The sequence below is a fragment of the Cetorhinus maximus genome, chromosome 8, assembly GCF_964194155.1.
Source record: "Cetorhinus maximus chromosome 8, sCetMax3.hap1.1, whole genome shotgun sequence".
NCBI lineage: Eukaryota > Metazoa > Chordata > Chondrichthyes > Lamniformes > Cetorhinidae > Cetorhinus > Cetorhinus maximus.
In genome coordinates this window covers 8,822,529-9,316,390 of record NC_135886.1, presented here as the reverse complement: position 1 = coordinate 9,316,390, position 493,862 = coordinate 8,822,529, and the positions used below count along the sequence as shown (strand labels likewise).

Sequence of the window (493,862 nt, the reverse complement as noted above, 5' to 3'; positions counted from 1 at the left end):
TCACAAGGCCATCAGAAATACACTGGCATCTCACTCACTGCCAGTCAAGGGACATCACCATTCGCTTTCTCACATACACCCTCACATCTCCTTCTGGCCTTATCTCCTCTGGAGACTGCCTCCTCAGCCTTCATCATCTTGAGGCCACTTGCACAGATCAACATGTGCCCCCTTCCCCAGTACAGCCCTTGCCCTGCAGGCTCTTGCCTTGCCTGAGGCCACTTCCCTTCCTTCTCCAAGCAAGCCCTAGCCCTGCAGCCATTGAAAAGCCACCCCCGGCTGGTCTGGTAGGTAGAGACCTGCCCATGAGCCCCCCCTTAAAGTGATACGGCTGTCTGTGAAGCCTGGTGCTAATGACTGCGAGTGCTGCCCAAAGCAAAGTATGCAAACAAACCTCGAAGTCCTGAGCAAAGTGCAGCTCGCCAAGTGCATGTTGCTTATGTACATGTGAAATACTGACATGCTCGGATGACCCAGTGTTGGAGCTGATTCCAGCGAGCAGGGCCTATAATGAGATGTATTGATGGACATTGAAGTATTGTTGATGGACATTGAAGTCCCCCACCCAGAGTACATTCTGCGTCCTTGCCACCCTCACTGCTTCCTCCAAATGGTGTTCAATATGGAGGAGTGCTGATTCATCAGCTGAGGGGGGTCGGTATGTGGTAATCAGCAGGAGATTTCCGTGCCCGTGTTTGACCTGATTCCATGACACTTCATGGAGTCCAGAGTCGATGTTGAGGACTCCCAGGGAAACTCCCTCCTGGCTGTATACAACTATGCCGCCACATCTGCTGGGTCTGTCCTGCCAGTGAGACAGGACGTACCCAGGGATGGTGATGGTGGTGGTCTGGGACGTTATCTGTAATGCATGATTCCATGAGTGTGACTATATCAGGCTGTTGCTTGACTAGCCTGAGTTCCTCCATCCCTTCCATTTCCTGTTTACTGCTATTTTTGTGATGTTACTTGTATCCTCTATAGTCCAGACAGATGCAAAATACCTGTTCAACTCATCTGCCATCTCTTTATTTTCCATCGTTAATTCTCAATACTAACTTTCAATAGGATCGATGCTCACTTTGTAAATTCCTTTCTTTTTAAAGTACCTACAGAAACTCTTACTCTCTGTCTTTATATTTCTCGCTAACTTTCTTCCTCTAATTTTTCCCTCATTAATCTTTAAGTCATTCTTTGCTCTTTTTTACGTTCTGCCCAGTCTTCTGACATAGCACCCATCTTTGTGCAATTATATGCTTTTCTTTAAGTTTGACACTATCTTTAACTTTTTTAGTTAACACGGATGATGGGTCCTCCCCTTGGAATTTTGCTTTTACGTTGGAATGTATTCTGAAATATCCTCTTTAATGTCTGTCACTGCATTTCTATTGACCTATCCCTTAACCTAATTTTCCAGTTCACTTTAGCTAGATCTACTTTCACACCCTCATAGTTGCCCTTATTTAAGCTTAAGTTTAGGTTTAATCCTATCTCGTTGCACAATACCAGGTTTAGTATCACCTGCTCTCTGGTTGGCTGATCCAGAATGTGCTCATCTAAGAAACAATATCAAAAACATTCCATGAAATCCTCATCTAGGCTACCTTTGCCCATTTGATTTTTCCAGTGTATATGTAGATTAAAATCCCCCATTATTATCACCGTACCTTTCTGACAGCTACCATTATTTCTTCCTTTATACCCGGTCCTACTATGTGGCTACTGTTCGGGGGCCTGTACACCAATCCCACGAGTGACTTCTTGCTGTTATCGTTTTTATCTCTACCCAAACCGCTTCTACGCCCAGGTTTCCTGAACTTGGGTCATCCCTCTCTATTGTGATAATACCATCGTTCATTAACAGAGCCACCCCATCAACCTTTTCCTAACTTCCTGTCCTTCCTAAGTATCATGTACCGTTCAATATTCAGGTCCCAATCTATGTCATCCTGCAGCCATGTCTCTGTAATGGCGATTATATCAGTTCTGTACTACCAACCAACCGTAGAATGGTTATAGCACAAATGGAGACTATTTTTTAAAAAATTCATTCATGGGAGGTGGGTGTTGCTGGCTAGGCATTTATTGTGTTTTCCTAGTTGACCTTGTTAATAGGGCATTGCTGTGGGTCTGTCACATGTCAGCCAGACCAGGTAAGGACAGCAGATTTCCTTCCCTAAAGGACATTAGTGAACCAGATGGGTTTTTATGACAATTGACAATGATTTCATGGTCATCATCAGACTTCTAATTCCAGGTTTTTTTATTGAATTCAAATTCTACCATCTGCCATGGTGGGATGTGAACCTAGATCCCCAGAGCATTACCCTGGGTCTCTGGATTACTAGTCCAGTGACAATACCACTACACCACTGCCTTCCCCAATGGCCCATTGTGTCTGGTTCACTGGAAGAGCAACTGAACTAGTCCCATTCCTCCACCATTTCCCTCTAGCCCTGCAAATTTCTTCTTTTCAGATAATTATCCAATCTCCTTTTCAAAGCCACAACTGAATATGCCTCCACCACATTCGCAAGCAGTGCATTCCAGATCCTAACCACTTGATGTGTGAAAAAGTTTTCCTCATGTCACTTCTGGGATCTTTTGCCAATTGTTAAGTTGGTACCTCTGGTTGTTGACCCTCCGCCAATGGGAACAGTTTCTCTCTATCTACTCTGTCCAGAGCCCTCATTCTTTTGAAAACCTCTATCAAACCTCCTCTTCTCCAAGGAGAATAGCCACAGCTTCTCCAATCTATCTATGTAACTGAAGTTCCTCATCCCTGGAACTATTCTCATGAATCTATTCTGAGCCCCGCCTAATGCCTTCGTATCTTTCCTTAAGTGTGGTGTCCAGAACTGGACAAAATACTCCAGTTGAGATCAAACCAACGTTTTGTCCAGGTTTACCATAACATCTTTGCTTTTGCACTCTATGCCCTGACTCATAAATCCCAACATTCCATATTAACTGCTTTCTCACCCTGCCTTGTCACCTTCAATGATTTGTGTACATATAGTCCCAAGTCCCTCTGTGACCTGCATCCCTTTTAAAATTGTAGCTTTTATTTCATGTTTCTCCTCATCCTTCCTATGTAAATGAATCACTTCACACTTCTGTGCATTAAATTTAATCTGCATAGGTCCACCCATCCCATCAGCTTATGTCCTCTTGAAGTTTATCACTATCTTCCTCACAGTTCACAATACTTCCAAGTTTTGTGTCAGCTGCAAATTTTGAAAAAGTGCCCTGTATACCAAAACCTAGGCCATTAATATGTATCAAGAAAAGCAGGAATCCTGCTCTGAACCCCTGGGGAACCTCTCTAAATATTTTCCTCCATTCCAGAAAACAGCTATTCACAACAATTCTCTGTTTCCAGTCACTAAGCCAATTTTGTACCCATACTGCCACTGTCCTTTTTGTTCCATGAGTTCCAACTTTGCTAATAAGCCTGTTATGTGGCACTTTATCACATGCTTTTTGGAAGTCCGTGTACACCACATCAACTGCATTATCCTCATCAATTCTTTCCGTTACCTTATCAAAAAACTCAAGCAAGTTAGTTAAACAAGATTTTCCCTTATCAAATCCTTGCTGGCTATTTCCTTAACAAATCCACATTTGTCCAAGTGACTTAATGTTGTCCTGAATTATTGTTTCTAAAAGCTTTCCCACCACCAAGATTTAAACTGACCAGCCTGTAGTTGCTGAGATTATCCATACAACCTTTTTTGAACAAAGGTGTTACATTTGTAATTCTCCAGTCCTCTGGCATCACCCCTGAACCTAAAGAGGATTGGAAGATTATGGCCATTGCCTCTGCAATTTTCACCCTTATTTCCCTTGGTATCCTTGGATGCACCTCATCCAGTCCTAATGACTTATTAACTTTAAGTACAGCCAGTCAATCTAATACCCCATGTTTATAAATTTTTAGTCCAACCAGTCTCTCAACTACCTCCTCCTTCACCATTATTTAGACAGCATCTTCTTCCTTTGGTAAAGACTGGTGCAAAGTACTCATTAAGTACTTCAGCCATGCCCCTGCTTCCATGTGTAAATCCCCTTTTAGGTCCATAATCAGCCCCACACTTCATTTTAGCACCCTTTTACTATTTATGTGCCTATATAAGACTTTTAGGTTCCTCATCTACACCCTCTCTGGGGCCTATTTTTAAGGCCTATTTTATTAAGGTATCTAAATACTTTTCTTAAATTTATGCAATCAGGCAATTGCTACAATCACAAATATAATTTGAAGAAAGCAAATGAAATGAGAAATAATTAATTGGTGGAAAAAATATTAAAGAAACATGCTTATGCTGTGAAAGAGTCAGATACATTTGTTGCAATGTGTTGAGTACACGATAAAGAAGCAGAAAGGGTAGAATGCAAAATCTGTAACTGGGTGCATAGAATGTTGATGGATGTGTCGTCACAGAAATGGTGTCATGGAGGGTGAGAGAACTTAGAGTAGATTTATTTGAATAGTTCCTGAGGATGAAATAAATTAATATACTGGAGGTATTCATGAGTACAACCACAAAGAGGATTAAAGTAAATTTCAGCATGGGGTGTCTTAAGTGAGAGTGAGTTAATGTTGTGAAGCAGTGGTGTAGCATGTTCTAGAGGTTTGTGTTCCCGTATTATTGCTTTTCTTTGGCATTTTGTCTTGCTTAATGAATGTGTGTATTTTTACGTTTATTACAATGTTAATTGTATTTTTCATAAGCATTTAAGTGTATCCTTTTTTCTGCTTCTCCCACCTCTGCAGGCACTAACCCAAACTGGGGTAAGCAGGTTACCTTGCCAAAAAGACAATTCCACATGTGTCAGTCTTGGTTGTGAATTTTTGCAGGATATTTAACTGACGGGGTGAGATGGAGGGAGGACGGAGATTAATGGTGAATTTAAAGCAGAGCCTGACCACGTCATGAATAGCAGCCTGAATCTCTCTGCTTTATTGCCTTTTCACTTTCTACCCTAACTTGAAAGATTTTAGAAAGGTATATAGTCATATGTTTTTGGGCAATGCATTTTTATTTCCTATGACTAGTCGACCTGGGGCATTTCGAGTCAGCTGCATAGTGTGGAATTGGAATCACATGGAGGCCAAATCAGATAATGTCCCCTGAGGGACATTAATTTCCTCTTCCTGAGGGACAGTAAAGAACCAACCAGATTTTTACAACAATCCAATCAACTTCATGACCATTTACTGAATTTGCTTTCACAACTAATGCTGGGGAATTTATGGGTTTTTCGTCCAATAAAAGAAGACTTGGATTTATATGGAACCTTTCACAAACTCAGGGTGACTCACAAAGTGCTATGCAGCCAATTATGTATTTTGAAGTGTAGTCACTCTTATAATGTTGGAAATGAGGTAGCAAATCAGGGCACAGGAAGGTCCCCTGAACAGAAATACAATAATGACTGGAATATCTGAGTTTGTTGCTGTTGATTGGGGGATAAATATTGACCAGGACACTGAGAAGAACTTCCCTGCTCTTATTTGAATTGTGCAATGGGAACTTTTGCCCTAATGCCATGATCAGTAGTCCACTGTTCTCTGACTAAATAAACAATTCTCCTTATTAAAAAGAGGCCATTGTAACACACAAAGACTAGTATGTTGTTGTATTGTCTGATTCATAATCTTTATGAAAAAGTACATTTTTCTTCAACTTCACAAGATGTCAAGGGTAGGCCTGACAAAGGTCATCAACCTGAAATGTTAACTCTGTTTCTCTCTCCGCAGATGCTGCTAGACCTGTTGAGTATTTTCAGCATTTTCTGTTGATAATTCAGATTTCCAGCATCCACAGTAATTTGCCTTTCATAGAATGAAGTTTATCGTAGAATCTTACAGTGCAAGAAGAGGTAATTTGGCCCATCATGGCTGTATGTGGATGGGTAAAAATCACTTCACTAGAGCAATTTTAGGGCTCTCTAGGATTAGGTTTCAAATTCAGCTTAAACTGAATGGATAAAAGGCCTCCTGTCTTTCACATTCCCAAAAGATGGGTTAGGGCATTTTACGTTGTAATGAGACGACAACATAAAATAATGAAGAAAGACAGCAAAAGAAAACCGGAAACGTAGGTGAATATTTTTACTAAAAGCATGGCAAGTATGTTGAACAGATCACTAGCATGAGTGGCTGAACAACAACAACAGTTTCCATTTATATAGCACGTTTAACATTGTAAAGCATTGCAAAAAACAATTATCAGACAAACGTTGACATTGAGACACAGAACAACACATTGGAGCAAATGACCCAAAGCTTGGTCAAGGAAATAGCTTTTAAGGAGCATCTTTAAGCGGAGAGAGAAGTAGAGAAGCAGAAAGGTTTACCAGGGAATTCGAGTGCTTGGGCAGCTGAAGGTAATGGAGTGAAGAAAATTGGGGATATAGAAGGGGCTGGAATTGGAGAAGTGCATATCTCAGACGTTTATAGGGCAGGAGCAGGTTACAGAGATAAGGAAGGGCAAGGCCATGAAGAGCTGTGAAAATAAGGATGAGAATTTTAAAATCTAGGTGTTGTCAAATCAGGAGTCAATGTAGGGCAGATGATGAGTAAAGGTGATTTGATGTAAATTAGGATACGGGCAGCAGAGTCTTGGATGAACTCAAGTTTACTGAGGTTACAAGAAACCACAATGGGTTTCAAGAAGGCAGTAGACATGATTGTTATGGACAGGAGGGGGTTAATTTAAACAACACTAATTTCTCCTCTCACCACCCATCCATAAACAGAAAGGTGTTTTGATTTGTTTCCCTCTTTATAAGAGTGGCATATTCCCCAACGCCTAAGTTTTGGTGCAATCCAATTCTGTGTTAATAACCCCACAGCAAACTTGGACAGGTTGAACTCAAAGGGTTAGCTTATTTGCACACGCTCAAAATGCGGGAAGAAGGTCATGGCATTGCCTCCTTTAGATTTGTACAGTAAATGAGAGGGATAGAGAAAAGAAATATTTACAGCGCAGAGACCACAGAGAAAAGAAATGTTGTTTCATGGGGGTTCCAGAGCCCAGAATCAAAGTACACTGAGGTATTCCTGCACTGAGATCAGTGAGCTGAAAACCGATGCTGGATAATTCACTTTTCCCATCGTGTTGACTTCACATGTTGAGATAGGCATGCAGAGATGAATCAGTCTGGTAGGCGATGGGACAGAATTTCCAGCAGGAGCAGTGTAGATGGGGGTAGGTGTCCAACCTGGGCCAGAGCTCCTTGTCTGTGAGGCTGCTTGTCAGGTGATAAAAAAGCAGACTGAGACTTTGTAGTTCAGTAAGGCAATCCCAGAAGGAAAAAGCAGTTCAGGCCCAGTACTCTTATTTCCCAGTTTTTATTGGTGTTCCATTTGAAGGTGTACAAGACTAGTTCGGACCAGTATCCTTGTTTCCCAGTTTTTACTGTTTCTTCGTTCTGGCAAATTACTGGTTCCACAAGCCCATGTCACATGACTCCAACCTCTCTACACTCTTTGACAAAGCATGTGTATCTTTTGGCTGGGTCCCCGAGATTGTTAAATGTCTCAGCAATCAAGAATCTAAAGGAAGGTTGCGTGGTGCTTTGTCTTAGCAGACGAGCAGATCCCTGTTTGGAGCCTGGGTTTTGAAATGCAGATGGTCTTTGTATAGCTCTCTTTGAATTTGGTCTGTGCCGCCCACAAGGGGTCATTAGGGGCTGTTCAGGGATAACGATGTGCGAGTTTCCCCGATACTGCCAGGTCGCTCCTTTTGTTCGGGGTCACAGACAGACATAGATTCATCCATTTTAGGTCTTTGTCCAGTTTGAAATTGTTAGAGAAAGCAATGAGCATACCTCTATGTATTTTATGAAAAAAATATACAATGTGAGGTCCTGGTCCCTCACAATCATCAACGATATGAATTCAGGGTCATTAGAAATGCATCCAGGGAGTACTTTGAATAAGTGAGCCAGCTGGGCTGAAAGTTTTCTCCTGCCTGAAGCTGGTTTTGCACTAGGCTAGAAATTAACAATCAGAAAGACATGATGCAGGAAATGGAACAAAAAAAATATTGCTTCAGTAGAGCGTGCTTTTTATCAGCTTATGGTGAACATTTATTATTCATAGAGTCATAGAACAGTACAGCACAGAAGGAGGCCATTTGGCCTGTCAAGCCTGTACCTGTTAATATCCATATTTGTGAAAGCGCATTCAAGTTTTAAGCCCCAAGGGATGTAATTTGTTCCCTAAGCCTCTCTATCTCTTTAACCTGTTAATTAAAAGCTACCTCTGATCAAGCTTTTGCTCAATTGTCCTAATAACTCTTTATACGGCCTGGTGTCACTTTTGTTTGGGAACACTCCTGTGAAGTGCCTTTGGATGTATTACCACATTAGGGATGTTATATAAAAGCAAGTTGTTGTTATATAAAAGTTGAATAGTTTTTACTTCAATTAGGCATTTTAATGGCACAGTTTCCAAAGCTAGCTCACATTGTCAAAGAATATCTTACACGGGACACTAGTTTTTCCGTGACTCCTCTTTTCGTGGATCAAATTTTAATTGGATTTGTTGAGTTTTTAAAACTCAGCAAAAAACTGAGCAGGGGCGTTTAATAATTTATTCCAGATTCGCTTCCGTGGTAATTACACATTGAAAAAAAATCCACAGATCGACTGCTTGGTTTGGTGTAAAGGTTATTTTATGTCCTTCTCCTCTTTCTGAAAATGAGCTGACCTGTCATTTTCAGGGCTTCTGGCTCACAAGGACTGAATAAATTCAAGTCTATTTTAATTACTTGGGGTTCATGGAGTTTTACCAATATTTTGGTATTCTTGTTCCATCAATTCTTCTGTTAAAAGTGTAAATTCATGACTTTGGTCAAAGAATCATTCAAACATGCAGTGCAGAAGGAGGGTGTTCAGCTCGTCATGCCTGTTCCAGCTCTTTGAAAGAATTATCCAATTAATCTCACTCCTCTCCTATTTTTCCCATGTTCCTACATCCTTTTTTCCCCTTTCTAGCACACTGTAACCTCTCCAGCCTGGAAATCTATTGTTTGGAAACACCAGTTATTAGGAAAACTATTGAGCGGACCCAGGCAACTTGTACATCATTTTAGTGCCAGTACTTTGGGAGCAGAAAAATGGAAGACATATTTTTAAATAAAGTAATTTTGATTACTGATTTACAATTTTTGTCACTGTTTTATGCTTCAGGTAAATATCTAGATTAGGCATTCTGAAGTCATTCTATAATCCAGAAAATTACAAAATCCGGAAAAGACTTGGTCCAGATAAGAGAGGTTGCAAGTATTTATCAAATTCCCCTTTGAAAGTTACTATTGAATCTCCTTCCACCACCCATTTCGGCATCGATTCTACATCATAACAACTCTCCGGTTCTTTTGATTTATGTTAATTATGTTAAACCTCTATGTTTCCTGGTTGATAACTCTAATGCCATAGAAACAGTTTCTCCTCATTTGCTGTATCAAAACCTCATTGCATTGGCCATTTTAAATCAAACTTCCAAAACGAAAAGGAAAAGATATTTATGGCTGATACAAGATACTGGAATTCCAGTTCCATGCCTGACGTTGGAATTTGGCTGTATTGGTTCCTGACATGCCCAGTAAAGGCATGTCCGAATCATCATCTTAAACATGGACAGTGTTCATATACAATTTCTCAGAACGGACTTTCATTTAAAGATGAACACTGACAAGACTGTGAAAGATAGCTGCTATGGTCAGGTGACCTTTGCAATTTCTGCCTAAAACCTTTGGAAAGTTCCTGATTGAATAATTATGGCTGAGAGCTTCTTCCCCCACCCTTGAATGGACATGCCCGGGCGGAACTGATCTATAGGATTTGTATCTGCTATTGTCTGTGATTTACGCAAAATGTAAAGTCAGTAGACCTCCATTCTTCACGTCTCCAAGATCATTGTTTAACAAAAGGGAGCTGAATAGGCCAGTTATCCACAAATGTCAGAGACCACCATCTATCTCCTATTATGTAGTAATTGCTTCGGACTTTCAAACCATTCTGGTTGGACAACACCAGTATTGGTTATGTGACTGAAACCGACTTGAGATAACGAGTTTTATTATCCAAAGATCCAAGAGACCCGGATAATCTGCAAAGAACACCACTGCAGAATATCAGCTGCAGGCTGAGGTGGTCACACCAAAACCTTATTAAACTTGGAAGCTCTTTAAATATAAAGAACTTTCTTAATTTAGTGAAGATGTTTTGAGAAGTAGAATCTTAGAATATGCAGATGGGAAGAGAAAATCAGATGATATATTTAACAATTTCCAATTCACATTTCTGAATTTAATTATTACTTATTAAAAAGCCTCTCAGCCTTATCCTGAATCCAAGGCTAGCCTTAAATAAATTTGACCTCCTGGTGCAAAAACCACAAATGCCTAACTTCGTGATCTGCTGACCCTTCACATCTTCAAGGGAATCCTGCAATAATCCGGCTATTTGAACTCATCGCAACTACAATTTAAGAGTGGAAAAGACATCTTGCTTAATCGAGCCTACAATGTCTACAAGTGCCCTATTCTCTTTAACTGTATTTTTCTCAAGCATGTTGTGTGTGTGTGTGTTTGTGTGTATTTATGAGAGTCTTAAGTGATTAAAGGGGAATTTAGCATTTCAAATAAATAATCCCTCTTCATTTAAATCTTCAAAAACTTGCTGCTATTATTTAAATTGACCATATGCTCTGGGGGCTAAGAAACACACACATCCTTCTCTCCAAAACCATGCTGATTATGGACAGTAAGGGGAAAGGGTACAAGAGTTCCAGTTGTCTCCTGACACTGGCCCATAATAGTGTTAGACAGGCCTCTGCACCATTGTTTCCACACCAATCTTTTATACATGACCCTTTGACAGTGTGTTTTACTGAACTATTTGCCTTGCTTCCAGGAAAAGAGAGTTTGGACTGGATTTTGCAGTCAGTGGTGAAGTGACAAAATTCACTGCTGATCTTGAAGAAAGCTGCCCGCAAAGATCCAGCAATCTCTGTGGCTCACATTTCCCCCTTTCTTGACGGCACTTGAAATCTGGCACAAAGTTCAGGGGATCTCCAGGCAAGTATCAGCAGTGATATCATCACACAAGGTAAACAGCTAATCATAAACAGAATTACCTGGAAAAACTCAGCAGGTCTGGCAGCATCGGTGGAGAAGAAATCAGTTAACGTTTCGGGTCTTCATGACCCTTCGGCAGAACTGAGTATAGTTAGGAGAAAAGTGAAATATAAGCTGGTCTAAGGTGGGGGGGGGGGGGGGGGGTGCGCGGGCGCGCGGGGGGAGAGAGAAGTTGAGGGTGTGGTGATTGTGGAGATAAGCAAGCAGTGATAGGAGCAGATAATCAAAAGATGTCACAGACAAAAGGATCAAAGAGGTGTTGAAGGTGGTGATATTGTCTGAGAAAAGTGCTAATTAAGAATGGAAGACAGGATACTCAAGGTACAGCTCTAGTGGGGGTGGGGTGGAAAGACTAAAAAAGTTAGAGCTAAAGTACTAGAGCTGTACCTTGAGTATCCTGTCTTCCATTCTTAATTAGCACTTTTCTCAGACAATATCACCACCTTCAACACCTCTTTGATCCTTTTGTCTGTGACATCTTTTGATTATCTGCTCCTATCACTGCTTGCTTATCTCCACAATCACCCCACCCTCAACTTCTCTCTCCCCCTGCCCCCCCAACCTTAGACCAGCTTATATTTCACTTTTCTCCTTACTATACTCAGTTCTGCCGAAGGGTCATGAAGACCCGAAACGTTAACTGATTTCTTCTCCACCGATGCTGCCAGACCTGCTGAGTTTTTCCAGGTAATTCTGTTTTTGTTTTGGATTTCCAGCATCCGCAGTAGCTTTTAGCTTTTTGTTTTTAAACAGCTAATCATGTTGAAGTATTTTCGCAGACAGTGAACTAGTAAGTTCAAAGCCCTGAATCCTTTCACTTTTAATTTATATTTTCAGACAGCAAAATAAATTATTTGGATTGGAATAAATTAGGAGTTAGAATATCACTATAAACAACCTTCAAAAAAAATCTTATCATATTAAAGAATTTTGACATTCAACAGGAAATATAAAATTACTCTTTCATAGAATAGCACTATTCTATGGTTACATGCACAGAAGGAGACCATTCAGCCCATCATGTTTATACCAGCTCTCTGCAAGAACAATTCACCTAGAGCCACTTCCCAGCTTTTCCCCATAACCCTGCAAATCTTTTCTCTTCTGAATAGAATCATGGAATGACCAATGAGTCTGTTCAGCAGTAACTATCAACTTGGCATGCTATTAAAACCTCAGTTGTACCTCACTCAAGGCGTAGCTATTTCTGGGGTTTTTACACCAATACCAAAACCTAAGAGTTAGAGTTCTCACTGATTGCTTAGGAATTGCACTCTGGGGAAACATCAACTGTGCGTAATCTGGAGCAGTGTAGAATCACCAACAGCAGCTTCTGAATTCCCGCATTTTTCTGCACATGTGCAGATTCCCGAAATCACTAAGTTTCAGTGGAGTAATAATGGCAAATGCCAGCAGTTTTGCCAATGTTGCCACCATCAAATCTGAGCCCTTACCTCATAACAAAATGTAAAAAGCAAAAAAAAAAGTTACTGCCAGGAATTAACACCAACAGAAAAAATTGGAAACCCACAGGAATTGGAAACTCAGCATATCTCAAGGGAACAGACAACTTTCTCATTCAAATCCTTTTGCAGAACTGAGAAATGAGAACCGCGCAGACCCAGTCATATAATCAGAGAAAAGGGGAGGTGGAAAATATGTCAGACAGACCCAGCGAGGAAAGATAAAAAATGGTCATCTCTGACAAGAAATAAATTGAAGCATTAAGTTATCAAGGAACCAGATAACCGAGGACGTGTTTGGGAAATGTGAGAAAATAGAAAGAGGCAGAAAATATGGAAAGCTGGAGATCTGATCAGTGTTGTAACTGTCCAGGGTTGTCTGGAGTCTCCAGGAATTAAAGATTAATCTCCTGGAAACCGATGTGATAAAATATAGGATAAAAAAACATTAAAATTGTCATGCTTCTTTAATTTTTCTTTGAGTTTGTTTGTTGGTTGTAAAAATATTTGAGTAGGAGAAGAAAAGCGGTTTGATGGGAGGGGTGATTAGATGCGGGAAGTCTAGTGATGAAACCTCCTGGAACGTGTCCACCCAGGGTTGGCAACCCTTGGTCAGATGCAAAATTAAAACAGGTTTTGAAAATAAGAATATAGCTAAAGACTAAAAACATTAAAGGGTGCAGGGTAACTGGGAGAGAGGAGATTTTTAATTTGAAGCTTCTGTTGAGCTTCATTAGAACCGTGTGCAAAGTCAGTGGCTGAGGGGTCACAATGGGAACAGGAGGGGAGAGTTAAATGTGGGGGGACCTGAGGGAGCTCAGATAGAGTGGAGCTGTTCAGCAAGGTGGCCATCTAACCTGTGTTCGGTTTCTCCAATGTAGGGGAGAGCACATTGTGAGCAGTGGATACACAACACTAGATTACCACTGGCAGCATCGGCGGAGAAGAAAAGAGTTGACGTTTCGAGTCCTTATGACCCTTCGGCAGAACTGAGTTAAGTTAGGAGAGGGGTGAAATATAAGCTGGTTTAAGGTTGAGGGGGGGTGGGGTGGAGAAGTTTGTGGGGGCGGGGGTAGTTGTAGGGACAAGCAAGCAGTGATAGGAGTAGATAATCAAAAGATGTCACAGACAAAAGGAACAAAGGGGTGTTAAAGGTGGTGATATTATCTAAGAAAATGTGCTAATTAAGAATGCATGGCTGGACACTCAAGGTACAGCTCTAGTGGGGGTCGGGTGGAAAGACTGACGACAGGGTATTACAGTTATAGATTTAAAAATAATTTAAAAATAATTAGCACATTTTCTTAGATAATATCACCACCTTTAACACCCCTTTGTTCCTTTTGTCTGTGACATCTTTTGATTATCTGCTCCTATCAATGCTTGCTTGTCCCTACAACCACCACCCCCACACAACTTCTCTCCACACTCCCCCCACCCCCCACCAACCCCCCCCCCCACCCCCCACACCCCCAACCCAACCTTAAACCAGCTTACATTTCACCCCTCTCCTAACTTTACTCAGTTCTGCCGAAGGGTCATGAGGACTCGAAACGTTAACTCTTTTCTTCTCCGCCGATGCTGCCAGACCTGCTGAGTTTTTCCAGGTAATTCTGTTTTTGTTTTGGATTTCCAGCATCCGCAGTAATTTTTTGTTTTTAACTAGATTACCACTACTTGGTAACGGCAGTCTCGCATGAAAGGAACTTTTGAGTCCTGGACCAAGTGTGTGGAGAGGAGCTTTGAAAATAAGAATACAGTTACAAGAGTAAGAAACCTCTGCTGCCCGTATCCTAACTCATACCAAGTCCCATTCTCCCATCATTCCAGTGCTCTCTGAATTTCATTGGAAGTTGGTCCAGCAACTTACCAGTTTTAAAGTTCTCATTCTTGTCTTCAAATTCTCAATTTCCTCAACCCCTCTCTATCTTTGTAATGCCCTCTAGCCCTACAAGCCTTTGAGATCTCTGGGCTCCTTCAATTTTGACTTTACGCATCCCCTATTTTAATTGTTCGATCGTTGGTGGCCATGCCTTCGGCTGCCTGAGTCCTCAGCTCTGGAATTCCCTCTCTAAACCTCTCTCCCTCTCCACCTCACTCTCTCTTCTCTTAAAACGCTCCTTAAAACCTACATTTGTAACTAAGCTTTTGGTCATCTGCCCTAAGATCTCCCAATGTGGATCAGCAATAAATTTTATTTGATAACACTCCTGTGAAATGCCTACGGAGGCTTTCAGTGTACTAAATATGCTTTATAAATGGAAGTTGTTGTTGTTGTAACCAAACTGGTACCTGATTTCTGCCAAAGTTGTTATCGATTTAGTCAACACACAGTACAGCAGAGCAGCTTGTGGTGAACTAATGTTAAAACTGATATCAGCTTTCCTGGTGGAGGTTACAGGGATCTCAGAGGATTGTAGGGTTGGACCAGGCTCCAGAGATCATGGAGAATTATTGGACTGGAGGAGGTTACAGGGATGGTTCAGGAATAGTGGTGTATGGGATGGCGAAACCTGAAAGAGCAAAGCACAAAGATGCTTCAGGCTGAGAATGGGTCTCTTTTTAAATAAAAAAGAAAGAAAGTGCAGCATATCTCAGAAACCTGAAATAAGAACAGATAAGGTGGGAAATACAAAGAAGGTCCAAAGCAAGCTTGGTGAGTTGGTGATAGGGCTCATTAGTATTGCAATGTCACTGACAGGAGACTCATTTCATGCAAAGAGGTTGGCCAGCTCCGCCTTTTCAGCATAGTAAGACTACGCCGAATGCAGTTGGATACTCTTGCCTGTCTGTAGTCTTACTAACCATAGGTGGTCTAGTAACATGAAAGAAAAGCTAATTCTCCTCAGAAGATGATGAGTATTGGAACAATTATGAAAAGTAATGATGATTTTAAAGGTTGAGAGCAGAGTGATAAAGTCCAGGGACTTGATCTCTCATCTCTGGCATTGAGTTGTGAGGAGATGCAAAGCTAAGGCAGGACCATGTTGAGTTGGGGACTAAAGGGGAAAAGTTGTCCCTATCTCTTATATGCTCCTCCTTGGTAACTCCAAGGGTGGCTTTCCTGCTACTTAAGGACTGCTTCCCGCCTGGCCTCAATTTTGAGGCTGATGGGAAGAGTTCAGGGGTGGAGGCAAGCCCAGCAAGTCACCGCGCTCGGGCCTCTGCAGGAAGGCAGAGAGACCTCCCTCAAAGGCCCACTCTCCAAATCAGGCGCCACACCCACCAAAGTCTGCACCCCCATAGATGCTTGCTCGTTCCACCCCCCACCTACCCAAGCCCCCCCCCAGCCTCTCCTCCAAGACCCTCAGCCCACTTTCTCCACTCCCCCCCCCCCCCCCCCCCCCCCGCCCACTTGTAGGCCTCACCACCTCTCTACGTGACCTCCCGCATTTACTTGGTCCTTGTCTCCATGACTTTGAATCTGAGGACTGCCTGTAGTCCCAGTCCTGGCCAGTAAAAGTGCTGTAATCGGCAGACTTTAAGAAGTAAGAGCTCGGGAGAAACCCTGAAGATCTGAAAAGGCAGCAGAAGGCTGCATTCTGTCGGCCATTGGGGCATAGGTAGCCCTTTGGAGCAGTGGCGTTCTGCTCAGCATGGCCAAAGAGCTGAAGTTAACTTGTGAGTCAGACTCAGGAATCCAGTGGAACGGCATCTTGGGAGACGAAATTGAAACCCTGCAAGGTGAGCAGTCATTGAGGCAGCGCAAGTCCGAGTGACTTTTGGAGAGAATTCCAAGGCTCGATCTTCAAATGCAAAAACTGGAATACCACATGCGAATGACAGAGTTGCAACGAGAATGGTTAACTCACGGGCTGGAATTTTCCAGCCTCTCACGGCTGGCAGGATCTTTTGGTCTCGCCATTGTGATGGGAGATTTCAATGGGGGAAACTGTGGTGATGTCTCGGTGGGCTGCTGAGAAATTCATCGGATCTGTCTTGGTCGCATCTGCCATTTATTGTGCAATGTGGTGTGTCTGGCCACAGGTTGTCTGTTAATTCACATGTGCCTCACATTAATCTTGAATGTTAGAGTGTATGGTATTTGCAAATTGTTTTATCTTTCTGATCTTGTATAGTAAAGTTTATTTTTGTTTGTTCAAAACATGCAGAATCTTGTGGCTTTATTCTCTTTCAAAGTGTCTTGGATGTCAACCATCATCTACTTTAAATAAAAGGTTATTGTTCCCTAACCAATCGTAACAGAAAACTTGGAGGTTTGGTCTAGGGTCACAATGAGGGTTATTGGAGAATGGAATGTTTTTGTATGGGGAGTTCTTGAAGCAGAAATCATCAGTCTTTAAAAAAAAAAGTGGGCATAGATTTGAGGCAGGGAGAGATACTGGACTGTGAGGAGAGCAGGATTGGTTCTGGAGCGGTCTAGTATATATGCTCCTTAGCTTTCCCCTCTCAAAAATAATATTTTAAGTGAATATGTTAATTGGATGAATGATAAGAAAACAAAATAAGAGCACTGCTAAAATAAAAAAGTTGATTAATGAAGTATAGGCATAAAATAGATGATTATTATTAATGTTTGAACTTTAAAAGTTCAGCAAATATTTTAAGTTGAAAACATGAGTATTCAGGATCTTGTGTTTCAAAACACTGGAGTAAGGGAATCTGAAATTTAGCTGGGATCTGTGGTGTGGTCACACTGGTCAGGGAGTATCCTGGAGAAGATCTGAGAAGGCTTAGATCTGGAAGCAGATAGGGAAGTAACCTTAGGGAAGATACGGTCTGGGTTTGAGAGCACTAAAAGATTTTGGAATGTGGGTTAATTAAATGTCCTATATTAATTTTATGACAATAAAAAGAAATGATAGTGCATTTAATTATGATAAATCAATTAGATGATAATAAATTTAATAAAATATGAAGAAGAGGTAATAAACTATTAATCATACAACTGCATGATCTGGAAGGTACATCAGGTAAAGAGAAAGGAGCAGCAATGAATGAGTACGAGAGGCTGCAGACTACTTTACCCAGGAGGCAATGGGAGGACTATATTACCCAGGAAGCAGTGCAAGTCCCCTCCCACCACCCTACAACATTCGGGCCGTAGTGCTGAAGATGGGCTCTAGAAGTAACCACTACTCCAGCCAAGCTGTCCCAGTATAGTTAGCACACTGGTCTCTACCCAACAAAGGGAAAAAATGGCCCAGCTATGTTCTGTTTGCAAAAAGCAGGGCAAGTCCAATCTGGCATATTATATGAGTCTGCTGTCGATCATTTCACGAAAATGATGGAAGGTGTTATCGGAGTGCAATCAAATGACACTTATTCACCAGTAATTTGTGCACCAATATTCATTTTGGGACCTGCCAGAACCACTCGCCTCCAAATTTCATTACAACTTTGGTCCAAACAAGGACAAAAGAGCTGAATTCGAAAGGTGCAGTGGAATTGATCACCTTTGACAACAAGGCGGCATTGACTAAGTATGGCATTAATAAGCCTGAGTAAAATTTTAGTCAATGAGAATCAGTGGGAGTGGCTAAAGTCACACCTAGCACAAAGGAAAATTGCTGTGGTTGTTGGAGGCCAATCATTTCAGCCCAGGACACGGCTGCGGGAGTTCCTCAGGATAGTGTCCTTGGTCCAACCATTTTCAACTGCTTCATCAATGCCCTTCCTTCCATCATAAGGTCAGAAGTGGGGATGCTTGCTGATGATTGCACAGTGTTGTTCAGTCGGGAAGACCTTCTTTCACCTGGTTTCATTCTAATTGTGGCCAGAGTATCATTTGCAATAGCATCACTTCTTGCTTCATTAATTCTGGTGTCTCTCAGGGATCTATCCTTGGCCCCTTCCTATTTCTCATCTATATAATCTGAAAGCACAGTGTTAGTTTTCACATATATGCTGCGACACCCAGCTCTACCTCATCACCATTTCTTTCAATTCATCCACTGTTGCTAAATTATCATTCTACTCTCAATCATATCAACAAAGTGATGGAAGGTGTCAGTGAAGTGCAGTCAGATGAATAACATTTAAAAAAAATATTTTGCCAGTAATTTGCTCACCATTTGCTGATGACACAAAGATAGTTAGACAAGTAAGTTGTGAAGAGGACATAAGGAGCCTGCAAAGGGACATAGATAGATTAAGTGAGTGAGCAAAATTTGGCAGATGGCATACAATGTGGGACAATGTGAACTTATCCACTTTGGCAGGAAGAATAGCAAAGCAGTATATACTTAAATGGAGAGAGATTGCAGAACTCTGAGGTACAGAGGGAACTAAGTGCCCTGGTACATGAATCATAAAATGTTAATATGCAGGTACAGCAAGTGATTAGGAAGGCAAATGGAATGTTGTTGTTTATTGCAAATGTTATGATCCCAGACTAGACCCCCCAGGCTTTTGGTGTGATCGGGTTGGGGACCAATAACATTTTGTTTAAAGTAGATGAAGTTTGAGATTCAAGACACTTGCTGACAGAATAAAGCCACAAGATTTCCCACATTTTGAACAAAGAAAAATAAATTTACTATACAAGGTCAGAAAGATAAAACAATTTCCAGTATCTATCATATACTCTAACATTCAGGATTAATCTGAGGTACATGTGAATTAACAGGCAATCTGTGGCCAAACACACCACATTGCACAATAAATGGCAGATGCGACCAAGATAGGTTCCATGGATTTCTCAACAACCCACTCAGTCGTCAGTAACACTGTGAGTCAACCAATCTCACAGAATCACAAAGTGCAGAAGAGGCCCTTCAGCCCATCGAGTCTGCACCAACACATGAGAAACACTTGACCTACCTACCTAATCCCATTTACCATCACTTGGCCCATAGACTTGAATGTTATGACGTGCCAAGTGCTCACCCAGGTACTTTTTAAAGGATGTCAGGCAACCCTCCCAGGCAGCGCATCCCAGACTGTCACCACCCTCTGGGTAAAAATGTTTTTTCTCACATCCCCCCTAAACCTCCTGCCCCTAACCCTGAACTTGTGTCCCCTCATGACTGACCCTCCAACTAAGGGGAACAGCAGCTCCCTATCCACTCTTTCCATGCCCCTCATAATCTTGCATACCTCGATCAGGTCGCCCCTCAGTCTTCTCTGCTCCAACAAAAACAACCCAAGTCTATCCAATCTCTCTTCATAACTTAAATGTTTCATCCCAGGCAACATCCTGCTGAATCTCCTCTGTACCCCCTCCAGTGCAATCACATCCTTCCTATAATGTGGCGACCAGAACTGCACACAGTACTCCAGGTGTGGCCTCACCAAGGTTTTATACAACAACAACATGACCTCCCTACTTTTGTAATCTATGCCTCGATTGATAAAGGCAAGTGTCCCGTATGCCTTTTTCACCACCCCACTAACATGCCCCTCCGCCTTCAGAGATCTATGGACACACACGCCAAGGTCCCTTTGTTCCTCAGAACTTCCTAGTGTCATGCCGTTCATTGAATACTTCCCTGTCAAATTACTCCTTCCAAAGTTTATCACCTCACACTTTTCAGGGTTAAATTCTGTCTGCCACTTATCTGCTCATTTGACCATCCCGTCTATAGCTTCCTGTAGCCCAAGACACTCAATCTCACTGTCAATCACCCGGCCAATATTTGTGTCATCAGCAAACTTACTAAACCTACCCCCCACATAGTCATCTATGTCATTTGTATAAATGACGAATAATAGGGGACCCAGCACAGATCCCTGTGGTAAGCCACTGGACAGAGATTGGAACTCTTGCAAGCAGGATTCCAGGCTTCATCTTTGAAGATCTCACCTTGAAATGCTCTCCAAAAGTCACTCCAACTCAGACTGCCTCAACAACTGCTCACCTCACAGGGTTTCAATCTTGTCTCCAATTCTAGGTTTAGTCTTAGGAACTGAAGCTGGGCAAGTGGATGAAGTAGCAGTGGGGGACCATTTTGGAGATGGTGACCATAATGCAGTTAGATTTAGCATCATTATGGAAAAGGACAAACATAGAACAGGAGTGAAAGTTCTAAATTGGCAGAAGACAAATTTTACGAAGCTCAGAGGTGAGCTTGCGAGAGTGGACTGGAAACAACTATTAGAAGGGAAAACAGTGTCAAATCAGTGGGAAGCATTCAAAAGTGAGATTCTACAGGTACAGTGTGGACATGTCCCCACAAAAAAAAGGTGGTTCTGCCAAATCTAGATGCCCCTGGTTATCCATAAGCATACAGGTCAAAAAAAGCAGAAAAAGAAAGCTTATGACAGTCACAAAAGACTTAATACTGTAGAAAGCCTAGAGAAATGTAGAAAGTATAGGGGTGAAGTAAAAATGGAAATTAGGAAAGCAAAGAGAGGATACAAAAATATATTGGCAGGTAAAATCAAAGAAAGCCCAAAGAAGTATTACCAGTACATTATGAGCAAAAGAATAATGAAGGAAGGGGTAGGGCCTATCAGAGATGCACATGGTAACTTGTGCATTGATACTGAAGATGTGGGCGGGGTTCTCAATGAGCACTTTGTATCCATCTCCACTAAGGAGAGGGATGATTCAGACATTCTAGTTAATGAGGGGAAGTGTGAAACATTAGATACGATAAGCATAGAGAGAGAGGAAGTGCTGGAGCAACTGACATCCGTGAAGGCAGATAAGTCACCAGGGCTGGATGGATTGTATCCCAGGCTATTAAAGGAAGCCTGGGAGGAAATAACGGATGCTCTGAGGATCATTTTCCAGTCCTCACGAGATACTGGCGAGGTACCATAGGATTGGAGGTCTGCAAATATTGTGCCATTATTTAAAAAAGGATGCAAGAGATAGGCCAGAAAATTATAGACCTGTTGGTCTGACTTCGGTGGTGGGCAAATTATTGGAATCAATTCTGAGGTACAGGATAAACCGTCACTTAGAAAGGCCAGGGTTGATCAGGGATAGTCAGCGTGGCTTTGTTAGGGGAAGATTGTGTCTCACTAACTGAATAGAATTTTTTGAGGAAGCTGCCAGGGTTTGAAAATTGTAGCTATGAGGAAAGATCGGATAGGCTAGGGTTGTTTTCCTTAGAACTGAGGAGGCTGAGAGGTGACCTAATTGAATTTAAATTCCACAAGCTGCTGTGGTGGTATTTGAACCCATGTCCCCAGAGAATTAATCTGGGCCTGGATTACTAGTCCAGTGACGTTTCCACTACGCCACCTTCTCTACCCATGGTGACCTAATTGAGGTGGACAAAATTACAAGGGGTCTAGATAAGGTAGCCAGGAAAGACATTAGCTGAGGAATCAATTACCATAGGGTATAGATTTAAGGTGAGTGGTAGAAGGATTAGAGGGGACATGAGGAAAAGCTTTTTCCTGCAGAGGGTGGCGGGCGTCTGGAATTCACTGCCTAAATCGGTGGTTGAGGCTTAAACGTCCAATTCATTTAAAAGGTACTTGGATCTTCATCTGAAGTGCTGGAACCTGCAAGGCTACGGACCAGATTGCCAAGGATCCCCAGAACTACATTACCCAGGGGTCTTTGGGACTACATTACCCATGATTCCCAGGACTACAGTACCCAGGGGGCTTCGAGACTACATTACCCAGGATCCTTTGGGCGGGTGTTGTCCTCTGAGGGAAAACAGCGGCGGCGGCGGTCCCGGAGCTGAGGCCGGTGTCGGAGTCCCTGCAGCCGGGCCCAGCTACCGGCCTACGCCGGGACATGGAGGCTGCAGCCGGCGGCGGCGGTGGTGGTGGTGGCGGCGGCGGCAGCAGCCGCTCCTTGTCTCCGGCGGCCAGGGAGCTGCTGCGGAGCCTGGGCAGCTGCAGCAAACACGCCTCGTACCTGCGGCAGAACCTGCGGGAGACCAAGAAATACTTCAGGGAACTGCGGCACCCGCACGGCGGCAGCCCTGGGCCCCAGGAAGGTGAGCAGGGCCTGGAGGGAGAGGGTGAGACCGGGCCCGGAGAGGCTGACACCCGGCCCGGGCTACTGCAAGGTGAGCCGCGCTTGGGAGAGGGAGACCGCGGGGGCGTGTGCATGGTGGCGGGGGCTGAGCCTGCGCCTGCGGCAGGGCTGTGCGTTGTGAGTGGGTGTTCTGGACTTGGGGAGCAGGGGCTGGGTCTGGGGGAGCGGTGGCGTGGGGGTGGGTGGTTGTGGCGGGTACTGGGGGAATGGGTGGGGGTCGGGATCTGGGTGGTGTGGGGATGGCCGGCTGTTTGTGGGGAAGGGGGGGTGGTGGGTGGCTGGGTTTATTGGGGGCACCCTTCCTCTCTTCTATAAGCTATAAAGTCTTCCATTGTAGCAGAAAAGAAATGTGTTTAGTGCACCTATAGGCAATTTATACATGTATGAGGAGTTAGTATATTGTCTCTGTATGCAGCAGTGAATGCAGATTGATGACTGGAGGTCATTTTTCAGTGATTCATTTCACTGACCTTGGCCAGCTGAATTAGTTACCTGTATGAGCTGCTAACCCTTGATATATTTACTTTTTTTTAGGTTTTGAGATTTGGTGTAATCCCTTTTGGATACACCTTCTGGTTTTGGGTTGCCTGTCTATATGAGCAAAGAAGCATGAAGAGATCAGTCACATTTCAGAATTATTGACACCAAAGGATTTAGAGTAGTTGCTTTTGGATGTTTTAAAAAATATCTTGGCACAAGTCAAAAGGGATTTGGGATGGTTGGTAGTTAAATGTTAACATGTTGGTCTTGATGCTTAGTCATACTGCAAACAAGCAATTTGATGATTTGTCTTAATAATCATTAAATATCTCTTCCATTGTTTTGGGGGAAAAAGTGATCTCTTTGGTTGAATAGTCAGGAATTCAGCACAAGGTCAGACGCCTAAACAAAACAGTCCAGCTGTTGCAAAAGAAGCTGCAGTTGAGGCAAAAAGGGTGCTGAATAGGAAGGTTGGAAAAGGCAGAATGCAGAGGTATTAGTCCATTTAAATTGGCCAAGCTGACAGAGTGGTGTGGCATGCATGCTATTTTCATATTGCATGGAGATGAATTATCTCCATCATAGCAAGTGAATATGATTGAAGCTTTTGCTGTAAGTGCATCTTTACTGTGGATTAGAACAGCTCAACAACTTAAATCAAGCTTTGAGGAAGAGTCATACGGACTCAACGTTAACACTGTTTCTCTCTCCACAGATAGTGTCAGACATGCTGAGTTTGGCCAGCATTTTCTGTTTTTAATTCAGATTTTCAGCATCTGCAGTATTTTGTTTTTAACTTACACCAAGCCTCATCTCATCCCTTGAGAGAGAGCAAAGATGCATACATGGAGAAGACATTTATCCCTTCCAGTTGCCCACTGGATTCTATTATTGTACAGGTCAATATAGGGCTGAATGGGTCAACCCCAATAACTGGTACACAGGCAGCTAGGGAGTGCCTCATGCAACTTAAGCTGAGAAGGTATCTACAGCAGAACTGAAACTATTGGAGTGGTTCAGATTCTCCAGTATGTGGTCAGATGTTATTCTGTTTTGTTCCATGTATTTGATGATGGGGAAAAAAACAGCCTTGCTTATTTGGTATACCGTTGGGTGCATTTGGTGGCTTTCCATTCTCTTGCAGATAAAAACATGCTAAATGTTAGATAAATGGGACACGAACAATGGAAATTCTGGACTCTGAGATTTTTTGACTGGGGCATTGAAATGTCATACCATGGAGGAGGACTCCCTGCTGTTTTCTCTCTCAACTGTTACAGTGCAGAAGGAGACCATTCAGTCCATTGTGTTTGCACCTGCTCTCTGTATTTTCCTCCTTTTCCCTGGCTGCATTGGGACAGTTAGAGTAGAACTGAGTGAGATACTGGTGAATTGCTGAGAAAAGGCAGGAAAGGAGAGACTTGGTAACACTAAGGGTTCTGATGTACCACAATGAATGTCGTAACATTTGCATCAGAAAACTAATGACATTCAATTGTGAAAAACTAACTTTAAAAGTAATTGCACAATACATTCTGTAATGATTTTACGAGAGGCCATGTGGTTTTAATCAAAACCATTCTAATTATTTTTTGTGTATGTGAAGTCTGCAAACGCTACTGTAGCAGAGAGCTGTGAAATACCACATTTGAGAGTGAAGGCATGCTTCAGATCTCCATTCAATCTTGCAACATGAGTTTAGGATGGACACTACATTGTAGTAATCTTGACCACGCGCTTTGGTCTAATAGTATTCAAATTTTCGAAACTAATGAGTTGTGTAATTTTTTGTTTGACTACAAGTTAGAAAGTGGACTCTCACTCAGACTTGGCCATTTTGTGCTGGGGTGTTTGTTGGCTGTTAGGAAGGAAGTTGGAGGAACTGGTCGTAGCTTCCTATCCTGACAGACAGCTATGGTTTAGTGGATGGTGTTCTCTTCTGAGTTAGAAGGTCTTGGGTCCAGACACTTGAGTATAAAACCCAATCTTGCACCCCCAGTACTGTATTGAGGGAGCGCTGCATTGTTGGAGGGGCCACCTTTCGGATGAGATATTTAAACTAAGGCCCCCTTGGGTGGATGTGAAAAATCCAAGGCCCACTACTTAAAGCAAAGCTGGTGAGTCCTGGACAATGTTTATCTCTCAGGTGGGGTGGGGGTTGGGGAGAGAGGAATTCATTGACTGTAGAGAGCTTTGGAACATATTTTGGTAAAAAAACACGACTTGTTGATCTATAACTGCTCAATAACTTTGAAAGAACAGGCTCTGCATTTTGGCCTTCTACATAAAATGAACAGAGTCCCGATCTGAGAGATTTTTTTGTCTCAGAATCAAGGGATATGGGGTGTGGGTGGAAACATGGAATCGAGGCAGAATATCAACCATGAACATACTGAATGGCAGAGCAGGCTGTGTGGTCCACTCTGCTCCAAATCTTACGTTCTTAATTCAAGAAATCTAAGCCGTCATTGCAAATATTCACACAGACTTGTCAGAGTACTGTGGAACATTTGGGTAATTTTAGCCTTCCAATAATATAACAAATCCATTTTTCAAGCTTAAATTTTTACTGAATGAAATGACTTGCATTTATAAAGTGTCTTTCACAACCACTGGGTGTCTCAAAATGCTTTTGAAGTATAGTCAGCCACTTGTAATGTAGGAAACACAGCAAATTTGTGCAGATCAAGCTCCCACAAACAATGTAATAATGACCAGTTAATCTGTTTGTGATGTTCAGCAAGGAATGAATTTTGGCTCTTGTTTGAAGTTGTGACCATGGGATCTTTTACATCCACCAGAGAGGACAAATGGGGCCTCATCTTTTGGATGCGACGTTAAACTGACAGTCAGCACTTGCTCAGTACTGGAATGACCTGGGTGACAGTGCTACCCAGACAGTGTTAGCAGAGCAGTTGAATTCCTGATTGTCCACTTTTGTGGTGTTGATACAAATATTTAATCTTATATCGGTATTTGCAGCAGTGTGTTAAATTGGAAGGCTGTAACAGTATTACGTCACATTGTAACCATGCACTTGGAGAAGCCGACCTTTCCAAGGTGAAACAGCTGGATAAGGAAATAGTATAGTGAGAGCCACAGCTTCTACACCTGATGTATATTTTTTTATTTCATGGGATGTGGGTATCACTGGCAAGGCCAGTGTTGTATGCCCATCCCTAATTGCCCTTGAACTGAGTGGCTTGCTAGGCTATTTCAGACGATAGTTAAGAATCAACCACATTGCTGTGGATCTGGAGTCACGTGTAGGCCAGACCAGGTAAGGATGGCAGATTTCCCTCCCTAAAGGACACTAGTGAATCAGATGGCCTTTTATGACAATTGATAATTTCATTGTCACCATTTCTGGGACTAGCTTTATAAGTCCAAATTTATTAATTGAATTTAAATTCCACCAGCTGAAGAACCCAGCTTTGAATCCATGTCCCCAGAGCATTAGCCTGGGCCTCTGGATTACTAGCCTGGTGACATTACCACTACACCACCGTCTCGGCCCCCAAAGTGCTCAATTGTTCAAGAAACTTAAAAATTTACAACACAGAAGATCCATAGGCCCATTATGTCTGTGTCAGCTGAAGAAGAGCTCTTCAGCCGAGCCCCACTTTACAGTTTTTGGTCTCTAAAAGTCATGTAGGTTGAAGTAGCATTTGAACTGAGTATCCAAGTACTTTTTAAACGCGATGAGGGTCTCTGCCTCTATCAACCTTTCAGCCAGTAAGTTCCAGATCCCCACCACCCACTTCTGAGTGAGGAAATTTCTCCTGTACTCTAATCGTTCCTTAAATTACTTTAAACCTTTTCCCCTGGTGATGTTATTGATAATGGAAATAGGTCCTTCCCCCTTATATACCTCAGTTAAAACTCCCTGAACAACCTGTTTCAAAGAAAACAACTCCTGCTGATCCAATCTTTCCCTATAGCTAAAGTTCTACATTCATGGCAACACTCTGTTCAATCTTCTCTATGGTACCTCTTTAGTGCAATTACACCCTTCTTGTAATATGGATTATGTGAAATGTAATATTCTCGGAGTATACCTTGATGTGCTTTTTAACTTTGTCTTTCATTATACTTTTATTTTCCCCCCTTCTGAGCCCTTCATCCTCTTTCCTTTGAGATTCATCTTTTTCCATTACCTGTCATTCTCTTCACCATCCTGAGGGGTCTTGACAGGGTGGTTGTGGAGACGATGTCTCCTCTCGTGGGAGAATCGAGAACTAGGAGTCACTGTTTAAAAATAAGGGGCTGCCCATTTAAAACAGATGAGGGCCATGAGTCTTTGGAACTCTCTTCTTGAAAAGGTGGTGGAAGCAGAATCTTTGAATATTTTTAAGGCAGAGATGGATAGATTCTTGATAAGCAAGGGGGTGATAGGTTATTGGTGGTAGGTGGGGTGCAGATTTCAGGTTACTATCAGATCAGCCATGATCTCATTAAATGGCAGAGCAGGCTACAGGGGCCGAATGGCCTACTTCTGCTTGTTTGTATATTTGTTTCATTATCCCAAACTGATTTGCTTTTCAGCCTCATTTATTGTTTCCTCCTTGTCCTTCCTCTTCCTTTTTTTTTCTATTAAATGAGCTGTTCAGTGCTATAATAGAGAAAATTGTTCCAATTGAATGGTTGTGCTTTTGTTAACTAACATTCCACGGCGCTGAATTTCAAGGCTACCTTTTCTGACGTGAGCTTCTCTGACTTGCATTGGCTTCCAGCGTTGCTCTAGATTGGTTTTGAATTTCATGTTGACATAAATTACTTCCGCTTATGTCACACACAATTGTACCTTGATATTTTGGAAGGGGAGCAAATGTATTGGAAATGTGGTTTGGAAGAAATAGACGTCTGCTGACTTTTGCCAACAGAATGACACACTCCTAATTGTTGGATCACAATCTTGGAAGTGGATCCTGATGCCAAACCCTTGGCAGGAGATTTGGGATTAATATCTGTGCAGTTAAATTTAATAATTGACTTATTAATTTCCCACCTTAGCAGAAGAGAATTCACTTGAAGTGATTTTTGAAAGCTTTATCATACTGCAGTTCGAGGCACTTTGCACAGTAAATGATTTTTAAAAAAAAAAGGCATGATACTACAGATGCTGGAAATCTTAAATATTAGCAGAAAATGGTGGAAATGTTCAGCAGGCCATGGACTGAACAATAGTAAACATTTCATGTCAATGACTTTGGATCAAAACTGGTGATGTTTAGAGCTGTAATGGGTTTGAAGTAATGACAGGGGAAAGGTGGAAAGAATAACAAAGGGATGGTCTGTGATAGGTTGGAAGGCAAGTGATTTAAATGGCAAAGGGGTGATGGTGCAAGGCAAAGGAAGGGTAGTAATGGGACAAGTAAAGAAGCAAAAGAGGGACCTAGAGGAGCTTAAATGGCAACAATAATCCGTTTATCATTTAACTAATAGCTTTCAGGAAATAAGGTGTGACAAGCAGATGAGAAACATGAAGAGAGATGGCAAATCTGCTGGGTGTTGCTACAGCCCCAGTACTTAATAGTTAAAATATTGAAATTAGTTCAAAATATGTTGGCTGGCTGGATCAGAGAAGAAAATTAGTTTCTGAATTTATTGTACCCACTGGCATGCTTTGTTTTGAAACAGATCCTAATACGTCAGAGCAGCTAAAAGAAGCATCTGAAGAGCCACGTGATGAGCGATACATGTGGCTCAAGGGAGTGTTGATTGTCTATCCTTACACCACTGTAAATGAGTTTTACTGGCTTAACAGCACTTTTGACATCAGAAAACATGATGGCAGGTGGCATGTGTACACTGATGAGTCAGTACTGTCTCACTAACACTTCTCTCAGATTCCCCCCTGTCCCATTGTCACTGAAACTATTGTATTTGGTCCCTGCCACAAACTCTGTTCCCTCGCATCTGACTTCATCCCCATCCATCTCAAAACTGAGGCTGCACCAGACATTTTGCAGACTCAGTGTCATGATTTAACCCCAAGGGGAGCTACTCCAATGCCGCCCACTTCCAGCTTTGTAAGATCACCAGACTTTGTGTCTGCCTCAGCTTATCTGATGCTGAAACCCTCAAACATGCCTTTGGAATAATCAGACTTTACAACAGTGGTCTCCTGACTGGCCTCCGGTCTTCCACGGTGCATAAACTTGAGCTCACCCAAAATTCTGCCCGTATCATGACTTGGAACAAGTCCTGTGCACCCATCACCCTAAATTTTCTGGCCTACATTGACTCCAAGCCTGGTAGCATCTCCATTTTTAAATTAGCATCTTTGTTTAAATCACTGCATGGCCTCACCCCCTCCCTATATTTAACCTCCAGCACTACAACCCTCCAAGACCTTTGTGCTTTTCCATTTCTGGCCTCTTGCGCATCCTCAATTTTCATCACACTTCCAGTTTTAACAGCTGTTGAGGCCCAAAGCCCTGGATATCTCTCTGCCTCTCTACCTGCCTATGTCCCTTAAACTGCACATTTATCTCTGACCGAGTTTCTTCCTGTCTGATTATCTCCGCCTTAGGATTTGTGTCAAATTTTGATTAGCAATACCCTTGTGAAGTACTTTGTCATTTTGTTAAAGGTGCAAATAAATGCAAGTTGTTATTCTATAGTCTGGGAACAGTGTACTGTCATCTATCGTTATGTTGTAGCTCGCCAATGTTGTTGCACGTCAGGAGAATTGTGCAAAATCCATGATGGTGGTTGTTTTCCCCAACATTAAAATCTGAGGTTGAAGAGATGGCGACTGCACAACTTCTACTTTTGGAGAAAACTGAATAACTGGTGCTTCAGTGGGTTTTATATTGAATGGTTCTCCCTCATGATCCTTAAGTGAGGCCTGTGGGGATTTGCTTTTATCCCTCATCTGTAATTTCTGTTACAGACTGTTGAGAGCTTAAATCAAGCATCTTGTACTCACTTGCATTAGATTTGTTTGTAGTGTTTCAACAAAAGGTACTCCATGCAACTAGAGTTTCGTTTAGCATGTCAACTCCTTACACATTCATCTAGTTTGCTGCTGAAGCCACGTGTTCTAACATGAATACATTAAGATGGCAATGACCCAAGTGGCTTATTTTGTGTAACCTACTAGTCCCAGCTGTGTTCTTTTACATAGTTATGGCCTAATTAGTGAGATCAGAGATTGATTTTCAAACGCTTTGACAAGTTCACTTTACAATCCTCCAGGGGTTTAAGTCAGTGAGGTGTTAAAGTATAGACTTTGTCCCAGTGCCTTCACTTGAGTAAATATTGAATCGCTGTAGTTCTAGAAGACTAAGTCTCCTCTGAAGCTGATAACTGTGTCTTATTTTTGAGAGTTGGGATTAGTATAGCCCAGATACAACATGGTGGTCAGCTTTGGACCGCGAAGCTAGTGCTTTGACACCAAATTATATTTCGTTTGTCAGATAAGTTGGCTAGCATTTACTCAGGTTCCCCAGAGTGTAAAAACAAAAAACTGCGGATGCTGGAAATCCAAAACAAAAACAGAATTACCTGGAAAAACTCAGCTGGTCTGGCAGCATCGGCGGAGAAGAAAAGAGTTGACGTTTCGAGTCCTCATGACCCTTCAGCAGAAGGTCATGAGGACTCGAAACGTCAACTCTTCTTCTCCGCCGATGCTGCCAGACCTGCTGAGTTTTTCCAGGTAATTCTGGTTTTGTCCCCAGAGTGTGGTCTGTTCCTGTTTTAAAAATCTAATGCAGAGAGAGCAGCCTGCGTTTTGACTGTCCATACTTCAGACTAGACACAAATCAAAAGGATTTTCCCTTTCGTTAGTGATTTCGGGATAAATGTTGACCAGCAGACCAGGATGTTAAGCTGTGCCATGAGATTTAAGTCTACTTGGCAGGACCTCTGTCATCTCAATCAAAAGACAACACCTTCAAATAGTGCAGCACTCTCTGTCCTGCTCATAATTATCTGGGTGATCTGTTTAACTTCTGGAGTGAGGCTTCAGCTTCTGACTCTAGGTTAAGAGTGTTAGCACTGAGCCAGACTAGCGCTGAGTGATTGTTCTCTCTTTACCCCACTCTATCTGTCATTCAGCTGACTTTAGGGTCCAGCCTGAGGAGTTCTGGTGTAGATGTGTATTTTTCCACTCTACAGTGTTGGTTTAATTTTTTTCCAGGTGTAAACTTAAAAGTTGAGTGAGTTGCATAATTGTGCAGAAATAAATGAGTGTAGATTTTATTATTTAAAAAAAAAAGTTGATTTACATATTTCAGCTGTATTTCTACCCAGGAATTGATCCGTAACCAGCGTATGGCAACTATGTATTTAAGGAAGTGTCCAAGATTTTGGCAATTGCAGGTCTTTTATTTTTTCAGTTTGTGTTTGCATGGTGTCATACTTGCTCCAGAGTGCTTGAAAGAGGTGAGACAGATGCCAAACAATGGTAGGAGAGGTGACAGCAAATGTCACCCAAAAGATGCCTTTTGAGAAGGCTTATAAAGTGTACAGAACAGTAGCAAGATGGATGGAATAGATAGTATTCCAGAGGCGAGTGAATGGAACTCTGCAGGAAAACCCCAGGGAACCAGCTGCTCGCTGTTGGGGCTCAGACCTCTTTGTTGTTTCTTCCAGATCTGAGTTACACAGAAATAATGTGAATTTTTTGTATTCTACCACATAATACCTTTCCTAAACTCTGAAACTTGAGCTGAAATGGAGCTCCCAAAGTCAAATAGTTGCTTGTTTGAGATATGATGAGGTGCTATAAAAATTTGGCCCCTTGCCATTCAGTAAGATTGGGCTGATCATGTATAGCAAGTCCACTGTCCTGCCTGATCTCTATATCCCTTGGTTGTGATTCCACAACTGACAGCTGTCAATTGAAGTTAGATGCTGAGAAGCTCCCATTTCTGCTGGATTAAAATTCAGTGGTGTGTGTGGCCACAGGGATCAGTGCTGTGACCTCAACTGTTTACAATTTATATAAATGATTTGGATGAAGGGAAGGGTGCCAAATTTGCTGATGACACAAAGATAGATAGGAAAGTAAGTTGTGAAGAGGACATCATAAGGAGGCTATAAACAGATATAGATAGGTTAAATGACCTGGCTGATGGAGTTTAATGTGGGAAAATGTGAAATTGTCTATTTTGGCAGAAAGAATAGAAAAGAAACATATCTAAATGGTGAGAGATTGCAGAGCTTTGAAGTGCAGAGGGATCTGGGTGTGCTAGTGCATGAATCACAAGGCTAATGTGCAAATGCAGCAAGTAATTCGGAAAACTAATAAAATGTTATCATTTATTGCAGAGGGAATTGAATACAAAAGTAGGGAGGTTATGCTTCAGTTGTACAGGGCATTGGTGAGACCACATTTGGGGTACTGTGTACAGAATTGGTCAACTTGTTTAAGGAAGGACGTAACTGCATTGGAAGCAGTTCAGAAGGTTTACCAGGCTATTACCTGGAATGGGTGGGTTGTCTTATGAGGAAAGGTAGACACAGTAGTCTTGTATCCGCTGGAGTTTAGAAGAGTAAGAGGGGTCTTGATTGAAGCACATAAGATCCTGAGGGGTCTTGACAGGGTGGGTGTGGAGACGATGTTTTATCTTGTGGGAGAATCTAGAACTAGGGGTCACTGTTTAAAAATAAGTAGTTGCCATTTAAAACAGATGAGGTGAAATTATTTTTGAGGGAACTCTCTTCCTGAAAAGGTGGTGGAAGCAGAGTCTTTGAATATTTTTAAGGCAGAAGTAGATAGATTCTTGGTAAGCAAGGGGGTGATAGGTTATCGGCAGTGGGTGGGGTGCAGATTTCAGGTTATTATCAGATCAGCCATGATATTATTAAATGGCGGAGCAGCTTGAGGGGCTGAATGGCCTACTCCTGCTCTTTGATCATATGAGCATTTCCTACTGAACTGTCAGCTAATTCCACTTAACCAGACAGCATGTAGTACAGGGACAAACCCAATGAGCTCACTGTCTGTTGCTATGCCTGTTTGACACAGCAATAAAGTCGTGAAAGCCAAAAGGACATTTGACTCGATTCCTGACCATGTTCTCTGTTAGCAAGTCTCAGCCATGTCATTGATTGAGGATGTCACATTCTGCATCAGTGTCTCCCTCCAGGGAGAGAGAGAAAACAGTCAAACCTACTGCTGCTCCTCTTTGTGGTGTGTGGGTAAGGACAGGACTGAGCTCTGCTGTGATGCCCTCCACAGCATTGTATATTGCTCATGTCTTATTGTTTGGACTTGCAATTATTGAATGGTCACTTGGGCGAAATAGCAGACACCGACCAGCACTTTATATATTGTATCCTTGCAAGGGTCAGTGCCCAGCAGAGGAGAAGATGAAACATCAAGAATAGCTTGCCTGGGAAGGATGATGAGACTGACTTTTTTAAAGCCAAACTGGACAAATGTAAAATAAAATCTTCAGGGTCATTGAGGTATAGAGAGGAAGTTGTCACTAGTTGTCATGATCATTGTGCCATCTTGCATGTATCTCCATTGAGTAATATAAGGCCATTAAGTGAATAGAGGAGCAGGTGAATAGTTCAATGGCAGGGTGGTGGGGTGACTGAAAGAGCATGGAATCTGGGTTTGGGGGTAGAGAATGCCAGAATCAAAGGAATGGAATACTTGAAGGTATATCATGTGGCAAATCCCAGAAAGTGGGTGAGGTGTTGAGGGATTGATGGATTAGAATGAGGGTTTCAAAGTTAATTTTGAGTGTGTGGAGTCGGTTTAGGGCAGTGAGCACTGGGTGAGATAGGATTTCATGTGAGATGTGTTTTGGACATGTTGGAGTTTGGAGGATGCATAGCTAGGAAGAAGAGTGGAGTTGACAAAAAGGTGTGGATACAAAAGCTTGAGGGGGAGGAGGCACCCTGTGTTGGTGAAGCATTGGCTTCAAGGTTAAAAAGAATAGTTGAGATTGTGAATGGGCTGGTTCAGCCTGAGAGTTGGTGGGAAGGAACCAGAATTTTATGTCAAAAGAAACTGGCAACTGTTGAAAAGGTGCTGTACTACTTTTAGGTTTTGTTTAGCTCTTGCACTTTAATCATATTTTAATTGCGAGGCTGAGAAATGCCAGTTGTTTTTGGCTTCCCATTTCATAGTCTTGTTCTTTTGAAGAATCTTTTCAGAGCTCTGTTTCAAAATGGCATAGTTTCATTTAACTTTCAAGTCTGGAGGCACTTAGAGATACTCACACTGGGCTTTGAATTCCAGTTGAGATTCAATTCAGCTATTTCAGCATGTACATCAAAAGGTTATGGGCCAACAGCCAGTGTCTTTGAGACATGACTTCCACCAAAAAAGTGACTCCATTGTGAACTTGATCGACAAACATCAAGGCAGCGTTTGACCGAGTGTGGCATGAAAGAGCCCTAGCAAAACTGCAGTCAATGGGAATCAGGGTGTGGCGGGGGGGGGTAAACTCTCCGCCGGTTGGAGTCATGCCTAGCACAAAGTAAGATGGTTGTGCTTGTTGGAGGTCAAACTGCAGGAGTTCCTCAGGGTAGTGTCCTAGGCTCAACCATTTTCAGCTGTTTCATCAATGACCTTCCTTCCATCATAACGTTAGAAGTGTGGATGTTCACTGATGATTGCACAATGTTCAGCACCATTCATGATTCCTCAGGTACTGAAGCAGCCCATGTCCAAATGCAGCAAGACTTGGATGATATCCAGGTTGGGCTGGCAAGTAACATGCATGCCACACAAGTGGCAGGCAATGACCATCTCCAACAAGAGAGAATCCAACCATTGCCCCTTCACATGCAATGTTATTATTATCGCTGATTCTCCTACTATCAGCATCCTATGCTTGACCGTTGACTAGAAACTGAACTGACTAGCCATATAAATACTGTGGCTTCAAGATCCTGGAACTCCCTATCAGCACTGAGTGTACCTACACCACATAGACTGCAATGGCTCAAAAAAGGCAGCTCACCACCACCGCCTCGAGCAATTAAGGATGGGCAATAAATGATGGTCTAGCCGGCGAAGCCCACATCCTGTAAATGAATAAAAAAAGCTGAAATAAATTTTAGTTCCCATTTTGGAATATAGTTACGTTGCTCTGAAAGGAGGAATTTGCATTTATACTCCCTTCCACTTCAGGAAAGTCCCAAACCACTTGACAATCAATAAATTCAGGCACAGTAACTAATGATATGGAGTCGAAGGCAGCAACCAATTTGTGCACAGCAAGATCTCAGACAACAAATGAGATAACAGATCAGTTGGTGTATTGGTGATGTGACTGGAGGAGTAGTATTGGTCAGGAGCCTAGGTAGGGCAAGCCAAGTCCTTAATCTCTGAATGGTATCTGGGTCCTTTATCTACAACGTGACTATCTTGTTAATTCATATGTTCTAGAATATAACTTTTAGGAATTATAGGGTTAAATGTAAGAAATGGGGGGAAACTGACCCTTTTATCTTAAAAAACCACAGTTGGAAGTGAGTAAATTTAAACAATGGATGATTCATTCTGGATCTCTTTGTGGAACAATTGAATCTGGAGAGAGGGCAATTATATCCATTAGAAATATAAATTATTTCAAATAGGCTACAGTTCTGCTTAAAGTAAAATAGTTTCGGCACATTTCTGTTTGAGACCGTCGCAAAGTATACCACGTTGTCGCAGAGATGGGCTGAGGCGCTAGAAGGTTTTTAAGTTGGCTGCTTGCTCAGAAAACAGGTAGTTGCAGCTTTGCTTTGGTGTAGACTGCATCTCACTGGATAGAGCGCGCCAGCAGGAGACGATTTAGTTAGGCCTGCAGTTTAGGCGTGACTGTGGGTGGAGCTCAAGCTCAGTTTGAATTTTGAGGGCAGAAAGCAGCTGGAATATTTGCCTCGTTTGCAGTTGGAGGAAGAAATGTGCAGTGCTTCTCACAGAGCCTTGTAGCAGAAGTAAAATATCACCTCGACGCACAGCTGGAACATTGAGGAGAATTCAAGTAAACTCTGCAGGGCTATGGCATATTTTGTGTGTTGGTCCCAAAAGAAGTGAATGAACCTTAAAGATTGTTGTAATGTCTAAGGGAATTCTTGGGGTTGAGGAGGGACTGGGGGAGTAAGAAGTAGAACTGAGTTCATAGCATAAATAATTATAAAGTACTGTTTATTTTTGATTTTGTTAATGGGATGTGGGTGTCATTGGGTAGGTCAGCATTTGTTGCCCATCCCTGATAGTGTCAAGTAAATAGTGCTTGCTTTCTTCCTGACCTTGTTATTATAACATCCAGCCCAATATATAAATCCAAAGCAAAGCGTCCCTGTGCTTTTCGTGCTGTTTCAGCATGGAAATTCATTTTTTTTAAAGTCACACTCAATGGTTAACTAAAAAGAAAGAAATTGGTTTATGAATGATGGTGTCAAGTGAAGTCACTTGCCCGAACAATGAGGTCACAAGAAAAATACAACTGCCACCACACCACCTTCCTGACTCAAATTAGTCCTCTTTGCCTCACCCTCCTGAGACTTGACAGATATATGAACATTTCAAGGTGCTTTACCATATTTGAACAGGGATTGTAAGTTTTTAGTGAAGCATTATCATCTCGTTATAAATCGGTGTTATTTCATCGGCCTGCAGCTTAGGACTGCTTGCTTCTCTGAGTAAATATTTGGTTGTTTAGTCTGTTATAAAGGTACCTGTTGACCTAGTGTCTGCTCAAGTGCCCAGGGCATGTTGTGGGAATTTTGTGTGTAATCCAGAAACTTAATAAATGGGTTTATTGTTTGATCAGGACATGCTCAGCCATCTATTATTCTGCTTGCAAAGGCTTGTTTCGTGGGAAGCAGTTTTTTTCTGTTGGGCGCAAAAACTAATATCTGGAGCAGCTCAAGTTATAAAGGGGTTGTATGAAATTTTGAGCCTGCGATCAGCTTTATCCCTGTTAGTCACACTGATTCCATTGAGACATTTCAGTGTGGAAAAAATAGTGAGGGTTTTCATTAAATTTTCAAATCTCTGCATAAGTTACATATCGTAGTCATATGACCATCATGAGTCTTAAGTCGTAATGTTTGTTTCAGAGAAACTGAAAGGCTGAATAAATTGTAATTAGACTATAGCCAGTGGCATTTAGGACTTGAGCTATACTTCATAAGGATGTTGCTGATTTCAGAGAGGTCAATGATTTCTAAACCCCTTATGATCTGACAGTTGTGTTATTTATATTACTAGGTCCCATGTCAGTGCTCTTTGTTGTAATTCTTCAGCTCTACTGGTCTGCAATATAATTTAATAAAAAGTTTGTGTAAAGAACCAATCTCACTGTATCTTCCCTGGCTCTTTTAGTTGAACTGAGAGTAATAAGATGGAACTGCTGTGATTCTGTGAACGAAAGACTTGGGTTTATATTGTGTTCTTCGGGATCACCAGAGATCCCAAAGCACTTTGTAGACAATGAAGTACTTTTGAAGCGCAGTCAATGTTGTAATGTAGGAAATGCGACAGCCAATTTGCACAGCAAACTCCAAGCAGTGATCCGATAAATGATCAGATTTATTTTTGTGATGTTGATTGAGGGATAAATATTGGCTAGGGCACCAGGAACAGTTCCCCTGGTCTCTGAAATAGCACCAAGGGATCTTTCGCACTCACCTGAGCAGGTCCATGGTGGGCCTCAGTCTAACGTCTCATTTTAAAGATGATGTCTTTGACAGTGCAGCACTTGTTCACTACTGCACTGGAGTGTCTGCCTTGCTTTTCCTACTGAAGTCCTAGAGTACCTTCAACCTTCTGACTCCAAGGCATGTGTGCTGCTAACTGAGCCATGGCTAACAGAGGAGGCTAATTGATTTTGGAGATGTCACTGTTCAATTTGAGCCTGCCTTTGTCGCAGATCCTCTTGCCCATCTACGCTTCCTGGCAGCATTACTGATTAACCTTCAGATGTGGAGAATATCTTGATCTCTCTTTGCTCTCTCTTCCTTTATATTTCTCTTGCAATGTGGATATTTTGACTAGTTCTTCGCAACTCCTTCAATTTCTGTTTTTATTTGCATTTCCAGTGGTTCCTGAGGTTGGTTGCAGTCTTGCAGGTTGATTTGCATCACTTAGAATTGTAAACTAGGGAAGGTATTTGGAATGACAAATGTCAATTGACAAATGTGTAGTGGCTGAAAGGTGTGGAGATATCTCGGTGTGGCGGTGGGGAGGGGTTGAGAAGAACAAATTGTTTTTCCTTTGCTGTAGCTGTGTTTGATTTGCTCTAGCAGTCAACTTGCAGATAGTGAGTAGCTAAGCCAGATGATATGAACATAAATAAAAATACCTGGAAAAACTCAGCAGGTCTGGCAGCATCTGCGGAGAGGAACACAGTTAACGTTTCGAGTCCGTATGACTTTTCAACGGAACAGATATGAACATATCCCAGTTTGAATCCTTGGTCTGTGTGACTAAAGCCAATCTTAGCAGTTGGAAAGGTTTAAAAGTGCTCTCTGTGCCTCTGGCTCAGGGAGGGAAAATTTGGCCAGGGTTCCTGTTCCTGATGGCTGCCTTGAAAGCACACGTGTGTCACTATTGGAGAGGGTTGTGCTTGAATCACCCCATAATCAATTGTACAAGCCCAGACATTGTTTGCTGACATGAGAAATGCAGCTTGAACAGGATATTGGGAGATGCCTGGTGGTGTTCCCTAACCAGAATCTATGCCTTTAGTGAAGGGGAGGGAAGGATCTTGATCAGATGACGATGAAAGGCATGTGGATTTGCAGTAAACTAAATGCAAGTATAATGGGGCTGATTGATTCTGTTTGTTAGTTTATGTTCGTAGAAGTGGATAAGGAGAGCATGACCCTGCTTAACCTTTTTTCTTCATTCACGGGATGTGGGCTTTGCTGGCTGGGTCAGCATTTGTTGCCTGTCTCTAGTTGCCCTTGACAAGGTGGTGGAGAGCTGCCTTCTTAAACCGCTGCAGTCCATGTGGTGTCGGTACACCCACAGTGCTGTTAGGGAGGGAGTTCCAAGATTTTGACCCAATGACAGTGAAGGAACAGCGATAGGTTTCCAAGTTAGGCTGGTGAGTGACTTGGAGGGGAATTTCCAGGTGGTGGTGTTCTCATCTACCAGCTGCCCTTGTCCTTCTAGTTGGTAGTGGTTGTGGGTTTGGAGGGTGCTGTTTAAGGAGCCTTGGTGAATTCCTGCTGTGCACCTTGTGGATGGGTACACACTACTGCTACTGTGCTTCGGTGGTGGAAGGAGTTGTTTGGGGTACCAATCAAGCAGCTGCTTTGTCCTGGATGGTGTCAAGCTTAATGTGTTGCTGGAGCTGCACTCATCCAGGCAAGTGGGGAGTATTCCATCATACTCTTGACTTGTGCCTTGTAGATGGTGGACAGGCTTTGGGGAGTCAGGAGGTGAGGTCAAGATTCCTAGCCCCTGACGTGCTCTTGTAGCCACAGTATTTATGTGGCTAGTGTCCAGTTCAGTTTCTGGTCAATGGGACCCCCCAGGATGTTGGTAGTGGGGGATTCTGTGATGGTTAGATTTGTCTTGCTTTTTGTGTGTTGGGCATAGCTGGGCAATTTTCCACAAAGCTGGGTGGATGCCAGTTTTGTAGCTGTACTGGAACAGCTTGGCTAAGGGTGCAGCAAGTTCCGGAGCACAAATCTTCAGTACTATTGCTAGAATATTGTCAGGGCTCATAGCCTTTGCAGTATCCAGTGCTTTCAGCTGTTTCTCTATCACGTGGAGTGAACTGAATTGAATGAAGATGCTTGCGACCATTGGAGGAGGCCGAGATGGATCATCCACTCTGCACTTCCAGCTGAAGATTGTAGCAAGTGCTTCAGCTTTATCTTTTGCACTGATCTGCTGGGCTCCTCCATTATTGAAGATGGGGATATCTATGGAGCCTCCTCCAGTGAGTAGTTTAATTGCCCACCACAGTTCATGACTGGATGTGGTAGGACTGCAGAGCTTAGATGTGATCCGTTGACTGTGGAGCCGTTTAGCTCTTTCTGTTACTTGCTGCTTGTGCTGTTTGGTATTAAAGTAGTCCTATGTTACAGCTTCACCAGGTTGACACCTCATTTTTAGGTATGCCTGGTGCTGCTCTCCCCTGTGCATGAAGAGTGCATGCCCTCCTGCACTCTTTATTGGACCAGGGTTAATCCCCTGGCTTGGTAATGGTAGAGTGGGGGATATGCCAGGTCATGAGGTTACAGATTGTGGTCGAGTACAATTCTGTTGCTGCTGATGGCCCACAGCACCTCATGGATGGCCAGCCTTGAGTTGCTAGACTTGTTTGAAATCTATCCCATTTAGCATGGTGGTAGTGCCACAGAACACGATGGAAGGCGTCCTCAATGTGAAGGCGGGATTCAGCTCCGCAGTGACTGTGCGGTGGCCACTCCTACCGATACTGTCATGGACAGATGCATCTGCGGCAGGCAGGTTGGTGAGGATGAGGTCAAGTATGTTTTTCCCTCTTGTTGGCTCCCTCACCACCTTCTGCAGACCCAACCTAACAGCTATGTCCTTTGGAACTCGACCAGCTCAGTCAGTAGTGGTGCTGCCGAGCCATTCTTGGTGTTGGACATTGAAGTCCCCCACCCAGAGTACATTGGGTGGCCCTTGCCACCCTCAGTGCTTCCTCCAAGTGGTGTTTAATATGGAGGAGCACTGATTCATCAGCTGAGGGAGGGTGGTACATGGTAATCAGGCTGCTTCCTTGCTCATTTTTGACCTGATGCCATGAGACTTCATGGGGCATTAAATGATATTGGGGTATTAAATTATATTGTTCCAGCAGTCTGTACAGCTGTGTGAATTTAATTGTCTCATTATGGTGCACCTGTAACTTTGCCAAGACAGGTCCTTTGTGAACCTATTGGTACCTGCTGTTCATGCAAAAATATTCCAAGAAACGTGCTTTCTTTTCTATCTAAGTCTTGTAATTCATTTATTAGTTGAACATATTGAGTGGTACACTTCACTCGATTAAGGGCAAAGCAAATCAGTCATGGTTCTCCTCTGACTCTTTTTGGGAAAGGACATGTCATAATTGGAAAAGGCCATTACTTGGTTCAGCTCCATTTGAACTTGAGGAAACGTAATGGTCACCAGTGAATTACCAGAAAAATGCAGGGATTGTGGGATCAGACTCTGAGCAAGTTGTGGCCCTTTGGGCCAGGACTGTAGAAAATTGTACTGCTTTGGACTGATAAGAAAGGTCTCTTAATTCTGTCTTCCCCACCTTGTTTTGAGAACAGGGGGAAAAATAGGTTGCTCCCAACTTGTTTGAGATAGTTCAAGTTATTGTGTCGATTGAGATTTTGCAATTGCTTTCACTTAACATTTGAACATCAGTGCTCACAACGGTCATATATCTGCTAACAAAATAGTGGATAGAGTTTATTTCTGATGCATTGAAAATCAGAACATCAAGATTTTAAAAACATTTTGTCTGCACTGAATTAAGATCCATGAAACCTTATGAAGATAATCTTGCTGCAGTGTTGGAATTTGTTCAGTTTCTTAATTAGTCACTATTTATATACTTTGTACTGCCCTGAACAATGAAACAACCAAGATTGTTGGTTAGGTAATGAAAGCAATCCTTGTGTTTGGAGAGAAGTGTGCTGGATATCTCAGTTGGAGCTCTGTGCCTACTTTCTTTTCACCAATAGAATGGGAATACATGGTGGCGTTTGTGAAAAAAACCCAGCAACGTTCCTTGCCGGTGAGGAATTTTTTCAGTTCTCTGGGAAATTCCCTTGACTTTTTTCCCCATCCCAAAGTCCAACCGAGGTTGTGATCGTCTAACTGTAATCTGGATTGGTGTATGAACTCGTGTTGCATCCATGTTCGTAGTATGTGGTTCATCTGAAAATATCTTGCCATCCTTTGGACAGTCATTGCTCAACAGACATGGCTAGTGCAGGAGGCCATGGAGTTCTGTAAGGTAACCTGGTTACAGTCCCATGATGTGCTCTAAAAGTATCATTTAGACCTCATTGGATTCTGTTCCTTCAGTTCATTTCTAAAGTTGATGCAAACGAGACATAATATTTTTGAGGTTCAGAGCTCTGAGCTGAGTCATTGGAATGTTTTCTTGTCACTTCTGCATTTAGTAAAAAATCCATTTCCTTTGCATGCAGAATCGCATGTATGGCATGATTTAGATGTTTGTTTTCAACAGATCTCTTACTTCTAACCAGAAAGGTAATTCAAAAACCTTGCATCTATTTAACACCTCATATTGCATCTCTCGGACATCCCAAGGTGCATCACATACAATTAATCGCTGAGGTATGCTATTTATTACCAGAGGAATATAGCAGCCAGCTTCTCACCACATGGTCGCTTAAAAAATAAAGTTGATTATTTTTTTGCTGGGGATGTTTGAAGATCAATGTTGGCCAGGACCCTGGGATAACTTTCTATTTTCAGTCTAGGATCTTTTAACCACCACTGGATATAAATACCTTACAAATACTGTGACTACAAGAGCAGATCCGAGGCTTGGAATCCTGTGGCAAGTAACTCAGCTCCTGACTCCCAAAAGCCTGTCCACCATCGACAAGGCTCAAGACAGGTGTGTGATGGAATACTCTCCCTCGCCTGGATGAGCTCCAACAACACTCGAGAAGCTTGACACCATCCAGGACAAAGCCCACTTGATGGGCACCCCACCCTCCAACACTCACTCCCTCCACCATTGATGCACAGGGGCAACAGTGCATGCCATCTACAAGATGCACTGCAGAAATTTACCAAGGCTCCTTAGGCAGCACCTTCCAAATCCATGTTTGCTACCATTGAGAAGGACAGGGGCAGCTGACACATGGGAACACCACCACCTGCAAGCTCCCCCAGACACACCATCCTGACTTGGAACTATATAGCTGTTCTTTCACTGTCGCTGGGTCAAAATCCTGGAACTCCCCCTCTAACAGCACTGGGTGTTTCTGTGGACTGCAGTGGTTCAATAAGGCAGCCCACCACCACCACCTTGAGGGCAATTGGGGATGGAGAATAAATGCTGGCCTAGTCAGTGATGCCACATCCCATGAATGAATTAAAAATGAATAGGTAGAATGCTTTGGTTTAATGTTTTATCTTTAAGGGTGGCACCCCCAGCAATGCAGCACTCCATCATTACTGCACTGATATCATGTCAACAATTAGGGCTTGAAGCCACAACCTTGAGACACAAGTGAGAAGGCTACCAATTGAGTCAAGTTGAAGCCCTGTGAAGACAAAAAACTAAATGAGACCCAATGAGATGGGCTGTCCTGCTTGAGGTGTTAATCTAATTTGCTCGAATGTCATTTCGGCTAAGCATTGGCTTGGTGCAACAGCAGTGTGTTGTGCAACAGTGCTAACCCTAAAGATTTTTATTTGATTTCCTTAAAACACTTTGACACCTATCATAAGCATCTAACTCAATGCTGAGGGTGGGGCACTTTTTGTTGCTGAGTGCCTATCCAGTACTAAACATCCCAAGGCTAAAACTCTGGCTGCGCATGCTGCCAATGCGGTGCATACACATTTGTACGACTTCACTTCATGACATCACTGCAAATGACGGAGATCAGAGCTCTACTCATTCCCTTAACCGCAGTGTGATAATTGTCCTCTCCATTTAGTTTTTAATTTGTTTAAGATTTTGGAAACAAAAGGCTGTTTTATTCATGACAAAATAACATTTCCTTTAGCTTTATCTTTTCATATGGCATGCACCCATTTCAAACAAGTGAGCATTTACATAGGTACTGAAGAGTTTGAATTCCCTTAAAATGCAATACAGCAGATTTTCATGTTCCTGCTTCTCAAGGTGCTGAAACACCTGTCAACAGCCACAGAAGATTAAAAATGGTTTGAGAAATTGGTTGGCTCCCATATGGCTGAGATTCTCCTCACCTAGTCGATGCTCTGTACACTTAAAAACCTACACAACTTTTAGAAAATTCAATGAGAATACTCAACATATAGATCATGTTTCATCTAACCTTAAATTCTGAGTGGCAATTTAAATTTGTGCATTTGTTTTCCATTGTTGGCAAGATTCAGTTTTAGGTTTTCTGTGCGTGTGCGTTAAGTGCACATGTGCAGACAGGTGTCAGTGGCCCCCTTGTGTTGGCAGGAGACTGTGTAAAACTAAGAGGCCCTGGTGCCCTATCCATCTCCCATTTCTGTTCCTCTAAAATGAGAAACATTTTCTGCACAAGTGTCTATTTTTATACTTGTCATTGCACTACATATTCAATTGGAACCTTCAAAAGGGATGTGGGTAAATTGTTCAGAGGAAAAAAACCGCATGGACATGTGGAAGGAGCAGGACTATGGCGCTAACTGAATTGCTCTTTGGGTGGGCTGGCACAAACTCAGAGGGGTGAATGGCTCCTCCTGTGCTGAGAGATTCTATGATTCTGATTGTCGGAATGAAATTGCAGATTTTCTGCTGAATTTATATATACTGCTGTACTTTGGGCCTTTGCGCACTGTTGCAGATTCTCTTAAGTTAATTTCGTGATACTGAGAGTCAGTTGACAATTAATCCCATTTTTGAGTTCATTTTAAACTAGTGTTCAGGTGGTAAGTGGACCATGGACTAACTCCACACTAATCCAGCTTCTGATAAGGAAGTCTGTTGTTCAGTGGGCTCACCGATCAGTGCAAATGAAGGAAAAATATTTCTGTCAACTTTCAGTTTTCTTTGTAACTGAACCCACAAATACCCATATTATATAAAAAAAAAATCTCTCACTCGCTGTTTCCATTCATTAGATTTCAGACTTAATGCTTGCTATCTGATACAAATTTCTGTATGACACTTCAAAAAAACATTTAAATTTAAAAAAAAAATCACAAGATGTGGGCGTTTCTGGCTAGGCAGCATTTTTTGCCTGTCCCAAATTGCCCTTGCAAAGGTGGTGATGAGCCACTTTTTAATCACTGCGCTCCATCTGGTATAGATGCACAGTGCTGTTTAGGAAGGGAGTTTCTCCGAAATTTAAAGGACAAAGGTGACACTTGCAATGTTCAAACTCTCCAGCAACAGAACAGCAAACCACTATCTGGAGCCTCTAAGTTGATAAATTTACTCTTTTCAGCTAATCTCAATTAGGCTTAAAGGGACAAAACCGATACATTTTAACAAAGTAATTCTTTGTATTTTGTGTGGTTCAATAGCTTTGTTATTTCAGGAGAGCACATTGACGTAATTAAAAACCCACAGGCTATCATATTTTGGGAAGGAAAACTGCTGTCTGGGTCTGTCACTCTGTCTCATAGCAACGTGTTTGACTCTTGACTGCTCTCTGAAGTAGTCTAACAAGCCACTCAGCTGGATAGAGGAGATGGCCCATCACCACTTTATCAAATAGGGGTAGGGCATAAATACCAGTCTTTTCAACAGCACCTGCTTTCTGAGACATTTTTAAAAATGTTGTGGACAGCACCTTGGGAAATTTGCACCATGTCTCATTTCTCTCTTGTTTCTCCTCCAGGTTCTTTGAGCTGCATATCGTTCCCACAACATGAAGAGGAATACCTGCAGGCAACAGTGGGCTGCTTTCCATGTATTATGATCCTGGGTCAGAACTGTGGGGCCAAGTGTCATGTACTGAACAGTCTGTTGGGTGAAAAGCTTTTGCCCGTTGCCAAAAGTGGCAACAAGAAGTGTAAAAGGAGACGACTGAAGTTTACCCATGGAAAGAGGACCAATATTAGCTTGGCCTTGCCTGGACAATATGTGTTAGTTCATCACCTTGTGGCACACCAGGGCAAGTGGGACACCATTCCTGAGGAGGACCTGGAAATTCAAGATAGCAGTCAAGATCCTGCACATCGTGCAGCGCATCTGGAAGTAACGCTGCATCATCCATTGTTGCAGGTAATGGGATTACTGCTAATCTGGACAGTGGGAGTTTTGTCTTTTACCTTGTTCGCCTGCAATTCTGTTGAAAGGTCATCGACCTGCAATTTTAAAATTTTAATGTTCCACAGGATGTGGTTGTCACTGGCAAGGCCAGCATTTATTGCCCACCCCTCATTGCCTTTGTTAACTGTTTCTCCAACCACATATGCTGCATGAGCTGCTGAACATGTTGAACAGTTGCAGTTTCCTGCATCCACAATGTGTCTTTGTACCGTTAATCTAGTTTTGGGAATAATTTCACAATGGCTCCTTGAGTGCTGAGGTGCCAATGTATCTGTTCGAAATATAATTTGCACCTTGCTGTGAAAGGTGTTGTGTTGGTTCTGTGTTCAAAAGGAGGATATACTTGCCATGGAAGTGGTGCAGTGAAAGTTTATTGCATTGATTCCTGCATTGAGAGGTTTGTCTGTGAGGAGAGATTGAGTAGAGTGGACCTATACCCTCGAGTTTGGAAGAAATGAGCAGTGATCTCATTGAAACAGAAACAATTCTGAGGGGGCTTGACGGGTAGAAGCTGATAGGTTGTTTTCCCTGACTGGAGAGACTGGAGCTAGGGGTTTAATCTCAGGATAAAAGATTGATTAATTAAGGCAGATGAGGAACAGTTTCTTCAATCAGAGGGTTGTGAATTTTTGGAATTCTCTACCACAGTTGTGGATGCTCCATTGTTGAGTATATCCAAGGCTGGAAGATGTTTGAACTCTAGGGAATTCCAGGGTTATGTGGATTGGGTGGGAAAGTGGAGTTGATGTAGAAGATCAGTCTACAGGGGAGGCGATGGCGTAGTGGTATTGTTGCTGGAAGAGTAATCCAGAGACCTAAGGTAACGCTCTGGGCACCTGGGCTTGAATCCAGCCATGTCAGATGGTAGAATTTGAATTAAATAAAAATCTGGAATTAGAAGTCTGATGATAATGAAACCATTGTCGACTGTTGTAAAAACCCATCTGGTTCACTAATGTCCTTTAGGGAAGGAAACCTGCTGTACTTAACTGGTCTGGCCTACGTGTGACTTCAGACCCATAGCAATGTGGTTGACTCTTAAATGTCCTCTGAAATGGCCTAGTAAGCCACTCAGTTCTATCAGACCACTACAAAGCCTCAAAAAAGGAGTGAAACAGGACAGACCACCCGGTATTGATCTAAGCAATGGAAATGACAAAGGCCAACTCAGCCCTGTCGACCCAGCAAAGTTCTCCTTAAGAACATCTGGCGGCTCGTGCCAAAATTGGGAGAGCTGTCTCACATACTAGTCAAGAAACAGCCTGACACAGTCATCCTCACGGAATCACATCTTATAGATAATGTCCCAGACATCACCATCCCTGGGTATGTCCTGTCCCACCAGCAGCACAGACCCAGCAGAGGTGGCAGCACGGTGGTATGCAGTCAGGAGGGAGCTGCCCTGGGAGTCCTCAACATCGACTCTGGACCCCATGAAGTCTCATGGCACCACGTCAAACATGGGCAAGGAAACCTCCTGCTGATTAGCATGTACCGCCCTCCCTCGCAAATCAGTGCTCCTCCATGTTGAGCACCACTTGGAGAAAGTACTGAGGGTGGAAAGAGCGCAGATTGTACTCTGGGTGGGGGACTTCAATGTCCATCACCAAGATTGGCTTGGTAGCACCGCTACTGACTGAGCTGGCCGAGTCCTAAATGGCACAGCTGCTAGACGGGGTCCATGGTATGTGGTGAGGGAACTGATGAGGGAAAAACATATTTGACCGCATCCTTGCCAATCTGCAAGCCATAGATGCATTTGTCCATGACAGATTGAAGCTCTGCAGTTGTTCCAGTCTGTCTATCACTTGTTGCTTCTGCTGTTTGGCATGCAAGTTATTGCTTCATCATGTTGACACCTCATTTTTAGATATGCCTGGTGCTGCTCCTGGCATGCCCTTTACTCGTCATTGAACCAGGGTTGATCCCCTGGCTTGGTGGTAATGGTAGAGTGGGGGATATGCTGGGCCATGAGGCTACAGATTGTGTTCAGGTACAATTCTGCTGCTGCTGATGGTCCACAGCGCCCCATGGATGCCCAGTCTGGAGTTGCTAGCACGGTGGTAGTGCCACAGAACACAATGGAGGGTATCCTCAATGTGAAGGTGGGACTTCGCCTCCACAACGACTGTGCATTGGTCACTCCTACCATTCCAGTACAGCTGCAACACTGGCATCTACCTGGCTATGTGGAAAATTGCCCAGGTATGTCCTATATGCAAAAAGCAGGACAAATTCAATCCGGCCAATTATCGCCCCATCAGTCTACCTACGATCATCAGTAAAGTAATGGAAGGGGTCATCAACAGTGCGATTACACAGCACTTGCTTAGCAATAACATGCTCACTGAAGCCCAGTTTGGGTGCCGACAGGGCCACTCAGCTCCTGACATTACAGCCTTGGTTCAAACATGGACAAAGGAGCTGAACACGTGAGGTGAGTGTGACTGCCCTTGACATCAAGGCAGCATTTTGACCAAGTGTGGCATCAAAACTGGAGTCAATGGGAATCGGGAAAAACTCTCCACTGGTTGGAGTCATACCTAGCACAAAGAAAGATGGTTGGTGGTTGTTGGAGGTCAGTCATCTGCACTCCAGGACATCACTGCAGCAATTCCTCAGATTAGTGTCCTCAGCCCAACTATTTTCAGTTGCTTCACCAATGACCTTCCTTCCATCATAAGGCCAGAAGTGGGAATGTTCGCTGATGACTGCACAATGCTCACATCATTCGTGACTGCTCAGATACTGAAGCAGTCCATGTCCAAACGCAGCAAGACCTGGACAATATCCAGGCTTGGGCTGGCAAGTTGCATGTAATATTCGCACCACACGTGTCAAGCAATGACCATATCCAACAAGCGAGAATCTAACCATTGCCCCTAGACATTCAATGGCATTACCATCAGGGAATCCCCCACTGCCAACATCCTAGGGGTTCCCATTGACCAAAATCTGAACTGGGCTAGCCATATAAATACTGTGGCCACAAGAGCAGGTCAGAGACTAGGAATCCTGCTATGAGTAATTCACCTCCTGACTCCCCAAAGTCTGTCCACCATCTATAAAACACAAGAAACTTGACACAGTCCAGGGCAAAGCAGCCTGCTTGATTGGCACCACATCGTCAAACATTCACTCCTCCCACTACTGATGCACAGTAGCAGCAGTGTGTACCATCTACAAGATGCACTGCAGAAACTCAGCAGGGCTCCTTAGACAGCACCTTCAAAATCCATGACCACTACCATCTTGAAGGACATGGCAATCAGCTACATGGGAACATCACCACCGGGAAGTTCCCCTCCAAACCATCCTGACTTGGAAATATATCGCTGTTCCTTGACTGTCGTGGGTCAGAATCCTCGAATTCCCTCCCTAACAGCACAGTTGGTGTATCTACACCGCATGGACTGCAGTGGTTCAAGAAGGCAGCTCACCACCACCTTCTCGAGGGCAACTAGGGATGGGCAATAAATGCTGGTCCAGCCAGCAAAGCCCATATCCCGTGAATGAATAAAACAATTCATTCTCTATTGAATAGCAGAGTAGGTGTGAGGGGTGTTTGGACTGTGTCTACTCATTTCTGAAGTTCATGCCTAAAGTTCAGGAAGCTGTGTGCAGATGTGCATCCTTTCACTCAGCCACACCTGACCTGAATAATACAGAATGGAAGTCCCATTCTTTCTTGGTACATGGTTCAGTTATTCCATTCTCTCAGCTGCTCCTGAATTTAAAAAAAAAAAATTGAACATGGATGTCGGTCAGTGGAGCTTGTCCCTCATCAGGTCCAACTCAGATTAATAGCTCGCCAAAGAATTTCAGGCCCAAAATATTGGTTTCACCCTGCTGGTGGATGGAGGGGGTATGCTAGCTGAGTTGAACAGACCTTTCTTTTATTAGGTAGCTGAATTAGATAATTGTTGGAGGAAATAAAAGGCATGGGAATATTTTGAATTGCAAGTCTTTTCAGCCCTCCTTTCCCAGAATGATAATTTTCATATGATCCCTTTTATCTTTTAAATTGAAAGAAACATATTTTGCCTCGAGGATAGAATGACTTTTCCATGCATGTTTGTGCTTTCTAAGAGAGAACAAAATACAGACGAAGCAAGTACTGTGACTCAGTGACAAAGTCAATAATGATTCCCACTCCAAGAACACAGGATTAACTCTCCCAAAGCACTGCAAGGGAAACCAGGTTAATGAGACAAACTATTGAAACATTTGTGTGATATATTCTTTAAAAGATGTTGGAAATACACAACAGAGAGCCACAGGTTAATAAAAACAGACGATGCTGGGAAACGCTCAGCTGGCCTGACAGTATCTTTGAGGAACAGAGTTAGTGACCCTTTGTCAGAACGAAAAGCTAGATTTGGGGGTAGCCAGAAATTTTAGCCATGTTCACTTAAGAAATGGAAAGAAATAGGTTAACTGACCTTATTATAGTCTATTTCAAATAACATAATACTCAATTTGTTCTAGAATTGAATTATTGCAGATTTAGTGAATTACCACTTTGTTGCTCTGGATTAAAATGATGAGCTGCAGCTTTTAACTCATTCGCATCAATGCAAGGTTCTTAAAGCTAGAATCATAGAATGGTTACAGCAGAGAAGAAGGCTATTTGGTGTCTCATGTCTGTGTTGGCTCTCTGAAGGAGCAATTCACCTTGTCCCATTCCCATGCCTTTTCCCTGCAGCCCTGCAAATAACGATCCCAGGAATGAAAGGCTTGACATAGGAGGAACGTTTGAGGACTCTGGGTCTATACTCGATGGAGTATAGAAGGATGAGGGGGGATCTGTTTGAAACTTACAGAATACTGAAAGGCCTGGATAGAGTGGACGTGGGGAAGATGTTTCCATTAGTAGGAGAGACTAGGACCCGAGGGCACAGCCTCAGAGTAAAGGGAAGACCTTTTAGAACAGAGATGAGGAGAAACTTCTTTAGCCTTTAGCCAGAGAGTGGTGAATCTATGGAATTCATTGCCACAGAAGGCTGTGGAGGCCAGGTCATTGAGTGTATTTAAGACCGAGATAGATAGGTTCTTGATCGGTAAGGGGATCAAAGGTTACGGGGAGAAGGCGGGAGAATGGGGTTGAGAAACTTATCAGCCATGATTGAATGGTGGAGCAGACTCGATGGGTTGAATGGCCTAATTTCTGCTCCTATGTCTTATGGTCTTATAATTATGCAATTCCCTTTTGAAAGCCTCAATTGATCCTGACTCCTCCGCACCCTTCAGCAGTCAAGATCCGAAACTACTTGCTGTGTGAAAAAGATGTTCCTCATGTTTCTATTGCTTTTGTATTCCATGCCCTTATTTAGCCCAGGATTCCATATGCTTTATTGACCACTTCCCCTTTAAAATTGTACCCTTTGTTTTGTATTGTCCTACCAAAATGAATCACTTTGCACTTCTCTGCAGGAAAGGTTGGGCCTATGCTAATTGGAGTTTGGAAGAACGAGAGATGATCTTCAAACATTAGCTTCTGTGGGATTTCAGAGGGTAGATGCTGGGGAGGATGTTTTCTCTTGCTGGGGAATGTAGAACTGGGAGCACAGTTTCAAAATAAGGAATCTCCCATTTAACACAGATGAGGAGGAATTTATTTTCCTGAGGGTAATTAGCCTTTAGAATTCTGTTCCACAGAGCAGTGGAGGTTGTGTCACTGTATATATTCAAGGCTGAGTTAGGTTTTTGATAGATAATGGAGTTGAGGGTCGTGCGGGATGGCCAGGCAGGAAAGTGGACTTTAGGTGACGCTCAGATCAGCCATGTTAGTCAGTGGTTGAACAGGCTTGAAGGGCCAAATGACCTACTTTTTTTGTCAATTTTTTTGATCTTTTTTGTAGTATCTATATTATACTGAATGATCTTCGGGGTATTTTGCTCCAGTTAACATTGCAGGATGACAATATGTCTTAACAATTTTCTGATGCTGGTGATTTCTTGACTCTTCTCTGAACCAACACCCACCTTCAGGCTTCAACCTTCACTTAATTCTGTGATGAGGTGCTGCATGGCCAGAACAGTTCAACAAATTGCATTTCTTGGGAGTTTTTAGTAAAAACATATAAACACACACCACCTGGATATTGCAGTGTCAGTTGAGGGATCAAATTGACCAGGCTGCTGGGGTGCACTCACCTATTGAAATAGTGCCATGGGATCTTGTATTCCCAGCTGAGAAGGCAGATAGGTCCTTGGTTTGACTTCTCATCCAAAAGACGGCACCTCCACTGGGATAGCACATTTCTTAGCACTGGAGCGTCAAACTGGATTTCTGTGCTGAAGCCTTTGGACTGTAACTTGAACCCACAACCTTGCGACTCAGTTGAGTGTTAGCCATTGAGCTCTGACTTAGATTAAACAGACCAGGTTCAGAGGGCGGGGGGCAATATGCTGCTCATAATTTATCCAATTCCCCATGTACTACCACTCAACTTGTCTGCATTGCAATCAAGTTTGACCTGTCCAAGCAAAGAAAATGCTATGGATTCATTATTGGAAAGCCTTTGCATAAAAAAGCTACAATAGTCTGTTACCGTGTATGCTTACACCATGTTTATATTTTTGATGCGTCCCTGTTAGAATCTAATCCAAAATATAGATGACATTCATTAGCTTTAATGGAGCAACTACATTTGAGTTATTTTAGGTGCCATTTTAAAGGCTATGAAATTTGACTTTATTCCATTCTTTCTAGCTTATGCTCAATTATCCTTGTGCAGTATTTCCATTTGAAAGTTTCATATTTTAAGTATTTTTTTCAAAATAGTGAAGGGAAGCTTTTCTCTCATCTTTGGATCTAAGCTGATTTCAAACATTGCATACTAAAAGGATTGTCTGCCGATCAATCCTACAACACTTTGGCGCAGGTGTTTTTTTGAAGCATTGGTCAGATCATTGCTGTGTAAACCTTGAGGTCAACTGGCATAGAATGCAAGTTTGCAGTTTGGTTTTTATAATTTTCCTGTAGACCTGACTCTGCACTTCACCCTCCAAGAATTTATCCAATTCCCCATTTGAAAGTGGTGGCTCTGCTTCTACAACCTTTTCGGCTGAGCATTCCGGATCATAACAGCTTGTCGAATACAGTAAAAAGAAAAATCTTTTTTTTTTCTGTTTCTTTAGCTTACGGAACTGTCCTTTTGTTTTAAATTCTAACAATTAATCGCCATGCAGCATGGTGTGCATGAAATGGAAGAGATTTTTGGCAAATTGGGGTGAGGGCAAAAAGCTCCAGAACACGATGGTGGTTGGACTACAGTCAAGCCTCACCATTCGTATCTTTGCCATTTGTGTGTTTATCCACGCTAAACATTATGTATACCATTTTGCCAACTGTGGGACAGACGTTTGCTTATCTGTGTTTTTAGACAAAGGTTAGACAAAATGTCATAAAATTGAAAAAACCCAAAATATATTAATAAAAACTATACGGAAGGTGTCCATAATGTATTCCTGGACGAGAAGGTGCGCACTGTATGCGCCGTCTGTCATGTTGTTTACTGGAGGGTTTGCACTTGGGTATTCATGTCCAGTTTTGGGCAATCTTTAAGTCACCGTTGTTGAAAAATGAGTGAATCTGAACCAAGCAGTAAATGCCCTAGAATGGATGACACTTGCTGAAAAAGTGGCAACAATGGGCTAATGCTACCATATTGGCCAGGGAATGGTGCTAATGCATTTACAATTAGGCACATTAGGCAGTCTGAAGGTAAAATACAGGCTAGTATTCGTGTTTCTGGTAGTTGTGCAGCTGGGTTAACTTTTGTAAGTAGGAGAGACCCACACTTGGAAGAAATGGAGAAGTTACTTAATGTGTGGGTAGAGCACCAGCATAAGAGAAATTCCAGTTCCTGGCCCAATTATTAGAAATAAGGCACCGAATTGTAGCAGCGCATGAAAAGTAGTTAAGGCAGTCGTGCTGGTTCTACTGGTGACAATGAAGAGGCCTCTTCTTTGCCTTCCAGAGGATTCTCAGCCAGTGCAGAATGGTTCGATCACTTTTAAAAAAAATCATTTTGGTCTTCAAAATATCAAGTTGACCGTGTAACTGCAGGAGTGTTTCCCATGGAGCTGCAGGAATGCATTGAGGAGAGAGGGGACCAGCCAGAGCAGGTCTTCAATGTAGACAAAACTGGCCTGTTATGGAAGAAAATGCCAAATAAGACTTGCATATCCAAAGAAGTAAGGGTCGCACATGGTCTTAAAGCCACAAAGGACAGGCTAATGCTGTTACCATGTGCCAGTGTGGCTGATTTTTAAGTGCACAGTATCCGAAGGACGAGAACTAACTGAAAATTGAAGTCCTGAATAGTGTTTGGAATGGAACAGGCTGAGAAATTATGGGCTTGTGCTGTACTTCGTGTTTCACTGTTCAATTTAAGAATTGCCATCAACTTTGGGCAAATTAATGAATCATTGTGCCTCAATCAAAATAATGTAATAAACTAATATATAAGTGTATGCTTACTTTGAAAGTCTAGGTGTGAAGAAATTGATTGGACTTGTACAGTATGTACTGCTCTATGCTAAGTGTAACAATGCATAAGTTCCTTTGTTTCTTCTCTGCCACCTCCAGCCTCCCTCCTTGTTCTGCCTTTTCCACCTCCATTGAAGTGGCACTTGGTACACGTGAACAGCCATATGTCATTCTTGATGCAGTTGTGTCGGTGCTTGTGTGTTGTTTGCTAATGTCTTCAACACAAGTGGTGTACTTTTAAGACCAGAGTGTGAAATTGTATGCGGGCCAGGCTTTTCAAATTCTTTCAGCTGCCCCCAACACTCCCCACACAATTTTCTCTTCCTTTTTGTTGTATACAGCCTGTTAGGCTGAAGTACAGTTCATAGGTATTTGCAAACCTATGCTAACTCAGCACATCAAATAACTTGGGTGCTGTGTGCCAACATAGTGTTTATTTTGTAGGAAATGACATTGCAGACACGTGCAGTCCTGTCCACACTGATTGTGAGCAGTTCAACTTTCCTGCAGGTTTACTGTATCGTGAACAGAAATGGGAGAGTTGCTGATTATTCTTGTCTCCCTAGGTGAGGTCAGCTAACTTAACACAGAGGACATTAAGATAAAAGCAAAATACTGCGGATGCTGGAGATATGAAATAAAAACAAAAAATGGTGGAAGAACTCAGCAGGTCTGGCAGCATCTGTGGAGAGAGAACAGTTAATGTTTCGAGTCCATTTGGCTCATCTTCAGAGCTGCAGAAAAGATATTGTTGCCTGAACCTTCCTAGGTCATGTCCTCGACATATTAGAGAGCTTATCATCCCTAGATCTGTTACAGGGAATACATAGTGGGCAGAGGAGTGATCTCTTGGAGCTGTTCGGAATAATTGTAGTTTAAATCAACATTTCTTTTTAAAATTAAGCTTGACATTTGTGTTGTGATCTGAAATTCATGATTTACACAGATGGGGTGGATGGAAGGAACTAGTGAGACTTGCCTTCATATCCTGAATACTTAAGTAAGGAACAGTAGTTATTATCGTGACTAGCCTTGTATACATTCTTGTGGGCATGTACTGAAGGAGGAAGGGTGTGGCCATGGACTATACAGAGGTCTCTAACCATTGCAAAACCAGCTGAATGTTCCTAATTATTAATTGTACATGTGGTGGTGGTGGTGCTGCTGTCCTAATGTGTGCAGTTCCCCCAAAGGCTGAGTCATTTAAAAATGGTAGTGTTTTGCTCCAGCTGTTTCCTTTCCTGACACTTGCGTATATTGCAACACCTCTGGGGAAATTCTGAACAGCTTCAAAATTAATAATAATGAAATAGTTGTGTGGAAAGTTTCAAATATCTGTTTTAAAGAAAAGCTGGACTGCTGTGTTTAGAGTTGGCAAATAACTGTCCAAAGACTTTGTACCTTAAATGATGTTCATATTGGCTGCACCACACCATCCTTTATTATAATTAATACACACAGCCGCCACCCTCAATTTTGCTTGATATGTTTGTTAATATGTTATGTTTAATAGCATTGTTACCAGCTTTTGCATCAGATTTTAAGAGTTTTACTTCTGACCTTATTGCAATGAATGCTTTTGTGCTAAATTGTAGAAAGTTTAGTTGCTAGTTTTGGTACCCACTGAAACATTGAGCACCCTCAACACCTGTAGCATTGTCATGTGAGAGGTAAAACTCTATTTCAAGTTTTTCATTGCGAGATCTGTTTTCCATACCAAATGTCCTTGAACCTTTGGCTGGTCTTCGAATGGTAATGTGCAGAAACTGATTAAAAATGCCCAAACTTCTCTCTTACAAACTGTTAAAACTAATGGCTTTCACTTAGGGAATACTGGTTTTCTAATAGGCTGAATTTGGATGTGTAGCCTAACTTCAAACGCAACAAAAGAAAATGTCTATGACAGGTGTCAGGTTGATAAGGTAAGTGAGTCAGGCTGAATGTTGTAAGTTAATAAGGGAAGTGCAAAAGGAAATGAGACAGAGTAAGAGAAGAGAAAGTTGTTCTCCTTAAAGAGAAGGTTGAGTGGGGAGTCAAGTATTCAAAGTCATGAGGCCTATATACAGTATGGATAGCATTGAACTGTTCCTGTTGGTGGAAGGATCGAGAACCAGAGGACACTGATTTAAGGTGGATGGCAGAGGAACCAATGGTGACATGAGAAACTTATTTTATGCAGTGGTTAGTTAGGATTTGGATTGCACTGCTTGCAAATGTGGGGGAGGCAGATTCAATCGTGGCTTTCGGAAGGGAATTGGGTAAGCACCTGAAAAGAGAATTTTCAGAGTTTTGGGAATAGGGTAGGTAAGTAGAATGAGCTGAAAGCAGACACAATGGGCTAAATGACCATCTTGCATTGTAACTATTTCATGATTCGAGCAGCAACAACTTGTATTTATTTAATGCCCTTAATGTTCAAGGGATTGTTCTTTTTAGTAGGCAAGTTAACAAAATATCTCTGCCTCCTTGCAAAGTGTCTTTATTGCTGCTGGAGGGCCTATGACCCAGTCCCTCGACCTGTCTCTGTCTGCCTTTCCCCATTCTTCAACTCTTGCATTCATTTTCCCCCATCGCAAGCCCAGCCTTATGCCCAATAGGAGCACAGCTCCGAAGGATGGTTATGTAGTGAGGTATTTAAACCTCAAATATTCCATGCTGTGGTGGCATAAATTGGCCTAATATTTGGTTGATACATTAAATTGGCAGCTCAAATGCCAGTTCAGGTGATGTTGGTCACTGTAAAATCAGATGATGCTCTTCAGAGGCCTTCTCCCTTTCCCTTATCTATTTATGGATTGTAAAATATTCTAATCCATGCCAAGACACATATATGGTTGGAGGATACCTGTGTGGAACATCAACACTGCACCATTTGGGCCGATCAGCTGTTTTCATGCTCTAATTTGTCACTTGCTGTCTCTTGGTGACATTATGGGGTCAGTTTCTATATTTCCACCTAGCCCTAGTCTCCTCTGTTTCCCTGCCCCCCCGCCCCACCACCAAAGTCCTCTGCTGCTACCTTTGACTACACAACCTGCAACTACAACTCCCCCCATCCCCACCCCGTTTCTTCCCCCTCCCTTTTGTTTTTTTTTCAATAATTTATGTAGATTTTTCTTTTCCCACCTATTTCCATTATTTTTAAATCTACAACTAATACCTTGTCAGTCTTTCTACCCCACCCCCACTAGAGCTGTACCTTGAGTGTCCTGCCATCCATTCTTAATTAGCACTTTTCTTAGATAATATCACCACCTTCAACACCTCTTTGATCCTTTTGTCTGTGACATCTTTTGATTATCTGCTCCTATCACTGCTTGCTTGTCCCTACAACCACCCCACCCTCAACTTCTCTCTCCCCTGCCCCCCACCTTAAACCAGCTTATATTTCACCCCTCTCCTAACTATACTCAGTTCTGTTGAAGGGTCATGTGGACTCGAAACGTCGACTCTTTTCTTCTCCACCGATGCTGCCAGACCTGCTGAGTTTTTCCAGGTAATTCTGTTTTTGTTCTGCAACTACAGATGTTTGACATAAAATTCTGCGTGATCAAGTGTTTTCTTTTGCTCCCACCAGAATTACCTTGCCTAATGCTTTGATTCCATATCGCTCCCCCTCGCGCTGCCTATGGTCAAAGCTGTTTCAATCAACTTCCAGACTCTCAAACAAGAGAAGAGGAGGCAATGGCATAGTGGTATTGTCATTTGACTAGCAATCCAGAGACCCAGGGTAATGCTCTGGGGACCTGGTTCAAATTTGAATTCAATTTTTAAAAAAAACCTGGAATTAAAAGTCTAATGATTATTTCCAGGTATTTTTGTTTTTGTTTTGGATTTCCAGCATCCGCAGTTTTTTGCTTTTATCTTGTTTGCAGTTCACTTGGTCTTATTGAGTTCAATGTCATTCTTTGTTTTCATCGTTTCAATTGAATCAACACGTAACATATTCAGATTCCTCTTTTTAATGTGAGCTTGAGGAATGAAGCAGCAGTTTGTGTTCCATGCGGATTGTTCATGTGTGGTGAGAGGTGCTGTCGGGGTGTGCATGGTGGGTGTGGTGTAAAGGGGAAAAGACAGCGCAGGGAGACTCCCTACAAGAATAGTTTGGAAAACAGCATAATTTTGTTCAGGTTTATCTCCTGAGCTTAGATTTAAGTCTATCTTTGTACGACTTCATTGACTCTTTGGATATGCCCTTCTTTGCCAAATCTATTGTTCTGATAACATACACACCTTCTTGATACTTAATCATGATTTTTTACGCGTAAATCAAAGCGCAGTAACAGAATTTACCTTACTCATTTCATTTCCTCTTGACAAAAGATTTATTAGTCATGTGACAAAGCCAGCTTTAACGGTATTGACTGAGGTACAAGAGAGGAGAGAGCAGCATCATAGCACCTGTAGCTCCCTTCTTGTGTGGCTTCCACTGGTATCACTTGGTGATAATGCCTAGGCAATTTGTTGTGCATGCCTACTCCCTGAAGCATGGTCCCAGAATATGACTAATGCTATTTAACCCAGAACAGAAATTCTTTTGTACAATAATCCATGTATTTCACTTGTGGATACATGATGCGGCTGTTTTCATTACACTATTCATCCCTATAATGGCTGCACTGCTCGAAGCGATTTGAAAACCACAGGGTTATTTTCTACAACTAAATATTTGTTTAACTTCAGTTATTTTTTAGCTTTTAAGAAGTGATTTCTTGCATATTTAAAATTTTGACGGAAATTTGTTTGAGCGAATATCTATTAGCCAAGCTACACACCTTCAATAATTAGTTTATGTTTATTTTGCAAAATAAAAACAAAGCTCTAGATATGACCAGGTCTTTTCACTTGTTCCACCTTACTTCTTTGGTTATCGTATATACGAGACAAATCGATAGTTAGCTTGATGGTTGGGAAGGAAAAACGGCTAAGGGGGAAAGAGTTACTCATTTCTGTGCAATTATGTGATTTTCAGCATTTCAATGAGGAGCTCCTCATCATCATCATCTGTGCTGCGCCCAAAGGCAGCTCCTTGTCTGCCGATGCTCCATCCTGAGCCGTTTTCTTGGCAGTTTCTATTAGTGATGGTTTGCCGTTGCATTTCACTGTGAGGCAGGGCAAGGGAGGCAGTACCTGTATCTACCTCAGACAGAACAGGAATCAAACCTGTGCTGTCGCTGCTATTCTGAGCTACACACTAGCTATCCAGCCAACTGAGCTAACCAGCCCCAATGGGAAGCTACTCTTCTGAATTTGAAATGTCTTAAGGATGTAGGGTTGCACGTATAGAAGTTATAAAGAAGGATTTTGATAAAGAACAATTATTTAGTATCCTTACAGAGGGATTCTGGTCAAGTCACAAGCCACAAATTTAAGAATAACTAGTTTGTAACCATCGTGTGGACATCATATGAGATTACTACCTGGGAAGTCAACCCTTCAATCCTGCCAACCTTATTTTGTTCAAGGGGTGATTTGATTGAGGTGTTTAAAATCACAAAGGCAGGAGATAGAGTAGATAGAAGCAGACTGTTTCCAGGTACTGAGAGATCTAAAACAAGGGGATATTAGAAAGAAAGTTAGACTTGCATTTTTGTCGCACCTTTCATGTCATTCTAAAGCACTTTACAGCCAATGAAGTACTTTTGAAGTGTGATTTTTCAAAAAATATTTTTCTCTGAGGGTCGTGAGCCCTAGGAACTGTCTTCCGCAAAAGGTGGTGGAAGCAGACTCTTTGAATATTTTTAAGGCAGAAGTAGATAGGTTCTTGATAAGCAAGGGGGTGAAAGGTTATCGGAGGTGGGCAGGAATGTGGAGTTGAGGTAACAATCAGATCAGCCGTGATCTTATTGAATGGCAGAACAGGCTCAAGGGGCCGAGTGGCCTACTCCTAATTCGTATGTTCATATGTATCACTGTTATAATGCAGGAAACAATAAGATTAAATTTAAGAGATTTGGGACAGAACAAGAGAAAGCTTTTTACACGAGGTGAAGTGCGCTACTGAAGTGAAGGATTGAAACAGGTACAGTAACAAATGTGAGGTATTGGGCAACTGGGAGCCAATGTGATTGAGTGAGAACAGGAGTGAAGGGTTAATGGGACTTGAAGTGGGCAAGAATATGGATAATTCTAACTGAGTTTAATAGTTTAAGTTTAAGGAGGGTGATGAATCAGAGGAGACTGGCCCTGTATTCTCTACCGTTCAGAAGAATGAGAGGTGATCTTATTGAAACATACAAAATTTTTACAGGGTTCAACAGGCTAGATGCAGGAAAGATGTTTCCCCTGGCTGTGGGAATCAGGCGACACAGTCTCAGAATAAGGGATAGGTCATTTAGGACTGAAATGAGGAAGAATTTCTTTACTATGAAGTTGATGAATTTTTGGAATTCACTACGCCAGAGGGATGTAGAGGCTCTTTCATTGAGTATGTTCAAGACAGAGATCGATAGATTTCTACATGTTAAAGATATCAAGGAATATGGTGGCAGTGCAGGAAAATGTCATTGAGCAAGAAGATCAGCCATGATCTAGTTGAATGGTGGAGCAGGCTCGAGGGGCAGAATGACCTACACCTGCTCTTATTTCCTATGGAGAGGATATGGGATTGGAAGCTCAGCAAACAGTGAAATAAGATGCTGAGATTGCAAGCCGCCTAGTTCAGTCTGAGATGGTGCCTGGGCAGGGAGTTGGAATCGATGTTGAGAGTATGGAACTTGTGCTGGAGGCCAAAGTCAATGGCTTTGATTTTCCCAATTTTTAGCTGGAGGAAAATTTTAAGTTAGTCAAGACTGGATGTTGGACATGTAGCCTGACAACACAGAAAAAGTGTTAAGAAAGATTGAAAAAAAGATTTGGTAATATTCATTAATAAAGTGTGTGGCTTGTGCCTGCAAAAGGTTTTAAATTTTCCTTTACTTTTCCTCCTGATTTTCTCTCCTTAACCCCTCCGTTCTTATAAGGAAGGATTTATATAACGCCTTTCATGATATTAGGACATCCCAAAGCACTTTACAGATAATAAAGTACTTTTAGGTATAGTCACTTAACTGGAGTATTGTGTCCAGTTCTGGGCACCACACTTTACGAAGGATGTGAAGGCATTAGAGAGGGTGCAGAAAAAATTCACGAGAACAGTTCCTGAGATGAGCTTCAGTTACATGGAGAACAGAAGACACAGATTTCAGGTGATTCTCAAAAGAAGGAATGGCGACATGAGGAAAACCTTTTTATGCAGTGAGTGGTTAGGATCTAGGAAGAATGAAAAAGTTTGCATTTCTAGAGCTCCTTTGATGACCTCGGGGCATCCCAAAGCAATTTACAGCTAGAAGTATTTTAAGTGTAACTAGTGTCAAAGTATAGGAAAAGCAGCTGTCAAATAGGATGGTTGGCCTCCAACGACCACAACCATCTTTCTTTTTGCTAAGTATGACTCCAGGGGGATAACTCTCCGCTGGCTGGAGTTGTGCCGGGCAGAAGGGAGGATGGTTGTGATTGTTGGAGTTCAATCATCTTAGTTCCAGGACATCACCTCAGGAGCCCTCAAGGTAGTGTCCTAGGCCCAAGCATCTCCGGGTGCTTCATCAATATCCGGGAGGTGGAGAGTTACCTGGATGCTTTGTATCAGGAGGCGGTCACACCCGGTAGATTAAGTACCTCAAGTCCGGTCAGTGGTCAGGGTCAGCAGGGTATGACTGCAAGTGAGGCAGGTAGAGGGATCCTGTGTTCAGGAACAGAGGAGCCTCAGCTCTTGACCTTGTCCAACAGGTACGAGATACTTGCTCCCTGTGTGGATGATGAACAGGGCTGTGGGGAGGATGAGCCATCTGACCACGGCACCGTAGCACAGGAGGCCATTCAAGAGGGGGGAGCAAAAAGACAAGTGGTAGTTGTAGGGGTTTCTATAATTAGGGGAATTGATAGCTTTCTTTGTAAGCAGGATCGAGAGTCCCGCATGGTATGTTGCCTACCTGGTGCCAGGGTGAGGGACATCTCTGACCGGCTTAAAAGGATATTGGAGAGGGAGGGGGAGGATCCAGTTGTTGTGGTCCACGTCGGGACAAATAACATAGGTAAGACTAGGAAAGAGGTCCTGTTTGGGGATTATCAGGAACTAGGAACTAAATTAAAGAACAGGTCCTCAAGGGTTATAATCTCCGGATTACTACCCGAGCCACGTGCAAATTGGCATAGGGACGCGAGAATAAGGGAAGTAAACACGTGGGTAAAGGAGTGGTGCGGGAAAGAGGGGTTCCATTTCGTGGGGCACTGGCATCAGTATTGGAACAGGAGGGATCTGTACCGTTGGGACGGTCTCCACCTGAACTGATCTGGGACCAATGTTCTAGCGAAAAGGGTAAATAGGGTGGTCAACAGGACTTTAAACTAGAAAGTGGGCGGGGAGGGAAGGGTAAAACTCCAAGAAGCATGACTAATGGGAAACAAAGCAGCAGGTTAGCGTGTGGGGGGGTGGATTCAACTTCATGGAAAATTATGAAAAAACTGAAAAGAAAGGAGAGCCCAGGAGAGGCTATTAAAGTCTCCAGAACACAAAATAGGACAGAGTGTTTGGAAAGGGCTAGGAATCTAACTTCAAGCACATCAGATAAAGGGACGGCAATGAGAAAGGGGACGGGAAATACATGACTGAAGGTGTTGTATCTGAATGCACGCAGTATACGAAATAAGTTAAATGAGCTTGTGGCGCAGATTGAAATTGGCAGGTATGATGCGGTTGCCATTATGGAGACATGGCTGCAAGGGGATCAGGACTGGGAGCTAAATATCCAAGGATATACATCCTATCGAAAAGATAGGCAGGTTGGCAGAGGGGGTGGGGTTGCTTTGTTAGTAAGAAATGAAATTAAATCGATAGCAAGAAATGATGTAGGGTTAGATGATGTAGAATCTGTGTGGGTAGAGTTGAGGAACTGCAAAGGTTAAAAAACCATAATGGGAGTTATGTACAGGCCTCCGAACAGTAGTCAGGATGTGGGGCACAAGATACACCAGGAGATAGAAAAGGCGTGAAAGAAAGGCAAGGTGACAGTGATCATGGGGGATTTTAATATGCAGGTAGACTGGGAAAATTAGGTTGGTAGTGGATCCCAAGAAAAGGAATTTGTGGAATGTCTACGAGATGGCTTTTTGGAGCAGCTTGTGGTGGAGCCCACTAGGGAACAGGCAATTCTAGATTTAGTGATGTGTAATGAGGCAGATTTGATAAGGGGGCTTAAGGTGAAGGAACCCTTAGAATGAAGTGACCATAGTATGATAGAATTTACCCTGCAATTTGAGCGGAAAAAGCTGGAATCAGATGTAACGGTATTACAGTTGAATAAAGGCATCTACAGAGGCATGAGGGAGGAGCTGGCCAGAATTGACTGGGAGATGAGCCTAGCAGGAAAGACAGTGGAACAGAGTTGGCAGGAGTTTCTTGGAGTAATTTGGGGGAGACAGCAAAAATTCATCCCTAGGAAGAAGAAGCATACTAAAGGGAGGACGAGGCAACCATGGCAGACAAGGGAAGTCAGGGACAGCATAAAAGCTAAAGAGAAAGCATACAATGCGGCGAAGAGCAGTGGATTGGGAAGCCTACAAAGACCAACAGAGGACAACTAAAAAAGAAATAAGGAGGGAGAAGATTAAATATGAGGGTAAACTAGCCAGTAATATAAAAGAAGATAGCAAGAGTTTTTTTTTAGATATATAAAGGGTAAGAGAGAGGTAAAAGTGGATATTGGGCTGCTGGAAAATGACGCTGGAGAAGTAGTAGTGGGGAACAAAGAAATGGCGGAGGAACTGAATAGGTACTTTGCATCAGTCTTCACAGTGGAAGACTCGAGTGACATACCTAAAGTTCAAGAGAGTCGGGGGGCAGAGGTGAGTATGGTGGCCATTACCAAGGAGAAGGTGCTAGGAAAACTGAAAGGTTTGAAGGTGGATAAATCACCTGGACCAGATGGATTACACCCCAGAGTTCTGAAGGAGATAGCTGAAGAGATAGTGGAGGCGTTAGTGGTGATCTTTCAGGAATCACTGGAGTCAGGGAGGGTCCCAGAGGACTGGAAAATCGCTAATATAATCCCCCTGTTTAAGAAGGGAGTGAGGCAAAAGACGGGAAATTACAGGCCGATTAGCCTGAACTCGGTCGTTGGTAAGATTTTAGAGTCCATTATTAAGGATGAGATTTCAGAATACTTGGAAGTGCATGGGCAAAGTCAGCGTGGTTTCGTCGGGGGGAGGTCATACCTGACAGATCTGTTAGAATTCTTTGAGGAGGTAACGAGTAGGTTAGATAAAGGAGAGCCAATGGATATTATCTACTTGGACTTCCAGAAGGCCTTTGACAAGGTGCCGTACAGGAGGCTGCTCAGTAAAATAAGAGCCCATGGTGTTAGGGGCAAGGTACTAGAATGGCTAGAAGATTGGCTGTCTGGCGGGAGGCAGAGAGTGGGGATAAGGGGGTCCTTCTCAGGATGGTGGCCGGTGACTAGTGGAGTTCCGCAGGGGTCAATGTTGGGACCACAACTTTTCACTTTATACATTAATGATCTAGATGAAGGAACTGAGGGCATCCAGGCTAAGTTTGCAGATGATACAAAGATAGGTGGAGGGACAGGTAGTATTGAGGAGGCGGGGAGGCTGCAGAAGGATTTGGACAGGTTAGGAGAATGGGCAAAGAAGTGGCAGATGGAATACAACGTGGGGAAGTGTGAGGTCATGCACTTTGGTAGGAAGAATAGAGGCATAGACTATTTTCTAAATGGGGAGAGAATTCAGAAATCTGGAGTGCAAAGGCATTTGGGAGTCCTAGTCCAGGATTCTCTTAAGGTTAACTTGCAGGTTGAGTCAGTGGTTAGGAAGGCAAATGCAATGTTGGCATTTATTTTGAGAGGACTGGAATATAAAAGCAGGGATGTACAGCTGAGGCTTTATAAGGCTCTGGTCAGACCACATTTAGAATATTGTGAGCAATTTTGGGCCCCGTATCTGCAAATAACGATCCCAGGAATGAAAGGCTTAACATAGGAGGAACGTTTGAGGACTCTGGGTCTATACTTGATGGAGTTTAGAAGGATGAGGGAGGATCTGATTGAAACTTACAGAATACTGAAAGGCCTGGATAGGGTGGAAGTGGGGAAGATGTTTCCATTAGTAGGAGAGACTAGGACCCGAGGGCACAGCCTCAAAGTAAAGGGAAGACCTTTTAGAACAGAGATGAGGAGGAACTTCTTTAGCCAGAGAGTGGTGAATCTATGGAATTCATTGCCACGGAAGGCTGTGGAGGCCAGGTCATTGAGTGTATCTAAGACCGAGATAGATAGGTTCTTGATTGGTAAGGGGATCAAAGGTTACGAGGAGAAGGCGGGAGAATGGGGTTGAGAAACTTATCAGCCATGATTGAATGACGGAGCAGACTCGATGGGCTGAATGGCCTAATTTCTGCTCCTATGTCTTATGGTCTTATGATGACCATGAAACCATTGTCAACTGTTGTAAAATAAATCAATTTTGTTCTCTCACGTTTTTTGGGGACAAAATCTGCCGTCCTTATGACTTGTGACGACCACAGCAATGTGGCTGACTCTTCTGAACAATGGCAATTTGGGATGGGCAACAAATGCTGGCCTAGCCAGCAACGCCCACATCCCATGAATGAGGAGAAAAGCTCTCAAGCCTGACCACCATTCAGTGACATCTTTGCTGATTTGTAATCGAACTCCTCTTAGCCAGCAAAAATCAACTGATCTCCGAACTTAGTTATTCATTCAGCTGGCATCAACTGCTTTAGTGTGGGGGAGTGTTTCCTGACTTCCCCTGAATTTCCTGGCTCTGATTTTAAGGTTATGCCCTCTTACCCTCGACTCTTCTGCTCTCTCTCGCCAGTGGAGTCTTCTCCAACATAATTTGCTTCCTCCCCACTTCCAAATTCTTTTAAAATTTCACTTCTTTAACCCTGACATGAATTACCTTACTTCCACTGTCTCCCCAGTGTGAACAAGTTGAAAAGTCACTTGTTTGATTCCAAGTTGCTGTTTATCTACCTGCCCGGCCTGGTTACACATCCCTGCCAAAATCTTTATCCATGCCTTTTGTGCCAAAAATCTATTGCTTAAATATTTTCTTTGCCATCTCTGGATCCTGTGCAAACCCAACTTATTCAGAACTCGAATAAAAGCAAAGTGCAAGAAAAGCTGAGCAGGCACATCTGTGGAGAGAGTAAACATTTCGAGTCCAGTATGACTCTTCAGAACTGGAGTCAGACTGGACTCCACGTTAATTCTGTTTCTGTTCATAGGTGCTACCAGACCTGAGTTTTTCCAGCACTTTGTTATTAGAGATTTCCAGCATCCACAGTATTTGGCTTTCATTCAAAACTCATCCTGCTTTTCGCGCACTACTGATGTCCCAGGATGCTGGTTTCATCAAATGTTGAGGTTGTATTTCCTCATGTCTTCTGGGTCCTTCAAAATGTCTTCCTCCACTCAAGTCTCTCCAGCTGTGTTGCTTCCCCACTTTCCCTCCCTCCATGCTACCTTTGCAGGCTACAACTTTCTTCCCAAATGTAATTTCCTTTACTCTCTCCACTTTCAAAAACACTTTTAAACTTCACCTCTTTGACCCTGTCATGAGTCTTTCTTCTGCTGTTTCCTCACTGTTCAGTCTTGTGCTGGGATGCTTTGCTCTATGAATGGTGCTCCATAAATCTGTTGTTCGCACCTGTTGCTTTTCCCTCAACCAGTACAGTACTGCCTCTCTTTTCATGGCTGGTTGTTGGAACTTGTCAGCATGGAGTGGGTGCTGCATTATCCTAAACAGATGCAGCACTACAGAGTAATGGGAAATGTCAAGTTTTGAGATGTTGTGGTACGATGAGCAAGTTCTGGATTATAAAATCATTGATATGACCCTGCGTCTGTACGTGATTGCTCTTTCACCACACGTGTATTTAAAATATTCTGTAATCTTGCTGTGAAAGGAGAACAACAATCTGGAGACCAATCACATGTGCTTGTGAAGAGAGACATAATGTGGATAAAAAGAAAACCATGCACTGTGGATGGATGCTGAAAATCTGATAGCATTTAATAGAGAGTGAGAAGCAAAAGATTCAAGAACTTATGCTATTCAGTTGGTACAGCAATTGCATTTTTAACAAATTTATTATAATACTGTGAGCATGCCAGGAGCATACCTTCTATTCATTGCCTGAGTATGAAGAGACAGTTAAATAATTGGAGACAATAATTGTCGTCATCGGCTGTCCCTTGATTTGTGGATGACGTCTACTCAGGGTTGCAAGCTTCTGTCATGGGCCTTCATGTGACTGAACAGGCCAATTCTTGACCTGCAGATCTTTGGCCACATGGGGCAGGATGTCCCATGGGATGGGGATCCTGAGTGCAGGATTTGATGGCTTTTCTTTCCTTCTCTGCCACTGCTCTGCCTCATCATCAAGATGTTGTGACAGAAAGGATGATGCAGTTTGATGGAGAAGTTGCTGTTCTGAATGGCTGGTAGCAAGCTCCCCCCAGCCATTAAAGTCAATGATATTATGCTTCAAGGAGACCTTGAGTGTTTGTGTCTTTGAAGTGTTTTCTTTGTTCTCCCCTGGAAAACCAGCTGTTTGAAAGTTGGGGAAACGACTTGGCAGGGGGAGGTGGTTTTCAGTCACCTGGAGTCTCGAGCCCATCGAATACAGTAATAGGTGAATTTAACTGTCTCTTTTATGGTGCCTCTTTGCAGCACTGGAGGGATGTGTGTTTGGATTGGGGAGAGAAATTGAGTTTATTTAGCTTAACATCAGTCATTGGGAAAATGTGAGAGCCTATTATAAAAGGTGTATTGGCAGAGCGTTTAGAAATGCATTATATAATCAGAGTGAAGGGGAAATCATGCTTGACAAATTCATTAGAATTCTTTGAGGAAGTAACAAGCAAAATAAATAAAGGGGAACCAGTAGATGTAATAGATTTGGATTTCTCTAAGGCATTCAATAATGTACCGCACATAAGGCTGCTTAATAAGATGAGCCCAGGGTGTTGGGGGTAGTATATGAGTCTATGAATAGAGGATTGGCTAACTAATAGAAGACAGCTGGGATAAGAGGGGCATGTTCAGGTTGGCAACCTGTAACTGGTGCAGTGCCACAGGGATCAGCGCTGGGGCCACAATTATTTACAATATATATAAATGACTTAGATGAGGGAAATGAACGTACTATTGCCAAGTTTATGGATGACACAAAAATAGGTGGGAAGGCAAGTGTTGAGGATGACAGAAGGAGTCTACAGAGGGATATAGACAGGTTAAGTGAGTGGGCAAAAACTTGGCAGATGGACTGCAATGTAAAAATGTGAGGTTATACACTTTGGCAGAAAGAATAGAAGAGCTGAATATTATTTAAATAGAAAAAGTCTACAGAAAGCTGCAGCACAGATTTGGGGGTCCTCAAGCATGAATCCCAAAAAGCTGGCATACAGGTTCAACAGGTAACAGGGGAGGCAAATGGAACGTTGGACTTTATTTCAAAGGGAATGGAGTATGAAAATAGGGAAGTGTTGCTAAAACTATATAAGGCACTAGTTAGACCACACCTATAATATTGTGAACAGTTTTGGTCCCCTTATCTAAGGGAAGATGTACTGGCATTGGAGGCAGTCCAGAGAAGGTTTACTAGGGTGATCCTAGGTATGGAGAGATTTTCTTATGAGGAGAGGTTGAGTAGGTTGGGCCTGTACTCATTGGAGTATAGAAGAATGAGAGGCGACCTGATTGAAATACAGAAGATTCTTAGGGGGCTTGACAGGGTAGATACTGAGAGATCGTTTTCCCTTGTGGGAGAGCAGAGGGCATAATCTGAGAGTAAGACAGGTGATGAGGAATTTCTTCCGAGGGTAGTCAATCTGTGAAATTCTTTATCATCGAGGGCTGAAGAAGTTGGATCGTTAAGCATATTCAAGCTGAAATAGGCAGATTTTTAATAAGTGAGGGAATCGAGCGTTATGGGGAAAAGGCAGGAAAGTGGAGTTGAGGATTATCAGATCAGCCATGATCTCATTGAATGGCGGAGCACACTTATAGGCCAAATGGCCTACATCTTATGGTCTTATAGTTTCTGTCTCTAGTAATTCAATGCCTCCTGCTGGTTGGTGTACATGTGTTACTGCGGACAAGGCTGAGCTTGGCTTATAGCCCCCGTGGTCAAATAGATGACAATCACAGTTTTGGTTAAATGAGGATGACAGGAGGAGTCTACAGAGGGATATAGACAGGTTAAGTGAGTGGGCAAAATTTGGCACTGTGAAGTTGACTCTTTAAATTGTCTCTGGAAATGGGTGCTTAGATTCTCAAATGGAGCTAGTTTCTGTTGAGGCTCAAGCATGTGACTGGATTTTTTTCTTTGGTGTCTTTGTTTGATGCATGTACTTGCGGGGCCGGACCTTTTTTGTTTTCGGTGCCCAAACTGCTTGTGGGACTGCACCCCAGCTGCAGGAGAGGAGAAAACTGGGCAAGCAGAACATTGCAGATGCTGGAGACCCGAAATAAAAACTAAGCGCTCAAACTGTGCAAGGCTGACAGCATCTGTGGAGAGAGAAACTAAATTAACACTTCGAGTCCAATATGACTCTTCTATGGAAGGGAATTGAGTAACTTTAGAAAGATTAAACTTCAGTCCCCACCATCTCTTCCCTAGAAGAATCATTCTATCTTTGGGTCAGTTTTTCAGCTGTATACAGAGGATGTTTGCTGACTGTTGGCACAGCACTCGACTGTGTGAAGTTGACTCTTTAAATTGTCTCTGGAAATGGGTGCTTAGATTCTCAAATGGAGCTAGTTTCTGTTGAGGCTCAAGCATGTGACTTAGACTGGATTTTTTTCTTTGGTGTCTTTGTTTGATGCATGTACTTGCATGTTATACTATGTCCAAGAAAAATGTTTATTAAAAGCCTTGCTCCAATGCAATAGGTTGAGTGATGGCATATTGATTGAGAGTATAGACTGCCAACAGTCAGCTGCCAATTGTCATCACTATGATGAAGAACCTTGGGTTGAACAACAGCTATTTCTGGAAACCTGCAAAATTCCTTAATGAGCTTCTCACTAGCTTGAAGCATTCTGCTGGGAGGCACGCAGTCCAGTGTTGCTGTTTGATGCTACTTGTGGCTCTCAATCAACTCCGTTTGGTTGAAAGCCCCTTTACTTTTTAATTCCTTATTGTCCTTGAGGCTGCATAAATCCTGACGTATTTGGGTGCTGCTGAGGTGAGGAATTATTTAGTTGTTGGATTCTGTTTGCAATTTTCCATTTGCCGAGATTTCGCTGTCTGCAGAAGACCACGTAGCAGCTGTTTCTACAAGGGAAGCAGAGTGAAAATTATAAGCATGGATTCACACACCCAAGTGTGGTGCACCATGTCTCCTTTTATTAAAAACATGGACTTGTGTTTATAGCACCTTTCATAACTGCAGAACATCCCTGAGCATTTTGCAATGAATTGAAAATTTCTGTGATGTCGTCATTGGCTGCCACATGTCCAACATTACAATCTGTACACAGCTAAATCCCAGCAACTGCAGAACAGGTTTTTTCAGGAAAGTGTTGATTTCGGGTTTGTATCATTTGATCTGGAGAACTCGGAAGTAGAGTTTCCTCATCTACTTAGCTAGTTCATCCAAAAAGCAGCATCAGAAATAAGTGACAAGTCAGTCAAATTGGTTGTTGAAATCTCTACAAAGTAAATGCCTTAAGCTTACATTTTCCCCTGACCTCTCTAACTCAGTAACCACGGTGGGACCCAACTCTACCTCATCGCCACCTCTCAACCCCTTCACTGCCTCTATTTCCAGGTGTGCTGGTTCAATTTACAGCCTTCAATAGGTTAACTGGGGCATGTTTTAAACTTTGTAGAGACGGAAATCATTTTATTCAGACCCGCAACAAACTCATTTTGATTTCCAAATTCCATCATTGATTTCTGGCTACTGCCTCAGGCTGTATCAGAAAACTCATAACCTCGGCATTCTATTTGATGCTATGCTGAGCTTCTGACCCCATTTTCTTACCATCACAAACACTGCCTCCTTCCACTTCTCAAATATTACCCATCTGCTGCTAAAACACTCACTTCAAGCTTTTTCTTAACACTCGACTATCCAAATGCTCTGACCAGCCTTCCTCCTCCCTTAAATGGAACTCATTGATAACCTTCTGAACCCTGACTTTCACCACGTCCTGCTCGTTATCTCGCCCTGAAACGCTAAAATTCCCCCCTTCAACACCTCCACCTATCTTAAAAAGCAAAGAATATTTCCAAAACCTTGGCCCAAACCTTTGGTCACCTGTCCGAATATCATATTCTTTCACTTGGTGTCAGTTTCTGATTGAGCTCCTGTGAAGCATCTTGGGACTTTTTAAGTAAAAGGTGTTATGTTATTGCATGTTCTTGGTGAGTTCCTAACCTGTGTTGTGGTGATGAAAGATGTCATGTTAAATTGTGTTTTCTGTCCTCCATCTTGACAGATGCATGTCAGCATTTTGTTTTTTTTTGTTGAATATTTTTATCTTAAAACTGCTTCAGTTTTTTACTTGATTTCAAACAGATCTTGCTTCTCCTGTTCAGATTATCCCTTCCACCACCCAACCTCTTCATACTCTTGTATAAAATGAGGGAGGAGAAACTAAATGTTATCACTACTTGCAGGTGCAGCTTCACTGTTAAATACTTAGATCTCAGAATTTAAAAATCACACTTTCACAAGCTGTTGAAAATTAAGCATACCCTTCTAAGGGCATTGACTATTGGCTCTGTAGTGGGTATGTGGGTAAATATCAAATTCAGGTGCATGAGTTTGGCCTTGGGTTTTTTGTCTTGTGTGGTATGTTGTTAGTGAAATGAAATTCTCCTGAAAAACTGCAGGACCGTGCCCATTTAGCTTCTTTGTACACTGTTTAAATATTGGGATAGCCGGAGCATCCATGTGTCACGTGTGTTTTCAGCTTCTTGCTGACTCTAACTTGCCAAGGTTTCAATGAAAGCTTTACATGAAAATGCAGAAACAAATGAAGAGGCTAATTGCAGATGTTGAGACAGAGCGCAAAGCTGCTCAATGTCGTTTCAAAAAATAATCCATGTTTATTTCATTCCTACAATAGTGAGGACAATCTAAGGTGAAAATCACATGATGTAAACACATGAATAAGGGTGAACATAGTTATTCTGAACGATCGCTTCCTTATGACTATTCAGAGGAATCAACAACTGTTCCCAAATTGAAATGACCAACTTGGATAGATGAAATGGTTGTCTGAGACATGTTGGAATGGCTCAAAATAAACAGATTTCTGGGAATGGATCATATTTATCCTAGAATGCTGTAAAAGATTAGGGTGGGGATTTGGGAAGCATCTATGACAATTGAGGCAGTCACTGGACACTGGAAAGAGGTGAGAGGAAATAGACCAATGTGGTATCCACTTTCAAAAAGGGGGTTAGAGAGACCAGGGCAATGACAGACTTAGTAGTCTTTGCCCCATTCTGTTGAAATGAAGTATCTGCCAAAGAATAAGCTAGTAACAGCTAATATGGATATGGACAAGGAAGAACATGCCTAACTCACTATGTTGATCTTAAGTAGAAGCTTTTCACGTTCCATGTAGCCTGCCGAGACTTCTGAAAAGATTTTGATTATGTGTAAATGGGACCAGATAAAGAACTAGTGAAATTGTAGGCAGCAACAAATACTTGGAGATAGGTCAGGATGGGGTGAGAAGCACTGAGTGAGATATCTTCCAGCTTGGTGACAGTACAACTGTTCAGCATTTCCATATGTGATCTAGACTCAAACTCAATGCAAAATTTAAATTTGCCAGTGCCAAATTGGGAAGAGCAGTGGAATTAGAGGAAGCATCACAAACATTTGTGTTGGCTGAAATAAGCATTTGGGTAAATCAATGATGGATGAAATTCATCGCTGACTAGTGTAAAGCATGTTAGATTGAAATTAAAAAACAAGTATTCCATGAATGATGAAAGAGCCAAGAATGAATTGTGAAGCAACCTTGGAGTCTTCAATTGGACACCTGCTTGCCCAACAAAAGGGAGAGTGGAATGCAAGTCAGAGGCACTGTTCAGACCTAAATACCAAGCCCAGTTCTATTTTCCAAGAAATGAAGGAGGCATTGAAGTGCTGGGGACAATGCAGAGAAGAGTTGCAAGGATGAGCTGTAGGGTGAGGACTTGAGCTACGAAGGAAAATTAGAAAAGCTTGAGTATTTCAGCCTGGGATGGAGATATGAGGAATGACCTTTAGAGAAACAGCATATTACAGGGAAAAAGCAAATCTAGCATATTGCAGGTAAATCTTGGGAGTAGCGAAAGGGATACAAAGTTCAAGTATTGTAAGCTCGGGGGCAGGTACCAGGATTTCCTTCTCAGTGGTCAACATTTTGAATGGACTTCATGCTAGAGTTAGGACTAGATTCTGCTTGGGGGACTGAGTACACTTCAGGATGGGTGAACTGTTATAGAATTGTGATCCTCCTTATCTGTATTTGCCTCTTAATCTCGTGTAGTGGACTGCCTGCTGTGCTGAGTCCAGAGACACTGGTTATCCTTCAATTCTTCATGTGTGAACTTAGACCAAGAGTCAGGGTGCTTATTTGAGAGGGGAGTGGGGTGGTGGCTTCAATGCAGTGGAATCTGTACAATGAGCACCATTTTCAGGAGTAGTAACGAGGAAGTGAGCTGGAGCCCTGGCTGATTATTTTTACTCCCCCAAAATGAGCAGCACCAAGGACTGTTTTAGTGCTCCTGTTGAAACTCCAGCCAAAATTCACTAACTTTAAACCGTGGCCTATCTTGGCCTGAATGGTGAGCCAGTTCCTGCTTTAAGTAAGTAAGTAAACCAAACACCATGTTCCAGTTCATCTGCTTGGGCTACTCCTTCAGCTTCGAAGAATTCCATTTATTTATTTGTGTGGCTGCTTGAGTTCCATTTCAGGCTTTCTATGTGGTATCTCGGAGATACCAGTGACTGCCTCCTTTGTGGGAGTAGATTAGACTGGAGTCATTCATTCCTCTCAGCCTCTAGCAGCCGAAGCCATGTTCAGTTTAGCCAGGCTTTTAATAGTTTCTTTTAAAATGAATTTTCATTTGATTAAGCCTTGTTTTGTTTCCATCCTTTTTGCAGCATGATTTTAATTTCCAACTCTGGAGGGAGGAGTGAGCACTTAGAACATTCCAATTGGAAGCCTTGGGGATTTTAAATGTTTCAGATATGTTTTCATCAACTGCTGAATGCTAAACTATGTCATTGTACATTTTTTTGAAAGACTTAGATTGTAATTTGAGATGAATGCTGGTGAGGCCTTAAGACACTTAGAGTTCTTTTATCTTTCCCCTGTTTTCATGCAAAATGTTTTTCCTTCTAGATTAAAGAAATTCTTCACTGTAATCTGGTATAATTTGCAGTTTCATGAAAAATTCAAGCCTGTGCTGTCTTGATGCTGAGGTTGTCTCATATGCAGCTACACATTATCCTTTAGTTCCCGAGACCTCAGTTTCAGTCCAGTATGAACTGGTGACGTGTCTCGACCCTGGCTGTTATGGCTTCATGAATATTCAACTTGGAGGATTCTGAACTATATTGGCGAGTGCGAGAGTCTGGAATTCGACTTGCGCATAACTGAATGAGTAATCACCTGAAGATTGCAGAAGCATTTATTTTTCACGGGTGTGAAGATGAATGGGAGAGAAATTGTAAGTGCGGTCTTTCAGATGCTGAGCCAGAGATTTAGACGTGTACATCTGAGTTCAAGCTTGCGATGGGGTGGATTGTGTGGTCTGCCAGATGGATAGCATTTTCTTGTTTTTAAGTTATGGGAAATGGGGTGATCAGTGTTGCAGTGAGGATGTGCCCATGACGTTGGCTATAATGCACGCTATTGGGGTAGAGTCGAACATGCCTCAATATTAAATCTTGCATGTGGTATGGCACTGAAGTCTACAAAGCATTAATGTCTTTGGCTGTGTAACTGGCCTGTCTTGCCTCCTGCACAGCATTAGCATTCTCACATCAGTGTGGAGCTTGTGCTGCAAAATACCAGTCTGAAGAATTGAGCAAATCATCTAGGTTGAGAGTAAAGATGCAAGCTTAAGGGAGGAGAGGGGTGGAAAACATATCAAATTGGTTGTGGTGTTTGGGGAATGGATCTTATATGAAATCTTAACCAGCTTTGCTTGCACTGTGGAATTCTGTATGAAGTGAATCTGATATCAGCTGCTAAATTAACTGAGGGCAAAGCAAAGATGTCAGCCTTGGCTCAGTGGGGCTTGCCCTCATGCCTCAGTCAGGAGGTTGTGGGTTGAAGTACCACTCCCTTTGCTCTGGGCCAACACACTCATGCGGTAACGAGGGAGTACAGCACTGTAAAAGGTGCCATCTTTCAGAAGAAATGGAAACTGAGGACCTGTCAGCCCTATCAGGTGGGCATAAAACAACCCTTTGCGTTATTCAAAGAGTAGCAAGGACGTTCTTCCTGGTCTTCTGACTAATAATTAGTTCCTCAATCAATACCTGAAACGGATTAGCTCAGCATTACATCAGTGTTGTTTGTGTGAGTTTGCTGTATGCAAGCTGGCTACTGCGTTTCCCTGCAACAGTGATTACGCTTCACAAGTATTTTATTGTAACAAGCTTTGAGACATTGTGGTTGTGTAAGGCGTGCGGTCTGGGAGAACTTTGGTAATGTGGATGAAATATATTTTCCAATGGAATGACAGAGTCAGGGATTTTCCAGGCTTCTTTCCTTGCAGTGACCCTGCTCACACCTCCAGTGGAGGCTGAAGAGGGAAAAGACAGGCTTTCAGGCCTGTATAGCATTAGACAGTAATTTTAAACAGGGAAACATTGAAGAATAATACCTTGGTTTCAACTTCAGAAACAAGTGGTCAACGATTTGGTCATCGACATTTTTTTCAAGTTTGTAAACCTACTTGTTAACACTGAATCAAAGTGGTTTAGTTAATAGTTCTATGAATCAGTGCTGCAGAAACACGAATGTCATCGGGAGTGCTGCGGCACAAGGACAGTGTGCTTCTCATTGGGTTACCAGCACTCCAGGATTACCCTGGACTCTCCAGCAATTGAAGATTAATCTCCTGGTCACCACTGACAGTTTTTTCAATTCCTTGGAAGACTTTAATTTATTAATTAAAAACCGAGATTGAGGTGGGAGGTTATCTGACGAAACCTCCAGGACTACATCCAACTATAGATAGCAACTCTACTCTGGGCTAGATGATAGGGTGATTGCAAGGAAGCAGAAATGAAAGAGAATAGTAGATTAGAGTTTTGTTGCCAGAATATGCAGGTCACAAAGCATCCATATGTCTTTTTCCCCTACAGTGTTTTGTACTTTCCAGTCGGGTAGCCTGGAGAGGTTTATTATTATTATTAATATTATTAATAAGAGTTTTGTGCAAAGTTGCAGCTATTGCTGCCCCTTTTTGGTGTCTTCCCTTGAAGACTTGCATTTATATAGCACTTTTCACAACCTCAGGAGGCCATAAACACTTAACAGCCAACAAAGTATAGTCACTGTTGTTGGAAACCAGTTTTCTCACAGCAAGCTCCCACAAATAGCAATGTGGTAATGACCAGATAATCTGATTCATTTTTGATTTGCTGGATAAATATTGGCCAGTGCACTGGGGACAACACATCGTTGCTCTTCAAAATAGTGCTACAGGATCTTTTCCATCCACCTGAGAAAGTAGATGAGGCCTTGGGTTAACATGTCAACTGAAAGGCAGAAACTGCAGTAATGAAAGAGGCAGATGTTTGGTTTGGGGGTCAAAGACTGATTTTTTTTGCTAAGAGTAAATGACTTGCAGCGGGACACTGAATTCAAATGGTGACCTAGAGGAGTGGCTACTGTTGGGTGCATGTTTTGGTTCCGATCATTTGAGCTCCTTAGAATTTTGTTAGTAGATTGACAAAGCTGCTAATCCCAGCAGGGTAGAGTGTTTATGCAATAGACACTCAACCAGGCCTGTGCCATTGGCTTCGTGCTTCTGAGAATTAATTCAGCCGTGCTTCGGAGTTGTTGCTGCTTTTAGCTATTCAAATGAACCTATTGAAATCCAGATGGAAGAAATTAAATTAACACTTTTTTATACTGGCGCAGTTCAGTCTGCCCATTGACAATAGTTTCCCATGTACACACACTCCCAGACTCGAGTGACTGCATTTTGTACCTATCCTGTTTGTCAGAGTATATTCCAAATATTAATTGCAGCACTCGAAATAAAAGAATTCCCCTCCTCAATTTGAAATATATTTTTGCTAATTTGATTTTTTGGTTCTACAAGCTTAACTATCATCTGTAGCAATATTCAGGGCTTGCTTTAGTTTTCAATTCAGTATTTACATCGGCTGATTTAAGTTTCTCCCGTTCAACATTTGCTTTCCTGAAAAGACGTGCTTGCATGCAAGGGATGTTATAAATGGGAGGTGGTTTTTCTTAAGATTTGATGGGTGCAGTTCCAGGATTTTGAGCTGAGTCCTTGGTTAGCTATTATGGCATCAAGTACCACTGTTTTTGTTTGCTAGAGAGACTACTTTGCTGTCACAAGGATTTCACTGAGGTGTCAATTGTGGGTGGGTTAAATTTATAGGCAGTGTCTGTTTGAACTGAAAATATAATGGCTTGCATTTATTGAGCAGTCTAATGTTTTAAAACTTTGCAAGGTGCTTCACAGGAGCATTATCAAACAAAGTTTTGACACTGAACTACATAGGAGGTGACCAAAGTACTTGAAGGAGCATCTTGGAGGAGAGCGAGAGACACAGACGGAAAGGTTAAAGAGGAAGACTTCCAGAGCTTAGCATAGGCAACTGAAGGCACATCTGCCAACAGAGGAGGGACTAAAATCGACAGTGCACAAGGCTCCAGAATTGCAAAAACTCATCAATCTGGTGGAGGTTGAAGATGGGGAGGAATAAATGTAGATCAGAAAGCACTGGAGTGACAAGTCAATGGGGCTTGAAATCCATTAATTTACAGGCAACACAAGTTTTGTTGAGCGCAAGTTGACGGAGGTTAGAAGATTGGCCAGGAATACAGTTGTGGAATCTCTTTCCAAGCTTGGGTTATCTCTGGGGAATGATTTTGAGCAATGTAATTCTGAGGTGAAGTACTGATGATGACAGGTGATGGCGTTAGAGTTGGCAGCCATGTGTGGAGAAAGAATGAATCTTGCATTTAGAGAATACTGCCTTTGTATTGAGTCTAGCCTCATGAACTCAACAGCCTACATTTTATGTAATGCCTCTAATGTAGAAAACTCTCCAAGGTGCTTCAAAGTAGCATAATCAAAAAAAAATTCCTGAAATAGGAAGGGTGACCAATAACTTAGTGTAAAAGGTGAGTTTATTCATGCTTATGGAAGAGGGAGGAGAATTTGTGGCATCTGGGTGGCTGAAGGGAGGGAAGATGTTCTGCTTGAGTCAGAGCAATCATGAGTTTTGTGGTGAGGGTTCGAGGCCTGGAGGAGGTTAGAGATGAGGATGAAGCCATGAGAATTTTCAATTGGAGGTTTTGGGGGACTGGAAGCCAGTGTGCCTGGGTGAGGGCATGGAGTTTGTTTTTTGGGATGAGCAGTGCACTATACATGTGACTTACTTCCTGACACCCTAAAGCCTTTCTACCACCCCACAAGTACAAGTCAGCAGCATAGTGAGATGCTCTCCACTTAACTGGATCAATCCAGCTTCAGCTACGCTCATGAAGCAGCCTGTATGTTTGGCACCCCTCTCCGCCACCTTTGGTGCACAGTGGCTGTAATTTGTTCAGCTTACAAAATGCAGTGAAGCAACTCGTTAAGGCTCCTTTAACAGTATTTTACAAACCTGTGACCGCCTAGCATCTAGAAGGACAGGTGTAACATTTGTATGGGAACACTGCCCTCTGCAAGTTCCCCTCCAAGACTTGCACTATCCTGACTTGGAACTATTGCAGTTCCTTCATTGTTGCTAGATCAAAATTCAGGAGCTGCTTACCAAACAGTACTGTGGGAGTACTTTCGCTCCATGAACCACAATGATTCACAAAGGTTGCTTGCCACCACCATGAGGGCAACTTGGGATGGCCAACAAATTGGCGTGACATTGCTATCCTTTGAATTAATTTTTAATCCTTTGTCAGCAATCCACGGTCACTTAGGCTAGGAAGTGAACACTCTGTCTGTTTTTGTGTGAAGAATAACCACTTGGGACTGGGGCCGGAAGATATTTCGTGCCAAGCGAGAATCAAAGCTCCCGTGAGAGTAGGAGAAAGTTGGACTAGTGGAAAATATAATTTACAAAGAAATGCCTTGAAACCCTTGAGCTTCTGAAATTCCTGTTCGCCTTTATTGGTTTTTCCCTTTTGCTGTGGCAGTGGATTGCAAAAGTGCTCAAAATAACTGATGTGGAGAAGCTGTTTCCTCATTCCCACCACATACACAGTCACATTTGCGCAAATACTTGCCTCGAATGACTGTGCCCTATCAGGCCAAGGATGCAGGGCCCCTTCTCCATACTCCTCCCCACATTATTTTCTGCTTATTTTCTTGATTCAGGCCTTCGTTACAAGGGATGGGTGGGGGCCTGGTTGGGTGTGGGGTGGGGAGAGGGCGCACTATACATCTTGGAGGGCCGGCAGCTACGGCATATGTTCGAAGGAGCAGAAAAGGAGATTTTTGTAATTAAGATGATGGGACTGTTCAAAGGTCATGTCTGGTCCAGAATCAGTGGAATAGCAGGAAGGAATGAGAGGCCTAGAAGTTAATCTTGAATTGACACTGCACTCCTGTTGAGTTTGCTTCCTATGGTTTTGTGAATATTTCTGTATCAGGCAAAATATTGAACTCTGCTCAGGATAATGAGAACTATTTTGTTACGTTATTTCAGCTGCTGCTTTTATCATGTTTCTTCATGGGATTTTCCTTGCCTGAGAGGCAGCAGAGTAATACTTTCCCCAGACTGTATTTTAGGTTATTTAATTTGTCAATTTTTGGTTATGTTCCTGTAAAGTAGCTTTGGAAAATTTATTTTAATTCTATATAAATACAGATTGTTGGCTTCACTAAAGGAAATTGACATGGGGGAAGGTGGGCATGAATTGGAGGCTGAGGCTGTCAAAGACTTTAAATCTTGAGTTCCAAAGCACTCAACTTGCAGTGCATTAGTCGGTAGTGCAGTTATTGCATATTCAAAGGCAGCAGTCAAATTGCGCACAGACAATCCCACAAAATGTTTGGTTAAGTGATTAGTCGATCGGTTTTTGTGTCAAACTCTGAACTGCCTGGTTGTTGTCAAGACCCAGATGAGCCAAAATTTTTGTCCAGCTGCATGTTGACAAACTGAGGCTGCCATTAACCATAGCTGTCGTCCTCTACCTGTGACCATTATTCTAGCAACCTCCAGGTGCCATCTCAGGCTGACAGGACCTTTTTTCCCTGCTTCTGACCCCATTATCTGTTGCGTTACTACAAGCACTTTCTTCCAACTCCTCAGTATTGCCTACCTCAGGCCTTATCTTTCTCCTTGCAATGCCGAATCCCGATAACATACCTTCAGTGCCTCAAACCAAAGCTTGCACAGCAACGTTGTGTGAGCATCCGACACTAGCCAGGCCATTGCTGGCCCCTGACTCCAACAATCAATGCATACACTTGGCTGAATGTTCTTGTTGGTGAGGAATGACAAAACTGATGGAAAAGAGCAAGCTGGCATTTATACAGCACTTTTCATGATCTCAAGTTGTTCCAATGATTTATGGGCAGCAAAGTTGTTTTGGAGTGTAATCTACAGATGTAGACAATGTGGCAGTCACATTAGACACAACAAGCTCCCACAAACTATGTGATCATGACCAGATCATTTGTTTTGATGTGGGATTAGTTTGGCAAGGACACTTGAAGAACACCACAGGTTATCTTTGGATCGTGCCATGGGATGTTTTACATCCATCTGAGCAAGCAGATGGGGGACTTTGAGTCATACAGAATCACTGACGTTGATTCTCTCAATACTGTCCTGGGACTATCTGGTTTGTTTTAGGTGCTCCAGTCATTGGAATGGGACTTGAGACCCTAGCTCTGACTCCAAGGTGAGACTGCCACTGATTGAGCCACAGTTAACAGCATGGGCTTTATCCCATTTATAACCATTCTCTCTTTGTTCCAGGAAATGGAAATTCTAGTTCTTCCATGCCATGAAACTGGGGCAGAAGGAAAGCTTGATGACTGTTGGAGACATTCCCTGCCAATTATTGTCTATGCCATCAGTGAGGAGCGTTTGACAGACTCAGAAGAAAGTGAGCTGCAGGAGATGAGGGAACATGCCCTGCCTGTTTTCTTCATCAAGGTACCAAAACACCTGAGCAGCCTTCACCCAGACTCTCACTCTGGACCAGACAAGGAGCTCTCAGTGAAAAATTCCAAGTCTGAAAAGGAAAAGAGCTGCCTTTACCGTCAGCTCACTAAGTTGGACTACCTGAGCCCCACTGTGGTTGGACTGTCCAACACCAGCAAAGCCCAAAGTACGTTGGTAGAACACTTTGAGAAATTCCGGCAGCTTGGCGTCTTTGCGAAGCAAGTGGTGCAGATGCACCTTGTGGACGCAGCGACTGTGCTGAATGGCGTCCACTGCCGCTGTTTGGACATCTTCATCAACCAGGCCTTCGACATGCAGAGAGACTTGCAGATCACTCCCAAGAGGCTGGAGTACACCAGGGACAAGGAAAATGAGCTATTCCAGTCGCTGATGATCATAGCCAACAGGAAGCAGGAGGAAATGAGAGACATGATCATCGACACTCTCAACAGCATGAAGGAGGAGCTCTTGGATGAAGCAGCAAACTTGCAATTCAAAGGTAAGATTGAAGTGTTATTTTTCTATTGCAGGTTAAAGGCAGCTGGCAGCTGGCCGTAATTGGTCATTGCACTTCACTTGGTTCTGGTTTAAGGGCAGATTCAATTTATGATGAAATGTTGTGTTCTAATTTGGTAATTCTGTTCTGCTATTGATTGTCCTGGGGGTGGGTGAAGGGGAACTGGAAATGTGTTTGGATGGGGACTAGGAGGAATGACATGGATGTTTGTAATGCTAGGAGACAAAAGCAAACACTGTTGTAACAGTAATGAAGAAATGAGTTCAGAGAGTGCTGTCCTCATAAAAGTCTTTGACTGTCCCATATTTGTAGAAGCCAACAACATGCTTCATTGTCTTTCTAAAACAGAAACAATGTTTTCCAGTGAGATTTCCCTTATGTAAGATGGGGGCTAATTACTTTATGGTTTTTTTTAAACCCACTGTAAACTCCCATTAATCGGCCTTGAGAAGGAAAGGGGTGTAATAGCTTATTCAAGTGTGCGTTTCTGTCTGAGTGGTGGTTGGGGGGTTGGAATTGACGTTCAAGCAGTTGCACAATGAGCTAAATGGCCACCTCGTGTACTATAACTCTGTATACAGGATAAATAACAAATCAAATTCATTTCGGCTTTTAATAACTAAGCATAAGCTACATAGCACATCAAATAACTATACCAGATCTGGAAACACTTCACACGGAGGTAATTTATCCTGTGCTAGGTCTGGCAGGAAACTGAAGTTAAAACTGCAGTCAGATTGGCCATGATCTTAGTGATTGGAGCAGGTTTGAGGGACCTAATGGCCTGCTCCTATTTCTTATTTAGTCTTGCTCCAGTTAAGAACCAAACAAACAGTCCAACAAATAACTGCGTGTAAAATCCTTCCCGCTGCTTTGTAGACACTATCAAGCTTCGCGTTTGAATATTAACTGGTCAGTTGGGCATTGCCAGGAATGTTTCCTATGCTTAAAATGTAAAATTTTATTTTGGATGATTGTGTAGACCCAGCTGTCAGTTTGCAGCACATGGCACAGAGCTGTGCCCAAGTTGCCCTGTGCTGAACTTAGGTGAGGTGATCTGTCAGTCCATGATTTGCCATCTTCTTTAAAATCATGAACAATAACTGAATAGTTTAAAAATCCCAGTCTTCTAATTCTATTCCCACTCCCTCCAAGCTTTAACAATGACGGCAGTTTAGTTTGTTTGCCTTCTCGGTGCAGTTGATAAGCAGGAGGCAGCAGCAAGAGCAGTGAGTGTCCTCTGGTGGCAGGTTCAATATAAATGTGCAAAGCGATGCTGATGGAATGAGAGATAGATTGGGTGGGGTTGGAACCCTGAAGAAGGTTCCAGAGGGAGTTTAAGAACACTGTGTCACAGAGTCATAGAGGTCTACAGCACAGAAAAAGGCCTGACGGCCCATCGAGTCTGCGCCGGTCAAACAAGTACCTAACTATTCTAATCCCATTTTCCAGCACTAGGCCCATAGCCTTGTATGCCATGGCATCGCAAATGCACATCCAAATACTACTTAAATGTTATGAGGGCTTCGGCCTCTACCACCCTGTCAGACAGTGAGTTCCAGATTCCCACCACCCTCTGGATGAAAAAATTCTTCCTCACATCCCCTCTTAAACCCCCTCCCTGCCCCTTACCTTAAATCTATCCCCCCTGGTTATATAAACCACAATCGTTTATATATGCCACAAACAGCAAGGGACCCAACACCGATCCCTGTGGAACCCCACTGGACACGAGCAATTCTGAGGGACAGAATTAATCTACATTTGGAGAGACAGGGATTAATCAAGGACAGTCAGCATGGCTTTGTTAAGGGGAGGTCATGTCTGATCAATTTGATTGAATTTTTTGAAGAGGTGACCAGTTGTGTAGATGAGGGCAATACATTTTACGGAGTCAAAAACACCCCTCGACCATGATCCTCTGCTTCTTGCCACTCAGCCAATTCTGGATCCAATTTGCCAAATTGCCTTGATCCCATGTGCTCTTACTTTCGTTATCAGTCTCCCATGCGGGACCCTATCAAAAACCTTGCTGAAGTCCAAGTAGACTCCGTAAAATGTATTGCCCTCATCAACACAACTGGTCACCTCTTCAAAAAATTCAATCAAATTGGTCAGACATGACCTCCACTTAACAAAACCATGCTGACTGTCCTTGATTAATCCCTGTCTCTCCAAGTGTAGATTAATTCTGTCCCTCAGAATTGCTTCCAATAGTTTCCCTACCACTGAGGTTAGACTGACTGGCCTGTAGTTCCCTGGTTTATCCCTTCCTCTTTCTTGAATAACGGTACCACATTGGCTGTCCTCCAGTCCTCCAGAGAGGTATTGAAAATTACTGCCAGCGCTCCTGCTATCTCCTTCCTTGCCTCACTCAACAGCCTGGGATACATTTCATCCGGGCCTGGAGATTTATCTACTTTTAAGCCTGCCAGACCACTTAGAACCTCCTCCCTTTCTATGCTAATTTCTTTAATTATTTCACAGCCCCTCTGCCTGATTTCCATACCCACGTCGTCCCTCTCATTTGTGAACACCGACAAAAAGTATTCATTTAGAACCCTACCTAAATATTCTGGCTCCACACACAAATTACCACTATGGCCCTTAATGGGCCCTACTCTTTCCCTAGTTACCCTCTTACTCTTAATGTACTTGTAAAATAACCTGGATTTTCCTTTATTTTACCTGCCAATGTTATTTCATGCCTGCTTTTTGCTCTCCTAATTTCCTTTTCCAAGTCTCTCTCGCACACTCACGAACTTCTGCTGTTTTGAACCCTCAGTATCTGCCATAAGCCTCCCTTCTCTTTATCCAATCCTGCATATCCCTCGACATCCAGGGCTCCCTGGATTTGTTGGTCCCATCCTTTCTCTTTACTGGAATATGTTGGCTCTGTACTCTCCCTATTTCCTTCTTGAATGAGTCCCACTGCTCTGACGCAGATTTACCGAAAAGTAGCTGCTCTCAGTCCACTCTGGCCAAATCATATCTGATCTTATTAAAATCCGTTTCCCCCCCCCCCCCAATTTAGAACTCTGATTTCTGGCCCATCCTTGCCCTTTTCCATATCAACCTTGACTGCAATGGAGTTATGATCACTATCTGCAAAATGCTCCCCTACTGATAACTCTACCACTTGCCCGCCTTAATTTTAGGGAATGAAGTCCAGGACCCACCCCTCTCTTGTAGGACCTTATACATACTGGCTTAAAAAGCTCATGTGGATGCATTTTAAGAATTCCGCTCCCTCTAAACCTATCACACTGTGACTAACCCAGTTCATGTTGGGGAAGTTGAAATCCCCCACTATTACGACCCTATTATTTTTACACTTCTCTGAAACTTGCTTACATATCTGCTCTTCTATTTCTCTCTGATTGTTTGGGGGCCTATATGTGATCCCTCCTTACTGCTGTAATTGATTCCTTGATCAATATTGCGATACCTCCTCTTTTACCACCTCCCCTGTCTCGCTTGAAGACCCTATATCCTGTAATATTGAGCTGCCAATCCTGCCCCCCTCTCAACCATGTCTCTGTGACAGCAATGACGTCATACTTCCATGTGTTAATTTGTGCCCTCAACTCATCTGCCTTATTTTCAGACTCCTTGCATTAAAATAAATACCATCCAACCTTGTCAAACTCCCTTGTGCCTTAACTGGCCTATAATGTCAATGCCTTCCAGATTCACTTGCGCTCTCTTCTAATTTTGGCTGTGCATTTCCCCCTGCTGAACTTCCTATCAGGATCCCACCCCCCTGCCAAGTTAGTTTAAACCCTCCCCAACAGCACTAGCAAACCTCCCCGCAAGGATGTTGGTCCCATTCCGGTTCAGGTGAAACCTGTCCACCTTGTACAGATCCCACCACCCCCAGAAATGGTCCCAATGTTCCAGAAATCTAAAGCCCTCTCTCCTGCACCATCTATCCAGCCACGCATTCATCTGGAATAACCTGCTATTTCTATCCTCACTAGCGCGTGCCACCAGAAGTAATCCAGAGATTACCACCTTTTGAGGTCCTGTTTTTAAATCTGCTTCCTAGCTCCCTAAATTCTGCTTGCAGGACCTCATCCCTCCTTCTACCTATGTTGTTGGTACCAATATGTACCACGATCTCTGTCTGTTTGCCCTCCCCTTTAGAATGCCCTGAAGTCGTTCAGTGACACCCTTGACCCTGGCACCAGGGAGGCAACATACCATCCTGGAGTCATGTCTATAGCTGCAGAAACGCCTGTCTGCCTCCCTTGCTATTGAGTCTCCTACCACTATTGCTCTTCCCCTCTTTACCCCCCCCCCCCCCCCCCCCCCCCCACCCCCCTGAAGCTGAGCCACACTCAGTGCCATGAGCGTGGCTGCACTCCCCCAGAGGAACCGTCACTCTCACCGTTTTCCAACACAGAAAAATGGTTCTCGAGTGAGATGTACCCTGGGGATTTCCTAACTACCTACTTGACACCTTTCTGACTAACGGTCACCCATTCCCTCTCTCTCTCTGCACTTCCGTAAGCTGCGGCGTGACCACATCTAAAAATGTGCTATCCGTGAAACTCTCAGCTTCGCGGATGCACCTCAGTGCCTCCAATTGCCACTCAAGCTCCGAAACACGGAGCTCAAGGAGCTGCAGCTGGTGGCATTTCCTGCACATGGGGTCGGTCAGAGCACAATGAGCATCTTGGACTTCCCACATATTGCAGGCGGTACATAACACGGGGCTGAGCTGCCCTGCCATGCCTCAAATTGGAAAAAAAAACCCTTAAAGTTGAATACAGTAAAAAAAAAAGCATTAAATTATTTATGTACTTTAAATAAAAACTAGAACTATTACCTTTCCTTAGCTTAATCTATTTTAAACTGGAGAAAAACACTTACCCACTACTCACCAATCACCCCTCACCCTTGTGCTGACGTCACTCTTTGAAGTGACTGCTTCACAGTGATGCTCACTGCAGGACGCTCTTCCCAGACTCTTGAAGTCTCGGCCTCTGGAATACAAGTCCAGTGACGTCATCACTATGCCACTGTCTCCCCTCCAATAATCAATGATAGTTGTCATGGACACCATTAAATTTTAAACTCCACTAACTGCCACGGTGGAATTTGAACCCATGTTCCCAGAGCATGAACTTGGCTCATTGGATTGCCAGTCCAGTGGCATTACCACTATACCACCAGCTCCCTCTATACTGGGAACAGGGCTGGGAATAATCTGTTTAAGGGGAGAAGGAATGAAGGAAGAAGAGGTAACTGGTTAAATAAGAAGATCATTTCACAGACAGCAATCATTAGGATGCCTGACTGTTGCAGAGCAATGCTCAGCTCTTGCTGATTATCTATTCTGCTCATTTTTTTGTCGCTACAGGTTCCTATTTAAGCTGAACATGTTTTGTAAAATATTGTGAAATAATCGAATTAAAATCCCCCATCTCCACCTGCTTGAGAGACAAAAGAATTACTTTCAACATTTCAGGGCATCACAAAGCACTTTACAACCAATGTAGTACTTGTGAAGTATAGTCACTGTTGTAATGTAGAAAATTCCACAGTCTATTTGAGCACAACAGGCTCCCACTAATCTCAATGAAGTAAATTACCAGAAGGTGTGTTTGTGATGTTGGTTGAGGTATAGTATTAACCAGGACACCAGGATAAACTTCCTTTATTTTCGAATGGTATGATGGAATCTTTTACATCTGCCTGAGGGGGGTAGATGGGCCCTCCATTTAACGTTTCTCCTGAAAGACAGCACCTTTGACAGTGCAGCACTCCCTCAGTACATCACTCAAATTCGGGCCTCCAGACTGGGGTTTGAACCCACAGGCTAATGCGTTCTGTGCATGGTACTAGCTTTCATTTGCAAGCCTGGAACATATGCAATTTGTGTTCAAAGGTGTGAAAATCTAGCGCAGATTTGCCCACACGTTCTTGCAGTCTGCAGCTGCAAGGGTTGCAGAGCAATATGGTTCTACCTTGTAAGTCTATGGGGCTGCAGAGCACTACTGCCTCAGTTTGCATTAATTGACTGAAGGGGGCCAAATATGACAAATAGAAATGACATCAGTGCTAATGAAATTGAGACTTATATAGTTATTGTGACAGATTAGTGAATCCACATAGCTTGCAAAAGTATGTGGTTAAAAACCATAGAAAAGCTACAGCACAAAGAAGGCATTCAGCCTATCATGTCGGCGCCAGATAAGAAGAGGCTTGCAAAAGTATGTGGTTAAAAACCATAGAAAAGCTACAGCACAAAGAAGGCATTCAGCCTATCATGTCGGCGCCAGATAAGAAGAGTCTTGGTAATCTGTGGCTGTTTCCATTGGAACAGAGAAGGCTCGGGAGATTTAGAACCGGGTGTCCAAGCAAACATTCTTCTTTTGACCATCATTAGAATGGGCTAACGAGCCTTTTATTATTTCCTTGCTGTCATTTTTCCCAATATGGCAATGCCAAGACTTCCAAATAATTATAATTGATTTATTGGTAGGCACAAGGGTGCTGAAGACCTTGCACCAGACTTGTGGTATTTTGTGCTCTACTGTTGTTTGCTCTGATGCCAGATGTGCAAATCTTAATGCTTGTGCCTGGAGCTTTTACTGACAGGTGAATGGTCAAGAGTGACACCTTGTGGTTAAACGTATCACGGCAGGAGCTCTAAAATTAACCACAGTGCAAGAATTAACAACTTGTATTTATATAGTACCTTTAATGTCACAAAACATCCCCAGATACTTCACATGTGACACTGAGCCACACATGGTGATATGAGAGCAGATGGTCCAAAGCTTAGTCAGAGCTCGGTTTAAAGGAGGGCCTTAAAGGATAGAGTGATAGACAACAGGAGTATAATGCTTTATTTATACTAAGTGTTGTTGAAATATTTGAAAGCATTTCATACACTGAATCACTTTGAAATGCAATGAATATTTATTACAGAGAGAAAAGTGTCAACCTGTCTGTACCAGAGGATGAAACATGACCAATTGACTCTCTTCCAACCTATTGGTGAGAAGGAACATTGACCTGGTGGATGTCTGCTGGGCAAATAATGCTGTTCGGGTCTTTAATGTCCTGCTGAAGCACTAGAATAGACAGCATGTTGAAGGTTAGCATTTCCAACACTGCAGTGTTTGCTCAGCAGTGTGCTAACTCTGCATTTGGACAGCAGCTCATTAAATTGTTCATGTTTCAAAGGGCTTCACACTTTTTCTTTACTCTTTCATGGGATATGGGCTTCGCTGGCTGGGCCAGCATTTATTGCCCATCCCTAATTGCTCTCGAGTTATTGAACCACTGCAGTCCCATGTGCTCTAAGCACACCCGCAGTTCTGTTAGAAAGGGAGTCCTTCGATTTTTGACCCAGTAATAGTGAAGAAACGGCGATATATTTCCCAAGTCGGGATGGTGTGTGGTTTGGAGGGGAACTTGCAGGCGGTGCTGTTCCCGCGCATCTACTGTCCTTGTCCTTCTTGGTGGTAGAGGTCATGGGTTTGAAATGAACTAATTTAGGAGTGTAGTGACTATTTTGTGTTTGTAAACGCAGCCAACTTCATTTGATGAAATACAGGGCACAGGAATGATTGTCAACAATTTGGAGAGTGATAAAGGTTTTTCCTCCACTCCCCCAGAGAGATTTCACCTCCATTCATTCCTTCGTTCAGCAACTGCAAACTGTGTTGCTCAGACAGTAGCCTGAGTGCCAGCATCTCGGGGAATGCGTCAGCCCTGAACCTTGTGTTTACCACGGGTCTCGTGTGTTATGCAGCAAAGGCCACGGGCATGTCAGGCTGGCCCTGTGCTTCTTGACCACTCACTCTTGCATTGCTTGCAGTTCGCAATAGGATCAATGGCCTTGCACAGGCAGCTCTGATCACTGGTGTGAGCAATGGGCAAGAGGGTTGCACATGTGGTCCACATGTCATTTTGTCTGCTGCTAGGGGAGTTCTATCTGGTGCACTGACCAACATTTATATTTCAATTTAAAAAAAAAAGAAAATTAGCTGAAGAGAGCAGTGCATTTCATTGATCTATTTCACAACCTCTCAACATCCCATAAGCGCTTCACAATCAATGAAGTATTTTGGAATTATAGTTGCAGTTGTAATGAAGGAAACGTATCTAGTCATGATCTCATACTGCTTCTGGGAGCTTTCTTTGCACAAAGGTGCTGTGTTTCCTACATGGAAACAATGACTACATTTCAAAAGTGCTTCATTCTTTTGGGACATCCTTGGGCTGTGAAAGGCACTATAAAATGCAAATTCTTCTTGTCCCTACTTGAAACACTTGCACCCTATGAGAGCTGACCAAGTGTATGATGACGACAATGCTTCATCTCCTTGAGCAGACAAAGAACACAGACCATTACCTTGCTGTTTTGGGGCACCCCAAACCACAAGCGACGTCAATAGAATGAAATTAACTCTAAAGGCTGTTTGTAATGTGAGCTCGGTACTGTCTGCCTTGAGACACAATTCCCACTTCACCCCTGAAAGATCAAACCCAGCAGATTGAAGACATTAACCTCACAGCCCTTGTTTCAAATTAACACTAACACCATCTGGCCATCAGCTCGAGAATTACATTGGAGCCCTTATGTCGTGAGAAGTTTTACAAACCCTCATTCTTATTAAACCCCTGTATTTTTAAGCAGCAAAAAAGTATATGTCGATTCCACATAAGAACCAGTTATGCCCTCTTTCCCTGGTTTGCAGTATCAACTATTTCTTCTACCTTGATGAACTTTAAGAAGTCCACCCAAATAGAGGTGACTCTCCCAGGTGTGACAGAGCTCCAGCACAAGAGGATACAGATGGGCTGCTGCTAGTGAATGATAATCAAGCCAACCACTAAAATACTGTAGATATAAAAATTTAAATAATCTTTCATAATTTGAACTTACAAAACTTTGATTCTTCACGAGGTATGATTTAATGCAAGGGTTCAGATGAAGTTGACATTGGCCTGCGCAAAACATGCTTCATGGGCATTTAAATCAGTGTGACCATCTTGCATATTGTACATATTAATGGGAGTTTTAAAAGATGAAAAACAGTGAACCAGCATGACATTGATTGATTGCAAAGTCAGGGGCTGGTGAGATCACTGAACAAGACCCTGTCCTGCTTCACAAGCAATCTTCTAAAGGGATTACATTGCAATCGTACAGAAGAATTGTATAAGCTGCTACCATGTGATTCTGCAGTCAATCACAAAAAGCTACTCTTGCAAGGTGCACATGGCAGATAACAGCTTGAGTGTCGAACAGTTACCGTCAGAGTTCTGTCTTTGCCCAGGAGTATAAACTGTTGTAGCGTTGTTCCTCAACAGATTTGGAATGATGTGAAGAGCCTGTCCAAAAGCTAGCAACCATACTTCATGAACTGTCCAAAAATCAACCTCTGCTTTGAATACGCTTGAGCAATTGAATATCCGAAGCCGTTTGAGGTAGAGAATTCACATCCCCCTGAGTGCTGAAATTTTCTTTCTCCATCTGAGTCCAAAATGGCCAGTCCCTTATTGTGAGATGGTGTCCCTTAATTCTAGACTCTCCAGCCAGAGGAAAGAGTATCATTTAACATGGATATCATTGTGCAACAGCATGAGGGACCAATTAATTAACAATTTGGGTGAAGAATCTTTGTCAGAACTCTAAGCTTAGGAAAAAGCGTAAGTCATAGTTAAGCTGATTTACATTGTGTTAGTCTCTTAGTTCATCCCTTCAGTTTGCACTCTCTGATATGGAGCCAAGGCAGGTGGATGGAGTTAATATGCAGATCAGCCATGATTATATTTGAATGGTGGAACAGGCTTGGGGCTCAATGTCAACTACCTGTTCCTATGCCATTCCTGAGGACAGATCTATAGCCATCAGTGCTTTGCATTATTCTGCTAAATGCACTTAATCCCAAGTTTTGAAATTTAATTGTACAGCTGGATGTTTTTCCAGGGATGAAATATAAATTTCAGAGGTCTAACTTTGAGCGCTCAAATCCTATTGTTACTTATTTTTATTTGTTCAAGGGGTGTGATTGTTGCTGGCTAAACCAGCATTCATTGCCCATCCCTAATTGCCCCTGAAAAGGTGGTGGTGGTGAGCCGCAGCCTTGAACCACTGCAGCCCCTGTGGTGTAAGTACATCCACAATGCAATTAGGGAGTTCCAGGATTTAGGCCCAGTGACAATGAAGGAATGGTGATATATTCTTCTTCAAGATGGAGAGTGACCTAGTTGACTCTGAGACTAGGGTCCTGAATCTTAATAAGAGAAACTACGATGGTATGAGGCGCGAGTTGGCTATGATGGATAGGGAAACGTTACTTCAAGGGATGACGGTGGATAGCCAATGGCAAACGTTCAAAGAGCGCATGGGTGAACTGCAACAATTGTTTATTCCTGTCTGGCGCAAAAGTAAAATAGGAAAGGTGGCCAAACCATGGCTTACAAGGGAAATTAGAGACAGTATTAGGTCTAAGGAAGAGGCATACAAATTGGCCAGAAAAAAACAACAGACCTGAGGATTGGCAGCAGTTTAGAATTCAGCAAAGGAGGACCAAGGGATTGATTAAGAAGGGGAAAATAGAGTACGAGAGTAAGCTTGCGGGGAACATAGAAACTTTTAGTCAGTTTTTATAGGTATGTGAAGAGAAAAAGCTTGGTGAAGACTTAGCCAGAAACAGGGGAATTTATAATGGGGAACAAAGAAATGGCTGACCAACTAAATACATACTTTGGTTCTGTCTTCACAAAGGAGGACACTAATAACATACCAGAAATGTTGGGGAACACAGGGTTTAGTGAGAGGGAGGAACTGAAAGAAATCAGTATTAGTAGGGAAATGGTGTTGGAGAAATTGATGGGATTGAAGGCCGATAAATCCCGAGGGCCTGATAATCTACATCCCAGAGTACTTCAGGAAGTGGCCCTAGAAATAGTGGATGCATTGGCGGTCATCTTCCGAGATTCTATAGACTCTGGAACAGTTCCTACAGATCGGAGGGTAGCTAATGTAACCCCACTATTTAAAAAGGGAGGTAGAGAGAAAACAGGGAATTATAGACCAGTCAGCCTGACGTCGGTAGTGGGGAAAATTCTAGAGTCCATTATAAAAGATTTAATAGCTGAGCATTTGGAAAAGAGTGGCAGAATCGGACAGAGTCAGCATGGATTTATGAAAGGGAAATCAGGCTTGACAAATCTACTAGAATTTTTCAAGGATGTAACTAGTAGAATTGATGAGGGGGAGCCAGTGGATGTGGTTTACTTGGACTTTCAGAAGGCTTTCGACAAAGTCCCACATAAGAGATTGGCATGTAAAATGAAAGCGTATGGGATTGGGGGTAGTGTATTGAGATGGATAGAAAACTGGTTGGCAGACAGGAAACAAAGAGTAGGAATAAACGGGTCTTTTTCCGAATGGCAGGCAGTGACTAGTGCTGTACCGCAGGGATCGGTGCTGGGACCCCGGTTATTCACTGTATATTAATGATTTAGATGAGGGAATTAAATGTAATATCTCCAAATTTGCAGGTGACACAAAGCTGGGTAGGATGGTGAGCTGTGAGGAGGATGCAGAGATGCTTCAGTGTGATTTGGATAAATGTGAGGTTATCCATTTTGGTGGCAAAAACAGGAAGGCAGTTTATTATCTGGCTATAAATTGAGAGAGAGGGGAATGTGCAACGAGACCTGGGTGTCCTCGTACACCAGTTGCTGAAGGTAAGCATGCAGGTGCAGCAGGCGGTAAAGAAGGCAAATGGTTTGTTGGCCTTCATAGCGAGAGGATTCGAGTACAGGAGCAGGGGTGTCTTGCTGCAATTATGCAGGCCCTTGGTGAGACCACACCTGGAATATTGTGTGCAGTTCTGGCCTCCTTATCTGAGGAAGAATGTTCTTGCTATGGAGTGAGTGCAGCGAAGGTTTACCAGACTGATTCCTGGGATGGCGGGACTGACATATGAGGAGAGATTGAGTCTGTTAGGATTATATTCGCTGGAGTTCTGAAGAATGAGGGGGGATCTCATAGAAACCTATAAAATTCTAACAAGACTAGACAGGATAGATGCAGGAAGGATGTTCCCGATGGTGGGCGAGTCCAGAACCAGGGGTCTGAGGATACGGGGTAGCCATTTAGGGCTGAGATGAGGAGAAATTTCTTCACCCAGAGAGTGGTGAGCTGTGGAATTCGCTACCACAGAAAGTAGTTGAGACCAAAACATTGTATGTTTTCAAGAAGAAGTTAGATATAGCTCTTGGGGCGAAAGAGATCAAAGGATATGGGGAGAAAGCGGGAGCAGGCTATTGAGTTGGATGATCAGCCATGATCATAATGAATAGTGGAGCAGGCTCGAATGGCCTACTACTGCTCCTAGTTTCTATGTTTCTATTTCCAAGTCAGGATGGTGTATGGCTTGGAGGGGAACTTGCAGATGGTGGTGTTCTCAAGTATCTGCTGCCCTTGTCTTTCTAGGTGTTAGAGGTTGTGGGCTTGGAAGGTGTAGTCGAAGGAGCTTAGATACTGCAGTGCATCTTGTAGATGGTACACACTGCTGTCACTGACTAAGGCTGTAATGAGGTCAGGAGCCGAGTGCCCCTGGCGGAACCCAAACTGAGCATGAATGAGCAGGTTATTGCTGAGCAAGTGTCGTTTGACAGCACGGTCGATGCCCCCTTGCATCACTTTACTGCTGATTGGCAGTAAACCGGTGGGGTGGCAATTGGCCAGGTTGGATTTGTCCTGCTTTTTGTGGACAGGACATATCTGGGCAATTTTCCACATAGCCAGGTCGATGCCAGTGTTGAAGCTGTACTGGAATAGCTTGGCTAGGCGCATGGCAAGTTCTGAGACACATGTCTTTGATTCCATTGCTGGAATATTGTCAGGGCCCATAACTTTTGTAGCATCCAGTGTCTCCAGCTGTTTCTTTTGTGGAGTGAATCAAATTGGCTGAAGATTGGCATCGGTAATGCTGGGAGCTTGGGAGGAGGCTGAGATGGACCATCTACTCGGCACTTCTGGCTGAAGATGGTTACAAATGCTTCAGCCTTGTCTTTTGCACTGATGTGCTGGGCTCCCCCATCATTGAGGTTGTGGATATTTGTGGAGCCTTCTCCTCCTGTTGGGTATTTAATTGTCCCCCTCCGTTCACGACTGGATGTGGCAGAACTCCCAGCTTTGATCTGATCCACTGGTCTTGGGATAGTTTAGCTCTGTCTATCGCATGCTGCTTCCGCTGTAAGGTGTGCAGGTTGCCTGTGTTGTAGCTTCATTTTTAGGTGTGCCTGATGTTGCTTCTGGCATGCCTTCCTACACTCTTCTTTGAACCAGGGTTGGTTCCCCACCTTGATGGTAATGGTAGAGTAGGGTATATGCCAGGCCTTGAGGTTACTGATGATTGTATACAATTCTGCTGCTGATGGCCTACAGTGCTTCATGGTTGGCCAGTTTTGAGTTGCTAGATTTGTTTGAAATCTATCTCATTTAGCATGGTGGCAGTGCGACACAACAAGGACATTGTGGTGGTCACGCCTACCGATACTGTCTTGGACAGATGCATCTTTTACAGGCAGATGAGTGAGGTTAAGATCAAGTAAGTTTTTCCCTCTTGGTTCCCTGACTACCTCCTGCAGCTGACCAGCTATGTCCTTTTGGACTGCCAGCTCGGTCAGTTGTGGTGATACTGAGCCCCCTGCCACTCTGGGTGATGGACATTGAAATCACCCACCTTGCCACCCTTGCCCTTGCCATCCTCAGTGCTTTTTCCAATTGCTGTTCATCATGGAGGAGTATGGATTCATCAGCTGAGGGGGCTGCGGTAGGTGGCAATCAGCAGGAAGTTTCCCTGCCTGTGTTTGACTGGATTCCACGAGACTTCATGGGGTCCAGACTCCATGCTGAGGATTCCCAGGGCAGCTCCTCCCTGACTATATACCCACTGTGCCACCCCCTCTGGTGGCTTTGCCCTGCCAGTGAGATGGGGCATACCCAAGAATAGTGATGGTGTGTGGGACATTTTTTCATTTTCGTTCATGTGGTGTGGCTGTTGCTGGCTGGGCCAGCAGTTATTTCCAGTCCCCATTGCCCTTGAACAGGTGGCGGTGAGCTGCCACCTTGAATTGCTGCAGTCCGTCGTGTAGGTACGCCCATAGGGCTGTTAGGGAAGCTGTTGCAGGATTTTGACCCAGCGACAGAGAAGGTACGGTGATATACTTCCAAGTCAGGATGGTGAGCGGCTTGCAGGGGAACTTCCAGGTGGTGGTGTTGTGAGAATGGATGTTTTAATTTTAATATTTTGGGGAATATTGTGTTACTCTACAAAGAAGGTTGGGTGTCTGTGTGTGAAATTTAATTAAGCTGGGCAGAGGTTAGTAGGAGTCAGGCTGCCTGGGTGCTTGGAAACATGAAAAGGATAAAGGTGTTAAATCTGAGGTACAAGTAAATAGATTCGATCTAACGTTTGCATTTTTAGATAAGTTGAGAGGTGGTTCAAATTTCGAAGGAGGATCGGAGGTGTTAAGGAAAATGTTTGCACTTGCAGGAGTTAGACAGGTAAATAGTGGTGGGGATGTTATATTTTTATTGACCCAAAAGCAAAGACAAGATGGAAACGTGAAAGAGCTTATATTTGGAAGGGTTTGAGTTTCCAAGGGGTGAGAACACAATGGGATTGAGATGAAAGGGGAAAAGGGTATATTAGAGTTACTGTGGATAGTGTTTTTTTTAAGCTATGGAGCCGGATAATGCTGAGCTGGGAATGGCTGGAGCTGTTCAGTTTTGGGCTGCAGTGAGCAGCTTTATTCTGAATTGCAAAGTGGGAGAGAGTGCAGGCCATGTGGTATCCCTTTGTTGAAGCTACAGCAGCCGGTCTTTTGTGAAATTACTGGATCCCAGATTTAAATATCTATAAGGGAGTGTTGCCTGCAAAGTGTTTATTTGTGGATTTGACCAAGTAGAGTTTTGGGGGAAAAGCAAAATACTGCGGATGCTGGAAATCTGAAACAAAAACAAAAATAGCTAGAAAAACTCAGCAGGCCTGACAGCATCTGCGGAGAGGAAGACAGTTAATGTTTCGAGACCGTATGACTCTTCCTCAGAACTAAAGAGAAGTAGAAATGAGGTGAAATATAAGCTGTTTGAGCGGGGTGGGACAGGTAGAGCTGGGTAGAGGGCCAGTGATAGGTGAAGGCCTGTCGGAGAGAAGAGCAGTACTTCTTCAAGGTGGGCATTCCTGGAAGAGAAGTGGTAGTCAATTAAACACTAAGAGAAAAGCAAAATACTGTTTTGGGGGAATGTTTTTTAAGACTAACCCTAATTGTGTAACTGCAATCTTCTGTACTTAAGTGTTTTTTTAATTTCTTAATAAAACTTGATTTTAAAAATCCCACAAGTGTTACTGGATCCCTTACTGCTGAGATTGGTACTATGCCTCCTTGTTATTAGAATACAAAAAAAGGTTGTGGCCTGTAAGCCAAGTTTCCCTCCAGGATTTGGTTTGCGCAGCAATTTTTTTACTATTCTTTCCATGGATGTGGGTGTCGCTGGCTTGGCCAGTGTTTTTTGCCCATCCCTAATTGTCCTTGTTCAGAGGGCATTTAAGAGTCAACCACATTGCTGTGGTTCTGAAGCCAGACCAGATAAGGACAGCAGATTTCCTTCCCTAAAGGACATTGTGACCCAGATGGGTTTTTATGACAATCGGCAATGGTTTCGTGGTCATCAGACTTTTAATTCCAGATTTTTTAGTGAATTCAAATTTCACCATCTGCCGTGGTGGGATTCAAACCCTGATCCCCAGAGCATTAACCTGGGTCTTTGAAATACTCGGAAAAACTCAGCAGGTCTGACAGCATCTGTGGAGAGGAACACAGTTAACGTTTTGAGTCCGTATGACTCTTCAACACAAGTTCTGTTGAAGAGTCATTCGGACTCAAAGCATTAACTGTGTTCCTCTCCGAAGATGTTGTCAGACCTGCTGAGTTTTTCCGAGTATTTTTATTTTTGTTTCGGATTTCCAGCATCTGCAGTTTTTTGCTTTTATCTTTGAAATACTCGTTCAGTGACCATACCGCTGCCACTGCCTCCCCACTTTCCCAATTAACACCAGCTGTAGTCATAGCAGTGTCCCCATGCGTCTGCTGCCACTTGTAGATGGCACACACTGCTGCCACTGTGCGTTGATGGTGGAGGGAGTGAATGTTTGTGGACAGGGTGCCAATCAAGCAGACTGCTTTGTCCTGCATGGTTTTGAACTTCGTGTTATTGGGAGCTGCACTCATCCAGGCAAGTGGAGAGTATTCTATCACGCTCCTGATTTGGGTCTTGTAGATGGTAGACAGGCTTTGGGGAGTCAGGTGGTAAGTTGCTCACTGCAGGATTCCTAGCCTCTGATTTGCTCTTGTAGTTGCAGTATTTATATGGCTAGTCCATACAGACAACATTAAGGTATGATTCCATGAGTGTAACTGTCAGGCTGCTGCTTGACTAGTCTATGGGACAGCTCTTCCAATTTTAGCACTAGCCCCAAGATGTTAATAAGGAGGACATTGCAGGATCAACAGGGCTGGGTGCACTGTTGTTGTTTCTGGTGCCTCGGCCAATGCTGGGTGGTCTGTCAGTTTCATTTCTTTTAGACTTCATAGCAGTTTGATGCAACTGAGTGGCCTGCTAGGCCATTTCAGGGGGCAGTTGAGAGTCAACCACATTGCTGTGGGTCTGGAGTCACAAGTCGGCAAAACCAGTTAGGTCGGCAGATTTCCTTCCCTGAAGGGCATTTGTGAACCAGACGGGTTTCTAAGACACAAAAACAAAAAACTACTGTGGATGCTGGAAATCCAAAACAAAAACAGAATTACCTGGAAAAACTCAGCAGGTCTGGCAGCATCGGCGGAGAAGAAAAGAGTTGACGTTTCGAGTCCTCATGACCCTTCAGCAGAACTTCTGCTGAAGGGTCATGAGGACTCGAAACGTCAACTCTTTCCTTCTCCACCGATGCTGCCAGACCTGCTGAGTTTTTCCAGGTAATTCTGTTTTTGTTTTGGGTTTCTAAGACAATTGGCCACGATTTAATGGTTACTATTACTGACACTAGCTTTTTAATTCCCGATTTTATTAATTGATATTAAATTCCACGAGCTGTCATGGTGGGATTTGGACCCATGTTCCAGAGCATTTGCCTGGGAATATTTCAAATCTCCCAATGATCTACATAATGAATTTATATTTATAAAAGAAAAACTGGATGTTTTCCCTGCTTTGCCAATGTTTTTTGAAATGAAATGTATGATGTGGTGAGCTTGCATTGATTAAATGAGACTTTTCTCATCTTTAGTTCCATTATATATGTACTTTAGAGGCAATAACATCATTGCATCTTTAAAATGATATGTTTTCAATATTTTAATGATTTGTTTAGTATTCCGGTCTTAGCGTGATGCCATTCAAATTAAAATTAATTGTGCCTCTTCTATTGTGTGTCCTCCCACTCTACCCCAGACATAATCATCTCGGAGAATGGTGAGACTGTTGGCAATAAGGACATTAAGTGCTGCATCAAACAGATTCAAGAGTTGATTATTTCTCGGTTAAATCAAGCGGTCGCCAATAAGCTGATCAGCTCAGTAGACTACCTTCGAGAGAGTTTTGTTGGGACCCTCGAGCGCTGCCTCAAGAGCCTGGAGAAATCCAGCCAAGATTCTGCCATGAACAATGTTACCAGCAATCACCTGAAACAGGTGTGTCGAGAGTGGGTTCACAATCGCAAGCTGAATGCAAAAGGGACTTGTTTTCATTGCACAGCCTTGCTTGTTTTATCGTTGCACGCAAATCTCTGCCAGATAGCTCTGACGTTTTTCACAAAGTTTTGATTCCCCTCTCAATTTGGCGAAAGAATGAGAGGGAAGATGAGAATTTTTATTTTAAGCAGAAAGTTGTGATCCGGACAGTGTTGAGTAATCCAACGAGTGCACCTCCTGTGTTACTTCCAGCAAGTGGGAGTTGAGAGCCAAAGTCGGTCAGTGATTGGGAGGCCCCAGTGGCAGATTGAGCTCTGGCTCAAGAGTGCGTGAAACTTGGAATGGAGAGCAACTATACTCAGCTGCTAGGAACCCAAAACTTCTAGAATCATAGGAATTGTTGGGCAAAAATAGACCAAAGCCTGAACAATCCCCGTCCACCACCACTCTCCTCCGCCTGGCTGAACTTGTTCTCTCACTGAACAATTTCCCCTTAAATTCGACTCACTTCCTCCAAATAAAAGGTGTGGCTATGAGTACCCGAATGGGCCCCAGTTATGCCTGCCTCTTTATGGCGTATGAGGAACATTCCTTGTTCCAGTCCTGTTCAGGCCCCCTCCCACAACTCTCTCTCCGGTACATCGATGACTTTCAGTGCCGCTTCATGCTCTTGCCTGGACCTGGAAATATTTATTTATTTTGCTCCCAATTCCCACCCCTCCATCACTTTCACATGATCCATCACTGACACTTCCCTTCCTTTACCTCTCTGTCTCAATTTCTGGTGGTAGACTGTCCACCAATATTCGTTACAAGCCCACCGACTCCCACAGCTATCTCGACTATAGCTCCTCATACCTTGCTTCCTGTAAGGACTCCATCCTATTCTCTCAGTTCCTTCACCTCAGTCACATCTGTTCTGATGATTCCACTTTCCAAAACAGTGCTTCTGACTTGTCTACCTTCTTCATTAACCGAGGTTTCCCACCCACGGTGGTTGACAGGGCCCTCAACCGTACCTGACCCATCTCCTACGCCTCTGCCCTCACACCTTCCCCTCTCTCCCAGAACCATGATAGGGTCCCCCTTGTCCTCACTTTTCACCCCACCAGCCTCCGCATTCAAAGGGTTATCCTCCGCCATTTCTGCCAACTCCAGCATGATGCCACCACCAAACACATCTTCCCTTCACCCCCACCCCCGGCGGCATTCCGTAGGGACCGTTCCCTCTAGGACATCCTGGTCTACTCCTCCATCACCCCCAACACCTCAACCCCCTCCCACGGCACCTTCCCATGCAATCGCAGAAGGTGCAACACCTGCCCCTTTACTCCCCCCCCCAACCATCCAAGGGCCCAAAAACTCCTTTCAAGTGAAGCAGCATTTTACTTGCACTTCCCTCAATTTGGTCCACTGCATTCGTTGCTCCCGATGTGGTCTCCTCTACATTGGAGAGACCAAACGCAGACTGGGTGACTGCTTTGCGGAACGCTTTCGGTTTGTCCACAAGCATTACCCAGACCTTCCTGTCGCTTGCCATTTCAACACTCCACCCTGCTCTCATACCCACATTGTCTGCCCTTGGCCTGCTACAATGTTCCAGTGAAGCCCAACACAACTGGAGGAACAGCACCTCATTTTCTGATTAGGCACTTTGCAGACTTCTGGACTTAACATTGAGTTCAACAACCTCAGATCATGAACTCTCTCCTACATACCCATTTTTGATCCCCTTTTTTCAAATTTACTTTTAAATTTTTATATATATATTTCCCACCTATTTCTATTTTTAAAAATTTATTTCCATTCATTGTTTTATTCCCTTCTTTTAGCCTATTTTGATCTTTGCTGCCACACCGTCCCCTCCCCCCACCCCACCTCCGCTCGGGCTATCTGTCACTTGCTCATCCTGCTTTCTACTCTTAATGTCACCATTAGCACCTCCTTTAGCCCGTATCACCACCATCAACACCCCTTCGACCTTTTGTTTATGACATCTTTTGCAATCTCTCCTTTGCCTCCTTCTATCCAGCTTCACCTGTCCCAACCCCCTTAAACAGTATATATTTCACCACATTTCTACTTCTCTTTAGTTCTGAAGAAGAGTCACACGGACTCGAAATGTTACCTCTGTCTTTCTCTCCACAGACGCTGTTAGACCTGCTGAGTTTTTCCAGCAATTTTTGTTTTTGTTTCCGAGGCCCATCAAGTTTGCCTTTTACCATCTTGGTTAGTCACATGTTATGACATAACAGGGTTGACTAATCATTTTGATCAGTCTCTATCAATGAGTTTAGAAGATACCCAGAAAAGTGACTAAAACCACAGAGAGCTTTGAGAGCCATGCATCCAAAGCCACCTTGCTCGTCCCCAGTAGGCACTTCTTGCCACAAGCCATGTCCCTGTTTGATAATTATGCTGTGAATTGAAACTATCTTTGTATTGTGTCTTTTCAGTCTTTTGGAAAATAATCATATCTTTTTCTAGATTTTAAACGCTGCTTATCATGTTGAGGTGACATTCCATTCAGGATCAACGGTGTCGCGGCTGCTTTGGGAGCAGATTAAGCAGGTAAAGATGCTTGCTTCTGGTAATTTCAGAAGTACCACTGAATTTAAAGGCATTCCAAGTTCTCTCACTCCATTGCAATATCTCTAAATATCTCTAAATTATTGAAATTTGTCCCTGTCATTCTTGTTCAAAGGCCTATCCTAATTTTGAAAGAAACATGGAGTCTGTTGATCGCTAAATATGTTGTTGCACTGCAGCAGTGTGCATTTTGATTGGAAAGTGCTGGGTTTAATTCCAGGTAACTGACCTCGCCTAAGGGAGCAGTAATGAGTGTACATCTGACCTCTTGCATCCCTTGCATTAGTAAGTAGAATATGCTGATTGCTATCCAGTAACCTCCAGTAAAAGGTGTGGAAGTCCTGATTGTAAGCACCCCTGCAGGCAAACATACCAATGGTATATGTTGTCTTGGCTTTGTATATAAAGAAGGACCACCTTGAGGGACCAAAGGGTGCCTGTCAACTGTTCCACAACATGAATCAGCGCCTTCAGGAGCAACACAATCGTACAATGATTTAACATCAGCTCTAGAAGGAGGCCATTTGGATCATCATGCCTGGGGCAGTTCTTTTATCTATCCCTGATTTTTTTTCCCCCAAAGCCCTGCAAATTTTTATCAATTTTTGTTCGATTCCCTTTTTGAAAGTTATTAGTGAATCTTGCAGCACCCTTTCAGCCATTGAATTCCAGATTGTTATCGTTTACTACATTAAAAACACAGCATGTCACACCTGGTTCTTTGCCAATTGCCATTAAATTTGTGTCCTTTGGTTGCTGAAGTTTCTGCCACAAGAAACCGTTTTCCTTTATTTAATCGTTCAAAACGATGGAAAGTTTTCATAAACTGTTATATCTCCCTGTGTTCTTCTCTAAGGAGAATAAGTCCTAGTTTCTCCAGCCTGCCCATATAAATTGAAATCCCTCATCCTTGTAACTATTCTGGTAAATGCATCCGCATCCTCCCCAAGACATTGTCATCCTTCCAAAATCATGGTGCCCAGAATTTTACAATGCTGCAACTGAGGACTAATTGTTTTATAACGGTTAAGCATAATTTCTTTACCTCAGTTTGTTATGGCACAGCCGATGGTAAGTGTTGAGTTGTTCAAATCCCAGAGGGAAACCTGAAACAACTGCCGCAACTGGTTTTGCAATTTGTATAAATTTTGAGATGCGTGCCTTGAATTCAGTAGTAATAAGACCACCAAGTCTTGCTGGTTTTTTACAAAACTAAATTAAACCTTTTTTAATAGAAGAAATTATTTTAAATGCATACATAGATCTATAAATTACTACAATGATAACTTCTAAATCCCCTAATTAATCTAACTCCCAGTTACACTTTTGTTAAGGCAACAGTAAGACACACCGATTTAAAAGAGCCAGGCAAAGAAACATGATACCCTGAACAATGTAATTCAAAGTAAGTTTTCTTAACTTCAGCACTTTGTAGACAGTAGCTTGAGGTGTCGATGCTGAAGGTGTTTCACACTTGTTTGGTCTTAGAATGCCTACCCTTGCACACAATATTCTCTCCTTTTTATCCATATTTTCCCCTTTGAATGCAGATTCCTATTGTTTCATTGTCTTTGGACCTTACCACTCAGATGGTAAAGCTCTCTCATAACCAATTTTACCAGTAATCTTTGGAAAAAATAAATACTGTTTCTGAACTTCACCTGGCTAGGTGACACATTTCTCCCCTCCTTTGAAAACAATCTAGTCTGGTTTATTTAAAAATGCAAATGTCCTTTTACACCTTACATTTTAAACTTCCCCCATGTTTACCTACTTAACATTTCAAACCTAGCTCATCATCTAATACATCGAAGCCTTCAGACCAGGTGCCTTTAATCCAATTAAGTCTTGCTCTCGCTTACACACACGCACACACACACACGTGTAGACACAGCAATATTTTACAATAAATTCCAATAACATTATTATGTCTTCCTGACATTCCTCTATTAGTAAAGCCAGGGCTCCCATATGATGCTTTAACAGCTTTTTCATCTTGTCCTGCTACTTTCAAAGAATTGTGGATGTAGCCACCAGATCTGTGTCTGCATCAAATTGTGCTTTGCAGTTCAAATTGTTTCTACGAAAATGTCTTATTTCTCATTTTACTGTATTAAATGTCATCTGCCATTTGTTTGACCGTTTCACCAGCCTGTCCCTTAAGTCTGTTCATATCCTCCGCGATGTTTACTGCTGTTGTCATCTGCAACTTTGAAGCTGTGCCCTGTATACCCAATTCCAGGTCATTAATATATCAAAGAACTGTGATCCTACTACAGATCACTCTGAGAAAACAATTGTACATTTTTTTTCCAATTTGAAAAACAACCCCTTGTTGTTTCCTGTCCCTTTGTCCATTTCACAACCAGGTAATATGAAGTGTACATTTGAATTGAGACCAATGCTAGCCCTAGCACAACCTGTAAATTTGTAGAATTACCCATCGTTTCAGGGAACACAACCTTGAGTCCAACCCATAACATTCCCTCCAATCATCTGTAGGTCAAAGGCCTGTGTCACCAAACTTGTTCACCCCATGACTGAGCAGAGCTGACTGGAAAGTGATCAAGAAAAATCTGTTTGTTCAAGGTTTTATTTTTGGAACTTTGTCCAGTGTATGTATACTTAATATTTTATTTTTTGTTCCTTGCATGGTGAGTAGCAGGTTGAATGATTGGAGTATTGCTGCTTTATGTTGTTTGCAACATTGGGCTCGAAGAGCAGACCACATTTCCTAGATAATCCTTATGATTTGCAAAAGTGGACCCTTGTTTCTCTAGTTCTGCAATGTGTCGAAGATTGGATTGTGCTGCTACTTAATATAACATGGGTCCACCCAGAGGATTCCTGTGGAATGAGTTTCCAATCTATGGCATTGGCAGTGATGTTGAAAGAAGACCTTTGTGTTCATGTACAAGAAAAGCAGCAAGCTGGAGGGAGAGTTGTTCAAAGCTGAGTATAGAACAATGTTGACAGAAGATTGGGAGGAGGGCACATCCTAACCCATCAGCCAAATGGATTGGAGGGACAGTGGAAACTTGAGTTTATTTTGGCAATGGTAAAATAAATATCAAGAGTATAATTGTCGATGAACGATTAGCTTTATGATGATTGGTGAGTAATTGTTGCAATTCAGTGCAATTTCAAATACATTGTGGTCCATCTCTGGTCAACGTATCAGACTGGCTTGCCCTAATAACTTGTTGTATATTCTCACGCAAAGTCTAGTAGAGTTCCATCCCTTGCTGGTGCATATTGAGTTGTTGGATTTCAGCAGGGGATTAGCAAATTAAACCAGTGTATTTGCCCTCACTGTTCCTATGTTTAGTAATAGGGAGCTGGGAGGAAGACGACCATGGTTTCCACTCCTGAGTGCAGTCCAGTGTCCCCTCCTGGAAAATATGCATGCGAATGACCAGATCAGTGTCCTCCACAATCAAGTCGCCTGCTAGTTTGTTCTCTGTAAACACATCCATAAAGACTGGCCACTCTGATGTACAGAGGAGGGCTGCTGAAACTCATGAAACTGCATCCCAACAAGAGTCAGCACCTTGCAAGGAGAAAATTGGCAAAAATGATGCTTAAAAAAAAAATCTAGAGTGGCTGGTTATCAATGCCCAGAGACTGGTGAGGTTCCTTGTTCGAAAGTCTTGAAGTTCATTGCTTTTGTGTGTCTCTCTTTCTCTAGATTATTCATAGGATGCCATGGGTACATCCCCCAGCTGTAACAATTGAGTGGAAAAGGAAAATTGCACAAGACGCCATAGAGAGCCTCTGTGCATCAAAACTTGCCAAGAGTATATGTAGTCAATTCCGCACCCGGCTCAACAGTTCACATGAAGCATTTGCTGCCTCTCTACGACAGGTTTGTTCATATCGACCTAACATATTAAAGCACATACAACACTGGTACCATGACATTCGTCTACATGATTATAGGTTTTGTTCACTTCCATAACCAGTGTTTTTATCCAAAGCCAATATCACTCACGGTTGAAAGGTGTATGTACAATAGCCTCTTGTCAGCCATGGCTGATTGGTTTTAGTTCCATCCAGAGACTTGGGCACATACTCTCGCTGACACTTGGTGCAACACTGCCTCAGTATTGTGTTTGTCAGTCTTTTGGATGAAACGTTAAAATGTACCTTCTCTAGACGTAAAAGATCCGAAGGCATAACTTCAAAGAAGAATAGGGGAAGTTACATGGTGTCCTGACCAATATTTATCCCTCAACCACCATTATCTTTAAAAAGAAAACCTAGCTTATTTGATCACTATTAATTTCTATTTGTGAGATCTTGCTGTGTGAAAATTGGCTGCTGTGTTTCCTTCGCACTACATATTCCTACACAACAAGTGATTATGCTTAAAAAATACTTAATTTAGCTATAGAGCACATGGTAATATCCTGAGGTTATAAAGTTGCTTTAGAAATGCAAAGCTGCCTTTGTTTACAGCAACTACTCATATTTGCATAGTGCTTTTAACACATAACATCCCAGTATGCTTTGCAGGAGCATTATAAAGCAAAACGTGACAGAGCCATGTGAGGAGATATTGGGTTAGATAACTGCAAGCTTGGCCAAAGTGTTAGCTTGTAAGTAATGTCTTAAAGGAGGAAAATTAGTGTAGTGATGCAGAGTTGCTTGGGGAAGCAATTCCGGAGTTTAGGACCCAGGCAGCTGATGGCATGGCCATCAATGGTGGAGCAATTTAAAATCCGTGATGCTCGAGCCCAGAGTTAGAGGAGTGCAAATATCTTGAGGGTGTGAAACTGGAGGAGGGTACGGAGATGAGCAAGGGAAAGACCATGGAGAGATTTGAAAACAAGGATGAGAATTTTAAAATTAAGATGTTTCTTAACCGGGAGCCAGTATAAGTCCCCAAACATGGGGCGATGCAGTTTAAGACATGGGCATCAGAGTTTTGGATGACATGAAGTTTACAGAGGGTAGAATGTGGGAAGCCCAGCACACGATTGGAATAGTCAAGTCTAGAGGTGACAAAAGTACAAATGAGCTTTCAACAGCAGATGAGCAGAGGAGGTTAAAGTTGGGCAAGGTTACGGGATTGGAAATAGGCGGACTAAGTGATAGTCCAGATATGAGGTAACAGGCAGGCTTTTACCAGGGAGAGGAATGGAGCTGGTATTTGGAGACTGAAGTTTAGAGTGACAACTGCAAACAATTCTTCAGTCTACCGATATTTAATTGGAGGAAATTTCTCCTCAGCCGGTACTGGATGCTGAATACACTGGCCAACGTTCTTTTAGCAGCTAGCACGCCAGATTAATTGGCCTTTCATCACATTGCTGCTTGTAGAATCTTGCCGTGTGCAAAATGGCTGTTTTAAGTCATTGTGCTGCAAAGTAATTAACTGTGTGAACACTTTGGGACTTTTCTGAGACGTGATACGCAAATTGACTCTCCGATCAGATTAAAAATGGAGACTCTACCACTTTTTCCCTGGTGAAAAGTGAAAATAGACAATTGGAATGGGGCCGCCAAAGTGTGATGCATAGAATTAATTGCTGCAGGCCCTTGAGCCCAGTTGGGTTTTGCCAGTATTTATGCTCCATATGCACCTCTACTCCCAATACCTCTTCATTATAACTCCAACATATCCTATCCATTTTCCCACGTATTTATCTAACTTCATTTTCAACGCATTGGCTTCCCCTTAAATTCTTCAGAGGGTTCGATTTCTCTGCTGTTCCTCCACAGCTTGAAACAGGGCTTTCAGGAAGACTTGAAAAGACTGAAGATCTGTGGCTGAAAGTACGCAAAGATCATGCCCCACGTCTAGCTCGTCTTTCACTGGAAAGTCGTTCTCTACGGGATTTGCTGCTGCATGGTAAGGTTGCTATTTCTTTGCACTTTTTGTTTGTGTGGTTCTTGGAGGCTGGCAGTCTCTTGACTTAATGCACTGATGGCTCAGTAATGAATATGTGCATGACATAACGTCCCTACTATATAATTTAATTAAATATCTCTCCCTGTAATAGGAACAGAAATAGATCATTCAGCCCCTTCAGTCAATTCAATTAAATCAGGGCCGATCGTTATTCGTAACTCCATCTATCCTCTTTGGTTTTTAACAATTTTTCAGTCTCTTTTCAGTTTTGAAATTTTCAATTGTTTTCCAGTTTCAACAGTTGCTTTTTAATGAAAGTTCAAGATTTCTACTTCCCTTTTGTGTGAAGAAGTATTTCCTGAATGGCTTAGCTTTAATTTTTATGGCTATGTCCCCTTATCCTGGATTCTCCACCAGATGAAATAATGTGGATTGAAAGAAACTATCTACTCCTTTAATTATAAACACCTCTATTAGATCACCCTTAATCATCAAAACTCAAGGGAGTACAAACCTAGCCTATGCAACCGGTCATAATTTAACTTTTTTAGCCTTGTTACCTTCCTAGTGAACCTGTGCTGGAGGGTCAGTGTACCCTTCCTACTGTGTAGTGCCCACAACTGAACACAGTACTCATGGTGTTTGTCTCTCTAATGCAGGTAAACCTAAATTAGGGCGTGAGTTGGGCCGTGGCCAGTACGGAGTGGTGTACCTATGCGACAGTTGGGCTGGTCACTCGCCCTGTGCACTGAAGTCTGTCGTGCCTCCAGATGACAAGCACTGGAATGACCTTGCACTAGAATTCCACTATACAAGGTAGGATCTGTACAAAGCTTGACATCCAGAGTGTTGTTGCACCCAAGAATCTGCAGGCTTTCTTAGAGGGCCTTGTCTGATTGCACGTATAGTTACATCCTGGATTGTAATAGTCCACACCGACCAGAAGGGCATGGGTTTGATTCCTCATCCGAAGTTAACTGCTTTCAGAGAGGGTGCACTTATCCTGCTACAATTGGTCTTCTTGGGATTTTAGTGCTGGAACTCTAGTTTTGAACTAGCATAAGCTGATTAAGGTCTCGTACTGGTATAATGTGATATGAGTTTGCGCCATTTACACCTAGTCCTGGTAAGGACTGGTTTCAATACCGAATTCCCACTTGTACTGCCACTTTGTGGATTTTCCAAAGTTGGAAGAATGCACGGGAAGCTTCTCCTGCTATAACTTGGCCGTGTTATTGGCATCTGTTTTCAAGAAGATCCATATTGGACTCAAAGTTAACTCTGTTTCCCTCTCCACAGATGCTGCCAGACCTGCTGAGTTTTTTCCCCACACTGGCTGTTTTTATTTCAGATCTCCAGTATCCACTGTGTTTTGCTTTTAATGGAACTTTTGCTCTCCATCTGTTTTTCACTTGATTTCAGAGAGTTTGACGATGGCATTGGATTACCAAAGTAAAAAATGTTCCATTGCCCAATGTTGACAGGTCTTGCCATCGCCTTTTGTAAGGCTTTAGGAGCAGAAACTGTTGTCACAGTTTTCATGTCAAATTCCCTAACCAATGCCCCACTAGAGAGGAAGTGTAACTCTAAGATGTCGCCTTCAAACTTTGGTGGGGGCAAGTTATTATGTGCTGCATGATTTGGTCAGGGTTACTGCAGTTGCAGCCAGGTGAGGTTTTGAGGTGCCACTTGTGCATCAAGTGCCCCGGCCACATTGGCCACGTCCAGTCCATATTCTAATAAGGATTCTCCACATGCTCTGGGGGAGATTGAAGCCTGGTTGTTGAGAGTTGTTGGATCAGAGATGGTGTGTTTATTTGGGAGCCTTGATGGCTGCAGAAAATTCACCAAAAAGTGTTTAATAAAAACTATTCAAGAGTTAACTCTTTTTTTAAAGTTAAATGTCACATTGACTGAGATTTTGTAGTAAAATTAAATAATAGAGGAGAAAGGGACAGCCAAGGAGGAGAGTTGGCACTTGGAGGGTGGTGGGTGGGGTGTGGTCATTGGTGGGAAGAAATTCCCAGGCTTGACATTTTGCAACAAGCATTTGGTTTTAAATCTGGGGGAATGATCTGCTTAAAACAGACATGCTCAAGTTTAAATTTCACATTAGAAACCACCTCTGATTTTTGAGATTTAAGATAAATGAGATGCTTATGTTACTGTTTTCAAATCCAAGTACAGGTGGACAGAAAAGAAAACTACATTGGTCGTCACTGTTCAATATTACAATTGAGAATGCTGGTGAATATGGGGTCAATAAAGCTTTATCTGTTTCCAAAATTGAAAACCAGTTTGTTTTTTCTTCCCTGCGATAGATCTTTACCCAGACATGAACGGCTGGTTGATCTTCATGGGTCAGTAATAGACTACAGTTATGGAGGTGGATCCAGCATTGCTGTCCTGTTAATCATGGAGAGACTACACCGAGATCTCTATGCTGGGTTGAAGGTAAGCACAGGAGGCTGACTACTATTCCACACCCAGGTTCTGTCTAGGACCGGGCCTTTCAGCTCCTCCAGCTGACTCCATCTGTCAGTTAAATAATGACAGATCTGCACCTGAACTTTGTTTACCAGATTTTGCTCCGTGTCTCTTCATAGCCTTTCCCAATGAAAATCGATTTGAATCTGCCTGGCAAATCTTCCAGTTGACCCCCAGCATTCGCAACCTTTTGGGCAGCAGGTTCCTGATTTCTATTTGCTGTGTGGAGTAAAAAGGCTTCCTAATAGCAAACCTGAAGGACCTTTGATCTATTGCTTTAGATTTCCTCCACCAAAGGAAACAGTTTCTCTGCTATCCTATCAAATCATTTTAATTTTTTAAGTCCCTTGATCACATCTACCTATTTGAGCAAAATTTTGATGTTTCCAGGGTTGGCAGTTAAGGAAGCCCTCTTGCTTCAGACAATGTGGAGCTGAAGGTGGCAAATTACCTGCACCATCTAATGCAGATGCTACGACCTCTACCTCTGAAACAAGATGGACACCTCTCCATAAGGAAGAACAATCAAATCACCAGCCACACTTGGTGCTTCTGTCTGCTGTGGATTCTGGGAGAAGTTTTGCTATCTGTCAGTCCCTGAGCTCACATTTGGGTTGTGTGGAAATTACAAGTATTTCAGGCACAGAAACAGATAATTAGGACCAATCCGATAATATCGATGTTTAAGCTGTACCCGAGGCTCCTCCCATCCCTCTTTTGTTTAACCCCACCAACGTATTCTCCACTTTTATTTATCCAGTTTCCCCTTGAATACTGTAGAATAGATGTATTTACCATAACTACCCCTTGTGGTAGTGAGGTCTACATACTAACTACTCTCCGGATAAAGAAGTTTCTCCTAAATTCCCTGTTGCGTTTTTGCAGTGACTGGTATTTATTATCCTAAAGGAAACATCTTTTGTCCCTCCTATCCTATTAAACCCTTTCATAATAAAAGCCTCCTATGAGTCACCCCTCAGTTTCTCTTCTAGAGAAAAGAGTCCTAATTTGTTCCATCTTTTCACTTCTCACATCATCCCTGTAAATCATCCTTTGCACCTTCTCTAGTGCCTCTAAATCCTTACGATCTGGCGACCAAACTGTTCACAGTATTCCAAGTGGGGTTTAACCAATTTTATAGCAGTTTAACATAACTTCAAGGATTTATACAATTTTAGCGGAATTCAAAATGAAGTAATGAATAGGAATATTTCCTGTTGCCTTCATTTAACTTTCTTAGTCTGATTTGTTGCACAAATGAGTAGAGGGGGAAGAATTAATGATTTCAGGATGCATAAAACAGTGACAAGGAAAGTATATAAAGGATTATTTTAAAGATTCCTGTTTGTGTGTCGTCCCTTGATTTGAAGGAGTTCCATCATGGTCTGGTGTAGGAAAGGGATTGAAATATGGTTTTCATCTAAATCTAACCTCTTGGACTGTAATTGCCTGGGCACTTGCACCATTGTGATGCATCTGTTGTATGACCTTTTAAACTACACAGGAATCCCAGGAAATAGCAGAGGTTTTTCAGGCAACTTGGCCAACATTCCTCCTGTTTTTAAAATGGATTTAACTGGTCATTGTGTTTACAAAATGGTTACTTTATTTGTCGACAGTACATATTCTAAGGTGTATTGAGACATTGCTGAGACACTTGATAAGGTGCAAAATTGATGCAAGTTGTTTTGTTTGCTTGCAGGGAGATTTTTGCTCATTACAATTAACTCGTAATCCTCAGTCAGCTGGTTTCTTATCTTTCAAATGTGGTCAGCGTGTTAACGGGCAGTCGTTTTCGGAAAACTCACCCAGTGCCCTTTTCCCTTTATTTTAAAGTTAAGTTGCACACAGACACCCATGGGACCTAGGCAGAGTTCAACACTTCAGATTTCCAAACTTTCAGCCATCTGCTGAATAAACACTGGAGCATAGATTTGGCTCTTATGTTTTTTTTTTACACATTCATCTAACTTTATCGGGCCTCAAACACTAGAAACTTAATTAAATATTCTAGAAGAAATGCATCTCTCTTGTTTTGGTGAGCATTTTATTGTAGTTTAAGTACCACCGAACTCGAAGCCATGGCATTGCAATGGTTGCTGACTTTTTGACACATTTCCTGAAGCTAGTGTAGACTCAAGTCTCACTCTAAATTTAGAAATTGCTCTCTAATTTCTAGGTTGGCCTGAAGCTTGAAGTGCGTTTGCAGATAGCTCTTGATGTAGTGGAAGGTATCCGTTTTCTCCACTGCCAAGGACTCGTGCATCGAGATATTAAATTGAAAAATGTGTTGGTAAGATCTAAAGGTCCTAACTTTACCTAATAGGTTTGTGTTGTCTTCTACCTGTCTGTTGTATATTGAATGGTTGATTATTTATTTCACTAAATTTATTCCTCCAAACTCATTCATCTCTTTTGGCAATGTTCAGTCTTCAGCTGAAGCAGGGTTAGAGGGCACAGGGCATTTGCTTCTCACTGGACTAAAGGCAATTTTCTTCAAATAATTGATTAATGTCTTGTGGATTGGTTTCAGTTCTAGTCAAGTTTCAATACCCATAAAATCTCACTGCACAGAAGGAGGCCATTCAGCCCATTGTGTCTTTGTCAGCTCGTTGAAGGATCTAACCAATTTGCCCCACTCTTCTTCTCTTTTCCCCATATCCCTGAAAATATTATATTTTCAAGTATATATCCAATTCCCTATTGAAAGTTATATTGAATCTGTTTCTATCATTTTGTCAGTGCATTCCAGATCACAATGCATTGCATAAAATAATTCTCATTTCTCCCTTTGCCCCCACCAACCCCTGGATTTTTTTAAACCAATTATCTTAAATCTGTGTCCTCTGAATATTGACTCTCCTGCCAGTAAAGAATTCTTCTCTACTCTATTCTATCCCCTCAATTTTGAACACTATCAAATCTCCCCTTCACCTTTTCTGCTCCAAGGAGAGTAATCCCACCTTTTCCAGTATGTTCACATGTGCTCTTTTTAATAATATGAAATGCTTTTTTGGTTAGCCTAAAATATATCTGACCAAGTGTGTGCTTAGCCTGTACACTCAATTGGCCTGGTGGCTTAATGATTTTCCACCTTTGGAGGTGATGGGAAAATGTCATAGTATTCCCATCTATTCTCCAGTAGTGATTTACTCAGTTTCAAGGTTGATCGTTAAATCCAGGCCCATTAGCTCTTATGGCCAAGGTAAGATTTGATTCCTAAGACCCCTGCTTATGCAATCTGTAATCTAGTTATGAACATGAGGAAATGTTGGTACAAAACCTTAACTTTACATCTTTTTGTGAATGAAAAGATACCGAGATGGAAACAAAAAGTTCTTCATCCCATTTATCCAAACTTTTTAATCAACTTTGATCAATTTCATCTTCCTCGCACTTTAACACCAAGACTAACTTGTGAATTGGGCTTGTGTCTGTCTTCTTTTGATGTTTCATCTGAGACGAGGGATGTAGTTTCTCCTCTCCCTCTTGAGACTTTGTTCCATGAGTAATGTTGTGCAGTGAATATGGCTGCATACTTTTTTCCCCTAATTGTTTGGTTTTGAATCCAATGCAATTAGGTGCTTCTGTGCTATCTCCTATTTGAAATGATTTGGGTAATTTTAACCTGTTGGACCATATAGATACAAAGCACTGGTATCCCCTCACTTACTGCAGGAAAGTGGGAAATAGAAAAGTTGACACAGCTTCTGTTTTGGGAGAAGTAACTTTGAGGTCAGGGAAGTTGAGACTCTTTCTGATGCTGACGCTGGGTTCACAAGCTAAACTGTTTTTTGAAAATCAATCTCGGCATTAATCCAGTTTATCTGCATCTTCCACTTTGAACACGGGAAATGTTAACTGGTTTTCTCAGTTATAAAAGGGAGGAAATTGCCATCTTTGGCTATTGTAACTTGGTATTTATTATCTCTCAAGGTCTTTCTGCCATGATTTAACTTTGAAGTTGAATTGATTTTCTAGCCTGTTCATCGCAACCTTTCTTGCTTTATATTATAAATTAAATCTGTTCCTTCAATGTTTAACAATAAGGTTGGAAGAGAAATAATGCACATCTAGTTGACAATGGAAACCCTTCATTAGTAACTCTTTTGTATGTCAGATGCTTTAACAATATCCCTGCACTGAAGCCAATGAGATATGCACACAGTGAAATAGTTTTCAGAAGAAGACAATTAAATGTAAGAATGAGTCACCCTACATTGATGTAACCTTTATGATGACAAAATTATAGCAAGTGACTTTAGCATATGGTGTCCTGGGCTTATAAATCAAGGAATAGAATACAAAAAGCAGGGAGTTCTGCTAAATCTATATAATAGTTTGGCCCCAACTAGAGAATTGTGTCCAATTCTGAGCACCACATTTTATGAACGGTGTGCAGGCTTTGGAGAAGATACACAAGTGATTTACTAGAAAGGCTCCAGGAAAGAAGGATTATAATTAGGTAGGGTTCTCCTTGGAACAGGGAAAGCTCAGGTGACTTGACATAAGTGCTTTATATCGTGAAGGGTTTGGATAGAGTAAACGAAGAAGAATGGTTTTATTATGTCTGGTTGATAACCAGAGTGCACAGACTTAAGGTGATTGGCATAAGGACCAAATGTGACATGAAAAAATCTTTTTATGCAATGATGATCATTTGGAATGCACAGTCTGAGTGGTGGATACATATTCAATAGTTAGGGTTTCCAACTGTGATTAAATGTATTCCTGGAAGTTTTGTGATATGACTTTCCCCATATTCCAACAATTAGCCAACACATTCCATCCTTGTGACCCAATTGGAAAGCAGAAAGACTCATTACCCAGTTGGATGATGCTTGACCATCAGCCAAACAGCCTTTTCTCCCCATTTTTAATATTTTTATATCTGGTCAAGAGCAATGTTCACAGAAAATGACAAAAGTATCTTTTTTTTTAATGTCCCTATGGTTTTTCTCCAGCACTGTATACAACTGTGTCCTGGAGATTTTCTCTTTAATTCCTGGAAACTCGAGACTAAACCTGGAGGATTGGCAACCCTATCAAAGTAACTTCCAAAAGAGAAATTGCTAGGTACTTGAAGGAAGGGATATGGAGAAAGCGGGATGGGACTAGCTCATTTGCCCTTTTGAAAGAGCTGGGGCCAACTCAATGGGCCAAGCAGTGACTATATTTCAGAAGTAAATCATTGGACGTAAAGCACTTTGGGATGTGCCAAGGTTGTGAGAGGTGCTAAATACATGCAAGTTCTGTCTTTGTCATTTGGATACTTCAAAGCACTTTGCAACCAATAAATTACTTTTGAAGCGCAGCTACTGTTATATGGGGACAAGTTGGTCACCAAAAAGTAGAGTACAAACTCTGCAATAATGTAATGAGGGTGAATTTCCTCAGTGTTCTCCAGATCCGCCCTCATTCCTGTGGCAGGAAACCTCTCTACAGGCAGTTGGAGCAGGCATCCTGAGGAAATATTTTTTTTTCACCCACCTCCCCCACATTGTTTTGTAATAAAGGACTGTTCCAGTAGAGAGAGGTTACTTAGCCCATCAAGTCTGCCATGTTTCTTTTCTTCACACAAGCCACTTTATCTCATCCAACTTTCTCACTCAGCTTTTTACTTTTTAAGTAAAGGTAATCATAAATCACTGATCTCTGAGCGAATGCACTATCGAGAGTGTGCTTTTTTTTTTTAAGGCCAGCATTTGTTGCCTAACCCTATTTGCCCATGAACTGAGTGGCCTCCAGCCATTTCAGAGGGCAGTTAAGAGTCAACCACATTGCTGTCGATCTGGAGTCTCATATAGGCCAGACCAGGTAAAGATGGCAGATTTCCTTCCCTAAAGGACATGAGTGAACCAGATGGGTTTTTACAACAATCGACAATGCTTTTGTGGCTATTAATAGACTTTTAACTTGGGTGTTTTATTGAATTCAAATTCCGTCATCTTCCATGGTGGTATTTAAACCCAGGCCCCCAGAGCATTACCCTTGGTCTCAGGATTACTAGTCCAATGACGACGACATCACTGCCTCCCCCATGATGATGGATAGTGGGATGCCATGTCTTTGGCAGTGTTGTTGAGGGAAAATTGTTCACTAGGGACACCTGGTGAGCTCCCTCTTGCTATTTAACTAAAGTTGGTGGGCAAAATGGTCGCACTATATTAATATAAAAGCAAAGCACTGTGGATGCTGGAAATCTGAAATAAAAACCAGAAAATGCTGGCAAATCTCAGGTCAGGCAGCATCTGTGGAGAGAGGAACATTTTGAGTCCATGTGACTCTTCTATATTGGTAGGACTACATTGTCAGGAGCAGATTTTATTTGAGGCACATTTAGTCTCCTAGCTTTCTGTAGGGTGTTTTGTTTCAAATTTTTTTTGTCTCTTTTTTATGATTCCATAGTTGGATAAGCAGAATCGAGCCAAAATCACTGACCTGGGGTTCTGCAAGCCCGAAGCTATGATGTCTGGGAGCATCGTGGGGACTCCTATACACATGGCCCCTGAGCTGTTTTCAGGTATGTTGTTTTATCAGTTTGGGATTGTTTGACTGGGGGAGCTTCCAGACAGAATTGCTAAGCCAACGTTGCATTAGGAAAGTGTGGGCTATGACATACTAACTCTAACCTGTGAGCTAAGTCACACAGCTGAGAAGTGCCAGGCTTCAATGCTGTTGAGTTAGCTTGGCAAACATGGCTGTTTAAGGTCTCTTAAGTTGAGAAAGGTAAAGTCGAGCAGAGTTTCCACCCTTGATCCTCGTCTGGTGTACCAATGGTGGGTAAGAGGGCTTGGCACATTCTGATTCCCTTTTTGATTGAATAGCTTACCCAGCACATGGGAAAGATCCTCTTAGATGAGATACCAAAGGACAACCAGCGCATGTTGCTTGAGACGTGCATAGGTGGTAGCAAGAATTTGCATTTATATAGAAACAAAAACAGAAAATGCTGGAAAAACTCAGGTCTAACAGCATCTGTGGAGAGAAAAACAGAGATAACATTTCGAGTCCATAAGACTCTTCTTCAGAGCTAAAGAGAAGTAAAAATGTGATGAAATTTATCATATTTAAGGGGAGTGGAGCAGGTGAAGCTGGATAGAAAGCCAGTGATAGATGGGGGCAAAGGAGAGATTGACAAAGATGTCATAATCAAAAGGACAAAGGTCATGGGAGTGGTAAGGGCTAAAGGAGGTGCTGATAGTTGCATTAAGGTAAGAAAGCAGAATGTGATAATAGGACAATGGTAAGCACTCTGGAAAAACATGAACAAGTAACAAATGGCCCTTATGTGGGTGGGATGGAGGACATGGACAGTGGTGGAGAAAAAAGATCGAAAATAGGGTAAAAGGTAGGGGAAAGAACAATGAATAAAAATGAAAATAAATAACATTAAGTGAATAAAAAATAAAGATAAAAATGAGTATTGAAAAAAGGGGTGAGGATAGAGGTGAGAGTTCATGGTCTGAAGTTGTTGAACTCAATGTTAAGTCCGGAAGGCTGTAAAGTGCCTAATCGCAAGATGAGGTGCTGTTCCTCCAGTTTGCGTTGGGCTTCACTGGAACATTGCAGCAGGGGCCCCCCACCCCAATCGGCATTCCGTAGGGACCGTTCCCTCCGGGACACCTTGGTCCACTCCTCCATCAGCCCCAACGCCTCATCCCCCATCCCATGGCACCTTCCCATGCAACAGCAGAAGGTGCAACACCTGCCCCTTTGCCTCCCCACTCCTCACCGTCCAAGGGCCCAAACACTCCTTTCAGGTGAAGCAGTGCTTCACTTTCACCTCCTTCAATTTAGTCTACTGCATTCGCTGCTCCCAATGTAGTCTCCTCTAAACTGGAGAGACCAAACGCAGACTGGGTGTCCGCTTTGCGGAACACCTTCGGTCTGTCCTCAAGCATGACCCAGACCTTCCTTGCCATTTCAACACATCACCCTGCCCTCATGCCCACATGTCTGTTCTTGAAGCCCAACGCAAACTGGAGGAGCAGCACCTCATCTTCTGATTAGGCACTTTACAGCCTTCCGGACTTAACATTGAGTTCAACAACTTCAGATCATGAACTCTTCCTCACCCCTTTTTTAACCCATTTTTTTTTTTCAATACTCATTTTTAATTTTTGTTTTTTATCCACTTATTTTTATTATTTATTTCATTTTTATTCATTTATTCATTGTTTTATCTCCACCTATTATCTTATTTTCAATCCTTTTTCCCCACCGCTGTCCCCTCCCCCACCCCACCCCCACAAGGGGCCATCTGTCACCTTGTTCATGTTGTTCTTTCCAGAGTGCTTACCATTGTCCTGCTATTATCACATTCTGCTTTCTTACCTTAATGCAACTATCAGCACCTCCTTTAGCCCTTACCATTAACATCCCCTTTGTCGTTTTGTTCATGACATCTTTGTCAATCTCTTCTTTGCCCCCAACTACCACTGGCCTTCCATCCAGCTTCACCTGCTCCACTCCCCTTAAACAGTATACATTTCATCACATATTTACTTCTCTTCAGCCCTGAAGAGTCTTTTGGACTCAAAACGTTAAACTTTGTTTCTCTCTCCACAGATGCTATTAGACCTGCTGAGTTTTACCAGCATCTTCTATTTTTGTTTCAGATTTCCAGCATCCATAGTATTTTGCTTTTATTATTATATTTTTATAGCACCCTTGTGGGGGGAGGGGATAAAACAATGAATAAATGAATGAAAATGAAAAAAAAAAGTGGATTAGAAATTAAAAATGAGTTGTAAAAAAGGGGTGAGGGAGAATTCATGGTCTGAAGTTGTTGAACTTAAAATACAGCCTTCCGGATTTAACATTATTTTAAAATAAATATCTCAAGGTATTTCTCATGTTGGTTGATTTAACATTTGTATTTCTGACATTTCCTGTGTTAATGTTCAACCTGTTGGTTTTTACCTTTTTCTTGCTGATTTTTGGATCTGGCACTTAAAGACATGGAAATCTTAAGATCCTCTTCTAGGTGATAGATCAGCAAAGGTGTATGGTGGCAGCTAACCATTCTCTTTTACCAGTTGTGTTGGGCAGTCAGACTTCTGATCTAATATTTTAGCATACAGTGTACCCTTGGCAGTGGGGAACTGACTGACTTGGTGAAGTTACACAGCTTTGATTGGGGTTCTAATTTTGACATCTGTCTGCTGTTTGGCAGAAATAGGTGCTCACAAATCCATGATTTATACTGGGTTAACCATCCACTGGTGTGTGCTGTAAGCAACATTGAAAGCATCAAATGACTACTCAAAGAAACAGTGTCATTCTGAATGACAGAGTAACAACTGCCGCAAGATGAATGGTTGTCGCCACTGACACTTGGCTAACAATTCAGTTCTAGTGGCCAAACTGACGAATGGATGGTTTACTTTTCCTGTGTGTATATACTCTCCCGCCCCCCGAAATATCATCATCATGCACAAGGCTATTTCAATGTGAAGGGGAGATGTTACACACTCTGATCCCGCAACGACCACACGAGACTCAGGCTTCCTTTTAACATATGCAAGGGAGCCGCAATCATTCCTAAGAATTAAGACGCAGCTCCCTGATTACATTTCACTACTTTTGTACCTTTTCTTATCCTAACACATTTGAGTATATTTGAATACATCCAATAGGTAACCGACACACCAGCTCCATACTATCTCTATCCTATTGAGTACATAAACATGTGATTTGCTAACCAATTATTCTAAAGGATGTATACATAATTATGTTATCCAATCAGGATTAAGGCATGTATACATGAACCTTGATTCTTGCAACTCAAGACTGTGTTTTTGTGTTTCATCAAAGCCCCTTCTTTGTCCATTGTTCATCTTCCCATATCTAAGCTAAAACCACCTTGTCCCTTCCCTTGTCTGAGAGAGCAGCACACTTAATCTAATTTATATCATATTTTATCTCCAGCCTGTCTCTCAAGGCTGTGCAATGTCCATCTGGTTTTCCTCAACTGTTAATAACTTTAGCATCAATGGCTGCCTAGAGATTTAAGCGTGATCAGCAAATTCTTACTGTGTTTTCTTTTAATATATTTAACTTCCCTCTAACAAATAAAAAGTGAGTTTGGCACCAAGGGACCCTGCACTGTTACTGAGCCACTTTTGTTGAAATTGACCTTGTCAAAGGAATAGGAGTCGGCCATTTGGGCCCCTCCAACCCCTTCCACTTTTCATTCAGATCTGATCTGCTCCTCAACTCCAATAATCCACCTTTGTTCCATAGCCTTTGTAGCTCTCGCATAACTGTCTATTTCTTGATATGAAGCAGAGGTACAAGACAGCCCACCATGACCCTGCTGTCAGCACTTCACAAATACCACCCACTAGGTAGCGGTGAAGAGAAACCAGCTGTTTTGTCTTCAGCGGTGTTTCTAACAAGTCAGAATGGGTTCACCTGAGACTGGGTGTGGGGAAGGGAGGATGAGGATCATTAGTTAACTAGCCACAGCATGTCCTCAAATATTAAGAGTATAATGCTTACATTTGTTTCTTTAACCTTCATCTCCAACCCCCGCCCCAAAAAACCTTTAGGAAAGTATGATAATTCCGTGGATGTGTATGCATTCGGAATCCTTTTCTGGTATCTGTGCACTGGAACAATTAAACTCCCGGAGGCGTTTGAAAAATGTTCAAGCAAGGATCAGCTGTGGAACAATGTGAAGAAAGGTACGTGGTAGCTACTTTTCTATGCCGTCTAAAGTGAAGTAAGTTGGAGGCTGTCTCAACAAGTACTTGCATGTAAATAACACCTGTTTAATGTAGTTAAACGTCCTAATGCATTTCACAGATTAGTAATCCAACCAAAATTGACAACCCAAAAGGTGGCGTTTGGACAGGTAATCAAAAACTTAGCACTAATTTTACATTTGACATTTTTAGCTTGGAATTCACAATTTTTTGGAAGTTATGCAGAGTTTCACAATTTGCCTTGTCTGTGCTGCTGTGTATTGCATTGAGATGTGAACTGGAGATGACTGTTCCCCTACTGTCCTCCTCCTTTTAAACGTGTCAGTCAATCGTTCCTGGTCCCTGCTTGTGCCTGGTGGTGTTTTACACAAGAATTGCCACCACCTTTTTTCCTCAAACAGCTCACTTGAGTCTTTTGGTGCATTAAGATCCTCATCAAAATACCGAAGAACAATACCACTCCTGCACATAATCATAGTTCAGTTGAATAAAAACTTGGAACTGAGTCTGAGAGGAGTGTGATGCTTCAAAGGTTTTAAAAGTGAAATGTGAGAGAAATCCCAATTTTTCCATTTAGCCCTTGTGCTTTTAGTGCAGCCATAACCTTGGTTGCAGGTAGGTTTGAAGAAACATCTTAGAAGAGAGAGAGACAACAAGTTTAGGAGAGAGTTCCAGAGCTTAGAACTGAGGCGGTATTTTGGAGTGAAAGGAATTGGTCAATGCACAAATGGATTACTTGATCCCGATTCTGGTAAGTGAGTTCACTGTATAAAATATTAAAAGGAATGGGATTTAAGATGTGGGACCTGGGAGAGTTGACCTAACTTGACTTTGTGGCAATTTTGACCTGCAGGCTGGCCTAAGAAGGGGCTTGATGCGAATTTTATTACTGGGTTTAAGTATTCTCAGGCCAGGCTGCAGTTCAAAATTGCTACATCAGCTCTCCCAGCTCCCACATCGTAAATCTCGTTCCCTCTGATAAATTTGTACCATGAATTCGCACCCACAATGATCTAGGTTTGAGTCATCCTCTGCCAGCCAAAAAATGCATTTTATCTTTACTTCAGCCACAGAGTTTGAAGTAAGTGTGGGTTTGTATTTTCTTTAATATTTCTATCCTCCTGAACATCGCATGATTCATTCTGTCAGTAATTGCGGCCTGTTAATAGCAGTGATGTCACTGACACCAGACTTATCTGTACCTCCATCCCTAATCATAAGATGAAAGGTTTTGAGTCTATTCGTGGTGCATGGGGAAATGTCTCGTGTGTTGTTAGCCAGCTTTGTGCTACAAGTTATCTGGCCGTCTCTCCTGCAATGATCCCAAATTATCCTCGTGACTGTGAAGGCAATACCATGGAAAGCATATTGCTGGGACGCTTTCCTGTTCTTTCATTTTGTTAAACACCACACGACAATTGCAAAATCAGGTCTTTCTCAAGCTCGTATTACACAATCCAACATGAGTATTTGGTTAATTCATTTTACAATATACCTATACGATTACACAAATTGAGTTTCCGATTCACTATAAGAACTTGGGTACATCTCACACCACAGTTTCAACATGACTACACTATAATGGTTTACTCAAAACACTTATAGCATTCCTATCTTTAACCTCTATATTCCATTCATACTAACACTAGACCACAATATAGCAAAACGACACACAATGCAGATATATATTATGGTGTGGAGACAATATATTGAAGTTCTCTCAATCTCTCCCAATGATTACCATGTTATATGATTCACATTAGCCCTTCAATCACTTCATTATTATAAACAGTGGCCAAAAGATGTCCCAAACTCCAACAATGTGGATGAATGACCTTCCTTCAACTAGGTTTCCATAACACAGCCTCCCTATTCAGCAGAACTGAAAGCTGTCTTTGTGTGCTAATCTGACAAATAGCCCACGACATTGAGGTATATGGATAGTGTGAATCCACATTACCACCTGTATTACTTTTATTCCCCAGCTCTATCTATTCCCTTGCTAATTTTGATGTATTCCAACCTCTATTCCCCTGGTTTTATCTTTTCCTCTTCGAGATGTAGCGGGATTGTTGCCTGATTTCTGCTCTGTTTTTGTATGCTGAGAGAATGTTTCCCCTTGTGGGAGAGACCAGAACTAGGGAACAGATTTTAAATATAAGGAGTCTTCCATTTAAGCCAGAGATTAGAAGAAATTTTTTCTCAGTGTTGAGAGTCTTTGGAATTCTCTTTCCCAGAGAGCAGTGAAGGCGGAGCCATTGAATATCTTTAAGGCAGTGATAGATTCTTGACTAACAAGGAGTCAAAGGTTATGGGGGGTAGGTGGAATGTGGAATTGAGGCCACAATCTGATCAACCATGATCTTATTAAATGACGTAGTAAACTCGAGGGGCCAAATGGTCTACTTCTCCTAATTCGTACGTTTGCATGTACCTCTTATTTCAACCAGAAATGCTTTCTTGCCAGATTGATTACATTGTTCTTTAGCTCTTAGGATAAGTTTGTTTTACAAGTCTATCTTTTCCTTATTTCCTTGCACCTTTTTACAACCTGCATATACCTCCTTTGAACTAAAACAACTCAATTCAAAACTATTCCTGTCATTGCTTTATGTAAAACTCTGATTGTAGTTCCTCTTGGTTCATTAACCAAAACCACTGTTGACTTTAGATCCTCGCAGTCACTCTAGTCAGAACCGTAGAACCATGGAAAAGTTACAGCACAGGAGGCCGCCATTCGGCCCATCTTGTCCATGGCAGCCCGAGGGCACCCAGGTGCCATTTCTAATCCCACCTTCCTGCACCTGGCCCATAGCCCTGCAGCTTTCAGCACTTTAGGTGCAGATCCAGGTACTTTTTAAAAGAATTTAGAGTTTATGCCTTTACCACCAACTTGGGCAGCGAATTCCAGACACCCACTACCCTCTGTGTAATAAAAGAAAAGTTTTTCCTCATGTCCCCCCTACACCTTCTGCCACTTATTTTGAATCTATGTCCCCTGGTTCTAGAGTTCTCCACCAAGGGAAACAATTTTATCCTGTCCACTCTATCTATTCCACTCATAATTTTGTACACCTCAATCAAGTCACCTCTCAGCCTTCTTTGTTCTAAGAAAAATAACCCCAACCTATCCAATCTCTCCTCGTAGCTACACTTTTTTCTAACCCTGGCAACATTCTTGTAAACCTCCTCTGCACTCTCTCCAGAGCTATTACGTCCTTCCTGTAATGTGGTGACCAGAACTGCACACAGTACCCCAGTTGTGGCCTCACCAGTGTTTTATACAATTCAAACATTATATCATGACTTTTATATTATATACCTCTGCCAATGAAGGAGAGCATTCCATATGCCGCCTTTACAACCATGCCTACTTGAACTGTGTTGCCTTTAGGAACCTGTGTACTTGTACGCCAAGATCTCTCACTTCATCTACCCCCTTTAGTATATTCCCATTTATTGTGCATTCCCTGTAATTGTTTGACCTCCCAAAATGTATGACCTCACACTTCTCTATGTTAAAATCCATCTGCCACTTTACTGCCCACTCCTCCAACCCATCTATATCGTTTTGGAGATTATGGCTATCCTCTACACTACACTATCCACTACTCGGCCAATCTTTGTGTCATCTGCAAATTTCCCCCCACGTTCACGTCCAAATCGTTAATATATAACACAAACAGCAAGGACCCCAACACTGAACCTTGTGGAACACCACTTGAGACAACTTTCCATTCGCAAGGGCATCCATTGACCATTAACCTTTGTTTCCTGTTACAAAGCCAACCTTTTATCCAGTTTGCCACATTACCCTGAATCCCATGGGCTTTTACTTTCCTGACCAATCTGCCATGTGGGACCTTGTCAAATGCCTTGCTAAAATCCATGTACACAACATCCACTGCACTACCTTCATCAACCCTTCTTGTCACTTCCTCAAAGAATTCAATCAAATTTATGAGGCAAGACCTTCCTTTAACAAATCCATGCTGACCATCCCTGACTAGTCCATGCCTTTCCACACGACAGTTAATCCTATCTCTCAGGATTGATTCTACTAATTTACTCACCACCGATGTAAGATTAACTAGCTTTTAATTGTTTGGCATTTCCTTTGATCCCTTCTTAAACAATGGAACTACGTTTGCATTTCTCCAGTCCCCCGGTACCTCCACTGTATCTAGTGAAGATTGGAAAAACATCCTCAGAGCATCTGCTTTCTCCTCCCTGACTTCCTTCAGCAGCCTCGGAAACAATCCATCTGGCCCTGGTGACTTATCAACTTTCAAGAATTTCAACGCTTCGAGTACTTCCCCTCTCTTTATGACTATCCCACCCAATATCTCGCAGTGTTCCTCCTGGACTACTATATCTACATCCTCCCTTTCCTTTGTAAACATGGAGACAAAATATTCATTCAAAACCCTTCCCACAGCCTCTGCATCTACACACAAGTTTCCATCTTCATCTCTGATTTTTCTTTTTCCTTAACTAACCTTTTAGCATTAATGTATTGGTAAAACATCTTTGGGTTATCTTTAACTTTACTTGCTAATCTTTTTTCATGCCCTCTCTTTGATTTCCTTATTTCCTTTTTTACTTCGTTCCTGCACTTCCTATATTCGTCTAGGCTATCTGCAGTGCTTAGTTCTTTGTGCCTATCGTACGCTTTCTTTTTCTGTTTGATCTTCCCCTGTATTCCTCTAGACAACCAGGGGTGTCTAGATTTGGCAGTACCACTCTTATTTTTGTAGGGGACATGTCTACTTTGTACAATTAGGATCTCGGTTTTTAGTGCTTCCCACTGGTTTTCCACTGTTTTATCCTCCAGCAGTGCTGTCCAGTCCACCTCAGCCAAGTCCCTGCTCGTTTCTGCAAAATTTGCCTTCCCCCAGTTCAAGACTTTTACTCCTGCCTTATCTCTGTCTTTTTCCATGGTAATGCTAAATCTAACTGAATTGTGATCACTGTCCCCGATATGGTCGCCAACTGTCACTTCACCCACTTGCCCTTCTTCGTTCCCCAAGACTAGGTCTAGAATTGCATCTCCTCTTGTTGGGCTTGTCACTAATTGGTTGAAAAATTTTCCTGGACACACTGCATGAATTTTTCTCCCTCAGTGCCCCTTATATTGTTTGAATCCCAGTTGATATTAGGATAGTTGAAGTCTGCTACTATTATTGCCCTCTTGTTCTTACAAGCAGAAATTTGCCTACATATTTGTTCTTCTGTATCCCTTTCACTATTTGGGGGTCTGCAGTATACTCCCAGTAGTGTGACTGCCCCTTTTTTATTTCTAAGCTCAATCCATAAAGCCTCGTTTGTTGACCCATTTAGTATATCATCCCTTCTCACAACTGAAATTGATTCTTTAACCATTAGTGCTACCCCTCCTTTTTTATCTCCTGCTCTATCATGCCTGAAGACTCTATAACCAGGGATATTAAGCTGCCAGTTTTGTTCTTCCTTTAGCCAGGTCTCCATTATAGCAATGACATCCTGCTGCCATGTGTCCTGTGCCCTTAACTCATTTACCTTGTTTGTAATACTCCTTGCATTGAAGTATAAACAGTTTAACCCCGTCAATTTCCCTTGCTGGACACTTTTTAAACTTTGCTTCTCCTGTAACTCCATGTCTATCACAACGTCCCTAGCTAATGTTCTACCTCCAATTACCATATCTGCAACCTCAACAGCCTGACTTTCAGTACATAAATATGCTGGGGTCATTACCAGAAGGAAAATATTACTATTTCTTGTTTTCTTGACAAGTGTCATTAAATACAGTTTTAAGACAATTGTGAAAAAAAGGGGGTCAACAAGATGTGATCTGGAACAGTGTCTGTAAGGATGGTGAAAGCAGGTTCAATAACTTTAAAAATGGAACTGGATAAATACTTGAAAAGGAGACAGTTAAAGGGTTATGGGGAAAGATCAAGGGACAGTGGGACTGATTAGCCGGCCTTAAAGAGCTGTCACAATGGGCTGAATGGCCTCCTTTGTGGCCACCTTCATGTAGTGTAATTCAGTGATTCTGTGGTTCTAGGTGCACGGCCGGAACGACTACCTTCGTTTGACGAGGAGTGCTGGCAGCTGATGGAGGCGTGCTGGAACGGTGACCCTTCCCAGAGGCCCTTGCTCGGAATAGTTCAACCCATCCTGCAAAGCATCATGGACAGACTCTGTAAAAGTAACTCTGGGCCGCTGTACAACGATGGCTCAACGTGATGAGCGAGTGGAAAACAGTGCGGATTTGCAGGAACACGCCACAGAGTGGGGGTAAAGAAGCAAAGGAGGAAGCCAGTTTATTGAGGCCGGGTTGTTTCAATTGACTCAATATAAGTATTAACACTAGTTCAGCATTACTGTTTACCTTCTGCTATGCAGCAAGAAAGCAAAACTTGATATTTTTTATCCATTTTCTTGGACTTGTGGAGGATGCAATTGGACAGCTTGTTGGGACTGTTGCAAGGAACTCATTGGCTTTTTTTCTGGACAGTATTTTTGAGTAAACCTTGCTTGCAGTTCTCCAAGTTCTCTCACAATATCATTAAAAGGAGGAAAAGATAGGAATGTAGCTCTCTATTCCTTGCAGCTTCCCTCCCATCCACCAATTTCCTTTCCTCTTCCCAGCCCCCTCTGATCCACATGAACTATTGCATTGAGTGTAGATTGCATCTGGTGCATGAGTGTTCTTTCGCTCAGGGATGGGGGGAGACAATGGGGAGGAAAAGAACACCTTGGCTCAAGATTAGAGCACTGGCAGCATTCATCATTCATTTTCTGTCAATAGCTTCTAATACCAGGGCACAGTGGTATTTGTTTTTGCACTACTGGCACTCATCTTTCTCTCTTTCCAAAAATAGTGTCACTTTGCACTAATTTTACATTTAATATTTTTAGTTTGGAACTCACAAGTTTTGGGAAATTATGCAGAGTCGCACTATTTGCCTTGTCTGTGCTGCTGTGTACTGGATCGAAGATGGAGATGATTGCTCCTCTACCCTCCTCCTCCTTTTGAAGGTGTCAGTTAATAGTCCCTGATCCCTGCTTGTGCCTGGTGGTGTTTTACAAAAGAATTGCCACTTTTATTTTATTAACAGCTCGTTTGAGTCTTTTGGTGCATTAAGATCCTTTTCTAAATATTGAAGAACAATATCACTACACACAATCATAGTTCAGTTGAATAAAAACTGGGAACGGAGGCTACGAGGAAAATGCTGATGCTTGAAAGGTTTTAAAAGTGAAACGTGAAAGAAATCCCAATTTTTACATTTAGCCCTTGTGCTTTTAGCAATGTGCCAATGACCGTATTCAACAACTATCCATGTGTTTGCCATCCGATGGATTCTTCAGCTTCTGCTGATCCTCGAGCAAATGTAGCACCCGATGGAGGGAAAGGTTGCTACAGTCCTGACCGTCCTCTCTAGCCAAGAAATTAAGGAGCGGAATACCTCTGATTTGAGGACATTTGAAGCTTCCCAACGTTGAACACTACATTTCCTTCCATTGTTCGTAGCTTCATTTTCAACCATTAGAAGAACCAAGTTAAAGATCTCAGCTTTGCTTTACTTGGTCATCTACCTGCCAATTTAGCAGTATCAGGCACTTCAGGAATGGCAGGCTGTGCCATGTTCTATGGGCACATTGGTCAGTTATCAGCAAACTGGGGGTCAACTCCATTTGCTAAGTGTGTTGTGGCTGAAAACTTGGTGAGGGGTCTTGAACAAGAAATAGTGAATCAGCAGCCTTGTTTTACACTCCATCCTTTTTTAAAGAGTGCAGATCGGGCTGAAGGTTCCCTATCTTTCATCTTGCATTTCCGGCTAAACCTTCATTTTGTGTTCTAATCTGCTGTTTTATAAGTGTTATTTTTAAACTGTTCTGTGTATCTTTATTGTTTACTTATTTTTTCTGTGACTCTGGTCCCCTCCCAAGGTAAAGGGCTTCTTTTCTAAATGGTTGAGTTTTTCCCCGTTGAAATCCATAATCTTCCAGAAATTTGGTCATTCACTCATTTCCGTATTAAACTAAGATATTGGAACACTTTTTTTCAAATGTGAGGGTTATCATAAGACAGGAAAGATACATTGTATGGATATCTATATTGGTAATCACTTTTATAAAAAATAGGGGTGTTTCTGGGGCCAGAAGAGTCATTGAATAAGTGACTGGAAGCAGTAGCCAATGGGATCTAATTCATTCTTAGAACACAAAACCTGTTAATTTAGTACTTTGACACCAGTACATCTAGCCAAATTGGCCGAGTTCATTTCTTTCTGAACTAAGGACTGACTGTTAGATTTAACGCTTCATCCTTCCACAATCCACTTGAAGATGATGTAAACACTAACTTTATTACCAAAAAAGATCCAGGCTAGGTGCTTTTGAATGCTTGAGAACTTACTCAGTAATCTGATCAGTTCAGTTTGATCATTTGGTGTGACATGCAAGTGTTGAATTGTTGAGTTGTTTTGAAATCTGCTGCTGAGTTCACAGTGTCTGGGACATTATTTGATGCTGTTGAGAAGGATGCAGTTCTTAGAAGGGCAGGCATTAGGGTTGGTAGATGAATGAGACAGAAGAGTGACAAATTTGGTGCAAAAGCAGCTTGGCAAAATGTTTTTATGTAGGAGAAGCCTTAACTCTTCAGACTGAAATGGACAGAGAACCCTCTTCTCCAAGCCTGTAGCACCATGTGGTTATAGGATGGAATGTTCAATTAGTAATTCTGCTGCTCGTTTGACTGTCATGTTTCTCCCAAGGTAAGAGGCATTGAATGGCTGGACATGTGTTTGAGAGCCTGAACATTTGCAGGGACTGCATCACCTTGGATACATGTGAAAGTTGTCTCCTACTAACCAATGAGTCTCTTGCACTTTGTTTAGATTGTTTTAACCAGTATTGCTTTTGGAGCAAAAGTATTACTTTGTTACTGATCAAAAAGTCTTCTAAACTATGTGATAGAAAAATAAGTTATTAAATCGGGCAGGATAAATCAGAATGCTGGTAGCATCACTGATGGGTCCTTACCCCAGTATTTCTAAGTTTGAAACCTAAATGCCCCACTTGCTTCACTGTCATAAAGTAGGTGGACTGATGGATCCTCTTGTCATAGAATTTAGTGGTCTGTTCAGAGATCGATTGCCAACCAGCAGCCAACTTCCCCCTCTTCCTGTGTCCAAAGTTCAAAACACAAATGGAAGAAGCCTCAACTGTAGCTTCTCTTTGGAGAAACCACCATACCCTGAAACACTACACAGGAAAGAAGGGCAAGTGGTGCCCCTTTCCCCTATTTCACCTGCATGAATTCAGTGGAACAAGTTGGGCAGAAGGGGTGAACAGCTCTGGGATTGTGTATAATTTTGAAATGTAAAAAAAATTTAGAGGAAAGGAGCTGCTTACAAGTGAGCACCTGCAAGTGACAAAACCCTTAACCTACCTTTGCAGAAAACACTTAAATCATCAAAACCACTAGACAATTAGCAGAATGTCTCAACTGGGAGGGTCAGCTTGACCCCACAAATTAATGTTTTTTTTCTGTGCTATCCTAATCCCATCGAGATCTGGATGGATTGACTTTTTGAACTTTGTTCGGTCTGTGACGCCCCCCACCCCCCCTGCCCCCGGCCAACCAAAAGAACAACAGTAGCATTAGTCCTATTGTCCTTCCACCCAGATAGGATTCCGGTTGGTGTCCAGAGGGGAGATATTGCTGCAAATTGACTACACCAGTCCGTCTAGGTTCGCTGGATATTTGAGTTTTTTTTGCGGGGTTAAATTTGTCTTGCTTAGATTTTGTTTGCCATATTTGAAATCGAGTGTGAACCAGTGGAGTGAGTTCAAAACTCCATCCCATTGGTTGAAGGCGAAGAAACGTTTGAAAATTTTCGTAGAGACTTTTTTTTAGCAGGCTGTGGGGTTAGTGCAATGTTTGTTCACCTCTTGGGCCTGGGTATGAATCCAGCTTAGCCCAGTGAAGTGCCTGTCTAAAAGACCCTACATTAAGTGAAATGAGACCAGGCTCCATTCCATTCCTGGTGCTGTAAGTCCACAGCACAAAACTGTCCCTAAATTTGTTCAGATGGTGGGGGGAATAGCAAAGTTCAAATTAATGAAGTAGAGGGAAAGAGCTGCTGTATGGTTGACCATCTGCAAGTGACAAATCTTTAATCTTCCCCTCTAGTAATTAAATACAAAAAGTTAATGTTCGATAAAACACATTTTTACAGCAAAGAGAAAACTTTATTTTCCATTTGGCTCCTGCTATTTACTTGGAAGTTGGGTATTGCCGCAACTCAGTGTCCAAGAAGTTGTTCCATTCGTGCCATTGATCTTCCTCAACGAGTACAGAAAAATTGTTCACCAGAATTGGAAATTTGCGTGGGCAATAGTAGCACTTGGAAAATACTCATGGTCCCATTTAAGCCCTAGAAAATAAACCTTTTTATAAAAGCTAAAGAAATGAGAGAAATCACTACTGATTTGAATGTGATTCACAGCAAGCAATTAAGATGAGGGGATGTGAGAAACATTGAAAGAGGCAGGGCTGCTCTCAATGGAAGTAGTAAGAGAGTTTAATCTATTGAAGCATTCCTGAGTTTAAACGTTCAGAGCTCTTCTCTTAACCTCGGGATTAGCTTCAGGATTTATTTTCAAAGGGATGTAGTTTGGCAGCTGCATCATAGAATTACATGGTAGGGCCAGGAAGCAGTGAACCTTTAACCAGTTAGCTTGTACATAGCCTTTTATAGAGGAACTACACTCCATCACAGCATCATTTGCCAAGTTCTCAGATCCTCCTGCTGTGAAGAAATCCAGGTAGTGCATAGACTTTTTAGGGAAAGAAATCCATTCACTGTCAACTTTTTTCAAGTTCCAGATAGAAGCTTAGTTGAAACAAAGCATATGTAGCCTGTCCCTTCTCTTAAAAAAAAGAGTAATCCCTAGCCATACAACAATTCTGGATTTAAGTTGGATTTCTCAATAGGGTGCTTCATTGCTTTAGACACAGCTTTGAGAGCGCAGGTACAGTAATGTAAGAGTCTTGGAGCATTGAGGGGCAGAGCAGAAGAGTCCAGGTGTTTGATTTTCTTCCACACTCCTTAACTGAGTTATGTATAAGAGTTGGGAGAAAATTAGAGGGAGAGTAATAGTTTGCCAAGTTATTGCGATGAATATGGCTGTACAGGCAGTCCTGTGAGATGTTGGAGGAGGTCATCTGATTATCCCAAACCCGGAGGAGCTGCCTGGCATGTAGAGAAAGTGGAGGGGCTGAAGAGGTTTCATATAATCAAAAAATTAGATAGAGGCCCCTTTCTTCCCTTTTTTATTACAATGGGGTATAAAGGGATCAAGAGCCAAAAAAGTCATGTAGATAATATAAACCGATTCTAACAACACTAATTCAGATGATTTGAACCTTGAGTATCCTAAAGCAGTGGTGTGAGTACACCAGTTTTAACTTGAAACTTAGCAAATCTCTCCACAGTCCCACAAACTGACCTGTGCAAAGTAGTAAGATGTTTTGATGTCACTTTCAGAAATGCTAATTGAGCTGAAGGTCAGTATTCCTTATAAGAGCAAAGCTGAGAAGTTTGTGTAAATTGTGTTATTGAACACTGTGACAAGGCTGGCTTACCTTATAGCACTTCAGCCCTCGAAAGAGGCTTGTATTTTTATTTTGAAAGAAAGCACTTGGACTGTCAACTGCACTTTGTGTACACAGGCCTCTGAGGTTCCTTGGGTTGCTGTGTTGAGCTGAAGCCTGTTGTACAACACTGAACTGCAGAGGTGGTGAGCTTGGCTCCAACCACTTTTAAATTGGGCACTCTGTGGGAAAGCCATCTCGCCTTGGCTGCTGCAGTTCTAAAAAGGACAGTCTAAGCACAAGTCTGACTCCTTTTCCAGAAGAACAAGACCCATTGCACCTTGCAGTTCATAAATTCCCACCAGGCAAAAGTCATTTTGCTCAAGTTGCAGGCTGGATGGGGAAAATTCCGCCTACGTGTAAAACTTCTCAGTGAGGTAACTCTACCTGTTTGCACTGTTACCCGAACCATTCTGGCGATGTGGTTTTATTTCTTTAAGGCACTGCCTTTCACTCCATATATAAAAACACAAGTCCAGTTTTAAAGACTCCCGAGATGCTAACTCGTGGCTCAACATGTTTACATACAACCTTGCACACTTTTTCGCACTCGACCCCCCACTTTGGTTGTGCTGAATCCTTCCTCACTTTCCCAACCAATGAAGTGCCAAGAATTCCACATGCCACAGAAGCTAACTGGGCATGCTGCTGAAATACAAAATAGCCACACACACACTCACTCACTCACTCGGCCGTATGTGTCACAGCCTTGGGTGTGCATTTGTGCGCAAGCTCTCTCAACTCATATGGCCCGACCAGACCCAAGATATAAACTAAATATGGTTCATTAATATTTTGGACCGTTGACATGTTAAACCATATTTGTTTGTATAATATACTTAATAGAAGTATAACTGTATTCTTGTGTAATGTGTATGTGTGTGAATGTGGTACGTGAAAAATGTCCATTAAGGTTCATTAATCCTTTAAAACCAAAAGTGCTTTGTACAGTTGGCTAAATTGCTGCACTTTACTTATAATTGCCAGTACAAAATTAACCTAGAAATCCCACAGTAAAGATTCTGGTTTATTCCTTGTAACTTTTAGTTTCCCTAAAAATTTATGAAAATATATTTTGGACCAATTCTGCTTTCATTTTGGGGGAAATGGCGCCTTTTGGATTATCCTTTTTGAGGGCTTAACTGGGGCTTTGGTGGGTGGGCTAGCTGTCAAAGTGTTCTCCACCTTCAGTTCAGTTGTGAACAACATACACCACTGTAGAATCATGAGAGGGCGGCCAATACATCAATTGTCATTGTTACCAAAGCCATCCTTAAAGGACCTCCCTCTCGTCATTGCTGTTACTCCTGTCCACTCTCACTGTAACAGGATTTGATGGCAAGGAAAGGCTCAAGATGGGCCTAGACGGGGAGCTGAACGGGGTGAATAGGAAACTTTTCTAACACTTGCGTGCTGATGCTCTTAGAAGGGGAAAGGGCAGCACAATTTTCAGTAAGTGAGCCATTTTTTTTAAAAAAAAAAAGCTCATTTGCCCCCTCCCATCCCATTTTCCCTTCAAATCGGTCATTCTGCCCTAATTGGCCCTGTACCATTCTGCTAATTGTTCACCAACCAACCTACTAGAGCACTTGCTTAATTTCCCTGCTTGGTAAAACCCTAGAGTAAAGAGAGGATTTTACAACCAAAATGGGCATTTTGTGTGTTTGTGTGCGCACCCATATGTTCTTCCCTCCCCATCCCCCTCAAATTGGGGAGGGATCAGGGGTTTAAACAACATTTACAGCATATCCAGTTGAGGGAGAATCCTGTGGGAATCATGAGCACAATCCTGTATAGAACAATTGTGATTTTGTTTTTCTTTTGGTATATTCTGACACTGTTTTGTTTTAATGTAAATGGTGACTAGTCTTGGCATCATAATGGAGATTTTTAAAATACTAAATATGCTTGGACTCTAGTGCAATGCAAAACAACTATTTGGATGCATTATTAATATTTTACCATTGTGTACTCCTCAATCTTTCTCCAGTAAAGCCATTGAGTAAAGTTTCAAGATAAAGTACTTGTTTTAAAACAAAATGTTACTCCATTGTTAAAATGCCTCTGCTCTCAAATCCTGTTTTATATAAAAACGGAAAAACTGCACAAAATACAAGGTGCTACATAATAAAGATGAACATTAACCTATTCATTGTATTTTTAATATCTCACTTGTGCTATTCTTTTTGCTCGTTACGCTTGCCATTCTGCATTAAGGGGACTGGAAGATGGTAGGTGAGAGGGAAGACTGAATTCACAAGAGTGATATGTCTCCAGAAGTCTGTCTTGTCCAATTCCCACTTGGTCTTCTGTGTTGTCAGACTCTCTTTGGCTCTTGGGCAAAACATTGTCTAACTTTCAACACAGCATTCCACACTTTTAACAGTCACTTGGTAGTACAGAACTTGAATATTGCTATCAAGAGAGATACTGCCAAATGAATGCCAAATTTCATATTGTCTCAACAATTTATACTACAGGAGAAAAGATTTTTCCTGTCGTATATATTTAGTGTTTGAAATTTGACATTCTTGCATTTGTCCTAATGGGTGCAAGATGAAAAGGTTCAGCAACATGCCTCTTCAGCAAAATTCAAATTCCACATATTTATCATTCTGTGAAATTTCTGATGACTTCTATACTTGTCTTCTAGTTTGAACCTTAGCCTAATGATAAGATATAAGTTTGTTCTTTTTGAGGTTGGAGACCATTGCTGGACATTTCCCCTTCCCAGGTGCATTATTGTTTGGCAAATTGAACAATGAAGGTAATTGTACACAATAGTAATGTACATTTCTCATATATTCCTAAGACATTACAGCAGCATATGAAGAAATTCATTGTGTCCTACTGCACTCACTAACCAGCCATGGGAAATCTCCTGAGTTGCTGTAAAAGCCCCCTTAAATAGTCCATACTGCTATAGTACAGCTCTGACTGGAACCATTGTTCTGCCTTATACAGTTCTCAAAGTTGAACAATGCTTGCTGGGATACAGTTGTATAGGTGCCAGTCACTCCCCACTACCCTGACCAGGTGTTCATTAATCCCATGGGGATTGTTGGGCGGCTACTCCATATATGGGCTTGCCATACAGGTACACGTTTGTATCAAAAGACACCGTATGAGATCAGAAACCACAACTGATTTCTTTAAGGGGCCTTACAACCAGTTGTAGCACCATTACCAATCTCCCAACGGCAAATGGGCAGTGGAAACTTTTGCCTATGGCTCAGGAATTTGTTGTCATCATTTACTGTGCTGGTGGGGGAGCTCAAGATCATCTGAGATTGATTATTCAGCTGTGCATGTTTGCTTTTAACTGACTAAACCTTTGTTAGCACACCTTAACATCAGTGGCAGACTGAGTTTGAAAATTGGTGGGTGGGCGGGCGGGCAGGCAGGCTCTATCAAGTCTATCCCACACATGATGGCTGGAGCATCATAAGCAGACACTCCCTACCCCCAACATTCTGCAGTCAATCAGCTCAAAAGCTGGAAGAAGCTAAAAACAGAGAAAATCCCAAAGCCAATAAGGTATTTCCAAATCTTCTCTCAGTCAGTCATTTGTTAACCCACTGATTTATGTAGTGGGGTCACTTACTTGTTTCTGTGAAAGTGGAGTAAAGAATTACTGTAATTTGATGTGACCTGGAATAGTAAAATGGCAGTTTTAACTTGTGGAATTTCTGTTGTAACCTGGGTGGTGTTAAGCAGGAGGCTTTATAGAAGAGAGGAACCAATCGGTGAGTCCTTCTATCTTCCCAATTTTCCTAGCTGTTGGCTTCTGCCTAGCTGTTAGTTAGGAAACTCTTAAAAGGGAAGAAAATGGTTTAGAAATGACAACAACTTAATATATTAGGTTGAAATTGAGGGAAACTCTCCACTAGTTGAAGTCCTACTTGGTACAATGGAAGATAGCTGTGGTTGCATGCCCATCATCTCAATCCCAGGGCATTACTGCAGGAGCTCCTTGGGCTAGGCCAAGCCCAAACCACCTTCAGTTGCTTCATCAATGACCCTCCCTCTATCAAGCTCAGAAGCGGGGGTGTTCGCTGATGATTGCAGTACCATTTGCAACTTCTCAGATACTGAAGTAGTCCGTACCTGCATGCAGCAAGACCAGGACAACATTCAGACTTGTGCTGATAAGTGGCAAGTAAGAGTCGCACTGCACTAGTGACAGGCAATGAACAGATCCAACATAAGATTCTAGCAATCTTCCTTTGACACCACTAGCAACATCCTGGGGGTTCCCATTGATCAGAAATTCCAGTTAAATTTCAAACCGGTCAGAGTCTGGGAATTCTGTGAAAAGTAATTCTTCCCCCTAACTCTCCATAGCCTGTCCACCATCCACAAGGCACAAGTCAGGAGTGTGATGTAACCTTTTCCATTTGCCCAGGCAAGTGCAGCTCCGTACAACACTGAAGAAGCTCGACACCATCCAGGACAAAGCCTGCTTGAACAGCACCCCACTCACCACCTTAAACATTCACACCCTGCACCACCAGTGCACTGTGGCAGGATTATATACAATCTGAAATGCACTGCAGCAACTTGCCGAAACTCCTTCAACAGCACTTTTGAAACCCCCCAACCTCTACCGCCTGGAGGAATTGGGACAGCAGATGCATGGGAGCACCACTGGCAAGTCGCATCCCACCCTGACTTAAAAATTTATCACTGTTTCTTCATGGTCACTGGTTCAAAATTCTGGAACTCCCTCTCTTAACAGCACTGTGGGTACCTACATGGTTCAAGAAGGTGGCTCACCACCACATTCTGAAGGGCAATTAGGGATGCATAATAAATGCTGGCCTTGCTAGCAATGCTCACACCCAAAGAACAAGTAAAAAAAAAATGATGGCTGTGTAGTGCAGGTATAGAGTTCAGCATTGGTGGATATCTGGATTGAGATGGGTGGAGTGAACCACTCTGCTGGCCCCATTGTCTGATCAACATTGACTCTGGATGTATCTTTCGCTTTCACAAATGCATTTCCCCTGTTTCACAGTTGCAGTAGAAACACACCTAAAGATTCAACAGAAAGCACACTGGAATCCCATGAAGTGGTGGATGGGAAATAGTTTCATCAAATCAAATTGTTTTGAAGTTTATGAAATGAAAAATGGATAATTCAGTTTATTGTAATCGCACATTCCGTTTTGTCCAATTATACTGTTAGAGACTTTAGCTTCAGATTTCTCTGAAAATAGGTACTTAGCAGGTAATGTGATATTTTTAAATGTTTTAATCTCAACCTTAAAGTTGGATCGAATAGCCAGCGAATCCCCAGCTCCAAATTTGTAAAAGGAGGAGTGGTGGCTCAGGACAGAAGGGTCAAAAGTTAAACATCAATTAACTTAGAGTTACAAGCAAAAACAAAAATAGCTGGAAAAACTCAGCAGGTCTGACAGCATCTGCGGAGAGGAATACAGTTAATGTTTCGAGTCCGAATGACTCTTCAGAACGAAGGAAATAGAGAAATGAGGTGAAATATAAGCTGGTTGAGGGGGGGTAGGACAGGTAGAGCTGAATAGAGGGCCAGTGATAGGTGGAGGCAAAGGAGAGATTGCCAAAGATGTCAGAGACAAAAGGACAAAGGGGTGTTAACAGTGGTGATATTAGCTAAGGAATGTGCTAATGGTGACATTAATGGTAGAAAGCAGGACAAGCAAGTGGCAGATGGCCCTAGTAGGGGTGGGGCAGGGAGAAGGGATCGAAATAGGCTAAAAGGTGGAGATAAAAAGATAGATCGAAATAAATTTAAAAATAGGTGGGATAAGAAAAATATTTTTTAAAAATTATAGATTATTGGAAAAAGGGGGTGGGGATGGGGGAGAGAGTTCATGATCTGAAGTTGTTGAACTCAATGTTAAGTCCGGAATGCTGTAAAGTGCCTAGTCGGAAGATGAGGTGCCGTTCCTCCAGTTTGCGTTGAGCTTCACTGGAACATTGTAGCAGGCCAAGGACGGACATGTGGGCATGAGAGCAGGGTGATGTGTTGAAATGGCAAGCGACATGGAGGTCTGGGTCATGCTTGCGGACAGACCGATGGTGTTCCACAAAGCGGTCACCCAGTCTGCGTTTGGTCTCTCCAATGTAGAGGAGACCGCATTGGAAGCAGCGAATGCAGTAGACTAAATTGAGGGAAGTGCAAGTGAAATGCTGCTTCACTTGAAAGGAGTGTTTGGGCCCTTGGACGGTGAGGAGGGGGAGAAGTAAAGGGGCAGGTGTTGCACCTTCTGCGGTTGCATGGGAAGGTGCCGTGGGAGGGGGTTGAGGAGTAGGGGGTGATGGAGGAGTGGACCAGGGTGTCCCGGAGGGAACGATCCCTGCGGAATGCCGCCGGTGGGGGTGAAGGGAAGACGCGCTTGGTAGTGGCATCATGCTGGAGTTGGCGGAAATGGTGGAGGATGATCCTTTGAATACGGAGCCTGGTGGGGTGAAAAGTGAGGACAAGGGGGACCCTATCATTGTTCTGGGAGGGAGAGGAAGGTGTGAGGGCGGATGCGCTGGAGAATTTCGATCTATCATTTTATCTCCACCTTTTAGCCTATTTTGATCCCCCCACCCCCCCCCACCCCCACCCCCACTATGGCCATCTGCCACTTGCTTGTCCTGCTTTCTACCCTTAATGTCACCATTAGCACATTCCTTAGATAATATCACCACTGTTAACACCCTTTTGTTTATGACATCTTTGGCAATCTTTTCTTTGCCTCCACCTATCACTGGCCCTCTATCCAGCTCTACCTGTCCCACCCCCCTCAACCAGCTTATATTTCACCTCATTTCTCTATTTCCTTAGTTCTGTTGAAGAGTCATTCGGACTCGAAACGTTAACTGTGTTCCTCTCTGCAGATGCTGTCAGACCTGCTGAGTTTTTCCAGCTATTTTTGTTTTCGCTTCAGATTTCCAGCATCCGCAGTATTTTGCTTTTATATACAGAATTACATTTTGTTACAAAACATCTAGAAAATGCTGTGATTTAAAAAAAAAAAAAAAAAAATTGCTTGCTTTTAAACATCAGAAAACAGGCATACAACTTTTCCAAAATGTATTTGTTTGATTTGGGGTAAAGTCCCACTGAATGGGATCGTTCTGCTTTAAGGGAAAGGGGGAAGAGCGACAATCTGGTCTAAGCGGCTCCTTTGCCAGAAGTGAAATCTGGACCCCAAAGCTGTAGATTCCAGGAATCTGAGAATCGGGGAGCGGATTATCACAGAAAGGAAGGACACCACATCTTCTCGTGCAGAATCGAGGTACAGAAGGCCCCCATGGCCCTTTCCTTTTAGATTGTTCTTTCTCACTTGATGTGCAAGTTCCTCGATGCCTAGGATGTCTCAGCTTTGGCAGGGGGAAGACAGTGATGTTGTTGTAATGTCACTGGGCTAGTAAATCTAGAAGCCCAGGATAATCCCTTGGGGGCCACAAGTTCAAATCTCAACAATTAACTAGTTTCAGTCATGGTGCTATGAAACTTTTATAAATTGTCACAAAAACTCATCTAGCTCACTTTTTTGGGAAGGAAATCTGCCATCCTTACCTGCTCTGGTCTGCGTATGACTCCAGACCCACAGCAATCTGGTGGACTGTTAACTGCCCTCTTCAATGGCCTAGCAAACCACTCAGTTCAAGGGCAGTTAGTACAACAAATGCTGGCCTTGCTAGCGATACCCACATCCCATTGAAATAATTTTTAAAAAATGCTGTCTGGTCCTGACCCATCCCATCATGTGTCCACCTTACAGCCCTCAGAAGCAGTAAGCCTATCAGATTTTATTCTCATTGGATGCTCATTGCAGCAACCCGACAGTCAGCGCCACGAACTGGGGATTGTGCTGGTCAATGCCCTTTTTTTTCAATCCATAAAGGTGAAGTAGGGAAGTGTTCTTGTTTCTCTGCCTGATCACATTCTCTTTGCCACGAGATGGCGCTCCGAGGCTGGCTGCATGAGAGAGTTTAAACCAGGGAATCTCTTCCTTATTACGGCAGGTGTACAGGCTTCGTGTGAATGCACTCCATCGCAAGTAAAAACTCACATTTCACAACACCTCACTACAAAGGACTTTTAAGTGTAGTCACTGTTATCATATAGGAAACGCAGGTCCCAATTTCCACACTGAGATAGTGACTTGGTGATGATGTAGGTTGAGAGATAAATATTGGCTAGGACATCGAGGAGAAGCCCCCCCCCCACAACCAATAACCTCTTCCAGCCCTACAACCCTCTGAGATCCCTGTGCTTCTCCAATTCTGGCCTCTTGCGATTCCTTGATTTTTTTTTTGTGCTCCACCCAATGGGTGTCGAGCTTTGAAATTCTCTCCCTCAACCCCTCTGCCTCTCTACCTTTCCTCCTTTTCAGATGCTCCTTAAAACCTACCTGTTTGACCCAAGTTTTTGGTCAGCAGCCTTAACAATTCCTTATGTGGTTCAGTATTTTATTTCATAATGCTCCTATGACGTGCCTTGGGACCTTGTCTGAGGTTCCATCGTTCTGATGAGATGTTAAATGGAGCTTCGGTTCCAATAGATATTCAAGATCCTATTTGAAGAGAAGTGCGTTCACCCATTGCCCTGGCCCAGCATTCATCCATCAAATCAACGTCATTTAATCTTATACTAATGCGGAATTACTGATATATTTACCTTATAATGCATTAAAAGTAATTATTAAATTTATTGTCAAACTAATTCAAGTGGTGTTACATAAAGGCAAATTATGTAACCCAAAAAATGTGGGATCACAACTTGTATTTATATTGCACCTTTAATGTTGTAAAACGCCCCAAGTTGCTTTATGGGAGCTCTTATCAAACAGAATTTGATACAGAGCCACAAAAGGAAAGATGAGGACAGTTGATCTCCAGCTTGGTTGGAGAGGTAGGCTTCAAGGCGTTTCTTGAAGGAGAGAGAGAGAGAGAGAGAGAGATAGAGAGGTTTAGGGAGTAGATTCCAGAGCTGAGAGCCCAGGCAGCTGAAGGCACGGCCTCCAACCATGGAGCAAAGAAAATCGAAGACTTGAAAGAGGCCAGAATTGGAGGAATGCAGAGACCTTGGAGGGTTGTAGGGCTGGGGAGGTTTAAAGATGGAGAGTGGCAAAGACCATGGAGGGATTTGAAAGAAAGGATGAGAATTTTAAGATCAAAGCATTATCACATTGTCAAATTCCACCATGGCAAATTGAGAATTTGAATTCAGTTAAAAAGAATCAAAGCAGGTATTAGTTTTAAAAAAAAATGACCATGAAGAACCCAACTGGTTCACTAATGTCCTTCAGGGAAGGAAACCTGTCACCCTTACTTGGTCTGGCTGACATGACACCAGGTGGCTACAACTTGTGTCATGAATTAAAGGTGAAACACTCAGAACTGTAGAAACTTCCTCACGGTGCATTTGCACTTACTCAGAACATGCTGCCACGAGTTCATTCGAATAGCACATTTGCATTTAAGGGGAAGCTGGATAAACAACGTGAGGGAGAAAGGAATAGAAGGATATGTTTATGGGGAGTGTTGAAGAAGGGTGGGAGGGGTCTTGTTCGGAGCAAAAACACACAGACGTGGACCAGCTGGGTAGAATGGCTTGTTTCTGTGCTGTAAATATTTTGCAAATGGTTATGCAGTATTGCAGGGAGCCTCAGTTGGCTAGATGTCTAGTGTGTGGTTTAGATTGATGCCAACGGCGCAGGTTTGGTTCGTGTTCCAGCTGCGGTAGACTTGAGACCTGCTTCCTCACCCTGCTGCTGAGAGTGGAAGGAACCACCACTGACAAAAACTGCCAAGGAAAGTGGCTCAGGATGAAGCATTAGCAGACAATGAGCTTTTGGACACAGCATACATGAATAATTGAATGAGCGAGTACCAACACTATGTGTTGTGCTCACCTCTTGTGTGCTGTGCATGTTACACAGAGTGGAGGGGGTTCAAAAGATTACCATTCTGATACACAGCAAGGAAGTAATGATTCAAGTTCGAGCGCTCCAATTTCCCCTCAGCTTGAACCAGTTGGAAAGAAACCTGAGGAACCAGAAGATCGATATTTCGTTCCCGTTGTTAAATTAAACTTGACAAACAAAGCAAATCAAATCAATATGGAGAGATTTGACAGGCGCTGCAACCTGCCCTTCAGACAAGTTTTGTTAGATGCCTTGAAAGCAAATGGATCCTCAACTGTTGCCTGTGGTGATAGTGTCGTATGTTCACGGCCTTAGCTCACTTTACTTTTACTTGAAATTAAATGTTGTGCAACTATTGTCTTTGCTTCCGGTTTTATTCCTCCCCTTCAACCCTCTCTTGAAGGCGGTGACTCATGTTGCGGTATATGGTTCCATGGGTGCTAACTAACCCCATGCAAATGTTGATTGTCCGTAATGAGAGCAGCATCTCGACTGGATAGCGATCAGGAGTGGATGTTGCCCCACTGCACCAGTCCCCTGTCACTAGGTGATTTGCTGCTGTCCCTTTCTTGTCTGAGCATACTACGATTATCTTTAAAGCGCTCCAGATGTGTCAGTCATATGGTTTACAACCCTATCATTTTGTAATCAGGAGGAACTTTGAACTGCAGTTCAAGGCAAGCCTTGACTGTTTTTTTCCACAACTTGTTGGGTCTTGTAACCTGTTTCTACTTGGTGGTACGCTTGGCATTCTGAATGAGATTGGTAATTCACTGTCATAGGGGTGGAATGTAGGAACATTAGAAACAGGGGGAGACCATTCAGTCAAATTATGGCTGTTCTGTATCTTAACTCCAGTTACTCAACTTCGTTCCTTGTGTCAAGAAAAAAAGAAATTGTAATATTTTTCTTCTGGTAATAACCCTGGCATGTTTTCTTATGTACTGGAAGTCAGGCTGTAATTGGATTAAGAGCTAGAGTGACGGCAAGGGTCTAAAGTCAACAGTAAGGAGTGGCTTTGATTTGTTAATAAACCAAGAGGAAATTCAATCAGAGTTTTACATGAAGCAATAACAGGAGTGTATTTGAATGGGGTTGTTGTAGTTTAAAGGGGGATGGATATATGCAGGTTGTAAAAGGTGTAAGTAAGGTGAAGATAGGGTAAGTTTGTTATTACAAGTCTAAGACCTAAAGTAAAGAATAGTCTACTCACTTCTAGGAAGAAGGCATTTCTGAAGAGACTGGTTGAGATAATAGAGAGATCAAAGGGAAGGAATGTATTTAAGGAAATACTGAAGCCTATGTGAGGGGCTAGCTACACAGATCTCCCAGAAGACAGCAGGGTAGCTGTTCAGAACTCAAAGAAGACAGTGTGAACAAGACCAGACCTGAAGACCCAGTTGCTGTCAGCCTCCGAGGACACCCAAGGGAAAAAGCACTGTGTGGTAAAATTAATGGGACTTTTATAGATTTTGAAATCTATAAGGATAGTTGCTGAACAGAAGAGGGAAAGGTTAGCTGGGGCAGTTAAGTTAAGATTTGTTTTAAGGTACTGTTAACTGTGTGAAGCCATTCTTGTGTTTAAATATAATTATGCTTTTTTTCCGTTTTTTAAATAAATGTTTACTTTCCTATAAAATTATCACAAGTAGTGAGGGACATCATTTCCTGATTTCAAAACCACTCCTCATACTATACAAACTGTAAAAACCATTTTGGCAGCTGTTTCAAGCTTCCCTCTGGGATTTGAGCAGCTCAGCATTTACCATCTGCTGTCCATAATACTTGACACACGTACGTAATAAAAACCTATAATTCTCAGTCTTGAAAGCTTCAATTTTCTCCCTTTGGGGGAAAGAGTTCCAGACTTTCATTTCCCTTTGGAAAAGAAGTGCGTCCTGATTTGCCGCCTGAATGGCCAAGTTTCAATTTTACGGCTATATCCCCTTTTTTCTTGATTTCCCCAGAGGTAATAGTTTTTTTTCCAATCTGCTATATCAAGTCATTTTAACATTTTAAACACCTCTTTCAGATCACACCTCGATATCCCTACATGCAGGAGGGACCCCTGCCTAGCCACAAGCCACACATTTCTGAAGTGGTTCTTTCACTAGTCCAACCTAGGCTTGATGGGAAAGCTGCAGAAATTTCAGAATAATGGCATAAATTTACCCGCTTCTCCCCCAGGTGCGGAGCTGCTGACTCTATTGTTACATAATAAGCTCCTAATTCCAGGCCTTAAGATCCCTCCATTGCTTTGTAACAGGAGAGTGGTCTCTGGCTGATTTACCCTTTAAAGACAAAATACGAATCACATTCCAAGGGAAGGGTAGAGAATGTAAAAGCTGAGTGACGATGATGACTCTAAATAAAACCTTACAAGGCCCCAGTCAGAGGATCGATGTTTCTTTTTTTATTCATTCATGGGATGGGTGTCGCTGGCTGGGCCCAGCATTCGTTGACCATCTCTAACTGCCCTCGAGAAGATGGTGGTGAGCTGTCTTCATGAACTGCTGCAGCTCATCTTGCGTAGGTATACCCACAGTGCTGCTAGGAAGGGAGTTCCAAGATGTGCGGTATTGGAAGAATTTTAGGAAGGACATTGAGGGTTTAGTAAGAGCACAGAAGACATTGACTTGGTTGCTGCCTCGTACAAAAAAATTAAAGGTTCAGGTCATTTTTCCTGACAGCAGGACAGATAAGAGTACTGTACAGATAATACGGCAGCACACTAGTTATGTTACTGCACCAAGGGCAAGACATGAGTTCAAATCCCACCATGGCCGCTGGGCAATTTAAATTCAATTAATTAAATCTTTTAAAAATTCTGGAATTTGAAGTTAGTTTCATTAATGGCAACTATGAAATTACTGGGTTGTCGTAAAATTCCACCAGTGTTCAACGTTTTCATTCTTTCATGGGATCTGGACGTCGCTGGCTAGGCCAGCATTTTTAGTGCCTGTGCCTAATTTCCCTTGAGAAGGTGGTGGGAGAGCCGCCGCCTCGAACCGTTGCAGTCCATGTGCCATAGGTACACCCACAGTGCTGCTAGGGAGGGAGTTCCAGGGTTTTGACTCAGTGACAGTGAAGGAATGCTGTCCTTCTCTGGTCTGGCCTCTATGTGACTCCAGACCCATAGCGATGTGGTTCAATCAAGCCACTCAGTGGTATTCAAGAAGGCAGCTCACTACCACCTTTCTCAAGGGTAATTAGGGGTGAGCAATGAATACTGGCCTTGCCAGTGCTGCCCACATCTTGCGAATGAATAGAAAAAAAGATTATGGGATGATAAAATGGTTGTGCTTGAAATCATGAAAGGGAAAGGGCAGGGGAAATAGAAACTGACTCTTTCCAACAGTTGAAGGGTCACACAGATACAGAATTAAATGTCAGAGATTTAGGACAGAGGTGAGGACAGAGGGTTGTGAGGTTGCGGAATTCACTTCCAGGGTTAGCGTTTGAAGCAGAAACTACACCAGCGTCCAAGAAATGATTGGAGTGCAGGATGAAGGAAAAAACAGATAAAGGAATGTTGTAGTATAAGGGTGTTTGGCTAGAACAAAAGTTACTGTGGGACTGGTGAAAAAGTATCACCCACTTAGTGATGTAGAGAGTCAAGGTGTTATTCCTTTTACTGTTGGGTTATCTTACGAATCTGTCCATATGAGTGAAAGACACAACAGCTTCGATAGCCTGTCTCTTTTTTTTCCAGCGATAGTGAAGAAAGAATTGCATTTGTCTAGCACCCTCCACAAACTCAGGATATCCCAAAGCACTTTTCAACCTGAAAGGGTTAAGCAATTTTAGTTCGAAGTGTCTTTTGGTAAAATATAAAATACAAGCAGAAAAGCAGAACTGGAGAGTGGCAGATGTACTTTAGACGGGATAAGGAATGAGACAAACAAGCTAATGGAACAAAGGACAAGGCCACGGAGTGGGCGTTGAAATGAAGCAGGCCCACACTCCTGCACACTCAGCAAGATATGGTGGTCTTGCATGGATGGGAACAATGCTTGATGTATGTACAGACTGGAAACAAGTAACTGAGACCGGAGAAGCATGCGGTTGTAGGTTGACAAGATTAGAATATGTGTACATGACTCAAGGTGTATGTCAGGACTAACTTTTAACGTGTAACTTTTAAGAGTACAGTCTTGGACTGCCCAAGGCTGTCTCTCCCTGCATACACTTGAATAATAAATGATAGAAACCTGTACCTGAGTCTCCTGGTGAAGTGAACAACAACAATTGGTGCTGCGAGCAGGGTAACTCGTACCGGATCATGGGAATGGCACTGCAAATGGGTGACCATGTTCATTTACCATCCCTAGTTAGAGCAGCAAACCGACCCGAGTCAAGGTCCGGCCGAGTATCCAAAGAATCTAAAGGAGAACTCAGGACAGGAGGTGCCTGGAAGAGGAGGGGGAACTGCGCTGACGGGTGAAAAGCCCAACCTGTGCAGGTAGATCGGACCCCTTGGAAGGACTAAGCCGAAGCCATGCAGGGTGAAACAGACCGCACAGGGTGGGCGGAAAACAAAATCTTTTTGGGAGAGAAGGAGGAGGCAAAGGGCACCATGGACCTCAACCAGGGACCAGAAGGCTCCATTACGAGGTTCATAGCAGAATATCATAAAAAAAACTTATTAAGAAAATGCGGTAGGACGGGTGGGACCTGAAAGGTCCTCTGCCGAATTTTTGGTAAATAACTAAGTCACAAGAGCTGTTTGTAAAAAGAGAAAGAGAGAGAGAGAGAGGGGGGATACCCCTCGGGGGGGTTAATGAGCAGTAACAGGCAGGAGCAGAGGAAATATGAGCTTCAGTCGGTTTGATTGTCCCTGTAGGTAGATCCTCGAAGATCCCTTTATTCCTCCCACTGTTACTTGAAGTTTTGTTTAGAGTATGAAAATTTTAATTTGTTAAGATAAATGTTATAAGAATGGAAATACATACCTTTATATATATATACATATATGTGTGTGTTTGTGTGCAATGAAGTGTTTGAATGCAAGGAAGGATTTGTATGTGAGCTTTAATGTGTTTTCTTCCCTAAATTGTCATTTGTGTGTGGAGTTCAGCACTTTAGAGTCAAAAACCTCATATTAGATTAAAGGAAAAGTATACTCAAGCATTTCAATGCTTTGAGTATAAGGTTCGAGTTGAGATTTATGGCAAAAATCGCAGTTCGAAGGTGTTGTAAAGATAAAACAGGGTTTTCCTTTCTTTGAGATGATCCAGCTTTTGCACCACCCCCTTGCAGATTAGCAGGGAGTAACTCTTTCCACCAACTTCCAAGCTGATTGGCATTGATTAATTAATTTTAGTTCATATGAGTTGGTATTCTAAAAATTCTGAGGAAAACATTACCTGAAATTCAAAAAGATTCTAGGAAAACCAAAAGACACAACCACACAGTCTAGGTGGTTTTTATGGATAAAAAGGGGTTTCTTTCGAAGAAGAGATGAATTCAATAGGAAAGGAAATCTGCAGCCCAACGTCACTATTATTTGAATTTGGGACAATCTTGAGATGTGAAAAGTGCAGTGTAATTTAGCAGGTTACTTTTGAATAACTAGGATGCTATCCAAGATAAAGAATATGTGTTGATAAACGTGTGGGACTTTAATCTGGATACAAATTTATACACATGAGAAAGAGTAGTTTTAATTTTGAAAGTGTAAATTACAGTTCTTACAAAGTTTTAAAATTTGAGGCTTGTTTCCCAATAAAGTTATCAAAAGGAAATTTTTATTTTGAAAGGTTTGACAACAATTGACACTAATTCAAATGCTACAAACTTTTTGTATTTGTAAGTCTGCTCCCAAAGTATAAAGTTAAGCTCAAGACCTTGACAAAGTTTGGCAGAAATCCAATTTTTGGCAGTGTTAATGAATCTGGGATAATTTAAAAATGGGGGGAAAAAAAGGGTCAGACACAATCTAGTGGGTTAACTTTTGAGAAAATAAAATGTTGTTTATAAGGAGAAGATAAGGAAGCAAAACATGTTAATGCCTGAAATCAAATAGATATGCTTGATTTCTGTTTTAAAAATGTTATGAGAATACTCTATTGGACTGTAAAGTTTCTCCAGATAACCGGAATGAGATAAGATGGTAGCTATTGAATGTATAAAATAGTATGAGGAAATGATTAAGGATGGGAGATAGAGTTAGGGAAAGAAGTTAATCTGGCCATCACCTGAGACATTGGGGAGATAAGCAAAGATCTAGAGACAGAGATCCCTGTTGTCATGGAATGGTTAATATGGCCTAAACAGTAAGGAAACATTTTAAACGATTAAGGCAATAGAGAAACTGACCTTAAGAAAATCTTAGAATGATCATGGTCAGAAAGAGTAAAAAAAACTTAAAAGCAAAAGTATAAGGAATCTGCAGTTGAGGCAATTGAAGGGTAAAGGAGAAATAATACTTAACAATTTACCACAAAATGGATACAGGTAAAGGGAAAGCTGGAAAAGGCTAATTAGATGCATTACTGACTCTACTAATGTGCGTGCGAGCTACAATAAGTAAGACCGCAGGATTAACACCATGATGACAGGCAGAGTTAAATAGCTTCCAGAGAGGACCACCACTGGAAGTGAAGATACTGAGCCATTGAAAGATAGGATAAAAAGGTGCATTGTAGAGTTGTGTAGGCAGCTTAAGGAATTGAGGTCCAAGGTGAGACAGCAGCGGGAGATAGTGGGCCAGGAATGAAGTGAAGAGGGGGTGGCTCCCCAGGACATGCCAGAAGTGAGGGATAAGTTAATGGTGAAGGTAACACCCGAGAAACCAAGTTTTGCACCCAAGTGGATAGGACTTTATGAGATAATAACGATTAGCGATACTTGTGCCTGTGTGGATATGAAAGGGAAGGGGCACTGGAAGCACTGGTTGCAATTGAAGCATGTTACTAACTGATCTTATTTTACTGAACTAATTGTGACCAACCAGCGACGACTGGGAGGTCTTGTGCTTAAATCCACAGGAAAGATGCTACAACAACAGCACTAACTGACTTAACAAGTGGAGGAAAAACACCACGGCTGCAATTAACTGATTCCCCTTGTCCAGCATTGAGCCCTGGACCAGAGAATGGACTAGTGTTGATAAAAGCAGACAAAACTCTGTTTGATAATGTACGCCATGAACTGGTATCCGTCGTCCCAAACACCTCCAATATTGACCTGCTTGAGTGATGCTCGGGTCAGACCCGAGCACTGTGTGCAGCTCTGGTAAAACAAGTGACAACACAGGCGGCTTGGTTTAATGGTGGAGGGCGCCCATGGCTGTACCCCCTGTTCAGGGAGAAGGTCAACTGAAATGTCGTCTGGTTAATGACCTCGCCACAGCATTTAACACCGGAACCTCAATAGTAAATTCAATTGATTTGGCAACAGTGGATCTAAAGGTCCCGGATCTTAAGTTCTCAACTTAAGAAAATTCTGGAGAAGGGACAAAGGATCCAGGACAGGCAACTCAGTACGGACCAAGACCTGACATGGATAATTCAAAGCTTGGTCACTGTACTAGAGGGCCATGCTGGACCATTAACAAATTTGAATAACATAGAGAGAAACCTCTCAGATGAAGCGGTCAGGAATGACGTCTGCAGCACCTATGGATCATGGATGCTTGAGCAGACAAGGGAAAACTTGAGACAAATTCATGAGGGTGAGGTGCCCCTGTGGATAACAAATGCACACTTGTTTAACCTGTGACGGCATAAGAATCATGATTTGACCATTTGCCAACTTAAGGGTCCAACACAAGTATATAGAACTGATACTATAAGTGCGTTGTGCAATCCCAGTTAGACCAGAATCAACACCCACTAAGACATTATATAGAGTAGAGAATATTGGGGTAATTAGGGGGGGAATTATTACGTAAGGTATCATAATATACCGCCATATGCAGTAGAGATAGAGGGTAATATAGTAAGCACTACTTTAGAGAGATGCAGTGTAGTGGCCTCTTCGGTAGTGCGTCCACATCCGATATATGAGACAGAAGAAGAGGTGTGGGTTTAATGCAACAGCCAATTGTACAATGGAAGCTACATGGGTTATTTGGAACCAACTCATGTTACATGTCTAGGTACAGGGAGATACTGCGTTACCACGAACAAGAGTACCAATATGGGAACAATCGACCCTGTCCTACAACCAGCCCTGTGGTGTGTCTATACCCACAGGTACCAGCTAGGGTGGGAAAGGTAGAACTAGTGGAAATCTACAAAAGAGACACAATTAATGTGCAGGCAGAGGAAGGCATGAAAGAAAACCTGACACAGTATTTGAGCCAGTTCCCTATGTAATCCCACTGTTATCTGAACACCTTACAGATATCCCCAGTGAGACCCTACGGGTGCATAGAATATATTATGTGCTGCAGCAACGGGTTAAAAAAATGACAATGTGGAACAAAGGTTATTCCCACTTGGTGGGAAGACCTTTGGAATGAGGATCGAATATACAGATACACCCATGGCTTAGGATCATCTCCCATGTTTTGGTTATCACCCAGTTGGTATTGGTTCTAAACTTAACACACCTGGTTCACCACTACCAGAAGGACACATAGGAAAGGGCAAAGGGTATGGGATTTTAGGAATGCGGGGGCTAAACAAGAGAGGCAAGTGCCTGTATTGCAGGGCCAACCAGTACAGATGGTATAACCCAATACCCTTATAACCCTAAGCTCGGTACCTGGCCTATCAATGGGCGGCGGAGCATAAAGAAAGGGGCAATACCACTGAGTTGGCTACCTTGGGCTAGGCCAAGGGACAAAAGGGGGGACTGAAAGGGTTAAGCAATTTTAGTTAGAAGTGTCTGTTAGTAAAAAATAAAATACAAGCAGAAAAGCAGAACTGGAGAGTAGCAGATGCACTTTAGACAGGATAAGGAATGAGACAAACAAGCTAGTAGAACAATGGACAAGGCTAGGGAATGGGTGTTGAAATCAAGGAAGCCCAGACTCCTGCACAATCAGCAAGATATGGTGGCCTTGCGTGGATGAGAACAATGCTTGATGTATGTACACACGGGAAACAAGTAACTGAGACTGGAGAAGCATGTGGTTGTAAGTTGACAAGATTAGAATATGTGTACATGACTCAAGGTGCATGTAAGGAGGGAACACTTGTAACTTTTTAGAATTCGGTCTTGGATTGCCTAAGGCTCTGCCTTCCTGCGTACACTTGAATAATAAATGATCGAAACCTGTATCTGAGTCTCCTGGTGGTTTGTCGAGGTGAACTACAACATAACCAATGAAGTACTTTTTGAAGTGTAGTTACTGTTGTAATGTAGGAAACACAGTGTGCCATTTGCACAGAGCAAACTGCCACAAACAGCAGTGCGATAGCAACCAGACAATCTCTTTCACTCAGATAGCTACCATGGATAGAAACCCTGACCCTATCTGTCTGTCACTGGATGTTTTGAACCTGCAAGACTGTCACTTTGGGGTTTGCTGTTTAATGTGGGGTTGACTGTGTTACCCTGATGGCAATGTCACAGAAGGCAGAGGAATGTTGCAACACAAGCCACAAACCAACCATACCTGCTGCTTGAGGGAATAATTTTGGCTAGGACACCAGAAGGAACTACTCTGTTCTCCTTCATATAGTGCTATGGGATTTTTTTTTAACATCCACCTTACAGGCCAGATGGATTCAATACTGCACTGGAGTATCAGCCTAAATTTTGTGCTCAGGTCTCTTGAATGGGGCTTGAACCCACAACCTTCTGGCTCAGAGGTGAGAGGCTTCCCCACTCTGATGCCATCAGTGTCCTGGCAGCAATAGTCCTGTGGTACAATCCCATTATCCTGTGAGGCGTTACATCAATATGGGAACCCCCCTCTCAATAAAGTAACTCTTTCCTGGAGGAATGAAGCACTATTCTCAGACTGCCAGCACCTTAACCCTCTTCACGCCTCATAGCCAGAAGTGGTTTAAGCTGGATAACATTAATTTTCTATGATTATTTATATTAACCAGGTGAACCCTTATTACAACATTGATGAAACTTTCAAAATGGAAGCTCCTTAGAAAAGCAACTTTAATGAAAACCATCAGCCAGGTCCTTAATACTGAAAGGTTGTGAGACAGTGTGGGTAGCATAGTGGATATTAGTCTGTAGTCAGAGGGTTCACAGTTTTTAAAAAATAAGGTGTTTGACATTTATGGTGCGAGCTTCAAAATGTAGCTCCAATGGATTCTGCATTTTTTAATAAACCAAAGTCTATCCTGACAGGATCAGATGAGGACGACCCAGCACTAACAGAGGTGTCGAGGCATGAGTTTTTTCACCACTAGCCATAACCCCAAGAAGTCCACAAATAGAAACATGGTCAAAAATAGCCATGCCAAATATGTTCAGTGGCTCACGGTATTGTGCAATCATACAGTTCAGAAGGAAGCCATTCAACCCATCGTGCGTGGGCCAGCCCACTAAAAGTGCAATCCAATTTGTCCCCACTCTCCTACTCTTTTCCCATCGCTCTGAAAATATTTCTGTTTCACATTGAGAGCCACAGAGGACTTGAGCAGAGGCTGTTCTGTTAAATGTTTGTCAGCGTGCGTGGAACAGGACATTCCGAAATGTGGGCAAAACCCTTCACTTAGGCAGCCTACCTTGGGTAGACACCCTGATCCCATCTCTTCAATATTGGCTGTCTGGAGCCTGTGAAACTTTCACTGTGACTTGCTTCCTTCGGGAGTCAATGTGGGTTGACTGTAATACCCAGAGGACAACATCAAGGACTGCTGAGGAACGTTGTGACATGCATCACAAACCAAACTGGACACATGTGCATTGTTTGCCAGAAGCAACGGTTTGACAGTCACGTAGTTTTCTGAGAGGCGCTTTGACCGCTGAGACTGGCCATCTGGTGTGGTGGTTTTGAGATGTAGGTGAAGGTTGAGACCTGCGGGATTGCTCTCCTCAGTCACCCGCTTGTCCAACATGGAGAATTTTTTTTCCGGAAGTGCGGGTGAGGAGCATGATATATGATCGTCACCTTCTCTGCAATGCCAGTCTTCAAACCAAGAAGGAGAGAGCTGCTGATAGGCGGCAAATGCCTCGATCCTGTCACGCAGCTTCTGCCAAGCTTTGCTTTCTGTGCAGTCAGTCCCTGTGAGGTAAGTGAGCCTGCGCTGGAATTTTTGCAAGTCATCCATCAGTTTGTAAGTGTGCTTCTTGCTGAAGATCTCAGGCACCTTGACACCGGCGCTGACCCTCTCAAAGTAAACAACAGAGAACTTGTCTGTCAAGGATTTTGGGTGTTGGTCTGCCACACTGACTAATGCAGGGGTAAACAAGTCGCCAAATTCAAATTCGACAAAATAAGGCTTGTCCTCCTCATGGAGGGATTTTGTTTTCCATTTCACTTCGGCTCCTTTCGACCAAATGATGGTGACTTTATCCGCTGCTGTGAGCTTCTCGGACAGCCAAATCATCATGCCCTTCTCGGCAATCTGCCTCCTCTCCCACAGCTCCAGGGTCACCTCACATTTGCAGTCCCGTTGGAGATAGTAGGCGAAGGCTTCAATCACCTCCTGGAAGTACCTGTGATCCCAGGAACAAAGCAGCAGCAGCTTGACTGTGGACGAAAGAAATACCAACTTATATTGTTGCACAGGTCATGTCACTGGTATCGGTAATCCAGAGACCTGGACTAATAAAGTAAGGAGTGGGAGATCTAATCCCACCATGGCAGTTTGAGAGTTAGAATTTAATATTAAACATTTGGAAATGAAAGACCTGGCATCAGTAAAAGTGATCATGCAACTGTTGGATTGTTGTAAAAACCTAACCCTGCTTCAGCAATGTGCCTTTAGGGAAGGAAATGTTCTGTCCTTACCAGGTCTGGACCTATATGTGACTCTGGTCCCACACCAACATAATTGACCCTTAACTGTTCTGTAAAGCCACTCAGTTATATCAAAACCGCTACAAATAACGTAACCGTTCAGTAAGAGGGCCCATCACCACCTTCTCTGGATAAATTAGAATGGGCAATAATTGCCTTGCTGCATCCGAGAATGAATTTAAAAAATCTTGCTGTTTGCTTGTTAAGTAAATATGTTTGATCGTTTAAAGCTAGAATGACATTTAACGTAATATACTGAGAAATGGAGAAAGATCCTGTCGGAATAATTCTCATAGCATAAAAATCATTTACAGACGGGGATTTCTGTTTGTGTTACTGAATGTTTACTTGGCAAGAGGCCATTGTGCACACCCTCGGAGGCATTGAGGAGATCCAGTCTCGCTCATGAGAGATACAAGGGTGGAGAAATCTTAAGTGGTTCCGGGAGCGAGGGGAAGGGTTAAGAACAGAATGCAAGAAATGGGACGTGTGTGGCTGACAGTCCTGTCAACCGTGGTAAAGGGAAACCCCAGCTGAAGGGAAATGGAAGACATATCAGGAGCCCTGGTGTGGAAGGTAACATTGACAGAACAGATGCAACAAAGACCCAGTTCCCACACTCTACCCTCACCTCCCTTCCAGACTTGTCCTCATCTCCCACTCCACCAACATCATCCGTCATTTCCCCCACCTCCAGCACAATATCACTACTGAAGAAAAGTCTTTTTTGTAATTTTCGAGATTGAGATTGATAGATTTTGGTTAGAAAAGGGTACCAATGGATAAGGATTCAAGGTGGGTAAAAGGAGATGAGGTGCAGATTAACCACGATCAAATTGTATCGAAGAGCAGGCCTGAGGAGCTGAATAGCCTTCTGTTCCTTCGTTCGAGGGGAATAGTGTTGTTGGAAAAGATACTCGGGAAGATCACTGAAGTCATGTACTGTGCTGTGTGTGTGTTATTACCTGGAGCCATTAGCATTTTCAGCTGCTCATTTTCTTTCCGGAGTTTCCGACAAAGCCGAGATTTTTTCCTGTCTGTTGGTTAGAAAAGGAGACCCAGTGCATGAAGTCAGTGTGACACCAGAAAGGGGAGGTAGATAAATACAGGCTGCAACAGTGGGATGCCAATAATTCATTTCCCTTTCCTGTGTGGCACCCAGCAGTGCTTCATGCACCCTGGGCTCTGCTCATTGCCTGGGGTTATGGGCATCGATAGAATTTGGATTTAGTGTTGTCGTTCCACGCTCTTGTCACCAGCAAGAAAAAAGCCAAGGAAAGTTATTTTGGTGCTGGGACTATTCTAACAAGAATATTATAATTTAACGTGAACATTACCTATATGCCCAGTACACACCTCCTTAAGTCTGAAATGGCCTAGCAAGCAATTCAGTCCATGGACAATTAGGGATGAACAACAAATACTGGCCTTGCCAGAAATGCCCACATCCCAGAAAGTATAAAAGGAAAAAAAAAAGAGCAAAATACAGCTGATTCTGGAAATCTGAAATAAAAACAGAAAATGCTGGAAATACTCAGCAGGTCAGGCAGAATCTGTGGAGAGTGTGAGATAGAGACAGAGTTAACATTTCAGGTCAATGACTTTTCATCATAGATGCTGCCAGAAATATAGACAGACTGACATTAAATACAGGAAATTCTGGAAATACTCAGCAGGTCAAGCAGCATCTGTTTAGAGAGAGAGAGAGAGACAGACAGACAGACAGACAGAGTTAACGTTCCCAGTCAATGACTTTTCATCATAGATGCTGCAAGACTTGCTGAGCATTTACAGCATTTTCCATTTTTAACGTCAGTCTATCTATATATTTTTTAATTCACTCAGGGGATGTGGGTGTCATTGGCCAGGCCAACATTTATTGCCCATCCGTAGTTGCCCTTGAGAAGGTGGTGATAAGCTGCCTTCTTGAACACACTGAGGGCAGAACTAGGACCACTGCTTTTCTTGATATATATTTAAGACTTAGACTTGGGTGCAGGGAACACAATTTCAAAATTTGCAGATGACACAAAACTTGGAGGTAATGTGAACTGTGAGGAGGATAGTGATGGACTTTAAGATGACAAAGGCTGGTGGAATGGGCAGACACATGGCCGATGAAATTTAATACAGAGAAGTGTGAAGCGAGACATTTTGCTAGGAAGTACTAGGAAAGGCAATATAAAATAAAGTGCAGACTTCTAAAGGGGTTGCAGGAACAGAGGGACCTGGGGGTATATGTGCACAAATCATTGAAGATGGCACAGTAGATTGAGAAAGTGGTTAATAAAGTATACGGCATCCTGGACTTTATAAATAGAGGCATAGAGTACAAAAGCAAGAGAGATTTGATGGACTTTTGCAAAATGCTCGTTCAGCCTCAACTGGAATATTGCGTCCAATTCTAGGCACCACACTTTAGGAAGGATATGAAGGCATTGAAGAGGGTGCAGAAAAGATTCATGAGAATGGTTCGAGGGATGAGGGACTTCATTGACATGGATAGATTGGAGAAGATGGGATTTTCTTAGAGAAGAGAAGATTAATAAGAAATTTGATAGAAGTGTTCAAAATCTTGAGAAGTCTAGAAAAAGTAGATGGAGAGAAACTGTTCCCATTGGCTGGAAGTCCGAGAACCAGAGGTTACTGTTTTAAACTGATTGGCAAAAGAATCAGTGGTGACGTGAAGAAAAACATTGGGCAGAATTTTGCTGTCGGCGAGCAGGGGGCGGGGCCTGTTCGCCGATGCGGGATGATGTTGGGCAAAACCCCCGACGTCACCCCGCCCCGTTTAAATTTTCAGGAAGGCGGGGAGCAGCAAAATCAGCTGCGGGCCCGCCGACCCGTCAATGGCCAATTGAGGCCATTGATGGGATCATTTAAACAATTAAAGGACCTGCCCGTCCAACCTTAAGGCTGGTGGGCAGGCCAGGAGCCCCGGCGGCAAATAGAGAAAACATGAAACCTCATCCACCGGCGGGATGAGGTTTCATGCAGGGTTTTAAAAAGTTTAATAAAGTTAATCTGTAAATTATGAACATGTCCCATCTCATGTGACATTGTCACATGAGGGAGACATGTTAGGGAATTTTTTATTTTTATTTTTAATATTGTTCAAAGTGGAAGCAATCTCCCTGAGGCTGCACTTAGCCTCAGGGAGGTGTGCGCTATTTAGTGCGCATGCGCGAAAGAGTGCACTCTCACTTTTAGGGAATCCCCCCCACCACCCGCACAGGAAGTGCATAGCGCTTCCTGCCGGGTGAGCCTTAATTGGCCCGCCCACGTAAAATGGCGGCGCGGCCCGCTTCGCTGGTGGGGATCGGCTCCCCGCCCGCCGGAGATTGGTTCGGGCCCACCCGCCCGACAGGCAGAAAATTCTGCCCATTATTACACAGCGAGTGGTTATGATCTGGAATGCACAGAGAGTGATGGAGATGGATACAATTGTGGCTTTCAAAAGAGAATTGGTTGATAATCTGAAGAGAAAGAATTTTCAGGGCTGGTGGTAAGTGTGAGGGAGTGGGTCTAAGTGAGTTATTCTCACAGAATGGCATAGACACGAGGGCCAAATGGCCTCCCCTCTGCTGTAACCATTCTATGATTAGCTTACTAGTTCATTGCAGAGGCCAGTTAAGAGTTAATCATGTTGCTGTGTTTCCAATGTCATATAGAGGCCCCACATCAGGTAAGGATGTAAGGTTACCTTCCCCCAAGAAAATTAGTGAACCAGATAGATTTTTATAACAATCTAGTAGCTTCTTGTCATTATTACTGTTGCTAGCTTTTTAATTCCAAATTTATTTATTAACTGAATTTAAATTCCCCATTTGCTGTCTTCAGATCATTCGGCCAGGTTTCTGGATGACTAAGATAAAATCAAAACACTGCGGATGTTGGAAATCTTAGCTGGAAAAACTCAGCAGGTCTGACAGCATCTGTGGAGAGGAAGACAGAGTTAACGTTTCGGGTCCATATCACTCGTCATCAGAAATAAAGAGAAATAGAAACGAGGTGAAATATACAACCGCAGAAGATGCAACACTTGCCCCTTTACTTCCCCTCTCCTCACTGTCCAAGGGCCCAAACACTCCTTTCAAGTGAAGCAGCATTTCACTTGCACTTCCCTCAATTTAGTCTACTGCATTCGCTGCTCCCAATGCAGTTTCCTCTACATTGGAGAGACCAAACGCAGACTGGGTGACCGCTTTGCGGAACACCTTCGGTCTGTCCGCAAGCATGACCCAGACCTCCCTGTCGCTTGCCATTTCAACACTCCACCCTGCTCTCATGCCCACATGTCTGTCCTTGGCCTGCTGCAATGTTCCAGTGAAAGCTCAACGCAAACTGTAGGAACAGCACCTCATCTTCCGACTAGGCACTTTACAGCCTTCCGGACTGAATATTGAGTTCAACAATTGTAGATCATGAGCTCTCTCCTCCATCCCCACCCCCTTTCCGATCCCCCTTTTTTCCAAATATTTATATAGATTTTTCTTTTCCCACCTATTTCCATTATTTTAAAATGTATTTCCATCCATTGTTTTATCTCTGCCTTTTAGCCTATTTTGATCCCTTCGCCCCACCCCTACTAGGGCTATCTGCACCTTTATTATCACATTCCTTAGATAATATCACCACCTTCAACACCTCTTCGTCCTTTTGTCTGTGACATCTTTTGGTTATCTCCACCTATCACTGGCCCTCTATCCAGCTCTACTTGTCCCACCACCCCCCCACCCCTCTTAAACCAGCTTATATTTCACCCCTCTTCTATTTTTACTTAGTTCTGTTAAAGAGTCATACGGACTCGAAACGTTAACTGTGTTCCTCTCCGCAGATGCTGCCAGACCTGCTGAGTTTTTCCAGGTATTTTTATTTTTGTTTTGGATTTCCAGCATCTGCAGTTTTTTGCTTTTATCTTAGCTTCTATCCTAAGATCTGTTAACACTGCAGCCTTAGGGGCAGCGATACCTGACTCCTATCTAAATTACAAACAGTTGATGTACTGTAAGGTGATAACAACAATTTGTTTTTTTAGCACCTTTAAATTAGTAAAATACCCCTGGGCACGTCACAGGAGTGTTATTGAAATAAAGCCAGAAAAGGAGATTTAGACACGTCACCAAAAGCTCGGTCTAAGAGGTAAGTTTTAAGGAGTGTCTTAAAGGAGGAAAAGAGGTAGAGAATCGGAGAGGTTTAGGGAGGAAATTCCAGAGCTTAGGGTCTAAGCAGCTGAAGGCATGGCCACTGCCAAGGCTGCTGAAGAGGGCAGTATTGCAGGAACATGGAGACCCTGGAGGCTTGTGGGGCTCAGAAGAGATTAAGATTGGGGGGGGGGGGGGGGGTGGGTGGTGGGCTATAGAGGGCTTTGAAAGCAAAGAAGAGAATTTTAAAATCAAGGTATTTCTTAACCCGGGGGCAATGTAGGTCAGCGAGCAAAGGTGTGATAGGTGAATAGAATTTGGTGTGAGTTGGGACATGTGCAGCAGAGTTCTGGATGACCTCACGTTTTGAGAGCTATGGCTCAGTGGGTAGCACTCTTGCCTCTGAGGCAGGTGATTGTGGGTTCAAGCCCCACTCCAGGGCATAGAATCACAGAATTGTTACAGCACAGAAGGAGACCATTCGGCCCATCCTGTCTGTACTGGCTCTCTGAATGAGAAATTCGCCTACTGCTGTAACCCTGTACATTCTTCCTTTTCAGATAACAGTCTAATTCCCTTTTAAGTGCTTCAATTGGATCCCCCTCCGCCACACTCTCAGGCAGTGCATTCCACATCTTCACTACTCGCTGCGTGAAAAAGACTTTTCTCATGTTGTTTTTGCTTCTTTTGCCGGTCACTTTAAATCTGTGCCCTCTCATTCTTGATCCTCCCACGAGTGGGAACAGCCTCACCCTAACTACTAACTACGAAGAGTCGTTCGGACTCGAAACGTTAACTGTATCCCTCTCCGCAGATGCTGTCAGACCTGCTGAGTTTTTCCAGGTATTTTTGTTTTCGTTCACCCTAACTACTGTCCAGATCCCTCATGATTTTGAACGCCTCCATCAAATCCCTTCTCAGCTTTCTCTTGTCTAAGTGAAACAGTCCCAACTTCTCCAATCTATCTTCATAACTGAAGTTCCTCCTCCCTGGAACTTTTGCTGTGAATCTTTTCTGCACTCTTCCCATCCTTCCTAAAGTGCGTCACCCAGGACTGATGCTCTAGTACAGTGTTGAGGGAGGACTACCTTTTGGATGAGATGTCAAAGCAAAGCTCTGTTTGCTCTCTCAGGTGATGTGAAAGATCCCATTGCACAATTACGAAGAAGAGCAGGCGGGTTCCCCCTGGTGTCATGGATAATATTTATCCCTTAATCAACATCACAATTACGAGTTATCTGGTCATTATCACATTGTTATTTAAGGGAGTTTTCTGCGTGCAAATTGGCTGCTGCACTTTCTACATTTAACAGTGGCTAGGCTTCAAGTATACCTCATTGGCTATAAAGCGCTTTGGGATCTGGTGGCCATGAAAGATGCTATATAAATGCAAGTCCTTCTTTCTTTTAACACTTTGTGTAATACTGAGGGACACTCCCAGCAGGATCTATCTGATTAAATTGAAGTCACTCCGCCTTTGTCTCGGTATTTTCCCCGCCTGTCCCTGAAGCATTTTGGAACATTTTCCTATGAATACGGATTGTTATGGATTGCAAAGGGAGTCCTAAGCAGAGCAACAACAAGACAAACATGCAACACTCACATTTCTTGGAAAGGATCAGTGCAGTCAGCAGACAGATGACGAGAATTATCAAAGAGGTGGCTACAAACCAGCAAGATAGAGTTCCCTCTGAAAGATGAAAATAGAATAAGACATTTGAATCTGTGTTGGATTATTTTTCTTAAAACTGGTGTGCGGTGCAGGTCCCTACACATCAACAGATATTCACTGGAGTTTAGAAGAATGAGAGAGGATCTTATTGAAACATAGAAAATTCTGATAGGGATGGATAGACTGGATACAGGGATGATGTTTCCTCTGGCTGGGGGGAGGTATAGAACAAGGGGTCACAGTCACAGGATACTGGGTAGATCATTTAGGACTGAGATGAGGAGAAACTTCTTCACTCAGAGGGTGGTGAACCTATGGGATTCTCTACCACAGAGGCTGCGGAGGCCAAGTCAGTGAATATATTTAAGAAGGAAATAGATAGACTTTCCAGACTTTAGAATTTCTAGACTCTAAATGTGTCAAGGGATATGGGGAGAGAGCGAGAGTACGGCGTTGAGATAGAGGATCAGCCATGATCATATTGAATGGCGTAGCAGGCTCAAAGGGCAGAAGGACCTACTCCTGCTCCTATTTTCTATGTTTCTATGTTGCTATATTTGAAAGGCATCTAGGAAAAGGAGAAGGCCGTTCAACTCCTTAAGCCTATTCTGCCACTCAGTTAGATCATGGCTGATCTGTATCTTAACTCCATCTACCCACCTTGGTTCTGTAACCCTTAATACTCTTGCCTGATCAAAATCTATCAATCTCAGTTCTTTGGTAGTACAGAACTTGAATATTTCTGAAAAGAGAGACATGTCACCGAAGCTTTTCACCTTGCACTCATCAGGACAAACACAAGAATGTGAAATTTGGCACTCTTGCATTTGTCCTGATAAGATGAAAAGCTTCAGTAACATGTCCCTCTTTTCAGAAATAGTCTCAGTTTTGATATTTTTAATTGACTCTCAGCCTCAATAGCTTTTCAAGGTAGAGAGTTCCAGATTTCCACCAGCTCTCACGGGAGGAAATGCTTCTTAACATCAACATGAATGGCCTGGCTCAAGTTTTAAGGCTGTGTCCCTTTGTTCTGGATTCCCCCCAACAATAGAGGAAATAGTTTCTCTCCCTATTGACCCTCTCAACTCCTTCAATCACCTTAAACCCCTCAATTGAATCACCCCTTAATCTTCTATACCTAAGGGAATACAAACCTAGTTTATACAGTCTGTCCTCATAATTTAACTGTTTTTTCTGAAAAACTAGATTTTTTTAAACAAAGGCTCTGTAGCAATCTTTTGGTGGGATTTGTTTGGCCAGATGTCTCACAGGGATCAGTAAGCCCAACCAAACTCCAGAGCAGTGCTATTTATGGCATTCCTGTTACTGTCGAGATACCCTCCCCAAATGCAAAGACAGTCCCTGTTGCATTAGGAAAGGCCTGTGGACTTCTGTCAATACCCTATTAGGCAAGGACACTGTCTTGGGATGGAACAGGAGACCAGAAGGTCACAGGCCACCGTTAGGGAGAGGAACAGTTTTCTGATTTTGATATGAGTCTTAAAACTAAAACCAAGCATAGAGGCAAAGGAAAGCAAATTTGATCATTTTCTTTCAAAAAATAACATTTTGGGCTCCAGAATGTTATTAATCTGGGACCTGATATGTGTCAGTGGAGCGTGCTTGGGAAGAACAGGTGACTTTGGACCTCTGGTTCCCAAAGCTCTTCACCACTTGGGGTTTTCCTCACCTCTTGGCTGGCTCTGTTGTAGATACATTGATAGAGATTGATCACTGGGATCAGTCAACTGCACCGTTATCGTTGTATCACAAGGCTACCATAGGGTGGCCGCTTCTGGAGGCCAAGAATATCGGATACCTCTGCGGTGCAGGGGGATGATGTCATTGCATATGGAGGTGAGATAATCATGTACAGAGATGATGTCATCACATACGCAGATCCATCATGGTCCGAGATAGAAAAGGCCAAATTGCAAGTGAGGCACAACTAAAGGGTGAGGGTGCAAAGGGATATGAAAACAAACTCCAGATTTCTGTGTCCCAGTCACTTTGAGGCTGCTGCAGACAGGGAATGGAATGAGCACAGGTCCTGCCACCACTTTACTGAAGGAAACATATAAAGGACCAAATTACAGACATTAAGCAATCGGCTACTAGACAGTGACCAGATTGGCTAAGAGCCAGACTATCCGGTATAAAACTAGATAAATGGCCACCCAAGACTATCTGGATGGTCGAAGATAAACTAAATGGAGCCTGGTCTTTTTCCATCTGGCAATTTCTACAATTCCTAAAGCTCCCTCCACTCTTTTCAAATAATTTCCCCAACCCAAAACCTAGGCAGCACTAAAAAAACACAAAGTGTGGAACATCTAAATTAAAGGCGGCGAAAACTTGAATGTCCTCAACAGACTCTTCACCCTGCACTAGTGTCACAGCAATACAAAGGAGAGAAGCTGAGTTAAGGGTATTGAAATCTAACCATTTCTATATTTACACTTAAAGCAAAGAATCGATGAAGATCAGAAGTTATTCACATTTAATATAAATTGTTTTTTAAGTTGTCTAGAAAAGCTTTCCTACTTGGCTGTGTGCAGTAGATTTTTTCAGGCAGTGGGTAGATGTCATCGGACCAGACCTGTAAGGGAACAACAGTCTCGTGAATGTTAAAGTTGGTATTAAAGCATAATCTCCACTGACACCCATAATCTGGTTTGGGCTTCTATTCTTTCTTGCCCTCTTCCAAAGGTGCTACTTCTGGCTGAGGTGGATCTCCTTTGATTCTTGAAAAATGGACGTCACTGCAACAATTACCATTCACTGTGGCTGGAGGAACGCATGAGGGTGAACATCATTTAATGCAATGAGGAGGCCTTTGAGTCGGCTACTTGCAAGTTGTGAGTAGGGTTCGGAAAAGATTACCAGGAATGATATGTTGGAAGAGCAGAGAGAATGGAGTATAAAGTTACGAGTTACTTGGTAAGATATTTGGATGGGGCATTTTCATTTTTGGCACAGGTATAGAACTGGCCTTTGCAGAATTCCCAACCTAGTTTCCAGACAGCGTGTGTAATGCACAGCCATTTCCTACCACCGGTTTCCTATCAGGGGTTTCTCCACCTGTCCGCCCTCTCGGGAGAACTCAGGGCATTTGAGCTGGGGTGGGGAGTGTGTGTAAATTGTGATACATGAGATCTCATAATGCGGTGGGGCAGGCTGAATAGACCAGGTGGTCTTTCTTGGTCTCTCACTGTCGCTGTGTTTCTCTCCAGGCAGACTTTGTGTGTGTTCTGGCAGCTAGCTTGTGAACCCTGCTCCAGGACTTCAAGGGATGGTCTCGCAATGCGAGTTTGAATGATTGTTTAAATTCTTCTTTTCCAACATGTCAGGGCCAGTGGGCTGCTGTCTGATGGTTGACAGTTGCTATCAGGCTCAAGTTACCATATGTGAGTATACGTGGAGCCAGCGGGCAAGTCAATCACAGGGAGCATCACTGTCAAACATCCTTCTCAGCGTCTGTTGACAGGGGGTCGAGAGTGCTCAGGGGTAGGAATTCCTACTGACCTCCCCTCCAATTCTGAGGCTAATTTTAGTTTTGCAACACTGCCCTGCTGCAATTCACTCCAGGAGTTAACCTTTGGCCTTCCCATTTTGTCTAATTCGATACCACTTATTGTTGCGCATTTCCCTCATTGAGCAGGTGAGGAGAAAAGCTTTTGTAAAATCTCTTTAATGTTGTTTGACACACCATCAGCCATGGTGTTCACTGGAACAATGTGATTATTATAAACCTCTCAGGTCATATTTAGATTAGGTTCTTTGAGACAACGGTCTCTGGTTTATAAAACTGGGATTTCCTCCATCCAGGAACGAAAGAACCCATGTCCTCTGGTTACTGGCTCTCCTGCCGGTGTAAACAGCTTCTCCCAATCTACTCTACCTAACCCCTCATCATTTGGAACACCTTGTTCCAACTTGTTTATCCTCTACCTTTCAGCCAAGGTCTTACCAAATGAATGACAGCACTGCTTCCAGTCAGGTTCCTGTTACTGGATATGTTAGGTGGATATGTAGATGGGGCCAGATGTAGAAGGGTGGGAGGAGTGTCATATGGAACACTGGTGTCAATGTCTCATCAATTACATTGTTAAGGGAAACAAGTGATGGATGTGGAGATAGCTGGGACACTGGGGGGATTGTGAGGAGTGTTCACACTGAACAAAGCCAATAAACTCCCTCAGTAAGGAAATGCTCTGTGTCTTAGTTTTGACTTCACTGACCGGCATGGATCCTAGATACAACAGCCAAGGCTCTATTGGGTCAAATGGCCTGTTTCTGTGCCTTACAATTGTTGGGCAGAATAATATCGGGGGGGGGGCGTGGTGCAGTGGATGGCATGTGCACTGCCACCCATCCCCTTCCCACCGGAAACCAGGTCGGCGTGGAGCCAACACGCTCCACGCCAACCCCCAATAAAGCAATAAAGCGTGGTGAGGCTCATTAACGATGGTTGGCCGGGTCTTCCGCCCTTTACTGGGGCAGACGTCCCACCCTCTGGAACTACCAGCCACTCCATCAGTCCCGGCAACATCAGCAAGGTGTCAGTGACAGCTACCAGGACTGCAGGTGAGGAGCAGAGCCCAAGGGCCTCAGATCCCCGGGGCAGGTAAGTCCGAGGTCTTTGTCCGCGACGATTAGGGGGTTAGGGAGAGGGGCAGTTTGGGGATGGGGGTGGGTGGAGGGATTGGGTTTAAGGTAGAGAGCAGTTAGGAAGAAAGGGGGTGTTCTGTCTAAGGTGGGGGCCGCCCCATGATCGGCAAAGGGTAGCCCCCGATGAGAGTCACCACCACCCTTTTCCTGCTCTTTACCATTTCAGGTCAAAAATCGAGTTTCCTGCTCCCACCCTACTGCCCACGCCAAATGTATTATGGTGTGGGCAGCTCATTATCAGGGTCAATTGGCTTGATAACAAGTCTAATTGAGCCTTAACTGTTGATTTAAATATGGCGGGCGGGTTGCCAATTTCAGCGCCCACCTGCCCCTATATTATGGGGGGTGAGCTCGGGAGTGGACAGGAAGGTGGTGGGATGGATGCCCACCCCATTTTACATGCCCCACCTCCTGCAGGAAACACATACACCTGGGGCACATAAAATTCAGTCTGTTGTGTGTGCAGGGACATCATTTACCCTTGAACAGAGTAGTATATCTTGCTTGGAAGTGAACATTGTATGGGTGTTGAGTGAGGAACTCCTGAGAAAATATCCCTTAGGATTGCTAACCTCCTGACCCCAACTGTCAGGGGCTCTCATATTGAAAGTGGCCCGATGGGAGAGGTTGATGGGCACCTCTTGGTGCCAGTAGAACTATGTGCCAACAAGGAGTCAACACCATCAGGTGAGGATAGAGGGAAAGTGACAGAAAAGAGGAAGATGGGAATAAATAATTGATCTCCTCTACATTGGAGAGACCAAACGTAAACTGGGCGACCGTTTTGCGGAACACCTGCGGTCTGTCCGCAAGAAAGACCCAAACCTCCCTGTCGCTTGCCATTTTAACACTCCACCCTGTTCTCTTGCCCACATGTCTGTCCTTGGCTTGCTGCATTGTTCCAGTGAAGCCCAACGCAAACTGGAGGAACAGCACCTCATCTTCCGACTAGGCACTTTACAGCCTTCCGGGCTGAATATAGAATTCAACAACTTTAGATCTTAAACTCCCCCTCCCCCCATCCCCACCCCGTTTCTTCCCCACCCCCCGCTTTATTTTTATTTATTTTTTTCAATAATTTATATAGATTCTTCTTTCCCCACCTATTTCCATTATTTTTGAATCTAAAACTAAAACCTTGTTAGCCTTTCCACCCCACCCCCACTAGAGCTGTACTTTGAATATCCTGTCCTCCATTCTTAATTAGCACTTTTCTCAGACAAAACACCTCTTTGACCCTTTTGTCTGTGACATCTTTTGATTATCTGTTCATCTCCACAATCACCACACCCTCAATGTGTCTCTCTCCCCCCACCACCCCCCCACCCCACCCCCCCACCAACCTTAAACCAATTTATATTTCTCCCTTCTTCTAACTATGCTTCAGTTCTGCCGAAGGGCCATGAAGGCTCGAAACGTTAACTGATTTCTTCTCCGCCGATGCTGCCAGACCTGCTGAGTTTTTCCAGGTAATTCTGTTTTTGTAATAAATGATTGATGTTTGGTACACCCAACATTGACAGTAAATGATTAACACTGGAAGAATTCAACAACAGGAGACACACTGACCTTTACACACAATACCTTGTGTTGCAGGGATGGTTTGATGCTGAACTCATGCATCTTCAATTCAGAGACCTACAAATTGGCAAAAAATGCAAATCAATAGATAACAAAAAGTACCTGTGTGTCTGTGGTTACTGCAAGAAAAGGGGTCCACCCTGTTCTTTCTTATGATCTCTTGAGAAGTGGACAGTGTTGAGCAAAATAAAGCACTTGAGACCGGAGTTAGACTGATGTGTTTCAGATTAACGCTGATGGCACAAACAGAAGCTGAAATTATTAACCCACTGAGAACATATAGTTTACAATGTTTGTCATTAACCACACACTGGAGCTGTCACCTCAGCAAGCTAAGACCTCAGTTATGCATTGACTCAACGTATGATAGGGAGGGGGAATCATATTCTTTTGTTACCTACCCCTTCTCTTATCTCCTTCTCCATATTGGTTGTCAACACTTAATTTAGCACAGACCATTTGCAAGGCTTTGGGGTGAGGATAAGGGAATAAGACTAATTGGATAGTTCTTTCAAACCAGCACAGATGTGATGGGTCAAATAGCCTCCTTTTGTGCTGTATCATTAACTTAAACATTCACTTCCTCAGAGATGACCTTATTGAAAGATATAAGATCCTGAGGAGAATTGACAAGGTGGACGATGAGGGGATGTTTTCCCTTGTGGGAGAGACTAGAACTAGGGGACATGGGGTGGTATTGTCCTAGATTTGCACTAAGTGCGGTAGCGGGTGGGTAAAACGATGTTTCACCTGTTGGCAGCAATGGCGGCTTTTCATGCCATATCATCCCAAACCCTCCGCATTAATGATGCATTCCTGGGAAACAGGCCCTTTCCATCAATGTGAGAGCCACTTCATCACCGCCATGTTTACAGTCCAGCTGCGTACACACATCTCAGAGCTTCCAGCCCACTACTGCTGCAAAGAAGACATGGCCCTGAAAGGCAAAAAGACCACAGCTCCCAGGTTCAATGACATGTCCCTCTAGTGCCTTTTGGCCGCTGTGATGTTCTGTGCCGCCGCTCTGGCCGCAGGATGGGCAGCAACATTTCTAATCTGGCTTGGGAAGTGGTGGCAGTGGTGGTCAGCGCCAATGCCCTGCAAAAATGGACAGTCACCCAGTGCCACGACAGGATGAATGGTCTCCTCTGTTCCGCCAGGGTAATTCACCCTTCTCATCACTCTCAACTCACACACTCACAAACCCGTCACACATCCACAGGGATCTCACACCTCAAAGGACAACACCAATAACTCTCACACACACCCTCACATCTCCATCAGGCTCATATCCTCTCGAGCTCATGTCCTCACCCCGTCCATGGCTCCACTCACCACACAAACATTCCACGCAGTGCCCTGTGTCCTGCTCACACTCTCTCCATCTGTTTTCAGGCAGGAGAAGCTGGCTCACATCAGCAGGGAGAGGGCCCAGCCCGGGGGTAGTGGCCCACATTAGGGCCCTCACTCACTTTGAGGAGTGTGCCATCGCGCTGACTGGTGAGGATGTGGGCCGTGCTTGCGGTGATGGTGAGGTCAGTGGCGAAAACCCTTGTAAGGATCCTGCACCACATCATCCCTCTCTCAACGCAACTGTGAATGCTCTCTCTCCTGCTTTTGACTCTGCTGCCATGCACCAATTATCTCTACTTTGGTTCACAGGGAGCTCTGCCAAGTGACCGACACCCTCAGCCAACCAGTCCCTCAGCTCCATCCAGGTCCTCACCTCCAGCCAAGAGGACACCTCCTCCATTGTAGAGCTGGAAATAAGCAGCCTGGAAGACCTGTCACAGCGCTTACCCACACCCTCCACCAGCGCAGAGACACACACCTCAATGGGACCTAGACCTAGAGCAGGCTTCAGGTTCACAATCTGGTGATCATCACATGGACACATGTCTGAGGCAGCAGGAGGCAGGTTCATGCGAGCTCTCCGGCAATCGGAGGGCTGCTGGGGAACAGGCATCAGTGAGGTCCAAGTCAGATGATGAGCCTCTGGATTCGGCCTTCAACTCATCCTGGAGAGTCAGCAGAAGGCATGGGAACATCATGCAGAGCTGTTGGAAGCCCTCAACAGAGTGGCACGCGAGTCAGAGGAGTGCATCCGCCTGCTCTCTGACGAAGTGGTGCCCACAAGTGCACATATGAAGACCTCCATGGGAAGGATGGCGGATGCCATGGAGACCCTGGTCCAGCAGAATGCGGAGATGTGTGCAAACCTGAACTCCATCATGGGAGCCAGGAGTGAGTTCATGCAGTGGCAACGTGAAAGGGAAACAGGGCACTTCGACATGCCTCCAGGTGCTCCTTCCCCTCAAGGAGTCAGACCGGGGTCCCTGGGCTCCTGTAGGGTGGAGGATTGGCAGCTGTACACCCCTGGGTCATCCACTCAGGAATCTCAGAGGCTGTCTGCTCCCTCCGAGTCCCCATTGCCTGTGAACTCCTCAACCTCGTCCTCTGTCACCGCAGAGGGAGCAGCTGGCCAACGGGTGATTCTGGAGGGAGAAGTGTGTGTGTGGCAGGGCCTTTCGGAGCCTTGTGCAAGCCTCTCCCACACACACAGATCACACTCACCTCACTGTCCTGAGCACTTTCAATGCTGCCTGCTGGGGTTCACTTTCAGTTGACCATCTGAGCTGACCTGCATCTCTGCCCACCCACTGATCACACTCCCCAATGCAGCATCTGATCTCACCCACCACCACTGTCGTTTCACTTTCAATTTGGGCAGCGTGCTCTGGATCCGCTTTATTGTCCGCTTCTCTATCTTTTTCCCTCCCTCATTTCCTTTCTCCCATCACTGTTGACCCCCCTGGCATCACCTTTCACTTCCCCTCCGTGACCTACCAGCCACAACCCTTTTCCTTTGGGGATGTCCAGGTGAACCTACACGATCCCTTCCTTCCTGAAAATCCCACCCCATCCACATTCACCACCACCCCCCCCACCCAACCTCCTCCTTCCCGCCCCCTGGGTCCGTGTCTGCCTCCGAGTCCCCACCAACCACCTTCGCAGTCCCTTCTAACACTACCATCGACCCCTCACCCTCCCACCCTACTGCCTCACTCTGCCCTCGGTCATTCTCACTATTCTCTCATACCACGCCCACCCTCAGTTCCTCAGTTCGCTCCCCAGGAGGCAGTCATGGACCCAAAAGACCCCTCCCTTGCACATTCACCTGGACACCCCCCCGCCACTCCGATTCCTTTCTCCCGGAATCCTTTCCTCCCTCCGGACCCTGTCCCCTCTCTGGACCCCGTCCCCCGGAACCCCTTCCCCCATTCGGACCCCTTCCACCCTGGAACCCCGTCCCCCCTCCGGACCCCTTCCACCCTGAAACCCCGTCCCCCCTCCGGACCCCTTCCCCTCCAGAATCCCTTCCCCCTCCTTAGTCCTCCCACCTCACCCCGGACTCCCCCCAGCTTAGTCTCTCCTCCTTCCTGACTCCCTCAGACACCATTACTTCTTCCACCACCCTTAGTCCTTCTCCCTTCCCAACTCCTCCCTCCAGCCTTACCTCTTACTCCAGCCTCACTTCTTCCTTCAGCCTCACTCCTTCCCCTTTCCTGACTCACCCAGACACCCTCACTTCTTGCTCCAGCTTTACTCCTTCCCCCTTCCTGATTCCTTCTTCCAGTCTTCCTTCTTCCTCCACCCTTACTCCCTCCCCTCTCCACAATCCTTCCTCTCCCCCGGACTCTCTCCCCTCTCTGCACTCCCTTTTCCCCCTCCTCATTGGGGAGGTGGTGGCGTAGTGGTGTTGTCACTGGACTAGTATTTCAGAGACCCAGAGTAATGCTCTGGGACCCGGGTTTGAATCCCACCACGACAGATGGTGAAATGTGAACCCAATAAAAATCTGGAATTAAAAGTCTGATGATGACCATGAAACCATTGCTGATTGTTGTAAAAACCCATCCCTTCCTTTACAGGAATGAAGAAGTCTTGCTACAACTGTACAAGGCTTTGGTAATGTGCAGTCTTGGCTTCCATATTCAAGGAAGGATATAATTGCATTGGAGGCAGCACACTAGATTGGTCCCTGGGATGAGGGGCTGTCCTGTGATGAGAGGGTGACTAAATTGGGCTTATATTCATTGTAGTTCAGAAGAATGAGAGGCGATCTCATTGAAACCTACAAAATTCTGAGGAGGTTTGATAGGGTGGACACTGAAAGATTGTTTCCCAGGTTAAGTGGGCGGGATGAGTCTGGTGGGCTGGCCTTATAATAATATGCTGATGTGTTCCCGATGTCCGATGGCGGGGAACATGGCCCGCCATCAACGGGCTGAGCGAACGATTGCAAACTGGTTTCACGACGTCATGAAACTGATTTTTGGCCTCCTCACCATATTGTCTGCTCATGCCACCGGACAGGCCCGACGCCAGAGGGCACGAAAAATCCCAGCCACAGTTTAAAATTTAAAAATAAGAGTAGATGAGATGGAGATGAAGAGAAATTTTTTGTCTCAGAGGGTCATTAGTCTGTGGAACTCTCTTCCCAGGGAGCATTAGAAGCAGGGTCATCAAACATTTAAGGCCGAGTTAGATAGATTCTTGACTGACTAGTGAGTCAAAGGGTATCGGGGAGTAGGAAGGAAAGCGGAGTTGAGGCCACAGTCAGATCAGCCATGATCTTATTGGATGGGGGAGCAGGTTCGAGGAGCCGAATAGCCTACTCCTGTACCTAATTCGTATGTTTATTTGTACGTATGCACAGTGTGTACCATGGTACACTCTGCTGCCATTGTGTGCCGCTGGTGGAGGGAATGAATATTTAAGGTGGTGGATGGGGTGCTGATCAAGCGGGGCTGCTTTGTCCTGGATAGTATCGAGCTTCTTGAGTGTTGTGGGAGCTACACTCATCCAGACAAGTGGGGGAGCATTCCATCACACTCCTGAGTTGTGCCTTGTAGATGGTGGACAGGCTTTGGAAGTGGGGTGTTACTCTCTGCAGAATTCCTAGACTCTGACCTGCTCTTGTAATCACAATATTTATATGACTGGTTCAGCTAAGTTTCTGATCAACAGTAACTCCCTGAGATGTTGGCCATTATTGACCAGGTCTTGCAGGAACAATGAGTTTTGTCATCGACCATCATTGGCCTTGTTGTTGCCTTTCATTGGCTAAGAAGCATCACATTGGAACTTACCAACAATTCTTGTACTTCCGACATGTTTGTGAGCCACCCTGTGCCATCTTCCTTGTAGTAGAACATCGCTTTGATTCGGATTGTGCAAATCGTTGGAAAGCCACTGGGTTGCACTTGGAGTGATAAGGGAGTGGGTTCCAGTTTGATGTTCAGGCGATGGCTCCCTGCTTTCAAATAGCAATGGGTAAATAACTTCTTGCAAAAAAAAAACCCAACAGTCACTACATGGAGGACTAGGGGAGACAAATAACTATAGAATAAAGAGCAGTTCAGAAATAGGAGGGGGCAGACAGGGGAGATACATAAGGCAGACTAAGGTGGTTTTGGCGTTCAAGTGCATGAAGTGTGGACAGGGGCAAATAAGGTTGATAAGAATCAGGCACTAGTGGCTGCACAGGATTTCGATATAGTAGCAATAACAGAGACCTGGCTAAAACAACGGGAGGAATGGGAAGTTTAATATCCCTGGCTACAGTGTGTACAGGAAAACTAGAGAAGGAAAAATGGAGCGAGGCAGGTGGCAGTTCTGACTAAAGATGCTGGGAAGGGATGGGGTGCTTCCGCATTCAAGGAGAGAATCTATCTGGGTGGATTTAAGGAACAGAGCAGGAGTTGTTACGGTGTTGGGTGCATGCGATAAGTCACAAAATAATGGGAAGGAGATAAAGGACTGTCAGCCTAATATTGTGGGTGGGGAAATCTTTAGAAAAAAATCAATTTTTGCTTGGAAAAGCATGGGTTAATAAATGACAGCCAGCATGCATTTGTCAAAGGCAAATTGTGACTAACTTGATTGAGTTCTTTGATGAAATAACTAAGAGGGTTGATAAGGGTAGTGCGACTGATGGTGTATATATGGACCTTCAAAAGATGCTTGGTTGAGTCCTACATAATAAACGTCTTAGCAAAAATTGAAGCCTATAGGACTAAAGGACAATGGCAAAATAGGTAGAAAATTTGCTAAGAGGTAGAAAGCTGAGAGTAAGTAGTGGTGAATGGAGGGAGGTATAAGTGATATCTTCAAGGGTCAGTATTCGGACCACTGCTCTTTTTTATATTCATGACCCGCTCTTGAATACACAGGGCATACTTTCAAAGATGAAATGTAACCAGGAAAAGTAGTCAACCATGAGGATAGTAACAGACTTCAGGAATATATAAACAGACTGGTGCAATGGCCAGACAGACACATGGCAGATGAATTTAACACAGAGAAATGTGAAGCGATGCCTTTTGGAGGGAGGGAATGTCCAGGATACTTTAGGTGGTGGGATTTCCCACCTGCCAATTGAAGTCAGTGGGGAATGCATCCCCCCACCGATATTGGCTGCGCTAAAGCCGCTTAACACTCCAAGGAGCGTTATCATTGGTTGGAGGCGGAACTTACGCCCCTCACTTGGGAGGAAGTCCCACCTCAGAGAGCTGTCCACCAACCTGATTAGCCGGCAGCTCTGTAGGCCCAGGAGCACCAGGAGCAGTAGTGGCCACTGCTGGGATTGCAAACAGTTCCCAGAGTCTCAGTCCCAGAGTCCAGGACCAGAGAAGTGTGGAGGGTCTTGGCGCCGGGGGAGAGGGTGATGTTGATGGAGAGACCTGGGGTGGGAGGGAGCACCCGCAGTGGGTAGATCTTGTGAGTGGGAACCCGATGTCGAAAGGAGGCTGTTGGTGGAGATGCCCCTACCCCCCCACCATCCCGCCCAGGGCCCAAGCTAGGGTGGCTTTCCGAGCTTCCCTCCCCCTGCCCCTGAACTCCTCCTGCCAGTCCCAAAATTGAGGCTGGGCAGGAAACAGCCCTTAAGTGGTCATTAACTGCTCACATCAGGGCCTCAGTTGGACAAGGGCAGGCAGGCGGGCCTAGTCCTTGCCTGTCCCATTGTAGAAGTGTGGAGAGGTCGGGGCAGGCAGTGGGAAAGCCAGCGGAGAATTTTACAAGGCCCCCATGCCTGCAAACCTGCCGACAGGGGCACGTTACATTCTATCCAACATAATTAAAAGAGCGGTGCATATTTAAAGGGGCCGCAGCAACAGTGAGAGTCATAGAATCATACGGCAGAATTTTATGAGTCGGCGAGTGGGGGCGGGGCCTGTTCGCCGACGCATAACATGATGTGCGGTGACGTTTGGAGGAACTCCTGACGTCATCCCGCCCCATTTAAATTTTCAGGAAGGTGGGGACGCAGCGAAATCAGCTGTGCGCCCACCGACCTGTCAATGGCCAATTGAGGCCATTGACAGGGTCAATCAAGTAATTAAAGGACCTACCTGTCCAACCTTAAGGTTGGCGGGCAGGCCAGGAGCCCCGGCGGCAACTAGAAAAAACACGAAACCTCATCCACGGGCGGGATAAGGTTTCATGTAGGCTTTAAAAAATTTTAATAAAGATTTTGTAAAAACTATGGACATGTCTGAACTCATGTGACATTGTCACATGAGGGTCATGTAAGGGAAATTTTATTTTTCTATTTTTATCTTTTTTACATTTACAGCTGATCTCCCTGAGGCTGTACTTAGCCTCAGGGAGATGAGTGCGCTGTTTCGTATGCATGTGCGAAAGAGCACATTCTCAATTTTGGGATTCCCATTCCCCCCTCTCCCCCCACCGCCTGCACAGGGAGCGCATAGACTTTCCCTGCGGACGTCACGCTGGGCGGGCCTTAATTGGCCCGCCCACGTAAAATGGCGGCGCGCCTCTGATTGGGGGCGCCAATCGGAAGTGCGCCCGTACGCGCCCGCCCATCAACTTCCCCCCGATGGGGGGAAAATTCGGCTCATAGAGGTCTACAGCACAGAAAAAGGCCCTTCGGCCATTCGAGTCTGCGCCAGTCAAACAAGTACCTCACTATTCTAATCCCATTTTCCAGCACTAGGCCCACAGCCTTGTATGCCATGGCATCGCAAGTGCTCATCCAAATACTTCTTAAACGTTATGAGGGTTTCTGCCTCTACCCCCCCTTTCAGGCAGTGAGCTGGGGGGGTGCGTGTACAAAAATATTTGAAAGCAGCAGGACAAGCTGATAAGACTGTTTAAAAAAAGCACTCAGGTTCCTTGGCTTTACAGAGGCAAGAATACAAAAGTAAGAATGTTACGTTAAACCTTTATAAAGTCACGTTGTTTGATTTTATGATGAGCCTTTGTAAAGTACTGGTTAGGCCTCAGCTGGAATATTGTGCCTAATTCTGGGTGCCACTTTAGGAAGGAAGACAAGGCCTTGGAAAGGCTGCAAAAATAGATTTTGCTAGAATGCTGCCAGGGATGAGGCGGGAAGACTGGAGAAGCTAGGAGTGTTCTCCTTGTAGCGGAGAAGAATAATGGATGAATTTATTGACAGGTTTTGACAGAGTAAATAACAGTCTCCAGTGGTGGGCTGAGGAAAGAGCAGGGGTGTGGGACTATTTAAAAAGCTTTCAAAGAGTCAGCATGATGGGCTGAATGGCCTCCTTCTGTGCTGTAAGATTCTATAATTGGAAACAATGCAAAAGGCCGTGAGCATCAAAAAGAGGAAAGGTGAGATTAGGGGTATCAACAATTCAGTTCAGAGAACTGTTTAACCTGACTCACAGACTTCCAATGAATCTCAATTAGCTTGCTGGGGGTGATGCCCTTGAGCAAGCCTGCTGGACGAGTTTTACTCGTTTTTACATGTTATGTGGCGCCCGCATTTAATTGCCAGAGTTCACTTAAAAAGTTGCCTTTCACTCCAGAGACCTCAGTGCAGTACTGAGAGAGTGCTGCAATGTCAGAGGTGCTGTCTTTCAGATGAACCATCCCAAAGCACGCTACAGCCATTGAAGCGCTTTTGAAGTGTAATCACTATTGTACTATTGGAAATATGAGAGCCAAATTTGCACACAGTAAGCACCCACAATCAGCAATGAGACAATGACTACATAATGTACTTTTTAGTGACGTTGCTTGAATGATAAGTATTAGCCAGGACGTCAGAAATAACTCTCTTCTCTTCTTTGATTTAGGCCAGGGGAACTTTTACATACAATTGAGAGGAACGAACGAGCCTAAGTTTAATGTCTCATCAGAAAGACAGCACCTCCGGCAACGCAGCACGCCCTCAGATGCGTCGGCCTAGATTATGTGCTCAGATCTCTGGAGCCGGGCTTAAACTTACAATCTTTCTGCCTCAGAGGCTACGGTAGCAGGAATGGGTTTTGAGTGGAATACAAATTCAAAATTCAGAGGCAATTTAAGTGATCCCAAAGGAAAGATGTAGGCTGTCTCTGCAGGGCAAGTGAGCTTTCTTTCCAATACCTCACTATAAATGACAACAAGGATGTGTATATAATTCATGAGTATCAAGTAGAGACATTTGATAGTCACTGAACATTTCTTGTCGCCTCTCGCATACCTTTAAATGGACACTCCATTTCCTCGTGGTACAGGCTGTGGCTTTTTGTGGCTACCTGTGATGAAAGGAATACAGAGTTGGTCATTTCTGGAAAAACTTTTTACTGGTGATGTGATTCCCAAAGGGACAGGAGGCCCCCAGCATGAGTGAAATGGACAATTTCCCCCTGATGCTCGGACCGCTAGAATGTTACAGGGTATTTAAAAACAACAACAACTTGCACTGTTATAGTGCCCTTCACATAGAAAAAAGGCTCAAGGCACTTCATGGTGGCATAAGGCTAAACCGTGACTGCTGAACCAAAGATAGAGACAACTCTCTCTCTCCACAGATGCTACCTGACCTGCTGTGTATTTCCAGCATTTTTTGTCTTTACAACAATGAGCAGGTCAGAGACTGGGAATTCTGCAGCAAGTCACTCACCTCCTGACTCACCAGAGCCTGTCCACCATCTACAAGGCACACGTCAGGAGTTTGATGGAATACTCTCCACTGGATGAGTACAGCTCTAACATCACCCAAGAAGCTTGACCATAATCCAGGACAAAGACACCCACTTGATTGGCACCCCATCAGCTTAAACATTCACTCCCTCCTCCAGTGGCAGCAGTGTGTACCATCTGCAAGATGCACTGCAGCAACTCACCAAGGGCTCCTTCAATGGCATCTTCCAAACCACATTACCATCCAGACTTGGAACTGTTCCTTCACTGTGGCTGGATCAAATTCCTGGAACTCCCTCCCTGACAGCACTGTGGGTGTACCCACACCACAGGAACTGCAGTGGTTCAAGAAGGCAGCTCACCACCGCCTTCTCAAGGGCAGTTAAGGATGGGCAATAAATGCTGGCATAGCCAGCGATGACCACATCCTGTAAAAGAATTTTTAAAATTAGTGCCGCTAGGGTGGAGATAAAGTAGGTTGAGAGGAGGCTCAAGTGGAGCATAAATACTGGCTGGCATTGACCAATTGAGCCAAATTGCTTGTTCCTGTGCAGTAAATTCCACGTAAAAAACTGAAGACTGCAGTGAACCTTGAACACTCACCCTGACACACAGACACGGAATCACCGGAATGTTCTTAAAGATGATGCTGTTGGCTTTCCCCATTGTGTCCTTGGATGGCTGTAATCCAAACATAGAACATTTGTGTCACTCTAGCCTGACAGGTTAGTGCTTTTGAAGCGGAAAGTTCCAGAAATGTCCACCGCAGGCTGATCAACATCAGATTATGAAAAAAACCCAGTTGCAAACCTGAACTGCAGACTCTGTCACTTCTCGTTCAATTGCTTACTTCCGGAAAGTTCCGTTCTTTGTTTGCTTATATCTAGGGAAGGTGCTGGTGATCGGACAGGCTGGCTGTGTACTTACTGCGAGGTGCTGAGCCTCTTCAGTGCTGCAGTATCGACTCTTCCAGATACAGAGATACACCAGGTACTCGTGACTGGGATGGGAACTGGTGTAGGTCACGGTAAAGTCAGTGTCGTTCAGGACACATTGGATGGCGATCTCTGAAGAACAGAAATTTATGTTACACAGTCACATGGCAACAGTTTCAGGCAGGAGGTGACCTACGGTCCATCTAACCCTCCTATCCCACAGTATGACCACACGTCAAAGTCCCTCATTGGCTGTGAAGCACTTTGGAACTATAAGGGAATTAAGTGATACAGGAATGGTGAGGGAAAGTGGCATTGTGGTAGAAGGTCAGTCATAATCTTATTGAAAGGTGTAGCAGACTTGAGAAGCTTTACCTTGAGACTATATACCTTAATTCTGGACTCTTTAGCTGGGTGAAACAGTTGCTCAGCATCCACCCTGTCTAGTGACGCTCTAGGGGGTGATTCAGCTCTGTGCCTATGCACTGCGTTAACTCATTGAGCCATTAGGAACTTTTTAATTGTACGTTTAGCGTTTATGCTGAACACAAGCCTCCCCCCATCCCTCTTCATCCAATCCCATCCATATATCCTTCCATTCCTTTCTCCCTCATATGTTTATTTGTACGTACGTTAATTGTGTGTTTGTTTTTATTTCCTGCCCTGCAATAGGAGAGCCACAGGATCCTCCTCCTCTGGAAGGGGCCGGATCTTCCGGTCCCGCCAATGGCGGGATCGGGGAACTTAATTCGGCATCAGGCGGGATGAACTTTAGCAACTCTTGCTCTCAGGACTTTAAAGGCGGGTTAAAGGTGGGGCGAGCTTCCCAATGAATAATGACGGGAAGCCCGTTTGAATTAGCGCAGTCGTGCGTGCTCATTAAATGGCCCCCTTGCCGGAATAAAGTTCCCCCCCCTCCAAATCAAGTTCCTCCCCAGCAAGAAATGAGAATGTTCACATTCACGACTGCATGTTAGGTGACGTGCACCTGGCCAGGTAGACTTCTTCCATGATTAACGGTGACTTGCTGCTGCATTGTCCTCTTTAGGGAGCGTCTGTAAATGCCAGCCTGTGCTCGAGACCGAGCGGCGGCCGTGCTAGTTGGGTAGAGGATGATCAAGGAAGTGTCAGCGGGGAAGGATGGAGCAGTGGCCGGGCAAAGGTGGAAAGGATTGTGTAGGCTATCCAGGTGCCCTTTAAATATGGCGCCTGGACCTTTGGCCCCGTGAGGTAACACAGGGTGGTGACTTCCTGCCCGCCCCTGTGGTGAGAATGAGCGAGCTCCTCATAGATGCATAGGTAATGAGCTGAACAGTGCAAGATCACGCGTGGTCAGTATCTCACGCACACCCCCACCCCCCACCCCCGCTGAAATTACTCTCATTTCTGCGCCTTCCACTGAACTTAGACTCCAGAACATAAGATTCTGGCCAATGATTTAGTTGCCTCTATGTCGGAGGATACAAACATAGGAGCAGCTCTCAATCAAAGGGCTGGCAGAATATTGATGCACTGTCTCTATTTTCTGGTAATTGATTGGAGTGTTTTTTTCAAATCATTGTTATAATTTTATATCAAAGTACATTGAGAGTGCAGCACAGGAAGAGGCCTTTTAGTGTGTTTATGCTGAACACAAGCCTCCTCCCATCTCCCTTCATCCGATCCCATCAATATATCCTTCCATTCCTTTCCCCCTCATATATTTATCCAGCTTCCCCTTAAAGGTATCTATGCTATTCACCTCAACTATTCCCTGTGCTAGTGAGTTCCACATGCTAACCACTCTCTGAGCAAAGAAGTTTCTCCTGAATTCCTGGCTGGATTTATTGCTGACCCTGAGTTTGGACTCCATCTCAATTGGAAGTACTTTCAAACCCTTTCCTAATCTGAAAGGCAGCAGCAATTTATATACTTATATGGCTTCTTTAATGGAATGAAATGTCCCTGAGATACTTCACAGGAGTGTCACAAAACAATGTAAGATACTGAGTCACTTATGGAGATATTAGGTCAGACCTATCAAAGGGATAGGTTTTAAGGAGTTTTGTTTTGGAGGTATGTTTTAAGACCTCTAACAGGTCACATTCTCGGTCTTCTCTTTTCTAGAGAAAAGAGCCTGCATCTGTTCATTCTTCCCTGATAGCTATACTCTCTCGGTTCTAGTCTCATCCCTCTGAATGTTTTTGCATCTTCTCCAGCGCCTCAAATATCCTTGTTATAATCCGGAGACCAGAACTGCACAATTCAGCCTGACAGCCACGGGGGGCAGGAGTTAGGAGATTGAGAGGCTGGTCAAGTTCTTCATTGGAAAGGGGATATACAATCTACACAATAAACATGTCGGCTCCAACACACCCACCCCCTCTCACCTGGACAGTAGTCTTCAGCGTATCTTTTCATCATTGGATTTTTGCAATCTGAAAAAGAGGGGAAATGTGTCACTGGAAAGTTCCAGAAAATTCTGTTATTTAAGGTTTGGAGATATAGTTACTTGAGATATATTTATGCACAGCTTGTTTCTTTAAGGTTTCTGTGTGAAATTATTTGCACTAGAACACCCTCTTGTACACTTTCACATTCACACTCTCTCTCACACTGCCTCTCACTCCCTTGCAGTCTCTTGCGCTCTTTCATGCTCTCTTGTACTTCTTCACTTTCACTCACACTCCCTCGCACTCTCTCGCACTCTCTCGGACTCCTTCACTCTCATACTCTTGCACTCCCTTGAAATTTTTCACACTCTGGCTCTCACATTCCCTCACACTCACTCACATGACCACGAGCACTCTCTCTTGCTGGAATATGAGGGAATATTAAGCTAGGATAGGGTATGAAGGAATGTAAGGAAGTATAAGGAAATATGAGGGAGAGTGGGAAAATGTGATTAACTAAGGCCAGGATTTCCCGGTCGGCGAGCGGGGGGGGCGGGGCCTGCTCGCCGGTGCATAAAATGACGCATGATGATGTTGGGAATTACCGACGTCACCCCGTCCCATTTCAATTTTCAGGTCGGTGGGGGCTCGGCTGAATCAGCTGTGTGTCCACCAACCTGTCAAAGGCCTATTGAGGCCATTGACAAAGTAATTAATGTAATTAGCGGACCTGCCAGTCCAACCTTAAGGTTGGCGGGCAGGCCGGGAGCCCTGGTGGGCGTTGGAAAAAGCATCAAACCTCATCCACGGGCCGGATGAGGTTTCATGTATGCGTAAAAATTTTTAATGAAAGTGAAACTGAAAATGATGGACATGTCCCAACTCATGTGATAGTGTCACATGAGGGGACATGTCAGGGAAACTTTTTTTTTCTGTTTTCAATATTTTTTAATGTGGAGCCTATCTCCCTGAGGCAGCACTTAGCCTCAGGGAGATCTGTGTGCTCTGTCGTGCGCATGCGTGAAAGAGTGCACTCCCGGCTGAGGGAATCCCCTTCCCCGCCCGCACAGGGACCACACAGCGCTTTCTTGTGGATGTCACACTGGGCCCATGTAAAATGGTGGCACCCCACCCCACCCCCAATAGGGGGCACCGATCAGAGGCACGCCTCCACGCGCCCGCTATTGAACTTCCCCACCCCCACCCCCCAACGGGGGGGAAAATTCTGCCCAAAAAGTGTGTGAGAAAATATAAGAGTGTTTGAGGGAGTGAGAGGATAGGGGAGGTGAGCTGGTGCGGGTGCGTGTGAGAAGGATGAGAGAAGATTGGGGAAGGGGGAGTGAGAACATGTGAGGAAGGCCTTAAAAAGAAAGACTTGCATTTATATAGCGCTTTTCAAGTCCACTGGACATCTCAAAGCGCCTGACAGCCAATGAAGTGCTTTCTTTGAAGTGTGGTCACTGTTGTAATGTAGGAAACACAGCAGCCAATTTGCACACAGCAAGCTCCCACAAACAGCCAAGTGGTAATGATTAAATAATTTTGTTTTTTGTGATGTTGATTGAGGGACAAATATTAGCCAGAACACTGGAGACAACTCCCCTGCTCTTCTTTGAAATAGTGCCATCCATGCAAGCAGGCAAACGAGGCCTTGGTTTAACGTCCCATCCGAAAGATGGCACCTCTGCCAGTGCAGCACTCTCTCAGTGCTGCACTGGAGTGTCAGCCTTGATTTTTGTGCTCAAGCCCTGGAGATCTTTTCCAAGGCAACTAGGGAGCCCTTGAAATGCCTCTTCAGAAGTAGGAAGGGGTGAGCAGAAAATTTGCTAACACACTCCCTCCACCAGAATTTAAAGGGGCGTTTTAAACAGTGAAGGATCCCACTGAAACCAAGTTCTGCCTCTCGGTCCGACCTGAGCAGGAACCCTTCTTAAACTCAGGAGTTTTTGCAGCCAAACTCCACCTTCTTCTTCCACCCTCCATCACGCTTCGAGACATTCTGGCTCTGCCTCTTGTCATAGAGCCTGCAACAGCATTAATCATCAACGTGAGGCATCTCCTTTAGGATCTACTCATGCAGTTTCTACAGAAATTAGGTCGGCCAGTCTGGACAGTCCTGAGAATATTCCCTTTGAGTTTATCTTGTCCATAGCCTTTAGTATCTTGAATAATTCAATGAGATCACTCCCGGCATTCTTTTAAAATAAAGATTCCAGACCCTGCAGCCTCTCCTCGTATCCCAGGCTCTGACCACAGCTAGAAATGTAATTTTGCAGGATGAAATGGGAATGTACAGGACACTTAGAAAATAATGGTAGGATTGGGCAGAGTCAACTTGGACTTACAGAGTCAAAGAGTTTTACAGCATGGAAAGGGGCTCTTCGGCCCATCGCGTCTGTGCTGGCCATCAAGCCCCTATCTACTCTAATCCCATTTTCTAGCACTTGGCCCATATGCTATTGCATTTCAAGTGTTCATCTAAATACTTCTTAAATGTTGTGAGGGTTCCCACCTCTACCACTCTTTCAGGTGGTGACCCCTCAACCTCTGGGTGAAAAATGTTTTCCTCAAATCCCCTCTAAACCTCTTGCCTCTTACCTTAAATCTATGCCCCCTGGTTATTGATCCCTCTGCTAAGGGGAAAAGATTCTTCCTATCTATCCTATCTATGCCCCTCATAATTTTGAACACCTCAATCAGGCCCCCCCCTCAGCCTTCTCTGCTTTAAAGAATACAATCCCAGCCTATTTAGTCTTTCTTCATAGCTGAAATGTTCCAGCCCAGGCAACATCCCAGTGGATCTCCTCTGAACTCTCTCCAGTGCAATCACATCCTTCCTATAGTGTGGCGATCCAAAACTGCACACAGTGCTCCAGATGTGGCCTAAATAATGTTTTATACAGTTCATCATAACCTCCTTTATGAAAGGGAAATTACGTTTGACAAACCTGATAGAGTTTTTTGAGGATGTAGCTAGCAGAATAGATAAGGGGGAATCAGTGGATGTGGTGTATTTGGATTTTCAGAAGGCTTTCAATAAGGTCCCACACAGGAGGTTGGTAAAGAAAATTAGAGCTCATGGGATTGTGGGTAATATGCTGGCAGGGATTGAGGATTGGTTAATGGTCAAAAAACAGAGAATAGGAATAAATTGGTCATTCTCAGGTTGGCAGGCTGTAACTAGTCGGGTACCACAAGGATCAGTGCTTGGGCCTCAGCTATTCACAATCTATATCATTGATTTGGATGTGGGGACCAAATGTAATATTTCCAAGTTTGCTGGTGACAAAAAACTAGGTGGGAATGTGAGTTGTGAGGAGGATGCAAGGAGTCTTCAAGGGGATTTGGACAGGCTACGTGAATGGGCAAGAACGTGGCAGATGGAATATAATGTGAAAATATGTGAAGTTATCCATATTGGTAGAAAAAACAGAAATGCAGAGTATTTCTTAAGTGGGGAGATATTGGGAAGTGTTGCTGTTCAAAGGGACACGGTTATCCTTGTTAATATGCCATTGAAAGCTAACATGCAGGTGCAGTATGCAATAAGGAAGACAAATGGTTTGTTGGCCTTTATTCCAAGAGGCTTTGAGACCATGAGTAAAGAAGTCTTGCTGCAATTGTACAGAGCCTTGGTGAGCCTGCAGCTGGAGTACTGTGTACAGCTTTGGTCTCCTTACCTAAGGAAGGATATACTTGCCATAGAGGGAGTGCAACGAAGGTTCACCAGACTGATCCCGTGGGATGGCGAGATTTCTTTTTTATTCATTCACGGGCTTCAAAGGCTAGGCCAGCATTTATCGGCCAACCCTAATTGCCCTTGAGAAGGTGGTGGAGAGCTGCCATCTTGAGCTGCTGCAGTCCTTGTGGTGTAGGTACACCGACAGTGCTGTTAGGGAGGAGTTTCAGGATTTTGATCCAGCGACAGTGAAGGAACGGCGATATATTTCCAAGTCAAGATGGTGAGTGGCTTGGAGGGGAACTTCCAGGCGGTGGTGTTCCCATCTATCTGCTGCCCTTGTCCTTCTAGATGGTAATGGTCGTGGGTTTGGAAGGTGCTGCTGAAGGAGACTTGGTGAGTTCCTGCAGCGCATCTTGTAGATGGTACACACTGCTGCTACCGTGTATCAGTGGTGGAGGGAGTGAATGTTTGTATATGGAGTGCCAATCAAGTGGGCTGTTTTGTTCTGGATGGTGCTGAGCTTCTTGAGTGTTGTTGGAGCTGCACTCATCCAGGTAAGAGGAAAGTATTCTATCACACCCCTGACTTGTGCACTGTAGACTTTGGGGAGTCAGGAGGTGAGTTACTCACTGCAGGATTCCTAGCCTCTGACCTGCTGTTGTAGCCACAGTATTTATATGGCTATTCCAGTTCAGTTTTATGTTCAATGGAAACCCCAGGATGATAATAGTGGAGGATTCAGCGATGGTAATGCCATTGAGTCAAGGGGCGATGGTTAGATTCTCTCTTGTTGGAGATGGTCATTGCCTGACACATGTGTGGCTCGAATATTACTTGCAAATTGTCAGCCCAAGCCTGGATATTGTCCTGGTCTTGCTGCATTTGGACATGGATTGCTTCAGTGTGCAAGGAGTCGTGAATGGTGCTGAACATTGTACAATCATCAGTGAACATCCCCACTTCTGATCTTCTGATGGAAGGAAGGTTATTGATGAAGCAGCTGAAGATGGTTGGGCCGAGGACACTACCCTGAGGAACTCCTGCAGTGATGTCCTGGAACTGAGATGATTGACCTCCAACAATCACAACCATCTTCCTTTGTGCTAGGTATGACTCCAACCAGTGGAGAATTTCCCCCCCAATTCCCATTGACTCCAGTTTTTCTAGGGCTCCCTGATGCCACCCTCGGTCAAATGCGGCCTTGATGTCGAGGGCAGACACTCTCATCTCATCTCTGGAGTTTAGCTCTTCTGTCTATATTTGAATCAAGGCTGTAATGAGGTCAGGAGCTGAGTGATTCTGCTGGAACCTAAACTGAGCATCAGTGAGTGGGTTATTGATAAGCAAGTTTACTTGATAGCACTGTTGATGACCCCTTCCATTACTTTATTGATGATCAAGAGTAGACTGATGGGGCGGTAATTGGCTGGGTTGGATTTGTCCTTCTTTTTGTGTACAGGATATACCTGGGCAATTCTTCACATTGTCAGGTAGATGCCAGTGTTGCCGCTGTACTGGAACAGCTTGGCTAGGGGCGTGGCAAGTTCTGGAGTACAAGTCTTCATTACTATTGCCTGACTATTGTCAGAGCCCGTAGCTTTTGCAGTATCCAGTGCCTTCAGCCATTTCTCGATATCACGTGGAGTGAATCGAATTGGCTGAATTCTGGCATCTGTGATGCTGGGGACCTCACGAGGAGGCTGAGATGGATCATCCACTCGGCACTTCTGGCTGAAGATTGTAGTAAATATTTCAGCCTTATCTTTTGCGCTGATGTGCTGGGCTTCTCCATCATTGGGGATGGGGATACTTCTGGAGCCTCCTCCTCCAGTGAGTTGTTTAATTGTCCACCACCATTCACGACTGGATGTGGCAGGATTGCAGAACTTAGATCTGATCAGTTGGTTGTGGAATCGCTTAGCTCTGCCTATCACTTGCTTCATGTGCTGTTTGGCATGCACTTAGCCTTGGTGTTGTAGCTTCACCAGGTTGACACCTCATTTTTAGGATGCCTGGTGCTGCTCCTTTCTGCACTTTTCATTGAACCAGGGTTGATCCCCTGGCTTGGTGGTAATGTTAGAGTGGGGGATTAGCCGGGCCATGAGGTTACAGATTGTGGTCGAGTACAATTCTGTTGCTGCTGATGGCCCACAGCGCCTCATGGATGCCCAGTCTTGTGTTACTAGATCTGTTCGAAATTGATCCCATTTGGCACGGTGGTAGTGCCACACAACATGATGAAAGGTATCCTCAATGTGAAGACAGGACTTCATCTCCACAAGGACTGTGCGGTGATTACTCCTACTGATACTGTCATGGACAGATGCATCTGCAGCAGGCAGGTTGGTGAGGATGAAGTCAAGTATGATTTTCCCTCTTGTTGGTTCCCTCACCACCTGCAGTAGACCCAGTCTAGCAGCTATGTCATTTAGGTCTCGGCCAGCTCGGTCTGTACTGGTGCTACCGAGCCACTCTTGGTGATGGACATTGAAATCCCCCAACCAGAGTACATTCTGCGCCCTTGCTACCCTCACTGCTTCCTCCAAGTGGTGTTCAACATGGAGGAGCATTGATTCATCAGCTGAGGGAGGGTGGTACATGGTAATCAACAGGAGGTTTCCTTTCCCATGTTTGACCTGATACCATGAGACTTCGTGGGGTCCGGAGGCGATGTTGAGGACTCCCAGGGCAACTCCCTCCTGACTGTATACCACTGTGCCGCCACCTCTGCTGGATCTGTCCTGCCGTTGGGACAGGACATACCCTTGGATGGTGATGGTGGTGTCTGGGACATTATCTGTAAGGTATGATTCTGTGAGGATGACTGTCAGGCTGTTGCTTGACTGGTTTGTGAGACAGCTCTCCCAATTTTGGCTCTAGCCCCCAGATGTTAGTAAGGAGGACTTTGCAGGGTCGACAGGGCTGTTTGCATTTGTCATTTCATTCTCCATTGACCTATTTTTAGTGGTTTGATACAATTAACTGCTTGCTAGGCCATTTCAGAGGGCATTTTAAGAGTGAACCACATTGCTGTGGGTCTGGAGTCACATGTAGGCCAGACCAGGTGAGGACGGCAGATTTCTTTCCCTAAAGGACATTAGCAAACCAGATGGGGTTTTATGACTATCGACGTGGTTAGTTGCAGGAGCAATGTTTTCCCTGGTTGGGGGTATCTAGAACCAAGGGATATAGTCCCAGAATAAGAGGTAGGTCATTTAAGACTGAGATGAGGAGGAATTTCTTCACTCAGAGGGTGGTGAATCTTTAGAATTCACTACTCCAGAGGGCTGTGGATGCTCAGTCATTGATTATGTTCAAGAGTGAGACTGATAGATTTCTAGATGTTAAAGGTATCGAGGCATAGGAGATATTGCAGGAAAATGCTGTTGAGAAAGAAGATCAACCATGATCTTAATTGAATGGTGGAGCAGGCTCGAGAGGTCGATTGGCCTACTCCTGCTCCTATTTTATATGTTCCTATAATAACACTCAATTTAATCAGCATAAATTTAAATTCAGATGAGAGGATCCAACCTGAGATGTCAGCTGTAACAATGGATTAGAAGTCATGATCCAGCTGTACAAAGCCGTAATTAAACCACACCGAGACTATTGTGTTCAATTCTGGGCACCACACCTTAGGAAGGATTTATTGACCTTGGAGAGGGTGCATAAATTTACAAGAATGATGAAGAGTCATATGGACTCAAAACGTTAACTCTGTCTTCCTCTCCACAGACGCTGTCAAACCTGCTGAGTTTTTCCAGCAATTTTTGTTTTTGTTTCAGATTTCCAGCATCCGCAGTATTTTGCTTTTATTTTACAAGAATGATACCTGGATTCTATTGGTTAAATTAGAAGCAGAGATTACACAAACCAGGGTTGTATTCCCTGGAATTTAGAAGATGAAAGGGTGATTTGATCAAAGTCTTCAAGAAGGTAAATAGAGAGAAACTATGTCTGCTGCTTGTGAAGTCTAGGGCTAGAGGGCACACCACATAAATTGGAGCCAAACCATTCAGGCATGAAATCAGGAAACACTTCTACACACAAAGTGTGGTAAAAGTTTGGAACGCTCTTCTGCAAACAGCAATTTGTGCTGGGTCAAAGGTTAAATCTGAGATTGATAGGTTTCTGTTAACCAAAGGTATTAAGGGGTATTTGGCGAAGGCAGGTCTTTGGAGTTAGGTCACAGTTCAGGCTTAATGTCATTGAATGGCAGAACAGGTTCAATGGGTTAAATGGCCTGCTTCCCCCAGATGGAAAAATCCTATGTGTCTCAGTCAGTAGTGCTATCACCTCTGAGACAGAAATTTGTGGGTCCAAGTCCACACCATAGACTTGAGCACAAAACCTAGACTCTTCAGTGCTGCACTGTCGGAGGTGCCACCTTTTGGATGAAATGTTTTGCCTTGGATGTAACATGGCCACTATTTCAAAGGAGAGCAGGAGAGCTCCCCCGAGTATTCCGACTAATATTTATCCTTCCACCAAAATCACTAAAATATCACTTATCACGTTGCTGTTTGAGGGTCTGGTTGCACAAAAAAAATGTGACGAAAAGTATTTCTTTTACTGTGAACACTTTGAGACATCCTGAGGTCACAAGAGGTGCTATATAAATGTGACTTCTTTCATTGAGACGATTAGCTCTTGCTTCACTCAATGTGGGATTACCACCTGTCAAACTGGTTTCAGTTCTGCGGTTGGTCAAACCAGTTTAACGAACACGCGAAACCAACTGAAAGGGTTTCCAAGAGCTGCAGGAACTCAGGACTGAATAAACTTTAACCCATTTTGGGGAGGATCTTGGTCTCATACCAATTAAACATGCAAGTGAAGGTTGGCTCAGGATTTCTCTCTTGTCTCCAACCCCCATTCCAGTCCTCCCTTGAGGAGGGTAACTGCTGTCCCACTAACTGCCCTCTGGCACCTTATTCAATTAGCTGTTCTTAAGTACGCTGTGAGGCCCCAGTTTTTTTTAAATATTCCATTATGGGATGTGGGCATCGTTGGCTGGGCCAGCATTTACTCCCCATCCCTAATTGCCCTTGTTCAGAGGGCATTTTGTTTAAGAATCAACTACATTGCTGTGGGTCCAGAGTCACATGTAGGTCAGACCAGGTAAGGGCAGCAGATTTCCTTCCCTAAAGGACATTAGTGAACCAGATGGGTATTTACTAATATGTCTAGGCCGCCATCCTCAGGGGTTCTGCATGACCTGTGCCATTTGGGTGCCCTCTGGAGCTAACCCTTGCAAGGTTAGAAGGGCTGCTGGGAGGGCTGCCCACTCACACTGGGTCTGGAAGAGCTGATTCCACTGCAGGCAATGGTTGGGTGCTCTGAGATTTGCTCTGATTCTAAGAACACATAAAATTGGAGCAGGTGCCTGGGGAAAAGTAACATAGCGGCAGCGTTACTGGGTCAGTAATCCAGAGGCCCAGCCTAATGCTCTGGAGACACGAGTCCAAATTCCATGGAGCAGCTGGGGCAATTTAAATTCAATCAATTGATAAATTTGGAATTAAAAAGCTAGTCTCAGTAATGATGATCATTGCCAGATTGTTATAAAAATCCATCTGATTCACTAACGCTTTTCAGGGAAGGTAATGTGCCATCCTTACCCAATCTGACCTTTATGGGATTCCAGACACATAGCAGTGTGGTGACTCTGAAATGGCCTAGCAAGTCACATAGCATGGGCAAATAGGAATGGTTAATAAATGCTGGCCTTGCCAGCAATGCTCACATCCCAAGGATGAATGAAGAGAAAGTACAACCCCTTGAGCATGTTCTGCCATACCTTGAGATCATGGCTGATCTTCTATCTCAACTCCACTATCCTGCCCTATCCTCATATCTCTTGACTCCATTAGCCAATTTCCATCACCCCATCGTTGGTGACCGTGTTTCCAGCTGTCTGGCACCCTAAGCTCTGGAACTCCTTCCCTAGACCTCTTCATCTCTTCCGTTCTTAATACACTCATTAAAACCTACCTTTTTGACCAAGCTTTTGACTATCTGTTCCAATATCTCCTTACGCGTCTTGGTGTCAAATTTTGTTTGACAACGCACCTGTGAAGGTTTTACCGCTTCAAGGTGCAATATAAAAGCAAGTTGTTGTTGCCTGCTAGAAAATCTTGGGGAAAGGGAGAGATCTTGGCTTGGGCCTCCAGTCGAGTGTTTCACTGTCAGTAAATCAAAGATAATTGAGCCAGAGCCAAAGAAAGAGATATCAGGAAGGGCAACCAAAAGCATGGTCAAAAGAAGTAGATTTTAAGGATCATGTTACAGGAGGAAAGAGTGGCAATTCTGACAGAAAAATTCCAGGGTTTAAGGCCCAGGCAGTTGAAGGCTCAGCCACCAATGGTAAGGTGAAGGGAATGGGGGACGCATAAGTGGCCTGATTTGGAGGAACACTGAGATCTTGGGTGGTCATAGCAAGGTCCAGCCACATAGGCCAGGATTTTCCGGCCCTGTCATGGGCGGGACCCGCTGCGTGGGGGGTGGGGGGTGGGGTGGGATGGTGGGGGGGGAGGCGGTGCCCCAGCCAGAAGTCCATTGACTTGCGGTGGGACCAGAAAATCATGGTGGCAGGCAGGTGCGGAAAGTCCCGCACATGGTTGGGGGGAGGGGTGATGCCTTGGAGGGATTTAAACATGAGGATCAAAGGTTTGCCTGATCAGGATTCAGTGTAAATCGACATGCATGGGGGATGATGGCTGAACGGGACTTGGTGGAAATTCCTCTGCTACTCTGACCCTTGCTTGCTCCAGGCTCATTAACACGAGGTGGTGTTTGGACAGTGGTAACTTCACCTTCAACACTCACTCCCTCCGCCAGCTACACACAGTGTGTACCATCATCAAGATGCACAGCAGCAGCTTGCCAAGCCTCCTTCGACAGTGCCTTTCAAACCCGAGGTCTCTACCATCTAGAAGTACAAGTGCATCAGCTGTATGGGGACACCACCACCTCAAGTTTCCCTCCGCTCACCATCCTGACGTGGAAATATATCGCCGTTCCTTCACTGTCGCTGTGCCAAAAATCCTGGAGCTCCCTTCCTAAGTGCACTTTGGGTGCACCTAGACCAAAGGGCTGCAGCGATTCCAGAAGGTGGCTCACCACCACCTTCTCGAGGGCAGTTGAGGATGGACAATAAATGCTGGCCTTGCCAGCGAAGCTCAAATCCCGTGAACGAATAAGAAAGGACTGCTGCACCGAGCATGGAGTTGATGAAGTGAAAGATTCTAAATTTGTTACATTTAAATTTACTCAAGCGGCTTTTGCAGACAAAGTGAGCGATGTAGTGATGAGAGATGAAACACTTGAACATTTGTGAAACCTGTTTGTCCATTAATCCTTAAATTGAAGCGTACATTCAATCAGTCTCTTTTCTAAACCATGTGTGAGATTATAGTGACAATTTAACTACTGGCTGGATCCAAAGATCTTACCATTGTTTACTGGGAATGTAGCGTACAGAATATCCAGGCTTAAACCAGAAACATTTACATTATACTTGAATTTATGTAGGGATTTTTTAACCAAACTGTCCCACAGTGCTTTAATTGTATACAAGAGCAAATCAAAGATACCTCAAGGATACAATGGGTTTCAATTAAAGTGTAACAAGCACGTCATTCTGAAAGTTTAATTTTGTGATTATGTATATAGGTAGATTCTAATGCAAGCAGGCATTTCAACATTGTTCATTCAAATTAACTACAGGCAAGCAGATTTATCCTTCAATGTTTATGTCTAAGCAATAAAAAAAAATTTGCATTTATATAGTACTTTTCTCAGCCGCCAGACGTCTCTATGCGCTTTATAGCCAATGAAGTACTGCCGAAGTACAGTCACTGTTGCAATGAAGGAAACACAGCAGCCAATCTGTGCACAGCAAGCTCCCACAAACAGCAATGTAATAATAGTGGGTTTGGTGGCGGGGGGGAGATGGGGACATGGGTTCAAATCCCACCACGGCAGCTGGTGGAATTTAAATTCAATTCATAAAATCTGGAATTGAAAGCTAGCCTCAGTAACGGCGACCATGAAACTATCTTGAAATCTGGTCTGGCCTACATGTGGCTCCAGACCCACAGTAATGTGGTTGACTCTTAACTGCCCTGTTTAAGGGCAATTATGGGGTGGGAAACAAATGCTGGCCTCGCCAGCAACACCCACATCCCATTAAAGAATTAAAAAAAAATGACCAGGTAATCTGTTTTATGATGGTTGGTTGAGGAGTAGATGTTGGCCAGGACGCTGGGGATAACTCCCCTGCTCCTTTTCCTAATGGAGCCACGGGTTATTAGGGCCTCGGTTTAACATCTCATTCAAAAGGCAGCACCTCCAACAGTGCAGCACTCCCTCAATATCACACTGGAGTGTCAGCCTTGGTTTTTGCGCTCAAGCCCTGGAGTGGGACTTAAACCCAGAATCTTGTGACTCAGTGAGAACGCTATCAACTGAGCCATGGCTGACATAAAGCCATTAATCAACGTGTTTATCTATCTGATTCTAATGTAAAATATGTGAAGTGAACAGCTCCAGGGATATGCCCAAATACAGCTGTAACCCACGATTAGGGATAATCTCCTTGCCACCACCAACTATGTCTCCACAGATTTAAAGTGATTTGCAAAAGAAGCAGAAGTGAATATGAGAGAATGCTTTCTCGCGCAGCGAGAGGTTAGGGTCTGGAAAGCACTGCCTGGGAGTGTGACGGAGGCAGGTTCAATCGAGGCATTCAAAAGGGAATTAGACTGTTACCTGAAAAGGAAGAATGTGCAGGGTTATGGGGAGAAGGCAGGGGAATGGCAAGTGAATTGCTCACTCAAAGAGGTGGTGCAGACACAATGGGCTGAATGGCCTCTTCCACACTGTAACAATTCTGTGACCCTGGGGAGGGGTAGTGGTGGTATTAGGGTTGCTGACCCTCCCACTTTGTCCAGGAGCCTTTGGGAATAGAAACTTAATCTCTCAGGCACTGCTCCAAGCAATTAGGTAAAAGAGCAGAGCTTAGTACGTGAGGTTTGTGCTGGAATACTTCCTCTGTCCACCTATGTGAAACTGTAGGCAAAGGCACTCAATTACACCTGATCCAATCTTTAGGCAGGAAATTCAATAACACAGCAAACTGTGTTGTCACATGATCGAGTGTCATGCGACCAAATGTCATATGATGGGTTCAATGGTCCACAAATGGTCACTAATTGGCTGAGAGTGGATGATGTCATGGTCATGTGGATATTGCCTGGAGCTGGGGCTATGGGGGAGGCAGGGGGAATGGGATTATTTGAATTGCTCTACCTGGCATTGGCACAAGGAGCTGAATGGCCTCCTGTGCTGCACTCTAAAGGCCACGTGATTGGATGTCACATGATGAAATGACGTAAGCAGATGTCACACGACTAGCATCATGTGGATCAGATGTCATGTCATCACGTGTCACGTGTAGGGTGTCACATTATCAAGCATCACATGACTGAACCTTCAGGAATATGCCCAAATACAGTTGGCAAGCTAACATGACACAGACCAGGGTCTGAAGACGTTTGCTGTTAAATTTGCTCCGATCCTGTTTGCCTGTCACTCACCTGGTAAGCGGACATTCTTCACCAGAGCCTCTGTGGGTGGAATGCTGTAGATATTAACTGACAGAAGCTGTGCAGGTTTTAGCCGATGGCAGGTGTAGTATGTCAGACTCCACTGGGAAAGGAAAGATTACGGATCACATGTGTAGCCTCCTCTCTATTATAATTTAACACAATATCTACATGGCGGTTGATATCTCCGGGAGTTTTCCGGAAAGATCTGCTGAAACCATAGCAGTAGGTTTGCGGAAACCAGATGGAATGTAGGGAACACTGGCTTGGCAGTTCCTCCGGAATGTCTGTGGATCATCCGATTCCTGGGATGAGGAAAGGTTGAGCAGGATGGGCCTATGTTCAATGGAGTTTAGCAGAATGAGAGGTGATCTTGTTGAAACATAAGATTCTGAGCGGGGGTGGATGCTGGGAGGGGGAATCTAAGACTAGGGGACATGGTTTCAAGATAAAGGGTCACACATTTAAACGAGACTTGAGGACAAACTTCTTCTTTCTGAGTGTCATTAATCTTTGGCATTCTGTACCCCAGGGAACTAAGAAGACTGGGTTATTGGGCGTATTCACGGCTGAGTTAGACAAATTCGTAAACTATAGGGGAGTCAAGGGTTATGGGGAACAGGCACAGGAACAGGATAGTGGAGTGAAGCCAGGATGAGATTTCTATGATCGTGCTGAATGGTGGAGCAGGCATGAGGGCCATTTGGCCTATACCTGCGCCTATTTCTAACGTTCTTATGTATTGCCCAGAATAGAGCAGATGGTTGGGCAAATCCTGTCAGAGACACACTCGGGCCCTCCCATGATGAACCATACTCCCCCTCACTATATAAGTTAGCCCCCACTGAACTATGGCCCCAGCAACAATGAAAACCTTCAGATAAAAAGCAAATAAAGACTTACATTTATATAGTGCCTTTCACGATTTCAGGATGCCCTAAGGCACTCTACAGCCAATGAAGCACCTTTGAAGTGTCATCATTGTCCTGATGTAGGAAGCCCAGCAACTAGTTTGCTTCCACAAACAGCCATGTGATAAAAACCAGATAATCTGTTTCAGTGATGTTGTTTGAAGGATAAGTATTGGCCAGAACACCGACCAGAACTTCCCTGATCTTCTTGAAATAGTATCACAGGATTCTTTGCATCAACCTGACAGGGCAGAGAGGGCCTTGGTTTAACATCCCATCTGAAGGATGGCACATCTAGAATGTCAGCCTAGATTATATACTCAGGTTTTTAGAGTGGGTTTATGAGGTGAGGCTGCTGCCCATTGAGTTACAGCTGGTATCAAGATGCCTTGAGGAGACAAGAGGAGCCAGAGAAATTAATTAATAAAGGGATTGCTACTTACCAGTTCTCCTCGATGGTTGGTCTGTGCTGGGAATCCATTGATGTACCAGTATGTCACGCACTGTATCCACCCAGCTCGAGAGATGGCAATCACCGTCTTGTTGATAGAAATGAGGTTTGCTGAAGAAAAATTTGAAAATCAGTGAAAGAAGGATTTTTTCTGTCCTACTTTGAGAAAAAAAATCTGTTGTTATCCGTTTACGATCTGATAGATCCTTTATCTGGGCAGCATATTGATTTTTGGAGCAGGGAGATGGAAGAGAGGCTTGCTCTGTTCACTCCATACATTGACCTGGTATTGCAGTATCTCTGGGAATGGTGCTACTCCCCTTCAGAGGATTTGAACAACTGAAAATAACTTCATTCAAAACAAGAGCAAAATACCGCGCATGCTGGAAATCTCAAATAATCCCTGCTCCAATTTTGTTTCATTTTTCTTTCCGGTTGCTATTACTCTCCTTATTCTCTTCTTATTGCTTTCCCACGTTCTGCCCATGTATTGTTTTATTTTCCTCCCTCTAGTCCAGTCACGTGATCCTTCCCACCCTGAGGGTCCTCTCCGTAGATGTCAACTGGTCCTCAGCCAGACCAAACCACAACGCAGAAAGGAAACCCCCTCTTCCATGCCTACTGCCCACCCCCATCCTTCATCCCATCAATGACCAGGGTTTTGAATCTCTGGAATTTTCTACCCCAGAGAGCTGTGGATGGTCAATCGTTGAGTAGAGTCAAGACTGAGATCGACAGATTTTTGGACACCAAGGGAATCCAGTGATATGGGGATAGGGCAGGAAAGTAGAGTTGAGATAAGAGTTCATCCATGATGTTGTTGAATGGTGGAGCAGGCTCAAGTGTCCAAATGACCCGACTCCTACTCCTATTTCTTATGTTAGTCTGATACTGTGGGAAATCAACCTGAGGTTCAAAGTCAAAATCCGATGCTTAGTTTACCTGAATGATGAGGGTTATGAAAGGCAGCAAGCAACCTGTTCTGTCTAATGACCATTACATACTCACCTCAATGCCCCACCTGTCACTCTCTGCAATTACTCAGTAAAATTTAAAGTAAATGCCCTTGGTTGGTGGGATCCTGAGTCATGGACCTCAATTTTAACTTGGGTTTGAGCGTGGAGGTGACACACTCTATGACAGTAAGAGATGATACTGAAGAGATTTTAACAGCTCTGCCTTATTTCCTTGTTGCAGCATCGGACTCCAGCCGGTTGCCAGCAGGAAACATCACTGTGTTGGTTTGAGGGAATGGGATTTCAGGTGCATGAGCCTGCCATCAGGGAATCAAGGGAACAGTACCCATTGCTAAGGTAAGTAGTTTGGGGTGTGGGGGGCATGGGATCTGGAGGGGATTGTGGTTGGAAGGTAAGGGAAGGAAGCAGGGGAGGCTCAAGGTTTCTTGCAGTGGATGGAGGAGCCTCCTGGTAATACTGATCTTATTCTGGCTTCACTCCTGCTCATACTGATCTTATTCTGGCTTCACTCCTGCTCATACTGATCTTATTCTGGTCTCACTCCTGCTCATACTGATCTTATTCTAGTCTCACTCCTGCTCATACTGATCTTATTCTGGTCTCATTCCTGCTCATACTGATCTTATTCTGGCTTCACTCCTGCTCATACTGATCTTATTCTAGTCTCACTCCTGCTCAGACTGAGCTTATTCTGGTCTCACTCCTGCTCAAACTGATCTTATTCTAGTCTCACTCCTGCTCATACTGAGCTTATTCTGGCTTCACTCCTGCTCAAACTGAGCTTATTCTGGTCTCACTCCTGCTCAGGCTGAGCTTATTCTAGTCTCACTCCTGCTCAGACTGAGCTTATTCTGGCTTCACTCCTGCTCAAACTGAGCTTATTCTAGTCTCACTCCTGCTCAGACTGAGCTTATTCTGGTCTCACTCCTGCTCAAACTGAGCTTATTCTAGTCTCACTCCTGCTCAGACTGAGCTTATTCTGGCCTCACTCCTGCTCAAACTGAGCTTATTCTAGTCTCACTCCTGCTCAGACTGAGCTTATTCTGGCTTCACTCCTGCTCAAACTGATCTTATTCTGGTCTCACTCCTGCTCAGGCTGAACTTATTCTAGTCTCACTCCTGCTCAGACTGAGCTTATTCTGGCTTCACTCCTGCTCAAACTGAGCTTATTCTAGTCTCACTCCTGCTCAGACTGAGCTTATTCTGGTCTCACTCCTGCTCAAACTGAGCTTATTCTAGTCTCACTCCTGCTCAGACTGAGCTTATTCTGGCCTCACTCCTGCTCAAACTGAGCTTATTCTAGTCTCACTCCTGCTCAGACTGAGCTTATTCTGGTCTCACTCCTGCTCATACTGAGCTTATTCTGGCCTCACTCCTGCTCAGACTGAGCTTATTCTAGTCTCACTCCTGCTCAGACTGAGCTTATTCTGGCTTCACTCCTGCTCATACTGATCTTATTCTGGTCTCACTCCTGCTCATACTGAGCTTATTCTGGCCTCACTCCGGCTCGCTGCTAGCTTTCACTGGTGTGTTTGGCACTGTAAGTGAATGCCATGATCAGGACTTAAGATCATTCCTGGGGCACCTCAGGTACTGTATTGAAACAAAATGAACTGTATTCACTTTGTGTAAAGTCAAATTTGAACTGTAATGTAAAGTACATTTACAAATTTTATGAACAAAGTATATTTGTGGAGAAAAATATCTGTTTTTTGTCAGTTTATTGTCTGATAGGTCCTTTATCTGGGCAGCATATTGATTTTTGGAGCAGGGAGATGGAAGAGGGGCTTGCTCTGTTCACTCCATACATTGACCTGGTATTGCAGTATCTCTGGGAATGGTGCTACTCCCCTTCGGAGGATTTGAACAATTAGAAATGGCTTCATTCAAAACAAGAGCAAAATACTGCGCATGCTGGAAATTTCAAATAATCTCTGCTCCAATTTTGTTTTGTTTTTCTTTGCAGCTTTCAATTTCACTCTCCTTTTTCTCTTCTTTTTGTTTTCTCACATTCTGCTATTCACATCACCTCTATACGCATCTTTTGTTTCTTTACCTGTCTCATTACCACTCCCCTTGGCCTTACACCACCAATTCTGCTGTCAGTAAACCTTTCATGTCTTTCACCCTGTCACAGACATTCCCCTTTGTTCTTTTGCCACCCTTCCAAGGTCTGGACCTCGTGTAAAACCCCTCAGGCTATGTGCACCAGAGAGGCTTTGACATGAAAAGTAAATCTCAATTGTAAATATAACCTGGAATGAGGCAGCTCATATACTGTAACTGAAAGAAGTTGAACTGTATCACACTTTATGTAATGTCAAATTTGAGCTGTTTTGTAATACACTTCTACAAATGTTATGAATTATGCTGAAAAAATACTGTCAAAGCTTTTTATCTTAGACTTATCAAATTCAGTAACAATTATTGTTGACCTCTGAGATTTGGTACTCTTGCGATTTTGTTCTGATGAGTCCAAGATGAAAAGCTTTGACAGCATGTCTCTTTTCAGCAATACTCAAGTGCTGTACTACCAAGCGACTATTTATTATGAATAAAACTTGTTTATGAAAAATAAAAGTTAAAATCATGCTGAATTTCACATCTAACTGAGACCCACAGCTGTCTATTGTGGGTGCCGGTCCCAAGACTGTTTCCCCCTGCTCCCTACTGGGGATGGGTTCGAGACTGGAAACTGTCCCGACTTCTGTTCCCCGCCACCCCCCCACCCGACCCCCCGACCCCAAAGGAAAATCCGGCACAGAGTGTCAGGCAACACCAGGACTGAGGGAAGCCACGATTGAGGCCAATCAATGGAGTATCACATTGAGCAGGGGCTGGAGGTAATCATGTCTGAAGCTGGTGGCTTGGAGCATCCAGCGTGACATGAGAACGCTATGTAGTTTGGATTGCAAAGCATTCAGCAGGGCAAAATCTGTACAAGCTACAGCAAACTGGGAAGGGTCCTTCTTTCTATTTCCCATCGTTATTACCATCAGCTGAATAGGTGAAGTTAATCTCCAGCACTGGCCCGACCCCCTTCAGCAGAACAATGTGGATATTTGTGTTTCGCGGCGGTGAGAGAGGCCAGGTATCCTGGTAGTCGGGCAGACAGTCTCCTAGTGAAATAAAGAGGAGTGTGTGAGACAGGAAAAGGCAATCCTCACAGCAGCTCCTGCATTAAAAATGTGTAATCTTAAACCCCGCCCCCTCCTAGATTGGGCTTGTAATCCCCCAAGTATAGAAGCTTATGGGGTGGTCTAATTGAGGGGTTAACGATAATTAAAAGAGTTGACAGGATGGATAGAGAAAAATCATTTCCTCTAGTGGGGGAGGGGGCGCGGGGAGAATGTAACAAGGGGGCTTAACCTTAAAATTAGAGCCAAGGTGTTCAAGTGTGATATCAGAAAGCACCTCTTCACACAAAAGGTAATGGAAATCTGGAACTCTCTCCCCTAAAAGGTCGCTGAGAAAGGGGTTTTTGTGATGTTGATTGAGGTGTAGATATTGGCCAGGACACTGGGGGGAACTCCCCTCCTCTTCTTCAAAATGGTGCCATGGGATCTTTTCCATCCACCCATGCAGGCAGATGGGGCTTTACTGTGTCATGATTCACTGGGGATAGTGCGCTGCAGTGTCAAGCCCCACTGCTCCCCGAGCTGAGAGAAATGTGCCAAGTTTAATCAGCCCACCAAATTGCCCCAATTCTACCTAACTGTTTAATTTAGGTTAAAAAAATATGAGCACCAGGTTTGTAAACTTAACAAGTAAATAATTATTAAACAAATTGTCTGTAACCTGTGGCAAAAGAAAGAAATAAGAGCTGCTAATTTTTAACTCTATAACTCAAACACACACACACACACACACACACACACACACACACAAAACATGAATTTTAAGGGTGAGATAAGACAGTTCAATACACCAATCCGGGTTCAGGATTAGATGAGTTGACTTTAGCTGGTAAAAGTAGGGAAAATCCTAGCATATTCTATAAGCATATCAATGGGAAGAGGATAACCAGGGAAAGAGTAGGGCCCATTAGGGACCAAGGGGGCAATCTATGGGTGGAGCCAGAGGACATCGGTAGAGTGTTGAACGAATACTTCACATCCATCTTCACCCAAGAGAAAGAGGATAAAGGTATCGAACTCGGGGAGAGAGACTGCGAGGTTCTTGAGCAAATTGATATAGGGAGTGACAAGGTATTGGAGGTGTTGGCAGGCTTAAAAGCAGACAAATCTCCAGGTCCGGATTTGTGTCCCAGGCTGCTGAGAGAGGCAAGGGAGGAGCAGAGGCTCTGGCCCAAATTTTTAATTCCTCTCTGGCCATGGGAGAGGTGCCAGAGGACTGGAGAACAGCTAATGTGGTTCCACTATTTAAGAAGGGTTGTAGAGGGAAGCCAGGGAACTACAGGCCAGTGAGTCTCACGTCAGTGGTAGGGAAACTATTGGAGAAAATTCTGAAGAGAATCTATCTCCACTTGGAGAGGCAAGGTTTGATCAGAGATAGTCAGCATAGCTTTGTCAGAGGGTGGTTAAGCCTAACAAATTTGATTGAGTTTTTTGAGGAGGTGACCAGGTGTGTAGTTGATGTAGTTTATATGGATTTTAGCAAAGCCTTTGACAAGGTCCCGCATGGGAGACTTATAAAGAAGGCAAATGCACATGGGATACAGGGTAATTTGATAAGGTGGATTCAAAATTAGCTTAGTTGTAGGAGACAGAGGGTGATGACAGATTGATGCTTTAGTGACTGGAAGCCAGTGTCCAGTGGCGTACCACAGGGACCTGTGCTGGGTCCCCTATTATTCGTCATTTATATAAATAACATAGATGACTATGTGGGGGATGGTAGGATTAGTAAGTTTGTGGATGACACCAAGATTGGCCGGGTGGTTAACGGTGAGGTTGAGTGTCTTGGGCTACAGGAAGATATAGACGGGATGGTCAAATGGGCAGATAAGTGACAGATGGAATTTAACCCTGAAAAGTGTGCGGTGATACACTTTGGAAGGAGTAATTTGACAAGGAAGTATTCAATTAACGGCATGACACTAGGAAGTTCTGAGGAACAAAGGGACCTTGGCATGCGTGTCCATAGATCTCTGAAGGCAGAGGGGCACGCTAGTGGGGTGGTGAAAAAGGCATATGGGACACTTGCCTTTATCAATCGAGGCATAGATTATAAAAGTAGGGCCGTCACGTTGGAGTTGTATAGAACCTTGGTGAGGCCACAGCTGGAGTACTGTGTGCAGTTCTGGTCGCCACATTATAGGAAGGATGTGATTGCACTGGAGGGGGTGCAGAGGAGATTCACCAGGATGTTGCCTGGGATGAAACATTTAAGTTATGAAGAGAGGTTGGATAGACTTGGGTTGTTTTCAATGAAGCAGAGAAGACTAAGGGGTGACCTGATCGAGGTGTACAAGATTATGAGGGGCATGGACAGGGTGGATAGGGGGCAGCTGTTCCCCTTAGTTGAAGGGTCAGTCACGAGGGGACTCAAGTTCAAGGTGAGGGGCAGGACGCTTAGGGGGGATATGAGGAAAACCTTTTTTACCCAGAGGGTGGTGACGGTCTGGAATGCACTACCTGGGAGGGTGGTGGAGGCAGGTTGCCTCACATCCTTTAAAAAGTACCTGGATGAGCACTTGGCACGTCATAACATTCAAGGCTGGGCCAAGTGCTGGTAAATGGGATTAAATAGGTAGGTCAGGTGTTTCCCATGTGTTGGTGCAGACTCGATGGGCCGAAGGGTCTCTTCTGCACTCTGTGATTCTGTGATTGCTTTCTTCCAAATTCCTTGCAGGTTGTTGTGGCTGACACCAGGTGGTCTCCCAGCACTTGCAGTCTGTGGTTCTCTTGTTGAAACTTGCTTTTAATGACTCTACTGGCGTTTTCCCCCCTATTTCTCCTGACTGGGTTTTCTCAAAGAAAGCAGGATACAGCGAAGTGAAGAATAGCCAGCTAGCTACTATGACAGGATTACTGGAGTCTTACAAATCACAGGAGAGAGAGGTTTCAGGTCTTTCCCCTTTTCAGGCTAAGAGCTGATCTACTGCATTATCCTCACACAGAACCTGGTCATTTGGTCAGGAACCAATCAAAACGCCATTGCAAGGCAGTCCCCTCTTAAACCAGGTCTCCTTTCCTGCACCATTCAGTCCACCCCGGCACACACTGTTCCAGGGAATAGCAACATTGTAGATTTTCTTCTTACTCCAGCTCTTTTAAGCTGCAGCCATGGTAGTTTTTAAAGCCACAGTCCAAGAAAAAAAATGTTCTTTACAAGTTTGACATCTCATCTGAAAGATGACACATCGAACAGTGTAGCACTCCTTCAGTGCTCCACCGGAATATCAGCCTTGATTTTTGTTCTCACGCTTTGGAGTAGGACTTCAACCTGTAACCTTGTGATTCAGAGGCAAGGGTGCTACCAACGGAGCTACTCTGATCAAACACTCCAGTCTCTGGTCAGTTTGCTGATGTTCCCCACGCAAAATAGGCGGATATCACAATTGCTACCAGAGCTACCTGGGGAGTTCCTGCTCCTGAATATAGCCCAGTGACTTCAGCTGGAAAAGCTGTATGAAAGCATCATGGAAGGACAGATCAGACTAGTCTGTAGATTCTAGCCTCCAACCCCACAGGCCAATTTCCTGCTGATACTCACTGTCAATTTCAGCCATCTCAGGGCATCCCAAAGCGCACTGAAATTAACGAAATACTTTTGAAGTGTAATCACTGTTGTAATGCAGGTAATTTCCATAACTGACCACAAAACTCAAGCCGTTCAGTTCTCATGTTGGTGTTACATTAACTTTCCATTTGCCTGGATGAGTGCAGCTCCAACAACACTTAAGAAGCTCGACAAAGCTCGATTCAGGACAAAGCAGCCCCCTTTATTGGCATCCCATCCACCACCTTCAACATTCGTTCCCTCCACCACCGACATACAGTGGCAGCAGTGTGTATCTTCTATAAGATGCACTGCAGCAACTCACCAAGGCTCCTTCCACAGCACCTATAACCTCTATCACCTAGAAGGGCAGGGGCAGCTGATGCATGGGAACACCACCACGTGCAAGTTCCCCTCCAAGACACTCACCATCCTGCCTTGGAACTATATCGCTGTTTCTCCACTGTCGCTGAACTCCCTTCCTAACAGCAATGTGGGTGTACCTAAACCACAAGGACTGCAGTGGTTCAAGAAGGCAGCTCACCACCACCTTCTCAAGGGCAATTAGGGTTGGGCAATAAATGCTGGCCTAGCCAGTGAAGCCCACATCCCGTGAACAAATACAGCAATAAAAAATAAAACTGATCTTAGCTGAGTTGCTGGCAAGTGCGCAAGTGGCCTGCAAATGTATACCCTTTGGATGAGGAGCAGAAGCATCAGCCAACACTCCGCAGTGGAACCCCACTTAGAAGAGGTGATAGAGAATCGGCATCCACCTTCGACATCGCTCCCAATGGACTTCAATGGAAATAGGAATGTGAGGAGATGTAAAATGGCTGCCGACTCTCTATCTCTCATTTTCCACAAGGTCAAAATGAGAATTGGATGAGGATTTGTGCACACAGGTGTACATTCTTCAATTCTAATGCTCCACTGACTGTTTTCCTCTGTTCCCCTTGTGTGACAAAGCAATGAAGCATTAACGCCGTGTTACTTATAATGAAAAAAGCAAAAACGAATCATCTCACCACCAAACATACCTTTAATAACTCGGCAGGGAAGATTCTGCAAATAGACAAATGACAAACAGAGCATTAGATGATTAGATAACACACAGTTTTCCATTTGTTAAAACTGATTCTGTTGGTTAGGGTGTGTTATGTCGGTTATACAATGCTGGAAATACAAAGCTTGTTAAGAGTTAAAAAAAGGAAAGACTTGTATTTATACAGCGCCCTTCATGACTGCTGGATGTCTCAAAGCACTTTGCAGCCAAGGAAGTACTTTTGGAAGTGTAGTCACTGTTGTAATATGGGAAATGTGGGGGCCAATATGTGCACAGCAAACTCCCACAAACAGCAATATAATAACGACCAGATAATCCCCTGCTGTTCTTTGAAATAGTCTCACAGGGTCTTCTGAAATTACCCAAGGATATGGGGCCTTGCCTTAATGTCTGATCTGAAAGATGGCACCTCTAAGAGTACTGAACTATCAGCCTTGATTTTGGTGCTCAAGTCCTGGAGTGGGACTTGAACCCAGAACCTTACGACTTAGAGATGTGAGTGCCACCAACTGAGCCATGGCTGACACTGTTAGTCAAGGTTGCTGTCGCTCCTTGTAAGTTTAGCAACAAACATCAGATTTTCCACTATGCAGTTGCTGACTGTACAGAGACTTTCACAGCTGTTTAAGCTGTGTTTTGCTGTTCACAACCACTGCTGTTGCTGCTAATGTCGTCTCAAATTCAGTAAATTAGGATTGGGTAATTAATGCTGGCCTTGAAAGCAACTCACGCTTTCCAGGAATGAAATTGCTTTGAAGTTTGCTAGCCTGAAGAAGATTTCCAATGTATGAAAGCAATCCTGTCCTATACATCATTATGAACATGTGATGGAATACTCTCCACTTTCCTGGACAAGTGCAGCTGCAACAACATTCAAGAGCTCAACACCACCCAGGACAAAGCAGTCTGCATGACCAGCACTCCATCCACCACCTTAATATTGTGCATGGTCGCAGCAGTGTGTGCCATCTACAAGATGCACTGCAGCAACTTGCCAAGACTCCTTCACAGCACCTTCCAAGCCCATGACCTCTACCACCTAGAGGTCAAGGGGAGCAGATGCTTGGGAACACCACCACCTGTATGTTCCCCTCCAAGTCACACACCATCCTGACTTGGAAATATATCACTGTTCCTTCACTGCTGGCTGGGTCAAAATCCTGGATCTCCCTCCCTAACAGCACAGTGGGCGTACCTACATCACATGGACTGCAGCGGTTCAAGAAGGTGGTTCACCACCACCTTCTCAAGGGCAGTTAGGGATGGGCAATAAATGCTGGCCTAGCCAGAGATGATCAAACCCTGTAATGAATAGAAAAAAAAGCACTGAGCCCACAGTGTGGTGTTACATCAGCATTATGACCTGGGAAGCACCAGCCACATCTTCCACTCTCTCGCTGACATGTACATAAAACCTCTTGGTAACTTCTTACAACATGGTAGCTGCTGAAAGCAGCTCAATTGGAGTAGATTGCCCCATTTGGAGAGCTGGTGCCAGCACAGTCACGATGGGCCAATTGGCCTCCTCCTGTGCTGTCATTTCTATGACTCGAAAATGCGAACACCTCAAGACGTGCTTTGATCTGAATTTTTCTGGCGTGGTTAAGAGGTGGAAACCTAAGTGCTTGAATCAGAAAGGGAGCAGAGTCTGAATAATCATATTGGCTAGGACCTGGAGATGGAATCTTCACTGAACACCAGAGAAAATATTAAAGACATCCCCACGCTCTCAACTCCCATGGGAGTGAAATATTAATTGAAAAATTAAAGGGAGGTGCAAAACATTGTAATCATTGGCTTTGAAATTACCTTTGTGTTCTGCTTGGAAAATGCTGTAACCCCGGCAGGGTGAGTCAGACCTTGGGACAACTCCAGGAATAATGAATCCCCACCCCTTTAACTATCTGTCAAAATGTTCTGTGCACTTGAGAGGTGAGGTGGGCAGCACAGCTTCCCATAAATGGGGTGGGGGGTGAGAATGCTAAGAAGCCATGCAACTGAGAGCAAGATGCCAGTTAAGATACTTTCCAAAATGTCCTCTCTTTATGATACTGGGACTCCTGTCTCCAGTAGGGGATTAAATGGTTTAAGAAGCTGGTTTCGCTTGTGAAATCTATAAGCAAACAGGGCAGTTCACAAAATAAAGGCACTTTCTCATTTTAAAGACAAAATCTTCAGGGGTGTCTCAGGCCAATGAACATCTCATTTCCCCACCTCCCCCCAACCTGCTCCCCAAACCCTTCAATTTCTGAAAATTTATTTTTGGGATGTGGGCGTCACTGGCTGGGCCAGCATTTATTGCCCATCCCTAATTGCCCTTGAGAAGGTGGTGGTGAGCCATCTTCTTGAACCGATGCAGTCCATGTGGTGTAGGTACATCCACAGTGCTGTTAGGGAGGAGGGTGTTCCAGGCCTTTGATCCAACTACAGTGAAGGAACGGCGATATATTTCCAAGTCAGGATGGTGTGTGGCTTGGAGGGGAACACCCAGGTGGTGATGTTGTCAAGATATAATAATGTCTATAATGTTATTGCAAATTATTTTATAATAGAGTTCTAGTGGTGTGTGTGTCTGTGTGTGTCTGTGTCTTAATTGGATTAAAGCCAGCTGGGCTAGAGGCTTTGATGTATAGAAGAGAAGTTGGTTTGAAATGTTAATCAGGTAAACATAGGATAGTTGGAAGGTGAAGTGTAAAGAGGGCAATTTGCATTTTTAAATAAACCATTCAAAAGAATGGGTGAAGTATCACACCTAGCCAGAAGAAGCCAAACAATGTGTTTACTTTTTCCTAAGCTTACTAATAAACTTGATGCTATGAAAGGGTTTTATTGTTAGAAGAGGTAAAGTTCAAAAAACTTAGTGATACAATGAGAATTTGCATTCAAAGAGGAAAATATGTATAAAGGAAGAGAAAGCTGTTGGTAAAAGGAGAGGGATTCTAAGGTCTAAAGCCTTCAGCCTGTAAGCCTCAAGTGGTTGTCTGCAAGGACCCAGAGCTGAAAGAAACTCATTTTGAATCCGACTGTCCAGAGTGTGCTTTGCCAGGGGTCTGTTTAAATCTATGTGTTTTACTGTTGCCTTAATGGAGGTGTAACTAAAAGTCTGATTAATTAGGGAATCTTTGGAAGTTATTATGGTAGTAATTTGTAGACATATGTAAGTGCTTACAATCTTTTAATTATTAAATGTTTAATTTAGCTTTATAAAAACCCCATGAGATTCGGTGTTCTTATTATAACTGAATTCAAAACCTGCATCTCAAAACATACAAATTGCAAAAATTGGCTATGGCAGTTGTTTCAAGTTTCCCTCTGAGATTTGAGCAGCTCAGCATTTACCATCAGCTGTGTCATAATAATGTTTCCTGTGCATCTGCTGCCCTTGTCCTTCTAGGTGGTAGAGGCCGTGGGTTAGGAAGGTGCTGTCGAAGGAGCCTTGGCGATTTGCTGCAGTGCATTTGGTAGATGTTACGCTCTGCACCAACAGCATTTCAAGCAACTAATTCCCCTTTAAAAGAATTTACAGGTGCCTAACCTAAATATTTAAAAGCCCACGATCCTGGGAACTGTACTCTTGTCATGTTGGAAAGAAAAGTGCAAATTGTTGCTGAAATATTAAACCATCTCTTTCAGTGGCTGATCCACCTGCTGTGGGGTTAGAATATTGCAACACTTCCCCTCTCATTTCTGTTGAGCGGGGGACATCTACACTGGGGGTTTTAGACGGCAAATCATTTCATTTTACTTAAAAACTTCATGGACTACCTGAAGGTCATTGTTTTACAACTCTTTGCAGTTCTGCATGGGCACAGCCAAATCCCAAAAGTCAAATCATTTCTTTTTCCGGACAGAACAAGGAACAGAAACTCTCAGTATAACCAGGCGGTCTTGGCACAGAGAACCCGTCAGCAACATCATTCCGCACCGCATCCATAAAAGGTTTAACAACATTCAGGAGAATTGCGATGCCTGACAGGCTGGAATTGACACATTTCTGGGAGGAGGTTATCTGTGAATCTTGGGTTGGCCGCGAGTTGACACATCAGTAAAGATCTTACAATCTGCAACACCCTCAGCGTTTGACATTTATTTGTTGAATTCTGAAGCAAGCCCTTCATGAGAAAAGAGTAAAGGTTCTTACCGGCTGTGAGCAGTCTTGAGTGCAGCTCTCCACAGTTCTGTTGGAGACTGCTAGGGTTTCGTAAGTGCTCCTGCCTGCCAGTCTCGGAGCAACCAGTGCGATGGCCAGCAGAATAAAATAACATGCAGGTGGGAGCATTCTCCCCAGCATCGATATTCCACTGGGCACGGGTCTGCACATAGTCCTCGCCGCTCAGCCAAGGTGAAAGGAGCGCTGGTGGGACAGGGAGAACAGCTGATAAGAACCAAAGCCCAGCGGCTGGGGAAACCTGCAGAGAAAGCAAAGAAGAGAAATAGCAAAACCCCGTGCTGCTCCCTTGTTGGAGAGATTCTCTCTTTGAGATTTTCTTAAACTCTTGGCGGCGATGCAAACACTTTAATCCCACCCATTTATTCACCAAGGTGTGTAGTTGCCCGAGGCTGTTCCTGCACCCATAATAATGACATCTTTGCCACTGGCATGTCTTGCATTTTTTACCACATGTTGATGTCGGAGATGTGGAGAGGGAGGGATGAGAACCCTACACCAATGTATGAGGCGGCTTCACACACTCCTGCTGAAACAGACATCCCTGGGGATACATGTCTACAAATTGTTGAACGTGGCAGGGAAGGTTGAGAAAGTGGTTAAAACTGCACATGGGATTCTGGCCTTTACAAATAGAGAATAAAAGCATGGAACAGTCTCTTGGTAGCACAGAACTTGAATATTGTTGAAAAAGAGAGACATGTTGCTGAAGCTTTTCGTCTTGCACTCATCAGGACAAAAGCAAGAATGGCAAATTTCAAACGATCGCAACAATTTACACTACAGGAGAAAAGGGGGCTGACTGGCTGGTTGACAAGCCTACCCTGATTGGTTGAGGTGTTGCCATGGCAGGCTCCCCAGCTCCCGGGTAATTCAACAAAGGCGCAAGTCTTGAACACATTCCTTTTGTTTGCAGAGAACGTGTCCCTATGTATGAATGTATGTCGCTTTTAGTAAGTGTAAATGAGCCATGTTACGAGCTCAACTGATTGTTTTAGATTGGTTCTTAGTGTAGCTATTAGCGCACTCAGGATTGTTCAGCGGGTGCTAATTGGAGCAGTGCATTGAACGGCCAATCAGGGCACTGAAAGAACGACCAGCCAGAGCAGCCAAAAGCTGTTCTGTTGACGAACGCTTTGCAAAAAAATTCGCATCCCGGCAGTCTCCGCTTGGCAGCTGCCATTGCTGCCTCAGAGCTTATGACCCCAAAGACTTGGCCGGGGTTGTGACCCACAGGTTTGGGAACCCCTGCTCTGTGGTTTTGCTGCTCCTTGTGACTTTTCTCCTGCAATAGTGACCTTGAGATTAACCTTTGATTTCTGATTGCTCCAGTTTAATCCTAGGGGGTTGGTAACTAGAGAATCTATTAAGACACCGTATCAATGCAGGTTGTTTTCTTCATAGGTCTGCAACCCTAGCATGAGAGGAAAAGGTTGAGTATTTCTGATTGGTGTTATGGTTGAACAAGAACAATGAACATCCTATATCAGCACTCTGTACCATATTGTTTAGTATCATTGTATTTAAATCTTACAGTAACATGAAAAAGTCATATTCATCTAAAGCTCCTGTGTTCTATTTTCTGATCCTGGTGTGAGAAGGGCCTGCACAAGGCAGCCTTATGTACAAAACGTTCATTAGTCCAGAACTGCACTGTACAGACAGAGGCCATTCAGCCCATTATGTCTATGCTGGCTCTTTGAACGAGCAATTCACTGTAGCCCTGCTCAACCCGTGCTCCTTCCCCAATTTCTGCAAGTGAGAAGAAAATGAACACAGCCGCCGTGTCAGCCGATCGCTAACATCATCACTTTATGATGGAGGAGCTATGTTATTTTTTGGGTAACCTACTCTTCCGCGATATTAGCAGTTGAATGCTTAGCACATTCGCATGACTTTTCTCAGGCCAGTGTTTTTAACTGAGGCGTTATTATTACACTGATTAACACAACTTTTAAAAGAGTGGAAAGGGGAATATCACCTGAAAATGCTGACATTACTAACAGCCTCCCATTCCCCCAACTAACATTTCTTTCCAAGCATGGGGCTGCTTCTTGATATAGTCCTTGCAGGTTAATGATGCGCTGCGGTCTCATAAAGAATGTATATCTGTTAGCAATTTTTACATAGAGTGTAGAGCAGAGGCTTTTATCCTAGAGATCACGAAGAGATAGTGATATACTGTACGTCCAAATTGGAATGGTGTGTGACTTAGAGGTAATGGTGTTCCCCATGCATTAAATACAAGGTTGGGAAAAAGTAAATCTTGCATTTATATACCACCTTTTATGACCACTGAACGTCTCAAAGAGCTTTATTACCAACGAAGTACTTTTGAAGTGTAGTCACTGTTGTAATGGAAGAAATTGGGCAGCAAATTTGTGCACAGCAAGCTCCCACATACAGCAATGTGATAATGAAAAACTAACCCGTTTCTTTTGTGACATTGATTGAGGGATGCATATTACCCAGGGAGAAAACACTGCTCTTCTTTGAAGTAGTACCACAGGATATTTGAACTCCACCTGAGGGAGCAGATGGGACCTCAGTTTAACATTTCATCTGAAAGACAGTGTCAGTAACAATAAGGCACTGTTTCAATGCAGGCCACTCATACTCCCTTAAAATAAAAGCAAAATGCTGTGGATTCTGGAAATCTGCAATAAAAACAGAAAGTGCGGGAAAAACTCACAGGTCTGGCAATATCTGTGGAGAAAGAAACAGAGTTAACATTTCGAGTTGAATATGATTCTAGTCCAGGAGAGTCTGAAGACTTCTGAAGAAGAGTTATATTTGACACGAAATATTAACTCTGTTTCTCTCTCCACAGATGCTGTAAGAGCTGCTGAGTATTTGCAATACTTTTTGTTTTTAACTCATATTCTCCTGACTGACTCTCAGTGAGTGAGAGTTGACTTGGCTGGAGACCTGTGGCAATTTTGAGATGATCTAGACTTCCTTCTTGTAGGGCAAGAATGATGACAAGAGCCCTAGTCATTTCCACAGAGAGAAAACACCAACAATAGCTTATATTAACATAGTGTCTTGAAAGTACTTGAACATTCCAAGGTGCTTCACAGGAGCATTATAAAACAAAGTATGAGAACAAGCCACATAAGGAGATATTAGGGAAGATAACCAATAGCTTAGCCAAAGGGTAGGGTGACCAGATATTCAAAAGTCCAAACTGGGAAAAAAATGAAACTTTGTGACTAACAGGGAACTGACACCCTGAGGTAATGCTCCCTCACAACTCAAAACAGACTTCCCTTCTGTGAGAATGAGTGTTTTTAAAAAATATTTTTGAGGAATATTGTGTTATTCTGTGAAGGAGGCTTTGCATTTGTGTGTGTGTGTGTGTATGTGTGTGTGTGGGTAAATGATTTGATTAAGCTGGGGAAAAGTTACTAGATACAGGTTGTCTGGGAGGTAAGACATGAAACGATAGAGATGTTAGGTGTGCATTTGTAATGAGATATTATGATGGATTTGAGGTACAAGTAAATAGGTTGGATCTAACATTTGCATTTTTAGATAAGTCAAGAGTTTGTTTGAATATCAAAGGGAAGTCAGAGGTGACAAGAAACATTTTTTGCACCTTAAAGGAGTTTCATGGGTAAATAGAAGGTGGGTGAAGTAAATAGAAGAGGGTATACTACATTTTATTGACCGAAAACAGAGACAAAATAGAAACATGAAAGATTTTATATTTAGAAGGAGTTGAGTTTCAAAGAGGTGTAAGAACAATGGGACCTGAGGTGAAAGGGGGAAAAAGGTATTTTAGAGTTACAGTGGAGAGCTTAGTGGTTGGCTGTTGGCTGTGTGAGGAAGATCTCCTGCAAACAGTTCTAGGCTGGGAGAAGATGCAATTTGAATCAGTCATCCAGTCAAGCCAGAAAAGTCTTGGGCTGCCAAAAGCAGTCTTGTGCCAAAGTCTTGGATTTCCACAACAGAGTGGAAGAGACTTTAAGAGGTCATGTGGTATGCCTTTATTAAAGCTACAGCAGTTTGCCTTGGATAATATGACTGGATTTTTATAGTTAAACACCTGGAAGGGAGTGTTGCCTGGAAGGTGTTTACTTTTGGGTCTGACCAAGTAGGGAATTTTCTGGGGGATTGTTTTGTAAGACTAATCTTAACTGTGTAACTGTAATCTTGTGTGTTTAAGTTTTCTTTTCTTCTTGTTAATAAAACTTTTACTTTTAATTTTAATTTTTTAAATCCTAAAGGTGTTATTGGACTTCTTGCTACTGAGATCAACACATCGTCTTCTTGTTTTCAGCATACAAAAAAAAGAGTATGGCCCCTTAAGCCAAGTTTCCCTCTGGGATTTGGCTTGCTCAGCAATTAACATCTGCTGTGGTCATACACTTCGCAGCTCCTCAGGTTGCAGCACCTTATTCATTTTTATCACTACTCATTGGAGTTTAGAAGAATGAGAGGCGGCCTTATTGAAACAAAAGCTGCTTCTTAGCGGGCTTGACAGGGTAGATTCTGAGAGGATGTTTTCCCTTATGGGAGAGTCTAGGACCAGAGGGCATAATCGGAGTAGCGGGGGGTGGGTGGGTGGGGGGGGTGGGGTGGCATTTAAGACAGAGATGAGATGGAATTTCTTCTCTGAGTGTAGTGAATCTGTGGAATTCTGTACCGAAGAGGCTGGGTCATTAAATATATTCAAGGCTGAGAAAGATTTTTAATCAGTAAGGGAATCAAGGGTTATGTGGAAAAGGCAGGAAAGTGGAGTTGAGGATTAACAGATCAGCCATGATCTCATTGAATGGCAGAGCACACTCGATGGGCTGAATGGCCTATTTCTGCTCCTACATCTTATGGTCTTCTGATTCCCCACCACGGTGCAAGGAAACCAAGCTCTGTGGGTGTAAACAGCTCGGACAAACTTCTCCCACCTTCCTGCCACCTGTTTTTCTGCCCCCACCACCCCCCTCCCCCCTCGCCTGGAACTGTTTTCCACGCCTTATCCGGAAATGTAACATCGCGCTGCATCGGGCAAAGTGGGCAAAATCCCGCAGAGGCTGGAAATCTGAAATAAAAACAGAAAAATGCTGGCGAAGCGGCAAAACCGGGATGCCCATGCGCAAACCTGGATGGAGCTGTTCAATTTTATCTCATTCCACTCCCGCCAGGGGGGGGGGGGAGATGGGAGAGAGCTGAAAACAGGAACGCTTCAATAATTGTGACGAAACCGTCCAGGCGCCGGGACGCTCGACGAAAAACCGGGGGATCGTCTGATCGTCCGACCAAAGAGGCAGGTTTTTATGAGGGGGTCTTAAAAGGAGGAAAGGTTTCACATTCAGGATGAAAGGAGCCTTAACTCTTGTTCCTCCCACCACGAGATGCTGCCAGACCTGCTGAGTATCTCCAGCATTTTCTGTTTTTTTTACTTCAGATTTCCAGCATCTGCAGGGTTTTGCCTTTGTGTCTGTGCAGTTTGTTGGGGGGGGAGGGACCCGGAACCTTCTGTCGCGCTCGGCGCTCTCCGCGCCGGGGACGGTTTATAAGGGACGGAGCGGCCGGCGGCGGATTTTCCTGTCGGACCGGGAGGAGGAGTGGGAGGAGGCGGCCCGGGGCCGGGGATTTGAGGCAATCGGGACGGCGGCTTGTGTCTGACCGGGATCCGGGAGAGAGAAAATAAATTAAAAAAAATAAAACACCGGAGAAAATCCACAGAGGGAGAGAGAGGGAGAGAGAGAGGATGAACCTGGAGCTGCTGGGTGAGTGGAGCTGGTGCTTGGTCCGGGGGAGAGGGAGGATTCAGGGCCGGAGGGGAATGAGGGGGAGGGAGAGGAGAGTGAGGGAGGGAGGGGGGGGGGGGAAGGAGGGAGCGGAATGAAGAGGAGGGAAATGAGACAGAGGGGAATGAGTGGGAGGTGAATGATGGGGAGAAGGAGGGAGGGGAATGAGGTGGGGGAGAGAGGGTGGGTTCCATGGAGGAATAAAAAAAGAAAGGTATGCATTTTTGTAGCACCTTTTATAACCTCAGGATGGGGGCTGGTGGAGTGGGAAAGAGGGGGAGGGAGGATGGGGGGGGGGGACCTGGAAGGAGGAGGCAGATGGGGGGGACCTGGAAGAAGGAGGCAGAGGGGGCAAGGAGGTGGAGTGGGGGCAGGAGGAGGTGATGATGTGGGGTAGGATGGCGTGGTGGACGGGGGAACGAAAGAGGGTGGAAGTATGGGGGTGGGGGAAGGATGGGGGTACAGGGCAGTGAAGGAGAGGGGGAGGAGCACAGGGAAGTTTGGGGGACAGAGGGGGCAAAGGATGGGGTCTAGGGGAATGGAGAAGAGTGGGGATGGAGGGGGAGGACATGATTGCGGAGGGTTGGATGGGGCAGAGGGGGTAGGAGGGGGAGCTGGAGGGTGGCATGGAGGGGGGAGGTGGAGGGGGGAGTAGAGAGTGGATGGAGTGTGGAGCTGAGGGGGAGGAGAAGGGGGAAAGAGCGGGATTTCTAGTGGAGAGTGGGAAGGACGGGGGAGATGGAAGACGAAGTGGATGGAGAGTGAGGGGAGTGGAGGTAATGTAGGGTGGGTGCCATAGGGGACTGAAAAAAAGAAAGGCTTGTGTATCTATAGAGTCTTTCATGATCTCTGGTGGCCCCAAAGTGCCTTACAGTCAGTTAAATATTTTTGAAGTGTAGTTACTGTTGAAATGTAGAAAATGCAGCTCCGACATCACTTCAGAAGCTCCACACCACCAGAATGAAGCAGTCTGTTTGATTTCTAAGATGTTCAGCAACTCACCAAGGTTTCTTTGACAGCAACTCTCAAACCTGTGATCTCTTATCACCTAGAAGAAAAAGATGTTTGGGAATATCATCACCTGTGAGTTTCCCCTCTGAGCCACACACCATCCTGACTTGGAACTATATCACCGTTCCTTCACTGTCGATGGGTCAAAATCCTGGGACTACCTCCCTACATCATTCTGGGAGGATCTTCACCACGTAGACTGCAATGGTTCAAGAAGATGCTTCATCATCACCACCTCAGGGGCAACTAGAATGAACAATACATTCTTTACCTTACCCGAAATGTTCCTGTCCTGTGAATAAATATTTTGAAATATTAGTAATGTGCGAAAGGTTTGAATTAGACTTGAGTGAGAATAGTATCAAGTGATGTCTGTTGTGGATCTTGAGAATTTTCTAAGTGGTGTGGGGCTCCACCACAGCTGCTGATTTGCTTGTTCTTAAATATTTGTGTTATTTTAATTGATGAAAGAACTCCTCCAAAACTTGACACAGAATCACGCAGCACAGAGAAAGACCATTCAGCCCATTGTGTTTGTGCCAGATCTCTGAAAGACCCGTCGAATTAGTCCCACGCCCCTGTGCATTAAATAAGAATGTGTGACGTCACAAACCAGCACCAGAAAAGAGGTGTTTTACCTCGGATAATGAGGGCGAGGATCCTAAATTTCTCAAAACATGAGTTCACAGCCTCGGCCTGCCTGCCCTGCCTTAGGGAAGCTCACAGGCTGTATATGTTCTTCGAGCCCTCTTGCTTGCCTCCCAGTGGGTTGTAACTGAGGAGGCTTGCACATCGTCATGGGAACAGATTCAATTGTAACTAACCCTCAAAAAGGAAAATCGGATAAAAATTTGGCGAAGGAAAAATTTTGCAGGGCCTTGGTGAAAAACCAGGGGTCTACAAAGAGCAAGCACAGGTATGATGGGACAAATGGCCTCCTCCTGTACTCTGTGAATCTATGGACACTGCTAGGTTAGTGTTGGGGAGTGGAAAAGTATCCTATAAAAGATGAAATGTGACTATTTATATCTGTCGTGTACGGTGGCAGGGTTAAAGAATCTTGAATTATTTTCAAGATCTGGTATCTAAATTGATCTGTTTTCATTATCTCTTATTTTAAACAGAGTCCTTTGGACAGAACTACCCCGAGGTAGGTTTGAAACACTTGTGTTTTTAGCAATTGCTGTTAAAAGTTCTCTTTGAGCCCTTTTATTTATCAAGATGTTAACCATCTCAGCAAAATCTACACTTTCAACAATGTAAAAGTTATGAGTCTTAATATATCGTTGCGGCAGCTCTAGCTTGTAATCGCTGGGATATGGGTTTGATTCCAGTCATGGAATGAAAGACCCTTCTCTCAGCTGGCAGTTGCATAGGTCTGTTCTTAGTTGTAGGTAATGAAAAGCCCAGAATCACCTATGATATGGCTCAGAGTAAGCACAGATCAAGGAGTCAGCCTTAGCGCTAAAGTTCAACCTCTGAATATATACCATAGCCTGGACTGACGCTCTGGTTCAAGAGTGCTGGACTTCTAGGAATGATGTATTGCAGATAAATTCAAAATCTGAGACCCTTCACCCTGTTTAAGTGGAGGTGGTGGCATAGTGATAATGTCATTGGATGAGTAATCCAGATACCGAGGCTAATGCTCCGGGGACACTGGTTCATATCCCACCATGGCAGCTGGTGGAATTTAAATTCAATTAATGACTCTGGAATATAAGGCTAGTCTCAGTAATGGTGACCACGGAACTATTATTGATTGTTGTAAAAACCCATCTGGTTCACTGATGTCCTTTTGGGAAAGAAATCTGCCATGCTTGCCTGGTCTGGTCTACAGACCCACAGCAATGTGGTTGACTCTTAACTGCCCTCTGAAATGGCCTAGCAAGCCATTCAGTTCAAGGGTAATATAGGATGGTCAACAAATGCTGGCATTTAGAGTGACGCCCACATCCCATGAAAGAATAAAAAAAAATGATCCCATAGAAATGTTTGAAGGAAAGTGGTTGTGGTTCCTGACTAATATTCCTCCCTAACACAGGAATTGTTGGATGAATACAGACCAGGAGCCATCTAGTTCGTCTTCTACCATCCGGGTGGTCACATTATACAACTATAATGGAGGTGTTGACTGTTCATGGGTGTTAATCTCCATCAATAAGTCTGCAACAGACTAGGCACAAGGCGAGGAAAACCCCCAGTAGTGGAGAGATTTGGGAACTATAAGTCCAAAGTCACCTGTTCCTCCCGAGCATCTTACACTCACCACACTTCAAATCTGTTATGGCCTTCAACCCCTGCCATAAACTCCACTTTGCTAGCCTTCGATTCCATCCTTGTCCCTGGCCACTGTCTGAAACTGAACCAGATTGTTTGTAACCTTGGTATCCTGCTTGACTTGATTCTCTCCATCACCAAGGCCTAATTCTATTTTTGTAATGTTGCCCTTCTCTGTCCCTGCCTTAGCTCATCTGCTGCTGAACCTCACATCAGTGCTTTTGTTGCCTCTGGACTTGACTATTTTAATACTCCTGGCTAGCTTTCCATCTTACACCATCTGCAACCTTGACCTCTGTCTGTATCCTGACTTGCACAAACCCCTGTTCTCACATAATCTCCATGCTTGCTAATGTGCATTGGTTCCTGATTTGGCAATACCTCAGTGTTATAATTCCCATCCATGTTTTTTTAAATCCCTCCATTCTCTTATCCCTTACTAATGCAGAAACCCCTGCTAGCCCTACACCCACTGAGAACTCTGCATTCCTCCAATTTTGACACTCTGCTCATCCTCAGTTCCTCTGCACCTTCACTGACTGGAAGTCTAGGCCCTAAACTCTGGAATTCCCTCACTATACTTCTCTACCTCTTTTCCTTTTAAGGTGCCCCTTAAAAGCTGCATCTTTGACCAAGCTTTTGTTTACCTGCCCTAATATCTATGCTCTCTGATGCACCCCAGAATGGTTTTACTACACTGAAGGCACTATATAAATGCAAGTTCTTGCTGTTCTCTGAAATGTGATTTAGTGTAATTTTTTTTTGTGTAGGAGGCGGATGGAACCCTGGATTGTATTAGCATGGCCCTGACCTGTACGTTTAACAGGTGGGGTACACTGCTCGCTGTGGGGTGCAACGATGGGCGTATCGTCATTTGGGACTTCCTGACGAGGGGTATTGCCAAAATCATCAGCGCACACATCCATCCAGTTTGCTCACTATGGTAATTGGTTACCTGTTTGTGTGTGTGTATATGTACATGTACTTGTGTCTCTATATTTAAAAAAAAAACATGTTTTGCAAGCTCCCCACTTCCAATTTGTGTTGACTCCATGTTGAGGTATAGTTGCACAAGTGTGATCTGTTACATCCTCAGGTCATCACTCCCAGTGAATGTGTTTAGAGCCTGTGCATTGACAGGCTGTTTGAATGTGGGGAAGGGCTAGCTGTCTATCAGTGTATGTTTCCCAGTGGGAGATTCCAGATAAAGAGTCAATTTTTCATTTCCCAGGTGTTAGGGAGGGGCCTGATAGCCAAATTCCCATTCTCCTTTGTTTTTGGCTGAGACTGGTTAGCTGCACAAATTGGGAATCAAGGTTAGAAACTTTCAGCCTTTGGCTCTGCTACATGCCAACTTTGCCCACTGTTGTCCTACTCTGGCCTTCATCAGGGCATGGTCTGTGCTGCTGCTGTTGGTGAGTGGTGGGAGTGGAAATGTACATATTGATTTGTAAGCTGGTAACTAGCCATGCATTCCATGCCTTGGGTTTCATGTTTTGTAGAGGCTAGGTGACATTTGAGTGCCTCTGGAAGAATCACTGGTAGTGTGTTCACTGGTAAAGGTAAAACTTGAAATGCTGGAAATCTGAAACAAAATTCTGGAAATGCAAAGCAGAACGATTACCTATCTTTTCTCCTTCAGGTGTTAATGTTTCAGAACCCCAGTCAGAAGTGAGCTGCATCTAAATCCCCAATGTTCAACCATTTTCATAGCGCATGTTTTCTATTCTGTCACACAAAGTTCCCGTTGCAGTCGTCCATCAATAATTAATGAAGTATACACTTAAGAATCAATCTAGCATCAAGCTATCTTACCAAACAGATCATTCCACTTATCCCCCAGTGAGTTAAGAATTTGTTTTTCAAAATTGACTTTCGATTAATTTAAGTTAATTTCCCCTCATTCTATTGGCTTGGACTGAGCTTAATCCAATATTCTATGATCACCTATCTATACTGTTAAATACTTTCCATATCTAAGTGAGGTCTCCCTTTCTTCTGTAACCTTCTCTGGCCTGTTTTGTGGCTCATCACCATTTATATTTGGGACATGTTACTGTTTCTGCACATTTTCCAATGCACATCTGCCCCTTTTGATGTGAAGTGACAGAATTGCTCATTACTATTTCAAGTGAGGCTTGACCAATGCATTACTGAGCACCATCATGAACTCTGTACACTTGTGCTGCGTGATTCCAGCTCACCTAGCATCTGTTTGCTTTGTAAATCACCTTTTGCGTTGTCTTGATCTCGTAAGTAATGGGTCTGCTATCACTCCCTGTCAAAGCCTCTTAATGCGAAATTTGTTGTCTTGAGTGTATACCTTTGCTGCTTGTTCACTCTTCAATACCCTGCATACATCAATGTTTAAATTTCATTTATCATTTCTCTGCCTCATTCAACAACTGATCCAGGTTATCCTGTGAAACTTGAGCTACTTCCTTTGGCTCTGTTGCAGTCCCAAATTGATGTACACCACAGCTGGATCCTACAATTGCTTTTTGCATCAAGGTCATTTTATGTCGACAAGCAACAACCAGGACCCAAACGCTGACCCATGAGATTCATGCATAGAACCACCTGCTTCCCTGGTGATTATACCTCACGAGTGCACACACTTCCCTTATTTTTAAACTCAGTTTCTTACTAGTGCAGTGTGCCATGAATTTTACACTAAGAATATGACACATTTGGACTTGATTATGGGAAGTATTAAGGACTTCAATTTTCTATCTTATTTGCTACATGCTCAAAGAAGCGCCCCTCGCCTCATTTTCCCCCCCTCCCCCCTGCCCTTTGGATGAGCTGTTATTTGTTCTCCCACATGGCTACTTGTTTGAGAGTATCTGCATTTCTCTCCTCCAACCAGAAAGTGGAAGGGCAGCACCACCGTTCCAGTTTTCCCTCATCAGTTCTCAATGTCAGTTTCATCCTCTAGATCAGTAAGTATTCCAAAGAGGTTTGGGTCTACAGTGGAATGACATCTGATCGCCTCTTTTGTCTCCTTCCTTCATCCCAAATCCTTGGTCTGTGACCAGTGAAGTTGAATATCAGAAGCCAGCAGGATTGTGTATAATCTTGCTCTGCCACTTGGCAGAGCCTCTCCTTAGTGTAGCAGCTCTACTGCATTATCCACTCTTCCCTTTAGCGGGAATTCTCAGCAACTTTGAAACATTGATTTGTCTGCTGTTAAAAGGGAAAACACACTTTTTGTTTTGATTTATATATTTGCAACATTTTTTAAGTTTTAAAAAAAAATAATCAAATTTTGTTACCACAGCAGATTTGATGCATGTGTCTCCTTGGCTGTCGCACTCTTAATGTCATTTCTCTTTGGGTTCGTTTCTTTAGTTATGGGCAGAGTTGCATGTGGCTCCATTTATTAAACCAAAAGCACTCATTTTGACCTTTCCCCTTTAGCTGACAAAGAATTGATTTTAATAGATTTGTGCGAGTGTTTCGGTATTCTTCATTGTGACTACAATTCATGAGAATCCAATGGCAAACATTAAAATTATAAAGGAAAACTACACATCTTACAAAATGTTAGTCCGTTATCTTCTCGATAATTTTACACAATTAACTTTGCAAGTTGCCCTCCAAGCCCCACACCATTCTGAATTGGAAATATATTGCTGTTGCTCTACTGTCGCTGGTTCAAAATCCTGGAACTCCCTCTCTAACAGCACTGTGGGTGTACCTACACCACCTGGACTGCAGTGGTTCAAGAAGGCAGCTCACCACCGCCTTCTCCAGGGCAATTAGGGATGGGCAACAAATGCTGGCCCAGCCAGCGATGCTATGCTTACTGGAAGAATACATTTAAAAAAAAAAATCGCTTATTTTTCTTCTGTTTTACAGTTGGAGTCGAGATGGGCATAAACTAGTCAGTGCTTCAACTGATAACATCGTGTCACTGTGGGATGTTCTGTCCGGAGACTGTGACCAGAGGTTCCGTTTTCCCTCACCAGTTCTCAAAGTGCAGTTCCATCCCAGAGATCAGTAAGTATTTCAAGAGTTTGGATGGATTTACAATGAAATTGCCTGGAAAGTAGAAAATTTCAGATCTCCGGTCCAAAAGACTTCCTTAGGACTATGAAAGTAAGATGGGTGAAACGCCTTTCTAATTTTTCTATTTATGTTCCTCTCTGAAATGTGAAAACTTAGGAATTTTAAAGGGACTGTTTCCTACCTGACATGAGGTTGGGCAATCTTAGCCCAGTCTCGGGTGGGCATGGGACCAACGTGACCCTGATTTGCACTTAAATTGAACCACGGGGTGGCAGTTATGGGAAGTGTCCCTTTCGCACACTAGAAGGCTGTCTTGTGGCTGAGTTGCTCTATTGGCATAGATTGTTGGGAAGTTTAACAGCCCTTAGCTTCTGAGTGAGCATCAGAAAGTCCACCATTCCCCAGGCCAAACTAGTGATGAACGCAAATTATACAGAGAGCTTTAAGTCAATGGTTTCCTTTTTTTTTGTTCCCTTGCATATTTTAAAGGGAAGTTTATTTCCTGATTCTTTTGCACGCTATTCCTTTATGGAGGACAGTAAGTGGGAACCTCCACCATTGCTGCTCTGAGCTTACTGTCACCCAGCAGTGACGTGCCTGGCCTCTGTTCAGCTTCTTCGACATTATTAGAAACTTTGTGCCAGGAATCGCAGAAGCCAAACTTAATTACTGCAGGTCAAAAACAAAATATTGCGGATGCTGAAAATCAGATTTGGAAACCAAAAGGTGCTGGAAATACTCAGCAGGTCAGGCAGCATCTGTGAAGAGAGAAACAGAGTTAAGGTTTCAGGTCTATGATCAGAACTAGAGGAGGTTAAAGATTTAATTGTTCATTGCCAAATACAGAGGCAGGGCTAAAGGGGCAGAGGAAAGAACAGTGAGAAAGGTCTGTGGTTGGGTCCAGGTAGGAGCAAATGAGATGATGGTGCAAGGCAAAAAGGAGATGTAAAGATACAAAAGATGGCTCTAGAGGAGGTATAAATAACAGCAGAACCATTGCCAGCTCCTATTGTCCAATAAGTGGTATTTAATATCTGAAGATGTTAACTGGTCTCCTGGAATGAAAGTAGTTTATAATCATCCCTTACACCAATGATATGAATACATATGACATTACCTTCAATAGCTTTGTGTGTGTTGGGTATCTCCTACTTGGTTTCTGAGGGCTAATCATGGGTTAGCTCTGTTTAATAATGAAGGGCTTGCCCTTAGTTGATGTATTTGTTACTTATTTGTATTTGCTCTGTGTCAACAGGAACAGGGTCCTGGTCTGCCCAATGAAATGTGCTCCGGTGTTGTTAACTCTCTCTGACTCTAAGCACGTAGTTCTACCTGTAGATGATGATTCTGATCTTAATGTCGTGGCATCTTTTGACCGACGGGGAGAGTATATTTACACAGGGAATGCCAAGGGAAAGGTGAGCATTAAAGCCTTGTTTTTTCTTTTGCTTCAATTTTCCAGTTTTGTCGGTGGCAGATCAGATGTGTCGATTCTCAATGTATTTGTAAAGGGGAAAGTTAATTTTCCCCAACCTTAATCTTTTTTTTAATTAAATAAACGAATCTTTTTTTTAAAAGGTCTATTTTTCTCTTTCTTCAATGTCACCTAGTAAAGCATATAGGGGCTAAAGTCATAAAGATCCAATGTTTTGTCACAACTGGCTGTATCTATTGATGTACGGTGGTCTCCATACCATTAAGGATTTTGATGTAATCAAATCCAACTCTTTTTTTTCCCCCATTGCTGAGCCTTTACCACTCTCCTTGTGGCTGGGGTACAGTTCCACAGATGCCAGAAGTCCTCCAGTGATGTGCCCTAGGTGTATCCTTCAGTGATGTGAAAGGGTGAACAATGACTGCCTATTTACCAATATTGGAGAGAGAAATAGACACTCAGAAGGCTTGATCCTTATCCTGTCCCTGTGCATTTCCTAGAATGTGCCAGTGACGGTCAGGATTGGAAATCCCGGATAGTTTTGTCAAATTTATTTCCCTACCCCATAGGCTCCGAGCCTAGTTGTGATGCTGTTATTGAGAATGGGCATGTCCTCCTCCTGAAGTGAAAAGCTCTTGGCGTTTGGGTTTAGACCTTTTGTCAGAACAGAGTTGGTCCCGTCTTTTGTTTTTACAGTTGGCTGACATGCCTTGTGTTTGCAGTTTTTCTATTTATCACTGGTGATATTGCCTACCACAACAACATGAGAACATAGGAGCATGAGTCGGCCATTTGCCCTTTGAGTCAGCTCCACCATACAGTAAGATCATGGCTGACCTGGTTGTGGTCTCAGCTCCACTTTCCTATCTGCCTCCCATAATCCTTGACTCCCTTGCCTCACAAAAATCTGTCTAACTCTGCCTTGACTAAATTCAAAGACCCAGCCTCCACTGCTTTCTGGGGAAGAGAATTCCACACACAAGCAACCCTTTAGGAGAAAAAGTTTCTCCTCATCTCTGCCTTAAAAGGGAGACCTCTTATTTTTAAACTATGTCCCCTAGTTTTAGCCTCCCCCACACAAGGAAACGCCCTCCGGGTGTCCACCCTATCAGGCCCTTTCAATAAGTTCACCTCTCATTCTTCGAAACTTCAATGGGTATAGGCCTAACCTGTTCAACCTTTCTTCATAAGGTAATTCCTTCATCCCAGAACGAGTGCAGTGAACCTTCCCTGAACTCCTTCTAAAGGAAGTCTTTTTTTTAAATTAAGGGACCAAATCTGCACGCAATACTCACCGAGGCCCTGTATAGCTGTAGTAAAACTTCCCTACTTTTATATTCAGTTCCTCTTGCAATAAACACCAACATTCCATTTGCCACTTGCTGTACCTGCTTACTAAATTTATGTGATTCATGTACAATGAGCAGAGAGAGCCGTGACACTTTGTCACCGTGCTGACTCCTGCATCGTTACTCAATTTTCATACATCTGTTGATAATGCTAAAACGTGCCTTGTATTTTCAGATCTTGGTTCTAAAGACTGATACACAGGAGCTGGTAGCTTCATTCCGAGTCACGACCGGCACCAGTAACACCACCGCTATTAAATCTATCGAATTTGCGAGGAAAGGGAGGTGAGGCATTTACTGTTTCTTAGATTTCGCAGGAAGTTTAGAATGGGCTTTATTTTCAATCAATGGCATATGTCTGTGTGAATCTGATACACCTCTGATACGCCTCAGTGTATTGAGTGATTGGGCAATGATCAGAATGGGATCACTGGAGAGATATCACATCATATAAACTTTACTTACATTGCCCTGCAGAATCCTCTCATTTGTGCTTTTATTTCCTCCTCGTGCCAGCTCTGTTTCCTCATTCCCCCTAAATGAGTTGATTCCTTGCTTGAGCGCAGGCTTGTTGGTGTCGGGAACTCCCTGGCACCTTTTCCCGATGGCTGTTGAATTTGTGTGGGCTGGCAGGGGGAGGTTCAGCAAGCCCAGGTAAGCTCTCACATGAAATAAAAACAGAAAATGCTGGAAATAGTCAGCATGTCTAGCGGCATCTGTGGAGACAGAAACAGAGTTAACATTTCAGGTTGATGACCTTTCACCTGATGCAGCCTGACTTGCTGAGTGTTTCCAGAATTTTCTGTTCTTATTTAAGCTCAGCTACTCTCTACCTTAACTGCCGGGGGAGCTACACTGCTATTATATCAGTTCATGTAATTAAGTGTAGAACAATGTTCCACCCCTTTTTTTATGTTTAGAGGGACCTGTCCTTTTTCATTTGAGAAGTAGATTACATGTTGAATGTACCGGGGATTTGGTTGGTGTTTTAGGTTACCACACATCCCTGTCCCCTGGAACCTGGGTTTTAGCCATCTCAGACTAACCACGCTGGCTGTAAGAGTCTTAATGCTAAATGACTTTGGCGAGAAGAGGATGAGAGAGTAACAGAACATGGCTCGTGGCTTGTGACACATTAGAAGTTTCCCCCAAAATGTGACCAGGGTATCTGATGTGGGAGATGCACTGAGACAGAGGGTAAAATACCCTCTTTGTTATGCACCTTTAATACTCATTCTTAATGCAAAAAAAATTCGTAAGTCATCCATACAGTATTCTTCAACTTCAAAAACACCAAAAGCATTGTTCTTACCTTTCCTTTCCATATATTTTTGAGGTTTTAAAAAAAATGCAGACATAAAGATTGTTTATTTTGCAATGAAGTTTGGAAAATGTATTTCAGTCTGCCCTATTGAATACAGTAAAATTGATCTAACATTTACCCCTACCCTGTCCCCCAAAATATTCATTTAGCTGCTTTAGTGATTCCTCTTTTCTCTCCTGACTTAAAGCCACATGAAACAACTGAGAAACTTCATCCACAAGCATGTTATTGTGCACGGTTCAATTTGATTTTAAACACTAACCAACAAACATTAAGTAGATCTCACTGCATTTTATTTCCATGCTAGTGAGAGCCATTGATTAGTTCCTTTCTGCCTCAATGTTGTGGCATAATCTCCTTCTCTAAACTATTGTCTTTACCTCGGTAGCTGTTTCCTTATAAACACAGCAGACAGAATAATTCGAGTGTACGATGGCCGGGAGATTTTAACATGTGGGCGCGATGGGGAGCCTGAACCAATGCAGAAGCTGCAGGACTTGGTGAACAGGTAGGTACTTAACTAAACTCCCTACTGGAGATGCATAATCGACTAGTTAACAGCAGCATAACTGTATGTATAATATAGATACAGCAGTGTAGTTAACAGGATGTGTTGCTATAGTTCTTGACCATTTTCATATTGAAAATTGTTGGGGTTGAGGAGACTGACTTGAAGTTCCTGATGGTGTCAGATCTTCATTTTTTAAATTTGGTTGATTCATTTGAGCATGAGATTAATGAAAAATGGAAGAATGCTTGTTCTTTAATGGCTTTCCATCGAAGAATTCTCGTCAGATATGGCACCTTTCAAAATTGCTTCTTTTGCTTATGTTTAATTATAGAAAAATGCAGAGACCTCTTGTTTTTATTCAATAAGTTGAATCTTTTTGTTTATAGAAATCACAAGGCATTAGTACGGTGAGCGTGATGTATAATCTATAACTTATGTTTACATCTCATTCTGGTATACATGTTAAAGAGATTCTTTCCATTTTTGTGTTGGTTATTTTTAATATGTGACCTGGTGGTTTATTTTAATCTCAGGACACCCTGGAAGAAATGTTGTTTTTCTGGTGATGGGGAGTACATTTGCGCTGGTTCGGCACGGCAGCATGCACTTTACATCTGGGAGAAGAGCATTGGAAACCTGGTGAAGATTCTACATGGCACCCGAGGAGAGCTGTTGTTGGATGTAGCGGTAAGTGACTATTTGTGACTAATTGGTTTTGTTGCATTCTTAATCGCTGGCAGACTCCAACTTACTGAGGTCTCCTGATTCGAGTTGAGTGACCGTAAGGATGCTCCCATGTTTAAGATCAAATGAAATAGGAGCAGGATTAAGCCATATGACCCATCAGCAGTAGTCTGCTCTACTATTCAACAGATCATTTCTGATCATCTATCTCAACTCCACTGTCCTGCCAAATCCCTTAATTCGTGTAGTGTCCTGAAATTGTCCCTCAAATCTTTTTCTAACTTGACTTTATTTATATACTCCACATTTTGGCTGGGGATTCTGGCCATTTCCTGTGAGATTATTTGGTTAATCGTCAGCCCTTGTAATGCCTGCACTCAAACCCAGAACGCTTGTGCCATCCTTGATCCTTTTGTCACGTGCTTCTGAAACCCCGTGCACAAGCTTCCTGGTTGTTTCTCTTGCAGAAAATTGGGAAACATTCAGATTATGGGGAATGGGGAATTTTGGCTTTTTGTTCCCCACATTCACATACCAGTGTATCTAAAAAGAGGTAAATTGTAACTCAGCTAACAATTGTCAGCAAGTTCCTGACACAGCAGCACTTCAGCCTTAACCTGTTCCTTGATCCTCCTAGCACTTAAAAGTTCTCTCTCATTCCCAAACTTCTGCACCTCGCTGAACCTCGACCCTTGTCAGTCTCTCATTCCCTGCTTTACCTCAGACTAAGGTTTATGATCCTGACAGGTTTCCTCCCACCCAACTTCCTCTAACCCTATTGGCTCAGTGGGAATAAAGCTAAACGTTTCAATATTGGTTAACTGCATGTGACCTTTTCGAGGAGCTAACTTTGGTTGTGGAAAGTAGATTAAGAGATCTGTTGCTTCTGAGCTGAGGGAACTTCGAATAACTTCAAGCCCTCTATGCTTTGGCCAGTGACAACTCCAGTCAGATTCCCAATATGTGTTTCAACAGTGCTAGGCAGTGTGTACTGTAAACATGTTTAAAATTATAGCTTCCCATTGAATATTTGACTCTTTAATTCATTTTTGGAATAGATCTTATTCCACTCAAACTCAGACATGGTTGCAATTGAGATGAAGGTTAACTTCTTTTCTCTTCCCTTTAAAATTTCCTCTTAGTGGCACCCAGTCCGACCGATCATAGCCTCAATATCCAGTGGAGTCGTGTCCATTTGGGCTCAGAATCAAGTGGTAAGTGCCAGGGTTGATTTTAGCTTCTTGGAGCCAGGATCTGTAGGGTGACCAATCTGAATAACTATTGCCAGATGATAAGGGTGAATTGTATCCAACTGTGTGGGCCACACTTGGTGTCTCGACTCCCATGTGAGGTATGGTCATTGCGGAGAGGATGTCTCACGGCTCCAGAACCCCAGCCTGAACCAGGGTTTTCAATAAGACGGGCAGTGAAAAAAGCAGCTGTGCAAATTATTTGTGTGTATGCATGTTAATACACAAAAATACATATTTAATGTACGTGTTGTTCTACCAGATATCTTGTTGGCTCACTCTGTGGCAACTTTCATTCTTTGACTGAATGGCTTGGGAAAAATCAAATACCAGCCGACAGCCAAACCTAATCAGTGTGGAGTGTCTGAAAGCTGAAGGTGGGATTTGCTGGGTCTGATATGGCCTCTGATTCTTGTTTTATTCTTTTCCAGTGAGGAACATCAAAGATCAATTTTACAGTTGAGTTAACTTATAACTCAGTGGCCTTCTTATCAGTTCACTGTCTCCCTAGACAGTCCTGGCTGAGATTGGGGGCTGAAGAGAGGAAATGGGTGACGCAATAAACTGAAGGCAGGCTCCCCTTGTAGGCAATCCCTGTATTCGTAGTCCCAGTTGAAGTTGAAAGAGATGGGATGGTAGGTGGGCGATGGGGAGAATGAGTGGTGAGGAGGAGAGAGATTCTTTCCTTCTAGCTGAAGTACGTTTTTGCTGGCAGACTAATTCTGGAATGATTAAGGTGTTTGGGAGCTTTCTGTAAGACTAATCTCTGCTTTGCAATGTGACCAGTGAAAATGGTTTGAGTGGGAATAAGGGTAAACTTTTTTGGAAGTGACTGACTAGAAAATGGGATGAGTCTATCCCACAATTAAAAGACTGCAATGGCCAGCTCTGGAGCAGATGTTTCCTTCTCTCCCCCTCCTTTCCCTTGTTCCCTCCCATCACTCACCTATTTTTTCCAAATAGACCTGCCAGTCTTCCTTTTCGCTCCTAAGAAGGTGAGCCTTTATTTCAGTTTTGGATATTTGGAGCTTGGTATTCCAGGTGGAGCCTGTTTGACTAAGATGGTTGCTTCTCTCTTAGGAAAACTGGAGTGCATTTGCTCCAGACTTCAAAGAGTTAGACGAGAATGTTGAATATGAAGAGAGAGAATCTGAGTTTGACATTGAAGATGAAGATAAGAGCGAGCCAGAACAGACCGGTAAGCAATATTGGCCCTGCTTTAGTTTTGGCAGGCAAGTATTACTGACCGCACTGCAGGTCCAACTGGAAGATTGTGGTGTTAATGCTGTTTGTCTGTTTTACCATTATATCCTAGAGTATCTGCTTTCAAATCACTGCTAATGCTGTTCTTGAAGAAGTTGCTAGTAAGGTAACATGAAGTGTGATGAGATAATCTAGAGGCACTAAAAGAAGGACTTTCAATTATATAGTGCCAGGATACCTCGAAGCTCTTTATAACAAACAGAATACTTTTGAAGTGTAGTCACTGTGTTGTATTGTAGGAAATTTGCCACCTAATTTACGCACAGCAAGGTCCCAGAAACTGCAGTCAGGTAATAAGCAGGCCGTGTGTTTCAGTGATGTTGTAGAGGGATGAATCTTAGTCCATCTCTCCTGTTCATCAGGTGGTATTGGATTCTTTTACCCCGACCTGAGAGAGGAGACAGGGCCTCAGTTTAATGTCTATTCCAAAAGACTGTACCTTGGATAGCTCAGCACTCCTTCAGTACTGTGCTAAACTGTCAGCCTAGATTATGTGCTCAAGCCTCTGGAGTAGGACTTGAACTCGCAGCTTTCCGACTCCGAGGTTAGAGAGCTACCACCAAGCCAACGTATTGACGCATTGAGTGGGTAAGAGAAATCTAATGTAGAATTAGAAGATTTGATTGCCCTGCCATTTTTGTTGATTTTGGAATTTTGGAGAGTTTGGCTCACTTGTTAAATCTCTCACAGCCTGAGAGACGAAGTTTTGGCTTTAAGCTGCACACCACAACTTGTGTGTGTAATCCATGTTAACACCTCATTATAGTACTGAGGGGAGTGCTTGACTTTTAGTTGAGATGTTAAACTTGAGGCCCTGTCGGTTCTGTTGGCACAATTTGCAGAGAAGCAAAGAGCTCTGCTGGTGTCTTGGTCAACACTAACCCTTTAATCCAAAGTCACTAATGAATGAATGAATCAGTCATCCATCTCATTTGCTATTTTTGAGCAGTTGCTGTGCATAAATTGGTTTCTGTTTACCCACGTAACAATAACTCCACTCAGAAGTAATCAATTGACCGTGAAATGCTTTGCGACATCTTGAAGACACAATATAAATCCAAGTCCTTTATTCTTTTCCTCAAATCGGAAGTAGTTGGGGTTGATACTTTGGGGTATGTGATGTGTGGGAAGAATAGACTAGATGAGCTGAAATTGTTTTTTCTCATTCCATATTTTTGGCTGTTTGTAAAAGTCCCAGGCACATGCAATCCTGCAAGCACATCTGAATGATCACACAGCTCAGACAATGTGATACGTTGCTTGGAGTTGTCCATGTGACCACCCACCACCCCCCCATCAATCTCTTGCCACCTGGTACAGTTACAATTCAAGCTATACATCCTGTTGACAGTACAAGGCACCTTACACAAGCAGAGCTGCTTGACTCAAGATCTGAAACACACAATTTTACACATGCTCCGAATGGGGCAGCACATTGGGCACTAAAGATGTGCATGAGTTGCCCACCATAAGAGCACCTGCTAACATTAAAAAGCTCTGGAAACACTACATAGTCAGATATATTTTTCAGAGTGAAGTTAATAATCACGTTTTTAAAAAGAATTTAATTAATTCTTAAGTAAAAGGATGCAGCAAGAAACTAGTAGTACAGCACTTGACAATACCATACTTAAATTGTCCAAAATTTTATTTAAAAGACTCTGGAAAACACAGAGTCTTTGATATGCTGCCTGGCAGAGCTTTTCCATGAGCCTCCCTGCTAGTCCAGACTGGGAAACCTTCATTGGTTTTCCTGTGACTCCAAGGTTGTTTCACATGTATGAATCAAATAAATTTGTTTTCTCACTATTCAGGCATTTGTTAGTTAGCAGTTCTGCAGTTCAGTTGGACACTGTCCAGGTCCCGTCTTTCTAGTGATCTTGTTGACTCAATTCCCTTTCAAGTAGCTTAGCTCTTGTCATCTTGGTTTTAAGAAGAGTCTGAGGGTCTGACGTGAGTCTTCAGGCTTGCATGCATTAACCTCTCAAGAACATGAGGGGATTGCTGATGCCATTATCAATACATCAAGCATCCAGGAGAACAATGTAGACTAGATAATCTCCATAGGAATATCGATTCCTCTGGGAAATATCTATTTTCTTTCTTCAAAGACAAAGCAATGATCTTAATAAATTTCACTGAAGACCATTTTAAGTTCTTACTGTGTTGCCAGACCATAGAAGATATATGGATAATACTGCTTTGGGCCATGAAGGACTCTGCTTCTTTCATGGGTAGATTGTGCTACCGAACCAATAAGTGCTACCCTGCACTACCTCATCCCCTGTATACTTAGTTACTAAACTGCGCATCTCTGCTTTGTTATTAAACTTTGACCTATTTCTGTATGAAACACTTCCAGGTGGCGATGCGGCAGAGGATGAAGAGGTTGATGTCACGTCCGTAGACCCTATTGCTGCTTTCTGTAGCAGGTAGATAACTGAATATAAGCTCTTTAATGGGGAAATGGATCAACTTAGATTCGAAGCTGGGGAATTCCTCTGAGCTGTTACATAACATTGTCAGAAGTGTTTGAGAAACCTTGTTTCAACTTCGAATTGTCCTCTTCCTCCTCCTGACCTTCTAATAGAATTTTATTTTCAGTTCATTCTTGGGACATAACGATGCTAGCAAGGCTGGCTTTTATTGCTGATCCCTTGTTGTCTTGAAAGGGTTGTGGTGAGCTTCTGCTTTAAACCGTTGCAATCTGCGTGGTGAAGGTGCTTCCTTATGTGTCTGGGAGTTCCAGGCTGTTTACAATGGGCAGTAATCTTTATCATGCAAAGAAAGTGAATGCTTCTCCAATGTAGAAATACTGCTCTATCATTAATGCACTACTGCATTCTTGGATACACCTTGTGATTATGCACCGTGCTAGCAAATGTGAATGCACCAATTTGTAAAATAGATAGTAAGATCAGAAAGTCCTGAATTCAGATTAGATCATCATAGGGTGTCAATAGGGGAACTGGAATTGGCCTAATTGCCTTGTGCTAGAATGGGGGAGCGAAGAAGGGTTCTCCCTCCTGATTGTTATCCAGCAACTTCTGGGAAGTTTGAGGTTCAGAAGTGGAGAGAGTTTGAGTACTGGATTGGTGTCATGCCTTCTAATAATCTACCCTCACTTGGGTGAGGAGCTTGATGGTTTCTGTTGCTCGGTGAATGTTTCCTTAGCAAGAATTGTAGCCTTAAGGTTTTTTAAAAAAAAATCTATATGCCTTCCAGGGAGAAAGAATCTCCAGTTGGGCACTCATGAATTCAGACTGGAATGCGCTGGTTCATTGATTAGCTGCACCGCCTCGGTCACTTTCCTTTTGTCTTAAGTGAGGCAGATTCTCTTTCGATGATTGTTGCTGTAACACTTCTTATGGAAGCACAGCTGGAGAGAGCTGCTTTCTCTACTTGTTAATAGAGCAGCTAATAACTTGGGGAAATGTCTGTGGTTTCATGTGCTGCATTCTTTGTTTTGCCTTAGTGATGAAGAGTTTGAAGACTGCAAAGCCCTGCTCTACCTCCCAATATCTCCAGAAGTGGAGGATCCTGAAGAGAATCCTTATGGACCTCCCCCTGAAGCAGTACAGGTGCGATTTGAGAATTAACACCATAACTCAGCAGTGGTGGTGGGGAGTGATTGCATGAATAGTTATTTAATATTGCTGAAAATAGAGACATGCTGTCAAAGCTTTCCATCTTTCACTCATCAGCTCAGATGAAAGAAAACCAAATTTCAAAGGGAGCAACAATTTATACTCACCACCTTTTTCTCATGCAGTATAAATTGTTGCTCCCTTTGAAATTTGGCACTCTTCTATCTGTCCGGATGAGTGCAAGACAAAAAGCTTTGACAGCATGTCTCTTTTCGTTTCCCCAGAAATACTCAGCTTATTTAATATTTCAATTTTCTGTCATGATATACCTATGTTTATGGTAGGGAAAAGGTTTACTAATGTGAGATGTAGCATTCCATTTGAGGGGGTACCATGTAAATAGGCATCCAACATTTACACAGTGTTAAACATTCTTAACAATGTTTTGGGTTAATATTTTGGGACTCTCTCTAAGTAATTTCAGACATGCAAGTGTAGGAAACTTGGGAGGAATGAGTGAGTTTTGATCTGTAAATCCCAAAGCTCTTCACTGGAATTTTTTTTCCTCGTGTTGGGAGTCTGTTGTAGACTCATTCAAAGAGGTTGATTGCTATCATTTGGCAACAATTTCATGATCGTAGCATGTGACTACCAAGCATGGTTGAAGGTGAACTCGATGGATTTTTTTGTCTAACAATTCCAATATTGAACATTCAAAAATGAAAACTGCTGCTTGTGCATCAGGTTGCTGCTGAAGGTACGATTAATATAAAGTTTTTTAGTGTGAATTCATGTTCTGTTTTATTTCTTAAAAAGGAAAAGAGGAAGTAAAGTGAGTGTTGGTCTTCTAGAGAGTGAGAGTGGGGAGTTAATAGTAGATAATAAGGAAATGGCAGAAGAAATGAACAAATATGTTGCTTCTGTGTTCACTATAGAGGACACAAGAAATATTCCAGTAATAGCTGCAAATCAGGAGGTGAACGGGAGAAAGGAACTTGGTGAAATTGAAATCACCAACGAAATGGTTCTGAGCAAACTGATGGAGCTGTGGGCTGACAAGTCTCCAGGTCCTGATGGACCACATCCTAGGGTCTTAAAAGAGGTGGCTAATGAGTTAGTTGATGTGCTGATGTTAATTTTCCAAAATTAGCTAGATTTTGGAAAGGTTCCATCAGATTGGAAAGTAGCAAATATAACCTCTCTATTCAAGAAGGGAGGGAGGCAGAAAAAAGGAAACTATAGGCCAGTTAGCTTGACATCTGTCATGGGGAAGTTATTAGAATCGATCATTAAGGAGGTTATAGCTGGACACTTAGAAGAGCTCAGAGCAATCGAGAAAAGTCAGCATGGTTTTGTGAAAGGATAATCATGTTTAACCAATTGGAGTTTTTTGAAGGAGTAACATGCATAGTGGATAAAGGGGAGCCTGTAGACGTACTGTACTTGGATTCCCAGAAGTCATTTGATAAGATGTCACATCAAAGATTATTACGGAAAATAAAAGCGCATGGTGTAGGGGGTAACACATTGGATAGAAGATTGGCTGGCTGGCAGAAAACAGAGTATGCATAAATGGGTCTTTTTCTGATTGGCAGGATGTGACGAGTGGAGTCCCACAGGGATCTGTGCTGGGGCCCCAACTTTTTATAATTTACATCAATGACTTAGATGAGGGAAGTGAAAACCTGGTAGCTATAGACACAATGATGAGCAGATGACACAAAGATAGGTAGGAAAGTATGTTGTGAAGAGGACATGAGGAGGTTGCAGATGGATAAAGATAGGTTGAGTGAGTGAGCAAAGACCTGGCAAATGGAATTTAATGTGGGAAAATGTGAAGTTGTTCACTTGGCAAAAGTGGAATGGAAGAACAAAAAAAGCAGAGTATTATCTAAATGGAGAACGGCTGCATAATTCCGAGGTGCAGAGGGATCCAGTTGTTCTAGTACACGGGTCACAAAAAGTTAGTATGCAGGTACAGCAAGTAATTAAGAAGGCTAATGGATGCTATATTTTATTACGAGAGGGATTGAACATAAAAGTAAGGATGTTATGCTTCAGTTATACAGGGTATTGGTGAGACTGCACCTCGAATACTGTGTGCAGTTTTGGTCTCATTTAAGGAAGGATGTAAATGCATTGGAGGCGGTTCAAAGGAGGTTTACTAGATTGATACCTGGAATGAGTGGGTGGACTTATGAGGAAAGGTTGGACAGACTGGGCTTGTTTCCACTGGATAAAGGTAAAATACTGTGGATGCTGGAAATCTGAAACAAAAACAAAAAATGCTGGAAAAACTCAGCAGGACTGACAGCATCTGTGGAGAGAAAGACAGAGTTAACATTTTGAGCCTGTATGACCCTTCTTCAGAGCTTTGAAGAAGAATCATATGGACTTGAAACGTTAACTCTGTCTTTCTCTCCACAGGTGCTGTCAGTCCTGCTGAGTTTTTCCAGCATTTTTTATTTCTGTTTCCACTGGAGTTTAGAAGAGTGAGGGGTGATTTGATTGACGTATACAAGACCCTGAACGGTCTTGACTAGGTGGATGTCGAAAGGATGTTTCCTCTTGTAGGTGAGTCTGGAACCGGGGACACTGTTTTAAAAATTAGGGGTTGCCCTTTTAGGACAGAGGTGGGGAGAATTTTTTTCTGAGGGTTGTGCAACTTTAGAATTCTCTGCTTCAGAAGGTGGTGGAGGCGGGGTCATTGAATATTTTTAAGGCAGAGGTAGATAGATTCTTGTTAGGCAAGGGAATCAAAAGTTATCGGGGTTAGATGGGAATGTGGAAATTGAAACACAAGAAGATCAGGCCATGATCTTATTGAATGTTGGAGCAGGCTCGAGAGGCCGAATGGTCTACTCCTGTTCCTATTTCTTATGTTCTTATGCTTTTATTTCTTGCTTTAATTTCTGCCCCATGTCTAGAACTAGCGGCCATTGTTTAAAAAATAAGGGGCCACCCATCTAAGACAGAGATGAGGAGAAATTATTTCTCCGAGGGTTGTGATTCTTTGGAATTCTCATCCTCAAAAGGCAGTGGAAGCAGAGCCTTTGAATAGCTTTAAGACAGAGCTAGATAAATTCTTGATAAGCAACAGGGTGAAAGGTTTTCTGGGGTTGGCGGGGATGTGGAGTTGAGGTTACAGTCAGATCAGCCATGATCTTATTGAATGCTGGAGCAGGTTGAGGGGTCGAGTGACCTACTCCTGCTCCTAATTAGTATGTTCGAATGTCTTAGATTAATGCTACTTAATCTTTCTGTCCTCTGCACTCACCACTCCCTCCCCATCCCATCGCACCCGGCACCACAATCTCTGCTTGATGTAAAAGAATCCACATCACTAGGTGAAGAGGAGCAGAGGCGTTTCTCCCTGGAGCTCTGGTCAACATTTATCTCTCAACCAACACCTAAAATAGATGATCTGGTCATTATCACATTGCTGTTTATAAGACCTTGATGTGTGCATATTGACTGCCATATTTCCTACATTACAGCAGTGACTGGACTTCAAAAATGTACTTCATTCCATTAGGGACATCTTGAGGTTCTGAAAGGCGCTATACAAATGCTAGTCTTTAAAATCTTAGATATATGCAGTGCCCTTAATGTAGTGGAATATCTTGTAACAGCTCACAGTGGCATAATTAGGAAAAAAAACCCATAAATGTTATCAATAGTAAATGGAGCAAAGGAATACTTGATCTCTGACTGATTGGGTAGCAGGGAGCAGGATAGTGGTGGATGTTCGTTCTGGTTTCGAGTTCTACAACAAAGTAATCACTCACCCTGATGGGGCTTCTGTACTACACTAATTTTATGATCGAGACTGGTCAACCCAATGTACGCAGGATGGTTCTTACAGAGAGCGAGTAAAATTGTACTCCATATTTTAAGGCTTTGTCTGACATCTGTGTCTTGGCAGAATTCCGGAACTGACGACTTGAGCAACCCAGAGAAGAAGCGGCAGGCATCCACTGATGGATCGCAGCCCCCAAAGAAGAAACCCAAGATGACCAATATTGAGCTACAAGGAGTACCGTGTGATGGTAACTGGGTTATCTGCTACTCATTAGACCAGTTATCTCGAGCATTTTGTTCTTTATATTGATAACTCTTTGCTTTCCAAACTGCACCAAATTTCTATTTTTATCAACCTCCTCATCGGTAACAACACTTCAAAAGTAATTCATTGGCTGAGAGTCTCATTAGCCTGTCTTTAGGATGTTAAAAGATGCTATGGAAATGCAAGTTTGTTTTATTTTGTTTCCTTTTCTGAAGGCACTGACCCTTGCTGGAGTGATTCCAGGAGACACCTCATCCAAGCAGCTATTCTTAATGGGCGTGTGACAGCAGCTTGTTCAAAAGTGGAGGGCATCACAACTGAAGCTGATACTCCCCTGGCCTCTCATTCTCAGTATAGCACAATTCCTGTAGGAGTTGCTGGCTAGCGACCACTAGTAGAAAGCTGACTAAGTTTCTCAGATTCCCTCTCACCCATGGGTTCTGAGGTTTTGATGCTAATTGTTCATTACCTCTAGACTTGACTGTTCCAATGCACTGCTGGCTGGCCTCTCACAATCTACCCTCCGCAAACTTGAGCACATCCAAACTCTACTACTCATGTTCTAGCTCGCACTAAGTCCCGTTCACCCATCGCCCCTCTGTTCACTGACCTAGATTGTTTCCCGGTTAAGCAGTGACTCAGTTTTAACAATCTTATCCTTGTTTTCAAATCCGTCCATGGCCTCGCCTCTCCCTCAATCTCTGTCATTTCCTCCAGCCCCACAACCCTCTGAGCTATCTGTACTTCTCTAACTCCAGCCTCTTCAGCCTGCCCAATTTTAATCGCTCCTCCATTTGTGGCCATGCCTTCAGTTGCCATGTGCGTAGTGGTTTTCAAACTGCATAAATGTATATATACTGTTGATTGACTACCTTAGCAAGGTGAGCGTTTTTTTTTAGTTTAAGCTTTAAAACTTTTATTTTTTTTAAACGTATTAAGTGCATCTGGCGCAATGATGTTTGCTTCGGGGCATTTTCACTTTGCATGTGGTATACACTTCCTGTAGCACTTCTCCCATTGCACTTATGATGGCACCAATATTTTAAAAATACAGCCTGTCCTCCAACTCGTCGTGAGCAGTACTGCAGGAGACCTATTAAAGTTGTTGTGAGGTTATATATGGTGAGTTAGTCTCTGCTGTTGAGCCACTGCGGGATATTTCTCTTAGAGAAATTAATGACATCAATTGCCTTGGATGAAACTGAGCAGAGCTGGAGTTTGTTTTTATAGCATCACGCACTAAGATTACATTTTTTTTTAACAAAAGTTATGGCTGTCTTGGTTCAGAAAGAAATCATTGGTCAATTTTAGTAAGAGAATAGGTTAGCATTTTCTTTTCTTTAAGGGAATGGCAAGGAGAGATTTACTGCATGGTCTGTTTCAAGGTTAGACTCGGTACTCCTTGGGCTGACACTCTTGGAGGTGCCATCTCTTGGATGAGGCATTAAACCAAAGCCCAATCTGCCCTCTTGAGTAGACGGTAAAGATGCCATGGTGCTATTCAAAAAGGAGCACAAATTCTGTCTCGTATCCTGGAGATTTTATCTTCAACCAACGCTAGAAAATGGTAATTTATTATGTTTCTGTTACTGGGAGCTTGCTGTGTACAAATTGAGCACTGCATTTCCCACATTGCAACAGTGAGTACATTTCAAAAGGACTTAAGTGGCTGTAAAGCACTTTTGGGCATCCTGAGTTCAAGAAAGGTGCTATGGCAATGCAAATCTTTCTTTCATCAAACCCTTGAGCGGAATGACCAGTACTCTGTTCTGAACCTTGCTTTCAAGACCTTGATTGGTAGACACACGGTGAATAAAATCACCCTGAAGTACACTCGCAGTAATGTCCAGTGTCCAGAGTTTATGGAGAGGAGTAATGCTGTGGGAAATCTGCGGCTGTTCAAAAGACCTGCACTTGAACTAAATCTTACACTGGCCACAACTTGGCTTGAAGCCCATTAATCCCAATTGCTTTGCATTAGTGGGTGCAAGTGAGTGGCTGGGACGAGGCTCAAAAGAAATATGAGATGGATAAAAGGTTTTGCACAATGGGGGGAAAGGTCATCTGTTCTAATGTTTGAGATTTTATATATTTAATAATCATTAATGAATATTTGTGGTTGTTCAAACCGCAAGGTCAAGATCATCACTGGAAAATCTTGTGGAGCCCACAATTTCATTAAGTCCCTGCAATTTTGACACTTTTTTGAAACCTTATGTTAGTGTGCAGATTAATAAAACGAGGAGGAATCACTGGGTAACTGTTAGAAGCAGGAATGTGGACTCCACCTTTCCCATTCCAATCCTTTTCCGTTTCTTGTTGACTCAGGACCTGTATTACAAAATAAGGGTCGCTCCCAAGCTCAGTGACAAGTAACCGGCATGTTTATTTTTCTTCCCCCCCCAGAAGTTCACCCATTGCTGGGTGTGAAGGGCGATGGCAAGTCGAAGAAAAAGCAAGCAGGCCGGCCAAAAGGAACGAAAGGTAAAGAGAAAGATTTCATTAAGTCGAAAGCCTTCAAAGGGGACAGAGGTCAGCCTTTGGAAGGAGCAGTGAAGGGCAAGGAGCTGGCGGAAGTGGCTGAGCCACCCGCAGGTAAGGACCATGGTGGGAGCTCCCGCAGCTTGCCTGGTACCTGTGCTTTTCTCCCTCTCCCCCCCCGCCTCCCCCTCCTGCTCCCTCTAGTTTCTGGTCCTGCTTTTGCATGCGGGTTTGCTGTTTTAAGTGCATTGAAGTAAAAAGTGTTTACAGCACAGAAACAGGCCATTCAGCCTCATTGTTCCGTGCTGGTGCTTGTGCTCCGCTTCAGCCTCTTCCTACCTTATTTCATCTCACCCTATCAGCATATCCTCCTCTTCCTTCCATCCTCATTTGCTCACTTAGCTTCCCATGAAACGCATCCATGCAATTTGTCTCAAATATTTCCTGTGTGTCTGTGATGCAGCCCAGGAGGCTACTTGCCCCCGTTGGCTCCATGCTGGCCCTTTGAAAGATCCATCCAATTAATTCCGCTGCCCAGCTCTTTCGCTATAGATGTGTCATTTTTTTCCCCTGCATCCTTCCTGAAGTGTGGCGCTCAGAATTGGATGGAACACTCCAGCTGAGACCAAACTTGCGTTTAATAAAGATCTGGAATAACTTGCTTGCTTTTATGCTTTGTGCCTCTACTTATAAATCATTAGCTTTTTAAAATTTATTTCCATATAGCAGTGGCTTTCAAACCATTTATGGGGGAATACCTTCTAAATATAGGCATATTCCTGTGAGCCCCTTGCCTAAAATCTACTAAACGTGAGTCTAAGTAGACTCAAAATTAATCAGTCAAACAATGAAAACAGTATTTAATATAGCAACTAGAACGCTGAACCATATAGCCCAAACAATCTAATACAAGCTTAGGAGACAGTGATAAAACCATAGTGTTTTGGTCAGAGCACACCTTCAATACTGTGTTTAGTCCTGGCCACCAAGGAACAATGAAGAAATTTAAGTGCTGGAGACAGTGCAAAAGAGCCATGAGACAGGTGTGTAGGGGTCAGAATTATGGAAGGTGGAAGAAACTTAGGTATTTTACCTTAGTGAAGGCATAGAAACAGGAAGATTTATGCCGCAGGAGGCCATTCAGCCCGTTACGTTCATGTTGCCTGAGAGAACTATCCAGTCAAATCCCACCTCCTATCTCTCGGTCCATAGTCCTGTAGGTCAGGGCATCTAAGGTGTGTATCCAAGTGCTTTTTAAACGTGCTGAGGGTTTCTGCCTCCTCCACCTGTTCAGACAGTGAGTTCCAGAATGCACCACCCTCTGAGAAAAATTGCTCCTCAACTCCCATCTAAACCTTACCGCAATCACTTTAAATCTATGACACTAGTTATTGACCTCTATGCCAACAGAGTATCCAGGCTCCTAGTAATTTTATTAATATTCAATTGACTCTTTCAATATTCAATTTAACATTCAATTAAATCTCCCCTCAGCCTCTTCTGTTCCAAAGGAAACAACCCCAGCCTATCCAACCTTTCGTCATAACTAAATTCTCCATTCCTGACAGCATCCTCGTAAATTACCCTCTCTAGTGTGAACACACCCCTGACCAGAACTCTAGCTGTGGTCTAACTAGTGTTTTATGCATTTGTAGCATAACCAATCTGCTCTTATATTCTAGGCTTTGGCCAGTAACGGAAAGTATTCCGTATGCCTTCTTGACCACGTTATCAACATGTCCTGGAGGTTTATTTTTCTCCTGCAGATGGAGGTCTGTGAACGTGCTACCATCAGGGATCTGTGGACGTGCATTCCAAGGTCCCTCTATTCCTCTATACTTCTCAGTATCCTATCATTTATTGTGTGTTCCCTTGCAGTGCCTGCTATCACAAAGTACATTAGCTCACACTTCCCCGGATTGAATTCCATTTGCCATTTTTCTGCCCACTAGACCAGTCCATTGATCTCTTCCTGAAGTCTACAGCTATTCTCACTATCAACCACATGCCCAATTTTTGTATCGACTGCAAACTTCTTAAACATGCCACTTCCATTTACGTCTCTATCATTGATATGTACCACAGACAGCAAGCGACCCAGCACTGAACCACTGGAAATGGCCTTCCAGTCACAAAAACACCTGTCAGCCATAACCTTTTGCTTCCTGTCACTAAGCCAATTTGCCACATTCCCTTGGATCCCATAAGCTTTTAACTTACTGATCAGCCTGCCATGTGGGACATTGCCAAAATCTATTTGTGAGGCGATCTGATAGAATGATCTAGGGTTCTAAGTTAAGGGTTTGTGGCAGGGGGGGAAAAAAAACCTACAAATTAAATAGTGGGAGTAAAAGGTTCAAAGTGGTAAATGGTAATTTACAACTGAAGACACAAAATTCTTCACACAGCAAGTATCAACATGTGGAATAGACTTCCAGATAGAATGCTGAAAGCAAAAGGATGCATGCTACAGTAGAGGGACGTTGACTTTTTATAATAAATTAAGATGTAATGAATGACCTTCATAACTGTAATTATTTTGCCATGCAGTGTGAATTGTAACCCGATGCTCATCCATGAAGAGAAATTTAATTTATAGTGTTAACCTACAAGAATGTTGAAACGATCGTGCTTTCTAATCACTCGATTGCCCATCTCGTTGCTTTTGGTGTGTTAGAAATTGTGCTGATTCGACAAGAGAATGTGAACAATAGAAAGTTTTGGTGATGTCTTTGAGAAAGCACATAAGCAGCTCACGTATTTTATTGGAATATCCGAATTTCAAAAAGCTGGATTGTGCTACGCAGGGAGTTTATTATTTGTCTGAAGAGCCCTGGAAGGGCATTAAGATCTCAAACCGCACACACTATTGAGAGTCCTTCAAACAGTATTTAGAATCCATCAGCTTCACGTTGCATTTCTCCCAGTTTCCAGATCCCCTCCTTGTTTGACACAGTTTCGCTTGAGAGGAGGATGTGTTTGAACCATTTGCGCTCTCACCTCTTTCTCTCGATGGGAGTTCTTCTCCTACACCACTCTACTAACCATGGCCTTACGTACCCATGTTTGAAAACCACTGCCATATTAAGACCAGTAAATGAGCAAGTTATTTTTGTGTCATCCCTTTGTGGCTGGAATTAGCAAAATACACTCGTTCTGAGAACTTGGTTTCATTTTTGTTGTCCGCTTCCATTGGATGCCTCAGTTTTAATCCCTTCCTCCTTTTCTCGGTTTTCAGGAGGAGGTGTAATTTCAGATCTGCTGTGAACATGGGCAATGATGATTCTTCATCCCTGACATTGTTGTGCTGCCTTTGTACTTTTTAGTAATATGATGCAGCACCTAGAAAGAGTATGGCTCTTGGTCAACTTGCCTGCCAAAGCATAATGGAACCTTCATGAACTGCAGGAGTGGACGGTCCTTCATCCCTCCTCGAAATATGGCATTGCAAAATCAGTCAACTGAAGATCTTGGGCAGTTCACCAGGAAACCCAAACTGATGTGTAATTCCTGTCTTCCCATGTTATATGGTGAAGTTACTTTTCATTTGGAACCATAACAGAGGCCACTCGTGGCTGAAGCATGAACAAGGTACGGCAAAGTGCGCAAAACCATTTTTGGTTTCTTTTATCCAGCAGTTTTGCATTTGAAGTAATTATCGATGGGTATTATTTTTGTACCCTGGAAGATCACTTGCATCACAAGACTGATTGGTCAGGTTCACTAAAAAGATCCATGCAGTCCAGTTCCTGAGGCTGAAATTCTCCTGTTTCTCCACTTACATTTTTTAAACAAACTATTTGTGGTAATTAGATGCCTGAATGTTTGTATTCTAATCGGATGAATATCTTTTGTATTGGTTTTGTTGTATGAGTAGCTGACAGTGAAAGGCTAAATATTGTAGATTTTGCTTTTTTATCCCTTCATCAATGAACTGGGCCGTTAATATTGTTTTGGGCTGTAATTGATGCCTTTATTGAAGTGAAGTGGAGGCTGACAGTTGTTTTGTTTTATGTACCTTTCTCTTGCCCCTAGACTTTCTAAGTCCAGCCCATCCACTCAGCTGCTCTGCATTGCCCTCTGCCTCTCGCAGAAGAACCAGCTGTCATCTTCCCAATCCTACCAATCTGTACCAACATGGGCAGGCTGTTCCTAATCAGTGCACTGTTGTAGTTCCACACCCCTAACCTTGTTGAACCCTGAGGACCTGAAATTCCACCCGATGGTGTAACTCTGGCAGGAGACCAGCAGTTGACGGTGATCTGGTTACACTTTTGCCCTAGATAAGGACCTGGCGTTGGAGTGGGCGGCCAGTGCACCCAGTGGTGAGCTGGAGCAGCATCCAAGAGGTCCTTGTGCTTCCAACCAGTGGGCTCCAAGCCTGGTCAACTGTAAATCCGTTCCCTAACAGAAGGAGGTCATTTGAACCTGCTCTACGATGGGTTGAAGTGAACCTTTCCACCTCTTATTTCTACCTGCTCCGCATGGGAGGAATGAGGTTAGAGGTTATGAAGGCATGGGGAAGGCGATTATCAGAAGTGTGCCCATGCTGATGAGGGCCCCTCCCACTGATCTTGGAAACTCTGGGAGAGTCAATCCAGGAGGGCATCATCAGGGCTACAGTCTGAATAACTTGAGGGTCTGAGTGTCCCTCCATTGCTCATCATGTAGAGGACAAGAAAAGTCACCCAAAATCTAGATTCAGGAGATGAGGATGAGGTGAGAAAATCTGATAGTTCACTGCAGTTGAATTTTTATATAATATCTGAAAAAAGCTTCTTAAGATTCTCCATTGATTAAACCTTCTCATTTGTTCACCACCACGAATGGAAGAATGAAGAACTGTTGTAAAGTTCCTCGACTCCAGATCGCTTGGTCAGACCCACACACCGCAGCTAATGAGTGGGTTGCTGTGTTTACACTCTCAATGTAACATGCTTCCTCTTCCCCATTCCAATACACAAACAGTCCAAAGATCCTCATGCACACAATATCCTAACCTTAACGCCTACGTGCACATTCAAACCCCATGCTCCCTAAAATGTGAACTTCCCCATACACATGGAACTGTGCATCATCTAGCAAAGAATATCAAAGTCTAACCCCATGCACAAAAATCAAAAGCTCCCATGCAAGCAGAGATGGTGCTTGCTCCTGAAGCCGCCAGATTATTTTGTGGTATTCTTGTGTTTCTGCCTTTTCTGTCTGGCACACAAGTTTCCACCCCCCCTTATGTTAGTTTGCTTTGGTTTTTCCTTTTCAGTAATACTGATGGTCGTTTAAAGCGACTTGGCCCTGGAGTATCCGCTCATTGTAAAAACAATAGCACTCACAGCAATATATTGCATGCAGCGGCACACACATTGCATCTCGCCTTCAGATTTCGAGTCCCAGAAAAACAGTGAAAGTATGACTTGCACAGTAACATGCTGAATGATTCTGAAAGCCATGTTGTTCTCTTATCCACATTTGCTACCCAAGGAATGAACTGTGGTTCAGTTTCTGTAATGCATTATCCTTGTGATCCAGTTGCAAAATCTCGGTCCTCCACCTCTAATTGTTATTGTGAAGCTGACGAATTAATTTCTGTTCAAACTCCTCTGAATACCATCGCCAGGGAGCAAATGAGATCCAAACAAAACAGTTACGATTAAACGTGTGACCTTTAATTCTAAATAAAATTAGCAACATGGTATTTACAGTACAGCAACAGGTCCATTGCCAATGTTTATGCTCTGCACAAGACTGCTGTCTCCCCTCTTCATCCAACCCCATCACCCTTAAATGCATCTATGCAATTAACCAGAACCACTCCTTGTGGTAGTAAGCTCCATATTTTCACTACTGTTTTTCTTCATTCTGTTATCATTTAATAATATCCCTGTTTATGTAAACCTGCTTTAATTGGGGAGATCTGGAGATGGACTCGAATAATGCAGCCCATTTAGTTGTTCCTTCGACATAGCAGTGGGCATGTTAAAGGATATCTTGAAATAAGCTTCAATGCAACAAACCCAGTCATTTGCTTTTCAGTTTTCATTTCTTTCTTTAAAAAATGGCCCCTCTTCTGAATTGTCCTCGAAGCCTTTGCGTTTCTGTTTGACTCGAGAGGGAGCTAAACCATTAGGCAATGGTGTGGGGAGAAAATAAAGTATTTCTGCTGTTTTTTTTTAAAAAAAAGCACTGGTAGCACCGAAATCTAGGCAGTGGATACTTTCAGATGTGAGTTGTGTTTGGTTATGAACCTTTTGATGACGCTGTCGGGGAAGGGTGAACTAGAGTTCTAGATTTGTCCATTGTTGCTGCCATTTCGAGGCTGGACAAGTTGCTGTTTTTTTCTCCTGGGACACTATAGTCTGTTGCTTCTGGCCTGTGGCCTTTGTGCTGTTAAGAAATGCCTTGTGTTAGACCCAGCAGCCACTGGCCTTGTTAACAGCTGTTGTTAAACCACCTCTTCCATTTGGGGCTGGGCTGTTTTGTAATGATCTTTTTTTTAAATGTTGATAGAACAATACCTGCTCATTCCTCTGCTGCATTCAAATTGGATGGGTCACTAATATATCTCTCTTCAAGGAAATGTGTCGATGACCCGAGTGTATTGAGGTGACATATTTGGTAACCAATATTGTTGTACAGAACACACGTGCAAGGATGGTTTGAGCAATTGTGTATACAGTTTTTTTTATTCCTGTAAATAATAAACATTAACCTGGTTTTAAGTGTGTTTGGTTTTTTTAAAAAATAAGAGTTTCTATCATCAGTAAATTGTGACAGTGGGTTATGAACTGTCATAACTAGACATGCTTAGACTTTCCCAGACTTGTCTAAGAGACTGAAAGCTTTGACTGTCCTCAGAATGTGAATGTCAGACATTCACTATGGCTTTTAAAAGCTTAAAAAATTTTTTCATGGGATGTGGGCATCACTGACAAGACCAGCATTTATTGTCCATCCCTAGTTGCCCTTGAACGGAATGGCTTGCTAGGCTATTTCAGCGGCAGTTAAGGGACAACCACATTGCTGTGTGTCTGGAGCAACACATAGGCCAGACTGCGTAAGAATGGCAGATTTCCTTCCCTAAAGGACATTAGTGAACCTGAGGGTTTCTACAACATCGATGGTAATTGTCATGGTCCCTGTTAATAATTAGGTTTCAACTGCAGATGTTATTTATAAATTTAAGCTTCACCAGCTGCTGAGCTGGGATTTGAGCCTGTGTTCCCAGAGCATTAGCCTGGGCCTCTGGATTACTAGTCCAGTGACGTTACATGACCGTCTCCCCTGAATATACAGTCCGTGGAACATTGTGTGATTGGAATTTTTGTTTGGGATGTTGTCTTGCTGCACCTTTGACCACCAACTTCTCCGCTCCAGAAAATTTCAAATCAGTTTTTTTGTTAGAAGTTTAGTGTTTTATTTGTGTTGTCTTGGCCTTCGTTACTAGGACATTGCTGTACTGTACGTACCTGACCAGAATTTGGAGATCTTTTATCCATCAATTTCCACTACCCTGTGGGGTGGGGGAAGGGAGAGAGTCAGAACGGGAAGGTTCTCCATTATGGAGATTGTAGTATTGGTGGAGATCCCAATGTTATCAGTAGTTGGCACGGTTAATTTAAATTCAAAATCAACACTTGAATCCTCTCCTGTCAGGCTAGCCGGGATTGAATTGTGACCAAGGCGTGCCACAGGCTGTAACACAGTTGGAGAGAGTTGGACAAAAATCCATTGTTTATGATCTAGTTATAACCTAGACAGGAGTGCAGAGATCATGGAGGATTGTGGGGCTGGAGAGGCTGAGAGATCTGGAGGGGCAAGGCCACGGACTGATTTGAAAACAAGGATGAGAATTTTAAAATCGAGACGTTGCTGGACCAGGGATTAAAGTTGGTCAGTCAGCACAGGTGATGTGTGAATGGACGTGGTGTGAGTTAGGGTACGGAAAGCAGAGTGGAGCCTTGTCATGTGACATTAAACAGCTGCATTTAGTGTGAAATATAACAGGCTAGAAAATTTGCTGCCTTATGAACATCATTTTGTCCTGGACCAGGAATAATTTTTTTTTGTTCACTGATGTGGGTTTCGCTGGCTGGGCCAGTATTTATTGCCCATCCCTAATTGCCCTTGAGAAGGTAGTGGTGAGCTGCCTTCTTGAACTGCTGCAGTCCATGTGGTGCAGGTACACCCACAGTGCTATTAGGGAGGGAGTCCCAGGATTTTGACCCAGCGACAGTGAAGGAATGGTGATATATTTCCAAGTCAGGGTGGTGTGTGGATTGGAGGGGAACTTGCAGGTGGTGGTGTTCCCATGTGTCTGCTGCCTTCATCCTTCTAGGTGGTAGAGGTTGTGGGTTTGGAAGGTGCTGTCTGAGAAGGCTTGGTTAGTTCCTGCAGTGCATCTTATGGATGACCCATATTGCTGGCACTTGGTGGTGAAGGGAGTGGATGTTTGAGAATAGGGTGCCAACCAAGCATGTTGCTTTGTCCCAGATGGTGTTGAGCTTTTTGTGTTGTGGGAGCTGCACTCATCCAGGTAAGCAGAGAGTATTCCAACACACTCCTGACTTGTGCCTTGTAGATGGTGGGCAGGCTTTGGGGAGTCAGGACGGTTAATCGTTGCACTATTCCAAGCCTCTGACCTGCTCTTGTAGCCACAGTATTTATATGGATAGTCCAGTTCAGTTTCTGATCAATGGTAACCCCCAGCATACTCTTATTTAACTCCTTTGCTGTTTTCCTCAGGAAACGCATTGGGTGAGATTTTCCTGTAGGAGTGAATCTAACAGCGTCCAGTGTTAGGTAGATTAACCTTGCATATTTGTGTTCTGAAAATTTTGTTGTGTGGCAAGTTACTGAAAATGTGATCTGCTAATGGTGCAGCGCGGGAAACTGCACATCTGGGAATGAACAGGACAATTGGCTGAGTGTCTCCTTAACCAATGAGATTGAAGAAGAAGGATGGAGTTTGTGAATTCAAGGTCAAATGAGGCACAGAAAGAGGGAAAGAAAAGATTGGATTAAGTGAATGAAAGACAAAATGTTCTTTAAAAAAAAAATTAAACATTGGAAATCTTCACCAATTAAACCCTGAGGAATTAGACTCTAAGTTTTAATGGTTAATTTTCAGTGTCAAAGGTTGTTTGGCAGGAATAAACATCATTATTAAAAAGGATATCTAGACTGAAATGCTCAGGATTTAACTTCCCAAGGGGAATTTAATACTTGCCTAGGACACAAATACAACTTCATGCTAGTCAATGCATTTCAGCGGTGAGGCATTAGGCAAGGTACCATTACCGCAGAGCTACCATTACTGCGGAGCTACCAGTGGAGCAGTGCAACTAGGATAGCAAAGTTTGGATATCAATGCTTAATCATGCATCTAGCACAGCCTGAAGTTGCTGTACCATTCGTGCATAAATAATGGTGAGCACCATTAGTTTCACTCTTATTTTGACATCAAATTCTCACCCATTGTTTTGTGCATCTACAGCCTTACCAATGTTGTCATGATGTAACCTCAGTTCCATTGTTCTCAAAGCTCCATTGTGTTGAAGGTTGATGTAACAAAGACTTGTTAAAATTAGATTGTCTACAGCCTTAACCCCCCACTTCCCACCCCCACCTCTTCTCTCCCTGTCCCTTCCCCTAAAGAAATGCTGGTCCCTCATGCCAGTATCTACCTTGTCCTCATCTTTTTTACTTTCCTGATGCATCTGGCTGCTTGCCAAGAGATCATTAACACCCTGCCGCCAGAGTTGGAGAATGTCACATTCTCTGGACTCCTAGTTGTAAGTGTAAGCCCCTGCAGCAAAACCTGTGGGCTAGGCTGGAGGTCTGAGTATTACTGCAAGGTGAGCAAAAAGGGATACGTCAGTAACTGCACATCGACAAATGCCTTGTGCCTGATCAACCAAGACTGTGGCCTTATCGCTAAAACCACCACCGTGGGTGCCACCCTGAGCATTAGCTGCTTGGATGCGACTATCAAAACTTTAGGGTCGTCCGATTTCATCTTTGTGTGGAAGATTGCAAGAGGAATTGTGACAACGGATCTATACCTCTTCAAAATCTTTCCATTAAAGGGTTCAAAAACACCATGGATGATTATCGTAAAGGTGAGTATCAATTTGCTTTATTAAAATTTCTATCCACGTATATTCGAGTACTATATCAGGAGTATGATGGAATACACTGCAGTTCCACACCAGCTCGAGGGAAGTTAAGAATGGGCAATAAATGCTGGCCTTGCCAGTGATGCACACATTCAATGAACAAAATAAAAAAAAAAACTCCTCAGCCATTTCCTGTGGTAGCTTGTTTCACATTCTAACCACTCTGACGACATTTCTCCTTACTTCCCTATTAGATTTATTGGTAACTATTGTGTTTACTTATGGATCCTGCTGCAAGATAGAAACATTCTCTGTCCATCTACTCTGTCCAACCGTTCATAATTTTAAATGCCTCTTTCACATCACTTCTCTGTTTTTTCGTAAAGACCAAAGCCCCAACCTTCTCAATCTTTCCCAATAGCTGTTATCTCTCAGTTCTGGTACCATCCTTGTAATCTTTCTCACGCTTCTCTCCAGTACTTCACTCTGGCCTGATTGTGGCCTTTACAAGTCTAAAATAAACTTTGCTCCTTTTGAATTCTATACCCATGGAAATAACCCCAGAGCTTTGCTGCATCTTTAATCGGCTTGCTAACTTATGCTGTTTTGAATAATTTGTTCACCTGTATCCTTGAACCCTTTTACTATTCTACCCTGATTTGTACCTGAACCCCATTTACTTCCCTTGGCACTGTATCCATTGGCTAACACATTCAGTTAATCTCCGTTTTAAAATGATCAATTGAGCTAGAATCTGCTGCTTTTCGTGGGAGAGTTTTCCCACCTTTTCTCCTGAATATCCTGGCTCTGATTTTAAGGTTATGTCGCCATGTCTTAGACTCACCCAGAAATGGGAAAAATTTCTCTCTATCAACCCTGTTGATTCCTTTCAAAATCCTAAAAATCCTCAATCTAATCACCCCTTAACCTTCTAAATTCCAGGGAATACCAACATAGTTTGTAATTTCACCTCATCATTTGAACCTTGGAGCCCTGGGAACATTCTGGTGAACCTGCACTGCAATCCTTCCAAGGCCCATATATCCTTTCTAAGGTACAGTGCTCCAAACAGTACTCGGTGTTCCAGAACTGAACTAACTATGAATAACTGCAGCAAAAATTCCCCTCATAATGCACGCCAAATTGGATGATTGCGCACTTAGTTGCATTGAGATTCACTTGACAGTGTCACTTTCACAAGATCAGAGGGAGTTGACCTGGAAGAAAGTGACATGGCTATGGTTGAGCCAGTGTTATGTATCGTTGAATTGGAGATCCTCAAGAATTAAAAAGCTGCTCATAGGATTGACTCAGCTGGTGTATGAATCTTCCCTTCTCCTGTGCGTCTGGAAATTAGAATGTATACTCTGAGCGCCATTTGCTGTCATTCTCGAATATATCTCAGAGCCTGCAAAATAAGTGCAGGTAAAACCAATCATTAAAGCATTTCACCCATCTCCAATTCAGTGTTTTGGGGGGTAATAAGAGTTGCCATACAAATAGTGCCATTCCTATGTGTTTCGTTGGTGCTGACCCAGCATAAACCTCAGCACTTGGTGTCAGACATTGTTAATGCTAGCTGAAAGCTTATTCTACCTTCTGCATCCTACTCAGAATGTACCTTGAGGCTGACTACATTAGGAAATTCTTTGTCCCAAATATTCTGGCTCAACGGTATCATGTGACTTAAGTAGTCATTGTTTTTGTTCTCTATCAAGAATTTGAGTATAACGAAGAGATGATCTATAATGTTGCTGTCCCAAGGTTCATGAGAGGTCTTTGTATCTTAAAGGGGGGAAATATGTTGAGTTTTACATTTTGGTTGGTGGACAGTATTAACCTGTTACCAACTTTAGCTTAAAGCCACTTCTCACATTTAATGTTACTCTTCCAGAGATGAAGCTATTTCTAACAAACTTGGTTACTTATGAACATTGTTGGCGAGGCCAGAATTTGTTTCCCAATCCTAATTGCCCTTGAGAAGGTGCTGGTAAGCCACCTTCTCTAACCATTGCTGTCCACCCACAGTGCTGTAAGGAAGGGAGTTCCAGGATTTTGACCCAGCGAACCTGAAGGGAGAATGATATATTTCCAAGTCAGGATAGCGTGTGGCCTGGAGGGGAACTTGCAGGTGGTGATGTTCCCATGCACCTGCTGTCCTTGTCCTTCTAGATGGTAGAGGCCCGGGGTTTGGAAAGTACTGTCAAAGGAGCCTTGGTGAGTTGCTGCAGTGCATGTTGTAGATGGTGCACACTGCTGCCACTGGTGGAGGGAGTGAATGTTTAAGGTGGTGGATGGGGTGCTGATCAAGCGGGCTGCTTTGTCCTTTTTAAGTTTAAACCAAGTAAAAGCAACAGCGAGACAAAGAAACAGATCCCCAAAAAGATTTTAAGTGTTCAGTGAACTTCAGCGGTAAGAATATCAGCCTTCATGAAAAGTTGGCTGCTGACTTACTACAACCTGTTTTGTGCTGGTGTAGGGCAATTTCACCCCCCAACCCCCTAGTCAGCAGATCCCAGCATTAGCTGAAAGGGGCAAAGGAGATGATGAAGGGAAAAGGAGGAGGCTGCTGTATTTATTCACAATCTCCCAAACTTTCCATTGTTCAGTCAAAGTGGTTATGATAAACTTGTTTCCGACCCATTATAAAAGACTTCTGCTCCTGGTTGAAACTTGTGTTGGAGAAACAGAAACCTCAACAACATGAGTGTTATGACGCAGCAGTTGGTAAAGGCTGAGTTGTTTGAATCCCAGAGGGAAACTTGAATAACTGTCATAACCTATATTTTCAATTGGTATGTTTGACATGCAGCTCTGAATTCAGGAATAAAACCACCAAGCCTGAAGAGGTTTTTTTTTAATATAAAACTAAATTAAACATTTATTAATTTAACAACAAATTAAACACATACATGACTACAAATGACTACCGTAATAACTTTTAAAGAAACCTCCAAATTAATCACTCCCAGGTAAATCTTCACCAAGGCAACAATAACCCATAGACTTTAAACAGACACCAGGCAAAGCACATTTGGCCTTACAAATTCAAAATGAGCTCCCTTGCAATTTGGTCCCTTTGCAGACAGTTGTAGGGCTTACAAGCTGGTTTGATCTTACATACCTCTGACTCTCATACACAAACTCCTCTTGGTTTATACCTGGCTTTCCCTTTGAATATAAATTTTCCATTGTATTACTAGGTTTTTAAATTTTACTCTCCTAACAATAATCCTTTCATTCCACCCTAATTTAATTAGTAATATAAACATTGCTTGGTGTCCCCTAGCTAGGCGCAAGATTTTTACCCATTCTTTTGAATGGTTTATTCAACAAAAGCAAATGTACTCTTTAGCTTCTACCGTTATGTTTACCTAATTACCATCTCTAATATACATCAAAGCACCTAGACTAGCTGGCTTTAATCCAATTAAACCACACACAGACCACACTACAAGACCAATTTAAAAATAATTTCCAATAATATGCACATTAAAATCTCTTCATGATAAATGAGCCACAGGTGAGCTGCAATAACTTTAATGTCCTGCAAGTTTGCATGGTCATCTCTCAATGGAGGGATTCAAGTCACCAATGCTTAACTACCATTTAAAACCAGTATGTGATTTAACTGTCTGATTTTGGACAGGACAGAGTATTTTTCTGAATGGCAGAATAGATGTTCCTTCAAATCTAAGTCAGAGACCAAAAATCTGATCCTTTTAATTTCCCCCCACCTGAACCCTACCCCTCCTCCAACCCCCACGACATCTGTGGTCCGTGCTCTGGAGCAGCGAATGTGGTATGCTCTTTGCATATGTCTTCATAACCGGCAAAGCAAATCTCAGAGCAAAAGCCATAATTTTCTAATTTTCACAGAAATTAGTACAAGATGGCGAGTGTGTCTTATTCAGCAGATTGCCCTTATTTTGTTTCCTTAGATGCGAAGCAGTCATGTTTTTAAGTGCTGTCTCTGTATTTGGAATGTTTTGTGTAATGCCTAATATTGACAACATGGGCCCACCGTTCTCTCTCCCCCTCCCCCTCCCCCCCACTTCCGCCCATAAAGAACGCCAAAGAGAAGCATGCTGGGACATATATGTGCCAAGTGCAGAACTCAAAAACGATGCAAGTTGTCAAGCGAGTGCTAATTGGAGTCCGAATCATCCCTGAAAACCTGGTGCAGCTGAACTATTACGAAGTGCTGTCATCTGAGCAAAAGGAGGAGATGGAAATCCTTCAAGGAAACCCAGTGGCAAAGAAGAAGGGGAAATCCTTCTGGGATAAAGTAAAGGACTTATTTAAAAGCGCAAACATGGCCATTCGAGTGATTGCCATCGGTTTGGCAATAGGAGGAAGTTTGGCTTTCGGTTTTGGAGCCATATTTTTATGTATGACAAATAAGTGAATGTTCAATAAATAAATTAGATTTTTACTGATGTCAGTTTAACGATATTTTCGTAAGGTGAACATTGGTGCAGTGTGGAGTGATCAGAGGCAATTTTGCACCCCCCCCACCCCCCCAACCCAACAACCCCAGCCCACTACCTGACAGTTTCGGGGCGGGGGGGGGGAGGGTGCGGGGGGAGGTGGGGGGGGGCGGCTGTATTTTTCCAGACACTTGCCCAATATTGCATCCTCTGTCAATGCCACTAGAAAAGTTTAACTAATTACTCTTCTCATTCTGTGTGTTAGTTATCGCTTGTGCGTTTGTCCAGACAACAATGGTCACTGCATTTACAAAAATGGCTTATTGTACAGGGATCTTTAAAACAGTTCAACCATGGGTTAAACAGCTGTGTAAGTGCAAGTTTTTTTTTTTAAACTGCATTCTTTGTCCATCTTGATAGTTTCCCTTTGTACCTTGTCAAATCTGTGTATAGTGAGATTTAAGTGAAAGGTTGATGTGGAGAATGATTCATTGGGTTGTTGTACACTGTCCTTGAAACTCTTGAGATATGGATTGGTGGAGTGAATGTGTTTGTGACATTTCTGAGTGGCTACATATCCACAAGCATTATAATACTCTTAAAGTTGGCAGTCAATTAGCAATTGTGCTTACAGGGACCTTGCAGTGAGGGAGATAAGAAAATTTACACTGCTGCGGAAGGTAATAAGGAGCTTGGATTTATCATGTGCCTTTCATGTCTTGAGGAATCCCAAAGCACAACTTATGAAGTGCATTCACCAGCTTTTTAAAGGTAGCAAATGCCGCAAGGATCCATAAAATAGTGTTGAACCATGTTACCACTTAATTGAAGTCGTTGAGATTATGAAGGGTTCAATAGTGTAAACATAGAGAAGCAGAAAGCAACACTAGGGGCTATAAATATAAAACGGTTAGCAATAAATCCGATATGTATTTCAGGAAAATCTTCTCTACCCAGAAAGTGGTTAGAATGTGAAACTCACTACCACAAGGACTGGTTGAGATGAGTACCATAGATGCATTTATTCTTAGGCACTCTTTTGGGATCGAGGATGACTTGCTTCCACTCTGGTTCAATGGGTCTTGGGATGTCTGATCAGTCCAATGCATGACCTACAGACTCTGTCACGTGAGGGGCAGGTGGTGCTTGAAGGTAGATGACTTGTTTGGAGGTTTGTGCGCTTTCTCTGATGCCTCGACTTTGCCTCTGTGTCTTCCCAACAAAGTCCCTCAATGTGTTCGGCGCCTTCCCAAATGAGCCCTTCTCCATTTTGGTTGGTCACAAGCCAGAGACTCCATGAGTTAGCGGGGATGGTTGACCTCTTCAAGGATGCTTTGAGGACATCCCTAAAGTGTTTCCGCTGTCCCCTTGGAGTCTTCTGCCCTGGCCGAGTTGCATTTAAGGGGAAGCTAGATAACTGCATGAAGAAGAAAGAAAGAGAAGGATACGCTGATGGGTGAGATGAGGAAGAGTGGAAGAAGGCTTGTGTGGAGCATGAAGACTGGCATGGCCAGAAGGCTGAATGTTTCCGTGTTGTAAATTCACAAAATCTGATTTTATAGTTTAAAAAAATGAAAGAAGTTGCATTTATATAGGGCGTCTGATGGCTTTGGGGTGTCTCAAAGCACTTAATAGTCAATGAAATATTTTCTGAAGCATAGTCACTGTTGTAATGCGGGGATCGCGGCAACCAATTTGTGCACAGCCAGCTCCCACAAGCAACAATATAATCAAATAAAAGCAAAATACTGCAGATGCTGGAAAAATGAAATAAAAACAGAAATTGCTGGAAAAACTCTGGCATCATCTTGTGGAGGGAGAAACAGAGTTAATGTTCCTAGCCGAATGACTCTTCTTCAGAGCTGAGTGTGAGAGTTGAGTGATGAGATGTGTGACTTACCCTGGCGGAACGGAGGAGATCATTCATCCTCTTGCGGCACCGGGTGGCTGTCCTCTTTTGCAGGGTGTCGGCACTGACCACCGCTGCCACCACTTCCCAAGCCGGGCTAGCGCTGTTGCTGCCCATCCTGCGGCCAGAGCTGGGGTAGAGGACAACACGGCAGGTCTCCACGGCATCCAAAAGTCGCTGGTCCTCGGGCTTAGCGGACAATCGCAACCTGCCTTCCTGCTGTCATGAAACCAATCGCGGCATATTGTCTGCTCAGGCCACTCATAACACCCGCCGCCAATGGGCATGGAAAATTCCGCCTGATAGTTCTCCCCTTAATTGGGAAAGAGGTATCTTGCTATACTCTGTAACTGTCCACTCAGGGATTTAAGGTAAATGCTACTTTAAATATTAATGGATATCTTAAGTATCTCTCTGGAATAATAAGACTTGGATTCTCTATTAGAAACAAGATTATACTTCATTTTCCTAGAACCATCAATGTTGCGATTGACTTGCCATCAAAGGTGAATTGCATGTTCAGTTTTTTAATAAACTTTTATATAATTTAGAAAATATATTGTCTCATATAGTCTTCTGCATCAAAACTTGATAACCCATCTCTGTACACTCTTCAGTGGAGAGGTACGCTGTTGAGGGGAGATTCCTGAACCCTTATAACATCTGGGTTTATACTGTAAAAGAACTGAGTCAGCAAGAAGCTTGTTGAGCACTCATGCTGGACAATGTCCTTTGTTTTCGTCAACATCCCTCATATTAGTCAATATCCTTCAAGCAAATAGGGTACTGAGAGGCTCAGATAGTGGTCATTACATTCAGTTTCCAGGATTCAGTTGACAACTTACTTAGGGTCATCCTGAAGGTTATCCATTGTTAGATTGTAGAATCTTACAAGTTATCAATGCCTTGCTGAGGTGATGTAGAGGCCAGTTCCTGTTTTTTTTTTTCCGGACTGCCCTTTGTTAGAGGATATACCATATTCTAAGCCACAGGACGTTGGTGTCCTTGAGCACACAATTATGCCCATGCATGTTTATGAACCCTTGTCCAGCAGATACACTTTGCTTTTTATTTTTAATCCCTACTTCCTAGAATAATCACAGTTTTTAATCTTGATCCCTTATTTATGGCTGGATTCTCTTATAACTCTATTTATAGCTGCATTCCTTCACAGTTCAAACTTTGTTGCTTCCAAATTATTTTTTATGATGAATGGCAGTTCTTTCTAAGTTAGGGCCACCAGGTCGGGAACGCACAACATTACCCCATTATAAGCAGCCACAATTGGTTCCTGCCATACCTGTGTTAGGATGGGCACAGGTTAATGAAGCATGAAACACTCTCTGCTCTACCCCTGGCCCACTTCTGTGCTTGCCCAAATGTACTCCTCGATTGATTCCAACACAGGACTAAGGGAGGGTTGTTATGACCTAGCTAAAACTTGTTAAAAAGGCTATCTGGAGAGCTGTAATGTTCTCTGGTGGTTCCTTTCCTGCGGGAGAGTTAGATCAGTTCTTCAGACCCACTCAGGTGTCCGTGAGGCCTATCTTTCTCAGCCTCAAGTAAGATTGATCATCTGAGGAGTACGCCTGATCTGGAATAGTCCCAGAAAGGGACTAGGATTACAATCTCACTTCAGAACCATCAGTGTCATTTTCACGGGACACGAGCTTAAAAAAAAAAGCAGCAAAAATAGTTTTGTTTTCTGTATTTTATTAACATTTTTCCCAAATTCCTTTCATATTAATCTCATACAGAAATCACACCCACAGCTAATGACCAATTCAGACAATGGTAGAAAAGTAAAATATTTTGTCAGTAAATGAAATTTTAGTGAGTAATGGAATGCAAAGTTTTGTTCTCTATAACTGATGATGTGACTATTTTCTACAAGTACTGTGACAAAGAGGATAACATTAACGCTGTCAAATTTTTGTGCTGCACCCGATATCATGGAGGGTTCCACCCTGATCCCCGCTTCTGGTAGAAACACTAATTAAGTGAAAAAACCTTGAGACTAATTACATCTTTGAACCGGTTTATATATAGTCCCCAGGATAAAGGTTATATCAAGGGGGCATCACCTGTCGGCACTGATGAGGCTCTTGTGGAACACAAGAAAGCAAAGCTAGCTCTTTAAAGAGGAACAGTTCTGAGCCAGGTTAACCACAGAGGCAGTAATGTGACATGAATGGCAGGCAAAATAGTGACAACCACCACAACAACTTTTGTTTTTATATAGCACCTTTAATGTGGCAAAACATCCCAAGGCGCTCCACAGGAGCGTTATGAAATGAAATCTGACACCAAGCCACTTGAGAGATAATTAGACAGGATTTTTTTTTTTAATTCACTCATAGGATGTGGGTCACTGGCTAGTGACTAGAGTCAAATCAAGTACAGAAAGAGAAATAAAGAGGCAGAAAGGAAGATTAGGTTAAGAGAGAGAGAGAGGGAGAAAAAGAGACTCATGTCTTCCAGTTCCCATAAGTTAGAATTAATCACGCTTTTAGAGACAAAATGTTGGAGCTCTATTGGGTGTATTTATTCCTGTTCCCCATTTGGCTGGTAGACTGACAGACTGATGCATTGTCACTTGGCACATGACTGTGGTGCGACAGAGAATGTGGCGTCCCAGGATAAATATTCACACAACAATTGGTTCATGGTTCTTTATGAATAATATAACAATGTAACAGAGACCGGAAGGAAAAGTAAGAACAAAATTAATTTTAAAAAAAATTAACCTTTTTTCAGATTCTAAGAAGAAAGTACTACACACAGGAACGAGGTTGAACACTTCTGGGCTGGAGGGATCGATTGGCATTGCATTGACAATGATCACATCGCTAAAAGGGTACTTACGCTTTCAATTACCAACCCTAACTTTTTGCAGCCAGTTTAAAGGGCAAGAATACAAGAAGTAGGAGCAGGTGTAGAGCTTATGGCATGTCGAGCCTGCTCCATCATTCAATATGGTCCTGGCTAATCGTGGGCAAGTTAGGATACAAATCCAACAAGATCTTACAAATAACAGAGATGCTAAGGGTGAGATGTCCTTTGTGCGAAGCAAATTGACCAGCATTTCTGGGAATTCCCAACTCACAGCTTAATTCCTTAAATATGTTGACCAATTTGTGCATTAGTCATGATGTGAGTCATTGACGTCAATATTTTTCCCAATAATTAACAGACAGGATTAACCTCATTAGTTGCTTAACTGTAACTGTGAGCAAACATCAATTGCAACGATTCATTGAGGATTTAGAGGCTAATTTAGTGCCAGGAGTGGGAGAACTGATAATGAAAGTCCATTTAGTATCCCTTCAATTCTGATTTCAAACTATAATAGTTGTGTTTCTATACAGTAGTGACAGAGAGGAGGGGACTGTAGACCATTCTGCCATCAGCAGATCGTGAACCATGTGTCAACAGTTCCTGAATGGTCACCCAGTTGTCAAAAACCTTTTTATTTCTTTTGCTGCTCACTTTCCTCTGGCTGAGTTCAATAATATTGGATTGTGTTCTTCCGCTGTCTTCCGTGCTTTCCTTCACCACCTCCAGCCTGCTTTGCATCATCACCTCTCTCCTCTGTCTCTTCTCTTTTGCCAGTGTCCAGTGCTGCCTCCTCTCTGCCTTGTTCCAATACCTTCCCATCTTCACCTCACTCAAGGTTTCATCGTCGGTGGTCATGCTGTTCCGTTCTTCGCTGATCTTCACCGCGCGGTCTCTGAGGAGTCGGTCTCGCAACTGCTTCCTGGTGGGGGTGAAGCAGGTTCCATGCTCTTCCAGCCTTGACATTAAGCCAGGCATTTCTCTACCGCCTTTGCCAGTATCTGAGAGACTCTCGTTACACTCCACTGCAGTTTTATGCTGCACCAGTCTCATGTAGCTCTGATAGTGCCGTGCATGTTGGGGTATGTGGATGGATCCTGGACTTGAAGTGCGTGAGTCATGGTTATATCGTCTGACTGATGATTCATGTCCAGCTTTCTTCTTCTCTTTCTTCCCCTCAATGTTTTCCCCCACACGGGTGTTATTAGCTGTGCAGGTATCTCCCCCATTGGGTGCATCAGACACTGGATCAGATAAAGAATGCTGAGCTTTGCCTGAAAAACTTTTGAGAGGGCTAATGGTATTGTCTTGTTGGAAGTTCTTTAATCTATCTTCAGATAATGCTGTCTGCCTGTGATAGCAATCGTTGCTGATGGAGCAAGTTTGAGGCCTTTTCGGCTGACCCCAAACCGGAGGTCTTTCTGTCAACTTAGTATATTGATCTGTCTTGCAGTTCTTAAACCCATCATCTTCTCCACACTCCTGTGGTCTATCAAATGCATTTGTGGGACTGTTTTTCCATCCGCTCTTGGTCTCCTCCTCTGTTGGTGCCTTTCGGCCCAGCTCAGATTTGCTTCTGCTAGCGTACTGTCGACACTTCCTTTCCAGAACCTTCTGAAACCTCTCATAATCTCTGAGACTGACGCTGTAGAAGCCAGAGTCGCTACATTCGTCTGAGGTAATGGAATCTCTGAAAAGGAGCTCATCACTGATCAACAAGCCCCTGCTGCAGCCCAGCCTCTCCCTTTGGTCACAATTGCTTCCTCCCACCTTGGTAACCTCCTCGTTCTGTGTGTTTTCATCTCTATATCCTGATCTGCTGTCTCGGTCTTGGACGCTGGATGGCTCCAGTTTGATGTTTTGGATTGCCTTGCTATCATCATCTGTCTAAAATCCAAGAAATAAAAGATAATAAGAGTACAATAATCTCTGCTGTGGGTAGCACTTATATAGCTGAGGAATAATGTTCTTTATGGAGAGGTGAGATAGGACAAGCTGGATGACCTTCCCCATCTACATCTATCCTGTGATCTTTGCTGTTCGTTCTGACAAGAGTTGGACTGACACTGTCTTAATCTCATCTCATACTGGAACTTTACAGCAAGTCAACAGGAAACTTTCATCTTGCCCACTTGGGTGGATCCAGGTTGGAGAGTTGGGGCAAGGTTCCAAATGATAACCCTAACTGGTGCTCTTGACAATTTAACGCAGACCCAGTTAAGTTTGGTTAAAGTATTGGCATTGTAAGAAGATCACAAAGGAAAAGAAGGAAGAACAAAGGTTTCCATAGAAGGATGAGCTGGTGGGAGAGATCCCCTCCCTCATTACAGCATCTAGCGACTTGCTAACTACCTCCAGTGCTACAATATCCAGCAGACCATTCCAGGGACTGATCACTTTCCATGAAGCGATGGGGTTGGAATTTTCTCAATCTGATTTATGCCATAATTGTGTCAGAAATGCTCCTGCTTTTACACCATAATTTCCTGTGAAAATTGATGGGTATATACGAACCTTAAGGAAGTGCTACATCCTCAGTGCTCCTCAAAGCACGAGAATAATCTATGTAGATGTGATGAAAGTATAATAATTTTCATAATATTTTTCGGGTTTATTGTGAAGTAGGTTTATAGGGGCAAGTATAATTGGGTCTGTCTGAGTGTTCTAATTACATTTGGAGTACAAGCTTGGAATCATCAAAAGAAGCTAAGTGCTTGACATGCTAACGAGTGAACATGGATTTGGCTTAGCATGTAAGGTATGAAGGAAATTTGCATTTTTAGATAAATGAAAGGATATTTGGATTTCAAAGGGATCTTAGTCTGTTTACAACTAGTCAGAGAAGCAAGGCTAAGGAGTGTGTTTATTTTCCCCAAAGGTTACTGACAATATTGGCAACATGAAAGTTTTTATATTATGAGGAAGATACAGTTTCAAAGACATATGGAGCAATAGAATTTATATATTAAAAAGAGAGAACATATATAAAGGAGAATGAAAGGCTATGTGAGAAGAAGGCTATATAAGATCTAACAGGAGTGTGTGAAATAACCTTGATAAAGCCTCTAGCTGTGTGTGCAATATAACAAAACTGAAGTTGGGGAAAAGCCAACTGGAATTCCACCATCAAGGGGTATTGTGTTAACTTGCTGGTTCTGTTTTAAATCTAAAAGCTATTTTGGACCGTTGCCTTAAAGGGGGTGTAATGGGGAGTCAGGTTAGTTAGGAATTTTAGGAGTTATTATATTAGTAAGTAATTGTAGTCTTATGTATATGCTTGAAATCTTTTATTTTGGTAATAAATATTTTAATTTAATTTTTAAAATCTCTAAAGGTCTTGGTGGTCTTATTACTTCTGAATGTAGTGCACACATCTTCTCATAATAAATACAATGGGGAGGTGGTGGCGTCATGGTATTGTCACCAGACTAGTATTCCAGATACCCAGGGTAATTCACGGCAGATAGTGACATTTGAATTCAATAAAAAACCTGGAATTAAAAGCCTAATCATGTCAATTGTTGTTAAAACTCAGCTGGTTCCACTAATGCTCTTTAGGGAAGGAAATCTTCCGTCCTTACCTGGTCTGGCCTACATGTGACTCCAGACCCACAGCGATGTGGTTGACTCTTAAATGCCCGCTGAAATGGCCTAGCAAACCACTCAGTTTTCAAGGGCAATTAGCGATGGGCAATAAGTGCTGGCCCAGCCAGCAACGCCCACATCCTATGAACCAATAAAAAAAATACAAATTGTAAAACTGTTGTGATAGTGCGACCAAGTTTCCGTGGTAGATTTGGTCCGACTGGCACACATCACCTGCCACGTCATAACAGTGGAGGTTATGCTTGGTGTTTGGGATGAATGTAGCTTCAAGCCTCAATCAGAGCCACGTTGAGTGGTGAAGTGCTGCTAATAAAAAAATGGGGTTAAAATAAGCGGCTAGTTTCTGTTTCCTCTTTTTAGCTGGCGCAGACATGATGGGCTGAATGGCCTCTTTCTGCACCATAACTTTTCTATGGGTCTACCAATGGGAGAAGGAGTGGACATTGGAAGGGAAAACACCTGGCTTGACAATCCAGGTAACCCCTTGATGACCAGAGATAGCAAGCAGGGTAACCGAGAAACAGACTTTGCACTTAACATCTTGGCCCCAAATGTCAACACAAACCTCTAAAGATCCTATGGAATTCTCTACCACAGGTGGCCAAGTCTCCACAGGAAATAGATAGATTTCTAGACTCTAAAGGCATCAAGGGGTATGGGAAGAGAGCGAGAGTATGGTGTTGAGATAGAGGATCAGCTATGATCATATTGAATGGTGGAGCAGGTTCAAAGGGCCAAATGACCTACTCCCGCTCCTATTTTCTATGTAAAATAAACTGTGCCCCCTGCTATAATCTTGGGGGAAGCTCCACACATGAAGAAGTTCATAGATCTGTCCATATTAAGCTGGTTGAAAATAAATACTTACTTTATTAAGAGAGATACTTGGCTGTTCTTTGTTGACAGTGTAGCAGCTACTTAAGGCCAGGTTCAGCACCTGATAGTATTTTAATTTGAACATGCCCATTTCCTTTTAAGACAGAGAGTAAATTTTAACACTTTGGACTGGTCTTAATAGATGGGACGTTAGTTAGAAATTGAAGCTTTTCTACGTTTTTGTGGAGCAGGCTCGAGGAATCTTATGGCCTACTCCTGCTCCCATTCTTTCTGTTCTTATGTTCCCTTATGTTCTCATGTTGCCGACTGTAAATGTGAAGTGGATTTGGCTACTGGAGACTGGCTTGAGACAGTCATGTCTAATAGAATTTAGCATTCCTTGGCTGAATGAGGTACAGGGTGTTTTAGTTCATTAGACCAGGCTATCTTGGAATTCTGATATCCCAATAGATCAGTGTTGCCAATCTTGGTCGGGTACATTCCAGTAGGTTTGACTACATGACTTTCCCTTTCCAGTCAAATGGCTTTTCCCATCTCCCATAACTTTATGAAGAGTGTTCGAGTAAATGGAAAAAGAATCACACAATTAATTTAAGCATCTTTCTCTTGGGTTTTTGCTTGCTCCAGCGACCTGTGGATTAATTTGTAATTCCTGGAGATTCCAGGACAATCTGGAGGGTTGGTAAGCCTACAATAGTTGAAAGAAATTGTCCAAGCACGCAGTCACTGGTTTATTCAGTTTTTATCTAATCAATGGGGAGAATAAATTGGTAACTATTAAGTACATGAGAATGGTTCCAAAGATGAGGAACTTCAATTATGAAGATAGATTGGAGAAATTAGGATGGTTTTCCTTGGAGAAAAGAAGGCTGAGAGGAGATTTGATAGAGGTATTCAAAATTGTGAGAGGTCTGGACAGAGGCGATGGAGAGAAACTGTTCCCACTCATGAGAGGATTGAGGATGAGGGGGGCACAGATTTAAAGTAATTGGCTGAAGAAGTAAAAATGATATGAGTGGTTTAAATCTGGAATACCCTGCCTGAGAGTGTGGTGGAGGCAGGTTCAATGGAAGCCTTCAAAAAGGGAATTAGACTGTTATGTGAAAAGGAAGAACGTACAGGGTTACGGGGAGGAGGCAGGAGAATGGAACTAGGTGAATTGTTCATGGGGGAGAGCTGGTGCAGACACAATGGGCTGAATAGCCTCTTTCTGCACAGTAACGATTCTGTGATTCTATGATGCACAGAGATCAAAAAAATAAGGTCTTACTCGGTGAGATTATTTCATGAGTAGCTGAGCTGTATCTTCCAGAAGGAATTAAATCAGTAGAAAGGAACTTAAATTGAAAATCTCAAATTTTCCTTTTTATGGTAATGAGATACTTTTTATAAAAAGGGAGACCATTAATCCAATATTTAGAGGGTGATGCAAGCAGAGCAATATAACTTGGTTTTGTCTTGGAATAATAGAGCACAGAAGGAGGCCAATCAGCCCATAGTGCCTGTGTCGGCTCTTTGAAAGAGTTATCCAGTGCCCCCTCCCCCACTCCCGGCTCTTCTGTAATATTTTTCCTTCTCGTGTATTGTTCCAATTCCTTTTTGAAAGTTACCATTGAATGTGCTTCCATCAGCCTTTCAGGCAGTACATTCCAGATCATCTCCCTCTCTGGTTCCTTTGACCACTAGAAGGGAAGTGTAAATTAGCACTTGTTTTAATTCTGAGCAATAATCTCATTGCTGACATATTCGTAAAGGCGATCGCTCTCCAAGTCTCTGGATGGCTTGTTGTAGTTGTGAGTTACCTCGAATGGGTGGGGTTCACCTTCCACTTTGTGAGGGATGTAGGGAGAGTATTCACCAGTGCTGTAGTGATGACCAGGTACAGGTCCATGTAGGAAATAACACCTGTCCAAGGTAAAAAGAAAACAGTTATCAACTTCTTTCCTCTTTGATCTTGATGAAATCTTCAGGCTTGGCTGCGAGCTGGCTGAGAACTCAGGCTGGAGACTGGTGGACATCTTGGAGAGTTAAGGGTCAATAATCAAACTTTCTTGTATCTTACAGCAAAAGGATTTTCAAGATAAACATGGGGTGGGCCTAGAAGAAAGCATGGCTTATCTTCAGCTTTTAACGTTTGAGTGTTCTTTACAAGAAATTTTTGTGCAAGGACATATATAAGTGACTATTAATCAAACTTCTCAAAAGTTTCAAGACCATTTGGGTCAGGAAGTTTTGTCCGAGTGAAGTATCTTTGAAGCAAACCTCCAAGACTGTTGATGTGATTAGACTGTTTTCAAAGGATTTAGGAACAGATACATCATGAGGTCTTCTCTTTAACGTGTACTTTTAATGTTGGCAAACCAAGGCTTATGACAGAGCATCAACAATAATTTGGGGGGCTTGAAAGCTGCACAAACCAGGCTTCTCTTTGTAAACTGTTAGACTGATCACCCAATGCTGCTTGGAAATCAAGTCTTCCCTTTACTCCACCATCAAATCTCCTATGCTTGCACTAAACAAGTTGCTGTAACCTACAGAAGGAAGGTTGATGAACAATGATCCTCATTAGCCTCCTTAGAGGAGACAGTGATGTAGTGGCAGCGTCACTAGACTAATAATTCAGACGTCTGGGTATTGCTCAAGGGACACAGGCTCAACTCCCACTATGAGTTTAAATTCAATTACATCATTGATTGTTGTACAAACCCATCTGGTTCACTAATGCCCTTCAGCGACATTGTCTTCCTTTAGGGGAGGAAATCTGCTGGATTTGTGACCCACAGCAATGTGGTTGACTCTTAACTGCCCTCTGCAACGCCCTAGCAAGCCACTGAATTCAAGGACATTTAGGGATGGGCAACAAATGCTGCCCTTGCCAGTGATGCCCACATCCCATCCAAGAATGAACAAAAACAATGACCTCCTCAACCAGGATGACCAGGAGGTATGCAAAGCAATTTGAATTAACATGGTGCCTCTCCCATCCCTTTACGGAACGTCTCCACTTGACAATGTGCCCGCGATCAGCAGACTGCCATGTGGTCAGGTTGACACATTTATCCTGGTCAAAGTGCCACCCTGTCTACCCTTGTCAAACAGGCCCCATGTGTGCACACAGAATAGCTCGACTCAAATTGCAACAGCAGCAGTTTGCGTTTATAAAGCACTTTTAAATGTAGTAAAAAAAAGCCCCCAGGCGTTTCACAGGAGCATAATTAGACAAAGGTTTGATGATGAATTTCATTAGGAGATATTAAGACAGATGGTCACAAGCTTGGTCAAAGAGGTAGTGACTAAAGGAGGAGAGAGGGCGAGACAGAGAGAGAGAGAGAGGGATGGAGAAAGGTGGCAAGGTTTAGGAAGGGAATTCCCAGAGCTTAAGGCCCAGCCAGTTGGAGGCCTAGCCACCCCTGGGGGGATTAAGGGAATCAGAGATGAAAAATTAAAAACCATGGGTGGAATCTTCTGCTGGTTGAATGTTTTCAGGAGTTGGCCCATTTCTGGGTCACACGTGGGTCTGAAGCCATGTGGTCTGGTGGGATCTTTTGGTTGCTGGCCCCTTATTTGGATCCAGTTAAGGGTGGCGGGCGGGTTCCTAAGGCTGCCGGCCCAATCAGAAGGTCTGCAGTCATGTCCTTCCGACAGTCCCATCGGGAGAGGTGGCCATTGGTTGGGCGGGTGGGAGACTATGAGAGTGCCTCAGGGCGGAAGCAGACTCTCTCTGATTTAAAAAAAAAATCCATTTGTGTCACAGATGCCCGTCCATTAGTGTAGGCTGACGAACCCCTCCACAGGATGCCCTGTGGCATCGCCCCAGTGGTGATGTGGGATAAAGCAGGTGTCCCTGGCACCCCATCCCTGGCCTGCCGCTTGGAGCTCACCTCCATGGCACTGCTGGGCCCAGCACTCAGTGGGCGTATGCTCTAACCTGTGTCCCCCTCATGAGGCTCCTGAATTGATCATAAATGGCTACCCATTGCTGCCAGGCAGGTAGATTCTGCCATTGTTCATCTGCCTCTGGCAAGATCATCCAGAAGTGTCAGGTCACCAACCCGACACCCTAATCTCCAAGTTTGCTCTCAGCCCTGCCCTCGGTCCTTCACAGGACCAGGAAGATTCCACCTCACATGCTTGGTATCTAGTTTTCAATTAGCAAAAATCCAGAACTCTTTACATTGCTTCAGGCTCCAAAGTTCACTTATACTAATTCCCAGCTTTTTCCCCCCCTTTTGTTTAAAGCATTAATTTAAATTCTCAAACCGCCAAGGTGGGATTTGAACTCAGGCCCTGACTAGTCTACTCCTCCGGTAACAGCGTGCGTGATTCACAACGAAAACAGAAATTGTTGGATATGTTCAGCCGAGCTGGCACCATCTGCGGACACTATTCTAAAGTGTCTGAAGGGTGTGCAGGAGCAGAGAGACCTGGGTGTACATGTACATAAGTCATTAAAGGTGACAGGACAGGTAGAGAGAGCTATTTCTAAAGCATACAGTATTCTAGGCTTCATTAATAGGGGCATAGAGTACAAGAGCAGGGAGGTTATGATGAACTATATAAGACACTGGTTAGACCTCAGCTGGAGTATTGTGTACAGTTCTGGGTGCCACACTATAGGAAGGATGTGAACACATTGGAGAGAATGCAGAAGAGGTTTACGAGAATGGTTCCAGGGATGAAACACTTCAGTTATGAGGAAAGATTGGAGAAGTTGGGACTGTTTACCTTGGAGAGGAGAAGGCTAAGAGGAGGCTTGACAGAAGTTTTCAAAATCATGAGGGGCCTGGACAGAGTAGATAGAGAGAAACTGTTGCTGCTCGTAAATGGATCGAGAACCAGAAGGCACAGTTTTAAAGTGTTTTGCAAAAGAAGTGAATGCGAGGTGAGAAAAAACTTTTTCACACAGCGAGTAGTTAGGGTTTGGAATGCACTGCCTGGGAGTGTGGTGGAGGCAGGTTCAATTGAGGCATTCAAGAGGGCATTGGATGATTATTTAAACAGAAACAGTGTGCAGGGTTACGGGGAAAGGCAGCACATTGGCAATAAGTTAAAATACTCAGAGAGTCAATGCAGACATGATGGGCCGAATGGCCTCCTTCTACACCATAACAGTTCTATGATTCTGCGGAGAGAGAAACAGAGTTAACATTTCAGGTCGATGACCTTTCGTCAGAACATCACCGGACATTAATCCAAAACGATAACTCTCTCTCTCTCTCTCGCTCTCTCTCTCTCTCTCCGAAGATGCTGTCCCACTGGCTGAGTAGTTTCCAGCATTTTCTGTTCTTAATTTCACATTTACGGCATCCACAGGATTTTGCTGTACAGACCTGTCTGAGATTGCAGTGGAATGAAAGGCTGGGTACCCTCTGTCTGTGTAGCTATCGGCCAGGTCTGTCTGCGTACCAACATCCACCCTCGAGATGTGCCTGGGACGTGCATTTTTTGGGAGAAGCTGTACAATGACATGATCCTCTTCATCTTGGAATATTTCTATCACCTCATTGTGTGCACCTGTCAGAATCCCCTTGTCATTGACCTGTTGGATTAAAACAAACACTTAAAACATATTCAAAAACAAACTTACCTGGAAAAACTCAGCAGGTCTGGCGGCAGCGGCGGAGAAGAATAAAGTTGATGTTTCGAGTCCTCATGACCCTTCAACAGAACTGAAAAACTTAAAACTTAAAACATATTGCCAGGTTTCATTGCTTATCCTACAGACGGACCTTAGTGGATAAGTGCACCGGCCGGAGTCAGAGTTCGGTCAGTTCCCATGGACAATGCTCAGTCAACGTTGGATTAACTGAGACAGCAGTAAGGATAGAACAATTGGCCTTAAACAGAAAGGAGGAGGAAGGACTTGCATTTATATAGTGCTTTTCACAACCTCATGATGTCCCAGCGTACGTTGTTCCATCCAATGAAGTACTTTTGAAGCGCAGCCACTATTGTCAGCAGCGGCCAATTTGCGCACAGCAAGCTCCCATAAACAGCAATGATCAGATAATCTGTTTTGTTGATGTTGGTCAAGGGATAAGTTCTGGCCAGGACACTGGGGATAGCTCCCTTTGCTCTTCTTTGAATGAGCTCCATGGGATCTTTTACATCCACCATGAGAGGTTAGACAGGGCCGAGGTTTAATGCCTGAGCTGAAAGGTAGCACCTCCATCAGTGCACTCGATCTGGAATTACCTGACTAGACTTTGGGCTCAAGTCCCTGGAGTGACTCCAGGGAAGAGGAGGCCAGAGTTACCTCCAGGGTCTGCTCTGATTACCTAAGGAGGAAGGGAAAGTTTTTTTTCTCCTACTAGACCTGTAGTTTTTTGATATGTTTCATCCCATCGCCTAGGAGATCACGTGGTTTTCCGATGGAGTGGGGAGTGTCTGTGGTGTGATGCACATCAAGTTGTATGGGACAGGCAGGATGGATCAGGGAACCCTGTCCTGATTGTTATTTATCATACGTTTCTACGAAAGGGGATGTATCGTTGTCAGGTGAGGACAGCATTGGACTGGTGAACTTCCCACATTCCACCCCACCCCTCCCAATCCCTGCACCCCATGCCTACTCCCTTCCCCTGCCCTTTTCCCCCCTCCCCTTACCATCTTCCCCCACCACTTCCCCTTGTTGAACTCCCACCAAACTGCAGCAAGTGTCTCTGAGTAAATAGAGATCGTTACGAGAAAGATTCAGCCTTGCACCAATGATCGCAACCTGCCTATGAGTCCAAAGGGCCTTAATGCAAGACTCAATCCAGGACATGACCGAGACTGACACACCGATGCAATGCTGAGGGAATGCTACGCTGTCTTTCAGATGAGGTGTTAATTTGAGGCCCCAATTGCCTCTTAGGCGTATGTAAAAGATCCCACTGTACTGTTTTGAAGAAGAGGAGGGGCCATACTGATCACTATTTATCTCTAACCCAATATCACTAAAACTGTTTATCAGGTCGTTTATCACATTGATGTTTCTGGGAGCTTGCTGTGCGCAAATTGGCTGCCGCGTTTCCTACATTACAACAGTGACTACACTTCAAGAAGCATTGCATTGGCTGTAAAATGCTTTGGGATGTTCTGAGGGTGTGAAGGGAGCTATATAATTCATTCACAGGGTGTGGGCTTCGCTGGCTGGGCCAGCATTTATTGCCCGTCCCAGGTTGCCCTTGAGCAGGTGGTGGTGAGCTGCCTTCTTGAACCCTCTTGAATAAAAGCAAGTTCTTTCTTTTGGAGTGATTTTAACTGACGAGGAAACAAAATTAAAGTCGGTTCGTGACTCCTCAGCTGAGACTAATGCTGACTTGAGTTGAAAACGGTGCAGGTAATGGGAGGGAGACTGTGAGCAGACTGATAAAATCTGCAGGGATTTCAGCTACAGTAATTCTATTATTGAGCGAGTTGGTTAATGTAAAACACAGATGGCACTGTACAAATAACCAAATGCGATTCAATAACTAAATTGAAGCACTCTGTAATGCAATCACTCCAGGCTTTTAGCTTAATTCGGAAGCTGCATGACATTTGACAACATTAAAGTGAGGCACAAATGGATTGTTGATGAAGACAGCACTGAATTAATCCTGGAGATACTGAGCAGACTTGAGAATGGGGGTGGCAAGCGACAGTGGGAAGAGACACAGCTAAGCTTGTTGTTGGTCGGATCACAGATTGTAACCTTTAGTTGCTTATTTTGAGAAAACTGTTTTCCCCCAGTATTTCTCCGCAACTTCGGAAGGTGATCATTCCTTGCCAAAGACAGCCCTACAGGTCCCAGTAAAAAGCAAAATACCACGGATGCTGGAAACCAGAAATAAAAGCAGAAAATTCTGGATATGCTCAGCATCTCAGTGAGAGACAAATTCTCAGCATCCGCAGTTTCTGGTTTTTGTTTTAGTGTTTAAATCGCTGCCACTCTGTCCCTGGAATGCCCATACGAAAGGTGTTCTGCTCTTTTCTCCAAAAGCATTGCATCTGTTCCTTTTACTGATGAAAGGTTGCCAAGCTGAAATGTTAACTCCATTTCTCTCTCCACAGATGCTGTCACACCAACATTTGTGTCTCCAGTATTTTCGTGGGTTTCTCAGCACACATCCTCACATGCAAGCTTAGAGGGTGAACACTGGTGAAGCCTCCTCCAATTCCTCGCCCTGCCCACCACCGCCACTGTTAACAGGATCCAAGCCAGTTGGTGAAGCCCAAACCAGGACACAAAGCTTTCCTTCACTGAGAGAGTTTATTGACCTGGTTCAGTCTCACAGCTCTCCCCTCACCCAGGAGGAGATGGTGGCGCAGAGGGTAGTGCCACGGCACATCCTGACAGCGGAGGACGGCCAGGGAACCGAGCGTGTGCAGCAGTAGGCCATCCAGGAAACCCCTCCGTGCCGAACGGAACGGCACAGAGGGAATTTCCTCCAGACGGCTCAAACTGGGGCTGTGGCTCCCAAGGGAGATGTCAGGGTGCAGGACCAATGTGAAACCCTGTCCAAACAGGGAGTCAGTTTGGGCAAAGTCCACCACAAACTTGAACTTCCTCGATGCCATGAGATAGCCTCAGGTCTGAGCACTGCCGTTTTCAGGCTGTAGATGGCTTTGGCCACAAAGGAGTGACTTATGTGCTTGGCTTAAGACAATGAAATGCCTTGGCTTGCATAGGGATCGAATCCACAATCTTGGCGTTATTAACGCCATGCTCTAACCATCCAAGCTAACTGTCCACTAAAGGCGCAGCTGTGCTCAAAGACAATTAATACCCATCACCTGTTTCTGTTAACCTTAATTATGCAATTAACAGACACTAACAAGACCTTAACACCAAATCCCGGGTGAAGAGAGTGACGGGTGATCTGATCGAGGCGGTTAAAATGGTGAAAGGGTTAGATAGGTTACACAGAAACTATTCCCTCTGATGGGACAGGGTGCAGAATGAGGGGTCATAATCTTAAAATTAAGAGCTAGATCATTCAGGAGAGAAATTTGGAAGCACTTCTTCAAACAAATGGCATAGAAAATTTGGAACTCTCTTCCCAAAGAATGTTGTGGACCCTGGAGTTAACTGAAGCTTTCAAAACAGAGATCAATAGGTTTTTGTTGGGTCAGGATTATTGAAGGACCTGGAATAAAGGCTGAAAAATAGAGTTATTGTACAGATCGCCCATGATCCAATTGAACAGTAAAGCAGGCTTGAGGGTACTGATGGACTTCCCCTGTTCCCATCAATGCAAAGAGGGGGACTGATTTCCTCAAAATGGCTATTCATTAATCAGTTTAATCAACGATTCTCCCACCTTAAATGAATAATGAAAGCAAAATACTTCGGATGTTGAATGCTAACTTAAATTAACTTGAATTTCACTTTCTGTAACTAACAGTGGTTAACCCATTTATACTACAGTGGTGCACTGTTACGGACTGAAAGGGGGTTAATTTAAATAGCTCTGATTTCTCCTCTCACCGCCCGTCTGTAAACAGAAATTTGTTTTGGTTTGCCTTTAAGCTGAGGTGTGTTTCCCAACCCCTCAGTTTTGTTGTGGTCCAATTTTCTATTAATAACCCCACAGCAAACTGGGGATAGGATGAACTCAGAGGGTTAGTTTATTTGCACATACTCAAAACACTGGGGGGATGGGTGGTGCACGGCCACGACATAGCCCCCAGCGCATTCATACAGTAAAAGCGGGATAGAGACAGAAAGATTTACAAGGCAAAGACCACAGAGAAAAGAATTATTGTTTCACGTGAGTTTAGAGTTCAGAATCAAAGTCAGTTGGATCAGTAAAGGGTGCACGACAGGTGACTACATTGGAGTGAGATGGAGACTGAGTGAGTAGCGAATTAGGTTCACGTCGGAATGCAGTGCACAGGGGAAAGACGTGTGGTGTACGTAGTAATTATTCTAAGTTAATTAAGTGCGTAATTAAATTAAGTTAACGAAATGACATAATTAACAATGGCAGAACAGATGTTATGTTGCAGCTGTGGAATGTGGGAGCTTTTGGGTGCCAAGGTGATCCATGACAAACACGTCTGCAGAAGTGTAAGCAGCTAGAGGAATTCCAGATCAGGATTATTGACCTGAAAGCTGAACTGCAGACGCTGTGCAACACAAGGGAGGGAGTGTTATCTCTGGACACTTTGTTCCAGAAGATGGTCACCCCTCTTAGAAGAGGGTTGTCTGTTTTGGTCAGCAGCGCAGGATAGGAGGATGTGATTGTGAGTGAGGCAGGTAAAAAGACAGTAGCGGAGGAGCCTCAGACTTTGCAATTGTCAAACAGGTTTGAGGCGCAGACAACCTGTGCGGACGAAAGCGAGGTCTGCAAGGTAGATGAGCTGACTGACCATGGCACCATAGTATAAGAAGCTGTTCAAGCGGGGGGAGCAAACAGGAATGTAATAGTTGTAGGGGATAGTATAGTGAGGGGGATTGACACTGTTCTCTGCAGCAAAGAGCGAGAGTCCAGAAGGCTGTGTTGCCTGCCCGGTGCCAAGGTTCAGGACATCTGTTGGAGAGGAACTTGCAGTGGGAGGGAACGGATCCAGTCGTCTTGGTCCATGTAGGTACCAATGACATAGGCAGGACAAGGAAAGAGGCTCTGCATAGTCAGTATGAGAAGCTAGGTACCAAATTAAGAAGCAGAACCTCAAATATAATAATATCTGGATTATTACCTGAGCCACGTGCAAATTGGCATAGGACAAATAAGATTAGAGAGATGAATGCGTAGCTCAACGATTGGTGTGGGAAAAGTGGGTTCCTGTTCATGGGGCACTGGCACCAATACCGGGGAAAGTAGGGGCTGTACTGTTGGGACGATCTACACCTGAACCGTGCTGGGATGAGTGTCCTTGTGAATTGCTTAACTAGGGAAGTAGAGAAGGCTTTAAACTAAACAAGGCAGTGAAGGATCAAGCTTGGGTAGATGTGGCAAATCAAGGGGTAGAGTCAAGGCAGGAGACCATAATAGTAACAGGGGAAATGAGGGTCGGAGAATGGCAGGAAGGGACAGAGAGATAAAACCTAAGAATACACTAGTAGTCAAGACTAGATGTTACAAAGCTAACAAAAAGACAAAACTAAAGTCTCTGTATCCGAATGTGTGTAGCATTCATAATGAAGTAAATGAATTGATAGCGTATGTTGAAGTAAATATTATGATCTGATAGTGGTTACGGAGATATGGCTGCAGGATGACAAGGATTGGGTTATGACTATCAAGGGGTATATGACATTCAAGAAGAATAGGAAGCTAGGTAGTATGGAGGGGTAGCAGTGTTGTTCAAGGATGGCATTTGTGCAATATGATGATGAGATGACCTTGGTTCACGACATCAGGGTGTAGAATTGGTTTGGGTGGAGATGAGGAATAGTAGGGGAAAGAAGTCACCAGTGGGAGTGGTCTACAGGCCCCCTAACAGTAACCACAATGTAGGACTTAAATGAGGGGAGTGAAGGCATGGTAGCTAAATTTGCAGATGAGACAAAGATAGGTAGGAAAGTATGTTGTGAAGAGGACATGAAGAGTTTGCAGACAGGTATAGATAGGTTAAATGAGTGGGCAAAAAACCTGGCAGATGGAATAAAATGTGGGAAAATGTGAAGTTGTTCACTTTGGCAGGAAGAATAAAAAAGCAGAGTATTACTTAAATGGGGAACGAATGTAGAATTCCAAAGTGCAGAGGGATCTAGGTGTTCTCGTGCATGAGTCACAAAAAGTTAATCTGCAGGTACAACAAGTAATTAAGAAGGCTAATGGAATGCTATCCTTTATTATGAGAGGGATTGAACATAAAAGTAAGGATGTTATGCTTCAGTTATACAGGGCATTGTTGAGACCGCATCTTGAATACTGTGTGCAGTTTTGGTCTCCTTATTTAAGGAAGGATGTAAATGTGTTGGAGGTGGTTCAGAGGAGGTTTACTAGATTGATACCTGGAATGAGTGGGTTGTCTTATGAGGAAAGATTAGACAGACTGGGCTTGTTTCCACTGGAGTTTAGAAGAGTGAGGGGTGGCTTGATTGAAGTATATAAGATCCTGAACGGTATTAACAAGGTGGACATGGAAAGGATGTTTCCTCTTGTGGGTGAGTCCAGAACTAGGGGGCACTGATTTAAAATTAGGGGTCGCCCTTTTAGGACAGAGATGAACTTTTCTGAGGGTTGAGAGACTTTGGAACTCTCTGCCTCAGAAGGCGGTGAAGGGTGGGGTCATTGAATATTTTTAAGGCAGAGGTAGATCGATCCTTGTTAGGTAAGGGAATAAAAGGTTATCGGGGTAGACGGGAATGTGGAATTTGAAACACAAACAGGTCAGCCAAGGTTGAATGGCGGAGCAGGCTCGAGGGGCTGAATGGCCTACTCCTGTTCCTATTTCATATGTTCATATGCCCAGTCGTATATTCCTTCACAGAGGTCGGCAGGCTGGACTGATGTGTGATAATTCACTTTTCCAGTAGAGGCAGCTTCCACAATGAGATACGCGCACAGAGATGAATCAGCCTTCTAGGCGATGGTACAAAAGGTCTCGTAGAAACAGTGTAGATGGCGCCAGGCATTCAAACCTGGACAGAGGCCCTTTTTCTCTGCTGCCGTAAGGTAGGTGGAAAGATGGCAGGCTGAGCTTTCTTAGTACCACAAGGCAGTGTTACTGGTTCCACCAGCGCAGAGGGCATGTCACATGACTCCCACCTCTCCACTTTGGCTTTGACAAACGATGTGTATCCCTTTGCCTGGGTCACTGAGATTGTTACTGTTCCAACTATTAAGTCTTAAAGAGAGGCTGTGGTGTCCTATGGCCTGGCCGATGAATCGGCTCCAGTTGGCCAGAACAAAAACAGAATTACCTGGAAAAACTCAGCAGGTCTGGCAGCATCGGCGGAGAAGAAAAGAGTTGACGTTTCGAGTCCTCATGACCCTTCAACAGAACTGAGTTGAAGGGTCATGAGGACTCGAAACGTCAACTCTTTTCTTCTCCGCCGATGCTGCCAGACCTGCTGAGTTTTTCCAGGTAATTCTGTTTTAGTTTTGGATTTCCAGCATCCGCAGTAGTTTTTTGTTTTTATCCTGTTGGCCAGGCCTGGCATATGAAATGTGGATGGCCTCTTGTATAGTTTAGTTTGAATGTGGTCTCTGCAGCCCACAGGAGGTCGTTAGGGTCTCTTTAGAGATAGCGAGTTGCAAATTTCTTCGATATTGCCAAATAGCCTCTTTTGTTCAGGGTCACAGGCTTTGGCCATTTTAAAAAAGGTCACTGTTCTTTTTAAAAATATTTTATAACGATATAGATTGTGAGGTCTTAGCCCCCTGACATCGCTTTAATTGTCTTTACAGGCAGCCTTAGCGCCCTTTACCCCACTAAAACCAAAGGAGGTTTGTCTATTCTCCCAGCTACTTTTTTGTAATATCGGTGCTGGCACAACTTGATTGTGACCATATATGCCCACACTTTGGGCAGAGAGTCATTAGATAGTGAGCAGACACAGGAAACTCTCTTACTATCTGTTCCCCAGCTTGAAGGGCTGAGGCCAGTTGCATCTAATCACCCAGCCAGAAAAAAAAAAGAGAAAGGAATCATTAACTCTGTTTCTCTCTCCACAGATGCTGCCTGACCAGCTGAGCTTTTCCAGCACTTCCTGTTTTTAACTGAAGAGAGAAAGGACTTGAATTGACATAGCGCCTTTTACAATCTCAGGATGTCCCAAAGCACTTTGCACCCAATGGAGTACTTTTGAAGTGTAGTCACTGTTGTGATGCAGGACGCACGGCCATTTTGCACACAGCAAGATCCCAGAAACAACAGCCAAAAAAAAAAGTGTTAACAAAGTGAGGGTTGGTCCTACAGGAAGTGAGTCTGGGGAACTCATATCAAAAAATAAGGAGGTGGCAGATGAACTGAACAGGTATTTTGCATCAGTCTTCACTACAGAGGACACAAGTAACATAGAAATAGCTGTAAATCAGGAAAAGGAAAGCAGGGAGGAACTAAAAAAAATTACAATCACCAGGGAAGTGGTACTGAGTAAATTGTTGGAGCTGTGGGCTGACAAATCCCTGGGTCCCAATGGACTTCATCCTAGGGTCTTAAAAGAAGTGGCTAATAAGATAGTTGATGCGTTGGTTTTAATTTCCAATTGGGTGTCCTAGTGCATGAATTGCAAAAGGTTAACATGCAGGTACAGCAAGTAATTAGGAAAGCTAATGGAATGTTATCATTTATTGTGAGAGGAATTGAATACAGAAGTAGGGAGGTTATACTTCAGTTGTACAGGACACTGGTGAGATCACATCTGGAGTACTGTGTACATATTGGTCTCCTTATTTAAGGAAAGATGTAAGTGCGAGGGATCCAGTTCAGAGAAAGTTTACTAGACCAATACCTGGAATGTCTTTTGAGGAAAGGTTGGACAAGTTAGGCTTGTATCCACTGGAGTTTAGAAGAGTTTAGACTTGATTGAAACATATAAGATCCTGAGGGTTCTTGACAAGGTTGATGTGGAGAGGCTGTTTCCTCTTGTGGAAGAATTCAGAACTAGGGGTCATGGTTTAAAAATAAGGGGTCGCCCATTTAAGACAGAGCTGAGGAAAATTTTGTTTTCTCAGAGGGTCGTGAATCTTTGGAAATCTCTCCCTTAAAAGGTGGTGGAAGCAGAGTCTTTGAATATTTTTAAGGCACATGTAGATAGATTCTTGATAAGAAAGGGAGTGAAAGGTTATTGGGGGTAGGTGGGAATGTGGAGTTGAGGTTGCAATCAGATTGGCCATGATCTTACTGAATGGCGGAGCAGGCTCGAGGGGCCGAGTGGCCTACTCCTGCTCCTAGTTCGTATGTTTGTATGTAGATGATCTTTTTTCAGTGATGGTTGTTAAGGATGAATTGTTGACCAGGATACCAGGAGGCAGCTCCCCAGTTCTTCTTTAAAATCGTGACATGGGATCTTTTACACCCGCCCAAGAGGGCAGACAGGACCTCAGTTCAGTGTCTCCTGTGAGAGACAGCATCTCCGGCAGTGCAGTGCTCCCACGATACTGCACTAGAGTGTCTGCCTAGATTTTGTGCTCAAGTCTCTGGAGTGGGACTTAAAAATCCACAACCTTCAAACATCAGAGATTAGAGTGCTACCCACTGAATTATTGCTGGCAGCACCAAATAATAATTTAAACCTGAGGGTCGTTCACATCCACAGCACCAAGTCTCAGCACCTTGCAATGCCACATATAGTTGAGGTCCAGTTTTACAAATCAGAGGCAAGAGTTTAAAAACTTATTGCTCTTGATTTTAGATTTTCATTGATTTCCAAAAGACAAAGCAGCTGTTTCCACCTCTGACACATAGAGCTGATGAAGGAAGGCTCTTAGACAGTGACCATCTCATCGTTCTGCTCACCTTGGTGTTTCAGAGCTCCCTGCTCTTCTGCTGTTCATGTCTCCTGCCACTGAGAGTCAGTAGAGGACCAGCTTTGTCTTAAGGTGAAAGATCCTATTCTGATTGTTGGGATAATTAACCCCCCTTGGGGCAATTACCTTCAGTACCTGGATTCAAGCATGACAACTTGGCATTTATATAGCGCTTTTAAAAGTATTAAAACGCCTCAAGGTGCTTGATGGGAGCCTTATCAGACACTGAGCCACATTGTGGCTCTGGTCCCCACATTACAGAACGGATGTGATTGCACTGGAGAGGGGACAGGGGATGTTGCGAGCATTGCAAAACTTTAACTGTGAGGAAAGATTGGATAGGCTGGGGTTAGAGAAGAGGAGGCTGAGTGGAGAATTAATTGAGGTGTATAAAATTATGAGGGGTCAGATAGACTGGATAGGAAGGACTTATTTTTATTAGTTGAGAGGTCAATAACCAGGGGATATAGATTTAAAGGGGATTGGTAGAAGGATTCGAGGGGAGTTGAGGAGAATTGTTTTCATTCAGAGGGCGGTGGGGATCTCGAACTCGCTGCCCGAAAGGATGGGATAGTGTCAGAAACCCTCTTTGCATTTGAAAACAGTCGGATATCCACTTGAGGTGCTGTAACATTCAGGACCAAGAAGTGGAAAGTAGGATTAGGCTGGATAGTTCCTGTTCAGCCAGCACAGCCACGGTGGGCTGACTGGCCTCCTTCTTTGACAAAGGATAGGTGACTAAACATCAGAACATAGGAGCAGCAGTAGGCCATTCAGCCCATCGAGCCTCTGCCATTCAAACAGATCATGGCTGATAAGCCACATCTATGCCATTTTCCCCTACTATCTCTATATCCCCTAATGTCATTCGTACCCAGAAATCTATTGGTTCCTGCCTTGAATGTGCTCAATGACTTGAACTTCCACAGCCCTCAGGGGTTGAGAATTCCAAAGATTCACCACCCTCTGAGTGACCAAAGGTTTGGCCGACGAGGTTGGTTTTAAGGCGTGTCTTAGAGAGGGGGAGAGAGAGGTGGAGAGAGGGAGAGGTGTAGGGCGAGAAATCAAGGCAAAAAGTTGCCCAATTTGGCTGATAAACATTGCAGAGCCAAACAAGCTACAAAGGTCCCAGGTTTGATTCTCATCGCTGCATTGCTCAATCTCAATTTGGAGTAGGGAAGGGGAGCAGGGATCCAAGAGGCTGTGCAATCGGCCTCAACATCTCTGCATCAGAGCAGAGAAAACCAGCCACCTATCCAGCTCTTGGTGAATGTGTAGCAACCCCTACTAGAAGCAAATGTGTGCTGGCTTCGCTGTGATGCACCATGTAGTCAAATAGCCAGCATGAGCTGACAGCCCTTGAGGAAATGTACTGAAGGATGGTTGGTTCCTGTGAGGATCCATGTCCCAACAGGGGGTGGGGGGTCAATGCCTTCATGTGAAAATTAAAGTGAACTTTTATAAAAAGATAATAATAAAGGCAGGAAAGGGCGGCTTTTTCTGACACGTTTGAAAAGCTTAGTTCGCAAGGGGAAGTGGGGCATTGCCACAGCTCAGAAAAGGACTGACAGTGGGTCCCGCCTGCAGAGTGTAGAGAGTACATGGGAGACACCGAACAGTCCCAGTCAACGTAACATTCAATTATTACGAACATACGGATTGGTGGTAGGAGTAGGCCATTCGGCCCCTCGAGCCAGTTCCGCCACTCAGTTAGGTTAACACTGATCTGATTGTGGGCCTCAACTCCACATTCCCACCTACCTCTAACTAGTAAGAGAGAGAGAGAGAGAGAGAATGATACAGACGTAACAGAGTGTCATACAGGAAAGCATTGATGGAGAGAGAGAGAGAGAGGGAGAGAGCTAGGCATCTATACCTACATGGGTACCACCGACATAGGTACGAGTGGGAAAGCTGTTCTACATTGGGAGTGTGAGCAGCTAGGGGCAAAATTAAAAAGCAGAACCTCAAAGGTAATAATCTTTGGATTAATACCTGAGCCACAAGCAAATTGGTGTAGGGTATGTACAAGTTGGGACCTTTGATCAATTATACTTTTCAGAGTAAGTATAGAATTCTTATGGAATTGGTCAGCATAAGGTCATCTTAGTAGCGAAACTGTTTCCTTTCTCTTTCTGAAAAAACATAACAGTGACTTGAAATGTTGAGGTTCCCTGATTCAGGTTCCATGTTGACTTCCCGAAGTCGATAGGATGATGCCTTGTGTACCCTTTTATCTATAGGAGTGTCTGGTAAGGACCAGCAAATGACCGTCAGCATGTGGTCAACTAAAAAGTGACCTCGAGCTAAAGTGATGGACAGGGTTGTGGGAGGGGGGGGTTGCGAGGTGACCATCCAGATCATGGGTCCTGTATGCATTGATTAGAAAGGTTCAAACAAGTGATTGACAGAGAGTAAACTACCAGTCCCTAGAAATAAATTATATTAACGAGTGCTCGGAGACAGTTGGCAGTCCTCGTCAATGGGCAGCCCTTGTCAGTGGGCAGTGCTCGTCAATGGGCAGTGCTCATCAATGGGCAGTCCTTGTCAATGGGCAGTGCTTGTCAATGGGCAGTGCTCATCAATGGGCAGTCCTTGTCAATGGGCAGTGCTTGTCAATGGGCAGTCCTTATCAGTGGGCAGCCCTTGTCAGTGGGCAGCCCTTGTCAGTGGGCAGTGCTCGTCAATGGGCAGTGCTCTTCAATGGGCAGTGCTCGTCAATGGGTAGCCCTTGTCAATGGGCAGTGCTCGTCAATGGGCAGCCCTCGTCAATGGGCAGCCCTCGTCAGTGGGCAGTGCTCGTCAATGGGCAGTGCTCGTCAATGGGCAGTGCTCGTCCATGGGCAGCCCTTGTCAGTGGGCAGTCCTTATCAGTGGGCAGCCCTTGTCAATGGGCAGTGTTCGTCAATGGGCAGCCCTTGTCAATGGGCAGTGCTTGTCAGTGGGCAGTGCTTGTCAGTGGGCAGTCCTTATCAGTGGGCAGCCCTTGTCAGTGGGCAGTGCTCGTCAATGGGTAGTGCTCGTCAATGGGCAGCCCTTGTCAATGGACAGTGCTTGTCAGTGGGCAGTGCTTGTCAATGGGCAGCCCTTGTCAATGGGCAGTGCTCAACAATGGGCAGTGCGCGTCAATGGGTAGCCCTTGTCAATGGGCAGTGCTCGTCAATGGGCAGCCCTTGTCAATGGGCAGTGCTCGTCAATGGGCAGTGCTCGTCAATGGGCAGCCCTTGTCGATGGGCAGTGCTCGTCAATGGGCAGTGCTCGTCAATGGGCAGTGCTCATCAGTGGGCAGTGCTTGTCAGTGGGCAGTCCTCGTCAGTGGGCAGTGCTCGTCAATGGGCAGTCCTTGTCAATGGGCAGTGCTCGTCAATGGGCAGTGCTCACCAGTGGGCAGTGCTCATCAATGGGCAATGCTCATCAGTGGGCAGTGCTCGCCAGTGGGCAGTCCTCGTCAATGGGCAGGGCTCATCAATGGGCAGTGCTCGTCAATGGGCAGTGCTCACCAGTGGGCAGTGCTCATCAATGGGCAGTGCTCATCAGTGGGCAGTCCTCGTCAATGGGCAGTGCTCGTCAATGGGCAGTGCTCGTCAATGGGCAGTCCTTGTCAGTGGGCAGTGCTCGTCAATGGGCTGTCCTTGTTCAGATGGCAGATGGACAGGGAAGGAGCAAGGGAGATGGGGGAAGAGTTCCGTAACTCTCCACCTAGGGAGCAGAATGCTGTCACCACAAGCTACTGAAATCAACAGGCTCTGTGCCAACCGTCTGTTTGTCCTCTGGGATCAGTGACTGGTTCTCCACTGTCACAGGATGTATACTTTTTTCTGCCTATTTAATTAACACATCTTATTTAAACTGATGCCTCCTAATAAATGTCTAAAATTTCTTCCAAATATTTGACTGCCTATCTTAGATATCTATTGCTCCCAGACTCAAAATTGTGCAGATTGATGTCAGAAGCAGGTTCCACACTTGTCGAGGTATCATTTGAGAAGCTGCAGTCATAGGTTGCAGTTAAACGCACGTGGAGTAGTTATTAAGTGAAGTCAGGAGTCACAGTGGCATTGACATATGCTAGGGAAGGACCGATAGAGAGTCTGATTGAGGAAACAGGCACGCCTGGAGTGAGAGATATCCTGGGAGCTGTGGAAGAGTGTGATGGAGATTTCAAGTGTACCTTTGATAGGCTTTCTAACGAGGTTCAGAAAGGAAGGATTAAGTTGTAAAAATGCCGGAAGAGGTTGACCTCCGGTACACGTGCATTTGCCCCAGAGCTGAATAAAATGTACAAGCAGTTAAGGGAACAGGTAAATAAGTTACAAAAGCAAAGTGATGGCTGGTGGAAGAGCGTCGCTTTCTTACACAATCAGTTAGGCTGGGAAGAGGAGGCACAGGATAGATCATGTTATACAGGGATAAACTAGACCAAACACTGGAATATTGATTTACAGAGAGCGGCGGAGGGGAATGGTGAAGAACTGCTCACCTTGGCCAGAGAGCAGGTCGCAGCCTAGCATGGGTCCCTTTCCCCTGGTGAGGTTTCAGCCCGGGGGGGAAGAGTTGGGGGTGACAGGGATATGATTACAGACCCCCTTTCTCCTGCCAATTTGGGAAATTTCCAACACCTCATACCCAGAATTAGAAAGTGATGATTTTAAGCTGATTCTCCCAGCTGTATAGCCCCTAGAGTTAAAGCAAGAGGTGGACTGGGACACTATGACCAAAGGCCCGCTCAAGGAGATAGAGGCCGACCTGCACAGATCCCTAGGAGAAGAAAACACTAATTTTCACAAGATCCCGGTTAGCATCAAACAAGCCCCCACCGAAAGTCCGAGTGCACTCGCGTGGTCGATGCTTCAGTGCTGGGGATGTTGGCCTGAGTGAGAACACTGACGTTGGTGCGTCTATCCTGGCAATGGATTCGCAGGATCTTTTGGAGGCAAAGCTGGTGGTACTTCTCCAGAGCTTTGAGGTGCCTGCTGTACTTAGTCCACGTCTCTGAGCCATATAGGAGGGCGGGTATCACTACTGCTCTGTAGACCATGAGCTTGGTGCTGGGTTTGAGGTCCTGGTCTTCCTCAGGCGGCCGAAGGCTGCGCTGACACACTGAGGGCGGTGTCGAACCTCGTCGTCAGTGTCTGCCCTTGTTGACAGGCGGCTCCCAAGGTTTGGAAATTGGTCTACATTGTCCAAGGCCTCGTCATGGATTTTGATAACCGGGAGGGTAGTGCAGTGTAGAGGGGGCAGGTTGGTAGAGGACCATAAGACCATAAAACCATAAGGCATAGGAGCAGAAATTAGGCCATTCGGCCCATCGAGTCTGCTCCGCCATTCAATCATGGCTGATAAGTTTCTCAACCCCATTCTCCCACCTTCTCCCCATAACCTTTGATCCCCTTACCAATCAACAACCTATCTATCTCGGTCTTAAATACACTCAATGACCTGGCCTCCACAGCCTTCTGTGGCAATGAATTCCATAGATTCACCACTCTCTGGCTAAAGAAGTTTCTCCTCATCTCTGTTCTAAAAGGTCTTCCCTTTACTCTGAGGCTGTGCCCTCGGGTCCTAGTCTCTCCTACTAATGGAAACATCTTCCCCATGTCCACTCTATCCAGACCTTTCAGTATTCAGTAAGTTTCAATCAGATCCCCCCTCATCCTTCTAAACTCCATCGAGTATAGACCCAGAGTCCTCAAACGTTCCTCATATGTTAAGCCTTTCATTGCTGGGATCGTTCTCGTGAACCTCCTCTGGACCCTCTCCAGGGCCAGCACATCCTTCCTGAGATACGGGGCCCATTTTCTTTTAAGACCTTTGTCTTACGGATGTTTAGTGTAAGGCCCATGCTCTCGTATGCCTTGACGAAGGTGTTGACGATGGCTTGGAGCTCGGCCTCCAAGTGTGCGCAGACGCAAGCATCATCTGCATACTGGAGTTCAATGGCAGAGAATGGGACAACCTTGGATCTGGCCTGCAGGCGGTGGAGGTTGAACAGGTTCCCGCTTGTTCTGTAGTTTAGCTCCATTCCAGTGGGGAGCTTGCTGAGGGTGAGATGGAGCATTGCAGCAAGGAAGATCGAGAAGAGTGTCGGTGCAATGACGCAGTCTTGCTGAACGTGGATCGGGCCTGTGGTGGATCCGTTGGTCAGGATCACAGCTTGCATGACATTGTGGAGCAGGCGGAGGATGATGACAGGCGTTTGGCGTCAGCCGAGATGGAGGAGGATGCTCCATAATGCTTTGCGGTTGACAGTGTCGAAGGCTTTTGCGAGGTCAAAGAAGGCCATGTACAAGGGCTGGTGCTGTTCCCTGTATTTCTCTTGTAGTTGCTGCACGGAGAAGATCATGTCCATTGTGCCCCTTAGTGTGCGGAATCCGCATTGCGACTCTGGGAGAGGCTCTTCAGCCACAGAGAGAAGGTGATCGAGGAGGATTCTTGTGATGACCTTCCCTGTGGCCGACAGCAGGGAGATCCCTCTATAGTGACCGCAGTCCGACTTGTCACCTTTCTTGAAGATGGTCACAATTACTTGTACCGCTGAGAAAAGGCTCCACAGTCTGTTTCCCAAAATTGGAATTCAATATGGTAAGTTTAAAATGGAGGCTGGTTCCTTTTGATTGAGGAAGAGTTTTTTTTTTTAATTATGTAAAGTGATGCAATTGCACGCCAAGCTTTCTTTGCCCCCTTGCAACAAGCTGCAGAGCTGACCCTATCCGCTGGCAGAAGATTTTGTTTAATTCACTATACACCTCGTATTACTAACTGGATATTGGGCATTATTAGATTCTGAGTTTCTAAATTTACAGATATGATTGGACATTATTAACACATTGGGCTCCTAGCCAGAGCCACAATGGATTTTGTTTTTGCGATTTTTTTCTAAGCAGGTTTTCAAGGCAAAATGGGTAACGTGAGTCACCACAGCAAGGAAACCCCGGAGTCTTGCAAATTCAAGAACTTATCTTCAGGCATCGCATTTGGACTTAAGACTTTGCCTTTCAGAGACTTGGTTGTAACCATCCAGGCAGTTTCTTAACGTTTGTTACCTTTCAAGACGAAGTGTTTGAGCATTGGGAGATACGAAAGTTACCTCTTAAAACTGATCGCGAGCACTTCTGTCTCTGAGGTAAAACCACCAAGACTGGGCATAATTGTTTCTGAAATCGGAATTGATGCGTGTTGCTAATTCAAGCATTCAAAGGGAAATTTACCTTAAGATTAAGGGGAGAAACAAATATTATTTTTCAAAAAGGCTAATGGGAAACCAGTCGAGGTGGTTTCTGTGTTACAAAAAAAAACCAGGTTTGTTCTGGGAAGAAATAAATTGAACCCTAACGAAACCAATCAGCCCAACAACGCTGCTATTTGAATTTGGGATAATTTTAAAATAAAAAATGTCAGGCTCAATCTACATGTTACTTTTGAGAAAATAAATTTTGAGACTAATAAATTGACAGCTTTCACTCGGAGATATTCGTGTCCTTGCCTATGAACTTTTTAAGAGAGCTGAATTTGCTGGTTTGGCTACCACCCGAGACGTTGGGACCGTGCAGGGGAGTTTAAGCAAAGGTCTTGAGATCTTTCAAAAATATTACCTGAAAGTCAGGAAGGCTCATTGGAGGTAACATGTGTGATGCGACATGCACAACTTCACTGGGAAGAAAATTAAAGAAGGAATTTGGGAACTGGTGTGAGTGCGCAGAAGCGATTTGTTACGTGTAAAGCATCTAACATGTAGGAGTGCATGGGGAGGTTGCGCTGAAGAACGGGTCCCAGACTGATCAGTTTCTTGACAAACATTGTGACATAAAATGGTTAATAAGGCCTGAAGGGTGAGAAAACATCTTTAAATGATCAAGGCGCTGACCCATACTACATAGAGAAACTGACTTCAAGACAACTAAGATGGTAATAGTCAGGGAGAGTAAAATTAAAGTGAAAGCAAAAGGAATTTTGGGTTGTGACAACTGAAGGCTAAGGAGAAATAATATTTAATCAGAGTTATCTGCAAGATGGAGAGAGGTGAAGGGAGAGCTGAAGAATCATTTAAGTCCAAGGCAATTAGGAATGTGCAATAAATACCGGCCTAGCCAGCGATGCCCACATTCCATGAAAGAATATAAAAAAAGTCTTTTGCTCTAATTGTAAATATGTATATGCTGATTGCCTAGAAATGAACAGCACTCGTGTTAAAGAATAAGGAATATCACTGAGTAGAGTGATCTGCAGGCGGGGTGTGCCAATCCAAGATGATTGCAATCAGATAATTCTAGTAGCTTTAGTATGCTTTCTACAATATGTAATCATGAAATTAGGGAAAAGCGCTTGCACTTTAGAAATAACTATGTTAGATAAAAATTAGTTTCAAGAGGTCAGTAAGGATATTTCCTTCTCAAAGTGGGGAACTATAAGAAATGGGACCTTTTATAAATGATACTTTTCAGAATAAGTATAGAATTCTACTGGAGTTGGTAGGCATAGTATGTTAATTCCAATAATTGTATGTTGAGGAAGAATGAGTCTGAAGCTAGCCTGTACCTTAAAACAAGTTTATTTCCAAGACAGCAGAGCAAAGTCACAGGCTCTCCCAGCTCCTCCCGACACTCAGAGCCAACTGGTTTATTTACACTTACAATGGTTTCCTAATCCTTCCCCAACTGCGGACAGCTGTGCTTAATTCCCAATTTAAAGCATGCATTTCATTACAACACAAATTCAATATCAACAGAGCATAAGATCACCTTGGTAGTAAAACTGTTTTCTTTCTCTCTGGAAAAACACATAAACAGTCCCTAGAAATATCGAGGTCTCCTGATTCAGGCTTCCATTTGACAATCCAAAGTCAATAGGACAGCACCTTGTGCACTTTTTTATCTATACAAATGTCTGGTAAGGACTAGCAAATAACCCTCAGCATGAGGTAAGATTAGAGAGGTGAATGAGTGCCTCAAAGATTGGTGTGGGAGCGAGGGGTTTTGATTCATGGGGCGCTGACACCAGTACTGGGGAAAGTGGGAGCTGTACCATTAGGGTGGTCTTCACCTGAACCATGCTGGGACCAGTGTTCTGGCGAGCTATATAATTAATGCGGTTGAGAGGGCTTTAGTCTAAATAGTTGGGGGGAAGGGATCATGTGAGTGGAGATGTGATAAATCAAAGGGAAATAAGGAGGTAATAGAGCAAGGTGGAAAATTGGGTAATGATAACCAGAGTGTGACAAGAAGGGACAGAACAAGTGCACCAGCAGATAAGGTCAGAGACTGTAAAAATGGTAAAAAGGCAGAGTTAAGGACTCTGTATCTGAATGCATGCAGCATTTGTAACAAAATGGATGAATTGTTAGCATGGATAGAAATAAATGTGTATGGCCTGATAGCCATTACAGAGACATGGTTGCAAGGTGACCAAAGCTGGGACCTAAACATTGAATGGTATTTGACATTTCAAAAAGACAGCATGCTAGGAAAAGGTGGTGGGGTAGCTCTGTTAATTAAGGATGACAATACGGTAGTGAGGGATGACCTTAGCTTGAAAGAATAACATGTAGAATCAGTTTGGTAGTGATAAGAAATAGTAAAGGTAAGACATCACTTGTGGGAGTAGTTTAGAGGCCCCCCTAACAGTAGTTACGCTGCAGGAAAGAATATACAGGAACAAATAAATGAGGGTGTAAGAAATGTACTGCAATAATCATGGGTGACTTTAATCTATATGTGGATTGGATGAATCAGATTGACAAAGGTTGTCTGAAAAATGAGTTCATAGAGCATATCTGTGACAATTTCCTAGACCAGTACATTCCTGACTCAACCAAAGAGCAGGCTATTCTAAACCTGGTAATGTGCAATGAGACAGGATTAATCAATAACCTCATGGTAAAGGAGTCTCTAGGCAACAGCGATCATAACATGATAGAATTGCACATTCAATTTGAAGGGAAAAAGTGTGGGTCTAAGGCTAGTGCTTTAAATCTAAATAAAGATACCTATAAGGGTATGAAGGCAGAGTTGGCTAAAGTGACTAAGAAAATAGGTTACAAGGAAGACAACAGAGATGCTGTGGCAGACTTTTAAGGAGATATTTAATAACTCTCAGCAAAGATTTATCCCAGTGAGAAAGAAAGACTCTTTGAGAAGGATGCATCATCTGTGGCTAAATAAGAAAGTTAAGGATAGTGTCAAATTGAAAGAAACACTCTACAAATCTGCAAAGATTAGTGGTAGGTCAGGAGATTGGACGGGTTTTGAGAACCAGCAAAGAATGACTAAAATGATAATAAAGAGGTAGAAAGTAGAGTCTGAGAGAAAGCTAGCTAGTAATATAAAAAAAGATATTAAAAGCTCTCACAAGTATTTAAATAGGAAATGGATAACTAAAGCTCATGTTGGTCCTCTGGAGAGTGAGGCTGGGGGATTGACAATGGAAAACAAGGAAATGGCAGAGGAGCGAAGAGATCTGTTGTGTCTGTCTTCACTGTGGAAGACTTAGAAAACTTCCCAAAGACACATGAAAATCAAGAAGTAAAAAGGAGGGTGGAACTTAAAACAACCACCACCACCAGGGAAAAGGTGCTGGGAAACTATTAGACCTAAAGATTGACCAGTCCCCAGGACCAGACGGCCTGCATCCTAGTGTCTTAATAGAAGTGGCTGCAGAGATAGTGGAGGCATTGGTCATAACCTTCTAAAATTCCTTAGATTCTGGAAGGGTCCCTGCAGATGTGAAAATAGCAAATGTAGCACTTTCATTTGAGAATGGAGGGAGAGAGAAAGCGGGAAACTATAAGCCACATAGCCTAACATCTGTCATAGGGAAATTACTAGAATCCATGTTAAGGAGGTTATAGCAGGATACCTAGAAAATTATAACACGATCAGGCTGAGTCAACATGATTCTCTGTGAAGGAAATCACGTTTAACTAACTTATTATAGTTTTTGAGGAAGTAAGCAAGGTGGATGAAAGGGAACCAGTAGATGTGCTGTACTCGGTTTCCAAAAGGCACTTGATAAGGTTCACATCAAAGGTTACTATACAAGATAAGAGCACATGGTATAGGGGCTAATTTATTAGCATGTATAAAGGATTGGTTAGCCAACAGGAAGCAGGGAGTATGGATAAATGGGTCTTTTTCAGGTTGGCAAGCTGTAAAATCTGTAATGAGTGGAGTGCCACAGGGATCAGTTCTGGGGCCTCAACTATTTACAATCTATATCAATGGTTTGGATGGAGGGACCTAGTGTATGGTAGCTAAATCTGCAGATGACACCAAGATAGGTAGGAAAGTAAGTTGTCAAGCGGAGGTAGAGAGTCTGCAAAGGAATATAGACAGGTCAAGTGAGTGGGCAACAAAATGGCAGATGGAGCATAATGTGGGAAAATGGGGACTTGTCCACTTTGGCGGGAAGAATAGGAAAGCATTAAACGATTTAAATGGAGAGAGATTGCAGAACTCGGTGGTACTGAGGGATCTGGGTGTGCTGGTACATGAATCACAAAGAGTTAGTAAGCAGGTACAGCAAGTAATTAGGAAGGCAAATAGCATGTTAGCGTTTATTGCAAGGGGAATGGAATATTAAAGTAAGGAAGTTACTGCAGCTGTACAGGGCCTTGGTGAGACCCCATCTAGAGTGATGTGTACAGTTTTGGTCTCCTTGAGGAAGGATACAATTTCATTAGAAGCAGTTCAGAGAAGATTCACTTGGCCCATTCCTGAGATGAAGGGCTTATCTTATGAAGAAAGGTTGAACAGGTTGGGCCTGTACCCATTGTAGTTTAGAAGAATGAGAGGCGGACTTATTGAAACAGGTAAGATCCTGAGAGGACTGGATAGGGCAGATACCGGGGGGGATGTTTCCACTGGGAGAGACTAGAACTAGGGGATACTAGTTTATTTATTTAAGAATAAGAGGTCCACATTTAAGATGGAGATGAGGAGAAATGTCATTAGTATGTGGAATTCTCTTCTCCAGAAAGTAGTGGGGGCTGGGACATTGAGTTTATCCAAGGCTGAGTTAGACAGATTTTTGAAAGAAAAGGGAATCAAAGGTTATGGGGGGGCAGACAAGAAAGTGGAGTTGAGACCACAACCGGAGCAGCCAGGATCTTACTGAATGACAGAGCAGGCTCAAAGGGCTGAATGGCCTACTCCTGCTCCTAAGTCCTATGTTCCTATGTTCCTATATTTATGATTGGACTTGGCAGTGGCCCTGTAGTGTGTGAAGGATTTTGGTGTTCTCTCTATATATAAATGCAAATCTTGCTCTTTTACCTTTCCTGTGAATTCGTGCTGGTTGTAATGCGTGGGTGGATTCTGAGCGCTGCCAAAGTCAGGATCGCAGCTACGTAGCTGCTGAAACCTGACTCCTGTCACTTCAGCCATCGAACAGCTGACAGTTAAAGACCTAAGTTGCCGGGAGGCTATTTCGCCTGGCTGGAGAGCTTTTTATTCTTTCATGGCAAGGTTTCACCCATCTCGAATCGCCTTGAGAAGGTGCTGGTGAGTTGTCTCTTTACCACTGAGCGGCTCGCTAGTCCATTTAAGAGTTAAATACGTTTGCTATGGATTGGGAGTCACTGATAGAAAACTGGGTAACGACAGCAGACTTAACTTTCCCTAGAGGGCATGAGTGAACCAGATCGGGTTTTTTTTTTGCATCAATCTGGTAGTTTTATAGTCACCATTAATGAAACCAGCTTTTAAATTCCAGATTTGTTTAATTCACCAAATTTAATTAACTATTTCCTCAGCTGTTGTGATAGGATTTGAGCTCAAGGGTAGAATTTTACAGCCCCCCTGCTGGTGGGTTTGCAGGTTGGGGGCGCGGGGAGACCTGTAAAATTGCCTGGATGGCTTTCTCACTGCCCTCCCGCCTTCTCCCGGCCAATCCGCAATTTCACGGTGGGATAGGCTGGCCGACCCTCAGCGCAATTGTGGCCCTTTGACCGCTTAAGGGCCGCTTCCTGCACAGCCTCCGTTTTGAGGCTCGTGGGAGGGGTTCATGAGCACGGGGGTGGGGGATGTCTGGTCTGCTCAGGTCTCGGGTGGGAATGTGGGGCGAACGCCTCCTTCCACGGCCTTCTTTCCACTTCAGGCACCCATCAGCCACCCACATCTCCCCCCCCCCACCCCCGACCAACACACACAGAGTCAGCCAACCACGACTGCTCCCTCTCCCCAACCCCCCCACCCCGGCCTCTCCAACAGGACCCCTACCCCTCTCTCCCCACCTCCCCTCAGGCCTCACCTCTGCAAGCTGCCATGAAAGCCCCTGCACTTACCTGGTCCTGGACCCCGGCACGTAGAAGCTGGGGGGCAGATTAGGCTCGAGGGGCTGAATGGCTTATCCCTGCACCTTACAGAAGGCAGCATTGTAAACCCCAGCTTGCTGCTCTGACTGGTGGGGTCAGGCGGAGAGCTCCCTGATAGCCCGCAACCCCCAGCCCACCTTGCTCACCCTCCTTGGGCACTGCTCACTCTTTACCCACTTCACTGTCTCAACAAAAACTTGCATTTATATAACGCCTTCAATGTAGTAAAAATACCCCAAGGCGCTAATCAGACAGTATTTGACACCGAGTTACACACGGAGATAACTAGACAGGAGACCAAAAGCTTGGTCAAAGAGGTTGATTTTGAGGACCCTCTTAAAGGAGGAGAGAGAGTTAAAGAGGCGGGGAGGTTTAGGAGAATTCCAGAACTTAGGTGAGTGTAAGAACTTGGGGCTGCGTAAGAGGGCAGAATTGGAGGAATGCAGGTTTCTTGGATGGTTGTAATGCTGGAGGAGGTAGGGAGGGGTAAGGCCATTGGCGAGGTTTGAACACGTTAAAGAATGTTAAAATTGAGGCATTGGATCAGGTGCCAATGTAGGTCAGTTAACACGGGGGGGGGCGTGGGTGATGGATGAATGGGATTCAGGGCGAGTTAGGATGTGGTAGCGGAGCCCGTGAGTAAGGTAGAAGATGGGAGGCCGGCCAGGTGAGCACTGGGATAGCCGATCCTGGAGACACCAATAACATGGACGAAGGTTTTCATGAGACAGAAGACACGTGACGTTCAGGAGGTGGAGGTAGGTCGTCTGAGTGAGTTACAGGATATGGGGTAGGAGGCTCAGGACTCTGAGGCTGCGAGAGGTCAGGTTCAGCCTCAGGGTAGTTTTGCTTACATTACGGTTACTGGCTCCAAGCAAACAGAGAGAGAGAGAGAGAGGGGGTCAGTTCCAAAGAAGAGTCATATTGGATTTGAAACGCTAACTCTGTTTCTCTCTCCAAAGATGCTGCCAGACCTGCTGAACTTTTCCAGCGCTTTCTGTTTTTAATTTCAGATTTCCAGCATGGGCAGTATTTTTCTTCTGTTATTCGAGAGAGACAGACTGGCTGCACTGTAAATAATCAGCTTCCCTGTCACATATTCAAGTCCAAGTACTGCACGTTGCTCTGAACGGCTTAATAACATGAGTACAAACTCGAGACAGCACAATCTTGCACATGTTTTTAGAAATATATAAGCAATCACTGCTGAACAGATCACGTGTGGGAGGAATTCATCTCCTTTAATCATTTTGTATTTCAGCACCGGGCACTACATCTGAAAGCTGTTAGGATCACCACCACTGCACAGTCAGGTGCTTTCAGTGTGTTCGGACTTAGCTGCAACAGCTCTTGCAGCTTTTCACGGTGTTCCTCTTGTCTGCACCGTCCACTGAGTGTGCATCCCACTTATGTAGTACATTGAACTAAATAATGGATGGTGGGTCTGATCATCGAGTTTGCTTATAGTCCTTCTGTAAACTCCACAGCTTCTCCTTGACTAGGGCCTCCGCTCCCTCAATGCACAAGTCAGATAACTGGGGAGCTCGTCAATTAAACCGGTCACCTCGTGAATATGCAGCTCACCTTTTGCATACTGAGTGAGCCTTTCACCCTGTTTTGTTTTTCAATTCAATTGCACTGCTCTATACTGAAGCTGCTTGTTCCCCTGATCATTACCTCGCCCAAACTACTACTGCTCGGGCTGCCCACCCTCCAGGATTGGCCTGGAGTCTCCAGGAATTGAAGATCAATCAATCTCCAGGACACTGCTGGGTGCAACCCTGGAGAAAAATCATCAGGACATTAAAAAAGATTGTTTTTTTCTACTTTTCCTTCAACCTTTCTCTTTACCATGTATGTGTCTATGTGTATATTATGTTTTATATGCACAAAATATAAAAAATATTGAAAATGGGGGAAAAAAGGGCTGTTTGGCCGACAGCCAAGCATTATCCAATTGGGTAATGAGTCTTTTTGCTTTCCAATTGTGTAGGAAGGCAGTGAGTCACCAGGGTGGATGTGTTGGCCGACTAATGGCTGAAGCGTGGGAGCAAGTCATGTGAGGAATACATTTAATCATAGTTGGCATCCCCTACTACTTATCATGTTTGACCCAGTGCAGTGAGTATAGAGTGGCCATTTGTCTTGCTTTACAAAAACAGAAAATGCCGGAAAGACTCAGCGTGGAGTGTGGACTCGAAATGTTAACGCTGTTTCTCTCTCCACAGATGCTGTTGGACCTGCTGAGTTTTCCCACTGAGGCTGAGGCTGAGGCTTGCTGTGCACAGTGAGCCTTGTTGCTTTGGTGTTGAGCTAGCGGGGGCTATATTACTCACACTCTGGGCTCACCCATTGAGCCTCTCCATCAGCAATGGTCTAGTGTCTGATACTCTTGGCCCCTGGCAGTGGTCACTCTAAGTGAGTGCCTTTGGGTTATCTGGCAGTGGAAAGCATCACAATCCAGATTTCACTGACACACACATGGGTCATTTTGTAGCGTGGGGCTCTAAATGCTGATATGGGCCCTGACTGACCTTAACTTTAGTTGAACGTTCACTGCCCCAGTCCACAGCCTTGAGCACATAATCTAGGCTGCCACTTCAGTGCCAGCACTGCATGAGTGCTGCACTGTTGGAGGTGCCACTGTTCCGATCAGACTTCAAATCGAGGCCTCACTGTCCCCTCAGGTGGACATAAAACCTCCCATGGCACAATTTCCAAGAAGGACAGGGGAGTTTTCCTTGCTATCCTGCCCAATATTTATCCCTCAACCAACATCACTAAACCAGATTATTGTGCCATTATCACATTTTTGTGGGAGCTTTCTGTGTGCAAATTGACTGCTGTGTTTCCTAGATTACAACAGTGACTACACTTGAGGCTGTAAAGTCCTGAGGTCTCGAAAGGCACTACATAAATATTGATATGTGGTCAGAAGCAAATCACAGGGCCAAATATGACTCCAAGGTTGCGAACAGTCTAATTCAAACTGGGACATTTGCCAGGCAGAGGAACAGAGTCGGTATCCAGGCAACGGAGTTTGTGGCGGGGATTGGAGACAATTGGTTTCGGTCTTCCCAATGTTTTATTGGAGGAAATTTCTATTCGTCCAGTACTGGATGCCGGATAAGCAGTCTGTCAATTGAGCGATAGTGGAGGAGTTGAGAGGGATGCTGAGGTACAGCTGGGTGTTGTCAGTGTACAGGTGAAAACTAACAGGATGCATTAGATGAGAAATAGGAAATGACCAAGGATAGATCGCCGGGGGAAATCAGAGGAATGGGGAGAGAAGCCATTGTCAGTAATTCTCTGGATACATTTAGAAAGATGAGAATGGAACCAAGAGAGAGCAGCCCCACCCAGCTGGATAGTGGTGGAGAGGCATTGGGGGAGGATGGGACCCTTGTAAATGATAATGTACACCCAGGGGCCCGCTGTAAATATTAATGTAAACCCAGAGACCCTCTGTGATTGTTAACAAACACCCAGGGACCCTCTGTAAATATTAACACACACCCAGGAACCCTCCGTAATTATTAATGTAAACCCAGAGACTCTCATATACTCCCACAGACCCTCCTTAAATATTAAAATACACCCAGAGACACTCTGTAAATATTAATATACACCCAGAGACACTCTTAAATTATTACTAATCTAGTTTTACTAGCCTGGTAACATAACGGTTTCATAACAGCACCTGAGTTCACCCTGCCTGCAGTGCAGGTCTCAATAGAGAGGCTCAAAAATATCTAAATACCTCAGACCACCTGCTCCTTTAATCTTCCCTGTTCACTGCTTTTGTCCAGAGAGTAATAACCATTGTTAATGTGATTTTGACACTGTCCCTGGAGACAATAACTCACTCGGCCCTGTTGTTGCTTGTAGCCAGGACCTGGACAAATGGTTTGACTGGTTGAAGCTATTTATCAGCCTAAAGTCTATTAGTGCATAGCAGATCACAAATGGCCAAATCTCATTAGAGGCTGAGAGGGCAGCCAGCATGAAAAACACAGCGTTTTCCTTCTTAATCAAATCAGTTAGTATCTTTCAAATGCCTTCATACATTACATATAGACAACTCCATATGCAAGTCCCCATATTTCCATTAGTTGTCAGTTCGTATCACTGTCACTTCTGAGCCAGAAGGTTTTGTATTCAAGACCCATCGCAGAGGCGAGAGCGCAGAATTGTTCTGAAACTCTAATGCCGTTGAAGGCGCTGCTCTCTGAACAGATGTTAAACTGAGGCCTTGTCTGCCCTCTCAGGTGGATAGGTAATGGATCCCATTATTTTGAAGAAGAGCCCGGGAAGGGGACTTCTCCCCAGTGTCCTGGCCATTATTCATCCCTCAGCCACTAAAACATCACCAAAAACTAGGGTTGCCTAGTGATTAAATGTATCCCCGGAGGTTTCATCATATGACTTGCCCCCCATGTTCCAGCCATCAGTCAGCCAACACATCCATCCTTGTGACACTCTGCCTTCCTGTGTCAATTGGAAAGCAAAAAGACTCATTAACCAATTGGATGATGCTTGACTGTCAGCTAAACAGCCATTTTCTGCTCTATTTTCAATATTTTTATGTGGTGAAATGTTCAAAGAAAATTACAAAAAAAAATAATATTTTTAAAATGTCCTTGTGATTTTTTTCTCCAGGGTTGCAGTATCCTAGAGATTGATTTTCAATTCCTGGGGACTCCTGGCCAATCCTGGAGGGTTGGCAACCATACTAAAAACAGATGACCTGACTACTGTCTCCTTGTTGTTTGTGGGAGTTTTCTGAGTGCAAATTGTCTCCTGTGCCCCCAACATTACAGCGGTGACTACACTTCCAAAGCATTTCATTGGCTGTAGGACGCTTTGGGAAGTCCTGAGGTTATGAAAGATGCCATATAAATGAAAGTTCTTTCTCTTTTCTTTCACCTTTCAAGGTTGTGGTCACCCAGTGTGTGGGTCTTGCTGGGGCTTTGCTGGATTTAGTAGGACAGGTTGTTAGTAAGACACAGCTGGTGGCACTCACAGAGGTAGGGACGAATCAACGTCATGGAAGGGTTTGAAAACAAGGATGAGAATTTTAAAATCCAGGCTTTGCTTATACTGGGAGGTGGTGTAGGTCAGTAAGAACAGGGGTAATGGGTGAATGGGACTTGGTGCAAATTAGGATACTCGTAGGTCATTCTGCCCATCATGCCTGTGTTGGCTCTTTGACAGAGTTATCAGTCCCCCTCCCCCGTTCTCTCCCCATAGCTCTGCAAATTTTCCTTTACAAGTTTATACCTAGTTCCACTTTTGAAAGTTATTATTGAACCTGCTTCCACCACCCTTTCAGGCAGCGCATTCCAATTCGCAACAACTCACTGTGAATCTCCCCTCAGGGTTACTGACCAATTACCTGAAATCTGTTTTCCTTTACTAAATCCCAAGGGCAGAATAAAGACTCAGGGAAGAAAAAGGCTAGGTTCTATCAGACTGCTATTGGGATAAGGAAGCTGGATTTAGGGAAGGAATCGCTCGAAACTCACTCACACATATACCCATCTCCCCAGACCCGAGTGCAAACAGGTTCTATATAGACCAACTAGTACCATTGTCCCTTAAATCCTCATTTGGCAGATTATCTCAGCCATTTTATCTATTCTGTTCTAAATTTGCCTTTCACTAATTTCCAGTAATGCCCCTCTGGTCCTATTTTCTAGCCTTAATTTGAAGTAATGATTTGGGTTTGCCTTAGCTACTGCATGATTTTTCCCCCCCACCAGTCTGTAGTGCTCAAGTTCCCCAAAAGGTCATAAATATTAGGACTAATACTGAGCGGCATTGCTGTAAGGCAATCATTCGACATGGAACCAGAGAACCATTCAGCACAGAAGGAGGCCATTCAGCTCATCAACCCCTGTGCTGGCTCTTTAAGTTATCCAATTGGTCCCATTCCCTTATCCTACCCCGATAGCCCTACAAATTTTCCCCCCTAGAAGTATTTACCCAATTCCCTTTTGAAAGTTAATGTTGAATCAATTTCCACTGCCCGTCTAGATCTCAACAATAGACCAAACACCAAAAATTCTTCTCGTCTCCCCTCTGTTTTTTTCTTGCCAATTACTTTAAATTTGTGCCCTCTGGTTACCGACACTCCTGCCAGTTTCTCCTTATTTATTCTTATCAAAATCCTTCATAATTTCGAAAGGCCCTGTCAAATCTCCCATTAATCTGTCCTGTTCTGGATCACTCCTGTGCACTGCTCCTTTGAATAGGAGGGGGACAGGTGGTATTCTGAATAGGAGCCCGTAGAATGGAATGAATACCCCAACAAAAGGATAGAGGCGGAAGGTATTGAGCCTTCAGTTTGGCAGTCAGCTTCCAGTTCTCAGTTCCAACCTAGGGGTTTGAGTTCACCTTTAGTCACAAGGAGGATAAAAATCTTGCACAAACTCACTCACTTTCCCAGAAACGCTCTATCCAATTCAGGGTCGTGGGGAGACGGAGCCTATCCCGACAGGCAATGGGCGGTAGGCAGGGTACACACAGGATGGGATGTCAGTTCATCATAGGGCATGCACACACTCACACACACACGCACACACACACACACACACACACACACAGGGGCACAATTTACTGTAGTCAAACCGCCTAACCAGCACGTCTTTGGATGGTGGGAGGAAACCAGAGCACCCGGTGGAAATCCACATGGAAACGGGGAGAATGTGCAAACTCCACATGAACAGAAACCCAAGGCCAGGATCAAACCCAGGTCCCTGGAGCTGGGAGGCAGCAGCACTAACCACTGCATCACCCTGCCACCCGTAATACAAGCTCCCACCTTTAATTTTACTTTGGTCACTTTTGCATGGGAAAGTGTGAAATTTAATTTGTGCAAATTCCAGACTCCTTTCCCCCACAGTTGTGCGCCTGGCACTTCTTCCCCTATCCACCCACAAATCCCCAGGCCCCCCGCCAACATTTCACCCACTCTCAATGTGCTGTGTCCAGTCTCAATAGTCTGCCCCCTAAAGGGGCATGCTTGTATTGCAGCACGTTTCCACAGGTACTCCGTGGGAACTCAGGGACAAGCCTTATTTCATGAGCGGGCACGTGTGGGAAACGCCACAGCTGAACCTGGTATATCTCCATACAACGATGGAAGTTTTGGCAGATATCAGTGAACAGTGATCAGGGACAGGGCAGTGGCTGAGTGAAGACTCCGAGCTCAGCCTTCTTTCCTGTTCTGCTGCCTTGTCTGCTTGCTTCATATCAGTAAAACCTAGTGTCGATTGAGAGACATGAGCCTGGTACAGCAACAGAGCCAACACTGGAAGATCGTTTGGCTAATTGGCACCTCGTTATCTACATCACATCAGTGACTTCATTTCAAAAAGCACCTCACTTGCTGCAAAGCGCATTGAGACGTCCTGAGGCTGTGAAAGTCGCCATATCAATGCAACTCTTTTCTGAAACTGGGGTTACAGTGAAGAATGAATGTCTCAGCAATTCTTACCTTCGGGTTCTCCCCATTCCCATCTTCTTACTCAGTACTCCTTGTCGTCAGTTAAGAAAGGTTTGCGTTTAGATGCTACCTTTCCCATCCTCAAGATCCAAGGAGCTTTTCACAGTCAATGAAGTGCTTTTGACACGCTGCCACTGTTGTAGTGTAGGAAATACGGCCGCCAATTTGTGCACAGCAAGACCCCACAAACAGCAATGCACTCCAAATCATCTGTTTTAGTGATGTTGACCGAGAAGGCTGCCAGGGCCTTGATTTAATGTACCCCCCTGACAGTCGGTACCTCCAACAGTGCGGCAGACCCTCACTACTGCACGGCAATATCAGCCTGGATTATGCGCTCAATTCTCGGTGGGGGGGCTACTTTTGTTCCCTCTTTCCCCATGCTACCTCCTCATTCCCCAAGGGTTGCCAGTCAAGGCTCACGCCATGATATCACTCTGGGGCAAGGCGAGGAGGTGGGCCCTAAGAACTATCTCAGCTGGTAGAGTGATTGAACCCACGCTGTTGGCATTAATATGCACTGCACGCTATCCATCTCTCCAACTGAGCCCTAGGAAGCTTTACTGAAAATTTTCTGATGCAGATTGCGAGTGCCACCACTGAAGGCCTGGCTGACACTTCTGCTACACTGCTATCGTGCTTAGCGGGTAACACTTACGTCTCTGAGTCAGAAGCTTGTGGGTCCAAGTCACTCTCCAGAGACGAGTGCAAAATCCAGACTGACACTCCATTGCAATACCGAGGGAGTGCTGCACTATCAGAAGTGCCATCTTTTGGATGAGGCTTTTAAACCAAGGCTCTGTCTTCCCCCTTGAATGGACTTAAAAGATTCCATGACGCTATTTCAAAGAAGAGCAAGGGAGTCGCCCTGGTGTCCTGTCCAATATTTACCCCACGATGAAAACTGCAAAAACGGTGGCCGTTATCGCATTGCTGTTTGTGGGAGCTTGCTGTGCATAAATGGGCTGCTGCATTTCCTGCCTTACAACAGTGACTACGCTTCAAAAGAACTTCATTGGCTGTGAAGAGCCTTTGGGCCAACCCGAGGCAGTAAAAGGCACTATATAAAGGTAGGTCTTTCTGCTTCTATTTATGTCTTGTTTTGGTTAAAAAAAAAAAATGGCCTTACCTTAATGTGGTCACAGGAGGATAGCAGCAGAAACATCGTAATGGGGCCTAGTGGCTGGAGAACTGAAGGATGACTGAATCTGAAGCTGGCCGTGACAAAAATCACAATGTGAGAGGAACTCGCCAAGGAACTGCGACCCCTTCTGAAGTCTCTCTTGTTCTGACCCTCTTGTCACTCAAAGAGTGTCACTGACTAATGGAAATGGGCAGCTGTTGGGCTTATTTAATGAAGAACATTTGTTTATTTAGATTGAGTGGGGTGGGTGGGGGAGAGGGAGGGGGGTTGGGGGGGTGGAGGTCGAGGAGGCTGGGAGTGTTTGAAGACCTCCCTGCTGGATGGCCCCGGTTGAGGTTTGTCTTAAAGTGCTTTTACTGGTGCTAATGAAGGGTCTGATGTGCCTGACTGCTTTGCCTAATGCTCTCGCACAGTGTTTGGTGAATAAATTATTCCATGCTGAGGGCTAGTGGGCTGTAGCATTCTTGAAAATAAATTACAAAGCAATTGATAGTTGTAGAAGGAAGTGATGTAGGAAATCCTTTGCAATGCCCTCTGTCAATCCAATAATCTTATTGTGCCCAGCAGGCCCTCTATTGTGTTTTGACTGGGCCTAATTTAACTCACAGTTATTGGGAAACAGATCTAGCTCTGTACAGGAAATTCAATATGGATGTTTAAAGTCTTTCATTAGCCAAATTTTCCTTTGGAGTTTACAGATTGAAATTAGTGTTGGCCATTTAAGCAGCCAGCTGTGGGTAAGGGCTATGGCTGGTATACTGGTATACTGGTTACTTCCCATATGCGGCAATGCTGTAATCACCACAATCTTTGTTTCTCTCCTTTTCCTCTTTTAAAAGTTTTGCCTCCTAAATTTTATCCCTCAGTGATAACAATTTGTAGCTACAAAACGGCGTTGAAGGGAACAACGTCCCGGGCACTTCACAGAAATGTAAGGAAAGTGGACGGTGAAATAAAGAAGCGGGGGTTGGGTGGGTGATGGGTGGGGTTGGTGGGGGGTGGGGTGGGGTGCAGGGCATTAAGAAAGCGAGGCTGAAAGCCTGCTCAAAGGATTGACCTCAGGAGAATATAGGGAAGGTGTACAGTCTCTCAGGTATATAGGGAAGGTGTACAGTCTCTCAGGAATGTAGGGAAGGTGTACAGTCTCTCAGGAATGTCCGGAAGGTGTACAGTCTCTCAGGAATGTAGGGAAGGTGTACAGTCTCTCAGGAATGTAAGGAAGGTGTACAGTCTCTCAGGAATATAGGGAAGGTGTACAGTCTCTCAGGAATGTAGGGAAGGTGTACAGTCTCTCAGGAATGTAGGGAAGGTGTACAGTCTCTCAGGAATGTAGGGAAGGTGTACAGTCTCTCAGGAATGTAAGGAAGGTGTACAGTCTCTCAGGAATGTAGGGAAGGTGTACAGTCTCTCAGGAATGTCCGGAAGGTGTACAGTCTCTCAGGAATATAGGGAAGGTGTACAGTCTCTCAGGAATGTAAGGAAGGTGTACAGTCTCTCAGGAATGTTACGAAGGTGTACAGTCTCTCAGGAATGTAGGGAAGGTGTACAGTCTCTCAGGAATGTAGGGAAGGTGTACAGTCTCTCAGGAATGTAGGGAAGGTGTACAGTCTCTCAGGAATGTTAGGAATGTGTACAGTCTCTCAGGAATGTAGGGAAGGTGTACAGTCTCTCAGGAATATAGGGAAGGTGTACAGTCTCTCAGGAATGTAGGGAAGGTGTACAGTCTCTCAGGAATGTAGGGAAGGTGTACAGTCTCTCAGGAATGTAAGGAAGGTGTACAGTCTCTCAGGAATGTAGGGAAGGTGTACAGTCTCTCAGGAATGTCCGGAAGGTGTACAGTCTCTCAGGAATATAGGGAAGGTGTACAGTCTCTCAGGAATGTAAGGAAGGTGTACAGTCTCTCAGGAATGTTACGAAGGTGTACAGTCTCTCAGGAATGTACGGAAGGTGTACAGTCACTCAGGAATGTAGGGAAGGTGTACAGTCTCTCAGGAGTGTTAGGAAGGTGTACAGTCTCTCAGGAATGTAGGGAAGGTGTACAGTCTCTCAGGAATATAGGGAAGGTGTACAGCCTCTCAGGAATGTAGGGAAGGTGTACAGTCTCTCAGGAGTGTTAGGAAGGTGTACAGTCTCTCAGGAATGTAGGGAAGGTGTACAGTCTCTCAGGAATGTAGGGAAGGTGTACAGTCTCTCAGGAGTGTTAGGAAGGTGTACAGTCTCAGGAATGTAGGGAAGGTGTACAGTCTCTCAGGAATGTAGGGAAGGTGTACAGTCTCTCAGGAATGTAGGGAAGGTGTACAGTCTCTCAGGAGTGTTAGGAAGGTGTACAGTCTCTCAGGAATGTAGGGAAGGTGTACAGCCTCTCAGGAGTGTTAGGAAGGTGTACAGTCTCTCAGGAGTGTTAGGAAGGTGTACAGTCTCTCAGGAATGTAGGGAAGGTGTATAGTCTCTCAGGAGTGTTAGGAAGGTGTACAGTCTCTCAGGAGTGTTAGGAAGGTGTACAGTCTCTCAGGAATGTAGGGAAGGTGTACAGTCTCTCAGGAATGTTAGGAAGGTGTACAGTCTCTCAGGAGTGTTAGGAAGGTGTACAGTCTCTCAGGAATGTAGGGAAGGTGTATAGTCTCTCAGGAATGTAGGGAAGGTGTACAGCCTCTCAGGAGTGTTAGGAAGGTGTACAGTCTCTCAGGAGTGTTAGGAAGGTGTACAGTCTCTCAGGAATGTAGGGAAGGTGTACAGTCTCTCAGGAATGTAGGGAAGGTGTACAGTCTCTCAGGAATGTTAGGAAGGTGTACAGTCTCTCAGGAATGTCAGGAAGGTGTACAGTCTCTGTGGAATATAGGGAAGGTGTACAGTCTCTCAGGAATGCAGGGAAGATGTACAGTCTCTCAGGAATATAGGGAAGGTGTACAGTCTCTCAGGAATGTAGGGAAGGTGTATAGTCTCTCAGGAATATAGGGAAGGTGTACAGTCTCTCAGGAATTTCAGGAAGGTGTACAGTCTCTCAGGAATGTAGGGAAGGTGTACAGTGTCTCAGGGATGTAGGGAATGTGTACAGTCTCTCAGGAATGTCAGGAAGGTGTACAGTGTCTCAGGGATGTAGGGAATGTGTACAGTCTCTCAGGAATGTCAGGAAGGTGTACAGTGTCTCAGGAATGTAGGGAAGGTGTACAGTCTCTCAGGAATGTAGGGAAGGTGTACAGTCTCTCAGGAATGTCAGGAAAGTGTACAGTCTCTCAGGAATATAGGGAAGGTGTACAGTCTCTCAGGAATGTTAGGAAGGTGTACAGTCTCTCAGGAATGTAGGGAAGGTGTACAGTCTCTCAGGAATGTAGGGAAGGTGTACAGTCTCTCAGGGATGTAGGGAAGGTGTACAGTCTCTCAGGAATGTCAGGAAGGTGTACAGTCTCTCAGGAATATAGGGAAGGTGTACAGTCTCTCAGGAATGTAGGGAAGGTGTACAGTCTCTCAGGAATGTAGGGAAGGTGTACAGTCTCTCAGGAGTGTTAGGAAGGTGTACAGTCTCTCAGGATTGTAGGGAAGGTGTACAGTCTCTCAGGAATGTAGGGAAGGTGTACTGTCTCTCAGGAATGTAGGGAAGGTGTACAGTCACTCAGGAATATAGGGAAGGTGTACAGTCTCTCAGGAATGTCCGGAAGGTGTACAGTGTCTCAGGGATGTAGGGAATGTGTACAGTCTCTCAGGAATGTAGGGAAGGTGTACAGTCTCTCAGGAATGTAGGGAAGGTGTACAGTCTCTCAGGAATGTAGGGAAGGTGTACAGTCTCTCAGGAATGTCTGGAAGGTGTACAGTGTCTCAGGAATGTAGGGAATGTGTACAGTCTCTCAGGAATGTAGGGAAGGTTTACAGTCTCTCAGGAATGTAGGGAAGGTGTACAGTCTCTCAGGAATATAGGGAAGGTGTACAGTCTCTCAGGAATGTCAGGAAGGTGTACTGTGTCTCAGGGATGTAGGGAATGTGTACAGTCTCTCAGGAATGTCAGGAAGGTGTACAGTGTCTCAGGGATGTCGGGAATGTGTACAGTCTCTCAGGACTGTCAGGAAGGTGTACAGTCTCTCAGGAATGTCAGGAAGGTGTACAGTCTCTGTGGGATATAGGGAAGGTGTACAGTCTCTCAGGAATGTAGGGAAGGTGTACAGTCTCTCAGGGATTTAGGGAAGGTGTACAGCCTCTCAGGAATGTAGGGAAGGTGTATGGTCTCTCAGGAATATAGGGAAGGTGTACAGTCTCTCAGGAATGTCAGGAAGGTGTACAGTGTCTCAGGGATGTAGGGAATGTGTACAGTCTCTCAGGAATGTCAGGAAGGTGTACAGTGTCTCAGGCATGTAGGGAATGTGTACAGTCTCTCAGGAATGTCAGGAAGGTGTACAGTCTCTCAGGCATGTCCGGAAGGTGTACAGTCTCTCAGGAATGTAGGGAAGGTGTACAGTCTCTCAGGGATGTAGGGAAGGTGTACAGTCTCTCAGGAATGTCAGGAAGGTGTACAGTCTCTCAGGAATATAGGGAAGGTGTACAGTCTCTCAGGAATGTAGGGAAGGTGTACAGTCTCAGGAATGTAGGGAAGGTGTACAGTCTCAGGAATGTAGGGAAGGTGTACAGTCTCAGGAATGTAGGGAAGGTGTACAGTCTCTCAGGAATGTCCGGAAGGTGTACAGTCTCTCAGGAATATAGGGAAGGTGTACAGTCTCTCAGGAATGTAGGGAAGGTGTACAGGGTTCGATAGAGTTATTTAAAAAAATATATAATGATGGAGAGATTGATGGAGTGAATAAGGAGACAGGGCCCATTTAAAATTGCCACCAAGACATTGAGGACAGAGGTTGGAGGAGCAGTTTTTATGTGAGGAGCATTGGAGCACAGATTGCTTTATCAGCGGCAACGATTGAGGCAGAGGTGGCTGCACCTTTTCAGAGGAGGGTAGATAAATATTTAAAGTAGTAAAAAATGACAGAGCTATAGCGAGAGCGTGGGGCAACGAGATTAATTTAGGATCACTCCAGCAAAGGGCTGGGCCACTCAATGGGCTGAATAGCTTCCTCCGATCCAGTTCCAAAGGACTGAGCACAAAATCTGTGTTGACGGCCCTGAGGGCGCACCGCCCTGCCGGAGGTGCTGTTATTTGCATGAGGCGTCAAACCAAGGCCCAGTCTGTTCTCTCAGGTGGACGTAAAAGATCCCATGACCCAGTGTTTCAAAGAAGAGCAGGGGAGTTCTCCCTGGTGTCCTGGTCAAAATTTATCCTTTAACCATCACCAGTAAAACAGGTTATCGACATGATACTGTTTGTGTGACCTTTCTGTGTGCAAATTGGCTGCTGCATTTCTTACATTACAAGAGTACAAAAGTACTTCATTGGCTTTAAAGCGGTTTGAGTCTTGAGGTTGTGAAAGGCACAATAGAAATGCAAGTCTTTCTCCCTTTCGTACTTTCGTTCTCTGTGTTTTTTGATTGATTCATGGGATGTGAGGGTTATTGGCAAGGCCAGCATTTATTGCCCATCCCTAGTTGTCCTTGAGAAGATGGTGGTGGTGAGCCTCTGTTCTGTAAACATCTATGGCTTTATCACCACTGGCTGCAAGCACCTCTCAGTTGTACAAGTGTAAACCGTACAGATGACAAGAATATTTTGGAAGAGATTAAAAGTGGCCTATCAGTTACAATGAACAGTTAAAGCCTAAGGTTCGACTTCAGACTGAAAGCTGTGGCCTTGGCCAGGATTTTCCGGCCCCATCGTGATGGGACCTGCCGTGGGAGATCCGGCAACCCGACCAAAAGTCCCTTGGCTTTCAGCGGGACCGGCCAATCCTGGCGACGGGCATAGCCGGAAAACTCCATTTATCCTGATCACTGGAACGTGCTGCCCATATCCTAATTCACAACGACTCCCATTCGCCCATCACTCCTCTGATGGCTGACACTGGCTCCCAAAGTTTTTACAATTCTCACCTTTGTATACAAATTCCTCCGTGACCTGGCCGTCCCTATCTCTGTGATCTCATCCAGACCTGCAAACCTCCAAGATCTCCGCGCTCCTCCAATTCTGGCCTCTTGCGTTGGAGGGGTGGGGCAAGGTGACCAGTAACATGGTTGAAATTAATCTGCTCTGCCATTCGATAGGACCATAGCCAATCTTCTTCAACTCCACCCTATCCCCATATCCCTTGAGTATATTTATGTCCAGAAACCCATTAATCCCTGTCTTGAACATAATCAACGGCTGAGCGTCCACAGCTCTCTGGGATACAGAATTCCAAAGATTCACAACCCATAGAATTAGGAAGCTTCTCCTCAGCTCAGTCCGAAAGGGCCAGCCCCCTTATTCTAAGACTGTGACCCCCCTATTTCTAGAATCTTCAGTCAGGGGAAACAGCCTCCCTGCGTCTTTCCTGTCAAGCCCTCCAAGAGCTTTATGCATTTCAGCAAAGATCACCCTTTGCTCTTCGAAACACCTCAAGCTGTTCAGTTTTTAATGTGACTCACACTGATGCCATAGATGAAACAGGAAATGCAGTTGCGCTCAGTGAGGATGAGTTATTTAAATAAACGCGCACAAAAGGTGCAAGAAAACATCAGAAGAATTTAGTTTCTTTTCTGCTGTGCCAGAAGAAGTGCGGTTGGAGGATTTGGGGGGAGCTGCTGGTGTAGAGGTAATGTCAGTGGATGAGTAATCAGAAGGCTGATTACTGAGATGGGTTTGAATCACATCATGACCGTGGGTGAAATTTAAATTCAGTTAAGAAAAATCTGCAATATAAAGCTAGTCTCAGTAATGATGGCCATGGGGCTATCATCAAATGTAGTAAAAACCCATCCAGCTCACTAATGCCCTTTAGGGAAGGACATCTACTGTCCTTACCTGGCCTGGCCTACATGTGGCTCCAGACCCACAGCAACGTGGTTGACTCTTAATCGCCCTCTGAATGGCCCAGGAAGCCACTCAGTTCAAGAGCATCTAGGGATGGGCAACAAATGCTGGCCTTGCCGGCGACACCCACATCCCATGAAAGAATGAAGAAAAGGAGAAAGGAAAGTCCTTACGTTAGAGAGTCAGTGGGCGCGGCCAGGTTTGTGGGCCGAGGTATCTTTGGGCGTAGGGTTTGACGAATGACCGCAAAAGGTGAAGCAGACTTGGGTGTCTCCTAGTTACGTGTGCAATTCATCCATGCCCAGGTTCGCTCCTCTTTTAAGCCGTGCAATTGGTTTGCCGGATGACCTCCAGGCCTAAACGCAGTGGGAGCTCATAGTCTCAGAGACCATGCTTTGACCATCACAGGCGAAGCAGCATGGCGGGATTTGGATAGGGTGCAACGGACAAGAGAGCCTCAAAGGAAAGAAATTGCAAACTGGGAAGAGGTGATAGGAGTAGACTGGCGAGGATATACTTCCTGACTGGGTGGTGGTGGACCCAGGTTCAGAGGTAGCTTCCAAAAGGTAATGCTTGAAGGAGAATAAAAATTGCAGGAATATGGGGAAAGAACGGGACTAAACTGGATTGGTCTTTGGAAGAGCCAACACAGACCTGATGGGCTGAATGGTATTCTTCTGTGCCGTACTATCCAGTATGATTCCATGGCCTGAGTTTTACCATTGGCGGGCGCACGGGATCAGCGGGCCCGGGAGTGGCTGGGAAACGCCGACTGCGATTGGCCCCTGACCGCCATTTCACGCTGGCCAATTAACGGCCAGCCAGCGTGACACTCGCGCTGAAACGCTCAGCGCTGCCGGGGTTGGGGGGGGGGAGTGGGAAGAGGGCGGGCGATGATGTCACCGCGGGCGTGGGTGAGCGCGAGTGCGCGGTGACGTCAGGACACTCGCCCAACGTCATCTTGCGCGGTTTTAACGCCCGATCAGGTTGGGTGTGCGCCTGCCCGCAGGATGTAAAATTCTGCCCTACGCAGGATGGGGTGAGATGGGGGCGGGTGGGTGTTTTTCATTCTTTCACAGGGTGTGGGCATCGCTGGCAAGGCCAGCATTTGTTGCCGAATCCTAATTGACCTTGGACTGAGTGGCTTGCTTGGCCATTTCAGAGGGCAGTCAAGAGTCAACCGCATTGTTGTGATTGTGGGTCTGGAGTCACATGTAGACCAGACCAGATAAGGACAGCAGATTTCCTTCCCTAAACGACATTAATGAACCAGATGGGTTTTTGCAACAATCGATGATAGTTTCATGGTCACCATTGCTGAGCCTAGTGTTTAATTCCTGGAGCACTAGTCCAGCGATGTTACCACGATCTCCCTCTAAAGTGTCACTAGATAACAGCCAGGACCAACAGCCCTGCATGATCTTCATTTCCCTATTCTGGGGGTTTTTGTAGTCAGTTGTGTTCCAGCACGGATAAACTAATGCAGCACAACAACAACTTGAATTTATATAGCACATTTAAAATAGTAAAACGTCCCAAGGTGCTTCGCCGGAGTGTTATCAAACAATGTTTGACATAAGGCTTAGATGTTAGCACAGGAAAGAGTTGGGTTTGAAGAAATGTCTTAAAGGAGGAGAGGGAGGTAGAGAGGGGGAGAGGTTCAGTGAGGGAATTCCAGAACTTGGGCCGTATGCAGCTGAAGGAACGACTGCCGGTGGTGGAGCGAAAGGAATTGCGCGAGAGGAGGAATTAGAGAAGTGCGGAAATCTCGGAGGGTTATAGGGCTGGAGGAGATGACTGAGGGGCGAAGACGTAGGCCAGGATTTTACATTGGTCGAGCGGGCTCAGTGGGAGCAGGCGGGGGAGGTCATGGAGCTGACCGCAGCCCGCGATTGGCTCCGCACCGCGATTTCACGTGGGCGGGGCTGATTAAGGCCCGCCCAGCGTGGATTGCGAGCGATAGCGCTGAGAGAGCTACTTGTGCAGGCAGGGGGAGGAGGGAGACTCGGGTCCAGTGATCTTTTGTGTATACGCACGAAAGGGCGCTTTAATCTTCCCGAGGCATGGAGACGCCTCAGGGGGATTGAGGCGCTTTTAAAAAAAATTATTCAAGATATTAAGAATTTAATGAAACATGTCCCCTCATGTGACTGTCTCTAGTGATAGTTATTGTATTTATTTCCTCCTCCACCCCACTCTTGTCCCTTGATTATTTAGTATTTTTGGAATGCTACTAGTGTCTTCTACCCTGAAGACTGATGCAAAGTATTTATTCAACTCCTCTGCCATTTCCTAGTCCCCCATTATTATTCCCCCAGCCTGATTCTCTAAAGGCCGATGTTCACTCTTCCTTGTGACTGTGTCACATGAGGGGGGACATGTTTTAAATGTTAAAAGAAAGTTTTTATTTAATTTGTAATAGCTTCAAGAAACCTCATCCCGCTCGTGGATGAGGCTTCCTAAAATATGTAAAGGCCGCTCTTGGCCTGTTCACCTGCCCGCCGACCGTAAGGCTGGACGGGTAGCGTAAATTTGAAGTTAATTAGTTTGTCAATGGCCTGAATAGGCCTTTCGATTATCGGCGGGCGCGCAGCCGACTCAGGTGTGCACCGGCCGAACGAAATTCCAAGCAACTTCGTGATGCAGTCCGGACACACGCCCGATGCCATTGCGCCTCATTTGACCTTCCAGCGGGTCAGGCGCCCACCCACAAACCCAACCTAAAATTCTGCCCATGGAGGGATTTGAAAAGGCCAGAGGTGAGACCCTTGCTTCTTACAAACTGACAAACTCAGAACTCCCCACCTCCCCAAACCCCCCACCCCCCACATCCCCCAAATCCCCCACCCCTCCACCCCCACCTCCCCCACACCCCACCTCCCCCAAACCCCCCACACCCCCCACCTCCCCCACCTCCCCCACCCCCCACCCCACCAAACCCCCCACCCCCCACATCCCCCAAATCCCCCACCCCTCCAGCCCCCACCTCCCCCACCCCCCACCTCCCCCAAACTCCCCACCCACCCAAATGCCCCACCCCTCCACCCAATCTCCTCCACCCCCCAAATCCCCCACCCCTCCACCCCTCACCTCCTCCAAACCCCCCACCCCTCCACTCTCCACCTCCACCACCACCCACCCCCCCCAAACCCCCACCTCTCCAACACCCAACCCCCCACCCCTCCTCCCCACACCCCCCACACCCACTCCTCCACCCCAAACCCCCACCCCTCCACCCCCCCACACACTCCCACACCCCACAATACCCCCCACCCCCCCAGACACCCACACACCCCCCACCCCACAACACCCCCCACGCCCCTCACACCCCCCCGCCCCCCACAACACTCTCCAAAGCAGAAAGCACAAAGGTGATCCCCAGGCTTGTTGCAGCAAGTGAGCATCAGTCTGTTTGCTGACCTGATCTGGTTCTTTTTCAATTAGTGAAGAATTAAAGTTTCTGTCTTTGAACTCCCGGCCTCCCAGCAGGGACACTCTGCTCCCTCTCCAGAAGAAGCCCCATTATGTTGATCACAGCACCTCCCACCCCACAGGCCAGCCTGAACTCCCTTCCCAGGAGGGAACTATCGTATTACAAAATCCCATACATTGGACACCTGGTAAACTGCTGCCTGAATGAACGAGTGGTTTAGGTGGATTTTATAAAAACATAGAAAAAGGATTTGCCTCCCCATGAAAGTTAGTACAGTCCCTACATCTGTCCCTGGCCAGTGTCCGTTCTGGTTCAGGGATTAGAACTCTCACTTCTGAGTCACGTTATTGGAGTTTAAAGATCCATATCAGACATTTCAACACACAATCCTCCCAGAGCAATGCTGAGAGAGTGTTGCAATGTCCGAGAGCCCATACTGTGGGAGCACTTCACTGTCTGAGGGGAGGACTGAGAGAGTGCTGTACTGTTGGAGGGTCAGTACTGAGGGAGCGCTACACTGTTGGAGGGTCAGTACTGAGGGAGCGCTGTACTGTTGGAGGGTCAGTACTGAGGGAGCGCTGCACTGTTGGAGAGGCAGTAGTGAGGGAGTGCTGCACTGCCCAAGGGGCAGGACTGAGGGAGAGCTGCACTGTTGGAGAGGCAGTAGTGAGGGAGTGCTGCACTGTCCGAGGGGCAGTACTGAGGGAGAGCTGCACTGTTGGAGAGGCAGTAGTGAGGGAGTGCTGCACTGTCCGAGGGGCAGTACTGAGGGAGTACTGCATTGTCATGGGGGCAGTACTGATGGAATGCTGCACTGTGAGAGGGCAGTGCTGTCAGAGTGCTGTACTGTTGGAGGGGCAGTACTGAGCAAGTATTGAATTATCGAGGGGTAGTACTGAGGATGTGCTGCATTGTCAGAGACCCATTTGTTCCCTCTGAAAGCTGTGCACAATCCTGCTACTGTCGCCATCCTCGCTTAAAAGCAGTCATCGAACATTCCAGCTGTAACCACCAGCGCAACCGAAAGGCTTGCTCTTGACACCAAAAGCTGTTGGAAGTGGACTTCTGTTCTCCACACTGTATCTCTTGTACATTCAGAGAATGTGCCCTTTCACTGACACCCGGATTCACTGGCCAGAAGGAGAATGAAAGCTTTCTTTGACAGTGAGAGCTAAGCCCCCTATCCTTACAGATCATTTCTCTACAGTTACACGAACAGGGCTGTTAGTATCTTAGCAGGCTTTATTTCTACAGGGATGGAACTGAAAAGCGGGGAGGTTATGTTAGACTTGCATTGAACCTTGGTTACCACACTCAGGGCAGGATTTTACGTCCAATCAGGCGTGAAATCTCGTGTGATGGCGTCGGGCGAGCGTCCCGACGTCATCGTGCGCTCTTGCGATCTTTTGATCGACGGGCGCGCGCGAGAGTGGGCAGAGCGACCGCCAACAATTAAGAGACCTTAAAGTATTAATTAAGTTGTATTTTTCACTGCCCGCTCAACCGTTCGGTTGGCGGACGGGCGAATAGGCCAGGCGGCCTTTGCATCTTTTACGAAACCTCGTCCACGGGCGGGTTGGTTAGTGGAAGACTCAAAAAAAATTTCCCACTTCCTTTTAAACACATCAGGGGGACATGTTTATATCATTCATTAAAGCTTTATTTTCCTTTGTCCGACTCTTCAGCTCTCTGAGGCAGCTCTGTGCCCTCAGGGAGCTGTCAGCGCGCACTCCCCCCACCCCCCCCAACCGCGCACGCACAGACTTCTGCTCTCGCCCTCCTCCCGCACCCCCCCTCACCCCGGCAGCGCTGAGCCTTTCAGTGTGCCTTTCACACTGACTGGCTGCCAGTTGGCCAGCCAGCCGGCGTGAAATCGCGGTCAGGGCCCGATCACAGGGCGGCGATCCGTTTCACGGCCGCTCCCAGGCCCGCCTGCTGCGCCCGCCCGGCGAAGGGAAAATCCTGCCCGTTAGAGTAGTGCCTGCAGTTCCGGTAGCCGCGCTGTAAGGACGATATAGAGGCACTGGAGAGGGTGCAGAGAAGATTTACAAGCATAACACCAGGAACGTCTGGGTGTACATGTCAGGAAAGGATTGACAGGCTCTCTTTCTCTTGAGAAAAGAAGGCTGAGGGATGAGCTAATGCAGCTCTTTAAAATTATGCCAGGTTTTGATAGAGTGTGGAAAACAGAGGGAATGTTTTCTCTTGTGGGGGAAGAGCAAATAGACCGTCACCAAGAAATCCAACCGGGAACGCCGAAGAAATTTCTTCACCCAAAGAGCGATGAGGATGTGGAACTCGCTACACAGGAAGTGATTGAAGAGAATAGTTGTGGTACTCTGAGGTGCAATACACCTTTAAGAGAATGTGAGCAGGTTGACCACGTGACTGTATTACCCAATGGCTGTGTAACGCAGGCTGCAATGTTAATCAGTAGTTTAGAATAGGGTCTGGTTGGAGAAGCGCACGTTGTGTTATTGCTCTGTTACTTGTGTTAATAAACAGCCTGTGCTTCATCTTACATTGGCCTCTGCGTCTGCAGTACATTGTTTGCCAACTCAGCCACCGGTAGACAGGTGTGCAACCGTGTTCACGAGCAAAGTGACCCAGCAGAAGGAACATAACAATAGTATCGATGTATTTAAGGGGAAGCTAGACCAGCGTATGAGGAAGAAGGGAATAGAGGGTTACAATGATAGATTTAGGTGAGGAAAGATGGGAGGAGGCCCAAGTGGAGCATAAACACCAGCATGGACTGGTTGGGCTGAGTGGCCTGTTTCTGTGCCATATATCCGATGTAACAGTATATAACCATTTTATTTGGCTTTGTTTCCAATTGGATGCTCTTTACCCTGAATCATTCCCAAATTACGTTTCTTTTGGGTTCCTTATTGGCTTCGAAGCTCGTATCTGGTGACCAGTTTTCGACGCACAGTTTCCTCCCTTCACTTTAAACTTGAATTTTAGCCCAAACCTTGGTTCAGCCAGATAACAAATACCCTGCAGAGCACAACTTAGAGGAGAGGGGGTCAGAAGCAACTGCCAAAAAGACGAGTCTAAATAGTGACACGTGAGAGTGTGTTTATTTACAATGGGCTGCAGTCAGCCTGAGTGACAGCTGAGAGATGGATGCTTGCTGTTGAATCAATTACAGTCGTTAAATGTCTTGAAGCTGGGGAAACACTGGCTGCTTCTCCGCGCTCCATCCCAGCGGCAGTGAGCTTAGGTGGCCAGGGGCAGAAAACACATGATGTTGTTTCTTGGGACACTTAATTGCAGTTGCCTGACCTCCACAACCTCCGTCGTGTGTTTGTGTAGAGGGCACTGCTGGCCAGGGGCCTGGGTGAAATAACAAACAGGGACAGCAGGCCCAGAGAAGCTGCTTTTCACTTAAGGACTAACCCTGAGCCCAGACCCGTGTGTTTGCTCAGGTGTGCGGCAGTGGCGGGGGGAGGAATCCCAAGTGGTCAGAGTTTGAGTCCTGACAGTGGGAGCACCGATGGACCATTGCACGACCTAGACTGACATGCCCCTAGTGCCGGTACTGAGGGAGCGCTGCGCTCAGAGGTGTCGAGTTCTGACTGAGAGGCTGGTTGAGCCCATGGCCCCTTTCGCCCTCTCAGGTTGACGTTAAAAGATTCCATGGCCACTATGTTGAAGAGGAACGGGGGAGAGTTCTGCCCAGCGTCATGGAGCCAATATTTATCCCTCAACCCGCATCACTGAAGAAGACAGAGCTGGTTATGATCACATTGCTGTTTGCTTTGTGTAAATACGCTGCTGTGCCTCCTACATGACAGCAGTTGTTTACACTTCACAAAAGCACTTCATTGGCTGTAAAGCGCTTTGGGATGTCCTGGGGCTATATAAATGTAAGTCTTCCTTTTTATTGTGTTGTCGGCCCTCCCAGTTTTCATTCCTGGCATCCGACTCTGATGTGCTGAAGCTATGAATATTCCCGTATCCCATTAGGAGACCAGCCTAATGTTTGAAAGCTGTGCCTTACGGATCTTGTTGCTTTCACAGTTCCTGGAGCCAGAACCTGAGGTGATGCATCTTTTGAAAAATACAGTGTTTTTCTCGGTCTGCTGCTGATTCTCTTCCTCCACGAGCTCTGTAATTGTCAGGCTGCTTGTCAGCATCGCGTACTGGATGAGTGGAACTCTCCTCTGTGTCTTCGCCGCAAACTCTGCTCCCTCACCACCTCTTCCATCCTCCTCGCTGGCCAAGGGCGGAACCTGAACCAGACTGTCCATGACCTCAGCATCCTATTTGACACCCAGCTGAGCTTCTGACAATAAATCCCCTCCGTCACCAAGAGTGTTGTGGTGCTATATAAATGCAGGTTGTTGCTCTTGCTCTACACTACACTCACGCTTGCTCGGGTCACGGTTACACAAGTAATGGCCACCCTCTAGTACCACATGTGGGCTCTTTGGCTACAAGAGGAATCATGATCTGACCCTCACTGGCACATGTGTTCCAGAAGATGAACCTAACATTCATCTATAAGTGCTTTCACTAGTCCTCCCCCTCCCTTGCGGCTCAAATTGATAGGTTTTTGACCGGCAAGTGTATCATGGGTTACAGAGCCAAGGCAAGTAGGCGAAGTTAAGATACAGAACAACCATGATCTAACTGAGTGGTGGGATAGGCTGGAGGGGCTAAATAGCCTCCTCCTGTTCCTGTGTTCCAAGGTTGCACACTGACATGTTCAAACTGGGGGCTGCACTTTGGAAATGGAATGGTTGGGTAGTTCCATGCTGGGTGTAGGATTGTGTGCAGAGATTCTGGTAGAGATAGCCTCGGGTGGAATTGTCCCAGATTTGCACAAAGTGCGGTAGCGGGCGGGTAAAATGACTTTTTTTGTGGGTTTTTGCGCCCGTTTCATCCCACCCCCACCTTAATATTTATGCAGCCACGGGAAACACGCTGTATCGCTAGTGGGCGGCCTCCAATTGGCCGACCATGCTGTTACTTCACCGCTTCCTCATGCAGGGCGACATATATAAACTGCAGCCATGCGTACACTTCTCAATACCTGCAGCCCAGGACTGCCCTGGTGAAGACAGGGCCCCAAAAACCAAGAAGGGTGCAGCCCCCCTCCGATTCAGTGTTGCATCCCTGGGATGCCTTCTGGACACCGTGGAGACCCGTCACGATGTCCTCTACCCCCACCCTGGCTGCAGGAGGCCCGTCAGTCGCACCACTACAGCTTGGGAGACGGTGGCAGAGGTGCAGACAAGAGGTCAGCCATCCAGTGCAGGAAGAGGATGAATGATCTGATCTGTGTCGCCAGGGTAAGGCAACCATTTCATCACTCTAAACTCACACACTCACAAGCCCATCACATATTCACTGGCATCTCACTCACTGCCGGTTCAAGGGACATCACCACTCACTCTCTCACACACACCCTCACATGTCCATCTTGCCTCACCTCCTCTGGGGTCTGCCTCCTCAGCCCTCACCATCTTGAGGCAACTTTCTCAGATCAACGTGTGCCCCCACACAGACCCTGGGTACCCCCCCCTTCCCCAGTACAGCCCTCACCCTGCAGCCTCTTCCCTCACCTGAGGCCTCTTCTTCCCCCTTCCCCAAGCAAACCCTAGACCTGCAGCCATTGAAAAGTCACCCTCGCCTTACAGCTGGTCCGGTAGGTAGAGACCTGCCCGTGAGCCTCCCTAAAAGTGATGTGGTGCTGCTTGTGAAGCCTGGCGCTGATGACCATGAGTGCTGCCCGAAACAAGGCAAACAAACCTCAAAGTCCTGAGTGAAGTGCAGCTCACCAGGTGCATGTTGCTTATGTACAGTTGTGAAACAAATCAGCGTGATTGTGCCCGGATGATCCGGTGTGGGTGGGCAGCAGGGGATGATTCCAGTGAGCAGGGCTTATAATGAGATGCTAAAGTATTGAAGTGAGGTTCCTGACATGCGATGGTGGGGAACGTGGGCCACCATTACCGGTGGAGCAGATGATCGCAAACAACGGCGTGAAACTGAATTTTGGCCTCTCGCCATATTGTTCCCCCTGCCCCTCATGATGCCCGATGCCAATGGGGCTGGAGAATCCCAGCCTTAGTCTTTTTAATGCCAAGCTGGACAACCACTTGATCTCTGTGTGGAAGCTCATTAACCATAGGCAATGATTGGAAAGAACCCAAGATTAGGTTTCTGGTGGATGCCGGTGGTGGTCATGCAAAGAGGGTTTTTAAAAATTCTTTCAGTGGATGTGGGTGCCATTGAATAGGCCAGCATTTTTATTGCTCATCCCGAAGTGCCCTTGAGAAGGTGCTGGTGAGCTGCCTCCGTGAAGTCCATGTGGTGTCGGTACACAGCTCCAGGATTTTGACCCAGTGACAGGAAAAGCCATTCAGGGAGAAATGCTGGCTAAGATGGGACAAGTAACTCCAGACCAGTGAGGCTTTAATCTCACGAAGCTGTAGAAAAGAGGAGAGGTGCTGGTAGTGAAGGATGGTTTGGTTAGCCGATTGGAAAGGTACAGGGACGTTGAGGAGGTCTGGGAAGGGTAACATGCTGTGCTCACACAGCCACAACGAATGTTGGTAATGGCAATGAATGTTGTTTTAGTAACTGATGAAAGTGGCCTTGATATTGTCGGTAGACAAAAGGGATTCCAACAGGAGAAGAGGGTGAAGAGTGCATGGATCTGGATGGCAAGGATGCATTCCAGAACCTTAGGAAAGGTTAGAAATAGGGAAGGGGGTAATTGGAGAGAGAGAGAGAGAAAAGAGGCCAAAGATAGGAATGGTTTTGAAGGGATTTAGTGGGAAAAGCATCTTTAGAGAAATATCAGTTCTTGATATCAGTGAATTTAGGGCTGGGGAGAGATTAGTTGGATGGGGAAGAGTTGAGCTGGGGGAGATTGAGGGAGCTGGACGTGTGTATAATGGATATGCTGAGGGCTGGCAGGGAAGATACAGGATATTGTCAGTTAATGGGGTTAAGCTAAGCGCAAAGTGAAAGAGGTTCAGGCATGTTGGATGAAGATGGCCTCAATTTTGGATGATGGTTTCAGAATAAATTTCACTCAGATCATTTGGTAGTCTTTGTAATACTTTATTAGGAAGAGGTTGTGGAGGCCAGGCCTTTATTTATAAATCAAATACACTATAGTACATTAATGTGTCTGATATTCTGAGCTTATGAAGATGATTCATTCAAACTGTGACAGAAACCTTCTGTTTCTCGTATAGAATTGTTGAACTCCCTGTCAACACTACAGATGTGGCTCCTATTGTTTTTCCATTTAATATGAGGCGTTAATTAAAGAAAGTAAATTTCAGTCATCTTAATTAGCAAATTTATTTACACATTTCCAACAGTTACCAGTCCCCAACTCCCAAAAGTACAGGTATGGTAATTGCCTACATAGTTTCTTGTGACTGTGAAGGGTAATAGGCCAAGCCTTTATGATTGGCATTTATCTCATGGGACATTCCATCAAGTGGGCCCCCCAGCCCAAGACCTGAGAAAATACCACCAGATACAGCCTGCCATTTTGGCATAGCTGAAGCATAAGAACATCGGCTCAGGGATAGACCATTCAGCCCCTTGAGCCCATTCTGCCATTCAGTGAGATACTGGCTGATCTATATCCCAGCTTCATCTACCTGCCTTAGCTCCATCTCCCTGCATGCTCATGCCTAGATCAAAAGAATATTGATCTCAGTTCAATTTCAAATATTGCCATGGCATCTTTAATGCTTACCTAAACCACTAGCACAGGCAGATGTGGCCTCAACTCAATCCCTTCTCTGAAGGATAGGATGTCTAATAATACAGTACTCACTGCTCACACAGCAACACTGTTCATTGGGTAAATTGATGTCTCAACACACTAATGATGAAGCAAACATCCTTACTCTTGGGCTTTCTAGAGCACAGATGTTGCTCCAATAACAATTCCAACACAGAACCTAACTGCCCAACTTCTTTTGCTGGGAGAGAAGGCAGGAGTAGGAGGCCTGTGGGTAGGGTTCCATGTTGAGAGGGCAGAGTAGGGTATGGTGGCTTTGAACTGTAGTTTCCATTAAATGAATGGGAATGGTCACCCCGGTTCCGAACATGTACACTCTTAGGTTCTTTATCTGTTTGATTTTATGTGAAGGTCCATTTAACAGGAAAGACGGATTGCTAACATTACCACAGATCTGTGACACAACTCAGTAGGGGCCCACCACCCTTTATAAATGGACCAAAACGAATGTGACTCTTACAGGGTGACATTACCTGCAGCACAGTGACAATTGTAATAATGATACCACATTTTTAATGCTCTTAAAAAAGTTTCCTTTTAAGAACAAGTTTGGAAAATTACAGCTTACAGCCAATGTCCTTAACACACAAATCTCAATCTTCCTTCTCTGCATTACGTATTCATATACTAACAACATCATTTCTACCTTTGTGTTTCTTCAGGGAATAGAATTAATTTATACACTTTGTGCCTGGCATAAGAATATTTACATTTACGTCTTGAGGTAAATGCAATTGGGAAGCACAGCCATCAGTACTGATTTAGCCCTCAACACCAACACATGAATATCACTGACAGACTACTAACTAAAGCACAATCATGTTTTTCAAGTTTAGTCCCGATGGTAAATGTACGTGTGTATATGCATGTATGGGGCAGGTGGGGGAGAGGTGGTTGCGTAGGGGACGTGAAGGATCATTGAGCTCTGTCCATGCTTCTGCCTGTGTCCCTGAGACTCTGCCTCATGGTAGAGTCCACTGGTGTTATAAATCCTCTGGTACCTTATCTCCTCAATCCGCTTAGGCAGCTTTAGCGAGCTATGTAAATGCAGAGCACATTAGAGCCAAGTTCAGTTCTGCCCTCCTTCATTTTCCAGCAGTTAATGATTAGTGATCCGGAGGGCGCATCTTGGATGATTTTCCCTCTCTATCCCAGGTCCTTTGATGCATATGTAACACCCTCTACCAACCCTGTAGTTGAGAGTTGCTAACTCAACACAGAATTGGGAAACCCCTAAGGCATTCCGGTCCAATAATACACTGGGTTATGTCTGGCTCATAAAGGGAAATTGTTTTGAGTGCCTCTTCATTTAGCATGTCTGATGCAACAATGAAAACGAGGGCTTAATATTTTCAGCTTCCCTCCTCTTCTCAGTAAACAGCTCATTGCAAATTGTTCTCCCTTTCCAACCCCCTGTATACAAGGGGGAGCCTTTTTCCTTTAGTTATAACCTAGTTATAGTCAGATTCCTTCAGTTTAGATTGCTACAACATTTCTCCATTCTCACAGAACAATCACAAGCCCCTTCCCTACTCAATTTCCATTTCCTCAACCCTATCCTTCTCCTTCCTACCTTACCTTAACTCACCTGACCCTATCCTGCCCAACACAACCTGCCAGTTTCTGTCTTGCTCACACGCTATCATTGTTAGCTGGTCAGCAAGAGGGACTCCAACTGGAGGACGGATTGCAAGAAACTTGAGAGATAAATGGTTGGGAGACCCTGCTCTCAGTGTGGAGCCTCACTTGACAGAAGCCTGGCTTGGAAAATGAGGCAGGGAGAGCAGCTCCTAAATTTCTGGTCATTAACTTTCCTGTTGCTTCCGTTGAATGAAACTGAAAGTGTAATCCTTCCGACTCTCCAAATGTCTTTACAACTTCATCCACTGTGGATGTGATGGGAATAGAGCATCATGCGGCTTGCAGCACACTTCCGCGGAACTCCCGATTATCTGGAAGTGGCTTCCATTGGTTGCTCATGTGAATTCTGGCCATTTATAATAGTGAAGAGCAGATCTCTTTTATGTTCCCAAGATAGGCACAGCGTCATTGTGAATGTCACCCACTGAACAGCATCACTCTTTCCTCCATTATAATTGGCCTTGAAAAACAACCCATTCAGTAATTTTTAACACTCACCCCCACCATGCACCTAACTCCTGGCGCTTGGGATTCTGCTTGTATTGTATTGGGAGTCCAACTAGCAAAGCTGGCCATGGCCCTGCACTCTGACAGTCTCAAGTCTTTTAAATATTGAACCATCATCCCAAAAACTTGGCTCCTGTGCCTCCAAAACAAATTTAATATATAATTAAATAAAATAAATTAAACATATTAATCACCTTCCCATCAGGGAACGTGTTGAACTTTAACCTCATCCTGTACAAACCGATAATCAAACCTACCTCAGTGCTACAAACTGCCTCTATTACCTAACTGCATCCCACTCTTACTACTACAGGCTAAACTTAACTACAATATTCTTCCATTCTCACAGAGCAATCACCAGCCTCGTCCCTACTCAACTGTACTTCAGCTTCCTCAACCCTATCCTTCTCCTTCCTACCTTACCTTACCTTAACTCACCTTACCCTATCCTGCCCAATCCAACCCTGCCTTGATCAACCCTTTCCTTTCCCTTCCTTCCTCAGTGATAATTGACAACCAATTCCACAGGTGGAACCAAATAGGCATCAACAGCCAATAAGCTACAAGGCTGGCCAACATCTGATCACTGTTTCATTGTAGTACTAACAGTATTATTCGACTTGCTACCCAGTCATAGCACATCTTGATCATCAACCTTTGATTGGTTGCTAAGCTACCCTCCATTTTGAATGAAGGTGGTGTGTGTGTGTGGACCAAAGGACATCAGGTGATGTCAAAATCGTGGTGTGATTTAATCTGAAACAAAAAAACTCTCTTCATGATGCGATTGGCTTACAATATTGCTACTTTAAGCTGTAGTTGCGTCTAGGCAGATTTGAACTGGGTGACCTTGATTCAAGTCACCTGCACTCAGTTACAAACTAATACATTCTCATTTTTTTTCTACTACTTTAACAATCAGAATATTCTCCCAACGATACTTGTCCAAAGAAAAGTGAGTATCAGGGGGTCAATAAATATGATAAATGAATGACTTTGATTCTGTATGGAAGAGTTAAAGGTGTTAGGTTTATTGACATAGCCAATTCTGTGATCCCTCTGTCTGGCTCCTAAAGTTTTCAAGTCAGAAATGGCTGTAACACTCCAGCACACAGGAAGAAATGGAAACACAGGCACATGAGGAGGCCACTCAGTCCCTCAAGCATGTTCCGCCATTCAGTAAGGTCCTGGTTGATCTGTAACTTAACTCCCTCTACCCTTTTAGTTCTGTAACCCTTAATACCCCCACATAACAGAAATTAGGGTTTCCCCCATTCAGTATTGCTGGTCCAGGTAGGACCTACAGAGACCTCCCAGACCTGGCCTTGGCAGGGATGACTTGACTGACTCATAGAAATATCCAGCATTTCCTCAAAGATCAAGCTGAATGGAATAGTCAGTTCAAACTGCTCTTCTATTGGTGCTCACTCACCATGCCAACCAGAGATGTTAGCTCAATGGGCTCAGAAGCAAAACCCTGTCAAGAGTCATTCGGACTCGAAACGTTAACTGTATTCCTCTCCGCAGATGCTGTCAGACCTGCTGAGTTTTTCCAGGTATTTTTGTTTTTGCCCTGTCGAGTGGAGTTTGGAACAAAGGAACATAGGACATAGAAACATGGAACATGGGACATGGGAACATAGGAACTGGAGGAGGCCATTTAGCTCCTCAAGCCTGTTCTGCCATTCAGTGAGATCATGGCAGATCTGCGATCTAACTTCACATACTCACCTTAGCCTTAAATCCTTTAACGCCTTTAGGTATCAAAATTTTATCAATCTCAGTTTTAAAATTAACAATTGATCTAGTATTAATTGCAGTTTTCGTTGGAGAGTTCCAAACTTTCCTAATTATACTGCTGAAAGGTCTGGCTCCAATTTTTTAGACTACACCCCTTAGTCCCAGACTGCCCAACCAGCAGAAATAGCTTCTCTCCATTTACCATATCTGTTCCTCTTAATAATTTGAAAACATCAAATCAGATCACCCCTTAACCGTCTAAATTCCAGGTGATTCCACCCAAATCTTTGTAACCTCTCCTCGTAATTTAATGCTTTGCATGGGATGGGGGTGTGTGGGTCTGCTTGGAAGAAACTGTCATTCAGGTCGGTTCACTGGCTAAATGAATGGGAGAGAAGCCCCGGAACCTTCAAGACCAAAAGCCAAAGAAAAGAAGTGAGATTTGAAACTTCATGAATGGAACACATTCTACAAAGTAGCTGGTACCTCATGAAATCTACTTGGGCCTTGTAAACCCTGTAACCAAGAATTCTGGCTTGGATTGTGCATTGTATATACAAATGTACAGTGCTGTGCATAGTATAAAGAAAAGATTGTTCTATACAGCTCAGTCTCTGGGAATATTATTTTCCAATTTAACTTCCCAGGGTACTACCTTCAAACCCAACAGATTATGAAAACATTTTGTTGATGCTTTCCACACGGATTTTTTTTTAACAAAAAAAAAAGTTTTTTTTTACGTTTCTTTAGTAAGATTTTCCCCAGTCACCAAATGTATGAAATTTTCTACCTAAAATCGTTAAGACAAATGTCACATTTTTTTTTTTTAATACTATAAACAGTTTGGTGTTGGATGACTCATCCTTCCTTGGGAAATGGCGTGCAGCAACGATGCAGGTGAGTGGTTGCAGTCAGAGCTCCAGGCAGCCAATGGCGGTGAGTGTTAGTACGGCAGTGAAGAAGATGTTGTGGAGGACTTGTACCCCTGAGTTGTTCACCATCATGCTGGTGCCTGCGGATCAAGAACAACACTATTATTCGAAAGACTGGCTCCAGCGAGACTTTGCCACACGTTGCACGCAGGGTCAAAAACGGACTTTCGCTTACTCAAAACCCATTCTCTTTAGAGTTAAAATCGGACCTTTCGTTTCAGTGTCGACTTACGTACATGGATAAATGTCAACTCTTCAACACCTCTGGGACTAGCACTTGGTAACTTCTGTGCATGTGAAAGAGTGGGGTTGCGGGTGGAGGGTTGGAGAATTCAGAGCTTTATGTGGAGTGGTGTGCTCCAAGCAAGTATGTATCAGGGAACCGGCGCTATAGCATGGTAGCTCGATCTCTGGTTCGTGATCCCTTGGCTTCCCACCGGGAGTGAGGGACTGGTGAATTTAAGCTGCAGGCTGGATAATGGCGAACAATTCCCTATGTTACAGCAGGTAATTAGGCCCATGTAGTGTGTGTGCGTGTGTATGTGTGCCACGTGGACTAGGATGTTCAATCCCTGAAGGAACCAATGGCAATGAGGACACAGGCAATGCAAACTCCTATGTGGACTATCCTTAATCCGGGTTAGCACAAGATCCAATGTGGTCTCTTGTGACAGTTGTTAATCTGTTTTTTTCAGGTGGGTTATGAATACCATTACAATAACGCACAGGGGCTTGAGGTGAAATTTGTTCATTTGCACCCTATGTTCAGTACTGTATTCAACTCCCTGGGGAAAAAGACAATGAACTGACTGATGTCTGACTGATGACTATGTGGGATAGTTAAACCCACAGCCTGAAAACACAGATACCCTGACTTTGAGGTGGTGGCGACTGCGATGCATTGAATCCCTGGAGCTTTTGTCCAAGAATCCCCTGGACCTGGCTGGATGTAGAACCTGGGCTGGCGGTTGGGAGTGGAATGTGGCAGGCTGGAGGCTGGAGGCTGGAGGCTGGAGGTTAGAGGTTAGAGGTTAGAGGCTAGAGGCTAGAGGCTAGAGGTTAGAGGCTAGAGGCTAGAGGCTGGAGGCTGGAGGCTGGAGGCTGCAGTCAGGGGTTGCCTTGGGAACGGACCCCAGCGGCCTAACAAATGGTAAGAAGAGGTGGCAGAGGTGAGCCAAGACGATGGAGTGAGGGGAAATCTTGGGCTATGGAACGCCCCGAGGCTTCCTGGCGGGAGTCTGGGGGAGTATTCCTCTCACCTCCTGGCCCACAGAGAAAGATAACATTTAAAAAAAAAATCAAAAGATGTACCTCCCTTAGCACATAATTACACCCCCCTATCACCCCCGGCAAGTGTAGCCTGATGGGGAGGCCTGACACTGCGTTCACCCCTTTACATACGCCCCACCACCATTGTGTATGAACCCACCCTCTTCCACTTTCTCTCAAAGCCCCTCCTCCTCACCCTACTCAGACCTTGAACTAAAAATGCATTTGGTTCCTGGTGCTATCATCAGGAAAGTCTTCTGCATATCTAAAGAAGACCCTTGCTGCCTCCCTGCCAGTGCCCTCCATCTGTTTAACATCAGGTCACGGTGGGAAAGGCAGTGGGGTGGCAGGGGTTAAATGCTTCCTATCCTATTAACCCCCCTCCCCCCTCTCCCCAGGATGCCCAGTCTTTTACACAGCTAAAATTGGCGCCCATAGAAAATGTTGGCATCAGTGATCTATTGGTTATTATTGCACATTTAAACAAGTCCACATTGTTTCTTACAAACATCTGACATCAGCAGTCAAGCCAATGATAAACAATTGAGTCAGGTTGTAATGAGCTCTACATGTTTGAAAGCAGATGAAGCCACTGTGAATGCCCCCAGCAAGCCCTACAGATTGGCAGTCATGAGGTAATGGTTGTCTGGGGCCTGTTAGACACTCCCTCAGAGAGTAAGCTGATGTGTCATGGCTCTCTGGAGAGCCCCTTGGCGAGGCAGACAGAGAGAGACAAACACATCAGTGAGGCCCAGGGGAAAGGGAGACAGAGCCTGACAGACGCCCATAACCAGGCTGAGAAGCTACTTAAAAAAAAAACAAACAGCTCTACCAGATTCCCCACAACTTTTCCGGAGAGTCAGCCATTTTCCTACCAAAGGTAGGAAAGGTCCATGGAATTTCCATGGCAATGTGTCTTAAAATCTCAGTTATAATAAATATTTAAACCGCCTCTTCAATTTGATTCATAGAATGACAGAATGGTTACAGCACAGGCAGAAGCCATTTGGCCCATCGTGTCCATGCTAGCTCCCGGCGAGAGCAACTCAGCTAGTCCCATCCCTGGCCTTTTCCCCTTAGCCCTGCTAATTTTTTTCTCTTCAGATCATTATCAAATTCCCTTTTGGAAGCCGTGATTGAATCTGTGTCCATCACACTCTCAGGAGGTGCATCGCAGATCCTAACCATTCACTGCGTAAAGCAGTTCTTCCTCATGTCAACTGTTGCTTCTTTTGCCAATTCACCAATTAAATTGGTGTTCTCTGGTCCTCAACCCTTCTGCTAATGGAAACAGCTTCTTCCTGTGTACTCTGACCAGACCCCTCACGATTTTGTACATGTCTTTACTCTTTTCATCCTCGGAGGTAATCCTGCACTGTGGGTCTTTGCCCTTCACCGTAAGCTCTCAATGAGAATGAGGGGGCCTCCAACTCCCACGGGCCAGCTGAACTGACCCATCAGAATCCCGTGGAGCTCTCCGCCAGTCCACTGAGGTCAGTCGACCCTTACCCCGCCCTGCAACAGTTACAGGGAAGGTTTCAATTGCGAGGTTGGGCCAGCTTGCGCGTGTGTGTGTGTGTGTGTGTGGGGCCACTCGTGGCTGGGTGGTCCATCACCAAGGAGCTCTGCTTTTCAATTTTACATTGACGGGGCATTGGAGATTTAATAAAGCAGAGCTGAAGGAAGCTAAACTTTCCCCCAGTACAATGTACTCTTGTTAATTTTTCAATGCATGCAGACCTCGTCCTTTCCCCTCCCCCCACAACAAACTGTCTCCTGTTTATACTGTATTACTTCCCCCCACAAACCCCATCAATCACCCCCCCCCACCCCCCCAACCCTGGCAATCCCTTCTCTTGCAGATGAAGGATGCCAGGTTTTGGAGAAAGCAATAATAACGCAAGAGGTTCACTGACTATGAGCTGCTAGTTCTCCCTGTTTTGATATAAACAGTTAGATGCAAAATCTAAACCAGCATTGCCTTGTCATTCATGCTGAATTACAATGAAAAGAATGATTCCTCTACTTTGCCACAATGCTGCGATTTTAATTCTGAATCTCAGAAGGATCTCAGCACTGCACCGGAATGACATCTCCCCATCTTTGTGGGTTTTGCAGGATGGTTATCAATATGATACCAATTAGCAGGGTCTGAATTAAGCCTATTCAGAGGGGGTTAGTAGGACAGTGGTGATCTTACTGGACTATAATTCAGAGGGCTGGAATAATACTCTGGAGACAGTTCAGAACCCACCGCAACAGCTGAGGGAATTTAAATTCAATTAGTTAATAAATCTGGATTAAATTGTCGGTCTCGTTAATGGCGACCATGACAAAAAGCAGACTAGTGTAAAAACCCAACTGGTTCACTAATGTCCTTAAGGGGAGGAAATCTGCTGGTCCTTACCCGGTCTGGCCTACATGTGACTCCAGACCCACACCAATGTGGCTACATTGGCTCTTAACTGCCCTCTGAAATGGCTTAGAAAGTCACCCAGCTGTGGGCGGCTCACCACCACCTGCTGAAGGGCAATTAGAGATGGGCAATAAATGCTGCCAGTGACTCTCATATCCCAAGGATGAATTAAAAAAAAACACTCATTTCACTTTAGGAGCACAAGTGATAACAGTGAGGGGGACAACGTCACTGCTCCTGTTTGGGCTGGATTCCAAGCCTGCTACTGAGGCCGAACACCACTGTTTCCACTGGCTCTGTGCCCATCTCCTCATCTTTTGGTTCAAAGTCCCTTCCAGTCTGAGCTGCTGCTGACCTGAGCTCTTCGATATTCGGATCCTGGCGGCTGCTCCGTCCCCTCCTTCTCCAGAGGCGCGAATCATCACCAGGTAGCTCATGTCGTTGGTGAACGGGATTTGCACAGAGTTTTTACTGGTTTCTATTACTTTAATGTCCGACTGGTCTTCAGCCTTGTACAGAATCTAAAAATAAGGAGTGGTTTCTATTAGAACAGCTATTCGATTACAGAGATTACAGACTTGCATTCATCACACTGTCACGCATCTCTCAGAATGACCTCAACGTGCTTTGCACGCAATGAACTATTTCTGGAGTTGTTTGTTGGCGGTGTTTTTTTCTGAAGAATAAATATTGACCGGAACAGCAACAAAACTATTCCTGCTCTTCTTCAAATAGTACAATGGGGCCTTTAATGTCCATTGGAATCATCAGAACAGGGAGACACAGTCATGGAATCATAGGGCAGAATTTTCACCCCCCCTCCCATCCCCAAATGAGGACAGAGGTGGGTGGGCATGTCATTTGGTGCAGCCAGCCGGCTCGGTTTGCCGGCACCGTCTTGCCCTCCCCAGGCCATTTTCCTGGAGGCGGGAGTGAAGAACGGAACTTTCCAGTGGGCCTGCAGACCCCCAGCAGCGTTGGGAATAGGCCAGCTATCTGGAGGCAGTCTCTTGGCGGCCAGTACAGTGGGCGTGTGTTCCGGGCAGGCATTGAGGCCTTCTCCACTTACCTGGCCACAGCTGCGGCCTCCACAATGGTAACCTGGCAGCTGTGACCATTTTTTAAATTTAAAAGTTTTCAAAGCTCCTGAGAGGGGTGGGATGGGGTGGGGGAGGTGGTGGTGGTGTGTTGGGGGCAGGGTGGGTGACCACTCCCTCCCTTACCTGAACTGCAGGGTGAAGCTCCTTCTATGCTGGTGGACCTCCTATTGGTCATCCAGCTTTGAGAGCCCATCTGCCACTCTTAATCGGGCGGTGGGTGCTCCCATTGGCCATTAATTGACTAACTCAAGGAAAATCACTGCCGGGTGAGGCCACAATCAGATCAGCCACGATCTTGTCAAATGGTGGAGGAGGCTTGAGGGGCCAAATAGCCTCCTCCTGCTTTCAATTCATATGTTTGCATGTTCGTAGGCCGTTGCTTCTCGCACATTGCAGGGTTTTGACCTGTTTTTACACTGGGGATGGGGTTCTGACCCAAAACCCAAAATCTTGCCCATAGAATCAGCACAGAAGGAGGCCATTTTTAAAAAAATTATTCATTTATGGGATGTGAGCATTGCTGGCTAGACTAGCATTTATTGCCCCCCCCCACCACAATTGCCCTTGAGAAGGTGGTGGTGAGCTGCCTTCTTGAACCACTGCAGTTCATGTGGTGTAGGTACACCCACAGTGCTGTTAGGGAGGGAGTTCCAGGATTTTGACCCAGGGACAGTGAAAGAATGGCGATATAGTTCCATGTCAGGATGGTGTGTGTCTTGCAGGTGATGGTGTTCCCATGCACCTGCTGCCCTTGTACTTCAAGATGGTAGAGGTTGCAGGTTTGGAAGGTGCTATCGAAGGAGTATTTTGAGTATTATGTCCCCCCTTAGCCTTCTCTCCTCTAAGGGAACAATCCCAGCTTCTCCGATCTCTTCACATAGCTGAAGAACTCTCATTCCTGGTATCATGCAGGTAAACCTCACTTCTTTACTCTGAGCTCCCCCAGCCCTACAACCACTCTCGGGACTCTCCCATTCTCTAATTCCAGACTGGCGTGCAAGATCCTCAACTCCCATTGGCCACACCACTGGGGACTGTGCCACAGCTGCCTAGTCCCCATGATCTGCAATTCCTTTCCCAAACCATTCCTCTTCTCCATCTTCCTTTCCTCCTTTAGGCTGTTCAGACTCAGCCCTTTGACCAAGCCTTAGGTTACTCTTAATTAAAACCTTCTTGACATTTGACTTGCTTTCCTTGTGACACTCTGAGGCACATTTATATGTTTTCCCACGTTAAATGTGCTACATCAATGCAAGTTGTTGTTGTTTTTCCTGGTGGCAGGGCCCTGTCTGCTGTCCACTTCAAGGAAGAAGCAATCAGCTCTGTTCTGCTGCCGTGTGCAAACTGCAGGGGTCTTGTGGCACCGTGGGTAGCATGCCAACCTCTGAGCCAGAAGCTCTGGGTTCAAGTCCCACTCCAGGACTTGATGGTCAGGGAAGGTAGCTTCATAATGTGGCCGAATGGGTTGATTATCAATGTGCAAATCCTTCCAACATGTGTCAATGGCAGGCAGTAAAAGCAGGGATTAGGGGAACGAGCAAGAAGATCAGGGAAAAGGGGAGGTGGTGGCATAGTGGTATTGTCGCCTGTATTCCAGAGACCCAGGATAATGCACTAGGGACCCGGGTTTGAATCCTACGATGGCAGATGGTGAAATCTGAATTCAATAAAAATCTGGAATTACTGCGAAACCATTGTTAATTGTTGTGACTCCAGACTCACACAATGTGGTTGACCCTTAAAAATACCCTCTGAATTAGGGATAGATGCTGACCCAACCAGTGATGCTATGAAAATCCTATGAATGCATTTAAAAAAAAGAGAGATTCCTAGTCATGGAAATAATGTTGGAGCCTTGGGGGAGAGGCCTGCCCAGCATGGGGTTCAATCCCGCTGTGGTGGATTTGGGACCTGCCTCCTTGCCTTACCTGTGGCGGAGGTCTGAGTGCTGTGATTTGGACCTGCCTTTGGGCAGAGAACTGAAGAAGATACAGGATTACATCAGGAATCCTGAGCAAACAGAGGGTTGAACTTCTCAAAATCTACCTTGTATCCCTCTACAGCAGATTCATTTTCAAAGGCCTTAACGTGATCCCATTTGATTCTGACCCAGGAGCCGACTGACTTCCAGGAAACTTTACCCGGTGAGCGGTTTGGAGCTGTAAACACACAGAGAAAGGGAAAATGTAACCATTTCCAAGACAAAATTGAGCCAGATCTACACAAACACATTCAGGAGGGTTATCCTTGGGACTTCCACAGTCAATCACACTAAATGAAGTGAGCATTGTAAAGGGTTAAGATCAGGAGCACCTGATTCTAACATAACTAATGATGTAACTATGATGCAATGTCACATGACTAATCCGGTGGGAAGCAGAAGTAGAGCCTGATGTCGAGTACTGAGATGTATATAGATCTGTAAATAAACAAGAACGGTTTTTACGAATAACAGTTTATGGTAACATTCTTAGGGTAACATGCAAACCCTAAAAAAACCCTATCATGACGAAACAAACATTTGTGAAAAGAAAATAATTGGCATCATCTACTATTAGTACCTGATTAAATAAACAGGTGAGTTGCGTATTCAGATCTTCAGAAACTCTGGCTACGTATACACCTCAGGCTATTTGTGTGCAGGCACCTGGTGCCTGCACACAAATAGCCTGAGGTGTATACTGCACTGAATACTAAGAGTTAGGAATAAAATAAAACAGACCCTCCCCCACCCTCCAGCTTGCGGACAGATCTCCCTAAGCAGAATAGTTGGTAGTGAATGTTCCTCATTTGTTCCAAGTGAGGTTAAGATGTTTCACTGTGCATCGAGCCCATCACTAATATTCAATAATTCATGGCTGGGGGAGGGGGATTCCTTATGGGGATTCAATTTTGCCTTTTTTAATTCTTTCACGGGACGTGGGCATCGCTGGCTAGGCCAGCATTTATTGCCCATCCCTAACTGTCCTTGTGAACGTGGTGGTGAGCTGTCTGCTTGAACCGCTGCAGTCCCTGTAGTGGAGGTACACCCACGGTGCTGTTAGGGAGTTCCAAGATTTTGACCCAGTGGCAGTGAGAGAATGGTGATATAGTTCCAAGTCAGGATAGTGTGTGACTTAGAGGGGGACTTGTAGTTGGTGGTGTTCCCATGCATCTGTTCCTTCTAGGTGGTGGAGGTTGCAGGTTTAGAAGGTGCTGTCTAAGGAGCCTTGGTGAGTTGCTGCAGTGCATCTTGTAGATCGTACACACTGCTGTCCCACTGTGCATTGGTGGTGGAGAGAATGAATGTTTAAGGAGATGAATGGGTTGCTGCTTTCTCGTGGATGGTGTCAAGCTTTTTGAGTGTTGTTGGAGCTGCACTCATCCAGGCAAGTGGGGAGTATTCCATCACACTTCTGACTCCTGCCTTACTGATGGTGGCATGGGGAGTTAGGGCGTGAGTTACTTGCCACAGAATTCCCAGTCTCTGACCTGCTCTTGTAGCCGCAGTATTTATATGGCTGGTCCAGTTCAGTTTCTGGTCAATGGTTATCTTCAGGTGTTGACAGTGGGGGATTCAGCGATGGTAATGTCATTGAATGTCAAGAGAAGATGGTTCGATTCTCTCTTCTGGGAGATGGTCATTGCCTGACACTTGTGTGGCATGAATGCTAGTTGCTACTTATCAGCCCAAACCTAAATGCTGTCCAAGTCTTGTTGCATGCAGGCACGGACTGCTTCAATATCTGTGGAGTTGTGAACTGAAATCATCAGTGAGCTTCCCTACTTCTGACCTGGAGTTGCTGAAACCCAAGAGTCTGTCTGTTTTACCGAGTTTCCTAACCTGGTACTTAAATTCTTGAGTGAATGAAGATCAGCGTACTGTATTGGCTACTCGTGGCTTTTGAGAAATACATATATATTTGTCCTTGGGATGTGGGTAATATTGGCAAGATAGCATTTATTGCCCTGAGAATATTAAGAGGTCAGTCATTTAGTGTGGGGACTGAAGTCACACACTAGCCAGGGCAGCTAGTGGGGGTGGAATGATTCCTTTTCCGTGCTGACGATAAGTGAGTTTTCCTCAGTACATTGCTGAGTTTCACTGGGACCTGGTGTACTCGGTCACTGCCTTTGTCTCTTCCTACACAACGTGTTTGGCCAATACCTCAGGGAATAAACAGGTGCACTGCGGTCTGGACCTCCCAGGAGCTGAAGATTGAGTTATTGTTGTAATGGGCTGGATGGAAGGCTCACCCTGCCCTGCCCACAGAAAGTTCCCCTCCAAGTCACTCACCATCCTGACTTGGAAATATATTGCCGTTCCTTCACTGTCACTGGGTCAAAATCCTGGAACTCCCTCCCTAACAGCACGGTGGGTGTACCTACACCATGTGGCCTGCAGCGGTTCAAGAAGGCAGCTCACCACCACCTTCTCAAGGGCAACTCGGGATGGGCAATAAATGCTGGCCCAGCCAGCGAAGCCCACATCCCGTGAATGAATATTAAAAAATATTGTTCACAAAGGAGGCCACCATATTCAGGGGCTTGGAGTAGATTCTGGTGTGGGGGAATGATTCTATGTCATCATGTTATAGGGGTAGATGGATTAACTGCCCTTGTTTCATCTTCCCCTTTTCATGCGGCCCTTTGCTGGTTATGTATTCAAGGCTTCCTTACTGCCCTCCTCAGGAACTGCGTTTTTCCCCCTGCACTTTCCAATGTAATTTTAGACACCTTGCTATAGGGAACACACATACTCAGCTTGTGCTGAGCTTGTGATGGTAAATGACAGGGTATGGTGGCTGGGAACCATTAACTCTTACCTATAATAGGATGAATGGTTACTTCTAAGGGCTGGAAAAGTCAGAGCCAGCAGAAAGGAGTTTGGAATGTGGAAAACAAGATAATACACAGAGAGGATGCAAGGCCCAGACTTTAGAACTGGCTTTCTGGAGGGAGAGATTTAATATTCATGGAGTGTTGTGACATCTATTGGATGCTAATGGAAAAGACTTTGTTCTGGCATGTAAACTACCAAAGGGGCTTTGAGCTTTCTGTTTCCAAGGGTCTTAGCTTTGGGCGAGGCGTGTGGGTGTTGCATGAGTGTCAGTGGGGCATGCATACAGGCAGTGCACGTATATGGGATGGGCACGTGTTTGGGTAGGCCGTACATATGGGCAAGGCACCACTTGTATAATGGTCCTGCCCGTAGTAGATTCCTTTAGAATTTGTTAATGCTAAGGTTCCATCCCCCAGTCCAATGCAAGTACTTGACGTACATTATTTATGTCTCTGAGCCTTTTAAAGGCTTAGACTATGTCTCCCCTCCACTTTCTCCTGCATTCTAACCACTTTCTGCGTGAAGAGGTTTCTCGCTATTGGATTGATTCGTGACTATTTTATATTTATGAGCCGTTAGGTTAAGTGGAAGATATGGGCTTCCAATTCTGTTCTTTCTCCCTCAAGCTTTAAAGCCTGAAACCCTGGCCCCATTACTCACGTGCTTTCTTGGTGGTGACAGTGGTGGAGGGACTGGAAGGGCCACTCCCAGCGCTGTTATAGGCCCTGACTTCCACATGGTATAGAGTGCTCGGCTTCAGCCCAGGGACACGGGCTGACAACTCGAGCCCAGGGGTTCTCACTCGATCAGCCGAAGCCTCCTTGTCATTCTCCCTCCAGTACCTGATCTTTGGAGATGGGAAAGATGTAAAACACCGACATAAAAGAGAAAAAAAAACGGAGAGTGTTAGAAGAAAATAACGAAGTGAAAAACAAACGTCAGTTAAGTTGCCATCAGGTTATTTCAAATTGACCTCTTGAAGGGTCGTTTTGGTTCCGTGACATAGTGTCGAATGGGTCAGAAGCCTGTTTTACATCTCCTCCCATTGAGGACAATGGGAATGAACCTTGGATTGAGATCCCAAACTCTCTCCCAGAAGGTACTGACTCCTGCTCTGAGGGAAGTGACTGCCTCCAATACCTCAAAGTCAATGCTCTGCTCGTGTGGGTCCAGGAAGAGATTGCCTGCAGGCTATTCCACTGTGGGAGCATCACAGCCAAGCCTAACCCCGTCCGCCTCCCTTAACCCCACTATTGGCAGAAAATCACTACACCGCATTCAGGAGAGATTTTTCTTTTAGGCGTCTCAGCCTAGATCAGGTGATCAAGTCTCAAGAGTGGGGCTTGAACCCATGACCTTCCGTCTCAGAGGCATGAGTGTTACTCACTAAACAATGGTCCACATGGTTAACTCAAAGCTAGAATCTTCCTGATCTTTCCACTTGCACTTTCCAAATGATTCATAAGATCATTTACCGTAGACCTTTGGCTTAAGTATTGCTGCAAAAAGAGATTTTCATCTGGCACTCATCAGGACACTTCACAAGAATACCACATGTAAAGGGAACAACAATTTATATTGCATGAGAAGAGAACGTTGACTGGTTGGCAAGTGGACTCTGAGGTGATGCCATGGCGAATGCACTAATTAGTGGTGACTGGCAGTTAACTGTCAAGCTGACAACCAATTTAAGATCGTTAGTTGGGCTCGCAATGTGGTGCATTTGCGGTTACTGGATGCTACATATATTAATACATAGGGCATTTGACATTACTAGCCTATTCACCAATGTTCCAATTAAGGATGCTATAGATATTTGCACTGCAGCACTATATCTTGGTGATCTAGACATGCCACCATTGCATGAATCAGTATTCATTGAGCTCATGAACTCGGTAACTCGCACAGTTGAGTTCAGTTTTAACGACACCATGTATACCCAAATAGATGGTGTTGCCACGGGATCCCCTCCAGGCCCAGCTCTCACAAGCATCTTTTTAGGGTTCCATGAGAATCGTGTCTTCAATGGAATGACACCTAACCTACTACCCTTCCCATATTTCTGATATGTGGATGATACGTTCACTATATTTAAATCCGCAGCTGCATGTAACAATTTCCTTACATGTTTTAATGGGCTCCATCCTGCGCTCAGATTCCCCTTTGAAATGGAGCAGTCAAATGAACTCCCCTTCCTTGATGTACTAGTTGAGAAATCTTCCGGGGGGGGTTCTCTCCCACGGTCTACCACAAGCCAATCTTCACTGGTCAATATACACATTGGGATTCTTACAGTTGAACATGCTATAAACTCGTCAATAACTTTGCAAATAGGGCCCGAACCATTTGCTCACCATGCAAACTTCATGCTGAAATAGGGCACATCAAAGGCATCCTGCGGGATAATAACCACCCTGGTCAGATCATTTCGCACTGCATATCATGCAAACTCATGAACAGGCTTAAGGCTAGCCCTGAAAAGTGCCCAGTCTACCTTGGATTACCCTGGTAAAGCTAGCTGTTTCACGCTGCTACTATGCAGTGGCAAAACAAGTGGTATTTGCCACTAACAGGATGCTGCCGTCAAGCCAAAAAAACATTCTGCCTATCACACAAATGAGTAATGTGGTATATGAATTTCAGTGCCAGTGTGATGCTAGGTATGTAAGCTGGACATCCCAAAGACTGGTGGATCATCTCAAACAGCATGTCCCAGCCGCTGTTCGCAATGGGCAATGTCCCAACCGCACCCAACCAGCCAGTGCTTGCCAAACTCAAACCACAGTGTCCAACATTTGAAGTGATTCCACGATTGGACAACATTTGCTAAATAATTCTCAGTGTGCTAAGGATTACACTGACAATCAATTTAAGGTTGTCAGTTGGGCTCGCAGTGTGGCACATTTGTGTGTACTGAAAGCTACACATATTAATACACAGGGCTCTGTTCTTTGCAGACAGGAAGAACATGTACACACATTGCACTTGTTTCAGCTAAACAAAATAAGTGACAGCCACTCACTGACTCATTCTTCAGGACAATGCCTTGACCAACCAGGGTCAAGCTGCCCGGTTTAAATTTCAAACAATGCTTGGCAGTTAACTGCCAGCCACCATCAATTGGTGCATTCTCCATGGCTACACCTCAGAGTCCACTTGCCAACCAATCAGCATTCTCTTTTCATACAGTATAAATTGTTGTTCCCTTGACATTTGCTATTGTTACGAAGTGTCCTGATGAGTGCAAGATGAAAAGCTTCGAAATGTCTTTTTTTTTCAGCATTACTCAAGTTCTGTACTAACAAATGACTACTTCTGGCTTAACAAAATCAATGCCTTGAAATAAAATGATCTTATTCAGTTTATACCGATTTCCATACTGCCATGGAGCAGTAACTGCCATGAATTTATTGTTAAGGGGTCACAATGGGCGGGGACATTTCTTGGAGCTCTAGCTGTGTGACTTCATTGGAAACATGGTGGGGAACTTCCTAGGGGGCGTTGGGAGCAGCTCCGAGGATATCGTCCCGTGGCCCGAACTGAACACCCAGATCAATAGAAAAGGGGATGGGTCAATCAGCAGCTCACCTCATAACCCAGCAGTATGCCATTCATGGTGATCTGCTCAACTGGACTCCAGCTCACCTCGATCTCGGAGGCAGAGAGGCTTCTTGCTGACACCTGAGAGGGGGCAACACTTGGTTCTGAGGGGAGGGAGAAACCTTCGTTAGTGATTTGTTGAAAGGTAGATGTGCGTGTTAGCAGACAACCAGATTAGACAATGAGTGCATTCCACCCTTTGGAAAGGGTGAAGAGGAGATTTACAAGGCTCCCAGCAGTCACCACCCTGACCAACAGTTGAAGGTGGTGTGAGATGGTGAAGGGTGACTGATGTCCTTTCAGTCTCCTTGCCTTTTGTTAAGACGCCCCATGGTGAGATGCACTCATCCACTTTCCTGGATGGGTGCAGCTCCAACACCACAAGAAAAAGAAGTTCGACACCATCCAGGACAAAGCAGCCTCCTTGATTGGTACTCCATCCGCCACCTTAAACATTCACTCCCTCCACCACCGACTCACAGTGGCAGCGGTGTGTGTACCATCTACAAGATGCACTGCCGCAATTCACCAAGGCTCCTTCGACAGCACCTTCGAAGCCCATGACCTCTACCACCTAGGAGGACAAGGGCAGCAAACGCATGGGAACAGCGCCGACTGCAATTTCCTCTCCAAGTACACACCATCCTGACTTGGAGCTATATCGCCGTCCCTTCATTGTCACTGGGTCAAAATCCTGGAACTCCCTCCCCAACAGCACTGTGGGTGCACTTACGCCCCATGAGCTGCAGCGGTTCAAGAAGGCGGCTCACCACCACCTTCTCAAGGGCAATTAGGGATGGGCAATGGACTAGCCAGCGATGTCCACATCCCGTGAACGAATACATTTAAAAAAAAAAATCACACACTTGTCATCCTTCCTGAGGTCCGATGTCCAATTCTGGGAGCCACACTTTAGAAAGGATGGTAAGGTTTTGGAGACAGTGCAGAATAGGTTTACTAGAATGGCAACAGGGATGCAGGACTACAGTTACATGGAGAAACTGCAAGTTTTGTGTGTTGAGCAGAGAAGGCGGGAGATGTTGGTGTTCAAATGTCTGGAGGTGTTCAAAATTTTGAGGGACTTTGAGAGAATAAAGAAGGGGAAATTATTTCCACTGAGAGGAGGGGCAGTAACCAGAGGACCACAGGGTTTAAGCTAATTAAAATCCAGATGCAGCAAATTGTTATAATCTGGAATGCTGATGGAAACAGATTCAATAGCAACTCTCAAAAGGGGATAGGATAAATACTTGAAAAGGAGAAATTTGTTCAAGTGTGGGGAAAGAATTAGAGAGAATGGTTACAAAACAGGAGGCCATTCGACCTGTCTTGCCCATACTGGCTCTCCGAATGAGCAACTTAGCTTGTCCCACTCCCTCACCCTCTCTCCGTAACCTTGCAGACTCTTTCTCCTTCAGGCGCTTATCCAATTCCCGTTTGAAAGGCATGGTCGAATCTGCCTCCACTCCACTCTCGGGCAGTGCACTACAGATTGTAACCACTTGCTGCATAAAAAGGTTTTCCCTCATGTCGCTGTTGGTTCTTTAGCAAATCACCTTAAACCTGCACCCTTTGGTTCTTGACCCTTCTGCCAATGGAAACAGTTTCTTCCTATTTACTCTGCCTAAACCATTCGTGATTTTGAACACCTCTATCAAATTTCCTCACCAACTTCTCTTCTTTAAGGAGGACAACTTCAGCCTCTCCAATCTAGCCTTGTAACTGCACTCCCTCATCCCTCAAGAGCAGGGGAGTGGGACTTATCTGATAGCTCCTTCAAACAGCCAGTACAGGCATGATGGTCCAAATGGGCCTCCTTCTGTGCTGTATGAACCTATGAATAAATTATTCAAATGAAACAATGGTGGAGGAGGTACACAAGGTCTGTTAAATATAGGAGGAGAAATCCAAACTGATAGAATGGAAATCAGGACATGAACACAGGTGGCCTCAGAGGGGTGGGACCACCAGCCTTACCTTCCTCTGCAGAGTAGACGATTGCAGTCTGGCTGTATGGCCCCTGACCCTTGTTGTTAAAGGCCTTCACTTTCACTTCAAATCGACTGTAGGATTCAATCGTATCATTCCGGTAAACATACCGTGAGGATTCAGCGCCCAGGACCTTTGCGTTTCTCCAATCCTTTGTCCCCTCCTTTCGGAAGGTGATGATATAACCAAAACCCTCACCGTTCTGGTACTCGCGTGGCACAGGCTTCAAATAAATCCAACATAAATAAGAGAGTTAACACTTAGAGAAGCTTTTCAATCCCCATCCCAACCTCTGCTTCTCCTGAAGGCCCTGGTTCTTACTGGGCCTCAGTTTCTCTAGCACGTAGCAATTCTGCCCCTACCTCAAACACATGCCCATGATTCGTCAGTGAGTTTTAATTGTGAATATCAGCAGATTCTTTAACTACAGGGGCATCGCAGCTAAATCTGATTGTTGCCGATATCCAAACTCTCACACACATTTCACCAAAGGGATTCAGTTGATAGGGATCTGGAATGGGGGCTCTGGCTGAATCTTTCCTCTTCCATATTCCACAGATGCTAAAACCAAATCTAGTGTGGTCCAAATTTTCACAACACTCAGGAAACACTGAACAGGCTGAACCCCTTTTCTCTGGAAAAGAGAAGGCTGAGGGGTGACCTAATCGAATCATATGGAATTGTAGAATGGTTATAGCACAGAAGGAGGCCATTCAGCCCATCGAGTCTGTGCCCTCTCTCTGCAAAAGCAATTTAGCTAGTCCCACTCCCCTGCCCATTTCTTGCAGCCCTGTACTTTTTTTGTTTCAGATAATTATCGAATACTCTTTTAAAAGCCATGATTGAATTTGTCTCCACCACATTCTCTGAGTATTTCAGATCCTAACCACTCACTGTGTAAAAAAAGATTTTCCTCCTGTTGTCTTTGGTTCTTTTGCCAATTACCTCAGATCGGTGTCCTCTGGTTCTCAACCCCTCCACCAATGGAAACAATTTCTCTCTATCTACTCTGTCTAGACCCCTCATGGTTTTGAATGCCTCTGTCAAATCTCTTCTCAACCTTCTCCTCTTTAAGGAGAACAACCCCAGCCTTTCCAATCCATCCATGTAACTGAAGTCTCTCATCCTTAGGATCATTTTCATAAATCTTTTCTGAATCCTCTCTAAAGCCTTCACAACCTATCCAAAGTGCAGTGCTCAGAATTGGGCAGACGACCTCACTCGAGGCTGAACCAGTGTTTTATAAAGATGCAAATAAAGGTTCCCCCACCATGGCAGCTGGAACTGAAAAGCTCGTCTCAGAAATGGTGACCAAGAAACCATCACCAATTGTCGTAAAAACCCCATCTGGTTCACTAATGCCCTTTAGGGAAGGAAATCTGCCGTCCTTACCTGGTCTGGCCTACATGTGACTCCAGACCCACAGGAATGTGGTTGACTCTGAACTGCCCTCTGAAATGGCCTAGCAAGCCACTCAGTTCAAGGACTATTAAGGATGGGCAACAAATGCTGGCCTTGCCAGCGACACCCATATCCCATCAAAGAATAAAAAAATAACTTATTTGTTTTTGTACTGCCATGTCTCTATTTATAAAACTCAGGATCGTGTATGCCTCTTTTTCAACCTGCCCCCACTTGAACGAATTGTGCACCAATATCCCCCAGGTCTTTAAAGGAGCTTTAAATCAAGGTCTTTAAGGAGGTTGATAGGGTAGACATAAAGGAGATGTTTCCACTTGTGGGGGAGATCAAAACCAGGGGTTAGATAGTCACTCATAAATTCAATAGGGAACTCATGAAAAACCTATTTATCCAGAGTCATGGAATCATAGAATGGTTAGAGCACAGAAGGAGGCCATTTGGCCCATTGTGTCTATGCCATCTCTCTGTGTGAGTAACTCATTTAGTCCCACTCCCTCATACTTTCCCATTGGCCCTGCAAATATTTTCTCTTCAGATAATCATCCAATTCTCTTTTGAAAGCCATGATCGTACCTATCTCCACTACACTCTCTTAGCATTCCATTGATTTTTTTTGCCAAACACCTTAAACACTATTGTCTGGTTCTCAGCCCTCCACCAACGGGAACAGTTTCTCTCTATCTACTCTGTCTAGGCCTCTCATGATTTAGAGAGGTTGGAATGTGGAAGTGGCTACTACAGAGAATGGTTGAGGGAAGTAGTATGGATACATTTAAGGGGAAGCTGGTACATAAGTACATGAGAGGGACAAAATAGAAGGGTATGCTGATAGGGTGAGTTAAAATAAGAAATCTGACACACAAAACCATTGTTCTATGGGGAAAAGTATTCTGGCAATCTTCAGTCCCACTTGAAATCTCAGCATTTTTTATGTGTGTGTTCCTTAGTTCTGTATCCCAGCCCAGAATGTGCTGGGAAAAGGGAAGGGACAATAAAGGTTTTGTCTCTCTCAGTTGAAAATAAAGGAGCCAAGACAAGCCTTTGTCTAAAATCTCCGGCTCTATCCTAAATCTTCCATTCTCCAGTTCTCCCCATAAGGATCCTTCCCACTGTGAGTCTGGGTTCCTTCCAGCTCCAGTCTTAGACACTCCTTAATACTTACCGCCCACAGCATGGTGACCTCGTGCTGATCTCCACCTCCGCCGCTGATGTTTGATGGAGCAACTGTGGGAGCTAGGAGACACAAAGTTGAATATATTTAACCATGAGAACATAATTGAGTGCAAGACATCAAGCCTGGGCATAACAAGCGCCCACTTCTTTCCCTTCAACTTCGTGCTTGGGAATTTGGTGCAAAGTAGAGTTAGGATGGAAAATGGAATTGGAATTCTCCGCATTTGTGGTGAAATTTTGCCGGGACCTCCAGGAATGTGCCATTATTTGCTGGGGGTCCCTGGGAGTGCGCTACTATTTCCTTTTCAGTTCCGACGAAAGGTCTTTGACCTGAAATGTTAACCCCGGCCGGGATTTTCCCGTCCTGCAGAATTCCCGCCCGAAGTCAACAGGGCTTTGGCTGGTCCGTCAAATTTTCTGCCCCCCCGCCTGCGATGGGTAAGACAGGAAAATCCTGGCCTCTGTTTCCCCCTCCCAAGATGCTGCCAGACCGACTGGGCACTTCCAGCATTTTCTGCTTTTATTTCCAATTTCCAAGCACCCGCAGTATTTTGGTTTTATTCAGTGCATCAATACTTGCTGGAGAGCTCTGTGATTGTGTAAGGGCTCTACCATAAGTCGCAGAATTTTATTGTTTAGGGTCACGGTCGAAGGCTGGTGGCTGCTCACTTACCAGCTTCTCTGGTGCGTATGGTTTGCGAGGGGAGGCTGGGATCGCCAGTTCCCAAGATGTTCTTCGCGATGACTCGGAATTCATAATCCATCCATGGAGTGAGGTTGATTACCCAGGCTGTCTCCGCGTTGCCTTCCACATGTTGCGGAACTTGTCAGACAAAATTCAAACGAGAAAGCGTTAGACGTCGGCTTCACCTGCAAAATTGGGATGAAAACTGCACTCCCTTGACGCTTCGGTCAATGTCCATGTGCGGTGCGCTACTGAGCCATAAAAGAACAGCAGGATCCCCGGTCGCTGTTCCCAGTTCCGATCAGCCGTGGCTCAGCGGGTAGCACTCCTGCCCCGGAGTCAGAAGGCCACGTGCTCCAATCCCATTCCGGAGACCTGAGCACAAAATCTCGGCTGACGTGCCCAACGCAGCACTGAGGGAGTGCAGCACTGTCGGAGGTGCCATCTTCCACATGAGATATTAAATCAAGGCCTTCATGTGAAAGATCCTGTGTCACCATTGCAAAGAAGAGCAAGGGAATTCTCCCTGGGGTCCTGACCGACATTTATCCTTCAACCAAAACAGATGATCTGGCCACTATCACGAATCTAGTTGTGGGATCTTGCTGTGTGCAAATTGGCTGCCATGTATTCTTACATTACAGGAGTGACTACATTTCAAAAAGCGCTTAATTAGCTGTAAAAAGCTGTGGGATGTCCTGAGGTTGTGAATGCGCTATATAAATGCAAGACATTCTTTTAGTCTATTGTCAGTTCACTCTTCTTCATCAAAGCTGCTGTAGTTATGGGCGCCAAGGATAGACAGTGGAAGAAGTGACCCAGGGGCTCCTGACTGCTCTCCATTGAGTGCTATTGGAAAATGTGTGTGTATGTGTGGCAAGTTCAGTAGAGGGGCGGGATTGGGCTTAGCTGTGATGCCCACATAGCCAAACAGCCCCCACTGCTTAAGCCCCAATTTTGACTCCGTGGGGCAGGAGGGATGTCCCCAGGATGTCATTGTCATGAGGCCCTGGGAAATTTGAACTCAGCAGAGGGGGACTGGAGTCACAGCATCACCAGCGGGCAGAAGAGAAGCTTCGGGCAAGGGGACTGGAAGGAACGTTCCTTGGCATTAGGTCATTGTTTTGTTGGGGGTGGAGTATCTGGTACGAAGGAGGTTCGGTTCAGTGGGCCGGGGGTGGGGGAGGGGGTGTGGGGTAGGGCACAAGGTCTCCCTGTGAGTCCTGGAGGAGACCTGCTGACCCATAATCTGTCTAACAGGTTAAATATACACCGAGCTCCCTGCCCCATCATCTTGTGCGACTGCCGCGATTGGCAGTTAAAATTGTGTCAGGATCCTCACTGCGTTGAGGGACCCCGACTTTTACAAGTTAATCGGGGTCATATTGGTGACCCCACCCACCCCTCATCCTCCGATAACCCAGCGGCTAAAATGGCGTCGGTTGAGTATGTGTCGGGAATGTGCCTGGGGCTGGGGGGAGTTGGAAGTTTGCGGCTGCCACCTTAACCACCTGATAGCCCTGCTCACCATGGGGGCGCAGTAGGTGTTGCCAACCCTGGTTCGGTGTATTCCTGGGGACTTGATCACGTGACCTCCCATCTTCAAACACCCCTCAAACAGCCCCTTTGTCCCATGCAGCCAAAAACTAATGAAAGAGAGACATTTATACAGCACTGTTCAAAACCATCAGGCATTTCAAAGTGCTTTAAAGCCAATGAGGCACTTTTGAAGTGTAGTCATGGTCATGGTCATGTGGGAAATGCGGCAGCAATTTGCGCACAGCAAGCTCCCACAAACAGAAGTGTAATAATGTCCGGATAATTACTTTTCGCGATGTTGGTTGACAGATAAATATTGGCCAGGGCACTGGGGATAACTCCCCTGCTCATCTTCAAAATAATGACCATGGGATCTTTTACATCCATTCAAGGAGGCTGAAAGGGCCTTGGTTTAATGTCTCACCCAAAAGACAGCACCTCCGACAGTGCAGCACTCCCTCAGTACCCCACTGGAGGGTCAGCCTTGACTTCTGTGCCTATGCCCTGGGACCTGGACCCTGAACGTTGACAACTGAGCCATCAAGTATTGAAAGAAAATGAGAATATAAACGATTTTTTTTATTGCTACCTCCCCCCCACTCCACCCCAAAGCCCCTCTGTTTCTCTCTTCTGGGTCCTTCTTGTAGCAGGTTCCTGGAGATGAATCTTCAACTCCTGGAGTCCGCAGGGCAGTCCTGGAAAGTTGGCAACCTGAGTTGGCAGAGCTTTGCTGTCTCTGCCCACACATCTGCCTGAGGTGCAGGAATCCTTAAATACTTTTGGATCTGAAAGTCCAATAACCTCAGGAGACGGGGGAACTCGAGGAGAAAAATAAAATAAACCAAACAGCGTTCCCCTCCACCGCACTACCACCCACGGCCAATTATTTCATATGAAAGGAATGGGTACGTCCCAAACAAACTGCCTCTGGTAAATTTTACTTTGGCCTTTCGTGCGGTTAACGTGGAAATCTCGCTAGAGTGAATTTAAAATAATTGATTTCAGTACTCTCCCCCCACCGTCTGTCCCCCTCTGACTTTCAGCCAACAGCGGGGCTGCACTGCACAGCTGGCCGGGGGAGACAGCAGGGCAGCCTCTGGGAAAGTGAGGGCAGGTTTCACCTGGTAGGCCCCTGGCATGCAAAAGAACCAAGCAAGAAGATACCACGAATTCAAGTAAAATAATAAAAAAAAAAGAAATTAAATCTGTCAGTTTGAGGAAATAAAAAGTTAACTCCTTGACTATGCCCATAGAGGGTAGAAAGAGACAATTTTCAGGTTGGGTAGACCTGTTGGGAGTGTTATCCTGGGCATCTAGTGAATAAACCCTTGACTAATGCCTTAGGCCCTCCATCTTACTGAGCAGCTCTAATGCTGCATTGTTCCAGTCAGGCAATTGCCTAGTTTTAACCCTATTTGTGTGGATGAGATGACCTGAGTGAGGGCATTGTGTTGCCTTCTTGACTCAAAAAACCATGAAATAGGAACACAGGAACAGGAGGAGGCCATTCAGCCCCTTGAGCCTGTTCTGTCCATTCAGTGAGATCGTAGTTAATCTGTATTCTAACTCATCAAACTACCATGACTCCATATCCCTTATTGGCTAGCAAAAATCTATTGATTTAAGATTATTAATTGAACTAATGTCTATTGCTTCTTGTGAGACATAGTTTCACCCTTTTCGTGAAGAAGTGTTTCCTAATATCCCTCCTGAATGAGCCTGGCTCTGATTTGAAGATCCTGATCCAGATATTCCAAGTGGTGGCAATCATTGGATTGCTGCTCCGCTCCTACTTGTCTCTGCCATGACTCTTCAGCAGCCTTCCATCGAACTGCTTCCTTGTAGCGCTGGACTGTTGCGGGGAAGACAGTCCCTGACGGCACTGGCTGCAATATTCTGGTAAGTGTTCACTAACGCACTGAAAAACTCTGGGACATTCAAACGGATTTTCAGTGTGTTAGAGAATGAATGTATGAATGAATGGGTGAAGTGTAGGTTTGTAAGTGGGCAGGGTGGGTGAGGTAAGTGTGTACGTGTGTAGGATGGCAGCTGGGCAGGGGGGCAGCTGGGCAGGGTGGCAGGACGGTAGGTGGGTCGGGTGGGGGGGGAGGTTAGTCAGGTTGGGTCAGGAGGGGTTGTCAGGTTGGGGCTAGTCAGATCTGTTCAGGGGTCAGGGGTGGAAGTCGGGTGGTGGGGACTAATCAGGTCGGATCGGGTGGGGGAGGAGTCAAGGGTCAGGAGGGTGTCGGGGGGGTCAGGGGGGAGTTGGGTGGTGGGGGCTAGTCAGGCTGGGTCAGGGGGCAGACTTGGGGGTCAAGGGGTGTCAGTTGTACAGTTACCCAGGAGTTAGACTAGGATTTTCCTGTCTAACATTTCCTGGGTATGGGTAACTATCCAGGTAAGCACGTCAGAACCATCTGAAGTCTCCGCTTCTAACTCAGAGTCGGAGTCTTTCTCGGAGGGTCCTGGGGAGCAGGGGAATTGCCCATCGGAAGTTCAAACTTTCCCATGGCAGAGTGTCTCTGGATCATTACTTCAGGCCTTTTAGATGACTAGTCTTGTAAGGTAAGAAATAGAAGCTGCAGGAGTCCCCTTGAGCCTGCTTCACCTCTGAATGAGATCATGGCTGACCTTCACCTTTCTGCACTATCCCCATATCCCTTAATCTGCCTAGTAACAAAAAAATCTATCAAATTCAGTCTTGAGTACACCCAACAACTGAGCACCCACAGCTCTCTGGAAAAAGAGTATTCCAAGGTATTCCAAGGATTCACAACCTTTCTAATGAAGAAATTCCTCCTGATCTCAGTTCTAAATGGACGACTCTTATTCTGAGATTGTGACCCCTTTGTTCTAGCTTCCCCAGTCGGTGGGGGGAAGCCTTTTCTCAGCATCTGCCCCGTCACGCCCTTAAGAGTTTCGATGCTTCATCTAAAGCATGTCTCATTCTTCTAAACTCCAGGGACTATAACCATCAGGCTACCGTAACCATTCAGAATAAGCCTAGTTTATGCAATTTAATTATGTTTAGTGCCCCCCCTCACCATCTCGGAACCTTTAAAGAGGGCGAACATATCGAGCAGGATTTTCAACTTAGCGGGCGGGGCACACGCCCGACACGCACAAGCGTGAAAGAGCGCGCGATGGCGTTGGGCGTGCGTCCCGACGTCATAGCGCGCCCGCCCAATATTTCGGTCAGCGGGTGCGGCTTGCGGAGCAGCCCGCACGCCCGCTGACAATTAAGAGAGCTATTAAACCCGTTAACCAATTAATTAAATTGAATTTTTCGCTGCCCGTCTAACCTTACGGTTGTGGGGAGGGGTGGGGGGTGGGAGAATGGGCCAGGCGGCCTTTGCATTTTTTGCGAAACCTTATCCACGGGAGCGATGAGGTTTCCAACAACGACCGAAAAAGCAATAAAAAATTTTTTGAACTCATTTTTCACGTGTCCCTCTTCGTGTGACGGTGTCACATGTGGGGGGACCTGTTTTCCTTGTTTTTCGAATCTTTATTTTTCATATTAAAAGTGTTCAGCTCCCTGAGGCAGCTCTGTCCCCTTCAGGGAGCTTGCAGTGAGCGCTCCCCTCCCCAACGCATGCGCAAACGTCAGCGCTGGCGCTCCTCCCTCCCTCCCCCCCCCAACCCCGGCAGCGCTGAGGCTCTCAGCGCGTGTTACACGCTGAACGGACATTAACTGGCCAGCCAGTGCGAAATCACAGCCGGGGCCCGATCGAGAGCGGTGGTCCGTTTGGCGGCCACTCCCGGGCTTGCCCACTGCGCCAGCCCAACGAGGGGAAATTCCTCCCCATAGAGTGGTAGCGCCAACCATACCTGTCCTGACATTCTTCCATTCATCAGACAGCGATGTCCTGGCTTGTATTATGTACTTGCCGATTGGGCTGTGGTTATCGTAGCCTCTGCTCCAACTTATCAGCACCGAGCTGTCATTGATTTCTTTCACCACAACACCTCCTGGAGGGCCAGGTGGACCTGGGAGACAACAACTTGCGTTAATATAGCGCCTTTAATGTGCCAAGGCACTTCCATAACAGCATTATCAGATAAAAATTGACACTGAGCTACATCAGGAGATATTAAGGTGGGTGACTAAAAATCTGGTCAAAGCGGTATGTTTTGAGGAATGCCTTAAAGGAGGGGAGAGAGAGAGATAGAGAGAGAGAGAGAAGTTGAGGGAGGGGAATTCCAGAGCTTGTTGGCTGCCACTGGGTGCACGATTAAAATCAGGGATGCTCAAGAGGCCAGAATCAGAGGAACGGAGAGATCTTGGAGGTTTGTGGGGCTGGAGGAGGTAGATAGGGAGGGGGTAAAGCCATGGAGGGATTTGAAAACTAGGATGAGAATTTTAGAGAGGGGATTCCAGAGCTTAGGGCCGAGGCAGTTGAAGGCACAGCCGCCAATGGAGGCCAGGGAGAAGGTGAGGCAGCTCGGGATGACTGAGCTGGAAGACCATCACCAAGTGAGCGACACAACTCTGGAACAAGGGGAGGAAAGATTATCATTGAGACGGGAAGAAATAAGTTCAATTGGGCAGGAACTGGCTGAAATAATGGGCCGGTCAAGGTAATATCTGTGTATGGTCTATGGGAAGGAGGTAGAAGTTGAACAAGGGGGGAAAGAAAACCAATCGGAGATAGGAAGAAATGGGACCTGTAACTGTTGGTGCTCAGAGGGATTTTTGTTGTTCATAGAATCTTAGAGCAAAAAATGAGGCCACTCAGCTTGTCACGTTTATGTTGATTCTTTGAAATGGCTGTCAAATGTAGTCCCACATCCCAGCCTATTCCCCACGACCATGCAAGTTATTCCTCTTCAAAACATTTCTAATTGTTTTTGAAAGTTCTAATGAGGTATGATTCCATCACATTTACAGGTAGTGTGTTCGAGAAAATTAACAGAAAATTCCTCTGCATTTTCCCACTAGCTCTTTTGGCAATTATTTTAAATTTATGCCCTCTGTTAACTGACCCAGTGAGGGAATAGTTTCTTCTGACTTGCTTTATCAAAACCCCTCAAATTTTTGGATAACTTTATTAAATCTCCTCTTAAGTTTCTCAGCTCTAAGGAGAACAATCCCAGCTTCTCCAATCTCTCCACATAACTGAACCCCCCTCGTCTTAAATTAAAGCAGGAAATGCTGGGAAAACTCAGCAGGCTTGACAGCATCTGTGGAGAGAGAAACAGAATTAAGGTTTTGAGTCCATAGGACCCTCCTGAAGAAGAGTCATACAGACTCGAAATGTTAACTCTGTTTCTCCCTCCACAGATGCTGTCAGACCTGCTGAGTTTTCCAGCAACTTTCTGTTTTAATTTAAAGATTTGTAGCATCCACAGTATTTCGCTTTCACCCCTCAGTTTAAAATTCATGTTGATTTTTCTGAAGTAGTTTTTTTTGCCCAAAACCAAAAGGTAGTTAGGTAAGCACCTAAGGAAGAAAGGAATAGAAAGTTATGCTGATAGGGTTAGATGAAGTAGGGAGATGGATGGAGGGTCAATGTGGAGCATGAATGGCCTGGACCTGTGCTGTAAACTCTTAGATAACAGTAGGCCATTAACGTGACCTTCCGTTTACACCCATGTTTAATGTCATGACGTAACTGTCCTTATAACACAATTGACAAGAAGCAATGCCACAGAAGATCAGCGAGTTGACCTACTGTGACAATTCTCTTCCTCCAGGTACCATGCGCCAAGAGGGTGTTGGCGACCATGGGCTCCCATTGGATTGGTCCATGATTATTTGCTTGGCAAAATACTGCAGTGGTTATCGTTGCCTTCTGCAGAATGGCTAATCAGGAAACTCTCCTGCTCTTTACCGCTTGTCACCAGGTGTATTGGAAGGATTTACAGGCTGATAATCAACCTGTTTGGACAGGTTACAAACATGACCAGACTTGAACCCAGGGCTTCTGGCCCACAGGTAGAGACGCTATCAGTACACTGCAAGACCCCCTCAGCGTGACAATACTGAGGTTAAATTCTATGATGCTCTGTTTTTTTTTTTCTCTTCATTTTAAGGATAGGGACATTATGGTGGGCGAGGGAGAGTCCGGAACGAGGGGGCATAACCTTAAAGTTAGAGCTGGGCTGTTCACTAGCTAGAGCTAGACACTCAATGGGGAGTGGAAATCTGGGAATCTCCCCCAAAAAGCTGTGGAGGCTGGGTGGGGCGGTCAGTTAGAAACTTCAAAACTGTGATCGATAGATTTATGTTAGGCAAGAGAATTGGAATGAAGGTGGATGAATAGTTTTAAGTTACAGCAAAATACGGCCGATGCTGGAAATCTGAAATAAAAACAGAAAACGCTGGAAGTACTCAGCAGGTCTGACAGCATCTGTGGAGACGGAACCGGAGTTAATGTTTCAGTTCTGTGACTTCTAATCAGGACGCTTTTGCTGAAAGGTCACAGACCTGAAACTTAACACAGATCAGTCATAATCTCTATGAATGGTGGTGGAACAGGCTCTAGCCACTGTTAGGCTTGTATCCACTGGAATTTAGAAGAGTAAGAGGAGACTTAATTGAAACCTTTAAGATCCTGAGGGGTCTTTGACAGGGTGAATGCGGAGAGGATGTTTCCCCTCGTGGGAAAATCTAGACCTAGGGGGTTACTGTTTAAAAATAAGGGGTCGCCCATTTAAGACAGAGATGAGGAGAAATTTTTTTCTCTCAAAGGGTTTTTGGAACTCTCTTCCTCAAAAGGCGGTGGAAGCAGAGTCTTTGGATAGTTTTAAAGGCAGAGCTAGATAGATTCTTGATCAAAAAAGGGGGCGAATGGTTATCGGGGGTAGGCAGGAATGTGGGGTTGAGGTTAAATTCAGATCAGCCATGGTCTTATTGAATCACAGAGCAGGCTCGAGGGGCCGAATGGCCTACTCCTGCTCCTAATTCGTATGTTCGTATGAATGGTCTCCTCCTGTTCCTACGTTCCTAAAGCATTAGTTATTTGATTTTTGCTGAGTTGGGTCTGGAGTATCCCTTTAAGTGGAGTTGAGGCCAATAGCGGGTCAGCCATGACCTTATTGAATGGCAAAGCAGGCTCGAGGGGCTGAATGGTCTACTCCTGCTCCTATTTCTTATCTTAAACAAAAACAGAAATACCTGGAAAAACTCAGCAGGTCTGGCAGCATCGGCGGAGAAGAGCAAAGTTGACGTTTCGAGTCCTCATGACCCTTCAACAGAACTAAGTAGAAACTTAGTTCTGCTAAAGGGTCATGAGGACTCGAAACGTCAACTTTGCTCTTCTCCGCCGATGCTGCCAGACCTGCTGAGTTTTTCCAGGTTTTTTTGTTTTTGTTTTGGATTTCCAGCATCCGCAGTTTTTTTGCTTTTATCTTTTGTTTTTACCTATTTCTTATCTTGTTCTGTTTAAAACCATTATTGCTGTACAGCCAGAATCTGAGGTCAATTACAAGCTAATTGTCCTTTGGCAGGGCCCAGGTCAATCAATTAGAGGGCAGTTCCTGTCATTGGGAAGTTTCTTCATGGGTTAGCGAGTATTTTTAAATCCCTGAGTCTTTCCAAGGCCAGTAAAAACCAACAGAAATTGCCTGGCTTTCTGACATTTATTTATAAAGCACAATACAAAACCTTTGGAGTATACTGATGTTTAAAAGACATTTCTCGAAAGCTTTTTATATATATAGATAATAAGAATATAAACGGAATGTTCTGTCTGAAAAGGGAGATGAGGCAGATTTAGTGGTAGCTTTCATAAGGGAATTGGATAAATACTTGCAAAAGAAGAAATGTACAGGGTGGTGGGTAAAGAGCAGGGGAGTGAGGCCAATTAGTCATCCCTTTTGAACAGGCATGAAGGAATATAAGATTCCATGTTGCTTGATAAAATGTGTGAATATTGAATTTGCATAGCACTTCTTTTGATTTGCTGGTTGGGAGGAAGAATGCCATAGAGGGAGGTCAGGGTGACAATGAAAGCTTGTTCTTAATTTACTATGGTTTACTGTTTTAATGGAGGGCTTTCACTACTGCTATGAATTCTGGGTGGGCCCTGCCACCATAGCTACCCCACGCTTTCTCTGGCTCTTCAGTCGGGAGAAAACAGGAGTAACTCAGCCAGGTAGCATGTGGAGAGAGAAAATGGGCAACAGAGAAAATGCAACCCCTTGATGTACTGCACGCCATCACCTCACGGCCAAAAACAATTAGCCGCTTTTTGAAGCTGGAATCACTGTTGTGGCGATAAATGAGATGGCCAACCTTTTACACAGCAAGATCCCAAAACTGCAAATGAGGCGGGTAACCAATTAGTCAGGTGTTGCTTGAAGGAGGAGTATTGGCTTGGACAGTGACAGAACTCATTGCTCTCCTCTAGAGAATATCATGCAATTTGAACAAATGGTTTGGACTGGAGGAAATTCCTGAGCTTCCAAATTACTGCACGTAGACATGATAAAACAACCTCACCATTTTTGCTCATGAAGCTGAAGCCTTTAAAGGTGAAGAAGAAACAAAGAGGGGCGCTTTCATTCAAACTAATTTCATAGGAAAAAACGACATGAGTATGAACATGAGTCGGAAGCTCTTTTCTCTATACTGATTCCAGCAAGATCAGACTGGGGTTTCCTCTCTCCTTGGCCACTCCCATGATGTCACTCGTCTCGTTTTCAGCTTTTGGGATCTTACTGTGTAAAAGACTGGCCAAAGGTCGGTGGCCCTGGGAGCAGCAAGGCCTGGTTTTGGGATTAGGACTTCCAAATCTGATTGGACGTATTCCTGGAGATTTCATCACATCACCAACTGCCCCACCCCACACTCTCACCATTAGGTGCCACACATGGCAGCCTGCCAACCCACAGTCAACTGGAGAGCGAAACGACTCTCTATTACCAAATGGATGATTGTTGACTAACAAAGTCAAACAGCCCTCTCCCCCTGCCCTCGCTCCAAGACTTATATCACTTATAAACCGCTGTGTTCAAAGAAATGTAATGAAAACATACAATTTTTATGAATGCTTTTAAGATTTTCATAGAATGGTTACAGTGCAGACAGAGGCCATTCGGTCCATTGTATCAATGCTGGCTCTCTGCAGGATCAACTCAGCCATTCCCATTTGCCTCACTTTTTCCCCAAAGCCCTAAAACTCTTTTCATCTCAGTTAATTACCCAATTTCTATTTGAAAGCCATAACTGACTCTGCTTCTGCCACACTCCCAGGCAGTGTATTCCAGAGATAAAAACAAAAATCTGCGGATGCTGGAAATCCAAAACAAAAACAGAAATACCTGGAAAAACTCAGCAGGTCTGGCAGCATCGGCGGAGAAGAGCAAAGTTGACGTTTCGAGTCCTGGACTCGAAACGTCAACTTTGCTCTTCTCCGCCGATGCTGCCAGACCTGCTGAGTTTTTCCAGGTATTTCTGTTTTTGTAGTGTATTCCAGATCCTAACCACTCGCTGTGTAAAAAAGTTCTTCCACATGTCTCCATTGCTTCTTTTGCCAATCACCTTAAATTGGTGCCCTCCGGTTCTCGATCCTTCTGCCAAGTGGAACAGTTTCTTTCTGTCTACTCCGTCCAGAACCCTCATGATTTTGAACCCTTCTATCGCCTCTCAACCATCTCTTACCTAAGGTGAACAACCCCAGCTTCGTCAATCTGTCCTCGTAACTGAAGTCACTCATCCCTGGAACCATTCCCGTGAATCTTTTCTACATCCTCCCCAATGCCTTCACATTGCTGATAGAGTGTGGAGCCCAGAATCGGGCACAATACTCCAGTTGAGGCTGAACCAGTGTGTTATACAGGTTCACCATAACCTCCTTGCTTCTGATTCCCGTATGCATTATTAACTGTTTTCTCAACCTGCCCTATCACTTTCAACAATTTGGGCACATGTACCCCCAAGGTCCCAGAGGAGTCAGCGTTCCCTATTTAAGTAGAGTCTGTAAGGTTACAGCCCCTCTTCCATTACCTGAAGGAGCTGTTCTTCAGTTTTTGGTTGCACTTCAGCCCCATGCTTCTGAAATGGTCACCTGTTGCATAGTTGGGGGGTGGGTGCTGATGGGCAGACAGATCAGAGGACTTCCTTGCGGAGCCGCTTCTGGGCCTGGACAAGACGGTTAATAACAGATCCAAGCAATGGGCCCTCCAGGGATTTGTTCGGTCTGACTTCTTGCCTCTCTTCCGTGGTTACTCCATGCCAGGGTGTCCCTGGAGAGGGAGCACGTGGTGTCCACCAGTGCTCTTGAGACACTCCGCGACTGGTGGGCACCGCGGGGGCTGGAGTGCATTATTGACACTGGAAATCACATTTTAATTTAAGTGTTCTTTAAAGTTTTTGTTTTTGTTACAGTGGGTTAATAGTGCCCTTTTCACAGGGGGGCACTTAATTGGTTCACTGGTGCCAAAAGAGGTATACCCCCAGGTCTCGCTCTTCCTACAACCCTTCAGAACGGCATCCTTTTGTTTAATATTGCCTCTCCTCATTCTTGCTAACAAATTGTATCACATCGCACTTACCCGCATTAAATTCATCCCCCACATGCCTGTCGAGGCTTTCTGGAAGTTTATCACTGTCCTCCTCACAGTTTCAATACTTCTAAATTTTGTGCTGTCTGCAAATGTGAAATTGTGCACCCCTCCCCTTGCAGATCATTAACATAGATCAGGAAAGGCAGTGGTCCTAATACTGATGCCCGGAGAACCCACCTTCCTCCAGTCCAAAAAACACCACCACCCCCTGTTTCCTCTCAGTCGGCCAACTTTGTATTCATGCTGCCACTGTCCCTTTTATTTCATGGACTCCAACGTTGCTGACAAGAGAAAAGCTCAACCAAAGTGGTTAAACACGATTTGCCTTTAACAAATCGGTGCTGGCTTTCCTCAATTAATAGTCGTTTGGTATTACAGAGCTTGAGTATTGCTGACGGAAAGAGACATGTCAAAGCTTCTCGACTTGCACTCATCAGGTCACTTTGCAAGAATACCGATATAAGGGGAAAACAACAACTTATACTGGAGTATAAAGTTGGTCTTTTCCCCTAATTTTGGTATTCTTGCGAAGTGTCCTGATGAGTGCAAGTCGAGAAGCTTTGACATGTCTCTTTTTGTCAGCGATCCTTAAATAACCCACATTTATTCCGGGATTACTTGCTGTACGTGCCACAGGAGATTAATCTTCCAATCCTGTCGACTCCAGGCCAATCCTGGAGGGTTGGCAAGCCAACTTGGAATTTTCTTCAGAGTCAAGGGTATCCAAGAAGCCCCAGTACCAAAAAAGCTGAAACACGTCTTCCTGGCATAACCATGGCAACAAACCGCCCACCCAATTCGAAGGCCTGTAGGCTGCTCGGAAAATTGACATTTGCGAGGAAGCACCCCAATCAAACCTTGTTTTCTGTCCTGTTTTCTTCAATAAAACAAGACTTAGGAGAGTGATTGGAATGAAAAGCATTCCCCGAGGATTCCCCTTCCCCTTTAATTATTTCATGAAAAGGGCCTTTGTGGTTCTGAAACATCTGTCACACCAGCTGTTTGTTGGATCTAGAGAGGGTCTGGCATTGACTGCAGTAAACCAGGCCTTTATCTGCGTGCGGCTGATTATGTGTCACATCTTTGTGACATTGGCGGCATCAAAAAGAGTTGTAATTAACAGGGGAGGCTGAAGAGATTAATACACATCAGTCCGATATCAAATAAAAGCTGCAAAATCAAATCGGAGTCCCCAGTGATTTGAATTTAGTGTTGTTTTAGAAGCCAGCAGGCTGAGAGACAAGCTGTCTGCTGACATCACATGCAGTTATTAACTCTAGGCACTTTTTCCCTCCATTTTTCTTAATCGCAACATCTTATAGTACAGGAGGAGGAGGAGGCCATTCGGCCCATCGTGCCTGGGCCGACTCCATGGGGAGAATTTTCTCCCCGTCGGGGAGGGAGGGGCTGAGCAGGGGCGGGTGTGGGCGGGTGGGCGCGCAGCGATTGGCTGTGTGCTGCCGTTGGACGTAATTGGCCCGCCCAGCGTGACACGTGCCCGGAAGCGCTGAGCGCTCCCTGTGCGGGCTGTGGTGGTGGGGGGGGGGGGGGGGGGGGGGAGGAGGCTGAGTCAGGGCCTGCGCTGTTTCGCGCATGCGCGAGAAAGAGTGCAGAAATCTCCCTGGGGCGCAGAGCCGCCTCAGGGAGATCAGTTTGATTATCAAAAATTTAAATAAAGAGAAAATTTTTTTTTTTTCCCCACATGCGACAGTGTCGCTTGAACTGGGACATGTCAATGAACTTTAATAAAACATTTTTATTCAATTTATAAACACTTCATGAAACGTCATCCCGCCCGCGGATGAGGTGTCTTGAAAAATGCGAAGGCCGCCTGGGCTCTTCGCCTGCACCCCCCACCACCACCCCCCCGCCACCAACCTTAAGGTTGGACGGGCAGCTCCGTTAATTATTTAAATTACTTTTTAAATGGCCTTTGACAGTTCAGCGGGCATGTAGCCGACTCTGGGGGCGCGCCCGCCGAACTGAAGATCGGAATGACACGCAGTGACGTTGGGATGCACGCCCGACATCACCGTGCGTCATTTTACGCGTCGGCGAGCGGGACCATAAGACATAGGAACAGAAATTAGGCCATTCGGCCCATCGAGTCTGCTCTGCCATTCAATCATGGCTGATAAGTTTCTCAACCCCATTCTCCCGCCTTCTCCCCGTAACCTTTGATCCCCTTACCAATCAACAACCTATCTATCTTGGTCTTAAATACACACAATGACCTGGCCTCCACAGCCTTCTGTGGCAATGAATTCCATAGATTTACCACTCTCTGGCTAAAAAAGTTTCTCCTCATCTCTGTTCTAAAAGGTCTTCCCTTTACTCTGAGGCTGTGCCCTCGGGTCCTAGTCTCTCCTACTAATGGAAACATCTTCCCCACGTCCACTCTATCCAGGCCTTTCAGTATTCAGTAAGTTTCAATCAGATCCCCCCTCATCCTTCTAAACTCCATCGAGTATAGACCCAGAGTCCTCAAACGTTCCTCATATGTTAAGCCTTTCATTCCTGGGATCATTCTTGTGAACCTCCTCTGGACCCTCTCCAGGGCCAGCACATCCTTCCTGAGATATGGGGCCCAAAATTGCTCACAATATTTTAAATGTGGTCTGACCAGAGCCTTATAAAGCCTCAGCAGCACATCCCTGCTTTTATATTCTAGTCCTCTCAAAATAAATGCCAACATTGCATTTGCCTTCCTAACTACTGACTCAACCTGCAAGTTAACCTTAAGAGAATTCTGGACTAGGACTCCCAAGTCCCTTTGCACTCCAGATTTCTGAATTCTCTCCCCATTTAGAAAATAGTCTATGCCTCTATTCTTCCTACCAAAGTGCATGGCCTCACACTTCCCCACGTTGTATTCCATCTGCCACTTCTTTGCCCATTCTCCTAACCTGTCCAAATCCTTCTGCAGCCTCCCCGCCTCCTCAATACTACCTGTCCCTCCACCTATCTTTGTATCATCTGAAAACTTAGCCAGAATGCCCTCAGTTCTTTCATCCAGATCATTAATGTATAAAGCGAAAAGTTGTGGTCCCAACACTGACCCCTGCGGAACACCACTAGTCACTGGCCGCCATCCTGAGAAGGACCCCCTTATCCCCACTCTCTGCCTCCTGCCAGACAGCCAATCTTCTATCCATGCTAGTACCTTGCCTCTAACACCATGAGCTCTTATCTTACTGAACGGCACCTTGTCAAAAACCCGCCCCCACACGCTGACCCGGAGATTCTGGGCTATGAAAAAGCTATCCAATTAGTCTTACACCACTGCTGTTTTCAATTAACCTGCAAATGTTTCTTTTCAAGTGTATATAAAATTCCGTTTTGCGAGTTATGACTGAATCTGCTTTCACTGCCCTTTCAGGCAGTGCATTCCTGATCACAACAACTCACTGTCTAAAAATAATTCCCGCCTCTTGTTCTTTTGCCAATTATCTCAAATCTAATTACAGTGGAAACAGTTTCTCTTTAATTACTCTATTAAAACCCTTCATAATTTTGAACGTCTGTATTAAGATTCCCCTCACCCTTCACTGCTTGAAGGGAAACAATACCAGCTTTTCTGGTCTCTCCACATTACTGCAGTTCCTCATCCCTGGTATGATTCTCCCCTGCATTCTCTCCAAATTGGACACACTTCAGGAATGATGATCAACTTGGGCCCAGGAACCTAGGACCAGGAAGAGTCCATCTAATCCCTTGAGCCTGTTCCGCTATTCAATAAGATTCACGGCTGATCTGTGACCGAACTCCATACATATGCTTTTGCCCCATATCCCCTAACATCTTTGGACAACAAAAACCTATCAACCTCAGATTTAAATTTTGCAATTAATCTCGCATCAATTGCCATTTGCGGAAGAGAGTTCCAAACCCCCACCAGCGGCTGGACAAAGAAGTATTTCCTAATTCCAACCCTGAAAGGCCTGGCTTTAATTTTTACAATATGACCCCTAGTCCTAGATTCCCCAACCAGCGGAAATAGTTTGTCTCTATTTAAGTGATCTATTCCCCTTAATAGCTAGAAAACTTTGATCAAATCACCCCTTAACCTCCTAAATTCTGGGAATGAAACCCAATTTGTGTAACCTGTCCTCGTAATTTAACCTTTGTAGTCCAGGTATCGTTCTGGTAAACCTACGCTGGCCTTCCTACAAATACCATTCCTAAGGTGTGATGCTCAGAACTGTGCACAGTAACCCAGGAGTGATCTAACCAGGGCTTTGTACAGCTGAAGTATGACCTTTACCCCCCTTGTATTGTACTCTTCTGGATGTGAAGGCAGCTGTTCCAAGAACCTTTTTGATTATTTTCTGTACCTGTTCATGACATTTTAGTGAACTGTTCTGCCCAGTCTCTTCAAACCTCCGCTTCTTTTAGCTTTTCACCATTTAAATCAAATTAAACCATTTCATGAAGGTTCAAAATTCTTAACAAATGGAAAGGAGACTGAATGGATAGCAGTTACTCTCCGCCGTCTTACCCTGGTCAATTGTTAGCCGAGACAGTGATTGTCTTTTTTATTCATTCATGGGATGTGGGCATCGCTGGCTGGGCCAGCATTTATTGCTCATCCCTAGTTGCCCTTGAGAAGGTGGTGGTGAGCTGCCTTCTTGAACCGCTGCAGTCCCTGTGTGTAGGTACACCCACAGTGGTGTTAGGGAGAGAATTGCAGGATTTTGGTAGCCCACTCAGCCCATGGAGTTGTAGTATCACAACCCAACCCAATCCCATCTTCTATCTCATAATCCCCACGCAGGCAAGATTTAGGGGACAGTTACAATTAAAGCAAAAAACTGCAGATACTGGAAATCTGAAATAAAAACAGAAAATGCTGGAAAAACTCAGCAGGTCTGGCAGCATCTGTGGAGAGAGAAGCAGAGTTAACGTTTCAAGTCCAGATAACTCTTCTTTGGAGATGAAGAGAGGTAGAAATGTGATGGAATTTATAAGTGTACATATGTGATGTATAAAAACCATCACATTTCTACCTCTCTTCAGCTTTGAAGGAGAGTCATATGGACTCGAAATGTTAACACTGTCTCTCTCTCCGCAGATGCAGCCAGACCTGCTGAGATTTTATAGCACCTTCTGTTTTTAGTTTTCCTTTCCCTAAGGCCACCTGTAGTACTCCAGCTGAGGTTAGGTAGGTTGACATTGAGCAAAGGTCAGGAGTGAAGCCTTCCCAGTCTGGCTCTGTACTACCCTCAGCAGTACACGAACCCACTGTTCTCTGAGTAGCTTTTCTATTTAATTACCCTTCTCAGGCCATCATACTAACACAATTACATGTGATCACTTAAGAAAATCAGGAGAAGGCCATTCAGCCCCTTCAGCTTCTTCCACCAATCAATTAGATCATGGCTGATCTATATCCTAATTCTATTTACCCACATTGGTTTCATTACCCTTAATACCCTAACAATAAATTGATCTCCGTTTTGAAATTTTGACTTAGTCTCAACAGGTTTTGGAAGAGAAGGTTCCAGATTTACACTACCCTTAGTGCAGGAATGCTTCCTGACATCATCCCTGAATGGCCTGGCTCTCATTTGAAGGTTATTGACACCTTATTCTGGACTTCACCACCAGATGAAATACTTTCTCTCAATCCACTGCATCAAACCCTTTAATCACACAAGGGACCACAAAGCTGATCTATGCAACCTGTTCTAGTAACGGAAGCATTTCAGTCCTGTTATAACAGGCTTGGGCTCTTTCCTGAGAAGGCTAAAGGAGCTAAAAAAGAGATTTTTAAGGTAGTGAAAGGGTTCGATAAGATATACCTAGAGGAGGTGTTTCCACTCGGAGGGAGGCCAGAATTAGGAGCCATAAATATGATAGTCAGGAATAAATCCAACAGAGAGTTCAGGAGAAAAGTCTTTACCCAGAGAGTGTTGAGAGTGTGCAGCTCACTGTAACTAGTGGTTGAGGTGAGTAGTATGGATACATTCAAGGGGAAGCTAGATCAACACACGAGGGAGAAAGGAATAGAAGGTATGCTGATAAGGTGAGATGAAGAAGGGTGGAAAGAGGTTTTCACAGAAGATAAACTCTGACCTGATTCTGTGCTGTAAATACGATATTAATTCTATGTAATCAAATGGATGATCCTTACCTCTCACAACCAGCTTTGCAGATGCAGAGGTGCTGTCCACTACAGTCTGGGCAGTGCATGTGTATATTCCAGAGTGTTTCAGCTGCACATTGGTTATCTTCAGGTCTCCAATGGTTTCCCGCTGCAAGTAGAGTGATGGAAGCACTTTGGTGTGAATAGGGCAGTGGTACAAGTGGCTGTACTGTGACCCATGGATAGATTGGCACTAGCTGTCCCCAGGTCACCCAAATGGGAGGCAACAAGTAGCAACTCTCACAAACACAGAACTCCTGACAACCCATCACTATGCCCCTTCCCATTCTAAGTGGCATCACCTGATGCCATCTGGCTCTGCTTCACTGTTACGCTTACCAAATCAACAAACTGATTGAACGCCTTTGACTGCAAGTAGCAGCGACAGCATTGTCTTTGCAACGAGCTCAGGGCTCATTCCATGACTGGCTATTTGCTTCCCCTCGAGCTGATGCCTTAGCTCGAACCCCCCGCGCCCCCAAGGTGCAGAATCAGGTGGGGAAGAGCTGACCCAAATTCCTCATCCTTTCGCTGCGTCTCATTTAGTGAATGTTGTGAATCAGAGTCAATGCTCTCCTGGCTGACCTCCCACCGTCCATCTTCCATAAACCTCAGCTCATCCAATACTCTGTTGCTCGTGTGCTAACTTGCATCAAGCCCTGTACACCCGTCACCCCCTGTGCTTACTGACCTTGATTGGCTCCCGACCTGGCAATGTCTCGGTTTTAAAATTCTCATGTATATGTGTGTATGTATTTTTATATATAATGTATACTATGTATACGTAATACACACACATATATATATATGTGTGTGTGTGTGTGGATGTGTGAATGTGTGTTTGTATCTCTACACACAGACAGACATATATATGGATTATATATATACATACATATATATATCTATATGTCACTCAGTGTGCTGTGACACCTGGGTAAGCTTGGAGCAAAATCTCACTCTTCACTGTACTGGGTTGGAAGGCTAATGACATGGACAAAAGTGCAGAAGGCTGGCGAAAGTAAGGATGGTGCAGGGAAAATCAGATCTTATTGCGAGGGGGCCAAAAGCTAGAGCACAGGAAATAGAAGGAGAAGGGGTGGAATAGAGCTCAGACATGACTAGCGCTGTGATACTGTGAAAATCTTTGAAAATCTACCTTAACAAGGTTCAGTATTTGTTTATATTTAAATTATTAATTTAATTTAAATTATGCTTTGCTGAATAAATGATTAAACAGACAGTGTTCTAAATATTTTAATTGTTGATTTATTGTGCACTGTGTACATTAATGATGTTCTTGCGATATTTATGTTTGCAAAGCCAGTTATTTACTGTGGAACAGTATTTTTGCTTAAAGAATTCAGAGTCGCTGTATATGTCTCTCATATCCAGGACAAACTGATCAAAGCACGTCTTACAACAGCTTGGATTTATATAGCGCTCTTGGCAGAGTAAAACATCCCAAAATGCTTCGCAGGAACACTATCAAATAAAATTTGGCACTGAGTCGCCTATTAGGAGAGGTGATCAAAAGCTCAGTCAAAGAGGCAGTTTTTAAAGAGTGTCTTAGAGGAGAAAAGAGAGGTGGAGATGGAAAGTATTATGGAGGGAATTCCAGAGCTGAGAGCCTTGGCAGCAGAAGGCATGGCCGCCAGTGGTGGAGCGATTAAAATCAGGAGCTGACACAATTGGAGGAAGGCAGAGATCTTGCGGGGTTGCAGAGCTAGAGGGGGTTATACAAATAAGGATGGGTGAGGCCATGGAGGGATTTAAAAACAAGAATCAGGATGAGTATCAGGTTGGGACTCCCTCGTCCATTTGCTCCAACACTGGAACAAGAGCCTTGAATTGCCCCGGTCCTCTCTGAATCACACTCGTTAAACCTCTCCAACTCTTGCCCTTCACAAAAATCTCCTGTTTGATGAAGTTTTCAGTTACTGCTCCTGATCTTTCCTTTTCTGGTTCTCCATTTATTTCTTTATGCCTATTTGTGAAGTACCTTGTGAAACATCGGCACTTAGTAAAGGAATGTCCAAGCCTCCCATTTTACAGGGGAAGATGCTTTTTTAATGAGAAGCGTAAAAAATGCTTGTTATTCTACATGAATCACAAAAAAAAGGCACAACTAACGACGGGCTAATCAAAGTACTTTCAGAAACCGGGGGCAGGATCTTTAGGTTGGCGAGCGGGATCGGGGCCCACTCTCCGACGTGTAAATTGACGCGGGATGATGTCGGGCGGAACTCCCGCCGTCTCCCCGCGTCATTTCCACTTTCAGGTCGGCGGGGGTGCAGTTGAGTCAGCTGTGCGCCCACCGACCTGTCAACGGCCTGTTGAGGCCATTCATAAAACAAATTAGGTCATTGACAGGTCAAAGCCCGCCCAACCTTAGGGCTGGCGGGCAGGCCGGGAGCCCCGGAGGGCTTCAGGAAAAGCACGAAACATCATCCACGGGTGGGATGAGGTTTCATGAGGGGTTCTTAAATATTTAATTAAGGTTTGAGTTAAAGTGATGGACATGTCCTCACTCATGTGACAGTGTCATATGAGGGGACGTGTCAGGGAAATTTCTTAAACATTTACCTTAAAAGTTTTAATTCTGAGCCGATCTCCCCGAGGCGGCACTTAGCCTCGGGGGGATCAGTGCGCTCTTTCGCGTGCGTGCTCAAAAGAGCGCACTCCCGGCTGAGGGAATCCCCCGCCTGCCTGCACAGGGAGTGTATAGCCTAATTGGCCTGCCCACTTAAAATGGCGGCATGCCCCCGATCAGCGGCGTGCCTGCTTGTGCCCGCTCCTGCTCCTCCCCCCCCACCAACGGGGGGGAAAATTCTACCCCGGGTGTCTAATTTCTTGTCGTATATTGTCGAATATGGAGGAAAATCAGACACCCTCCTTGTCCTAAGATGAGGCTCAGCTTCTTTGTTGCGTTACACTCACCATGGAAACACGTTGGTAGTACCCCCCCGTTATGTCAAAGTCTATAGGAGACTCGTTGACCACCCAGGTGAAGGTGAGGTCCATGGTCGGATCATGGCTTGCATGGCACTGCAGTATGATGTCTTCACCAAGGTTGATATCAGCATTGGATGGAGCTAGGGTAATTTTTGTGGCGTCTGCAAGAGAGTGGGAGAAACAGAGGCGTGAGTCAGTAAAGGAGGTTAAATAGAGATAGAGAGAAAAGACATCAGCAGAATGTGCTTAAACATCCAGAAAGAGAAATGAGGGGCTGGATTTTACGCTTCTGGGCAGGGTGAGGGAGACGGAAAGGAAACTGAGTGGTCCGCACGCTCCCGTGCCCACTGTCTCAGCTCATCCAATCAAGCGCCAGATGCCCAATTGGTGGCCGTCCGGCAGGGAGGTGGCTAATTATAGGCCCAAAGGCTTTGCGCCCAATCGGGGCTGTAGGCCGGGACATCATGAGGCAGAGGGGTAATGCTAACAAACAGAAGCCAGTCACAGCTAGAAATGTAAAGACCCCCCCCCGCTCTCAGAATCGGTCTCTACTTTTTTTTTGAAGGCTCAAAAAATACAAAAAAAAAGTCATTAAAAAATCATAAAGATGCTGTACATTCAACCATGGGCCTGGTGGAGAGACTTTTCCTCTGCTCTTGTTACAGCTGCTGTGAAACACTCCCACCGATGCCTGGGAAATGCAGCAGGCAATGAAAAATTGCAGGCGGTTTAGTTCAGAATGGTTGAATTCCGCCCCCGCTTGCCTTCCCTAATTTGGGAGACTGGCGTGGTGATGTCGTATTGCCGACACCGCCTCATCACGCCCTATATCACGTTCGTGCGGGGTGGGGAAGGGGGAGGCGGTGGTGGGGGGGTGCAGCCCACCTGATTTGAGGCTGTAAAATCCAGCCCGAGGTCTTCTTGGGGTGTAGCCTATTGACCGGGCGCGCTGTATACATCCCTGCTAAATACAGACCGTCCAGACTGACCTCTGACTGACACAGTGCCTGTGCTGTTTGCTTTCCCCTTGTAGTTCTCCGCAAAACAGGTGTATTTTCCTTCGTCCGTTCGGCTTATATTCTGAATCCTCAGGGCGCCGTCTGGGAATATGGTCATCCTGTGTGATCAAAACAAAGACGTGTTGGAAGTAGCAAAATCATGAACGAAGAACGCCCTCGGACCCGGTCAAATGTTTAACGCGTGGCTGAAGACCGAGGAGACCCCACGCAGAGGGTTTCCAGTTCTTCGCTGATTCCCTCCATCGTCCCTAACTCCTCGCTTACACAGAACTTCTCAGACTGTGTCCTCCCTCCTGTGCAAAACCCATAACGCCCGCCAACCCCAACAACATGCGCTGGGTTCCTGTGCCCCCGTGAAGTGACTTCAAGGTCAGTGCTCATCTTCAAAGCCCTCCATAACCTTTGTGCCCTCTCATCAGAGGGAAGTTCTCCAGTCATAGATCCCAGCCCAGAAACCACCCCACCCCAACTCCTGCAACAACAGATTACCACTTGCTCTTTGCTACCTCCGCTCCACCACTGGAGGCTGATCGCTTTCTGTCTGTAATGTTCCCTCGAAAAAGCCAGTTCACCTTGTTGCCTCACCCTACCTTGAAAAGGTTCTTTAAGAAATACCTTCGATTGTCCCTGTCCTTGAATGTGTTCCTTCCCTTTTCTTGCCTGGTGTGCACACTTTGAGAATAGGAACGTCAGGAGTGGAATTTTACGGCTCTGTTGCAGAAGGGTTTGGGGCCGTTAAATGCGGTGAGCCGTTCAAAAGCCCACTGAATTCGGCGGGACCGTAAAATGTGCCGACGTAAAATTCCGCCCCAGGTCTCTGATAGATCTATCCTCTCAGGCCCAGGTACTCCATGGTATAGTAGTGGTTATGTTACTGGACTAATAATAATCCAGAAGCCTGGACGATAGATCTGGAGACATGAGTTCAAACCCCATTGCAATTGGAGAATCTAAATTCAGCTAATTAAGTAAATGAGCAATTAAAAGCTAGTGTCAGTCATGGTGGCCATGAAGCTATCAGATTGTCATAAAAATCCATCTGGTTCATTAATGTTCGTTGGGAAAAGGAACCTGCTGTCCTTACCCAGTCTGGCCCACGTGTGACTTCAGATCCACAGCAATATGATGCCTTTTAATTGCCCTCTGCAATGGTTTAGCAAGCCATTCAAACTATAAAACCGCTACGAGAAGCTCTCATCCACATGCACTGCAACGGTTTAAGAAGGCAGCTCACCACCATCTTCTCAAGGGCAATTAGGGATGGGCAATAAATGCTGGCCCGGCCAGAGATGGCCCATCCTGCGAATGAATAAATATATAAGTTCCATTCCACTGTCTTTTCCCCATCTCTTTCAATCTTTTTTGTTTCTCAAAATATTTTCCTTTATTTCTGATAGAGCATTTGCCAATAACAGCCTGAATAACAAGTGTTCCCCAAATACAATCGTCCAACACAGAGAGAGGCTATTTAGTCCATCGTAACTCTGCCAGCCCTTTGAAACCACTCCCGTCGTTTGTCCTCCACAACTTTGCAAATTTTTCGTTTTCATGTATATATCCACTCCACTTTTGAAAGTTGCTATTGAATCTGCTTCCAGTGCCCTTTCATGGCCATGAATTCCAGATCATTAACAACTGGATGCACAGAAAAAAATTCTAGAAAGGAAAAGAATTGCAGAACAATGGGGAAAGAGCAGGAGGGCTAAGTTCAAAGGACTTGTTCAAAGGACCAGCAGAGACATGGTGATCCAAATAGCCTCCTTCTCTTCTGTATTTTTTTCCATTCATTCACAGGATGGATAGACCAGCATTTATTGCCCATTCCTAATTGCCCTTGAGAAGGTGGTGGTGCGTCGTCTTCTTGAACCGCTGCAGCCCATGTGGTGTAGATGCACGCACTGTTAGGAAGGGAGTTCCAGGATTTTGACCCAGCGACAGTGAAGGAACGGCGATATATTTCCAAGTCAGGGTGGTGTGTGGCTTGGAGGGGAACTTCCAGGTGGTGATGTTCCCACCTATCTGCTGCCCTTGTCCTTGTGGATGGTAGAGGTCACGGGTTTGGAATGTGCTGTTGAAAGAACCTAGGTGAGTTGCTACATTGCATTTTGTAGAAGGTACAGACTATTGCCACTCCATCGATGGTGGAGGGATTGAATATTTAAGGTGGTGGAGGGGGTGCCAATTAACTGGGCTGCTTTGTCCTGGACGGTGTCAACCTTCTCGATTGTTGTTGGAGCCTTACTCATCCAGGTAAGTGAAGAGTATTCCATCACACTCCTGACTTGTGCCTTGTAGATGGTGGACAGGCTTTGGGGAGTCAGGAGGTGAGTTACTTGTTGCGAAATTCCCAGCCTCTGACCTGCTCTTGAAGCCCCAGCTCTTTTTGAGGTTGGCCCAGTTCCATTCAATGATTTCTATGAACTGCATCTGCTTCAGTTTTTCCCACTTGCTAAATCTGTTTATGTCTCTTTTGTAACTTACTGCTTCCAGCTCCACTCCTTATTGTGCCTCCTAACTTTGTATCTTCTGCAAACCTGGATAAAAAACCTATTTCTTCACTCGGATTATTGATATACGCGGTGAGGAGCTGAGGGAGCTGAGGCTTTACAGGTTCAGACGTGACATCAGTTGTCACATTCTACCATTCAGAGACCATTTCCTATATCTTTATGCCTCCCAACCGATTGCCAGCACGAGTATAAAGGAAAATTTCTTCCAATTCCACTCTTCCTAACTCTGATGATATCCTGTCTCGGCCCGTCAATTCAACCTCCCAATGATAAAGCTGCATAACTCCAGGGACATTGGCGCATGTCTCGTCGATGAGGCGATTATAGTGACTGACCTTGTGTTGTTGGAAAGAATCTCCGTCCCTTTAGTCCAGAAGATGCTTGGTTTGGGTGCTGCTCGGGGCCTGCACTCGATCAGGACCTCCCCTCCCCGGGCTGCTGGGATTAGCCGCTTCACCGGCTTTAACTGAAAATCCGGAGCAAAAGCTGAGAATGAAAGACCAGAAATCACTGGAATGAATGATTCAAAACAGACTAGAGCCAGCAGCAGTGATGGACACTCACTCTCACACTCTGCTGGACACTCACTCTCACATCCCCTGGACACTCACTCTCACACTCTGCTGGACACTCACTCTCACACTCCGCTGGACACTCACTCTCACATTCTGATGGACACTCACTCTCACACTCCGCTGGACACTCACTCTCACACTCTGCTGGACACTCACTCTCACATCCCCTGGACACTCACTCCTGCACTCTGCTGGACACTCACTCTTGCACTCTGCTGGACACTCACTCCCGCACTCTACTGGACAATCACTCTCACATCCCCTGGACACTCACTCCTGCACTCTGCTGGACACTCACTCCCGCACTCTACTGGACACTCACTCCTGCCCTCTGCTGGACACTCACTCCTGCACTCTGCTGGACACTCACTCTCACACTCTGCTGGACACTCACTCCCACACTCCGCTGGACACTCACTCCTGCACTCTGCTGGACACTCACTCTCACACTCTGCTGGACACTCACTCCCACACTCCACTGGACACTCACTCCTGCACTCTGCTGGACACTCACTCTCACACTCTGCTGGACAATCACTCTCACACTCTGCTGGACATTCACTCTCACACTCCACTGGACACTCACTCCTGCACTCCACTGGACACTCACTCCCGCACTCCACTGGACACTCACTCCCACACTCCACTGGACACTCACTCCCACACTCCACTGGGCACTCACTCCCACACTCCACTGGACACTCACTCCCACACTCTGCTGGACACTCACTCCCGCACTCCACTGGACACTCACTCCCACACTCCACTGGACACTCACTCCCACTCTCCACTGGACACTCACTCCCACACTCCACTGGACACTCACTCCCACTCTCCACTGGACACTCACTCCCACACTCCGCTGGACACTCACTCCCACACTCCACTGGACACTCACTCCCACACTCCACTGGACACTCACTCTCGCACTCTGCTGGACACTCACTCCCACACTCTGAACACACACTCCCACATTCTGGACACTCACACCCACACACTGCTCGACAATCACACTCACTCTGGACACTCACTCTCACACTCTGCTGGACACTTCACTCCTGCATATGGCTCTGCAATGTAGCACCTTCCTTCTGTTTTGTTAGCAGCCACAGACCTGCTACTGGAGAGAATCCCTTTAGCTGTTTACCGGCACTGCTACATTTGGAGGAAGGGAGCAGTTTCTGAGCCAATGGTTCTAATGAGTAAATGGGTCGACACCAATGTCTGTAAAGAGAAGGTGTGTTTGAGGTTGCTTTGAGGCTAGAATTCTTCTGAATGATGTGTGCCCACTCTCTGCCCAATGAGCCTGTGTTGAATGTTGAGTTTTCAGTTAACATCAATGGGCATTAGACAGAGGTTCTTATCTGCATCAATATCCAACCAACCTTGAACCTTCAACTCCGCGTTGGCATAAATGGTTCCATGTTTGTTCTCCGCAACGCACTGGTACATTCCGGAATCATCCTTAACTAGTCTTGAAATTTTCAGCGCGCAATTGCTGACTTCAATGCGGCTCTGAAAGAGTCAAAGTTAATGTTTGGGAGAGAAGAGGTTAACAGAAATGGAAAAGAGTTTGATTCTGAAGTAGCCTTCCTCCCTCCACCTCAATGAGACCAATGGAAGTGGCCTTAAATAGCCTTGGACTAGGAAGTCGAGAACTCGGCCAAGTTCCCCAGTTCTGATGGTCATCTGGGTAAGTCCTATTGGAAAGGCCAGAGGGTAGAAGCTGTATGCGTCGTGCTTGGGTGTGAAATGGGTGCAGAACACACCAATATGGCAGTGGGATGGCCCACACCCAATCTGTGTAGGTACCACAGCCAAATTCAATGGCATGCCTAAAACCAGCATTAGTATGAGGCCCCCTGAATATATAAATTATTACACATTATTTAAAAATACTCATCAAGTAATCTATGGAACATAACAACGTACAAGACAGGAAGAGATAATTGTTCAATTATCCGATATTGTTCTGTCCAAAAGTTTGAAAACACTATACTCTGTTGTGTCTCCTAGTCTCCTTAATCCCTTAGAATCATACAGCACATAAGGAGGCCACATTTCCCATCCTTTGAAAGGGTTATCCAGTTATCCCACTCCTCCTCCACCACCCTCTCTCCACCCATCAGCATTCCTCCTCCATAGCCCTGCAAATGTTTTCCACTGACGCTTGCTGAGAAGTGTGATGGATGGTCATTGGGGGAGATTGGACTCTACTGTGATGCCTACACTGGTCAAATAGCAGGCCAACCATTATGATAGAGGCTCAGGCACAAAGAAAGGCCACCTGTTGTGAACAGCTGCTGAGTGTCCAGCCCTTAGACTTGTGCCGATTGTTGAAGCCAACTTCCCTGGAAAATCGGGTGATGAGATTCAAGGTGCCCAGCTAATCCTGTTGGCAACAGCAAAAGTCGGGTGGGGGGTGGTGGGAGGCACGATACAAGCCGTGTGCCAAACCGAATTAAGCCTTGACTCTGTGTTGATTATTTAGCTGCCCCATAACGCGGCTGCAGTGCTTCAGCAGTGCTCCTGACTTCTTGAGAACTGTCAGTGGGGAAAGGCTGCCATTCCTCCCCATCGCACCGGCACTGACATCTCCCCCGCACAGCCATTGGTCCATGTCCGGGACCCCTCCCTTCTCCCGCTCACCAGGAAAGTGCCCCGTCCACATAGGTTCGGCAAGATTCCATCACTCACTCCAGCTCCTTGATAATGTGTCCCAGGCACTCCTGCTGTAGACGCACTCAGAGAACCAGGAAAGTTACGGAATGGGTTGCCCTCCCATTATCAGGTGAGCTGTGCACCTCTGGCATCGGTGTCAGGGTTCCTGGGTTGCAATATCCGCCCTCCTAACTCATCACCTGACACCTGAAAGCCTCTCCACCATCCGCAAGGAACGAGTGAGAGGTATGGTGGAATGCAGCCTGGATGGGTGTGACTCTAGCTCCACTCAAAAAGCTCGGTGTTGTCCAGGGACAAAGCAGTCCGCTTGTTTGGCACTCCATCCACCACCTTAAATGTCCATTCCCTCCACCACCAGAACCCAGTGGCTGTGGTAGTGCATCGCCTACAAGATGCAGTAAGGCTCCTGCTTCAGCACCTCCCAAACCCATGGCCTCCAACACTGGAAGGTCAAGGGCAATCGGTGCATGGCAACGCCAAACCTCCAACCATATCGCCTTGCTGGGTCAGAACCCCAATTGCAGCACAATTGCACCGCAGGAGTATCTTCCCCATTATCAGCAGTTGCAGTTCTATAAGAATCCCCATCACCACCTTCTCAAGGGTAAGTATGGATGAGCAATAAATGCCAGCCCTGCCGATGATGCCCACACCCTGAGAATGGGCCTATTGAATAGATACCTCCTGGCGAGGAGAGAGGAGAATCGGAGGATGAAATATCTATACGCAATATGTCTACAAATCCAAGAGCCAATGAGATAAACAGGTCAAAGGCTTCACAGTTTTACTAGCCCATTTATGACCAGCTGTAACCACAGAGCATGGTCTCCCAACATGATATTTGATCACAAAGCAAAATGCGGTTTTTAATTTGGTCCACACCTTAGAATTTATCGGGAGGCCATTTCTCAGCCACCTGCATGTGGGCCGAGGCTTCCCAGCGGCTGCACATTTCCACCACAGGTTGGAGCCGACGTCAGCCTCTGTGTCACTGATAATCTGAAGCCATTCCGGGTGAGCTAGAGTAAAGAATGAGAAGAGAGTCAAAGTGTGAAGGGAAGAGGGGGGGCATAAAATTATGTAGAATTGTACAGCACAGTCACAGACCATTTGGCAAGGCCATGGGCATTTATACAACGGCATAACAGACTCGAGGGGGCTAAATGGCCTACTCCTGGGCCTGAGTTTTACCCTTGCTGGGTGCGTGCGATCAGCGGGCCCGGGAATGGCTGGGAAATGGCCCGCCGACCGTGATTGGCCCCTGACCGCCATTTCACGCTGGCCAATTAATGGCCAGCTAGCGTGACACTCGCGCTGAAATGCTCAGCACTGCCGGGGTGCGGGGGGGGGTGGGAAGAGGGCGGGTGATGATGTCACCGCGGGCGCGGGTGAGCGCTGCGAGGGAGCTCCCTGGAGGCAGAACAGCTGCTTCAGGGAGCTGCTGACCTTCAAATGATTAAATAAAGGTTTAAAAAGCTGAAAAACACATCCTTGCATCACCTGAAAATAAAGCTGATAAAAACGCTGTCCACCGATATTTATCCTTATTTTACTTCATAACGGAGATTCCATCCTGCCCTTGGATGAGGTTTGATGAGGAATGTAGAGCCCGCCTGGCTGACTCGCCCGTCCGCCAGCCGTAAGGTTGGACGGGCCACGAACAATCGGAGACAACTCACCGTTAATGGGTTTAATTAGCCTCGTAATTGTCGGCAGGCACGCTTCCGACTTCTGCGCGCGCCCGCCGAGTGAAACATTGCGCCAACGTGCGAAGACATCGGGACGCTCGCCCGACCTCACCCCCCGTGACCTTACGCCCGACCAGGTCGGGCACGCACCCGCCCGCGGGATGTAAAATTCCGCCCCCAGTCCCTCTGTTCCTATACCTCCTCCCGCCCCATTTCCTTCATCTCGCCCTCTTCACGTATCCTTCTATTCCCTCCTCCCTTATGTGTTTATCTAGCTTCCCTGTAAACGTATCTGTGCTACTTGCCTCAACCAATCCGTGTGGAAGCGAACTTTAACATTCTCACCAGAGAACGAGTGAGAATCAGAGAATGTGGTCGATAGAATACCACAAGCCAATTTTCCGTGCAATCCCATTTTTTCCCTGGAGCGATGGGCTGCTTTGTCGGTTTTTGATCTAACAAATCATTCTTGATTGAATGGACTGAGGATATTCTGTGATATGAAGTACACCCCTTAGTCCTTACAATATGGGACATTCCAGTTAACACAGCAGTCAGGAGTTGGGATTAGTCTCCCACTGTGTGCAGTCAGGCACAAGTCAAACCTGATCTGCTTCACACAGGAACACCATCTTGTGTTTACTTAATTGCCCGTGTCTCCTTTTTATTGACTTCCCATTTCTGTATCAGACACGATGAATATTCAGATCGTCCGTTGATTAAAGATGTGGATCCGACAACACTTCATTTACATAGCGCCTCTTAACGTGGTAAAACGTCCCAAGGTGCTTTACAGGGTGATAATCGGACAAAAAAATCGATGCTGAGCCAAAAGAAGGGGATGCTAACGAGCGTCTGAAAGGAGGAAAGAGTGGGTAGAGAGATCGAGATGCTTGTGAAGACAATTCCAGAGTTTAGGACCCAGGCAGCTGAAAGGACGGTTACTAAGGCCAGATTTCCCAGCCCCTCACGCTGGCGGGATCTTCCTGCCAAAGCGATGTGAACAGAGATTTCAATGGCTCGCTGACACCCGCCACAGGGGGAGCCCGCCGCGGGCGTGCTGGAAAGTTCCGGCCTCAGTGTGGGGAAAAGGAAGTGGGGAGTGCACGAGGAACCGGAGTTGGAGGAGTGCAGAGATCTCGGAGGGTCGTAGGGCAGGAGGAGGTGACAGAGGGTGGGTGGGGAGAGGCCATGGAAGGGCTTTGAAAACAAGAATGAAAATTTTACAATTGGCTCCGGGTCATGCCATGCCTCAATGTCGATCAGCGAGCACAGGGGTGATGAGTGAATGGGACTTGGTGTGAGTTAGGTTGCAGGCAACTGATTGGAGATTAATAGTAGAGAAGGCGCAACTGTATGCTGGGAGATACAGAATGGAAGCATCACAGTAATTGGGCAGAGATGGGAACTGACATAAGGGAGAAAATTACTCAAAGTTCATAGGCATCAATGACCAGTTTGGGTTATAATGACTGGCTGTCTGGCTGTAAGACCACACCAGTATTTGTCGAGTTAACCAGATGGATTGACAAAGCTCAGCGATGTTATTGATTCCCTGCTTTATTTCAGGCCTCAGCAGCTCCACCAAGAAAAGAGAACCATCAACTTTGGGTTAAATAATTCAGACAATGTAGAATAACGAGTCCTGACAGCGGACATTGTCCTGAGGCTCAATGTCGCTCCTTAGTTGAGGTAATCAGAGAATGACATGACTGGCACCCATCCAACTGTATTCTACACAATCTGGACCTTTTCCTTTCGCTTGAAACATGAACCATTTGTAGCCAGGAAGTCCTCGTGCTCCCAGATCACCACCAACGCTAAACCTATCTGAGCACCACAGTGTGTTGGAGCGCAGCATGACCCAATGGACTCCCTTTAAATTCTACCTTTATCGCCTTTGAGAGGTGTCGGGCCTCTATTTCCCATCTCCTCACAATTGAAAAAACATCATTGAAAGCAGCAGCTAAGGGTAGTAGTGGAGTTAACCTTATATATACATAAAAGAATAACGTGGCTCATTTACACTTGCTCGCAACAGATGTTCATGTACAGGGACCCGTTCTCTGCGAATAAAAGTCATGTGTTCAAGCTGTGTGCCTTTTTTGAACCACCGGGAGCTTGGGGACCCTAGGTTTCCCCATTGCTTTCCCCTTGGCAATGCCTTGGCCAATCAGAGTTGACCTGCTAACCAATCAGCACCCTTTTCTCCTGTGGCATAAATTGTTGTGATCGTCTGAAATTTGGCATTCTTGCATTTGTTCTGATGAGTACTAGGTGTAAAGCTTTGGCAAAATGTCTCCCTTTTCAGTAAGAATAAGAGAATGAATGACCCATAATCTCAGGAATATTATACCACACGGACTTAGCGGAGGTAATTTTGGAGCTTACTTCACTACATTCTAACAGACAAATCATTACTATTTGAATATACAACAAGAACTTGCATTTTTATAACACCTTTAATGTAGTGAAATGTCCCAAGGCGCTTCACAGGAGCGATTATCAAACTAAATTTGACACTGAGCCAATAAGTAGATATTAGGACAGGTGACTAAAAGCTTGGTCAAAGAGATAGGATTTAAGGAGCGCCCTAAGGGTGGAAAGAGTGGTAGAGAGGTGGAGAGGTGTAGGGAGGAAATTGCGTTGTTTCGGTCCTTGGCAGTTGAAGGCACAGCCACCAATGGTGGAGCAATTAAAATGGGGGAGGGGTAAGAGACTAGAATTGGAGGAGTGAAGGTTGTGGGGCTGGAGGTGGCTACAGAGATCGGGAGGGGGGCAAGCCCATGGAGGGTTTTGAAAACAAGGAGAAGAATTAGAAAATATATTACAAAGTTATACTCCAACCTGTGACCAAACAGGTGTACTGTCAATAATGACCACAGCAACATCAAAGATGTCAGTTCTAAGACTACAGCCGGTTTCAGGTAATAATCCCAGGCCTGGAACACAGCAAACTCACTCTACTCTACCTCAGTAAAATCCTTTCATCCTCAATTTTGGAAGAGCACATTATAACAGGAAGCCTCTTGTTTTTGTCGACCTGTGGGTGTGTATTGCAGATGCCCTCGGGGTTGGCACTTCTAAAGTTTCTCCTGCCCTGCCCTTGCCATTTGGGCAGAGACTCCACTAATCAGGGCGAGAGGTTGACCCTAAACTTTCCATGAAGTTATGGTGGCGAAGCAGGAGTGACCATGAGTGAATTCACCTTTGATTTGCAGATCAACCCTCCCCACTACCATCCTGGGAGAGGCCAAACCCTGGCCAAGCCATGCTCCTCCCCAAGAGTTAAAGCTGGTCGCTCTGTGGTTGACTCTTGATATACCCAGGGTAACAAGGGCTGGTAATAAATGCTGCTTTGCCAGTTTCTCACTTTCAAGAACAAATCCACCAAAACAACACAACTTAAGAACAGCAGGAAGACATTCAGCCCCTCAAGCCTGTCTTGTCATTCAATTAGCCCATGACTGCTTTATATCTTAATGCCAACTATCTCCCTAGGTTCCTGCAACCCTACTCTTGCCTAACAAAAATGTCCCATTACAAAGAAATTAACTTTTATCCCACCATGTACTGAATTCCTGACATGAAAGGGTAACGCTCTAACCTGAATGTCAACCGGTGCCCAAAGCCTCAGGGGCAAGTTCAAAACTCATCCACTTGCACAAAGATAGAATTGGGCCTCAAAAGTCTATATTCTTGTATAACTCAATGGGAGGACCAGGATTGCCCCTCTCACCATGAACGATGATTCTTCCCTGTGTTGAATCTTTTCCTCTTGAGTTTTCTGCCTCGCATTCATACACGCCTTCATCTTCAAACTGTACATCGGGAATGTGCAGGATAGGCTTGTTCATGGATTGCAAGATCTTGGATGGAAGTGACCCATCAAGCTTCCTCCATTTAATGGTAGGCACAGGGCTGGAAGATATCAAACACTGAGGTTATTCAAAGAAAGACTTGCATTTATATGACACCTTTCACAACCTCAGGAAATCCCAAAGAGCTTTACAGCCAATAAAGTAGCTCATGATGTAGGAAACCAATCTGTGAATGGCAAGATTCCAGAAATAACAATGCGATGATTGACCAAATAACCTGTCTTAGTGGTGTTGGGTGAGGGGTGATTTTATAGCCAAGGCGCTGGGGAAAACTCTCCTTTCTTTTTCAAAATTGTGTCATGGGATCTTTTATGTACACCAGAGAGGGCGGATGGTGTAATCTGAAAAATGGTACCTCTGACAGTGCAGCACTCCCTCGGCATTGCACTGGAAATTTCAGCCTAGTTTATGTTTCTCTGAGGTCCCGTAACAGATTCTAATAACTGGCATTGTTTTCTTCTTCTTTTGAACACTTGTTTGAAGAGATCCTTCACAGAAGCCTAGGTCCTTGCACTAGATAGGGAGAGCCCAGGGATCCTGGCATATGCTGGAGACAATGTGGGGGTCTCTTCCAGAAACTTATTCATAGTGGATCCAACTGAGCTCTTTCGTTAGAAGTCAAAAACCACCTATGTATGTTACCCATACCGTTAGTATGTGTGGGTCCAGACCAAGGTAGGCCCCTACGTCCGCTGAGATTAATATGCTTCATTCTTCAGTGTGTGTCAGCCATCAATCCACTCAGTGGCATTTTCCAGGCTGGGGAGGTGCCAATTCTTGGGTTGGGGGTGGGGATGTGAGGGAAAATTTTTTCACCCAGAGGGTGGTTGGAGTCTGGAACAAACTCCTCGAGAGGGTGCTGGAGCAGGTTCGATCAAGGTATTCAAAAGGGAATTGGATTGCTATCTGAAAAGAAAGAATGTGCAAGGGGATAAGGCAGGGAAGTGAGATTCGGTAGAATGCTCCTTCAGCGATCCAGTGCAGTCTCGATGGGCTGAATGGCCTCCTTCTGCACTGTAAAGATTCTGTGATTCTGTGATCTTATTTCCATCCTCACTTGTACTGTCATTCGTAGTTGTGGGAATTCTGATGTTAGGCCTAACTTCTGGTGCATTCCCACTTGAGACCTGGCAGTAGTGCATGAGAAGGGTGGAATAGTTTTGGCCTGTATATCCCTAGCTGCATAGGACTAACAAACATGCAGTATGATGCTAAACCTATACTGTTATCTCTTTGCCTAACGAACTGCATCAATTAACCTTTAAAATCAAAGCTAATTATTTTGATAAGCAAAGTGGGCATGAACTGCCCCAGGGGTAGAGTCCTGTTGTCGCTCTGGTAGAAGCCTGGCAGAACCCATGTGATTACAGCACAGATAGGGTTGGCAGTTCTGCTCGAACGTATTAACATAAGAACACATGAAATAGGAGCAGGAGTAGGCCATTTGGCCCTTTGACCCTGCTCTCCCATTCAATAAGACCATAGCTGATCTTCTACCTCAACTCCAACTGTGTGCAGCTTTGGTCTCCATATTTAAGGAAATATATACTTGCATTGGAGGCCGGTACAGCGGGCGTTCGCTCAATTGGTCTCTGGGGTGAGGGCGGTTGTCCTATGATGAGAGGCTGAGTAAAATGGACCTATATCCTCTGGAGTTTAGAAGAATGAGAGGCGATCTCATTGAAAAATGCAAGATTCAGAAGGGGCTTCATAGGGCAGACACTGCGAGATTGTTTCCACTGGTCGGGGAATCTAAAACACAGGGGCATAGTCTCAAGGTAAGCGATCGACCACTTAGGTTTAGATGAAGAGAAATCCCTTCACTCGAAGGGTTGTGAACCTTTTGGAATCCTCTACCCCAGAGGTTGTGGATGCTTCATTGTTGAATACATTTAAGGCTGGGATCGACAGATTTTTGGTCTTTCAGGGAATTGTAGGATATGGGGGAGTGGGTGGGAAAATGGAGTTGAAGCCCAAGATCAGCCTTGATTGTATTGAATGGTGGAGCAGGCTCGATGGGCTGTGTGGGCTACCCCTGATCCTATTTCTTGTGTTCTTGTGTGATAGGACATACAAGAGGAGTATAGCCTGGGCCCCAAAAGGATGGTGGGAATCTTAAAATATTGCATCCTTTGCACATGGGGCTGAAGGGGCAATGGCTGGAGTTTTAAAGTGGAGGAAAGACCCATGGAAACCTTCCCCACTCTCCAGTTACAGCCAGGCGATGCTGAATCCTCTGTAAGCACCATCATAGTCCTTGGGTCTTTGGAACCAATACATTCTGCCCAGGTCTGATCTGCAACCTGTACTCAGGGGAATAATCAGACTGTGCCTGTAATAAATGGGTACATTTCAAGGGGAGCCAAATAATAGAGATCTAAACATTTACATCTTCATACACATTAAGTGAGGAAATATTCCCCTATATTATTTGTCAGTTATTAGACCAACTTTTTCATGGCATGCCCCAGTGACCTTGACCTTTGACCTTTTCGAGTCTGCCCAATCGCATTGTGAGAGCCAGTCAAAGAATGAAAGATGTGCTTTTCTATAATGCCTGTCTCAACCTCAGGACATCCCAAAGTGCTTTACAGCCATTGAAGTACTTTTCAAAGTGTAGTCATTGCTGTAAAATGGGAAACATGGCTGCACAGCAAGCTCCCACAAGCAACAATTGATCAGATTTTAATTGAGGTACCTCAGTTTAATGGCCTCCCTGAAAGGCAACATCTCCAACAGTGCAGCGCTCCCTCAGTACTTCACTAGAAACATCAATCTGAATCTTATGCTCAGATCTCTGGAGGAGGAGGAGGAATTGAACTCACAATCACCTGACTCAGAGACAAGTATACTACCCACTGAGCCACAGCTGACTATGTTTTTATAATAGCATAGGGTTTTTATATACTTATTTTCTGAAATAAAGTGCACAGATCCCTAGTTACACTCAGTCAGAACTTTAATTGCCTCTGGAAGTGCACTGTTTTACGTGTTCCATTAAAAACCCTTTGTATGCTTTTGTCATCCAGCCCATTAACTTGATTATTTTAAATGGACAACAATTACATTAAAAGTAACACACCACGACATTTTATTGGAACACATTAACAGTGCATTTCCTCAGAACCTATCACTGGTCATAAACAAACAGCCTTTATTTATTACAATAGCTTTTCTAAAAAAAAATCAAACAATCATCACCGTGGCAACGGTGTGCTCCAGCTAAGACACCCTGTAAAGTTAATATAAGCTCACCCACAGCTTGTATTGGATGCTGGAATTACCACGTTAGACAGTATTCCCCCAGGGTATCTAAACCTTATATCTAGATTTCAGCATGATGTTCTTAGTACGCCTAATGCCATTTCACAGCTGGCTGGCATTCAATGAATGAAATTATATCAGAAATAGGGAGAAGAAGAACAATAAGGACAGGGGCGATTCGAGGAAGGTTTCTTATTTTTATCAGCAAGGAACAGAATATTCTTCTGCCAACTGTGTTGAATGTCAATCTCTCCCGGAGCAGGCAAAACACGAGCTGGATGAATATTAAAGCTCCCTCTACCCTGCACCAAAGTATGTACCTCAACACCCATTTCATCAAGAAAGCATTCACGTCACATCGCTGATTTTTACTATGGCGATGCTACAGTGTTAAGTAATTTTACTGATTTTAAAAAAAAAACTTTTTTTAGTGTTTCATCGATATGCGCCACAAGGACAAAGGAAGATTCAAACTCAGAAGAAAGCATGGGATTGGAAGAAAAATCACCGAGGAAAGGTCACTAATGGAATAAATGTCCACGTGTTGGTCACTGTGACATTTTCACGGGAGTGGGGGTGTGAGGTCAAGTGCCCTTTGGGATTGTTAAATGCAGACATGAGTATGCGTAACAGTGGATAAATTCATTGGAACTATCAAGCTGTTAAGGCATTTAAATTTCTTGGCCTTTAAATTAAAAAAATGTCTGTAGTTTTTTTTTAAATAAATGAGTGCTTGCTATTTCACTCTATCTCTTGGTCATTGTGACTTTTACATGAGAGTAGGGGTGTAGCTGTGCCCTGTCCGATCTGGTAATGAAGAGGACAAAGGCATTTTGAGTGTCTCCCAAAACCCCACACCCCAAATGGGAGCTGCCTGTCATGATCACAGGGAATCGGGTTGTCGGCAGGGGTGGGTGTGGGTGCAGGAAGGAGGGGAGACATGGCATGTAGTAGTCCCAGAGCTCCCCTGCTCCTTCTGGCCTCATAAGGATAACTCAAGGTCTCTTTAGTTGCACCACAAGTGAAACTGGACAGAGAGGTTACCATGTGGCCAGTTTTATCTCAAAATAATGAATGGGGTCCTATGTACATCTGGGTGGAGGTGGTGGCATAGTGGCAATGTCCCTGGGTTAGAAGTCCAAAGACCCAGACTAATATCCTGGGGACATGGGTTCAAATCCCATCACAGCAGCTTGTGGAATTTAAAGTCAATTAATAAAATATGGAATGTAAAGCTAGCCTCAGTAATGGTGACCATGACAACTATCATCAGTTGTTGTAAAACCTCATCTGGTTCACTAATGTCCTTCAGAGAAGGAAATTTACCAATCTGACCTATATGTGACTCCAGACCTGCAGCAATGTGGTTGACTCTCAACTGCCCTCTGAAATGGCCCAGCAAGCCATTCAGTTCAAGGACAATTAGGGATGGACAAGAGTGCTAGCCTTGTCAGTGACTCTTGCATGAATTATGTAAAAATGGCAGAGATGCACAATCTCTAGTGACGCTTGAAGGTCAGGGGTGATCCCCCTGATTTCCTGGCTACTATTTATTCCTCAACCAGCACCACTGAAAATAGGTTAATTGATTATTCATCACTGCAGCTTGTGGCTGCCACATTTGTCTAGACCACAACAATTACACTTCAAAAAGTACTTCATTGGCTGAGAAATGCTCTGGTGTGTGCTGAGGATGTGAAAGGTACTATATATATACAATTTTTTAATTTAAAAATTTAAGATGAAATTTTCTGTGTGAACAGAGGATTGTACGTGACTAGCCTCCCTGAGATTATGGGATAGAATTACATGTTGGCACTGTTATTGAACAAATACTCCTAGACTTATATCAAATTCTCCTCACCGCTCTTTTAACCAAGCATTAAAGCATTTTCAATAATCTGGGAGCACAGAGGAGAGAGGAGGTAGATAAGAGATTGCTAAGTGTTTGCCCCATTACTTCAGCGTCATAATCGCTAGACTCATAACTCAAAGGTCATATAGCATCAATGTGATTCTCATGTCTAGACGGGTTCAAATGGTACTTCACTGTTTTATATCACAACATCACCCACACATTTCATATATGGATGTGGGTACAAGACAAATTTGGCCCTGTATTTGCTTAAATTGTGTAAATGTCTAACATCTTGCACTTCCGATGGAGGATCATCGACCTGAAACATTGGCCTGAATTTTTGCAGGAATGGAGAGGGTCTCCGGCTTATCCAAAATGGAGCTGGGACCCTGGGTTGTCGTTTGCGCATCCATGGTTCACAGGTGCAGTTGCCTTCAAGCAGATCTAATTTTTATTAGTGGGATGTCCAAACCATGACCTGTGGACTTTATACTTTTCAAGAGAAGGTCTAAAGTTACTGGAGTTACTTGGAGCAGCCGGGTATCCTTTAGGAAAGGTCCAGAGACCCTTTTGGATAGAATCAAGGACACTTTTAGATAAGTCTGGGGACACCTTTGGGAGGGGTAAGGTGCTGTTTGGGAGAGGTCAATTTCCCTTTGGGGTTGTTAAAATTAGACATTGATGTGTGTAAAAAGTGCATAAACTCATTGGAACTACCAGGCTGACATTTAGCACTCCTTGGAACTATCTAGATATCGAGGCATTAAATCTTCTGGCCTTTAAATTTTAAAAAAGAACAGACTATAGTTTAAAAAAAAGAGTGCACACTATTTCACTCTGTGTGTTGACAGAAGAATGAGGGTTATCATTACAGAATTTGTGCTGCATGACTGATTCTACAACTTAACATTACCACAGTGGGGTGGCAGTAGGTTCACAGTTTGATTGACAGATTCAAGTGGTTTAAAGTCTTTGATGCGTGGCTATGAATACAAATGCTTGTTTTTATAAGAGATAAAGTAGTGAAGGGATTTAAATGTAGTGAATGGGTTTTTTATCAATTAGAGTTTTTTCTCAAATCGTGAAATCAACAATAGATAATTAGAATGTTATTTTATTTCATCTCAGTATGGGTCCTGAGGTCTGTCCATGGTATATATTGGGTGAGTTGGCATGGAGGGCGTAAGGACAAAGGGTGGTGGGTGAGGGAGCATGGGTTGGCATGAGCTAGCACTAAGTTGGTATAGGGGCCATAAAGGGTCATGGAGGTGGGTAGAGGGGTTAAGGTTGGAGGACATAAGGGGCCATTGTGGGGTGGGTGGGGGGCATGAGATAGCATGGGTTGGCAATGGGAGTGCGTGGGGCGGGGGGTGGTGGCGAAGGGATTGAGCTAGACGGCTGTTTTGTTTTGTGCCCTTGTTCATTTTTACAGCTGGGGCAAAGGGGCCAGATCACCAAAGCGGCTTTTTCAGACAGCCCGCCTCCGCACTTGGTAGCCCATATGAGTATATTCAAGACAGAGATTGATAGATTTTTGGGAACTAAAGGAATTGAGGGCTCTGGGGATAAGGCGGGAAAGTGGAGTTGAGCTGGGAGATCAGCCTTGATTTTAATGAATGCCAGAGCAGGCTTGAAGGGACGAATAATCTACTCCTGCTCCTATTTCTTATGTTCCAATTCCCTTTTGAAAGCTACTGTTGATTTTGAGAGTTACGCAACAAAATTTACTTCACTCACTTTCCAAAGGCAAAGCACTCCAGGTTCAGCGACTGTCCAGCCAGCGCATAGGTTTCCGTGGGAAACTTCACCCGAATGTGTGGAGAATGAGTCCTCGTGTCACCTAGAGAGCAAGAAAAAACACATGAGGGAGGAGCTCTATGGTGAAGGACTCCAGGTGGTGATGGAGGGTGAAGGAAGAAAACGAGGCCTTTCATGATATTGTTGCTTCTTGACTCACTCCATCATCTTCCAACGCACAATGGCCATTGCAATCCTTCAACCAGCTCAAATGTTTAAAGAGTGAACTGGTTGCTCTTGGAGTTGAACTTTACTCTACTCAGATAACCGGTATCACTGGATAAAATGGTGGTGCTGCACAAATCAGAGCTGATCTCTGGGGTAGATTCATGGAATCATAGAATGGTTACGGCACAGAAAGAATACATTCCACCTGTATTGTCCGTGCTAGCTCTCTGTAAGAACTATTCTCATTCTCTTGCCTTTTCCCTGTTGCCCTGCAAAGTGTTTTCCCGGCAGAAAATGATCGATTCCTGTTTTGGAAGCCATGATTGAATCTGCCTCTGCCACATGCTCAGACAGTGCCTTCCAGTTCCTACCCACTTGCTGCTTAAAAGAGCTTTTTCTCATGTCACCGCCACTTCTTTTGCCAATCACCTTAAACCGGTGTTCTCTGGTTCTTGACTCTTCCACCAATGGGAACAGTTTCTCCCTATAGTGACTCTGTCCAGTGTCCTCATGATTTTGAACACCTCGATCAAATCTCCTCTCTACTTTCTCCCCTCTAAAGAGAACAGCCCCAACTTTGCTAATCCATGCACATAACTAAAACGCCTCACCCCTGGAACAACTCTCGTAAATCTAAATTCTAGCCTTTAGTTGACCGAGACCCCGAGATCTGAAATTCCCACCCAAAACCTCTCCGCCTCTCCTCCTTTAAGATGCTTCTCAAAAAAACTACCTCTTTTGACCAGCCGTCCTAATGACTTTTTGTGTTGTGAAATCATTGATCTGATAACAGGCCTGTGGAGTGCCTTGGTACATTTTATTATGTTAAATATATGAATTTAAATTGTTAATGAGGATTAACAAAATTTACCTTTATGTTTTCCTTTTTTGTCTCCTTTCCACTTCTCCCCCCCTCCAACTTCCATTTCCCCTCCTTTTTGTGCGCATGTCCCTTCCTCACTGCTACAAGGACCCCAAGTGCTATTTGCCATTTGTAGCCACTCACAAGTGGACATTCACAATGAGAAACCTCGGATAATGGGTAGCTGGAGGACATCATAGCCGAGATCAATCCTACCCTCAACTAGTGAAGACCTTTAGCCTTTCAACAGATGTAGCAGCACCTGGTGAATGCCCATTATTTCATTTTAATGCAAGCTGCATTTAGGGAGAGATTTACTGGGCTATGGGGAAAGGGCAGGCGAGTGTGACTAATTGGATAGCTCTTTCAAAGGGTCAGTAGAGTGCAATGGGCTGAAGGGCCTCTTTCGGTGTTGTATCACTCTTTGATTCTATGTAAAAAGTTTATTAATTTCGACACTGGGATGAGAGTGACTTAAGCTAGCCAACTGAAACATCATTGACACACTGAAAGCCAATAGCCTAGCTGAGCCATTGGAGCAACCTTTAAGCTTTCTCCCTAAATGTGCTTTTCTCGTGGATTTTGTGGTATTCAAGGTGAAATCTATTAGAGTTCGGAAGGGAATACTTTCCATATTAGGTACCAGCATTAGCAACAAGCAATCGTAGGTCACCTGGAGTGCAGTTAATCGCAAAGTAGAGTGCCTCCTTTATCTCTTCTAACAAACAGTTTAGAACCCACTAATGTGCTGCTTTTTGACTCCTACACTATAGTTAACCTTGAGGAAGATTGACAGCTTCATGTGAAATAGTGCTGAATTGGAACTAATTTCAATGCAGGACATGATTATTTATTTGATACTTATTCACTCTTAGGATGTGGGAGTTGCTGGTAAGGTCTAGTGTTTAATGGCCATCCCTAGTTGCCCTTGAGGGTGTGGTGGTGAGCGGCCTCCTTGAACCTCTACATGCAGCTAGCTTGATATCGTCCAGATGGATTTCATATCAGGAGCAGGAACCCTGGCTCATTTCCCCTTCCCTAACCAAAAGGCATTGCGTCACATTGTAGCATCCTACCTCCAGCCCCAGTGGTGAATAGCTGAGCTCAGAGCAGGAATTGCATTTAAGCTGACACTTAACTCCACGGAGTTTAACACTACCCTCAACTTGTACCAGCTCTGTTGGTAATAATATCAGTTCTGGAGTGGAACAGGAGCAAACTACATCACAGGTGAACAAGGAAATATAAGAAGTGACATGATGCTCGATTGCCAATTCCTCTCACCTTGTTCTCCCCATAGTGAAAGCCGAAATAAAAATACAAAAATTAAATTGGGTAAAAATTTCTGAGGAGAAAACATATCCATTCCAGAAGTAGCTGATTTAAATTTAATATTAATGATTAAAAGCAAGAACGTTTTAACTTAATGTATGATTAAGCAGATTTATTTTGATTGCCATTGCAAAGCAGCTCAGCAAGACTTAAAGGATTCAATTGATTTTCATTAAATTCCTGCTCACTGGGTTATAACCAGCTCAGTGTGAAGAGACACAGACACAGGGGATGCTCCCAATTTGGAGAAGTGGGAAGTAGAACACATTTTGTTTCTTAATGGTTAGGATTGAAGCCACCGGTGAGCTTGACTTAAGTTTAACAAGGTTCAAGTCCCACTCCAGGAGCACATAAGTCAAATGTTGATACTCCAGTGCAGTACTGAGGGAGCGCTGCACTGTCAGGGGTGCTGTCTTTTGGATGAGGCATTAAACAGAGGCCCTATCTGCCTGTTGGGATGGCCATAAAAGATCCCCTGGCACTATCTGGAAGAAGCGCAAGGGAGTTCTCCCCGGCAACCTGGTCAATATTTATCACTCAATCAACATCACACGAGAAAACGAAATTACCTGGTCAGTGTCACAGTTTGTGGGATCTTGCTGTGCGCAAATTGGTTGCCCCGTTTCCTACATTACAACAGTGACTACACCTCAAAATTTAATCAGCTGTAAGGCAGTTTGAGACGTCTGGTGGTCGTGAAAGGTGCTACGTAAATGCAAGGCTTTCTTTTTAAAAGAAAATTTTCCACTAAGCAATGGGACAGAAGTGATGCAGATACCAGATAGATCTGGAGTTACATTGCTCTTACAAGGAAAGCGACACCCCAAGGTGTGAACTTCTCCCTGTCGTGATGTTAATTAGTCTATTCTTCAGTTATTTAATGGGAATATTAACCATTTCTCTGGTCGGGGTACACAAGATTATGCTGATAGGATCGGGGGGCGGGGGAGGCTCGTACAGGGGCATAAACTCCAGCATGGTGTCACGCTAAAAGTTAAAGCAGTGATTGGCTTTAAATTGATCAGTATCCATGAGTGTGGTAGAATTTCAGAGTACCTCCGATCCATTATTCCTCAGACATTGTGAAGGCAGTCGCTGTAAGTGAAAGGACTCTGAAGTGGTGGCTGGCATTTATTTTAAGGCCTTACAAGTGAATGCAAACTCAAACTAAGGATTTAAAAATATAATTGAAAATACATCCCAGGGCTTTGTGGAAGGCCGCGTCGGTTACAGGCAGTGGATTTTATGGATTATTCAGATCTTAAAAAACTGACTGGACTTCTGAATATCTTTTACTAAGCTAACAGAAGGTTGTTAGAGTGTGTAATGTGTTGCCACAGGGCATGGTTGAAGCATTGCAGACTTGAAGAGGAATTTTTGGATAAATTTGAGGCAGAGAAAGGTTCAGGGGTAGAGTCAGATGCACTGGGGGTACTTTGAAGTAGTCCAGCAAAAAATCCAGCACAGACATGACAGGCTGGATGTCCTGCTCCCCGTGCTGTAAAGTTCAATTTTTTAAAAAGTCATTTTTATGGGATATGGGCGTTGTCAGTAAGGCCAGCATTTATTATCCGCTCCTAGATGCCCTCCAGAATGTGGCGGACGGGCCTAATTCCTGAACCGCTGCTGTCCATGTGGTGAAGTTACTCCCACAGTGCTGTTAGCTGGGGAGTTCCAGGATGAAGGAGTACATTTCCAAGCAAGGGTGGTTTCTGACTCAGAGGGAAACTGGCAGGTGATGGCGTTGCCATGCCTTTGCTGCCCTTGGTGACGAAGGCCGTGGGTTTGGGAGCTGCTGCTGAAGCCTAGGTGATGTGCTACAGGGCACCTCATAGATGCTGAATGTTGTGGCCTTGCCAGCATGGATGGTGTGGATGTCATTGTGTTGCTAATCAAGTATGCTGCTTTATCCTGGCTGGCTTTGAGTTTCTTGAGTATAGTTGGAGTTGACTCCATCAGATTCTATGGTTAACTCATTGCTGAATCTCACTATAAAATGAAAATCCACTGAACAAGCATTTCACAATTATCCAAGCCTTTACTCATGACAGGATGTGTGCACGGCTATAACGTTAATTGCTGGTTACTTTTAAATAACATGCAACTATATGAGCTGTATATTAGATAAAACAGGTGTGATTCTATAAAACATACGAAACATACGAATTAGGAGCAGGATTAGGCCACTCGGCCCCTCGAGCCTGCTCCGCCATTCAATAAGATCATGGGCTGATCTGACTGTAACCTCAACTTCACCTTCCCACCTACCCCCGATAACCTATTCACCCCCTTGCTTAACGAGAATCTATCTACCTCCTTAAAAATATTCAAAGGCTCTGGGCGGAACTTTTTGTGCCCGCTGGCGTTGGGCATGTTTGGCGATGTGAGTGGACAATACGACGAGAAGGTCAAAAATTGGTTTCTCAACGTTTTTGAAATGATTTTGCAATTGTCCGCTCTGCCTGTCAATGGTGGGTCGTGTTTCCCGCCATTGGACGTCAGGAACCTCATTATAGTACATCTACATATCACTATAAGTCCAGCTTGCCGGAATCATCCCCCCACCACGCTGGATCATCCGAATACATCGACGTGATTCCACAGTGACGTATTTCACAACTGTACATAAGCGATGGGCACCTGGCGAACTGCACTTCCCTCGGGAGTTTGAGGTTTGTTTGCCTACCTGGCTTCGGGCAGCACTCGTGGTCATCAGCGCCAGACTTCGCAGGCAGCACCACATCACTTTTAGGGAGGCTCACGGACAGGTCTCTACCCACCAGACCAGCTTTAAGGCGGGGTTGGCTTTTCAATGGCTGCAGGGCTAGGGCTTGCTTGGGGAAGGGGGAGAAGTGACCTCAGGCAAGGGAAGAGGCTGCAGGGTGAGGGCTGTGGAAGGGGGTATTGTAGTGTGTGTGTGGGGACACATGTTGATCTGTGCAAGTGACCTCAAGAGGGTGAGGGTTGAGGAGGCAGTCTCCAGAGGAGATAAGGCCAGATGGAGATGTGAGGGGGTGTGTGAGAGAGTGAGTGGTGATGTCCCTTGAGCTGGCAGTGAGTGAGATGCCAGTGGATGTGTGCTGGGCTTCTGAGGGTGTGAGTTTAGAGTGATGAGATGGTTGCCCTACCCTGGCTGCATGGATGAGATCATCCAACCTCTTTCTGCACTGGATGGCCAACCTCTTCTGTGCAGTGTTGGCACTGATCACCACTGCCACCTTCCAAGCTGGAGTGGTGAGACTGATGGGCCTCCTGTGGCCAGGGCAGGGAGAGACGACATTGCGGTGGTCCTCAATGGTGTCTGGAAGGCATCAGAGGGATAGGTCATGGAATCAGGGGGCTGCACTCTTCTTGGCTTTTGGGGCCTTGACTTCACCGGTGCCCTCGTGGGCTGGAAGCACCGAGAGGAGTGTGCGCGTGGCTGCACTTTAAATATGGCGTCCGGCATGAGGAAACGGCAAACCGGAGGCCACCCACCAGCGAAATGGCGTGTTTCCCAGGAGTGACTGATTAATGAGGTGGGATCGAGAGGAGATGGCGCGAAAACATGCCATTGCGACCAGCGGGTGAAACGTCCTTTTTCCCGCCTGCTACCGCTCTCAGTGCAAACCTGGGATGATTCTGCCCTCTGCCTCCTATGGCCTTTTGAGGGGAGAGGGTTCCAAAGGCTCACTACCCTCTGAGAGAAAAGAATTTCCCCTCATAACCTGTCTTAAATGGGTTACCCCTTATTTTTAAACAGTGACCCCCCCTAGTTCTAGATTCTCCCATGAGAGGAAACGTCCTTTCCCCCATCCACCCTGTCGAAATTCTACATGTGATCTGGTGCTCCCAGCGAGAAGCTGAACTCCCATGGAGTAACAGTGAACACCTTGTTTCCCTGATCTTCACAGACTGGACAGCTTGACAGAATTTTTATAAGGATTTCAGGATTAGCCTTAAAATGTACTAAATATCTGTGTGTTGCTGCCACAAACTCAATATAATCTGCAGTTTCAAGAAATATTAAGCCACCTATGTATTTTGCAATGCGACAGGCACAGTTTGTCAAATGTTATTTGCAGAATCAAACATCGCCACACATCTAGATTTGTTGTTTAATTATATGAATTAATGATCTGGGGGATTTAGATAATGATCAATTAAAACACTTTCAAAGATACAGATGTCATCCAATGCACATTCCAACTTGGTGAGATATATCTTACTTTTAAGATGTGCGAGTAATTAATTTCACTTAGGCACAAAGCAGGTCTGACTTAAAATTTAATCTTATTGAAATCGTGATGACTATCTACTGTGTGTGTGTTAAAAAAAAATTGCCACGTTTGTAACCGTGGCAACCGTTGCTGGGCATTGACGAACACTTGTTTATTAACAGGTTGTGAAGGTTTTCTGCTGAATAACCTCATGTTTCCGGCCTGGTGGAGCAGCGTGGGATGTTGTTGATGATTAACTGAGTTTAGGATTTTCACTGGACGTTTCAGGACTTGTCTTAAACCCCCCTCTGGTTAAAAGCTACCCCCGCTCGCACGCATTTTTTGAAATGCCCCCCCTTTGCACACAGAGATCATTCGTCTGTTAGCTCGGGAACGAAATGGCCAATATAAAAAAAAAAGCAGCAACAGATGGAGCGTAAATATTTGTGCACCTGGCACATTTTTTGATGTCCGGCTTCTTTTAGGGAATTTATGGTCCATCTGTTTAATTGGGCAGCACCACTGATATTCACAGACATGGAGTCGGTGTTCTCTTTGCTACTCACTCTCAGCCGATTATTTTCTAGGTCCCTTCCCTCATCTGCACACAATGTCTCTGCCCAACCACATCATCATCGGCAACAGCACGCATTTATATAGCACCGTTAACAGAAGGGGCTGCGTGTTACCGGGAGGCGGACAGCTCACCACCCCCTACCACCACCACACCAGAAGGAGAGTCAGTCGGAACTGGCTCGCTCCATGCCAGCCCTCCCTGCAGCCGCGACACTCAGCGGGCGGGCGGGCTAAATGGGCTGGTGGGGGGGGGTGGGGGGGACTTCCGCCCCCCTCACTTGGGAGGAGGCCCTGCCCCTTGGGAGCTGAGCTGCTGGCAAATCGGATGGAGGCAGCTCCAGCAGTCCCGGCAGCGCCAAGAGCTCAGTCGTGGGCGCTTGCCGGTACTGCAACCCGTCCCAGACAGAATGGATCCCGGAGCGAGGTGTGTTGGCGGTTTTGGGAGGGTTTGGCCAGCTTGGGGGGGCGGGGGGGAATGGGCGGTGGGGTGGGTGGGGGGGTGGTTGGGTTTTGGAGAGCAGGTGTGTAGGGAGGAAGAGCGGGGCTGCCAACGCTCCGCAAAGGGCACCCCCACGACCCCCACCACCCCACCCGCCCCATGAAGTTAGCACGCACGCACTTCCTTAAAACTTATTTTAAAATACGGCCTGCCCACTCCTGCCCACCCACCCATGCCAACAGTGTTATGGCACGGGCAGAGTATTATCGGGATAGTGTTATGGCACAGGCAGAGTATTATCGGGGTAGTGTTATGGCACGGGCAGAGTATTATCGGGGTAGTGTTATGGCACGGGCAGAGTATTATCGGGGTAGTGTTATGGCACAGGCAGAGTATTATCGGGGTGGTGTTATGGCACGGGCAGAGTATTATCGGGATAGTGTTATGGCACAGGCAGAGTATTATCGGGGTAGTGTTATGGCACGGGCAGAGTATTATCGGGGTAGTGTTATGGCACGGGCAGAGTATTATCGGGGTAGTGTTATGGCACGGGCAGAGTATTATCGGGATAGTGTTATGGCACGGGCAGAGTATTATCGGGATAGTGTTATGGCACGAGCAGAGTATTATCGGGATAGTGTTATGGCACGGGCAGAGTATTATCGGGGTGGTGTTATGGCACGGGCAGAGTATTATCGGGGTCAATTGGCTTGTTAACAAGCTCAACTGACCCTTAACCATTTATTTACATATGGCAGGCAGTCAGCTGATTTCGGTGCACTTTACCTACCGAATAATGAGGGTGGGTGGGAAGGTGGTGGGCTGGGCACCTGCCCTATTTTGTGTGCCCCCCCCCACAACAAAAATAGACCTGAAGGGGGCACGTAAAATCTAGCCCCAGAAATAGTCCCACAGAACTGCACAGGGCATCATAAAACAAAATCTGATACTGAGCCACATAAAATGGTATTCTGGCAGATGACCAAAAGCTTGGTCAAGGAGCGTCTTAAAGGGGCATGAGTGGCAGAGAAGGAGTTCCAGAACTTAGGCCCTCGGCAGTTGAAGGCACGGACACCAATGATGAAGTGACTAAAATCAGGTTTATTCAAGATCCTGGGATTAGATAAACACAGATATCTCAGAGGGGTGTGGGGCTGGAGTAGATTACAGGGATAGGGAGAGGGCAAGGCCACGGAGAGATTTGAGAACAAGCATTTTACAATCGAAGCGTCGCTTGACCGGGAGACAATGTAGGTCAGCAATCACGGAAATGCTGGACGTGGGGAAGATGTTTCCATTAGTAGGAGAGACTAGGACCCGAGGGCACAGCCTCAGAATCAAGGGAAGACCTTTTAGAACAGAGATGAGGAGAAACTTCTTTAGCCAGAGAGTGGTGAATCTATGGAATTCATTGCCACAGAAGGCTGTGGATGCCAGGTCATTGAGTGTATTTAAAACCGAGATAGATAGGTTGTTGATTGGTAAGGGGATCAAAGGTTATGGGGAGAAGGCGGGAGAACGGGGTTGAGAAAGTTATCAGCCATGATTGAGTGGTGGAGCAGACTCAATGGGCCGAATGGCCTAATTTCTGCTCCTATGCCTTATGGTCTTATGGTAAGCCAGACCTGGTGTAAGCTGGGACATAGACAACAGAGTTTTGGATGACCTCAAGCTTGCTAGGGGTGGAAAGGGGGAAGCCCACCAGTAGTGGGTTAGAATAGTCAACTCTAGGGGCAATAAAGACATGGATGAGCGTTTCAGCCACAAAGAGGAGTTGGATGTTACGAAGGTACAAACAGATGACAGTCCAGCTCTTTTTATTTCAACATTGCTATTCTTGACATAATTGCAGACTGCATCTTTTTTTTATAACATAACAAATCCACATACAGTATATCATATACATCAAAAAATGCGCAAATATACATACCTGTTTATTTATATAGAAAAATGTGTGTACTATACATGAAAAAAGAAGAAAAGAAAACCTTGCATTTATATAGCGTCTTTCACAAGGTCAGGACATCCCAAAGAAATTTACCCGCCCATGAAGTATTTTTCAAAAAGTGTAGTCACTGTTATAATGTAGGCAACACGGCAATTTGTGCACAGCAAGCTCCCACAAACAGCAATGTGATAAAGACCACACAACCTGTTTAGTGAGGTTGAGGGGGGTAAGCATTGGCCAGGACACTGGGGAGAACTCCCCTGCTCTCCTACTTCCGTTCTCACCCTTCTTCGAAATAATTTATTGTCAATGTGAGAGCAGATGGAATCTTGGTTTAAAACCTCATGAAAGATGTCACATCTGAACAGCGTGGAAATCTTTCAGTGTTGCCTTGGAGTGTCAACGTAGATTTCTGTGCTCATGCCTCTGCTATTAATTCTGACCACAGGAAGCGAAGGGGCAGAGGCGTCCTCTTGCCAGCTATTCACCAGATGGCTTGTCAATCAAAGCAACTCCTTTCCTCTCCCACGCGACTAGACTCTGCTCAGGAATCTCATATTACACTCGCTGAAGCGGATTCCCTCTTAACACTATGAAGGCGAATGCATGTTGGCCAAAGGTGCCAAGGTGACAATCTGCTCAACTCTCCTGGTTATCTTGGCAAATGGCCTTGGATGAAACAATTGACTCTTGTTTTACCCATTTGGAATAGATTGCGAGTGACTGGCCTGCGCCACACTTGCTCGCCTGGTTTGAATGCACATCCTTCAAATACAAATGAAGCCCCAGGAATGAAAGGCTTAACATATGAGGAACGTTTGAGGACTCCTGGGTCTATACTCGATGGAGTTTAGAAGGATGAGGGGGGATCTGATTGAAACTTACAGAATACTGAAAGGCCTGGATAGAGTGGACGTGGGGAAGATGTTTCCATTAGTAGGAGAGACTAGGACCCGAGGGCACAGCCTCAGAGTAAAGGGAAGACCTTTTAGAACAGAGATGAGGAGAAACTTCTTTAGCCAGAGAGTGGTGAATCTATGGAATTCATTGCCACAGAAGGCTGTGGAGGCCAGGTCATTGAGTGTATTTAAGACCGAGATAGATAGGTTCTTGATTGGTAAGGGGATCAAAGGTTATGGGGAGAAGGCGGGAGAATGGGGTTGAGAAACTTATCAGCCATGATTGAATGGCGGAGCAGACTCGATGGGCCGATTGACCTAATTTCTGCTCCTATGTCTTATGGTCTTCTGGTCATTGGGAATCAAAATTGGGAGAGCTGTAGTTGACAGCTCACTATATTACAATTTTACAATCGCTCGCAAGGCCAAAACCTACCCCATTGTAATTTAAAACGCAACCTCTAGATCCTTGTCTGTGAAGACAGATCCAAAACTGAGCTTCAATCTATCCCTTTAAACTTCAGCGGTTGCAAGGACGGTGCAATCCATCACTAGATAATTAAGCTTTTCATGAGTAATGCCAGTAAAATGACAATTGGGACTCCTTGAGTAGCGGGAAGGAGCATTATTACAGCCCCATCAACGATAGTATTTTTTTTAATGTCATTTCTAATAATTAATTCTTGCTTTGTTGAATCAATTGCAGGAACGTACACCTGGATTTTCATCACCGAAGCGGATAGCAGGAGATGGGAAAATTCCCGTCATGGCCCGCCCGCCTCAGGAGGAAATGCCCGTGACGTTGGGATCCTCATTGTGGGGACCGCGTGCGAGCTGGATTCAGGCCAGCTGACCCGGGGAAGACGGTGGCAGCTGCAGGCTGCTGGGTGCAGAGGCTCTGTTTTGGTGCTGTGGGACTTCATCCCAGTTATAAGGTAAAAAGTAAGGCCCTCCAGCCCTCACAACCCCTACATACTCCCCATGCCACCTCATGCCCCCATGCCAGGCTATGCCTCCCCCCCACCCAAGCCCCCACATGGATCCTCATGTACCCTATGCCAGGTTATGCCCCTCCGTCCACCTCCATGCCCCATCACCCCCCTTATGTCAAGCTATGTCTGGTCTCCCAGCCAAGAACGCCGAATGAGACTTGGCTGAGAGCCAAGGAATCCGTTAGCCTGTTGAAACACCAGATTCCAAAGAAAACATTACTTGATTGACAGTTCTGGCTCTCTGATCTCTGCTGTCAATTTCACAATGTTTATTTACACAAAATTCAAGTGCCTGCAGTATCAGCTACTGATACTTTAAAGGGCCTGGATGATTGACACTTTCGTTGGGCTCTAGTAAAAAGGAGTTTTTTTTAAGAAAGTGGAAAGCTATCAAGGAATGACTTTTTTTTAAAGCCCTTTTGCACATCTACTCTAGCGATAGGGTTAATTGATTCTAGATGGCGTATAGTGGGTCAATGCGCTTGGAAATGCTATAGCTTTGCATTGAGGGCAAGAGGGGCTTTGGGGTTGTTTGGAGGGCATATCTTGGCATGGGGGGTCATGAGTGGCCAGAGAGGGTGGGTGGGTGGGGCATACCTTGGCATGGTGGGGAGCATAAGGACCTTATATTTTATGCAAACTACGGTTCATGACACCTCCGAGGCTCATTGAAAACTTAGCCCGACTTCACGAAAATTGCGGCTACGCTTATTCCAGCGATGGAACCGTCCAGGTCAGGAGCGCAGGGTGCAGGCTTGCAACCCGAGCCAGCCTGCGCCCTTCACAGGCCCCGCTGAGAATTGTAAACCCTGGGAATGGGCTCAGGAATCCCGGAATAGGCCGCCCTTTTTAAAGGGCTGCCAAGTCATCCCGACTCGGTGAAAATCAAGGCCGTGGTTTCCGGTGATGAACGGCGGGTAAAATATAAAACAAAAGAAGGGATTTATGGAACGTGCCTGAGTGAAAGGGGAGCTGTGGCTATAAGTGGCGAGGGCGGAGTTTGGAGATGTACATGTTGGTAAATACGCGCTCCTTTGGGCTGTATTCTGTGGAGCCCGCTGGAACGTGAGAGATGGCGGGTGGTCACGGAGAATTGTGCGGGAAGCCGTGGGTCAGGCTCCCGGCATTGGGAAAACTGTAAGTGATCAAAACAGCGATGGGCAGTTAAACAAAAAGGGGAAACTTGCTCAGCATTAATATGATTAATTGCCTACTCACATACAACTGAAATACAATTCGTCGCAATTGCCCAGATTTTGTGAAACTCACACGCGTCTCTTGTGCCGTCAGTAACTCGCCCAGTGAAAGCTGGTGATGAGGCTTCCTTGCCTCAGTGCGAGGTTCCTCTGGGCTTTGGGGAGACTGAGTCACAGGCCATTGGTTGGATTTTGGAGGTATTTTCTCTGTGTAAAAACATGCTGAGCTGACACTCTGAGGAGAGACTCAGGCGGGAAATTCAGAACACGCAAGAAACAGGGTCCGAAATTGAAAGGAGAAACGCGCAGCTGAGGTGCAGAGGGGCCACCCCTTAAAGTGACATCACAGATCTGAGTCCCTGAGAGGAGGACGCTTAGGAGGCTTTTCGCCAGGAAAGGGGGAGTTAGTGGCAACATAGGAATCATCTACCCTGTCCTTCTTCATCATCGAGAGCTGGGGGAGATGCACTGGCTGGACTGTGACATCTCCGACCTCAGTTAGACCCATGGTTTCCACCGAGTGATCTTTTGTGACTGTGGAGGAGTCACCTCCCTGGACTTTGGAATATGTTTCTGTTCTGGAGCAACAGAAATTCAGCCACTGGAGGTTTAAACTGCAGGGCTTTCTTAGAGAGTCTGCGAGAGGAATTCCCAACTCTAACACCGGGCCGGCTGCCCTTTAAATATGGTGCCAGCCCCTGCGCGGCCATCCCGATGTCGGAGCCGTCCACGCCACGTGGCCCAGCTGCAGGCCCACATCGCCCGCGTCCATGAGCTTGCGACCACGCAATCGGGTTCAGCCCACACGTGCCACCGCCACGCGCCAGATCCCCGACAGCTTCCAGGGCCGTTGGCGGGTGCTGCAATGGTAGAACTAAACCCAGCCCATTCTGACCTCCCAGTTCAGGACACCAGTCACTTATTTCTGCATGTGGGGACACCGCCATTCCTGGCAAGGATTGACATGATTGAATAACCAGGCCTGGCATCCACACTGCTGCAGGTGATGAGATTGATTTTATGTACATAATTTGCATTAAGTAACTACCCTCCGCTAACTGTATTTGCTGGAGAGCTCGCCCTGCTTTTATCAGGAGACATTGCTGTGGTTTTGGTCATGAGTTCTGTTTGCTGTAGTTCAGAGAGATTCTATTTAAGTAGATACTGTAGGCTGTTTGATAGACAAATGGACTCTGTTTCCTGAGTAAATGGACTGCTCTAAAATAGACAGTTTGGTATGAGTATCGCTGGAACTCTTGTTTTACCTCCAATAAGCATTCCAGGCACTTACAACCCGAGACACTCTCTGTAGACACCGTCACACCACTTAATGGTAGATTTGCCAGGAAGCCAACATCAGAGCGCAGCAAGGTATTTTATACTTGCTTTTCCCCACTAACTGTATTTGCTGGAGAGATCACTCTGCTTTTATCAGGAGACATTGCTGTAGTTTTGGTCAAGAGTGCTGTTTGCTGTAGTTCAGAGAGATTCTATTTAAATAGATACTGTAGGCTGTTTGATAGACAAATAGATTTTGTTTTCTGAGTCAACATTTTCTTCTTTTTTAGGACTTTTGAAGGACTAAGAGAATAACACTCACTATTTACGTTAAGCCACAGTATGCCTGTTAGTTACGATTGCCTTCAACTTTGGGGCTTCAGTTTAACAGACCAATATTCCAAAGCAATAGGAGGAGACCAGTCAGGCCCTTCTGCCAGTTAATTAGATCACAGCTGATCTGCATCTTAACTCCATCCACCCACTTTGGATGCATAACCATTAATACCTTCGCCGAATAAAAATCTATCATTCTCGGTTTAAGTTCCACGATTGTAACTCAACAACGCATTAACCTTGACCTGTGCCCACTGATTGAAACTGATATATAAGAGACCGCCAATGAGCTACTTTAATGAAGACAAAAGAGACTCACCCACAAACTGCACAGCTAGAGGAATGGGCTTGCTGAAGACGCTGGTTGTAGCATAGTCAATGTGACTGGTGAGATAACAGGAGTAAATGCCAGCATCTGAAGTCTTTACTTTGGCCATGTAGAGATTCCCTGTCACCTGCGAGATGAAGTGACGGTCGTCTGGCATTATGAAGTTCGGGATTTCGCTGATAAACCAACGATATGTGGGGCCTGGAGTGCAAACAAATAGTAAAAGATAAATCAAACTGTCAGTACCTGGGGTAAATTATCAGAGGTTAATCATGTGGATAGGATTCACAGAACGAAAATGAAGCTATGGAGAAGATCACAGAATCATCATGCCTACACCTGCTCCTCGAAAGAACCCTGCTCTGCTCTTTCTCCATAGCCCCCCAGTTATTGTTCTTTGCAAGTATTTATTCAATTCGCTTGACTGTAAGTTACAAATCTGCTTCCACCACCTTCTCAGGAAGTGCATTCCAGATCATCACAACTCACTGTGTACAAATATTTCTCTTTATGTCCCTTCTGGGTTCTTTTGCTAATTCACCAAAGCTCCTTCGACAGCACCTTCCAAACCCACGACCACTACCATCTAGAAGGACGAGGGCAGCAGGCACATGGGAACACCATCACCTGGAAGATCCCCCCCAAGTTACTCACCAGCCTGACTTGGAAATATATCGCTGTCCCTTCACTGCCGCTGGGTCAAAATCCTGGAACTCCCTCCCTAACAGCACTGTGGGTGTACCTACACCACAGGGACTGCAGCGGTTCAAGAAGGCAGCTCACCACCACCTTCTCGAGGGAAACTAGGAATGGGCAATAAATGCTGGCCCAGCCAGCGAAGCCCACATCCCGTGAATGAATAAAGTAAAAAAAAATTAACTCTTTTCTCTGATTGCTGACCCTCTTGCTAGTGGAAACAATTTCTCTCGACCTGCGCTACCGAAAACCTTCCTAATTTTGGACGCCTCAATTAAATCTCCCTTTAACTCTCCATAAGTAAGTACTGAATAAGATATTCAATAGCTAAAGGTATCAAATGTCTATGACAAACAAATCCCATTAAAACCAGGGAAGTTGTGAAATTGGTGTTTGAAGGAAAACAACAGTGCGTAAGCTGAAATCTGAAAGTTTCTGTAACTACAGGATGCCAAAGGAAGTGTGAAAGAGACTCACAAGGATGATGCCAGGACTGAGAGTTTATAGTGTTCAGGAAAGATCGAACAGGTCTGGTCTCTTTTTTTTTGAGGGTGAACAAATACATGGGATGCATTTTAGGTGCCTTAGTGGGTGGGCTACATAAAATAGGGCGGGTGCCCAACCAACCACCTTCCCACCCACCCCCAAGTTCACTTCCATAATACAGGGGGAGTGGGGGTGGGTAGGTGCCAAAATCGACAGCCACCCGCCATATTTAAATAGGTAATCAAGGGTCAATTAGGCTTGTTACCAAACCAATTGACCTAGATAATACGCTGCCCACACCATGAAACGTTTGATGTTGGCTTTCGGGTGGGAGCCGAATAATAATTTCTCCAAAGGACGGGAAGGAAGTGGGGGTTCTACCTTTGGGGGCTACCATTTGCGGATCAAGGGGCAGCCCCCCCCCTTTTGGGACCCCCCTTTTCTTCCTACCCATCTGCAGCCTGACACCCACACCCTCCCCGCCCAAGACCTCGATTCCCGGGGCTTTCTTCCTCCTCCTTCTCTTGCAGTCCCGGTGGAGCCCACTAATCCGCTCGTGGCGCTGCTGAGCTGATGGAGCTACCAGCCAATCAGATTGGCCAGATGCTCCAGGGAACAGGCCTTCCTGCCCAGTGAGGAGCAGAAATCTCACTCGGCCCTTGTTTAACCCGCCTGCAGCATGTTATATCTGCAGGGTAGGCCGATGTCGAGTGGGTCAGCTCCCTGCTGACTTTGCTTCTGTGGCGGGGGTTGGGTATGTGAACCGTGAGCCTCCCCATATTATTCAGCCTGAGGTCTTTAAAATTATGATGGGGTTCACTTGCAGCCAAGTTCATGTAATGACCTGATGTACCAAACAGGTTTCGTACAGAAACAGATAACTTTATTACGGACAGCATTTAAGATGCTACATGTTTGTACCAAATCCTTGACCACGAATCTCTGACCCCTAGATTACCCACGCTTAGGGCTTATTGGCCAGAGTCTCCAAGAATGGTCACATGACCCCTGACAAACAGTAGGAGAGGTTAATCCCACAATTGCTACATTTCCTCCACCTTTAGTTTTTTTTCACACTTCTCTATTGACCGGGAAACATTAAATATCTAACACACATACATATATACAACTCAGGTGATTAAAGATTAAGTCTCTGGGGTGGTTTCCTTATTCAGTTAGAGCGGTGCAGCTCTATCACTTCTTCCACTAGGTTGACCTGATCAGGAACTGCAGCATCAGGTACATCATTAGAAAGTGACAGTTCAGGGTTTGGCAACATCGGCATGTATATTCTAGATCAATCTGTCACCTCATGATGGTTTGACGTTAATCGCAGACAGAATAGCTGGTTGTTGGAATGTCTCTCTAGCACGAATATGGTCCACATGATTTCGAACAATTATGCCTTCCACTTCTACCTGGAAGGACAAAGGACCAGCTTTGGAGATAATTGTACCAGGAATCCAACATGGTCCACTTCCAAAATTCTGCACAAAAACTGTATCTCCTGCAATAAACCTTTGAGCTTTGGCTACGAATATCATGATTCGATTTTTGATTGCCTTGATTCTTCTCTACATTCCCCTCTAAGTTTGGAAACACCAGACTCAACCTTGTACGTAGGCGGCGTTCCATCAATAATCCAGGCGGTGTTGAACCCGTAGTTGAACGAGGCACCATACGATAACGGAGAAGAAAATGGGAAAGTCGGGTTTCCCGGGTAACTTCTGATAACCTCTTCATTCCAGATTTGAAAGTTTGCACAGCTCTCTCAGCTCACCCATTTGATGAGGGATGGTATGGGGCTGTTTTAATATGCCTGATTCCATTTAAACTCATGAGTCTCTGAAACTCTGTACTGGTGAAGACTGCACTGTTATCAGAAATGATGACGTCCCATAGGCCATGTATACCAAAACAATGACCCAGCTTTTTGATAGTTGCGCTCGATGTCAGTGACCTGAGTTCTTACAGATCCAACCACTTGGAATGCGCATCTATGATCAATAAAAACATGGTACCTAAGAATGGTCCTACATAATCAATATACAGTCTAACCCAGGGCCAACAAGGCCACTCCCACGGACGCAGTGGAGCTGAAACAGGCAACTTCTGTTGTTGCTGACAGTGGAGCCAGTGCTTGGCCATCTTTCAATGTCACTGTCAACGCCTGGCCACCAGACATAGCTTCACGCAAGCATTTTCATCTTCGGTATGCCTGGATGCGCACTGTGGAGCTCTGTCAAGAGTGGTTCTCTTCCTTGTGAAAGGATAACAACTCTGGATCCCCGCAACAAGATTCCATCTTGACAACTTAACTCTGTTTTTCGGGCATGAAAGATCTCAGCTCTTCAGACACTGGTGAATTTGACCACCCTTGCAATACAAAGTCTCTGACTTTTGACAGGATTGGATCTCTGTTTGTTCAATTTTTAGTTTGCTTCACGCACACTGACAAGGAATCCAGGAAATTCAATACAAGCACAATTTCTTGTGGCAATGGAGCATGTACAATGCTATCTGGTAACGAGAGTTGACTGAGTGTGTCAGCATTTGCAATATGTAAGCCAGGATAGTGCATGAAGGTATACTCATACACAGATAATATCAAAGCCCAACATTGTACTCTTGCTGAGGCTGTTGGCGGAATGTCCTTATCCTCACCGAATAAACCCATTAATGGTTTATGGTCCGACATAATGGAGAAATGTCGTCCATGTAGATACTGGTGGAATTTCTTCACTCCAAATACCGCTGATAAACCTTCCTCTTCTAGCTGGGAATAACCCTTCTCGGCTCTGCATAGGGTTCTTGAGACATAGCAGATTGGCCTTTTGGATCCATCTTCCATTCTATGTGATAACACAGCTCTTACACCATAAGGAGAAGCATCACAAGTTAACAACAATTCCTTCTATAGGTCGTAGTGTGCCAACAAACATGATGAATGTAATAGCTTCTTTACTTTCGCAAAGGCTTCTTCCTGTTGTGAATCCCACGACCAACGGTGATTCTTTTTTAACAACCAGTGTAATGGTGCCAACACAGTGGATAAGGTAGGCAAGAAGCGGCTATAGTGGTTGATCAAACCCAGGAAACACGAGTTCGGTTACTTTGGATGAGGAGGGTGCATCCTTTATTGCCTGAACTTCCTTTTCTACTGGATGTAAACCCATGGCATCCACCCTGTGACCTAGGTAGGTAACCTCTGGTGCTTGGAATGTACATTTCTCTTTCTTTAATCGTATACCAGCTTCTAAGAATATTCTTAGCACCTCCTCCAGGTTGGCCAAGTGTTCAGTCTCTGCTCACCCTGTGATCAGAACATCATCTAGGTATACTACCACTCGGAGAAATCCTTGCAAAAGACTCTCCATTGCTCTTTGGAAGATTGCACATGCAGACGATATACCAAAGGATAGGTAGGTGAGTGTACTGATAAAGACCCCTTGTGTGTGTTAATAGTCACATATTCTCTCGATGTGCTATCCAGTTCTAATTGTTGGTAGGCGTGGCTCATATCCAATTCTGTATAGGACTTGCCTCCAGCCAGCTTTGCACAAAGTCATCTATCTTGGGAATGGGGTACTTGTCTAGCTTTGCTGCCTTACTCACAGTTAATTTATAGTCCCCACAGATGTGTATGGTTTGGTCAGGCTTAACCACTGGAACTATGGGTGTTGCCCATTCCGAGAATTGGACAGGTTGGGTGATGCCCAGCTTTTCTAACCGGCTCGGCTCTGCATCCACCTTCTCTCAACGCATAAGGCACAGGCCTGGCCTTAAAGAAACGTGTGTCACCTGAGAATCCACATATATTTTTGCTTGTACACACTTTAACTTCCCCAATTCGCCATAAAATACACTGTTGTATTTCCTTAGCAGTTCAGGAACTCCTCCTGTTCTGAAGTGAAATATTTCAGACCAGCCAAGCTTGTTTTTCTGTAACCAGTCTTGGCTCAGAAGACTAAATCCTTCACCTGTCACTATTATTACTGGAAGCTGTGCTGTCTGTTGCCTATAATACACTGGCACTGTGGCGATGTCCTTTACTTGTATAGGCTCTCCAGTGTATGTCTACAATTTGGCAGTTGTCCGCTCTAGATTCAGTGGCTGGTTACCTTCATTTAGATATTTGAATGTGTGCTTTTCCCACCACTGTGGTTGAGGCTCCTATAACTACCTCCATTACTAGTGGCTTCCCTTTAGCCTGAATTGTGACAGTAATCAATTCAGTTTTTACTGCTGTGACATTGTTCAGGGAATATATATAGGTATCGACAGCTTCAGATTCCGTCGTATTTCTCAGTTCAATCATGTTGGCTTGCTGCTTTCTGGGCTGTTTCGACTTTGCCCAGCGCTGCCTTACTACGTGGCATTTTTTGTGGTGGTAGTGGCATTCTGCCTTCTTGAATCTGCAGGTTTCTGGTACGTGGTTACCTCCGCATTTATAACAAATGAATTTTGGAGACACTGTTGAAGTGTTTCTAGCAGCAGAACGTGTCTCCCACTGCACTGCCGTGTCTCTGGTTTTCGCCCCACATGAAGAATAGCGCCACGTTGTATGTATTACAAACCCTGCGAATCTCTCGCAGCACTTTCCAAGGCTAGCGCTATTTCCAGGGCGCGCTTCAAATCAATGCTGATCTCTGCGAGTAACCGGCGCTGAATGGCGTTGTCGTGAACTCCACAAACGATTTGTTCCCGCAGCATATCATCGAGTGCCTCACCGGAGTCACAGCGTTCTGACAACTGCCTCAACTTCGCTGTATAGTTTGTGACAGACTCTCCCGGGGGCCCTAATTTGGGAATTAATCTTAAATCTCTGCATTATTACAGATGGCTTCGGCTGGAAATGCATTTTAACGAGGTCGGCCAATTCGTTAAAGGACTTCAAATTGGGTGCATTTGGGGCCATCAGGCTTTGTATGAGATTGTACGTCTGGCTACCCCACACACTCAGGAGAATGGCTTTCTGTTTTTCCTCCACAGTAATTTCGTTTGCTGCAAAATAAAAACCAAGGCGCTCTACACATTGGCACCAGCCTTCTATGGTTGCATTGTGGGGATTGATTCTGCTGAAGAGTGACATGACTGCTGAGTAGTCTTTTCTTTTTTCCTAAGATTTGATGCACTCACATTAACATGTTAACAAGGTGAGGTACAGCGTTGGAGCTATTTCACCCTCATCGCCAAATGTAATGACTTGATGTACCGGACAGGTTTCAAGCAGAAATAAATAACTGTATTATGGAGAGCATTTCAGATGCCACATATTTGTACCAAGTCCTCGCCCAGGAAGCTCTGCCCCCTAGATTAACCACCCTTAAGGCTCATTGGTTGGGGTCTCCAAGAATGACCGCGTGACCCCTGACAGACAGTAGGAGAGGCTATACCCATAAATCGAAGAGCGCTACTAGTAAATTTGGGAGAAATGTCTTTACCCAGAGAATGGTGAGAATGTGGAACTCAGTACCAAATGGAGTATTTGAGGCAAATAGCATGGCTGTCTTTAAGGGGAGCACATGAGAAAGACTATGCAAATAAGGTTGTTTTTTTATTTGTTCACAGGATCAGACTATGATTGACTAGGCCAGTATTTGCCCATCCCTAATTGCCCTTGAGAAGGTGGTGGTGAGCTGCCTTCTTGAACCATTACAGTCCATGTGGTGTAGGTGCACCCACAGTGCTGTTAGGGAGGGAGTTCCAGGATTTTGACCCAGCGACAGTGAAGGAACGGCGATATGTTTCCAGGTCAGTATGGTGAGTGGCTTGGAGGGGAACTTCCAGGTGGTGGTGTTCCCATGTGTCCGTTGCCCTTGCCCTTGTCTAATGACATACATTTAAAGTGTAGCTACTGTTGAAACAGAGGGAAACATGATTGACCTCAAGCACATAACCAACATATGCCAGAGTGTAAACCAAAATTATTTAAAAAAATCAGATGACTGTTCATTATCTCATTGCTGTTTCTGGGAACTTGCTGTGCACAAATTGGCTTTCATGTTTCCTACGTTACAACAGTGACTGTACTTCAAAAGTGTTTCATTGGCTATAAAGCACTTTGAGATATCTTGAGGTCATGAAACATGCTACATAAGTGCAAGCCTTTCTTTCTCTTTAAAATATGCACAATAGAAGGAGTTAACACTGAGTGACCTCTGTGGATGTTACAGCAAATCATTGTACAAGGGAAAATAAGACTTTTGTTTCTTTATTGCTGTGGCTAATCACATGAACAGTGGTATTGATTCCCGGTGATTCAGTAAGTCAAATTTTGTATTCTTTGCCTGAGTTTCTGGGCTTTACTGGTATTTTGGTAAAGGATGGCGGAGGGTTTGCGTGCATTGAGTTTGTCTGTTTACAATTAAGGGCACTGGTTTCTGGTGACTGGCCCAGGCATTACTTTCTATAGCTCTCACTTTTATTCACAAGAACAGATGGACTGCACTGTGAGTGATTTACTTTCACACTGAGAAACCTAGATGAATGGGCAGCAGATATTAATGCTAGCAATGTTGAAAAGCGCAGGGAAAATAAATTTGGCAAATCAAGAAATAACTTTCCGGTGACACTAGGTTTAGGTTTTCTTAATGTTAGCCATGACTTAGCAAGTAGCACCCTTATCCCTGAATTGTAAAGCTGTGCTTTCAAGTCCCACTTCAGTGGTTTGAGTGTAAAATCTAGGCTGGTACTTCCAGTGCACAGCTGAGGGAGACCGACACTGGTGGAGGTGCCATCTTTCAGATGAGGCATTAAAATAAGGCCCCACCTGCTCCCATATGTGGATGTAAAAAGATTCTGTGGAATTAGTTGGAAGAAGATCTGGGGAGTTCGGGCCAATGTTAATCTTATTCCATGTTTATAGAGATTGTGCGAGGCTGAAGCCCCTCTGTTATATCTGAAAATTTTGGCTGCATTTCAACCTCACGCTCCTGAACTTTGGCCATCCAGTGCAGGGGGTGGGAGGCGGGGGTGCAGGCAAATTGGAGGCCCTCCTTGTGGGTCTGCTCTGGGGCTTGGCCAGGTTGGCCATTAACAGGTCCAGCTAGTGGGCCGTGGAGAGAGTTGTTAGACATGACTGCTTCTCTCCTGTGGCTACATTTGTGCCCGGGCATCTCTGGAGAGTGACCCGGTAAGCTTGAGGCCTTCCGTGACCAGTGAACACTGTGGGGGCTGGAGTGCTTCATCGTTCCCTAAGACAACATTTTAATTTGACTAGATGAGTTTCCTTTAATATTTTGTCGTTTGTTACAATACCCCTTTAAGGGGTTGTTTCTCTGTTAATTAGTTTTTTAGTAGATTTATTGTTGCTTTAAAGAGTGGCACTGAGAGGGTGAGTAGATAGGAGGCAGACAAAATGTTGTAAATAGAGGAGCTATCAAGAAAAGGATATGTGTCCAGTTTCAGCCTTCACCATCTGGGTTGGGATTCATTTATCAGTCAATGTCTGTCCCTCACCTAACATCACGAATGAAAGATGAACCCATCGCTGTTAGTGGGAGCTGGATAAAAATTGTTCGCTGAGTTTTGTGCATCACCACAGGGACTTCATTGGTTGTAAGGCTTTTAAGGATGTCCTGTGAAAGGTGCTACATATGTAAGTTTGTCCTTCCTTTGAGCGCCTGTAGATTGAAGGAGGAAGGGAAAACTGGGGGAGCGGGGTTAAGGAGTTCCGCGGTTTTAATTGGTTTTACACATACATATTGAACTGAAGCAATGCGACAGGACACAGGTTAGGTGATTACCTGGATAATGTGGGGGTGCGTTACAAGGAAGCATCACCCCCGTCCCTTCAGTCACTTTTACCGGGTCCCTCTCTTCTGTTGAAAACTGCGAAAGATCTAACAATAAGAAGAGTTAATCAGTTGAATGGGGGGCTTTAACTGAGAGATTTCTGAGCATAATAAAATGATGCACCCCACATTCAATCATGTCACCCCCTCATGGTTGTATCATCACTTTGTGACCAGTGTGATATGTGATGGCTCTTTTTCCCTCTCCCCTCCCCTGTTGTTTAACAGAAAGGTGTTTGGGCCCATCCCCAAACCCAGCGCAGACTTTTGTCACTGGGCAGTGGTTTGAGACTCCTGGTTACACCAACTATGAAAATCATCCTTAACTGGCCACAATTCATGTCAAAGCTTTTAAAGGTTCTTAAAGAAGAATTTATTGTCAGGTTCACAATTAATCCATTACCTTATGGGTGGTTGGGGATGGGGAGGGGGTTGGTTGGGTAGTAGCCCCTCAACACTATGACAGAAATTCAAGTTGGCACATTTGCAGGCTATGATTAACAGCATACCACCATCAGCTAACACAAGACAGGACTTGAAGCCTTTTTCTCACATCCCATGGGTGCTTTTTCTCTATTTGCAAGGAAATTAGTGCAGGATATTACCCTCCAATAAATATCTACATCTATGATGCTCACTGAGAGGCTCAGTAGGACTTGTAGATACTTTATAAATAGGCCACGGGGCAGATGGTGGTATTTAGCAGTGGGGATATTGAAGGCTTAGCTAAGAGAATGCCTCCTGGAAATTGGCCTGACAGCATCATTTCATTTCATACCAGCCCCTCTGTAGCCAGTGGCAAGAAAGATTCCAACTCATCAGAATGGGCAGGGTTCATAGCAACCTAAATTTGCAAAGGAAATAGAAGTTTACCACTATTGCTGCAAACCCAATATTCTGGAAGAGCTTTGACCACTTTGAAAAAAATACACCTTAACTTTGGATCCTGTTTCATTTCCTGGCCAAGGGATTGGTCAGGATCTGTAATGCCAGACTTCTGTCAACACTACTTTGTGGTAACTACAGAAGTTTCAGGACATTGGCCTCGGATGGGCTTGTCCGTCCCTCTGCCGAATCGCTTGCTGGGTCCATCCCATAAAATACAGTCAAGAGCTGGGACTCTCCAGGCAGGTGAATCAGAGGCATGAACCCATGTTCTACCACTATAGGGCTCTGTTCATTGAGACAACAGTGTAGTCCAGCATAGGAATGACTGGGAACAACATCACAATGTGGAGCCTTGCTTTGACCTGCTTCTTAGTTGGTTTTGATTGGATAACAGACATCCTAATTATCTTTTACCCTCACTACACATTTCTTTGCTTTACAATTAGGGGACTAACAGAAGGCATAAGAACAGCTGCCAACTATTGGAAAACTCACAGCCAAAGCGAAGGAAAGCCTCTTTGCTTATGACGGTCCCAATTGAGTTAGTTGCCAGGCACTGATAGGATCCAGGATCTTTGGACCGTGTTGGGTTGCTAATCACCAGGTTCCCTCCAACCAGACTGTAACGACTATCCCTTTCAATGTTAACATCTGTCCCATTCACCTTCCACCTGCCAGGGGGGAATAATACCAGAGAACTGAATAATTAGACTCATTAATATGAACAATAGATGTCCTTGCAAAAAAAGAAATCTTATATTAACATGTTATCCAATTATTGTTTAATTCCAAAGAGCTAAAACCATTTCCACTTATGGAGTTCCATGGAGCTAAACCTATTCCGATATAACCTTCTTATTTAGCATTTCAATGGACCAAATGCATTCCAATTCATCTCATTATATAGAATTCTAGTGGATTAAATTACTTTCCATTTCAGAAAAGCTCTTGAAATAAATAAACCGTATTTATACCAAACTGAATCAGAAATTGTTTTCCAATTACAAACATCCTGCTAAGTGTAAAGTGGAGACGAATGTCTATGTCGGGTCAGTTCTCAGAAACACCTCGAAACGCTTCACACACAGTGAATTACTTAGAAGTAATGTGACTGTTGCCATGTAGACAGAAATAGCAAATGTTTTTTTTTTGCAACCTCCAGCCAAGGGATCCTTGGAAATATAATGCTTGGATGGTTTGGGTGAGTTCACATCCATGACACTGGAAACAAACTGGGAGGTAGATTGGTTCAATTGAATTCTACCTAATGGTAATGGATGTCAAATCTACAGAAAGGAAGTGAATGGGAGTGGCACACTCCAGAATTATGTGCGATGGGAATGGCGCAAGAGGAGCCGGGTTATACGCTGAGGGCAGACCCACGCACCCCAGCATAAATTTCAGGTGGGAGCCTGCCTCCGCTTGGTCAGCCCACCCCACTTTAACTTTTTTGGGTGACAGCCCTTTAATTAGTATGAGGTGGGACTTGCTTCCATCTCCAGCAGGAAGTCCAGCCTCATAGAGCTGCCAGACAGAGGCCAGCAGCTGTGCGCCACACCAGGGTCAGCGGTAATGGCTATAACTGTGGGAGGGCCGGGAGGAAGAGGAACTATGGGTGCTCCCAAACCCAGGTAAGTCTGGGGTCTCGCTGGGGTGGGTTGGCGGGGCCCTGGTGAGGTGGGCGGTGCGGAGGGGGTGGGCATGTTAGATAGGGCATTGGGGATGGCGGATGTGGGGATGTGTGGGAAGTGGGTGCCTATGAGGCTCCGGGAAGGAGGTATCCCCTCTTTCACTGACCAGCAGCCCACTGGGTCTACGAAGGGAACAGCTAGGTTACATGAGTGGGCAAAGATCTGGCAAATGGACTGTAACGTGGGAAAATGTGAAATTGTCCGTTTTGGCAGGGAGAGTAAAGAAGAAACAAAGCGCAGAACCTTCTGTTCGGCGTGTGGGCCACACCCCCGCTCACCGACACATAAAATGACGCGCGGTGATGCCGGGCGTGCGTCCCGACGTCAACGCACGTCATTCCGATCTTTCGCTCGGCGGGCGCGTACTGGGGTCGGTTGTGCACCTGCCGAACTGTCAAAGACTTGTGAAGGCCATTAATAAAACAATTAAGCAATTGGACAGAGCTGCCCGTCCAACATTAAGGTGGGCGGGGGGCAGGCGAAGAGCCCAGGCGGCCTTTTCACGAAACCTCATCCAGGGGTGGGATGAGGTTTCATGAAGCGTTTATTAAATTAATAAATATTTTTTATAAATTTCAAAGACGTGTCCCAGCTCATGTGATGCTGTCACATGAGGGGACATGTGTAAATTAATTTCTTTATTAAAAACTCTCATTCTGAAATTAATCTCCCTGAGGCAGCTTCGTGCCTCAGGGAGATTTCTCTTTTGCACACATGTGCGAAAGAGCGCAGGCCCTGACTCTCCCTCCTCCCCCCGCCTGCACAGGTAGTGCTACCTGCGCGCGTCATGCTGGGCGGGCCTTAATTGGTCCATGTAAAATGGTGGTGCGCAGCTGATCGTGGGAGACGATTGGCTCTGTGCCCGCCTGCGCCTGCTCTTGATTGGCCCATCTGACGGGGAGAACATTCTCTCCATAGTATCTAAATGGTGAGAGATTGCAGATCACTGAGATGCAGAGGGACCTGGGTGTCCGAGTGCATGAAGCACAAAAGGCTAGTATGCAGGTACAGCAATTAATTAGGAAAGCTAATAGAATGTTATCATTTATTGAAAGGGGAATTGAATACAAAAGTAGGGAGGTTATGCTTCAGTTGCACAGCGCATTTGTGAGACCACATCTGGAGTACTGTGTACAGTATTGGTCCCGTTATTTAAGGAAGGATGTAACTGCGATGGGAGCAGTTCAGAGAAGATTTACTGGATTAATACTCGGAATGGGCAGGTTGTCTAATGTGGAAAGGCTGGATAGGCTTAGCTTGTATCCGCTGGAGTTTGGAAGGTGACTTGATTGAAACATATAAGATCATGAGGGAGTCTTGACAGGATGGATGTGGAAAGGGGGTTTCCTCTGTGGGAGAATCTAGAACTAGGGGTCATGGTTTAAAAATAAAGGGTTGCCCATTTAAGACAGAGATGAGGAGAATTTTTTTCCCTCATGGGCTTGTGAGTCTTTGTTACTTCCTCAAAAGGCAGTGGAAGCAGAATATTTTTTATTTATATTTTTTAGGCAGAGGTAGATAGATTCTTGATAAGCAAGGTGAAAGGTTATCAGGGATAGGCGGGAATGTGGAGTTGACGTCACAATCAGATCATCCATGATCTTATTGAATGGCGAAGCAGGCTTGAGGGGCCGAATGGCCTAGTCCTGCTCTGCATTCGTATGTTCATATGTTAGACATGCTGGAGAAAATGCAGGCCTCTCCTGCCCCTGTTGTACTCTTTTGGACAAACTAATTAACAAAAAAGGGGGACAAATTAACAAATTAGCAAAAGGTCAAACAAGCTAGTAAAAGTAGGTAACCCCTTAAAGGGGCACCGTAAGTAAAGAACAAAAACACAAAGGAAACTTACAAAAATTCAGATTAAAATGTGATTTTCGGGGTCAATAAAGCACCCCAGCCCCCGCAGTGGCCACTGATCACGGAAGACCACCAGCCAGTGGACATCTCGTGCTCCTGCCCCTTGTTATATCGGAGCAGAGGTGAAATGAGACCCAATTAAGGGCATTATTCAATTATTCACCCACTTAAGGGCATCAATTTAGCCACAGGCCAGCAGCCCAGCCAACGCCTCCCCTGCTACCTATGAAATCGTGGTGGGGGGTGGGGGCTGGCTGGGAGCAAGGCGCCCTAATTTACGGATTCACCTGCCCGTGTCCCAACCCGCAGGTAGCCCCTAAAGTTCAGCCTGAGAATTTTGCAGGAGGTGAAAGAAAATAAGTGCAGGAGCTGCATGCAATAGGCGTAAATGGGATCAGTGTGTGGAACTCAGGCTATGGGAGTGAAGGATACACGGGGGGTTTTTCACACTGTGAGTCATTGTGTTCACACTGAACATAATATATATGGGGATGCTGATATTTTGACTCAGTGTCTAATTTTGCTTTCTAACACTCCTACAAAGCACACTGGGATGTTTTATTATTATTAAAGGTGCTATCTTAATATATGTTGTTGTTAATAATTAGCTAATGATTTAAAATAGGACAATTAAAATGGATTCTTGCTGGACAAGCAAATTGAAGAAATGGAGCCAAGGCAGCTCAATGGATACAGATCAGCCAGGACTCATCGAATGATGGAACAGACTCGAGGGGCCGAATGGCCTGCTCCAGTTCCTATGATCCTCTGATATGGAACCACACCTATTATGAATGAAATTATTTCGTATGTAAGCAGTCTCAACTGGTTAGAACATTGTTTGCAAACTTTCGTCCCTGCTTGAGCAACACTTGTTCAGTGGTAAGATTTCTTGAGCAAGCAAACTGTGCACTACCTATATTTAGGATGCGGACTTGCTCGTACATGGCAATTCAATGTCACCCTCCCTTCAGCCGAACCTTCAGGATAAAGGGTGTTTCTTGGCTGCTCTTCAAATACTGGCCCGAAATCCCCCTTCATACTTTGGACAGCGGCCGAGTCTGTAACAGAGAAACAAAACAGATCAGTTCTCAAGCTGTCAGCAACGTGTCTGTACCTCTCTCCTCCTCTGAGAGAGCTGACAGAGCTCGCTGCTGTCCCCTGACTATTAGCACTTCAGTGAACCATTGAAATGACCTGTGCATAAAAAGCGTCTTGAAAATGAGCCATGACGTAGGGAGTGTGGAATCGTTTCTTAATATGGGAAGTGAGGTAATTGATCAAGGAGGGAGATAGGAAGATGAGAAGTATTTGTTTTGTTATAATTTGGAATACGCCGCTAGAAAGTGTGGTGGAAGCAGATTCAATAATAAACTTCAAAAGAGAATTGGAGAATAAACACTAGGAGGGGCAAATTTGCAGGAATGCGCGGAAAGACCAGGCACGGTAAGATTAATTACTAGCTCGTTCAAAGAGCCGATACAGACAAGATGGGTCAAATGGGTCACATCTACCTGGTAATGTGCATGTCCTGTAGACAAAAAAAAACAGGACAAATCCAACCTGGTCAATTACCGCCACATCTGTCTACTCTGGATCATCAGTAAAGTAATGGAAGGGGTCATCAGCAGTCCTGCTCACCATTACCTTCTCAAGGGTAATTAGGGATGAGCAATAAATGCTGGCCTAGCCAGCAGTGCTCACATCCCATGAACAATAAAAAAATCTTGCTGAGCAATAACCTGCTCACTGATGCTCAGTTTGGGTTCCGCCAGGGTCACTGAGCTCCTGACCTCATTTCAGCCTTGGTTCAAAGATCGACAAAAGAACTGAAATCCAGAGGGTGAGGTGAGAGTGACTGCCCTTGACATCAGACAGCATTTGACTGAGTGTGGCATTAAGGAGCCTCAGCAAAACTGGAGTCAATGGGAATCGGGGGGAAAACTCTTCGCTAGTTGGAGTCATACCTAGCACAAAGGAAGATGGTTGTGGGTGTTGGAGGTCAAGCATCTCAGTTCCAGGATATCACTGCAGGAGTTGCTCAGGGTAGTGTCCTCGGCCCAGCCATCTTCAGTTGCTTCATCAATGACCTTCCTTCCATCATAAGGTCTGAAGTAGGGATGTTCCCTGATGATTGCACAATGTTCAGCACCATTTGCAACTCCTCAGGTACTGAAGCAGTCCATGTCCAAATGCAGCAAGATCTGGACAATATTCAGGTTTGGGCTGACAAGTAGCAAGTAACATTCACGCCACACAAGTGCCAGGCAATGACCATCTCCAATAAGGGAGAATCTAACCATCGCCCCTTGACATTCAATGGCATTGCAATCGCTAAATCCTCCACCATCAACACCCTGGGGGTTACCATTGACCAGAAACTGAACTGGACTAGCCATATAAATACTGTGGCTAAAAGAGCAGGTCAGAGCCTTGGAATCCTGCAGTGAGTAACTCACCTCCTGGCTCCCCAAAGTCTGTCCACCATCTACAAGGCACAAGGCAGGAGTGTGATGGAATACTCTCCACTTGCCTGGATGAGTGCAGCTCCCACAACACTCAAGAAGCTCAACACCATCCAGGACAAAGCAGCCCATTTGATTGGACTCCATTCAGAAGCACTCACTCACTGCACCACCAATGCACAGTAGCAGCAGTATGTACCATCTACAAGATCCACTCCAGGAACTCACCAAGGCTCCTTAGGCAACACCTTCCAAACCCGCGACCACTGCCATCTAGAAGGACAAGGACAGCAGATAGATGGGAACACCACCACCAGGAAGTCTCCCTCCAAGCCACTCACCATCCTGACTTGGAAATATACTGCCCATTCCTTCATTATCGCTCAGTCAAAATCCTGGAGCTCCCTCCCTAACAGCATTGTAGGTGTACCTTTACCACATGGACTACAGCGGTTCAAGAAGGCAGCTCACCACTACCTTCTCAAGGGCAATTAGGGATGGGCAATAAATGCTGGCCTAGCCAGCGACACCCACATCCCATGAATGGATTAAAAAAAGTAACCTTCTATGCTATATTATTCTAGTATTCCTTTCGATTATACTGGTTATTTGTATTGTAGTTAACATCAGAATAAAGTTTGACATCTCTGTAATTTAATGATGGACAAAAATTTCTTCGGAGGTGCAACTGGTTTTCCACCATGAACTCGGTAGTGGATTATCAGAAATTCTGGCAGAAACTACAAAAGGACCATTTGCGCCATTTTTCCCAGGTTTGCACCGATCCTTCAGCAAAGATACAATGGAATTTCAGCAGAATCGCAGCAGAAAACTTACCACGTTACTGCTGGGAGCTGTGGTTAGTGTTTCGACTCATTTGTACGGACGGAAGGAGATAGGAGACAGAAAGACAGAGGGATAGGCAATTTTGTTTCAATATAATTCATTCCCAGGAATGGGGCCATCACTGCTACTACAGGCATTCACTGTCCGCTCCTAGAAACGGTAAGTTTGACACTATTGTGTAGCTTATATGGCCACTTCAGAGCGATGTTAAATGTCAACCACATCAGCACAGGACTGGAAGCCCAGATAAAGACAGCAAACCTTCTTCTCTGAAGGATGCTAATGAACCATTTGGGATTTTACGACAATCCAACATCTCCCTGTTTGCTTATACTGAGACCAGCTTTTCATTTTCATCTTTGTTTATTAACTGAATTCAAATTCCAAACCTCCATGGGGGCAGATTTGAACTCACATTTAGTGGATTATTTGTCCAGGCCTCTGGGATGCAAATGCAAAAGCAACTTTCTATGGACTTTGGAAATCTGAAATCAAAACGGAAAATGCTGGGAGCACTCGGCAGGTCAGGCAGCGTTAATGAAGAGAGAAACAGAGTGAATATTTCAGGTCGATAACCTTTCCTCAGAACTGGAAAAAGTTAGAGAGGGTTTGTGGACTCGACAGTGAGTTCAATAATTTTAGATCATAACCTTTATCCCAATTTATGGATTTGTTTTTTGTTTTTGAACAGCAATTGGTAGTGATTCTCTCTTTTTTTACACTTCCTCCAGACCCACCTTCTGTTTCTTTACTTATCCCATTACCATTTTCTTTTGTGTTGCACCATCATCCCTTTTGCCATTTAATCTTTCTTGCTTTCCATCTCATTCTATCCTATTACATTTTGTTCTTTCCTCCCTTTCTCCTCTCTCTGTTTTTGCTTAAAACCTGTTCCATCTTCAACTTTTTCCAGCTTGCCGCACTCCGTTCTCTCAGGTTCAACCCTAACTTTGTTATTAATCCTGCTGACAAGGGTGGTGCTGTTGTTGTCTGGCGCACTGACCTCTACCTTGCAGAGGCTGAGCGCCAACTCTCAGACACTTCTTCCTCCCTCCCCCGGATCATGATCCCAGCACCGAACATCAAGCCATTGTTTCCAGGACTGTCGCCTGACCTCATTTCTGGAGATCTTCCCTCCACAGCTTCCAACCTCATAGTCTCCCAACCCTAGACAGCCCGCTTCCACCTCCTTCCCAAAATCCACTAACAGGACTGTCCCAGCAAATCAATCTTGTCAGCCTGTTCCTTCTCCATGGATCTCATTTCTTCCTATCTTGACTCCATTTTCTCTCCCCTTGTCCAGTCTCTTCCCACCTACATCCACAATTCTCTGATGCCCTACATCATATCAACAATTTCCAGTTACCTGCCCCTAATCGCCTCCTCTTCACCATGGACATCCAATCCCTCTACACCTCCAGCCCCCACCAGGATGGTCTGAGGGCTCTCTGCTTCTTCCTTGAACAGAGGCCTGAACAATCCCCATCCACCACCACTCTCCTCCGTTTGGTTGAACTTGTTCTCTGACTGAACAATTTCTCCTTAAACTTGTCTCACTTCCTCCAAATAAAAGGTGTGGCTCCGGGTACCTGCATGGGTCCCAGTTATGCATCTTTCTTTATGGAGCATGTGGGACATTGCCTGTTCCAGTCCTACTACGGTCCCCTCCCACAACTCTTTCTCCAGTACATGGATAACTGTTTCGATGCTGCTTCATGCTCTTGTCTGGACCTGGAAAAATTTATCAATTTGCTTCCAATTTCCACCCCTCTATTACCTTCACATGGTCCATCTCCAACACTTCCCTTCCCTTCCTTGACCTCTCTGTCTCCATTTCTGGTGATAGACTGTCCACCAATATTCATTACAAGCCTACTGACTCCCACAGTACCTCGACTACAGCTCCTCACACCCCGCTTCCTATAAGGACTCCATCCCATTCTCTCAGTTCCTTTGCCTCCGTTGCATCTGTTCCGATGATGCCACTTTCCAAAACGGCGCTTCTGACATGTCTTCCTTCTTCCTTAACTAAAGTTTCCCACTCACTGTGGTTGACAGGGCCCTCAGCTGTGTCTGACCCATCTCCCGCGCCTCTGCCCTCACACCTTCCTCTCCCTCCCAGAACAATGATGGGCTCCCCCTTGTCCTCACTTTTCACCCGACCAGCCTCCGCATTCAAAGGATCATCCTCCGCCATTTCCGCCAACTCCAGCATGATACCACCACCAAACACACCTTCCCTGTCAGCATTCCGTAGGGACCGTTCCCTCCGGGACACCCTGGTCCACTCGTCCATCACCCCCTACACCTTATACCCTTCCCACGGCACTTTCCCATGCAATCTCAGAAGATGCAATACCTGCCCCTTTATCTCCTCCCTCCTCACCATCTAAGGGCCCAAACACTCCTTTCAAGTGAAGCAGCATTTCACTTGCACTTCCCTCAATTTAGACTACTGCATTCGCTGCTTCCAATGCGGTTTCCTCTACATTGAAGAGACCAAACGCAGACTGGGTGTCCGCTTTGCGGAACACCTATGGTCTGTCCGCAAGCATGACCCAGACCTCCCTGTCGCTTGCCATTTCAACACTCCACCCTGCTCTCTTGCCCACATGTCCATCCTTGGCCTGCTGCAATGTTCCAGTGAAACCCAACGCAAACTGGAGGAACAGCACCTCATCTTCCGATTAGGCACTTTACAGCCTTCTGGACTTAACATTGAATTCAGTAACTTCAGACTATGAACTCTCTCCTCCATCCTCACTCCCTTTTTTAATGCACCTTTTTTACATTCATTTTTATTTTTTACCCACTTATTTTTCTTTTTCTTTTTATTCATTTACCCATGGTTTTATCCCCTTTATTGTCCCCCCTTCTTTCCCATTTTCTATCCTTTCTAAACAGCATAAATTTCAATACATTTCCACTTCTCTTCAGCTCTGAAGGAGAGTTATACGGACTCGAAACATTAACTCTGTTACCCTCTCCACAGATACTGCCAGACCTGCTGAGTTTTCCCAGCATTTTCTGTTTTTGTTCCAAATGAGAAAAGGTCTTTGACTGTTTTCCTCTCTCTCTACAGATGGTGCCTGAGTTGCTGAGTATTCCCAGAATTATCTGTCCTAACTCTGGATCACTAGCCCAGTAATAAAACCGCTAAATCTCCGTATCCAAATAGAGGGAGATAAAGTGCAATTAAGAGATGATGGCTAATTAGGAGGTGATTTTCCTCAGTATCCCCCCTCCTGTAACTTTGCTGGAGGATTTGGTGGAAATACTGAAGAACTCTGGAAATTTCACCAAAATTCTGGCAGAAGATTGGGAAAAGTTGAGTAGCGATTTCATCCCAAAACACAAACAGAGCTAGAGATAGATGCATGGACAGAATCAGAGGAAGTTATGGAACAATGTACAGTAATTTCTCATTTAATGTTGCAGTTGCATTCCTGAAAATTGCAACTTTAAGTGAAACAATGTTAAGGAAGTCAGATTTTCCCATTACAACGAATGTAAAAGTTGCAGTTAGGTTTTATCAGAACATTCCCATCAGGAAAAAAAATTAAACCCTTATACCCTGTACGTTGATATGCTGTACATTTCTAATTATATTCATAAATGAAATAACTTTTAAAACAAAAAATTAAAATATAAAGGAAATGTACTAACTCTACTTACCTCATGCTCACTGCCCCTCTCATTTGCCACCTCTCCCGCTCACCGCTTCCTTCCCTGATTCCTCGTCTCGCCTGCCGCTTCCTTCTGCTGAGCATTTGCTGTGAGTGGGGGCTTGGGAGAGGGGCAGCGGGAGGGTGCAAGCAGGCGAGGGAGCGAGAGGAGCTGAGACTGGGAGGGACAGGGATGAAAGGGGTAAGCAGGAGAGGCAGCGATTGGGAGGGTTGATGAGCAGGAGAGGCCGCAAGCGGGAGCGTCATGGAGGGAGAGAGGCCGCAAATGGGGGTGTTGGCAAGCGGGGGAGAAGGGGCAAACGTGAAGGGTGTCGGCTAGTGGGCCTCAGGAAAGAAACGCAGGCTGTTTAGTGAATACCCCTGGTGTAGTAGCTATGGTTTTGTTAAATGTTGCATTGTACCTTTAAGAATAGTCCTGTGATATAAGATCACATGATCCGTGTAAACTAATGTGTTAGCAGTGCAGACTACCTCCACAGGCAGTGTTGAGATAGAGATGAATACACATGTGTAGTTGCTGTTGGCTGTATTGTGAATAAACCTAATGTTTCCACTTAGAAAATTGTCTGCAAATCAACTCAATTACAAATAGGCGACAAGGTCACACTATAACAAACTGGCAACGAGGATGGGATCGGGATAAATCAAGATAAATTGGAATCAGTACTATACCTCGCCCAGCGATTGAGAGTATCAATGTCCATTTAAAATAACAGAGGATATACTGACCCAAAATGCCACAGTTTGGTAGAATCAATCCCTTTGAGCCAGCCACAGGTGTTTGGTCTCAGTTTGGTCTCAGGTGTTTGGTCTTGGTATAAACTACGTCTTGCGTTCTTCTTTCAAGTGAACGCAATCATGGGGGAAGAGAAGAGGCAAGCGATCCTCTTGAGTACCTGTGGGTGCAAAGCCTACAGTCTGATTCAAAGTTTGATGGCACCGAGTGCCCCAGATTCGATGAATTTCGCAGAACTAGCGGACCCGGTGAAGGGACATTTTCAACCCAAGCCCTCAGTCACGATGCAAAGATTTCGGCTTAATACGCGAAATAGAGCTCCGGGTGAGACAACTGCAAGCTACGTGGCGAATTGGAAGTGATTGATGGAACATTGCGAGTTCGGTGATACTCTGAATGACGCGCTCAGAGATCGTTTATTGTGTGGTGTGAAAGAAGACGCTATTCAGAGAAGATTTCTGGCTGAATTGAATCTGGATTTTAAGAAGGCGTTAGAAATAGGCTGGGATCTTCCGGCCCCATCGCGCACGGGACCCCCGCGGGTGAGGTGGCCCCCCCCCCAGCCGGAAGTCCATTGACTTGCTGCGGGACCGGAAGATCCCGGCGGTGGGCGGGTACTGAAAATCCCGCCGATAGCGCTGGCCATGAAAAACGCTGTAAGAGATTCACAAGCAATACAAGGGGTGCAAAATGGCACCGTACTACAAATTGGGCAGGAACAGTCAGCCGAAAGTGGCATGATAAAGCGAGAATCCTCCGGGAAGCAGGAAACAGCCCCCGCTAACCGAATAATAAGAAGAAATAATTTAGCAGCTAAATTGAAGAGCAACTTTAATTGGTGTGGAAACAGTCAGTTTTTTAGCGATTGGCCGTTTAAAAATGTGGAACGTCACTTTTGTCACAGAAGCGGACATATAATGAGTGCAAAGAGAGATTTAAACAGGCGTGCAAACAACAGAAGAAGCCCAATGAAATCTACAGCATGGAAGGGCCTGAAACAACAAATTCTTACATTTATCCATTGTTTAACAAGAAAGTTGGGAAGACAGAGCCAATATTTGTTACAGTGCAAGTGAACGGTAAACCATTAAAAATGGAAGTAGACATGGGAGCTTCCACTACTGTAATTGGAGAACACTCTTTCAGATATTTAAATAATGGCAAGCAGCAATTAAATTTGGAACAAACATCTGCCAAGTTGAAAACATACACAGGCGAAGAAATCCAAGTAAAAGATATCAACAGAGTAACTGCCCATTATAGAAACCAATCGGCACAGCTACCCGTGATGGTGATAGGAGGTGAACGGTCAAGCCTTCTTGGCTGATATTGGTTAAAGGAGATTAAATTAAACTGGTCCGAAATCTTTCAGTTGAGAGCAAGTGGGCTACCAGAGTTGCTTAAAAAGTATGCTACCGTCTTCAAGGATGAACTGGGGAAAATCCAAGGCCTGCAGGCCAAGACTTATGTGGATCCGGAGGCAACACCTCACTTCAGGAAAGCAAGACCGGTGCCATGCGCCCAGAGTCACTATCTTTCTGAAACCATCTTTAACCACCAAAGCCATACAGGGTCTGGCCCCTGGCGCTTGAGTGCGTACACCACATCCATGGCCGTCACCATTCTGCACTTGGCATGCTCAGTGTAGGTGACTGAATCCCTTATGACGTTTGCGAGGAAATCTTTCCGGACTCTGCGACCCTCTTCGTAAATGAGACCTGAGATGTGTTTGACGCCCCCATGACAAGCCAGGCGCCGAATGGCCAGCTTAGTAATACCCTGGATATTACCGTGAAGGACTTTGAGGTGCCGCTTGGCTCCGCCTTTGCCCAGTCCCTTACCACCTTTCCCTCCACCCGACATGATCCACAGCCACTGCCAAGCCATATGCCCTGTGAGAGAAGGTTGACGCTGAGCTGAACCGCCTAGAGGGGTTGGGTGTCGTAAAAGCAGTTCAGTTCTCAGAATGGGCAGCACTCATAGTCCTTATCGTTAAACCAGACGAAAGTGTCCAAATTTGTGGGGACTATAAACTCACGGTCAATAGAACGGCCAAACTGGACAGGTACCTCATTCCAAAAATAAAAACTGACCTATATGCCAAGCTAGCAGGCGGGACAACGTATACAAAGCTTGACATGAGTCAGGCATATCAGGAACGAGAGTTGGACACCGCCACCCAGGAAATCGTCACAATTAATACCCACAGAGGGTTGTACCAACATACACACTTGCCTTTCGGGGTCTCCTCAGCTCGTGACATCTTTCAGGGAACAATGGAAAGCTTACTGCAGGGACTGCCCCAGGCTGTAGTCCACTTAGACGATGTGCTGATAACTGGATTCACTGAAAAGGAACACTTGGCTAACCCAGAGGAAATCCTAAAACACTTTTTACAAGCAGGAGTGCAACTGAAAAAGGAAAAATGCACTTAGCAAGTGAAGGAAGTAATCTATTTGTGCCACTGAGTAGATTCTCAGGAGTTACACCCGGTTTGAAGAGAAGGTTAAAGCAATAAGAGAGGCACTTGCACCCAAGAATGCCTCTGAACTTAAATCATATTTAAGAATAATAAATGATTATGGGTGATTTTTACCTAATTTAACTACAGTTCTGGCCCCTCTGCATTCACTGTTAAGAACGAACCAACGTTGTTCTTGGGAAGCTCCCCAAAAAGCAACTTTCATGAAAGTGAAACAGCTGTTACACTCATCCAATCTGTGAGTGCATTATGACCAGGCGAAAGACTTGTTGCTAACATGCGATGTGTCTCCCTATGGAGTGGGAGCGGCACTATCTCAGAATGGACGATGGCACAGAGCGGCCAATAGGCTCTGTGTCCAGGACACTTACCACAGCTGGAAAAGGATAGTCCCAGATTGAAAAAGAAGGTCTGTCAATTATTTTTGGTGTAAAAAAATGTCACCAATATGTGCACGGGCGGCATTTCACGATTGTATCAGACCCCAAACCACTATTGGGTTTGTTTAGCGAGGAAAAGGCTATACCACCCATAGCCTCAGCAAGAATACAACGATGGGCCCTAATTTTGGCAGCTTATGAATTCACTTTTGTACATAGGCCTGGCATTCACATTGCAAATGCTGAAGTCCTGAGTCACCTGCCCTTGCAGGAGAATGACGAACACATCCCAGTTGCACAGGAACTCGTTTTACTTAAATTTTCTCGATTCCTCGCCAGTATGTGCCAGACAGATCTGAGAATGGACGAGTCGGGACCCAGTCCTATCTCAAGTGCGAGACCAGTGTTACATGGTTGGTCCCAGAAGCCAGTCTCCGATGAAATGAAAACATTCTTCAATCGAAGACACGAGATGAGCAGTCAAGATGGCATTCTATTGTAGGGTCACGGGTAATAGTTCCTCCAAAGGGAAGGGAGCCACTTTTAGTCGAACTACACAATGCCCGTCCAGGGATCTCCTGAATGAAGACCATAGCGCGCAGCTACCTATGGTGGCCAGAGATGGATGGTGAAAGAGAGTTTAGTAAAGCACTGTGTGCAATGTCAGCAGCTGCAAAAGTTGCCAGTGGCAGCTCCATTGCACCCATGGGAGTGCCCTGGTAGACTCTGGGTGTGGTTACACATCGACTATGTCAGACCCTTCCCTGGAACCATGTTTCTACTGATCATAGGTGCCCATTCCAAGTGGTTAGATGTTTATGAGGTGAAGTCACCAGCGACAATAGAGAAACTGCGCCAGAGTTTCACCGTCCACGGGCTGCCAGAGGTGGTCGTATCCGATAAAGGCACTGCATTCACGAGTGCTGAGTTCCAACCATTTATCAGCCTCAACAGTATCACCCCTGTGAAGACTGCACCGGACCATCCTTCATCAAACAGACTGGCGGAAAGGGCAGTACAAACTTTTAAGGCGGGCATGAAGAAGTTAACAGGGGATTCGTTGGAGACCAAGCTTTCTTTTTCACCCCCCCCCCACTACATGGCGACAGGAGCAACACCTGCGGAATGGTTGATGAGACGCCGTCTTGGGACAAGACTGAGTCTGATATTTCCAAATTTGGAGGGGAAGGTGGAGAAGAGTCAAGGAAACCAAAAGGCTGCGCATGACTTACATAGTCGTGAGAGACAATTTACTGTTGGAGAAGCGTAAATGTTAAAGATTTCGGTGGAGGGCCAAAGCGGTTACCGGGTAAAGTAAGTTCAGTGACTGGACTATTGTCATACCACCTGGAAGCAGAAGACTGGATCAATCGTAAGCATGTGGACAATTTAAGAGAAAAAGAGATATCACAACAAGATATTGTACCACCTGTAACTAATACTGATCTAGTCTTTCCTATTGAAGATGCTTAACCATGGACAGACATGTCTGATGTCTCTATCAGAGCAGAAGGCACTGAACTGCAAGTGCCCACCGAGGTACCTGATGTTCATGCAGTTCCAGAGAATGTGGTTCCTGAAAAAGAATCTGAAGTTGTGGAGCTGCGACATTCCACACGGATCAGGAAACCACATGAAAGACTGAACTTGTACATTTCATGACGTGTAAATATTATAATGCCATGAGAAAAATATACTTGTATATACAATATGCACAGCAAAGCTTAATGGGGAGGAATGTAGTAATTATAGTTTTGTTAAATGTTGGACTGTACCTTTTGAGAATAGTCCTGTGATGTAAGATCACATGATCTGTGTAAACCAATGTGTTAGCAGGGCAGGCTACCTCCTCAGGCAGTGTAGAGATAGAGATGAATACACACGTGTAGTTGCTGCTGGCTGTATTGTAAATAAACCTAATGTTTTCACTTAGAAAGTTGTCTGCAGATCAACTCAATTACAAATAGGTGACAAGGCCACACGATAACACCTGGTACAGATGTTGTTCACACAAAACTGTACTGCAGAGTTGAAAGAAAAAGTCACTGTTGCTTCAAGTGTGCTCGAACGCCTCTCCTCGCATTTGCTCCCAAATGGCGTGGTTTGGGTCACACAACGCAAGACAGGCCTCAGCATGAAATAAGGCTAAAGTGGAAGTCCCGATGCTAAGTGCGCATACCAGCCCCCTTATATCCATGACGTTAAAGCAGAACGACGCTGAATGATGCAACTTAAAATGGGGATTTACTGTACCCACACAGAGAAAAAGAATTAATCAGTAAAATAATTGGAAAGAGGCACACACACACAGAGACAATGAGACACGGGATGAAAAATGGAGAGATTGATAACGGAGAGATTTTTGAGTGCTGATGTTTTTTATGCCAATTATTTAAGTAAGTGATGCCAGTTGGAAAATCTAGGTTTGACAGTGTAATGTTTCTGAAAATTTCCTCCTCTCTCCAATATGAACCTGCCAACCTGATCACCTGCTAGTGCTGACGTATTCCTATGAACATACAAAACTGGTGGGCAGGCAAAGAACAGCTGGTCCATTAAGCCTGCCCCTCCTCTCAGTCTATTAGACTGGAGCAGCATGACAAGACACTATCAACCTGCTCTGCACCCACCCCCATGCAGCCAATATAATCTCCTGGGAGAGGCAAAAAAAGAGGAAAAAGGCAGATTGCAAAAGAACCAGGAAAACTGTGGCCTGTGTGAAACCATGCAACATTCACACAAGTAAATCCTTTCATGAGATATGATTAAGTATCAGTGTTTGAGAAATAGAAACTAATACACGTGTGTGAATACAAGTCACCGGTCTCCACTGCCTAGCACAAGGTAAACTTCAGTTGTAAAAATATATATATATATATAATATATCTATATATATTATTATTTTTGTTTTTAAACTTCAGTTGTAAACTGATTATGCAGAAAGGAAAATGACACACAAATCCCCAGGGATAAGTTTGGAGATTCCTGACTGATGACTGCAGAGGGAATAAAAAGTGAATAACCTTTCATAATAAACAGATTGTTGTGTCTGAACTGTAGGAGAAATAAATTTGCCTTGTTTGATGCACCGAAAGCAAATATAGGGTGAACATCATGAGCAAGAGCAGCCTAAAGGAACTGATCATGGCACATTACCCACAATGAAATATTCATAGCAAATCTGTTTAATTGAGCTGCAAAGATGTCAGGACATCTGAAAGTCATATTAATTGCACTGTCTTGTAGGGAGACAAGCGTGCTGTACAATATGCACAAATAATGCAAACAGTAGACAAAGCATGCGGAGTACAAATATGTACATTGTGCTCTTTGACCAATTCAAAACCAGATGCAGTGTGCAATATAAGCACCAGGAAGGAAACCCGCTATGCACAAAGACAGAAAGACTTGTATTTACATTGCGTCTTTCATGATAACTGGATGTCCCAAAGTGCTTTACAGCTAATTAAGTACTCTTTTTGAAGTGCGGTCACTGTTGCGATGTAGGAGACACTGTAGCAGCCAATGTGCACACGGCAAACTCCTACAGACAAAAGTGTGGCAATGGTCAGACAGTTTTGCTGATGTTGATGGAGGGGTAAATGCTGGTCAGGACACTGGGGATAACTTCCCTGCTCTTCTTTGAAATAGTGCTTTGGGATCTTTTACATCCACCTGAGAGGGCAGAAGGAGCATTTTATTTGAAAGATGGCACCTCTGTATGACAGAGCAGCACTCCCTTAGTACTGCACTGGAATGTCAGCCTGGATTGTTGCACACAAATTCAGGAGCAGGACTTGAAGCCACAACCTTCTGACTCACAAGTGCAAGACAAGTCTTCATTTAAAAAAATGTTGCTTCTGGGGATGTGGGCATCGCCGGTAGGCTTAGACAATATTGGCCGCATTGAGTTGCCCTTGAGAAGATGGTGATGAGTCACCTTCTGGAACTGCTGCAGTCCGTGTGGTAGGGAGTCCCAGGATTTTGACCCAGTGACAATGAAGGAATGGCGATATTTGTTCAAGTTGGGATGGTGCTGTGACTTAGAGGGGAAGTTGAAGGTGGTGGTGTTCCTGTGTGGCTGCTGCCCATGTCCTTCCAGGTGACGGAAATCACAGGGTTGGGAGGTAATTGTGCACCTCTGTTTGATACCAAGGTACATACTGGCAAGTTGCCCCTAAAAGGTGACAATCTTATTCAAAGCCCAGTGGTCTCTGCCAATAACCTCAGATGGTGGATCTCCATCACAATACTATCTTATTTTGCCTGCCTCCATTATAAGGCCTTGTTCTAACAACATTTCGCCTCCCTACTTCAACCTCATTTTAAAGCTGTCTCCAGTTCTGGCCTCTTGTGCATCCCTGATTTTCATTGCTCCACCATTAGTGACAGTGTGTCTAGCCTCCTTGGCCCTAAGTTCAGAAATTGCTCCTGACTCTCGCCTCCTTTAAGATGGCCTTTAAAACCTATAACTGGAAATGATGATTTTGCATATTTCCACATGAATACTTAAGTCCGTATATGAAAGGGAAAATAGGGGGGTAAGGGTGAGGAGATGGATTTAGATTAAATAGCTCCTGTTGAAGAGCTATCATTGGCACAGACACAACAGCCTCTTGTGCACAATTTCTATAATTTAAGCATTCTGCTATTGGTGGCAGGAAACATAATCAACTGCAAGCAAAGCCAAGGAAGCAAGCTGATATTGAATAATACTATTTGTACTTTTGTAGACATTTTTCATATTGTGCTTCAGGTACAATTATTCACTTTTGTTTGAAGAGCAGTGACTAATAATATATTAATAAACATAGCCGCCGATGTGTGCCAACTGTGTCCCACAGCAGAAATTTTGTGCTCCACAGCAGACAATGGGATGAGGTGATGGTGCAGTGGTATTGTTGCTGGGCTAGTAATCTAGTGGTAATTCTCTGGGGACCTGGGTTCGAATCCTGCCATGGCAAATGGTAGAATTTGAATTCAATAAAAATCTGGAATTAAAAGTCTAATGGTGACCATGAAACCATTGTTGATTGCTGTAAAAACCCATCTGGCCCACTAATGCCCTTTAGGGAAGGAAATCTGCCCTCCTTACCAGACCCACAGCAATGTGGTTGACTCTTAAATGGCCTAGCAAGCCACTCAGTTGTATCAGATTGCTACAAAGGCTCCTTGGAGAGCACTTTCCAAATCTGTGACCACTGCCATCTAGAAGGACAAGGGCAGCAGATAGATGGGAACACCACCACCTGGAAGTTCCCCTCCAAGCCACACACCAAACATCATCCTGAATTGGAAATATAGGAATTTTGAACATTTATTTGAACTACCAGAACAGGACTTTGTTTAATGCTTCATTGAAGAACAACACCTCTGACAATGTAGCACTCCTGAGGTACTAGTCTAAATAATGAGAGCCAATGATGAGATGGGGCGCAGATCAAATCTTCGGACTCAGAGGAGGGAGTTCTATAAGGTTCCTACAGCATTTGTGTTACTTATGTTACAATGTTGTTCTGAAGTTGGATCCAGTTCACAGAGGGTTAACCCGCTGGTGATACAAACTAAAGCAGCAACAAAACTTTATACAATCACACAGCATCTCAGTTTTAAGATGATGAAAAGTTATCAAGCCCATTCCATGTCACTGCGCACCTTTAATACAAGGATAGTTTACATTCAATACCCACAATTCCACACAGCAGGAAGCTTAGCTATTCAGCCAGTGTAGCTGCTGTAGCTCCTGTACCAGGACGAGGGGATTTTCGTTTAAGAAGATAAATTTGATTATCAAGCAATCTACAACAGAGAACCAGGGGAGGGACCAGAAGTTAGCCATTGGTTAGTCTGCCGGTACTGAATGTGCCAGGCGGGAAAGAGCTGAGAGCTGGTTGACTATCTGTTTGAGACCCCACCCAATTCCACTTCCTATTGGAAGAGAGAAATAGGAGGAAATCATTCCATTCTTTGAGCCTGTCCTGCTATCCTAACTCTGTCTACCTGCTGTGGATCCAGAACACATTTGGCTGGCAAAAATCTATCGATTTCAGAATTAAAACAATGAATTGAATTACCACATGCTGCCTTTTGTGAGAGAGAGAGCCCCACACATCTACCAGCCTTTCGGTGAAGAGGTGTTTCCCGATTCCTTGCCTGATTGGGTCTTCGGCTGATTTTAAGGTTATGTTCCCTTCTCCTAGACTCATCACCAGTGAAAACAGTTCATTGACTCTATTAATTCCTGTCAAAATCCTAAAAGCCTCAATCAAATCACCCCATGGGAACAGTTAAAATATCTGGAGAAGTTAATATGGGAAAAGTCCGGGCCAGGAAAAGTCAGATGGACAGAGGGGTGGTTCACCTTTTTCTCTCTCCTGCTATTGAGCTAGGCTTCCAGACTTCAGGCATGAGAGACAGAGACAGAGAGCAACAGACAAAGAAGCAGAGAGAGAGAGTATGGCAGAGACACAGAGAGACAGAGAAAGAGAGATGGAGAAAGGGAGACAGTGAGACAAAGAATGAGAGAGAGAGACAGAAAGATAGAAGGGAGTGTGAGAGAGAGAAAGAGAGGGATTGAGTCAGGGTACAGAAACTGCTTGCTTGTAAATGAAATCAGCCCTTAAGAGAGGCAGATCTGTGTATCTCATTATGTTTTATGGCATTAACAGCAGGGAATTGATTGAATCTCAAACTGCGTTCTGTGCATTCATGTCCTACATTTTAAGTAGACTAGTTTGTTAGTTCATGAACTTGCTTTATCTTGCTACAGTCCACCTCCTGATAAGATAGGAGTAAGTATGTGGCAGAGTGTTCAAGATCATTGTATCCAGTACTTACACGAGTAAACTTTTTGTTATGATCTCTGGGTCATGTTATTGATTAACTAGAAACTGATGCACTCTGTATCATAGTGGACATGAGATCTGTTTATGGGAGTGATTGGTGATGCTAAACTCAAAGATTATCGACTCTAAGTTTATAACCTTCATACATGTTGAAAGCTTTTTTGAATAAGTAGAGTCATTAATTGACTTTTAAATGATCTGTGGAGAGAGTAACAGAGTTAATGTTTTGAGTCCAAATTACTCTTCTTCAGAGCTGAAGAGAAGTAGAAATGTGATGGATTTTATACTGTTTAAGAGGGGGTGGAGCAGGTGAAACAAAATAGAAGGTCAGGGGTGGGTGGGAGATCAGGAGAGATTGACAAAGATGTCATGGACACAGGACAAAGGGCGTGTTAATGGTAGCGTTAAAGACTAAAGAAGGTGCTGATAGTGGCATAAAGGTAAGATAGCAGAATGTGTTAATAGCAGAACAAGGGTTGGTGCTCTATGCAAGCAAAACATAAGAACAAGTGACAGATAGCTCTGTTGGAAGGGGTGGGGGGTGGTTGAGGAAGAAGGAAATAATTGGATCAAAAAGGGAGTAAATATGGAGGAAAGAGTTCATGGTCTGAAGTTGTTGAACTAGGGCTGCCCTGCAGTTGAGGCAACTTGGGGGTGGGGGCAAGGGCTGCTCTGCGGTTGAGATGCGTTGGAGGGGGATAGATGGTCTGCCCTCCGGTTGAAGGTAGTGCAGAAGCACATGTGGGGTGTGGGGGAGGGAAGTAGCCATGCATTAGGGAAACCTTGTATAAAGTGACCATTCCTCTGAAATTGAGGCAGTTCAGACGCAGCCACATTGACATGCATGGAGTTGGGCCTCTAGCTTATCTGTCCACTCAAGCAACGCAGAGGCATCAAAGTGCCACCAAGTGCTCCAGAGCTTTTCACCCCTCGGGCACAGACTGCAAACTAATGAGCATTTTAGTGGACTGCAGAACAGTTGGCTAACTGGGCATGTTGTACAATCTCCTTGCAAAAGCTGACCATGGAGCAGTCACTGCTGGAGGTGCCAACAGCCTCTTACGACGTCATCATCCTGGTTTGGACCAGTCTCCCCCATGGTTCAAGCTAACAGCGCAGCCTTGCAGTGTGGGTTAGGAGAATGCCTGTGCCTGAGCTGAGAGCACAGCCTGCAGTCCAGTGGGCAAAGCTGCTGCCAATCGGTCAGGTGGAGTGGGGCGGAGCTGGGTGGGGTTTCAGGCAGCCATGCAGCACACTAATCTCCGGCCGTCTAAGTGATGGTCAGCACTCTCCGAGGTGGGCTAAGATGCCTTTTGTCTTAACCAAGAGAGGTTCTTGGAACACCCAAGCTAACCCATGTGTCTCTCCCTTTCATGCTGCAGGAGGAGTACATCAGAATCATGGAGCCTGGTGAACTAGCTGTATGCCTGATGGCTTACAGAGAGTAGAGATGACAGAGAAGAGAGAGTGATGGAGGCTCCTGGCTGCACAGAGGCAGGAACAGCAGCCTCAGGAAGAAGGAGCATCTGGGGCTCCCGCACACACTGCTGAAGAGCCACAGTGAGCCGTTGCTGGTCAGTGCCTAGCTAGACCTAGGGTCTATAGACGTTGCCTTTCATTCCTGCAGATTACCAAGAACCTGTGTCATCGTAGATCAACCAGGGAACTGGTTGGTCACATCTGCCAGCTACTGCAGGATTTGGCACCACAGGGACATGGAGGGCATCCACTGCCAGTGGCCGTGAAAGTGACAGCGGCGCTCAATTTTTACGGCTCCTTTCATGGCTCCACACAACTTTGTGCATTTCGCCTGGGACCAGGACAGCCAGGATGCAAGAGCGATTGGATTTGCCCAGATCTCGGGCTTCTCACAGGCGGAGGGTGCCATCAACTGCACTCATGTGGCGCTCAGATCTCCATCGCAACAAGTGGTCAACTATATCAACCGCAAGGGGTTCCATTCGCTGAATGTGCAGCTGTTGTGCAACCACCACAAACACATCCTGCATGTCTGTGCACGGTTTCCAGGGAGTGTGCATGACTCCTACATTCTCAGTCGGTCTCAGATCCCTGACGTCTTCCAGGGTCCACAGAAGCTACAGGGATGGCTCCTCAGGGACAAGGGCCACCCGCAGAGGCCGTGGCTGATGACACCCGTGAGGCAGCCTCAGACTGCGGCAGAGTGACGCTATAATGAGGCTCATGCTGCAGCTCACAACTTGATGAAGCAGACTATCGGGATGCTGAAGATGAGGTTCCAGAGCCTGGACCGGTCTGGTGGAGCCCTGCAATACAGCCCACAGGGGATGTCACATATCGTTGTCGCCTGCTGCGCCCTTTACAACCTGGCGCTGCAGTGGGGAGCTGAGCTGGCTGAGGAGGAGATGCAGGAGCTGGAGGTCTCCTCTGATGAGGAGGATGCTAATGGGGATGAGGGCGAGGTGGTCCTCGAAGACAATGATGATGGGGATGAGGCCCTTGCACTGGCCAGATGAGACAGGCGTGATCAGGAGACCCCCATAGCTGCTAGATTTGTGGAGGATGATGATGACATGCAGTAAGGAGACACCATAGATCCTCACATTGTATCTATGAATGGTTGACTCCAGTCTGGCTTATGGCTGCGTGTATACCCTCTGTGAGAATGGAGATGCAGTGGAGGCCCTAATAGTTGCTCAGTTGCAGTGAGGACACAATAGATCTTCACATAGCTTCTGAGAGTACCTGACTTCTGTTTGGCTGAGGGCAGCTCGCTTGTGCTCTGTGATCAGGGTCATATCATGGAATTTTAAATGCATCTGATCCTTTGTCCACCACCAGCACCTGAGCCCTTCAGGAGCATAGCGTCACTGACCACAGATGCTGAAGAGATGGGGGTCAGCCCCATCATGCAGCATGCAGAGAGAATGACGGAACTCTGTGATGCCTGCCCATGACATTCTAGCAGCAATGACCATCACCGCCGAGGTGCAGGCATCAGTAATGTGTCCAGTGAGTGTGAGGCCGGACCATCACTTTGATCTGAAGTCTGCATGAAGCACAGGGAAGAGGCCCTGGACTGAGACACCTGCCTTTATCTTGTGCAGAAAGGTTTCACATCTGAGCAACAAGAACACTGCTCATCAAAACAAGGAGCCATAGGCAGGGAGACATTCTTGAAAGTTTATTTACAATAGTGAACATTATGTACAAGTGATTAACTCCCTTGCTCAGGCTGTGCAACTACATCTTCTTAACCTTCTTAACCCTGCCGTCACATCTTGGTGCTCCCTGGACATCTACAGCGGAGGTGGAGGCAGCCTGCTGACTGCTACACCCTGCCTGTGATGACCCTGACTGGTGTCCTCTGTAGGGCTGAGACTTGGAGGGCCCTGGCCTGCTTTCAGGGTCCTGCTCTGTGTCAGTGACACCCTCCTCAGCCTGTAGAGTTGGAGCTGCTGAGGTCACAGGAAGAGAGGATTTGGATGGGCCCGAGTCGCTTGGATGGATGGCCCCAGGGGGTGCACCTGCTGATCCTCCTCCCTATGGGTGCTTGAGGACCCCAGGCTGACTCCTTGAGGAGAAGGAGAAGCTGGAGTGAGATCGAGCTGCCCTGCACGCCTCTCGCGTTGACACTGTTGGAGGCCAACTATGGCGTCAGCATTGGAATTCAGCCCGCGCAGCAGTGCAGGACCAATGTCCTGGGTCAAGATCTCCATGGAGGCCGCCAGTGTTGACCTCAGTGCATTGGCATGCTGGTGCTATCACCTCAGCCTGAAGGCGGACGGACTCCTCCATCGTGCCTTGCAATCTGAGGAGTGCAGCGGACATCCCTCCCTGATGTTCCCGAGTTTGCCTTTGCAGCTCCAGCAACTGGCACTTGAGCGAGTCCAGAGGCTCCTCATCTGACTCAGACTCAACAAATTTCCGGCCTCCAGCAGTCTCCTGAGTGCCGGACACCTGGGAAGTCCCGGCCTGTGGATCAGAAAGTGCAATGTGCTCACCAGATTGTGATCCCAAGGCTTCTCTAAAGCTAGGTCCCACCGAGGTGTGTGTCTCTGCGCTGGTGGAGGGTGTGGGTGAGAAGCCGCCTTTGCGGCCGACGAGCAAAACATCATTTTCCCCGTTTGCCACCACACAGTGAAAATCTGGGACAATTCCACCCTCTATTTCTCTCTCCTCAGATGCTGCCAGACCTGCTGAGCTTTTCCAGCATTTTCCATTATTATTTCAGATTCCCAGCATCCGCAGTATTTTGCTTTTATTTAAATAATGTTTTGCTGTTTATGGAGAATATATTAAATAAAGAGTTTTTCAGTAAAAGAAACTAAGGTGATTTAGTTAAAAGCAAAATACTGCAGGTGCTGGAAATCTGAAATAAAAATAGAAAATGCTGTAAGTACTCAGCAGGTCTGGCAGAATCTGTGGAGAGAGAAACAGAGTTAATTTGTTTCGAGTCCAATATGACTCTTCTTCAGAATGACCATTTGATACTCTTGATTGTGGGTCAGTCGGTGGGGCTCTCATCTTTGAGTCAGAAGGTTCTGGGTTCAAGTCCCACTCCAGAGATTGAGCTCAAAAATCAAGGCTGACACTCCAGTGCCTTCTTCAGTCGTGAATAATCATATTTAACTCGAAATGTTAACTTGGTTCCTCTTGCCACAGATGCTGCCAGACCTCCTAAGTAGCTCCAGCGTTTTTTTGTTTTTATTCAAGGCGATTTAGTGCTGACCTGTGCAGAAACCTGAAAGACTAAAGCCCCCAAATCAGCAAAATCTAATCCTGCAATGCATCAATTATTGATTCCTGCAGATGCCATCATTTAAAGGGGAAACTCAAGATCAGAGCTACACCTGAGGAAACGAACTTATCCAAAAACATTCAAACAAGATAAACCAGGGGGCCAAACAAATTAAGGTTTACTTATCCTCAGAGCATCAAGTTCAGCGAGATTCCAACGTAACCAGCTATTGGATGTGGAGCCCAGCAGAATCCATTCAGTTCATAACCTGATGACTGCGCTGGCCTAACCAACACTCCAGAGAGTATTAAACTTTCGTAATGTTGTAGAAGTCACATGGAATAGAAGTAAGTGGATGGTCAGATGGCCTTCAGTCCTGAATTTCGAATGGCTTATCTTAAAACCGAAGAATTGAAGGAAAGAAGGAAAGACCTGCATTTATATAACACTTTCCACAACCACCAGGTGTGTCAAAACGCTTGAGTCACTCTTGTAACGCAGCTAATGTGGCAGCTAATTGGTGCACAACAAGCTCCCACAAGCAGCAATGTGATCATGACCAAATAATCTATTTTGGTGATGTTGATTGAGGGATAAATATTGGCCAGGACACCAGGGAAAACTCCCTGCTCTTCTTCAATATAGCCGTGGGATCTATTATGTCTGCAAAAGCAGGCAGGTGAGGTCTTGGTTTAACATCTTATGAGAACATCAGCACCCCCAGCAGTGCAACACTCCCTCAGTACTGCACTGGAGTGTCAGCCTTGATTTTTGTGCTCAATCCCTGGAGTGGGTCTTGAACCCAGAACCTTGTGACTCAAAGATGAGAGCCCCACCAACTGACCCACAATCGAGAGTATCAAATGGTCATTATTTCATTGAAGTTGGTCTGAGTGAAATAAAGGCTTGCATTTATATAATATCTTATGTTGTCAATTGGAAACATCTCATCATGCTTTATGTGCACTGAAATTCTTTGAAGTCCAGTGAGTGTTTTTATGTAGGTAAAGTTGGTAGTTGTTTTGCTCATAGCAAAAGTTTAAAGATAAGGGGTCTCCCCTTTAGGGATGGACATGAAGAGATCGTTCTTCTCGCAGAGGGTCATTAGCCTTTGGAGATCTCTTCCACAGATAGTGGTGGAGGTTGGGTCATGAACAGATTCAAGGCTGAGCTGGATAGATTTTTGATTGAGAAGGGAGTCAAGGGTTATGGGGGACAGGCAAGAAAGTGGCTTTAAGGACAAAATCAGATCAGCCATGATCTTATTGAATGGTGGAGCACGATGGGCTGAATGGCCTACTCCTGCTCCTAGTTCTTATGGTCTTATAACCAGCTGATCCATTCTTTTGATGGGGTAGTTTGAGGGAACAATGTTGACTAAGACACTGGGACAATTCGTACTCCTTTTTGGCTGGAGGATTTTCAAGATCCAACTCCCGTAGGCAGATAGGGCCTAGGGTTAAAATTGCTCCTTCTGAAGGGTGGCATCTCCAAAACATGCTGCACACCACCAGATTGTCGGATAGGTTATGGGAGTGGATTTCTGCAAGGATTTTCCTGTTCTTACAGCGGACAAACAGGAGTACTCCCCTGTGGAAATTCACCCCCATAAGGATTGAAAGATGGTGAGGGGAGACAAGTCACCGGTTGGGAAATTATGCAGAGGTTTTCCTAATGCATCCAGGTCAGTGAGATTGCCAAATTTGTAGACATCACCCTGCACAAAATGCATTACTGTATTTGTCAATAATCTCCCGGAATGGTTTAGATCACCTGAATGGGCTGGAGAGGAATTTTACAAAGTATTTTTTTTCCCCTATAAGTTGTGGGTTTTTTTCTCTGATCTACTGTCTCTCCTTAAAGGTTACATGAGTTGTGGGGGAAGTCAGCGGAGGGAAGAAATGTTTAGTCACAATGGTCGAATCATCATGGTATAGGGCAGGCTTCCTGGACCAGCTGTCTTTTCCACCCAACGCTTATGCATATTCAAAATTATTTGTTCTGCTTGACAAAGAGGGATCTGAATCCATGATTTGATGAGATAAGATCCAGAGGTTTAAAGAGGCCCCATAATTTGTGTATCGCGCTACGTGAGACAGTGAGTGTCAGAAAGGATTTTTCCTTGTGCTGACTGCTAATTCAAATAGGTCAGAAAGCAATATTTCGGAAGGACATGGAGGCACTGGAGAAGGTGCAAAAAAGATTCATAAGCTTACCAGATTTGATAAGTTATTTAACTCACCTCCTGACTCCCCAAAGTTGTCCACCATCTACAAAGCACAAGTCAGGAGTGTGATGGAATACTCCCCACTTGCCTGGATGAGTGCAGCTCCCACAACACTCAAGAAGCTTGACACTGTCCAGGACAAAGCAGCCCATTTGATTGGCTCCACATCCACAAACATTCACTCCCTCCACCATCAATGCGCAGTAGCAGCAGTGTGTACCATCTACAAGATGCACTGCAGGAATTCACCAAGGCTCCTTAGACAGCACCTTCCAAACCTGCAGCCACTGCCATCTAGAAGGACAAGGGCAGCAGATAGATGAGAACACCACCACTTGGAGTTTTCCCTCCAAGTCACTCACCATCCTGACTTGGAACTATATCGCCGTTCCTTCACTGTCGCTGGGTCAAAATCCTGGAACTCCCTCCCTGACAGCACTGTGGGTGTACCTACACCACATGGACTTCAGCGGTTCAAGAAGGCAGCTCACCACCACCTTCTCAAGGGCAACTAGGGACGGGCAATAAATGCTGGCCCAGCCAGCAAAGGCCACATCCCGTGAATAAATAATAGAAAAAAAATGTATTCATTCATGGGATGGGGATATTGCTGGCTAGGCCAGTATTTATTGCCAATACAACCACATGGGTTGCTGGACAATTTCAGAGGGCAGTTATGAGCCAACCACGTTGCTGTGGGACTGGAGTCACGTGTAGATCAGACAGCAGCTATCCATTACTGATTTCCTTTACCAAAGGACAATAGTATGCCAGGTGGCTCTTACAACAATTCAGTAGTTTCATGGTTACTGATGCTAGCTTTATATTCCAGAGTTTTTAATTAATTGAATTTAAGTTCCCTGGCTGCCATGGTGGGATTTGATTTCATCTCCACAGATCATTAGTTCAGGACTCTGGATTGCTAATGCAGTAACATTACCGCTATGCTGCCGCACTATCGGAATGACAAGGTAGGCTGGGGATCTTTCCTCTAGAAGGCTGAGGGGTGAAAGAGGTTTTAAAATTATGGAAGGGTTCGATGGTGTAGATATGGAGAAGATGTTTTCCCTCGTGATCAAGTCCAATACTAACGGCATAAATATAAGCTAGTCACTAATTAATCCAACAGGGAATTCAAGAGCCATTTCTTTACCCAGAGAGTGTCTAGAATGTGTAACTCGCTGCTGCATGGAGCAGATGAGGCAAATAGGAGAGATGCACTTAAGGGGAAGCTGGATGAAAACAAGAGGGAGAATGGAATAGAAGGATATGTTGATGAGGTGAGATGAAGTAGGGTGGACTGTCTCTAGGCTGTAGGCTCAGTGTAATTCTATGTTGTATTGGAAAATGGCATTGATGCGAGTGTGACAATTGGAGATAATGGCCTAGAATGACCTGAACTTGGGTGGGATTTGAGTTCAGCAGCTGCTGTGGTGCCTATAGGGCTGATGGCAGGAACTTGATCTGCTTGTCTCATTTGTATAAGAACATAAGAAATAAGAGGAGAATTCATACAGCTCTTAGAGCCTGCTTTGCCTTTCAATAAAGATCATGGTTAAACTTTTCCACTTTCCTGCCCTATCTCCATACCCTTGATTCCCCTAGTGCACAAATACCTCTTGATCTCCATTTTGAACATACTCAGTGACTGAGCATCCACAGCCCTCTCGGGTAGAGAATTCCAAAGATTCACCACACTCTGAGTGAAGAAGTTTCTCTTTCTTTCAGTCCCACACAGTCGGCCTCTTAACATGAGACTATGACCCCCTAATTCTAGTCTCTCCAGACAGGGGAATCAGCCTTTCAGCATCCACCCTGTCAAACCCTCTAAGAATTTTATTTGTTTCCAAGAGGTTACACCTCATTCTTCTAAACCTCAGAGAATACAGGCCCTTTCTACTCAATCATCCCTCACACGACAACTTTCTCACCTTAGGAATTGATTGAGTGAACCTTTGTTGTACACCCTCTAAGTCAAGAATACCCTTCATTCGGTAAAGAGACCAAAACTGCACACACACAGTTCCAGGTGTGGTCTCACTCAACTCCTGTATAATTGCAGCAAGACTTCCCTACTCTTGTACTCCAACCACCTCGCAATAAAGGCTAACATACCATTTGCTTACCTAATCTCTTGTTGCACCTGATGTTAAATTTTTGTGATTCATTGTACAAGAACCCCGCATCCCCCTGAATACCAACATTTACTATTCTATTGATAAAAAGGTAGGCGTGCTGCAGAAACTTTTCATCTTGCACTCGTCAGGACAAATGCAAGAATACCAAATTTCAAACAGTCTCAACTATTTAAACTGCAGGAGAAAAGGGTGTTGGCAAGTCAACTCTGATTGGCTGAGGCATTGCCTTGGAAAAAGCAATGGGGGACTATAGGTTTCCCCAAGCTCCGGGGTAATTCAAAAAAGGCACAAGGCTTGAACATAATCCTTTTGTTTGCAGAGAATGGATCCCTGTGTATGAATGTATTGTGATCATGTCTGTTTGAAATTTGGCATTCTTGCATTTGTCCTGATGAGTGCCAAGAAAAAAGCTTCAGCAACATGTTTCCCTTTTTAGCAAGGTTCCAATTCCCTACTACCAAGCCACTGTTTATTTACTAGTCTCTCACCTTTTAAAAAATATTCTGCTTTTCCATTCTGCCACCCAAAGTGGATAATTCCACACTTATGGGTGATATGAAGGCACCTCTCGTGGCTCTGTTGCTGGGATGCTGTCTGAGGGCACCAAGTAATTCATGGAGTCATGGAGCACTGCAGACACTTCAGCTCATTATGAGACTTGCCAGCTCTTCAAAAGGTCCTATCCAGTTAGTATTGACTCTCCCGCCCTTTCCCCATAATCCTAACCAATATGGTGTCTGGTGCACTCCTGGCACATACTGAGTGTGTACATGCCAGAAGCTATATTGGATCCTTCTGTGTCTGTTTTCTTGCTCAAAAGATTAATTCTGTGCAATCAATACTTCAGGCAATGTAGCTTTGAAGAATAAGGTAATCAATGCAAGATATGAGATAATGGTTGTAGGAGATTCAACGGTGTGAAAAAAGAAAAAGAAAAATGACTTGCATTTATGTAGCACCTTTCATGACCAGGGGATGCCCCAAAAAGCTTTACAGCCAATGAAGTACTTTTGAATTGTAGTCACTGTTGTAACATAGGAAATGAAAGACATTCCTTTGATTGTAAATACTGACAGGAAGGCGATTGGTTTTTCTGGAGCCAAACGTTGGGAATATTGAAGAGAGGGCGGACAAGTAAGGACAAGGAGTAAGAGACGGCTGGGTATATTGGAATTAGCAACTGAACAAGAGCAACGACTTGGCGATCTCATTGAAACTTACAAAATCCTGGGGGTGGGGAGCGTTTGATAGGTAGACGCTGATTGTTTCCACTGGTTGGGTTATCTAAAACATGGGGGCACAGTCCCAGGATAAAGGGTGAATCGTTTAGGACTGAGATGAGGGGAAATTTCTTTACTCAAAGGGTTGTGAATCTTTGGAATTCGCCACCTCAGAGGGTTGTGGATGCTTCATCGTTGAATACATTTAAGGCTGCGGGATAGACAGATTTTTGGTCCCTCAGGGAATCAGAGGAGCAGGTGAGAAAATGGAGCTGAACCCAAGATCAGCCAGGATTGTTTGAATAGTGAGTCTGGCTTGATGGGCTGTGTGGTCTACTCCTGTGCCAATTTCTTGTGTTCTTAAATTTATATACCACCCCTCTGATGTAGCAAAACATCCCAAGGTGTTTCGCAGGAATGTAATTAGACAAAAAAAATGGCACAGGGCCAGGTAAGGTGATATTAGGACAAGGTCAAAGTGACAGCATCTTGAAGCAGCATCTTCCAAAGAGGCACAGAGATAGCGAGGTGGAGAGGTCAAGGGAGGGAATTACAGAGCTTTGTCCCTAGGCAGCTGAAGGCACGGCCGTCAGTGATGGGGTAATGAGAATTGGGAATGCACAAGGAGCTACAATTCAAGGAATGCAGAGATCTGGAAGGTTGAAGGGCTGGAGGAGGTTACAGAGGGTAGGGAGGTGGCTCAGTCACGGAGGGATTTAAAAGCAGAGACTGAGGGGATGATGTGTCTCTAAGCAGTCCTAAGCATTTTGTTTGAAAACAGAAGGAAAAGGCGTAACAGTTATATGGTTAAGTAGAAGCTAAGGGCTGGATTTACGTGCTGCCGCAGGGGGTGTTTTCGATGGGGTGAGTGGGGGGTGGGGCAATGTAAAATAGGGCAGGTTCCCAGGCCAACACCTTCCCACACACGCCCGAGCCTCACTCCCATAACACGGTAGGTGGTCAGGTACCAAAATCGGCAGCCTATGCGCCATAAATAAATAATTGAGGATCAGTTGAGTTTGTTAACTCACTGATAACACACTGCCCCCACCATAACATGGTTGACGTTGGCAACCATGCAGGAGTGGGCAGCCCGTTTTAAAAAAAAATGGTTTTAAGTGTGGGAAGGAAGGGGGGAGAACTATCTTTGAGGGGTTCCCTTTGCATATTAGGGGCATCCCCCTAAGATAGTACACCCCTTTCTTCTTACCTGCCTGCTCTCCAAAACCCGCCCCCACCACCCCCCTCCCTAAGCTGGCCAAACCCACCCCACCCAATACCCCGGACTTACTTCACTCCAGGATCCATTTGGCCTTCTTCTTCTTGGGCCTGGTTGCAGTCCCGGCAGCCCCCCCACTACTGAGCTCTTGGTGCTGACGGGACTGCCGGAGCTGCCGGCCAATCCGATTGGCTGGCAGCTCCCCAGGGCGGGCCTTCCTCCCAAGTGATGGGTGGAAGTCGCACTATCGGGCGATTTCGCCCGCCCACAGCATATTATGGCTGCAGGGCGGAGCCTGTTGGCTGGAAGCCGAATTTCACTCCTTCTGCCGCTGCCCCCCTCCGCCCCTGTAAAGTGCAGCCCCAGTGATCAGGAGTGGGAATCAAACCCAAAGCCTGATGATTCAGACGCAAGAGCGTCGCCCACCCACTAAGCCACAGCTTCCAACTCAGTACAGTGACTTGTTCTAGTGAAACAGGTGAGGCGGGAACTCTGACAGAGAGAGAGCCATCACATTCACCACAGACAACTTTAGATCTTGAACTCCCTCCCCCATCTCCACCCCCTTTCCGTTTCTTCCCCCTCCCTTTTGTTTTTTCCAACAATTTATATAGATTTTTCTTTTCCCACCTATTTCCATTATTTTTAAATCTATAACTGTAATGCCCTGTCAGTCTTTCCACCCCACCCCCACTAGAGCTGTACCTTGAGTGTCCTGCCATCCATTCTTAATTAGCACATTTTCTTAGATAATATCACCACCTTTTACACGTCTTTGTTCCTTTGTCTGTGACATCTTTTGATTATCTGCTCCTATCACTGCTTGCTTGTCCCTACAACCACACACCCCCCCAACTTCTCTCCCCCCACCCCACCCCCACCTTAAACCAGCTTATATTTCACCCCTCTCCTAACTTTACTCAGTTCTGCTGAAGGGTCATGAGGACTCGAAACGTCAACTCTTTTCTTCTCCGCCGATGCTGCCGGACCTGCTGAGTTTTTCCAGGTAATTCTGTTTTTGTTACAGCTTTTCTTATCCTTTCGTGAGATGGGGCATCACTGACAAGGCCAGCATTTGTTACCCATCCCTAGTTGCCCTTCAACTGAGTGGCTAGGCCATTTCAGAGGGCAGTTAAGAGCCAACCACATTCAAATGTAGGCCATTGTGGGTAAGGACGGCAGGTTTCCTCTCCTAAACGTAAGTGAACCAGCTGGGTTTTTATGAATGAGTGCTTAGCCAGGAGGATTTGTTCAAAGGCACGTGCTTCAAGACAACTGGGGTTGTTTTAGAGGAAGACCCAGGGCCTAGAGGAACATCATCAACCCAGGAATAGGTAGGCTAGACTACAGAAAGGAAAATGACCTAGCCATTTCCGAATTTTATATTTGGATAAAGGGGGAATGGAAGGGACTCAGTGATACTAACAGGGAATTCAAGGGAAAATTAATTTGTGCAGGGAAAGAAAATCAAAGTGCAATAAAGAGAGAAAACGTAATAAAGGGGAGTGAGAGACGAGGTGAGTAATTTACTTAATACTGGCAGCCTATTTGTGGATTTGGAAAAATGTGTTTAGATGTAATTGGAATGAAGGAGACCTAGTTAAACTGGGACGTGGATTAAGAGATTAAAATAACTAGGTGCAGAGATCCTGGAAGCTATCGGAACTCAAAACAAGTCAAGGTCCTAAAAATAAATATAAATGGTTTGGCTGACGTAACTGTGGCAACGGAGATTGAGGTCAAGGATGGTGAAGCCGATAATTATGAGTTGTTACAATAAACATCTCCTGGAGTGGAGTAGTGGATACTTCAGGAGATTTTTAAAAAAAAGAGATTAAGGAGGCCATTGAAAAGGCTTCAACGTTAATCATGGGGATTAATAATCATCCAGATACTGACCAGGAAAACAGTGGAGAAGAGAAACAACTACAGAGAACTGTACCCTTTCTAGAGGATAAGCCTGGTCACCAGCCTACTTGTTCAGACGTCTTTCATCTCGACCACTGCTGGAATCAGTTTGGGAACTTCCTCCACTGACCGTCTCTCCCATCTATGCAGTGATATCTGGGTCAGCTGGTACCTACCATAGTTGGGTGCAGAGGGTGGGAGTTCAATGAAGTCAGGCCAGGGACAAATGCAAGTAGCGAATGACTTTAGATTTTTTGTTCCCATTGGTTTCTTTATAAGGAGGCTGATAGTACCACCAAGCTGACTGAATTTGGTAGGTTGAAGTGGGAGGATAGTCCAGACTCGACCAGTCCAGGCTGCTTTGAACTAGGATATTGGTTACCCATCACATCCTAGGGTCTAGGCCAGGGACTTTCTAGACTTGAGTCCCCTCGTCTACCCTCACACCCTTTAACACAGACAGGTAAGGGATTCAGTAGCAAACAAAACCTGTAGACACCCTCAGCAGAGACCAAGACCTGCGTCTCAGGGTCCTGGCCTGATTCATCAGCCCTTTGCCACACTTTCACCTGATTTTCACCAGGTTCCTCTGTAAACATGGGGTCATCCAAAACTCTGCTGCCTGTGTCTTAACTTACAGTAATTTCCATTCACCTATCAGCCTGGTGCTCGCTGACCTACATTGGCTCCCGGTCAAACAACGCCTTAATTTTAAAATTCTCATCCTTATTTTCAAACTGCTCTATTGTCTTTCCCCTCCCTTTCCTCTAGCCCCACTACCCTCCAAGATACCTGCACCGATCTAATACAAGGATACAAGAAACAAGACACAGGAGTAGACCATATGGCCTGCCAAGCCTGCTCCACCATTCAATACAATCGCTTTTTTATATTTATATTTTATATTCATTCACAGGATGTGGGCTTCACTGGCTGGGTCAGCGTTTATTGCCCATTCCTAGTAGCCCTTGAGAAGGTGGCGGTGAGCTGATCTTGGGTTTCAACTCCATTTTCCTGCCCGTTCCCCATAGCCCTTGATCCCAGCCTTAAATGAATTCTAAGATGGAGCATCCACAACCCTCTGAGGTAGAGAATTCCAAAGATTCACAACCCTTTAAGTGAAGTAATTTCTCCTCAGGATAAAGGATCGGCCCCTTATCCTGTGACTGTGCCCCCACGTTTTAGATTCCCCAACCAATGGAAACAATCTCTCAGTGTCCACCCTATGAAGTCCCTTCAGAATTTTGTAGGTTTCAGTGAGATTGCCTCTCATTCTTCTAAACTCCAGAGAATATAAGCCCAATTTATTCAGCCTCTCATCATAGCCCCTCATCCCAGGGACAAATTTAGTGAACCTTCGCTGTACTACCTCCAGTGTGAGTATTGCTTCCTTAAATGCGGAGACCAAAACACCACACAGTATTCCAGGTGTGGTCTCACCAAAACCCTGTACAAGTTTCTGGCCTCCAGCCTCTGGCGCATTCCCAATTGTAACTGCTCCACCATTGGTGGCCGTGCCTTCAGTTGCCTAGGCCCAAACCTCCCTACGCCTCTCCGTCTCTCTACCCCACGTTTCTCCTTTACTTTCCTCCTCCTTAAAACATACCTCTTTGACCAAGCTTTTGGTCACCTGACCTAATACCTCCTTATGTGGCTCGGTGTCATTTTTGCTTTGTGACGCTCTTGCAAAGCACCTTGGGATGTTTCATTACGTTAAAGATGCTACATCAAGTTGTTGTTGTCAATGTTTTCAGGAATTTATGATCCTCGTATGGCCCATAATACATTGTAACAGTGACTATGCTTCAAAAGTACTTCGTTGGCTGCAAAGCGCTTTGAACATTGGAACAGAAGTGGGCCAATTTGCTTCTCAAAACTGTCCCGCCATTCAATTAGATCATGGCTGACCTGTATCCTATCTCCATGTACCCGCCTTGTCTCTGTAGCCCTCACTAACCTTGCCTGACAAAAGTCTATTGGTTACAGTTTTGAAATTTTCAATTGACCATCACGCCCCCGCCCCCGCCCCCAATCTCAGCAGCTTTTTGGGGAAAAGAGTTCCAGATTTCCACTACTCTTTGCAAGAGGAAGTGCTTCCTGACACCACACCTGAGTGGCCCACCTATGTAATGTTGCGAAAAGCATTATTTAAATGCAAGTTTTTTTGATAGAAGGCAAGAATAGAGAGGTTGTTAGGAACAAGCTGATACTTGTGAATTTACATAGTCATGTAAAAAGGAAAATGACACATATTCAATTAGATCATGATTGGCCCCTGCCTCAAATCCTTTCAGATCTAAGTGAAATTGAACTAGTTTGAGGGGCCGAATGGCCTACTTTTGAGTCCAGAGTGACTGGAGTTACGTTTTGTAAGATGAGGGATATGGAGAGCAAAGGCAGGTAAATTGGAATTGCGATACTGATCAACCTTGATCTAATTGGACGGCGGGACAAACTTGAGGTCTTCTTATGTCATATCCTTATGTTCCAGGTCATGCATGAGATCAAAAACATTCACACATTCAGTGTCATTTCTCATTGACTGAGCACAAGGCAGTATCTGGTCTTAAATCATGTATAGTAGAGCTTACCTGTTAGCCAGCTTGTGACTGAAATGACAAAGATGGGACTGATTGACAGTCTCATCCTGAAGACCAGACACAACGTGTCAGCGATGGAGAACTGCGAGGGAGTTTCTTACACCAAACCTGCCGCTAATTTCCTTCAGAATCTCAGTTCTCACCTGCAAAACAGATACCATCGATTCACATTTAAAAGATCACTTTGTGCTGTGAAGATTTCAATGTCAATGTGAGGTAGCCTTTTTTTAACACAAATACTGGAAATATTCAGTAGGTCTGGCAGCATCTGTGGAGAGAGGAACAGAGGACAACATTTTCCCCACTTCGGGGGGGGCAGGTGTGGGAGTGGCTGCGGGCGGGCAACCTCCTGATCGGCACCCCCGGTTTGGGGGGGTGCACTGCCATTTTGCGTGGGAGGGCCAATTAAGGCCCGCCCCGCGTGACGTCTGCCAGGAAGCGCTGTGCGCTCCCTGTGTGGGCGGGGGGGGGAGATTACCTCAGCCGGGAGTGCGCTCTGCATGCGCGCGAAAGAGCGCACAGATCTCCCTGAGGCAAAGCGCTGCCTCAGGGAGTTCGTCTCCGATTTTAAGACTTCAAATAAAGGCATTTAAAAAAATTTCCCTGACCCACTGTCACATGAGTTGGGACATGCCCATAACTTTTATTGAAACCTTTAATAAAAATTTAAGAACCCTCATGAAACCTCATCCCGCCCGTGGATGAGGTTTTCATGCTTTTTCCCAGGCCCCCCCTGGGCTCCCAGGTCCACCAGTCAGGTTAATTAGTTTTTTAATGGCTGTTGACAGTTCGGCGGCTGAATCGGCTGCACGCCCAACGAACTGAAAATCTAAATGACGTAGGGTGACGTCGGGATGCACGCCCGATGTACCCCCGCATCATTTTACACCTCGGCGAGCAGGCCCCATCCCTGCTCACCGACTGGAAGCTGTTGCCCAGAGTTAACATTTCAAATTGATGACCTTACATCAGAACCATTCTGACGAAAAGTCGTTGGCCTGAAATGTTAAACCTTCTTTTATTTTTTAAGCAGCTACTGTAGAAAGCACTGCCACACGTGGAGACGGTGTGAGAAACACAATATGTTGGGCTAGATTGTGTGGTCAGGAAATGATAGCACTCATCTCCAACCTCGAAGAAGGCTAACAAAGAGCTAACAATCTCTGTGGTGTGGATTTCCCCATTTCCCACTGTCAGTTTAAATCTGGTGCTAAGTTAAGGGGATCTCCAGCTGTCCAGCAACAGTGATGTCATCAAGCAGGATAAGTAACCAATCGCATCGAATAATTCTCACCAACAGCAAATCAGGAAGTAAACTGCATTGATTATCCTTTACTTTTAATTAAATGTTACGGAGAGAAAAATAAATGATTGGGCACACACATAGGATTCAGGTAGATGCTGAAATGCTATAAACAGAGTTTATACAAAATGACATATTTAAAATGTGTTTTTTTATTACAATGGAGAAATCTGACATTCTACAAAGATAAAGCTAGTTTTTCAGTGCCAGAGAGGTTTCACAGAAGTAATTATGAACTTTAGTATGCCATTAAAAGCATAGTTATATGCCATTCAACAATTCAACTTTTTATAGGGTTTTTACAGGACTAATAGTGTAAAAAACGTCAGGTTCTCATCAGTTCAGTGATTTCTACTTGATTGCAGCCTTGGGGGGGACTTCAACAGTGATTCAATGGAGAATCACGGACACCAATTTCTGGATTCCTTCGTTTTACTGCGTATGAGTGGACTCCAGGAGCTGCTGCTGTCAGATTCAGAAGAATAAAAATGGCAAGCGCTGATAGTTTTATCATTACCAGTGCAAAACCTGGACCATTATTGTGGAACTAAAGCTGGATTTGGATTGCACCAATACTTAGGTCAGTGTCTCTAGTTCCAGACACACAATTATTGTGCAGGCAGCTGCAAAATGCGAGTCACCTTGTTGGGATTTGCTATGGCTGTTATTAGCGGGTATTCCTGGCTTTCCACTCAGCTGAATCCAAATATGTTTGCTTTCTGATTTTAAACAGTTGCACAAGGTTTAGTCACACTCGATTTGCCAGGGGTTTGCTGATGCCTGATCACCAGTTGCAACCAAATCAGCAGCTGTATTCTTGTACAAGGAACAGCAAATGAAGGAAATTGTTCTGCTCTACCTGGGATAGTGACAACACACAGTTACTGCAGACATTCTGTCCTCTCACATCATATCATCGGGTGAGTTATCCAAAACCAATTCAAGTAATCATTAGCTGTACTCCATCTCTTTCAAGCATTTCCATCTGCTAATGTTCTGCTGACTCTGTGATGACTGTGCCAGAGAATCATATCCAAGCTCTAACTTTAGAATATTATGTCACTGAGCGGTGATTTCCTTTAATAAGGTGTGTTCCTCTCGACAGGCTGTCTGGAACAGGCTGGTGGTGTCGTACGTTAGAAAGACATTGGTGATGATGTGCGTAGGGATGTGTAGATGATGAACGTATCATGTGTGTTGTGATAATACATATGTGAGTGTGTACAGGCCATGTGTACTTAGAGGAGAAACCCGCAGAAGTGAAGGGAAAGGCACCAGCACAACCAAATGCCCTAAGAAATAGGACTTGCAGTTCCCTGAGGCTATATTTATATTAATGGAGTGCAGCCAAATGCAATTCTTTCTCGGTTGGCAATACGGCTTCATTATAAGAACAAACCTACCCTTGGAAGCTATTGAGCCAAAGCTCCATAAAAATATAGTTCGCAATGCTGCTATGATGCTGATTGAACATTGTCCTGCAGAATAAAGGACAGAGGTTGATTGATTGCCACCCCCATTAGAGTCCACTTACTCTCATTACATCTGTTACACAGCGTTGACCACTTGACCAACACTTGTTCATAAGGATGAAGGAGGCAATCAATATCTCACTAATTCTTTCCGGACCGTGACTCCTTCACCAGCACCTTCCATTTCCATGACCTCTACCACCTGAAAGGGCAAGGGCAGCAGCCACATGTAAACACCACCATCCGGAAGTTCCCCTCCAAGTCACTCACCATCCTGACTTGGAAATATATCGCCGTTCCTTCACTGTCACTGGGTCAAAATCCTGGAACTCCCTCCCTAACAGCACTGTGGGTGTACCTACATCATATGGACTGCAACGGTTCAAGGAGGCAGCTCACCACCACCTTCTCAAGGGGCTATTAGTGACGGACGATAAATGCTGACCCAGCCATAGATGCCCAGGTGAGAGAATACATTTTAAAAAATGAAAGACATCACAAAAGCAGGTATGGGGTATGGTTGATATTAAAGTGTCGTGTAGTCTCCTCCAGCCCTGAAGCCCCTGGAGATCTCTGCTTCCCTCCAACCCTGGCCTCCTGTGCATCGCTTTGTTCCTTCACCCTGCCATTGGCAACTCTCCTTCACCTGCCTTGGCCCTAAGCTCTGGAATTTCTTCCCTGAACCTCGCTGGCTCAGTCTCTCATCCTCAAAACCTTTTCTTGCTATTCATTCATGGGATGTGGGCATCGCTGGCTAGGCCAGCATTTATTGCCCATCCCTAATTGCCCTTGAGAAGGTGGCGGTGAGCTGCATTCTTGAACCGCTGTAGCCCATGTGGTGTAGGTACACCCACAGTGCTGTTAGGGAGGGAGCTCCAGGATTTTGGCACAGCGGCAGTGAAGGAACGGTGATATATCTCCAAGTCAGGATGGTGAGTGACTTGGAAGGGAACTTCCAGGTGATGGTGTTCCCATGTTTCTGCTGCCATTGTCCTTCTAGATGGCAGTGATCGTGGGTTTGGAAGGTGCTGTCGAAGGAGACTTGTTGAATTCCTGCAGTGCATCTTGTCGATGGTACACACTGCTGCTACTGTGCATCGCTGGTCGAGGGAATGAATATTTGTGGGTGGGGTGCCAGACAAGCAGGCTGCTTTGCCCTGGATGGTGTTGAGCTTCTTGAGTGTTGTTGGAACTGCGTTCATCCAGGCAAGTGGAGAGTATTCCATTACACTCCTGACTTGTGCCTTGTAGATGGTGGACAGGCTTTGGGGACTCCGGAGGTGAGTTAATTGTTGCAGGATTCCTAGCCTCTGAACTGCTCTTGTAGCCACAGTTTATATGGTTAGTCCAGTTCAGTTTCTGGTCATTGGTAAACTCCAGGATGTTGATAGTGAGGGATTCAGCAATAGTAATGCCTTTAAATGTCAAGGTTGATGGTTATATTCTCTCTTGTTGGAGATGGTCATTGCCTGACACTTGTGTGGCGCAAATGTTACTTGCCATTTTTCAGCCCACACCTGGATATTGTCCAGGTCTTGCTGCCTTTGGACATGGATCTACCTCTGTGACCAAACCTTTGGTCACCTGTCCTAATTTGTATTTGATTACACTTCTGTGAAGTGACTTGGAACATTTTCCAATGTTAATGCACAATGGGAACAGGAGGAGGCCATTTAGTTCCTCAAGCCTATTCCGCCATTCAATTAGAACATGGCTTATACGTATCTTAGCTCCATCTACCCATCTTGGTCCCTTGACTAACAACAATCTATAAATCTCCATTTTGACATTGTCAATTAACCCACGGCCTCAATTGATTTTAGCAGGCGAAAGTTCCAGATGTCGACTACTCTTTGTTTGAAGAAGTGTTTCTTGACATCACCCCCAAACCACCTGGCTCTAATTTTAAGGCTATGCCACCTTATCCTGGGCTCCTCCACCAGCTTTATAAATGCAAGTTGTTGTTGTTGACTGAAATCCACCAAACGTGGGCACTTCTGGTGTTTAGCACGGCCCCACATGGTATCATTACCAGGAACCACTTATCATCAGAGACAGAAGCAGGTTATTTGTGTTGGTTATGGGTGATACGAGTGACTCACTCCCACCTGCGCAGGTGAGCGCTCGCTGGCGCCTTTGGGTTTTGTTGGAGCAGCATGGGAACCAGGGGCTCCGCTGTGTAAACAGAGCAGTTTCCATTGCACCTGGGCTCTGACACACTGTGACAGATCCACTTAGTCAAGTAACTGCACTTTGTCAATGTGCTATTAGGCAACTCACAAGTATTGCTGCACTGACATGATAGTTAACTGTTAATAATATCCTCGGTTATGAGTGACAAACACTAGACAACATTAATATTCTATAAGCTCCATTACTTTGCAATCCCTTAAAAGTGCAGCAGCCCCATGTGATTTGAGAGCATTATTTAGTAGTGCCCTTCTTCAGTAATGGATATAAAGGGATCAATATTGCCTATACATGGCTGATAAATATTACATTTTTCTTTTCCTGACCAAAGCTCTTGCATTACTCACTCACACTGATTCACCCTCTAGAGGTGCCTGGTTGATTCACACCACTTTTCCGATTAATTTTCAGTGCCCCGTTCCTCCTGATTTTTAAAACCAAGTATTCACTCCATGTTCAGGGATCATAATAAGGCAGACGCCCACCTTTCCCCCCACCTCCTGTTCCTAGCAGCAAGTGTCTCACTTATTTGAACAAGGAGAAAACTTCATTTTTTGGTGCAGATTTTATTGCCTCCAGCCCAGCAATGCATGGGTTGACATTCTGCATTTGGCGCTACAAGAAATGAAATGCCAGGGTCTGGTTGGCACCTCCTCCACAGTTCGAAGGGCGGGGTTTCCTAGCTCCACCCATCGCCGGGACCGTCCGGTGCCGCTGAAAGTCAATGGACTTTTGGCTGGGCTGCCGAATCTCCCAAGACAGTTCCCACCATGACGGGACTAGAATGTCTTGGCCTAAGGTTGGGTGACGTAGGGTGGGAGGAGGCTCATGTGGAGCATAAGCACTGACACGGACCAGTTGGGCCAAATGGCCTGTTGCTGTGCTGTAAATTCCATTCTATATAAGAATAGGCAGTGTTGTAAACTTCAGTGGAGGGGGTGAACTGATGGCATTGGATTGTCCGACTGCCATACACTCCACACGGGCTTTGAAAGAATTTTGGGCAGCGTGTGTAATGGGACAGCCGATCTGCTACCCCCTATCTTACTCCAGCCCCACCGCTCCCCACCTCATCCACACTGAAATCTTCCCCACATGAAACAAGTTTAAAAACTTCTCTGAGAAATAAGACTTAAAAATGAGAACTTTTCCTTTGGGATATCAGGGATTCAGAGTCACACAGTCACACCATTGGATCTGTGAATGTACCGAATGCAGGTCCATTGTAATGTTCCCATTGTATAGAATTTCTGTGGACAAAATTCTTCTCATGTGCTCGAGGTGCATGGAACCTCTGAACTGGAAGAGTCCATTGTGGATTGTTTTGCAATGCTGTGGAGATTGAATTTAGCCCAATTTAAATCCCTCGATAATGATATATTTTGGGACTTGCATTATTTTCAGGTAAAAATAATCGAATTGCTTATATATGCTCTTTCAGTACTTTCCAACTGGTTTGGATGAAGCTGAACTGCTCCGGGAATGCTGATTGTTAACGGTAGCAATTTGTTTCTCTGCAGTTTAGAGGAACCCTGATCGCAGCGTAAAAAATCCTCGCAAAGTGGGTGAGTTTTCTAAGGATTCAGCTCTTCCGTAACTCCAGTCATTGTGGGAAAACTTCCCGCTATCGTCCAGCGCACAGAAATACCGCTGACTGGGGACATTTGGAACTGAGGAAGACTGGGTTTAGATAGATGGCACTATTTTCCTTCACTGGATTTTCAAGTGTATCAAATGACTTGGTGGGAAATTAATGAGAATGCTGGGTGAACTAAATGTTCTTTTCTCATTCCTGTCTTTCCTTGTGTGTTTATATAACATTTTTGACAGGGATTGGGAGCTGAGGAGAAATTTTTTCTCTCAGAGGGATTTACGAATTTGGAACTCTCCGCCTCAGAAGGTGGTGGAGGCGGGGGTCATTGAATATCTATAAGGCAGGGGGGGATAGATTCTCGTTAGGCAAGGGAATCAAAGGTTGTCAGGGTTAGGTGGGAATGTGGAAATCGAAACACAAGAAGATCAGCTGTGATCTTATAGAGTGGCGGAGCGGGCTCGAGGGGCTGAATGGTCTACTCCTGTTCCTATTTCTTATGTTCTTACATTCTTTAATGCCATATGGCAAAGGTGGTGAAGGCCGGAGAAATGGCAGTGATCTGATGAAAGTGGAAGGGGGACAGAAGTAAGGGAGAAGGAGGGCGGGTGATGGGCTGAGAAACAAGTTACAGTCTTGATGAAAGGAGCCAGCAGTGACATGGGAATAACTATGAGGGAATTCTCCAAAGTGAAGGCAGTTGGAATCAGCTTGGCTGCCTGAAGCTACAAAGTGTAGAACACTGCCCCTTTATAACAGTGTGGGTACCAACTGGGTCGAGTGCTGGGTGGCAGGATGGTGCCTATTGATAAACATGAGTCATGCAACATTGGCTGATATCATACCTGTTAACAGTGTGGGTAAGAAGGCAGTGCAGTGAAAGGCTGTGCCGGGTGGCCATCTTATCACCCTATTATCCTTAAGCTCCTTCATAACATGACTATTGGCATTGCCTTCATTAATGAGGGAGACTCGCTCCATTACTTCAACAAGTAAATCCTGTTAAAATCCAATTAGCAAGTAATTAAGACCATTGTTTCTGAAGTTGTTTATGCAATTTTGTGAAATTGGAATAGTCACTGAGCCTCTCTTTGTCTTCAATAAAAGAGCGCGGAGTGGGAGGGGGGGAAATCAACGCTGGATTTAGTTGTGTGTGAGGGGCAAGTCTAAAATCTTCCTCTTTCCTCAATTCCTTTCAATGCAATAATGATTTCACCAAACTAGATCCGAGTGGATATGAGTTTTACCACTGAACTGCATTTCACTGTGGGACGAGATAGCGCAATACTCCAGGACTTCTCCATTTTCAATTATTCTCACTGATTGAAATTTCTACGTGACTTCCCTTTGCCCATTATTTCCAGTTGCAAGCAGGCAATAGAGATCCCCAACTCCAGCAATTTGGAGGAAAACTCACATTTTTCTTAGGGATTGCTATCTCGCATATTGCAGAATTTTGCCTGCAGACCTCAGACCTTTTGACCTTTCTGGTTACAGGAAGCAGGGAGGGGCAAAGGCAAAAGGGTCCCAGTCGCTCGGGTAAAGACACAGAATGTTTGGCATTGAATTTTTCCATCTGGATGGATGCGCCCAGGCGAGGGTTTGTCACAGAGCTAAGATGGATCAGCTTCAACCTGCAAGTGGGTGAACTATTCAACAAGTGGAACTTTAAACAATATCACAGAGGAATTAGGATAATAACTCCAAGGGAAAGAAAATATAAAGAAGAGTCCTGTTCCATCAAGTTCTGTTCATCTTCCACCAATACATAGGGGTAGGTGGTGGTTTAGTGATATTGTTACTGGACTAGTATTTTAGAGGCCCAGGGTAATTCTCTGGGGACCTGGGTTCAAATCCCACTGTGGTAGATGGTGAAGTTTTAATTCAATAAAAACCTGGAATTAAAAGTCTGATGATGATCATGAAACCATTGTCGATTGTTGTAAAAACCCATCTGGTTCACTAATGCCCTTTGGGGAAGGAAATCTGCCATTCTTACCTGACCTGGCCTACATGTGACTCCAGATCCATAGCAATGTGGTTGACTCTTGAATGCCCTCTGAACAAGGGAAATTGGGGATGGGCAATAAATGCTGGCCTAGCCAGCGATGCCTAAATCCCATGTTCCCCCATTAGACCCCCTTAACCTAAATTGGCTCCAGATCTGTTAACTCTTCAGTTTCAAAACTGCCATTCTTGTGTTCAAGTCCCTCCAATACTTCCTTTCTCTAACCTTCTCCAGCCCTGCAAGCCCCAGAACTCTTGTGTCCCTCTAGCTTCTTAATTTGCCCCAGCATTGGTTGCCTTGCCTTCAGCCATCTCAGCCCTAAGTTTCTTGAATTCCCTTCCTTAAACCTCTCCCGGTCTCCCACCTCCTTTAGAGCCATCCATAAAATCTAGCCTTTTGACCAAACTTTTTGTTACCTGTCCTAATGTCTCCTCCTTTGTCTTGATGTCAATATAATGACCCTGTCAAATGCCTTGGGATATTTTGCTCGGTTCAAGGCGCTATATAAAAGCAAGCTGTTATTATTGTGTACATGGTTCAAAGTTCTCCCCTACTCAATTTATTTTGTGTTTTGTAAAAATATCAATTTTCTTTCCAGTATGAAGATCGCTGGAGCCCTGCTGCAACTATATCGCCAACGGGCAATGCCTCTGTGTGCCTTGATGTGGCTCCATAGAAAACAGCATTGTCAGCTGGAGAACGTGCTACTAGCTAAGAAACCTACATTGCCAGCTGCAAAGTGTTGGCCTTGGTTCACTTGGTAGCATGCTCATGTTGTCTCTCAGATGACGGTGGGTTCAAATCCTGCTTTGGGTACTTGAGCAGATAATCTATGCTGACACTCCAGTGCAGTACTGAGTGGGGTGGGGGGTTGTGTTGTAGATGAGGTCTACCCTCTCAGGTGAATGCACAAAAGATCCCATGGCCACTATTCATCCCTCAACTAACGTCAATAAAGCTGTTTATCTTGATGCTGTTTTGGGGATTTTGCTGAGCTGTACATAAAGTGACTGCCATGTTTCCCAAATTATAACACTTCAAAAGTGCTTAACTGGGCTGTAAGGCACTTTGGCACAATCAGGGGCCATGACATGCACTATAGAAATGCAAGTTCTTTCTTCCTTTCCCACTGGAATGGCATCCATGGTCTGGACTGATTAGAAGTTGCTGTCTCTGCAATTTCCAATGGAGAACACAAGGAGCTGTTTCCCATCTGTGGGAAGAATGCAGAATAGTCAAGAGCCTTCATGCAGATAATTAAAATCCCTATTTTCGTACAATCATCGAAAAACAGCTTGTATGCACATTGTTCTTCTTCCCCATATAAAATAGGGAAGTACTCCATTCAAAAAAAGTACCTTCCCAAAGGAAGAGACTTGAAATGTATTTCATGAACACGAACCATAAATGGATAAAAATGAGACAATCTATGGGTAAAATAAATAAGTGAAATCCTGGGTTTCTCAAGGGGAGCAGGAATTAATTAAAAAGAGAGTTATTGTAGACGGATCAAAGCCAAGAGCCCCTTTTAAACAGGAAATAAATTGCATCGTTAGAGAAGTCCAAATGACAAAGATGCTATTTGTCCCTTCATTCAATGGAGGCTATTAACAAAAGAATAGAGAAAGTGTGTTCCCTGGCACAGGGAGGTTAGTACTTTATAGTCCCCTTGCCCAGGGCTATCTCAATAGAACAGAGTCATTAGTGCATTAGAAGGAACTCACAGCTGAAGCACCATCCCACTTAGTGAAAGTGCTTTATCTGGACTTAGTGTGTACTGTTACAGATGCCCACTCCCGGTATCACTGGAGACTGTCAAAGATGAAAGTTTCATTGTCTGTTTTAAGTTTGTTCACTGAATATCATAGATATTTAATGAAGACTTGGAGCCCCAGAAGTTAAAAAGATAAAAATGGAAAGATGTGCATTTATATAACACCTTTCATGACCTCAGGACACCCCCAAAGCACTTTACAGCCAATGAAATGAAACTGCTGTAATGTAGGAAACACGGCAACCAATTTGGATGAGGTTCCATGAAAAATGCAAAGGCCGCCTGGGCTCTTTGCCTGCCCGCCAGCCTTAAGGTTGGATGGGCAGCTTTCTCAATAGGCTTAATTAGTTAATTAATGGCCTTAACAGGCATTTGACAGTTCGGCGGGCGCGCAGCCAAGTTGTGGGACGCATGCCCGACGACACCCTGCGCCCTTTACGCCTCGGCGAGCGGGCCCCACCCCCGCTCCTGCTCGCTGAGCCAAAGATTCAGCCCCAGGGAAAGATCTCTTGTTTTTCTTTGAATAACGCTATGGGACCTTTTACCAATATCTAAGATAGCAGACCAGGCCTCGGTTTTAACAGTTTATCTGAAACACATGTCAGACATTGTAGCACTCCCTCAGTGCTGCACGTTAGTCTCAGCCTAGATTTTTGTGCTCAAGGACATGGAGTGTGACTTCATCCCACAACCTCCTAGCTCAGAGGCAAGAGAGCTACCCACTGAGACACAGATGATTTGTTAGCTCAATGGAGTCTCAATGTACTGCCTAGAAGGTGCATAGCTTAGTCCAGATAATAATGCTGGCCTATACATGATTTGTCTACACAGCTTCCTGGGCAACCGATCTACCTGTGTCAGATAGCCCTGCCCCACAGAGTAACAAGTATAAAGTATGCCCCTCATTCACAGTGTTCCTGGTGTAAGGTACACTTCTCATTCTCAATGTGTACATGTATTTGCAAGCATACACATGTGCATGTGCGTTTGAGTATGTGTGTGTATGCATGTCTGTGCATATGAATGTGTAGAGATGTATCTACTCAATGTCACAAGTCAAGAAGGCAGCATTCCAACAGCTCAAGGCTGATGCACAAAGCCAAATCCAGCAGATAAAGGACATGTGGTGGGAAGAGAAAGCGTGAGAGATCCAACAATATGCTGACCATCATGAAATGCAAAATTCTTTTGAAGCCACCAGGGCCATCTTTAGACCAAATAGACAAAATCCCTTTCACTCAAAGGATGGCATTTCTCTTCTTAAGGATAACCAACCCATCCGTCAATGCTGGAAAGAACATTTTTAACAATTCCCCACCCATGAATCCACAGAGACAGCTGATACCCACCAGACAATTCCCCAGTATTCTGTGGTAGAATCCATGGGTGAACCACCATCGACAGGAGAGCTGCAACAAACCATAAAACAGATGGAAAACAGCAAAGCCTGTGATCCTGATGGTATTCCAGCTGAGGTCTTCAAAGCTGGTGGGCTTAGGCTCACGTCAAGATTCCAAGCATTAATCCTCTAGATTTCGGGATATTACAGTCCCGCCGAACTGAATGGGGATTTAAATGGCTTGTTGCATCTGCTGGGGGGAGACACGCCACAGTGGGTCGTATAATCCTGGCCTATCTATGTGTTTGTATGTATATATAAATGTGCATATGCATGAGTACACTTCAGTTTCTGCATACGCAAGTTCATCAAGGCTCTAGTCCTGACACAGAGCCTGTGTGAATGGGGATCTGGATTAGCGGAGGTCAAAATGATGACAAATTTTATCCAGGCTCTTTATGTATTTCTGAATTAATCTGGACAGGTTCCTTTAGGCCACTTTGTGCTCAGCATTGGCTCTGGTGTATCGTGCTGGCTTGGGCTGACTATATGTTTGTACCTACACAACCACCCAACATATGCCTCACAGCCCTGCAAGAAATGCACAGAGTGGAAAGAAGCATCAGCACAATACAAATCTTCAACAGCTTTCAGCAACCCTTTGAGAGGTTGCAGAAAGCTTCCATTTCTCCAAAGTTATGTGTTATGTGCATATCATTGTGGGGGATTTGAGTGATGAGTCATGGGACACTTTCCAATTTTAAGTGCTCATTGCCACATTAAACACTTACAGTTCAGGAAGAGCATGCTTAGATGCAGTGAAGTTCTCATTCCATGCCCTAAATGATACATTTCACCACCAACCTCAAAAGCGTGCCTCTATATACCACCCTCTCAAGCTATGGTCTCTTTGTAGATGAGCCAATATACCACTGAATTAGAAGGAACTTTTCACCATGGGTTCATTCTAGCTGGATTGAGACTGATCAAACTGACTTTACAGAGAGTGCCAACTTCCATCCCACAAGTCTGGGTTGGAGTCATGTTCAGATCTAGAATACACCAAGAGGGTTGTTTGTTCAAAATGGATCCTAATCCCTTTTTAAGTATTAAAAACAACCTTTGCATGTTTCCATATGCCCCCCCATCTGTTTTGGTGTGTTGTTTTCAGAGCCTTTGCTTAATTCTTATAGAAAGCTGAGGCTCGGTGATTACAGGTCCCTTGCTACCTGATTAAGTACAACTGCTCAGCAGCAGGTAAGATGTGAGTCAGGCTCCAGAGCCCCAGTGACAGTAATGAGGTTAACACACCACTGGCTTGCTTCATGCTCCAGGCTTTGTCTCACTCTGTAGCAGTCGGTCCCTCAGGTCACCTCAATAGATCAAACATAAAAAAGTGGCGTGAGTTCTGACAGAGTAGGGGTTGGTGGGGAGATGGGGGTGGGTGAAACTGTTAGCACAGTTATGGTAACACGTTTTCATAATCTGTTCTTGAAATTTTCACCTAAGCTTTCGTATTCACCGGAAACGGCTGTTCCAACTTATCCTAACTCACACCAAGTCCCATTCACCCATCATGCCTGTAATTGCTGCCCTGCATTGAGTCCCAGTTCAGCAACACTTTGAATTTAAAATTCTCATCCTCATGTCCAAGTCCTTCCGTTGCCACATACCTTGCTACTTCTGTAATCTCTTCAAACCCTACAACACTCCAGGAAACCTGTGTTCCTCAATCTCTGGTCTTCTGTGCAGTGACCATCTTCTATGCTCCACTATTGATGCTCATGCCTTCAGCCGCATAGTTCCCAAGCTCTGGAATTCCCTCCCCAAACCTCTCCACCACTTTACCTCTCTCTCCTCCTTTAAATATGCTCCTTAAAATAAATCTCTTTGACCAAGCTTTGGGACATCTACCCTAATATCTACTTACAGAACATATAATATAATAGCTGCTTATGTGGCTTGATGTTAAATTTCTCATGATAATGCTCCTGTGAAGTTCCTTGGGACGTTTCATTACCTTAAAGGCACTATATAAATGCAAATTGTTGTTGATGGGCCCCACCTTCGCCATTTCGGAGGCCAGTACGTCTCCTTCTGAGTGAATCAGCTGTCGATTTCCATGCCAAAGGATGCCTGATGTTGGGAAGCCTCATATTCCTGAGCTTCATTTCCAGATTATTGGCTCAGCATCTCTAGAGTTAATTCACTGGCTTTAAGATGTCCAGTTTGGGCCAGTGAACCTCAGACAGGCCATGGGCCAGCGAACAGGTGGGAACAAGCACCCAGCAGCCGTCAGTGGCCCTTGGGTGTTTTATGTAATTATCTTACGTTACGAATTTAATAAACTAATGTGTCCATTTTTCTGCTGCGGTCATCACTATATATCCTCGGCAGAGCTGGACTGGCTGCTGCTCCACTCGTGGCTGCACAATTTATTGAAGGGGTCTTCAAGCAGGCATTTCCTGAAGTGAAAAGATTTGCAAGGCTATGAGGAAAAGTTGTGGGGGTGGGGGGGGGGGAGGGGGAGGGAATGAGTCTAATTGATGGGCTGAATGGCCTCTTTCTGAGCTGTCACCCATTCTATGATTCTACGATTAGGGCTCTTACATTTGTTAATAACGGGGGATTAATGCCATTTGAAACGGTTGACCCAGGAAGCCTGACTGTTGTCCAAGGCCACTGGGTGATGTGATTTGGGCATCCTTGAGGTGTGATACATAACCCAGCAAAACTGGTTCTTTCACGCCTGTTTCCCACCCTCGCGAGGACCAATATCTTTCCAGGCTCCTTTCTGAGAGGGATGTGCAGGGGGTAGGAAAAGGCAGCAGTAAACTGACAAAAATGATTATTTTGATCGTTGTAGTGATTCACGACAATATAGGAACAGAGCAGGAAGCATCGATTATTTGATCAACTCTGGGGCCGGGTAATAAATGGCAGCGTTGCCAGTGATGCTCTTATCCCAGGGAATGAACACAAAAAATGAAATCCTGTAGCTTTTTGTTGGGGATTGCTGGTGTCGTGTTCTCCAAAACTTGGAATGTATGATCTTTGTCTTACTACTTTGGCCAAATGATAATTGGCTTCCAATTACAAGAATCATGCAGTACAGAATGAGGCCATTCAGCCCATTGTGCCCATTCTGGTTCTTTGAAAGATCTATCCAATTTGTCTCACTCACCCTGCCTCTCACCAATCCTCTCCCTTTTTTATTTTTAAAGTTATAATTATTAGATCTTACATCACCCCTCCCATTACAGCTCTGTAGCCTAGGTCTTGCTGCTCATTGTCCATTGCTAATCTTGTATATTTTAGATGTTTAAAGATGGAGAAAGTGATTTTGCACGGAGAAGCAATAAGCGAAATAACAGCTCAAGCTGTCAACCAGCATCAACAATTACTTATCAGTTAATCATTCAGTGTTCAGTGCTGCTAATGACATTAAAACAGGTACAATTATGTGATTTCCTAGTTAACACTTCTGTCCATTTCTTGATAATTAGTTTAACTAATAGGTTAAGAATTAAATCACTTGTGTTTACAGAGAATCTTATCCTGTTCTCAGCTTCCTAAAGCATTTCACACCATGAATTATTTGAGAAATTCTGACACTGTTGTTATGGATACAGTAAATGTGCAAACGTGAGCATTGCCTTCACTGAATCCCCCACTATCGACATCCTGGGGGCTACCATTAACCAGAAACCGAACTGGACTAGCCATATATATACTGTGGCTACAAGAGCAGGTCAGAGGCTAGGAATCCTGTGATGAGTAACTCACCTCCTGACTCCCTAAAGCCCGTCCACCATCTACAAGGCACAAGTCAGGAGTGTGATGGAATACTCCCCACTTGCCTGGATGAGTGCAGATCTCACAGCACTCAAGAAGCTCGACACCATCCAGGGCAAAGCAGTCCACTTGTTTGGCACCACATCTATAAACATTCACTCCCTCTACCACCGACGCACAGTAACAGCAGTGTGTACCATCTACAAGATGCACTGCAGAAACTCACCAAGGCTCCTTAGATAGCACCTTCCAAACCCACGACCACTACCATCTAGAAGGACAAGGGCAGCAGATAGATGGAAACACCACCACCTGGAAGTTCCCCTCCAAGTCACCCACCATCCTGACTTGGAAATATATTGCAGTTCCTTCACTGTCACTGGGTCAAAATTCTGGAATTCCCTTCCTAACAGCACTGTGGGTGTACCTACACCACATGGACTGCAGCAGCTCAAGAAGGCAGCTCACCACCACCTTCTCAAGGGCAACTAGGGATGGGCAATAAATGCTGGCCCAGCCAGTGAAGCCCACATCCCATGAATGAATAAAAAAAAACTCTGTCACAAGAGCAGGGACATGTTAAAAATGAGATTTTAAATTTTTTATTTTGCGTTTAATTAACATCGGAAACCTCTTCCCGCCCGTGGATGAGGCTTCTTCAAAAATCCAAAGGCCGCTTGGCCTTTTCGCCTGCCTGCCAACCGTAAGGTTGGATGGACAGGGAAAAATTCACTTTTATTAATTTATTAATGGGCTTAACATTAATTGTTAGTGGGTGCACTGCTGGCTCCCGCACACGCCTGCTGACCGAAATACCGTGCCAGTGCGCGATGACATTGACACTCGCCTGACATCATTGTGCGCTATTTCATTCTCGTGTGTGTCTGGCACGCACCCACACGCCCTTGGTGTCAGTCTTGGCTCAGCAGTAGCATCCCTGGCTTCTGGTTGGGGATTTTATCAGAGATTTAAGCACATAATCTAGGCTGATGCTCCAGTGCAGTACTGAGGGAATGTTATACTTTCAGAGGTGCTGTCTTTGGATGGGACATTAAACTGAGAGTCTGCCCCTTCAGGTGGACATAAAAGATCCCACAGTATTATTTCAAAAAAATAGCAGGTGAGTCCTGCCTGGTATCTTGACCCAAGGGGCAGAATTTAGCCCTCGATGGGCGAGCGGGCCCCACCGGCTTGGCGGTGGGTGGGCAGCCGACCCCTGCCGCCATTTTGAGTGGGCGGGCCAATTAAGGCCCGTCCAGCGGCCTGCCCGACAGGAAGTGTTATGCGCCTCCTGTGCGGGGGTGGGGGAGGGAATCCCCAACTGTTAAAGTGTGCTCTTACGCGCATGCGCACGAAAGAGCGCACTGCTCCCTGAGGCAAAGTGCTGTCTCAGGGAGATTCGTGACAGGTAAGAAAAGTCAAAAAATAGAGAAATATTAAAATTATTAACATGTCCCCCCTCATGTGACAATGTCACACGAGATGGGACATGTTAATAAATATCACATAAACTTTATTAAACATTTTTAAAGCGGACATGAAGCCTCATCCCGCCAGTGGATGAGGTTTTATGTTTATTCTATTGCCCGCTGGGGCTCCTGGCCTGCCCACCAGCCTTAAGGTTGGACGGGCAGGGTCTTTACCTACCTTAATTATCCTGTCAATGGCCTTAATTGGCCATTGGCAGGTCGGCGGGCAGACAGCTGATTTCGCTGTCCGCCCGCCTTCCTCAATATTCAAATGGACCAGGATGACGTCGGGGGTTCCTCCTGACATCATCCCGCATCATTTTCCCGTCGGCGAGTGGGCCCCGCCCCCAAATCGTTGAGGGGAAAATTCTGCTCAAGATTTATTCTTTAACCAGCATTTACCCCAAACAAAATATTTGGTCATTATCACATTGCTGTTTGTGGGAGCTTGCTGTGCACAAGTTGACTGCTACCTTCCCTACATTGCAACAATGACTACATTTCACAAGTACTTCAGTGGCTGTAAAGCGCTTTGAGGCACCCCGAGGTTGTGAAAGGGGCTATATAAATGCAATTCCTTCCAACTTCACTAAGATGGTGAACTGGAGAGTAAAGGATGAAAGAAAATAAATTAAAATAAGTGACTTTTTTTTAATTTCCACTCACTTATTTTTCTAATATGAGAATGAAGGCATTAAACATAATGCAAAGTGTCAGTAGAGCTGCCTATTCATTACTGTGATTGTTGTCAGCTACCGTAGTGCAATGAGACTGTCCATTCAGCATCACATCAATGTTCAGACGTTAGAACAATAAGGGAAAAGGCCCTGGCCAGCAGCACTGTTGCAGTCAAGTGTGTGAGCTCATTTATTTGGCCTCCAAGACAATTGAATCCACCAATAGAACTGGACTGACCACTCAGCTCCCCTACTCTTGCCGAAGAACATGAACTGTTTGTTCAGCTCCATCAATTCACAGCAAAACAATGTGAAAAAAAAAAAGACAGAACTTCAGGACATGTAGAAGCCCAGGAAGAGGGTTAGACCATTCAGCCCCTTGAACCTGTTCAGCCATTCAGTGAGATCATGGCTGATCCATATCTTAGCTCTGACCACCCGCCTTGGCTTCATATTCCTTTATACCTCGTCCAGCAGGAGTTCAGTGATCTTGAATTTAAAATTATTAATTGAGCTAACGCCTGTTGCTTTTTGCGTAGAGTTACACACTTCTACAAAACTTTGTATGAAGAAATGCGTTCTAACTTTTCTCATGAATAAACTGGCTCTGATTTGAAGGCATGTCCTCTTGTCCTGGACTCCTCCAACCCTGGCTTCTGGAGCATCAGTGATCTTTTGTCGCTCCACAGTTGGTGGACATGCCTTCAGCTGCCAAAACCCTAAACCCTGGAGTTTCCTGTGCAAGCCGCTCTGCTTTTCTATCTCCCTCTTCTCCTTTTAAATGGTCCTCAAAACTGACCTCTCTGAACAAACTTTGTTACCTGTCCTGATATCTCTTTATGCAGATTGATGTCAAGTTTTTGTCTGGTAGTGCTACTGAGAAGCATTTCTACCATGTTAAAGACGTTATATAAAGGCAAGCTGTTGCTGTTCTGGAGTTAACGAGTAGCACCCACAAGCTGTAGGTAGTGACACGGCTGCAATACAGAACAAGCCAAGGAAGGAGTGACCATGGACTGCCCGAAACACTAGGGGAGAGGTGTGGAAGCCAGTCACACACTAAGCTGGACCAACCACATAAATGAGCGGTTCAGAGGCTGGGAATTCTGTGGCAAGGAAGTCACCACCTGATTCCCCAAAGCCTGTTCACCGTCTACAAGGCACAAGTCAGGATTGTGACGGATTACACTTTCCTAGATGAGTGCAGCTCCAACAACACTCAAGAAGTAACGCACCATCCAGGAAAAAGCAGCCCACTTGATCAGCACCCCATCAACCAACTTAAACATCCATTCATTCCACCACAGACGCACAGTAGCAGCAGTGTGTACCATCTACAAGGTGCACTGCAGCAACTCACCAAGGCTCCGTTGACAGCGCCTTCCAAACCCACGATCTCTACCACCAAGAAGGACAAGGGCAGTGGATACATGGGAATGCCACCACCTGCAAATTCTCCGCCAAGCCACTCACCATCCTGACTTGAAAATACATCACTGTTCCTTCACTGTCACTGGATCCAAATCCTGGAACTCCCTCTCTAACTGCACTGTGGGTGTACCTACACCACATGAACATGAGCTGCAGTTGTTCAAGAATGTGGCTCACCACCATCTTCTCAAGGGCAACTAGAGATGGGCATCAAGCACTGACCTAGCCCACAATGCCCACACACTATGAAAGAATAAAAAAAAATACAAATGCACTAAAATTGACTCATTCTTGCCTTTTAATATTGACAAGCTGCCTGTGTGTAAGATAGGATCTCATTGATAATATTGTTTATACAGCATTGTTAAATGCTTATGTACCTTGAGAGATACTTTACTTCAATGAAAATACCAACAAAAACAGTGCAGACTCAGACAAAGCTTTGCAGAATTATTGCACACACAAAGGTTTAGCATTGCACTGTTCCTTGTTGTTTGATGATTACTTTGTAGGCAGAAACTTGAAGCAGTTGAGCTGCATTGCTGTCAGCCTGTATCTGTCAGGAGAGTTATATTGAACCTTGGTCAGAACACACTAAGAGTATTGTACATCATTCTGGTCTCTGTATTGTGAAAGCAATATAGAGGCACTGGAGAGGGTGCAAAATAGACAATCTCAGAACTGAGAGGTTATATCTATCAAAAACGGCTGACCAGACTGAGGCTATTTTCTGTAGAAAACAGATTGGCGAGACCTAAAATTATGAAAGGATTTGCTCGGCCAGACGTGAAGAAGATGTGGATGAGGCCAAAATTAGGGGCCAAAATATAAGATAGTCACTAATAAATCCAATAGGGAATTCAGGAGAAACTTTTCTGTTAAAATGCGGTATAGTTGGGGCAAGTAGTATTGATACGATTTAAAGGAAAGCCGGACAATTATATGAGGGAGAAAGGAAAAGATATGGGTTAGATGGAGGGGTGTGGGAGGAAGATATGTATGATAGACCAGTTGTGTCAAATAACCAGTTTGTGTGCTGCAGATTCAATGTAATGTTTTGCAATTATTGTAACGTTCTCTCACATTATATTACAGTATTACCATGTCTAATAGTTTCCCACAGAGCATTATAAAATTGTACAAGGAACGTTGGTGACCATACACAATTGGAAAATTGAGAATCGTTTCTAACAGCCTTGGAGAGGTGTTGCCTAGCAGTCTAGTAGTTCATGGACTTATTTCACAACTGAGCTGTTAATAGATTCATGCCTCTGGGTATTTGACATTTTAATCCCACAGTCACATTTGCGAATAACTTCACAGGTTATGAACCAGGCAGTGAGGAGCAGCATAACAAGGTGTCATCTTCACTGAAGAGGCAGGAGACAGAGGTTGGGACTGCTTCCGTGTCCTGAACCTGCCCCCTAGTGGGAGGGGGGACACTAATGGGCCCTGAGATTCATGGGGGTGACCCCCTAGTTAATAAGGAAACAGGTTTGGCAGCCAGGTAAAGGCTGCAGGGTTGGGAACAGGCACGGCACATACCATCACTGCGGCTGCCGTGTGAGTAATGATGCTGCAGAGTGGGAGACCTCAGAACACTTGATTTGTACAATGTCCCAGCAAAGCCAGAGAGAGGCCTGGTACCTGGGGCAGGGCAGCCCCTCGATTTTCAGACTTGGGCCTGAAGGTCATGCTTGGAGGCTGTGAGGGAGAGGAGGGCAGTCCTGTTCCGAGAGGGCAGCACTCACGGTGGAAGTGATTTTTGGAGAGGGCAATCCACACCATTTGGCAGCATGCCGAACATTGAGTTGCATTGGAAACCCTCAACATTGCAGAAGCCTCTGCTCTCCACGGCTAGCTCCCATGTTCTTTTCTTGTGCCTCTCACAGGTGCAGACGTTGACCCATGGACACCTTCACCCTCCCCATCACTGAGCCAAATGGACCAGCCAAGCTCAGAAGAAGCACTACCACACCTTGCAAAGGCACTGTCCACCAGGGCCAATAGACTCACCTCGGTGGCTCCTCACGCACAGTTAGATAGGATGGGACTGGGTGAAGAGCACAGCATGAGTGTCAGGAGTAGGTGCCAGGTGCAGAGGCAGTGTGGGTAGTTTCCCTCGGAGGAGGGAGGACAGACACAGCCCTGCTCCACTGGACAGAAATGCAGGGCCTTAGGAGTCACCGGAAAGGAGGCTGTACCTAGGTCAGCAGCAGCATATGTGCTCCCACATGTCAGAGTTCCCTGAGGCAGTGTGGGGTCATGGGCAGAGAATGGAGGAGTCCAGCCAGCTTATGTGCACCACAATGGCTCAGGGCTTTGAGTGCATGAGCTCCTCAATTGGACAACCTTATGGAGAGACACATGTGGCAGCACTTGGGGTGCATGCAGGAATTGCACATGCGCCTACACACGATGCATGCCTACTTATGTAGCCTGGACAAGTGGTACTTGTTGGCACAGAGATGTTTAGAGTGAATGCTAGTTGTGTCCTAACTGGTGACCCCCTTCAGCCACTGGGAATGTCAACCAAAGACTGAGGAGGTCACCAAGGAGGATGAGTTGTGCCACCTCTCAGTGAGTGCCATTGTCATATTTGGCCTCCTTGGCCCTCTAACAGAGGGAGCATCTGTGTGGCAGGACCCAGTGACAGAGATTGACCCTGCAATGAAATTTTTAATGTTCTTTCAAAGGATGGTGGGCGTGGCTGGTAAGGCAAGCATTTATTGCCCATCCCTAATTGCCCTTGAACTGAGTGGCTTGCCATTTCAGAGGGTAATTCAAAATCAGTCAAGTTGTTGTGGGCCTGAAGTCACATGCAGGCCAGACCAGGTAAGGGAGGAAGATATCCTCCCCAAAAAGACATTGGTGAACCAGCGTGGGAGGCTTATTGCCAACACAGAAGCACATTGCCAGTGCAGGAGGCACATTGCCAACATGGGAGGGTACATTGTCAGCCTTCCAATCTACAAAGCCGGGCACTCTTTTGGCATTCGTCCAGCTACAACTAACATTTACATTAATAGGGACAGGTTATAATTTTATGTTATCAAATGCACAAAGAGATCTGCAATTGCATCTCACTCACAGGCATATTAAATATTAAAAAGCACTAATAAGTACATTTTGAAGCACTGGCTTGATCTTTCTATCGTGATCAATTCGAGGGCTGTCGTAATGAGGAAACAGGTAATGATCCACTATATCTGCACAGCCTGAACATCAAATGCTTCAGGCCAAATATAGCAACGTTGTCTCTTTACAGGGGTGAGCACAGTGATTTGGTGCCAATGAGGACCCAGGCAGCAGAGCTTTGGGTGACCTCAAGTTTATGCAGCATGGAATGAGAAGCTGGCTAAATTGGACAGCTCTTCCAAAGAGCCAGCAAAGGCCTGTTGGGCTGAATGGCCTCTTTCTTTGCTGTTAAGTCCTATGATTCTCTGATTGCACCAGTCTGGGTTGAGCTCAAAGCAGCCTCCTGGAATGCTACTGTGAGCCATTGTGCCTCTCTACTCCGTCAGCCTGTTTGGTGAGTAATATTGGTTTGTGGGGGGGGGGAGGAAATTTGAATGGGGGGAGGAAATAGGAATGTGGTAGTGGTAGGGGACAGTATAATTGGGGGGATAGATACTATTCTCTGCAGCCGTGTGCGTGAGTCTTGGAGGCTGTGTTGCCTGCCCGGTGCCAGGGTTAAGGACATCTCCTCAGGGCTGGAGAGGAACTTGGAGTGGGAGGGGAGGGATCCAGTTGGTACCAACGACATTGATAGAATGAGAAAGGAGGTTCTGCTGAAAGAATTTGAACAGTTAGGAGCTAGATTAAAAAGCAGAACCTCCAAGGTAATAATCTTGGGATCACTACCTGAGCCACGGGCAAACTGGCATAGGGTAAATAAAGTCAAGGAGTTAATTCATGGCTCAAAGATTGGTGTGGGGGGAATGGGTTTCAGTTCATGGGGCACTGGCACCAGTACTGGAGTAGAAGGGAGCTTTTCCGGTGGGACCGGCTTCACTTGAACCATGCTGGGACCAGTGTCCTGGCAAACTGAATAACTAGGGCTATAGAGAGGACTTTAAACTAAAGAGAGGGGGGAGGGTTCTGGAAAGGGGATACGTAGGCTTACAAAGCAAAAGGATTTGGCAGCCTTGCAGGGCAGCTATATTAGGTAATGATACCCAGAGTGTAACAGGAAGGGAAAGAGTGTATAAACATCAAAAAAGCAGCAAATAGGGTCAAAGGGGGAAAAAATGGTAAAAAGGCAAAATTAATGGCCCTTTACTTAAATGCACATAGTATTTGGAACAAAATAAATGATTTAATGGTGCAAATAGAGGTTAATGGGTATGATCTTATAGCCATTATGGAGACATGGTTACAGGGAGATCAAAGCTGGGACTAAATATTCAGGGGTATGTGACTTTTCAAAAGGACAGGCAGGAAGGAAAGGGTGGTGGGGTAGCTTTGTTAGTACGGGATGGGATAAGTATCATAGCAAGAAATGATCTTCGATTGGAAAATATAGAATCCATATAGGTGGAGGTAAGAAATAACAAGGGGAAGAAGACACTGGTGGGACTAGTCTATGGGCCCCCTAACAGTAACGATACTGTAGGATAGAGAATAAATCAGGAACTAATGAGGGCATGTAAAAAAAGGCAGCACATTAATCATGGGTGACTTTAATCTTCATGTAGATTGGGAAAATCAAATTTGCAGAGGTAGCCACGAGCAAGAATTCACAGAGTGTATTCCGAATAGTTTCCTAGAATAATATGTTGTGGATCGAACCAGTGATCAGGCTGTTTAGGATCTGATAATGTGTAGTGAGGCAGGTTTAATAAATGATCTCAGAGTAAAAGATCCCCTAGGAAACAATGACCATAATATGGTAGAATTTAGTTTGAGAGTGAGAAACTTGGGTCAGAAACAATTGTACTAAACTTAAATAAGGGTAATTGCAAAGGAATGAAGGCAGAGTTGGCTGGAGTGGACTGGGAAAGGAGTTTAGCAGAAAAGACGGTTGATGAATAGTGGCAGAAGTTTAAGAAAATAGTTCATGACTCACAACAAAGGTATATCCCAGTGAGGAAAAAGGATTGTCGGAAGGGGATAAACCAACCATGGTGAACCAAGCAAGTTAAGGATAGTATCACATTTTTAAAAAACATACAAAGTGGCAAAGATTAGTGGTAAGGCAGAGGATTGGGAAGGTTTTAAAAACCAACAAAAGGTGACCAAAAAAAAAAAGAGGGAGAAAATAAACTTTGAGGGTAAACTAGCAATTAATATAAAAATGGACAGTAAGAGTTCCTTTAAATACATAAAAAGGAAGAGAGAGGCCAAGTGAATATAGGCTCTTCAGCGAATGAGGCTGAGGAAATAATAATGGGGAACCAGGAAATGGCAGAGGTGTTGACTAAATAAGTTGCACCAGTTTTCACGGTAGAAGATACTAATAGCATTCCAAAAATACTAAATAATCAAGGGGCAAAAGGGGGAGAGGAAATAAATACAATCTCTGTCATTAGAGAAAAAGTACTAGGGAAACTAATGGGGCTTTAAAAGCTGAAGTCCCTGGACCTGATGGATTGCATTGTAGGGTATTAAAGGAAGTAGCTACAGAGATAGTGGATGCATTAGTAGTAATCTTCCAAAAATCCTTAGCTTCTGGATAAGTCCCAAAAGATTGGAAATCTGCCAATGTAACACCCTTATTCAAACAGGGAGGGAGACAAAAAACAGGTAACTATAGGCCAGTTAGCTTAACATCCACCATTGGGGAAATGTTAGAGTCTATTATAAGGGATGTAATAACAGAGAATTTAGAAATACATAATATAATCAAACAGAGTCAGCATGGCTTCACGAAGGGGAAATCATGCCTGGCAATTTAATTGGAACTCTTTGAGGAGGTAACAAGCAGGATAGATAAAGGGGAACCGCTAGATGTAATATATTTGGATTTCCAAAAGGCATTCGATAAGGTACTGCACATAAGGCTACTTAACAAGATAAGAGCCCATGGTTTTGGGGGTAGTTTATTAGCATGGATAGAGGATTGGCTAACTAATGGAAGACCAAGAGTTAGGATAAGGGATGGCCACTTGCAACTGGTGGAGTGCCACAGGGGTCAGTACTGGGGCCTCAATTATTTACAATGTATATTAATGACTTGGATGAGGGAAGTGAATGTACTATCACCAAGTTTGCGGGTGACAAAAATAGGTGGGAAGGCAAGTGGTGAGGATTATACAAAGAGTCTACAGAGCGATATAGACAGGTCAAGTGAGTGGGCAAAAACTTGGCAGATGGAATATAATGCGGGAAAATTTGAGGTTATGCGTTTTGGCAGGAAGAATAGAGGAGCTGAATATGATTTAAATGGACAAAGACTGCAGAAAGCTGCGGCACAGAGAGATTTTGGGGGTCCTTGTGCGTGAATCACAAAAAGCTAGCATACAGGTTCAGCGGGTAATAGGGAAGGCAAATGGAATGTTGGCCTTTATTTCAAAGGGAATGGAGTATAAAAATAGGGAAGTCTTGTAAAACTATACAAGGCACTAGTTAGACTACAGCTAGAATACCATGACCAGTTTTGGTTCCCTTATCTAAGGAAAGATGTACTGGCATTGAAGGCAGTCCAGAGAAGGTTCACTAGGTTGATCCTGGGTATGGAGGGATTTTCTTGTGAGAAGAGGTTGAGTAGGTTGGGCTTGTACTCATTGGAGTTTAGAAGAATGAGAGGCGACCTTATTGAAACGTATAAGATTCTTCGGGGGCTTGACAGGGTAGATGCTGAGAGGTTGTTTCCCCTTGTGGGAGAGTCTAGGGCCAGAGGTCATAATCTCAGAGTAAGGGGTCACCCATTTAAGACAGAGATGAGGAGGAATTTCTTCTCTCAGAGCGTAATGAATCTGTGGAATTCTTTACCGCAGAGGGCTGTAGAGGCTGGGTGGTTAAGTATATTCAAGGCTGAGATAGACAGATTTTTAATCAGTAAGGGAATCAAGGGTTATGGGGAAAAGGCAGGAAAGTGGAATTGAGGATTATCAGATCAGCCATGATCTCATTGAATGGTGGAGCAGACTCGATGGGCTGAATGGCCTACTTCTGCTTCTATGTCTTATGGTCTTATGGTATCCAAACCACTAACCAGCATCATACACCGGGAAGAAGATCAGGTCCCAAAATACTGGTGCACTTTTGCTGGCAGACAATATCACTGGCAGCAGTCACCAATAGTTCAGCCACAGGGCCAGGTACATTTGTAAAAGTGCGTGAAATGGGAAGAATTGCAAAAATGTAAAAAAAAACCCCAGGATATTATGCAAAGTGACATTTGGGAATGCAGGCTAAATCTGGGATCGTCGTGTTAGGACAATAAGCAGAAGAAACCCGTGCAAACTCGTTAATTGCCCTTTGACTGCCTGGCCATATACCAACATTGCCCAGTCTGCCAATCCCTCTCTGCTGCTGAAATTGAATTTAGAATTTTTCCAATGTTTCTTAACCCCAAAAAGAAAATGTTCAAGGGAATTACTCACACAACACTTGAAACATCTCTAAGGGCTCAGTGTCATGTAGATAATAATTTCAAAAGATGGATACATTTATAAGACTACCATTCTGACAAGCCAGTAAATATCTTGGACTATTGAGACTGCCCAAATTCAAAAGAACATTTCTTGTTTTCTTTTCCTGATAAATTACTCATTAAAAGAGATTACAATGCACAGGATGATGCACACTTGAAAAGGCTAACTGCCTTTGCGAATGTTTTCCTTGAAGCTCTTTTCACTGGATTATTTTTTCTCTGGCAATGTCACTGATTATCAACAGTCTACTCCTGCCAGTCACAAGAATATTAAACATAGGAACAGGAGTATATATGGTCCATTGAGCCTGCTTCTCCATCCGACATGCTCATGGCTGATCTTGGGCTTCAACTCCACTATCCCACCCATATCCCAACAATCCTTGATTCCCTGAGAGACCAAAAATCTGCCTGTCCCAGCCTTAAATACATTCAACAATGGAGCATCCACAACGCTGGGGTAGAGAATTCCAAATATTCACAATCCATTGCGTGAAGTAATTTCCCCTCGTCTCAGTCCTAAATGGATGAGGAACAGGAGTCGGAACTACTTCCGGGACCCAAACCCACCCCTCGGGGTGGGTGGCGTGCGGGGAACAGCCACTCTTCGAGATTTTGGCCAGGGCGACCCCTTAATTGGCATGGAGACAAGTTCCCCATTCAATTAAGGATGATGGGCGGGCTCTTGAACCTGGAGGACCAACCAGAGGCCTTCCAGCTGGGGAACAGCAGCATCCTGAATGGATGGCGAGTAGCTGAGGACGTGAGGGCGCACCCTAACCAACATTTTTAAAGCGCAAATGAGAAAGAGAAAACACAGCTAGGCTATTGCTGTGGGAGGTGAGGCAGGGGTTGGGTGTAATGTTGCCAACTCTCCAGGATTGCCCTGCAATCTCCAGGGATTGAAGATCAATCTCCAGGGCACTGCCGTGTTCCAGCCTGGAGAAAAATCATTGGGGCGTTAAAAAAGATCCTTTTTTATGTCACTTTCTTTGAACATTACTTTTTTATCAGATATAAAATATTGAAAATGGGAAAAAAACAAAAGCTGCTTGTTTTCCAGTCAAGCATCATCCAATTGGGTAATGAGTCCTTTTGCTTTCCAATTGGCGTAGAAAGGCAGTGAGTCACAAGGATGGATGTGTTGGCCGACTAATGGCTGGAGCGTGGGGGGCAAGTCACGTGACGAAACCTCCAGGAATACATTTAATTACCCCCAGGGCAGGGGAGCCCCTTTACCCGGTGGCCTTAGGCTGCACTTGCACCCAGGCAGGCAGGGAGGGCCTGTAGGCCTGTCAGGAGCGCTGGTCCCCTAGCCTGTCACTGGATGCCCAGCCCCAGACATTTAAACTGCACCCCCCCACCCCCGGCACTGTGTTAGGAACTGAGGCCGCTTGGAAAATCCCAGTTGGTCTCCGAGTGCCTTTAATAAACCCTTACTGAGCCAAAAATAAAAGCAAAAAATACTGCGGATACTGGAAGTCTGAAATAGAAACGGAAAATGCTGGAAAAACCCGGCAGGTCTGTGGCTGCACCTGTTGAGAGAGAAACAGAGGCCAGAATCTTCGGCTCGGTGAGCGGGGGGGGTGCGGGGCCCGCTTGCCGACACGTAAAATGACGCGCGGGGACATCAGGTGTGCGTCCCGACGTCACCGCGCATCATTCCAATCTTCGGTTCAGCGGGCGCGCACTGGAGTCAGCTGTGCGCCCGCCAAACTGTCAAAGGCCTATTAAGGCCACTTAAAAACTAATTAAACCATTTAACATAGCCGCTCGTCCAATCTTAAGCTTGGCGGGGGGGCAGGCGAAGAGCCCAGGCGGCCTTCGCATTTTTTCATGAAACCTCACCCACGGGTGGGTTGAGGTTTCACGAATGATTTATAAGGGAAATAAAGATTTTCATTAAAATTCGTATTTCATGTGACACTTTCACACGAGGGGACATGTCCTAACTTTTGTTTTCCTTTATCAAAATGTTTGAAACTCAAACTGATCTCCCTGAGGCGGCTCTGTGCCTCAGGGAGATTTCTGCGCTCTTTCTCGTGCATGCGCTAAAGAGCGCAGGCCGTGACTCAGCCTCCTCCCCACCCCCCACAGCCTACACAGGGAGCGCTCAGCGCTTCCGGGCGCGCTTCACAATGGGCGGGCCTTAATTGGCACGCCCACGCAAAATGGTGGTGCACTGCCGATCGCGGGCGGCGATCGGCTATGCGCCCGCCTGCGCCCACTCCCACCCAACACCCCCCCCCACCGACGAGCAGAAAATTCTCCCCAGAATTAACGGTTCGAGTCCGTATGACTCTTCTTCACAGCCCTGAAAAGGAGTTGTGCGGACTCGAAACGTCAACTCTGTTTCTGCCTCAATGAGCCTAACTCGCCTTGTGGGGGGGCGGCAGCTCTGCCGGGTCCCAGACCCAGGTCCCCTAAGATGACCATCAGCTTGAAAATGGTCATGAAACTGGCATGGCGGCTGGCACCAGTATTCTCAATGCCAGGCATCTCCGTTCCTGATCTTGGCCCCTGGGTGGATTAGTAATTCAGAAATACGTTTTTGGACTTCCTTTCCCTCACAAGTTCTTCAAGACTGCACTACCGAAGCTTTATCTGAAATTAAAGCATCAGTCAGGTTTTAGACTTGTCTTTCCCTTGTCATTAGCTGTAGATAACACAGAACCATTACTGACATCAGAACATTGCAGCAGCCTGCACAGAAACAGCTGCTTGTGTTTTTGTGATTGGTGATAACAATACTAACTTGTATTTCTGTACAGATGGACTTGTCAAAGCTCTTTACTAAGGAAGAGGAGAAGCAGTTCAGCAAGATTAAAGGGGAAATATAGGAAGGTTTTGGGGAAGAGATTCCAAGCGATTGTTTTTGAAAGACGGAGAGAGACTTGTGATTTTTAATTGCGTCTTTCACAACTTTAGGCCCCAAAGGGCTTTATAATTAATTGAGCACTTTGTAAAATGTAGTATACAAGCATGACAGCAAGGTCCCATAATGAAATAAATGAACATGTCATCTGTTTTAGCAAACCGAAGTACCAGGAGAACTCCCCTGTTCTTCTTCATATAGTGCAATGGGATCTTTTGCATTCATTTCAGAGGACAGATGGGGCTTTGGTTTAATGTCTCACCCAAAAGACAGCACCTCAGCGTATCAGCCTGGATTTTGCACCTAGGTCTCCGAAATAGGGAATTGAACCCACAACCTTTGGATGTGGAGCCACAGCAGAAGGAGGTGGGATTGAGAGAGGGAGCTATAGCAGAGATTGTCTAGTGTGGGAAAATGCATCCAATAGTTGTGAATTGATTGATTATTAATTGATTAACTGACTGACTATTGAAGGAATTATTAAAGGATTGATTATTAAAGGAACAGCTACCTTCTCAAGAACAATTAGGGATGTGGAATAAAAATATTGGCCTAGCCAGGGGCACTCACATCCCATGGAAGTATTAAAAAAAACATATGGCTGGAGATATCTTAACATTAGATTGGGGGGGCCGGGGGTGGGGGGGTGGAGGCGGTGGGGGGGGGGGGTTAATAAATTGGAGGAAACCACTAAAATTCAGCCTTCTGCTTGGGGGTCAGTTGGCTCGATTGGCTAAGTGGCAGAGTGTGATGCGGAATGATGCCAACAATGTTGGCTCAGTCACTGTGGTAGCTCATAGGGGGCAATCTTCTTGCCTTGCCTGATGCTTCACGTGGAGTTGTGTCCCTCAACCTATATGACCACTTGTCTCTCTCTCTCTCTCTAATGCAGAGAGATACCTGTGGCCCCACGTGGACTACGACTAATTACCTTGGGCTATTGCTCAACTTAAATTTTCAATTTCAGCAAGGTAGTTGGTCAGACACATTCAGGGGTGACTTAATTGAATTCCCGCATTTCAAAGCTACATCAGTGGTTTTCATGCGAGACATTGAACTGAAGCCCCATCTGCCCTCTCAGGTGGGGGTAAAAGATCCCATGGCAATATTTTGAAGAAAAGCATGGAATTCTGCCCAGTGTCCTGGGCAATATTGATCCCGCAATCAACATCACTAAAATGGATTATCTGTTCATTATCACATTGTAAATTATGGGATCTTGCTGTACACAAATTGGCTGCCACACTTTTCTGCATTAGTGACTGCACTTTAATTGGCAAAGCACATTGGGATTGTTTGAAGGTCATGAAACGTGCCATATAAATGCAAGTCTTTCTTTCTTTTAGAATGATAATGATGGACAGAAACGGTCTTACTCCATTTTTTTCACTAAAAGTGGAATTTAGAATTCAGTTACATTTTTGTTTCCTTGACCTAGAGTCAAACCTAACACAGGTTGAGTTGATGGGCCTCTCCACTGCCTAATCAGGGCAAGCACAGTGGAAGTAAAACACTACACCATGAACTCTGGAAAATGTATTCTAATCCATTGCAGGAGACAAAGATCCTTTGGGTATTAAGGAAATCAAGAGAGATGGAGACAGTTGTAGCTAAGTAGGAGATCAGTCATGATCTCACTGAACGACGGAATAGGCTAGAGGGCCAAATGGCCTACTCCTGTTCCTACTTCTTGTGTTCTTTTGCTCTTATGTTCCCCTAGGCACAAGTTAATGGAATAAATGTTTTCGCATTAGTTCAATCTTAATGCTCCCATACTCTTGCATAGACCTCATACTTTTCTCCCCTCTGCTCTGAGGAACTCGTGGCTGAGTTCGCACGTTGTCTTTTATCTCGAGGACATTAGGTTTAAATTCAGCACAGATAGAAAGGATAAAATGTATTAACAAAAGCCACAGATTATCTTTGTGCGTTTTTAACATTCTTTATCTCCCTGTGCCATGCATCATGCCTCAAGTAAAGCAATGAAGATCTGGCATACTCCAAGATCATTTGCTTGTGCTGTTTCACGACCGGACTATATGTGTGGTACAAAGAGTAGATCAGGCATGTTTTCGGGGGTGAAGATCTGGACGGTGTGCCGAATTGGTCATTAATTGGATTAGCGCTGTTGAGTAAAGTTCCTCTGAAGCCCTGTATCAAGTTAAACAATTAAAGGTGCTAGCTTTCAGCCTGGAAAAGAAAAGAAAAAGAAGCCCAAAGTATTTTGGTGCAGTTTGGATCAGGTTGTTTAGAAGCAGTAAAATGCCCAACACACCGATCCCTATTTCAGGATCAACTCCCCGCCCCCACTTTTTCAGCCTTTCCTCAGTCCCTCCTGTCCTTTTAAACTCAAAACAATGAAGCCTTTTGATTTACTTCCAACGTAACTTATGATAGAATTGAATTTAATGGTTCCCACCGGGTAGGAACAACTAAGATTGAACCCAGATAGAGTTTCCTGTGGCTTATTAATCTCTCGAATTCCCAACCACTTTTTATATCTAACAGAGTTCATCAACAAATATCATTACTGATGCACAATGGAGACCAACAGGTTCAGGAAAACCATTGCAGATGAAGAAGTTCTGAAGAAGAGTCATGCAGACTCGAAACGTTAACTCTGTTTCTCTCTCCACAGATGCTGTCGGACCTGCTGAGTTTTTCCAGCATTTTCTGTTTTTATTTCAGATTCCCAGCATCCGCAGTATTTGCTTTTATCATTTCAGAGGGCAATTAAGAGCCAACCACGTTGCAGTGGGCCTGGAGTCACGTGTAGCCCAGACCAGGTAAGGATGGCAGATTTCCTTCCCTAAAGTGAGCCAGATGGGTTTTTACAACAATCGATGATAGTTTCATGGTCACCATTACTGAGAGTAGCTTTATATTCCAGGTTTATTAATTGAGTTTAAATTCCACCAGCTGCCATAGTGGGATTTGAACCCATGTACCCAGCGCATTGGCCTGGACCTCTGGTACACTTGCCCAGGATTGCTAGTTCCAAATTATGACAAATAATTTGTTCTGCTTAAAGTCAGAAGTGGGGTCTGACGTTACCATTTGGCGAAGGTGGGAAATAGATGGTAGCAGATTGACCGGGCAGAATCTTCTGCTGATGGGTGATTTTCAGAAGTTGGGAGCATTTCAGGATCCCGATCCTGCAGGGGGCAGCAGCGCACCCTCTGAAGCAATCCCCCGGGAGGTGGCCTCCCAATTGGCTGCCTCTGCATCTGCCATCCAATAAAGGATGGTGGGTGGGATCCTGATACTGCAGGTCCAGAAGTGGTTTACTAGATTGATACCTGGAACGAGTGGGTTGTCTTATGAGGAAAGGTTGGACAGACTGGGCTTGTTTCCACTGGAGTTTAGAAGAGTGAGGGGTGACTTGATTGAAGTCTACAAGATCCTGACAAGGTGGACGTGGAAAGGATGTTTCCTCTTGTGGGTGAGCCCAGAACTAGGAGGCACTGTTTTAAAATTAGGAGTTAGCCTTTTATGACAGAGATAAGGAGAAATTTTTTCTCAGAGGGTTGTGTGACTTTGGAACTCTCTGCCTCAGAAGGTGGTGGAGGCGGAGCCACTGAATATTTTTAAGGTGGAGGTAGATAGATTCTTGATAGGCAAGGGAATCAAAAGTTATTGGGGGCAGATGGGAATGTGGAATTCGAAACACAAACAGATCAGCCATGACGTTATTCCAAGGTGAAGAAGGCTCGAGGGGCCGAATGGCCTACTTCTGCTCCTATTTTGCATGCCCATAAGTCCATTCACAGGATCTGTAGCTGTTAATGGCCAGCATTCTGTCCGGCAGCAGTTTCTCCTGATCTATTCCGTTCAGACCCCTCAAGTTTTTGAACCCCTCCATCAAATCTGCCCTCAACCTTCTCTTCTCTATAGTGGACAGCCCCAGCTTCTCCAATCTACCCCTGGAACCATTCTCGTAAATCGTTTCTCTAATCCCTTTCACACCCTTCATAAAGTGTGGTGCTCAGGATTGACATGCAACGGTTATATATTTAGAGTCAAAAATCAAATAGCTGAGATAATGAAAAGATAATTTCAAAGATTAAGCTAATCCTTTACATCAAACTTTCAAGCTCGTACTTTGTTCTTTCCTTTTGAATTTCACATCCCTGTAGGAGCTATAATAATTAATATCGCTTCTTGGAAAATTCAGACTGATTTTTCCTCTCTTCCTGACCACCATTTTTTTCAGCAATGCAGATTCAAGTTGACTCTTTCTCTTAACAAGAACATCCATTTTTTTTCGAAAAAAAACCCCCTAAATAACGTTAATGGGACCTCCTGGATTTCGAATATCAGTTTTAACTCGAAACTGTTAATCAACAACAACAACTTGCATTTATGTAATGCCTTTAATGTAGTAACCTGTCCCAGGTTAAGACTCTTCACAGGAGCATTATAAAGCAAAAAGTTGACACCGAGACATGGTGAGGAGACAACAGGGCAGCTGACCAATGCCAAAGTAGTAGTTTTAAGGGGCATCTTTAAAAAATGACAGAGAGGCATGGGAGGTTTAGGGCGGGAACTCTGAGCCTAGAGCCTAGAAAGCTGAAGGCAAGGCTGCTAAACTCAACTAATCATATAAACATTAAGTTTGAATTATTGGTCCACATTTGCATAAATTATTGAAGGTGGCCTGGGATGTTGAGAAAGCACTTAATAACAAAACGGGATCCTGGGTTTTATAAATAGAGGCAAAAGCAAGGAAGCTGTGGCAAATCTTTATAAAATACTGGTTCTGCTTCAGCTGGAGGGTTGTGTCCTTTTTGGGCACTTTAGGAAGGATTTGATGATTTCAGACAGGGTACAATAAAGATGCACAAGACTGGTTCCAGGGGTGGGGGACTTCAGTTACTTGGATAGATTGGAGAAGCTGGGATTGATCTCCTTAGAGAAGGTTGAGAGGTGATTTGATAGAGATGCTCAAAATCATGAGGGGTTCTGGACAGAGAAGATAATGAGAAGCTGTCCCCACTGGCAGAAGGGCCGAAAACTAGAGCATTAGTCTAAGGCATTTGGCAAAAGAATCAAAGGTGACATGTGGAAAAACTTTTTTTATGCAGCGAGTGGTTAGGGTCTGGAATGCACAGAGGGTGTGGCGGACACAGGTACAATCGTGGTTTTCGAAAGGGAATTGGATAAGCATCTGAGGAGAAGCGATCTGCAGAGTATCAGGGAAGGTGCAGGGTGAGTGAGAGGCGAGCTGAGTCGTTCTTGCAGAGAGCTGGCATGGGCACAATGGGCCGAACTGCCTCCTTCTGTGCTGTAACCCTTCTGCGGGCAGAATTTTTCGCTTAGCGAACGGGCACGCGCCCGACCCGCTCGAGCGTGGAATAACGTGTGGTGACATCGGGCGAGCGTCCCGACGTCATCATGCACTCGTCGGCAGGCAGGCGCAAGGGTAGGAAGCGTGCCCGCCGACGTTTAAGAGGCCTATTAAGGCCCTTAAAGCTGTAATAAACGGAGATTTTTTGTTTCCTGTCCAACTTTACAGTTGACGGGCGGGCAAAGAGGTCAGGCGGCCTTTGCAATTTTCAGGAAACCTCATCCACGGGCGGGTTGAGGTTTCTGTTATCAAATAAAAAAATTAGAAATGTCTGGACAGAATTTTCGTCTTGTACATGTCCAGGTGACTGATTCTGATTTTAAAATCTGCTTCTGTTGCATTTAAATTCTGCAGCTCCCTGAGACAGCTCTCTGCCTTTAGGGAGCTTTCATTCCGCGCTCCACTGCGCCCACGCTGACATCAGCGCCTGGCCTCCTCCCGCCCCCCGCCCCGGCAGCGCTGAGCCTTTCAGCACGTGTTTCACGCTGGGCCGGCCGTTAATTGGCCAGCGTGAAATCATGGTCCAGGGCTGATCGCGGTCAGGGGTCCACTCCCCGGCCGCTCCCGGGCCCACCAATCGCGGGCGCCCACCCAAACTAAAAAACGTGACCTACAGTTCTGATGGTTCTCCAACACGTAACTGCCCTACCGTTTCGAGGGAGGTTTGTCCCAGTAAGCTAAATTGCAGTCATTTTATAATATCTGCTTATGTGACTGGATTTATAAGAGCGTGCACTAAATTAAAACTGGATAATAACACTTAATTTCAATCATTTCCCTTAACAGCGATCAGAGACAGGAGACTCGTATCCCATCTGTCGTGACTGGTGATTGATACATTCTCATAATCCGATCCTCATTAGAAAGCTTTCTCTTACAAGATGATTATCTCAATTGGGAGACTGTTGGACGACCGACATTCTGCACATTTGATGTGCCGTTCGTGACGCACACGATTAGAAAATAAGGGATTTTTGTGTCAGAAGGGAGACATTGCAAAGTGGTTGCCTGAGTAAGCAAAGAACGACTTATTTAGCACAAAGCATCAGGCTAAAATTAACTTATTTAGTATGAGTTGTTGTAGTTCAGAGTGCGCAGAGCTCTCAGTACTTTGAGAAACAGCCCGGTTCTGTTTGGACCAACATCTGTTAGAACTGTAACAGACAATTTGCAAAGCCTTTTTTTCCAGCCCAATTAGTCAACTTTGTCTGAGCAAAAACATCCCCAGCTACTTCACAGTAATGCTATCCAGCGAAGTTTGATAGCGAAAGGAGATGTTAGGGCAGGTGACCAAAAGGTTTGTCAGAGGTAGGTTTTTAGGAACTTCAAAGGAAGAAAGAGAGGTAGAGACCTGGAGAAGGTCTAGCGAGGGAATTGCAGAGCTTAAGGCCCAGTTGGCTGAATGCATGGCCGCTAAAAACAGGGAGAATGAAACTGGTGTGGGAGCCTCTGATTGGTACAATGGGCCTGGAAAGGAGGAACACCCCCCCCTCCTTTCCTGGCCAACAGCCTGCAGAGGCAGTAGTTTGCAAGGTTGGGTGTATCAAGGTGTTGAGTTTTGAGGAGAGGGGTGATAATGGGAGATTTGAAGAAGAGGGATGGAGAGAGCCTGCCAGGCTGCACTTGGGCACAGGCCTCTCCCACTGCTTATTAAATCTGCGTGATGGTGGGATGAGGCTCTTCATTAGGCATTAATTTCCACTTAAGGGCCTCAACTAGGCCACAGTGGATGGCCCACCCGAAGCCTCCCCCGTTGCTCATAAATTTGCAGCAAGGGCAGGGGTGGGTGGCAGGCAGTGGGCACAACACCGGTGGCATGGTGCCCCATTTTACATGTCCAGCCACCTGCTTTCCCGCCCACGAGTGGCCCACAAGATCCATCCCTGTGTTTTCTGAAGATGTTGATGAGGGGCAGGATGTGATGAGGAATAGGAGGGGTCAGGATAGACCTTGGGGGAGAACAGTGCAAGAGCAGGAAGAGAAGCTAGTGCAGGTGATATTCTGGCTGCAAACTGGTCAACAAGGAAGTGTAGCATTGATGAGAGCTATTTTGTTATTGTGGGAGGGGTAGAAACCTGACTGATGGGATTGAAACATGGAGATCCAGGAAAAATGGGCATGGGTTTGGGAGATAACAGCACGTTCAAGAACTTTGGAGGGGAGATGGGGTTGTGGTTTGCAAGGATGGATGGGTCAAGTGTTGTTATTTTGAGGAGAGGGTTGATGATGGCAAGTTTGAAGAGGAGGAGTTGAGAGACAACCGTGAACAATATCGGCTAACATGGGGAACAGGAGAGGAAGTCTGGTTTCCAGCAATTTATTGGGAATAGGGCCAAGGGAGTAGGAGGTTGGTCTCATGGACAAGAAGAGCTCAGACACAGCATGAAGGGAAATAGGAGAGAAACTAGAGGTAGGTGCAAGGGCAGAGAGGAGAATTAAAGGAAGTTGGCCTAGTGGGCTAGGGGGTAACAGCATAGGAAGCTGAATGGATGGTCCCAATCTTAGCAACAAAGAGGTCCATGAGCTCCTCACCTTTGGTTTTGGAGGTGAGGGTGGAAGGCATGGGTGAAGGGGTTAAAGAAGATGATTTGCAGTGGAGAAAAGAAGCCGAGGGTATTTTTTTGCATTCCGAGATGATTCTGGAACCATAAGCGGTCTTAGAGAGCAGGCTCGACAGTGCTTGATGAGGTCCCTCTGGATTTGGCGATGGGTAGCTAAACCAGCCGCCCACCGTATGCTTTCAGATCTGTGCCTTAGGAATTACACTTGACATGAAATTCTTCTATTGACTATCTCAATGCAGCTATTATCCCTTTTATGTTATGGGTTAATGCCTTTGCTAAAATAACACATAGAGGGAAATGATGTGAACCTGTTCCGTCATTTCGGCTACTGCATGGTATGCTGTAGATCCATATTGAGTACCATTGCACGGAGTCACTATATCACATTATCACCACAATTAAACTAATTACTTGCTCTGGGAAGAATGTATCCAAAATCCATTAATCTGTAATATTTCTGAATTCATTTAAAGAATAACTTCAAGCCTTGGCCTCCGGTTATAAGCCAGGAATGATTCAATCCAGAGCGCCTTAATTTGAAAGGAACAAATGTCAAAAATTACATCAGCAAGTCTGCCATTATTTACCATCATCCTTAACTGGGGAGGTGGTGGCAAAGTGGCATTGTCACTGGATTAGACAGAGTCCTAGGGTAATGCTCTGGGGACCCGGGTTTGAATACCACCACCACAGCAGATGGTGAAATTTGAATTCAATAAAGGTCTGGAATTAAAAGTCTAATGATGGCCATGAAACCATTGTTATTGATAGGAAAACCCACCTAGTTCACTAAAGTTTTTAAGGGAAGGAAATCTGCTGGCCTACATGTGGCTCCAGACCCAGTGTGGTTGACTCATAAAAATGCCCTCTGAATTAGGGATGGGCAATAAATGCCCACACCCCACAAATGAATAAAAAAAAAACTTGGGCTTGACTAGATCTCAGTCTGTTTTCAATCAAAAAGCCAGAAGTGTGAATCTTTCCAATTTAGTCCAGTCACACTAGAAAAAGCCTTCAATCCCTGCTTTCCCTTGTCAGTCATGTCTTTTAAATTTGACCTTGTCTGATGATTGTGAATTCAGAGCACTGAGTGGCTGAATACATCATTTGGTGTGGTCCTAAATAATCCAGGCCTGGATGGTCTCAGCTTTGATCCCTGCTCTTCGTTACATGATCTTATCTCAAATCAATGAGACAATTACAGAGCTATAATTTCTTCAGGTGAGGAAGGAGAAAAATTATTCACTCAATTTGGTTCATTTTTCAGCAGCGCCTCCCAAACCATCCATCTAGATGGGCAAGGGCAACAGTTCGTGGGAACTCCAAATTCCCCTCCAAGTCACATGCTATCCCAGCTTGGAAATATATCGCCATTCCTCCATCGTCGGTGGGTCAAAATCCTAGAACTTCCTACCTAACAGCGCTGTGGGTGTACCTACACCACATGGAACCTGCAGAGGTTCAAGAAGATCCACCACCACCTTCTCAAGGATGACCAGGGATGGACACTAAGTACCTAACTTACCAGTGACACTGAATTAATTATTAAATAAATCCTGGTTTTTCGAGAGCCTTATTTTTACAGCTATCGATAGGATTTTCAGTTGAAATTTCCACACCTCTCCTTTGAAGAACTGGAGAAATGGTGTCAGCCAAACTAGGAAAGTCTAGTATCGTTAACACATCGATGCTGGCTCTGGGGGTTAGTTCTAACTGTTACAGCGGCAGCACAGTTTCTTCAGTGTTTTTATAAGGTTTTGATTTTAAAAAAGCAGCAACAGCATTGCCAGAACATGACTGTGGCCTCGCAACCTCCCTCATTTAGTGACAAGGGCAGATCTTTTGCTCCACCAGATGACACTGCTCCAGCCGCCTAATCTTTCTTCATAGCCCACATTCTCCATATTACATTCTACACAACAACCTCCAAATCAGCTCTTTCCCTGCAATTATCATTCTTCTATAAAGCAGAAACATCTCAACCTCGCATTTCAGAGAAGCAGCCTTTACAGCTCAAGGATACAGACACTTTCCACGAGGAATGGGTGAACTAAATTTTAATAGTATTAAAATTCCTCTCCCCCAACACTCCCTTTTCCAAACACCACTCAGCTCTTCCATATCAAGTTCCAAAACAGCAAGATGCATAGTTATGAGTTTGTCCTGGTTTTGTATCACAAGCTTCTTTATTTGGCATGTATTGGGCTGCTGGGTAGATCTCAGCAATTTAAGGCACATGTACTGTTCTTTCAATCTAAGAATGTGCTGGAAGATATAACAACCTTGCATCTGGATTTCCCACAATTAAAAATATTCTGATCACCGCAACCAAATTTTGGATCCTCTGATGATATCATGTCTGAAAACACTTATTACTGGATGTGCTTTTTCATTTGAGATCTCTACAAGCTTCACAAATACTAGATTCTAATTGGGTCCAAGTTGTTAGCTGCACATCCAGATTCTATTGCAACATCGCTGATCCCCTCAATGGGAATCTAATGTTATATCTTTACTCATTCTCTCAAATTCAATTCTGCCTTAAAACTCAACTTAACCTCTTGATGCAATTATGGTTTGTTTTAGTATCACCCTGAAAGTTATCCTATGTCCAGTCCCAACTCAACACCGTCCGTATCTTCTCCCGATATATTCCAGCAATTTCCCGGTCCTACCTCAAAATTACCCCCATCCTCGCTGACGCTAGTACCACCTGACACAGTCTTGCCTCCATATCGCCCTTAATGTTTAGGTATGTTTCCTCACATCCATCCTTAACTCAGCACCACTAATCTGAAACTAGTGTCTCCCCTAAAACAGTTCTTCGTTCTAAGAGATGTTAGCGTTTATCTAATCTTCGAAGACCTGTGAAATGTTCTACTAATGGTCAGGGTGGGGCAGATGTCACCCTTGTAACAAGAGGTAGGTTTTAAAATGCTCATCTTTAAAAAAAAATCTTTCCATAGCATCGCCCCTCCCTGGGCTGAATTTCACACGTCCCCAGCAAACATGTTTCCCTTTGTAGTGGGGCGACGGGGGTGGGGGGGAGGTGGGGAGGGTGGGAGGGGAGGGTGGGGGGAGGTTGGGGGCCGTGGTGCTGGGGGCACATAAACCAGGGTGGGCGCCCATCCCGCCGCCTTCCCGCCCACCCCCATAATACAGGCAGCGGATGGGCACCGAAATCGGCAGCCTGTCCGCCATATTTAAATGAAGAATTAAGAGTCAACTAGGCTTGTGATTATATCAATTGACCCTGATAACACGCTGCCCACATCATATAACGTTTGTTGTGGGAAGCAGGGCGGGAGTGGGGAAGCCCAATTTTTAAACTGAAATGGTTGAAAAGTGGCAAGTTGGGGAGGCGGGGTGGGTCTTCAGGGTCTGTCCTTTGGCGATTGTGGGGCAGCCCCCCCACTTAGTTTGAACCCCCACTTTCTTCCTACCCGCTCCCTCCCTTAGACACAAACCCTCCGCCCACCCCACTGCCCCGCTCCCTAACCAACCCAACCCTCCCAGCCCAAGACTGGGAGCTGCTCCGTGGATCCAAAGCCTTGGGGTCCTCTCTTCACCAGCAGTCCCAGCACTGGCCACTGACGCCTTTCTGGCATTGACGGGACTGAGGGAGCTGCCGGCCAATCGGATTGTCCAACAGCTCCAGAGGGCGGGACTACGTGGAAGTCCCAATTGGCCCTCGTTAATCAGCCTCATGGCGCTTTATGGCACCGGGCGGGCTGTCATGCAGCATGTTTTTGACTCGATGGGCCGAAGGGCCTCTTCTGCACTGTGTGATTCTGTGATTCGGTGATTCTGTGATATGTTGGCTCCACTCTGACGTGGTTTCCAGGGTGGGTGGGGGCGCGGCATGTGCCATTGGTACACCCCTCACCTGTGTTATCCAGCTCCCTCTTTCTGTAACCTCTTTCAGTTTCACACCCCTCTGAGATCTCTGCACTGCCCCAATTCTGGCTCTTGTGCACTCTGGTTTTAACTGCCCCACTGTGCCTTCAGCTGCATTACTAGTGCACTTTCTACCTCTATCTCTCTCCTTTAAGGCGCTACTGAAATCCTACCCCTTTGATAAAGCTTTTGGTCACCTGTCCTAATCTCTCCATTTGTGGCTCAGTGTCAAATTTTCTTCGATAGTGCTCCTGAAAGTGCCTTGGGATTTTTCACTCCATTAAAGGTGCTATATAAATGCAAGTTGCTGTTTTTTTAGATGCCCTGTAACACAAATCAGTGTCGATGTAATCTCCTTCTCAAGCTTCAGCCAACTAAAGGGGCCAAAGAGGAATTTTCCAATTTCTTTTCATAATTGGACTGGGACTTTAACCGGATTGTCGCCTCTCCCAGGAGGTTTGGATAGGTGGGGAGTCTATATTATGATGCACAGGGCATCACAGCTACATGGGGGCAGCCTAAGTGGGTCTGAAGTTTCCTGTCTGACATATTCCTACATTTACAAAAGCAAAATACTGTGGATGCTGGAAATCTGAAATAAGGACAAAAAAAACTGGAAAAACAGGCACCATCTGTGGAGAGAGAAACAGAGCTGACGTTCCAGTTTGATGGAGGGCCTGTACTAGGGCGGAGGTCAAGAGAGATCAAATAACATAAGGTTTCATGATGCAGCCGCCAAAGAGGATGTTAATGGATATAGTGAAGAAACAAAGGTTGTGTCCAAATGAGGCATGAATTATTGCATGAAAAACCATTTGAATGCAACATGAAGGGATAAAGAAAGGAATAAGATGAAGACCAAAAAGAAAAAAAAAACCACGTTGTGACCTATAGTTGTTGACTCAGTGTTTCGAAGGCTGTAGAGTGCGAGTCGAAAGATGAAACAAAAGCAAAATACTGCGGATGCTGGAAATCTGAAATAAAAGCAGAAAATGCTGGAAAAGCTCAGCAGGTCTGACAGCGTCTGTGGAGAGGAAGACAGAGTTAACGTTTCGAGTCCGTATGACCCTTCTTCAGAGCTGAAGAGAAGGGTCATGCGAACTTGAAATGTTAACACTTGTTTCTCTCTCCACAGATGCTGTCAACTCTGTTTTTCTCTCAAAAGTTAAGCTGCTGTTCCTTGAGTTTCCCCTTTGTTCTCCCTGCCCCATCCCCCTTCTACTGGCTTAAAGACTCTTACGTTTCTAACTCTCTTCAATTCTGACGAAAGGTCATCGACCGGAGATATGTTAACTCTGTTTCTCTCCAAAGATGCTGTCTGACCTGCTGAGTTTCTCCGCCACTTTTTGTTCGTATTCCCACATTGATTTATCATTCTCTATTACACAACTTACTCATCCTCTTTGTCCATGTGCATTAGTTAAGACAACACAACCATGCTCTCTCACAGGATGGCACATTCCTCAGTTAGTTAACCAGCAACAGACTACTTACTGTATTAGATACAACTACAGTTGGTACAATACAGTCATATGCTTACCGCTGGACACTGTCACTGTCTATTTCTGTGTCAAGTTTCTCTACCAATATATGTATATCATGTGCCTGTATACTCTGTCAGTATATCTATATTTTCCCTGCGCAACTATGCTTGTGTGGATTTTGCAAAGATTATTTTGTTATAATCCTTCATTTCCTCCAGGAAATTCTCTCCACTAAAGTACAAGGGAAATCCTTTTAGTGCAGAAGAAACCTCCATCTCCCTGAATATTAGACATCAGCAGCTCACAGATTTCTCGTGTAAAATGAAACCATGTCTGCAAAATTGTCTAGCTGGCCATCTCAGAAGCCTTTTAATAAGGTGTGTAGCTTTGAATATCAGGAGCTGGATTTGGTCTGGTTTCCATTTCAAGGTAGAGTACAAGAGAGGCTCAGGCTTTAATGGGAGAGTAAGGGGTTCTACAGGAATGGGATTTAATGGGCAGTTAGAGTTCTGGAGGGAGACGGACTTTGATGCAAGTTGGACTCCCAGGCAGATGGATTTTGCTGGGAGAGTGAGAATCCAAGAAGGGTGGCCTGAAAGTCTATTTTTTAACTGGTGTTTTTTCATAAATAACTTTAAACTTTGTGTTAGAAATTGACCCAGTAATAGGTACGAGAATGTAAATATTTATCACCCTTAACTTTCCTCTCCAAAAAGGCAGAATAAGCAAAGGACAGAACCCAGAAAAGGCACGGAAAGAGAAATGAGGCAACCTTCTCCAATTAAATACCAAATTCAGACTCTGAACTCACCAACTATCTGGTCTAATTCTGAGAGAGGCTAAAATTCCTAAACTGACTTTAGAAAGCATAAAATGGAGACCATTACTGTCCTTCACATTTCATACAGTGTCTGTGGTCTGAACTGAAATTGGTAGATGTGTCAATCCTCTCCTTTCTCCCTCTCTCCTGGCTATTCAGTCTACCGTGATCCATTAGCGATCTTAAAATTGATAGATTCTGCAATCCTCTATACCTGCATCAGCCTTTCAATACTAAGACTGCTTTTGTTTAACATTCATCCTGGGGTAAATGTGTCCCTTTACACAGCAGTTTCCAGATTTTATATGCCTCCTCACTCTCTAGAAGGATATTAATTTACCGACCACTGCTGCCAGTGCAGTTAAGGAGATAGCTATTCAGCGATCTTCTCAATCCCATTCACATTCTCCCAACCTTGCCTTAGCAAAGCAAAAGGCATGTCCATAGCAAAAAAGAACTTATACTTATATAGTGCCTTTTATCACTCAAAGATGTCCCAAAACACTTATAGGAATAATGGCAGCCAATTTACACACATCAAGGTCTCAGAAATAACAATGTAATAACAACCACAATCCATTTCAGTGATGTTGATTGAGGGATAAACATTGGCCAAGGCATTGGGGATAACTCCCCAGGTATTCTTTGATTACTGCTATATAGTCCACTCCTTCGATAGCATTTTCCAAGTCAACACTGTCTCCAACTAGAAAACTAGAAGGACATGGGCAGCATACGCATGGGAACACCACAACCTGCAAATTCCCTCCAAGTCTATCCTGACTTGGAAATACATCACCGTTCCTTCACTGTTGCTGGGTCAAAAACCTGGAATCCCCTCCCTAACAGTACTGTAGGTGCTCCTGCACCACATGGGCTGCAGCTATTTAAGAACGCGACTTACCACCACCTTCTCAAGGGCAATTAGGGAAGAGCAACAAATGCTGGCCTTGCCAGTGATGCCCACCTCACATGAGCAAATGAAAAACAAGCATGGCAAACAGAGCCTCAATTTAATGCTTCATCGGAAAGCACAGCACTGGAAGTGCCAGACTAGCCTTTGTACTCGGGCTTCTGGAGTGGGGTTTGAATCTGCAACCTTGAGAATTGGGAGCAGCACCCACACAGCCACATCTGACATCAATCTATAGGTCAGGTTTGGGTGAATACTGCAAAATTGCAACTTCACAACTATGCAAACTGTAAAATGTAGTTTGCTTTCAAAGATGCCCGAATAGATCCCAGGTGGAGAAGCCATCTCGAGGAGGTAGCTTTGGCTTTGCCCTGGAGTGTAACACAAATGTATAGAACTCCGTGACCAGTGGGCGATACAGAGCTGTTGGGATAACTCAGAAGCACTAGCCCAATATTGCTCTATACCAGTCTCAATCTAGTATGTGGAGAATGACAAACGTGTACCTTTCTAGCGTAGTTTATTAATCAACTCACACTGCTATTCCATGTCCTCACATTTACTCAGTCAGCTGTTTTTTCTGTCTGTACACAGTGGGATTGAAAATCGAACTTGGGATGCCCAGGAATCGTTGTTGTTACCTTTCAGGCCTTTGAAACTTTGCACAGGGTTTTCCCACGGAAATCATTTTCTCATTAGATGGGCTGAAGTTGCACTCTAATCTACTTCAGCAGAAAGGGGTCAAAACACCAGTAAATAACTGGATTCTGCATCCAGGACCGGGACAGAATTGGAGCGTGAGCGTCTCAGCTGCTGTTTGTTCAGTCACAAACTACAAACTTCTAAAATGTCATCACAACTTTTTCTATTTTGCGAGCAACAGGAAATAAAAGGCTTGCATTTAAAAAGCGCCTTACACAACCCAAGGGTGTCCCAAACAGCTTTACAGCCAGTGAAATACTTTTGAAGTGCAGTCATTGTTGTAATGTCGGAGTCCCAGATGGAAAAAAACAGTTCAGACCCGTGCTCTTATTTCTCGGTTTTTACTGGTGTTGCATTTTAAGGTATAAAAGACCAGTTCAGACCCGTGCTCTTATTTCCCAGTTTTGACTGGTGTTCCATTTTAAGGTGTACAAGACCAGTTTGGACCAGTACCCTAATTTCCCAGTTTTTATTTATTTTTTCCTTTGGGATTGCATCATTAGTGCCAATCTTCAGCGGCGAAAACAGCCCTTTGCTCCCCTCCATCCCAAAGCAATAAAAAAGTTTGTCAACCATATCCTACTCAAGCTGCTGCTCTGTCATGTCCTTGAATAAAGCACACGAGACCAGGAGGATCCCCAAATGACTACATAACCACTGTTTTCTGATCTCGCTTTTGCACCTGGTGGTGGTCACATTTTTGCTGCTATAACAACAGTCACTGAGCTGCAAGTTAATGTAGTGGCCTCAATTCTAAATGGTGAGGGATGGAGTTGGAATAGGGCAGGTGAAGTAGGGGAAGGCAAAGGCAGCAGCAAACTGCCCAGGTCCCAGTAGCTTGAGGCCCGCGTGTGGTTTTAACAAATTCAGTGCCCCTCCTGCCACCCTCCTTGACCCCCAGTCAGTTTCTTGGCTGAAACCAGTGGGACCAGTGGACAGGGACAGCAAGTCCCACAGCAAGAGGCTGTGGCAGGGGGACTGACAAACAAACTCCTGGCTCTCAGGTAAGGTATGGGGAAGAAGGGTCTCACAATTGGACTTAGTGGAGGTGTAAGTGACTCCTAGACCAAGAATCATCGAATAGTACAACATAGAAGGAAGCCATTCAGTCCATTGAGTGGGCTCTGGTTCTTTTGAAAAGCAATCCAGTTAGTCCTGCTCCCCTTCTCTTTCTCCTTCAAGCATTTAATTAATTTCCTTTCAAACGCTCTTATTGTATCTGCCCCTACCATCCCATCAGATAGCCCATTCCAACTCCTAAACAAGCCCTAATCCTTGTATTGTCTCTGTTTATTTTTGACAATACCTTAAATCTCCCTCCTGTTGTCAAATATTCAGACACTGGAAACAGTTCCTTTTTATTCTCACTATCTAAACCCTTTGTGATTTTAAACACAACAAGTACTAAACTTCCCATTTGATGCCCAGTGCAGCACTCTTGGCCGACACTTAACCGTCAACAAAGATTGCTAAAACAGATGATGTGGTCATTATTGCTATTTGTGGGAGCTTGCTGTGCGTGAATTTGCTGGCGTGACTCCTACACTGAAATAATGACTACTTCCTGCCAATATTTACAATTAATTAACCATCTTCATTGTATTACCTTTCTGACATTACAACAGTGATCACACTTCATAAATACTTCATTGACTGTAAAGTGCCATAGGACGTCCTGAAGCCATGAAAAGCACTATATAAAACAAGCCCTTGCCTTCTTCCTGCTTAAGAAAGATACGTAGAAGTGATGGGCAAGGGAACAATCTGATTGCTGGGGTTAGATGACCACTAAAGTATGAAGGAAGTGAGCAGCTTATAACTATCAGACCCTGAGGATTTATTGCAGGCCTGAAATCAGTGCAGAGTGCCCATAGTTTTTGTGTAAGGGATCGTTATTGTGCTTAGGGCTAATTTCTGTATTGATGTGACCATCAGTGCCATGTGGTGTGGCAGAGGGTGGGGGCTGATTGGGGGGGGAAGTGGGGTAGTGGCTGTTGATTCATCCCACAGCGCCCGTGTGTAATAACGTGTGGTTGTTTCAGGTTGAACTGAGACACAAAATTTGGGATTGATCCACAGGTAATGTTTCCAAGCTCAGGAGGTACTCCAAAATGGATTTAAATGGCACTGCAGTCTTCCTTTTGGATTTTTTTGATGTTGTGATGATGGGAAGGTTAAGTAGACGTGTGCGTCGTGGATTGCAAGAGTTATGTATTGGGCCACATTAGAAAACAAAGCCAATTGGATCGATAAACGTAAGGTGAAGATGCAACCTGTGTGGAACAGCATGAACCACTTGGGCTGAATGGCCTGTTTCTCTGCTGTAACTACGGGATAAGTATAGGCTCGATTTACAGCCAAGGTAACAATAAAGGTATTTCTTTCTCTGCCCGGGTGGAGTGGCTCTCATGAAAAGGCCTGGAATTCTTCGGGATTCTCATAGGAAAAGGTGGGACACGGGGTACGGATGACAAGGTATGGAACCTTTCCTGTGACCACGCAGGAAACTCCCCATTTCCCTCATGACTGGCCTGTGTCCTCTGCTGTTCCAGGGTAATCACTGATGGGTTTGATTGCATTGTTTGATACATTGCCATAATTAAATCTCCAAAATCATATTGGGATTTAAAGAAAAGGAGACAGCAATCAGCCTGGTGTCAGTCGCGTATTTTTATGAGGCTTGCAAGCCAAAATTTCTCTTTGCAGAGACTCGGGAGTGATGATGTCATCACTGTACATTTAACGTCAATGTTGTTGCCTCAAGCCAGGTGTACAGACCATCCTGTTGAGGGGGAGGGAGAGAAGGAGAGAGAGAGAATGAAAGAGAGGGAGAGAATGAGAAGGAGTGGGAGAGAGGCAGATAAATGAGAGAGACGGTGAGAATGAGAGAGGTGGGGGGGTGGAAGATGATAGAGAGAGTACGAGAGACAGGACTGGAGAAAGCGAGGCAGATAAATGAGAGAGATGGAGCAAGGACAAGAGAGAGGCAGAAAGAGAGGGAGAGAGAAAGAGAGAGAGTGAATGAGAGAGAGGTGAGAATTAGAGTGAGAAAGTGAGAACGAGAGAGGCAAAAAGAGAGCAAAAGAGAATGAGAGGTGGAAAGGGAAGGCAAGAGTGAGTGAGAAGGAGAGAGAATTGGAGGGGCATGAAGAGAGGGAGATGAGGAGAGGGAGAATGAGACAGAGGGAGAATGAGAAAGAGAGAGGGAGAGAGAGGAAAGCCTGGTTGTTGCATATAACGGAACAGGTGCTGTAGTGGATGCTGTACAAACGCTGACAAGGTAGAAACTGGTCCTGCCTTTTCACCCAGCTGTTTATTGCAGGCTAACGCCAAAATGTACACTGGACAGACACAGGGGCCTTTAAATATAACAAACACTCCCAACAAACGCTTCACTTCTGCGCTTGCTTTCTCAATGCTCCCTGATACTGTGCACTGCAGCTCATCCCAGCAGCAGATCAGTGACACTGATACAGGGCTGCTGCTTTAGATAAGCATTAAAGAGAAAATCAGATCTGTTCAGTAAGAGCATCGAATTGAAAAGATCACCCTACCTTTTTTTTTGTCAAGATCTTGAGCATCAAAGAACTCCAGCTGCACTCGCGTGTCCTTGAAACAGATTAACAGCCCTTCTGGGTCTTTTTTTTCTCGATTTCCCCCTTTCCTGAAATGTTATTCAGAACCCTTTGCATGTGTTCCACCAGCACTGCAGCAACTGCACTAGGGTGTGCTCCTCCTCTTCCAGTAAACGTAGCAGCTCCTGGGAGCTTTTCCATTCGTTCAGCTCCAGGACCACTGAGAGGAGCCCTTCATACATGATTCATGTATTGACAGTTTTCACAGTATTTTGTTTCTCTCTCTCTCTCTCTTTCTCTCGGTTGCTCTATATCTCACACTCCCCCTCTCATTCTCTCAATCACGTTCCTCTATCTCAAATCCCTCTCTCACACACTCGCCTCTCTCATGTTCCCTCTCTCTTTCGTGCTCTCTCATTTTCACGCCCTCTCTTTCACATTCCCTCTTTCTCTCACACTTCCCCCTCTCTCTTACACACTCTCTCATACACAAATTCTCTCAGGCACACACTTTCCCATACACACACTGTCACAACCCCCCTCTGTCTCATACTCCCCCTCTCTCTCATACACTCTCTCCCTCAGACACACACTCTCTCAGGCACACACTCTCTCAGACTCCCTCTCTCTCACAATCCTCTATCTCACACTCCCTCTCTCTCACAATCCT

At 44.6% G+C, this 493,862-nt stretch overlaps 5 protein-coding genes and 2 pseudogenes across 11 annotated transcripts; 5 read left to right on the top strand and 2 right to left on the bottom strand.

The window, feature by feature from the left end:
• Positions 1 to 22,208: 22,208 nt before the first annotated feature.
• Positions 22,209 to 152,492, top strand: dstyk (dual serine/threonine and tyrosine protein kinase). 2 transcript variants are annotated; one of them, XM_078546425.1, is made up of 13 exons: positions 22,209 to 22,557; positions 45,459 to 45,844; positions 81,626 to 82,313; positions 99,826 to 100,064; positions 102,552 to 102,635; positions 106,342 to 106,518; positions 108,378 to 108,507; positions 109,167 to 109,323; positions 110,829 to 110,961; positions 113,174 to 113,287; positions 117,403 to 117,517; positions 121,551 to 121,685; positions 150,220 to 152,492. In XM_078546425.1, the coding sequence occupies exons 1-13, from the start codon at positions 22,281 to 22,283 to the stop codon at positions 150,243 to 150,245; spliced, it is 2,661 nt and encodes an 886-aa protein (XP_078402551.1). In that variant the 5' UTR covers positions 22,209 to 22,280; the 3' UTR covers positions 150,246 to 152,492. The 2 variants fall into 2 exon arrangements, with proteins under 2 accessions (XP_078402551.1, XP_078402550.1); XM_078546424.1 differs by lacking the exon at positions 150,220 to 152,492 and adding an exon at positions 127,756 to 131,313.
• Positions 152,493 to 153,514: 1,022 nt separating this feature from the next.
• On the bottom strand, positions 153,515 to 209,293 carry LOC144683240 (interleukin-17 receptor A-like). 2 transcript variants are annotated; one of them, XM_078546198.1, is made up of 15 exons: positions 209,001 to 209,293; positions 204,834 to 204,858; positions 200,103 to 200,228; positions 196,125 to 196,243; positions 194,762 to 194,873; positions 181,475 to 181,522; positions 179,098 to 179,237; positions 178,774 to 178,851; positions 177,728 to 177,782; positions 173,367 to 173,533; positions 168,202 to 168,270; positions 164,506 to 164,560; positions 161,893 to 161,979; positions 156,111 to 156,182; positions 153,515 to 154,875 (listed from the first exon to the last, which is right to left on the bottom strand). In XM_078546198.1, the coding sequence occupies exons 1-15, from the start codon at positions 209,178 to 209,180 to the stop codon at positions 153,968 to 153,970; spliced, it is 2,241 nt and encodes a 746-aa protein (XP_078402324.1). In that variant the 5' UTR covers positions 209,181 to 209,293; the 3' UTR covers positions 153,515 to 153,967. The 2 variants fall into 2 exon arrangements, with proteins under 2 accessions (XP_078402324.1, XP_078402325.1); XM_078546199.1 differs by having other exon boundaries at positions 173,367 to 173,530.
• LOC144684099 (U2 spliceosomal RNA) lies at positions 196,277 to 196,452 on the top strand (annotated as a pseudogene).
• Positions 198,795 to 198,960, top strand: LOC144684098 (U2 spliceosomal RNA; annotated as a pseudogene).
• A 463-nt stretch (positions 209,294 to 209,756) lies between the features above and the next one.
• rbbp5 (retinoblastoma binding protein 5) lies at positions 209,757 to 246,751 on the top strand. Of its 5 annotated transcripts, none has more exons than XR_013577252.1 (16): positions 214,592 to 214,759; positions 216,916 to 216,941; positions 218,842 to 219,014; positions 221,933 to 222,073; positions 223,338 to 223,500; positions 225,042 to 225,151; positions 226,579 to 226,698; positions 227,235 to 227,388; positions 228,528 to 228,599; positions 229,716 to 229,833; positions 232,261 to 232,330; positions 233,374 to 233,479; positions 237,411 to 237,534; positions 239,958 to 240,035; positions 241,715 to 241,851; positions 243,271 to 246,751. XR_013577252.1 is itself a non-coding variant. In XM_078546407.1 (15 exons), the coding sequence occupies exons 3-15, from the start codon at positions 218,872 to 218,874 to the stop codon at positions 243,297 to 243,299; spliced, it is 1,539 nt and encodes a 512-aa protein (XP_078402533.1). In that variant the 5' UTR covers positions 209,757 to 209,895; positions 216,916 to 216,941; positions 218,842 to 218,871; the 3' UTR covers positions 243,300 to 246,751. The 5 variants fall into 5 exon arrangements, 3 of the variants coding, with proteins under 3 accessions (XP_078402533.1, XP_078402534.1, XP_078402532.1); XR_013577251.1 differs by having other exon boundaries at positions 239,958 to 240,146; XM_078546407.1 differs by lacking the exons at positions 214,592 to 214,759; positions 241,715 to 241,851 and adding an exon at positions 209,757 to 209,895 and having other exon boundaries at positions 239,958 to 240,146.
• A 2,155-nt stretch (positions 246,752 to 248,906) lies between these two features.
• tmem81 (transmembrane protein 81) lies at positions 248,907 to 254,582 on the top strand. The gene is made up of 2 exons (XM_078546196.1): positions 248,907 to 250,150; positions 254,217 to 254,582. The coding sequence occupies exons 1-2, from the start codon at positions 249,689 to 249,691 to the stop codon at positions 254,553 to 254,555; spliced, it is 801 nt and encodes a 266-aa protein (XP_078402322.1). The 5' UTR covers positions 248,907 to 249,688; the 3' UTR covers positions 254,556 to 254,582.
• A 67,784-nt stretch (positions 254,583 to 322,366) lies between these two features.
• On the bottom strand, positions 322,367 to 493,297 carry cntn2 (contactin 2). The gene is made up of 23 exons (XM_078546404.1): positions 493,172 to 493,297; positions 444,361 to 444,512; positions 411,814 to 411,958; positions 407,842 to 408,017; positions 406,411 to 406,506; positions 397,472 to 397,681; positions 382,868 to 382,970; positions 375,867 to 376,048; positions 371,322 to 371,458; positions 369,143 to 369,272; positions 367,518 to 367,668; positions 364,643 to 364,770; positions 363,639 to 363,814; positions 360,690 to 360,810; positions 347,876 to 348,034; positions 342,494 to 342,643; positions 341,810 to 341,880; positions 339,214 to 339,448; positions 337,225 to 337,340; positions 334,297 to 334,483; positions 330,861 to 330,973; positions 328,070 to 328,235; positions 322,367 to 324,109 (listed from the first exon to the last, which is right to left on the bottom strand). The coding sequence occupies exons 2-23, from the start codon at positions 444,413 to 444,415 to the stop codon at positions 324,009 to 324,011; spliced, it is 3,108 nt and encodes a 1,035-aa protein (XP_078402530.1). The 5' UTR covers positions 444,416 to 444,512; positions 493,172 to 493,297; the 3' UTR covers positions 322,367 to 324,008.
• Between the last annotated feature and the right edge of the window lie 565 nt (positions 493,298 to 493,862).

Coding starts and splice junctions, on each gene's coding strand:
- cntn2 (XM_078546404.1), bottom strand. CDS start 444,415: ATGAGACTGTCAATCAGTCCCATCTTTGTCATTTCAGTCACAAGCTGG. Junction 341,881..342,493: donor CATACGCACCAGAGAAGCTG/GTAAGTGAGCAG, acceptor TGTGTCTCCTAG/CTCCCACAGTTGCTCCATCA. Junction 328,236..330,860: donor CTGCTGTAGAGGGATACAAG/GTAGATTTTGAG, acceptor CCTTATTTTTAG/ATTCTGTACAAGGCTGAAGA.
- dstyk (XM_078546424.1), top strand. CDS start 22,281: ATGGAGGCTGCAGCCGGCGGCGGCGGTGGTGGTGGTGGCGGCGGCGGC. Junction 45,845..81,625: donor TGCATCATCCATTGTTGCAG/GTAATGGGATTA, acceptor TCTTTGTTCCAG/GAAATGGAAATTCTAGTTCT. Junction 82,314..99,825: donor AGCAAACTTGCAATTCAAAG/GTAAGATTGAAG, acceptor ACTCTACCCCAG/ACATAATCATCTCGGAGAAT.
- rbbp5 (XM_078546406.1), top strand. Junction 229,834..232,260: donor GAGCGAGCCAGAACAGACCG/GTAAGCAATATT, acceptor AAACACTTCCAG/GTGGCGATGCGGCAGAGGAT. Junction 233,480..237,410: donor CTCCCCCTGAAGCAGTACAG/GTGCGATTTGAG, acceptor GTGTCTTGGCAG/AATTCCGGAACTGACGACTT.
- LOC144683240 (XM_078546198.1), bottom strand. CDS start 209,180: ATGTGCAGACCCGTGCCCAGTGGAATATCGATGCTGGGGAGAATGCTC. Junction 177,783..178,773: donor TTCCGTGTCTGTGTGTCAGG/GTGAGTGTTCAA, acceptor CTTTCATCACAG/GTAGCCACAAAAAGCCACAG. Junction 173,534..177,727: donor AATGGAGTGTCCATTTAAAG/GTATGCGAGAGG, acceptor GCTATTTGAAAG/CAGGGAGCCATCGCCTGAAC.
- tmem81 (XM_078546196.1), top strand. CDS start 249,689: ATGCTGGTCCCTCATGCCAGTATCTACCTTGTCCTCATCTTTTTTACT. Junction 250,151..254,216: donor CATGGATGATTATCGTAAAG/GTGAGTATCAAT, acceptor CCGCCCATAAAG/AACGCCAAAGAGAAGCATGC.